At 46.7% G+C, this 535,514-nt stretch overlaps 2 protein-coding genes across 7 annotated transcripts; one reads left to right on the top strand and one right to left on the bottom strand.

The window, feature by feature from the left end:
* Window positions 1-120,719: 120,719 nt before the first annotated feature.
* barx1 (BARX homeobox 1) lies at window positions 120,720-124,935 on the bottom strand. The gene is made up of 4 exons (XM_072472521.1): window positions 124,692-124,935; window positions 122,985-123,279; window positions 121,943-122,027; window positions 120,720-121,845 (listed from the first exon to the last, which is right to left on the bottom strand). Exons 1-4 carry the CDS (start codon window positions 124,894-124,896, stop codon window positions 121,681-121,683), a joined length of 750 nt encoding a protein of 249 aa, XP_072328622.1. The 5' UTR covers window positions 124,897-124,935; the 3' UTR covers window positions 120,720-121,680.
* A 56,886-nt stretch (window positions 124,936-181,821) lies between these two features.
* Window positions 181,822-466,569, top strand: ptpdc1a (protein tyrosine phosphatase domain containing 1a). 6 transcript variants are annotated; one of them, XM_072472524.1, is made up of 12 exons: window positions 181,822-181,910; window positions 259,574-259,626; window positions 306,614-306,739; window positions 308,582-308,671; window positions 315,101-315,272; window positions 319,226-319,306; window positions 321,215-321,333; window positions 350,499-350,636; window positions 356,189-357,486; window positions 459,996-460,181; window positions 460,507-460,617; window positions 465,751-466,569. In XM_072472524.1, exons 4-12 carry the CDS (start codon window positions 308,590-308,592, stop codon window positions 465,895-465,897), a joined length of 2,334 nt encoding a protein of 777 aa, XP_072328625.1. In that variant the 5' UTR covers window positions 181,822-181,910; window positions 259,574-259,626; window positions 306,614-306,739; window positions 308,582-308,589; the 3' UTR covers window positions 465,898-466,569. The 6 variants fall into 6 exon arrangements, with proteins under 6 accessions (XP_072328625.1, XP_072328624.1, XP_072328627.1 ...); XM_072472523.1 differs by lacking the exon at window positions 306,614-306,739; XM_072472525.1 differs by lacking the exons at window positions 181,822-181,910; window positions 259,574-259,626; window positions 306,614-306,739 and adding exons at window positions 282,681-282,783; window positions 287,107-287,228.
* Window positions 466,570-535,514: the final 68,945 nt, after the last annotated feature.

The following is a 535,514-nucleotide window of genomic DNA, read 5'->3' on the forward strand; positions in this document are numbered from 1 at the left end:
TATACAATTAAGCATGATTTAATTTAAAAATGTGGTTTTGATTGTGGTCAGGTAACACTGTGATGGTCAATAACAGAGGCACAGTAAGGTGTGGGACTGCAGGTGAATAGGGAATTGGGTTACTGGTAACGCACTCACCTGAGTTCTTCACCGACAGCCAGGTGGAAAGGGACTGTTTAGTTTTCTTCCTTTCTTTCTCCTCAGTTGTCCTCTCCTCCACATGCTCCTCAGCTGCTTAGCTGTTGGCAAGGGTAGTTCTCTTACGATGACATGGTTGGGAAGTGTGCAGCAGACCATCACAAATCCTTGCACATTCTGTAAAGTACTGCACGGCTCTCCCAGAGCAGTCTATGCAGGAAATGTGTTTTTGCAGCACAACAGCAACAGCATGGCCTTTCCTTTTATACCCAACAGTACACAGAGGGAGGACTTTCAGCCCATCGAGTCTGCACCCACCCTCCGAAAGAGCACCCAGCTAGGCCCACTTCCCCACCCTATCCCTGTAACCCCAACTAATGTTTGGACTCTAAAGGGCAAGTTAGCACGGCTGATCCATCTAACCTGCACATCTTTGGACTATGGTAGGAAACCGGAGCACCCAGAGGAAACCCACGCAAACACAGGGAGAACGTACAAACTCCACACAGACAGTCAGCCAAGGTCAGAATTGAACCTGGGTTTCTGGCGCTGCGAGGCTGCTGTGCCACTATGCTGCCTGTTCTGTACCAGAATCATCAGCCATGTGGTCAGTGGACAGTCCTCATCATCCAGTGACTGCTCGTTGGTTTGTTTTTATAGTTCAAATGCAGCTGGAATCGTGAACTAAAACAAAATGAGGGCATCATGTCTGCCACTCGGATAATGGGCATCGAACTCCGTGATGAGGTAAAGTCACCATAGTCCTGGATGATCATATGCTACTTTCCCATTTGATGGGGAGAAATGACTGGTGTCGTGTTATGTACTCTGGGATAACACAGGTTGCAACTGGATTCAGCTTTAACCAAAAGATACTCCAGATCTTGAAGTTAGTTCAATCTGATTTATTGAACCAGTAGCACAGTTAGCACAGTTCTCTATGAGTTTGACTCACTGCTAACCTAAGTGTGGTTACTCTGTCTGACTGAACCAGACTAGCTCTTAGCCACGTGCTGGAGGTGTGATACTGTACACACACCCTGACTCACTCTGTAGATGTTCATCAGTGGAAAGAGGCGGAGTGTGAGAGCCTTGTGCCTTTTATAGTGAGATACCACCCCTGAGTGTCCTGCCTGCTCATTGGTCGTGTCCTGTTCTCTGTGTTCATTAGCTGCCTGTCTGTATATCATTATCTGCATGTCTGCAGATCATGACATCTCCCTTTTTTTAAATGTTTTGTTGGCATATGGGAACGTACTTACATGTGGTGGCATATATTAACATATTTACAAGCGGTGGCTTATGTGAACGTATTTACATGTGAAGACAGCTGTCTAATGTGAGAAAACAGAACATAGCAAACAAAACAAATGTTCATAAGTCCAGTCTCTGGGGCTTGCGTCTGATCGACCGCCGGAGAGGTGGTGGTGGGGAGGGTGGTGTCTTGACAGGCGGGATGGAAGACTGACTGGTGGCCTCGTAGTTTGAGGTATCAAGAGGTGGCAAAACAACGGACAGAAAAGGAGAAGAAAGCGGTTGCGGGCAGGCAACTTTGCGCAGTGCCCGTCTGTTTCGTCGCACAACAGAACCATCAGCCATACGTATAACATACAAGCGGGCGCAGCCTGTCGAACAACGACAGCTGGAGCAGATCAGCCACCATCCGGTATCTTGATCCTGACAGTGTCTGCCGGGGATACCACGGGCAAATCGGTGGCATGAGCATCATAGCCCTGCTTTTGCTGGTTTCGGAGCTGCTGCACCTTCTGCAGCACCGGGAGGTAATCCAGGTTGGGCAAGTGTATGGTTGGAAGTGTCGTTCGCAGGTCCCTGTTCATCAGGAGCTGAGCCGGCGACATGCCAGTGGACAGTAGGGTCGCCCTGTACGCAAGCAGCGCGAGGTAGATGTCAGAAGCAGAATCTGTGGCCTTGCAGATGAGCTGTTTCACAATGTGCACCCCTTTTTCAACCTTCCCATTGGACTGCGGATAGTGTGGGCTGGAAGTGACATGTTTGAAATGGTATGATTTGGCAAACATAGACCACTCGTGGCTGTTGAAGCACGGGCCATTGTCACTCATGACATGAGTATCTGTCGAGATCTTCGTCTCCCTGTCTGGGTCGTAAAATGCCAAGACGGGTGCAGTGGTGAGCTTGGCTTTCATCTCCAACCACGCTGCCTGCAGTGCTGCCTTCCACTCACAGGCAGTGGACTTTTACACCAGGTTTCGTAGGGCCGTGGTGTGTGAGGCCAGGTTTGGGATGAACTTGCCCAGAAAATTGGCCATGCCCAGGAAGCGCAACACTGACTTCTTGTCTTCAGGGGCCTTCATGTCTTCGATGGCCTTGACCTCGTCTGTGTCCGGGCGCATGCCCTGCTGAGAGATCTGGTCACCTAGGAACATGAGTGTCGACTTGTCAAAGCAACATTTGGACCTGTTCAGCTTCAGGCCATTGGCATGGACATGGCGAAATTCCTGCTGGAGACGGGAAACATGCTCTTCAGGGGTCGTGGACCATATGATGGTGTCGTCCACGTACACACGAACCCCTTCAATGCCCTCCATCATCTGCTCCATGATGCGGTGGAATATCTCCGATGCCGAGACAATGCCAAACGGCATGCGATTATAGCAGTATCTGCCAAACGGCGTGTTGAAGGTGCAGACAGAGCCTTCTGCTGGACTCATCCAGCTGGATTTGCCAAAATCCATGTGACGCATCTAACTTGGTGAAAAAAACGTGCGTGTGCCATTTCACTGGTGGGTTCCTCCCGCTTCGGGATGGGGTAGTGTTCACGCATTATATTCTTATTGAGATCCTTGGGATCAATGCAGATGCGCAGGTCTCCCGAAGGCTTTCAAACACATACCATCGAGCTGACCCAGTCAGTCGGTTCGGTTACCTTGGAAATGATGCCCTGTTGCTGAAGATCCTTGAGCTGTGCCTTCAGGCTCTCCCTCAGCGGAGCCGGGACCCGGCGTGGTGCGTGAACCACTGGCTTGGCATCAGGGCGTAGCAGAATCTTGTATCAATATGGCAGCCTGCCCATCCCGTCGAACACATCCGGATACTGAGTGAGGATGTCGTCAATGCCGGCCTGAAGATCCACATTGGAGGATGTCGTTGTGTAAACCCGCTGCACAAGGTTCAGCTGCTTGCAGGCCTGCGCACCAAGTAGGGATGCCCTGTCTGGCTTGACAATTTCAAAACGTAACCATGCATGGGTGCTCCGGTTTGAGACGAGTAGATGGCAGGATCCCAGTGCCGTGATGGCATTTCCGTTGTAGTCCAGGAGCCTGCAGGCTGCTGGAAGGACCTTGGGGGGCTTCTTGATGTGTTTGAAATCTGCCTGTGAGAGGAGGTTGGCTGTAAATACACCCTGACTCACTCTGTAGATGTTCATCAGTGGAAAGAGTGCCTTTTATAGTGAGATGCCACCCCTGAGTGTCGTGCCTGCTCATTGGTCATGTCCTGTTCTCTGTGTTCATTAGCTGCCTGTCTGTGCCTGTCTGTATATCATTATCTGCATGTCTGCATATCATGACAACTGGTGGTGGTTTAACCAGAGGATCACCACACCTCAGGTGAGGGGCAAGGTTGAGAAGACAGGGCCATCATGAATAACCTCAACCGGTACAGGAATTGAACCCATACTGCTAGCCTCACTCTGCATCACAAACCAGCTGTCTAGCCAACTGACCTAAAGCTTTGACAAAGAGTCATCCAGACTCGAAACGTTAGCTCCCTCTCTCTCCACAGATGTTGTCAGGCCTTCTGAGATTGTCCAGTATTTCCTGTTTTTGATCGAGCTAAATTAACTGCCTGGTGTCACACATCAGCTGAACATTGAGGGAGTGGAATCCCTTTCAGTTTTGGTATAGGACAGAGTTCAGATGCAGCATCCTGCAAAATGGGGACATTTACAATCCGAGTCATTCGAGCTGCTCGGATCTGGAAAAGAGAAAATAAAACGGCGTTAAATCTCTTAGAATAGAATGCCTCGGAAACCTTTGTAGCCATCTGGGATGGCCACGCCCCGATTACAAAATGGACACTTGCAAAGAATGCAGGGAAAATTGGACAATACCGAAAAAGCAAGCAGGTGCAAGGTCTGTCTGTTGATTAGAGCTGTAACTCTCAGACAGGGCCGGTACTGCAGAACCATCTCCAGACTAATGAGCCATCCCCGGGAACAAAAGGCAACATTTAGGTAAACAATGCTAAGACAGACATCCCAGCGCCAGAGGAGACTAAAACAAAGCAAACCAACGGCTTCCTGGCACACACCCAGCAACCAGGGAACCCACCCCTCTATTGGAGGAAAATTGATAAGGGAGATTGGGAAATGGCCCAATTAATTGGGGCTAAGTTCAAGGCCCGCCCAAAAGCACGCAAAGCCCTTTTTGGGTATAAAAAGGATTCCCCAAGAGAGAATCGCTCTCTTGGCCTTGGCTGTCAGCGAGTAGAGATCCTCCAAAGCTACACCAGACCAAGTAAGTTCAAAGTCAACGCACGCTAAGAGATAGACGCTCCTAGTTGCTACCCTGTAAACAGCTCAACCCAGCAGCCTCAGAACCGAGCAACGGCCATTGTTCCTCTGACTGAGTGGGCACCCAAAGCTAAGTATAGGCTTTCAGTAATAGTGATAGTTTAGGTTGTAGAGTTTTATGCATGAGTAGATTTGACTGTGTGTAAATAAATGAGCATTGCTTTTGAACTTACTAACTGGTGTATCGAGTCTTTGATCAGTATTCGGTTTTGAACCTTGTGGCGGTGTCGAAAGATACCTGCCGACTCTTGAGCAAACGTAATTAAACAGAGCCAAATTAAGAGACAACAGCAAGTTAGCAACACCTTGCTTATGCAGCAAGGTACAGCAAACACCTCCAACTCCGGCATAAAGGTTTAACACACAGTCACCTTCGCTGCCACTGCCAATGTGGTTTCTGCCCTGCTCGGAGGCTGCAGTTCTGGCTGCAGCAGGGGACAGATTTCAATAAGGTTGTGACACAAATTGACCCGAATTTCTAGCCCGGCAGGTGAGCGCGATGGGAAATCCGCTGCCGCCCATGATCAGCCCCTGATGTCAATTTCACTATACACTGGTGGCCAGTGTGAAATGTGCCCTGAGACAGGATCAGCGCTGCCGGCAGCGGTGGGCGGTTTAAATAGAGCTCCTTTAAAGGTTGGAAGCATGCACTTGGGGCCCTCAGGGGTTTTGAACACATCACTTCAGTTATGGTGCTGTCACTGTCTCCAGAATGTCATCGGTATCCGGACCTCATGCCAAGCAGGACAAAAATGGCTGGAGCAATTTTCCAATGAGGTATTGCTGGAGGCAGTTAGTGCCCAATCCTGCTTCCACGGGAGGACAAGTGGAGGCCACCTTATGTGACGAAGGAGGCCTGGTCAGTGGGCATGACATTATTCACTAAACCTGGATCCAGATCCAGTGTAAGGAAAGGGTCAGTGACCTTCTGCATTGTGCCAGGATGAGTGCTAATTCCAGTTGGAATCTTGGGTCGATGACTTTGTGGGTGGAAATAAGGTAAATGAGATTGTTGTGCATATTGAAATTGGCCGGTCCGATGTTGTGGGCATCACAGAGACATGGCTGTAAGGGGATCCAGGCTGGGATCTAAATATCCAAGGATATGAGTCCTATCGAAAGGACAGGCAGATGGGCATGGAGGGTGGGGTTGCATTGTTCGTAAAAAATGAACTTAAATCGATAACAAGAAGTGATAAAGGGTCGGAAGGCACAGAATCTATGTGGGTAGAGTTCAGGAAACACAAAGGAAAAAAGACGCTGGATTGGAGTTATGTACAGGCCCCCGAGCAGTAGTCAGGATGTGGGGCAGAAAATAAATCGGGAGATAGAAAAGGCTTATAAGAAAGCCTATATTACAATAATCATGGGGGATTTCAATATGCAGGGGGACTGGGAAAATTAGGTTGGTCGCGGATCCCAGGAAAAGGAATTTGTGGAATGTATACGAGATGATCTTCTGGAGCAACTTGTGCTACAGCCCACTAGGGAACAAGCAATTCTGGATTTGGTGATGTATAATGAGGCAGACTTGATTAGAGAACTTAAGGTGAAGGAATCCTTAGGGAGCAGTGACCACAATATGATAGAATTTACCCTGCAGTTTGAGAGGGAGAATCTGCAATCAGATGTAACGGTTTTACAATTGAATAAAGGCAACTACAAAGACATGAGAGAGAAGCTGGCCAGAGTTGATTGGAAGGGGAGCTGATGCACTGTCAATTATCACAAAGACGAGAGTAGTGGAATAATCGAGGCTTTATTGAGCAAAGATGTTGTGCCTCCTGTAGCTGTCACCAGAATGGCTGCAGCACCGGTGAGCACACACATTTATACACCGCCTACTGGGCAGAGCCAGCAGGCAGGGATTTACCCATGTACCTCTATTATACGTGCCTTACCATAATACATATAATACGGCTAGTGGTGACTACCACATTCACCCCCTGTTAAAAAAAGAGAGTCCGGCAGGGGTGGTGGAAAAAGAATTACAAGTTCAGTCTGTCGGGGGCCTTGACCCACCTCTGCGATCGCCTCAGTCCTGGTGGTGATGTGGGCGCCGACTTGGTCACCTGTGACTCCGGGAGCGTGTTGTACTCGTCTTCATCACCCCTGAGTGGAACCAGTGGGAGGACGGATCCTCCTGGGGCGGGGGCTGCGGTGAGATTCGCTGGGGGGAGGGGGAGTGGTGCAGGGGTGAATGAGGCAACCGGGGGGGGAGGCGGTGTCAGGTCGGGGGCCGTGGGTGGGGATCCAGCGGGTGCCAGGTCCCGGAGGAGACTGTGTCCTGGCGCCCGTCAGGGTGTGCCACATAGGCGTACTGCGGGTTCGCGTGTAGGAGGTGAACTCTTTTGACCAAGGGGTCCGACTTATGGGTCCGCGCATGCTTGCGAAGAAGGACGGGTCCAGAAACTGTCAGCCATGTTGGGAGCGAGACCACGGAGGTGGACTTCCTGGGGAAGGCAAACACACGTTCATGAGGGGTCTCATTAGTCGCGGTGCAGAAGAGCAATCGGATGGAGTGGAGCGCGTCGGGGAGGACCCCCTGCCAGCGGGAGACCGGCAGATGTTTAGACCGCAGGGCCAGCAGGACGGCCTTCCAGACCATCGCGTTCTCCCTCTCCACCTGCCCGTTTCCCCAGGGGTTGTAGCTGGTCGTCCTGCTCGAGGCGATGACCTTGCTGAGCAGGAACTGCCGCAGCTCATCACTCATAAAAGAGGATCCCCGATTGCTGTGGATGTAGGTGGGGAAACCAAACAGAGTGAAGATGCTGTGGAGGGTTTTAATGACCATGGCAGAAGTCATATCGGGGCATGGGATGGCGAAAGGGAACCGGGAGTACTCATCAATCACGTTCAGAAAGTACGTGTTGCGGTCGGTGGAGGGGAGGGGCCACTTGAAGTCCATGCTGAGGCGTTCAAAGGGGCGGGAGGCCTTCACCAGGTGCCCTCGATCGGCTTGCACTCTGCGCAGACCTAGCAGTCTCTGGTGATGGTCCTGACCTCCTCAATGGAGTAGGGCAGGTTGCGGGCCTTGATGAAATGGGTGACCTCCGGGTGGCAGAGGTCAGAGTGCAGAGCCCGGAGTTGGTCCACTTGTGCGCTGGCACATGTACCGCGGGATAGGGCGTCAGGGGGCTCGTTGAGCTTCCCCGGGCGATACAAAATCTCGTAATTATAGGTGGAGAGCTCGATCCTCCACCTCAAGATCTTGTCGTTTTTGATCTTGCCCCGCTGTGTGTTATTGAACATGAAATGAAATAAAATGAAAAATGAAATGAAAATCACTTATTGTCACATGTAGGCTTCAATGAAGTTACTGTGAAAAGCCCCTAGTCGCCACATTCCGGCACCTGTTCGGGGAGGCTGGTACGGTAATCGAACCGTGCTGCTAGCCTGCCTTGGTCTGCTTTAAAAGCCAGTGATTTAGCCCAGTGTGCTAAAACATGAAGGCAACCGACCATTGGTCAGTGAGGAGAGTGAATCTCCTGCCGGCCAGGTAATGCCTCCAATGCTGCACAGCTTCCACAATGGCTTGGGCCTCCTTTTCAACAGAGAAGTGGCGAATTTCAGAGGCATGGAGGGTGCAGGAAAAGAAGGCCACGGGCCTGCCCGCCTGATTGAGGGTGGCGGCCAGAGCTACATCCGCTGCATTGCTCTCGACCTGAAAGGGGAGGGACTCGTCGACTGCGTGCATCGTGGCCTCAGCGATGTCTGCCTTGATGCGGTTGAAGGCCTGGCGGGCCTTGTCCGCATAATTAGGGACCCACTGGGCATAGTAGGAGTTAAACCCCAGGCATCGTTTCAGGGCCTTGGGGCAGTGGGAGTTCCATGAGGGGGCGCATGCGGTCAGAGTCGAGCCCAAGGACTCCATTTTCCACATCATAGCCAAGGATGGCTAAGCGGTTGGTGCGGAAAACGCATTTCTCCTTATTGTACATGAGGTTAAGGAGTTTGGCGGTCTGGAGGAATTTTTGGAGGTTTCCGTTGCGGTCCTGCTGATCGTGGCCGCAAATGGTGACGTTACCTAGGTTCGGGAAGGTGGCCTGCAGTCCGTAACGGTCAACCATTCGGTCCATCTCTCGTTGGAAGACTGAGACCCCATTAGTGACGCCGAAGGGAACCTTAAGGAAGTGATAGAGGCGGCCATCTACTTCGGGCGCAGTGTATTGGCGGTTCTCCGGGTGGATGGGGAGCTGGTGGTAGGTGGACTTCAGGTCCACTGTGGAAAAAACCCGATACTGCGCAATCTGATTGACCATGTCAGATATGCGTGGGGGGGGGTACACGTCGAGCTGCGTGTACCGATTGATGGTCTGACTGTAGTCAATGACCATCCTGTGTTTCTCCCCAGTCTTTACTACTACCACTTAAGCTCTCCAGGTGCTGTTGCTGGCCTCAATGACCCCTTCCCGCAGAAGCCATTGGGCCTCCGACCTGATGAAGGTCCTGTCCTGGGCACTGTACCGTCTGGCCTGGTGGCGATGGATTTTCTATCCGGGGTGAGGTTCACAAACAGGGAAGGTGGATCGACCTTAAGGGTCGTGAGGCCGCATATGGTGAGGGGGGGGGGGTGGTAGGGGTCCGCCGAATTTTAAGGTTAAGCTTTGGAGGTGGCACTGGAAGTCCAGGCCGAGTAACAGGGCAGCGCAGAGGTGGGGGAGGACGTAGAACTGGAAGTTGCTAAACTCTACACCTTGGAGGGTGAGGGTCGCGATGCAGTACCCCCGGATTTCCACGGAATGGGATCCGGAGGCCAGGGTGATTTTCTGGGTGACTTGAGTGTACCAGGAGGGAGCAGCGCCTTACTGTAGTGGGGTGGATAAAGCTCTCTGTGCTCCCAGAGTCAGAAATGCAGGTCTTCTCGTGCCCATCGATCTTCACCGTCGTTGTTGCAGTCGCGAGGCTGCGGGGCCGGGACTGATCCAGGGTGATTGAGGCGAGCTGCGGCAGATGCTGGGAGGTCCCGGGCTGGTCAGCGGTGATGGAGGTAGCAGCAGGCGATGAACGGCCAGACGAGCAGGGATCCTGAGGCGCCGTCCAAAATGGCGCCTTAGATGGCGGCTCCCACGGGGCGCACATGGCGGGCGGCATCAAAGATGGCAGCGCCCACGGGCCGCTCGTGGTTTGCGGCGAAGAAGATGGCGGCGCCCACGGGTCGCACACGGCTGGCGGTGAGGAAGATAGTGGCGCCCCTGGGTCGCACGTGTGGGGCGCAGGAACACCGGGCCTGGAAACAGCAGCGGCCGACCGGGCCTGGCAAACAGAAACAAAGTGTCCCTTCTTTTCACATCCGTTGCAGGTCACGCTCTGTGCCAGGCAGCGCTGCCTGGGGTGTTTGTTCTGCCCGGGTTGCCGTGCGGCGCAGGCTTGTCGGCGCTGGTGGGGCCCACAATGCCCATGAGGGTGCCGCGTGGTCGGGGGCGTACGACTGGACTTTACGGGAGGCCACTTCTAATGAGTTAGCGAGTTGCCTAGTCTCCGCAAGACAAAGCGTACCCCCTTCCAGTAGCCGCTGGCGGACGTACTCAGATCTCATGCCCATAACGACAGCGTCTCAAATTAAAAGTTGTGTGTGCTGGACTGCCGAAACTGCCTGGCAATCACAGTTCCTACCTAGGATGTGCAGGGCACGCCAGAAATCGCCCAGGGACTCCCCGGGGAGTTGCTGTCTCATGGACAGGAGGAGCCTGGTGTATAGTTGATTGACTGGTCGAATGTAATGTCCCTTCGGGAGCTCCATCGCTTCGGAGTAAGTGGACGCATCCCGGATGAGAGGAAAAATGTCAGGGCTCACCCGTGAATAAAGGACTTGGTGCTTCTGCGAGTCCGTGGGTTCCTCAGCGGATGTTCGGAGATAGCTTTCGAAGCAGGCTAACCAGTGCTCAAAGACAGACTGCTTGAGGGCTCAGCTGCAGGCGATTAGGCTTGATGCGGAGATCCATCGTTTTAAAAATATTTGTTCAATAAATTGGTGCACAGAGGGCGGAGAGGGAGAGATTGGTGGGAGAGATACTCAGGGTAGATAGGAGGTACGCGGAGGCCCCAGAGGGGGGGGCTGTTGAACGAGCGCCAGAAATTACAGGCGGAGTTTGATCTGCTGTCCACGGGGTAGGCGGAGGCGCAGCTGAGGAAAGCGAAGGGGGCAGATAATGAGTATGGCGAGAAGGCGAGTAGGATGCTGGCGCACCAGCTGCGCAGGGGGGAGGCGGCCAGAGAGGTTGGGGGAGTGCGGGATGGGTAAGGCAACATGGTGCTGAGCCCACAGAGGGTCAATGAAGTCGTCAGGGAGTTCTACGGAAGGTTATACAAGTCGGAACCCCCCGGGGAGGGGGAAGGGATGAGGCGGTTCATGGTCCGGTTGAGGTTCCCAAGGGTGGAGGCAGAGCGGGTGCAGGGACTGGGGGCCCCGATTGGGTTGGAGTAGGTAGTCAGGGGGCTGGCAGGCTTGCAGACGGGCAAGGCCCCGGGTCCGGACGGCTTCCCCATAGAATGTTATAAGAAGTTCTCGGAGCTGTTGAGCCCTCTCCTGATGAAAACCTTCAATGAGGCAAAGGAGAAAGGGACCCTCCCTCCGACAATGTCGCAGGCATTGATCTCGCTTATCCTGAAGAAGGAGAAGGATCCGCTTCAGTGTGGGTCCTACAGGCCGATATCGCTCCTGAGTGTGGATGCCAAGCTGTTGGCAAAAATTCTGGCCAGCAGAATAGAGGACTGTGTCCCGGAAGTGATTGGGGAGGACCAGACGGGTTTTGTTAAGTGCAGACAGCTGAACACGAATGTGAGGAGGCTCCTGAATATTATCATGATGCCCTCGGAGGGGGTGGGAGGGGGTGTAGGTGGTGGCTGCGATGGACGCGGAGAAGGCCTTTGACAGGTTGGAGTGGGAGTATCTGTGGGAGGCGCTAGGCAGGTTTGGATTTGGGGAGGGATTTATAGGGTGGGTAAGCCCCCTGTAGCGAGGGTGTCCACAAACCGGCAAAGGTCGGAATATTTCAGGCTGCATCGGGGGACGAGACAGGGGTGTCCCCTGTCCCCGTTGCTGTTTGCCCTGGCAATTGAGCCGTTGGCCATTGCGCTCAGGACTTCGAGGGATTGGAGGGGGCTGGTGCGTGGAGGGGAGGAACACTGGGTCTCCCTCTACGCGGATGACCTGCTGTTGTATATTTCGGACCCGTTAGAGGGGATGGGGGAGGTCATGTGGATCCTGGGGGACTTCAGGAGGTTCTCCGGGTATAAGTTGAACGTGGGGAAGAGTGAGCTGTTCGTGGTCCACGGTAGGGGCCAGGAGGAGAGACTGAGGGAGCTCCCGCTCAGGATAGTGGAGAGGCGCTTTCGGTACTTGGGGATACAAGTGGCCAGGAACTGGGATGCCCTGCACAGGCTCAACTTAACCCGGCTAGTGGAGCAGATGGAGGGAGAGTTTAAAAGCTGGGATATGCTCCCGCTTTCCCTGGCGGGTCGGGTGTAGACTGTGAAGATGACGGTTCTCCCCAGGTTCCTCTTCGTGTTTCAGTGCCTCCCCACTTTCATCCCAAGTCCTTTTTCAAGCGGGTGAATAGGATTGTGACGGGATTTGTGTGGGCGAATAAAACCCCGCGAGTCAAAAGGGTATTCTTGGAGCGTAGTCGGCGGGGGGGCTGGAGGACTGGCTCTGCCGAACCTCTGCGGTTATTACTGGGCGGCCAATGTGGCAATGATCAGGAAATGGATGATGGAGGAGGGGGCGGCGTGGGGGCGGTTGGAGGCGGTGTCGTGTAGAGGCACCAGTCTAGGGGCACTTGTTACGGCTCCGCTGCCGTTCTCGTCGACGCGATACACCACTAGTCCGGTGGTGACAGCGGCACTGAGGATCTAGGGGCAGTGGAGGAGACACAGGGAAGAGGAGGGGGCCTCGGTGTGGACCCCAATACGGAATAACAACAGATTTGTTCCGGGTAGGTTGGATGGGGGATACCAAGGCTGGTATAGGGCACGTATTAGGAGGATGGGGGACCTGTTTATCGACGGGACTTTCCCTAGCATGCAGGCGCTGGAGGAGAGGTTCGGCCTACCCCCTGGGAATGCGTTCAGGTACCTCCAGGTTCGGGACTTTCTTAGAAAACAGGTGGGAACATTTCCGCTGCTGCCCCTGCGTAGGATCCAGGACAGGATGGTGTCTGGCATCTGGGTAGGGGAGGGGAAGGTGTCGGACATATATCAGGAGCTGCAAGAGGTGGAGGAAGCCTCAGTGGAGCAGTTGAAAGGCAAGTGGGAGGAGGAGCTGGGTGAGAAGCTGGATGAGGGCCTGCGGGCCGACGCCCTGGGCAGGGTGAACTCCTCCTCATCATGTGCCAGGCTCAGTTTAATTCAGTTTAAGGTGGTGCATTGGGCGCATATAACGGCGGCAAGAATGAGTAAGTTTTTTGGGGTGGAGGACAGATGCCCGAGATGTGCAAGGAGTCCGCCGAACCATGCCCATATGTTTTAGGCATGCCCGGCGCTTAAAGAATTCTGGCAGGGGTTTGCGAGGGTGATGTCTAGGATTTTCAGGTTCAGGTGCGGGTACTGTTGATATAATGTGAGTTGGGCAAGGAGACAAAACCCACCTTGTTCTGTTTTTAAAAAAGGGGAAAACGTTTCTGTTATGTAAGTAGTTTCACTGTAAGCTTTGGGATATGTTGATTGTTATTTTTTATTATCTGTATTTCTATTTTTGTTATGTAAAAACGCTCTTTGGAAAAACTTTAATAAAACATTTATTAAAAAAATAAATTAATAAATAAATTGATGCACTATCAATTACCACAAAGACGAGAGTAGTGGAATAATCGAGGCTTTATTGAGCAAAGATGTTGTGCCTCCTGTAGCTGGAACCAGAATGGTTGAAGCACTGGCGAACACACACATTTATATGCTGCCTACTGGGCGGAGCCAGCAGGCAGGGATTTACCCATGTACCTCTATTATACGTGCTTTACCGTAATACATATAATACTGCTAGTAGTGACTACCACAGGAGCCTAGCAGGAAAGTCAGTGGAACATCAATGGCAGGGTTTTTTGGGGGGGTTATTCGGGAGGCTCAACAGAAATTTATCCCAAGGAGGAGGAAACATCTTAACAGGAGGTCAAGGCAACCATGACTGATGAGGGAAGTCAAGGACAGCATAAAAGCAAAAGAACACTGCTGCCTCACGGCGCCGAGGTCCCAGGTTCGATCCCTGCTCTGGGTCACTGTCCGTGTGGAGTTTGCGCATTCTCCCCGTGTTTGCGTGGGTTTCGCCTCCACAACCCAAAGATGTGTAGGGTAGGTGGATTGGCCACGCTAAATTTCCCCTTAATTGGAAAAATGAATTGGGTACTCTAAACTTATATTTTAAAAAAAGAAAAGAAAAAGCATACAATGTCGCAGGGATTAGTGTAAAGCCAGAGAATTGGGAAGCCTTTAAAAGCAAGCAGAGGACAACTAAAAAATAAATGGGGGGGGGGGGGAGAAGATGTAAGCTAGCAATGTAAAAGAAGCCTGCAAGAGTTTTTTTCCATACATGAACAGTAAGAGAGAGGCAAGAATGGATATTGGACCACTGGAAAATGAAGCTGGAGAAGTAGTAATAGGGAACAAAGAAATGGCAAAGGAACGGAATAGGTACTTCACATCAGTCTCCCCAGTGGATGATACCAGTGGCATACCAGAACTTCAAGAGAGTCAGGGGGCAGATGTCAGTGTAGTGGCCATCACTAAGGAGAAGGTGCTGGGGAAACTGAAAGGTCTGAAGGTGGATAAATCACCCGGACCAGATGGGCAACACCCAGGGTTCTAAAAGAGATAATTGAGGAGATTGTGGAGGCATTGGTGTTGATCTTTCAGGAATCACTGGAGGGAGAATCCCAGAGGATTGGAAAGTGACTAATATAACATCCCTGTTTAAGAAGGGAGGGAGGCAGAAAACAGGAAATTATAAGCCTGACTTTGGTTGTTGGTAAGATCTTAGAGTCTATTATTAAGGATGAGATTGCAGAGTACTTCGAAGTGCATGGTAAAATAGGACTGAACCAGCACGGATTCGTCAAGGGGAGGTCATGCCTGACAAATTTGTTGGAATTCTTTGAGGGGGTAACAAGGATGTTAGACAAAGGAGAACCGTACCAGTGGATGTGATTTATTTGGATTTCCAGAAGGCCTTTGACAGGGTGACATACAGGAGGCTGCTAAATAAGATAAGAGTACATGGTGTTAGGGACAAGGTACTGGCATGGATAGAGGATTGGCTGACTGGCAGAAGGCAGAGAGTAGGGATTAAAGGGGTCCGTTTCAAGATGGAAGCCGGTGACTACCGGTGTTCTGCAGGGTCAGTGTTGGGACCACATCTGTTCACGATATACATTAACGATTTGGAAGAAGGAACCGAGAGCACTGTTGCTAAAGGTTCAGATGATATAAAGATATGTAGAGGGAGAGCTTGTGTTGAGAAAGCAGAGTGGATACAGAAGGACTAGGACAGGCTAAGGGAGTGGGCAAAGAAGTGGCAGATGGAATACAATGTCGAAAGGTGTGAGGTTGTACACTTTGGTAGGAAGAATAGAGGCATAGACTATTGAACGTGGTATGAATGTGGATCCACGTCCACTAGGAGAGTCAGTGGCTTCTGAGGAGAGAAAGAAATCCAGTGAATGGGGAAGAGATTGATGGAGGGTACGTGAGATGTAGGCAGCAGTTGTCAGACTGACATGTGAAATCCACTTATCGTCGTTTCTTGTCCATTCAGAAGTCTTTGCTTAGCCAGATGTCCATTCTGAGAAGGAACCAGACTACATACACGCTGGCCTCATTACGTTGTTCCAGACTGACTTTTTTTCTTCCTGGATCAACACGACCCCATAAGGAACCCAATGACCCTGCCCGCTGAAGAAGAGCCAATGCACCAAGCACCGGTGCAGGTGCAGGCACGACGATGGACTCATCCATGTAGGAGAGGACAATAACGCACAGGGGTGAAGCACGTCACACCCACCTGAGGGGGCTGGTAAAGGTAGACAGGGCACCGGCAGGAGGCGGATTGCTGGAGACTAGGACGATGTTGATCCCAAGACAGATGATCAGCCTCTGGAGTTGTCCATCAGGCAGCAGATACTGGATGTCCAGCGGGATGTGTGTGTGAAGACCTAACAGAGTTCCCAAGAGTCTGTGTGTCATGGTCTCAATGGTGGAAGAGTCCATGCGGACTGTGAACACTGTGATAGCCTAGAGCTCAGACCACACATCATACTTCAATGTGAGTGGTGACTCTCGCGGAGTGGCAGCTCCACAAACTCAATCAGGGCTTTCTGGGGTTGCGTTCTCACCTGCAAGCCCACACTCCGTGATAGATGGATGACAACATGGTGACTCTGCCGGTTGCCCGTCCATATCTGGTAGGCAGAGAGGTTCAATCGTGTTGGCGGATGACCTGCAGCTTGCATCTGGGGGCTCCTCTCAGGGACCTATTGATGATGGCAACAGTTTGTCTACCCCTCTGCCAGTGACCGTGGCATCTGAGGAGACCATTACGACGGAGGGGTGCCCAACCATGGCACAAGAATCTCCCGTCTAGACACGGCCCTCAAAACGCCCAGCAACCAGAGGACGACCACCAAGTTAATCAAGGTCGACAGGCCATCAGTCCACAGTCTGCCTCCAATCCAGCTGCCAGGGAGGTTGGAGCACCATGACGTTACACTCGTAAATGGAAAGTAAGCCATAGTGATCACATAAGGGATCTCACAGGTGATTTGTTTCTCTTTGGCATGTGTGTTATATATATATTTTTGTTTCAACCATTAAAATGTTAGATAAGGTACAATGGCCATAGTACACTTCCGGCAATTATTTAGGAAGAGGCCTGGGAGCCTTGTGTCACAAATACAAAGGGCTGAAAAGTTTATTTTGGAGGGTGCGACTTGAGTAAAGTGGGACAGGAGTGCCTCATCAGCACCGGTTACGTGACAATTCTGTTGCCGTGCCCTTGACTCCTCACTTTTGAGTCCTAACTGAAAGAGCTCTGAATCAATGCCTCTCATGAGCATTCTCACATTGGGATCTTGTTCTTCACTCAGGGGCTTTCCTGGCTTTTCCTCACACTCTAATACTCGAATCGTCACCTCTGCAATAGCATTGTTGTCTTTATTCTCCAACGGATCCCCCTTGAGTACAAGATCATAAAGTACACAGCAGACAACAATAAGGGAAATGCCATCTGGAGGTATTGCCGTAAATCCCGAGTGATCTTTGGCCATCTCAATTACTGCCCTTGTGGAGGCATGACTGTGATGTAGTTCCTCAGCTGGAGTTCAGCGACATCATCAGCCACATTTCCAGCAAATAGTCCTCGTCACCTAGTAACCATCCATCCAAGCATGCCGTGGCAATTGACAGCCTTGACACCTGGGGATGCAGGATGTAGGCACCATCACCTGGACACCTGGCACAAACCTGCAGTATCTGACACTTGTGCTCAGAAACAATCTGGACATGAAAGGAAGTGGAAACCCTTTCTATTGCCAAAGGAATCCGAATCCTACGCTGGCACATTTATGGGCACATGCGTACAGTCAATGGCTCCCTGAACTCGGGGAAATTCTACAATTGCAGCAAAGCCTCTGACTCGCTTTGTATGGCTGGCCTCTTCGGTCCCGAAGTGAATGAAGGTGCTGACCCGTCAGAACATGGCATCTGTGACCAACTTAATGCAGATGTGGAGCGCAGATTGCAAGACTGCACAGAGATCTTTCACTGACCCCTGGAATAACCAGAGGCATAAGGTTCAGAGTTACCTGCCACCAGAGCCACAGGCACTGGGTGGCCACCCAGACAGTTGAAGGCAATTTCTGTGTTGATCACCTCACAAAAAGAGAGGACGCTGTCCCTGGAGAGGCAGAGCCTTCTTCGGCACTGAATCTCTGATGTGTCCAGGTAGCTGGACTGCAGAATGTACACTCTGCCTGCAGAGTAATGGCGGATTCTCCGGATTCTTCCACCTGAGAGTTCCTGCTGGCTCTCCACCCCTTCAGGCCATGTCTCTCGGTCCTATGGGCCGATTCTGGGGTGGTTCCTGTGACCAACTGGATCCCCTCCCTTCTGGCCATCTCCTGCTCTTCTGAGGAGATTCCGCCAGCAGAATACACAATCCCCATTTATCCAAATGGTTGTACAGGTTTCTGCAAGAAGGGGTCTTTATACCGAAAACCTCTGCAAATGCCTCAGAATCAGAGTTCTCTAAAACACCCCCAAAAAAGTGCCAAATACGTTCTCTACACCAACTCCCAATAACTCACAGACAAATTCCTAACTCCTCACCTTGCCAACATACTGTGGGCTTTTTATCCCACCCTGGATGCAGAATACGTAAAACGTGAGAGCCGCCTGCAGACTGGTCTATCCACTGAGCGTGAAAGCACACAGGCCACTCAGAATGACTGTCAATTGAGCATGAAATGGTCCCGCCGAAGTCCCGCCGATAAAGTGCCTGTCCCGCCGGCGTGGATTAAACCACCTTTTGAACGGCGGGACAAGGCGGCGTGGGCGGGCTCCGGGGTACTGGGGGGGCGCGGGGCGATCTGGACCCGGGGGGGTGCCCCCACGGTGGCCTGGCCCGCGATCGGGGCCCACCGATCCGCGGGCGGGCCTGTGCCGTGGGGGCACTCTTACCCTTCCGCCTCCGCCACGGTCTCCACCATGGCGGAGGCGGAAGAGACTCCCTCCACTGCACATGCGTGGGAAACTGTCAGCGGCCGCTGACGCTCCCACGCATGCGCCGCCCGGGGATGTCATTTCCGCGCCAGCTGGCGGAGCAACAAAGGCCGTTTCCGCCAGCTGGCGGGGCGGAAATTCCTCCGGCGCCGGCCTAGCCCCTCAATGTTGGGGCTCGGCCCCCAAAGATGCGGAGCATTCCGCACCTTTGGGGCGGCGCGATGCCCGTCTGATTGGTGCCGTTTTGGGCGCCAGTCGGCGGACATCGCGCCGTTTCGGGAGAATTTCGCCCAGGATCCTAACGTTTTTTTAAAGAAACGGGGGAAGAGGTTATTGAACAAATTTGCAGGATGAACATTTAATACAAAGAATGGAACATGTATAATAACAAAAAAAGTAGAATTACATTTGTCATCATCCAAGTCCCGGGTGGGACATAAGGCTGCAGAAATGTTCATGTTGATGTTCATGACTTGTGTCTTCTACTTATTGAAATGCAAAGCAGCCTGTTTTCCAAACATGCTCAGTCTGTCAGACTCCTGAAGGTGGGTGTATCTTGAAGAGATGGCAGTAAGATCATCAGCAAAGCCGAGGTCCTCCAAAAATGAAGAGGGTCCACTGAACTCTCTGGGACGGTCTGATGTTTTTTGACATATGACCCAGTCAATGGTGACAAGAAATAGAAAAGGAGAGAGGATGTAGCCCTGCCTCATGGACTTCACTTCAAACCACTCAGACAACGTGTTGCTGAGGATGATATATTACACCAGATAAAAAGGTTGGAAAGATCTTAATAAAAACACAAGACAATTCAAATTCCAACTATTCCTTTACCCCAGCAATATCTTTACAGGGACATAAACCAGTGAAGAATTACCACTAGCTTGACACAAAGACTTCTTGCTTGGGGCTGGCACAGTTGCAAATGGTTTTCTGCCCGTAACAGCCTCCCCGAACAGGTGCCGGAATGTGGCGACTAGGGGCTTTTCACAGTAACTTCATTGAAGCCTACTTGAGACAATAAGTGATTTTCATTTCATTTCATTTTTCATTTCTGGTGAATTCTGAGCATTAATGTGGTGCTTCTCATCAAACTAATATCTCTACCTCATTCAGAGCGCACCCAGCTAGTGTGGTGTTGTGAGACCCTCCTGCGGGATTTTCTTTCCCAAAGAGTTAAAAAATTTGGCCGGAAAAGGCGGCAAAACTGCTGGCAAGCAGCACCGCTTTTCCCACCTGAGGCAACTATGGGGGGGGGGGGGGGGGGAAAGAAAATTCCGCCCTATTATTCGATGATTCTATGGTGGTCAACAATATATCAATGGTCCAGACATATTGCTGAAAGAAGGAAAACAGAGTACAAGAAAGTCGAATATAAAGGAAGGTTGTTTTATGAATACAAGTACATGGATATATGTTTTAATAAGTCAGGGGAAATCAAAAAAAACAAATTACGGCAATAACATTAAGCATTGAATTACTTTAGCTGATTTGTCCGTCAAGTTTAATACCATTGTAACATTTAATAAGTTACCAGATGCATCACTTAATTATAATAGAGAATTCCTTCTTCAAGAAAGAAATGATGTATACGGCCAAAAATGTTAATTTCCTGTTGCAAGATCTTGAACGACCAGTTAGTAATGACTGGGAAGAGGAAGAGGCTGGTCAATTCACCCAGATTAAAAGCAGACATGTGGTAATGCCGGCTGGCAGTGAAGGAGATAATAGTGGAGGGAGAAAAAAAAACTGAGGGTGATTATTTCCGGTTCTCCAGCCATGTGTTTCTTGGTGGCGCGCTGTTTTCTGGAGGAGGGATTTTATCCTCCTGCCACTTGTCAGTGGGATTTCCCATTGTAACCACCTCACCCTGTGGAGAAAGCCGCTGCGGGGATGCACTGTCAGCAGGAAAAATGAATCGCAATGATCGGAGAACCCGGCCTAAATCCTGAAATGAAAAGGTATGTTAACGAGATGAGGTGGAGCAAAAATGTATAGAGTTCTTCCACGCACTTCACAGATATCCACCTTTTGGATGCAAAATTCATGTGTCCCAGTTTTTGGACACAATTCCTGGCCTGTCCCCACTCTGTTCAGATAACGGTGGGCTAGACACAGAATTCATCACCTATTTTAACTGAATGGTTTTGGCACCAGTTCCTAAGCCTTCAGCATTGATCTCTTTCTCAGCACTGTTGGCAAAAGTTCTGCACACAGTAGGAGACCCATACAGATTTGGTGCAGACCACATGGTGCGGGACAGCCATAGAACATAGAACAGTACAGCACAGAACAGGCCCTTCGGCCCTTGATGTTGTGCCGAGCTTTGTCCGCACCCGCATCCCCCCCCCCCCCCCCCCCCCCCCCCGCAGAGTCTGCCCTGACCTGCTTGGAATTGCCGGCTTCTTCCTCAAGTAAATCACATTTGGTTAATGTTCATTTATCTCTTGTGCCGTCTGCTCTCTTTTGAAGGAAGGCTGCCTCTTAAACGGAATCTACGCAAAAAGATTGTTGCAATGGCAATTCTTGCAAAATGGACACCAGAGCAGATACAGGTACAGACTGATAAACGCGACGCTGAAAGCATTGGTGGTGCAGGTAGGAAGGAAGAGAGATGCCATTGTCTTACAGGAAACCAGGAGACCTTTATGCACTATCCATCAAAGAACCTGAGGGCAGGTGACCAGGAAGAGCAACTGCGGAGTCTGGACCTAAAGTACAGGCAACAATATCACAAGAGGTCTAATGAGGGTGGCACGGTGGTGCAGTGGTTAGCATTGCTGCCTCACTGCGCCAAGGACCCGGGTTCGATCCCGGCCCCGGGTCACTGTCCATGTGGAGTTTGCAAAATCTCCCCTTGTCTGCGTGGGTATCACCCCCACAACCCAAAGATGTGCAGGGTAGGTGGATTGGTAATGCTAAAATGACCCTTAATTGGAAAACAAAATGAATTGTGTCCTTTAAATTTATTTAAAAAACAAGAGGGTTAATGAATGTATCTTTACATGGCATCTCCTACCCACTACACAATCAACCTCTCATGTTGTTCAATGCACACAGCACCATTACTCATTCAGTAGTACTCTCTGGCACAGGACGCACACCTAACATCCAAATAGTTCACCCTATATACACCTACAAATATTGCAAATTTTACACCCACCTTTCACAGCTTCCAAATATCTCTAACTATTTAACTATGGCAGACACATCACTGCAACACAATCACTGGCATTCTTCCCTCTCTGATGTCGGGCAAGCTGGCACATAATAGAAGGGAGCAGAGTTGAGCTGACAGAGGGTAAGGATGCCTGTATTTCCTAAGCCCGACAGAGGAGATAGTTCCAACATGACCTGCAGAATCTGACATTGCTGAGAACATGGAGGATGATGGCATCTCTCTGCCTTATTCCCCTTCTCGACTCCTAGCACTTCCAGCCATCTGGCATGAGCAAGTTGCTGATGGTATAACCATGGGCCTCTTGCTTCTCACACCACCCCACATCCCTCAAACCAACCTCACCTTTTAGATCTCCTGCGTTTGGGCACTGACTTGCCACTTGCTCAGCCACAGGAGTCCCACAAGCAGCAAAAGGAACAACAACATAGCGTTGTTGAAGATGCCCTGTGCCTTCAACTGACACTCACAGAAACAAGTTCAGGCACTAGCATTGCACTGAAGAGTTAGGATTAACACATGCTGAGTCAACAGGGGCAAGTTGTCTGCAACCAGGCACCAGGTGAAAGGGTATTTCCTTTGCCTGCTCACCAGAGGATGAAGTGGCAGAAAAGTACCACTGCAGATGACTCAGGATGCGGGCCTCCTTGGGGCATCATGCAGGACAGCACTGAATGTGCATGCATGCGGAGATGCTTGATGCAATGGCGGCCCTTCAGGACAGCCTCCTGTTTCAGTCATGAAGGAGCCCGGCTACAGCTTGGCAGAGAGTAGGGCAAGGAACCGGCCCTCTCTACAGTCTTGCTCCATCCCCCTCCCATGCTGCAGACCCAGAAGCACTGTTACTACTGCCCTCAGAGCTGTTGAAGTATTTTTGTGGACAGGTCACCCTCTCCTCAACCTTGCCCACGAGGATGCAGCAACACTCATTGGCAAATTCAAGAGCTCAGCACGACACTGGCAAAAAAAAACACTTGCACTTGAGTATTTTCAGACTCTTCCCATAAGAAACAGTTCCAAAAATGCAACTTAGCTGCGTAATTTAAATAACACTACCTCAGGGCCATCCTGTTTAACATACTTCTTTCCCAAGATTGGGAATGCAGGCATTGTCTGGACCTGCATTGGCCAAATTTGGAACTCCGGGAATCACATTAGCGGTTTGGCTGCCTGAGATTAGGTTAGTGATAATTTAATGTGCTTGGGAACAGGCAAGTGATGCAGCTTATGTGCAGTCACATCAACGGAGAGCAGCCTGTCCCCAGAGAAGGCAGAGAGGCCTTTTAGAGCACCACCAGATGTGGCGCTCCGCAACTTCAATTTCACCCCCTTCGTGCATCTCAAGGCCCTAAAATAAAAACACTTTTGATGTGGAGATGTCAGATAAAAGCGAAGCATCAGTTTCATTTTTCCATTTGCCTCATTGCCTCCGAGTGGAAATTCCAGTTTAAAGCAGTGTGTGCCAAAGTTCCAAGCAGTTTTGTGTTCTGTGCTCGTATTCACTAGAAAGAGTATTGAGATTCAAAGCCCAACATCATTCATTATGACCTGTAACACAGAGGTTTTCATAGAATTTGTTGAGGTTCAATTTACAGGCAGATCCCAGAGGGAAAAATAATGTTCCAAACTATTACACAACCCAGTCCCCAGCAACAAGAATTTAATAACTGTTACTGTTCACATGTTCTAATATTTCATGTATTTTTAGTTAAAGAAAATCACGTACTTGGATTCCTGTAGCAGCAGTAGCATAAAACTCTTTGTTACTCGTAGTGAAAGGAGAGATTCTGCAGGTCAGGAATTTTTAATCAAACAATCGGTTGTCTTTTCACGATAGACTTGTTTTGTTAAAATAATACAATAATTAGGATTTTAAACCATATGAGGTGCACAGCTTTTCAACCTTCCCACACAGCACCAAGGTTTTCCTTGTGCTTGGAACTTGGTTCACTGCAGCATGTCTATGCAAAAGTTCATTTAAATTCTCGGCCCTCAAAATCTCTTGACACTCTGCCCATTTTACAGGCAAACTTTTTTTAAAAGTTGTCTAATCATCTAATATGTTGTGGGTGGTTGTGGGGGGTGGGTTGTTGAGATGAATGAATTCAATACCAGAAACATTCCGTCTGCCATTTTGTTAAAGGCTTCAGAGCAGAGCAGTCCAGGCTCTGTGCCTATCATAGAATCTTGAATTTACAGTACAGGAGGCCATTCGGCCCATCGAGTCTGCACCGGTCCTTGGAAAGAGCACCCTACCTAAGCCCACACCTCCATCCTATCCCCGTAACCCAGTAACCCACCTAACCTTTTTGGACACGAAGGGCAATTTAGCATGGCCAATCCACCTAACCTGCACAGCTTTGGACTGTGGGAGGAAACCGGAGCACCCGGAGGAAACCCACACAGACACGAGGAGGAAATGCAAACTCCGCACAGACAGTGACCAAAGCCGGGAATCAAACCTGGGTCCCTAGAGCTGTGAAGCAACTGTGCTAACCACTGTGCTACCGTGCCCCCTATAATAGGCATGCTCGAAATGTCCTTCTTGGATTTAGATTGTCCTGAACGTAACTATTGCTCAGCCCTGTGCTCAGGTTAACCATGTTTACATGCAGCCTCACCAGTGATCCTTAAAGGGATGTTGCTGGAGACTGCGTTTGAAAAAACTGTACCTGAACGTGCAGTCCAAGACATTGTTTTCCCATTTTGTGGAAATGAGTATCATCGGCAAGGCCAGAATTCATTTGCTCATTCAAAGTTACTCTTGAGTTTGACTCAACAGGACAGTTAAGAGTCAATTACATTTACAGGCTGGAGTCACATTGAAATCTCAGACGGGCCGAAGATGGCAAGTTTTCATTTCTCAAAAGGCAGAACTGGTTACATACAGCAATCGAATATCTTCATGGTCACTTTTGCACTGAGGGCAGATCTTTAGTTCCAATTTGTATTTGAAAACCTCCATTTAAATTTGCAAATTGTTATGGTGGGATTTGAACTCATATACTCTGCATTACTCATGGAACCAGTGATTTGCCTCTGGAAATCCACCAGTGTCCGCAGTTCACCACTAATATTTTGCTGAGACCTGTGGCCCAGATATTGATGGACCTCTAACCTGCTCCAAACCAAATAAGTGGGCCAGAAATAATTTCCATGCTACAAGGTCTAGTTAAAGTAGTGTGATGGAAAGTAGGGCAATGGAATCTGTAGTTCCAATGCTCGTATATTTTGAGCCTGACCCGAATTGAAAAACGACATAGGAAAGGCAAATTAAGATTGGAAATCAAAACTTCTGGAGAGACTGAAATTGGTTGAAAATATATGAAAGGATACGGCCATCATAGCTCAGGCAGTTGATGGTTCCGGTGGTGCAGAATAGGCAGGCTGAAGAAGACAAAGGCTAGATCCAGAAGCTGAAAATACGCAAATGTAGAGTTGCTGCAGCTGTTATTTGAAGGTAGCTTTGGTGGATCTCTGCCATCCAGCCAGTCAGCAGAAGAGTTGAGGAGGCCGAACAGCCATATGCCATATCATTGGTGAGGATTACACCCACGTAACTTGGGTTGTGCATTGCTGTCAGCTGGGGATCAGGCCAAGTCCCAGAAAATGTGGAGCAGAATCTCTTCATGTGGATGACATGTTTGAAGGATTTGTGACTTAAATCAATGAACTATATGCTGAGTAGACTGCCAAGCTAATTCGTAAGATCTATTTTAGTTATAGCTGCCATTTAATGTGTAATTTATAGTTTATAATTGACTACAATTTTTCCTGTTAATTCATGTTTAAAGTCTATTGATGCTGGGTTTTAGAGTATATGGGATTATCCAAAGATTGTAGGGGGAGATTTTCCATTCCTATTTTCATCGGGTAGGATCGTAACTGGAGCGGATAATCTTGCAAGATATGCAAATTGTTTCACACCAACATAAACGTGTGAGGCAATTATCCCTCCTCCCCTGTCACTGACATAATGGGATTTGCAATGTTGACACTCCAATGTTTACATATCATTATCAGGCTTCTTTGCTGTAATTATCCCCTGGTAAGAAAGTCCATTCACGGTGGTGTGAGGGTTGACTGCCAACTGGTCTCCCAAGTTGTGCACCTGGTGGGAAAACCTCCCAGGAGAGCCCAGGTGACTGCATTGCTCAGTGGGAGAGGATTATACCCAGGCACTCCCAGAACGATGGTTGGGGGGAGGTTCCATGTGAACTTCTGTCCATAGGGGCGGCCTTTAAAAAAACAAAGTTGCTGCAGGATGAGCTCAATGCTTTGCTAATGTGATGTTGTTGGACCCGCCCTTTACATATTTTGTATTATGTCCCCACTGATATGGTGGAGAAAGCTGCCGTCAATGCTGCGTTTCCCAGGTTTGCTCTTGGCCTTTGCCAGTATTTAGGAAAATTCCACCCAGTATTTAATGTTTACTTTGTCTAACTCTTGTACAGTAAAAATATTCTGTTTTAAACCCTAGAATTCTGTGGCTTCATTCTTTCAGTGAATAACTGGCATTTTAGATCTCCTTTTTTAAAATAAAGTTACTAGTCTCAACTGAGATCGTAACAATAGTTATTTGTACCTGAAGACAAATCCTCCTTCAATGGTAATATTGCTTGGATTGCAATATTTGGTTTATGGTTCACAGGGGTTTAATTTTTGTTTTCCGCTTCATAGTAATATATATTTGGACTGCAGTCTTTTCTCAGATAGCCTGGTACTTTAATATCAGTCCACATGCTTTTCTACATCACAGGTAATGTGGCAGTTTGCTTTTGGATGCGTATCTTTATGGATTTGCATACAACTTCCACCATTTTGTACGAATTGATTAATTTAGTTTCTCACTGAAAGCGGAATAAGCATTTCACAACTCCAGATCACATCACCATGGGAAACATTGACTCAACCCATTCTTTATTGATACAAATGAGGAAGACGTTTTCTTAGGCAATCAACAATTTTAATGCTCGATATGAGAGTGAAGTGTCAACTATAAAACAAATTTCACACCTTTAATACTTGAAAAAGTTACATATTATCGTAACCCTTCTTGAGAACCAGTTGAATTTTCCCACTACATAAACACTTCCTCTTAAATGAAATTGCTGTTGTCTTGAATTTTCCAGGCTAATTAAGCCACAACTTTATACAGAATAATAAATGCCTCTTACTACCTCTATTGTATGGTGCTTGCTGGTACAGTACCAGTTTGTTTATATAGTGGTTCATGTGGGAATCACCAGCTTATTCTCACTCCTCGTACAACTGTCATGGGACTCAACTAAGAGCTCCTTAGCATTCTGCAAATATGCAGACACATGCAATGCAAGATACAGCTGTATTGTGTACTCCAAGCTACTCACAATTGAATTCAAAGCTATGGGCAAGATCTGCCGGCCACGTTACGGTGAAAAGCAGTGCGGCGCGGCTTGGCCAGTAGATGCCGGGAGAGTAATTGAGGGAGTCCATTTGTGGTTGAGAATTAAAAGTAGAAATTAATGGAAAAATACATGCTTTGTCGAAGGCGCAGGTCAGGCATGGGGCTGAATATTATGGTGGGGGAGGGAGGGTGCAGAGGGGCAAATGTTCAGCTAGCTCTCCCTGGAAGCAAAGTCAGCATGGAACTGACCCACTCTCTGCTAGCCCAGTCATGACGAACTGCGGGCGTGCTAATTATGGCCCATGTGACTTCCACCACCCCCCCACTGGGGAAGAAATCCTGCTCTCGAGAGCTGCCAGCCAATCTGATTGGCTGACAACTCCATCAGTCCCAGCAGCGCCAAGAGAGAGTTGGTGTACACCAGGCATTGTCAAAGTCGGGGGCGCGACCCGCGGGCGGCTCGGGGGTGGGTGTCGGGAGGATCGCGGAACCGTCCGTCACGGCGCTTCCAATTGCGCATATCCACGCGCAACACCCGCAGCAGCCGGCTTTTAATAATGTCGATTGCAAGCGGCCTTCAAAATGGCCACAAACATATAAAAGAAATGCGGCCGCACTGCGCCTGTGTGCCCGCTCATCGTTTGGCATGCGCACCAATGAGCGGGCACGTATGCGCAGTGCGGCCTGTATTTTTAAAAATCTGGTCGCAGCCTTTTTGAAGACCGCAGCAGCCGGCATTGTTAAAAGCCGGCTGGAAAAGGTTTGGGGAGAATGATGTGATTGATTGCTTTCTGAACTTTGATGCTGATGAAGTGGAAGTCTCTTACTCCAAGAATGGTGAGTGATCCAACAATGGCTTCACCGCAGCTGTAACTTCAACCAAGAGATGTCAACATTTTTAACCTTGATTTTTAAACACTCCAAAACAAAGTGCCTGCAGGTCATATTTGGAAGCATTATCAATTAATTGTTTTTTGGTTTTTTTAAAAAGTAATTTTTATTAAGGTTTTCATAAAATATCAATAACAAAATGAAAAAGGAACCCAACAGGGTTAAGTACAAAACATGGTCGAGAAAAGCAACCATCCCTACCCCCCTGGACCCTCCTGTGTAAATAACAAAAACAGAAATAAAGTAAACCCCCCCCGAGTTGTTGCTGCCATTGACCAATGTCTATCGTTCTGCCAGGAAGTCACAGAACGGTTGCCACTGCCTGAAGAGCCCTTGTACCGACCCTCTCAAGGCAAATTTCACCCTCTCCAATTTAATGAACCCTGTCATATCGTTGATCCAGGATTCCACGCTTGGGGGCCTCGCATCCTTCCACTGAAGAAGAATCCTTCGCCGGGCTACCAGGGACGCAAAGGCCAGAATACCGGCCTCTTTCGAATCCTGCACTCCCGGCTCCTCTGCCACCCCAAATATTGCGAGCCCCCAGCCCGGTTTGACCCTGGATCCTACCACCCTCGACACAGTCCTCGCTACGCCCTTCCAAAATTCCTCCAGCAGTCCGTGCAGTCCCCTCCCCCTCCATCACCCACTTGCGCACCATCGTCGCATTGGCGGCCCAGTAGTACCCACAGAGGTTGGGCAGCACCAGTCCCCCACTCTCTCTACTCCGCTCCAGGAACACCCTTCTCACCCTCGGAGTCCCTCGCGCCCACACAAACCCCATTATACCCCTGTTAACCCGCCTAAAAAAGCTTTCGGGATAAACACGGGGAGGCACTGGAACTGGAACAAAAACCTTGGGAGCACTGTCATTTTGATTGACTGCACCCTACCCGCCAAGGACAGCGGCAATGCATCCCACCTCTTGAACTCCTCCATTTGCTCCACCAGCTTCGTAAAATTAAGCCTAGGAAGGGCCCCCCAGCTCCTGGCCACCTGGACCCCCAAATACCTGAAGCTCCTCTCCGCCCTTTTTAGTGGGAGCTCGCCAATCCCCCTCTCCTGGTCCCCTGGATGAACTATGAACAGCTCGCTCTTCCCCATGTTGAGCTTGTACCCCGAAAAGTCCCCGAATTCCCTAAGAATCCTCATTACCTCCGGCATTCCCCCCACCGGGTCCGCCACATATAGCAGCAGGTCGTCCGCATGGAGCGACACCCTATGCTCCGCCCCACCCCGCACCAACCCCCTCCAGCTCCTCGATTCCCTTAGTGCCATAGCCAGGGGTTCAATCGCCAGTGCGAAGAGCAGGGGGGACAGGGGACACCCCTGCCTTGTCCCTCGGTGCAACCGAAAATACTCTGACTTCCTCCTGTTTGTGGCCACACTCGCCATCGGGACCTCATACAACAGCCTAACCCACCTGATAAACCCCTCCCCAAACCTGAACCTCTTCAGCACCTCCCACAGGTACCCTCACTCTACCCTATCGAAGGCTTTCTCAGCGTCCATCGCCACCATCTCCGCCTCCCCCTCCCTCGCCGGCATCATGATAATGTTCAAAAGCCTCTGCACATTTGCGTTCAACTGCCTCCCCTTCACAAACCCCGTCTGGTCTTCATGGATGATCTGCGGCACACAATCCTCAATCTTCGTAGCTAAGACCTTCGCCAGCACCTTGGTATTTACATTTAGCAACAAAATTGGTCTGTAAGACCCACACTGCAGGGGATCCTTATCCCGCTTCAGGATCAAGGAGATCAGTGCCCGGTACATCGTTGGGGGCAGAGCCCCCCCCTCCCTTGCCTCATTGAAGGTCCTGACTAGCAACGGGCCCAACAGGTCCATATATTTTTTATAGAATTCGACCGGGAAACCGTCCGACCCCGGTGCCTTCCCCGCCTGCATGCTTCCTATCCCTTTGATCAGCTCCTCCAGCCCAATCGGGGCCCCCAATCCCGTCACCAGTCCCGCTTCCACTTTTGGAAACATCAATTGGTCCAGGAAGCGGCCCATCCTTCCCTCCTCCTGTGGGGGCTCGGATCGGTACAATTCCTCGTAAAAGTCCCTGAAGACCCCATTGATGCAAACCCCACTCCGCACCACACTCCCTCCCCTGTCCTTAACTCCCCCGATCTCCCTTGCTGCGTCCCGCTTCCGAAGCTGATGCGCCAGCATCCGGCTTGCCTTTTCCCCATACTCGTAAATCGCCCCCTGGCCCTTCCTCCACTGCACCTCCGCCTTCTTGGTGGTCACCAGGTCGAATTCGGCCTGGAGGCTGCGCCTCTTCCTCAACAATCCTTCCTCGGGCACCTCCGCATGCCTCCAGTCTACCCTCACCATCTCCCCCACCAGCCTCTCCCTCTCCCCCCGCTCCCTCCGCTCCTTATGGGCCCGAATGGAGATCAGCTCTCCCCTCACCACCGCCTTCAGCGCCTCCCATACCATCCCCACTCGGACCTCCCCATTGTCGTTGGTCTCCAGGTACCTCTCTATACTTCCTCGGACGCGCTCGCTCACCCCCTCGTCCGCCAACAGCCCTACCTCCAGACGCCACAACAGGCGCTGGTCCCTCTCCTCCCCCATCTCCAAGTCCACCCAATGCGGGGCGTGGTCCGAAATGGCTATTGCCGAATACTCAGTATCCTCTACTCTCGCTATCAGCGCCCTACTCAAAATGAAAAAGTCGATTCGGGAATAAGCCTTATGGACATGTGAGAAGAATGAAAATTCCCTAGCCCCTGGCCTTGCAAATCTCCAAGGGTCCACCCCTTCCATCTGGTCCATAAACCCCCTCAGCTCTCTAGCCGCCGCCGGCTTCCTACCCGTCCTAGACCTGGAGCGATCTAGTGCCGGATCCAACACCGTGTTAAAGTCTCCCCCCATTATCAGGCCCCCCACTTCCAAGTCTGGGATCCGACCCAACATACGCCGCATAAAACCCGCATCGTCCCAATTCGGGGCATACACATTGACCAGTACCACCCTCTCTCCCTGCAACTTACCACTTACCATTATGTGCCTACTGCCATTATCTGCCACAATGCTCGAGGCATTTCATAGAATTTACAGTGCAGAGGCCTCGAATGACACCTTCTTTCCCACCAAGATCGCCACCCCTCAATTTTTGGCATCCAGTCCCGAGTGAAACACCTGACCTACCCACCCTTTCCTCAGTCTTACCTGGTCTACCACCTTCAGGTGTGTCTCCTGGAGCATAACCACATCCGCCTTCAGCCCCTTCAGGTGTGAAAACACCCGGGCCCGCTTAACCGGCCCATTCAGTCCCCTCACATTCCAGGTTAGCAGCCGGATCAGGGGGCTACCCCCCCCCCCCCCCCCCGCCGACTAGCCATAACCCCTCCTCGTCCAGCCACGCGCCCGCACCCCACACCCGGCCCGTTCCCCACGGCGGCATACCCCCGTCTCGACCCCCCCACTCGCTCCAGCTCCCCCTTGACCATAGCAGCGGCAACTCGATTTCCCCCCCCCCCCCGGGGCTAGGACCCATCCTAGCTGATTTACTCCCCCCATTGCACTTCCGCAAGTCAGCTGACTCCTGCTGACCCCGACCACTCCTGCCTCTCCTTCGACTCCTCCCATTGTGTGGCACACCCTCCTCTCCCGTTCCCCATCCATCGGCTCTCCCCCTCCCTTTTCCATTCTAAGCGCGGGAAACAACCCTCGCTTCCCCGCCCCCTCCAGTCTTCAGCGCGGGAAAAACCCCGCGCTTTCCACCTACCCGGCCCTGCCACCTCTGACGCAGCTCCTTTTACAGGCCCAGTCCCCTCACCCCCGACTCGGGCCTCCCCCTCCCCCGCGGGGCCCCATCTCACCGTCGGCCACCACCCCTGTTCCATTTACCTAACCCCTCCAAGAGCCCCCCCGACCAACCCAACCAAAACAGTGCCCAACCTGCCCCAGCCACCCTCACCGACCCAAAAGAGAAAAACACAGAGAAAAAGAAACCCGGAGCAATGCAAAGGCCCCCCCTCAAAAATTTTTTACATATCAACCGCAGTCCCCAAACGCCCATCCCAACCCTCAATCTGTGTCCAACTTCTCGGCCTGAACAAAGGCCCATGCCGATCCTTGTAGGTGACCCACAGTCGCGTCGACTGCAACATGTCGAACTTCACCCCCTTCCTGTGCAGCACCGCCTTCGCTCAATTGTACCCGGCCCTCCTCTTCGCCACCTCCGCACTCCAGTCCTGGTATATTCGAACCTCCGCGTTCTCCCACCTGCTGCTCCTCTCCTTCTTGGCCCACCTGAGCACACACTCCCGATCAACGAACCCATGGAACCTCACCAGCACCGCCCGCGGAGGCTCATTAGCCTTGGGCCTCCTCGCCAGCACTCTATGGGCCCCTTCCAGCTCCAGGGGCCCCTGGAAGGACCCTGCTCCCATCAGCGAGTTCAACATGGTGACCACATAGGCCCCCACGTCTGGCTCCTCCAACCCCTCTGGGAGGCCCAGAATCCGCAGATTCTTCCACCTCGACCGATTCTCCATGTCCTCGAACCGCTCCTGCCATTTCTTGTGGAGCGCCTCGTACGCCTCCACCTTTACCGCCAGGCCTAAGATCTCGTCCTCGTTGTCGGAGATCTTTTGTCGAGCCTCACGGATCGCCACCCCCTGGGCCGTCTGTGTCTCCAGCAGCTTATCAATAGAAGCCTTCATCGGCTCTAGCAGGTCTGCTTTACTCTCTCTGAAGCAGCGCTGGATACCCCCCTGCTGCTCCTCCGCCCACTGCATCCATGCTGCCTGGTCTCCGCCCGCCACCATTTTGTTCTTCTTCCCTCGCACCTTCTTCGGGTCCACCACCACCTTTTTAGTCGCCCCGCTCCTAGTAGAAGCCATATACTGCTGGGGAACTATTGTACTCTCCTTCCCACAGCGGGAAACGTCGGAAAAGTGCCATTGGGGGCCCTGAAAAGAGCCCAAAAGTCCGTTTTTGCGGGAGCTGCCGAATGTGCGACTTAGCTCCGCATAGCCGCAACCGGAAGTCTCAATTAATTGATTGTTAAGTGTCTTTTACTTTTTTACATTTTTAATTGCAATGTTTAGGTGAAATGTGGTGAACCTACAATTTCTAGCAGATGAAAACATTTTCAGTTTCTGCACTTTTTTCCTGTAAACTTCATCAAATAAACCCCCCCCCCCCCGACTTAACTTTGAAATAAAAAAGCCGTCTGCTGTGGCTGTTGCCCGCGAATTTGACATCACGTGCTTTGGGCGCAATTGCGTTTCCTCCATTTTGTCAGCAGCAAACAAGGTACGAGAAAATGGTGGGTCGCGAAGGTCAGCCGGCATGGGCCGCGAAGGTCGGCCGGTGTTGGTCGCAAAGGTCGACAGGCGTGGGTCACGAAGGTCGGCCGGCGTGGGTCGTGAAGGTCGGCCGGCATGAGTTGCAAAGGTAGGTCGGTGAGGGTCGCGAAGAGCAGCAGGGTTGGATCCTGAAGGTTGGCCGGTTGGTAAAAATGGGTCCCCGGAAAAAAAGTTTGAAAAGCACTGGTGTACACTGCCAGGACTGCAAGAGAAGAAGGAAGAAAGCCCATGGATTCCTGGAATCAGTTAAGTTTGGGGTCTTGGGCAGAGAGTGGTGTGGTGGTATAGTCATTGGACTAGTCATCCAGAGACCCAGGTTTGAATCCCACCATGACAGATGATAAAATTTGAATTGAATAAAATAAGAATCTTTATTGTCACAAGTAGGCTTATATTAACACTGTCATGAAGATACTGTGAAAAGCCACATTTCAGCACCTGTTCTGGTACACAGAGGGGAAATCTTGAAATAAATGCCGAATGATCACCATTGTCATAAAAACCCATCATGAAAACAACCCTAATATCCTTTGGGAAAGGAAATCTGCCATCCTTGCCTGGTTTGACCTACGTGTCATTCCAGATCCAAAGCAATGTGGGGCAATGGGCAATTGGGGATGGCAACAGGTGCTGGCCCAGAAAGTGACGCCCACCTCTCATGAAAGAATAAAAAGGGTGCAAGGGGTCAATTTGAGGCTGCGGGCAGATAGGAAGAAAGAGGGGGGCTCCAATCTTTGAGGTAGAAGAAGGGGGGGGGGCAGTCCCCCCCTCAAACAGCAAAAGGCATCCCCTAAAGATGGAATGCCCCCTTCTTCCCTTTGAAAAGACAATTATTGTTTTGTGAGGGCCACAAAGAATCCAGCACGAGTTTTAAGGATACAAAGAAATAACATTTATTTACAATAACATATATATACAACAGCAGCAGCAACTTCGCTTGCTGCTCACTCCTTCCTGCTGGTTCCAAACTGGCCAGCTTTATTTATTCAGGGATTCCCTCATTGGGGAAGCTCATACTCCCACAGGATTGTGGGATTATCATTAGTCCCCAGCCAATGGTAAGCAGGCAGGTTATAACATCCCTCCCCCCCCAAAGTCCAAGGAATCCACCGAAGACCCTGGCGAAGGAGGGAGTCGGACTTGTTTTGCTGCAGGCCGGACACCATTTGCATGAGGCGCTGGATTGGGCGGGGTGTAACGATACGGAGACCGGCGCTTCTGTGATGAACGGCGTAACGGTTGTACATCCAAGGCCCGTGGGCCCGAGGATTCCCCCTCTGATGCGTCCTGTGTCTCCATCTCAGAGTCAGAGTCTGCTGCCTCCGTCATCTCGGCGTCTCTATCTCCATTCGGTTCTGTAACGACCTGCGCAGGCTTTGAGTGAGGCACCAGACAAAGATTGTGAGGACTACTTTCCACTGTGTCTGGTCTCTGTGGCTGTAGAAATGAGCTCCGGGGGCAGGGAATCTTTGGAAGGGATAGTCTTCTGGACCGAACGTGGTCTACAGGTTTGCGCTGGAGATGACCCTGGGCTTGTACCTGGTAAGATATAGGGCCCATTTGGCGAAAGATTGCGCCAGGGACCCACTGGGCACCACCAGCAAAATTCCGTACGAACACTGGGTCACCGGGCGCAAACTGCCGAATCGGCCGATGCTGAGAAAATCCCTGTCCCTGCCATTCTTGTGTGCGCCGTACTTTTGCGCCAATATCCGGGAAAACCATGCTAAGGTGGGTGCGAAGTCTCCGGCCCATTAGGAGTTCTGCGGGAGCTACCCCAGTCACCGCATGGAGGGTGGTCCTATATGAAAACAAAAAGCGAGCCAGTCTAGTGTCCATTGACCCGGAAGACTGCTTCTTTAGGCCTCGTTTGAATGTCTGCACTGCGCGCTCCGCCAACCCATTTGAAGCCGGGTGGTAAGGGGCAGTGCGGATATGGCGCATGCCGTTCATCTCCACGAACCTCGCAAACTTCTCACTTGTGAATGGAGTGCCGTTATCCGTGACCAGCACCTTGGGGAGACCATGCGTACTAAAAGACAAACGCATCTTCTCAATTGTTGCGCAGGACGTTGTCCCTAGCATCTTATGCACCTCTAGCCATTTAGACTGGGCGTCGATTAATAGAAGGAACATGGATCCTTGAAAAGGGCCTGCGAAATCTGCATGCAAGCGTGCCCAAGGCCGCCCTGGCCATTCCCAGTGATGTAGGGGCGCGGCCGGCGGAAGCTTCTGATGCTCCTGGCAAATGGAGCAGTTTTGGGCCACCTTCTCAATGTCGGTGTCGAGGCCTGGCCACCAGACATAACTCCGGGCCAACATTTTCATTTTCATAGATTATCATAGAATTTACAGTGCAGAAGGAGGCCATTCGGCCCATCGAGTCTGCACCGGCTCTTGGAAAGAGCACCCTACCCAAGGTCAACACCTCCACCTATTCCCATAACCCAGTAACCCCTCCCAACACTAAGGGCAATTTTGGACACTAAGGGCAATTTTGGACACTATGGGCAATTTAGCATGGCCAATCCACCTAACCCGCACATCTTTGGACTGTGGGAGGAAACCGGAGCACCCGGAGGAAACCCACGCACACACGGGGAGGATGTGCAGACTCCGCACAGACAGTGACCCAAGCCGGAATCGAACCTGGGACCCTGGAGCTGTGAAGCATTTGTGCTAACCACCATGCTACCGTGCTGCCCCACCTGCTACCGGTCACACCTGGATGCCCATTGTGCAAGTCTGTTAGTATCAGCTCCTGTCCTTTTTCCGGGACAATCACACGTGTTCCCCACAACAGGGTGCCATCTTCCACGCTGAATTCTGACAGCTTGGAGGAAAATGCCCGCAACTCGCCTGGGAGCTGTCTATGCTGCCCACCATACAGGGCTATGTGCCGAACCTTTGACAGGTTTGGCTCCACTCACGGATCTGTGATGCCGTGACAGACAAGGTGTCCATAAAATGCAGGGTTGCAACCACCTCACCGGTCGTGGGGGTCGACATGGGGCCGGTCGATAAAGGCAATCGGCTCAGTGCGTCGGCATCCGCTATCTGCGTTCCTGGTTTGTGCTCCAGAGAATACTTGTATGCAGCGAGCAACAAAGCCCAGCGCTGGATCCGTGCAGAAGCAATGGGCGGTATTGGCTTATCCTCTCTGAAAAGTCCCAGCAGGGGCTTATGATCAGTCACGATAGTGAAGTGGCAGCCATACACGTACTGGTGGAAACGTTTCACCGCAAAGACCACTGCCAGGCCCTCCTTCTCGATCTGCGGGTACTTTCTTTCCGCTGCAGTCAATGTGCGGGAGGCGAAAGCTATCGGCCATTCGGCCCCATTCTCCATCTTGAGGGACAGGACGGCCGCAATACCATACGGGGAAGCATCACGGGAGCACGGTAGCATGGTGGTTAGCAGGGTCCCAGGTTCGATTACCCGCTGGGTCACTGTCTGTGCGGAGTCTGCACGTTCTCCCCGTGTCTGAGTGGGTTTCCTCCGGGTGCTCCGGTTTCCTCCCACAGTCCAAAGATGTGCAGGTTAGGTGGATTGGCCAAGCTAAAGTGCCCTTGGTGTCCAAAAATTGCCCTTAGTGGGTGGGGTTACTGGGTTATGGGGATAGGGTGGAGGTATGGACTTGGGTAGGGTGCTCTTTCCAAGAGCCAGTGCAGACTCGATGGGCCGAATGGCCTCCTTCTGCACTGTAAATTCTATGTAATGTAAAAAAAATCACATGTGACGAGCAAAAGCTTTCCAGGATCATAGTGGGTTAGTAACCCAGGCGGCAACAATTGTTGTTTTACCAACCGGAAAGCGGTTTCTTGCGGCTGACCCCAAACGCAGGTGTGATTTTGCTTTAGCAGAAGGTGCAAAGGGGCCAGCGTAGTTGCCAGATTGGGGAGAAACTTCCCGTAATAATTTACGAGGCCGAGAAAAGAGCGAAGATGCCAAGTATCAGTCGGGGTGGGGGCCTGTTGAATCGCGCGCACCTTGTCTGCGACGGGGTGCAAACCTTTGCGGTCCACCCGTTAACCGAGGTAGACTACTTCCTTCGCCTGAAAGACACACTTTGTACGACGTAAACGGATTCCAGCCTCCGAAAAGCGTCTAAGGACAGCCTCCAGATTTTCCAAATGTTCCTGCTCCAACGTCCCTGTGATCAAAACGTCATCTAAGTAGACAGTGACACGCGGTAAACCTCTCAAAATGCCTTCCATAACGCGTTGAAAAATAGCGCAGGCAGAGGATACTCCAAAGGGCAAACATGTATATTCATACAGGCCCCAGTGTGTATTCATCGTTACATATGGTCGGGAGGCACGGTCCAGCTCCAACTATAGGTAGGCGTGACTCATATCTAATTTTGTGAACGAGAGTCCGCCTGCAAGCTTCGCGTAGAGATCCTCTATGCGAGGCATTGGATATCGGTTGAGTTGGGAAGCCGTATTCACTGTAAGTTTATAGTCGCCACACAAGCGAACTGTGGCACCTGGCTTCATTACAGGTACAATTGGTGCTGCCCAGTCAGCGAAACGGACGGACCTGATAATACCCAAAGTCTCCAAACGAGTGAGCTCCCCTTCTACCTTCTCAAGCAAGGCATAAGGCACCAGGCGCGCCCGGAAATAGCGCGGCGTGGCTCCTGGTTCAACTTGGATACGGACTACGGTCCCTTTTATTTTACTCAAACCGGGCTGGAATACATCTGGGTATCGTCCTAGCACCTCAATCAACCCTTCAGAAACTGTTTGGAGGATGTGCTGCCATTGCAACCGCAAATGGCGCAACCAGTCCCGACCCAACAGGCTGGGCCCATGGCCGCGCACCACAATAAGTGGGAAACGCCCCTCCTGGTGTCCATAAACAACAGGGGTCATCGTAGTTCCTGCAATGTCCAGTGGATCCCCCGGGTAGGTGGCCAACCTGGCTTCTGTGTCGGTTACTGTAAGGGTCTGTATACCCTGCTGGATGTGGTCGAATGTCTTCTGGGCGATCACGGAGACCGCTGCGCCAGTGTCCAACTCCATCTCAATTGGGTGGCCATTGACCCATACTGTCACCTTAATGGGGGCCACACGGGGAGCTGCCACACAATGCAGCTGCAGGCAGTCGTCCTCCGTCTCCACGTCCGCAGGAGTAGTCACCGCAAGTTCATCCACATGGAAGGTACGGCCCCTGGGCTGGTCCCAGTTTCGGTCGGAACGACGGCACCCCCAGGACTGGAGTCCGCGACGGGGTCGGCGCCTACAAGTTTGACACGGACATGGCTCCTCATCCATTGGTTCTGGAGAAGGCTCCCTTCGGGGAGGAATGTCTGACGGCCACTGCCGTCGATCCAGACGTCGCCTCGCTCAAGGTACCGCAGGAGTGCGGGGGGACGTTTTCGGACAGAAGGGGTGTACCCCACGGCATGCACCTCCATTTCCTGTAGCTCCTGCACTCCTCATCCTGCACTCTCTTGGGACAATACTATTTGAATGACCTGTTGAAAAGTCAATGTTGGCTCAGCTAACAACTTTCTCTGGGTGGCCGCATTGTTAATACCACAAACCAAACGGTCGCGTAACATTTCTGACAAGGTCTCACTAAAGTCACAGTACTCCACAATCCTGCGTAGCCTGGATAGAAAGTCGGCAATGGATTCTCCTGGGGTACTCTCAGCGGTATTAAACCTGTAACGTTGGACTATCGTGGATGGGGTTGGGTTAAAATGTTGCCCCACTAAATTCACAAGTTCATCAAACGTTTTGGTGTCCGGCGCAGCTGGGTACATAAGGCTCCTAATCACCCCAAACGTATGCGGACCGCAGGCGGTGAGCAATATGACCACTTGGTGCTCGTTTTCGGTGATATTGTTTGCCCGGAAATAGTAACGCATCCGTTGTGCGTACTCGTTCCAGCTTTCTAGCGCAGCATCAAAAACATCCAAACGTCCGTACAGAGGCATGGTGTAACCATGTATCCAACAAAAATCCAGGGAGGTGGCTTCAGCAGTGTAGACAGCTATTCACTTTAACCCTCGTCGCCAGTTTTGTGAGGGCCACGAAGAATCCAGCACGAGTTTTAAGGATACAAAGAAAATGTATATACAATAACATGTATATACAACAGCAGCAGCAACTTCGCTTGCTGCTCACTCCCTCCTGCTGGTTCCAAACTGGCCAGCTTTATTTATACAGGGAGTCTGCTCATGATTTATCCGCCCCCCTCATTGGGGAAGTTCATACTCCCATAGGATTGTGGGATTGTCATTAGTCCCCAGCCAATGGTAAGCAGGCAGGTTATAACATATTAAAAATCAGGCTGCACACTCCAGCCCGCCTATCCACACCTAATGTTAGCAGCATATTATCAGGGTTAATTAGCTTGATAACAAGTCCAATTGACCCTTGATTATCTATTTAAATATGGCTGGCGGGCTGCCAATTTTGACCCCCATCTACCATTTTTTTTTTTTTAAATCCAATTCTTTTTTTTTCTGATTAGGGGGAAATTTAGCGTGACCGATCCAGCTCCCTGCATATCATTTTGGGTTGTGGGGGTGAGCCTCACGCAGACATGGGGAGAATGTGCAAACACCACACGGACAGTGACCCAGGGCCGGGATTGAACCTGGTCTCCAGTGGCGTGAGGCAGCTGTGCTAACACTGCACCACCGTGCTGCCCCCATCGCCTTCCATATTATGGGAATAAGGTCGAGGGCTGGTGGAAAGGTGTGGGGTGGACACGCACCAGATCTTACATGCCCCCTCACTGAAAACACACCCAGAAGGGGTATGTAACATGGTCTTAATTGGAGCAGTTTGTGCAAGATCCAGTAAATTGAAAGATATACATATTTTTCAAATAATAAATTGTTCTTGTCCAAGGTTCTTTTTCCAAGTGTCATGTGAGAGTACCTTTAAGAAATGGGTGTTTATAAATGGGTGCGTATATAAGTATCTGTAGTGAGAGTACCTTTAAGAAATGGGTGTTTATTATTGCAGTGATGTCAGAGACTGGGTGGAGCTGGGCTGTCTGTCAGCTTTTTACTTTCGATTTAGGCTGTTTGCTGCAGGGTGTGTTTTAGTTTCGTTTTCAGAGCTGGATAGCTGCAGTCACAGCCAGAAGGTGTATTAGAGTCTCTCTCTAAAATCTAAATTTAAATCGAGCCTGGTGATTTAAAACTAATAACAGTAGTGACTTTAACCTGATGTACTTCTGGTAAAAGGTGTTTTAAGTCTTATGGATGTTAAAAGGAAAGCTTGAAGGATTACTTAATGTTGTATTCTTTGGGAGTTGTATTTGAATTAATGATTGCTTAGATGTTCACTGTATGTTTTAAAAAGGTTAACTTGAGTTCATAAAATAAACATTGTTTTTCTTTAAAAAATACTTTTCCATCTCTGCTGTACCACACCTGTAGAGTGGGCCATGTGCTCCCCATAGCACAATCTAGTAAAGGTTGTGGGTCAGGTGAACTCCATGTTACACTTTGGGGTTCTCTAAACACTGGCCCATAACAAATTGGAGGCTCGTCCGGGATAAAAGTCTATCTATTGGATTGGCTTAGTGAACTTAAAGACAGTGAGGGGTGAGCATATTGTGGTTGCTTTTCAGGTATGGTATTTTAGTTTAAGTAGGGAGTGTGCTGTGGACAATGGCTCTTTCAGAGGCTCTGATGTTTTTGGGGGTGGAGACGGTCACACGCAGTACCTTACGGACAGAGGCTAAAAGCAGACTGTTCGATTTGGCAAAAACATTGCAGTTAACATTACCTGACAAAATGCGAAAAGATGAGGTCATTATGGCGGTGGCAAAGCATTTAAAGGTGCCTGAGATACAGTTTGACTCATTGGAAATATCAAAAATTCAGTTACGAATTAAACAAATGGAACATGAAAAAGAATTAAAGAAGCTTGAATACGAAAGAGAGAGAGAGGAAAAAGAAAGAGAAAGAGAGAGAGAGGAAAAAGAGAGAGAAGAAAGGAAAACAGAAAGAATAGCCCTAGCAGCAGAACAAAAAGAAAGAGAAAGGGTGATACAGATCAGTGAAAAAGATAGAGAGAGTTTGTACTTCAGAAAATGGACATGAAACATGACAGTCAGTTAAAATTGGCAGACATAAAGGGAAACGTACAGTTGGATGATAGTGATGAGGATACTGAGAAAGAGCGTCATAGTCAAAGGCTTGGTGGGAATCTATTTAAATATGTCCAAGCATTGCCAAGGTTTGATGAGAAGGAGGTAGAAGCCTTTTTCATTTCATTTGAGAAGGTAGCTAAACAAATGAAATGGCCACAGGACATGTGGGTATTACTGATTCAAAAAAAGCTGATAGGTAGGGCTAGTGAAGTGTTTACATCACTACCGGAGGAGGTATCTGGGACGTATGAGGAGGTGAAAAAATCCATCTAAGGTGCATATGAACTACTGCCTGCAGCTTACACACAAAGGTTTAGAAATTTAAGGAAAGAACCTGGTCAAACATACATGGAGTTTGAAAGGCTCAAACAGAGTAATTTTGATAGGTGGATAAGGGCTTTGAAAATAGACCAAACGTATGAAGCTCTCAGAGAAATTATACCTTTGCAGGAGTTTAAAAATTCAATTCCTGATGTAGTGAGAACTCATGTGGAAGAGCAGAGGGTTAAAACTCCAAAGTTAGCAGCAGAAATCGCAGATGGTTATGAATTAGTTCATAAATCAAAGCTTGGTTTCCAACATCAGTTTCAGCCTGTGAGGGATAGAAACTGGGGACATGAGAAATACTCAAGTGGTAAAGGTAAAGGTGATCTGATGGGAGATAATAAGGAGAGTGTACCTCAGATTCAAAAAGAAATCCAGGAGGGTGGAAAAGAAATTAAACATTTCAAATATTTTCACTGTAATAAACTAGGCCATATAAAGTCACAGTGTTGGTGGTTGAAGAAAAGCATTGGGAAGGCTGATGTGGTAAAACAGGATAAGACAGTGGGGTTTGTTAAAGTGGTAAAGGAAAGACCAAGTGAAGCAAAGGAGGTGCAAAAGATGGTATAGCCTGATCAAGAGGTGATTGATAAGAAGGTGTCAGATCTCTTTAAAGAGTTTACTTGTGTGGGTAAAGTTTACTCATGTGTATCAGGAGGAGCAGGTAAAGAAGTCACAATTTTAAGAGATATGGGAGCTAGTCAATCTTTAATGGTAAGAGATGAGGAGTTATGTAGTTTGGGAAGAATGTTGCCAGAAAAGGTGGTAATATGTGGAATTCAGGGTGAGGGGAGTAGTGTTCCATTATATAAAGGTAAGGTTGGAAAGTCCAGTGAAGAGTGGTGAAGTGGTAGTAGGAGTAACAGAGAAACTATCTTGTCCAGGAATACAGTTTATCTTGGGCAATGATATAGCTGGATCACAGGTGGGAGTGCTGCCTACAGTGGTTGATAAGCCAGTGGAAAATCAGACAACTGAAGTGTTGAAGACGAATATCCTGGGATTTCTCCGGAATGTGTAGTGACAAGGTCGCAAAGTCACAGGTTAAAACAAGAGGAGAAATCAAAGAGTGAAGATGACATCGAAGTACAATTATCAGAAACGATTTTTGATCAGATGGTTGAAAAAGAACAAGAACAGGTGGAGGAAGAGGCTGATATTTTTAGTTCCGGAAAATTGGTGGAATTACAACAAAAAAATATTGAAATAAAACGGATGTATCAGAAAGCATACACGGAAGAGGAGTCAGAGTGTTATTACCGTAAAAGTGATGTATTGATGAGAAAATGGAGACTTTTACATGTGCAGGTGGATGAAAAGTGGGCAGAAGTTCATCAAGTAGTATTGCCGGTAGGGTATAGAAAGGAAGTGTTGCGAGTTGCCCATGAGGTACCAGTGGGAGGTCATTTGGGAATAAGGAAAATTCAAGCTAAAATCCAGAAACATTTTTATTGGCCTGGACTACATAAAGATGTAGTTAGATTTTGTCAATCATGTCACACATGTCAAGTGATAGGGAAACCTCAAGCAGTGATAAAACCAGCACCCTTAATACCCTTTCCAGCATTTGAGGAACTTTTACAAGGTTCCTAATTGGTTGCGTAGGACCGCTTCCTAAAACAAAAAGTGGGAATCAATATCTTTTGACTATAATGGATGTGTCTACTAAGTTTCCAGAGGCCATTCCAGTATGTAATATTACAGCTAAAAAGATTGTTGAGGAGTTACTTAAATTCTTTACTAGATATGGACTACCCACAGAAATACAATTGGATCAAGGATCGAATTTTACTTCAAGGTTATTCAAGAAGTTATGGATATCTTAGGAATAAAACAATTTAAATCAACTGCGTATCATCCAGAATCGCAGGAAACATTAGAAAGGTGGCATCAGACATTAAAGACAATGTTGAGGGTTTATTTTCAAGGCTTTTCAGAGGATTGGGATAAAGGAATTCCATTTGTATTGTTTGCAATTAGGGATGCACCTAATGAGTCAACCAAATTCAGTCCTTTTAAACTCATTTTTGGTCATGAGGTAAGAGGACCACATAAATCGATTCAGGAAAAATTGGTGAGTGAGAAATCGGAAATTACATTATTGGATTATGTGTCAAATTTTAGGGAATGATTAAGTAGAGCAGGTGAATTGGCAAGGCAACATTTAAAAGTTGCACAAAATGTGATGAAACGGGTAGCGGACAAGAAATTCAAAATTCGTAGTTTTGCCAGTGGAGATAAAGTTTTAGTGTTATTACCAGTGGTAGGTGAACCTTTTAAAGCAAGATTTTGTGGACCTTATCAGATTGAAAGGAAATTAAGTGAGGTGAATTATGTGGTAAAAACACCAGATAGAAGGAAAACTCACCGAGTGTGTCATGTGAATATGCTTAAAAGGTACTTTGAAAGGGAAGGAGGGAAAAAGGAGGAGGTTTTAATGATTCTAACTCAAAGTGATGAACCAAATCCAGATGAGTGTGAATTTGACTTCCCTCAAATTAAATTGGCAAACAAGGATGTTCTTAAAAATTGGGATAAATTGTTGAGTTACCTTCCAGAGGAAAAATGAACTGACCTGAAAGAGTTATTGCTATCAAATGGGCAAGTTTGTGGAGATAAATTGGGAAGTACTAAAATGGCGACACATGATGGAGATGTGTTCCAATTAAACAACATCCATACAGACTTAAGCCTTTAAAATTGGCACAGGTTAACAAAGAGATTGAGGAGGACTTCCGGGTGCGGCGATGACCAGCTAAGTCGCACGTTTCGGCAGCTCCCGGTGGAACGGACTTTTGGGCTCTTAATAAGAGCCCCAACGGCAATTTTAACGGCTAAAAGCACTGTGCGGTAAACCAGAAGGGAATACCACCTGGATACGGATGGAAAAAGGAGAGGAAAGTGGCCGGATTGCGGTGGATCCTTTAGAGCAGCGGCAAGGAAGGCAAGCAAAAACTAAGATGGCGTCGGAAGGTGGCAGTTTAATATGGGGCCCTGAACAACACGAGTTTTTGAAACGCTGCGTGGAAGAGCTTAAAAAGGAGATGAAGAAGGAGCTGTTGGCCCCGATATTACAGGCGATCGAAGGGCTAAAGGATGAGCAAAAGACCCAGGAGCGGGAGCTTCGGGTCGTGAAGGCAAAGGCTGCCGAGAACGAGGACGATATACAGGGCCTGGTGGTGAAGACGGAGATGCACGAGGCACACCATAAACGATGTGTGGAAAGATTGGAGGTGCTGGAGAATAACGCGAGGAGGAATAATTTAAGGATTCTTGGTCTTCCTGAAGGTGCAGAAGGAGCAGACGTCGAGGCATATGTGAGCACGATGCTGCATTCGTTAATGGGAGCGGAGGCCCCGGCGGCTCCACTGGAGGTGGAGGGAGCATACCGAGTGATGGCGCGAGGACCGAGAGCAGGAGAAATTCCTAGAGCCATAGTGGTGAGATTCCTCCGTTTTAAGGACAAAGCGATGGTCCTTAGATGGGCAAAGAAAACTCGGAGCAGTAGGTGGGAGAACGCGGTGATCCGCGTATGTCAAGACTGGAGTGCGGAGGTGGCGAGAAGGAGGGCGAGCTTTAATCGGGCCAAGGCGGTGCTTCACAAAAAGAAGATAAAATTTGGAATGCTACAACCGGCAAGACTGTGGGTCACATATCAAGGGAGGCACCACTACTTTGAGACGGCGGATGAGGCGTGGGCTTTTATTGTGGAAGAAAAACTGGAATAAGCGGGTTACTAAAAAAGAACGTTTGAAACAAAGTGGTGGGGCGAGTATGGGGGACGAAGAGGGGGGAAAAAGGGGGGGAAAGATGAGTTTTATGTTATTAATCCTGCGATGCGGTAACTTTTCTCTCTTCCACAGGTGGTGGTGGAGGGTGGAAGGGAGGTGGAGGAGATGGGGCGTTGGCCATGGGGGGCGGGGCCAAAAGGGAAGCGCGGGCTTTGTTCCCGCGCTATGATAATCATGGCGGGAATAGGGAAGCAGGAAGGAGGGGGCGTCGCGCGGTGCGAGCCGAGGTCACGGGGGGAAGCCGAGGTCGGCCAGAGTTTGCTGACTTCTGGGAGCAACATGGGGGGTGTAACTACGCTAGTGGGGGATCTAGCGGGGGGGGGTGGGAGGGGGGAGTTACTGGGTTGCTGCTGCTGGGGAGAGGGGGGAGCCGGAATGGGGTGGGGTGGGCGGGGGGCGCCGCCTGGGGGGGACACAGCTGCGTGGGAACCGGGTGAGGAGCTGGAAAAAGGGGATGACTAATCGACAAGGGGGGGGGGTAAAAAGCCCCCCAACCCGGTTGATCACGTGGAACGTCAGAGGGCTGAACGGGCCGATAAAGAGGGCACGAGTACTCGCACACCTTAAGAAACTTAAGGCAGACGTGGTTATGTTACAAGAGACGCACTTGAAACTTATAGACCATGTTAGATTACGCAAAGGATGGGTGGGGCAGGTGTTTCATTCGGGGCTAGATGCGAAAAACAGGGGGGTGGCTATACTAGTGGGGAAGCGGGTTATGTTTGAGGCAAAGACCATAGTGGCGGATAGCGGGGGCAGATACGTGATGGTGAGTGGCAAATTACAGGGGGAGGCGGTGGTCTTGGTAAACGTATATGCCCCGAACTGGGATGATGCCAATTTTATGAGGCGCATGCTAGGACGCATCCCGTAACTAGAGGTGGGAAAGTTGGTAATGGGGGGAGATTTTAATACGGTGCTGGAGCCAGGGCTGGACAGGTCGAGATCCAGGACTGGAAGGAGGCCGGCTGCAGCCAAAGTGCTTAAAGATTTTATGGAGCAGATGGGAGGAGTAGACCCGTGGAGATTTAGCAGACCTAGGAGTAAGGAGTTTTCGTTTTTCTCCTATGTCCACAAAGTTTATTCGCGAATAGACTTTTTTGTCTTGGGAAGGGCGTTGATCCCGAAGGTGAGGGGGACGGAGTATACGTCTATAGCCATTTCGGATCACGCTCCACATTGGGTAGACTTGGAGATAGGGGAGGAAACAGAAGGGCGTCCACCCTGGAGAATGGACATGGGACTAATGGCAGATGAAGGGGTGTGTCTAAGGGTGAGGGGGTGTATTGAAAAATACTTGAAACTCAATGATGACGGGGAGGTCCAGGTGGGAGTGGTCTGGGAGGCGCTGAAGGCAGTGGTTAGAGGGGAGCTGATATCGATAAGGGCACATAAAGGAAAGCAGGAGAGTAGGGAACGGGAGCGGTTGCTGCAAGAACATCTGAGGGTGGACAGGCAATATGCGGAGGCACCGGAGGAGGGACTGTACAGGGAAAGGCAAAGGTTACACGTAGAATTTGACTTGCTGACAACGGGTACTGCAGAAGCACAGTGGAGGAAGGCACAGGGTGTACAGTATGAGTATGGGGAGAAGGCGAGCAGGTTGCTGGCCCATCAATTGAGGAAAAGGGGAGCAGCGAGGGAAATAGGGGAAGTGAGGGATGAGGAAGGAGAGATAGAGCGGGGAGCGGAGAGAGTGAATTGAGTGTTCAAGGCATTCTATAAAAGATTATACGAAGCTCGGCCCCCGGATGGGAAGGAGAGAATGATGTGCTTCCTGGACCGGCTGGAATTTCCTAAGGTGGAGGAGCAGGAGAGGGTGGGACTGGGAGCACAGATCGAGATAGAGGAAGTAGTGAAAGGAATTAGGAGTATGCAGGCGGGGAAGGCTCCGGGACCGGATGGATTTCCAGTCGAATTCTATCGGAAATATGTGGACTTGCTTGCCCCGATACTGATGAGAACCATTAATGAGGTGAAGGATATGTCAGAGGCAACGATATCGCTTCTCCTAAAGAAGGAAAAAGACCCGCTGCAATGCGGGTCCTATAGACCTATTTCCCTCCTAAATGTAGACGCTAAGATTCTGGCCAAGGTAATGGCAATGAGGATAGAGGATTGTGTCCCGGGGGTAGTCCATGAGGACCAAACTGGGTTTGTGAAGGGGAGACAGCTGAATACGAATATACGGAGGCTGCTAGGGGTAATGATGATGCCCCCACCAGAGGGGGAAGCGGAGATAGTGGTGGCGATGGATGCCGAGAAAGCATTTGATAGAGTGAAGTGGGATTATTTGTGGGAGGTGTTGAGGAGATTTGGCTTTGGAGATGAGTATATTAGATGGGTACAGCTGCTGTACGGGGCCCCGATGGCGAGCGTGGTCACGAATGGACGGGGGTCTGCGTATTTTCGGCTCCATAGAGGGACGAGGCAGGGATGTCCTCTGTCCCCATTATTGTTTGCACTGGCGATTGAGCCCCTGGCAATAGCATTGAGGGGTTCCAGGAAGTGGAGGGGAGTACTCAGGGGAGGAGAGGAACACCGGGTATCTCTTTATGCGGACGATTTATTGGTGTATGTGGCGGACCCGGCGGAGGGGATGCCAGAGATAATGCGGATACTTGGGGAGTTTGGAGAATTTTCAGGGTATAAATTGAACATGGGGAAAAGTGAGTTGTTTGTGGTGCATCCAGGGGAGCAGAGCAGAGAAATAGAGGACTTACCGCTGAGGAAGGTAACAAGGGACTTTCGCTACTTGGGGATCCAGATAGCCAAGAATTGGGGTACATTGCATAGGTTAAACTTAACGCGGTTGGTGGAACAGATGGAGGAGGACTTCAAGAGATGGGACATGGTATCCCTGTCACTGGCAGGGAGGGTACAAGCGGTTAAAATGGTGGTTCTCCCGAGATTCCTCTTTGTGTTTCAGTGCCTCCCGGTGGTGATCACGAAGGCTTTTTTCAAAAGGATTGAGAAGAGTGTCATGAGTTTTGTGTGGGCCGGGAAGACCCCGAGAGTGAGGAAGGGATTTTTGCAGCGTAGTAGGGATAGGGGGGGGGGGCTGGCGCTACCGAGCCTGAGTGATTACTACTGGGCCGCCAACATCTCAATGGTATGTAAGTGGATGGGAGAAGAGGAGGGAGCGGCGTGGAAGAGATTGGAGAGGGCGTCCTGTAGGGGGACTAGCCTACAAGCTATGGTGACGGCGCCGTTGCCGTTCTCACCGAAGAAATACACCACAAGCCCGGTGGTGGTGGCTACTCTGAAAATTTGGGGGCAGTGGAGACGGCATAGGGGAAAGACGGGAGCCTCGGTGTGGTCCCCGATGAGAAATAACCATAGGTTTGCTCCGGGGAGAATGGATGGGGGATTTGGAACATGGCAAAGAGCAGGAGTAACACAATTGAGAGATCTGTTTGTAGATGGGACGTTTGCAAGTCTGGGAGCGCTGACCGAAAAATATGGGTTGCCCCAAGGGAATGCATTCCGGTATATACAACTGAGGGCTTTTGCGAGGCAACAGGTGAGGGAATTCCCGCAGCTCCCGACGCAGGAGGTGCAGGACAGAGTGATCTCAAAGACATGGGTGGGGGACGGTAAGGTATCAGACATATATAGGGAAATGAGGGACGAGGGGGAGATTATGGTAGATGAGCTGAAAGGGAAATGGGAAGAAGAGCTGGAGGAGGAGATTGAGGAGGGGCTGTGGGCTGATGCCCTAAGTAGGGTAAACTCATCGTCCTCGTGTGCCAGGCTAAGCCTGATACAATTTAAGGTGTTACACAGGGCGCATATGACTGGAGCACGGCTCAGTAAATTTTTTGGAGTAGAGGATAGGTGTGCGAGATGCTCGAGAAGCCCAGCGAATCACACCCACATGTCTGGTCATGTCCGGCACTACAGGGGTTTTGGGTGGGGGTGACAAAGGTGCTTTCGAAGGTGGTGGGGGTTCAGGTCGAACCAAGCTGGGGGTTGGCTATATTCGGGGTTGCAGAAGAGCCGGGAGTGCAGGAGGCAAAAGAGGCTGATGTTTTGGCCTTTGCGTCCCTAGTAGCCCGGTGCAGGATACTGTTGATGTGGAAGGAAGCCAAGCCCCCGGGTGTGGAGACCTGGATAAATGACATGGCAGGGTTTATAAAGTTGGAACGGATTAAGTTCGTCCTAAGGGGATCGGCTCAAGGGTTCACCAGGCGGTGGCAACCGTTCGTCGAATACCTCACAGAAAGATAGAGGGAATGGAAAAGAAGAAGACAGCAGCAGCAACCCAGGGGGGGGGGGGGGGGGAGGAGGGGGAACCAGAGGGATTCTCAGGGATGTTAATATATAAGTATATAAGTATAATATGTACAGGTTGTTGTTATAGATAATTGTATATTGGACGGTTAAAACATATTTTTGGAGAATATTTATTTGGGACAAGGCAGTTGCCATTTAGTTTTGTTTTAGTTTTTGTTTATATATTATTTATTTCTTGTTTATAAAACTGGCCATTGTTATTTATATTGTGATATTACTGTGTAAAGGATACACAATGTACTGTGATGGTTGGCCAAAAACTTTCAATAAAATATTTTAAAAAAACAAAGAGATTGAGAGTATGCTTAAAAATGGCATAATGGAAGTGGGATGCAGCCAATGGATCTCACCCATAGTGATGGTACCAAAACCAGATGGTAGCCAACGGTTGTGTGTGGACTATACAAAGGTTAATGCAGTTACAAGAACGGACTCTTATCCTATCCCACGTTTGGAGGATTGCATTGAGAAAGTGGGACAATCAGCTTTTATTTCCAAACTGGATTTACTTAAAGGTTACTGGCAGGTACCTTTATCCGAAAGGGCGAAGGAGATTTAAACTTTTGTGACTCCAGATGGTATATACCAATTCAAAGTTATGCCATTTGGCATGAAAAATGCCCCAGCCACATTTCAACGGTTAACTGACAAAGCTGTTTCAGGATTACCCAATTGTGTGGTATACATCGACGATCTGGTAATTTTCAGCCAGACATGGAAAGAACATTTAAAACATCTGATGGAGTTATTCGATCAACTTCAGGAGGCGGGTTTGGTGATAAACCTAGCCAAAATTGAATTTGGAAAAGCCCAAGTCACTTTCCTTGGCCATACAATCAGACAGGGTCAAATGGTCACACGGGATGTGAAACCAACAGTTATTGAGCAGTTTCCAATACCCTCAAGTCGAAGGGAAATAATGCGAATTCTTGGCATGAGTGGATTTGATCGAACATTTGTGCAAAGGTTTTGCAGCGTGATTGCTCCACTGATGGACCTGCTGAAGAAACGTCGAATATTTCAGTGGACAGCGCAGTTTCAAAATGCATTTGACAGCCTGACAGCTGTGATAACCAATGCTCCTGTGTTGGAGAATTACAAGGGATTCTGTGATCAGATTGAACTAAAGTATCTGACTTTAAAGAGAAATGCCGAGGCGTAGAGAAATGGACGGATCGTGCAGAGACCTTCTTGATCAAAGAGACTGTCAATCGAGAAGGATTTCAGTTGGAGGAAGAAAAAAAAAAATGGGCTCTGATTATACCTGCTTGCGTGTGTTATATTTTGAAATGAAAAAGTATATTTACTGTGTGCATTTCTTAAAGAATAGTGAAAAGGTGAAAAATGAAACCATCTTGAAGTTGATGGTTTATTTTTTTTCTTGGGGGAGGTGTCATATGAGAGTACCTTTAAGAAATGGGTATTTATAAATGGGTGTGTATATAAGTATCTGTAGGGAGAGTACCTTTAAGAAATGGGTGTTTATTACTGCAGTGATGTCAGAGAGTGGGTGGAGCTGCGCTGTCTGTCAGCTTTTTACCTTCGTTTAGGCTGTTTGCTGCAGGGTGTATTTTAGTTTCGTTTTCAGAGCTGGATAGCTGCAGTCACAGCCAGAAGGTGTATTAGAGTCTCTCTCTGTAATCTAAAGATTGTAAATCGATCCTGGTGATTTAAAACGAATAACAGTAGTGACTTTAACCTGATGTGCTTCTGGTAAAAGGTGTTTTAAGTCTTATGGATGTTAAAAGGAAAGCTTAAAGGATTACTTAGTATTGTATTCTTTGGGGGTTGTATTTGAATTAATGGTTGCTAAGATGTTCACTGTATGTTTTAAAAAGGTTAACTTGGGTTCAAAGAATAAACATTGTTTTGCTTTAAAAAATACTTTTCTAATTCTGCTGTACCACACCTGTAGAGTGGGCCGTGTGCTCCCTATACCATAATCTAGTAAAGGTTGTGGGTCAGGTGAACTCCATGATACACTTTGGGGTTCTCTAAACCCTGGCCCATAACACAAGGCACTTATCCATTGGATCGCAAGCTGAAATAATTATGTGCACTGCCGGACTTTCAATGCACGGGTAAGTTCTTGTGAAAGGAATAGTAATCCAAGTAGAGATAGAACATCAACCCCTACCCATCCTATCCTATCCCACACAGAGTGGATTTGCAATAAAATTGTTCATCAGGCAAACTGGCCACGGATTTTAAAAGAAATTAGTTGAGCTGCAATGAAGTCTGTCAGCGTTACAATAAGAAGTTAGTATGCGTTCAATTTACAAGGCTAGCAGCATTATTCAACAAATCATGGCACACAGTGATGGCCTTCTCACATCAACCATGATTAAAGAAAGCTACGATTCCCTTTAAACTAGCTCACCAATTATTGCAGGGTGGATTCAACAAACTAATTGCAAACAACTGCAGCAATCATATAAGTCTTTAAAATTTTCATTGGACGCTTCCCACTGAAATGGAATGGAGGCAGATTGTAAATTGCAGTGCATTAGCATTCAAGGTATATTTTAAGCAACTCACTTACTATGATTTCATCAGAACTCGCCTGTTCAGTTTCATTATTTAGCATGATATGCAGAGAAGTGTGCTCCTTAAATAAGGGAGAAGAGGGAATGTCACATGATAAATGGAACTTCACTTTGTGCTTCATGATGTGCAAGGTTCACTTGAGTTGCAAAGTACCATGATAAAATGGCTTCTAATAATTAGATTTTTCTAAACCATAAATGATTTCAGTGGTGCCTTACCAAAGTGTATATTTCTATTACTGTATACCATTGGGACTACGGCAGAATCAACTGGTTTCATTAGGCAAATGCAATTTTACACTAAAAGTTTATACAAGAAAACAAAGGAAACATGTGGCTCCATAAATGCCATGTATACTTGGCCTGTGGACAGAGTGATAGATGTTGATTATCCCTCTCCTGTGGAATCATTAAACCAGGCCTTATTTTTCTTTTGGGCCTTTGACATTTCCTACTTTTTTCTAATTTTGGAGGTAATGACAGTGGCAAGATTATGCAGTTATATTTCATACCACTTTAAAAAAGTTTTCTTTGGCAAGAAACTACTGTTTTTTTTGTTTTCATACATCAACGTTCAAATGTTCCCCCAAACTGTTACTCTTCAATGACCAAATTCTAAATTTTGTTAAGTTGTAGCAATATAATACCAAACCCGATCGCAGATCTCTTCAAAATGTACCTTGTGCAGGAAGTTCTCACTAGCAATGTGATTTATTATTGTTTGAAAAAATCTGTTGTCAGAAAACTTCCAAGTCAAACAAAGGAGAAATTACAGAATGAATCTGGCACTCCTGCTGCAGAGAATTATATTTCACTCTCTAATTGAGATCATACGCTGCATGTGCACTTTTGGCACACAACTTAGATTAATCAGAAATGTTTTAATCGTGGATAATTCCTCTTGTATGTGCTAGAAATAAGGAAGCATACATGTGCAGTCTACAGTTGTCCTAACTTCTTATTTCTATTTAAATGTTGCACCTTTGACTTCATATACATCAGTTTACAAAATGATCCTACTTCTTATATATGCAGGCATTGTACCTTGCCTCCAGAAAGACTTCTCTAATGATTTAACAGCACCGCTTCAGGAACAAAAACAGTTTCAGATTCCAATGGACTGGGTCCCACTTACTAATTTCATTTACTTTGGACACAGCCCTAGTCAGAAATCCTCTCAGATTGGAGTCCAGAAGATGAACTCGTCTTTCCAAAACTCCAATGAGTTCCTCAGCTTTTGCGATTTGTTTAATGGCATATACATATGGGAGAAGTAACATGATTTGCTCTCTGTCATATGCTTCATCCTTTGCTACAGAATTAATCTCGGTGCTGTGCAAAACGCAAACTTGTGGAATGGAAGAAAATCTACTTTCTGAAATCTTAGCTTCAAATGATAACTTGAAACACTGATGAATCTTTTAATTGATGCATTCATTTATTTGCCTAGAATGTCGCAGAAGGCTATGGAGGCTAAATCACTGAGTGCTTTAAGACAGAGGTTCTTGATTAATAAGGAGATCATGGGTTATGGGGAGAAGACGGGAATGGGGATGAGAAACATATCAGACATGATTGAATGGCGGAGCAGACTCGATGGGCCGAATGGCCTAATTCTGCTTCAATGTCTTGTGGTCTAATGTAACATGTGCTTCCTGTTGCTTGACAGAATTTAAGATAATCTCATTTAGGTCATTGGCTGGAAGGGAGCAAGGATTAGTGAACCTGGTGTTCTTTATCTTAAGGAGCTGAATATTTTACAAATTTAAGTTTTGAATTTGTTGAACTTTCAAAGCTTATTTATTTACGATAGCTACTTAAAAATAAATGATTTAACTATGTATTCAGTACATGTACAATTTGTTATTTGTGCTTTCTTCAGAACTACTCTAAAATTAGGTAAAAATTTGATGTTACTAAAAATATTACTTTAAAAGTCTAAACCTTTAAATGGTGAAACATCTGTGATCATTTGTAAAGGATTTATACAGTGAAACAGTATTTTCTACTGAAGGAAAATACGTAAAAAGAAAATGTTTATCTTAATCTATGATCCAAGTACACTCATAATCAGACCAGACACTAATAGAATCTTATGTGTGTGTTTAACCCTTTCAATATCAAACATTCCACGTGCTTCCTAGAAACAAACCTCCAATATTTACAATGGTTTTTTGTTGACCGGGTGCAGTGAGCATTTTAAAACATGTTCTCAGCATTTAAAGCTTAATGTCAGAAGGGTAACATTATTGTGGCCTGTGAAATTGTGGCAAGCCTTCTTCGCGACCTGGTGATGAAATTAGTTGGAGAATCTCAGGATTTTGAATCAATAGCAAAGAAGGAATAACATTACTTGTCCAAGTCAGGCAAGTGTGTGACTTGGAGGAGAACCTGGAAGTCACATTGGCTTGAATCTTCTGGGGAGTGGCAATCATTGCCAGATTGTACTAGAAAGTTCCCCCGACACAATATTGCCCTGTATTTCTTCCGGGACTTTCCAAGCCAGGCTTTCCCAGAAATGTGGAGTGCAATGTCCCTCGGAGCAGAGTCATTACAGCTTTCGGGGGCAGGGAGGGGAAGACAGACAGGAAACGCCCCTTTTTTAAATCACACTAGCTGCCTTATTATAAGTCTAAAAGTACAGTGTGAATATTAGTGAATGGGTGATTGGATGCATGAGTGAATGGGCACAGTGGTAGGGTGGTTATGTAAGTAGGTAAGGTTGGGGTGCATGAGGTAATTGGGCAGGCGAGTGGGAGTGAGCATATTTAACATGTCAGTGTGAGTGAGTGGCACTGAATTCTGTAGTTAACCAGGACTGAGGCTACATTTAAATCTGTCCAACATTTCCTGGGTAACTATTCAGGTAATTACATCAGAATTGTCCGAAGTTTCCAATCCTAACTCAGAATTGGAGACATTGGCAGAGGGTTCCCAGGAGTAGAAAAATTGCCCATCAGAAGTTGCAATTCCCACGCGGGTCATCAGGACATGCGCAGGATCCTGGCATGCTTCTCAGTTGTCCATTCAGTCCTCCGGTGATCGAAAGATTTGTGTCATGCAGCAAAATTCTCCGTCGGCGGGATCCTCCGGTCCATCAGTAGCGCACCCACGCCCGCTGGTTTCCAATGGCGGGGGGTGGCTATAATGGGGAACCACATTAGCCGGCTGCGGGAACGAAGAATCCTGCTGCAGTTGGGGGCGCGCCGCGCCGGAAAATGCCTCTGGCAGACCGGAGAATTCCGCCCATTGTTTCTATGACATTGATAAACGAGTGAGAATATTGTGTTTAGAAACAAGTCATCTTTTCCTTGCCCATTGTAAAGGCCCCAAGTGAAATAGGTTTGTGCAATAACAACCCAGTTTCTGTGAATTGATCTCATAGCGCCAGACTGTCTACAACTAAACACTGATATGTCTATCTCACCTTTCTGGCACAGGCAGGATGGGCTGAATGGCTTCTTTCAATGCCCTAACTTTTCTACGGTTCTATGCAAAATGCATATTAGGAACGTCAGGCCAATGTTTAAAAGTTCCAGTTTTTCCGTGCCTTCTATTGCTCTCTCTCCCCGGATATTCCTACCCACAGCATACCCACCCACAGCAACTACTTCTTTCCCCCCAAACATATCACTGGAATTCAGGAAACTCCTCTTTGCTGGAAGGCAGAATTAATTAACTGAAACAGAAATCAGAAAATTTCTGTGTCACAAACCCTCATGAAAGCTTCAATCTGTCAAGTCATTGGTTGCATGTTAAAATGCAGATTGTTATCGATTTGGAATCAGCAGGTTCCAGTCTGTGGCACACCTTTCAGAATGTTTGAAATTAGTATGAAGATAGAAATATATGAAAAACTGTTCAATGTTACAAATGGCTTAGCTCCACGATAACTGAGCAAGTTTATTGAGGGGTAGCTGAGTTATAAAAGGCCAAAGGTTTCAGCCCCAAGTTAACTTAACTTATCTCAGCCAGAGAGCTACAAATTGTCTCATCAACCTCAATTTTCAGATGTGAAAACTGATGTCGCTTCTCAACAGCTTTTGCTGTGAATTGAGCATACCTGCTTCGGGCAAAGGCATGCAATGCTCCATGAAATAGAACATTCCAGCTGCACTTGGTTCACACATAAATAAGGGTCACCTCGGTGAGGTAGAGAGCAGAAAGGTCCTTTATCCCACCAAGAAGTCGTTGCTATCAGGCACGGGTGGAAAAGAAAGAAATTGGAGCAGTTTATTTATGTTTCAAACACATTTTGGTTGGGGGCAGCACGATGGCACAGTGGTTAGCACAGCTGCCTCATGGCGCCATGGTCACAGGCTCGATGCCAGTTCTGGGTCACTGTCTGTGTGGAGTTTGCACATTCTCCCCATGTTTGTGTGGGTTTCACCCCCACAACCCAAAGATGTGCAGGGTAGGTGGATTGGCCACGCTAAATTGCCCCTTAATTGAAAAAAATGAATTGGGTACTCTAAATTTATTTTTAAAAACACTTTTTGTTGGATTGGCATAAAAAACAAAATTGCTGGAAGAGATATCCTACATAACCAATGTTTGCGTTACTGAAATGGAAGCACTTCCACTCTATTGCACTTCCACTAAGTCAGCACAATATCCTGGGCGTCATTCTCCGACCCCCCGCCGGGTCGGAGAATGGCCGTTGGCCGCCGTGAATCCCGCCCCCGCCCCCGCCGAAGTCTCCGCTCCCGGAGATTGGGCGGGGGCGGGAATCCAGCCGCGCCGGTTGGCGGGACCCCCCGCTGGATTCTCCGGCCCGGATGGGCCGAAGTCCCGCCCAGGAATTGCCTGTCCCGCCGACGTAAATCAAACCTGGTATTTACCGGCGGGACCAGGCAGCGTGGGCGGGCTCCGGGGTCCTGGGGGGGGGCGCGGGGCGATCTGACCCCGGGGGGTGCCCCCACGGTGGCCTGGCCCGCGATCGGGGCCCACCGATCCGCGGGCGGGCCTGTGCCGTGGGGGCACTCTTTCCCTTCCGCCTCCGCTACGGCCTCCACCATGGCGGAGGCGGAAGAGACTCTCCCCACTGCGCATGCGCGGGAAACTTTCGGCGGCCGCTGACGCTCCCGCGCATGCGCGGGGAAACTGACAGCGGCCGCTGACGCTCCCGCGCATGCGCCGCATTTCCGCGCCAGCTGGCGGGGCAACAAACGCCATTTCCGCCAGCTGGCGGGGCGGAAATCCCTCCGGCGTCGGCCTAGCCCCTCAATGTTGGGGCTAGGCCGCCAAAGATGCGGAGACTTCCGCACCTTTTTGCCGGCGCGATGCCCGTCTGATTTGCGCCGGCTTTGGCGCCAGTCGGCGGGCATCCCGCCGTTGGGGGAGAATTTCGCCCCCTGTCTGAGAAGATTGTCTGATATTCATGTTAGATGTGAGTATGGTTTGCTGTGATTGGCTACTTACCCTACTTGATGACATCATTGAAGTATTTCTTAAAAAATACAACTAATATTGTCCAAAAATCTAGATGTGAAAACAATGTGACTGAACAACAATGTATTAAGTGGGGCTCTTTTGAAAGTAAGCAAAAATATCCTGGGAAAAGTGTGTATACGTAACATTGAATGATTTCAGAATTATTTTCCATCATCAATAGTTGACAGCTGTTTTCTTCAGTCTACTTTGACCCACTTTTGATTCAGTCCTGGGGTCTTTTAATCTGCCTTTGGTGGCTGGCACAATCGTGGTGGGTAATAGGTGTGTGCCCCGCCTGTTATATTTGATGCTTAGGATGCTCATTTTACTATGAGATTAACAAACCTGGCCTAGTTGCCATTGTCCTGTCCTACTTCAGTTAATTGTTAATTGCCACACTGAAAATTACTATGAAGCTATTTTGCTGGTAGGGACAGCTGGTTTTCAAACAGTCGGGCCAGATTGGCTTCAGCAGTCACAGGATGTGGAATTTTACGCTCGTTGAAGAGACCGAATCTACTCCTTAAATTGCAGGACGAGACACATCTACTCCTGTTTAATCAAGTAAGCCAAAGTCCCCCATTCAGACCATTGCTCCAAGGAGCAAAAAGATTTACATTTATAGTGCACGGGCGTGATCGAACAGCCTCGTCGCACCCAACTCGGTGATACGGCGAGGTCGTTAAATATCGCGAGAGGCCTCTTGCAAGATTTGCAACGCTCGGAACACTTTGAGAGATCTAACGCAATCTTGTGAGACATCACTATCTGGATCCCACCCTCGCTGGGACCCAGATTAACATATTTAAGTGCACCATTAGGTCCATTTAAATATGTCAGGGCCTGGAACGAATGCCTGCATCTGGGTGACCTTGCCATAGATATATCTGATAATGACTGTTCTCACCATCTGTGGATGGATCATGCTTTCTCACCAGACACAGAATGATCAGAGTTCATGCAAACCATTAGAATGGGGCTTTCACAGCTCCTCTTTTAACTCTTGTGGTCAATCAGATATAGATTACATACTTGTAGGGTGCATCCATCAAAAATAGACTAACACCCTGTCCTGACTCAGCTATGGAATAGATAGAACATTTATTACTAACATATTCAATTTGACAGACCATCTAAATGCAAGCACAATTAAATGTATTTTCTATAAAAGAACATACTGCTGCGGTCATCATGGCATGACCAATGTTTTCTGCAAATTTATTTAATTTTTTCCATATTTTGGTACTTCTATAAGACATAATTTTTATCGATCTTTATATTAGCTTTACCTTGCACTTTCAGCCAATTGGATATGGTTTGTTCATTAATGCCTCTCAATATCTTTCTGTACTCCCCTTACCCCTTCTTCCTTCCAAATGCATTACACTCGTCTATATTAAATTATATCTGCCACTTGTCTGTTCACTCCATTGCCCTGTCTGTGACTTTGAGATCTTTACAGGCTCCTCATTATTTACCAAACCTATTACTTTTGTGTCATCAAAATATTTTAAGACTCCGCTAAAGTCTAAATCGTTGGCCCAGATTTTACAGTCAGCAAGAAAATGTCACTTACCCGCTGACCGTCAAGAAAGTTGCCCACAAAGATCTAAGGATGTCCATAGCATGGATTTAATCTATCCCAACATATAATTAAATCTGGCACCAATCAGGGGAATCTCCAGGCGTTCCCCAACAGTGATGTCATCAAGCAGGTTTAAGTAGCCAATCACAGCAAACAGTTCTCACAGACAGCAAGCCAGGAAGTAAATTGCATTGATTATCCTAAATTTGAAAGCAAGGTGAGGTTGGGGTCTAAACATTAGCTGAAAAATCATAAATTTTAACTTTTTAAAAACCCATAAGCTTTTATTGTAATGGAAAAAATTGACATTACAGAGCTATAAAATTAATTTTCCAGGGCCAGAGATATTGTTCAGCAGTGGCTTAGTACACCATTAAACACCCAATTATACTTCAACAACATGATTTAACTTTTTCAGAGTGTTTTGGCACTGATATTAGTGTTAGAAAACCCTCTAATAATAGTAATAATAATCTTTATTGTCACAAGCAGGCTTACATTAACATTGCAAAGAAGTTACTGTGAGAAGCCCCTGGTCGCCACATTCCAGCGTCTGGTCGGGTACACTGAGGGAGAATTCAGAATGCCCAAATTACCTAACAGCTCATCTTTAAATATGAGGTAAATATGATTACCTCATATTTAGATCTGTAAGTTCACTGACGCTATCCTTTATGAATAACTCAGAAATCTGCTAAATACATAAACAACATTACCTTGTGAGAGCAGTCATTTGTTCCTTGTGAACAGTGTGATTGGCTTGGTAAGTGTTTGCAGCTATGCAATTGAGTTATTGTACGTTAAGTGCTTTCACTTCAATCATTTCTGACTGGGTATGCATTCCACCTTTTTGCTAGTTGGAGAGGTGGGGGATCACTCTTTCATTCCCCAATACTGGGTATGTATCCACAGTAGCACAGTGGCTAGCACTGGCCTCACAGCGCCAGCGTCCCAGGTTTGATTCCCTGCTGGGTCACTTTCTACGCAAAGTCTGCACGTTCTCCCCGTGTCTGCGTGGGTTTCCTCCGGATGCTCCTGTTTCCTCCCATTGTCCAAAGATGTGCAGGTTAGGTGGATTGGCCATGCTAAATTGCCCTTAGTGTCCAAAAGGTGACCCAAGCCGGGAATCGAACTTGGGACCCTGGTGCTAACTATGCTTCCGTGCTGCCCACACTTGAAGGAGAACTTGCAGGTGGTGATGTTCCCATGGATCTGCTGCCCATGTCCTTCTAGGTGGTAGAGGTCAAGGGTTTGCAAGGTGCTGTTGAAGGGGCAGTGCAACTTGTAGATGGCACATTTTTGTGCCCCTGTGCATCGATGGTGGAGGAAGTGGATATTTAATCAGGTGAAAGGAGTGTCAATCAAGCAGGTTGCACTGCCCTGGATGTTCTTGAACCTCTTGAGTATTGTTGGAGCTGCACTCACCCAGGTAAGCAGAGAGTATTACACTCCTGACCTGTGCCTTGTAAATGGTGGACAAACTTTGGGGGAGGCAAGGGGCAGAATTTTACTGTCCTGGCAGTGAAAGGCTGTAAAATGTGATGAGCCATTTAAAGGTCAATTGACTTTTTGGGGGTGGGAGGGGCTGTAAAATTCCAACCAAAGGATTAGTTACTCACTTAATTCTTCGAGGGGAGTTAATTGGAATAAGGCAGAACTTCCACCTCCATCTTGGCAAGAAGCTTTGCCAGGGAGCGCTGCCAGTTAATCCAATGTCTGACAGCTCTCTGGTCCAACCAATGCCACCGGGAGCAGTGGCCACTGCCGTGACCTCAACAGTCCCCAACACGGAGGAGCCGTAAGTGGGGAGATGGGTATCACCAGGGCCAGGTTAGAAGGCCCAGGAGAGGTGGGTGGAGGGCAGGGATACATTGCGGGGGGGGGGGGGGGGGTTGGGTGATGATGTGGGAGGACCCTCTGATATATTTTCAGGGGGCCTGTTAAAGAGGCACCCTCTCGACACCCTTGGTTGCCACTAAGCGCTGCAGGGAAGATGTCTGGCTGCAAGCTTGGTCGGGGTCTCTCCCACTGCTGGTTAAATCCCTTCAGTGGCAGATGAGACCATTGATTGATCCACACATGGGCAGGCCACCTGATGTTTAGGCGGAAAACAACTGTAGGTTGTCTGTTTTTATTCTTTCATAGAATGTGGGTGTTGCCGGAAAGGCCAACATTTGTTGATAATCCCTAATTGTCTTTGAGAAGGTGGTTTTGAGGCTTGGTATACTTGACAATAACAACAACTAGCACGTATATACTTGCTGGGATTTGGTTTGTCTGATGGGATCTCTCTACCAGTTGGAGAACCACCAAGGAATCATAGAATTTACTGTGCAGAAGGAGGCCATTCGGCCCATCGAGTCTGCACCGGCTCTTGGTAAGAGCACCATACCCAAGGTCAACACCTCCACCCTATCCCCATAACCCAGTAACCCCACCCAACACTAAGGGCAATCTTGGACACTAAGGGCAATTTATCATGGCCAATCCACCTAACCTGCACATCTTTGGACTGTGGGAGGAAACCGGAGCACCCGGAGGAAACCCACGCACACACGGGGAGGATGTGCAGACTCCGCACAGACCGTGACCCAAGCCAGGAATCGAACTTGGGACCCTGGAGCTGTGAAGCAATTGTGCTATCCACAATGCTACCTTGCTGCCCTGATAGCTCCGTGGAGAATGCCCATCAGAATCAAGTGCCCTTCAGCCACTTGTGGCCACCATCAGGCCTTACCCTGGAGTAAAGTCCCTGGTGGTAGAGGTTGCACCCACCAAGAGCTGCCAGGCAATTAAAGGTCAACAGTGCCTCATGCCCCACGCCCTCCCCCCACCCCAGCTCAAGCACCAGCAAGAGTGGTGGGAGCAGCATGAAATGGATTCACCAGAGGCCCAGAATCATCCTGCACCCCCAAACCAAACGCGAGTCAAGGTGGGATGGGGATCGCAGGTGGGGGCTACAAGAAGGGAGATAGGAAGATCAGACGCAAGGGAAGGGGTTGTTTTTCAGCAGCTCCCCCTACCCCATGCAAAGTCCTTGATCGGGCAATGAGTACTTAATTATGAAGGACCCACAGAGGTGGTGGCTGGCAAACATGACAGGGTTTGCTAGTGTCAGGAAGCAGAGATAATTTTGTTTGATCTATGTTTGTATTACACAGAACATACAGTGCAGAAGGAGGCCATTCAGCTGCACAGGCCCAATTAAACCCTCACTTCCACCCTTCCCCGTAACCCAATAACCCCTCCTAACCTTTTTGGACACTTAGGGAGATTTAGCATGGCCAGTCCACCTAACCTGCACGCCTTTGGACTGTGGAAAGAAACCGGAGCACCCAGAGGAAACCCACGCAAACACGGGGAGAACTTGCAGACTCTGCACAATGACCCAGAGGGAATTCGAACCTGGGAGCCTGGCACTATGAAGCCACCGTGCTAACCACTGTGCTACCATGCTGCTTCTGTGTAAGAAACTAAGATTCATATCAAACAAAGGTGTTTGAATGTATGCTGGTTTTGGCTTCATTTCAGACTGTGCCGGCATTGAATTTAGAGAGATTACGATGTGAAAAGCAAACAAATGTAAAGAAGGATGAGTCTGTTGCTTAGCAACCAGAGGCCACCTTTTAAGTTGGAAAGATATTTTGAGTTTAGTTTTAACTGGACCCAAGGCAGTTGGAGCTCAGCAGCTAGAGACAAATCAACATTCACACCTCTGACAGAAGCAAATGAAATGAAAAATGAAATGAAATGAAAATCGCTTATTGTCACAAGTAGGCTTCAAATGAGGTTACTGTGAAAAGCCCCTAGTCGCCACATTCCGGTGCCTGTTCGGGGAGGCTGGTACGGGAATTGTACCGTGCTGCTGGCCTGCCTTGGTCTGCTTTAAAAGCCAGCTATTTAGCCCAGTGTGCTAAACCAGCAAATGCAGGGCAATGGAGTAATGTGAAAAAATCAAGTCCCAGAAACGAAAGAACAGATAGTTCGAGAAACCAGGGAATGAAAAGAGAAGTCCCAGGAAGATTGAAGTCAACGAGACAAAAGGAGCTGGAATTTGACGAGGCATTGAAGTTAAAATGCAGACTAGGTGAAGTTGGCTAGCGAGAAGCCAACTATATGATGTAATCCTACGTTTGAGGATATCTTACTGCCTGTGAAGCAGTACTGCTTTATTGGTGTGACTGGGCACCTGAGAGATTGTATGGAAACTTGGATACAATTGACAATTCAAGGCAGAGGAATACTGAAAGGAGAGTTGGAAATCCTGGCAGTGGATCCTTGCTGATAACAACAGAGGAAAGCATTGTTTGGAAAAAGATTCCAATGCATATCTTTATGAGAGTCTAGTTTGGAAACACTCATGTGGAAGCCAGTGTGCAGGGAGACCAGTTTACAGGGGCTGTGTATTTACTGAGAACATTATAGCATGAAATATATTTTGGAACCACTGTTATCCTTAAAATCTGTGTACATTTGTGAAGATAATTGGAAGTGAAGGATTATAGTCAAACTCAGAAGAGATTTACCAGAATGTGCAGAAGAGATTTACCAGAATGTTGCCTGGTATGGAGGGCATTAGCTATGAGGAGCGGTTGAATAAACTCGGTTTGTTCTCACTGGAACGAAGGAGGTTGAGGGGAGACCTGATAGAGGTATACAAAATTATGAGGGGCATAGACAGAGTGGATAGTCAGAGGCTTTTCCCCAGGGTAGAGGGGTCAATTACCAGGGGGCATAGGTTTAAGGTGAGAGGGGCAAGGTTTAGAGTAGGTGTACGAGGCAAGTTTTTTACGCAGAGGGTAGTGGGTGCCTGGAACTCGCTACCGGAGGAGGTGGTGGAAGCAGGGACGATAGTGACATTTAAGGGGCATCTTGACAAATACATGAATAGGATGGGAATAGAGGGATACAGACCCAGGAAGTGTAGAAGATTGTAGTTTAGTCGGGCAGCATGGTCGGCACGGGCTTGGAGGGCCGAAGGGCCTGTTCCTGTGCTGTACATTTCGTTGGTCTTTGTTCTTTGTTGTTCTCATGCTCGGCGGCATTGTGGTGCAGTGGTTAGCACTGCTGCCTCATGGAACGAGGTCCCAGATTCAATCCTGGCCCTGGATCTGTGTGGAGTTTGCAAATTCTCCCCATGTCTGGGCGGGTCTCACCCCACAACCCAAAAGATGTGCAGGGTAGATCGATTGGCCACACTAAATTGCCCCTTAATTGGGGAAAAAAAATGTGGATATTCTCAATTTATTTTTTTTAAAAACCTTTCATGCTCAATATTTATTTTTTGTTAAAAGTTAATTGGCACTGTTCATCAACATTTTTTTTTAAAGTAAAAAAGTTATGGGCCGGGATTCTTCGAGCCCACGCCGGGTCAGAGAATTACTGTTGACGCCGGAAATTCCCGCCATGCCGCTAGATGCCGGAACGCGATTCTCCGGCGACCAGAGAATCGGCGCCAGTTGACACATGCAGCCGATGCGACGCCGGTTGGGGGCTGTTGAAAGAGGCCCCTGTGGCGACCTGGTGGGGGGGATCAGACTCCGGGGGGAGGCCTCCACGACGGCCAGACCCATGATCAGGGCTACCAATCAGCGGGTGCGCGCGATCTGGGGGGGCCTACCTTCTTCCGCATGGGCCCGCTGTGTTGCTATGCCATGTTGTGCGGCGCTGGCATGGAAACGGCCACCAGAAACGCAGACCCGCGGTCAGCCGCCGTGTGCATTTGCGGACCCGCGCCGGCAGTGCAGGGCCGCATATTGGTGCCGGAGCTGCGTGGAGCACTCCAGCGCCATGCTGGCCCCCTGTGGGCCACTGAATCGCTGGGGCAAGAGGCCCGTTGACGCCGGCGTGAACACTCCAGTGTTTACGCCGGCGTGAACACTTAGCCGGGAATTTGGAGAATCCCGGCCCTGGTCTTTTGAGCAGGGTTCCACTCTGGGACCTTTCCGTCCATTAGTGACACCAACTGGGATCATAAAACTGGGCAGTCTTTTCAATGGATGCATGGAAAAGCTATTCATTCCCCGTTAAATCTCTGAGCCATCACTAAATTGTGTTGGGTCCGGGATAATGGCTTTTGAATGAGAATTATTATTCTAAAGCATGCACACATTAACGTAAATGATACTGAACGCATATAAATGTTAGCTAAGGAATATTCCTGTAAAATGCCCAGGAGAGCTGACCAAATCATAAAACTGTTAGGGTATCAATTGCAAAGGTAAATAAAGATAATGGTCAGGATTTTCCGGCCTTGAAGTAGCAGGAATCACTGCTGGGGATATAGCGGACCAGTAAAAGATTCATTGACTTTCGACAGGACTGCACGATCCCGATGGTGGGCAGGCCCTGAAAATCCCACCAAGGAACCAGTCTAATAACATTTATATCCAACAAAATATGATTCAAATCATCAATTCAACTTACTCTATTTTAAACAACGCATTTAGTTATAAAGCAAGTGAAAAAGATTTTAAAAAGGATAGTACTGGATTTTAAAATTAATGAACAAAAAATTAAGTCTTTAAAATAAAATATCTCGTAAAGTAAAGACTGGCGCCTGGCCAAATGACCGCTTTTAATATCCTGAGATAAACATGTAATGCACCCAAAAGAGGTGATTATAAAATGTAACTTATAATAACGTTCATACATGCAGTTAAGTTATGGTTTAAAATGGTCATCTTGTGAACAATTATGATCTTAGTTGAAGCACTCAAGACAGAACAAAAGAACATTACAGGGATATGGGATTAATGTTAAGACAGCGAGGAATTACAACAATCAGAATGAATGAGCCGGGTTAATCTATGCTCCAACTATCTTCTCATTTGCAAATCCATAGAAACCTTGCAGTGCAGAAGAAGGCCATTCTGCCCATTGAGTCTGCACCGACCCTCTGAAAGAGTACTCCACATTGGCCCACTCCCCCATCCTATCCTTATAACGCCACCTAATCTGCACAACGTTGGACTGTGGGAGCAAACTGGAACACCCGGAGGAAACTCATGCAGGCATGGGGAGAATGTGCAAACTCCACACAGACTGTCACCCAAGGCCGGAATTGAAACTGGGTCCCTGGTGCTGTGAGGCAGCAGTGCTAACCACTGTGCCACTGTTGAATTACATGATTTGTAACAATGTTCCTATATGGGGCAGTTTTGCTCTGGGAGGGCACAATAATTGAAATACTTATGTCCACAAATAAGCTGTAAATCTGCTGAGATACAATCGCAGACACATGCAGCAGCCTCGCCTTACAATGTCCCAGAATTTGTTCCCAGACAGATCGTAATTAACTAACTCATTGGCGAGACCACATCTGCAAAGTTTTGGTCTCCTTTTTAAAAAAAAGAAGTACATCAGAAGCAGTTCAGAGAAGGTTCACTTGTCTCATTCCTGGGATGAAGGACCTACCCTACAAAAAAAAAGGTTGGGCAGGTTGTGCCTGTATCATTGGAGTTTAGAAGAATGAGAGGTGATCTCAGTGAAACATACAAGATCCTCAGGTGACTTGATAGTGAAGATATCAGGAGGATTATTCCCCGAGTGGGGAGACTGGAACTAGGGGACATGGTTTAAGGATAAGAGAACTCCTTTTCAGACTAAGATTGGGAAAAACGATTTTCTCTCAACAGTGTTGTTAACTTGTGGAATTCTCACGAGAGCGAGAGAGTGGTGGAGGCTGGTCACTGAATATATTCAAGGCCCCGTTTAGACAGATCTTAATAGAGGGAGTCAGGATAATAGTGGGGCTGAGAGGACGGTGGAATTGAGACCACAAATGGAACAGCCATGATCTTATTAAATGGTGGTGCATACACAATGGGACAAATGGTCTATCCCTATTCCCAAGGCCTATGTCCCTCACTGCTTGTATCTGAAGCCGTCAGTGTTTTTGCACTAAGGAGGACCTAATAAATGTAAACCAAATCTCAATTCCTTTGACCTTAGTTTTAAAAATTGTGTATGGGTGTCTGATGAGGGCAAGATTGAACTCAACGGAGACACCACCGTGAATACATAGCCTGCCGACACAGACTAAACCTGCCGACACGGACTAAACTGGCAGAAGAAAAATGGTTATTTTGATAAGATGCTGGATGGATATTGGAGTCTGGAAGGTGGATATATTACAACAAATTACATAGGCTTTCCAAAGCCAGTGATTTACTGTTCATCACCAGTTTTCATAAGGGTACATGCAGGATTGAAAGTATCGAGGAATGGAAACCAATAGCTTTTGATTTACAAGGTATTGAAATGATTACACACACTTGTCATTTACAGCACACATGGGAAGGGTTATGACAGTTTGTAGCACAATTCTCTTATGCAATTCCTTATCTCGCTGTTCAAGATAAATCAGGGATCTGTAATGAATTATTTTATCACTTTCCCGAAATTGTCGATGATAATCTGGACTCTCTAGTGGCAGAACATTCAGCCATTTGAGTAGCACTGCGAAATTAATGTGAGGCGAACTGGCCAACTGGAAACAGCCACTCCCACAAGATCTATGCTGGGGTGTGGGAGACGGACCTTTGTATATAATCCAGCAAAGATGCCCCGGAGGATTAAATTCTGGTGTCCCAACGAGAGTCTAGGATGTCCAGTCATGAAGTCTGATCCTGTGCCTGGGAGGGGGAAATTGGAGGCCACCGGGGAATTGATATGGAACAGGGAGGACGGTGGTGGGGTGGAATTCAGAGGTCAGAGATGGTAGTTAGAGACCTTACTGTGGGAACGGGGCAAGTCAGACGCCTCAGGGTGGGTGTCTGATACCTTGGGTTGGTCATGCAAGCAGGCTAAAGCCAGAAGGTAGGCGGGATTGACACATTTCCTTCAGCTTGGGCAACCTGGCTGGCCAAAATTCCAGGAAATTTTAAACGGGAAATACAAATGATGCTCATAGCCTCAGAATAGTGTTTTAAGGGCATTGATGAGACCACATCTGGAGTATTGTGCACAGTATTGGTCTCCTGATTTTAGGAAAGATGTAAATGCCTTAGAAGCAGTTCAGAGACGGTTTACTAGACTAATACTCAATGGGCGGGTTGAATTATGTGAAAAGGTTGAACAGTTTAGGCTTGGATTTGCTGGACTTTAGAAGAGTAAGAGGTGACTTGATAGAAACCTTTAATATTCTGAGCGGTATTGCCAGTGTAGATGTGGAAATAGCAATTCTATCTTTCTCCAGGAGAAAGTCCCACCCCTCAGTGCCACTGGCCAATTGGAAACCAGCAGCTCTGCGACAGGCCAGGACTAGTGGCCACTGCTGATATTGCTGGAGAAGAGGAGCATCGAATGTCCCAAAACCCAGGAGGATGGGGGGCATGTTGGACAGGATAGTGAAGGAGCGAGGAGGTGGGGAGGCAGAATTAATGGGCGGTTGGCATGAAAAACCCCAGGGCAGAGGCACCTACCCTTTTCACTGACCTGCAGCCCGCAGGGTTCAACCTGCCCGGCTACACATTGGGCATCATCCTCTCCACTGGCAGCAGTGTCGCGATGAGGCCCTTAATTTGACATCAATTACCTGCCTGAGTGCCTCAATTTGGCAACAGGCTGGTGATGCACATGGCACCACCCAGGTGATCTGTACAATAATGATAGGACAGGGACTGGTGGGCCTGTAGGCTGCTGATGCCATGGTGCCCTAATTTACAGGCCAACTCATTCACTTCCTTGTTTGTGAGTGACCCATAAAATTCAGCCCCTTGATCAGACCCTGCCACAGGATTCCAGGAGCAGACCCTGGGACTGAAACCATCTCCCACCAGGATTCTGGGAGCTGACATGCTTCCACACAAGGATCTGACCCACCTGGCCCTGTAACCCGCTTCAAATTGCTCCCACTCTCTGATACACACTGCGGATTAAGAACTGGACTATCAATCGGCTGCCTTTAGGGTTCCTTGTGTGTTAGCAGCTTGCTGTCCCAGCTTCTGACAGACCAGATAAATCACAATATGTCCCCTTGTGCCTGATTTTTCGGGACTGTTCCTGACTCTGTGGATCTTCAAAAAGACAAGCAGGACAAGTATGTGGAAGTGCCCCCCCCCCCCCCCCCGCCGCCCCCACCTCTCACCCCACCCCCATTCCAGACAGAGACTTCCAAAGGAACAGTACAGAAACTCAAAGGGGCTTTCACTGAAAATTTTAGACAGTGTGATTGTTTACCCTCCAACTTACCCAGTATCCACCATGGACTGACCTCAGGAACCATGTGGAGATGAAAAACAATACTAAAAAAATCCAATACAGTATTACTAGATGCCCCTGACAATAACGCAATGCTTATGTTTAAGGTCAGTTTTTTTTTTAAAGTTCTCTCAGTAATCTTACTTCCTTTATTCACGCCCACCACCCACCTGTGCATGAAGTACTCTCTCCTCTCTGCTGTATGACTTTTGGGGCACAGGATTCGCTGCAGAAGACTCAGACAAGTACTTGGCGGAGGTGGGGTGGATTTGGTGGGACAGGTTGAGGACAGTGCTGACGGAGAATCTGTGTAAAGCATAAATCAGCTTGGCTGAATGGCCTGAAACTGTGCATCCTTGTTGCACTGGTTGGTCAAAATACACACATAAATAACAAATGATAAAATAAAAGCACGCCTGTAGCCTGCCCTTTGGTTGTACAGTTGATTGTACTTTTGTATATTATACTTTCTATAAACCAGTTGGCAGCAGTGTCTCAGTTCTTGCACCAGATTCATATGAAAGTTTTACACCCCATGAGGGCAGTCAAACATTAGATTTTATATTCAAACAATGCCATATTTATGATCAACGTCCAACACTGTTAATAAAACAATCTCCACTAGCTTTTTGATCTTATATATTGTTGTTCAATGGGGAAAATACTGAGGTACAATATAGCAATTAAATAAATGTTTTTACAACCAATTTTCCAATTCTAACTGCCACAAAATCTGCACTTTAAATTTGACTAAGTGTGTTGATTTCTGCAGTTTTATTTGACTGAGCTCATTTCTGGCTCACAGCTTCCCTTGTTGGACCACTGCCATTAGCTGCTTCCAACCAATCATCCGAGGCTCTTTTTGATCTTTTTCCTCGACATCCCAGAGTTATTCACCTGAATTTCTGTGACAGTGCTGTGTTGTTTCACAGGAATGGGTATAATAAATCCATCTGTTCACAGGCTGGAAAAAATTGAAGTTCTAAAGAGAAACCAAATTAGGATGGGAGAAAGAGGAAACAGAGACAGAGGAGGGGCAGAAATATATATTTTTTTAAATACAGAGAAAGAGATGAAACAGATGAGAATTAGAGGAATCTAGAGGTATGCGAGGAACTCACGCAAATGAGTCCTTGTTTTCTTAGTAATTAATTAAAACATGTGACTTCGCTCTGATGGGTCTTTTAGAAAAATGGAGGCTTGCAGGATGGCTGTCACCTAAAGAACCGGGAGCAACTTCACACTATGAATGTCCATAGAATGTTCTTTCCTCTGCCTTTTGTTCAGGATTCTTAGTGGTTTGCTCCTTATTAGTTTGAAGCCAAATAGTTTCCATCTCACTTCTCGTTCTCTTTTGAGCCATCACAAACAAATAGTTTCTTCCATTATCTTGTGCTTTAAGATGATGAAATATTGTTGTTTGGAGCTCGCTCTCCTTGCAAAGTTTGTACATACACCACGCCCCTTACACCGCCTTGCCCAGTTCTCCATCATTTTAGTCAGTGATGGTACATTTCTGGCAATAACCCCTGACTAGCCTCCGTTCTGTGGCAATGTTGCTGTTGGACTTTTGTTGTATTCTTTGGCATTACAGATCAGTACTTTGGAGTGTGGTATTTATGATGTAGTATTGACTTTCCTACATTAATAGTTTGGAACTTTTTTTTTAAAAACAGAGCGCTGACTGAAGAAATAACCCCAGTCTTTTGCCTCACTTACTGTGACCATAATTCTGCAGTACTGACATTGTTTGGACATTCAATTTGCATTGTGAAAACCTTCAGCCTTCACTCTCATTGCTGCTCTGAAAACTGCAAGCAACTGCTGGAGTTTAGACATGCACAGTTAAACATGGAAATCTAGAAGTTTCTGTCTTCACTTCCCCAGAGGGTGAACTGTTGATGTCTCCCCAGACTGCAATCACTGAACTGGACTTCTGGTGGCGACCATGAAGTGAGTGGTCGCACATTTGGCAGCTCCCGCTCGAGGTGGCTTTTTTGGACCTTTTCCTAGGTTGCTTGGTGGATGTTTTGGTGAAAGAAGATGTAGGGGTGACTGAAGAAAGTTCAACTCCACTGGTGGAGCCGGTGGATGGATCCACTGACCAGAAGTGGGTCGATAAGAAGGGAGCAATTGGAGCAAGACAATCTTCGTGCACCACAGGTTAAGATGGCAGAGGGTAAAGGGTCCGCCCTGCCCGCCCAGTGGTCAACGGAGCAGCTGGTGGACTTCTTAAGTGAGAAGTTCAGCCAGCAGAGGAGGGAAGCCCAGGAAGACTTAGTCAAGGTGGCGAACCATTAAATGCGGGAATTAATCGTGTGGAACAGAGGCTGGAATCTGAGGGCCAGACTATTCGGAAAGTGGAGGAGACGGTGGCGGAGCACAAGGAGCAGCTTACCTCATTAGCGGCTGAGATTGGAATGATGAGAGAGACCCAGACGTGGCTGAAGGAGAAGGTGGAGGACCTGGAGAATCGCTCCCGGAGACAAAATCTAAGAATCGTGGGGATGCCTGAAGGCATCGAGGGAGCGGATGCTGGCTCGTATGTAGCCAAGATGCTGGAGCAGCTAATGGGGGAGGGGGCCTTCGATCGCCTCTGGATGTCGACCGGGCGCTGATGAGGAAGCTGCAGGCGAACGAGACACCGAGGGCGATGGTGGTGTGTCTCCACCGATTCCTGGATAAGGAGAAGATATTGAGGTGGGAAGGCAACAAGCTTCAGGTGTACCGGGACCTAGGATCTGGCGAAGAGGAGAACTGGGTTCAATCAGGTGAAGGCTGCCCTCTTCAAAAAGGGGGTGAAGTTGAGGATGCTGTACCCTGTCTGCCTCTGGTTTACCTTCAACAGACAAGACCATTATTTTGGGACACCAGAGGAGGTGATGGAGTTTCTAAAGAGACAATGAACTGGCAGGGGAAGAAGGTCATTGATGTGGAACAGGTGTGAGGAGATGTTTGCTTTATCTGTCTTTTTTCCTTTTGTTTGTTGGTGTTCTCTCTTTTGAGATCTTTTGTTGGGTGAGGGTGTTTGAGGAGAAGTGCGGGTGAGTGAACCTTTTTTCTTGTTCCATTGTTTGTTCTATGGAGGTATGCGAGCGGGGTGAGGGGGTGATCTGTGGGAGGTTGAAGGCTCAGGCGCCTTGGGTGGGGGCTGCCAGGCTAGCTGGGCGGACTAGTTAACGGGAGCACAGTGGGGGATGGCCAGGTAGTTAGCATAGTAGAGGGGGATGGGATTTTTGTTTTGTTCAGGGGATGGGGGGGGGGGGGGGCTGATGACAAAAGTATGGTTGCTGTAGTGCAGCAAGAAAAGGAGTGATGACGGTGGGCATCGGAGGGTGGGCATGGAGGATCGCCTGACACGGACCGGGTGCTGCCCCAAGAAAGGATATGGTTGACCGGCAAGGGGGGTGCGAGGGGTGTCCCTGACCAGATTGGTCACATAGAACGTGAGAGGGCTGAGTGGGGCAGTCAAATGGTCGTGTGTGTTTGTGCACTTGAGGAGCTTGAAGGTGGACGTGGCCTTTTTGCAAGAAACACACTTGAAGATCAGGGATCAGACTAGGCTAAGGAAAGGGTGGGTAGGGCAAATCTTTCATTTGGGATTAGACATGAAGACGTGTGGTTGACGGTGTTGGTAAATAAATGGGTGGCGTTTGAGGTGGGGAGCATTGGGTAGATTCGGGGGGCAGGGGGTTTGTGATGGTGAGTGGGAAGCTGGAGGGGATGCCGGTGGCTTGGTAAATGTTTATGCCCCAAAATGGGACGATGTTCATGAGGCGGGTGCTGGAGAAGATCCTGGACCTGGACTTGCACCGGTTGATTATAGGGGTGGCACTTTAACACGATCATTGAACCAGGTCGGGGAGGATGACGCCGGTGACAAAGGAGCTGAAGGGGTTCATGGAGCGCATGGGGCGGGGGGGGGGGGGGGGGGGGTATATCCATGGGCGAAGGAGTTCTCGTACTTCTCCCATGTGCACAAGGTGTACTCGTGGATTGATTTTTCATGGTGGACAAGACGCTGCTGGCTGGGGTCGTCGACTCGGGGTAATCCATGATCATGGTTACAGACTGGGTGGATTTGCAAGTGGACCGAGGGGGAGACCCAGCACCCACAGTGGAGACTGGACGTAGGGTTGTTAGCGGATGAGGAGGTGTGCGAGCGGGTGAGGACCACCATTAAGGGGTATGTGGAACTGAACGATATGGGTAAGGTCTCAGCCGCCACATGGGAAGTGCTCAAGGCAGTGGTTAGGGGGGAGTTCATATTGATGCGGGCGCATAGGGAAAGGGTGGAGTGAGCAGAGATGACAAGGTAGATGACAAGGTGGACAGGAGGTATTCGGCGGCCCCAAAGGCGGGACTCCTGAAGGAGAGGCAGTAGCTCCAGGTGGAGTTCAGGTTGGTGTCCATCGGGAAGGCAGTGAGGCAGTTGCAGAGGGGCAGTATATGAGTATGGGGAGAAGGCAAGAAAGATGCTGGTCCACCAACTCAGGAAGCAGGAGGTGGGGAGAGAGATTGGAAGAGTGAAGGACAGGATGGGAAGAGTGGTACTGGTCCTGGTGGGGGTGAATGGGATATTCAAAGAGTCTTACAGTAGGCTTCATGAATCGGAGGGGGAGGGAATGCGGTGGTTCCTGCTTGGTTGGAGTTCCCCATGGTGGAGGAGGATCTGGTTGAGGACTTGGAGCCCCCATTGGACTGGTAGAGGTGCTGGAGGACATAGGGACAATGCAGGCAGGGAAGGCCCCGGGCCCGGATGGGTTTCCTGTAGAATTTTATGAGAAGTTTGGGGGGACCTGGGGCCCCTACTGGTGAGGGCAGAGAATGAGGCAAGGGAAAAGGGAGAGCTCCTCCCAACATTATCGCAGGCGTCCATATCCCTAATACTAAAGAAGAATAAAGATCCGGAGCAGTTGGATCCTCTCGCCCGATATCGCTTTTAAATGTGGACGCTAAGTTGCTGATAAAGACGCTGGCCTCGCAAATTGAGGAATGTGTGCAGGGTGTGATAAGGGAAGATGAGATGGGGTTTGTAAAGGGGAGGCAACTGTCGGCGAATGTTAGGAGATTACTAGACGCGAGAATGATGCCCCCGGAGGGACAGGACGTGGAGGTGGCAGTGAACACAGAGAAGGCTTTTGGTCGGGTGGAATGGGAGTAATTGTGGGATTAGGGCGGTTCTGCTTTGGACAGCGGTTTGTGGAATGGTGCTGATTGTTGTAAACGGCGTTAGTAGCGAGCATGCGGACGAATTGGGTGAGCTCGGGGTACTTCGGGTTACACCATGGGACGAGGCAGGGGTGCCCACTCTCCCCGTTGCTTTTTGCCCTGGCAACAGAGCCATTGGCAATGGCACTTAGAGCATTGAGGAGCTGGAAAGGGACTGGGCCGGGTGGGTGGGTGGTGGGCGGGTTGAGGGCAAGGCCTTGCTGTACGCGGACGACCTTCTGCATTATATCTCAGACCCACTGGGAGGTATTGAGGGAATTATGAGTATTCTGGAGGAGTTTGGCTGGTTTTCTGGATATAAGCTAAACACGGGAAAAAGTGAGGTGTTCCCAATTGAGGCCAGTGACCAGGAGAGGAGGTTCAATGAGCTGCTGTTCAAGGTGGTGGGGCACGCTTCAGATATTTGGGTATCCAGGTGGTGCGGGGATGGGAACAGCTGCACAAGTTGAATCCGGCGTGATTAGTGGAACAGACGAGGGGGATGTTAAGAGGTGGGATGTGCTGCCTCTGTCGCTGGCGGGATGGGTGCAGACAGTTAAATGACTGTGCTGCCAAAGATCATATTTATCTTTCAGAATGTCCCGATCTTTGTTCCAAAACCATTCTTTAAGAAAGTCAATACTTTGATCTTGAGGTTTGTATGGGCAGGGGAAACCCCACGGGTTAAGAATGTGCTGTTGGAATGTGGGCGGGGGGGGGGGGGGGGGGGGGAGTGGGTGGAGGGTGGCGGGATAGCCTTGCAAAATATAATGAATTATTATTGAGCAGCAAACATTGCTACAGTGAGGAAGTGGGTAGTGGAGGAGGCGTCGGAGTAGGAGGGAATGGAGGTGTACCATTCACGCCAGCCAAGTATTCCACGAGGCCAGTGGTGGTGGCGGCCCTGCGGGTGTGGGGACAGTGGCGGCAGCATCCGAGGTTGGAAGGTGCCTCGGTGTGCGCACCGATTTGCAGCAATGACAGATTTGCACCAGGGAAGTTGGACGTGAGGTTTCGGGGATGGTGACAGGCAGGGATCGAGGGGTTTGTGGATCTGATTGTGGGAGTTTAGAGGAATTAGAGGAGGAATATCAGCTGCCGAGTGGGAATGGGTTCAGATACTTAAGGTCTGGAACTTTGTGAGGAAGCAGGTGCCGTCCTTTCCCAGTTTGCCGCCCTGCGATTACTGGTTAAGGTGCTATTGAGGAAGGAGAGGGTGAGGACAAGGTGTCCAAGATCTACAAGGAGCTAATGGACTGGGAGGGAGCCCCAATAGGGGAAGTCAAAAGGAAATAGGAGGAGGAACTTGGGAGGGGTGGGGAATGAAGGCCGAGTTGTGGGAGGACGCTCTGAGGAGGGTGAATGCGTCTTCATCATGTGTGAGGCCCAGCATTATCCAGTTTAAGGTAGTATATAGGACGGACATGACGGTGGCCAGGATGAGCAGGTTCTTTGATAGGTGTGGGCAGTGTGCCGGGAGGCCTGCAAACCATGTTCAAAATGTTTTGGGCATGTCTGAAACTGAAGGATTTGTGAATGTAATATCAAAGGTGTTGAGGGTGAAGGTGGCCCCGAGTCCAGAAGTTGGTGATATTTGGAGTGTCGGAAGACTTGGGAATCCGGGGGGGTGAGAGGCTGATGTTCTTGCCTTTGCCTCCCTGGTAGCCTGGAGATGGATGATTTTGGAGGGAGTCGGAGCCACCGAAACGGGTGGGGGGGGGGGGGGGGGGGGGGGGGGGGAGTGGCCTGGCGGAATTCCTACGGTTGGAGAAAATCAAGTTTGTCTTGAGAGGATCGGTTGAGAGGTATGTCCGAAAAATACTTTTAAAAACTAAATCACTGAACTGATGGGAAATTGCTATTAAAAAGTACACATTGTTAAGTGAGGTTTAACTGGGTTTTAAACTGTGTACTAACTTCATAATCGCAGCCTCACAAGCCTTTTGGTTGAACATCAAATTTCTCATAAATAAGAAATTCCAAATGTTTAAAATTTTGTAAAGTTTATTTATGATATTTTAACTTATAACTTAATTCCATCTGTATGTCTCAAGGGGGAATTCTACAGAGGCAACAGGAGTCTCGGCCGCCAACAGGAGCGCCATCGAAAGACTGCTTTGCCTCCTCCTGGGAAAGCCTGCCTTATTATAAGCCAACCAGGCAGTTGAGCAGCCACTGCGGGCCTTTCACAAGATCAGGAGCCCGGGGCAGGAATTGCCAGCAGCTCTTTTGCTCAGCAGCACCCGTGAGGTAGTGGTGACTGCTGTGGGAAACCCACCCACCAGAGGTCCAGGATTGCAGAAGCAGAGGTAAGTGATGACTGAGGGCCTTGGCAGGGAAGGGGCTGTAGGGTGGTCAGCAACAAGGGCAAGAGGGTTGGCTCTCAGTTGAATGCTCCCTTCCCAAATGATGGCATCACTGTTGCTGGATGCTTGAGATCACCTTTGCTTGACACCAGATTCAGGGTGACATTGGGAAAGAGGACATTCCTGCCGGAGAGCTGGCTACGTCTTTGCAGGCAGCTTTCTTCAACGTCTCTCAAACAGCAAGCAGCATTGCTTTGTACTGACCAAAGGGTCAAGCTCTTTTGATCAAAAATAGAACGCTTCCCCTCCTGCGTTCCTAAATCAGAAACAGAAGGCAGCATCATCTTGACTGTTTATAAATCATTTCTATGGCTAAAATGGCTCCCTGAACATTCTTAAAATAGAATAAAATTCTAATGCAGGGTCAAATCCTACCAAGTGTGTAATTTGAACTGTGTGAGCTGCCTGTGGCCAGATAGTATCTTGTCTGATGCAAGACTCCGGATTCAGGCCAGGAGACAATGCCCATCACCTTATGTTGCTCCTTCATCAGCAGAACAAAAGAATCTCTATGCTGTGCCACCATCACCAAGGGCACCATTAGTAATCCCCATACTTTAAGGTGCAGCCCTGCTACCTTTAGCAAAGAATCAGGTCCCAGCCACCTTGTTAATTTAAGACAAAGTTGAGGGGTTAGGAACTCTGATTCATGGTCTCAAAACATTATTTCCTGTGGGAAACGAGAGCGCTGTGTTTAAGTATGCACACAAGTGCAGAGTTCATTCCTGGAGTTTGATTCCAAGCCGTGTAGTATGGAGTGCATTTGTTAAACAGGAATTGATTCTGTAACTGCCTGTTCGAGCCCTGTGACCGCAGTAATTATTATCTTTATTGCACAAGTAGGCTTATATTAACACTGCAATGAATACAAGTCAAAACTACCAGCAGTGTAGGTCAGATTATTAGATCTCCACCACATCTTTTTTAGATTTTAATGAGCATACAAATAGAAAATATAACTTTGCATTACAAGATCTAAATAATCCCACGAATTAGAGTGTTTTGCTTTATTAATGTTGGACAATTTGAAGTCCTACAAAAAGTTATAAGCCCAGGGCCCGCTTTCAATTTTTGTTTGACCGGCATTATTTCAAACACTTTTAAATGTCAACCATTATCCAAATGTTAAAGCAATCCTCCAACCTTACAAAAGCAATGCTGCGTAAAAAAAGATTTGTTTTAACACGACAGACTAATTTTCTGAACATATCTGGGGCGTTTTAAAGATTCATTATTCTGGAGTTATTTTTTTTAAAATTAATCCAGCCTCAACCACTCCTCAAAGAAAACTTATTTTGGCAAGATTTAGGCTGCCAATTGAGTTGTCTCATTCACCAGCCACACTTGCATGGAGAAATAAAAAAAATATAATGAAGTTTGACCTGCTGTTATCACCAGATGACCAGATCAAACTGTACTAAAGCAAAAGTAGACTTTCAGACTGATGCTCAAATCCCTACCCCCAAAATTAGGAACAGAGGAAAACAGAAACACAATTAAAGACACAATGCCAGCACATTAATGATATTTTTTTAAATCGAGATCACAAGAGAAAGAGAATTGAAAATAAGGCATATAAGCATTGCTGTGGTAAACTTACTCCGAATTTTTCAATGTAATAGCCCGAGTATTCTTAGGAACAGCAATCACGGTCGGATCGCCGTTCCACTCCCACTTCACTGCGCTCCGACTCTGCTCCGCATTTCTGGCCGGGTCTTCCGGGGCCGACTTCTTCGGAACTGTGGAACCGTCTTCCACCGAATTGCTTCCGAGTAGCCCTGGATCGCCGGGGTGGGGGGGGAGTAAAGAGCCGAGCCACCCCCCTTTTCAAGGCACCGGCTACTGTATTCCGGTAAGTGTTCATGAACACAATGAAAAACATTGGGACTTAGCTGTGTGTTAGTAATAAGCGGACCAGTGAGTGGGTGAGTGAATGGAGGTGTGTCAATGGGTCGGGTGCAAGGCAGGTGGGTATGGTGGCAGATGGTAGGTGGGTAGGGAGGCAAGTGACTCAGGTGGCAGGTGAGTAAAATGATAGGTGGTTAGGGCTCAGTTGGGCTGGCAGGTAATGGGAAGGGTGGCAGCAGGGTAGGGTGATCGGTGGGTACAGTGGCAGCTAGGTTGGGTGGTAGGTGGGCACAGTGTCATCTGTGTGTGCTGGCAGCACGGTAGGTGGATGAGTGAGTGAGTGGGTAGGTGGGTCAGGTCAGGTCTGGGGTTGTGAGGCAGTCTGGTCAGATGGGGGAGTTGGGCATTTGGGGCTAGTTAAGATGGGTGGAGGGAGTCGGGGAGTCAGGAGGGGGAATCTGGGCATCAAAGGGGAAGCTGTGGCTACCTTGTGTAAATAGCTAAGAGTTTGGCTCGGATTTTTCTGCTAACATTTCCTGAGTAAACTACCTGAAATCTCTGGGGATGGGTCCCTCTCTTACGGCTGGTTTTCCCATGGCGGATGCAGTGAAGCATTGGCCACTGGTGGGATCTTCCGGTCCTGCCACATTCTAAGGGATTTTGCGTGACTTGCCTGCCACGGTGTGTCCTGTCAACCCAATTGCCCTTTCAGAGAACAGCACTGGCCGGGTGGTCCGAACGGCCTCCTCCAGTGCTCCGTGACCACCCCTTAGCCGTCAACGTCCAGGGCTCTCACTCCGGAGGAACAAACCTGACCGTGGGAATTTAATTGTCAGGGAATTAACAACCACCAGATTTGTCCTGCATTTTGGGATCTCCAAAATGGGTCATGTCGGCACCCCATGCCAACGTAAATCCGCCGCAGCCATAAACTGTTTGGGGATCAGCGTGATCAAACAGTGATCGAGCATATGCAGGTGAGAGCTTTTGTGAGGCGACAGGTGAGGGAATTCCCGTTGCTCCCGGCACAAGAAGTTCAAGACAGGGTGATCTCGGGGGTATGGGTCGGGGAGGGCAAGGTGTCGGAAATACACCAGGTGTTGAAAGAAGAGGGGGGAAGCGCTGGTATCAGAGTTGAAGGGTAAATGGGAGGAGGAGCTGGGGGAGGAGATCGAGGAAGGTCTGTGGGCTGATGCCCTAGGTAGGGTTAATTCCTCCTCCTCGTGTGCCAGACTCAGCCTGATACAATTTAAGATGGTCCATAGAGCGCACTTGACGGGGGCGAGGTTGAGTAGGTTCTTTGGGGTAGAGGACAGATGTGGAAGGTGCTCAGGGAGCCCGGCGAACCATGTCCATATGTTTTGGTCATGCCCGGCACTGGAGGGGTTCTGGAGAGGAGTGGCGGGAGCAATATCTCAGGTGGTGAAAGTCCGGGTCAAGCCAAGCTGGGGGCTAGCAATATTTGGAGTAGTGGACGAACCGGGAGTGCAGGAGGCGAAAGAGGCCGGCATTCTGGCCTTTGCGTCCCTAGTAGCCCGGCGAAGGATCTTGCTAATGTGGAAGGAGGCGAAGCCCCCCAGCCTGGAGGCCTGGATAAATGACATGGCTGGGTTCATAAAGTTGGAGAGGATTAAGTTCGCCTTGAGAGGGTCTGCGCAGGGGTTCTACAGGCGGTGGCAACCGTTCCTAGACTATCTCGCGGAGCATTAGAGGAAGGTCGGTCAGCAGCAGCAGCAACCTTCGGGGGGGGGGGGTGGAGGGGACGTCCTGGGAGGGGGTCAGGGGGGGAAAGGGGGGACTGCCTGGGAGGGTGGATGAGCAAGAGATAGCATGAAGGGCTGGGGAAACTGGCACGTACGGGTGAGGGCCAGTGTACAAAGCTGTGTAAATATATCATTTTGCCATGTATATATCTTGCTCTGCGCGATTTCTCTTTTTTTTTGTTACGAGGGGGGGTTATTGTTTGTAAGAGAGAAAAATTGTGTTAAAAAACTTTAATAATTATATATTTTTTTTAAAAAGTGATCGAGCAGATAGGAGGAGTTTTACTGTCCAGCCACACTGCTCAAGCTTTCATGCTGTGTAAACTGCTGATTGCTTTGTGCACTTTTTCAGAACAATGTTGTGATGATGCTCACATTTACATACAAGCACACAAACAATGATTAGGTAAAGATCATCTGGTCCATCCAGTTGATTCATGTAGATATGATACTGGGTGCATCACAATATAAACACTCTTAGCCCATCCTAAAGCATCAGAACTTCTGGGAGAGACAAAATGCTAGATTGAAAACCCAGACCAATTTGGGAAAAATCCTGGGAAGTTCCTCTCCAGCTCATCTAGTCAATCATAGTTAGTCTAGCCAAGCACTCTGTCTCTGAATTCCTTGCAGCACCTACTCCTTTTATGAAGTGATCTCTGCCTGAGCCAGAACAGGTCCAGCTCTCACTTAAATAAATTGCTGCCCACCACATGAGCTGGCAACCTGTTCTAGAGTTGAAATTATTCTCTGGGAAAAGATCCACCCCCTAATATCTAAAGTAGATCTGGCCTCATACCAATTAAGTTTGAAAATGTTAAGGACTTTAAGGACATGCCTGAAAGAGCATGTCTGAATCATCTGCTGGGGATGCTGCAAGGGTAGAAAGGAATGAGCTTGGTGAAAAATACAAATACAAGAATATTGAAATCAGTGTGCTGGGTGATGAAGAACAATTGAGGCCGACAAGAATTGGGGAGAATGTGAGTTGGAGTTTGTATTGGATTCATTGGTGGAACAGATATTTCATGTTTAATCTCCATTAGGCAATGCAGTAGCATCAGAGTGCTTTAGGTCAGGCTTGCCATGGGCTAAATTGACTCAGCATTTACTTTGTTATGTAATCAGTCAAAAGCATTTCCTTTTACCTATGCCGTATAATCGGGAAATAATGAAATGCGTCACACCAAGACAACACAGCCACAAGACTCTTGGCAGAATGTGCAAATTTGTGTGTGTTTTTTTAATTAAATTGTCCTTCATAATAAATTACTTTCATATGTTGAAGGGAAATAGGTTTTGCACAGAAAGCAATTGGGTAAAACGAATTACCTTAAAATACACTTCCCTGGGTTTCTGAATATATAACTTCAGGGTAATTTTACAAGTTTCTGTTACTGATGAGGAACCTTATTATTCAGCAACGCGTCTCAGGAATTATGTCCCTTTTGTATTTTATGTGCATTGAACATTCTTTTCTTTTCTGGAAGTTAATAATTTGCTTTCTGATCTGACCTGTTGAAGCACCTGGAATGAAATCACCTTTCACCTTTATTCCTTCTTTCCAATTCCACCGAGTGACAATTTTATAGCCCCTCTTCAAGTGACATGTTGGTTAGCCTAAGCAATGGATATTAGTGAGCTCTACAACTGTAAAGGATGCTGTAGCAAAGCCACGACTTGTCTTCTCCTGATAGCTACATTAATGCACTTTGCAATAGTGGATGACACTGCATAACAACCAGAAGTATGCATTATGGCTAACTAAAAATGTTCCTTCTCCTTAAGCCAGAAGACTTTAGTGTCTTCATTGCCTTGTCACAGAGATCAGCTAAATCACAGCCCTCACAGAGAACTTGACGTTGTCTGGCCGAGCATCTCTGAATGACTTATCTGTTGAGCTATCAGAACACATCATCAGGGTTTTCAATTTGAAAAGCAACCGCCAGGATTAGGATAGTTTTTCAGTTTTCCAATGTCATGGTAAATTGTTTGTTTCCAAAATTTCAAGTTCGAACACCGTTCTTCAACAAGGTATTTGGATTTTACAGCAGCGATAAAACTTTGTAGCAGAACCATGGGGCTGGATTCCCCGCACCCCGACACCAGGGGCAAGATTCTCCAACCCCCCGCAGGGTCGGAGAATCGCTGGGGGCTGGAGTGAATCCCGCCCCCACCGGTTGCCAAATTCTCCGGCATCGGATATTCAGCGGCGCCCCCCCCCCCCCCCACAATTTTCTGGCCCGGATGGGCCGACGTCCCGCTGCTAGGATGCCTGCCCCGCCGGCGTGGATTAATCCACCTCTCTTACCGGCGGGACAAGGCGGCGCGGGCGGGCTCCGCGGTCCTGGGGGAGACGCGGGACGATCTGGCCCCGGGGGGTGCCCCCACGGTGGCCTGGCCCGCGATCGGGGCCCACCACTGCGCATGCGCGAGGTGCCGTGAGCGGCCGCTAACGCTCCCGCACATGCGCCGCCCGGCAATGTCATTTTCGCGCTAGCTGGCGGGGCACTTCTGCCAGCTGGCAGGGCGGAAATCAGTCCAGAGCGGGCCTAGCCCCTCAACGTTAGGGCTCGGCCCCCCAAGGTGCAGAGGATTCCGCACCTTTGGGGCGGCACGATGCCCGACTGATTTGCGCCGTTTTTGGCGCCGGTCGGCGGACATCGCGCCGATACCGGAGAATTTCGCCCCTGAATCGCTTTCGTGATCGGGACCGATGCTGGTTCCGCGATTCTCTCCACCCCCTCCTAAAAGCGGTATACTCGGGGAGTACGCCGCGCCAATTATCCCGCTATTCTCCAACGCCGACCGGCCGAATTCCCGATGGCATAGACTACTCATGGTCCCATGTGGCAGCTGCTGACTCAGTCCGGGGCCGCCATGGTCTGGGGAGGGCCGATTGGAGGGCAGGGGGGTTTCATTCGGGTCTGGGGGCTATGTGCGCAGGCGGTCCGGGTCGGATGAACAGCCAATGCGGGCACTATTTCTGGGGTGCACGCCCACGGGCTGAGTCCGCCCTGGAGCACGGCATGGCAGCTGGAGGACGCCGCCATGCGCATGCGCGGGCTCTGACCCGGATGCGGGGGAGGCCGTATCGGCAGCTGGAGCTGCGAGCTCCACGACAGCTGCCTGCTAGCCCCCTGCAGGGCTGTGGATCTGTGGCCTTTTGACGCCAGTTTTCCGGGCGCAAAGGACCACAGTTTTTACGACGGCGTGGGGACTTAGTCCCAAAAACAGGGGGCGAGATTCTCCACTCCCGCGCCGGTTGGGAGAATTGCCTGGGCCACCAAAATTTCCCGGGACGCCGGTCCAACGCCTTCCCGCGATTCCCCCAAGCGGCGGGAACGGCCCCGTCGAGTTCCGTGGGCCGCAGGCCGGAAAATCGCCGGAGACACCCAAAATGGCGATTCTCCGGCACCCCTGCTATTCTCAGGCCCGAATGGGCCGAGCAGCCAGGCCAAAACGGCGGGTTCCCCCCAGCGCCGTCCACACCTGGTCGCTGCCATCAGGAACAGTGTGGGAGGGGCGGCCTGCGGGGGGGGGATCCTGCACTGGAGGGTACCTCAAATGTGGCATGGCCCGCGATCGGTCCCCGCCAATCGTCGGGTCGTCCTCTCTGAAGGAGGACCTCCTTCCGTCCGCGGTCCCGCAGGATCCGTCCGCCATCTTCTTGCGGGGCGGACACAGAGAGGACGGCAGCCACGCATGCGCGGGTTGGCGCCGGCCAACCCGTGCATGCGTGGGTGACGGCGGTTATGCGGCGCCGGCCGCGTCATCTATGCAGCGCCGCCTTTACGCGCCGACAAGGCCTGGCGCGTGTAGATGACGCGGCCCTGATCCTAGCCCATTGTCGGGGCCTGAATCGGTCGGGATCGGGGCCGTTTCGCGCTGTCGTGAACCTCGACGCCGTTCACGACGCCGTGGGCACTTCGGCGCGGGAGTGGAGAATCCCGCCCAGAGAATCCCACCCATGGTATTCTTGCAATCTGTATTTTGATGTAGAATGGCTACATTTTCATCGGCTTAGTTTTGATGCTTTAAGAAAAATTTCTAAGCTGCACTGTATTTTTCAAGTGCCTGACTATGAGCCAAAAGCTCTACCATCTGGTCTTCTTAAACCTCTTTTGCTCAAGGCCATATTCTCACTCAATCAGAAGGCGATCATTTCTTTCTCATTCCCTGTAGTACAGAATCTGATTGCTTGTGATTGGAGGCTTGACACTTGTGTAAGATCTTCCCACATCTTGAGGATCATTTAGGGATGCACTTCGTTAAAACTAAACCATCTAATTTGGGAGAAAAATAAATTACTGACTTCAGCAAAACCATTATTCTTCTAATTTCTTTCACTTTTCATCTTATTTTTGTTTAACTGCCTCTTTAAAAGACTACCATCCTTAGAATTATAACTGGATCACAGCCCAAAGAATGGTAACCATATAATCAGACCAAAATGTTCAGTGCATTTGGCAAGTCAGTCTACTTCACAAATTGCTGTTGCCATGAAACAACCATCTATCAAACTGGTGTAATTACCTTGTAGGAGGAAAAGATTGAAGAAGAAAGTAATCCTTCGATTCGCAAATATGGCACCTAAAAATCCTTCTTATTTTTAATATTTGTACCCTTTATTTATGTTGTTGTCAAATGTAATATGTATTGCCTTGAGCCATCTCAGCCCTGAGTTCCAGAATTCTCTTCTTAAATCTCTCCACCTCTCCGTCCCACTCCCCTCTATACATTCCCTCCTAAAAATTTTACTCATGGTCTTAATCAATTGTTCTAATATCTCTTCCTTTAGCTCCATGTCAATTTTTGTGCCCCAGTAATTGGGATGTTTTGTTGCGTTAAATGTTCGACTGAGATAAATTTGTTTGAGTTGCAGTCTGATTTCAGGCTGACAGAAGTTTATATCCAAAACCTTTCCCTGGAGTTATTTCTGCATTACCCCTTGCCGTCTTCAACGCCCACCTTGTTCATAAGGCTCACCTCCTGCTTTGTAGATTCAAGTCCTACTCAATTTTTGGCCACCCAGCTCTCATTCACGCCTCCTTGTTCACTGACATTGGAGACCCTCTCTTCAAGCAATTCCCTTTCCCCCATAAAATCCATCTACTTTCCAGGTTTTTAGTCTGGCCCTAATCTCCTCCTTCCTGACTTAGCTTATGCCTATCTGTCAAGTGTACTGGGATTTTCTTTTATATCAAAGTAACTATATAAATGTCAGTTGCTGATTTTGGTGTAAAGTTTTAAGAATTCATTGCTGGAGCGGAGAATGTGGTTTTGGCTGCCTACCCTATTGTTGCGGCAACAATCATCTGGCTCTAGTTATTAGCTTCCAGGACAATGCCTTATGAATGGGTTAAGAGATGCCTTAACTTTGATTTCAGGTATCCGAAATGTTCCAGTACGTTTTACGTGCTTGTAAGAATTGCTTTCTGTGAGAAGTATCATAACCAAAATGTTTTATACAAAGAGTGGTCTGGAAACAAATGTTCTAAAAGAAATATACATGTAGCACACCATGTCTTTAAATACTTCCTTTGAGATGGCTCAGTGAAAATGTTATTGTTGGGTGGTGCAGCTAGGGACCATGTCACTGTAGTAATGGGTCATATAAACCACCTGGTGTTCAATCTGTATCCCAAAAATCTGAAAGTGGAACTATGCTCTTCACATTAGTTTTTCATAGTGTTTTATATATATGAGCAAGGCAAATTGTGAGGCAAAAAGATGATCAAAATTAGATTTTTTTTTTGCTGTACAATTTGTGCTAAAAACTTTATTGAACTTGACTTAATTTACCTTTTTCCTTCTTAATAAAAAAGTGACTCAAAAATCTTCTCCCAGCATGTAAATAGTCAGTGGGTAGTAAGGGGCAGGGTGGAGACGATTAAAGGCAAAAGGCAGAATTTAATTCTCCCCCCTGGAGGCAGGCTGCAAGGCTGGCTCCATTAAATCTACGGTGAGAATAGTTGAGGCTGACTTCCTGCTTGGAGGCCAATTATGTTCGGTGGTTATTTAAGGGCCTCATCCCATTGCTGCTGGTGCTCAGTGGCCAGGGTCACCTCCATGCCCATTAAATTCTGCCCCAAGATATATGTTTATGTGGCATTTGTTTAGAGGTGCAGAGCAAGGCTAAAATACTTAATGAATACTTGGTATTGGTGTGTGCCAAGGAAGAGTATGCTGATAAACTAATGGTGGAAGTAGAAATGGTAGCGGTAAATGATGGGGTGAAAATTGTTCAGTAAGATGTACTGGAACGGTTGGCTGTGCTTAGGCTGGATAGGTCCCTTAGTCCAGGTGCCTTACATCCCATGTTGTTAAAGGAAGTGGAGTTTGGAGAACATTGAAGGGCTTGCAATCTTTCCTGCAGGCGGGGGTGCATTGCCAGAGGGAAAATAAAATCCCAATGGCTAGAGAATTCCGACCACAATGTATTTGACTAATTTAATTGACGCTTTTGATGAAGTAATAGAGAAGGGAGTGCAGTGGATGTTACCTATATGGACTTTAAAAAGCATTTGACACAGTACTACTTAAAAGTCTGGTTAACAAAATTGAGACTCCTTGAATTGGAGGGTCAGTTTTAGCTTGGATAAAAAAAATTGGCTTGAGGATATTAAATACGAGTTGAGATAAATGGTTGTGTTTCAGATTGGAGGATGTAGGCCAATGTTTTTCAAACATTGTTTCCCAGGACACACTTTTACTAACCGACCGACCTTCACGACCCACGTTGGCCAACCTTCACAACCCATGCCGACCGGGGTTTGCGACCCACCATTTTTGTTTTAATGCGACAGGTGAGCCTGTTTGGTCCTCACAGTCTTACTTGCTTTGTCATTCAATGTTACATTTCTGCTAAGGACTTCAACTGATGATTAAGTTCTCGCTGCATCCTATGTAACAATTTGGAGGTTTGTCCTCAAATTCACCATGCTTAGTCTTCAACTGCCTTTGAAGTTCTGAGGGTTTAAAACTTTAACTTGCCAGTACTTTCCTGCATATAACACACATGGGCTTTCCATTCTGATTTGCATTGGCACAATTAGCAAAGCCATACCTCAATAAATCATCTTTTCACTGCTTTGTCCCCAATTTCAGTTTTTTCTTTGTTTAAAATGATCCATCTTCAGTTCTTCAAAGTCCTGTTGCCTTGCTTGCTCGCAGCTAAAAAATGGAGGAATCTTAGGAAAAGCACGGACTTGCAGGGCAGCTGATATTTGTGTACACACCAGGCACATGACTTGCTTACTGCTGCCGCTTCTGGCTGGAAAACTCATCGCTCTATTTAAAAGCTGGTCGCAGCCGGCATTCTCAATTTAAAAGTCGGTCACGGCCGTTGGGCGCTTCTCCCGTGATCCGGAATGCTGCGACCCATTGCTCCGCGTCCCTCCTGACGTCCGTCCGCGTCCCACCCACGGGTCATGGAGTTTGGAAAACCCTGATGTAGGCAATGGTGTTCCCAGTGTTCAGTGCAAGAACCACAGTGTTTATATATGTGTATATATAAGTGACTGGGATAGGTCACAGTTGAATTTTCAAAATTTGCTGATAAGACCAAATCTGAAGGTACGGCAAACAGTGCGGAATATACCAATCGACCGCAACAGGAGGTAGATAGGCTAGCAGCATGGACAGACAAGTGGCTGATGGAATTTAATATGGAGAAGTTTAAAGTGATTCATTTTTGGTGGAAAGGATAGGGAGAATTGGAGAATCTGACTATGCTGTAAGTTAAAATAATGGGCGGGATTCTCCACTCCCGCGCCGAAGTGGCCGTGCCGTCGTGAACGCCGCCGAGGTTCACGACGGCACGAAACGGCCCCGATCCCGACCGATTCAGGCCCTGACAATGGGCTAAGAGCGGGGCCGCGTCATCTACACGCGCCAGGCCTTGTCGCCCGCGTAAAGGCGGCGCCGCATAGATGACGCGGCCGACGCCGCATAATTGGCGTCATCCGCGCATGCTCGGGTTGGCCGGTGCCAACCCGTGCATGCGTGGTTGCCGTCCTCTATATGTCCGCCCCGCAAGAAGATGGCGGACGGATCTTGCGGGCCCGCGGTAGGAAGGAGGTCCTCCTTCAGAGAGGACGGCCCGACGATCGGTGGGCACCGATCGCGGGCCACCCCACATTTGAGGTACCCCCCCGGTGCGGGATCCCCCCTCGCCCCCCCGCAAGCCGCCCCCCCCCCAGCGTTCACGCGCTGTTCCAGACGGCAGCGACCAGGTGTGGACGGCGCCGGGGGGAACCCGCCGTTTTGGCCTGGCCGCTCGGCCCATCCGGATCTGAGAATAGCGAGGGTGCCAGAGAATCACCATTTTGGGTGTCTCCGGCGATTCTCCGGCCTGCGGCACGCGGAACTCAACGGGGCCGTTCCCGCCGCTTGGGAGAATCGCGGGGGGGCGTCGGACCGGCATCCCGGGAAATTTTGGAGGCCCAGGTGATTCTCCCAACTGCCGCGGGAGTTGAGAATCTCGCCCAATAAGCTCGTAAAATTTACTGGTCATTCATAAATTTGGAATTCTGTTTGTTATTTGTTCCAATTTTCACTTGTCCTTTCCGAAAGTGCTGACAAATAGAACATAGAACATATAGTGCAGAAGGAGGCCATTCGGCCCATCATGTCTGCACCGATCCACTTAAGCCCTCACTTCCACCCTATCCCCCTAACCCAATAACCTCTCCTAACCTTTTTGGACACCAAGGGCAATTTGCAGAGCCAATCCAATTAACCTGCATGTCTTTGGACAGTGGGAGGAAACTGGAGCACCTGGAGGAAACCCACGGGGAGAACGTGCAGACTCCGCACAGTGGGGAATCGAACCTGGGACCCTGGCACTGTGATGCCACAGTGCTAACCACTATGCTATTGTGCTGCCCAAATACTGGGATACTGTTCCAGTGTGGCCAGCAATCTTTCTGCACATTGCCTGTTTAGCACAGTGTGAACTTAGAGGATGGGCTGAAGTTTCTCAGGATTGTTCTGATTGTCTGCTGCAACTTCAGAGCAGTAGAGATCCTGGAAAGATTCATCTAACCACATTGTACACAGTTTTTCTAGGTTTTCTGCAACTCTTCCATTGAAATTACACCCATGGAAATTCATTCTTGCAGTGTTTGTGGGCTGTTTGACTATAGAAAGCATCAGAACAAAGCCTGAACCACGTCAAACTCACGTATTTTCCAACAGGGGTCACTGGATAGCAATCAGAAGTAGGAAAGCTGGATGAATTGAATTGTTTGCAGAACTCGGAAATTTTATTTGTATCATCTGAGGCTATTTTTCAGCCAATTTAGCATGGATTGGACAGCAAGCAAGGACCTGCTCAACCTGTATGGCACATTCAAGGATAAATTTGCTTAATGAGCCATTGAAGGAACTGTCGAAATATGCAAGAATATATTGTATTAAATATTATATGCAAAACAAGAATGAGAATCGTATGGAGTCTATTTAGAAATTTAGCCAACATACAATTAACTGTCCATTAGACTGATTTGGCCACACAATTTTGTTTTTAAACAGTTTGATTGAAATCAGTGCGTAATTCAGGAAATATTTTGAAAAACATTAAATCAGTCTATATCATATTTTGTTTTCATTTTTATATTTTTGGGGTACAATTGTTTCAAGTTCTCTTACCTCTTGATAGATATTTTAATCCATTATTTACCAGCATGCCATTTTTACTTTATCTTGCAGAGATTTTAAATCTATAATTGGAATAAGCATACCAGCTGTATTACCAAAACATCTATTACAGATATAGACAGGATATTAATTGCATAACAAAGCACATTACATCATATTTCCAGAAGATGCATTGCGGCCTTCTGAATAAACAGGAGAAAATAATTCATCTTCGATGTTTTAAGTTGAAACGTCTCTGAAATTGTTCTTGCTAGTTCCAAGACAGATTCAAGTGTTCATTACTGGTTAGGCAAATCAAAATGTCAAGATTCCAGGATATGGATCTAGTAATGGAGGGTTGTTTTGATTTCTGTTTCAAAGCAAGAATGAATCTAATGAGAATAGCACAAAATAAAGACTGTTACTAGTATTTGAAGAGTTTTTTAAATAATAGTCTTTGCGCGTCATTCTCCGCCAGCGGGAGTCTCCGTTTTGCCGGCGCCGGGGGGTTTCCCGACGGCGTGGGGCTGCCCCACAATGGGAAACCCCATTGACCGGCCGGTGTTACGGAGACTCCCGCCGGCCGGTCGGGGCAGAAATGTGGCGGGGCGGGTAAGAGAATTTCACCCTTTATCTTTATTGTCACAAGTAGGCTTACATTAACACTGCAATGAGGCTATTGTGTAAAGCCCCTAGTCGCCACATTCCGGCGCCTGTTTGGGTACAGAGAGGGAGAATTCAGAATGTCCAAATTACTTAATAGCATGTCTTTCGACTCCAGTAGAGTTAAGCGACGGAGAACAGATATCATACTTGAGTAATTTATAGTTAATAACATTTTATTAATGTGCATGTACATAATCTTAAAGTGAAAGTTTACCTTCATTGTGTTTGAGATGAAATGCTACTACTCAATAAATATGTTTTTTCCCCAATTTTTCCCATTGCCCATACTAGATTAGTTCTGTAAATAAACATTTTATTTGAACGCATTCAATCATAGCAGCTTTTATTGAATGATTACAGAGGAATGGGCATTAGAATGTTTCTATTGCATGTAAATTAAATAACATCAATTGTTTCTGTTGCGTGTAAATTAAATAACAATGATAATTTAGAAATAAAATGTACATGAATGGAAAACATCTCTGCAAGACTTTCAGTAGTATGAACCCTTACCTCCAGTAAACCATCACTGACAAAAAAAAATTTAACACCAGTATTTACCTAACAGTAGATCAACATGCAACATGTAATAGACTGACACATTTTTGGCTCTGATACAGTTTTTACTAAAAGGCAAAGTTAATTATTAATGTGATGCGCTGACATAGCCCTGGTGTTCTTCCATTTAATAAAAGCCCCACTTAATTAACCCTAAACACCTTTGAAATATGCAGTTCTTGTCATTATTTATATCATTTTGCAATGAAGTGTGTTCCCAAAACATCACTTTTACAAAATAAAGGTGGCATTTATTACAAAGGTGGGTTAAAAAGAAATATAAACAGTTAAAATGCATTGAATGTATAAATGTTATGAGGGGCATAGACAAAGTGGATAGTCAGAGGCTTTTTCCCAGGGTAGAGGAGTCAATTACTAGGGGGCATAGGTTTAAGGTGCGAGTGGCAAGGTTTAGAGGAGATGTACGAGGCAAGTTTTTTACACAGAGGGTAGTGGGTGCCTGGAACTCGCTCCTGGAGGAGATGGTGGAAGCAGGGACGATAGTGACGGTTAAGGGGCATTTTGACAAGTACATGAATAGGCTGGGAATTGAGGGATACGGACCCCGGAAGTGCAGAAGAATTTAGTTCAGATGGGCAGCAAAGTCGGCACAGGCTTGGAAGGCCAAAGGGGCTGTTCCTGTGCTGTGCTTTTCTTTGTTCTTTGTTCTTTGTGTAAGCTATGCAAATGTAAAACAATTTAGGCTATAAAGCCTGTCCTTTACACACAGGTAACCTTTACGAGTAGGATTATGCACAATTACAAAATATCAGGTCTACAGGATGGTTTATATTTGTAAATTGGAACATAGCCAAGCCACTACCCTAACTTTAATTAGATTATCAGTGCAAAAGTAATCTTGTTTTATTTTTTCTTCACCCAGCTCTTGAATGGATCTGCTTATTCTTAAGTTTTATTTAAAAGCTCATTATTCAATCAAAATTTAAAATATGTCATTTTAGCTGTCAAGTACATATGATTACAAATGGTTTACAGAGGATAAAACACTCATGCCACAGGTGACATAACTCATGTGTACCCTTGTACCTATGATGACCCTGAGTAATGCAACCGGTACTAATTGGTTCAGTTTTAATACATCACCACTCCTTAAAGAGTATCACCACAATTAATGACACAGCCTCTACAGCACTCTGTGGTTAAGACTTCCACAGATAGGGAAGCACATGGCACAGTGGTTAGCACTGCAGTCTACGGCACTGAGGACCCGGGCTCAAATCCCGGCCCTGGGTCACTCTCCGTGCAGAGTTTGCACATTCTCCCCGTGTCTATGTGAGTTTCACCCCCACAACCAAAAGATGTGCAAGTAAGGTGGATTGGCCACGCTAAATTGCCCCTTTATTGGAGAAACAAATAATTGGGTACTCTAATTTTTTTTTTTATGGAAAAAAAAGAATTCTACAGATTCACTACCCTCTGACAGAAGAAATTCCTCCTCATCTCTGTTTAAAATGGGTGACCCTTTACTCTGAGATTAAACCATCTGCTTCTAGACTCTACCTCAAGGGGAAACAACCTCTCACCATCTTTCCTGCCAAGCCCCGAGAATCCTATATGTCTCAATAATGTTGTCTCTCATTCTTCTAAATTCCAATGAGTACAGGCCCAACCTACTCAACCTCTCCTCATAAGAAAATCCCTCCATGCCCGAGGTCAACCTAGTGAACCATTTCTGGATGGGCTCCAATGCCAGTATATCTTTCCTCTGATAAGAGGACCAAAACTTTCCCAAACCACATGATAGCAGAAACATTGTGACTGTATACTTGCCATTCACTACCCTTCTCCAACCCCAACCTTACAGACATGTAATCTCCTCGGACTGAAGAGGGGGGCGGGGAAGAGGCAGAGGAATATCCTAGACCCCATCGGGGGAAAATGCTCTGGAAAATAATTCTCATAAATATAAACTTATGAAGACATACAGATTCTCAGGTGCTAGAAACCAATCCAGAAAATATTGACCATGTATCTCTAAAAATACTCACCTTCCTTCTAATACGATTTCTGCCCCTTCAAGAACTCACTAGCTCCCTCTTGAAACCATGCAGAGTAATTCCCCCTGCAAATGATACATGTGACCCTACCAACATGCATTGCATCATCTATCCAATTTAACAACCATTTGCCATTGTGTGTCTACTACCTTGGTGCATCAAAAGCTATCTTGCATTTGATTTTACTCCATAGAGTCTGTTCACCCTTGCACAATTTTTAATGTCATCTGCAAACATGCTGATCATACTTCCAAAACCACTGTCCAGTTGTTACTAAAGGTAGTGACTATTAACAGCATAGAACTCCAACCATGGATGGAATCTTTTATTCACTGGTGGTGAGCTTGGAGGTGGGAAGGGCATTTACTTAAGCAGGATGGTGGTGTACCAAAACCCTACCACTTTTAAGTTCTGGATGAGAAGGCATATTGTTGACCTTCCTGCTATGCTGCCAATTTGATGACTATTTAAGGTGCTCATCCCACTTCAGCTAGGATTATCGCTATCAGTATGGGGCATGCATGACAGGTGAACTTGCAAGGCCAGCTTGGAACCTTGTTGGGATGGTGGTGAGAGGAACTGGCGGTGATAGGGTGAATCCCTCAATTAAATCAATTAATGCCTGATCGAGGGTCTGAGCATTGGGAAGAGGGGACCATTGATAGCTAGCCCCCTTCCCTTGCTACTGAACCACCTATACCCTTCTCCTTGTGACTTCTACTCTGCAAAATATCCCCCCCCCCCAACATTATTTACCTGTAGCCTGGGTCTTCAGTGATCTTGGCATTCCAGTGCCAGTCCATCCATCAGCAGCCACCTCCTCGGTGGCACTGCTGAGCACAAGAGCTGCTGGCCTTTGATTGACTGACTGGCAGCTCTCACGAGGAAGGACTTCAATCCTGAGGTCCTGATTCCAGGAGAAAGCCCACTGGTAGTCTCACCGCTGTCTGTTTGGCATGTGGTTTGGCGGTCCTTCCCTATAAGAGGCATTGTGGCAGGTGAGACCTCCAACAACTCAACAATACTCTGCCCCAAGTTTCAGTTTCAGATCTTCCTCGGAGTAATTACTTATAAATTCTGCCTCCTGCAGGATATATGCAGAAATATTACAGATATTACTTTGGATTCCATTGTAATCTAACCAAGTTGGAATAAAGTGACCTGTTAGTTGCAAGGAGTTATGTCATGAATAATAGAGTAGGAAAGCAGTGCAGGTGTCCCCTGTGGTCATCTCCCTGCAAAACAGATATACCGCTTTGGATACTGTTGAGGGAGATGGCTCACCAGGGGAAGGCAGCAGCAGCCAGGTTCATGGCACCATGGCTGGCTCTGCTGCACATCAGGGCAGGAAGAAGAAATTATCGTGAATGACTTTGATTTAGTGGCCATTACTGAAACTGGTGAAAGGATTGTCATGACTGGTAGTTAAATATCCGAGGGTATCAAACTATTCGGAGGAACAGAGTGGATGGTAAGGGAGGTGGTGTAGCTCTGTCATTTAAGGATGACATCTGGGCAATAGTAAGGGATGACATCGGTGCTATGGAGGATAAGGTTGAATCCATTTGGGTGGAAATCAGGAATAGTAAGGTGAAAAAGTTATTGATAGGAGTAGTCTATAGGCCACCAAATAGTAACATTATAGTGGGACAGGCAATAAATAAAGAAATAACGGATGCATGTAGAAATGGTACAGCAGTTATCATGGGGGATTTTAATCAACATGTCGATTGGTTTAACCAGGTCGGTCAAGGCAGCCTTGAGGAGGAGTTTATAGAATGTATCCACGATAGTTTCCGAGAACAGTATGTAATGGAACCTATGAGGGAACAAAAGGTCCTAGATCTGGTCCTGTGTAATGAGACAGGATTGATTCATGATCTCATAGTTAGGGATCCTCTTGGAAGGAGCGATCACAATATGGTGGAATTTAAAATACAGATGGAGGGTGAGAAGGTTAAATGTTTTGTGCTTAAACAAAGGGGATCACAATGGGATGAGAGAAGAACTAGCTAAGGTAGACTGGGAGCAAGGACTTTATGGTGAAACAGTGGAGAACCTTCCTAGCAATTTTTCACAGTGCTCAGCAAAGGTTTATACCAACAAAGAGGAAGGATGGTAGAAAGAGGAAAATCGACCATGGATATCTAAGGAAATAAGGGAGAGTATCAAATTGAAGTAAAAAGCATACAAAGTGGCAAAGATTAGTGGGAGACTAGCGGACTGGGAAATCTTACGGGGGCAACAGAAAGCTACTAAAAAAGCTATAAAGAAGAGGAAGATAGATTATGAGAGTAAACTTGCTCAGAATATAAAAACAGACAGTAAAAGTTTCTACAAATATATAAAACAAAAAAGAGTGGCTAAGGTAAATATTGGTCCTTTAGAGGACGAGAAGGGAGATTTAATAATGGGAGATGAGGAAATGGCTGAGGAACTGAACAGGTTTTTTTGGTCGGTCTTCACAGTGGAAGACACAAATAACATGCCAGTGACTGATAGAAATTAGGCTATGACAGGTGAGGACCTTGAGAGAATTGTTATCACTAAGGAGGTAGTGATGGGCAAGCTAATGGGGCTAAAGGTAAACAAGTCTGGCCCTGATGGAATGCATCTCAGAGTGCTAAAGGAGATGGCTAGGGAAATTGCAAATGCACTAGTGATAATTTACCAAAATTCACTAGACTCTGGGGTGGTCCCGGCGGATTGGAAATTAGCAAACGTGACACCACTGTTTAAAAAATGAGGTAGGCAGAAAGCGGGTAATTATAGGCCAGTGAGCTTAACTTCGGTAGTAGGGAAGATGCTGGATTCTATCATCAAGGAAGAAATAATGAGGCATCTGGATGGAAATTGTCCCATTGGGCAGACGCAGCATGGGTTCATAAAGGGCAGGTCGTGCCTAACTAATTTAGTGGAATTTTTTGAGGACATTACCAGTGCGGTAGATAACGGGGAGCCAATGGATGTGGTATATCTGGATTTCCAGAAAGTCTTTGACAAGGTGCCACACAAAAGGTTGCTGCATGAGATAAAGATGCATGGCATTAAGGGTAAAGTAATAGCATGGATAGACGATTGGTTAATTAATAGAAAGCAAAGAGTGGGGATTAATGGGTTTTTCTCTGGTTGGCAATCAGTAGCTAGTGGTGTCCCTCAGGGATCAGTGTTGGGCCCACAATTGTTCACAATTTACATAGATGATTTGGAGTTGGGGACCAAGGGCAATGTGTCCAAGTTTGCAGACGACACTAAGATGAGTGGTAAAGCAAAAATGCAGAGGATACTGGAAGTCTGCAGAGGGATTTGGATAGGTTAAGTGAATAGGCTAGGGTCTGGCAGATGGAGTACAATGTTGACAAATGTGAAGTTATCCATTTTGGTAGGAATAACAGCAAAAGGGATTATTATTTAAATGATAAAATATTAAAACACGCTGCTGTGCAGAGAGACCTGGGTGTGCTAGTGCATGAGTCGCAAAAAGTTGGTTTACAGGCTCAACAGGTAATTAAGAAGGCAAATTGAATTTTTGTCCTTCATTGCTAGAGGGATGGAGTTTATGACTAGGGAGGTTATGCTGCAATTGTATAAGGTGTTAGTGAGGCCACACCTGCAGTATTGTGTTCAGTTTTGGTCTCCTTACTGAGAAAGGACGTACTGGCACTGGAGGGTCTGCAGAGGAGATTCACTAGGTTAACCCCAGAGCTGAAGCGGTTGGATTACGAGGAGAGGTTGAGTAGACTGGGATTGTACTCGCTGGAATTTAGAAGGATGAGGGGAGATCTTATAGAAACATGTTATGAAGGGAATAGATAGGAAAGATGTGGGCAGGTTGTTTCCACTGGTGGGTGAAAGCAGAACTAGGGGGCATAGCCTCAAAATAAGGGGAAGTAGATTTAGGACTGAGTTTAGGAGGAACTTCTTCACCCCAAGGGTTGTGAATCTATGGAATTCCTTGCCCAGTGAAGCAGTAGAGGCTCCTTCATTAAATGTTTTTAAGATAAAGATAGATCGTTTTTTGAAGAATAAAGGGATTAAGGGTGTCGCTAACTTTCTCCTTAGTTCAATTGCTCTGTTTTATTACCTTTGCTCTCGAGTCGCCAGGTATCTTTATGATACCGCCACGAGGTTCAAGTCCGAGTAATGATCAATAACCCAATACACCGATGAGTAAGATTTAAATCAAAGCACATTTATTATACACAGTAATCGCTACTCATGCACAAATTCTACGTCTAAGCTACTTCTGTAACTAACAGGCCTATACTTAACTTTGGACTGGCCCACCAGGTCAGGGGAACAAATGGCCTTTCGTTCGGGTTCTGAGTCTGCGGGATTCGAAGTTGGTACGGATTGGTAGCTAGGAGCGCTTATCTCGTAACGAGCGTTGAATTAAGACTTACGGACTTTCGGCGATCACTGCACCGGTCACTGTCAATGTTGGTTTGTGTTGCTGGGTGACGTGGGCAGGAAGAAAGGAGTGAAGAGCTGAAGAGAGCGATTTGAACTTGGGGCTTAACTCTTATAGTCCCCAGGGGCTTCTCGCCTTTCGGGGCGGACCCTGTACCTGGTCCCAAGTGATTGGACTTTGTCCCAATCGCTTGGTTCGATTTCTCCAATACTGGAGCGGTTCCCTGATCAATGGGCGGTCTTGAGGTGCTTTGTGTTGGCTCCTGCTGGTGCCGATGAGTCTGGCTTTGCTTTGTGTGTCCAAAATGTTACTTATTGTTCCCGGGGATTGCTCATCAGTATGCAGATGGCTGTTACTTTGTTATGCTGATGGCCGCTGGTATCGATGTTGTCCGGCCTTTGCAGAGGTAAATACACAGCAAACCTGCAGCTGCTGGTTTCTGTCTTGTTGGCTGACTTTCCCATCAGCCTTTGCCGTTCGCCATTTTAAATCGGGAGTTGGCCAATTTAGGTGGCTACACACGCTCCTTGTGATCCTAACACGAAGTGTAAAGGATCACATAACTATGTTGCTTTCCATTCCTTGACCTGGGGGGCACTTCTTTCATGGCCTCTACACTGACCATAACTATGCAAAAAACATTTTAACTGACAATTCTAAGGGGCATATGTCAAACAGGGACATGCATTACAAAACAAAAAAAATGGGAACCTCTAACTATTCTTAATTCACTACACTCACGTAAACATTTCATTATTCTAACTTCCTCAACCACACAAACAAAATCATAGCAGTTTATACACATTTTTCCTGGTTTGGCAGTCAAGCTCAGGATCGTACAATTGCCCATGAACATCTCTTTACATTTCTTTATTTACAATGAAACGCAAATGAATGCTCTTTATTATAGATCGCGGGGATCGGGGGTCTGGTCATATCCGAAAATTGGAGATCTGATCCTATATACCGGGATTCAAGCTCGGTAGGCTCTCCTTCTCCATTTTCTTAGACGCATAGTCTGCACGATGCAGCAGAGAATCGCCAATACCAATAAGGTTTCTATTACATATGACAGAGAGTACCAGGTTATAAACCTGGCACACCAAGATGGTGTGGTGTCGCTGGTGACTGGGCTCTGGGTACTGTGGGGAAGTGAAACATTAACGGCTGGGGGGGGTGGTTGAGGTCAGGGGTTCGCGTTCACTCGCAACCAAATGTCCATTATCATGATGATGACCCATGTGAAGGACGTCCTCATGGTTCTTCTCTTTTCTTTTCTTCTCTTCTTCGGTCCTGGAGCTTCTGGAGTTCTGTGGAAACAAGCAAAGTGTCTGTAACTATCTTGGTTTAACATCTCGTACGATAGTCTGTCTGTCCTTTAGTGCCAATTACTCCCTTTATAATTAGTCACTATGTGTGACTCCCTCATTTTTTTTTTCAAAACCGAATTTTAGGACAAGACACACTTCCGAATAATGAACCAGTGCGAGCCGTCTCGCAGACTGCGCAATTTACCATCAAATGTTTCAGGATGTAAATAGCATGTGGTTGGCAACCTAAGGGTTACCTGAAACAAACAAAACTTTTTGAACTAAAATTTCCAAAATGAGGTGCGAATGGGCCGCGACGGGTAAGAGTTGGATGGAGTCCCCGGGTAGGACGGCTACCAATGCCATGTCTCTCCTACCCGAGTGTAGCTGACCAGAGGGGGGTCCCCAGGCAGGGCGGATCCCAAGCCGTTTCTCCACTTCCTGAGCAACCGACAATAACGGGTAAGAAATGTAGTCATCGTGGTGCGTCTGCCGTAGTGGTTCTTTCCTTCGAACCAGAAGGGCAGTTATGAACGGGCATGTGGTATCTGTCGTCAGACTAGACCCGCTGAACTGGCGTCTGGGACCTTAACATGTCTCTGTGGGCAAGTCCTCAGAGGTTTCGGCCGAAAAGGCGTGGGGCTGTGAAAAGATTTTTGCGGTCTGACAAACAACATTTGACAAGCTTACAATCAACGTAAAACATGCTGCAGGTTCCATCAGAAATGACACCGTTTTCTCCCAAGCGGTTCCTTTTAAAACATCATCTGGACACCTCAGTTCTCGGTTGCGAACAGGGTCGCAAAGGGGGTCTCGTTTTGTGATTCAGACTCAAGGTCATCATCTTCTCCCAGATGCCAAACTCTTGAATATATCAGGGCTGATAGGGCTGCTTGGTATGATCTCGGATCGCTCTCGTCATTCCGGACGAGTCTGAACGAGTTATCTCGGTGCCAATAGGTGGTGTCTAGTTGTGTGGGGACGGAATCGGGGTCGTCATGGTAAGTCGGTGGTCGGTGGGGGGGTTTGTTTAGGAAAGTGATCATGAAGGGATCACTCGAATAGTAATCGGATTCGCTGGGTGTGGGTCCTGTTGCATGGGGATAGTAGGGAGGCGTGCTGTGGCTATCGTCCGAGTCACAGTCGCTGTCGCTGCTGCTGCTGTCTGTGGGCGTTCCGGGGCGGAGTGTATATTTTGGGGGTGGAGTCGAGGTCGAGTCCGTGGCTGGGCTGGACGTGTTGGGGGATGTTAGGGTTATGTTGGCTGTGGGCGGGGTGTGGTGTGCTGCGTCGAGCATGACGTGGTGTGCGTGGTTAGACTGTGTTCCATATGCCTTCAGCTGGTTGATATGGAACCAGGCAGTCTTTCCGTTGGGATACTTTATTTTGTATACGGAAGGGCTTACTTTGTCCGCAATGGAGTACGGACCCGAGTACTTTGGTGACAGGAATGTGCTGGTGTTGTATACGGAGAGCATGACTTGCTGTCCTACACTGAACTCAGTCGCATGCACTGTCGTGTCAAAACAAGCCTTGCTCTGTTTCTTTCTTGTGCCCAATTTCACTGCGGCTGCTAGCTGAGCCGTTTTAACATTATTCACTAATTGCTCTACTGCTTTCTCATGAGTGAGGGCCGTCACTTCGGGGCTGGTCAAGTCTAAACCTAATAAATATTCTGTGCCTTTCATGGGGCGTCCGGTCATGAGGGTGTGTGGGGTGTAACCTGTGGAAGTTGAAATTGTATTACGCAAAAACATCAGTGCAAACGGGAGGACTGAGTCCCAAGTGGTGTTGTTCTGCTGGACCATTTTTCTGAGGGTGGATTTTAGGGTCCGATTCATGCGCTCCACGATACCACTCGACTGTGGGTGGTATGCTATGTGGAATTTTTGGGCGATGCCAAATATCGTGAGGACGTTCTGCATGACACGTCCCGTAAAATGGGAACCTTGGTCGGATTCAATGCTGCGGTGGAGTCCCCATTTTGTAAAGATGTGGTGGGTCAAAATCTTGGCTGTGGTTTTTGCAGTGTTTGTTCGGGCTGGGAATGCTTCCACCCATTTCGTAAACGTGTCTATCACCACGAGTACATATTTATAGCCATTCCTGCAAGGGGCAATGGTCCTATAAAATCGATCTGGAGGTTAGTCCAGGGGCCATTAACGGGTCGGGTGTGGCTGAGTTGAGCCTTTTTGGCATATCTGTCCGGATTATTCTGGGCACAGATAAGCCAATTCTCGATGTAGTGATTTACATCATCCTTTAAATTCGGCCACCAACAAAGCTGCTTGAGGTGGGCTGTAGTGGGATCGATTCCCTGATGTCCGTGACCGTCATGGAACAAACAAATCAGTTGATTCCTGTCCTGTTCAGGAACCACATAAAGGGTGTCTTTAAACACCACACCGTCATGTGTGGTCAGTGCGTTTTTGAATCTCTCATAGGGTGCTGGATATTTTCCCTTTACAATCTCCCTGAGATTGCTGTCCTGCTTCTGGGCCTCCACTAGATCCTCGATCTTTGTCTGCGAGACCTGAACTGCATTTACTGGTGCGCTTTTGGGGGGGGTCCAAAAATATCCATGCCTGGAACCTGCTTTAGCCAGTGCATCGGCTTTTACATTTCCAGGGGGGGAGGACCGATGGTGACTGCGAACTTTGACTATCCCAAAAGTCCTGTTCTGTGCCCTCTCTAAAATGTGATGGAGCAATGGGGCTGAGGGGAGGGGTTTCCCGTCTGCGGAAACAAATCCTCTTGCTTTCCACAGGGGCAGGAATTCCATGAGGCTGTTGCAGACATAGAGGCTGTCTCAGTATATGTCTGCTGGGCTGGGGAAGGAATCTGGGTGTTCCACTATATATGCGATGGCCGCGAGCTCTGCTGCTTGCGCGCCTAAGTGGCCTGGAAGTTTTAACAATATTTCCTCAAGGGCGCGTCCCTGCGCGTCCTCGACATAAATACCGCAACCTATTATGTGCTTCCCATCCAAGACTGTGGAAGATCCATCCACATAGATCTTTATGGGCTCACACGTGTCTGTGTGCTGGGGGCTCTGGGTTGAACTACCTATCTTTCTGGGGGGTGTTTTAGCAATAAAGGGGCCTGTGTTGTGGTGTGGAGAGGTAATTTCGCATTCATGGGGGGTTCCGGGGTACTATAAGTTGTCAGGTAAAAAAGTGTGGGTCTTTGTCCTTTTAACAGTGAAGTCCCATCCCTGCAAGAGAAGGGTCCATCTAGCTGCTCTAATCTGGCTTACTGTACCGCCCTTGAGTCATCCGTCCAGTAAAAGTTGGGTGGGGGTGTGTTCGGTGAGAATTGTGATGGGGTTCAGTCCGGTAATATACGAAAAATGCTGCACTGCCCAAAATACTGGGAGCAGGTGCCTCTCACAGGCTGAAAATCCCTGCTCCACAGCATCTAAAATTCTGGAGGCGTAAGCTACGGGCCTTAACTGGTCGTGCCGTTCCTGGAGGAGCACGGCCGAAAGGGTGCGGTCTGTGGTTGCTACCTCTATAGCGTAAGGGGAAAGTGGGTCTGGAACTTGTAGTGCAGGGGCTGCTATGAGTGCCTGTTTTAAAGAGTCCACAGCATCCCTATGCTGCGGAAGCCATTCCCAGGGGGCTCCTTTCTTTAGGAGGTCTGAGAGGGGCGCTGCCTTGCTGGCGAAACCGTCAATGTGGTTTCGGCAGTAGCCAACCAGTCCTAAAAACGACTGGAGGGCTGAAACGTTCTGGGGAAGGGGCAATTTAGCAATCGAGTCAATCCTTTTATGCTCGATCTCGCGTTTACCATGTGTGATAATTGTTCCCAAATATATCACCTTATCTTCCAAAATCTGGGCCTTTTTGGGGTTGACTTTACAACCGATTGAGTGTAAGAGTTCCAGGAGTTCGAACAGAAGATCAATGTGCTCTTCCTTGGTGTCTGTCTGCAGTAGTAGGTCATCTACGTACTGGACAAGACATTCGGGGCGAGACAATTTGGCTAAACCATTTGCCAGCTGTCGGTGGAAAATGGAGGGGGAGTTGTGGAAGCCTTGTGGCAGGCATGTCCACGTGTACTGCCGATTTTTAAAGGTGAAGGCAAATTTGTACTGGCACGCCTTTGCCAATGGAATGGACCAGAATCCATTACTGACATCCAAAACTGTAAAGAATCGGGAATTGAGTCCCTGCTTGAGCATGGTCTCGGGACTTGTGGCTACTGTGGGGGCTGCTGCGGGGGTGATTTTGTTGAGTTCCCGGTAATCGATGGTCAGTCACCATGATCCATCGTGCTTTCTCACTGGCCAAATCGGGGCATTATTAGTGAAGGCTACTGATCTAAGTACGCCCTGCTCTAATAATCTTTCTATTACCTTGGAGATTTCTCCCTCTGCCTCTTGGGGAAATCCATACTGTTTTGGGGGTCTAGGGTCAGGTCCTGTTATTTGTACAGAGCCAGTCATCCGTCCACAGTCGGACTTGTGGGTCGCGAATGCTGCCCTGTTCTTTTGCAGAACTGCCCTAACCTGCTTGTCCGTACTAAGCGTGGTCGGGTTGAACCAAAATTCTCCTACGGCGCTAATTTTGTTCGCGTACTCTGCTATGTTGAGCGTTGCGGGGGCTCTTGCCGATTTTGCCATCTTCCAGACACACTGGTTGACTGGATCAAATGATAAGTTGTGGGAATTCATGAAATCGATTCCCAGAATGTGTTCTGCTGTGTGGGGCAGATCGACTAAGACTACAGGGTGCTTGGTGGTGATGTTACCAATTTGAATGGGTACAGAGGCTGTGATGTGTCCCTGCTGTGAGTGGCCTGTAAAGCCGCTGAGGGTGATGGTGGCTGTAGTGGCCACGTGTCCTTTTGGAACATGGTGGAGGAATTTATTGTGGTGCGGGACGCCCCTGTGTCCCAGGGAAATTCAATGGGCTGTCCCTGAATTTTCGCTGCAACTACCGGTCGTCCGGACCTATCCCAAAGGGTGTCGCAGACCCAACTGGGGGAGCCCGTACACCGTCAGTCAGTTCCGGTCAAGTCCATCTGATCTGAACGGGCGCTAACACTATGAATGGGCTCAGTCTTTTTCTTACTCAGAGTGCCCGTCTGCTGGGCTCTCTGTGGCTTTCTAGGGGCATTGCACTCTCTTGCGAAGTGTCCCAACTGTCCGCAGTTGTAACACTCCTGTGACTTGGGTGGGGGGCTGTTCTTTCCTTCATTCACCCATGCGGGGTTCTGGTGTGTTGTAACTGCCTGTATATCTGCGGCGGCCTGCTTTTCCTCGGGATTCTTGACTGCGGGATTGCATTGTATAGATTGCTCCCAAGCGCGGGACAATCTTTTCACTACCCACTTCTCGTTATGGGCCTCCTCTGAGGGATCATAACTCACGCAAGCTTTCTGTCCTGTTTCTGTGGCATGGGAGATAAGGGTGTGAGTCCATTTGGCCATGTTGTCTGGGGACAAATGGGCACGGTCTAAGTCTCCAAAGACTGCTGCAAAGTGGATTCACAGGCGTCCAGCGAACGCTGTGGGGTGCTCGGCTTTCTTTTGCCTGCATTTGTTGAGGCCATCTACGGGGTCACCCCGGTTATACCCGATCGCGTCCAGGATCGCGGTATGCATTTCTGCAAGGGTGCCTCCTCCTACATTCTGTGGGTCGGGAAGGGCTGCTGCTACTGAAGGGTCTAAACTTAAAACGGTGAGCTTTACATGCTCTCACTCATCCAGGCCGTACATGGTCGCCTGATGCTTGACTGTGGCAAAGAAATGGTGGGGGTCTGAGGTGGGGAGGAACGGTGTGATCTTATCGCACGCGTCCCGTAACTGGGTCACTGTTAAGGGGGTGGAGTATTGAAATTCCGCATCGTCCGATGTGGCTGTGCGGTGGGTGGTTACTGGGTTCATTGGAGCTCGAACTATCTGCTCTGTGGGGGGTTGGGGCGCTTTCCTCTTTTGTGGCTTTCCCTGCGCACATGTTCCCTGAACATATCTCTGCGCTGTTTCATTCAATTCTTCCCAATCAGGGCCGTCTTCCTCATCTAACTTTGCTCCAAAGGTTTCCTGGAAGCCTTTCTGAACTGAAAGCAGCGATTGCAGATCTGCAATCTGCTTCCGGCACTTTGCGTGATCTAATGTGCTTTGTCTTTGTTCTGTGGTGGCAGCATGGCGTGCTCTTAATGCTGCCTTTAGGTCGCTGCACTGTCTCTGCAATGCTTCCACCTGCTTTTCTGTTTCTTCACGTACCAGGACTGCACGTTGCGTGTCCTGATAGGCGTTTTCATATTGAGACTGGAAGTTGCTTAAGTGCACCAGACAAGACTGGTAAGCTCTTTTGGCATCCTCCACCTCTCCATCTTTTGCTGCCAATTTCCTTCCCAATTCTAAATTCTCCTTTTCTACCTCGCTTACATCGACCTTACTCATTCGATGTATGCCCTCAACTTCTTTCTGGAGCGTCCTAACGACCTCCTCTGTGCCTCGCAATTGTGCCAAGCAGGACACGATTGCCATCGGCTTGCGAGCTTTCCGTAAGCTCTTTTTGTGGATCTCGCTCAGGGTCTCCCACCAAGTATGTCCTATACTCCCGGGGCCTGATTCCTCGTTGTCACAGAATTCATTCCAAAGGGGCCATCCTTTCCCTTTGAGATATTTCCTGATCTCTTCCTCCCAAATGGGACATTGTCCCACTCTACTGCTGCTGATCGCTGCGATCGCAAATTCCGCGGGGTTCATGAGGCGTTCCATTGCCTGCATTGCCATCTTTCCTATCCGAATGCTGCTCTTCAAATTTGGGACAGGGGTATTAAGGCGGTGCTGTAAATACGGGTACGGCTTTCGCTACTTTCTGTTATACAAACTCCCGACAGTTTTGTTGCAACAAAAAAAATCTATCAATTTTACCTTATCGCCCTGTTATTTACGCATGCATACACACACTTCCGAATTATGAGTATTGATCAGAACTGCTTGAACACTTGTGGTTTTCTGTTTCCAATTGGATCTCTGATTCAAATTCTTGGGTTCTCCCGGAGTGGTTATGCCACTTCTAGATCGGGTCCCACCAGAGTCGCCAAATAATGTACCTAACTTTCTCCTTGGTTCAATTGCTCTGTTTTATTACCTTTGCTCTCGCGTCGCCAGGTATCTTTATGATACCGCCACGAGGTTCAAGTCCGAGTAATGATCAATAACCCAATACACCGATTAGTAAGATTTAAATCAAAGCACATTTATTATACACAGTAATCGCTACTCATGCACAAATTCTACGTCTAAGCTACTTCTGTAACTAACAGGCCTATACTTAACTTTGGACTGGCCCACCAGGTCAGGGGAACAAATGGCCTTTCGTTCGGGTTCTGAGTCTGCGGGATTCGAAGTTGGTACGGATTGGTAGCTAGGAGCGCTTATCTCGTAACGAGCGTTGAATTAAGACTTACGGACTTTCGGCGATCACTGCACCGGTCACGGTCAATGTTGGTTCGTGTTGCTGGGTGACGTGGGCAGGAAGAAAGGAGTGAAGAGCTGAAGAGAGCGATTTGAACTTGGGGCTTAACTCTTATAGTCCCCAGGGGCTTCCCGCCTTTCGGGGCGGACCCTGTACTTGGTCCCAAGTGATTGGACTTTGTCCCAATCGCTTGGTTCGATTTCTCCAATACTGGAGCGGTTCCCTGATCAATGGGCGGTCTTGAGGTGCTTTGTGTTGGCTCCTGCTGGTGCCGATGAGTCTGGCTTTGCTTTGTGTGTCCAAAATGTTACTTATTGTTCCCGGGGATTGCTCATCAGTATGCAGATGGCTGTTACTTTGTTATGCTGATGGCCGCTGGTACCGATGTTGTCTGGCCTTTGCAGAGGTAAATACACAGCAAACCTGCAGCTGCTGGTTTCTGTCTTGTTGGCTGACTTTCCCATCAGCCTTTGCCGTTCGCCATTTTAAATCGGGAGTTGGCCAATTTAGGTGGCTACAAGGGTTATGATGTTCGGGCCGGAAAGTGGAGCTGAGTCCACAAAAGATCAGCCATGATCTCATTGCATGGCGGAGCAGGCTCGAGGGGCCAGATGGCCTACTCCTGCTCCTAGTTCTTATGTTTTTAATAGACTGATAAAAGCCACAACTGACAGTGCAGTAAATTACTTAGAATTTTGGAATGCGGTGAGCTGGTCTGATACCTACCTAGTTTGTACAATAATTATCCTGTTGTCGTGGGATACCAAATTAAAGTAAAATACCTACTTTGGGGAAAACTTTAACAAATAACTTCAGCACTTACATTTAACAAAATAAAATATACTGGAAATGTCAATGGTACCTACATTTATATTCTACTGACAGTTATTGCACGATGTTATTGGAGTTTGAATCTGTGATGAAGCTACAAAATTCTAAATCACATGACCCAACCTCTATCCAATAAGAGGAGAATGGGACAAATCTGACTTGACTATTATACATTTATGGTAACTGTCTTCTACTGTCCTGGAAAAATTGCATATGTGATGTGTAAAACTTTATTAATTTGATTGTTTTTCAAATAACCAGTTAAAATTGTCTGTGGAAGCAATTTAAAAATCTGAGAGATTTGAAAGTAGCACCTGGTTACACTCTGTGTAAGTGGACAGGCTCTAAACGAGTTAAAATATTGCCCAAGCTTTACATGACAATGAAATGCTCTAATCAAAAGCTGCTTTCATTTTATTTTGAGACAAGCAACCACGCGATGCTGCTGCAGTATATAAATGTGTGCATTTAATTATAATACTATAATGTGTTCTTTACTTTGGGAGACAATATGGCTTTGTAAACGTTGATGTGCTGAATCTCTTCTACACCTCAATACATGTTCTTATCTATGTATGAGCGGCATAAAAAACATAGTGCACTGTTCCTCTTCATTGGCTATTTAGGAAATGACCAGTGAATATGTTGTAATGGAACAAAAGGCGTTGCAGATATGTTGCAGATATTTTCCTGAAGGAGTACACTTAAGGCACAATTCACCTTCTCTGATGAAAGTGTACTCAAAATTGAGTACATTATAGTTCTTAGAATCATTTTTAAGTCCATGAAACTTCAGAGGTTGGCTGGAATCTATTTAAGATCAAGACCAAAAGGGTGCAGCGCTCTCCCAATGATTAATTAATACAACTAAAAATTATTTCCTTAAAGTGTGAGTGACACCATATCTCAGTAATTCATTTTAGGTAGAGTTCCAGATGGTGTCAGTTTATTCTTTTACAAAGTTAACAAAAAAGAAGACTGTGCATTTTTATGGCTCCTTTGTCAGATAGCTCAAAAATATCCCAAAGCACCGCAATCGTAATGATTTCCCTTTTGAATTGGATTTACTATTGTCATATGTGCAAATTTGGCAGACAATGAAGAGAATGGTTGTCTTCTCCATATGGGTAGTAATCTGGCAGAATGAATTTAAAAGCAAATTATTGCAGATGCTGGATCCTGAAACAAAAACAAAAAATACTGGACAATCTCAGCAAGTCTGACACATCTGTAGAGAGAGAAGGAAGCAAATGTTTCGAGCCTGGGTGAGTCTTTGTCAAGTCCCAGGCAGAATGAATTGCCGAACTGGTATCTAGACCAACATTTCCATTTCACTGAAATCAATTCCATGGAAATGAACAATTTTATTTTAATGATTATTATTTATTTTAAATATTTTATTCAACGTTTTCAATTTTATACATAACAATTAAACAATAACAAACAACCCCAAATCATCCCTCCCACCCCCAACCAATAAGACCCCCACCAAAAAAGCGCCCCCTCAACTCACTCCTCCCCCTCCCCCCTGCCAAGCAACTAACGGTGACCAGCTCTTTAAAATACAGAATAAACAGCTGCCATCCCTGGTAGAACCCCACAATTTCCCCCTCACAGTGTACTTGACTTTCTTGAGGTATAAAAGCTCCATAAGATTTCCCCAGCCACACTGAGGCACTGGGTGGAGAAGCTGACCTCCATCCCATCAGCACTCGACACCGAACAATCAGCAAGGCGAAGGCCAGAACATCAGCCCCCAGTCCCATCTACAGCTCTGGCACGTCTGACACCCTGAAGGGACAGGGCTATAGTTCAATTTGCAAAATTGCCGACATGGTGCTAAAGACAGGGACCGAGAACCCCACCATCTTAGAACACGATCAGAACATGTGCATATGGTTATCCAACCCCTCTTACAATGCTCACACTTATCCTCCATTCCCGCAAAAAATACTCATCTGAGACCTAGTCAAATGAGCCCTATCCACTACCTTCAACTGCATTAACCCTAATCTCGCACACAAAAACGTAACATTTACCTTCCGCACAGCCTCGCACCACACCCCATCCTTCAGTTCCAAGTCTAACTCTGCCTCCCACTTGGCCTTTACCCCCCAACCGATACTGGGTCCTCCACCAGAAACCCTCCATAATCCTCTAGGTACTCCACTCCTCCATCCCTGCAAATGACAAAACTTTCTTAGGCAACAAGGATGGTGGCACCACAGGGAATGTCGAAAAGTCCTTTTTGGGGAAATATTTCAATGATTATAAACCTCATTGTTGTTTGAGATAATCAATTATTGATGGGATTGGCTGAGAGAGAAATGACTGCAAAACACAAAATTAACTCTTGTTCAAGTAGTGTTGCAGATGTTTTGCTTTATAAATGTGAACCACTGGAACAACCAGAAAATACCTCAGTTTAATATATCATTGTTACAGCATGTTTCAGCGCAGCATTGGGATCATATGTTCAAGTTCCAGAATGTGGCTTGAATCCATGACCTTCTGTTTTAGAGATGAAGCTTCAATTGAATCAAGCTGACAACAAATCAACAAAAAGAATGTAAGCAAACAAAGCAATGTTAAAATGAATACTCCTCCCAGTACCCCAACAAGTGCCAATTTGCATCTTGTTTTCGTAGAATCATATAATCCCTACAGTGCAAAAGGAGGCAATTCGGCCTATTGAGTCTGCACCAGCCTTTGAAAAGAGGACCCTACTTAAGCCCACACCTCCACTCTATCCCCGTAATCCAGTAACCCCACTTTACCGTTTGCACACCAATTTAGCTTTTCATGTTTTTGCTTTCTGGCAGAACTGACCTTTATTCTGCTATTAACATCTACTCTGGACACATGATTTATTTCTTCACTATTAACTTTACAACTCCCTTTGCCTTTTGTTCCGGGACATATTTGGTATGTAATCCTGCCCACACTCTAACCTATCCCTCACCTCTTTGGTTCCACCTCCTCCACTGACACCCACCCCCTCTCCTTTTTCAATAGCATTAAATTCATCACATTTCTACCTCTCTTCAGTTCCACAGAAAAGAACATATTGGACTTGAAATGTTAACACTGTTTCTCTCGCCATAGATGGTGCCAGACCTACTGAGTTTTACAGCACTTACTATTTTTATTTAAAATTAATGATTTGAAAGGTGTTGATATCTGTTTAAGTTTAATTTTTACAAAGGACTCTTCATGGCAACACATGCAAATAATGATTAAAAAAACAATCTCATGGATACCTGGAAATTTGCAAATACCTCCCCCTCCCAAAATAACCTGTTAAGTATGTACCATTGAGTACAATAGTAATTTACGCATTTGATGCCAAACATTTTAGATATTACAAGGACAGATATTTGTATTTATCCTCCATAATTTCCTGTTAGTTGACTTGATATCAGAATCTGTCATTAAAAAGCATGATGTGAGTTTTATGCATCATGAATTGGAGATGCTTTAGAAGCAATGTTCCTGTTGGAAATCAGTGCAGCAATTCTGTCCACAGATTATTTGGGCAGACATTAGAATTGACTGTTTTTGCATTAGGTTATGTTGCCATTTGGGAAATGTTTCACTTCATATTGTCCTTTCCTTGTATGCTTGCTAGGATTGATTTGACTTCTAATTATATAGGTAAGGAGCTGCAGATTTGTTTTTCAAAAGTGGTTAAAATGATGTGTTTTCCTGAGATTTTTACACGAAATCTACTTAACCGATCTACTTAACCGAAAGATTCATTTGCCTCTTGCTTGCTCTAACAATGACTGACGGTGTCCACTTTCACTTTTAGAATTAGAAGGCTGCTGCCGCTGAAGTGTGTTTTGAATCACATATAGAACAAGCTTGGACTAGAATCAATGCTGAAATAAAATGCAGAATCTCAATGCGAGTTCGCTGTGTCCATTATCTAGGCAAGGTTAATCTGGGGAAATCTCTTTTTAAGAGATGCAACAAAATATGTTCAGTGCAGTTTCTCCATAAATTTAGTCAAATATGTTTTCCTTACAGATTCAAACATTTCGCAAACCCTTTCAGTCAGAAGTGAGTGTGCTTGTTAGTTAAATCCAGTGTCATTCATTTCCCTGTTGCACAGTGCCGGCGATTCTTTAGATTGCCCTGATAGAAGGTTTGCAGTTGAGGTTTGAGGTGATGCTGGAACCTTCAGCGCCGATTATAGATTATTCAGGAAATGGACTTGCCTTCTACTCTCAGCTGCGCTGCGCTCAAGACGCAGGAAACCACCTGGGCTGATTTTTAATGTTAATATGAAATATTAACCTCAACACAATTTCATCCCAATGTTTCTGATTCTCTCTTTAATGGTTAAAGGCAATCAAAGGTAAGTCCACGAGTACTTCCCAGGAGATCTACTGAGAACTTTTGGTACCATGAGCATTTCTTTTTAAATGTGGTGTTATCCTGGCTGGAGTTAAACGGCTCCTTGTCAACCCTCGGTGTCCTGAAACGGAGTACTGGGGTTTCCGCATCTGTGGACCCTGGGTTTCACATTGTGAGTTGTGTGCTGTCACCTGCCTCATTGGTGTCAGTGCGCAGCTGAACCCACTTCAGATCACATAGTCTTGATAGTACAATACCAACAAGTGTCTAAGATAACAATGTGTGTTCCTGGGAAAATGATTCAATGTATAATTTGTACATGGGCGCACACGTTGCATTTCCGATAGGAAAAAATAGTTTGAATGCAGCACCTTGTCCCCGCATTCCGTTTCCCCAGCTTTTCAAGATGACGTGGGTGCTCTGGAGTAAAGTCCTTGTGGGAACTCAAATAATTCAATTAAGTATTTTATTCTGAAAGTGATGGGGACGTTTGCACTTTTATCTTTCGGGAAGCGGCCGCTTGTGTTCAATTATTAAATCGAGTGCCTAAATGAATGTGTGTTTTCACAGGGGATTCGACTTTCCGTAAACAACAAGCGGACAGACCAACATAAATCCAATGCCCCCTGTAAATTGGCTATTGCCGCTTATGCGGTATGTGTCAGGGTTTAGTAAGAGTTGAATGGATGCACTTTGAAGGATGCGGTGTGTTGGTGACAATGGTGTTGAAGAATATTCCTGTCAGAAGATCTGGGATTTTAAAAAATCGATTTGCAATATGCAGTACAGGTTTGGGGCATTGATAAATCTGAAATCCTGTACACTACCACTTGCTGAATTCAAAAATCCCATCTGCGGTTTACTCTGTCCACAGTTTGAAGATTCCACCACAGAAGAGAAAGATCCTAAACTCTAAATACAGTCTTTATCAGACGCACGTACAGAGCACGAACAACTAGGACATTTAATAAGCGGGTGGAGCGACTGTAACGAGTGCTCCTCGTCCGTCAGCAGAATTCGGTATTTTAAATAAAGTTCTACCTCCGAGTGACCTATCCATTTCAAATCATGAGGGTTTTTTAAAACTGCATTTTGTCTGGTCAATGCTATGGAAATCCAGAACGTGATTAAACTGTAAATAACATTCAAAGAGAAACGTACGAACTGACTCCATGGAAATCTAACAGACATGCTAACTACATCAAGTCAGCATTTGCAATTCAACCCAGAGGACTTTCGGAACAGACTTCGATTTCAACTGCCTCTGATAATTTGGTTTTAATTTAGGTAAAAGAGTTTATTTCGGGAAGTGTCAGAATTTCCATGTATGGTTGAAGGTTGTGAGGTTCTGCGTCTGTTTTGTCTTTGGTCTAGTCTAATAACTGGTCTAGTCTAATAACAATAATAGTGGCTTAGTGGCAGAGTTGTATTTGCCACTGGGGACGCAAAGCACCCCCAGTGAGTCATTCCCGTTTTAGGAGTGAAAATTCAGGCTGGGGTATGTATATAGTTCATGCAAAATACTGCGGATGCTGAAAATCTAAAACCAAAAACGAAAATACTGCCAACACTCAGCGGGCCAGGCAGCATCTGAGGACCTGCAATTTACATTATATATTTTAGTCCATTTAAACAAACCAGGGACATGTTATTCGGCAGAATGAGGAACTGTATCAGAATTCTGTCGGGTTGCCTTGTACAGAATATGCTCGCTCTTGTACTCTTACCGTGTGGGCCCTGTTATGGGATGGAAAACATAGAAAGTGCTCAATGCATGTAACCGTTGTCTAGGCAAAACCCCACAGACACGGTGTAAACAGGCTTGTATTCGCCGTCAGAAATACTCTCCATCCGTGGATAATATGAACACTGCCATTGGGTCTTGCTCCCTTCTGTACCCCTATTTTTTCACATTGACATGTGAAAATCAAAAAGTATCAGTTTTGGCCTTGTCTCCCCTCGGCAAACGATGCTCTGGGACTGGGAGGTCAGTTCGGTGAAGATATGCAGTAGCAGCAATCGTTTTTAAGAAGCAGAATTGCATGCGAGTATTTATCCAGTGAAATATGTCAATGGCGCGATTACATCTGGCCTGGTAACTGGCGACAATCCAGTCTTTGTTTATTGTAGTTTTATTGCAGTGGTGTGTTTTTTACCTCTGAGATGGGGAGCTGCGTGACAACATGCCACATGATGATGGCATATGACAATGGAAAACAATCAAAAACAATCACACGGGTAACACATCTAACAGTGATTCAGAATGTCTGTCAGATGTAACATGGAAAGCAGCGTCTACGCGAGACCTCATTTTACAAGGTAGAATGCATTTTATTGAACCAGATGTATACAGATTTCCGGTACGGTTGCAGGCTTCAGAACATTCGCATTCAAACTCAAAATAATTGCTATCTAGGATATAATCATTCAATGTACACTTATCGCCCAAGAGGCGAAGAATTCAGATTTAAATGGTGTAACATTTAATTAATAAAAATAATTAAATTCACATTGTATTGTTGTGGTGCCCTTATTGAAAACATATTTAATATATTCTGATGGAAGGAAAATAAACTTGCATTTCTTTGAAGCGCTTTTTATTTTTCGGGGCGACGCTTTAGTCAATGAAGTGCTATTGAATGGTGCAATGTCGGGGGAAGTCTGTAGTCATCTCCCAGGATAGACAATTAAATTCGACAGAACTTAATATTTTAAAATGACAATCGTCGACCAGTCGACCCCACCGAGCGGTGGAGAGATTGACAGAGTGTTGACAGTCTCAAGGATTATCAAATCAATTCAAGCTTGTGGACGGCTAATTGTGAACACAGACAACTACTCTCGTTTTGAATTTTTTTTAAATGAGTCTTTGAGGTCGGTGCGAGCTCTTATTTTTTCAAATCCTGTTCACGAGTGCTTCACATGCACCCAATGTCACAATCGTACAGGGGCCGATTCGAATTTTAATTCAGCAATTTCGGTCAATACTTTGCAAAGGCTAACGGGAATTGAGTGCTCCTGTGTATTTCCTCTGTCCCAACCAGAAACAGAGGAAACAACATTCAGCCGTTGAGGCTTGTTGGAATACCCACTTAACCAAACCAGCAACAGGCGCTGGAATGTGGCGACTAGGGGCTTTTCACAGTAACTTCATTGAAGCCTGCTTGTGACAATAAGCGATTTTAATTTCATTTCAAATGAGGTTGAATGACGGGGCAGTTCCGGCCTTATTATCAAGACAGAGCGCCGTAACGTGCTTGAGGTACAAGGAAATGGTTCAATTATCAATAGAAGTGTGTTTGCCATATACCTTCTGTCCCTAAGAAAGTGATATGACGTAGTGCAAGACTAGAAACATGAGCTGGAAGGATAATTTCAGTAATAAACAATTGACTCGGCATTCCTTCCCTGGGAAGTCTTAGTTATTTTCTTAACGATGTGTTCTGAATGTTTTTTTTAAAGAAGGCTTATGTCATTACAATCATTCTACCAAATAGTCGTAATAATTTTAGCCATTAGGCCAAATTAGGAGAAATTCTCCAATGAAATGAAAGGTTAATTGCCCATTTAACCTAATCATCCCAGTGCATTAATTCTAACATGTGTTGGCTGCATACCGGCCGGTGTATTGCTGGGTGTGTGACTTGTTCTTCGCCCTCTCATTAGTGTTACAATGCAGTTGTGTCCAGGTCTGCGTGATTTGTCTGCACGATTTGTGTTGATTCTAGCTCTGGGCTCGTCAGATTACACCACGTTTCGTTTTTGTGTTTAACCTGGGCAAATGGATCATTGAATCGGCAGGCCACCAAAATGGGCCCGTGTGGGCCGGATTCTGCAGACAAATTCATATCTACAAAAGCTTTCTTTACATACCTAATATTTCTCAGCAAGTTTAAGTTAGTATAAATAACAGGACATTTCAGCCATAGCGAGAAAACACCGCTGCCAATATTTAGTTTATATAATGTTAGCTATTTTAAACAACTGTCTGGGCTGTTTTGTAACCCTGAAATATGTTGAAAAACGATTTAGATTGGGATTTCTCATAATTCAGCCGCGGGGACTGAAATTATTATGGTCAAGTATCTTTGATATATATAGGCCTGTTTCCTTTTAGTTACTATGCTGAACATCAAGTTAAAAAAAGGTTAGGAAACTGCGGTTCAGTACACTAAGGTGTATAGGTTCTCAAAAAGTATATGGTTAAAGAGACTGAGGAAAATGCTTATTTTGGACTCGGCTTTATTGCAGAGTGTTAGGATGCTGGCATAATATTGGCCAGCTGTGTTTGATTTGAGTCGAATCGGCCAGTAGCTCATCTGATAACCATCAGGTTGTAGCCTTCACAGGAGCACAGTGCTGACATTGTTATTCTGCAAATGTCAATCACACAGACTTGAGTCCTGGTTTTCCCCACCTGTCTGCCGCACCTTTTCACCTTTTGACTCCCGGCTTTCCTGGCCTGCGAAAAGAAAGCTTGATTTGATAGAACTCTGGGGGAAAGTTAGCGCGTTCCTCGTTTTCAGCTTCCTTTTAAATGCGGAGGAAATGCTTCAAGCATAATTTGAAGGGCAGTTCCCAGCTAGATTTCTCTCCCCTCCCGGTAGCCACGTCCCCATCCCCGCATGTCTTCATTTTATTTATCACGTGCTGTTCAGTGTAAGTATTAAATGCAATGGAAACAGCTTGACTCTATGGAGCGGGAGTTCCTTGCACTCATGGGGTGTAAATTGGTAATGCATTAATTGTTTTAACCGAACTGGAAGACAATGGCTATTTTCAAATATTGTGACTATTTAAGATATTGTTCTAATTGACTCTTCATTGCAGTATAAGTCTACTTGTGACAATAATAAAATTTTATTATTATAAATGTTGCAATGAACCTAGCTTAAATAAATGTGTTGGCCCGTTAACATCCCCTCAGTAACTCACTCCCCCACCCCCTCACCAACACATACAAACACACTCCTTGCCGAAATCCAAACTCCGTGTAGACTTTCAAAGCAAATATGAATATAATATTTTCAGTGGAAAATATTTGTTTTTACTTTGATGAATAGTGGCCTCCCTAGCCTGTTATTCATTCAAGAATACAGGATGTGAATTCATTGTCGCCATCCCAGTGATGTCTAATTGTGTGTCTATATAAACTACCCATATATAATGTGTGCATATTAAACATATAATGTGTGCATATTAAACATAGTAAAATAAATCAACCCCCATTTCTAGTTCATCAAATGTCATTTAAATTACTAAAGATAACTATACTGACAACTGATAATTGTGCTAACACTAAAACAGTGTGATTATTTGTTAATTTAAAACATTTTCGAATCACGGGCGTACTTTTCCGAGTTGATATTGTTTTCAGCTCCCAGGTTTGAGTTTGCAGATAGTTAACATCCGTGGTTCGCACGAAGACTAGATTAATCGAAATAGTCCGAATCAGTCAAACGTAGAGTTAAACCTTTCTGATTCTGGGGTGCTGGAGTGCGAATGGATCTCTTGTATTATTTAGATTGTTCTATTTAAAACGCTTTGAGTTTTCAGCACAGGGTGTTGCAAAGATTATTTAGGTCCCATTGGTAGAAATTGTCTTTGTAATGAATTTACGAATCTACCCTATATCCTGTGATGTGGGCCACTTCAGTTTAGAATTCATCCGTTACCTCCGTCCGGGTTGAAAACGGGCATTCAAGATCCAGGATGTAGAATGCATTCTGCCTTCAATAATAATTGTTGCTTATGGTTAATGAATGTTAGTTTTAGGATTGAATATCCGTGACAACAGATTATGGACCAGTTGTTCTTTTGTCATTTAAGATAAAAGGGGAGTTATATTTCAGGAGTAACAATTTAAGGATTTTCTAATTATGTTTATTTTCCACGCGATAGACGGGAGGAAAAAGTCGAAACACTTTTGGTTAAAAACGCATCTTGAGTGTTAAGGAAACCTGATAGATGTCCCACACTGAGAAAGTTGTTTTATGGTTTAAATTAATGGTGCTTTCCTTTTGATGTATGTATTGGCAGAAATCCACAAATATACAGTGCATAAATAGATTCATAAAGTAGCCATTTCTTTTAATTATCCAAAACTGAATTGGCAGCCTAAACCTTCAATAAGAAGATTAACAAAAATAGAAGAAAAATATTGGTTCTAGGCAAGCAGGGGCAGATCATTTGGCCCTTTGAACCTGCTCCCCCATTCAATTCTACCTCAACTCTGCCTTCCTACACTATTCCCATATTCCTTCACTCCCTTTTTATCCAAAATATCTACCAAAATTAAGACATCAAAATGTCTTAATTGTATTCAAGAGCTCGGCATCCACAGCCCTATATTAGACAATGGTAGACAATGCCAAAGATTTACAAGGATAATGTTCTCATCTCATTCTGAATGGCTGACCCATAGAATCCTTACAGTATATTTGTCCCCTCGACTATGTATGGACCCTACCAAGAGCACCCTACCTAGGCCCACTCCCCCCACACATGGGCACTAAGGAATAATTAGCATAGCCAAACCACCTGGCTGTGCATCTTTGGACTATGGGAGTAAACGGTAGCACCCGGAGGAAACCCACACCAATTACACTGGGAGAACCTACAAACTCCACAGTCATCCAAGGCTGGAATTGAACATGGGTCACTGGCGCTGTGAGACAGCAGTGCTGGCCACTGTGCCACCGTGCAGCCCCTTGCTTAGACCGCCCCCTTGCTCTGTGATTATATGACCCATAGGTCTAGACTCCCTAGCTAGGGGAAATATCCTCTCAATATTTACTCTGTTAAGTCCTTTCCGAATTTTATATGTTTCAATGAGATCACATTTGATTTTCCTGAGCTCTAGCAGAAAACTTCCTGGTTTGCTCAATCTAACCTCCTAGGACCATACCCTCAATCCAGCAATCAGTCTACTGAGCCTTTGGTGCACTACATCAAAATAAAGTATACCATTCCTTAGATAACCAGACGCAAACTGTGCACAGCACTTCAGGTGTAGTCTCACAACCACCCTATTGAATTGCAAGGAAGACATTTTCCTTTGTAATAAAGGACAGGATGCCATTTCCTTTCCCAGCCTGCTGCACCTACATGGTAATTGTCTGTGATGTGTGTGCAAGTAGCTCAGGTCCTCTGAATACCAGCATTTCGCCATCTCTCACAATTTAAAACAATTCTACTTGTCTATTTTCCCGCCAAAGTGGATACCTTCCCATTTTGCCATATTAAATTTCATCTGCCATGACCTCACCCACTCACATACCTAACGTGTGTATATCCTTGTGAAGTTTCTTTGTGTCCTCCTCACAGCTTAATTTCCTACTTCACTTTGTATCCATAACAAACCTGGATGGTTTGCTCTCAGTTTTCTCATGTAAGTCATTGAGGTACCTTGTAGATAGCTGCGACCCAAGCACGGTGTACCCGGCAGTTCCAGCCTATGAAACTGAAATTGAGCCGTTTATTCTTACTCTGGTGTCTGTCTGTCAACCAATTCGCAATCCTTGCTAATATGTTAGCCCATTCCCATGAGCCCTAATTTTGTATAACCTCCTCTGTGGTATCTTATCATTTAGTTTTGAAAATCCAAATGCACTACATCCCTCATCTACCCCACTGGCTCTAGCCGCAAGACACTAGTAGATTTGTCAAGCACCATTACCATTTCATAAATCTGTATTAACTTTGGTTATCATATTTTACGATCTCCTGCTACCAGGTCCCTAATAATAGATTCCAACATTCTCCCTCCGGAATGATATGTAATCCACGTTATGTTTGAGTAGATCATATCTTTATTCCTTGTGTAATGTTTTTTCTTTGACTGACACAGACTTTCTTTTTTGAATAATTGACCGTGGCACAAGGCATGGCACTGGACCACTTAAAAAACAAATCAGAGGCCCGTAACGGTGAAGCTGTGGCCTGCGTGCCTGGGTGTAGCAGCAGTTCGGTTTTGTCAGCATCCCTCTCCCACTTCATGTAGAATCGTCAAAGTTTCGGCTGAAGGCCTTTAACACTCACTGCCTCTCAGTGAGCCTTTGTACTTCCGTCCAGAGTTGGTGACAGTGTAAGGCCGTGGCAAGGGGCTGACTGCGCCTTTCACTCAACTTCACATTAAGAAGCATGATTAAACTTTGGGTTACCGACCAACTCGCCAGCAGCTTTACGTCTAATCAGTCAGAACACAGAGCCATGTCTAACTATGTGATTTCAATCGTGTGACATTTTCGTCAAGGAGTAAAACAAATAACAATCTTTTACTGTGTGACAGCGACCAGAAAAAAACCAACGTGTGTTAAAAAATACAAAATCGTGAGGATTCGATGGGAACAGGATCATAGAATGATGATCGGAGTCGGAAACGGGAACAAACTGCGAGTGAATAGTTGCGGGGAAAGCAACGATTTGCAAAATGAGCGCACGAAACTGCAAAAAAGGCTGACTGTCTATATAACACGAGTAGTTGCATATGCATTTAACTTAAGGTTAACGGGGGACCTCGTCTTGCCGAATATGTGGAATCTAAACAGTTTGCAATCGCTTAACATCCACTCACGGTTTTATTTGTTTATGTATGGTAGCTGAAAGGTTTAGCCACCTAAACAATGACACTGTACGTTGTAAGATTTAGGGAGGAATCCTGGGAGGAATAGAAATTATTTTGCAATATGTGCCCTGAGGATTAAACTGGTACTCAAAAATACCAACCCTCGGCTGATTATAATAGTGTCATATATTTCCGAGCCTAACCACGCGCTGACTCGCTTTAAAGTGTTAAAATAATAAAAGAATATATATAAATACGAGGACTGACTAATCTTTTATTGTTTGTATCCGTGTAAAGGGTAGTATAAACGGAAATATAAATTTAACAATACAAGCACATTTAATTAGATATCAAAATTTCAGTATTTTTCCCTTGTCGAAAGGCACAAGACACACTTTGGCATTATGCCATAGTCATGGTTGCAAGAATTATTTACAGTTTCTCCCACCTTTCACAAGTGTATGAAATCATATATAAATTCGGTACTTGGTACAAACACTTCAGATCTGCTACTGCAGCTGTGGCTCTTTCGCACTGAACCATAACATATTGTACTTACTATCAAACTGCTTTGGTCAAAATATTTATAAAACTAACTTGACAAAGAGGCACCACAGGATCCTAGGCTGAAACGTAAAATAGATTTCACGATAATTGCATCGCCCTCGACAATACTGACAATTTGTAGGAGAAGGTGTTGGAAAGACTGTTGGCACAATGTGTAAGCCTGAGCTTTAATGTTAAGCAGCCAGAACGTGTGTGAGAAAAACGTTAAAATGCTGGAATTACGTGCAATTGGAGGAGAAATGCGATCATTTTGACGCACTAAAACAGTTCTGCGTTCCTGTCTGGACAATCTTACTCAGGGAATGAAAACAATTGCATAAAACCGGACATGCTATCGGCAACAAACTTCCATATCAACTGCAAATCGATCCAAACTCCCAAGTGTAACTAATTGCTCATTAGAATACAATAATGGGTGAATCTGCCAGCGATAAGTTCCTTCAGCTGGGTGTTTGGAAAGAGAGGGGGTGGGGGGCAGAATAACTCAAAGGTGGAGCTGGCATTTACAGTCCTGGACTAAATTCCGCATGTTTGACCCGTCAAGCACGGTTAGACAGGTGGCTCTCTGGAGTTTCAAGGTCAGTGTGTAAAATTGGTGTCGACACCAGATGAGGATGGACATGGTTTTGTTTCCACCAGCTCGCCACGTTATTCTTCCTGATTCACTTCAGAAGGCGATGGGGAATTCTTGATTTGTTTTTCGGCTTGCTTCGCCTTCTCTTGCTCAGAAAGTTGTTCACTTGTAGGAATGGAATTCTTCTTCGGGCGACCTTTCGGCTTCGTCGGAGACTCCAAGCCTCCGCCTTGCAATACCTTTGAAAAAAAAATAACAGCTTAGCGACCAACCGCTACTATATATATTTTTTCAGAAACATTCTTCATGTTTCAACCCCTTACATTGAATACTTACTATTTTCTTCCACTTCATTCTCCGGTTCTGGTACCAAGTTTTGACTTGAAGTTGACTGAGGCCCAAAGATTCTGCTAAGTCTATTCTGTATTTAAAAATAGAAGTAAATATATTGGGACAAATTGAGATATCATGTATTTAAAACCGCAACGGCCCCGAAAGTAAATGCGTCGATGTTGCAATCATTTCACGCGCTGGATGGTCTTGTAAAAATGAACACTGTACTTTGGAAATGGTGCACACATGCCCTTGGTGGAGCTAAAAGTAATACAGTGGGTTGCTTGTTATTAACTCTCCACATCCCCCGATTATCATCAATACGAAGCCCGGAAGAAATATTCCAAAATACAAATTGCTCCCTTTGCTATTCGAATTAATCTGCATGTTTAGGTTGTGGAGAAAATATTTATTGGGAATATCACTTGTGATATCAGGATGAAATGGTGATGTATCACATTGGATCCTCATGTCCGTGTGTATATGTTTCAGTTGATTGCTGATTAGCGTGAGTCCGTTTGTGTATTTTTGTTTATTTTCTACTCTCTTTTGTTTTTGTCCAATTACCCCCTACTGTTCATTAGTACGGTCAGAGGATATGATCAAAACTATAAAATTGATTTTACGGGTGATTTTAAGTTTTAACGCGAGAAACTGCTTAGATCAAACGTCAGATCAGACGAGGTGCAATGCTTTTTCTTGTCAGCTTGGATCTTGTGTATGGAAACCATGACTTGGATTCAATTTGAATTTGAATTGTTTTTTGGAGCAAGCAATGGAGATGGTTTAAGGGCTTGCCCTGTCCACTCTACGCATTGGATTTGTAACTTTAAAAAAAAAATGTTTGCTTCATTTTTAAACAGTCAGAAAGCATTGTTCGCAATGAAATGTTTAAAATAATATCAAATGGGATGTTACCGAGCTGCAGAATGCAAACGAGCGTCTTCTTGTTGCGTTGTATCTGTCTTTGCAAAGTGTCATGTTGTGCTTTTGAAAATGTATGTAATGTATTTTTTAAAAATAAAGTGGCAATATTCAAAGTTACCTGTCTGGCGTTGAGAGATATTTCTGCTTTTCAAATCGTTTCTCGAGTCCCATGAGTTGGAGTTCAGTAAAGACTGTTCGGCTCCTCCTGCCTTTTTTCGCCTTGTTCCCTAGTTCGGGACCTTGTTCGAGTTTTGAGCGGAGGTGCAGATCCAGGGGAAGATGCGGACCTCCGGGCCCAGTGGTCAGGCTCGATCCTCCGGATACCAACGCTGAGCCCAACGGAGCGGCAAGACTGCATGAAATCGGGCCCAGCGGGAACTTAAAAACTCCAGTGTGATCTGATTTCAGGCCAGCTGCAAGGACATGGACACAAATGTTACTGCCGATTTTGGAGTGAGCTCAGAACTTGTACTTAAGGCCACTCCAATTAAAGCTGCCTTCGCCCACATATCGTAGAACTGCGCAATCAACTTATAAAATGATAAATATCAGTGAAATACTGGAACAATTTAAAATCAATTTTCAGAGTAGAATTTTGTTCCTCCTAACTCTAGACTATTTATATTTATAGAGGGTCGTGAAGCCATCAATCCCCCTAGAAGGGTTCTGTCACGCTGATCTAATTATGTGAAAAAAAATCAGATTTTTAAAAAAAATCAATATCTAAACTATATTCAAACTTTTGTTTTAAGGGACCATAATATCTCGCAATTCTTCAATGCAGCTTATTTAATTGTTGGTAATTTACGAAGCAAACATTGTTCAAATTTATATTGCACACTTGTTTATAGGAAACGGTTAATTATGTATCTTCCTTCAGAACACTGAGTATAATTTCAGTCAGCAACAAGTCATAAATACTATCCATTGCAACAGGACTACACATTTGTTTTTATCCGTCAGTTAAGGAAACAGGAAATTATTCAATTTCCCACGCCTTTCACCAATTTATTTTCCGCAATGAGCAATGACATTACTCCGGCTCCAGATTGAAAGAATTGTAATATTCGATTGCGACCTTGTTTTGCGAAAGAAAAGTTGATTATTTTGAGCAAGGGTTGATTTTGGAGAGTGTTTAAGTTTGGTACAAGGCTGGACATTTGTGTTTTTCAGTGTGTGTGAGAGTTGGGAGAGATGAGATTCCCCTATTTCAAAATAAATGTTGCGATTATCCTGGGTATTCGGGGTTAGAATACTTTTCAACCATATATTTCCGACCTGGGCGCACGCTGTTTACTCTGAGAATACATGGTTGGGGTGCCGGATAATATTACGAGGAAATTAAACACCGGATATATTTTTGGTAGATGACAGATATCGTGCTAAATATGCAGCAGTTATTGTACAATCGTAAACTGGCCGCCCGCTTGCAACCCCCAGGCAGCTTTTCTTCACTGCCTGCATTACTGGATTGCTTTGCCGAGGCCTGGTGAAAATATTTACAGTGGACAAACACTTCATTGCATTGTTTCGATTTATTACATTCTCCCTCTCCCAATTTGTGAGATGATTGTCTCCCGGGTAATTCCATGCTGTGTTATTTGTTTCATTTAACGTGCCACCCACGACTTAAAGCCAGTATAAATTGCCAGAGTGGTCGCTAGAGAGTGGTGCCTCATCCGAGAAATTAGCCAAGTAGAAAATACTGTTAATGTGTTACAAAGAGAAGCATTCTGAGGGAGCAGATTAGAGTAGTTTGTAAACCACCTTTTAATAATGTAGCCTACATTGAGGAAGCAAAGAGTCAGGAAAGATTTCCACCTACCTAGATGGCTGTGGTAGGGCCGACTGTTGAGCAGGGCATGGACCCCAAATTTGAGGAGCTCTCCCCCATTCGTGGCTTTGCCTGGGCCCCGGGGTTCAGTCAGTATCTCCTCGATCATAAAGCTCCTGTATCGGTGAGACCTGTAATCATGGATCGGCTCGTGAGGCAGGTAATGAGCTTCCAGCTCCAGGGGGTTCTGCATCATTTTTCTTTAACGCCACAATCCAGCTGAGGGTGAGAGTGGGGGGTTGGGGGGGGGGGGGGGGGGGAAGCGTGGGTGGGTGGGTGAAAGACACCAATAATGCAGGTTGATGTTGCCCTCCAACACTGCTCCGGCTGCTCACTAAACTCCGCAGGTTCGCAGCTGGTCAGTGCTCTCCACCACAGCGAGTTTTCAATTCGAGGCAACAAACGGCTTCATTTTGACACATTCTCTTTCAGGATGGAAAGTGGTAATTTGAAAGCGGGCGGTCCCGTCTCTCGGTCGCTAGCTCGATCGGCCGTGCTGTTTGCTTATTCACTTGTAGTGATTTGGAGCTTTTTCCGGATATCTAAACCGTACGATCTGGTCGGGAGAGAGCGAGAGTTGGGAGACTTGCAACATCATTAGCCCACGTGATTTCGTCTCTTTCTCTCTCTCTCTTTCTCTCCCCCTCTCTTTCTCTCTCCGCCCTGGAAGGAACCACCCAGAACTTCCCCCAGCCTATAGCAGCCCTCCTTACTCCTCATTAACTGAAAAATATCCCGGCTGCAATCACAGGGGTTGGAGTGCAAACCAGTCAATCCCCTGCTCCTGCTCCCAGAAGCAGCGTGTCCCACTTTGAATTAAACACACTGAACTGAAACGCTCCAGAAATGACTAATAATCAGTTCTGTTTAATAGCAATTGCGATTATTAAAGCACTGGCTATTGACTTCGCTGACTATGGGAGTATCCAGTTCGCCATTTTTCAGACACTGCAGGTTATTGGCCATCCAGCGCACTTTACAGAAAGAGAATGTGATATTAATGCACATGGCTGCAGGCTTGTGCTCTGGACTCTAGAGCACTGGGAGGAAGGACGGCGCATGGCTCTGATTTATTTGCTCGGCTCCGCGTTGTTAAGTTCTCTAACCAGTTGCAACGAAGGAGACTAGTGAACCAAGGCACAAGATATAATGAGTTAAGATGTGTTTTTCTTTTAATCAGCCTGTTTACAGCGGCAATTCATCTTCTAATCTCCCGAAAGAGGCCACTTCCCGATGGTGAAAATGGAGGATTGGCATTGAGCACAATGCCACTTGTCTTCCGCTTGTATCATGTACATCAACCTCCGCAGGATTTCCCTGAGAAATGGGCACGTGAACTCTGGCGCGAAGGGACTCGTGTCTCTAGTTCTCCAAATAAGTAACAACATAAATAGTCTGGAATTCATAGCCGCACCACTCCTGGGCGGGTCTCCCCGGTTCGAGACTAGTTTTGAGGAAGAGCAGAATAGTTTACGCGAACGCATCCAGTACATTAATGAAAATATTATCATTCTGGAGAAGCCTGGGAGTTGGAAACGTACATTTCGGGACAGATACACCGATGTCCTCCTAATTTAACGGTACTTTGTGGCAGCTGAGAGTGTTAGTAGTAACCTGAAGTCTAAAGTTAAAGGACGCAAGCAGGTACCGTCCAGTTAGGCATATGTTTTCTAACAGTCACAATCCCGGTAAACCATAAATAGATGTCAGATCTCAAGTAGATAAATTTATATATACAAGCACACACATATATATTAATACACACACAGAGATATATATACAGATATATCTCCTTCGCCATAAAATACAGCATAGCACGTCTCCGCATTATAATAATCTTTTTAATAATCTTTATTATTGTCACAAGTAGGCTTACATTAACACTACAATGAAGTCACTGTGAAATGCCAGGTTCAGAATTATTTCCTGCCAATTGCAGCAGTTAAATGTTAAAACAAAGTGTGTGCTCTCAATCTACTCATTCAAAAAATAGTTTTTTCGAAACCTTTGTCCCTTTTGTCCATTTCCTCAATGACAGTTTGGCAAATATGTCAACAGTTTAGTTTTATACTTACACCATGCAAAGATGGAACAGTCTTTGACCTTGCTTTCGACTGTGGGGGAAAATACACCTATTCGTTTTGAACAAGTAGAAATTGTTGGGCCGATTTTTCCAATAATCACAGCAATGGTCAACCGCCCCCCCCCCCCCCCCCCCCGGCGGATAAGTCAGCTTCTAAATAAAGACTCATTAACCATGGCGTTGCAAATATCTCAGTCTCGTTTCTATTTTCTGAAATAGAAATCGACCACAGCTAATTCCCCCTGCCAGTATGAGCTTGTCTTACACACATTGCAATAACGGGAAAAACTGTCCGCTGGAGAGTGGGGAGTCCGGAGCGGCGTGTTGCCTCCCAGGTAACTTCTAATTCTAAAACTTCCTCTAATGAGGTTTCGATGTAATCAGAAAGATACCGTTTTACAGTTGGCTACTTGTTATAGTTATTGAATGGAAAACGCAAAATTGAGAGGTGTGGGTAAAAGCAGTTCAGTTCCCGAATTTGATACTTCCTGTTCCATTTTACATTACACAATAAGGAAAAAATGCTGGATTAAAATTGTCAGGGGAATATTATGTCGTTCCAATGTATTAAATACATCAAGTTTATTGGGTAATTGAACGTGTTTTCCATCTTTGCAAAGTTGACTAATCCACCCACTGTTCTCTGACTGAAATGAATGATCGAAAGCTGCCAACGACAAGCAAACTTCACATCCACCTCATTACATAAAGGGCAACTCCACTCGCACCCCAGTCTGAAGTTCAGCTCTGAAAATACATCTAATTGTGTTGTTTTTCCATGACAAACATGACAGTAAAACATATTAGAGTTGTTCTAAATCCCACAACACGATACAGATTGGAATTACCGCTTCTGTATGGAATATTTTAAATCTAACAGACACTTCAGCTAGACAAAGCACAAAGTGAACGAAGTGCTTGAATTACGAAGTTTGATGACAGATTCTAACACCAGGACGATTCGAATGAGATTATACAACACAGTTTCCGGGAGGTAAAGGATAATGCTAGATAAATTAATGAAAAGGGCCCTACCCACATCTCAGGTAGATTTGTTTGTTTTAATTTTAAACTGAAATGATAAGGCTCCAGGACATTACATAAAATACATTTTGTAAATGTAAATGTCAGGATAATGTATTATGCCTGTAACGTAATTAGGTCACCTGACACGTTGCTAAGTTTTGATTAATGTCTTGTTTACTTCACCTTTGATTAAACGAATAGAAGTTCCCCCATTGCTGGTTGTATCGTCATTCCCTCAAATCAAACCTTTGCATTAAAAAAATGAATATTGATGCTTCTGCATTGTGTTAAAGTCACAAAGATAAAGGTTTTCCCAGGGTAGAGAGGTCAATTACTAGGGGGCATAGGTTTAAGTTGCGAGGGTCAATGTTTAGAGGAGATTTGGGCAGCAGGGTAGCATTGTGGATAGCACAATTGCTTCACAGCTCCAGGGTCCCAGGTTCGATTCCGGCTTGGGTCACTGTCTGTGCGGAGTCTGCACATCCTCCCCGTGTGTGCGTGGGTTTCCTCCGGGTGCTCCGGTTTCCTCCCACAGCCCAAAGATGTGCAGGTTAGGTGGATTGACGATGATAAATTGCCCTTAGTGTCCAAAATTGTCCTTAGTGTTGGGTGGGGCTACTGGGTTATGGGGATAGGGTGGAGGTGTTGACCTTGGGTAGGGTGCTCTTTCCAAGAGCCAGTGCAGACTCGATGGGCCGAATGGCCTCCTTCTGTACTGTAAATTCTATGAGATGTAGGAGGTAAGTTTTTTACACAGAGGGTAGTGGGTGCTTGGAACTCGCTGCCGGAGGAGGTGGTGGAAGCAGGGACGATAGTGACGTTTAAGGGGCATCTTGACAAATACATGAATAGGATAGGAATAGAGAGATACGGACCCCGGAAGTGTAGAAGATTTTAGTTCAGACGGGCAGCATGGTCGGCACAGGCTTGGAGGGCCGAAGGGCCTGTTCCTGTGCTGTACTTTCTTTGTTCTTTGTTCATTATTTCACTCAGGTAAACAAAGTTTTATGTTTGCAATATTAAGTTTGAGTGGGGGGAAAACCCAATACACCGTTCCATATAAATTAGATATAGCTCTTGGGACTAAAGGGATCAAGGGATGCGGGGGCGGGGGGATGCGGGATCAGTGTATTGAACTTGATGATCAGCCATGATCATAACGAATGGCGGAACAGGCTAGAAGGGCCGAATGGTCTCCTCCTGCTTCTATTTTCTATGTTTCTATGACTTGCATGCCATTTACTCCGAGAGGTTATGTCCGCACTTTTAGGCTTAGATTGCTCTCGTGTATATCCACGTTTTATTTTGTCGGCAAGGCAATAGAATATTATTTCCCTAGTGTGTCAAAACATGCGCGAAATATCCCAAATGGGAAATCCTTGATTCTTGGTGCAATGTTTAAATTGGTGTGAAATCAAATTGGTGTCCGCGAAAGTTGGATCCCGTTCTCTCTCTCTCCCCCCCCCCCCCCCTCCTCCTCTTAGGCGAGTTAAGGAAGTGTTTCTACACACTATGCAGTAGATGGAGTCTCACTGTGAGGCACAAAGACAACCGCAGGAAACTAACGCACAAATCTATCACCGCAAGTAGACCAATCGGCGTCGAACGTTTTACATTCTTTAATTCAGAACAGGACTGGCGCCTGTTTTTGGTCTTAGTCCCGCAGGTTGAATCGGACTCTCTCCTCCGGGGCGCAGTTATTGCTCGATTTCGAGCATCACGGGAGCGGGGTTTTCCTTTGCCTCTTTATTTTCAAATGAATTCACGGAACCCTTTGTGTGTTCAACACTGTGCAGTCAGAAACGGTTAAAATCGAAAAAGAGACTGTGGTTACAGTTCAGTTTGGCACTGGCAGAGTGACTGTGGTTTGACAACTGTAACCCTAAGTGACTAGATATTCATTTCGCAAAAAAGATGGAAAATAAACATTATGGAAGGAGTGAATGTGACGTAATATATATTCAATTAATGAGCCACATACAAAGCATCACGATTACAAGTGTGTTTCTGAAGGTTTCCACAAGTAAATATATTCTGTGAACCCCAGATTACTTTGGATTATTTTCCCCACACGATGACACGGGTCTTGGAGCATTTATTGTTGCGTGCTAGGAGTCAACTACGAACATAAATCATTTATTTAAACTGCTTGGAAATGAACAGATTCATCACGAATTGTAGAATTGTGTAGATATCAATTACTGTGCACGCATCAACTGTCCACGGTTCATGTTTCTTAGCATTATTATCAGTGTTGTTTGCTATACAAGGTATCACCACTTTCTGAGAGAAAACAGTCTTTTCGTATTCTATATTTAATTTGAAATATTTTGAGGACCATGCAATTTTTTTTGGCGATAACCCTGCATGTAAGTACTTAAATAAAAGTTAAATAAACTAATGTTCCTTCAGTGGGAACAAACCAGATTGTCATTCCAAACGACTGCGTGGAAAAACAATAGGTACTACAAGTGACAGCGCATTTGTCCTGTTGATCCATTTCTGCTTGTGATTCACTCTGCTGTTTTAACCAGGTGGTCTTTTCATTCCTGCAGGTGTCTCCTGCTAACATGCTGCAGAACTTTTTTGAAAGTGTCGGTTGCCTTATAACAAAACTCAAATGACGCCAACAAGGTTAGGAGCCGCATTCTTAGCCCTTAGCTTGTGAGCTGGATGAGATTTTCCTGTGTAAGAGGAATGGCTGGAGCAGACTGTAGTACACACGCATTTCAATTGAGTTTCAGATATATGTCAAGGAAGGTAAGGAAGCTTACTCAATGCGCTGGATTAAAGCTGAAGCGATATTTTAATTCTTAAAGAACTTTTGTTCTGTGTGTGTGTAAGTCATGGAGGAGGAAAGGAACGAATTCGATGCATTTGAATAATTCTTCTGTGGGTGAAGCATATTATAGACATACTTACAACATTCAAATATAATTAATCATTACTACTCGATGAACTTTTGTGAAGGATGATTCCTCATGGTCGAAATCCAGATTGGGACGGTGCATTTTCCATTCAGTCGGCTAAATTCTTTATAAGGCAGGGTTCAGTTCAAAATCCTCCTGCAAGTCGTTGCTCCAGAAGATGTGCTGGTATCTTGCCCGGGCCCAGTCAGGAAAGGATGCTGATTACATTCTGTAACGCTCCTTTGAAAACGCTTTGGGGCATAGTGCTATAGTGCGAATTCAGTGTAACTTGCTGCTGTAGATGTATTGAGTGCGGGATTTTGAAAATTGTGCTGTCCGAAGATGTTTCCTGTTACATACAGGTCGATTCTGTCAGTGGCGCTTAACATAGTGAATGGATTTTGATTATTTTTAAAGAAGAAAGTATGCTGGAGTGTTCTTACTTTATTGCAGGTACATGCATCGCCGAGTACCTACTGTCGAGTCGGCATCCATTGTTAGAATTTATACCTGATTCACTATCCTGGCATAGAGACATAATTTTTTACCATTGAGGTCGTGTCATTTCCATCAAATCCATCGAGCTGTTAAAATCGTGGAGTCAATTTAACATCGACTTAATTGGCCTTTTTATCTTGGCGAAGCCTGGAAACTATAAAGTTTTTATTGCAAGGAGACAAACTGTTACTTTTTTTGCAAGGAAACGAGGTCAACTGTTAATAATACAAAGCGTGGCTCCCATGTTGTTATACTGTAGGCTGATTTTGAGTTCGCATTAAAGTTAGAAGAATCGTGCAATAAAACGAATGACTTATTTTGAAAAACTTTTTTCAATGTATTTGAGGCTCATAACACGTCCCAGCAATTGATATAATTGCGATTGGTGACGAAGTTTCTGATTATTGGATTATTAATGTCACGTATAACGATAGTGCATTTTCGGCATGGGGTGCAATATTGTAGCGTTTGGCAGCAGCTGTGACATCATGTTGGCACGCTATGTGGGTGGGTAGTCAATATGCCCATTGCAGCAGTGGCATACCTGCATAACATATGTTTGTAATTGAAAGTGACCCGCACTGGGAAACTCTACGGTATTCCAGGGAAAACCATGGCTCAAGGGCAACAGCATGGGACAATTAGTCAATATAACTTCCACTTTAACATTCTAACGGGGTTTGATATTCCGGAAGCTCAGAAAAACTCGCCAGCAACAAAGTTTCCTTACCAATATCCAGTAATTGTATTGACTGTTTAAAAAAAAAGCAAATTATGCCCGAACAGCACCTAAATTGTCCAAAAAAAAGATTATTATTTTTCAGATGTATCTCAATAATTACTGAACTGCATATTTCTGAGTGTTATAACTACTGAGTTAAATCGCTTTATAGGGAAATATTATTTTATAATCTATAGTCTCTATTAGTCATGAAAACACTCAAGTTCGCAAAATTGACAATCGCACTGCATTAACACATGGTAAACAGCGCCTCTCTGAACAGCCTTCCCGTTCATTTTCTCTCAGCGGCTTAATAGGAAAATACAGCCGAAAACTAGTCAACCAACACTGCAGATAATTAAACTCACGCCGCGTGTAAAATGGGCATAAAATGTGTGCAAATCAGGATGGATAAGAATGATTTATTTCCATATCAGCATCTGCATTTCTTATTATATAAATGCAACTTTTTATTCTTTGGAAAGATAGAGTCGAAGGTCTGGGGGGGGGGGGGGGTAGCAGGAGGAATTCCGCCGGCAAACGACCGAGAAAGCAAAGTTTCACAGTTATTTGCACATCCCCTTTACACGAAATGATTCCCCTTCCACACGATTGTTACTGAAAGTTGAAGGAAGTGTGAAATTAAATGTAAATCAGACCAAAGTCACGTTGCAGAGGAAGATTCCGACTCCGCAGTTCGTGAGCAATTTAAAGTATTTTTTTAAACGCAGCTTTTGTAGCACCACTGTTGAAACCGACCGTATTCTGAAAAGTTTCTACGTTCCGATTGTCAAATCTAAATAAGTTTGCGCTTTTAAGCGCGCAAACCACAAAGCGATGGTAAAGATTCGGTTATTTGAAGAAATGTAAAACACGAACGTATTAACACGCCATCAGATGAAACTGCTGCGTCTGCGGGTCTATGACAATTCCCACCATTCTGTCCTATCGCACAAACCCTTTTGGCTCTAGGGATATTCCAACTCAAACTTGCACCCTTGTAGTGCGATGTGCAGACGGCAGACAGGGTCCATCCAGTTACACTGCCGGCTGCACCTTGCACCGACGCCAGCCACAAAGGGGACCTTCCCCAGTGCATATGTAAACCTCTACTTATTACGGTCTAAAAAAAAATCGCTGTCTTTCCTCGCATGAAAAATTGAACAAGGAGTTGAGGAAATTCCTCGACAGGCGGGACACAAAACTACCGTGTGAAATCTAAGAATGTATTTACACTGGAAATGTCCGTCCCTGTAGGAATGACAGAATTGTAGTTTAGAGCAGATCTTGCCCCTTACCCAGAACTGAAAAAGACCCTGACTTCAGATTTGAGATCTCATACAATGAAAACAGAACTGAGATCATTCTGCTTATCCGGGAAGATTGAAGACATTGGGGCTGTTTTCTTTAGAAAAGGAAAGACTGAGGGTGACTTGTTGGAGGTCTTCAAGATCAGGAAAATGTTCTTCAGGGTCGAAGTAGAGGAGATTTTCCAATTCTGTCCCAGTAAGCAGAAGGTAGTCAGCAATCAATTCTTTAGAGAATTCAGGAGAAACGTCCTTCCCTAGTGAGTAGTGAGGAAGTGGAATTTGGTATCGCAAAGACTAGCGCAGGGGATGGCACAGAGACAGTTAAGGGGAAGCTGGATAAACACATTAAAGAGAAAGGAATAGAGGGATATATTCTTGAGGTTAGATGGAGAGGTGAAGAGGGGTAAGGGGGGGCCTCCTGTGGTGAATAAATACTGTCAGGGGCCGATTGGGCCGAGTGGCCAGTTTCTGGATTGTAAATGTTTCATGGCTTTGAAAAATCCCCCCCCCCCCCCACCATAAGTCCACAACGTCCTTTTAGGGGTGAAGGCCCCACTCAGACAATGCACCTCAAGTTCAATCTGAGACCATTAGGATTTCTTTGGTAGCGATGTTATGTGTCAATGTGAATAAAGCATTTGTTTTAATGTATTGTGAATAACGATTTGTAGTTATATCCCCGAATAATTTGAACTTCATTTTTTCATTGACATTTAAAAATCTGCTTGGTGCTGGGATGTTCATACTGTGGTTTGAGATCTGCAGCAATGTATCTGAAGGTGCTAGAACCCAACAGTCGGATCTGGAGATGTTGCCCAATGTGCCATCACCCCTGTTTACACATTATCTTGAGCATTACTGCATAGTGAAAGGGGACGCTCTCCTAGCAATGCTAAATATGGTCTGAATATGCACTGTTACTCAAGTGGATTTTGGATTGGATTGGATTGGATTTGTTTATTGTCACGTGTACCGAGGTACAGTGAAAAGTATTTTTCTGTGAGCAGCTCAACAGATCATTAAATACATGAAAAGGAAATAAAAGAAAATACATAATAGGGCAACACAACATATGCAATGTAACTACATAAGCACTGGCATCGGATGAAGCACACAGGGTGTAGTGTTAATGAGGTCAGTCCTTAAGAGGGTCATTTAGGAGTCTGGTGACAGTGGGGAAGAAGCTGTTTTTGAGTCTGTTCGTGCGTGTTCTCAGACTTCTGTATCTCGTGCCCGATGGAAGAAGTTGGAAGAGTGAGTAAGTCGGGTGGGAGGGATCTTTGATTATGCTTCCCGCTTTCCCCACGCAGCGGGAGGTGTAGATAGAGTCAATGGATGGGAGGCAGGTTTGTGTGATGGACTGGGCAGTGTTCACGACTCTCTGAAGTTTCTTGCGGTCCTGGGCTGAGCAGTTGCCACACCAGGCTGTGATGCAGCCCGATAGGATGCTTTCTTTGGTGCATCTGTAAAAGTTGGTAAGGGTTAATGTGGACATGACGAATTTCCTTAGTTTCCTGAGGAAGTATAGGCGCTGTTGTGCTTTCTTGGTGGTAGCATCGACATGGGTGGACCAGGACAGATTTTTGGAGATGTGCACCCCTAGGAATTTGAAACTGCTAACCATCTCCACCTCGGCCGGGTTGATGCTGACAGGGATGTGTACAGTACTTTGCTTCCTGAAGTCAATGACCAGCTCTTTAGTTTTGCTGGCATTGGGAGATTGTTGTCGCTAAACCACACCACTAGGTTCTCTATCTCCCGTTTGTATTCTGACTCGTCGTTATTCGAGATCTGGCCCACTATGGTCGTATCGTCAGCAAACTTGTAGATGGAGTTGGAACCAAATTTTGCCACACAGTCGTGTGTGTACAGGGAGTAAAGTAGGGGGCCTTGCAGGTCTCGGTGTTGAGGACTATTGTGGATTTTTAAAAGACCTTTGACCTTCTGGACAATCTAAAATGAGCTGTGGGTATAATTAAGATATTTTGACACAGATTAGCTGCAGAGCGGGGAACCGGTGTGTAGCCATGCCGGCACAAGAGTTTTCTTGGTCGGAGCAATGGCGTTCCAGTCAGACAGGAACTGGGAGGTGTAAACAGGATGTAGTCTGGCAGGACTTTATTCTACTGATAGTGGTTTGAGACCCGTATCTGGAGTATAAGTGTAACATTAGAGGGTGGCATTGCCTATCAGAGATAAAATTATGGGGGACTATAGAGTAGTAAAATGTTCATTCGACTTATACCACCTTCAATGAGCTGTGCATCATGTGGCCTGTTAATTGAATTTTCTAAGATAGGGCATTCAAACACAGGCAAAACGTTCAAAAGGCCAAAGTTGTGTTTTTCCTTCGTTCAAATTCGATGCATTCGAATGTTGCACCTTAGTGTTCCGTGTTCTATTAATCATCCATATCACGATTTATCCTTCCCACTGGTGATTCAATTTCGACCACATACATAGTCAATAAACTCATTTTAGAAACACCTAATTGATTTGCACCAGCGTTGATGAAACTCATCTAATTTCCCAGGTTTTAATGTGCTCGGGAGGCACAGTCGCCAACCTGATTTCGGAGTTACACAACCGCTTTGTACGGCCAAAGCAGTATCACTTCCGTCAAGCGGCAAGTGAACCCAGGAAATTGCATCAATGCAATATCATAACAGAGCTGCGGCTGTTGAAAGGATACACTATGTTTTCAAATCGATTGCTATTGGGAAGGCTGAATTGATTTTCTAAGAGCACGAATTATGCCTTATTTTGAGAAATTAGGAACATTAGCCCGGTATTGAATAATACCGATTGCGTTATGTAATGGGGCCAAATAAATTGAAGTGTTATTATTATGTGATCCACATTGTAAGTGAGATAGAAAACTTGAGACATTGCATTCCCGGATTTTCTTTATATTGCTAAATTGGCAGAAATTAACAATATTATCAAATCTACTAATATTAATTCAGGGACATATAATTGAAGGCCCGGTTAAAGTTGGTCTGGCCATTTATCTTGGCTTTGTGTAGTAAATACATCTTATCTACGAAGAAGTTCCAATGCACCTACTGGGTAACAGCATTAAAAAAATAAACGCGGCGACTTATTAGCATTGAAAGCACTTTGGCTCAATCAATTTGAAAAAAAATGAAGCTTCGATATTCAATACATTTCTAAGTGTCGTGGTTGCCTATGTGACAGGGGAAAGTATCAAAACCTTTTTCCAAATATGAAGCGACGTCTATCACATGGGATCAATGTATCTGGGGTGACACAAATAGTTCACTTGGGACTATTATAATTTGTCTCTGATTGACACGTGGAGTACACCATTTATTTATTTTTTCAAATTAATTCAGAAAGACAGCTAAATGTGTTTCTGCAGATGTAACTTGCGCCTGTCATCGACCAGTGTAAACAGTAGAAAATAACACGGTCAATTGAAATGATCTTAACAAATAATATTCCAGTATAAGATTCAAAGTGACTCATTATTTTATTACTGTTTTGTTAGCGAACGTTAATTATTTCCCATTGTCCCGAAAATAATATTGCCAAAAAAGTGTTAATAGAATCATAGAAATTCAGGTTCTGCCGTTCACAGATTCAGAGATTCAACAGTAGAGAAGGAGGCCATTCGGCCTATCTAGTCTGCACCGACCCTCTGAAAGAGCACCCAGGCCCAGTCCCCTGTCCTGTCCCCGTAACCCCACCTAACCTTTGGACATTAAGGGGCAATTTAGCATTTGCAATCCACCTAACTTGCACATCTTTGGACAGTGGGAGGAAACCTGAGCACCCGGAGAATGTGCACACTCCACACAGACTGTCATCCAGTCACCCAGGGCCAGAATCCAACCCGGGTCCCTGGCTCTGAGAGGCAGCAGTGCTAACCACCGTGCAGTGGTGGTGGTTGAACCTAAGGATTAGCGTACCTCAGGTGAGGGGCAAGGTTGAGAAGGCGGGATCTTCATGAATAACCTCAGCCGGTATGGGAATTGAACCCGCACTGCATCACAGACTAGCTGGCCAGCCAACTGAGCCGAACAATATAATATCAATACGTCTACAATAATCTCAACTCCTTCACTTCCCCGTCCTAACCAAGAGGCGACTGCGGCTTTTTCACCGAATGATTCAAAAATGCCTGTTGCACCTCTAGTGCTTTTTGTTTGGAATCAATATGGCTCTTCCATTCTTTGATGTCAGATCCGGGCATCAAGAATCAGATACCTCCACGCATGTAAAACAATATTTTTATCTAACCAGAAAAGACCACTCAAATTTCTACCAATTAATATCAATAGTTATACTTATGTTAGCTCTAAATGCAGACTAATTGCCTATTGATCGTCTTGTAAACGGACTACATGTCGTGATCTGCTGACAATTTAAATGATGTTGGACAGCGGGTCTTAAAGCTGTAGCTATCCTTGGGGACTGACAGTAGAGTTTAATTGGTGGACATTTCCAACGATATAAACTACATTGAAATGCGTAGATTATTCGTTGAAACACATACGGGAGATCATTCAAAACGAACTGGTACTTCCTGCAGACCGAACAGCGGTCATTTCAGCTGCTAGATACATCCCAATGCTTCTGAGTTACATCAAGTTACTGTGATCCAGCACAGGTACAGCCCAATAACAATTACCCCAAAATTATTATACGTCTGGCGTAGGTGAGCTTTTTTTTATTGACCTTTTAAGGAATGTCCTTGTTCACTTTGCGTTTGTTTAACCCACCGGCAGGATTTTTTTTTAATCGGCAAGATTTGTCCTCTCCGTTTATTTCTACGCGCTTATTAGGCCCTTGTAATTTCAGTTTAATGGGCATGTAAATGATGTAATTGTACAATGATGTAATGATTTTTTGGAAATGCCCTTTTATGAAAGTCGATGTCAATATCTTCATCACGAATATCCAGTGATATTATGAAGGTGATTTTTATTTAGAGATTGGAAATGTTAAACGAATGTAGTAAAACGTGGTGTTTGCTTTTCTTGTCTCTCTCAATTCACTGTCGAATGACGACGCTTCGTTTTAAACAGCAGATTTTAACCACAGAATCTATTTTATAACGACGCATGTTTATTTATGAAGGGACATTGCACTACCACAGCCAATGACGGAAAATGCAGCTTGATTTTCGTTTGCACGATTGGACGGCAAATAAGCTTAAGAAGAACTTGGGATGGGCAGCGGCCATTGAACGTGGAGCAGCGAATCATGAAGAGTTTTCTGAACTTTTACATACTAAGATATTTCACACAACCAAACATGTTTAAATTATCGAAATCTTTACTGAAAAAATCTTTTTTGAAAACGAAAATTACTTATGAACAGCAATCACTTCTCATGGCCAATAAGGTTTCAGATTGCTTAACTTTTGTTTTTAAAACGTTAGCTTCTACCCCAAATTCAAATAATTTCAGGAAACCGAATTTTACAAGAAATGTCAGTTTCTATAGAACATTAAACAAATAAGTTGGTAAGTGGGTATTGGTAGTGGGATTCAATTAGCATTTTAGTCAGTGAACCATTTGCTAAGGACTTGATACATTCTGGAAACCAACTTCCGAGACAGGAACCTCCGAGAAGACGCTTTCCGCCAAGAAGCCTGCACCTGACAGCGGGTTATACTGTCAATAAAATAAAGAGCATCTCTGTTCTGAGCATCTTGCTTTTTTTTTTAGATTCGGAAGTGTATCCTTAACAAATGAAAACTGAACAGGTTGAAGTTGTTTTTTTGTATTAGCTTCTGTATTTATCTTCATTATTCGCCCGGGAAAACTAGATTTTTTAACACCCAAACTCTTCATTCAACTATAAGATATATTCTTTGTTTTACATCCATATTTCGAATACCTTAACGGTGCGATTCAGAATCTTTTTGATTCAGATAATCTGGAATAAATCGGAGACTATCGTTTTGCGCTTTTTTTCTCCCACTATAATTAAAATGCGAACATCGAGGGACTTGGAGAACTGACTTTAGACGAGCTATTCTATTCATTTCGAATGACTGCTAGAACATGACTCTCCTAAAGTATTTTCAAAATGTTTGGCGCTTGTTATTCCTATTTACAATTAGAATATTTGATCGCCAATTGTTAGGTCTCGTCTAAAATTTAAGATTAAAGGGAATTTATTTTGTTTGCAAATGGTCACACACTAACGGGGAACTATTTCGGTATCTACGCGTTTGTCTCGGTGCATCGATTCAACTTCTTTTCCAATGCAGGAACAAAGCCACCTACATACTGCTGGTAAATCTTAGCCCTCCTGTTTTACACTCATATACACTCAGTGGGTCTGCCTGTTGTCCATGTGAAGTTCCGAGTCACCACCGATACTGGGAATACTAAATGAGATGCTGCGGTGCTACAGGTGGTTGCGGGCACAGAGTAAATAGAAAGAAAATCCATATAGCAAATGGAATGGTGCTTGATAGTTAAAGTATGTGATTACATTGTAGCAACAATGTTTTGAGTTAGCGAACCATGTTACAAGATAGAGGATTTTCACAGTAACTTCATTGCAATGTTAATGTAACCCTACTTGTGACACTAATAAAGGTTATTATTGTTATTATTAGAGTTGATATAAGGTACAGAGAATATAACGGGTTAATTCCATTCCTGTTGCCTTTGTAAAACTGCTATTCATTGTAGTGGCACCGACTCTTTGCTTTCTTGATTTGTTTTGTTTGTAAAGTTACAGTTTTTCGTGTTCCAATCTCAAATCACCCTGCCAAGGTTTGTCACTTCTGTCCAATCTTTAGCTGTTCAGTTAATTGGACTGGAAACTCAAATGCCCAGCCGGTAACTCTTGTACGACCTTCTAGTAATGAGTCGTGCCTTTTTAACACTTTGGTGAAAAAATATTTCATATATTGAGACAGGTCTGAAATTTCAGGAGCAACTGGTGCATTTTTACACTTAAGAAAATATTTTAGTTAAGATTTCATATTAAAGATTAACCATTTGATTTTTTAAAGCACCCTTTGTTTTTCGGATATAGACAGTGCTGAAGATTCTAGTTTGCAGAAATGTGCAGCGAACGTCCTGATTCACAGTGTGACCATCAATAACTAAATATCTTAACGTTTGTCATTTTAAGATTCAAACAGGCGTTCGAGTCGGAAAGCTGCTGAAGCCACTAATCTGAAAAGGTCACGGACGTGCGTTTTCCTAGCCTCATATCTTTCTTGTATCCTTTAAGCGATTGCACGTGTTTCAACAATGACGTGTATGGTCAAGGTAATTGTGATCATGGTCAAGTCATTCCTCAAATAATGTCGCAAGCTGATTCCAGCGAACTAGTTGTGTTTCCATCAATTGTTTATCGTGTACAGTTTGGAAAGACCGAATTCCTTTCCCCTGTGGCGAATATTTAAAAACCAGGAGGTGGAGGCAATGCGGTTTCGGAGATGCTGGAACCCCAGCATGTCTTCTCGCACAGGAAATGTACAACATAATCTAAAGTATGTGGAAGATCATCCGTATTCTAGAGATTTAAATGTACTTTGTGGAGTTGCCAGTTATTCCGTGGCTGCGCCATAATTGAAAATGTACGACAGGCCCGTTTTGTCTTACGATAAATCGTGTTTAAGTCCAGTTTGTTATCCGATCCAGTGACCTTTCAAACCTCTTGAACCTCCACTGCTGCCGCCGTGTTTACCAAAGAGAAAGCTGTAACAAGAGGGGCAAACCTTGTCCCCCAATGGACTGAGTCTGGTCCACACTGGACAGATGTTCCTTCCTGGGCAGTGGGATAATCGACACGGTCAACATATTACACCTCAAAGAATCCTCAACCTTGTGGTGAAACATCTCCCAATAATGTTAAAGAGGTGGGAAGAAAGGAAAACCTCACAATGTCCTCAAAGTCATAGTCCTTTCGAATTTGCAACCGCTTTCACTGGCTTCGAAAGAGAATAACCCACGTATCCCAACATTTATACATTCGACTCAGCTCATTCAGAAAGACCGATTAAATCTGCAGTCATCCCTCCTCGTAACTAATTACCCAATGCTGGATCACACAATTCCACAGCATTTCATACTATTTTCACAGTAACTTCATTGCAGTGTTGTAAACCTGCTTGTCACATTAGTAAAGGTTATTATTATTTTCGGAGGCAATTGGTACGGGAGCTAATGATATATGGCAGGTAGCCGTGGGATTTATTATCCGAGACACCCTCAAACCATTTCAACAAACTTTGCTTAATTTTTGTTTTATCGTGGGGACCCAATGGACCTCTAAGATCCTTAAAGATCGCATTGGTGCTCATTATGAATGATAACTCATGCTGCATCGAACTGAAGAAGGTGAGATAGCATCTCCCAAATGATTCACGCCGCTCCCTTGTGTCAGCAATCGCCTGAACTCACTGATTTCCTGTCTCTCGTCAGTGGAAACCCACATACCGTGGAAGTGTCTTGAATTCCTAATTATTGCAATGCACGTTTTGTACATTTCTGAAATGGAATCCACAACGCTACACTTCCCTCTAAAAACACATCAGCTGAGTGAGTCCAAATACGGTCTGAAACAGTTTTACTAATCACGCAGATGACTTTCTCCCTTCAGGATTCTAGCTTCCTTCAGAAATAGAAGGTTTACTTCCTGACGACCACATTACCGATTCAGACCATGACACTAACTTGTCACTTAAATAACTCAAAACGCTTTTAGGGTTTTGCTAAAGCTTTTGGGTTTTAAAGCGAGCATTGAAAGAGTCTCAAATAGCACCACATGTCTGGCTGTAAATAGCTTTGTTGCCACTTCAACATACTGGTCAAACAACTGAAATTATATCGCTATTTTGTTTCAGAATTGCTCAATCTTACTGGATATTTCATAGAGTGATTTATGGTTCATTAGTTAATTTACATGGCAAGACTTTAGAAGTCAGCTATTCAAATAAAGAACAGCTCTAATAAATTAAAATAGTTTTTAAAAATGAATGACAAATTGTTTCATTGATTTAAAGTTTGTGCGTCTTTTATCAGTGAATGTCAGTGTGCTTTGAGAACCAGCAGAATGCATCCTTGTACCACACCCCAGACCTTATGTACTCTGAAGATTTTGTTCTTTCTCAGGTTGGCAGCTCCTACTGCAGAGTGGGGAGATCATGGGCTTTCAACCCTGTCCCTGAGGTTTGTGCACATAATCCAAGCTAACACTTCATTGCAATACTGAGGGAATGCTGTACTGTCAGAGGTGCAATATATTGGATAAGACATTGCACTGAGCTCCCACCTGTCCTTCCGGTGAATGCAAATGGTGAGATAGTACTCTTAGAAGAAGAATAGGAGAGTTCTTTCAATGTCTTTGTCAACATTTATCCTTTACCCAGCATCATAATAACAGATTATCTGGTCATTTATCTCATTGCTGCTGGTGGGATATTGCTGTGTATAAATTGGCTGCATTCTCTGCAACAGTGACTGCATTTCAAAAGTATTTCAGTGGCTTTGAAGCACTTTACAACATCATAAGGATAAAATAGGTTTGTACAACTGAAAATGGGTTCTTTCTTGTCCTTATTTGTCTCCTAGGATCTAATTCAAAAGCAGGATTGTTAGAAATATGGGGGAATGTCAAAGTTAGCAATGTTTGCTTGAAAGAATTTGTTAAGGAATGTGGCAAACTACAGTGATATCTCAGCACAATTGCTCAAAAGCCACTTTTGCCTGAGCATTTGTTTACTTCAGAATCTGGGGGATCAACCTCGGGCACCCTGCTCATTGAATTTATATCACTAAAGCAAATGGGCCACATCATCCAGTTTCTCCAGGATCAATGCTTCTGCTGCGGGGATAACACAGTTGGATTTACTTGTATAAACTGAAGGACTAATCACATAGACATCAGTCCTTTGGAATTCAAACTGAGTGCCAGTATCCAAGCCATTCAAGACCAAGTATCTACCAGAGCCAATTTAATGTGGTGATTATACTAGATATAGTCATCTGCACATGAAGCTTGTCATTATGGAATGAATAAACAAGAACAAAAGTTATTAGCTTTGTTTTCCCATTGGTAAACTGCAGCTACTTTCTCCACAATGTCATCAACACATTTTTATCGGCCTTTGCTGTAGATATTTAAAAATATGTCTGTTTGGAAAATTAATATTGTGGGAAATATCACATTTCAATACAAGTTTGTGAATACCAAATAGCTCAGTTTTTTTTAATGTGATGATTTGTATTCTCCTTTGGGCAAAGAAAAGGCAAAGGTACTGAAAAGGCAATCAAAACAAATTTGTTCCAGATTATCTCCCAGTTCTCTATCAGCTTAATACCTGTTAATTCCATCACTGTTATTAAATAATAACAGAAAACAGATCCTGATGAGAGCCCCAGGAATGGAACCGCTTGTGAAGAGTCAATGACTAGCAGACAAGAGGTTGGTAAGGCATAGCCCTGGATTTTGTGGTGGTAATGACAGTGACACTGTCAGTTTTATCCAACCTTACTCCACTGAAACAGTTAGGAACCTCTAGAGTCTAACAACACAGAAATCCAGAAGTTGCTGTCAATGATTCTACTCTTCTCCAGAAGGTGCAGTCTCCAGACTGCAATCAATGGGAAATCCATGAAGCGATGAGAACTTCTATTTTATTAGTTTGCTGTTAAAAACCCTTGACAAGGCTACATCTTGTTGAATTATGTATCATTTAGTTTTTAACAATGTACGAAGTTCAAAATTATTGTTAAACATTCACATTGGTCCCGTAAAGCTCATTTTATATTTGTGGAGTATAACATTTCTTCATACTGATAAAAAATTTAGTTTAGCTCCTTTCTTAATCCCATTTTTATCATTTAATTTTAATCTGAAAATTTTAATTTAAAGTGAAGGATGTTTAGTGCTTTTAATTTCCTAGTTGGCAGTGAGAATACTTAAATGTGATTGGCTGCTTACCTGGTTGCTGTCATCACTTCTGCTGCACACCAACAGATCTCTTTGACTTGGTTCCAGATTGAAATTGCCATCGGGAAAGGGGAAAACCACACCACAGAGATGGCATTAATGATGTGGGCAGCTTTCTTCTGTGTCAGTGAGGTCTATTGCTTTGCTGTTGACCTCAGCATCCACTTCATAGTTTAAAATATGCTTCCCTTTTAACTTTGTCTGCCCTCCTACATAAAATATATTTGCTTGTCTTTAAAGCTTTAAATCCATGTTTACTTTCTCAGATATCACATACCCTTGTGAGATTAATCTGCTCAGACTTTTCCACTCTACGGAGATGCAGCTGCTCGCAAATCAGCATCTCACCTGATATTACAGCTGAGACTGAAATACAGAAAATTGCGTTTGTGGCCCATGTTGTAGCATGTGATGACCCCCACCCATTCTTTTTTTCACAGAATGTTAGCAATGTTAATTTGCCATAGATGTTAATACAAAGTAATGGAACACTGTTGACTTCATAGTGTTCTGGAATTAAAGCCAACGTGCTTTGTTAACTTTTAAGTGGATGCATAAATAGTACGCAAATAGTTCGCAAAATCTTCACTAAAATAAGCAAAATATGATTGAATGAAGACATGTGACACAGTGCCAATTTATTTTCTCTGATGTTCTAGTTATCCTGTAACCATTTAACTCTTCCCCCTGAGATGACAGAAAAAGTCTGGAATGTGCAATTCACCATTTTTAGGTTAGTATTTTGCTGACAGTAGGGTAAATGTTCATCTTCAGTGTAGCCAGCACTCAGCTTTGTGCACATGGAGCACATTTGAGAATCCAGATGCATCCACCCAATGTTTTTCTGCTCATTAAATGTAGAGGTGGTGGTGGGAGTGGGGCGGGCGGGGGGATCATGTGTGTGGTAGGAGCAGCCAATCCTGGTGGCACATAAGCACACAGGAATGCTGATGAAGAGCACATACCATCATTAACCGAGTGGGAAGATTGAATCTGATTGCTAACTTTTAGAAAAGTCATGAAAGCATTCTTTTAGAGCATGTTTGTGATTTTACTGGAATCAGTGATCAGAGGAAATCTTATAATTTTGATGTCATTAACATTAGGTAAGATTTCCTCCATTTGGTTTAGTTCAAATTTCCACTTTAAACAACTCATAACTGCTTTAGGATTGGGAAATATTTTCTGTCTTAAGCTATTAGTATTTTTAGTATTTACATGCAAAATGCTGACGGTAGGCTAGTGAAAACAGAACTTAGCATGAAAGACAAAATGCAGGGCAGCATGGTGGCGCAGTGGGTAGCACTGCAGCCTCTGTTGGTCTCTTTGGTTGGCTCTGAATATGGCGGTCAATATGGTCACCTTCCTTAATTCTAATTACCTTTGCTCTAGAGTCGCCAGGTATTTTCGATACCGCCACAAGGTTCAAAACCAAATACTGATCAAAGACTCGGTACACCAGTTAGTTAGTTCAAAGTCAATGCTTATTTATTTACACACACAGTTAAATCTACTCATGCACAAATACTACAGACTAAACCATCACTACTGTTAAAGCCTATACTTAGCTTCGGGCGCCCACTCAGTCAGAGGAACAGTGGCCGTTGTTCGGTTCTGAGGCTGCTGGGGTCGTACTGGTAAAGGGGAACAGCTAAGGTCGTCTGTCTGGTAGCGTGCGTTGACCTTGGACTTACTTGCTTCTGGTGCAGCTGGTGGATGGGTCTCTCCACTGTGAGAGCCAAGTCCAAGAGAGCGATTCTCTCTTGGGGGCTCCTTCTTATACCCAAAGGGGCTTCACGCTCTTTTGGGCGGGCCTTGAACTTGGCCCCAATCAATTGGGCCGTTTCTTGATCATTCCTATTGATTTCATCCAATAAAGGGGTGGGTGCCCTGATGGCTGGGCATGTCCTAGGTGGCCATTGGCCTGCTTTGTTTCGGTTTCCTCTGGCGCCGGGGTGTCTGCCTTAGTATCGGTTACTCAAATGTTACTCTTTTGTTCCTGAAGATGGGCCATTAGTATGCTAATGGGCCTACAGTTTTGGTCTTGTCTGGGAGCTGCAGCTCCAATATACCGACAAGCTCTGAACCTGCTTGTTTTCTCAGCATTGTCCATTTTCCCTGCAATCTTTGCAATGTGTCCATTTTGTAATCGGAAAGTGGCCATCCCAGATGGCTACACCTCACAGAGCTGAGGTCCCAGGTTTGATCCCAGCTCTGGGTCACTGTCCGTGTGGAGTTTGCACATTCTTCCTGTGTTTGCGTGGGTTTCACCCCCAGAACCCAATAGAAGCGCAGGGTAGGTGGATTGGCCACACTAAATTGCCCCTTAATTGGACAAATGAATTGGGTACTCTAAATTTAAAAAAAAGTCAAAATGTATGATCTGGTGAATACCAATTATGACAGTAATTCAAATTGGGAAAAATAAATCAGTGAATTTTCTGACCTCTGCCCCTGGGGAATTCCCATTTCTCAGGGTGCAAAGTCAGAAATAAAGGGGCAAACATTTGTTTTATTGACTTTGCCCCTCTTTCACATTGCTCTGAGACAACTGGAGCTTCCTTTCATTTGGCGAGGGAATGGTAGAACTGGATGAGGCCGCGTTCTTGCGTGTTTTGTTTGCCCCAGGAACTTTGGGTGCACTGCTTTTCCCAGTGCAGGGGTGGGGTGGGGGAAGTAACATTTCAGGTTATCGCCTGAAATTGGCAGTGGAGCAAGGCCACAATTGTTTTTTGCTCTAGCCACTCTGAACTGCATTTAATTATGATCGAGGGTTATCAATAACCAATTGTTATTAAATATATATTATTCTCTATATATTGTTACGGACAGGAATGGGGTTAATTTAAGCAGCACTAATTTCTCCTCTCGCCACCCGCCCATAAACAGGAAGTGTTTTAATGCATTTCCCCATTTATAAGCAGTGCTGCATTTCCCAACCCCTCGGTTTTGTGTGATCCAATTTTCTTTTAATAGCCCCACAGCAAACTCGAGATAGATGAGCTCAAAGGGTTGGTTTATTTGCTGACTCAAATTATGGGGATAAGGTTGCAACATTACCTCAGACAATAAAGAGAGTGAATAGAGAAAATAAAGATTTACAGTACAGAGTCCATAGAGAAAATAAATATTCTTTCACATGGATTACAGAGTCCTGAATTTAATTCCACTAAGGTATGCCTTCTTGCAGGTTAGTGGACTAAAAATTGATACTGTATAATTCACTTTTCCAATGGTGCTAACTTGACACAGTGAGATCGGCATACAGATCTGAACCAATCTAGTAAGCGATGGTACAGAATTTCTAGCAGAAGCAGTGTAGATGGGACCAGATGTGCAACCTGGGCAGAGATCCTATTCTGTGAGTCTGGTAGTCAGAACGTAAACAGCAGACTGAGCTTTTCACTTCCACAAGGCAATATTATTGGTTCCACAAGCCCGAGGCCCATGTCACATGACTCCCACCTCTTCAGTCTACCTTTGGCAAGGGATGTGTATCCCTCGTCTGGGTTCCCACGATTGTTTATGTCTCAACAATCAAGAATTGAAATGAAGTCACGGCGCCGAGGATCTGGGTTCGATCCCGGCCCTGGGTCACTGTCCATGTGAAGTTTGCACATTCTCCCCGTGTCTGTGTTGGTCTTACCCCCACAACCCAAAGATGTGTAGGGTAGGTGGATCGACCACGCTAAATCGCCCCTTAATTGGAAAAATGTTAAAAAAAAGAATTGAAAGGAATGCTTCAGGACCCTTTATCTTAGCAGACAAGCAGACTCCTGTTGGCCACCATGGGTTATGAAATACAGATGGCCTTTTTATAGATCTCTTTGAGTTTGGCTTGTGCAGTTCACAGTGTGTCATTAATGGCTCTCCAGGGATAACGATGTGTGTGTTTCCCCAATACTGCCAGGTAGCCTCTTTTGTTCGGGAGTCACAGGCAGATCTTATTCCCTTCAAAATGTACACACTTCTTCTCATTGACCTGCCTATTATTGTGCACTGTTTTATCCCTTTAGCTGAGAAGGACAGAATAAACTTGGCTGGAGAAGGTGGTCGGTCCTCTTTGACAATTTTCAGTTGTGACAGTTTTACTCACATGCAAAATGAAGCAGTTTGCTTTCTTGCATTCCTCCACCTTGTGGTCTGCTTCAGAAATGACAAAATCTATTCAGCTAGAGAGGAACATTTTCATTTAAGGTCATGATTCAAGTTCATGACAAAGACATCCAAGTGGATTTCTAATTCTCTATTTTAATTGCAAGGCTACTTACTGCTGCATTAAAAAAAGTTAATAAATTTTAAAATCTTCAAAAAATTCACCTGATTATGAGCATTTAGTTAATACACTCACATAACTAAACTGACGACTATATTTAATGCACAGCTATTTAGTAAATTAACTTTTGATAGTTCAAATATTTTTCATAAAAAATATCTTTTGTGACATGAAGAGATAATCATGGACACAATAGTTATTCTATTGTTCTTGCAATTAGTTATTGGAGCTAAAACCATAACATTTAAATTGATGCAATATCAGTCTATATAACTGGATGAATCCTTAACTTACCCTTTAAAATGTGGTCCAATTAGAATATACAGAACTATTCGATGTATATTGCTGCATATGTAATGAATTACCATAAAGAAAATTTGGGTCACTTACATTTGTGCTTTCACACACACCTCCATCCAATTTAGTGTAAAAGTTGAACTTCCAAAAACATGAAGTGCTGTGAACCTTCTTCCTGATCACTGAATTCCAGTTTGGTGAAACCACCAGAATAAGCCAGTGAAAACCACACTTGCCCAGGTTTCATCTTTGGATTAGGCTGAGCTAATGAATGTGAATCCAGAATACCTTGGAGGAGCTAAATTGATTTTGATATCCTCATTTTAAGTACCGGAAAAAGCTAACCTGATTGCGATCAGTAACTACTCGGATTGCGATGTCGGTTCAGGGTTGTGAGAAAAATTAACTGTGACACCTCACTTTCCCATGAACAAATAGCCTGCTGCCATTCAGACATGAATTAATAACCTAATTTACTAGGTCCAGGCTGTTTGGCCTTCGTTTTTACATCCAGCCTGATTTTACTTTCCATTGACTTTCATGGGGAGTAAAATTGAACAGGATATAAAAACTGGAGGCTTAACCCAAATCTACCTGTTTCCTGTTAAGTTAAAATGACCCCGTTGCTATTCTACTTACACAAGAGTATCGTCACTTGGGAAGGTATTAAAGAATTGCTTTGGTCATGGAGCCAAACAGAGTAATTAGCTTCAGGAAAGCAGAGAAGAAAAGGAAGGAAAATTAGAGGAATACAAACCAAAACCCTTGAATTGATATAAAATAGATAAGTTATTCAACCTTGACTGGTTGGCTTCCTGAAATGACATGCTCATGTTTCCGCAAATGTGTATGTTCTAGAACATAGAACATAGAACAATACAGCGCAGTACAGGCCCTTCGGCCCACGATGTTGCACCGAAACAAAAGCCATCTAACCTACACTATGCCATTATCATCCATATGTTTATCCAATAAACTTTTAAATGCCCTCAATGTTGGCGAGTTCACTACTGTAGCAGGTAGGGCATTCCACGGCCTCACTACTCTTTGCGTAAAGAACCTACCTCTGACCTCTGTCCTATATCTATTACCCCTCAGTTTAAAGTTATGTCCCCTCGTGCCAGCCATTTCCATCCGCGGGAGAAGGCTCTCACTGTCCACCCTATCCAACCCCCTGATCATTTTGTATGCCTCTATTAAGTCTCCTCTTAACCTTCTTCTCTCCAACGAAAACAACCTCAAGTCCATCAGCCTTTCCTCATAAGATTTTCCCTCCATACCAGGCAACATCCTGGTAAATCTCCTCTGCACCCGCTCCAAAGCCTCCACGTCCTTCCTATAATGTGGTGACCAGAACTGTACGCAAAACTCCAAATGCGGCCGTACCAGAGTTCTGTACAGCTGCAACATGACCCCCCGACTCCGGAACTCAATCCCTCTACCAATAAAGGCCAACACTCCATAGGCCTTCTTCACAACCCTATCAACCTGTGTGGCAACTTTCAGGGATCTATGTACATGGACACCTAGATCCCTCTGCTCATCCACACTTTCAAGAACTTTACCATTAGCCAAATATTCCGCATTCCTGTTATTCCTTCCAAAGTGAATCACCTCACACTTCTCTACATTAAACTCCATTTGCCACCTCTCAGCCCAGCTCTGCAGCTTATCTATATCCCTCTGTAACCTGCTACATCCTTCCACACTATCGACAACACCACCGACTTTAGTATTGTCTGCAAATTTACTCACCCACCCTTCTGCGCCTTCCTCTAGGTCATTGTTAAAAATGACAAACAGCAACGGCCCCAGAACAGATCCTTGTGGTACTCCACTTGTGACTGTTCTCCATTCTGAACATTTCCCATCAACCACCACCCTCTGTCTTCTTTCAGCTAGCCAATTTGTGATCCACATCTCTAAATCACCCTCAATCCCCAGCCTCCGTATTTTCTGCAATAGCCTACCGTGGGGAACCTTATCAAACACTTTTCTGAAATCCATATACACCACATCAACTGCTCTACCCTCATCTACCTGTTCAGTCACCTTCTCAAAGAACTCAATAAGGTTTGTGAGGCATGACCTACCCTTCACAAAGCCATGCTGACTATCCCTGATCATATTATTCCTATCTAGATGATTATAAATCTTGTCTCTTATAATCCCCTCCAAGACTTTACCCACTACAGACGTGAGGCTCACCGGTCTATAGTTGCCGGGGTTGTCTCTGCTCCCCTTTTTGAACAAAGGGACCACATTTGCTGTCCTCCAGTCCTCTGGCACTATTCCTGTAGCCAATGATGACATAAAAATCAAAGCCAAAGGTCCAGCAATCTCTTCCCTGGCCTCCCAGAGAATCCTAGGGTAAATCCCATCAGGTCCCGGGGACTTATCTATTTTAAGCCTGTCCAGAATTGCCAACACCTCTTCCCTACGTACCTCAATGCCATCTATTCGATTAGCCTGGGGCTCAGCATTCTCCTCCACAACATTATCTTTTTCCTGAGTGAATACTGACGAAAAATATTCATTTAGTATCTCGCCTATCTCTTCAGACTCCACACACAATTTCCCATCCCTGTCCTTGACTGGTCCTACTCTTTCCCTAGTCATTCGCTTATTCCTGACATACCTATAGAAAGCTTTTGGGTTTTCCTTGATCCTTCCTGCCAAATACTTCTCATGTCCCCTCCTTGCTCGTCTTAGCTCTCTCTTTAGATCCTTCCTCGCTACCTTGTAACTATCCATCGCCCCAACTGAAACTTCACACCTCATCTTCACACAGGCCTCCTTCTTCCTCTTAACAAGAGATTCCACTTCCTTGGTAAACCACGGTTCCCTCGCTCGACGCCTTCCCCCCTGCCTGACCGGTACATACTTATCAAGAACACGCAGTAGCTGATCCTTGAACAAGCCCCACTTATCCAGTGTGCCCAACACTTGCAGCCTACTTCTCCACCTTATCCCCCCCAAGTCACATCTAATGGCATCATAATTGCCCTTCCCCCAGCTATAACTCTTGCCCTGCGGTGTATACTTATCCCTTTCCATCATTAACGTAAACGTCACCGAATTGTGGTCACTGTCCCCAAAGTGCTCTCCTACCTCCAAATCCAACACCTTGCCTGGTTCATTACCCAAAACCAAATCCAGCGTGGCCTCGCCTCTTGTTGGCCTGTCAACATATTGTTTCAGGAAACCCTCCTGCACACACTGTACAAAAAACGACCCATCTATTGTACTCGAACTATATCTTAAGAACTATATTCTGTTGGGAAGCTGGGATCTATCAATAGGAATAACCTAATGAAACATAGAATTTATTGTTATTGTTCTTAAGAAGGAACTTGATAGCTATCTCTTTGATGCATTTAGTTACACTATAATCTTTACGGTGATATATGGTAGCCCAGAACACTTATTTAACAGTTTCAGCTAAATGGGGGAATTCTATGTGTTTAAACTTACAGAATACAATGCAAATTAAGGCAATTTATAAATGAAAAAGGAGTTCAAAATGAACAGAACCGAACATTATATTTATGACTTTCATGACATGATGAGTGGACCATTGAGTGGGTCCTAGGTGACAGCTTCGAGACAGCGGGCTGGTCCATATTTAAGAACTCAGCGACCAACATAAATGAGTATGCCACCACCGTCACAGACTTCATCAGCAAATGTGTGGACGACTGCGTGCCAAAGAAAGCAGTACGTACTGGGCAGCACGGTAGCACAAGTGGATAGCACTGTGGCTTCACAGCACCAGGGTCCCAGGTTCGATTCCCCCCTGGGTCACTGACTGTGAGGAGTCTGCACATTCTCCCTGTGTCTGAGTGGGTTTCCTCCGGGTGCTCCAGTTTATAGGAGCACCCGGAGGAAGACGTGCAGGTTAGGTGGATTGGCCATGATAAATTGCCCTTAGTGACCAAAAAGGATAGGAGGGTGTCATGATATGCAAACATGCAGCTAATGAACACATAGAATAGGACACGACCAATGAGCAGTCAGGACACTCAGGGGTGGTATCGCACTATAAAAGGGATGAGACACTCACACCCCGCCTCTTTCCACAGACCAACATCTACAGAGTGAGACAGGGTGTATCCTCAGCATCACACCCCAGCACGTGGCTTAGAGCAAGGCTGGTTCAGTTAGACTGAGTTACTACATTTAGATTAGCAGGAAGTCGAACTCATTGAGAACTGTGCTAATAGTTCAATAAAACACATTGAACTCACTTCAAAGTCTGGAGCATCTTTTACTCAAAACTGTATCAAGTGGCATCTTGTGTTATTCCAAATTACATAACACAACATGATACCAGGAGTCTGTTCAATCTAGTAAGTTCAACTCAGCCAAATCTGTGACGACCAGCGAATGTATACCGGCACAATGGAAAAGATTCCGGCTCCTCACCAGCTCAGGACCTCCGGCAATCTCAGTGTCAACTGCCGGACATTCAAGCAGAAATTTCAGCTTTACGTCAAAACATCAGACCTCAATGGTGCGCCTGATGCACGGAAGTTAGCTCTTTTCCTCACCACAGCGGGTGATCACGCCTTGGAAATATTCAACTCCTTTCACTTCGCCGAAGACCAGGACAAGACAAAGTTTCAGACCCTCCTGGACAGGTTTGACAGACACTGTGAGGTGGACATCAATGCAATCTTCGAGCGCTACATATTCAATCAGCGATTGCAAGGTAAAGACGAATCCTTCAACTCATATTTAACTAACCTTAGACTGCTAGCACAATCCTCCAACTTTGGTGATATCACTGACTCCGTGATCAGAGACCAAATCGTTTTTGGAGTTCACTCTGATCCTCTGAGAGAGCAGTTACTGAAGACCAAGCATATGACCCTGCCAGTCGCGATTGAAACATGCACAGTGCATGAGCACGCTAAAAATCGCTATTCCCAGTACAAAATGGCAGAAAATGGAAACTAGCCACCCACGAGGTGGAGAGTGTGCAGGCCATCTCCCGGATGCAGCGCTTCAACATTGACGAAAGGGGCCATTTTGCATGCTCTTCCCGGGGCCCGACGCATGCAAACGGGATAACGAAACGGCTGAAACCCGCACTGCGCAGGTGCAGATGTCTGAGAACCGCACTGCGCATGTGCAACGACACACGGAGCATCAGGACGCCGACGTCATGACATGTTTGAACTGTGGCACCGCCCATGTAAAGAAACACTGCCCTGCAAGAGGCAGGTGCTGTTTAAACTGCGGGAAGCTAGGTCACTATGCAGCCCTGTGCAGATCTGCACCACCAGTCAGGAGCCAGCGCTCCCAATTCCAACAACGGTGCATCCGGAGTGTACAACAACGCCTACAGGATTCTGATCCCGGCAGTGCAATGGATCCAGATGATGAATGCCTGGACAATGCCTACCGTGTGGGCATTACTACAAAGTATGAATATGCCACATCATACACATCGCAAGTCCAATCGATCCTAGCTGTGGATTCCGAGGACGAATGGTGAGCAGTGATGAAGGTCAACCACTGCTCCATCCAGTTCAAGCTGGACAAAGATGCCTCTGCCAACCTCCTCTCACAGGCAGACTTCAGACGCATTAAGAAGCCCCCCACGGTCCTTCCAGCTGCCTGCAAGCTCCTGGATTACAACAGGAATGCCATCATGGCACTGGGATCCTGCCATCTGCACGTATCCAACCGGCACACACAAGCACGGTTACGCTTTGAAATTGTTAAGCCGGAGAGGGCATCCCTACTAGGTGCGCACGCCTGCAAGCAGCTGAACCTGGTTCAAAGGGTTTACACCACGACATCCCCCCACGTGGATCTTCGGGCTGGCATCAACGACATCCTCGCCCAGTATCCAGATGTGTTCGACGGGATGGGCACGCTGCCGTATCGATACAAGATTCTGCTACGACCTGATGCCAAGCCAGTGGTCCACCCACCACAACGAGTCCCTGCTCCACTGAGAGAGCGCCTGAAGGCACAGCTCAAAGAGCTTCAGCAAAAAGGCATCATATCCAAGGTCACCGAACCAACTGACTGAGTCAGCTCGATGGTGTGTGTAAAGAAGCCTTCGGTGAACCTGCGCATCTGCATTGATCCCAAGGATCTCAATAAGAATATCATGCGGGAACACGACTCCATCCCGAAGCGGGAGGAACTCACGAGTGAGATGGCACACGTGCGCTTCTTCACCAAATCGGATGCATCACAGGGATTTTGGCAAATCCAGCTGGAAGAGTCCAGCAGAAGGCTCTGCACCTTCAACATGCCTTTTGGCAGATACTGCTACAATCGCATGCCATTTGGCATCGGTGATATTCCATCGCATCATGGAGCAGATGATGGAAGGCATTGAAGGGGTTTGTGTGTACGTGGACGACATCATCATATGGTCCACGACCCCTGAAGAGCATGTGTCCCGTCTCCAGAAGGCATTCCGCCATGTACATGCCAACGGCCTAAAGTTAAACAGGTCCAAATGTTGTTTTGGCACATCGACGCTCAAGTTCCTAGGCGACCAGATCTCACAGCATGGTATGCCCCATACACAGACAAAATCAAGGCCATCGAGGTGATGAAGGTCCCTGAGGACAAAAAGGCGGTGCTACGCTTCTTGGGTAACGTCAATTTTCTGGGCAAGTTCATTCCAAACATGGCCACACACACCACCGCCCTACGCAACCTCGTGAAAAAGTCAACTGCCTTTGAGTGGAAGGCGGCACACCAGACAGAGTGGCTGGAGCTGAAAGCCAAGCTCACCTGGCATTCTTTGATCCAGACTGGGAGACAAAGATATCCACAGATGCGAGTCAGGATGGCATCGGTGCGGTGTTGCTTCAACGAGATGATACATCATCCTGGGCACCAGTAGCCTATGCATCAAGGGCGATGGCGCCCACTGAAACCAGATATGCACAGATTGAGAAGGAGTGCTTGGGTCTTCTCACCGGCATCCTCAAATTTCATGATTATGTCTACGGCCTGCCAACATTCACAGTCGAGACGGATCATAGGCCTCTGGTCCACATCATCCACAAGGACCTGAACGACATGACGTCTCGGTTGCAGAGAATCCTGCTTAAACTTAGGAAGTATGACTTCAACTTGGTGTACACACTTGGCAAAGAGCTCATCATCGCTGATGCATTGTCCCGCTCCGTAACCACGCCCAGTGAGCCGCTGGAGATCATCCAGCACACCGAATCGCAGGTGCAGCTGCGTTAGTACTCTCCCGGCGACAGATGAGAAGGTAGTTCTCCATAAGACATAGGAGCGGAAGTAAGGCCATTCGGCCCATCGAGTCCACTCCGCCATTCAATCATGGCTGATTTCAACTCCATTTACCCACTCTCTCACCATAGCCCTTAATTCCTCGAGAAATCAAGAATTTATCAACTTCTGTCTTAAAGACACTCAACGTCCCGGCCTCCACCGCCCTCTGTGGCAATGAATTCCACAGACCCACCACTCTCTGGCTGAAGAAATTTCTCCTCATCTCTGTTCTAAAGTGACTCCCTTTTATTCTAAGGCTGTGCCCCCGGGTCCTAGTCTTCCCTGCTCATGGAAACAACTTCTCTACATCCACCCTATCTAAGCCATTCATTATCTTGTATGTTTCTATTAGATCTCCCCTCAACCTCCTAAACTCCAATGAATATAATCCCAGGATCCTCAGACGTTCATCGTATGTTAGGCCTACCATTCCTGGGATCATCCGTGTGAATCTCCGCTGGACCCGCTCCAGTGCCAGTATGTCCTTCCTGAGGTGTGGGGCCCAAAATTGCTCACAGTATTCTAAATGGCCCATCTCATCCGTGATGAGACAGCCAAGGACCCCCTCTTGCAGCAAGTCACCCACAACCTCACCAATGGCTGACAGAAAGGGCTAGCAATTTTACAATGTGAAGGATGGCCTGACGGTGATTGATGGTAATCTCCTCAAGCTGGACAGGATTGACATTCCGCTCAGTCTCCAGAGCTTGGTGCTGCGCCAGATTCATGAGGGACACCTGGGCGTCGAGAAGTGCAGACGCAGAGCCTGGCAAGCTGTCTACTGGCCCGGCATCAGCCAGGACATCACGATCATGGTCCTGAACTGTGCTACCTGTCAGCGATTTCAGCCAGCGCAGAGCAAGAAGACGCTCCAACGGCATGACACAGTGACCTCCCCATTGTCCAAGGTTGGCATCGACCTCTTTCATGCAAATAGTCGCGACTACGTATTGATCATCGACTATTTTTCGAATTACCCTGAGGAGCTGAAGCTCCCGGACCTCACCTCTCGGACCGTCATCAAAGCCTGTAAGGAGACGTTCACAAGGCATGGCATCCCAATCACCGTCATGAGCGACAATGGCCCCTGCTTCAACAGTCGAGAATGATCCACATTTGGCAGGTCATACAATTTCCAGCATGTCACCTCCAGTCCGCACTATCCGCAGTCCAATGGAAAAGTCGAGAAAGGGGTGCACATTGTGAAACAGCTCACCTGCAAGGCCGCGGACTCCGCTTCCGACATACACCTTGCACTACTTGTCCACTGGCATGTCGCCAGCTCAACTCCTGATGAACAGGGATCTGCGGACCTTCCAGCCATCCACCTGCCCAACCTGGATCACCTCCCGGTGCTGCAGAAGATGCAGCAGCTCAGAGACCGTCAAAAGCAGGGCTATGATGCCCATGCCACCGATCTGGCCGTGCTATCCCCGGCAGACACTGTCAAGATCCAGATACCGGATGGTGGGTGGTCTACCCCGGCTGTCGTTGTTCGACAGTCCGTGCCCCGTTCTTATGTTGTACGTATGGCTGATGGCTCCATCGTGCGAAGGAATCGATGGGCACTGCGCAAAGTTGCCTGCCCACCAGCACTTTCTCCTCCATTTCCATATGTTGAATTGTCACCTCCTATACCTCGCGCCACGAGGTCACCAGTCAGGCTTCCATCCCGCCTGTCAAGGCGGCGTCGTCCCCTGCGCCACCTCTCCGGTGGCGACCAGGATCAGACGCAAGTCTCAGAGACTGGACTTGTGAACATTTGTTTTGTTTGCTCTGTTCTGTTGTCCTCGTCAGTCACGTTAGTCAGACTCATTCACATGTAAATACATTCACATTCGCTAACAAAACATTTTTAAAAAGTGGAGATGTCATGATATGCAAACATGCAGCCAATGAACACATAGAATAGGACACGACCAATGATCAGTCAGGACATTCAGGGGTGGTATCTCACTATAAAAGGGATGAGACACTCACACCCCGCCTCTTTCCACAGACCAACATCTACAGAGTGGGACAGGGTGTATCCTCAGCATCACACCCCAGCACGTGGCTTAGATCAAGGCTGGTTCAGTTGGACTGAGTTACTAGATTTAGATTAGCAAAGAGTCGAACTCATTGAGAACTGTGCTAATAGTTCAATAAAACACATTGAACTCACTTCAAAGTCTGGAGTATCTTTTACTCAAAATTGCATCAAGTGGCAGCTTGTGTTATTCCAAATTACATAACACAACAGAGGGGTTATTGGGCTATGGGGATAGGGTGGAAGTCATTACTTAAGTGGGTCGGTGCAGACTCGATGGGCCGAATGACCTCCTTCTGCACTGTATGTTCTATGTTCTATGTATGTTCACCAACCGGAAACCATGGCTCAATCGTGAGATTGACTCCCTACTGAAGGACAGGTCTGAGGCGTTTAACTCAGGCATCCCTGATCAATACAAGAAATCCAGGTGTGACCTCCGCAAAGCTATCCTAGATTCCAAAAGAGAATATCAGACCAAGCTAGAGTCACAAACTAGCGCTACAGACTCTCGGCGGTTGTGGCAAGACCTAAACAAGATAACGGGATACAAAGCAAAGTCGAGCAGTATCTCCAGCAGCAGCCCACCCCTCTCCGATGAATTCAATGCATTCTATGCTCGGTTCGAACAGGAAACCAACGATCCACTGTTGAGTGCCCAAGCAGCCCATAAGCACCATCGCAGCTTCCGAAGTCAGATCGGCTTTCCTGAAAGTGATCACTCGGCAGGCGTCGGGTCCGGACGGGATCCCTGGCCGTGCATTCAGAGCCTGCGTGGACCAGCTGAGAGATGTGTTTGCGGACATCTTTTACCTGTCCCTACTCTGCTCCGAGGTCCCCACCTGCTTCAAGAAGACCACCATTATACCGGTGCCAAAGAAGAAACAGGCAACATGCCTCAATGACTACAGTCCGGTGGCCCTGACTTTAATCGTAATGAACTGCTTCGAGAGGTTGGTCATGAAGTGCAATACTCCCTGAATGCCTTGATCCACTGAAATTCGCATACCGCCACAACCAGTCCACAGCAGAAGCCATCTCCCTGGCCCTACTCTCATCCCTAGAGCATCTTGACAACAAGGAGTCCTACACCAGACTCCTATTTATTGATTACAGCTCCGCCTTCAACACCATAATCCCAGCCAAGCTCATATCAAAGCTCCAAAACCTAGGACTTGGCTCCCCACTCTGCAACTGGATCCTTGATTTTCTGACCCACAGACCACAATCAGTAAGAATAAGCACCAACACCTCCGCAACAATAGTCCTCAACACCGGGGCCCCGCAAGGCTGCATACTTAGCCGCCTACTCTACTCCCTGTACACAAACGACTGCGTGGCAAAATTTGGTTTCAACTCCATCTACAAGTTTGCTGACGATACAGCCATAGTGGGCCGGATCTCGAATAACGACGAGGCAGAATATAGGAGGGAGATAGAGAACTTAGTGGAGTGATGTAGCGACAACAATCTATCCCTCAATGTCAGCAAAACTGAAGAGCTGGTCATTGACTTCAGGAAGGAAAATACTGTACACACCCCTGCCAGCATCAACGGGGCTGAGTGGAGATGGTTAGCAGTTTCAAATTCCTAGTTGTATATATCTCCAGGAATCTGTCCTGGTCCACACACGTCAACGCTACCACCACAAAAGCATAACAGCGCCTATACTTCCTCAGGAAACTAAGGAAATTCGGCATGTCCACATTAACTCTTACCTCCTTTACAGATGCACCATAGAAAGCATCCTATCTGGCTGCATCACAGCCTGGTATGGCAATTGCTTGGCCCAAGACCGCAAGAAACTTCAGAGAGTCGTGAATACAGCCCAGTCCATCACACAAACCTGCCTCCCATCCATTGACTCTATCTACACCTCCCGCTGTCTGGGGAAAGCGGGCAGCATAATCAAAGACCCCTCCCAACCAGCTTACTCACTCTTCCAACTTCTCCCATCGGGTAGGAGGTACAAAAGTCTGAGAACACGCACAAACAGACTCAAAAGCAACTTCTTCCCTGCTGTTACCTGACTCCTAAACGACCCTCTTATGGACTACCCTCATTAACACTACATCCCTGTATGCTTCACCCGATGCCGGTGTTATCTAGTTACATTGTGTACCTTTTGTTGCCCTATTATGTATTTTCTTTTATTTCCTTATCTTTTCATGTACTTAATGATCTGTTGAGCTGCTTGCAGAAAAATACTTTTCACTGTATCTTGGTACACGTGACAATAAACAAAATCCAATCCAAAATCTAATCCAATCCATTAATTGTGAGAAAGTTTGATCAAGTTCTAGGGCCTGTAATCAGCAGTCAAATTGGAATTACCTGATTTTTATCTAATTTGCTCCATTCATTAACCAATTTAAGGTTAGAGTCATGGATGGAGGGAGCACAGGAGGCCATTGGCCCAACATGCTTGTGTCAACTTTTTGAAAGAGCGATTCAATTAGTACCATGAGCTGTTCTTTCCCGCATTAAATATTTCTCCTTCAGGTATGGGCCATAAACTCCGAGCTCCCCAATGTCGGATTTAGGGGGTAGACCAAAGATGCACAAGGGAACCCCTCCCAGAGCATCAAAGGTAAAGGTTCATATGGCAATTGCCTAGAAGCGCTAACTTCCTCTGGACAATTATCCTGTGTTGGGAACCACCAAAAAATGTGATTTAAATCGCAAACTTTGGATGGTTAATGCTGTGTTACCCAATTAGTTACCCAGAAAAGGTTAGCAGAATTAAAACCTCTTCTAACTTGTGGGAACTATTGCAAAGACAAGGACAGGTCCTGTGAGATTCCCCCCCACACCCCCGAACTGCAGAGAATCTCCCCACTGACTAGCTCTCCCACACAAGAAACCCCCACAATTCCGAACCACAGGGCACATTGTTCCCTCCTTCATACCCCCCAACTCTGTATCCCGACTGGACCTCCCTCCTGCTGTCCACCCCCCTCCCCCTGATGCCTGGACCCTTCCTGATGTCCTACCCCACTGTACTGTAGGCCTGATTCCCCCCCCAACAATCCAACTGGACCTCCTCCACAATATCCACCACCCCCTGATGTCCAGTCCACCACAGGCCTGAACTCCGCCCCCCCCCATGCCGTTTGAACCACCCTCCCAATATCCGACGCCCCTACCGCAGGCCTGACCCCCCCCCCCACCTCAACAGAATCGGAACTCTCCCCAATGTCCGACCCTTCCCTCTATTGTCCGCCTCCCAATGTCTGAACCACCCAACCAATCTCTCTATTGTCCACCACCCTGATGTCTGACTCCCTTGATGAGCAACATTCCATCCCTCCCTTGTTTCCCCCCGATGTCTGAATCCCCACCCCCAATATCCTACACTAAGTTCAATACCCCACATAACAATATCAAAGTCCTCCCATCTCCCGAGTCCAACCCCCCCCTGCCCCCCGATGAGCGACCATCCTGATGTCTAACCCCCTCCCACATGTCCCATCCTCCCCAATCCCACCTCAATGTGCACTACCCTACCCCCACCTGACATTTGATCTCCTCCACCTCTGAAATCCTATCCACTTACTTTGGGCCTAAGGCTTAGGCTCCTACCTTCTCCCTGTCCTGCCAATTTCACTGGACCTTTAAACTTACCTGGTAATTTGACGATGCTGGGTCTCGGGATGAGCTTCACCACCTGGATCTTGCCCGACCTGAGTCGGAAGGCTGGGCAAGATGGGCACGGAAGAAATGTCACGTATGGAATTGGGAATCGAGTGGCAATCTGAAGCTGATTGCCACTCCGAGGAAAACACAGTCCAATTAATCCAATTCCCTTTGAAAAGTGCAGTACTGAATCTACTTCCAGGTAGTGCATTACAGATCACCACATCTGGGGCGTCATTCTCCAACCCCCCGCCGGGTCGGAGAATGGCCGTTGGCCGCCGTGAATCCCGCCCCCGCCCCCGCCGAAGTCTCCGGTACCGGAGATTGGGCGGGGGCAGGAATCGGGCCGCGCCGGTTGGCGGGACCCCTGCTCAATTCTCCGGCCCGGGTGGGCCGAAGTCCCGCCCAGAAATTGCCTGTCCCGCCGGCGTAAATCAAAGCTGGTGTTTACTGGCGGGACCAGGTGGCGTGGGAGGGCTCCGGGGTCCTGGGGGGGCGCGGGGCGATCTGACCCCGGGGGGTGCCCCCACGGTGGCCTGGCCCGCGATCGGGGCCCACCGATCCGCGGGCGGGCCTTTGCTGTGGGGGTACTCTTTCCCTTCCGCCTCCACCACGGCCTCCACCATGGCGGAGGCGGAAGAGACTCTCCCCACTGCGCATGCGCGGTAAACTATCGGCGGCCGCTGACGCTCCCACGCATGCGCCGCATTTCCGCGCCAGCTGGCGGGGCACCAAACGCCATTTCCGCCAGCTGGCGGGGCAACAAACGCCATTTCCGCCAGCTGGAGGGGCGGAAATCCCTCCGGCACCGGCCTAGCCCCTCAATGTTGGGGCTCGGCCCTCAAAGATGCGGAGCATTCCGCACCTTTGGGCCGGCGCGATGCCCGTCTGATTGGCGCCAGTTGGCGGACATCGCACCGTTGGGGGAGAATTTCGCCCATGGTTTCTGATTGTGGCACCTAGGAAGCAACGTGTAGGGAGATGTAATGGCAGCAATGAAAACTGTTACAATCCCCAGAGAGTCTAATAACCTGAAAAGGTATTGATGGATGAGATTTCGCTTTTTAAAACATTCACCAAACAGTCAAAATCCCCGGTTTCATGGATATGATTATTATCAGTAAGATATACATCTCTGAACACTCACAATAATCTTTATGGTGTAGCTTTCCAGAGTTTGTTTTCAACCTGCCAACTAATAACACCTAGATTAGGGTTTAGATGAGGATAAATTTCTTCACCCAGTGAATGGCCGGTTGGCCGGTGGAAGTTGCGACCACGGAAATCCAGTTGAGGCCAAAACACTATGGGTGGGATTCTCCGACCCCCCGCCGGGTCGGAGAATCGCCGGGGGTCGGCGTGAATCCCGCCCCCGCCGTTCTCCTAATTCACCGGCCCCCCAAAAATCGGCCGGCGTGAGTCGCGCTGGCCGCCTCGGAGAATGGCGGGGTCCGGGGCTGCCCGAATTCTCCAGCCTGTGATGGGCTGAAGTCCCGCCCGTCTTTTGCCAGTCCCCGCCGGCGTAAATTGGAGCAGGTCCCTTAACGGCGGGATCCAGCGGCGCGGGCGGGCTCCGGGGTTCTTGGGAGGGTGCAGGGGGATCTGGCCCCGGGAGGTGTCCCCATGGTGGCCTGGTCCGCGATTGGGGCCCACTGATCCGCGGGCAGGCCTGTGCCGTGGGGGCACGCTATCCTTCCGCACCGGAGGCTGTACCGGTCCGCCATTCCCGGTGTGGAAACGAAGCCCTCTGCGCATGCGCGGGGATGATGCCAGCATGTGCTGGCGCTCCTGCGCATGCGTCAACTTCCACCGGCCAGCGGAGGCCCTTCGGCGCCGGTTGGCATGGCGCCAAGCCCCTTTCTCGCCGGCCGGCGAGACGCAAACCACTCCAGGGTGGGCCTAGCCCCTGAAGGTGCAGAGGATTCCGCACCTTTGGGGCGGCCCGATGCCGGAGTGGTTCACGCCACTCCGTCCCGCCGGGACCCCCCGCCCCGCCGGGTAGGGGAGAATCGTGCCCTATGTTTTCAAGAAGCAATTAGATATATCACTTGGTGTGAAGGGGGTCAATGGATATTGGGGAAGGCGGGATTAGGCCGCTGAGTTGGATGATCAGCCATGATCGTAATGAATGGTAGGTTAGGCTCGAAGGGCCGAATGGACTCCTCCTGCTTCTGTTGTCCACGTTTAGCCACTTCTGGTACAAACACCCAGCTCTTGTGTGTCTCTGTGCTATTAACACAGCTTTCCAGGTTTTAAATCATTTTACAAAAATAGAAAATACTGGACAATCTCTCTTTATTGGTAAATTTAAAGTACCCGATTCATTTCTTTTTCCAATTAAGGGGCAATTTAGCGTGGCCAATCCTGCACATGTTTTGGGTTGAGGGAGTGAGACCCACCAAGACACAGGGAGAATGTGCAAACTCCACACGGGCAGTGACCCGGGGCCAGGATTGAACCCGGGTCCTCGCTGCCGTGAGGCAGCAGTGCTAACCACTGCGGCACCGTGCCGCCCGATACCGGACAATCTCAGTGGCATAGATTATCATAGAATTTACAGTGCAGATGGAGGCTATTCGGCCCATCGAGTCTGCACCGGCTCTTGGAAAGAGCACCCTACCCAAGGTCAACACCTTCCCCCTATCCCCATAACCCAGTAACCCCACCCAACACTAAGGGCAATTGTAGACACTAAGGGCAATTTATCATGGCCAATCCACCTAACCTGCACATCTTTGGACTGTGGGAGGAAACCGGAGCACCCGGAGGAAACCCACGCAGACACGGGGAGGATGTGCAGACTCCGCACAGACAGTGACCCAAGCCGGAATCGAACCTGGGACCCTGGAGCTGTCAAGCAATTGTGCTATCCACTTGTGCACTTGTGCTATCTATGGAGAAAGAAAGGAGCTAACGTTTCGAGTCTGGATGACTCTTTGTCAAGGCTTGATGCTGTCAGAGCTGCTGAGATTGTCCAGAATTTTTCTGTTTTTGTTTCTGATTCCAACATCCAGTAATATTCTTTTATTTAAATATTTTTATCCAGCTTGCACAGAACTGTCAAGAGTTCCTGTCTCCTTTTCTGCCAAACAGAGAATAACTGACCTCTTGCAGAGAGAGATTTGCATCTTCTCCTCACAAGAATTCTATGTGCAATTCCATAGATTATATGCTGTAACTCGAAACTCCAATTCATTCCTTTTTGTCTCTTTTTAGCTACTCACATTTCCATAGCAACAGCCCAGTCCGTGGCTTTGCCTCTTATCTGTATTCCAACTTCCTAGCAACCAGGAGTCAGGTTAGTTTCTGGTATTCTAAAGACCTCGTAGACAGCAGTCTAATTACATTCGCCTTTCCATAAATATCTTTAATCTCACCTTGGATTTAAAGGGATATCTCACAATCTCACACGGAGAAGGCTCGAAGGGCTGAATGGCCTACTCCTGTTCCTATTTTCTATGTTCTGAAATACAAGCTTTTGCAAAGTGCAGAGTTTGTTGCAAGGCAAAGTATAGGTCCTGATTGGAATTGGAGAAGAATACGATTGTCAAATATTGGACTAAGACCAGGGAGACTGCAATGACAGACAGACACACCATTGGCTGAGTATTTCCTAAGGAGGTGGAAACAAGAACCAGTATGTTTTAGGGTCAGAAACTCACCTTGCTGCTGTCCTTGATCTAATGCTGAAGGTTGTGAGGGAGAGGACAAAGGTCCTCATCCTGGAGGACCTCCGATCAGCATCATCTCCTTCTCCAATCTGTCTCCAATTCCTCCTCCTGTCACCCTTCCTGCTCCTCCCTGGGTGGGCTGTCTCTTTCTAGTGACTCACTGACTTCAATGTTCACATCTCTCTGGAGAGTCATGTAATGGAGAGCAGAGCAAACCACCACAATGACAAAGATCCTTGCCGGAGGGGATGGGTGAGCACCAATCGACGAATCCATGCACCGGAATCTCATCTTCAGAAGATCAATGTCCTACTCATTGTTTGAATTGGTGGAGGATGAATGAGTCATGGCAGGTGTCAGGTAAGTGAGCTCACACAGAGGAATCTGCTGTGATCATAGACTAGTTGATCATTGAGGGAGTGGAAGCATTTCCTTTTGATGGATCGTACTAGCCAGTCACTGAGTGTCTTGCTGGCAATGTTGATGCAAGTGGTGATGCTCTGCATCTGGGGGAATCAACATGGAGAAGTAACTCCGTGTATTCTGTCCATACGAGGCCATATCAGCCATTAAGCAGCTTTGGCAAAGAGAACATCAGTGACCAGTGACTTGCAGTAATGTGTAATTTTTGAGACTTCACTGAGGTCCATAGCTGATCCTTGAAAAGAGCCCAAAGCAAAGAGGTTCAAGACAACAGTGACTTTGGTTGTCGCTGGCATTCTTGTGGCGCCTTTGCCTCTGTTCCTGCCTTTACAATTTAGCCTCATGTCCCTGATATAAGTAATAATTTGTTTTCTTAAAAGCATTATTAAAACATTCTTTACATTCAGCACTTTCATATTCTGCATATAACATCATATTGTAATTCAGGTGGGGCTTGTGATTACTAATCTACCTGAAAAGGGTCCTTCAACCCAAAATGTTTGAGAATCATTGCCATGACAATTTGTACCCATGCAGTCACTGCCCCTAGAATTCCATGGGTTTCAATTTTTTAAATCAAGTCCATGATGTGATAATTTAACAAACATCTTTTGAAAATCTATCTATGTAGACGCAACTGCTTGACCCTAATCCACCCTCTGTTACTTTATGAAATAACTCAATAAAGTTAGTCAAAAATAATTCATCTTTTGCACATCCGAGCTGACTTTCATTTATTAACCAATTTTTTCCAAGTATCAATTCATTTTGTTCTGGTTAATATCTCGCAAAGTTTCCCGAGCACTGATATTAGACCAGTTATTTCTGAATATTGGAAAAACATCACTGTAATAACTTCACCAAAGCCAGTCTTTTATGAATAACATCCTTTAATAAAGTAACAAAAAGGGCTACTGTGGCTGACAACAATGGCGTCCCAGCTGTGGACCTACGGAGATGATGGTCCGGGTTGGAACTGCAGATTTTAATCTTCCGCCATGCACCACCTTTTGGGCAATCCTCAGCCCGCTCAATAGGGGAATTTGTGTTCCACAAAGCATACAGGGATATCTATTGACAATCCCTCCGCGTCCTTCTTGGTCATTATAATATCCTTCCCACCTTAAGTTTCCCTTTCAGTACGCCTGTGGCAAGGAGGTCTCTTCTGCCTCTTTGTAATTGACTTGAGGTCCGATCAGGGTGGAATGAAATCTGAAGGTGATCTTAACTTCCGGAGGGAGCGCTGATGAGTTACCGATGAAGATTCCTCTTTAGTGTCTGCTCCTGATGGAACACTCGATTCCTCTGGATCTTGGAACCTGAGCCCTAGTCATCAGGGGAGACGGATGCAGGGTCCTCTATGGGCAGTAGCCCATCACTGGCAGTGGGCACCTCTGTGATCGGTGGTGAGGTTTGCACCAGGATGGACTCCCCCATTCTAAGGTTGTCCAGGTGTTTACTCAAGTCCTTATACTGGACTTCCACTTTATAGGATATGGGCTCCGTTTTCTCCAATATGACTCCAGGGACCTAACTGGAACCATCTCTGAATTCCTCACATAAATGAAGTTACCTGTCTTGAATATTCTTTCAGATCTCGCAGAATCATAATTTCTTTTTCAATTCTCTTGTTGGGACTCCACTCTTCCCGCTAGGTTTGGGAATAGTAGACTTAATCTCATGCGAAGCCATTGTACGATTAATAATTTCACCAGGGCAATTCCTTTCGTAGTGTGAGGAGTGGTCCTTTAATCAAATAAAAATCAATTTGGTCTCCATGGATACTGCTGGTTACTTTTTCATGCTGATTTTAAAGGTCTGCACCGCCCGATCTGCCAATCCATTGGATGACAGATGATATGGTGCTGTTCTAACATGTCTGATGCCATTTGATTTCATGAAGGCCTGGATCGCCCCATTGGTGAAGATCATGCCATTGTCAGAAACTAGGACTTCCATGTGCCATGCATGCAAAAGCTCTATTGTAGTTTCTTGATAGTAGCGTGGGAGGCCGTGCGGTGTACATCCAACCATTTGGAGCGCACTTCCACCAGAAAAGGCCAGGAAAGTCTATGGGCATGTGCACCCATGGCCTGCCTGGTCATTCCCATGGGTGTAGGGAGGCCAAAGGAGGAAGTTTCTGGTTTTCCTGGTCTAAATCGCACGACTTTACCACGTCCGTAATGTCTGAGTCGAGACCGGCCCACCAGTGGTGAACATTTTCATTTTAGAGACTCTAGGGTGGCCATTATGTAGCTCCAATAGGATTGGCACAACCCATGGTGAGGGACAACTACCCAAGATCCCCAACGAATGATGCTGTCCTCAACATTAAGTTCACCTTTCTTGGTCAAGTAAAGTTTCATGGTGTTGGAGAGTTGTCGTCGGACTCCGCTGCTCAGGATCACGCGTTTCATTTTGACAGCATTGGGTTCTTTTGTGTCCAGGTCTTGATTTACTTTGCAGACACTGGAAATGTCTCCAAGAAATTCAGTGTCATAGGCTCTTCCAACGTCACCAATGGAGCTGGGCTGGTGGGCAGTGGGAGTCGACTCAAGAGTTAGGTATTCTCGTTCCAAGGTGAAGATCAGCTTGCATAAGGACTTGTATGAGTATCCTTGCTTGCCCTTCAGGGTCTTGGCAGCATGCGCCATTTCCAATGGGTCATGGTGAACATATTCCAAGGATTACCCAAAGTGGCGGTGTGCATGGATGACCATAAACTGCAAGTAAAGGGAACCAGCACTGTATCCGGATTCTTTATCCTCAATAACAGATCCTGTTGCTAACTTTTGGTTGGTTCAATTGGCTCTGTTTTATAACCTTTTCTCTAGAGTCGCCAGGTATCTTTATGATACCGCCACGAGGTTCAAGTTCAAGTAATGATCAATAACTCAACACACCAATTAGTAAGATTCAAATCAAAGCACATTTATTATACACAGTAAATCACTACTCATCCATAAACTCTACTTTCTAGGCTATTTCTATCACTAACAGGCCTATACGTAGCTTCGGACTGGCCCACCAGGTCAGGGGAACAAATGGCCTTTCGTTCAGGTCCTGAGTCTGCGGGATTCAAAAGCGGGTATGGACTGTTAGCTTGGAGCGCCTATTTCGCAGCGAGCGTTGACCTGAGACTTACTTGCTGGGAGGCCACTGGACAGTTCACTCTCAGGGGTTGCTTCGTGTTGCTGAGTGACCCTGTCAAGAAGGACGATTTGAACTTGGGGGCTTTACTTTATAGTCCACAGGGGGCTTCCCGCCCTTCGGGGCGGACCCTGTACCTGGTTTCAAGTGATTGGACTTCGTTCCAATCGCTTGGTTCGATTTCTCCAATACTGGAGCTGTTCCCTGATCGTTGGGCGGTCTTTAAGTGTCCGTTAACCTCTTTTGTGTTGGCTCCTGCTGGCGCCGAGGAGTCTGGCTTGGCCTTGTTTACCTTAAAATGTTTCGATTGTTCCCGGGGATCGCTCATTACTATGTAGATGGCTGCTACATTACTATGCAGATGGCTGCTTGTATCGATGCTGTCTGGGTTTCTGCAGAGTCTAATACACAGTAAACTTCCACCTGCTAGTTTTTGCCTGTGTTGGCTGAATTTCCCTTCAGCCTTTGCGGATCTCCATTTTAAGTCGGGAAGTGGCCAATTCAGGTTGCTACAATCCGAATAAGGGCCAGCCACTATCACAAAACACCTGCCATAGGTGTACTAGTGAAATTTATTTACACCAGAATCAACTGCCAAACTCACCTTCTCGATTTGAGAATCCCTCCGCTCAGCACCTGGATGCTTACCGATGGGTCTTTCTGTTCCATCTTTCCAGTTGTGTGAGAGCACCGCCCCAACCCCATAAGGAGAAGCATCGCAAGTCAGAATGAGTTCCTTTTTGGAGCTTGAATGGGTCAATAAATTGGGCTAGAGCAGCTGCTGATTTACTTTTTCGACGCCCTCCACCTGTGGCGCACCCCCCCAAGACCATTTCCGGTACTTTCGCAATAGTATGTATAACGTAGACAGCAAGGAGGCCAAGTTGGGGATAACTTCCCATAATAGTTGACTAATCCCAGGAAGGATTTGACTTCCGTGATTTTTCTTGGAGTTGGTGCTTCCTTGATAGCCGTGACCTTGTCCTCTACTCTGTGTAGCCCTTTTTTGTCCACACGGTAGCCCAGATAGGTCACTTTGCTCACTTGGAAAATGCATTTTCCCCTTTTGAGAGGTACTCATGCTTTTGAAAATCATTGCAAGACCTTATCAAGGTTTGCCAGGTGCTCGTGCTGTGATGACCCTGTGATCGGAACGACATCCAAGCACACCTTAAACCAGACAAATCAGTCCACCTTTTTGCAGATTTAAGCTTACGGTGAATCGGGTTCCAAATTGGATAGGTACTCCATGCTGCGAAAAGAAGACGTACATGTCAAACTAGCAGGTCACCAGACTTCCACTAAGTTAGAAATGCCTGAACACCTATCTTCAATTCAAATTAGCCTTCCCGCAAATACATCAAGATGAACATGCATAAGGACCTGTATGAGTATGCTCGCTTGCCCTTCAGGTCGCAGTCGGCGCCATTTTCCAACGAGTCATGGAGAACATACTCTAAGGATTACCCAAAGTGGCGGTGTGCATGGATGACCATTTACTAGTAGCTTTATCATTAATAATAATAATAACCTTTTATTGTCACAAGTATGAAGTTACTGTGAAAAGCCCCTAGTCGCCACAATCCGGCGCCTGTTTAGTTAAGCTGGTACGGGAATTGAACCCGCGCTGCTGGCCTTGAGTTCTGCATCACAAACCAGCAGTCTAGTCCACTGAGCTAAATCATCATCGGGGCATCCTTGATCATGATAATATAGTTTAATTGCATTGCCTCTTTGCCTGGGATTAGGAATACCTGCAAGGTACGAGCCTGTGCTGGCCTTGGCTTCTTCCCTGAGTAGAACATGTATTGCCAATTCCTAGAGCCTTGCCTTGGTCATGCCCATTTACAGTGCTTACAATGGCTCATCATCTGGCACCTGCATTCTTCTGCAGTGGTTTCCCCAGCATCCTTAGGATTGTCATAAAATTCCTTTGACTGTTGGGATCACCAGCTGAGTTCCAACTTGGTGATGGGTAATTCACATAAGTGCCTTCAACCGAGGGATGGGTATCTTTACATGAGGCCCCTCCCCCTAACTGGAGAGCTGTCAGATGCCCCCGTTAGCTCCTGAGCCCCTTTCTTGCATTCTCCAGGGATAGGGCTGTCTCAGTGGCCTTTTTTAGATCCAGATTATATTCTGCCAGTAAACTTTTTTGAGTTGCTGCATTGTTCATTTCATCCACCAACCTGTCTCGCAACATTTCAGTCGGGATGGGCTGAATTCACAGTGTTCTGCCAGTTTCTTCAACCTGGTTAAAAATGAAATGATGTGTTCCCCCGGGGTCCTCCCTGCCGTATTAAAGTGGTATCTGTGGAGAATGATAGAGGTCTTCGGGTCAGAATGGTTTCGTACTAGGTCGATGAGCTTGTGAAAAGTTTTTATATTGGGGCATCTGTGTAAATCAGGCTTTTTATTATGCTGAATGTCAGGGCCCTGCATGCTATTAGCAGAATCACTTTATGCTTATCATTTCCCACAATATTATTAGCCCGGAAGAAGTAACGCATGCGCTCTGTCTATTGGGCCCATTCTTCTCCGTTAACATCATAATGCTCATGTTTACCGAAGAAAGGCATTTGGAGAAACTGCTTGTAGCCAACTGTAAAGGCTGCTCAGAAAAACCTATTTCTACTCCCGTTGCCAATGTAATAACTTCCCCGAGGCCAGTTGTCTATCAATTACTCCCTTTATTAAAGTAACAAAAAGGGCCCCTGTGGTATTATCAGGTATTACAGTACCCGAGAGGCTGAAGACCATTGGTTAAACCTAGGAGTTTACCATTGGCTGTTTGGTATGTAGCTCCGCCCTGACAGGCGGGGTATAAGAGCCGGTGCCATCCCAGCAGCCCTCATTCTGTACCGAAGCTGCTGGGGAACAGTTCTAATCTATTAAAGCCTTCAGTTATGTTACGACCTCGTCTTTAATCGTAATCGATCGTGCATCAATTTAATAGACTACACTTAAGCTGAAAGGATGGATCTCCGAATCAAGTCGGAGTGTCTACAACTCAGCCCCCATGCGGAGAACTCGGCGGCGATATTTAAGCACTGGCTGGCGTGCTTTAAAGGCTAGTGCGAGATGGCCGGAGGCACCCCCTCAGGAGAACAGAAATTGCATCTCCTGCACTCAAGGGTAAGCCCTGGGATCTACACCCTCAGCGAGAAGGCGAAGGACTTCGATGCTGCGATTGAACTGTTAAAAGGACATTATATCCGACCTGTAAATCAGGTCTATGCACGTCACCTGCTTGCAACTAGACGGCAAAGCCCCGGGGAATCATTGGAGGAGTTCTACCGTGTGCTACTGGTGCTGGGCAGAAACTGTGGCTGCCCGCAAGTTTTGGGGAGCGAGCACACGGAACTCCTAATCCGGGATGCCTTCGTAGCAGGTATGAGCTCCTCAGCGATCCGCCAAAGACTCTTAGAAAAAGACACCCTGGGACTTAGAGAGGCACGGGCCCTGGCAGGGTCCATGGATGTTGCCTCTAGAAACGTGCCGTCCGATACGCCCGACCGCACGGTGGCCCCTGGGCTGCGTGGCATCCCACAGCGGCAGCCCCACAGACCTTCCCCGTGTCCCTGCAGGCCTGCGCTGTAAGACGGCCCGCTAACTCTGTCGGGCCCCGCTGTTTCTTCTGCGGGCAGGCGAAACACCCCCGCCAGCGCTGCCCGGCCCGCACCTCCACCTACAAAGGGTGCGGCAAGAAGGGCCATTTTGTGGGGGTCTGCCAGGCACGAGCCGTGGCCGCGGTCTCCAGCGACTGCGGACCACTGCGGCAACCTTCCCTTCGGGCCCCAGGCGGCCTGCACTCACTGCCACCCTCCTATCCTCGGGCCACGTGCGACCCACAGGCGCGGCCATCTTGCCCCTTGGACACCACGCTGGACGGATGGGCACCGCCATTTTGTCCATCCCCGCCACCATTTTGTCCACCCCGACCACCATGTGCGACCCATGGGAGACGGCATCTTGGATGGGGCCCCTGGGCCCCAGCACGGCCGACTACACGCTGCCCGATCAAAACCCGCAACTACTCCATCTGGCCTCGGTGACTCTGGACCAAAATCGACCTCGGACACTCGCAACAGCAACGACGATGGTCTTCATTAACGGCCACGAGACATTCTGCCTGATCGACTCTGGGAGCACGGAAAGCTTTATACACACCGACACGGTAAGGCACTATTCACTTGTTACCCACCCTGTAAACCAAAGAATCACCCTGGCCTCCGGGTCACATTCGGTGGAGATAAAGGGGTTCTGCCCAGCAAACCTCACTGTCCAAGGCAGGAAATTCAACAAGTTCCGCTTTTATGTCAGTTATTACGCCCAGTGGGTCCCTAACTACGCAGACAAAACCCGACACCTAATCCAGTCCACAACCTTCCCCCTGTCGACGGAGGCCCGCCAGGCCTTCAGCCGCATCAAAGCAGACATTGCAAAGGGCACGATGCGCGCCATCGACGAGTACCTCCCCTTCCAGTTCGAGAGCGATGCGTCCGACGTAGCTCTGGCCGCCGCCCTCAACCAAGTGGGCAGACCCGTGGCCTTCTTCTCTCGTACCCTCCATGCTTCCGAAATCCGCCATTCCTCGGTCGAAAAAGAGGCACAAGCCATAGTAGAAGCTGTGCGACATTGGAGGCATTACCAGGCCAGCAGGAGATTTATTCTCCTCACTGACCAACGGTCGGTGGCGTTCATGTTCGATAATGCACAGCGGGGCAAGATAAAAAACGACAAAATCTTGCGGTGGAGATAGAACTCTCCACCTACAACTACGAGATCTTGTATCGTCCCGGGAAGCTAAACAAGCCTCCTGATGCCCTGTCCCGCGGCACATGTGCCACCGCACAAGTGGGCCGCCTCTGAGCCCTCCAGGAGGACCTCTGCCAGCCGGGGGTCACTCATTTTTTCCACTTCATTAAGACCCGCAACCTGCCCTACTCCATCGAGGAGGTCAGGACAGTCACCAAGGACTGCCAAATCTGCGCGGAGTGCAAACTGCACTTCTACCGGCCAGAGAGGGCGCACCTGATAAAGGCTTCCCGTCCCTTTGAACGCCTCAGCATGGACTTCAAAGGCCCCTCCCCTCCACCGACCGCAACACGTACTTCCTGAACGTGATTGACGAGTACTCCCGGTTCCCATTCACCATCCCCTGTCCAGACATGACCACAACCACCGTCATCAAGGCCCTCCAGGGTATCTTTACATTGTTCGGTTTCCCCGCGTACATACACAGTGATAGGGGGTCTTCCTTTATGAGCGACGAACTGCGTCAATTCCTGCTCAACAGGGGCATTGCCTCAAGCAGGACGAACAGTTACAACCCCCGGGAAAATGGGCAGGTAGAGAGGGAGAACGGAATGGTCTGGAAGACCATTCTACTGGCCCTACGATCCAGGAACCTCCCAGTCTCCCGCTGGCAAGAAGTCCTCCCGGAGGCCCTCCACGCCATCCGGTCTCTGCTCTGTACAACTACCAACCAGACACCTCACGAACGTCTCCTTGTCTTCCCCAGGAAGTCCTCCTCCAGGACCTCGCTCCCAACCTGGCTAGCAACACCCGGACCCATCCTGCTTCGGAAGCACGTGCGGGCGCACAAGTCGGACCCGTTGGTCGAGAGGGTCCGCCTGCTGCATGCTAACTCCCAGTATGCCTACGTGGAAGTCCCTGACGGCCGGCAAGATACGGTCTCCCTTCGGGACCTGGCGCCCGCCGGAACCCCACAAACACCCGAACCAATACCCCCACCACCCCCTCCACAGCACCTCACAGGAGGGTCAGTCCTCCCGCCGCTCCTGCCTAGGCCCTCCCACCCACCGACGCCGCCTCCAGGCGCCCCCCTCTCGTGTCGACCGTTTGCCCCACCAGCGCCGTCTAGGGGTGACGAAGCTACCATGGAGGCTGAAGCCACACTCCCAGAGTCGCAGACGCCCGAACCCCCACCAGAATCACCACCGAAGCCCAGACGATCCAGGAGGACGGCCAGGCCACCCGACCGACTGATTGCTTCACTGTAACTGTGACTGTAAATGAACACTGAATGTAAATATTCTCAACAACCCTGTAAGGAGATATCACGGTACCTCCATATCTGATCATACCATGTTAGATGCAATTGTAACCACTGGCCACCACCCCCACCGGACCTTTTTTTAAAACTGGGGATGAATGTGGTATTATCAGGTATTGCAGTACCCGAGAGGCTGAAGACCATTGGCTAAACCCAGGAGTTTACCATTGGCTGTTTGGTATGTAGATCCGCCCTGAAAGGCGGGGTATAAAAACCGGTGCTGTCTCAGCAGCCCTCATTCTGTACCGAAGCTGTTGGGGAACGGTTCTAATCTATTAAAGCCTTCAGTTATGTTACTACCTCGTCTTTAATCATAATTGATCATGCATCAGCCCCTCCCATGACTTACAACATTCATGTCCCAGCCGGGGACCTACGGAGATGCTAGTGCGGGTTGGAACTGTGTTTTTCTTTTAAACGTATTTTATTACAAACTTGTAGTAAAGCAGGCTACAGCACGTAAACACCCTGGGCAACATACTTTCCAACAATCAACTATGCAGTCTGTACAGATTTTCCCCCTTTTTTACCCCCCTCTCCCCATCACCACCGCCCCCCCCCACCCCCTGCGATGAGTAGCTTCACAAACACGGTCACAAACATCCCCCACCTTTTCTCAAACTCCCTGCTGAGCCCCTAAACTCATACTTTATCTCCTCTAACCGCAGGAAGTCTACAGATCACCCAATCATGCTGCTACCCCCGGTGGCGATGCCGACCGCCACTCCAGCAAAATTTGTTGCTGTGCAATCAGAGAGGCGAAGGCCATGACATCAGCCTTCCTCCTCTCCATGAGCTCCGGCTCCTCTGAAACCCCAAATATCGCCACCAAAGGGTCCGGGTCCACTTCCTTCTCCACTATCCTGGCTAAGATTGTGAACATTCCCAGCCAGAATCTTCCCAATTTTTCGCAAACTCAAAACATGTGCGCGTGATTCGCTGGCCCCCACCCACACTCTCACACTCATCTGCTACCCCCTGAAAGAACCCATTCATTCTCGTCCGAGTCATATGCACCCCGCACCACCTTGAACTGCTCATCCTTGCACAAGAGGAGGTCCCGTTTACCCTTCATAGCGCCTCACTCCATACTCCCCAATTGATCTCCATTCCCAACTCCGCTTTCCATTTCTCCTTGATCTTCACCACCCGCTCACCTCCCTGCTCCCCAGCCACTTACATATATCCCCAATTAATCCCTACCCTTCCACATCCGGAAGCAGCAGTCACTCCAGCAGGGTCTATCCCGGCAAACTAGGGAACCTCCTCCAGACCTTTTGTGCAAAATCTCTAACCTGCAGATACGTGAACTCACTACCACTCAGCAGATCTACCCTCTCCCTTAGCTCCTCCAGACTGGCGAACTCTTCCTCCAAATACAAATCCCTCACCTTGACCAGCCACACTTCCCTCCACCTCCTATATACACTATCCACCCCTCCGGCTCAAACCCATGATTCTCGCACAGCAGCGTTAGCACCAACATCCCTTCCATCCTAAAATACCTCCTCAGCTGATTCCATATCTTCACCGTGGAGTGCACCCTGAATACCTACCCGGAGCCATCGGCAATGCTGCTGTCACCATAGCCCTCAAGCTAGACCCCTTACAAGATTCTTCCTCCATCCTAACCCACTCTACACCTTCTCCTTCCCACCACTGCCGCACCTTGTCCATATACGCCGCCTAATAATAATGAAGCAAGTTTGGCAACGCCCACACCCCCTGCTGCCTCTGCCTCTGTAGCAGGGTCCTCCCCACCCTCGGCACCTTCCCCACCCATACAATGCCCAAGATGATTGTGCCCACTTTCTGAAAAAAGGCCTTTGGTACAAAGATCGGGAGAGCCTGAAGGATAAACAAGAACCTCGGCAGAATATTCATTTTCACCACTTGGACCCTCCCCGCCAATGTTGAATGCAGTGTATCCCATCTCCTAAGATCCTCCCTGGCCTCCTCCATAAGTTCCACTTATGGAGCCCCGTCCATTCCCGCGCTACCTGAATCCCCAAATACCTAAACCTATCCCTCGCTACCATAAATGGCATCCCCCCTAAATTAGCCCACTGTGCCAGCTCATTCACCGGGAATACCTCGCTTTTCCCTACATTCAGCTTGTACCCCGAGATCCCTCCAAACCTCCCCAATAGGCCCATAATCCTTCCCATACTCTCGAACGGATCCAAAACATACAGCAAGAGGTCATCGGCATCGAGCGACACCCGATGCTCCCTCTGTCCCCTCATTATCCCCTGTCACTCTGCCGACCCCCTGAGAGCCATCGCCAACGGCTCTATGGCCAGTGCAAACAGCAACAGCGACAGCGGGCACCCCTGCCTCGTACCACTGTGTAAGTCAAAGCTTCGTGAGCTCATATCATTCGTCCTCACCCTCGCTCTTGGCGCCACATACAGCAATCGCACCCATGCCACAAATCTCGGCCCAAACCCAAACCTTCCCAAAACTTGGAACAAGTACCGCCACTTCACCCGATCAAATGTCTTCTCCGCATCCATGGACACCACATTCAACAGCCGTCTTATATTATTCGCGAGCTGCCTGAGCTTCACAAAGCCTGTTGCATCTTCTGCAACCACCCCTGGGACACAGTCCTCCATCATCCCCGCCAACAACTTAGCCAATACTTTCACATCCGTGTTCAATAGTGATATGGGTCTAGACGACCCACATTTCACCGGATCCTTCCCTTTTTTGGGGATTAGTGTGATTACTGCCTGCGTCATCGTCTCCGGCAACTCCCCCTTCTCCAGTACTTCATTAAATGCCCCCAACAGATGTGGTGCCAGGTCCGCTGCAAATTCCTTATAAAATTCCGCCGGGTACTCATTCGGCCCAGGGGCCTTCCCCGACTTCATACCACTGATACTATCCAACACCTCCCTCAGCCCCAAGGGCTCCTCCAACGCCTGTCTCTTTGCTTCCTCCACCTGGGGAAATTCCAGCTTGTCCGGAAACCGCCCCATGTCCCCCTCCTCTCCCCTGGATCTACCTCATAAAGTCCCTGGTAATACTCTCAAGATGCCTAATTTATCTTCCCTTGCCCGGACTTCACATCCCCAGTCCGTATCTTCAATATTTTCCTGGACGCAGCCTGCCTCCGCAGCTGGTGCGCCAGCATGCGGCTTGCCTTCTCCCCATATTCATATTGCACTCTTCTTGCCCTACGCAGTTGCCCTACCGCCTTCCCCGTTGTCAATCTGTCAAACTGCCCCTGCAACTTTTTCCTCCTCGCCAATCCCTCCACGGTGGGCACCCTTGAATATTCCCTGTCCACCTCCACTTATCTCGCTCACTAGTCGGTCATGTTCCACCCTCCTTTCCTTATCCGCATGAACCGTAAACAAAATAATTTCTCCCCAGACCACTGCCTTCAGTGCTTCCCCAAAATGCCCGCCGACACCTCCCCATTCTGATTCGACTCCACATAATCCCTAATCGCCAACCGCACCTTATTACAAAAACCTCCATCTGCCAACAACCCTGAGTCAAACCTCCACACCGGCCTCTGCTCTTGTCCTGTACTGAACCGAATATCCAGCCAGTGGGGTGCATGGTCCGAGATAACTATCCCCGCATACTCTGCCCCCTCCACTCCAACCAAATTCTCCCGACTCACTACAAAGTAGTCAGTCCTCGAACACACCATATGGATGTGTGAAAAGTGGGAATACTCCCTTCCCCCTGGGTTCTGAAAATGCCATGCATCCACCATACCTGGTGCACGGTAGCATTGTGGATAGCACAATTGCTTCACAGCTCAAAGGTCCCAGGTTCGATTCCGGCTTGGGTCACTGTCTGTGCAGAGTCTGCACATCCTCCCCGTGTGTGCGTGGGTTTCCTCCGGGTGCTCCGGTTTCCTCCCACAGTCCAAAGATGTGCAGGTTAGGTGGATTGGCCATGATAAATTGCCCTTAGAGTCCAAAATTGCCCTTAGTGTTGGGTGGGGTTACTGGGTTATGGGGATAGGGTGGAGGTGTTGACCTTGGGTAGGGTGCTCTTTCCAAGAGCCGGTGCAGACTCAATGGGCCGAATGGCCTCCTTCTGCACTGTAACTTATATATGATATGATACCCATCCCCTCCATAAACCCCCCCCCCCCCCACCCCAGCTCCCTCGCCATTCGTACTCTACCCATCGACCTGGGGCTCGACCTGTTCATCCTCGGCTTGAGAACACAATTAAAATCTCCTCCCATGATCAACTGGTGCATGGCCAAATCCGGGATTGCTGCCAGCAACCCACTCATAAAACCCTCATCATCCCAATTTGGGGCATATACATTTACCAACACAACTGGTGCCCCTTCCAATACCCCACTCACAGTCACATATCTCTCCCCCAGATCCCTCACCTCCTTCGCACTCACAAACCCCATTTTTTTGCTCATTAAAATCGTCACACCCCTCGATTTCAAATCAAACCACGAGTGAGAAACCTGCCCGGCCCACCCCCTTCCTTAACCTAACCAGATCCTTCACACGGAGGTGTGTCTCCTGAAGAAAGACAGCCCCCGCTTTCAAACTCCTGAGGTGCACGAACACCCGTGACCTTTTAACTGGCTCATTCAGTCCCCGGACGTTCCACGTTACCAACCTTACTGGAGGATTGTGCCTCCAATCCCCTCCATCGTCCATCATCTTCCCTACTTAACTCCTGCCCCCTTAATTCCTCCCTATACTTAGCCCATCCCAGATCGCCCCTTTCTCCACCCTTGACCATGTCATCTCTCACCCCCTGCCACGTCGCAGAAACCCCCCCTTTCCCCCTCCCCTTCTTCCCCCACCCACTTCCCCTCTCCCCCCTTCCCCTGGCCACCCCTCTTGGACTTCTCCCTCACCACCTCACATCCGTTTGGAACTGTGGGTTTTAAACTCCAGCCATGCATCTCCTATTGGACGAGGCTCTGCCTGGTCAATCGAGGAATTTGTATTCCACAAAGCCCACGGGGAGATCTTTTGCTGATCCCCTGTGTCCTTCATGGCCATCATAACAGCCACTGACTCTCTTTTTGTGCAGGTGAAAACTATTTTATGTTTCATAATTTTGTGTAATTAGTCAACAAATTTGACAACTAGCTTGACTAGTAGATCACACAGTATAATTCGACCTTATGACTTGCCAATGGCCAATGTGAGGTTTATTACCAAAGGCAAAGATATCCAAGCCCTCATTCCCCAGAGAGTGTTTCTGTGCCCTAGGGAAGGCTGAGAATTCACGGTTTCCAAAACATTTTAATTAATGTCAGATACATTGAAAAATTGATCATCAGGGGAGGGGTGGGTATGGGAATGCAATGGCATGGGGATGGGTGTGTGCTTTGTCCTCAGAGTGATTTGTGAATCACGACTAACACCATATTGAATTTAGGCTCTGTTCCATGTCAAACTCAGGTGGTGGGACACTTCCTGGCTCACCTGATTAAATTTTCAATACAAGTTTCGCTTTACGGGTAATTAAATTTTAAAAATTACTTCTGCATATTACCTTCACATTTCTGGTGCATTTACACTGCCTTTCAGAGAATCCCGACAGTGCAGAGGGAGGCCATTCGGCCCATCAAGTCTGCACCAACCCTTCGAATGGGCATTCTACCCATTTACAGTTCCCCGTCCACCCAGCCCTATCCCCAAAACCTCATGACCTAACCTGGACATCCCTGGGCATTAAGGGCGATTTTAGCATGGCCAACCTACCTAATCTGCACATTTTTGGACTGTGGGAGGAAACTGGAGCTCCCGGAGGAAACCCATGCAGATATGGGGAGAACATGCCAACTCCACACAGTCACCCAAGGCTGGAATTGAACCCAGGTCTGTGGCGCTGTGAGGCAGCAATGCTAACCAGTGTGCCGCCCCGACGTGCAAACGGAAATATGGTGCTTCGACCAGGAGAAGCTCCTGCCTGACAAAACTGTGCTTGACCTTTGCTGGGGTGGGTGAAACTTTAAGTATCCCAATGAGGTCAGTTTTATACATCAAAAACAGAAAATGTTGGACAATCTTAGCAGGTCTAACAGCATCTGTGAAGAGAGAACGGAGCTAACTAACGTTTGTCCAGACTTCAGCTGTCAGACCTGCTGAGGTTGTCCAGCACTTTCGATTTTTGTTTCAGATTCCAGCATCCGCAGTAATTTAGAGCTCCATACATTCTGGAAACATGCAGGGGCACTATGTCCTAAAAGTTAGATATTTAAATGTTTATGGACCAGGGTTGATAGAATCGCCACTTTTTAGACATTTAAAGTCAGGAAGGTTTGCAAACTGTACAGGAGGTCTGCGTTGAAGCATTTTGCATACCAGATGTGGGGGCTGTACTAGAGTTACACTCCATGCACTGTCAGTATGAACTGAGAGGTGTCAGCCCAGTGAAGTCGGCTCCAGACTCTGGATTTACATTGTCAGCTCTGTGTCAGTGAAAAAGCTAAAATTGCTTCACAATGATGTTAAACGTCAGTGCAAAGGCACCCTGAAAATGAGCCTGCATTGGCACTCCTGGGTCCTTCTGAAAGCTTCCTTGCTCATTGCACCCAGTGTTAAATTAAATTTGCTTTTTTCCTAACAACTGAGACAAATCCCTCTCCTCATTTAGTGGATGTTCTAAATATTGTGGGCTGATTTGCTCGGAGATGCCCCTCTGCTAGCTTGGCTCGTCTGTGTGAGCTGATACCCCCCGCGCGCCGCCCCGCGCCGCGGTGCCAGCGCCCAGTCACGTGATCCGAGCCGGCTCCCAGCCCGAGCGCGTCGGGAACCGCCTCCACCATTCGGCGGGCAGAGGGGAGGAGAGGGGAGGGGAGCAGCTGCCTTAGCGACCGAGGGCTTGACTGGAATAACGGAGAGGGAGAAATGGCGGCAGGAAGGTAGGCGGATGGGGGTGTCTATCTGTCTGTCTGTCAGTCAATCAGTCAGTGTGAGATGGCGGTGGGTGTCGGTGCCAGGGCCAAAGAATCGGTGCCAGGGCCGGAGTGTAACGGCGCCCTGCCTGCTGGACCATGCAGCCCGTCCCATCCTCACGCCCGACCCCGACCTGGACAAGGCCCGCCTGGCAGTGGCTTGCTTTGCTTATGAATGGGATGCCAGTTGTGTGCTTACTCTTCAATGTTTCCCTTGTCGCTTGTGCCCCGTTAAAAAATTTCCCGAGTCCGTTAACGCACGTTGAAAACACTGACATTCCTGATTCTTCCCCTTCCTCCTCCCCTGCCAACCGCAGATAACTCTTTATTTTTACCTGTCCGTCTTTAAATAAGTTGTGTTAGACCTAACATGATCGAGCTGTTATGGGACAGATACAGTACTATTTTAAAATGTTATTGTTCGGTTGCTTCTTTCGTCAAGGATGGATCAGTGTTGTGGTGCATGTTGGATTTTTGTTTTGTTTATTATTATCTCTGAATCCATAATTTTTTTACTCATGCAAATCGGACACAAAACTGCACAATAGCTAGTTGTAAACACAACTGCATTGTATGTATTAATGAAATATTAATGATGAAGAAATCCGAGAGGTCACTACTGTATTTTATGAGCATGTTAGAAGGTGCATTATTCCTGTCTTATATTTCAACTCAAAAAACAAACAGTTCCTTTAACTGTTATTTGATGTAAAACTTAGTTTAGCTGCTTGCTCCCACCTTGAGGCCGATTTCTAGTGACACCTAATAATATGATCTTTATCCGTGTCACAAGTAGGCTTATATTAACACTGCAATGAAGTTACTGTGAAAATCCCCTAGTGGCCACACCATGGTGCCTCTTCGAGTACACTGAGGGAGAATTCAGAATGTCCAATTCACCTAACAGCATGTATTTTGGGACTTGTGGGAGGAAACTGGATCCGCACCTGGAGGAAATCCACGCAGACATGGGGAGAACGTGCAGATTCCGCACAGACAGTGGCCCAAGCCGGGAATCAAACCCAGACCCTGGCACTGAGAAGCAACAGTGCTAACCACTGTGCTACCATGCCGCCCTACATGAATGGCTGATGAAAGTAAACATACAAGAAAAACTTTGCAGTTGTTATCTCAGCAATTGGGAGCTTGTTGGTGAAATATTTTATAAATAAAGTAGTTATTTTGTTGTCCATTAAAAGTTCCACAGATAAACAATAACATTCAAAAGAGGGTGAAAGACAACTTTGTCAATACACTTTATTGTCTGTACAGAAAATCATTTCGGGTATATTGCTCATTTTAAAGAATATTATTGTTCTTTGTTCTTATATCTGATAACAAAAGAAAGAAAATTATCTAATCTCAGAAACTAACTAAATTATTAAATTATCTATTTAAAAACTATTCTAATATATTAAAATATTAACCCCACCCTGAGTGCATATTCTCAACCATGCATCAAACTCCTGTTAAAAATGCTTAAGAGAGAATGAGCTCAGGAACTGATTTGTCCTGAGGGATTGCAACTTTTCCCTGAATACAACCAGTATTCATATTGAAACAATGGATGATTCTCATTGTTTATGACAGTTTGCTTATTCAAAATTCTTCGATAGCAGATTTTGTCAAAAAATATTCTTCCGGTCTGGTTCAACAATTTCCCTATCCTTAAAGAACAATACCAGGAGCGACATCCAAAAAGGATGTCACAATTACAGCATATAGAAGATTGTCATGATTTAGATTTATTGTCATGTGCACCGAGGTACAGTGAAAAGTATTATTCTGCATATGGTCCAGGCAGATCACTCCATACATGAGAACATAGAACATACGATAAATACTTGAGGATACATAATGAAAATGCATAAACATAGACAGCGGGTGAAGTATATGGATATAGTGCTACAATTGTAGAGAAGATGTGTAGAAAGATCCATTCAGTCAATTAGACCAGTTCCGACCCTAAGAGGGACATCCAGGAGTCTGGTATCACAGAATCACAGAAGTCTACAGCATGGAAACAGGCCCCTCGGCCCAACCAGTCCACGTCGCCCAGCCTTTTACCATTAAGCTAGTCCCAGTTGCCCGCACTTGGCCCATAACCCTCTATACCCATCTTACCCATGTAACCATCTAAATGCTTTTTGAAAGACACAATTGTACCCGCTTCTACTACTACCTCTGGCAGCCCATTCCAGACACTCACTACCCTCTGAGTGAAGAAATTGCCCCTCTGGGCCCTTCTGAATCTCTCCCCTCTCACCTTAAACCTATGCCCTCTAGTTTTAGACTCCCCTACCTTTGGGAAAAGATGTTGACTATCTACCTTATCTATGCCCCTCATTATTTTATAGACCTCTATAAGATCACCCCTAAGCCTCCTACGCTCCAGGGAAAAAAGTCCCAGTCTATCCAGCCTCTCCTTATAACTCAAACCATCAAGTCCCGGCAACATCCTAGTAAATCTTTTCTGCACTCTTTCTAGTTTAATAATATCCTTTCTATAATAGGGTGACCAGAACTGCACACAGTATTCCAAGTGTGGCCGTACCAATGTCTTGTACAACTTCAACAAGACGTCCCAACTCCTATATTCAATGTTCTGACCAATGAAACCAAGCATGCCGAATGCCTTCTTCACCACCCTGTCCACCTGCGACTCCACCTTCAAGGAGCTATGAACCTGTACTCCTAGATCTCTTTGTTCTATAACTCTCCCCAACGCCATACCATTAACTGAGTAGGTCCTGGCCTGATTCGATCTGCCAAAATGCATCACCTCACATTTATCTAAATTAAACTCCATCTGCCATTCGTCGGCCCACTGGCCTAATTGATCAAGATCCCGTTGCAATCCTAGATAACCTTCTTCACTATCCACTATGCCACCAATCTTGGTGTCATCTGCAAACTTACTAACCATGCCTCCTAAATTCTCATCCAAATCATTAATATAAATCACAAATAACAGTGGACCCAGCACCGATCCCTGAGGCACACCACTGGTCACAGGCCTCCAGTTTGAAAAACAACCCTCTACAACCACCCTCTGCCTTCTGTCGTCCAGCCAATTTTGAATCCAATTGGCAACCTCACCCTGGATCCCGTGAGCTTTAACCTTCTGCAACAACCTACCATGCGGTACCTTGTCAAAGGCTTTGCTAAAGTCCATGTAGACAACGTCTACTGCACTACCCTCATCTACCTTCTTGGTCACTCCCTCAAAAAACTCAATCAAATTTGTGAGACATGATTTTCCACGCACAAAGCCATGCTGACTGCCCCGAATCAGTCCTTGCCTCTCTAAATGCTTGTAGATCCTGTCTCTCAGAATACCTTCTAGCAACTTACCTACTACAGACGTTAGGCTCACCGGTCTGTAGTTCCCAGGCTTTTCCCTGCTGCCCTTCTTAAACAAGGGCACAACATTCGCCACTCTCCAATCTTCAGGCACCTCACCTGTGGCTGCCGATGATTCAAATATCTCGGTTAGGGGACCCGCAATTTCCTCCCTAGCCTCCCACAACATCCTGGGATACATTTCATCAGGTCCCGGGGATTTATCTACCTTGATGCGCTTTAAGACTTCCAGCACCTCCTCCTCTGTAATATGCACACTTCTCAAGACAACACTATTTATTTCCCTTAGTTTCCTAACATCCATGCCTTTCTCCACCGTGAATACCGATGAGAAATATTCATTCAGGATCTCACCCAACTCTTGTGGCTCTGCACATAAATGCCCTTGTTGATCCTTAAGAGGCCCTACTCTGTCCCTAGTTACTCTTTTCCCCTTTATGTATCTGTAGAATCTCTTTGGATTCTCCCTTGCATTATTTGCCAAAGCAATTTCATGTCCCCTTTTTGCCCTCCTGATTTCCCTCTTAACTCTATTTCGACAATCTCTATACTCTTCAAGGGATCTACTTGATCCCAGTTGCTTATGTACGTCATATGCCTCCTTCTTCTTTTTGACCAGAGTCTCAATATCTCGAGTCATCCAGGGTTCCCTACTTCTACCAGCCTTGCCCTTCACTCTAAAGGGAATGTGCTTACCCTGCACCCTGGTTAACACATTTTTAAAAGCCTCCCATTTACCAGCCGTCCCTTTGTCTGCCAATAGTCTCCCCCAATCTACCTCTGCAAGTTCCTGTCTGATACCATCAAAATTGGCCTTGCCCCAATTAAGAATTTTAACTCTTGGGCCAGACCTATCATTCTCCATAGCTATCTTAAAACTAATGGAATTATGGTCACTTGTCCCAAAGTGATCCCTCACTAGCACTTCTATCACTTGCCCTTCCTTATTTCCCAAGACGAGGTCAAGTTTTGCCCCCTCTCTAGTCGGTCCATCCACATACTGAATGAGAAATTCCTCCTGAATACACTCAACAAATTTCCCTCCATCCAAGCCCCTAATGCTATGACTGTCCCAGTCAATGTTGGGAAAGTTAAAGTCCCCTACTACTACCACCCTATTATTCTTGCAGCTATCTGTAATCTCCTTACATATTTGCTCCTCAATTTCCCGCTGACTATTTGGGGGCCTGTAGTACAGTCCTACCAAGGTGATCTCTCCCTTCTTATTTTTCAGTTCCACCCATATAGACTCAGTGGGCGAACCCTCGGATATATCCCCTCTAAGTACTGCCGTGATGTTCTTCCTAATCAAAAACGCCACTCCCCCTCCTCTCTTACCTCCTGTTCTATCCTTTCTATAGCATCTGTAGCCCGGAACATTGAGCTGCCAGTCCTGCCCCTCCCTTAGCCATGTTTCAGTCATAGCTATAATATCCCAGTCCCATGTGCCCGTCCATGCCCTGAGTTCATCCGCTTTGCCCGTCAGGCCCCTTGCATTGAAATAAATGCAGTTTAATGTAGACCTTCCTTGCTCTCTGCCCTGCTTTCTCTGGTCATGCTTTACACACTCTCCCTTCCTGCCTTTTGTTTCTGTCCCCACTGACTTCCTACATCGGTTCCCATCCCCCTGGCACATTAGTTTAAACCCTCCCCAACTGCACTAGCAAACACCCCCCCGAGAACATTGGTTCCGGTCCCACCCAGATGCAGACCGTCCGATTTGTACAGGTCCCACCTCCCCCAGAATCGGTCCCAATGTCCCAGGAATTTGAAACCCTCCCTCTTGCACCATCTCTCAAGCCACGTATTCATCCTAGCTATCCTGTCATTCCTACTCTGACTATCACGTGGCACTGGTAGCAATCCTGAGATTACTACCTTTGAGGTCCTACTTTTTAGTTTAACTCCTAACTCCCTAAATTCAGCTTGTAGGACCTCATCCCGTTTTTTACCTATATCGTTGGTGCCTATATGCACCACGACAGCTGGCTGTTCACCCTCCCCCTCCAGAATGCCCTGCAGCCGCTCCGAGACATCCTTGACCCTTGCACCAGGGAGGCAACATACCAACCTGGATTCTCGTTTGCGTCCGCAGAAACGCCTGTCTATTCCCCTTACGATTGAATCCCCTATCACTATAGCTCTGCCACTCTTTTTCCCGCCCTTCTGTGCAGCAGAGCCAGCCACGGTGCCATGAACCTGGCTGCTGCCACCTTCCCCTGGTGAGCCATCTCCCCCAACAGTTTCCAAAACGGTAAATCTGTTTTGGAGGGAGATGACCGCAGGGGATCCCTGCACTGCCTTCCTACTCTTCCTCTGTCTGTTGGTCACCCTTTCCCTATCTGCCTCAGTAATTTTAATCTGCGGTGTGACCAACTCACTGAATGTGCTTTCCACAACTTCCTCAGCATCGCGGATGCTCCAAAGTGAGTCCATCCGCAGCTCCAGAGCCGTCAAGCGGTCTAACAGGAGCTGCAGTTGGACACACTTCTTGCAGATGAAGGAGTCAGGGACACCAGAAGGGTCCCTGACTTGCCACATCTCACAAGAGGAGCATGACACGGGTCTGAGCTCTCCTGCCATGACTTAAACCTGAAGTTAAATTTGAACTACACTACACAGCTAGGAGAAAGTCAAAGAGAGAGAAATCACTTACCAGTTACAAGCCAAACACTTACCTGCTGGCTGTGATGTAGTTGCTCCAGAGACTCCCTCACAGGTCTGCTTCTCTGCACCTCCTTCAGGTGAGCACCAAATTCCCTTAACTAGTTAATTACTTTACTTAATTAATTTGATTTTTTTTTTTTTTGTCACTCCCCTCTTACCCGAACTCAGCCTTACCCAAACTCAGATACACTCTGTTTGCCTTCAGCACTTTGTTTCTATAGGCACTTCAGCCACACCCTTTGTATCCTTCCTGATTTACAGTCAGCCAATAGGCCTGCTCCCAAAACTGATCTCTCTCCCGAACAGCTGACCTGCAAGGTAAGTAAGTGGTTATGCAGTACTTACCTCACCCACAGCGCGCCCTTTTAAACTGTCCCCTCTGCCTCGCAGCTCCCGCGCTTTTTGAAACTCCCGCGCTGTTTCCAAGGTCCTGGCTCCCTCTCTCTCCCGAACAGCTGACCTGCAAGGTAAGGAAGTGGTTATGCGGAAGTGGTAACAGCGGGAAAGACACAGTTTTTGAATCTATTGGTGCATGTTCTCAAACTTTTGTATCTTTGTCCCGATGGAAGAGGTTAGAAGACAGAATAACCCGGCTGGGAGGGGTCTTTGGTTATGCTGCCTGCTTTCCCAAGGCAGCGGGAGGTGTAGAATGTCAATGGGCGGGCTGCGGGCCCGCGTGATGGACAGGGGTGTGTTCACGACTCTTTGTAGTTTCTTCAGGCCTTGGGCCGTGCAGTTGCCATACCAGACTATGATGCAGCCAGATAGGATACTTTCTATGGTACATCTATAGAAATTGGTAATAGTCATTGTGGACATGCCAAATTCCCTGAGAAGGTATAGGCTTTCTTGGTCGTAGCGTCAACGTGGGTGGACCAGGGCAGATTGTTGGTGGTGTTTACACCTAGGAATTTGAAGCTGTCAACGATTTCCACTTCGGCACTATTGACACAGACAGGTGTGGACGACACTTCGCTTTCTGAAGTCGATGACCGGCTCCTTAGTTTTGCTGATATTGAGGGAGAGATTGTTGTTTTTACACCACGCCACTAAGTTCTCTATCACCATCCTGTACTCTGACTCGTCGTTGTTTGAGATCCGACCCACTACGGGCATGTCATCAGCAAACTTGTCGATGGAGTTGGAGCTGAATTTTGCCACACAATCATGGGTGTAAAGAGAATATAGTTGGGGGCCAAGGACGCAGCCTTACGGGGCCCAGTATTGAGTACTGTCATGGAGGAGGTGTCATTGTTTATCCTTACAGATTGTGGTCTATCAATGGTTGTATCACTTGAAAAATTTTAATTTTCTGAGGTAATATGGTCTAGTCATGACATCTGTACAGCCGTTGCCTCCAATTCAACGTTTCATCTCCTTTGACACCTAGGTACTTGTAATTGGTAACTATTTAAATATCCACTGAATGAATCTTTACAGGAACAATATCATGAACTGGTTTTCCACTGAAGTTTATAACTCGTTCTTTAGTCTTTTTTTTGTTCAGTTTAGGAGAATTGCTTCATTTTATAAACTTCTTCCTATAGTTTCCTTCTTTAATCGTCATGGGACCCACACGTACTGCATCATCTGTATACTTCAAGATTATTTTATCTATCCATGTTCTATTGAATCAGATGGACCAGAATCAGAACATCATCGTCAATTTACTTATGAGGTTGATAGGCAGACTGTAATTGAGCGATATGTGGAACAAGCGAATCTAAAAGATATTTTGACAGATCACATTCAAAGCACTTCATGACTATCGATGCAAGATCGACTGGTCAGTAATCATTCAGCTCAGCAGGTCGTGACTTCTTAACAACCAGGACGACATGGCTGATCTCCAATAGCAAGAAATATTTTGGGTGTTGAACAATTTCTGAAGACCAGAAAGAAAGGAACTGCCAACAGATGAGCACATTCCTTAAGAGGTTTTCTGCAGATCTACTCTGGGATCAACTCAACTTGAATTGCTTCTGTAACTCCCATTTGTTAATAGTAGCAGGAGATCCTTCTAGTTCTCGAAGTGAAGCCTGCTGTAGAATCACATGTTTCTTAAATTCATCAAAACCAGCAAGAATCCTTTAATCAATGAAAACATGCTAATTTCAATTCTATTCCTATTGGATGTGTATACGCAATGATCCAACAGTGGCAGTCAAGAGTGAGAATCTTGGTTGATTATTGTTTTTTCTCCAAACCTTAGTCATGTGTTGAAGATGTTGTATCTCTGCTACTTGACAGATAAGCGGGTGGTTCAATTGTAAGGATATGGCATTTCAAGACTGACCTTAAACCCCTTTCTGCAGTACATCCAGATTCTTGAGGCTAGTCCACTTGCATTGACCGTGATGGTTATCTTTTCTCATTGCTATCTCAACATAATGCAGGGATTGAATGTGGAGATTATTTTCTGTGTAGCTGATTTTACGTGCTTTAATCTATTAATTTTTTGTGTTGCAGTCTTTTTGTACAGTCATTTAAATTTTTTTTTAGTGTACCCAATGTTGCTCGTTTTAGCCTTAGTTGACTTATTCTTATTCTTGATGTGGAGATGCCGGCGTTGGACTGGGGTGAGCACAGTACGAAGTCTTACAACACCAGGTTAAAGTCCAACAGGTTTGTTTCGATGTCACTAGCTTTCGGAGCGCTGCTCCTTCCTCAGGTGAATGAAGAGGTCTGTTCCAGAAACACATATATAGACAAATTCAAAGATGCCAAACAATGCTAGGAATGCGAGCATTAGCAGGTGATTAAATCTTTACAGATCCAGAGATGGGGTAGCCCCAGGTTAAAGAGGTGTGAATTCACACAATTCACACCTCTTTAACCTGGGGTTACCCCATCTCTGGATCTGTAAAGATTTAATCACCTGCTAATGCTCGCATTCCTAGCATTGTTTGGCATCTTTGAATTTGTCTATATATGTGTTTCTGGAACAGACCTCTTCATTCACCTGAGGAAGGAGCAGCGCTCCGAAAGCTAGTGACATCGAAACAAACCTGTTGGACTTTAACCTGGTGTTGTAAGACTTCGTATTATTCTTATTCTGTCATCTTTGCTCATGAGTCGCCAAGTATCTTTCTGATACCGCCACGTGGTTCAAGTCCAAGTAATGATTAATAATGCAACACACCGCTTAGTAAGAGTTAAATCAGCGCTCATTTATTATATACAGCAATTAATACTTATACAATAATCCTACTTCGATACATTCTACCTATCACTAAAGGCCAATACTTAACTTTTGGAAATGGCCCACCAGGTCAGGGAAACGAATGGTCTTTTGAATTGGTTCTGAGCCTGCGGGATTCAAAAGCTAGTACAAGTCGATAGTCAGGAGTGCCTATCTGGTAGCGATCGCTGGAGTAAAACTTACGGTTTCTTGTAGAAGGGTCTCGAAGGTTGCGAGCAGGAAAAGAAGGGTTGAGTTGAACTTGGCCCCTATTCTTATAGACCCTAGGGGCTTCCCGCCTCTCGGGGCGGACCTTGTACCTGGTTCCAAGTGATTGGACTTGGTCCCAATCACTTGGTTCGATATGCTCCAGGACTGGAGCGATTCCTTGATCGGGGGGTGGTCGTTTACCTTTCTTTGTGTCAGCCCCTGCTGGTGCCGAAAGGTCTGGGTCGGCTTTATGTTGCTAATTTGTAGCAATTGTTCCCGGGGATGGCTGATTAAAATGCAGATGGCTGGGTTGTTGTGATGTTGATGGCTGCAGGTATCGATCTGGACTGACTTCCCCAGAGGCAAATACACTGTTTTACCTGCAGCTGTCCGTTTGAGTTCTGTTGGCTGATTTTCCCATCAGCCTCTTCCGTTCGCCATTTTAAATCGGGATTTGACCATTCCAATCGGGATTCAGCCATTTTACATGGCTACACTAATTCATTTTTTCCAAATAAGGGCAATTTTAGTGTGGCCAATCCACCTACCCTACACATCTTTGGGTTGTGGGGGTGAAACCCACGCAAACACGGGGAGAATGTGAAAACTCCACACGGACAGTGACCCAGAGCCGGGATCGAACCTGGGCCCTCGGCACCGTGAGGCAGCAATGCTAACCACTGTGCTGCCCCTTTATACAGTCATTTCTAAAAGTGTCTTGTTACATGGGGTAGTACAGGCATGTTTAGTATGTCAGTACTCCAGTTCATATAAGCCATTATTCTTTCTCCTTGGTAGTCTGTACCCCATTGTGAATAAGACATAGTTTTAGACACTGCCATGGATTTCCAGTTAAAGGCAAGATCCTGGATCTGCAAACCCACTAATCAATGGAAGGTGTGTTAGCATGGCCCTTTTAAGGGGGTGGCCCTGGCAGCCCACGTGACCAGCCCGGGGCCAAATGTGTGGGAGCGCATGAACCCTTACCAATAGTGAGTTAGCGCGGCCTGGGAGCATGAGCCTGGGTGGTGTTGATTCCAGAGCCAGAGAGCTAAGACCCATCCTTTAGTGTTCTGTGCCTGTATATGTACTAATACTAAATTTTGCCTTTCGTTAATAAACCTTTTGTTATTACTGGAAGCCTCCAGAGTGTTGTCTTGAGTCACCACAGAAGGGTTGATTTACTGTCAGCTATTGGATCCTGAAAGCCTTAAGCATGTCTGTGCACATGATCCGGAAGGCATGACTGATGGAAGCAAATATATTACCTCCAGGGCTGCAGCCTGTGCTTCCATGGAGTTAGAGGTCATGATTGATCTCTGGCTGCTTCTTAACTGCTACATGTTGCATTAGTATGTGCAAGGGACAGGAAGCTTGAGATATCACGAAGGAGAGCAGAAGCTTGAGCAGTTACACGTGTCAGTTGTTACACATTGTGGGATATTATCCTTGGAACCGTGTGACAAAGAACAAATGTGTCGATATAATAATTCTGAAATATCCTTTTCAGGCAAGTACATTTTGGATAGAATTGGATAGATTCTCAGTCCCTGTGCCCATTAAATACCATAAGACATGGAAGCAGAATTAGGCCACTCGGCCCATCGAGTCTGCTCCGCCATTCAATCATGGCTGATATTTTTCTCATCCCCATTCTCCTGCCTTCTCCACAAAACCCCTGATTCTCTTATTAATCAAGAACCTATCTATCTCTGTCTTAAAGACATTCAGTGATTTGGCCTCCACAGCCTTCTGTGGCAAAGAGTTCCACAGATTCACCACCCTCTGGCTAAGGAAATTCTTTCTCATCTCTGTTTTAAAGGTGTGGTGGTATGTATTAGGGGCATTAAGGTACCCTGGGATGCCGAGAGGCTATTGGTAGATAGACACTGGATCCCGATTGGATCAGCCGCCTGCTGGCACCACACAGCAAGGCGGAGTATAAAAGCCCGGGTTCTCCCAGCAGCCGCATTCTGTAACTGTGCTGCTGGGGAACAAGTCTGTGTAATAAAGCCATCATTCAACTCCTTCTCATCTCGTCCCGTGAGTGATTGATTGTGCTACAATTTATTACGCAAACTTTTAAGGACATGGAGCTTCGAATCATGCCGGAGTGTCTGCGAATCAGCCCCCACGCGGCAAACGCAGCGGCCACTTTTAAACATTGGTTAGCGTGTTTCCAGGGATACCTCCGAACGGCCCCCGGCATACCTACAGAGGAACAGAAAATCCAGGTCCTGCATGCCAGGGTGAGCCCTGATATCTACACGCTCATAGAGGATACGGAAGATTTCCCGACGGCGATCGCGATGCTGATAGGAATCTACGTTCGGCCCGTCAACCAGGTCTACACACGCCACCAGCTCGCGACGAGACGGGAGATCCCTGGGGAATCACTGGACGAATTCTACAATGCACTGTTGATACTGGGGAGAAACTGCAACTACCCATCGGTTGCGGCCATTGAACATACAGAGCTGCTGGTCTGAGATGCATTCGTGGCAGGTAGGCTTTCATCCCAAATTCGCCAGCGATTGCTTGAAAGAGACACACTAGGCCTCAAAGAGGCACGGGCCCTCGCGGCCTTGTTTGATGTGGCGTCACAGAATGCCCGCGCCTACGCCCCCGACCGCGCGGCAGCCCCTTGGGCACCGTGGACCCCCGCCGCGATCGAACCCCCGGGACCCCCCGACCCCCGCAGGCCTGCGCTGCCAGAGCGGCGGATCACCCGGGGGGGGGGCCCCGCTGCTACTTTTGCGGGCAGGGGAAACACCCCCGGATGCGCTGCCTGGCCCGCTCGGCCCTCTGTAAAGTGTGAGGGAAAAAGGGTCATTTCGTCGCTGTGTGCCAGGCCCGGGGGGTAGCCGCAATCTCCGGGGGCGAACCCCAAACTCAGCCCCCCCAGCGATCCATGTGCGGCCAATGGGCGCCGCCATCTTGGGTCCCGGACTCCACGCGGGAGGGATGGGTGCCGCCATTTTGTGCCCCCCCGGCAACATGCGATCCATGGGCGGCGCCATCTTGCCCACCCCCCGACCATGTGCGACCCGTGGACGCCGCCATCTTGGGTGACGTCTAAGGACGGATGGATGGATGGCCACATGGGGCCTGAAGAAAACGCCCCGGTGCAACAATTACGACTGGCTTCGGTGACCCTGGACAAGTCGCGGCCCCGAACGCTCCAAACAGCATCAACAGCGATATTCGTTAACGGGTACGAGACGCCCTGCCTGATCGACTCTGGGAGCACGGAGAATTTTATACATCCCGATACAGTAAGACGCTACTTTTACTCCCTTCCGATCCACCCAAGTAATCAAAAAAAAATTCTGGCGGCGGGGTCCCATTCGGTAGAGATAAAAGGGTTCTGCATCGCGAACCTCACGGTGCAGGGGAGGGAGTTCAAAAACTACCAGCTGTATGTCCTTCCCCACCTCTGCGCTGCCACACTCCTGGGATTGGATTTTCAGTGCAATCTTCAGAGCTTAACGTTTAAATTCGGCGGCCCTACACCCCCACTCACTATCTGCAGCCTCGCGACCCTCAAGGTCGATCCGCCTTCTCTGTTCGCGAACCTCACCCTGGATTGCAAACCAGTCGCCACTAGGAGCAGACGGTACAGCGCCCAGGACCAATCTTTTATCCGTTCAGAAGTCCAGCGGATGCTGAGGGAAGGCATAATTGAGGCCAGCAATAGTCCCTGGAGAGCCCAGGTGGTAGTCGTAAAGACTATAGTCAAACCATCAATAGGTACACGCAGCTGGATGCGTACCCTCTCCCCCGCATATCCGACATGGTCAATCGGATTGCACAGTACAAGGTCTTTTCCACGGTGTACCTTAAGTCCGCCTACCACCAGCTCCCCATCCGCTCGAGCAACCAAAAATACACTGCTTTCGAAGCAGATGGGCGGCTCTATCATTTTTTAAGGGTTCCATTCGGCGTCACTAACGGGGTTTCGGTCTTCCAACGGGAGATGGACCAAATGGTTGATCGGTACGGTTTGCGGGCCACGTTCCGGTATCTCGATAACGTCACCATCTGTGGCCACGACCAGCAGGACCACGACGCCAACCTCCGCAAATTCCTCCAGACCGCAAACGCCCTGAATCTCACATACAACGGGGAGAAATGCGTGTTTAGCACCGACCGTCTAGCCATCCTTGGCTACGTAGTGCGAAATGGAGTGATAGGCCCCGACCCCGAACTTATGGAGTTCCTCCTCCCCCACTGCTCCAAGGCCCTGAAACGCTGCCTGGCTTCTCTTATTACGCCCAGTGGGTCCCCAACTACGCGGACAAGGCCCGTCTGCTAATCCAGTCTACGGTCTTCCCCTTGTCGACGGAGGCCCGCCAGGCCTTTAGCCGCATCAAAGCGGATATCGCAAAGGCCATGATGCATGCAATCAACGAGTCCCTCGCCTTCCAAGTCGAGAACGACGCGTCTGATGTAGCTCTGGCGGCCACCCTCAACCAAGCGGGCAGACCCGTGGCCTTTTTCCCCCGTACCCTCCACGCTTCAGAAATCTTCCACTCCTCAATGGAAAAGGAGGCCCAGGCCATAGTGGAAGCTGTGCGGCATTGGAGGTATTACCTGGCCGGTAGGAGATTCACTCTCCTCATTGACCAACGGTCGGTTGCCTTCATGTTCGATAATGCACAGCGGGGCAAGATCAAGAACGACAAGCTCTTGCGGTGGAGGATCGAACTCTCCACCTATAACTATGAGATCTTTTATCGTCCCGGAAAGCTGAACGAACCTTCCAATGCCCTAACCCGCGGCACGTGTGCCGACGCACAAGTGGACCGTCTCCGAACCCTCCATGAGGACCTCTGCCACTCGGGGGTCACTCGGTTCTATCACTTTGTGAAGACCCGCAACCTGCCCTACTCCATCGAGGAGGTCAGGACCGCCACCAGGAACTGCCAGATCTGCGCAGAGTGCAAGCCGCATTTCTACCGGCCAGATAAAGCACACCTGATAAAGGGTTCCCGTCTTTTTGAGCGCCTCAGCCTGGACTTCAAAGGCCCCCTCCCCTCCACCGATCGCAACACGTACTTCCTCAACGTGATTGACGAATACTCCCGGTTCCCATTCGCCATCCCCTGTCCCGACATGACCGCGGCCACGGTCATTAGAGCCCTCGGCACCATCTTTACACTGTTCGGTTTCCCCGCCCACATACATAGCGATAGGGGGTCCTCCTTCATGAGCGACGAACTGCATCAATTCCTGCTCAGCAAAGGCATTGCCTCGAGCAGGACAACCAGTTACAACCCCCGGGGGAACGGTCAGGCAGAGCGGGAGAACGGAACGGTCCAGAAGTCTTCCAGTTTCCCGCTGGCAGGAAGTCCTCCTGGACGCCCTCCACTCCATCCGGTCGCTGCTGTGTACAACAACGAATCAAACACCTCACGAACGCCATCTTGTCTTCCCTAGGAAGTCCTCCTCCGGAACGTCACTTCCGACCTGGCTGGCAGCCCCGGGACCCAACCTGCTCCAAAAGCATGTGCGGACGCACAAATCGGACCCGTTGGTCGAGAGGGTTCATCTCCTCCACGCGAACCCTCAATACGCCTACGTGGCGTACCCCGGTGGCTGACAGGACACGGTCTCCCTGCGGGACCTGGCACCCGCCGGAGCCCCGCACCCCCCCCCCCCCCAAACACCAGTGACCCCCTCTGGAGCCACGCACGCCCTCCCAACACCGATCACCCCCTCCCTCCCAACGATGCACCCCACAGCTGCCCCCTTCCAGCGTGGATCGGTCCTTCCTCCGGTCCCGAATAGGGCTATTGGAGCAGGACGAGGCATTGTAACGCTCCCAGAGACGACGAGGCCAGAACCTGCACCTGCATCACCACCGGGGCTAAGACGATCGGCGAGGACGACCAGGGCACCCATCCGACTCATTGAATCTGTATAATGAAGCACAAAATGCCTCTGTAAATAATTTTTTTGGTTTGGTTTGGTTGCCCAGTAAAAGCGGCATTGTAAGTAGTTAATATCGGAGCATAGCCGCCGTGTTAGCGGCATCCTAGGTTCCGACTCTGGAAACCCCTACCACCATACGGCCCACCACCCTGCCAGGTTCTTTTTTAACAAGGGGTGAATGTGGTGGTATATATTAGGGGTATTAAGGTACCCTGGGATGCCGAGAGGCTATTGGTAGATAGACACTGGATCCCGATTGGATCAGCCGCCTGCTGGCTCCACCCAGCAAGGCGGAGTATAAGAGCCTGGGTTCTCCCAGCAGCCGAATTCTGTAACTATGCTGCTGGGGAACAAGTCTGCGTAATAAAGCCATCGTTCGAATCCTTCTCATCTCGTCCCGTGAGTGATTGATTGTGCTACAAAAGGATTGTTCCTTCAGTTTGAGATTGTGTCCTCTGGTTCTAGTTTTTCCAAGTGGAAACATCCTCCCCACGTCCACTCTATCAGGCCTCGCAGTATCCTGTAAGTTTCAATAAGATCCCCCCGCCTCCTTCTAAACTCCAACGAGTATAGACCCAGAGTCCTCAACTGTTCCTCATATGACAAGCTGTTCATTCCAGGGATCACTCTTGTGAACCTCCTCTGGACCCTTTGCAAGGACAGCACATCCTTCCTTAGATACGGGGCCCAAAACAGCTCACAATACTCCAAATGGGGTCTGTTCTGAGCCTTATACAGCCTCAGAAGTACATTCCTGGTCTTGTATTCAAGCCCTCTTGACATGAACACCAACACTGCATTTGCCTTCCTAACTGCCGAATGAACCTGCACATTAATTTTAAGAAAATTGTGAACAAGGACTCCCAAGTCCGTTTGTGGTTCTGATTTCTTAAGCATTTCCCCATTTAGAAAATAGTCTATGCCTAAATTCCTCCTTCCAAAGTGCATAACCTCACACTTTTCCACATTGTGTTTCATCTGCCACTTCATTGCCCACTCTCCTAGCCTGTCCAAATCCTTCTGCAGCCCCCTTGCTTCCTCAATACTACCTGTCCCTATTTGTATCATCTTCAAATGTAGCAACAGTGCCTTCAGTTCCTTCTTCCAGATCATTAATGTATATAGTGCAACGTTGTGGTCCCAGCACAGACCCCTGAGGCACATCACTAGTCACTGGCCGCCATCCTGAAAAAGACCCCTTTATCCTCACTCTCTGCCTTCTGCCAGTCAGCCAATCCTCTATCCATGCCAGGATCTTACCCTTAACACCATGGGCTCTTAACTTATTTAACAATCTCCTATGTGGCACCTTGTCAAAGGCCTTCTGGAAATCTAAATAAATCAAGTCCACTGGTTCTCCTTTGTCTAACTTCCTTGTTAACTCCTCAAAGAACTCTATAATGGATTTGTCAGACATGACCTCCCTTTGACTCAGTCCTATTTTATCATGCACTTCTAAGTACTCCGCGATCTCATCTTCAATAATGTTAGACGTTTAGCTGCGGTTGTATAAAGAGTTAAAGGTTCTGCTCCTTTTCACAAACACCTTTATTTCACTTTAACAGACTCTGCACAAAACTCTATCTTCACATCACCTGACACAAGGGCCACCTGAAGCCTCTTTACACATCAGTGTCAATTATTGGATACTTAACATAAATGAGAACTAATTGGAAAGTCTCTTAACCCATTACTTAACAGTCTCCCCTTCCTTGGAGAAAAAAAAAATTAGGTGAAAACAAAATTACAAGAAACTCAAAAACACCCACACAATTTCCCCCCTTTTTTTTCCATTTATTTTTGGAAGAAATGAAAAACAAAATGAAATGAAAATCGCTTATTGTCACAAGTAGGCTTCAATGAAGTTACTGTGAAAAGCTCCTAGTCGCCACATTCCGGCACCTGTTTGGGGAGGCTGGTACGGGAATCGAACCGTGCTGCTGGCCTGCCTCGGTCTGCTTTAAAAGCCAGCGATTTAGCCCAATGTGCTAAACCAGCCCCTGAAAACAGTCACAGAAACAGGCGCCCTTCATTAACAATATCCAAAAGTTTCTGTGAACTAGCCCCTCTTTTTGTAAAACAGTCTGACAATTGATAGCTACAGCCGACCCATTTAATTTTTGCTATCTCCCCTCTGTCCAACATCTGCTTCAAACTTGCGATGTCTATCCTTAATCTTTTTTCATTGACACTTTTTGTAGAGTGCACATTTTCCCACAGGGATTTATTGTCAATGTGGCATTCAATAGGTATATTACCCAAATCCCCGAATCCCAAAATTTCTGTCAATATCTGAGATATATAAAAGGCCATATCCACCGCCTCTACAAGGCTTAATGTCTCAGCAGCCAAAGTGCTTTAAAAAAAAAAATTTTTTTATTAAAGGTTTTCATAAAATATCAATAACAAAATGAGAAAGAAAAAAGAACCCAACAGGGTTAAGTACAAAACACAATCTAAAAAAGCAACCCGCCAAACCCCCCCCCCCCCGTACATAAATAATAAATTAACATTAACACCCCGACTTAACACAACAGGTGTATAGACCCCCTCAGACCCTCCAGTGTAAATAACATAAACAAAAATAAAGTAAACCCCCTCCCCCCGAGCTGCTGCTGCCATTGACCAATGTCTATCGTTCTGCCAGAAAGTCTAAGAACGGTTGCCACCGCCTAAAGAACCCTTGTACCGACTCTCTCAAGGCCAATTTCACCTTCTCCAATTTAATGAACCCTGCCATATTGCTGATCCAGGATTCCACGCTTGGGGGCCTCGCATCTTTCCACTGAAGGAGAATCCTTCGCCGGGCTACCAGGGACGCAAAGGCCAGAATTCCGGCCTTTTTCGCCTCCTGCACTCCCGGCTCCTCTGCCACCCCAAATATTGCGAGCCCCCAGCCCGGTCTGACCCTGGATCCTACCACCCTCGACACTGTCCTCGCTACGTCCTTCCAAAATTCCTCCAGCGCTGGGCATGCCCAGAACATGTGGGTGTGATTTGCTGGGCTCCCTGAGCACCTAACACACCTGTCCTCACCCCCAAAGAACCGGCTCCAGCCAAAGTGCTTTTGACCACTCCTTATTTTCTTTGTTTCCCACACAAAAGGGCAACATTTACCAATTATAAAACCTCCTACGCTTGAAACCCCATCACATAAATTTGCATAGGACGCATCACTATAAACTATGAGTTTCAAGTGCCTACGGTCACCTAAAACTGGGAACCTCAAAACACACTCCTGCATTTTTAGTTTGACCAATGCTTTATTTGCTCTTATTATGTCTTCCACTTTGGGATCATTCATTTTTGTACACAACTCTAAGACATCAAAATTCAAGTCCAGTCTAGTCTGTCGACCTAACCAATTCAGTTGCCCAATTAAACTTTGCAGTTGCTCTTTTTTCATCTTTGAAACCATTACATCTCTTTGTGAAACCCGGCCACGACTAATTGCTATTGGGCTGATGCTTTCCAAATAAGATTGCTGATGTAAAGTTGCCCCTAACTTAGTCTGTCTGATTTCCGGTCCAATATATTTAAATGCACCAGAAGCCTGACTTCCAACCCTGAATTCTTTCCTCAAACCAGAGATTACAATAACTTCGAAATCACTAGTCCCACCCCACAGAAAATCATCGACATGCATCATTAAGATGCCAGAAAGATTTCCTTTATAGTGCTGGTAAAACATTGCCGGATCTACTTTCAACTGGCAACAGCCTAACTTTAACAAAACTGACCTTACCGAAAAATACCAGACTCTAGACGCATCATTTAATCCACATACACATTTGTTCAACTTCCAGAGTACCCCTTCTGTGTTAGCTGCCTCTTTAGGAGGACGGAGAAAAATGTCTCTCTGGAGCTGATGCCCCTGCAATAAGGCAGCTTTTATATCTATAGATTTGCACTCCCATGCCTTTGTGGCTAATAGAGCCAAGAAGATCTTTAAAATAACCTTTCCTGCCATAGGTGAATATACCCTTAAATCCTGATCTTCTAAGTTTTCTTCAAATCCCCTTGCCACAAGCCTGGCCTTTGCCTTATAAGTTCTGTCCGGAAGAACCTTTTCCGTGCAAATCCATATGTGGGATAGAGCTCTTTGTCCCCTATCCGGTACTTCTGTGTATACCCCAAATTCACTCCAACTATGCAACTCTTGCTGTTTGGCATCTTTGATAACTTTTTCATCTAATTTATTGGAAGCTACCAAAATCTCACGTGCATGTGGGCTTCTACTCCTATTAGTATTCGTAGTCCCACTCATTTTCCGAGATCTTGATAAACTTATGTCCCCTCTCCCGCCTGATATCTCGTTCTGGACTGCTACTGCTTGATCTGTCCCTTCTGCTGTGGGATGTCCTTTCAATAGTTCTCGATCTTTTCCTGCGGACCTGTTCACTATCCGATGTACTATCTGAACTGGCACTGCGTTTCTGTGCCTTCCATTTGTGAACTTCGTGTTCCCAATCCATTGTCTTGACTCCCTCTCCTGAATGCTGTACATTCAACCAATGTTTATACTTCCAGTGGCCTTCCCTGCTCTACTAATAACATTTGCATCCTTCTATTGACTAGACCCTTCAGGCAAGTATGTCATTTTTGTACCAACTTTTGGCAGTTGTCCTTTCGGAAAAATGGCCTGTTCTAATTCATCATAAGTGTTGTGTTCCTCTACAGAAACCTGTCTATATAGGTTAACTGGCCCTCATAGTTCTGTAACACGTGCGTACCAGATGACTCTGGTTCCTCATCATGTCTAACTGCTCTGTCTAAATTTGAAAATGTGTAATCTGTACCCATTATCCTTGATGAATGTACCCTAACAGTTTGATTGCCATGTTTCAAAATAATTGTTTTGCCATCTTTGCCTATGATCTTCCCTGTGCCTTTCCATTCATTAAAATTGTCTCTCTTATAGTATACTATGTCTCCTTGCTGAAAAACGGTATCTGATGGCCGTACATTATGTCTTCAAGCTCTGCGAATTCTTGCAGAGACTTCTGCTTCCAAAAAAGCTTTTTTACTGCGATGTAATGCATTTAAATACTCAGCAAAGGCAGAGCTAATTGTAGTCCCTTCCCAAGCTGGAGGCTGGTCATCTAAAATGGACGGAAATTTAGGATTTCTACCAAACACTAATTGATAGGGACTATAGCCCCCAACTATCTGCAATGAATTCTTTGCATGTACCGCCCATGCTAAAGCTGAATTTAGCTTGCAGTTTGGTCTATCTGCCAACATTTTCTGGAGCATGTCATCTATTACCGCATGGTTTCTTTCACAGGCACCATTACTAAATGGACTTTCCAGCAGCCGTATTCATAACTGTGATATTCACGTTTTTCACACATATCCCTAAACTCATCATTAGCAGTTTCTCCCCCATTGTCCGTAAGGAATTTTGCCAGTGTGCCCATTCCTGTCCCTATCCATTTTTCCACAATTTGATCCAGAATTACTCTCTTTTCTTTACTTAGTACAATCGTTGATTGACTAAATCTGGTTGCTCAATCTACAAAATAAATATATTATTGGCTTTATTCCAGATCTTAAGGTCCATGGCCACAATGTCGCTAAAATCCCTGGCCAAAGGTAGGATTACTATCGATTGTGCTGGTGTCCTTCTGTACTTCCTACAAACTTCACAGCGATCACTAACCTGTTCTATCAGTTTCGTACAGTCTTCATCCCTTCCCCCTGCATCCTTTAATAAATCTTTCAGCCTCCGAGGAGACGGATGCGCAAATTCCCAATGCAACTTTAATATAACAAGCTTTTTATCAGCTAAAGTCCAATTTTCAACTGCCATAAACACATCTTTAACAACTGTACTTGAAATATTATATGTCAGTAATGGAATACAATAGTGTCCCGACTGTGTAAATTGTCAGCCCACCGTCTTTCCAAAGACTTTTGCCTTACCCTGTTCCATATCCAGTTTCATGTGTGCTTTCTTCATTGACGGTCTGCTCAGAAGCAAAGGTATCTCACTTGACACAACATCCGTGCTAATGAAATGATTCACTCCGGCAATATTGCAAGGGATCACCACGCTTTTCAACGACTTCAGAGTATTATCATCCCCAAACCTGAAACTTGTGGAACTTTCAAATTCCTTAACCTTGTTACGATTTTCAGCAATCAAGGAGTCCAGGTAACATTTTAACCAGTCAATTCCACACACAGTAGAAGTGCAGCTACTGCCCAATACAGCACAATTGAAGGAGCAACCAACACCCTCATTACCGGCATAAAACTGCTTGTTAATTGGACAATGCCTTCTTTCTGGTCACTATCTTTTTCCTCTTCTGACTCTTCCATGTCATGTGTCGCTTCAAACACTCTATCATAACGTTTTGGACAGTTGAATACATAATGGTATTGAGAGTCACATCGAAAACATCGATTTATCATACCCCGGGCATTTCTGTGGTTCATCTTCCTATTGTAGGTTCCAACTGGGTTTCTGTCTTCATAATTTCTGGGTCCTGATCTCCTTCTATAGTCTTGGAGCCTGTTTGTAGCCGTGCGATGTCGCCATCCTATTAGTAGTGTATCTTTCATATTCTGCTTTATTGCAGACTGACCTATTTGGGTCAACAGAGCCATCGGAATCGAATGTTTCCACAGAATTTTTTTTAAAGCTTCTGTCATCTGATCGAATAAGGTATCCTTATCCGCAAACTGAACTCCTGTCAAAACCAGGAGCTTATCCATATTGCTCACTCTAGCACAGTCAAGTAATTTAAAGGCCAACACAGACTGCGGAAATTCCAGGTTGTGTTTCTGCAGCCTTTTATATAGTCTGCCAAATTCCATTATATAGTCTTCCATGGAGAAATCCTCTATTTTCCGGAACCTATCAAAATCCGACCATGCTTCATACGCACTTAACAAGTCATCCTTTTTATAAATTTTATCCAAATAATGTAATAGAGCCTCCATACCTTCTTCTGAGTCTAACTCTTCCAATTCAAGCTCAGAAAACACTTTGCTTCGGATTTTACTCTCATAAGGTAGAGAAAGAGCCAATGCCATACCTCGTTTTCTCTTTCCCAAGGCAGTTATCTTAGTCCACATATCTACTGCACTTCTCCATTGGTCGTACGATCCACTTTCAGAAAATAAGGGGGGCCATCTTTATCATAGGTTCAGCCATATATCCTTTTTTTTTTTCTCACTCACTCCTTGGTTTGGTCTGGAAAAGTTGTATCTTTCAGTCCTTCACATTTGCACAGCAACCATCCTCTGCTACCAAATAAAAGCAAATTACTGCGGATGCTGGAATCTGAAACAAAAGAGAAAATGCTGGAAAATCTCAGCAGGTCAGACATGCTGAGATTTTCCAGCATTTTCTCTTTTGTTTCAGATCCTCTGCTACCGTTTGTTAGACGCTTAGCTGCTGTTGTATGAAGAGTCAAAGGTTTTGCTCCTTTTCACAAACACCTTTATTTCACTTTAACAGACTGCACAAAACGCGATCTTCACGTCACCTGACACAAGGGCCACCGGGAGCCTCTTTACATATCAGTGTCAATTATTGGATACTTAACATAAATGAGGCAACTAATTGGAATGTCTCTTAACCCATTACTTAACAAATAACGGACTCTAAAATCTTACCAATGACCGAAGTCAGGCTATCCGGCCTATAATTTCCCATTTTCTGCCTCCCTCCCTTCTTAAACAGTGTTGTTACATTAGCCACTTGCCAGTCATCTGGGGCCCTTCCTGCCTCCAGTGATTCCTGAAAGATCACCACCAATGCCTCCACAACTCTGTTTCTTTATCCCCTTGACCTACCTCTTCTGTTAATTTAGTATCAGGATATTGAAATTCTCCATGATCATTATTCTAGGTTTTTTACTCCTTTCTACGTGGATTCTATTTTTATAAAGCAAAATACTGTGGATGCTGGAAATATGAAATAAACACAGAAAATGTTAGAAATACTCAGGCCTGGCAGCATCTGTGGAGGGAGAAACAGCATTAACTTTTCAGGTTGTGGCCTTTCATCAGAATAGTTGTGAAACACTGTGGGCAGGATTCTCCATTGACTGATCCAAAATTGGGGCATGCGAGAGGGCAGAGAATAACTCCCGACGCCAAAATCGCGGCAGGCGCTGGTTTGACGCCGACGATTCCTGCACTGTTTCTCGTGGGTTTCGAGGGTGTTCCACGCTGTGTCGATGGCTAGCCCCTCACCGGTTGAAAATCGGTGCAGGTCTGGCGCTGATTTTTCTGAGCAAGAACATCCTTCCTCAGATAAGAAGACCAGAACTGCACACAATTTTCCAAGTGTGGCCTCACCAAGTGCCCTGTATCATTGCAGCAGACATCCCTGCTCTTGTACTCGAATCCTCTTGCTGTGAAGACCAACATACCATTTGCCTTCTTTACCGCCTGCCGTACCTTATCATAGAATTTACAGTGCAGAAGGAGGCCATTCGGCCCATCGAGTCTGCACCGGCTCTTGGAAAGAGCACCCTATCCAAGGTCAACACCTCCACCCTATCCCCATAACCCAGTCACCCCACCCAACGCTAAGGACAATTTTTGGACATTAAGGGCAATTTATCATGGCCAATCCACCTAACCTGCACATCTTTGGACTGTGGGAGGAAACCGGAGCACCCGGAGGAAACCCACGCACACACGGGGAGGATGTGCAGACTCCGCACAGACAGTGACCCAATACCTACATGCTTATCTTTAGTGACTGGTGTATGAGGACACCCAGGTCTCGTTGCACATTTTCCTCTCCTAATTTATGGCCATTCAGTTAATAGACTGCCTTCCCGTTTTTACTATCAAAGTGGATAACCTCACATTTATCCAAATTATACTGCACCTGCCATTCATTTACCCACTCACTCAACTTTTCTAAATCACATTGACGCATCTCTGCGTCCTCCATACAGCTCATCCTCTCACCGAACCTTGTGTCACCTGCAAATTTGGAGATATTACATTTTGTTCTCATATCCAAACCATTAATATATACTGCGAAGAGCTGATGTCCCAGCACCAATCCCTGCGGTACCTACAAGTCACTGCCTGCCATTTTGGAAAAATATCTACTAATTCCTCCACTTTGTTTCCTGTCTACCAAACCAGTTTTCGACCCATCTCAATACACTGCCCCTCATCACATATGTTTTAATTTTACACGCTAATCTCTTATTTGGAATTTTGTCGAAAGCTTTCTGAAAGTCCAAATAAACCACATCCACTGGCTCCCCATCATCAACTCTACTACTTACATACTCAAAGAATTCCAGTAGATTTGTCAAGCATGATTTCCCTTTCATAAATTCATGCTGACTCTGTCTGATTCTGCCACTGTTTTCTCAGTGCTCTGTTATAAAATCTTTGATGATGTATTCTAGAATTTTCCCCACTACCGACATCAGGTTTACTGGTCTATAATTTCCTGTTTTCTCTCTATCCCTCTTTTTAAATAGTGGGGTTAGTTTGGCTACCCTCCAAGCTATAGCAACTGTTTCAGAGTCTATAGAATCTTGGAAGCTGACCACCAACGTATCCACTATTTCTAGAATCACTTCCTTGCACACTCTGGGATGTAGATTATCAGGCTCTGGGGATTTATCAGCCTTCAATCTCATCAATCTTCCCAATACAATTTCTTTACTAATATTGAGTCATTTAGTTTCTCCCTCTCACTAAACACTGCGCTCCCCAACATTACTTGTATCTTATTTGTGTCCTCATTTGTGAAGGCAGAACTAAAGTATGTATTTAGCTGCTCAGCCATTTCTTTGTCCCCCATTATAAATTCCCCTGTTTCTGACTGTAAGGGACTTACATTTGTCTGTACCAATCTGTTTATCTTCATCTATCTATAGAAACTTTGACAGTCAGTTTGTATGTTCCCTGCAAGCATTTCCCACGTACTCTATTTTCCTTTCTTATCCAATCCCTTGGTCCTCCTTTGCTGAATTCTAATTTGCTCCAAATTCTCAGACCTGCTGTTTTTCTTGGCCAATTTGTATGCTTCTTCCTTGGATCGAATACTATCTCTAATTTCCCTTGTAAGCTGTGGTTTAGCCACTTTTCCCATTTTACTTTTGTGCCAGACATGAATAAACAATTGTTGCAGCTTCCCCATGCGCTCCTTGAATGTTGGCCATTGCCTATCCGCAGTCATCCCTTTGACATAGAAAATAGGAGCAGGAGGCAGCCATTCGGCCTTTCAAGCCTGCTCCGCCATTCATCTTGATCATGGCTGATCATCTAACTCAATAGCCTACTGAGGACCCAGGTTCGATCCCGGCCCCATGTGGAGTTTGCACATTCTCCGTGTCTGCATGGGTCGTACCCCCACAACCCAAAGATGTGCAGAGTAGGTGGTTTGGCTATGCTAAATTGCTCCTTAATTGGACATTAAAAAAAACACTCAATAGCCTAATTCCGCTTTCCCCCAATATCCTTTGATCCACTTTGCCCTAAGGGCTATAGAAACATAGTGTGAAAGTAACGTTTCCCAATTGATCATAGCCAACTTGCGCCTCATATCATCGTAGTTTCCCTTCTTAGGATTCAGGACCCCAGTCTCAGAATCAACTATGTCATTCTCCATCTAGATGAAAAATTCTGCCATATTATGGTTGCTCATCCCTAAGGGGTCTCTCGCACAGCTAGATTGCCAATGATTCCATTCTCATTGCACAGTACCAGTCTAGGATGGCCTATTCTCTAGTTGGTCCAACGTATTGGTCCAGAAAACCATCCCGTATTCACTCCAGGAATTCCTCCTCTACGGTATTGTGACTAATTTGATTTGCCCAATCTATCTGCAAATTAATATCACCCATAATTACAGATGCTCCTTTATTGCATGTGTCTCTAATTTCCTGTTTAATGCTATTCCCGACATCATGACTATAGTTTGAGACTCTATATACAACGCCCACAAACGTTTCCTCAGCTTGACCCATACAGATTGCACTTTGTCGGAGCGAATATCTTTCCTCACTATTGCATTAATTTCCTCTTTAACCAGCAATGCAACTCCACTGCCTTTTCCTTGTCTGTTCTTCCAAAATACTGAGTGCTGCTGGATTTTCAGTTCCCATCCCTGGTCATCTGCAGTCGTGTCTCTGGAATCCTGATTACATTATACCTGTTTACATCTATTTGCATGATGACTTCATCCACTTTATTGTGAATGCTCCACGCATTAAGGCACAAAGCCGTTAAGCTTGTCTTTTTAACATTACTTGCCTCACTCCCAACATTTTTCACTGTGGCTCTGTTTGAATCTGGTCCTTGGTTTCTCTGAATATCACTTTTCTTATTACCTTTTCTGATATTTGTTTTTGTCCTTGATTCCTCTTCCTCTGACTCCTTGCATAGATTCCCATACCCCTGCCTTTTTAGTTCAAACGTTCCCCAGCCACTCTTGCAAATACTCCCCCAGGACATCAATCCCGGCCCTGTCCAGATGTAACCCGTCCAACTTGTACTGGTTCCACCTCCCCCAGAACCGGTCGCAATGCCTCAGGAATCTGAAACCCTCCTCACACCACCTCTTCAGCCACCCATTCATCTGATATATCCTGCTATTCTACTCTGACTAGCACGTGGCACTGGTAGTAATCCTGAGAACACTACCTTTGAGGTCCGACTTCTCAACTGTTTGTTTTTGTAAAGACTTGTTTACCTGTAAAGACTCACATTCCAACTATTCTTCACATTCCAATCTATAATTATCTTGCAATTGTGTCTCTCCTATATATTAGCTGTGATTGTGAACCTGTCTCCACTTCACATGATGAAGGAGCAGCACTCCGAAAGCTTGTGATTTCAAATAAACATGTTGGACTTTAACCTGGTGTTGTGAGACTTCTTACTGTGTTTACCCCAGTCCAGCGCCGGCATCTCCACATCTTCTGAACAATACCTTGGTCTCTGTTCACTTAATTCCAGACTTATTAGACAGTCTGTCAGGCCCAGTTCCCCGGTTGTCTGGACTGTAACTTGTACTTTAGGAAGACTGCCTCTTTGTAGCCCTGTCCTGTCCAGTCATTTTTCTGGCCGATTTGACAGATGTTCCCACCACAAGAACCTGCCTCTGACTGCTCTCAAATTACGTAAACTAAAACTTTAAAAGCTTTTTACCGTACAAGGACTTCCAATTGCTAAGCAACTATGTATTTTATTTATTTTTCACACCGTAGTACTCTGTAAGCACAATTGAAACCCAGTTGGAATTTAACCAATTCCTATACATACAAACAAACACCTTTGTCCAGCATGAATCGAGCTACAGGATTTACCCTTCCAGGCACAGAAATGGTAAATTAAACAAACACACTTATGACTATATCTTATTTCTAATGTTTAGCAATACAAATATAAATCTGTTAAAACTACCTTTGTTTTCCTAACAGTCACATCCCTTTTTACTACTGCCGTTATGTTATCCCGAATAAGCACAGATACTGTTCCATAATTTACCCTCCTGTCTTTTCTCAATATATTGTACCCTACAATGTTTAATTCCCAATCCTGTTTTTCTGTAGCCATGTCTGAGTTTCCATACTCTGTCTGATTTCTCCCAGCAAATGATTGCTTCCAGCTCCCCTGTTTTATGATGGACACTGTGAAGTTTTTAATAGGATTTCCGCTTGTGTTTTTAGACTCCCATTCTTTTACTCTATTTATTCCCTGACTATTAGTGTGCTCCCTTACTTTATTCTTCCTTATTTTCATCTACCGTATTTTGTATGCATTCAGACTATTTACGTTTCTTGTACATCCCTTCCCCTTTTACTAGTTTAAAGCCTTTGCTACCTCCCTATTTACCCCTTCTGCTAGAAAATGCGTCCCATCGGGGTTCAGGTGGAACGCATCCCATAACTACAACTCCTTCCTGTCCCAGAACCGGTGATTATGTTCCGTGTAAAGGAATCCCACTTCCCACGCCAGTCCTTCCATAGATCATATAATTTATAGTGCAGCAGGAGACTATTCGGCCCATCGAGTCTACACCGGCTCTTGGAAAGAGCACCCTACCCAAGGTCAACACCTCCACCCTATCCCCATAACCCAGTAACCCCACCAACACTAAGGGCAATTTTGCACACTAAGGGCAATTCCCATAACAGCCTCCCCGAACAGGCGCCGGAATGTGACGACTAGGGGCTTTTCACAGTAACTTCATTGAAGCCTACTTGTGACAAGCGATTTTCATTTCATTTTCTTTCATTATCATGGCCAATCCACCTAACCTGCACATCTTTGGACTGTGGCAGGAAACCGGAGCACCCAGAGGAAACCCACACACACACGGGGAGGATGTGCAGACTCCGCACAGACAGTGACCCAAGCCGGAATCGAACCTGGAGCTGTGAAGCAATTGTGCTATCCACAATGCTACCGTGCTGCCCCGTGTTTAGCCACGTGTTCATTCATTACATTTGACTGCTCCTGTTAATTTTTCCATGGCGTCTTTGGACCGAAGCTGTATTAAGATCTTGAGCTGAGTGGTGTTGATGGAATCCAAACTGAGCATCAGTGAGTACGTGATTGCTGAGTGAGTGTTGCTTGTAGCATTATCAATGACACCTTCCATCACTTTCAGAGTTGATCAATGGGGCGGTAATTGGCTGTATTGACTTTGACCTTTTTGTTGATAAGGCATACTAGGAAAGTTTTGCACATTGTCAGGTGATGTCAGTTTTGTAGCTGTACTTGAACAGATTGACTGGGGCGTGGATGGTTCTTGAGCAAAAGTCTTCAGCACTGCTGCTAGCGTGTTATCAAGGCCCAAAATGTTTGCTGTATCTAGTGCCTTCAGCCATTCTAGTGGCACACAACCATGATTCACTCCTAACTTACCTGTAAAATGACCTTGCAAGTGACTCTATTATTTCATTGCTTTATGGCAATTATGTATGGGCAATGAATACAACCAATGCCCACATGTGGAAATCAATTAAATGATTAAACTGCATGCCACTCAACCTAGTCACAGACAAACATGGAGCTGAGCTTGAAGGCCATTTGCGATGCAAGTACAGCTGTCTGTTATAACCCTACAGGAGGTCCAGGGATCTGCAACCTCAAAGTCCCTGTGGCTTCACCCAAGTATGATTTACCCAGATGAGGGGGGTGGGGCTATCCCCATTTTACTAGGACTGCTGCGTGGGCCGGGCTTGGGAGACCCTTTGGGGAGTAGGAGGTGTAAACAGAAAGGAGAATAAATCAAAACTTTTCTACAGTCACCACTTCCGTGTGCTTGCTTTCCTGAGAATTTACACTGGCAACAAGGATTAAGTGGAGCTGCAGAAGGTGCCATTTCCTCTGGACCAGGCCCACCTCGATTAGGCCTCAGGAGGCCTCTATTCAGACAACAGATATGCCACTTATCGGTAAGTTACAGGTGTTTGACGCCGAGGTGGAGGATTGAACCCAGTACATTGAGTGAACGAGCTACTTTTTTCATCTGAATAACATAGTTGGGGATGACAGACAGACGGTGAACCTCCTCGCAGTTTGCAGCGAGGAGACTTACAACATTATCAAAAGTAAAAATTTCCCTGATTCACTTGACACCTGCCAGTTTGTTACACTGGTCGGCAACAATTTTGACTGGAAACCGCTGCTAATCATTTGTCGTTTTCGGTTCCACACAGCTTCCCAACATCTGGGTGAACCTGAAACGGAATTTCTGGGCTGTTTGCAAAAACTTTCTGCGTTCGGCCCGACATTATCTGAGGCAGTCAGAGACCATTGGTTCAGAGATGGGGTGACCCAAGAACGTTTTTTGGGTGAAACTAATCTGAATCTGAAGAAAGCGACCAAAATAGCTTTGTCCCGGGAGGGCGCAGAACGCGGTGTCGAGGAGCTCCTCGGTCGCCCAACAGGGCACGTAGCAGAGCGACGCTCTCCCGTGCTGCAGTTCCAGACTCCCGCCGCTGGAGGTGCACTCCGGGTGACCAGGACTGACGGCAACATTTTCCTGCTGAGGGATATTGTGCTTCCCGCACACAGGAGACCTCTAACGCATGGGATGAATGTGCCGGCATCAGAGGGAATCGGCGGGGCAGATACCAGCGAGAAATTACATCCACCCGCCACTGCCACCCCGATGATGGTCCCAGAGGTCGGACGCATTTTGTGGACAATGAGCCAGAGGAGCCCCACCGCCTTTACAGCATTTCAGCACCACGAGTGGCGCCTATCCAAGTGACAGTCTGGATCAACAGTTTCCCGATATGGGTGGAGCTTGATACCGGAGCCATAGTTTTTGTGATCAGCCACCGCACCTACAGCCAAATTTGCACAGGTATACGTGTCTTGACATTACGAGATACCAATGTCTGACTGGCGACGTATACCAGGGAGCCATTGGAGATTGCGTGCACCTCGGAAGTCTCCAAGGAATACGGGGCTCAGTAAGCAAACTTGCCGCTAGCAGTACGTGCCGGTTATGGAGCCTGATGGTTCTGCCTGCCTCTGCGGAAATTATAAAATTACCATCAACTGAGTGTCCCAACTGGATCGTTACCCAGTGCTAAAGATTGAGGACATATATGCAAGCCTTGGTGGAGTAAGGACTTTCACCAAATTCGGCATGAATCACACTTATCTCCAATTGGTCTTGGACCCGTCCTTATGCAAATATGTGACCATGAACACGCAAAGGGGGTTGTATGAGTACACCAGGCTGCCATTCGGAGTCTCTTCAGCATGTGCCATATTCCAAAGGCTGATGGAAAATATCCCCCGAGGACTGCTGCAGGTGGCAGAGTACCTGGATGATGTACTGATTACCTGTTCCACCGACGGGGGATACCTGAAAAATCTAGAGGACGTGCTAAGTCGGTTTGAGGCAACCGGGTTTGGCCTGCAATGCGAAAAGTGCAATTTCCACGCGAAGGAGATAGTCTGTTTAGGCTACAGGGTGGACAGAGATGATAAGGTATAGGCCATCCGGCAGGAGGCCATATAAAGGATCCCACAGAACTTCGCTCGTTCTTGGGCCTTATAAACATACAGGAAGTTCATCCCAAACTTGGCGACAGTGTTGGCCCCACTTGCCCCTGGTAAAGAAGGGCCAGTGGTGGTTTTGGCACCCGCAGCAGTAGAGTGCTTTTGATGAAGTGAAACGACGACTGCTGTCCTCGCACCTGCTGACTCACTTCGACCCATCTAAACTTTTGTTGCTCACATGCGACACCTCAACCTATGGGATCGGGGCCTTCCTGATACACAAGATGGACGATGGTACTGAGTGGCCCATTGCATTTGCTTCCCACACATTGGCAGCAGCAGAGTGGAATTATGCTCAGATAGAAAAAGACGGTTTGGCACTTGTGGTTGGTGTAAAATGGTTCCATCAGCACATCTGGGCAGCACGGTAGCATTGTGGATAGCACAATTGCTTCACAGCTCCAGGGTCCCTGGTTCGATTCCCGGTTTGGGTCACTGTCTGTGCGGAGGTCTGCACATTCTCCCCGTGTGTGTGTGGGTTTCCTCCGGGTGCTCCGGTTTCCTCCCACAGTCCAAAGATGTGCAGGTTAGGTGGATTGTCCATGATAAATTGCCCTTAGTGTTGGGTGGGGTTACTGGGTTATGGGTATAGGGTGGCGGTGTTGACCTTGGGTAGGGTGCTCTTCCCAAGAGCCGGTGCAGGCTCGATGGGCCGAATGGCCTCCTTCTGCACTGTAAATTCTATGATGAAATTATACGATCATTATCAGACTATTTAAATATACAGACCATGAACCCCTATTGGGTTGTTCAAAGAGAATAAGGCAATTCCCCCAGTGGCATCAGCATTGGGTCGCCTCTTGCCGATGTTTTGGAACATTGCACAGGGCCAAAAATCCCCTACACGGACACCCTCGGCCGCCTCCCGTTACCCACCATTACGCCAACGCGGATGGTGTCAGATGAATTAGTTGCGACCTTACATTTTAAGGACTCTTTACTTGAACCGTGGTCATAGGTAAAGGCACGGACACAGGACAGACCTGCTGCTGGCAAGGGTCTGCCACATAGTGCTGTACAGGGCCTAGCACCGTGCCCTCCCAGAGGACCTAAGGGCTTTTATCACAAAAGAGGAAGAACCAGCATGGTGGACAGCATCCTGTTCTGGGGTTCCCGAATGGTCATCCCCGAATGCGGCCAGGGAATAATTTAGCAAAGCCTCCACAGCGGAAACCCAGGGGTCCCTAGAATGAAAATGAAATGTTGGCCCGTAGCTATGTGTGGTGACCTGGCATAGACGTGGATATAAAGAAATTGGCAAAAGCAGTGTACACGTAAGCTCCCCTTGGCCGCTCCACTTCATCCATGGGAATTGTTGAGCCGGCCATTGTCCCGCCTCCATGCAGATTTGCGGGGCCTTTCCAGGGGATCATGTCCCTAATGATAGTAGATGCGCATTCCAAATGGCTAGATGTGCACCATTGAGTGGCTAAGGCAAACATTTAGTGTTCACGGAGCCCCGGAGGTATTTGTATCAGAAAATGGCACCGCTTTTACAAGTTCGGAGTTCGTGGATTTTCGGAAACAAAATGGGGTCCGTCATGTCTGTACACACCTTAAGGGGCTGGTTTAGCACAGTGATCTAAACAGCTGACTTGTAATGCAGAACAATGCCAGCAGCTCGGGTTCAATTCCTGTACTGGCCTCCCCGAACAGGCGCCGGAATGTGGCGACTAGGGGCTTTTCACAGTAACTTAATTGAAGACTACTTGTGGCAATAAGCGATTATTATTATTACCTGTCCACAAAGGGGTTGGCGGAACCTGCCATACAGACATTCAAACTCTGGATGCAAAAACAGACCTTGGGTTCCCCAGAAACCTGCTTTGCCCATTTCCTGTTCTACTTTAGAACCACGCTGCATGCTACCAACAACAAAGAACAAAGAAATGTACAGCACAGGAACAGGCCCTTCGGCCCTCCAAGCCCGTGCCGACCATACTGCCCGACTAAACTACAATCTTCTACACTTCCTGGGTCCGTATCCTTCTATTCCCATCCTATTCATATATTTGTCAAGATGCCCCTTAAATGTCCCTATCGTCCCTGCTTCCACTACCTCCTCTGGTAGTGAGTTCCAGGCACCCACTACCCTCTGCGTAAAAAACTTGCCTCGTACATCTACTCTAAACCTTGCCCCTCTCACCTTAAACCTATGCCCCCTAGTAATTGACCCCTCTACCCTGGGGAAAAGCCTCTGACTATCCACTCTGTCTATGCCCCTCATAATTTTGTATACCTCTATCAGGTCGCCCCTCAACCTCCTTCGTTCCAGTGAGAACAAACCGAGTTTATTCAATCGCTCCTCATAGCTTATGCCCTCCATACCAGGCAACATTCTGGTAAATCTCTTCTGCACCCTCTCTAAAGCCTCCACATCCTTCTGGTAGTGTGGCGACCAGAATTGAACACTATACTCCAAGTGTGGCCTAACTAAGGTTCTATACAGCTGCAACATGACTTGCCAATTCTTATACTCAATGCCCCGGCCAATGAAGGCAAACCACTGGGGTGATGCCCGCGGAACTTTTGATGGGATGTCGCTTGTGCACACGATTGCGCCTTGTTTCGCCGGAAATCGGAGCTAGGATCTGTGACCAGCAGGAACTGGTCAGAGCGAAGCGCGCCAGGCCCATTAGGGAATTTGTTGCAGGTGACGCCGTTTACACCCGGAATTTTGCAGACAGAGCGTTATGGATTCTGGGAACGATAATTAAGCAGTCCGGGCCGGTCTCGTATACGGTGCGTGTACAAGGTAAAGACTCCAACTGACACAATGACCATCTCCGAAGCCGGTTAGTACAGGTGCGCGAGGACCGACCAAGGCCACAGAGGCCGGTGGTGCCCCTCCTTCCAGAACATCTGCCGGTGGTGCACCTCCCTCCAGAACATCTGCCGGTGATGCCCAGCTAGGTGGCTGAACTTTGTTACTCTGAAATGCAGGCGGTCGACCAATCCGCCCAGGAGTCGCACATGGAGCTTTTACCCACAGAAGTCGATGCTGGTCCATGGAGTGACCGCCAAGCAAGGGGCGGAGGAATCGCTCAGATGTTCGACCAGGAAGTGACACTCCCCGGTCCGTTCTACCCCTCCGGGCCCGGAACGGCGGATGCTGGATAGATAACCCCAGGCAAAGAGGGCAAAAGATTTATCCCCTCCCGTCAAAAGGATAATGTATTGGACTCGGGGGGAAGGAGAGTGTTATGACCCTATAGGAGGCCCAAGGATCTACAACCTCAGAGTCCCTGTGGCCTCACCTGAGTATTATTTACCCAGTTGAGGGCAGGGCTATTCCCCCCTTTTCCTAGTACTGCTGGGACATAAATACCCTGACCTGGGTGTGGGCCAGATGCGGGAGACCCTTCAGGGAGTAGAAGGTAATAATAATTATTGTCACAAGTAGGCTTACATTAAAACTGCAATGAAGTTACTGTGAAAAGCCCCTAGTCGCCACATTCCGGTGCTTGTTCGAGTACACTGAGGGAGAATTCAAAATGTCCAAATTACCTAACAGCACATCTTTTGGGACTTATGGGGGAAACCGGAGCACCCTGGAGGAAACCCACGCAGACACAAGAAGAATGTGCAGACACCGCACAGACAGTGACCCAAGCCGGGAATCGAACATGGGATCCTGGAGCTGTGAAGCAACAATTCTAACCACTGTGCTATCATGCTGCCCTTGTGTACATAGTAAGGAAGATACATCAAAACCTTTCTACAATCATCGTTTCCGGGTGGTTGCCTGCCTGATACTTTCCACTGTCCTTTGACATCAAAGCAGCATTCAACCAAATGTGGCATCCAGGTGCTTTAGTGAAACTGTGATTAAAGAATAATCCAATGGAATCCCTCGAGTAACAGGATTCACACTATTGCACGGGAAGATTGTTGTGGTCGCCTGAGACAAATTACCCTGGTCTGAAGCCCTCATACCAACATTCAGTAGTGCAGCTGCAGGTCTCTTTCCAGCACATTTCCTGCTTGGGCATTATGGGAGCATTCACATCCCAAACATCTTGCGCTGCTTCATTATTGAGCTTCTTTCTATCAGCTTAATCATGGAGCTGCTCTCTGATTGCATAGAGCCCAGCTCAATTCACAACTTCTCCAATTCAAGATAAAGCACATGCTGGCCTGGATTACAGCCTTGTAATGATGGTCTTCAACAAGAAAAAAGCCCAATCATTTTCCCAAATTTCAATATCATCATCATTGCCAATTTGCCCAGCATCAACATCCTGGAGATCATCGTTCACTAGAAGCTTAACTAGGCTAGCTATGTCCAGTGATTGCAAGAAGATCACAGCAGCTGACCTCCAAAAACCTCAAAAACTACCCATCCTTTAGAAGACTGAATTCTTTAACTGTGTTGAAAAACACAACATTTGTTGATGCATGCAGACCTAATGGCATTCGGGGTCAACATTATATAAAATTGAGTTGCTCACATGATTGCCCGCGACTCCAAACGGTAAAGTTACCTCTGCGGCCTCCTTTTGTGCACCTGCCAGAGGTAGCATATCTGAGGTGCACTACACTGTCAGATGGGTTGAACTCTCGTCATCTAGATGATTTGTATGGCCCAGGCACACAGCCGATGCAGGTTAACCTCCAGTAGAGATTGTGCTAAAAAGAGACCTGCAGCTGCACTACTAAATGTTGTGGGCTTTAAGAAGACTATAATGTCTAAATATTCTGTGAGAGTAATGCAGTTTTCCATGATTCTCCATTTGTCATCCAGGGCAGGATTCTCCGCGAACCGGCGGGGTGGACAACTCCGGCGTGAAGGAGTGGCGTGAACCACTCCGGCGTTGGGCCGCCCCGAAGGTGCGAGTTGGCGCATGCGCGGGAGCGCCAGCATCTGCTGGCGTTATCCCGGCGCATGCACAGGGGGGTTCATCTCCACGTCAGCCATCGTGGAGGACCACAGCAGCTGACGCGGAGGAATAGAGTGCCCCCACGGCACAGGCCCACCCGCGGATCGGTGGGCCCTGATTGCGGGCCAGGCCACCGTGGGGGCACCTCCCGGGGCCAGATCCCCCCGCGCCCCCCTGAGGACCCCGGAGGCCGCCCGCGCAGCCAGGTCCCGCCGGTAAGTACCTACTCTAATTTACGCCGGCGGGACCGGGCGAAAAACGGGCGGCCACTCGGCCCATCATGGGCCGGAGAATCGCAGGGGGGCCGCTGCCAGTGGCCGCCGACCGGCGCGGCGCGATTCTCGTCCCTGCCAGATCCCTGGCGCCAGAGAATTTGGCAGCCGGCAGGGGATTCCTGGCGATTCTCTGACCCAGCGGGGGGTTGGAGAATCCAGCCCCCGATCTTCAGCTTAGCCTCAAGGGGCATACAGACACTGTTCTACGAGGGTTGCAGTGCAAGTCTCATTAGTTTCTTCAGGCAAAAGAAGTTTGATTGACTCCAAGTCAGTTAATAACCAAATTCATGAGTCTGGTGATCTCTTCTTTTTGTAATTTGTGGGGATATATGACAAAATGTGACCAAATAATGATAACCAAAATATCAATTAGGCATGAATAATGGAAAGAAAACTGAGTGACTAATTGTTCTATTTTTCCCAAGCTGTTGTTATTCTGCAGCCAGTAAGTACCACAAGTTGACCCGTCCACTTGGACAATGTCATACTATATTTTTTTGCCATTATTCTTTTTTGCTCCAGAATCTCTATATAGCTGAAAATAACACTTACTGCAGAAATGTACTAAATATAATTGGAAAATAAATCACTAAGCTTATCCTTAAAATTGGTCATTTAACTTTGGAAATGCCTGTTAGAAAAAGTTCCCATCATTGGTCTTCCATTTTGTTTCGGTTGCAGGAATTGAGTTGGAAACATAACTGGGTTCTTTTGCTGTCATACTGCAAATATGTGTAAGTGTAAGATAAATGCAGGATGGAACTTAACCATTAAGCTCAAGCAGCAAGGCAAAAATGGTCAAGAACGCACAGATTTATTTAAAAAGAAATAAGTGGTATATCACCTTTTATATAGTCGGGACTATCCCAATCCCAATAAAGAAATGTAGTCACTATTGTACTGTAACATACTACGGGTGGGGGGATGGGGGACTGTAATGTCAGAGATGCTGTATTTCTGAAGAGATGTTAAACTGGGCCACGTTTGCCCCTTCAAGTGGACATAAAGATCTTATGGTATTCTTTGAAGGAAAACAGCAGCATTCTCTGGTCACTTTTGTTTTCCTCCTCCATTTGATATCTCACTTTCTGTTTGTGGGACCTTGATACTTTGTTTCATTGGAAAAGTAATATTTTGGCTGTTCAGCACGAGGGCATCCTCGGAACTGATGACTGCTAGAAATACAAATGTGTTCATCTTTTTATTCTGCTTTTTGAAGGCTTATTTATTGTACATTCCTCAATGTAAAATTTACTAGATGAAATAATTTACATACGTCGGGCGAAATTCTCCCCCAACGGCAGGATGTCCGCCGACTGGCGCCAAAGCCGGTGCCAATCAGACGGGCATCGCGCCGGCCCAAAGGTGCGGAATGCTCCGCTTCTTTGGCGGCCTAGCCCCAACATTGAGGGGCTAGGCCGACGCCGGAGGGATTTCCGCCCCGCCAGCTGGCGGAAATGGCGTTTGTTTCCCCGCCAGCTGGCGCGGAAATGCGGCGCATGCGCGGGAGCGTCAGCGGCCGCTGTCAGTTTCCCGCGCATGCGCAGTGGGGAGAGTCTCTTCCGCGTCCGCCATGGTGGAGGCCGTGGCGGAGGCGGAAGGGAAAGAGTGCCCCCACGGCACAGGCCCGCCCGCGGATCGGCGGGCCCCGATCGCGGGCCAGGCCACCGTGGGGGCACTCCCCGGGGTCAGATCGCCCCGCGCCCCCCCCAGGACCCCGGAGCCCGCCCACGCCGCCTGGTCCCGCCGGTAAATACCAGGTTTGATTTACGCCGGCGGGATAGGCAATTTCTGGGCGGGACTTTGGCCCATCTGGGCTGGAGAATCCAGCGGGGGGTCCCGCCAACCGACGCGGCCGGATTCCCGCCCCCGCCCAATCTCCGGGAGCGGAGACTTCGGCGGGGGCGGGGGCGGGATTCATGGCGGCCAACGGCCATTCTCCGACCCGGCGGGGGGTCGGAGAATGACGCCCCAGATATATATTTGTTTCCAAATTTTAAAAGCGCTATTCTCCCTGTCTATATAACACATATCCACAAGGAAAATATTTGCTTTGGGCACTCTGCCTTACATTTATTTCGCTTACGAAGCTAACCTCAACTTGTTTGCATATTCATAAGTGCTGCATTCTAAAGTTTAATAGCCTGTGTAGTGTTCTTTTTAAAATTTAGAGTACCCAATTAAGTTTTTCCAATTAAGGGGCAATTTAGCGTGGCCAATCCATCTAGCCTGAACATCTTTGGGTTGTGGGGCATGCAAACACGGGGAGAATGTGCAAACTCCACACGGGTAGTGTTGTTGTTTGTGGTGTAAGTTATTATTTTGTGGTATGGGTTGTGGGGGGCAAAACCCATGCAAACACGGGGAGAATGTGCAAACTCCACACGGGTAGTGTTGTTGTTTGCGGTGTAAGTTAATGTTTTGTGGTATATAACAATTGAAAATGATTTTATTGGTCACTGATTACTAAAGTTGTTTTCTTAATCAAATTTTGTAAGGAATAAATAAATATCTTTCTCAAAATATTTCAGACTATTTGTTTCAAACATATAATTCTTTGCACTTGTTAAATTTGAGGACGATTTTTAGCATCTTCCGAGTTTAGTACTTGTAAATCAAGATCCTTTAAGAACAGGAGCTAGTTAGCTTTTTGAGCATGTTCTACTATTTAATGGGGTCAATGCCCTAATTCCACTTCCAGCAGCGTTTTGATGCCTTTTTATTTTGCTGTGCACATGCCAATGAAAGGGTACCAAGAAAAGGCATATAAACACCTTTGTTTTCAAAGTGTTGAAATGTTTATACCAAAGAACATTTTGAATGACTAAACTTGTCATATTTTGATTCTATTTTTACTTTTACCAAATCTTTGCTTCTATCTCATGTCCTCTACTTTAACTTGACGGTGGGTAGAACAAAGTTAATTTTGTTGGGAAAAAAATAAATGAACCGTCTGAAATTTCTTGGGTCTCATTTTGCATTTCAGAATTTCTGCTATTTCTAGTGGAAAATATCCCTTAATCTCCCCACGGGTCAATAAGGTTTGCTACTTTTATGCCAACCAGAACAAAAAATCCATTTATTCTGCTAGAATAAAGCAACCTCTGTGCATGTCTTGTGGGAGGATGAGGGTGAAAGTTTTTGTTCTGTCTTTTTCTGAGTTGGGGAACATGCTCGGAGGTCTCTGTCGTTGAAGTATTCCTTTACATTTGAATGCAATTTTCCCATTGACGGTTAGAAAACCTCTCATCTTCCAGTTGAATTTCTCCAAATGATTTCTGTGAAATACCAAAAATTTAACTGGTCAATTCTTGAGCGTGAATCTATATGTGGGCAAGCATGGCTGATTAGTGCCAGGATGGATTTTTGAAGAGTAAATCATGCCCTATTTGTCCAAGTATTTTTTTTGAAGTGGTCACTAACAAGGTGAATAATGGGCAGGATTCTCCACTCCCGCGCCGAAGTGCCCACGCCGTCGTGAACGCCGTCGAGGTTCACGACGGTGCGAAACGGCCCCTATCCTGACCGATTTAGGGCGATTAAAGGCGGCGCCGCATAACTGGCGTCACCCGCGCATGCGCGGGTTGGCCGGCGCCAACCCGCGCATGCGTGGTTGCCGTCCTCTCCGAGTCCGCCCCGCAAGAAGATGTCAGACAGATCTTGCGGGGCTGCGGAAGAAAGGAGGACCTCCTTCAGAGAGGACGGCCCGACGATCGGTAGGCACCGATCGCGGGCCAGACCCCATTTGAGGCCTCCCCCGGTGCGGGACCCCCCCCCCCCCCTGCGCAGGCCGCCCCCCCCCAGCGTTCCCGCGCTGTTCCAGCCAGCAGCGATCAGGTGTGGACGGCACCTGGGGGAACCCGCCGCTTTGGCCTGGCTGTTCGGCCCATCCGGACCTGAGAATAGCAGGGGTGCCGGAGAATCGCCATTTTGGGTGTCTCGAGCGATTCTCCGGCCTGTGCCGCACGGAACTCGATGGGGCCGTTCTCGCCGCTTGGGAGAATCGTGGGAGGGCGTCGGACCAGCGTCGCGGGAAAATTCGGCGACCCAGGCAATTCTCCCAACCGGCGCGAGAGTGGAGAATCCCGCCCAATGAGTTTCAATGGAAGTTATCTAGCTAGGCTCTAGAAGGCATTTGATAAGCTTCTGAACAAGAGATCATTAACAAAAATGGAAGTGCACTTAATAGGAAATGCGAACCATTCCATACTTTTTGTATCTTCTATATTTTTTATGTTGTGTGTGTTATGAATTACGTTCTCTGTTTATTTTGGATGGGTTCTTGGTGTGTGAGAGTTAATTTTAGACTTGTGTGACTTAGTTAATTCAGGATCACATTCAACAAGAATTGATGGTGTAAATAGCAAAAGGGAAGTAGGGACAGGCGTTAAACTATGTTGACCGTTGTGATGAAAGGATATGCTTGGAAATGTATAGATAAAAGGACTTTGGAGCTATAACTAAATGAATGTAAGGATTATTAAGTTTGGCAAACTGTAATACAGGAAAAATATTAATGATGGGCTATTTAGGAGTATCCTGTTCAGGTTGGAACCTTGGAGCTGTGACCATTGACAAATGGAATAACAAGATCAAAGCACGATGGCAACATCACAACACGAGGGCCCCTGGCTACAGAGGATAAAATAACTAACTTGAACAGCTTTGGTGTGCAGATTTGAAGAAGACATGGGATGTGAAAAGAGGACAGAGTCACAAGCTGCTTATAACTGCTGGAGTCAGTGTGAATCAAGAACCACCTGAACTAGGATATTGACTGCCACCTTTTGTTAAGTATAACTTTTGTTGCTTAATGAATTGTCCTGATACTGTTACATCAAGTGATTTCTCGTCTGAAATTTGTCTGGTCTCCGCCTCTGACAATTTGAAATTGGAAGCAATCTTCCAACGTGATTTGGAAATTGATTGGGAGGCAGGGATGAAGAGTACTTGGATTGTAGGAATGTGTGAGGCCTCAGCTTTCTATCAAATTTATTCAAGGCTTGAAGGAATAGAGTTGTATATCCAATTTTACAATTGCATTAGATAGGAGGCACTTCGCTACTGGGGATGGGAGCAGGAAGTTACAAAAAAATATAGACAGGTTACATGATTCAGCAATACAGTAGACAATAGAACTCAATAATTCAAATAGTTTATGGAAAAGCAGAATATAATTAAAATGTTGAGAGACCACAGCATGCTGCGCGACAGAAGGATATGATTGTCCTTGTACATGACTCTCCAAATGTTATTATGCAGGTACAGCAAATAATTAGGAAGGCACATATAATGTTAGTCTTTTATTGCAAGAGGGATGCTGTAAGGAAGTCTTACTACAGCCTGTACAAGGCATTGCTGAGACCACATCTAGAGTATTGTGCACAGTTTTCTTCTCCTTAGTAAGGAGGGATATATTTGCATTGGAGGCGGTTCAGGGAAGGTTCACAAGGCCAATCCTGGAATGAGGGGATGTCTTATAAGGAAAGCTTGAGCAAGTTGTGTCTATATTCATTTGAGTTGAAGAGAGTGAGAGGTGATATTATTGAAATTATAAGATTCTAAGCGGGGTTTATCGGGGAGATGTTAACCCTGTGGGGGAAATCTGGAACCATTTAAAAATAAGGGGTCTTGCATTTAAAATGGAGAGTAAGAGGAAATTCTACTGTGAGAGTTGTTAATCTTTGAAATTCTCTCCCAACAGAGAGCAATGGAGTCTGGGTCATTGCATATATTCAAACCTCAGTTGGACAGATTTTCCTAAAAGGGAATCAAAGGTTATGGGAGCAAGGCAGGAAAGTGGACTTGAGGCCACAATCAGATCAGCCATTATCTGATTGAATGGCAGAGCAGGCTTGAGGGGCCAAATGGTCCACTCCTAATTCTTCTGATCTTAAAGGAAGCTGTGAAGTCATCCACTTTAAATCCAAGAAAGACTGATTTCTACATGGCAAGAAGCTAGGCGTTGTGAGATTTGGTACACAAGTTAGTGAACGCTCATGGACAGATCAAAAATGCTGATTGAATGTCTGCTTTATCCAAGTGGCTTGCAATACTAAGGGTAGGAAATTGTGTTTCAATTAAGTAGAGCTTTAATCAAACTCCATCTGGAGCACTGCAAACATGTTTGGCATCTTTGGAAGGATACTTGGCCTTGGAGGAAGGACAACACAGATGCTCTATATTGGGGCTTAGGGGCAGCGTGGTGGTGCAGTGGGTTAGCCCTGTTGCCTCACGGCGCCAAGGCCCCAGGTTCGATCCCGGCTCTGGGTCACTGTCCATGTGGAGTTTGCACATTCTTCCCGTGTTTGCGTGGGTCTCGCCCCCACAACCCAAAAATGTGCAGGCTAGGTGGATTGGCCATGCTAAATTGCCCCTTAATTGGAAAAAATGAATTGGGTACTCTAAATTTAAGAAATATATATATTGGGACTTAGAATTAAATTATAAATACAGGTCGCATAAATATGGCTGGTATTCCTTTGAGTACAGAGGTTTGGGTGAGTGGTCAAATCAAGGTATTTAAAACTATAAGATTCTTTAGGTTGGTAGATAGATAATTTTTTTTCGCTGATGGGGAAATCCCAAACAAAGGGGCATACTTTTAAAATTAGAACCAGGTCATTCAAAAGTGAAATCAAGAAACATCTCTTTGCACCATGAGGGAGTCAAAATCCTAATCTCACCTGCCCCAACAAAGATTGAGGATGCTGGGCCGATTTAGCATAATGTTGATTGATTTTAGCCAGGGAAGTGTATCAAGGGATATGAAGCAAAGGTAGGGAAGTAGTATTGATTGAGAGGCTGAATAGCCTACTTCTTTCCCATGTTCCTATCTGCTTGTAATTGAAATACATATTGATCTAATATGATACCAAACTTCAATTGTTTACATTTGTAAGGATCCTACTGTTAATCCCTGTCTGTTCCTTGTTTTTTCTTTTAATTTCTGTTATTCTGCTATTTCAATTTTTGTACCTGGACAATTAATGAAAACAGGACGCTCCAGTTGGATGTGCTATTTTGCCTGACATCAGTGATGACACTTCTTGATGAACTTGGCTGGCGGTCAATGAAATGTTTTACAATTGCCGGGCCTTAGCTGATATTTGATGCTGATTGGCGCTGACCATTCTGGAATGTTCCTTCCTCTGAGAGACTAAATTTTGAACAGAAGCTGGAGGGTCACAGCTTTTATTTCTCTCCCTCACCTGATGGATTATTTCTGAAGTTAAGACCTTCCAGAGTAAAGATCTTTCTCTCCGCACGGCCAGTTTGAGCTGCAAAGAAAATCCAGTCCAGCGCCAGCTGCAGGAACGGCCAGTTGTTTAAAACTCTTTTGAGATCTTGTGAGGGGAACTTTGCTATTATCTTGGAAAGGCTGTTCGACATTCTGGTGATGTGGAGATGCCGGCGATGGACTGGGGTGAGCACAGTAAGAAGTCTTACAACACCAGGTTAAAGTCCAACAGGTTTGTTTCGAATCACTAGCTTTCAGAGCACTGCTCCTTCCTCGTGTGACATTTTGGTAGAATTCGTCACAAATCAGAATCTCCCAGGCTTGATGCTTTTCTTGTGGAGTAAAGGCCCAGGTTAATAAAAGTTAAAGTGACTCCCCAGAGGGAATCTTACAGCTTGGGAGTTCCAACATAATTTTGCTGCTGGAAGATCCTCCTTACCAATCCAACCAGTGGTTTCACTCACTCCGCGTCCTGGAAGGACAGCCTATTGCTGCAATGACTTCAACATCCGAAGCAAGGACACTCATCTTCCATTTTATATTTTCATTCTTATTATTTACCCCTCCCCCTCCCTCTGTGTATGTCTGTTTACTGTATGGGTAAAGGATGGGATGGTAAAAGGGCGGGAGTAGTAGATTAGCTGGCCGTCATTCTATCATAAGTATTGCATATTTTATTTTTGTTATTAACAAATAGTTGTGTTTCACTTGCAAATCTGGTACCTGTATGTCATTGGAGCAGTCAAGGACCAAAGATCTCAGAAACTTTATATGAATTATTGGTTGTGCTGGGACTCTGAGGTCTGTGGGGCTGGAATCAACCCTGCACTAATCCACGGTGTTGTAACACATTTAAAACTAAATTTCAACCAAGTCAATTAATTAGTGCACTCAATGATGAACCAAGGAAAGCATTGTGAGTTTAATTCATTAGACCTGAGATTGTGAACGGACTAGCCTACACCTACTGGATAGGACCCACTGGCTAGGTGAAAGTAGATAGGGTTTTAAAGTTTTAAATATTTCATTATTAAGAAATAAATTTAAGTTTTGGTATGAAAGTAACTTGCCACACAGATAGTGTAAAGAAAATGTGCTGAATGGTTGACATAAAACAATGTAGATATGTAATCTTTGCTACTGAAAATAAATTGGGGAAAGAGTTGACCCAAATACATGTGGTTGGAAGGCGAGCCATGGATATCCACGCAGATGTAAGAATTACTCCTTTCTTGTATATATACACATCTTAAGATGGTAACTAGTGTTATATATAGGCTTAATGATAAAATGCTGAGTGCAGTTTTTGTATGGGAAAATTTAAAATACTTATTAGAGCTGATTGCACTGTTTAGTTCATTTTTAAAATGGAGTTGCGGCTTAACATAACTAGTTTGATTACATTCTGCACTCCTTTCCACCAGACAGGAGCTTTTGTGTTTTTGACACTGTAAAGATGTCTCCATCATTCAGTATACTTTAACTGTTAACAGCTATACCAACAGGAAACACATGTAAGAAATACCAGTTTCAAGAGACATTGGAGACTATGAAAACAGTGGTAATAAGTCCGGAGCAAATTAATGTCTGGTTTCTTACCTCCTGCCTACATGATTCTCTGTGTTTTCTCTGCTATTAGTGCTTGTGTTGCAAAATGATGACACTTGCTAATCAATTAGTTTTAAGGACAACCGGCCATAATTATCACTGTGGGTAAGACACAACAAGGCTTAATGCAGTTGCAGTGTTGACTCGGAAGAACACAATTTGGGGTTAAATTTGGTCTTAAATAACTTTGGTGTGGTATCTCTTTTGACTGACAGATTTGCTCAGTTAAACCCTCAATAAATGAGGGACCCTTTTAACATATTACATTTATATTTATTGGTAGGTGTTTGTTTTGTAAAGAAGCGGTACACGTATTAATGAGGAATTCTTTTGCACATTAGATTTCGATACCAATTCTAATTCAGTTGACACCATAACAGTTGGTGTTACAGATTAGCCAATGATTTGTTTCTATCCCCTGGCAATCAGCAACATTTAAAACTAGGCTGCAGATGAGTGATGATATGTAGCTTCAGTTTGTCAATGTGTCAACATTGAATAATGTTCCTGGTAGCATAATATGATTGCTACTCTATAGGATTTACTTCTGATACAGCGCTTTACAAATGTTTGACATTTTGTTTTCCACATTTTATATTTATGTCTTATCCTTTACTGGGCCTCTCAATGCTGGGACTGAGGCAAGAGAAACAAAAATAATCTTCTGTGACACATTTCACTCAAATGATGGATTTGCTTTGGTGATTGATCTAGTACTTGACACAAGTGGAACTGATAGGAATTGGAAGTCTTTTTCCCCAAGTGCCACCTTCATATCTTAACCAAAAAGTAAATTCTTACTGATAATTATAGATTAACAATGCATCATAGTTACCCGAGCGAGGTTTCTTCTATTTTAATTTTGTTACTTTTCTGTAGCCTGGCTGCAAAATTATGCAGAATGTCTTAAAAGTAGATTGTACATATCTGAAATTGTTTTGCCATCTGACCTGTGCACGTGTTCAGTATCAGATGATTTGCCTTAGGCTCCAGTAACATAATGCTGCCATTTTTCCCCTTAATTAGACATTATGGGAGAAATTTCCCCTGCGTTACACTTTTTAAAAAGTGCAATTCATCGAAGTTGGCCAAACCAGTGTAAAAGATCACGAAATTTAAAATGCATTTTATAGATATTGCAAATTGGCTTCTACAATGTTTTGCGCTAGATTTAAATAAAAGTTCTAGAAGTGCTAGGGGTGGTACGGTAGCACAGTGATTAGCACTGCTACCTCACAGCGCCAGGGACCTGGATTCAATTCCAGCCTCGGATGACTGTCCGTGTGGAGTTTGTACGTGCTCCCCGTGTCTGCGTAGGTATCGTCCGGATTGGGTGGATTAGCCATGATAAATTGCCCCTTAGTGTCCAGGGATGTGCAGTTAGGTTATGGGTTTGCAGGGATAGGGAAGGAGGAGGGTGGGGGAGGAGGGGGGGGGGGGGGGTGCGATATGGGCGGTGTGCTCATTTTAAAGGGTAATGAAGACTTGATGGCCAAATGGCCTCCTTCTGCACTGTCGGGATTTGATAAGTTGGCCCAAATCACTTGATGCAATTAATGGTTTGAAATTATGGGGCGGGATTCTCCACTCCCGCGCCGAAGTGGCCGCGCCGTCGTGAACGCCGTTGAGGTTCACGATGGCGCGAAACGGCCCCGGTCCCGACCGATTCAGGCCCTGACAATGGGCCAGGATCGGGGCCGCGTCATCTACACACGCCAGGCCTTGTCGCCCGCGTAAAGGCGGTGCCGCATAGATGACGCGGCCGGCGCCGCATAACGGGCATCATCTGCGCATGCGTGGGTTGGCCGGCGCCAACCCGTGCATACGTGGTTGCCGTCCTCTCTAAGTCCGCCCCGCAAGAAGATGGCGGACGGATCTTGCGGGGCCGCGGAAGGAAGGAGGTCCTCCTTCAGAGAGGACGGCCTGACGATCGGTGGGCACCGATCGCGGGCCACCCCACATTTGAGGTACGCCACGGTGCAGGATCCCCCCTCGCCCCCCCGCAGGCCGCCCCCCAGCGTTCACGCACCGCTCACGACTGCAGCGACCAGGTGTGGACGGCACCGGGGGGAACCCGCCGTTTTGGCCTGGCCGCTTGGCCCATCCGGGCCTGAGAATAGCAGGGGTGCCGGAGAATCGCCATTTTCGGTGTCTCCGGCGATTCTCCGGCCTGCGGCCCGCGAAACTCGACCGGGCCGTTCCCGCCACTTGGGAGAATCGCAGGAGAGCGTTGGATCGGCGTCCCGGGAAATTTTGGCGGCCCAGGTGATTCTCCCAACCGGCGCGGGAGTGGAGAATCGCGCCCATGATGTTTTGGAACTGTCTTTAAATTTAAGGTAAAATGAAGGGGCCATGTGACCTGTGCTAAAGGTCGAGCAAGCTTGGGTGGCTTGATTGTTAGCGATCAAAGGACGGTTTAGATTGTAGGTGCATTGTATATATATTTTGAGGCAATGGTAGCAGCCTGCAAGTTAACAGTGGAGACCGAGGGCGAAATTCTCCCCCAACGGCGGGATGTCCGCCGACTGGCGCCAAAGCTGGCGCCAATCAGACGGGCATCGCGCCGGCCCAAAGGTGCGGAAGGCTCCGCATCTTTGGCGGCCTAGCCCCAACATTGAGGGGCTAGGCCGACGCCGGAGGGATTTCCGCCCCGCCAGCTGGCGGAAATGGCGTTTGTTTCCCCGCCAGCTAGCGCGGAAATGCGGCGCATGCGCGGGAGCGTCAGCGGCCGCTGTCAGTTTCCCAGCGCATGCGCGGGAGTGTCAGCGGCCGCTGTCAGTTTCCCGCGCATGCGCAGTGGGGAGAGTCTCTTCCGCCTCCGCCATGGTGGAGGCCGTAGCGGAGGCGGAAGGGAAAGAGTGCCCCCACGGCACAGGCCCGCCTGCGGATCGGTGGGCCCCGATCGCGGGCCAGGCCACCGTGGGGGCACCCCCCGGGGTCAGATCGCCCCGCGCCCCCCCCCCCCCCCCCCCAGGACCCCGGAGCCCGCCCACGCCGCCTGGTCCCGCCGGTAAATACCAGGTTTGATTTACGTCGGCGGGACAGGCAATTCCTGGGCGGGACTTCGGCCCATCCGGGCTGGAGAATCCAGCGGGGGGTCCCGCCAACCGGCGCGGCCGGATTCCCGCCCCCGCCCAATCTCCGGGAGCGGAGACTTCGGCGGGGGCGGGATTCACGGCGGCCAACGGCCATTCTCCGACCTGGCGGGGGGTCGGAGAATGACGCCCCGAGTCTCCAGAATCCCAACAATTGTTGAGAATATCAGGTTGTAAACAGTTGTGCTTTAAATTGTCAATTTAGTTCCAAGATGAAAGAAAGTTGGGCTCTTAGGATAGCTTATTAGCATTTCTACTTCGATACAAGGCTCGTGTGATTCATGATGATACTGGCAAGAATGCAGAGGAAGCCAGTGTAAAGGTTACAGGCTTTCCTAGAATATTACTGAATGTCATAGACTGTTTTGGGCCAGCATCCAGGAGAGAAGTAGTAGCTAGAGGCTGAAAATGTGCTTATGGTTTGCTGCGCAGGAATGTGGGTTGAGTTTGTACTCAAAACTGGAAAGACCAAAGCTGTGGAAGTCAAAACATGGCTTGAAGAGTTGCCCAGCTGGGCTAGAAGTAGAGTCTCCAGAAAAGGAAAACCTCACTGTGAAAGATTGCACATTACCAGGCTGAGAAAAGAAAAGAACAGGAATAAACCCTAGGAGCTGAGAGTCACTTTGGGCTGAATCTGGGAAAATTAAATGTCTCTATCAAAGATAGTGTAACATGTATTTGTGAAGTCTGTTTTTTTCAATTTGGTTAAGAATAAGAAGAGGTTTGTCCTTTTTGTGGTTTAAAGAATATGTTGCTTCCAAATATGTTAAATGTTTCTGGTCGTTTGTTATAATAAACATCTTGAAACATGAGATATTGGCATGTCATTCTTTTGGCTATTAACTGGAAGTTTGAATTTATTTTTTAAAGTTATTGGGCTCAACAGGGATCTCAAACCCACAAAACTGGCCTCTTTGTCAGATCAAATTAATCACTGTTGCAAGTTTTTGTCAGCTGAACTTGTTTGCCCTTCATGTTGGTTCTCTTGGACATAAAGGTGCTAAGAGACATTCGATAAGCACCTTTGATTTTTAAACAAATGTTATTAAAAAGCTCACTGCTATACCCCAGCAAATGGTTCAGTATGTATTTTGAAGTCATTTGTCAGTTATCTAATATCAGGGCATTTAAAAGGTAGTGGATGAGACAGTGATTTAAAATGTTAATTTTTTGATGAATTTATTTTCAACGTTTTTTTGAAATCTTTTTATTGCCATTTTCAAAATTTATAAACCGTTATATACATTGGCCATGTTTATTTACTGTATTATACGGAAAGTTTTGTCTTGTCCTTCCCTTAATTTACTCTATTTACATTCTGCTACCCCTGGCTCTGTGTGTGGTCTCTCCTGCCCCTCCCTGCCCCCCCCTCCCCTGCCCTTGTGTCCCCCCTCTGATCATTTTTAATTTGGGGAGATGTTCCCCCCTTTCTTTTCTTCCCCCGTCAACGTCGGCTGTGTTTCCACTGTGATGGGGGAGGGGGGGTGGGGGGAGGGGAGGAGGTGGTTGCCCCTCCCTCCCACGTTGTCCCTTTTGTGTCCCTCCAGCCTTTTCTCCTCTTTCACTCCCCCCCCCCCAACCCATTTTTAACTTTATTAGTAAAACTGAACCAAGTTATCACTGAACTATATCAAGAAGTAAAAATTTGAAATGCTGCTGATTGCGGTAGCTCATGATGAATTTTGCATTGGTGAGATGCAAATGATTTTGAATGGAAATTGAAGAGAAAGCACAACTCAAAACTGGTGCCATTGGCACCTGGATTGCTGATTATGCCCAAAGTGGAAACTCTACCCCTATATGGGCGGCACAGTATCACAGTGGTTAGCACTGTTGCTTCACAGCACCAGGGACCTGGGGCGAAATTCTCCCCCAATGCCGGGATGTCCGCCGACTGGCGCCAAAGACGGCGCCAATCAGACGGGCATCGCGCCGGCCTAAAGATGCGGAATGCTCCGCATCTTTGGCGGCCTAGCCCCAACATTGAGGGGCTAGGCCGGCGCCGGAGGGATTTCCGCCCCGCCAGCTGGCGGAAATGGCGTTTGGTGCCCCACCAGCTGGCGCGGAAATGCGGCGCATGCGCGGGAGCGTCAGCGGCCGCTGTCAGTTTCCCGGCGCATGCGCGGGAGCGTCAGCGGCCGCTGACAGTTTCCCGCGCATGCGCAGTGGGGAGAGTCACTTCCGCCTCCGCCATGGTGGAGGCCGTGGTGGAGGCGGAAGGGAAAGTGCCCCCACGGCACAGGCCCGCCTGCAGATCGGTGGGCCCCGATCGCAGGCCAGGCCACCGTGGGGGCACCCCCCGGAGTCAGATCGCCCCGCGCCCCCCCCCCCCCCCGGACCCCAGAGCCCGCCCATGCCGCCTGGTCCCGCCGGTAAATACCAGGTTCGATTTACGCCGGCGGGACAGGCAATTTCTGGGCGGGACCTCGGCTCATCCGGGCCGGAGAATTGAACGGGGGGTCCCGCCAACCGGCGCGGCCTGATTCCCGCCCCCGCCCAATCTCCGGTACCGGAGACTTCGGCGGGGGCGGGATTCACGGCGGCCAACGGCCATTCTCCGACCCGCCGGGGGGTCGGAGAATGACGCCCCCTGGTTCGATTCCCAGCTTGGGTCACTGTCTATGTGGAGTCTGCACATTCTCCCTGTGTCTGCTCCCGTTTCCTCCCACAAGTCCTGAAAGACGTGCTGTTAGGTAATTTGGACATTCTGAAGTCTCCCTCTGTGTACCCGAACAGGCACTGGAGTGTGCCGACTAGAGGCTTTTCACAGTAACTTCACTACAATGTTAATGTAAGCCTAATTGTGACACTAATAAAGGTTATTGTTATTATTAAAATGTCTGTAAAAATATTTTTTTATTTCTTCGGAGTTGATTTCAAACTGCCACACCTTAAACAAGCAAAATGCAGTGCTGCTGTTGACATATTGCAAAGATAACCCCAGGCTTTTTTAACGTCACGAGCAACTGTTCACTCAAATCTCTTTCCCTGACTCATTTAATATTCCCTTTAACAACAAGTCCAAGGATCAAGATCGAGTCACTGTTGCCATGATTGAGACAAACAATTCAGCTGGCTCGCTGCTTTCCCCTGACAAAGTCAGATCTCCACTCAGGAACCTCTGCCTAAACTATGAACTGCTGTCTCTCGCATCTTGCTCTTGTACTATCTGTGATCACAACTTGTCCACGCAAATCACTTCCGGCTTCCTTACTCCTATTTCCATTAAACCGGTTGTTCAACTTTCCTCCTGGCCCCAATACTGCTGGTAGTTGAAATGGTTTCTACTCCTCAGTACTCTTTCACCCCACCCCCCTGCCCAGCCATTTATTTCAAACATTACACCGATTCTCACTGAGCTTGCAGGCAAATGTAAATGCTCATTTGCACCATTGTTACCTCCCAGTTCAACTATTCTACTTTTTTTTTGCAAGCTTCCACCTTTTGTTCTCTGTAAACTTCAGCTCATTCAAAACTAATTTGCCTTACCACCCCTGTCCTTACTGATCCACATGGGTTCCTGGTGGCTAGTTGTTCCAAATTTAAAATTCTCATTTTTGTGCCTGATTTCCTTTAATGGTCTATCTCCAACCCTGTTTGAATCCGGCACTCTCCACAGAATTCTCCGACTCTGGCCTTTTGTGTGTCCCAACTCCTTTTGCCCCACAATTTGTGGTTCTATGTGGCCCAGTTAGCAGCACAACAGCTCTGAGTCACAAGGTTCTGGGTTCAAGTCCCACTCCAGGGCGTAAGTACACAAATCAAAAAGCTGAGACTGCAGTGCAATAAGGGAGATAAGCTCACACCCCTACTGTCTGATCGGATAGGGCTTTTAAAGATCCCAAAGCTTTATTCTGAAGAAAAGCAGGATAGGTGTCCCTGATATCCAAGTAAGTATTTTGCCTTCACTCAGCATCGCAAGATTATCTGGTTATCATCACATTGTTGCTTTTGGGGGTTTGCTGTGCACATATTAACTGCCACGTTTTCTCCATTACAAAAGTGACTACATACCAAAAAGTGCATCATTGGCTGTAAAGTGCTTTAAGAAGTCTCTGTAAAGTGCTATATAAATGCACACATTTGCTTTTTGTATCTTCAGACTCGTCGGCCCCATACTCTGGAACTTTCACCCTACTTTTTCTGTCTTTCCCTCTTCCACTCTTCCTTTTAATTGCCTCCTACATGGTTTTGGACATAACTCAGTGATAGCATTGCCTCCAAGTCTGAAGATTATGGGTTCAAACTACACGGCAGAGATTTTAGTGCATAATTTAAGCGATGCTTCAGTGCAGTACTGTTGGGACTGCTGCCTTTTAGAAGGGATGCTAAGCTGAAGCCCTGTCTGCCTTCTCAGGTGATGTAAAGTGGTAGAGCAGAGGAGTGTTTTCAATGGTTAACATTTATAGTTTATTGAACATCATTAAAACAGATTATCTTGTCATTTATCTCATTGTGGGATCTTGTGTGCTATTTGGATGCCACATTTGCATACAGTACACCAGTGACTGCATTTCAAAAGTACTAAATTCACTGCTTTGGATTGCCTGGGGATGTGAAAGTTGCTATACAAATGCAAGTATTTTTCTTTTAAAGCCCATTCTTTTTAACATTGCTTTTGTTTACTATTCCAATGATCTCCTTTGGTTCAGTGTTGCTTCTTTTTTATTGTTTCTTTTTATCTTTGTGCAATTCTTGGGCTATATGTGTTCTACATAAATGCAATTTAGACATGCCAGTTGTGCGAGGAGCTCTTTGGTCCCCCAGTGCACATGATGAAATCCCTGTGTTTGAAAAATGTTAACTAAACATGCTAACTGAAATCCAAATAGACAGGAGTGAAAGATGACAGTATCTTAAACAATACCATTTCTACTTGCTATGATGTAAAATATACTTTCAATGAACATGTCAAAAAGCATAAGTAAGGGCACATAAAGGAAAGCAGGAGAGTAGGGAACGGGAGCAGTTGCTGCAAGAACTTTTGAGGGTGGACAGGCAATATGCGGAGGCACCGGAGGAGGGACTGTACAGGGAAAGGCAAAGGCTACACGTAGAATTTGACTTGCTGACAACGGGTACTGCAGAGGCACAGTGGAGGAAGGCACAGGGTGTACAGTACGAATATGGGGAGAAGGCGAGCAGGTTGCTGGCCCACCAATTGAGGAAAAGGGGAGCAGCGAGGGAAATAGGGGGAGTGAGGGATGAGGAAGGAGAGATGGAGCGGGGAGCGGAGAGAGTGAATGGAGTGTTCAAGGCATTTTATAAAAAATTATACGAAGCTCAACCCCCGGATGGGAGGGAGAGAATGATGGGCTTTCTGGACCGGCTGGAATTTCCCAAGGTGGAGGAGCAGGAAAGGGTGGGACTGGGAGCACAGATTGAAATAGAGGAAGTAGTGAAAGGAATTAGGAGCATGCAGGCGGGGAAGGCTCTGGGACCGGATGGATTCCCAGTTGAATTTTACAGGAAATATGTGGACTTGCTCGCCCCGCTACTGATGAGGACCTTTAATGAGGCAAAGGAAAGGGGACAGCTGCCCCCGACTATGTCTGAGGCAACGATATCGCTTCTCCTAAAGAAGGAAAAGGACCCGCTGCAATGCGGGTCCTATCGGCCTATTTCCCTCCTGAACGTAGACGCTAAGATTCTGGCCAAGGTAATGGCAATGAGGATAGAGGATTGTGTCCCGAGGGTGGTCCATGAGGACCAAACTGGGTTTGTGAAGGGGAGACAGCTGAATACGAATATACGGAGGCTGCTAGGGGTAATGATGATGCCCCCACCAGAGGGGGAATCGGAGATAGTGGTGGCGATGGATGCCGAGAAAGCATTTGATAGAGTGGAGTGGGATTATCTGTGGGAGGTGCTGAGGAGATTTGGTTTTGGAGATGAGTATGTTGGATGGGTGCAGCTGTTGTATAGGGCCCCAGTGGCGACTGTGGTCACGAATGGACGGGGATCTGCATACTTTCGGCTCCATAGAGGGACAAGGCAGGGATGCCCTCTGTCCCCATTATTGTTTGCACTGGCGCTTGAGCCCCTGGCAATAGCATTGAGGGGTTCTAAGAAGTGGAGGGGAGTACTTAGAGGAGGAGAAGAACACCGGGTATCTCTGTATGCGGATGATTTGTTGTTATATGTAGCGGACCCGGCGGAGGGGATGCCAGAGATAATGCGGACACTTAGGGAGTTTGGAGAATTCTCAGGATATAAACTGAACATGGGGAAAAGTGAGTTGTTTGTGGTGCATCCAGGGGAGCAGAGCAGAGAAATAGAGGACTTTCCGCTGAGGAAGGTAACAAGGGACTTTCGTTACTTGGGGATCCAGATAGCCAAGAATTGGGGTACATTGCATAGGTTAAATTTAACGCGATTGGTGGAACAAATGGAGGAGGACTTCAAGAGATGGGACATGGTATCCCTGTCACTGGCAGGGAGGGTGCAGGCAGTTAAAATGGTAGTCCTCCCGAGATTCCTCTTTGTGTTTCAGTGCCTCCCAGTGGTGATCCCGAAGGCTTTTTTCAAAAGGATCGAAAAGAGTATCATGAGTTTTGTGTGGGCCGGGAAGACCCCGAGAGTGAGGAAGGGATTCTTACAGCGTAGTAGGGATAGGGGGGGGCTGGCACTACCGAGCCTAAGTGAGTACTACTGGGCCGCCAATATCTCAATGGTGAGTAAGTGGATGGGAGAAGAGGAGGGAGCGGCGTGGAAGAGATTGGAGAGGGCGTCCTGTAGGGGGACTAGCCTACAAGCTATGGTGACGGCCCCATTGCCGTTCTCACCGAAGAAATACACCACAAGCCCAGTGGTGGTGGCGACTTTGAAAATTTGGGGACAGTGGAGATGGCATAGGGGAAAGACGGGAGCCTTGGTGGGGTCCCCGATAAGAAATAACCATAGGTTTGCCCCGGGGAGAATGGATGGGGGATTTGGAATATCCCCAAAAAGAGCAGGAGTAACGCAACTGAAAGATCTGTTTGTGGATGGGAAGTTCGCAAGTCTGGGAGCGCTGACCGAGAAATATGGGTTACCAAGGGAATGCATTCCGGTATATGCAACTGAGGGCTTTTGCGAGGCAACAGATGAGGGAATTCCCGCAGCTCCCGACGCATGAGGTGCAGGACAGAGTGATCTCAAAGACATGGGTGGGGGACGGTAAGGTGTCAGATATATATAGGGAAATGAGGGACGAGGGGGAGATTATGGTAGATGAGCTGAAAGGGAAATGGGAAGAAGAGCTGGGGGAGGAGATTGAGGAGGGGCTGTGGGCGGATGTAGGGTAAACTCATCGTCCTCGTGTGCCAGGCTAAGCCTGATTCAATTTAAGGTGTTACACAGGGCGCATATGACTGGAGCACGGCTCAGTAAATTTTGGGGGGTAGAGGATAGGTGTGCGAGATGCTCGAGAAGCCCAGCGAATCACACCCACATGTATTGGTCATGTCTGGCATTACAGGGGTTCTGGGTGGGGGTGAAAAAGGTGCTTTTGAAAGTAGTGGGGGTCCAGGTCGAACCAAGCTGGGGGTTGGCTATATTTGGGGTTGCACAAGAGCCGGGAGTGCAGGAGGCGAGAGAGGCCGATGTTTTGGCCTTTGCGTCCCTAGTAGTCCGGCGCAGGATACTGTTGATGTGGAAGGAAGCCAAGCCCCCGGGGGTGGAGACCTGGATAAATGACATGGCAGGGTTTATCAAGCTGGAACGGATTAAGTTCGTCCTAAGGGGATCGGCTCAAGGGTTCACCAGGCGGTGGCAACCGTTCGTCGAATACCTCACAGAAAGATAGAGGGAATGGAAAAGAAGAAGGCAGCAGCAGCAGCCCAGGCCGGGGGGGGGGGGGGGGGGGGAGGGGGGGGGGGGAGGAACCAGAAGGACTCTCAGGGTTGTTAATATATATGTATGATATGTATAGGTCATTGCTATAAATAATTGTATATTGGACTGTTAAATCATATTTTTGGAGAGTGTTTATCTGAGACAAGGCAGTTGCCTTTTAGTTTTCGTTTTTGTTATATATTATTTATTCTTTGTTTATAAAACAGGTCATTGTTATTTATACTGTTATATTATTGTGTAAAGGATACACAATGTACTGTGATGGTTGACCAAAAATTTTCAATAAAATATTTTTTTTAAAAAAAACATAAGTAGATTGCTTTACATGATATGAGCTCAATTCGATAAACTAATGTACAGAATTAGATGGCGAGTAAAATATTTTAATTAAATAAAATAATTTTCAGCTCATCTTAATATACATATTTTCAAATATGAATTAAGTGATTGAATAATTCAGGATGTGGCGTTGTACCCAAGGTGGTACTTTATGCCAGAATTGGGAGCAGAATATTGTTTTTGGTCAGTGCTAATGTTACATTGACCTCTTAATATTTCGTTATTACTTTGGTGACAAATATTCATCTGAACTTGCACCTTCTGCCCATTTTTGCTAACTTGGCTTTGTCAGTTTGAATTGTGGTACAGGCCTATGTGCTAAATCTCCCTGTTTTGCTTCTCTATGCCTCATTCTAATTTATCCATATTGAGAACCATCCTCGGACCCCACAGGCAAAACTACTTACAAAACCTTTTCAGTCTGATAACATCCATTTACCCATAACATCTTCCTTTAAATTCATATACTTTATTTCTACTGCACTTGCTCATTCACTTAAAAAAAAAGATTCTTAAAGGCATGTTATGTTAGACAAGCTTGACAAATTGGTCATAAAACGGAAGATTTTGGAAATAGGTCTGGTAGTATCTTTTGACATTTTATTAGCATACTTTTCATAAGGTCATATGAAAAGTCACAGACCTGAAACCTTAACTCTGCTGCTTTTTTCACAGATGCTGCAGACCTTTTAAGTATTTTCAGCATTTTGTTCTATTTCCGATTTCTAGTATCTGCTAGCATTTTGCTTAAAACCTGTGCTAGCCACCTTTGATTAAGCCATGTATTTCTAAATGCTCATTAATTTCATCTTGAATAATTAATTCCAAGAGTTTGTTCACAACCAACATTGGGTTAATTCGTCTTTCGTTACCCAACTTTATCCGTTAGCAAAATAGTTACACGAGCTACCCTTCTAAAACTTGGCACAATTTGCACATTTGAATGAGAATTGAAAAGTTATGGCTGGAGTCTCTGGTATCTTCAACTACTTTCAGTAACTTGAGGTACACACCATGGGCGGGTCGGAGAATCGCTGGGGGGTGGCGTGAATCCCGCCCCCGCTGGCCGGCGAATTCTCTGGCACTGAAAATTCGGCGGGGGCGGGAATTGTGCCGCACCGGTCGGCGGCACCCCCCCCCCCCCCCGCCCCCAGCGATTCTCCGGCCCGTGATAGACCGAAGTCCCGCTGCTGTCATGCCAGTCCCGCCGGGGTAAATCAAACCACCTACCTTACTGGTGGTGCGGGCGGGTCCTGGGGGGCGCGGGGCGATCTGGCCTTAGGGGGTGCCCCCATGGTGGCCTGTCCCGCAATCGGGGCCCACCGATCCGCGGGCGGGCCTGTGCCGTGGGGGGCACTCTTTTCCTTCTGCCTCGGCCATAGCCTCCGCGTTGGCGGATGTGGATGTGACACCCCCCCTTCGCATGCGCGGGGATGACGTCAGCAGCCGCTGACGCTCCCGCACATGCGTGGACCTCCGCTGGCCGGCGGAGTCCCCTCGGTCCCGGCTGGCGTGGCGCCAAAGGCCTTTCCCGACAGCTGGCGGCGCGCGGGCCTAGCCCCTCAAGGTGAGGGATTGGCCCCTAAAGATGCGGAGAAATCCCGCCACTCCATCCCACCGGGAGACCCCGCCCCGCCGGGTAGGGGAGTATCCCGGCCCATAAGTTTTCAGCAGTACTTTCTGAATGTATTAAACCTATCTCAATTTTGATGCACCCAAACCTGCCTGGTTCACAATGTGGAAAGTATCGTTCTGTCAGAATAACCTGTGTTATGATGGTTTTGCAGGATCATCTGTGACAAAGGTTAATGCAAAATACAATATCTTTTCCCTCTTCCATTAGAAATTGATGTGACGAACAGGATGAACTATTTCCAAAATGCTCTGTTCTCTACAATAATGAATATGAAGTAATGTTCTAAATCTCTTTGAAAATCTGTCTTTCCCTATGATTATAATAGTGATCATATTTCAAAGTGTTCAATGGTTGTTAAATGCTTTGGAATATCCTGGATTTATTAAAGGCACTGTCAAAATGCATCATTTTCTTATGTCTACAAATTACAGGCTCAGTTTAAGGAAATACGATGGTGCAGTGGGTTAGCCCTGATGCCTCACGGCGCCGAGGTCCCAGGTTCGATCCCGGCTCTGGGTCACTGTCCATGTGGAGTTTGCACATTCTCCCCGTGTTTGCGTGGGTTTCGCCCCCACAACCCAAAGATGTGCAAGATAGGTGAATTGGACTCGCTAAATTGCCCCTTAATTGGAAAAACAAATGAACTGGGTACTCTAAAGTTCTAAAAAAAAGTTTAAGGAAATACAAATTTTGATACTAGTATTCAGCAAATGTAGTTAATTTCTTTGTTCATGTGTGTATTTATGGAACTGGACATTTCAGAATGTTGGTCTACTGAAGCTCTAGCTTTATTGTTTATTTGAAAAAACCCGGAAGAAATATAACTGGTATAACCATACTAGTGGTGGTCAGTAAATCATGTGACTGTGTGGGAAGATGGCCATGATATGCTTTACACGTACTCCACAACTCCTGGAACTTCTGGTCTATTGCCTGGATCCTACTTTTATGGCAGGGGAGAGATCTACTCTCTATAAAGTAAGTGTACTTTATAGATTTCCAAGATGAGTAAGCTCACATGTATTTTGGGAAAATGTGAGAATGTATTTTATTTGGGCTTTTAAATTATTTATTAATCAGAATTTCCAACAAGCTGTGGATTGATATTTGTCTCGAAACATTTACCATAATATATTCTGTTGTAAAATAGAAATGACAGAAGTTGGTCAAATATTTTTCAGGCTAGGATGCGTGTGAGGATGTTCCATTTTTAGCTTGCACACAATTTCTCTATGACAAAATAGTCTCATTTCTCCTGCATGGAGTCAGTTGGAGCAATTATCCTGTATTATTTTTTGTTTTTCTTTCACAGGATGTGGGCTGTTAGGAAGGGGATTTCAGGTTTTTTACCCAGTGTCAGTGAAGGAACAGTGATATAGTTCTACGTCAGGATAGTGTGTGGCTTGGAGGGGAATTTGCAGGAGATGGTGTTCCCATGCATCTGCTTATTGTAATATTTTTCATCCTTTCGTGAGATGTGGACATTGCAAGGTCAGATTTTTTGCCCATCCATAATGGTCCTTGAACTCAGTGACTTGCTAGGCCATTGCAGAGGGCAATTAAGAGTCAACCATGTTACAGTGGGTCTGGTGTCACATCTCGACCAGACCAGGTAAGGAAGGCAGATCTTCTTCCCTAAAAGAAGGGCATTAGTGAACTAGATGGATTTTTGTTGTCATGATGCTAGCTTTATATTCCAGATTTATTAATTGAATTTAAATTCCATCTGCTGTGGTGGGATTTTAACCCATGTCCCCAGAGCATTAGCCTGAGCCTCTGGATTGTAGTCCAGTGACATTACAACCAAACCACTGTCTACCTTTGAAGAAACCTCCTTGCTCTTGCACTCTTAGCCTCTATTAATAAAGCCTACAATAAAACTTTAAATGTACTCTCAACCCGTCCTGCCATCTTCAGTGACCTATGCATATATGCATGCAGATCCTTATGTTACTGCACCCCCTTTAGAATTGTATCCCTTATTTTATTTTGTCTCTTCATGTGCTTTCTACTAAAATTAATCACTTCATCTTTCTCTGCATTGAACTTCATCTGCCACTTGTCTGTCCATTCCACCAACTTGTCTGTGTCCTTTGGAAATTCTATAGACCCTCCTCAAACTTCACAATGCTTCCAAGTTTTGTATCATCCACAAATGTTGAACTGTGACCTATACACCAAGGCCATGGTTATATGTCAGGAAGAGCAAGTGTCTCAACACTGATCTCTGAAGAATTACATTACAATCCTTCCCCCAGCCCAAAAATACCCATTAACCACCACTCTGTTTCCTGTCATTCAGCCAATTTCGGTATCAATGCTGCTACTGTCTCTTTTATTCTGTGAGCTATAATTTTGCTCAAGTGTGTTGAGCATCATTTCATATGAGTTCATAGCAATTTCTGACCCAAAGTTTGTTCTCATCCCTTGCTCCACTGTCATCGTGATGAGACAGCTCCTTCAACAAGGGTCTGCCCTCTGAGAATGCTGCTATATGTTATGTGCTGGCTTGCCCTGTGGGAGGGAGTTGGGGGAAATACTATGTGAGTTGCCTCCCATGAGCAACAGGTGCTTGGTTGCAGGGAGCTCTTTCCTTTGCTATCCTTAGCTGCAGCTCCTTCCTCTGCTCCCTCTCATCCAAGAAGGTCTGCATGTCCAGTCCTCAAAGTTATGTCTCCCCATTGTTACTCATTGAAAGGGGAATATGCAAAATTATCTTTTACAATGTTTTACAAAGAAAAAACTTTTAAGATGAGTTTAGAAGTTACTGGCCTATGATACAATTCAATCAAAGTTATGCATTTGTTCGCTGATTTTTATATTGCTACATTGGTTTACGGTATAGGTCATAGGCTGTCGTGTCCATGAAGCCCTTAATACATCATTCATAATGGATCAATATTTCAGGGAATTGCCACAAAAATATAGTATGATAGGAATGAGGTGCTGAACCAAACATACTTTCCAAAATATTATTTTTAAAGATAGTTTATACATACACATATTATTAAACATCTGTGTGGGCTGCAGCTGCACGGAAAGAGTCAATATATCGTTATGTCATAAAACTGACCCGCTAATAACGCGCAGGAGAATTCTTCATGGACTATGGATCCCAGTAGAAGTATGACTCCAACTCTAAATACAGCTTTACACAACACTACAAGTTGGATTGGATTTGTTTATTGCCATGTGTACTGAGGTACAGTGCAAAGTATTTTTCTGCAAGCAGTTCAAGCAGATCATTTAGTACATGAAAATAAAATAAAATAAAAAGAAAATACACACTAGGACAACGCAAGTTAAACAATGTAAATACATACACTGGCATCGGGTGAATAATAATGTTTATTATTGTCACAAGTAGGCTTACATTAACACTGCAATGAAGTTACTGTGAAAAGGCCCTAGTCACCACATTCCGGTGCCTGTTCGAGTACACAGAGGGAGAATTCAGAATGTCCAATTCACCTAACAAGCACTTTTTTAGGACTTGTGGGAGGAAACCGGAACACCCGGAGGAAACCCACACAGACACAGGGAGAACGTGCAGACTCTGCTCAGACAGTGACCCAAGCCGGGAATCGAACCTGGGACCCTGGTGCTAACCACTGTGCTACTGTGCCCTTGCATACAGGAGTGTAGTATTAAACAGAGAGTTCATAAGAGGATCATTTAGGAGTTTGGTGTCAGCGGGGAAGAAGCAGTTTTTGAATCTGTTCATGCATGTTCTCAGACTTTTGTATCTCATGCCCGATGGAAGAAATTGGAAGAGTGAGTAAGCCGGGTGAGAGGGGTCTTTGATTATGCTGCCTGCTTTCCCAAGGCAGCGGGAGATGTAGATAGAGTCAGTGGATGGGAAACAGGTTTGTGTGATGGACTGAGTGGTGTTCACAACTCTCTGACGTTTCTTGCAGTCTTTGGGAGAGCAGTTGCCATACCAGGCTGTGATGCAGCCAGATAGGATGCTTTCTATGGTGCATCTGTAAAAGTTGATAAGAGTCAATGTGGACATGTCAAATTTCCTTAGTTTCCTGAGGAGGTATAGACGCTGTTCTGCTTTCTTGGTTATAGCGTCGACGTGGGTGGACCAGGATAGATTTTTGGTGATGTGCATGTCTAGGAATTTGAAGCTGTCATCTCCACTTTTTCCAAATTGTATTGAATCCAGTGCATCATTATTCTTAACGTGGGAATTCCTACAACTTGAATTTGTGCGATGCATATGCACTAATAATGCAAGATCTTGTATGAAGGAGATAGGTTGGGTGGGGCAGAAATGCATTTATTTTCCTTGCAATGCTTCTTGCAGAGCAGATTGCGTCTCCCTAGGATGGCTTTCACATGATCTTTATTAATAAGCAGGTACTAGTAATGAATGCAATTTGAATATCAGTTTACCATTTACAGCGTCAAAAGTCGTTCCACGTTAATAGTGCTGCCAATATGAGCAAGGTAAAAGTAACCCCACTGGACATTAAGCTTTGGATAAAGCAGGTTTGAAGTATAACGACAACAATCTGTATTTATATAGCACCTTTAATGTGGTGAAACATCCCAAGGTACCTTACAATAACCACTTTTAAATTTACAAGTGAATCCGAGCAATCCCATTGGAAAAATCTTGATCCTCGGGTTCCTTTTGGGAATTTTGGAGATTTAGAACATTATATTTACAAGTGCTGAGGCCTTCCCCAAATGTTCAGAAGGAATTTCCTTCATTTTGCTTACCACATATTGCTTCTTCAAGGAACTCCAATAAATTTGTTGAACAATTGGATCTGGTCGAGGGTGGGGGTCAGGGGGTGGGGAATACCATGTGGGAGAGAGTGCTTAGGACTGACGAGGATGGTGGAGGGAGTCCCCTGAGGGTTTAGGACTGTTGGGGGTGTGGCCCATGTGGGTCCTGGTTTGGGTCTTTAAAATAGTTACGCTGAAGTTAGAAGTGCTTTTATTTCATGAAACTTTTTCAGAGCAACTATTAGCATAACACTGGCAGGACCATTTGAAGTTAGCGATTTAAGTCACTTTGTTGGATCATTCTCAGTGCAGCGCAATTGTCCGGGGGCAGTTAGCGCTTCTGGACAATTGCCACGTAAACTTACCTGGGAACATCTGAAAGGAATTCCTCAGCACCTTTTTGGGATACCCCCAAATCTGATACTGAGGAGCCAGGATGCTACGAGCCATGAGTTCCCTCTCTCTAAATCAGGCTCTGCCTGATTACCTTGAATTTATCCAAGTGTCCTGTTATCTGGGGCGAAATTCTCCCCCAACGGCGCGATATCCGCCGACTGGCGGCAAAAACGGCGCCAATCAGACGGGCATCGCGCCAGCCCAAAGGTGCGGAATGCTCCGCATCTTTGGGGGCCGAGCCCCAACATTGAGGGGCTAGGCCAGCGCCGGAGGGATTTCCGCCCCGCCAGCTGGCGGAAATGGCGTTTGTTGCCCCGCCAGCTGGCGGAAATGGCGTTTGTTGCTCCGCCAGCGGAAATGTGGCGCATGCGCGGGAGCGTCAGCGGTCGCCGACAGTTTCCCGCGCATGCGCAGTGGGGAGAGTCTCTTCCGCCTCCGCCATGGTGGAGGCCGTGGCGGAGGCGGAAGGGAAAGAGTGCCCCCACGGCACAGGCCCGCCTGTGGATCGGTGGGCCCCGATCGCGGGACAGGCCACCGTGGGGGCACCCCCCGGGGTCAGATCGCCCCGCGCCCCCCCCAGGACCCCAGAGCCCGCCCACGCCGCCTGGTCCCGCCGGTAAATACCAGCTTTGATTTACGCCGGCGGGACAGGCAATTTCTGGGCGAGACTTCGGCCCGTCCGGGCCGAAGAATTGAGCGGGGGGTCCCGCCAACCGGCGCGGCCCGATTCCCGCCCCCGCCCAATTTCCGGTACCGGAGACTTTGGCGGGGGTGGGGGCGGGATTCGCGGCGGCCAACAGCCATTCTCTGACCCGGCGGGGGGTCGGAGAATGACGCCCCAGGTATTTAAGAATAATTTCTAACAATTTTCCTAAGACAAATGTTAAACTAACTGGCCTGCAGTTTCATGTTTTCTGTCTCTCTCCTTTTGAATCAAGGAGTTACATTTGCTATTTTCCAATCTAATGGAACATCTGCCGAATCTCGAGAATTTTGGAAAATTAAAACCAATGCATCAAATGTCTTATTATTAGCCACAGATACCAGGAATAAATTCATCCGGACCCGGGTTCTTATCAGCTCTCCGCTCCAACAATTTACTCAGTACCACTTACCTGGTGATTGTAATTTTTTTCGAGTTCCTCCTTTCTCTTCCATTTCCTATTTACATCTATTTCTGGGATTTTATTTGTATCATCTATAGCGAAGACTGAAGCAAAATACCTGTTTTATTCATCTGCTATATCCTTATTTTCCATTATTAATTCTCCAGACTCACTTTCTTGTGGGCCAACACTCACTTTATTAGCTCTGTTTTCTTTTAACTGTAGCAAATCTTACTGTTTCCTCTATTTCTAGCTAGCTTTCTCTCGTACATTAATTTTTTTACTCCTTATTAATCTTTTCGTCTTTCTTTTCTTTCTTAAAATATTCTGCTCAATCTTCTGACCAGCCACCCATCCTTGCACAATTATATGCTTTGTCTTTAAGTTTGATACTACCTTTAACATTTTCAGAAAGAAGTCTTACAACACCAGGTTAAAGTCCAACAGATTTGTTTCGAATCACTAGCTTTCAGCGCGCAGCTCCTTCATCAGGTGAATTCAACAGTGAATTCAACTGATGAAGGAGCTGCATTCCGAAAGCCAGTGATTTGAAACAAACCTGTTGGACTTTAACCTGATATTGTAAGACTTCTTACTGTGCCCACCCCAGTCCAACGCCGGAATCTCCACATCATGGGCGGGATTCTCCGCAATCGGCGCGATGTCCGCCGACCGGCGGCAAAAACGGCGTAAATCAGTCCGGCATTGCGCCGCCCCAAAGGTGCGGAATTCTCCGCATCTTGAGGGGCTGAGCCCTCACCTTGAGGGGCTAGGCCCGCGCCGGACCGATTTCCGCCCCGCCAGCTGGCGGTAAAGGCCTTTGGTGCCCCGCCAGCTGGCGCGGAAATGACCTTGCCGTGTGACGCATGCGCGGGAGCGTCAGCGGCCGCTCACGGCATCCCCGCGCATGCGCAGTGGAGGGGGTCTCTTCTGCCTCCGCCAGAGTGGAGACCATGGCGAAGGCAGAAGGAAAAGAGTGCCCCCACGGCACAGGCCCACCCGTGGATCGGTGGGCCCCGATCGCGGGCCAGGCCACCGTGGGGGCACCCCCGGGGGCCAGATTGCCCTGCGCCCCCCCCCCCCCCCAGACCCCGGAGCCCGCCCGCACCGCCTTGTCCCGCTGGTAAGAGAGGTGGTTTGATTCTCGCCGGCGGGACAGGCATTCCAGCAGCGGGACTTCGGCCCATCGCGGGCCGGAGAATCGCCGGGGGTGGCCCACCAACCGGCGCGGCGCGATTCCCAACCCGCCGAATTTCCGGTGCCGGAGAATTCGGCAACCGGCAGGGGCGGGATTCACGCCAGCCCCCAGCGATTCTCCAACCCGGCGGGGGGTCGGAGAATCCCGCCCCATGTCTACCATCGATACCTTTAACCTTTTCAGTTAACCACGGATGTTGGGTCCTCCCATTGGAGTTTTTCCTTTTTGTTGGAATGCATGTATTCTGTGCATTCTGAAGTATCTCCCTCAGTGTTTGTCACTGCATCTCTAATTGCATATCCCTTAGCTTAATTTGCCAGTTCACTTCAGCTAGCTCTGCTTTCATGTCCTCATAATTGCCCTTATTTAAGATTGAATTGCCCTTATTTAAGATTGAACTACTTGTCTTGGACTTACCTTGGGGCTGGCTTAGCACAGTGGGCTAAATAGCTGGCTTGTAATGCAGAACAAGTCCAGCAGCGCAGGTTCAGTTCCCGTACCGGCCTCCCCGAACAGGCGCTGGAATGTGGCGACTAGGGGCTGTTCACAGTAACTTCATTGAAGCCTACTTGTGACAATAAGCAATTATTATTATTATTATTACTCTTCCTCAAACTGAATTTAAAATTTAATCATATATGATCGCTGCTACCTATGGGTGCCTTCACTCTGAGGTCATTAATTAGTCCTATTCTGTTGTGCAGTATTCTGCTCTCTGGTTGGCTCCAGAACATGCTATTCTCAGAAATTAGTCCAAAAATATTCTATGAATTCCTCATCTAGGCTGGCTACCTTTGCCCATCTGCCTTTTCCCAGTCTATATGTTGACTAAAATTCCCCATGATTATCGCCATACATTTCTGACAAGCTCACATTTTTTTCTTCCTTCATAGCCCGTCCCTAGGGAAGGTAGTGGCATAGTGGTATTGTCGCTGGACTAGTAATCCAGAGATCCAAAGTCATTATCTGGCAACCCGGGTTCAAATCCTGCCATGGTCGATGGTGAAATTTGAATTTAATTTAAAAGAATTAAAAGTCTAAAGATGACCATGAAACCATTTTTGATTGTTGTAAAAACCCACCTGGTTCACTAATGTCCTTTAGGGAAGGGAATTTGTCGTCCTTATCTGGCCTGGCCTACATGTGACTGTGGTTGACTTTTAAATGCCCTCAGGGATGGGCAATAAATGCTGGCCCAGCCATCGACGACCACATCCCCTGAATGAATAAAAAAAATACTACCGTATGGTACCCCTTGGAGATCACTCCCACAAGTGACTTCTTGCCGTTAACATTTCTCATCTCTACTGAAACCACTTTTACATCCTGGCTTCCTGAACTTAGTATGAGCACAATGGAGAGGGATGTGGTTTATATAAACGATTTAGATATGAATGTAGGAGGGTTGATCAGTAAGTTTATAGATGATACAAAATTGGTGGGGTGGTAAATAGTGAGGAGGATGGCCTTCGATTACAGGAGGATATAGACGGGCTGGTCAGATGGACTAATAATGGCAAATGGAATTCGATTTGGATACGTTGGAGGTGATGCTCTTGGGCAGGACAAACAAGTCAAGGGAAGGCATGATAAATGGCAGAATCCTGGAAAGCACCGAGGATCAGAGCAATCTTGGTGCGCATGTTCGCTGGTCCCGTAAGATAGCAGAGCAGGTGGATACAGTGGTTAAGAAGGCATATGGTATACTTGCCGTTATTAGCCAAGGCATAGAGTTTAAGAGCATGGAGGACATGCTGGAATTGTATAAAACGTTGGTTGGGCCACAGCTAGAGTATTGTGGAAAGTCCACATTATAGGAGGGATGTGATAGCACTGGGAAGGGTGCAAAGAAGATTTACCAGGATGTTGCCTGGGCTGGAGAGTTTTAGTTATGAAGAAATATTGGATATACTTGGATTGTTTACATTGGAGCGGAGGAGACTGAGGGGGGACAGTATTGAGATGCGTAAAATCATGAGGGGCATATATAGAGTAGATAGGAACAAACTGTTCCCCTTGGTGGATGAGTCAATACCGGGGACGTAGATTTAAGGTAAGGGGCAGGAGGTTTAGACGGGATGTGAGGAAAAAGTTTTTTACCCAGAGGCTGGTGGGAGCTTGGAATTCCAAACTCTGAAAGGGTGGTGGAGGCAGAGACCCTCAACATTTAAGAAGTATTTAGATGTGCACTTGCAATCCCAGGGCAAAGAAGGCTATGGACCAAGTGCTGGAAAATGGGATTAGAATGGTTTGATGGTTGTTTTTGACCGGAGCATGACCAATGGGCCGAAGGGCCTTTTCTGTGCTGTATGACTCTATGAGCATCTCATAAATTTGATTTCTGGCCCCCACTTTTCAGTTTAAAACCCTTTCTACTTCCCTAGTTATGTGGCTTGCAAGAACACTGGTCCCAGCATGGTTCTGGTGTAAACTAGCCCAACAGTGTAGATCCCACTTTTGCCAATACTGGTGCCAGTGCCGCACAAACCAGAACACAGTACACCCACACCGGTCTTCGAGCCAAGCATTAATCTCGCTAATTTTATGTATCCTGTGCCAATTTGCACATGGTACAAGTAAGAATCCAGAGATCCTTTTAGATTCTGCTTCTTAATTTGGTGCCCGATTCCTCATATTGACTATGTTGAACGACTTTCCTCACCATGCCTATGTCATTGGTACCTGCATGCACCATGACGACTCGATTCTCCTCCTCCCACTGTAAAGTTCCTCTCCAGCGCTGAGCAAATATCCCGAACTGTGGCACTGGGCAGGCGTCAGAGCATTTTGGATTCTCGCTCTTTGCCGCAGGGAACAGTGTTAATTCTCTGCACTATACTGTCCCCTACTACCACCACATTCCTTATTGCTCCCCCCCCCCCCCCCCCCCCCCCCGCCATTTGAATGACTTTCTGTACCACAGTACCATTGCCAGTCATCTCATCCACCCTGCAGCCCCCACTCATATTAGAACAATCTGAAAAAAACCCAAACCTGTCAGACAATTGCAAAGGCTGAGCTCTTGCACTCCTGCCCCCTGGGTCCCCTTATCTGCCTCACTAGCAGTCGCACTTTTCTACCATTGACCAAATCTGAAGACCCTATCCAAGTGTTGTGGCTGCCTCCTGGTAAAATGTGTCATGTAGCTTTCCCGCTCCCTGATACATTGCAGTGTCTGCAGCCCATTGACTCTGAGCTGAAGCTCCTTCAGCCGCAAGACAATCACAATGGAATCCGGGAGCTCTCGAATGCTGCAGCCGTGACACGTGAACCGTCTTGCCATCCTTAATGTGTTTTAATTTATGACTTAATTATTTAATTTAGTTAATTATTTTCCCTTTTAAATGTATTTATTAACCTCACCACCAGTTTATGTACTTTTTAAGACTTAGAAATAGAATAGACTGAACCACCCACCAGATACCAAATAGCTAATGTCTTCCCCTGTGGTAGACTAAGGACGAATTACTACAGAGTGGAAAAGTTAGGAAAGCAAAGAAGACTTTCCTTTCCCTCTTCACCCAGCCTCTGCCACCCAGGATAGAAGAAACTGAGAATAGGAACATTGAAGGTAATTATTATATTAATTTAAGAACTAAGGAATGAATATACATTGTGCATGGCTCTTCCCCATCTCTCTCTTGTCTTCCTTACTCTCCTGAAAGCGGTGATTCAAGACGGAGCTTTGTTGTATGGTTGTCAGCAGTCTACTGCTATCTCTAATGTTTGAAGTTGGCCAGGTAGTATCAGTCAGTGGACGGATAACTAACAAATGGAGATACCTCACTTGAAACAGATTCTGCAATGTACACAGCTGCAAGGGTGTGAGGTGGGGTGGGATAATCAATACTGTACATAAACATGAGAGATAATAATGGCCTTTTATCTTTTTAGCGTATTGCATTGAAGGTAAAGAGAAAAACTATATTGTGACTGATTTTTCAGTCACAAACCTTTCAAAGGTATTTTGTTCAATTTTTGTTGCATCTGGGGCGAGATTCTCCGACCCCCCCCCCCGCCGGGTCGGAGAATCGCCGGGGGCTGGCGTGAATCCCGCCCCCGCCGGTTGCCGAAGTCTCCACCACTGGATATTCGGCGGAGGCGGGTATCGCGCCACGCCGGTTGGCGGGACCCCCCGCTCGATTCTCCGGCCCGGATGGGCCGAAGTCCCGCCGCTACAATGCCTGTCCCGCCGGTGTAAATTAAACCACCTACCTTACCGGCGGGACAAGGCGGCGCAGGCGGGCCTGGCGGGCCGATCTGGCCCCGGGGGGTGCCCCCACGGTGGCCTGGCCCGCGATCGGGGCCCACCGATCGGCGGGCGGGCCTGTGCCGTGGGGGCACTCTTTCCCTTCCGCCTCCGCCACGGTCTCCACCATGGCGGAGGCGGAATAGACTCTCTCCACTGCGCATGCGCGGGAATGCCGTCAGCGGCCGCTGACGCTCCTGTGCATGCGTCGCCCGGAGATGTCATTTCCGTGCCAGCTGGCGGGGCACCAAAGGCCTTTTCCGCCAGCTGGCGGGGCGGAAATTCGTCCGGCGCCGACCTAGCCCCTCGATGTTGGGGCTCGGCCCCCAAAGATGCGGAGCCGTTTCCGGAGAATTTCGCCCCTGATCTTTGTGATAACTGAGGATATCGGTTTTTAAATTGGCACAGGTAGAAATGTTTTATGTATATTCTGTTGATACCAAAAATATGTGCAATAAAGATTTTTCCAGAACATTTTTATAGATATTTCAGAGTTGTGACTAAAACCTTCTTGTTGAACAATTTATATTTGCAAAATTTGCCAACAAACTAACTGGGTAGTTCGAATTGTTTTGGCCACATGACCTATATTGACAATATTGTAACTGTAAATCTAAAAGATAGCTCAGGAAAATTTCCAAATGATTTAGAAATGGATGCTATACTCAGTCTAAAATTTTTGTTTTGGAATATTTTAGCATAGGTTTCTGTATTTTTGCTGATAGTGCCAGAGTGAGTTGCAGAATTGGCCCTTTTAATTACATTTTAAAGTGCAACACTTGGAAAATAACCAGAGTTGTTTTTAGGTCTTGTGAATTGTTTGAAGCACATTGAATATAACCCATACTGAATTGGGGCTACAAAGGTGTGGCATAATTATCCACTAAACAGATGCAAGCTCTTTTACTGTCAATCTGTACAAGTAAATGGAGAGTTTATTTTTTTGGCCAGAGCCATGTGTGCTAATTACTGAGTGACCCATTTCAAAACTTTGTATGAATTAAGGTCTTTATGAGAGTCCTAAGTACTTCAGTATGGTTAAAAAGCAGGAATAGCTTTGAGCACTGGACCACCTCACTGGAACCTGAAGTAAAACCACAGGTTTTTCCAATTTCAATTTGATTTATACATTACTATTAACACAAGCAAGTTGGGGTAAAATGTATATTAGGAGCATAGGCATGATTGCAATTTTCATTCTAAAATGAAAGCAAGCCTTGAAGAAAGAATATTTTCTCCTGCATTTAGCAAATCATGTAGGATGAGTTAATAAGTTTGCCATAAAACTATTATTGCATGTTAGAATTGAGTTGGATTAGGTGTTATTGTAATAATACTGTGTTGAAAAAATGTACTAGTGCAGGAAGGCGAAGAGCAACCATGAATATGTCCCAATCGTTTTATTTTGTGTGTTGGGAATGATTACAATTTCTTCACTTTTCTTTCTGAATTTGCCAATTCAGGTGACAGGTGTCAGGTATGTTGAAGCACAGGTGTTGCATTCGGTGATGGTCAGTGCCTCCCCAAACAAATAATTTATGCCATTAAATGATCTGTTTTAAAGTTACAGCCTGGATTTACTGAACCCTGATAGCCTCAAATTTAGTGTTGGGTATTGAGGGGCATGGTATGTATGTTGCTTTACTGTGTGTGTACAGAAATTAAATGTATTCCCAAATACTAGAGAATACACATGCAAATTGTAAGTACAACCATCGTTTAATGGAAGCCTTTCTATTCCATTATAAAGAGGGTTTTCTTATTCATAACAAACCTGTGAAATTAACTGTTAGCTGGCTGAATTGAAAACAAATTTGACAATTGGAAGCACAAGGCAGTCATCAATGCAGAATTGTTGCCTGTGGCATAATCACTCATTGAGTTCTGAGTTCACAATCTTTATTAACTATTTGAAGGAAGCACTTGTGATATTACAAAATGTGCTTCCAACAGTGATTAGACCCGATGACGGGTATAAGCCCATTTGTTAGTATCCAAAGACCATTTAAGGTGACGGATATAGGAATGGCAGATGTGTTTTTAATGTAGGTAAATTTTCTAATTTATTCAGACTGTTGATTGGGCTTTGCATGTACACCAAGAACATGCTTGCTGTCCTAATAAGGAGAGCATATTGAAGTAACCAAATAAATTGAAACTCTTGAAGCTTAAAAAATATATATAATGCAAGCATAAACTAAATGGCAATAATGGGATGAGGTTTCACAAAACAGTCCTGCATTGCTGCACAAAAATCCAAATACATGTTCTGCACTCATCCAAGTGCAGAAACAAATTTGAAATGCGGACGCTCGGAATTATGAATGACTGCATTTTGCCATGCTTGGGAATAGATTCACCAGAGAGTCCTTTAAGCTCCTTGCCACAACATAGACAATTTTAAAGTAATTCATTTTGAACTGTGAAACTTATGAATGTTTGAAGGCTGACCAAAAACAGGGGGCGTCATTCTCCGACCCCCCGCCGGGTCGGAGAATGGCCGTTGGCCGCCGTGAATCCCGCCCCCGCCCCCGCCGAAGTCTCCGGTACCGGGAATCGGGCCGCGCCGGTTGGCGGGACCCCCCGTTTTTGGCGCCAGTCGGCGGACATCGCGCCATTGGGGGAGAATTTCGCCCAGGGAGAGAGATATTGAATTCATCCTTATTAAAAAAAACTTTCAATGAATATGAAGCCATTATCAGCAAGACTAATTGAATTGTGTGAAACGTTTCAAGGAAATATGCCTAACTGAAACAGATTACATTAATCTTGTATAGGTTACTGGGATTATGTTGAAAAATATCATGCAATCAATATTCTTCTAAATGTATGACGCAACATTGATGCATTGAACCCTTTCAAAGGTATACAGATACAAATGAGGGTCTAAATAAGGGTGTCAAGGAGGTTGAAGGGGCTTTAAATTAGTTGGTGACGAGTATAGAATTAAACCTATGCATCTCAGTAACAGTGAATTAAATTATCAGCTCTGTTTCCACTATTGTGAATGCTAATCTGATTTACTGTTAAGGAGGAAGGTAATACCAGAAGTGAAGTCACTTTCTATTACCTTGTTCACCAGCATCTCTGTTTACTATGAATGATTCTCTACTGTTTGTTTCTGTTAATCAGTTAGTTGTGCTTTCATAATTGCTTTTTAATGAATTCTGGGCTACTGTTATAAATTTGGTCAGCTATAGCTACCTTCTGGGATTCAGTGTCATTAGCTTCTTCTACAAGTGCATTGAATGTCTTTTATCGTAAGGAATTTGACATGCAGTTTCCTAAATGTACTTGCATCGTTGTTTAATTTGGCGGAAGGAAGTGTAAAAAAATTCCACCCAAGTAATTTGAATTTTGATGTCCACTTCATTAGACATTTAGGTAAATTTTCTAATTTATTCAGACTGTTGATTGGGCTTTGCCTGTGCACCAAGAATATGCTTGCTGTCCTAATACGGAGAGCATATTGAAGTAACCAAAGAAATTGAAACTCTGGAAGCTTAAAAATATATATATAATGCTAAAATAAACTAAATGGCAATAATGGGATGAGGTATGACAAAACAGTCCTGCATTGTGCAGGGTGTACACCTGTTGCACAAAAATCCAAATACCTGTCTGCATTCACCCAAGTGCAGAAACAAATTTGAAATGCGGACACTCTGTTGGAGATACCGGACTGGTGTCTTGTATACTTCGGAATTATGAATGACTGCATTTTGCCATGCTTGGGAATAGATTCACCAGAGAGTCCTTTAAGCTCCTTGCCACAACATTCTGAGTTCACAACTTTTATTAATTATTTTAAGGAGGCACTTGTGATATTACAAATTGTGCTTCCAACAGTGATTAGACCCGATGACGGGTATAAGTCCATGTCAATATCCAAAGACCATTTAAGGTGACGGATATAGGAATGGCAGAGTGTTTTTAGAATGGCAGACCAACCAAACATTAGGGAGGATGTAGCTTGATAGAAAGTCAATCCAGTAATACAGCAGGGAAGGAGGTTATTTGTCCCATTATGCCTGTGCTGCCTTTTTCAAAGAACTTTCTAATCAGTGCCATTCCCCAACTCTTTCCCCACAGATCTGCAACTCTTTCACCTTCAAGTGTTTATCCAGTCCCTTATAAAGGTTACCATTAAATCTGCTTCCACCATGCCACCACTGGTTCTTCACCCTGTTACTGTAAATCTTTCTCTGGTTTCTGACCTGTCTGCCTCTGGAAATAGTTTCTCTTTATTTACTCTACCAAAGCTTTTCATGATTTTGGACACCATGGGGCGTAATTCCCCCCCCCACCCCCCCCAGGTGGGAGAATCGCCGGCGTGCCGCGCGTGTCCTGCCAGGCTGCCCCGACGCCCGCACGCGATTCTCCCACCTCCCCAAACCGGCGCAGCGAGAATCACAGTGGGCCGCTGGGAGAATCGCCGCTCGCCGTTTGTAACAGGCAAGCGGCGATTCTCCGGCCCGGATGGGCCGAGCAGCCTGCCCAATATGACGGGTTCTCACCGGTGCCGTCCACACCTGAGGCGAAATTCTCCCCCAACGGCGCGATGTCCGCTGACTGGTGCCAAAAACGGCGCCAATCAGACGGGCATCGCGCCGGCCCAAAGGTGCGGAATGCTCACCATCTTTAGGGGCCGAGCCCCAACATTGAGGGGCTAGGCCGGCGCCGGAGGGATTTCCGCTCCGCCAGCTGGCGGAAATGGCGTTTGTTGCCCCGCCAGCTGGCGCGGAAATGCGGCGCATGCGCGGGAGCGTCTGCGGCCGCCGACAGTTTCCCGCGCATGCGCAGTGGGGAGAGTCTCTTCTGCCTCCGCCATGGTGGAGGCCGTGGCGGAGGCGGAAGGGAAAGAGTGCCCCCACGGCACAGGCCCGCCCGCGGATCGGTGGGCCCCGATCGCGGGCCAGGCCAACGTGGGGGCACTTCCCGGGGTCAGATTGCCCCGCGCCCCCCCCAGGACCCCGGAGCCCGCCCACGCCGCCTGGTCCCGCCGGTAAATACCAGCTTTGATTTTCGCCGGCGGGACAGGCAATTTCTGGGCGGGACTTCGGCCCATCCGGGCCGGAGAATTGAGCGGGGGGTCCCGCCAACCGGCGTGGCCTGATTCCCGCCCCCGCCCAATCTCCGGTACCGGAGACTTGGACGGGGGCGGGATTCACGGCGGCCAACGGCCATTCTCCGATCCGCCGGGGGTTCGGAGAATGATGCCCCTGGTCGCTGCCGGTGGGAACAGCATGGGAACGCTGGGGGGGGGGGGGGGGTGTTCCTGCACCGGGCGGGGCCTCAAATGGGGTCTGGCCCGCGATCGGTGCCCACCTCTCTGAAGGAGGACCTCCTTTGTTCCGCCGCCCCGCAAGATCCATCCGACATCGTCTTGCGGGGCGGCCTCGGGGAGGACGGCAACCACACATGCGTGGATTGGCGCTGGCCAACCCGCGCATGCACGGGTGACACCAGTTACGCGGCACCGGCCACGTCATTTACGCGATGCCGCTCCTAGCCCCCCGGGGGCGGGAGAATAGGTGGCTGGGAGCGGGCTCCGACTCCGGAGTGAAACACTCCGGTTTTCACTCCGGCGTCGGCACTTAGACTCCCGATGGGAGAATTGGGCCCCATATCAAATCCTGCCTGAGTTTACCCTGCTTCTCTTAAGATTGGGTAAAGACCAAATTGAATAGTTCTCTCTCCTTCCCCTCCTCCCCCAAAGCCCTCCAATAATCACTTGCTTATTTCATTTGATTATATTTTCATACATAATTGAATTTGTTATACAGTAAAATAAAAATTTGTACGCACAATCCTGGCTGTCTCAAGTTCCTCCGTCCCTTTTAAAATTGAATCAGTTTAATAATATGAACTAATGTGCTGCTTTTTTATACCGTCTGTAGTGCTTGCCGAATAGCAATTATGATTGAGCTAAAGTATCCCAGTCATTAGAACTTATCTTTCTGTAATGATGAAGCTGAAACATACTACTTAACGCTTTGTGATTAGGTCATCATATTTGACTTTAAAAAGGTTTTTAATTATTGTGCAAATTTTTAGTCTCTGCAAAAGTGATTTAAACATTATTTATTTTTAAAAAGAAAACCTGATTGATAATTTGGCATAACAAATCAAGTCATGCAATCTGATCTACTGAGATAGCTATGAAGACTGTCAGACAATCCATCTGAAACCCTAAAGGCCCCTTGGTTCATGTGAAAAGTTGCCAGTCCTGTTCTAGATTTGCACAGAAGCTTATCACCTGTTTTGGAATATAGGTGAAGGAGTGATGAGGGCTCCTTTTAATTGCCGACCATTTCTGGTAATTAGACAGTATATTCCCTTTTTTGTTTGATGGTTCCTTGTAAATGAGAGCACATGAGAACTGTTTTGCATCCATTTCCACAATTTTCTTTGACACGAATCAAATAATTTGTAGAACATTTTGTGATCATGAGCCTATTTATGCCTTTAAAAAGTTCATTCTAGAGATGATCATGTATATTTTACTCTGGTTTTCTTTAAAAAAAGTGACAAATCCTTCTTTTGAATTGCTCGTGTGAATGGTGTGAAACATCAAATTAACACTCAAACTCCCAATTCCCCCTGCAAAGTGTAACAACAATTAGGTGCTACTGTCAGATTCACCTATGTTGAGAAACATCAATAGTTGAAGTCACTGCGGCTGTGTTGTTGTGTCTATAAGCAGCCTGATCCTCTTTTCTAGAAACTGTTCTATCCGGGAACATATGTAATAAGCACACCATCTAATCCAGAGTCAACAAGTGGAGATAGATTAGCTGTGTTGGTGGTATCCTACAACAAGTTTAAAAAATGATTCCTGAAGAAATGGCATCATTAAAATTGTTTTGGATGGCTTTTTTAAGCATCAGTTTTACCAAGTGCAATGACTTAATAGTTTTCAAACTTTTAAAACATTTTAATTCCTGTGTAAATTATGTTTGTTATATTTCAGTTTACTGAGCATTGTAATTGTGTAATTCACAAGTGATGTTTTTAATAAAGTTGCATTTGCTTGCATTATGCTGAATTTTAGTTGTGACTTTAACAGAGAAGTTGAACATTATTGTCCAGCTGTCAATTGAACTGTACACTGGAGAACTAGTCAGCTTTGATGATTTTAGAAGTTAAAGGCACAGTTGCCTGAAGCTTTCATTGTCATATTGATTAATAGCAAGATTAAATGATGATCAATGCAGGAAGGAAATGGAAATCACAACTGAAAAGTGATTAACGTGAGATGGATGGAGGATGGTAAAAATGTATCTGAATTAGAGCTCAAAATTGCTGTTACCTTAGCTGAACTAATAAACCTTTAAATGTCTGAACATTTTTACATCACCGACAAAATCCTTAATTGGATCAATTAAGTAGCATTCTGCAAATTTAACAAAGGTCAAGTATGCTGCTCCTGGTCAGTCGCATTAAGTGCCAAAGATATATATTTAAATGCCAACGTGCAGTTGATTTGATACATCTACATTGGATCTGTGCAAGGTACCTCAAGATCATAATATATTTTCTTAGCATTGATAGTAAAGGGCCCTGGCTTTCAAAATTCCTCTTCGCTGACAATTGCGTCTGTAAATATCTATTCAGTAACCTGTGTAATGCAATGTCTCATTTGTCTCTTTAGGCCCATCAATCATGTGAACACTAGGAGCAGTGGATAGTAATTCCACCAATATAGTGAGTATTGTTAATCTTTTTTAATACGGCTGGAATTTTTCCTGATTTAGAATAAGACCTTGCTGGTTCTAAGGGAAAGAGATTTTGATGGCATTAACAGCCACAAATCCATTTCATTACAACCACAAATCCAATATTTAAAGAGAGGTGAAATGTTTAGCAATGAATGTACACGATTTTAAGTGAAATGGAAAGATTCATGTAGTATGTGAACATGAACAGAGGCTTAATTTTTCCTGTTTCTGATAATGGCTTTTCCTCTAAGGCCTCATTAATTCAGAATTTTACATAATTATAATTGCTTGTTTGACCCTCCTTAATGCCATATCCATACCCAGAATTGTGCAATAAGTTTCTGACATGCAAACTCACATGATTGACTGAGACCTCCCTGATTGTTAACTGTTTTTACTATTTAAGCAGGTTGCAGACCTGAACAGAGAGGAAATTCTTGCAGTACTGTGGATAGGGTTAGGTCATCTTAAATTGTTTAATATTAGTAAGTGGTTGACCTGCTCTTCCTGCATTTTAAATGAACGTGCTGTCTAGTAAAAGGGAAAGGAACTTGGCCGAATAAGTACAATTGTGTGGTAGAAAAGTAATGCATTGTATAATTCACTCATCTGCTACGAGTAATGTCTTGTATGAGGAACAATTATGGTTACTTAAGGAAATGCTTTTAAGTAAAAAAAATTCCAATTGTTGTTTAACTCTTTTCTTGTTTGCAATTCTTAGTATTAAAGTTAACCTTTTATTCATTAGATAGGCAATAAACTAGTAAAGTAAATTATTAGTGAAATATAGTTACAATTCAAGATTTAGGTTTATAGCTCTTTCTACTATGCAAGTCATTTTCAAACCCGTTACGAGCCAGATATATCAACTGATCATCTTTTAGTTGGCTACAGTAGCAGTGCTTTTGTTAGAAGACTCAATACCAAGACAGAATGTGAATATCTAGCTATAGGTGGGTGGGCCGGGGAGATATGTTCCCCCCCCCAACTCTCTTGCTGATTGAGGGGGCGGGCACGGTGACAGGGGGAGTACTCTTTCCCTCTCAGGGGATCTTTCCTTCTCTCTGGTGGTCATTCACTCATAGCTCTCACTCACCCTCTTACGTGCTCCCACCCACCATAGTCACCCCCCAGCCCCCTGACTGCTGGAGCGCCCATGATTTTTAAGGGCCATTATCTTTAGTGTCCCAGCCTGGCAGTCAGGGGGAGATGAAAACACCTCTGCCTTTCTAGATTCAGAAAAATTCCTACACTGCACTCAAATGGGTTAATTTTTTTCACATCCTATACTAGGCCTTCATAAGATATCCAATATTTGCTGAATTATGGACAGGTTTAACTTCTAATTCAGGAGCAGTTTAGTGGTTTTATGAATTCACGACCACAATGTTAAATACCACTTTAGTTTTAAACAGTAATTTTCTCCTACTGTTTTGTCGTATCTCACATAGCTCATTGTACTTGTAAAACCTCCTGTTACCTCGTTTCCTGACAGTGTTGCAGGCCAGTATTGATATTGACAGAAAGAAAATTAAATGAGGGAGGAATTACATGATTACAAACATAGCAGTGGATACAGTGTGCCACATTGTACTGGGGAAATATAATATTGGATGCAACCAGGGGTAAGGGCCAAGACTCACATGGAGGATGCCACCAAGTTTGAAGAAAATGAAAGATGATGAGATAAATTAGTAAGCAGCAATTAAATGAAGGGAAGCTTTGGCTTTCAAAGCTTGAAGATTGTAGGAGGAAGGAAATATTGCAGGAGTTAAGTTACATAATTTTAGGTCCTAAATTGAAGTGGAAAATGTTCCGTTTCAGTTTCAACATAATGAAGCTTAGGGGAAGGAATACGATATGGCAGCATTATTGAAATCTTGGGAGTTGTTGAAGGAAGAATAAGTATTTGTTATGCAGAGAAAATCCACTTCCTTAAATGCACAAGCAATGGAATTGTTGTAGGCATTAATTAGAGGTCAAGTAATAATGAAACTTATAAAGATGGTGTGTGGAGCCATGGAAAGTAAGAAGTGATGGCTGTTGCTTGGACTTGGGACATGTGGAATATTGAAAGGAATTATATTTTTATTGACCTTTTAAAGGACATGGAGATGATCAAACCATAGTAATTCAGCTGTTACTTGTGAGAGGATTAGAAATTGTGTCGATAGAAGGATGTAGAGTATATGTTGTAAGGATCCTTCCTGTTTATTCTCTTACTTCTCCTTTCTTTTATTTTGCTGTTATTATTTTTGATCTATGGGTGATTAATGGACATGGACCTTTAAGTCAAGCAGCAGAGAGAATGAGGGAGAAGTTACAGGAAAGAACCCGGCAACAAGTAGTGATTGGATCCTATCCCAGCGGACTGGTTCTCAGAGACCTGAGGAAGCAGTTGAGTTCTAGGCACAGAAAGACCAGGACCAGCTTTTCTCTCCCTCTCCAGAAAGGCGGAGTGCTGTATTCCTGAAGTTGCAGAGAACCTGAATGAATGAATCTACAGGAAAACCATTACAGGCTGCAAGCAAAGATCAGAACTCACTCATTCTGACTAGAAAGTCTGTGAGTGCTGTATTCCTAAAACTACAGCGGTCTGAATGAATCTACAGTAAAAATCTTGAACTGAAAAAAAGTCTGAAGTGGAGTAAGGTGCTGGCAACACCCATTTGAAACAAAGACTCTTATTCTCATGTGTTCCTTATCCCTTTCTTCCCCTCTCTGTTTGCCTGTCTTGTGTTTGTGTAGAGTGTGGGGAACAAGTTAAAGTGGGGAATTAGATAATAGTTAACGAGTTGTTTTGTTGCATATTCCATTATAGTCTTGTTATAAATAAGCAGCAATTGTGTTTAAACTTACAACTGTATTATTGGGCAGGCAAGGGCCAAAGACTTTGGGTATTTTTCTAAGAATTATTGGTTAATCCACTTGTGTTGTGACTCTGGGTCAAGTGGGGCAGGAAGTGACCGTGTACTAGTCCAGGGTATTGTAACAATGTGTAAAACTGCTCCAAAATCAAAGCTGGTATTTATGCTAAATGTGCTTAAATGTGACCACAAAACTGAAAATGTGATTCATGAGAAGAATGCATAATAAAATTAATCTTGAAATATGTACTTGATGTACAATACTTTGATATGTTGTAAATAGCTCCTTCTCTAAAATAACAGCTGCAACACTAATGTGGAATGAGATCACACAACGCTGTGGAAAGAGGTTATCAAGAATGGTGGAGTTGGGATTCTTTTTACATTAGTGTAATATTTAATATCAACAGCTTTCTCTGTTTTTCTGCTTTAGTCTATCAGAACAGCAATGATGAAACTCAATAGTAATGTACTCTAATGTTTTTATGCTTCATACTGTTTTATGTTGTTACGATGTAATAGGGAAGCACGGTAGCACAGTGGTTAGGACAGTTGTTTCACAGCTCCAGGGTCCCAGGTTGAATTCCCGGCTTGGATCATTGTCTGTGCGGAGTCTGCACGTTCTCCCCGTGTCTGCGTGGGTTTCCTCCAGGCGCTCTAGTTTCCTCCCACAGTCCAACGATGTGCAGGTTAGGTGAATTGGCCATGATAAATTGCCCTTCGTGTCCAAAAAGGTTAGGTCGGGGTTACTGGGTTACGGGGATAGGGTGGGCTTATGTAGCCTGCTCTTTCCAATGGCTGGTGCAGACTCGATGGGCCGAATGGTCTCCTTCTGCACTGTAAATTCTATGAAGTAGCAATAGGAGTGGCATACTCTACTCATAGAATCATAGAATCTACAGTGCAGAAGGAGGCCATCCGGCCAATCGAGTCTGCACCAGCCCTTGCAAGACCACCCTACTTAAGCCAATGCCTCTACCCTATTCCTGTAACCCAGCAACCCCACCTAACCTTTTGGACACTAAGGGTCAATTTATTATGGCCAATCCGCCTAACCCACACATCTTTCGATTGTGGGAGGAAAACGCAGCACCCGGAGGAAAGCCATACAGATACGGAGAGCAATTGCAAACTCCGCACAGGCAGTCCCCAAGGTCGGAATTGAACCCGGGTCCCTGGAGCTGTGAGGCAGCACTACTATACACTGTGCCGCCTTAACAGGGTGCTGCTATCAAACTAAAAAGGCAACCACAAATGAGCAATGTGGTGTATGAATTTCAGTGCCGGTGTGACCCCAGCTATGTAGGCCATCCATCCCAATGCCTGGTGGAACTGGGCAAATAGCATGTTCCTACGGCTGTTTGCAAAAGGCGGAGGGAGTACTTATGGTATCCAATCAGCCTGTGGTTGAAAAGTGCAGAACATTGTGCCCAACATTAGATGTGATTCCGTGACTAAGCTAAGAATTATACGAATAACCAATTTAAGATTCAATCGAGCTCACAATATAGCTCATTTATGTGTGCCAGAAGCAACATATATTCATATGCAGGGTCATGTACTATGCAAACAGAAAGACAATGTTGTCTTTCTCCAACATTGAGGGCATTTAAAAGTTTATTGGATAAACATATGGATGATAATGGCATAGTGTAGGTTAGATGGCTTTTGTTTCGGTGCAACATCGTGGGCCGAAGGGCCTGTACTGCGCTGTATTGTTCTATGTTCTATGTTCTATGTAGAACATGGCCAGGCATTGCGTTTTTTTTAACTGAACAGAAGCTTTGGGGACAATTGTTCTTTGGTGCATTCGCTTTTGCAATGCCTCTACCAATCGGAGTTGACTTGACTCGTGTGAGGTTAAACAAAAGCTTTAGGGGATAACTGTTCCTTGGTACATTCTTTATGGCAACGCCTCAACCAATCAAAATGCATTTGCTAACCAAAGTACCATTTTCTCATGCAGTATACATTTTTATTCTCTTTGAAATTTGGTGGTGTTGGAAATCCTTCCTGATGAAAGCAAGGCAAAAAGCTTTGACAGAATATTTTCAGCAATACTAAATTTTTACTACCAAGTGACTTTTTTTTGTGAAGGACTGTTAGTTACAGACAAACATATTCATACATTGTTAAATTTTGAAGGTTCTTTCATCTTGAGTAGTTTTAATATAAACACAGCTGCTTGTAATTTTTTCCACTCTATTTTCCAATGCCAATATAGAAAAGCAATGTATGTACAGTGGGTGACGTAATTTCTAGTTACAATAATTAATATCTAATTGCTCTGCTTCCCAAAACCATCTGTTTCCCAGTAAATTCATCTGCTACTTTCAGGGAGCTGGAGTAGTTTTTTCTGTTTTTCTGATAATTTGTTACACCACTAGTTCCCTTGTGATGCTGCACATGGGTAGTCTGGAGCATGCAGAGCTGCTAAACTGGCATTTCCTGTAAAACCCGCAGGTTGCGTGCTCCCTGTAGAATCCAGGTAATTGAACTTACTTCTCCTTTAATTCTTTCTGAAGAGCAATTAGGGATGGATGGGCAGTAAATGCTTGTCTAGTCAGCGACGTCCACATCCCATGAATGAATAAATGAAGAGCTGCTACAGGTACAACACAATTAGAATGTTATGATGTTGAATATCGCAAGTCCTACATGCTGGAATTAAAAGTTTAAAGTTACTATGTCTCTTTGGTTTGTGAGGGAGTTGGATGGTATTAATGTGAAAGCTTGATTCCCTTGTCAACTGTACCAGAATATACCAAATAAGATATACCAGAAAATATTGTAATACATGGCAATGTTTTGCCTCTGCTAGCTTTTAACTGGAGAAATCTATAGAGTCTAATCTTCAATGTATTGCTCTCTCCCCACAGTCTTGTATCTTTCTCAACTTTATCATTGCATATTTAAGACAGAATTGAGTTAAGGCCTTTGACTTATCCACTGCCCGTGGAAAGGCACCCATGTTTTAATGTTTTTCTGCTAAAGGTATTACTCCTAAACCGTCTTGTAGACCATTTTAAGTTACTGCAGTGGAAATTATTCCAATGTGTGAAGTGTCTCTTCGCAATTATAGTTTCCAACCATGCCATCATTGATTGATTGATTTGATTTATTGTCACATGTACCGAAGTACAGTGAAAAGTATTTTTCTGCGGCCGAGAGAGCTTACACAGTACGTACATAGTAGACAAAATAATCAACAGAGAACATTGACAATGGTACATTGACAAACAGTGATTAGTTACAGTGCGGAACAAGGGGCCAAACAAAGCAAATACATGAGCAAGAGAATCCTGGATGATCAATGGCTTTATTGTCCTTTCTATAATGGGATTACAAAAGCAGAAGACAGTCTAGCCCCATATTTTGTACCCCACCCCTCCCCCGCGCACGATCCCTTGAACCTAATGTCCCTGGAAAATAGTATCCTAACTAACAAAGTATTTATGGAGAGGAACCCTCTCCCTGACCCCAAATGCCCCACTGGGATATGTGGCAGAGATTATTGGAGGACACATTCCAGTCCTGAGTCAGGGGCAAAGCACCAGACATTTTTGTATCCTTAATCTCATCTTTCATACTTGCTTTATACTTTGCTGCTTGTTACTTGTTCAAAATGTTTGTCCACAGTTAAAATTAACAGTCTGGGGCAGCACACTGGCGCAGTGGTAGCACTGCAGTCTCATGGCGCCGAGGTGCCAGGTTCGATCCCGGCTCTGGGTCACTGTCCGTGTGGAGTTTGCACATTCTCCTCGTGTTTGCGTGGGTTTTGCCCCCACAACCCAAAGATGTGCAAGGTAGGTGGATTGAACACGCTAAATTGCCCCTTAATTGGAAAAAATGAATTGGGTACTCTAAATTTATTTTAAAAAACAGTCTGTATCAATGTATTCTTAGGTATTCTTGGGTGCAGTATTTGGTATGCTACTTGTCTGTCTACCGAGGCCTCCTCCTCCTCCTGCATCACCTAGTATGTTGCCGAGTTCTTCACCTCTCCAACCCACGCCCCCGAGAGCACCCTGTCCTGTACAGTACGTGGTGGCAGCAGCGGGAATTCCACCTCTTGCCGCCTGGCAAACGCCCTTACCTGTAGATACCTAAAGGCATTTCCCGGGGGGAGCCCGTACTTCTCCTCCAGCTCACCCAGGCTCGTGAACTTCCCATCCACAAACAGGTCCCCCAACCTTCTTATCCCTGCCCTGTGCCACCCCAAAAAACCCCCATCTATTCTCCCTGGGGCAAACCGGTGGTTCCCCCGTATCGGGGTCCACACCGAGGCCCCCACTTCCCCCCCTGTGCCGCCTCCATTGCCCCCAAATTTTGAGGGCAGCCGCCACCACCGGGTTCGTGGTATACCTCATTGGAGGGAGCGGCAGCGGCGCCGTTGCCAGCGCCTCCAGACTCGCACCCTCTCAAGACGCCATCTCCAGCCTCTCCCATGCCGCCCCCTCCCCCTCCATCATCCACTTGCGCACCATCGCCGCATTGGCGGCCCAGTAGTACCCACAGAGGTTGGGCAACGGCAGCCCCCCCATCCCTACTCCGCTCCAGGAACACCCTCGGAGTCCCTCGCGCCCACACAAACCCCGTTATGCTCCTGTTGACCCGCCTAAAGAAGACCTTCGGGATAAGAATGGGGAGGCACTGGAACAGGAACAAAAACCTTGGGAGCACCATCATCTTGACTGACTGCACCCTACCCGCCAGGGACAGCGGCAACACATCCCACCTTTAAAACTCCTCCTGCATTTGCTCAATCAGCCTCATGAAATTAAGTCTATGCAGGGCCCCGCAGCTCCTGACCACCTGGACCCCCAAATACCTGAAGCTCCTCTCCGCCCTTTTTAGTGGGAGCTCGCCAAACCCCTCTCCTGGTCCCCTGGGTGAACCACAAACAACTTGCTCTTCCCCATGTTGAGCTTGTACCTGAGAAATCCCCGAACTCCCTGAGGATCCTCATTACCTCTGGCATTCCCCCCCACCAGGTCCGCCACATAAAGCTGCAAGTCGTCCGCATAGTGCGACACCCTATGCTCCTCCCCACCCCACACCAGCCCCCTCCAGTTCCTCGACTCCCTCAGTGCCATAGCCAGAGGTTCAATCGCCAGCGCGAAGAGCAGGGGGGACAAGAGACACCCCTGCCTCGTCCCTCGATGCAACCGAAAGTACTCAGACCTCCTCTTGTTCGTGGCCACGTTTGCCATCGGGACCTCGTACAACAGCCTAACCCACCTGATGAACCCCTCCCCAAACCCAAACCTCTACAGCACCTCCCACAAGTTCCCCCATTCTACCCTATCGAAGGCCTTCTCAGCGTCCATCGCCCCCACTATCTCCGCCTCCCCCCTCCCTCGCTGGCATCATAATAACGTTCAGGAGCCTCTGCACATTCACGTTCAACTGCCTCCCCTTCACGAACCCTGTCTGATCTTCGTGGATGACCTGCGACACACAATCCTCAATTCTCGTGGCTAAGACCTTCGCCAGCACCTTGGCATCTACATTTAACAATGAAATCGGCCTGTAAGACCCACACTGCATGGGATCCTCGTCCTGCTTCAGGATCAAGGAAATCAGTGCCCGGGACATCGTCGGGGGCAACGCCCCCTCCTCCCTTGCCTCATTGAAGGTCCTAACCAGCAACGGGCCCAACAGGTCCACATATTGTTTGTAAAATTCATCTTTCGGGAACATCAGTTGGCCCAGAAAGCGGCCCATCCCTCCCTCCTCCAGTGGGGGCTCGGACTGAAACAGTTCCTCATAAAAGTCCCTGAAGACACCATTGATGCCAACCCTACTCCGCACCCCCCCCCCCCTATCCTTAACTCCCCCAATCTCCCTTGCTGCGTCCCGCTTCCGAAGCTGATGCGCCAGCATCCGACTTGCCTTTTCCCTATATTCATAAATCGCCCCCTGGGCCTTCCTCCTGCTGCCCCCGGCCGCTCCCTCCTCTCCTTCGACTCCTCCCATTGTGGGACTTCCCCTCCCCCTCCATTACCCACCAGCGGGCTCTCCGCCTCCCCCTTCCGTCCCAAGCGTGGGAAAAAAACCTGTGCTTCCCCGGCCCAGCCCCGCCCCCCCCAGCCTTCAGCGCGGGATAAATCCCGCGCTTTCCCCCGGCCCGGCCTCCTCTGTCGCAGCTCGTTTTCCAGGCCCAGTCCCCTCGCCCCCGACTCGGGCCTCCCCCGCGGGGCCCCATTCCCCCTGCCGGCCATCCACCCCCTACTCCGTTTACTTGCCCCCCTCTAAGAGCCCACCCGACAGACCCAACCAAAACAGTGCCCAACCCACCCTAACCACCCACACCAAAACTAAACATGAACAAAGAACTCCCCCTCAAAATGTAACACAACAACAACAATCCCCGACCATCCCCACATCTGATCCCCCATCCCAACCCTCAGTTTGTGTCCAGCTTCTCGACCTGAACAAAGGCTCACGCCTCCTCTGGGAACTCAAAATAATGGTGCCAGTCCTTGTAGGTGACCCACAGACGCGCCGGCTGCAGCATACCAAACTTCACCCCCTTCCTGTGCAGCACCGCCTTCGCCCGGTTGTACCCGGCCCTCTTCTTCGCCATCTCCATGCTCCAGTCCTGATATACTCGAACCTCTGCAGTCTGGGTCTCCAGCAGCTTATCAATGGAATCCTTCATCGGCTCCAGTAGGTCTGTTTTGAGCTCCCTCAAGCAGCTCTGGATAACCTCCTGCTGCTCCTGTGCCCACTGCATCCACGCTGCCTGGTCCCCGCCCACCGCCATCTTGCTCTTCTTCCCTCGCACTTTCTTTGGCTTTACCGCCACTTTTTTAGTCGCCCCACTCCTGGTCCAAGCCATACACTGTCGGGGGAATGTTGCAGTCTTCTTCCCACACCGGGAAATGTCAAAAAAATTCCCTTGGGGGCACTGAAAAGAGCCCAAAAGTCCGTTCCAAGCGGGAGCTGCCGAACGTGCGACTTAGCTCTGCATAGCCGCAACCGGAAGCCAGGAAGGCCATTATCAGGAACCACGCTGATATCTGCGAGACTATCCAACTTGGAACACCAGTTCGTGGTGGTGTATCGTTTTTTTTTGCAATGCTGTGAGGAATCAATTGAAGCCATAGTGAGAATAATCAACCCAGTCGTCGTGTAACAATTAGTAAAGAAAAGGCAAATACACACTAACAGAACTACAATACTCTGAGACCATTAAGTATATGAATACTAATGCATGCACAATTTATGTAGAATGCATCCCTTATTCCAAACTATATCTATGATCCTTGAACTCCTTAAGACTTTCCCTTTCCCCAAAGAACATCCAATTTAAATAAATCTATAAGTCAAATCCAGTTTATTATTACCACACAATAGTGTGGATAGTCAAGTCTGCGAAATGTCTTTTCCTGGTCCAGCAATGATATTGAAACTGCCTTTATGAAGGTTTCTGTACAACCTTGGCTCTAAGACGTAGATACTAGCTTAGGCTCCTGGCTGTTTGATTGGATTCTGGCCTCACAGGCTGTTAGATGTAAACTCGCCTCTCTGGCTGTTAGGTGTAAACTGCCTCTCTGCTTCTGAGGGTGCTGCCAACTATATATCAGTTGTCCATACAACTGCATCTCATTACTTTTAAAATTGCATCTCATTATGCCTTTTGAATTCTAGCTACTGCTGTCACTGGGCAGATTTCTACCTGTTGCTGGATAGACCAATGACACCTATTGCTGGGCCCATCACATCCCATTACGCCTTTCTCCATTCATGTTACAGTTGTTACAAGGCAGATTTCTATCTGTTGCTGGGCAGGTCCATGACAGACATCTTTTTAAAAATGAAATGTCTTAATTTGAAAGATGTTTCATTTCTGTGTGATTCTGTGATTCTCAATCCTTTTCTTGTTAGTTCTATTGTATTAAACATTACAAAATTCAAGAACATGCATTAGCATAACACTTCTACTAGTAGGCTTCAACTATGCGCAGTTCCAAATATGGTCTTACACGGGACTCTTCCATACAGGCTTGCTGTTTTCCGAATTCTCTCCTTGACTCTGTGCTGACCCAGGACTACAGACTTTACTCTGCGGACGATGTCACTGTTCAATCCTCCGTTGATCATTTTCTCCAAGTACTTTTCTCTACAATGCATACAGGTACCATCATCACAATACAACACAGTCTTATGTCTTGACAGCTTATTCGCAAACTCGGTCTGTCACTTGTGGAATCACAAACACTGAGCTCTCCTTTGACCTTTCAGTCAAAGGTACTTGCCAATAACCCTTTAGAAAGTCTATATTGGTGATCAATTTCGACTGTCAAACGCTTGGAATAGGAAACAAATCCCTCTTGGATTTGCATTTGCCCGCCTGTAGTCCATGCAAAGTCTCTTGAGTTCTGTCTGGTTTGGGCACCATGATGATCGGGGAGCTCCAATCACTAAAACTCAATTCAATAAGGTCATTCTGGGCATATACTCTATTTCCTCTGCACCTGTGATAACTTAGCTGGACTTGACTTAGATGGATGTTGTTTGATTGGAATGGTGTCACTTATATCTACGTCATGCGTTGCTAACCCCGTTCTACCTAGCTTATTCCCGCAAATATATTTATAAATCTGAAGTAACTCTGTCAGTTCGCCCCAGCTCTTAACTGCGAGATGACCTTACCACTGGTTTAAATTTTCCAGTCTTCCTCATTCTCCAAATGAATTATAGGGAAGTCACTGTCAGAGTTTGATCCCTCATCTCACAAGACGTCATGCTTGTTCTCATCATCTCTAACCCAAAACTTTTTTGACATGTTCACTTGACACACTCTGTGTGATCTTCCTCTAGCTGATGTGCTTACCAGATAGTTTGCATCACTCAATTTCCTTTTAATGTGATATGACCCACTGAACCTAGTCTTTCGGGGTTTGCCTGACACAGGTAATAACACGTGCACTCTCTGTCCTGTTGTAAAACTGAGTCTGGACCCTCCTATCAGCCCTTGCTTTCATTCCCTGCTGGGCTGTCATTAAATGTTTTCTCGCCACATCACAGGTCCCAGTCAGCTGTTCCCTGAAATTTGAGATGTAGTCTGACGTAGCCAGACGTAGTCAGAAATAGTATGACATTGTATTTAGTAACATTTGACAAATTAATTTCAATGGGCCTCTGACCTCATGCCCGTAGACCAATTCGAAAGGATTCAATTTGGTAGACTCATTTGGTACATCCCTCAATTGCAAATAATAAAATTGGAATCCCGTTGTCCCTATCGTGAGGGTAGTCTTGGTTATAAGCCCTCGTCATGGTTTTCAAAGTTTGGTGCCAGCTTTTTAGTGCTCCCCGGGACTCTTGATGATAGGCTGATGATTTGTACTGTTTAATCTCCAGGGTATTCATTTTTTTAAATTTAAAGTACCCAATTTGTTTCTTTTGCACTTAAGGGACATTTTAGCGTGGCCAAATCCACCTACCCTGCATGCATCTTTGGGTTGTGGGGGTGAGACCTACACAGATATGGGGAGAATGTGCAAACTCCACATGGACAGTGACCTGGGGCCAGGATCGAACCTGGGTCCTCGGCGCTGTGAGGCAGCAGTGCGAACCACTGTGCCACCGTGCAGCCCAATCTCCAGGCTATTCATGACCTCTTTGAATAATCCTGACATAAAATGTGACCCTTGGTCTGCTTGTATCTCCTTTAGTAAGCCATATCAGGTAAATAATTTGGCTAACTCCTCTACTACTCTCCTAGCAGTAATGGCTCTTAAGGGTATATCATCCGGGAATTAGGTGGATATATCCATGATAGTTTGTGTTCTCGACAACGTCCATTTGCAGTCGATTTGGACTCTGGTAAAAGGATCTTCAAACTCTGGGATAGGTGATCTGAGGTTCTGACTTGATCACCATTTGCTGTTTTCCTAACAAGGTGAAAGGTTCGACAAAAGATGACTACATCCTTCAGTATTCTGGGCTACAAAACTCTCTTTGAATTTTGGCTTGGATTTTATTTATTCCGAGGTGTTCCCCCTAATGAAATCTCATGAGCTATCCTCAGAATGTCTTGCCTGTACTTGGGAGATTAAACAATTTGGTAAATTTCTTCTCATTTATCCTCTGCACTAACATGTGGTGGTCGCCATTTTTTTATCAGTATGTTCTCCTGTACATAGTATGTCATGTGAGTGTCCCTTTAAGAAGAGTTTTGTTTTACCACATGGCTTGTAGCACGGCTTCAGAGATGTCATTTGTTGGTGGAACTGGGCAGCAGTGGCTGTCAGGTGAGAGGGGGCTTAGTTTTTTTGGTTTCATTTTTGTTTTGTTTGCTTGGACTGCAGAAGAAGAAGCAGTGTTGCAAAGCACTGTGCTAAGCTGCAGGAAGTTTTTCCTGTTTTCTCTGTTTTATTTTAAAGCTGTTCCAGTGAACTGAAAGCACATTGGGTGTGGCACGTTGCCGTAGTAATCTTAAAGCTAGAGTTGCTTTCCTGAAGGAGTTTTGAAAACTGCGGGTTGGAAACTGGACCAGAATCTCAAGGAACGACCAGTCCCATTCAAGTGCTGCCTTGAAAGGAGTTTTGGTTTTATTGGATTTTGCATTGAATTGGAACAGCTAAGCGGGATTTATTAAGAGTTAAATACAGAGATTACAGTAGCTGTTGTGTTTTTTTCATGTTTGTAATTGATGACAAATTGTTGCTAAGTGTTTTAGATATGTTAACTACATTCTTATAATAAACTTTGTTTTGATGAATGTGCCAAGGGAGTCTGATGAATCACACCTGAATTGTGTTTATGCTCTTATGCTCATCCTAGCCAAATTCAACATAAAAGTTTTTGGTCATGTGAGCTTCATAATACACTCTGGAGTTTCTAAGCCCAGGCCCATAACAAATTGGGGGCTCGTCGGGATAAAAGTCTATATTTCGTGATTGAGTTGGATTAGTGTCAAAGACAGCGAGGGATGAGCATGTTTATATTTGCTTTTCAGGTGTTGTATTCAAGTTTAAATAGGGAGAGTGTTGTGGACAATGGCTCTTTCAGAGGCTCAGAGGTTTTTGGGGGTGAAGAAGGTCACGCAACGTACCTTACAAATGGTGACTAAAACAAAGCTTATAGAATTGACAAAAACATTACAGTTAACATTGCCTGACAGAGCACGGAAAGGAGAAGTAATTGCGGCGGTAGCTGGGCATTTAAAATTACCGGAGACGCAGTCAGAATAATTGGAAATGGCAAGAATTCAATTACAGATGAATCAACTTGAACATGAATAAGAATTAAAGCAGCTTGAATTATAAATGAAGGAAAATGAAAGAATAGCAGAACAAAAAGCGAGACAAAGGGTTGAACAAAAAGCACAAGAAAGGAAACTGCTTGAATTACAGATCAGGGAAAAAGAAAAAGAGAGAGACTTTGAACTTTGGAAACTGGCCATGACAAGTGAACGTCAGTTAAAATTTGCGGAGGTAAAGAGCAAAGTACAGTCTGAGGATAGTGATGAGGATAGTGAGAAAGAGCAAGAGTATCATAGTCGAAGGCTTGGTGGGGATCTATTTAAATACGTCCAAGCGTTGCCAAGGTTTGATGAGAAGGATGTAGAAGCCTTTTTCATTTCATTTGAGAAGGTGGCTAAACAAATTAAATGGCCACAGAAATATGGGTATTACTGATTCAAACAAAGTTGGTAGATCGAGCAAGTGAAGTGTTTGCTTCACCAATAGAGGAGGTGAAAAAATCCATCTTCGATGTATATGAACTAGTGCCTGAAGCCCACAGTCAAAGGTTTAGAAATTTAAGGAAAGAACCTGGTCCAACATACATAGCGTTTGAAATGATCAAACAGAATAATTTAAATAGGATAAGGGCTTTGAAAATAGACCAAACGTATGAAGCTCTTAGACAAATGATAATTTTGGAGGAGTTTAAAAATTCAATTCCTGATGTAGTGAGAACTCATGTGGAAGAGCAGAGGGTTAAAACTGCGTGATTAGCAGCAGAAATGGCAGATGATTATGAATTAGATCACAAATCAAAGTTTGGTTTCCGACATCAGTATCAGCCTGTGAGGGTTAGAAACAGGGGAAAAATGAAATACTCAGGTGGTAAAAGCAAATGAGATTGAATGGGAGATAATAAAGATTGTGTACCTCAGATTAAAAAGGAAATCCAGGAGGATGGAAGAAACATGAAAAGTTTCAGATGATTTTACTGTAATAAACTAGGCATGTAAAGTCACAGTGTTGAAAAGCACTGGGAAGGCTGATATGGTAAAACAGGATAAGCCAGGGTTTTTTTAAAGTGGTAAAGGAAAGCCCAGTTAAAGTGAAGGAGGTTCAAAAGAATGTACAGCCTGATCATGAGGTGATTGAAGGCAAGAAGGTGCCAGATCTCTTTAAATAATTTACTTGTATGGGTAATGTACCAGGAGGAGTAGGTAAAGAAATAAAAATTTGAAGAGATAGGGAGCAAGTCAATCTTTGATGGTAAGAGATGAGGAGTTATGTAGTTTGGGAGGAATATTGCCAGAAAAGGTGTAAATATGAGGAATTCATGGTGAGAAGAGTAGTGTTCCGTTACATAAGGTGAGGTTGGAGAGTCCAGTGAAGAGTGGTGAAGTGGTAGTAGGGGTAGTAGAGAAATTATCTCTAATTGTACAGGAATACATTTACCTTGGGTAATGATATAGCTGGATCGCAGGTGGGAGTGATGCCTACTGTGGTTGGTAAGCCAGTGGAAATTCAAACAACTGAATTGTTGACGGACGAATATCCTAGGATTTTTCCTGATTGTGTAGTAACAAGGTTACAGACAAGAGGAGAAATCAAAGAGTGAAGATAAAGTTGAAGTTCAATTGTTAGAAATTATTTTTGATCAGATGGTTGGAAAAGAATAAGAACAGGTGGAGATGAGGTGGATATTTTTAGTTGGCAGAGTTACAACAGAAAGATATAGAAATAAAACGGATATATCAGAAAGCATACACGGAAGAGGAATCTGAGTGTATACCAGAATGTTACTACCTTAAAAATGATGTCTTAATGAGAAAATGGAGACCTTTACATATGCAGGCGGAAGGAAAGAGTGGGCAGAAGTTCATCAAGTGGTATTGCCGGTAGGGTATAGGAAGGGGTGTTACAAGTAACACATGCGGTACCAGTGGGAGGTCATTTGGGAGTAAGGAAAACTCAAGCTAAAAACAAAAACATTTTCATTGGCCGAACTACATAAAGATGTAGTTAAATTTTGTTGATCATGTCACACATGTCAAGTGATAGGGAAACCTCAAGCGGTGATAAAACTAGCACCCTTAATACCCATTCCAGCATTTGAGGAACCTTTTACAAACGTCTTAATTGATTGTGTAGGACTGCTTCCGAAAACAAAAAGTGGGAATCAATATCTTTTGACTATAATGGATGTGTCTACTAGGTATTCAGAGGCGACTCCATTATGCAATATTACAACTAAAAATATTGTGGAGGAGTTACTGAAATGTTTTACTAGATATGGACTACCCACAGAAATACAATTGGATCAAGGATCAAATTTGACCTCAAAGTTATTCCAGGAGGTTATGGATAGTTTGGGAGTTAAACAACTTAAATAAACTGCGTACCATCCAAAATCGCAGGGAGCGTTAGAACGGTGGCATTGAACGTTAAGGACAATGTTGAGGGTTTATTGTCAAGATTATTCAGAGGATTGGGATAAAGGAATTCCATTCGTACTGTTTGCAATTAGGGATACACCTAATGAATCAACGAAATCCAGTCCCTTTGAACTGATTTTTGGTCATGAAGTAAGAGGACAACTTAAATTGATTAATGAGAAATTGATAAGTGAGCATTCTGAAATTACTTAATTGGATTACGTGTCAAATTTTAGGGAACGGTTAAATAGAGCAGGTGAATTGATGGTCCACCGGAAATCCATCCAGTGAGGCGCATGGTCGGAGACCATGATTGCCAAATACTCCGAGTATTTGATAATTGCTACCCCGCCACTCAGGTGCATCTCCTGCAAAAAGGCTACGTCCACCTTCAGACTCCTCAGGTACGCAAACCCGCATGACTATTTGACCTGCCCATTCGGCCCCCATCACATTCCACGTGACCAGCCTGGTCGGGGGGCTCCCCACCCCCCTCCCCTGCCAATCAACCATATCCCCTTTTGGGCCAGCCCTCTGGCCCATGTCACGTGACCCTACTGGCCCACCTTTTCATATTCACCGTTATCGCTTCCTTTCCAGTTGCACCACGCCAACCACACCCTTGTCGGCAAACCTTACCCCCCCCCAAACAAAACAATACCCCCATCCCCCCCCCCCCCCACTTCTATCTCCTGACAAGCTCCCACTGCACTCCCATTAACTAGCCCACCGAGCTAGAATGATGGCCCCGCTCAAGGCCGACAAACCCCCCCCCCCCCCCCAACCACCACCACCCCACTGTCCCCCAAGAAGCCTAAAGGTGCACTCACCCTTGATGTTCCCCCGGAGAGGACCTGCCCTCCAACACCCGCCATCAAAACAAATGGAACATTTCAAGGGGAAATGTTTCCTGAGAACAAAGAAAAGTTCGCACAAATTCCTCCAAAGTTCAATGTCCTTCTCCTGGCCAGTCCATTGAACCTCTCAAATTCCATCGCCTTCTCTGGTGAGCCAAAATAATATTCACGTTTCTGGAAAGTCACCCAGAGGCGGGCCGGTACAACACCCCAAAACTTCACCCCCTTCTTAAAGCGGGCAGCCTTAACCTGATTAAACCCGGCCCTCCTCTTCACCAGTTCTGGACGCAGGTCTTGGTACATCCGCAGCTCATTCCCTTCCCAAGCGCATTTCTACTTCTGCCTCGCCCACCGAAGAATCTTCTATTTATACTGAAAATGGTGCAACGGCACCACCAGCGCCCGTGGCGGCTCGCCCGCTTGTGGCTTCCTCATCAATGCCCTCTGTGCTCGGTCGACCTCCACAGGCCAGTCGAAGGCCCCTCCCTCATCAACCGCTCCAACATTTTGACCACATATGTGCCGGCCTCCGGACCTTTGATGCTTTTGGGCATTCCCACAATCCTAAATTTTGCCTTCTGGAGCGGTTCTCCAGATCCTCCACCTTCTCCTTCAGCCTCTTCTGGGTCTCCTGCATCAGCCCCACCTCAGCCACTAATGAGGCCAACTGCTCCTCCTGCTCCCCCACCGCCTCCTCCACTTTCTGGATCGCCCGGCCTGGGACTCCAGCCTCCAGTCCACTCTCTTGATCCCTGCTTTGATCGGCTCCACCATTTTGGACAGGTCTTCCAGGGCCTCCTTCTTCTACTGGCTGAACTTAGCATTCAGAAACACCACTAACTGCTCCACTGACCACTGGGGGAGCAGAACAGCCCCTTTACCGTCCGCCATCTTAACCTGTGCCGCACCATGAAGACTCTCCTGTTCAGCAGCTCTTTTCTTCTAGCCCCATTCCGAGTTTGTGGATCCATCCACCAGCCACACCAGAGGAATTACACATCCTCCAGGCACTCCAACACCTCTTTTCATCCAAAACCTTCACCCTTCAGATGGGGAAAGGACCGAAAAATAACACCTTAGAACGGGAGCGACCAAATGTGTTCACTCCATGTCTGCCACCGGAAGGCTAGAGCCTTCTCTTGGGGGACCTGTGCTTGGATGCTAAGTCGCGGGTTATCCTTTCTCAGGCTCCCTTTCCGGGCCTCCTCTTACTGTCGGATGTTCTTGGAGAATTGTGACTCTTCAATCAGGTCTTCCTGAGCAAAGGTTTCCTAGGCATTGAAGTTTACAAGGTGCCTTTGAAGAGCTTCCTTTGTCCTCCTCTTGTTCGGGATCCTTCCTTGAGCTGGGTAAAAAAGATTTGCTTTGGCAGTCGAGACTCTGACATCCTAAGCGTTTGGGCGGCCAAGCGGAGTTGGTTTTGGATGATCATGGCCTTGATACTGGTGCTATTGACCTCTTCAAGGACACCAATGTCCTCCCAGCTGATTCAGAGCTAAAATGCATTTGGATTTTGCAATGTATTTTAAGCTGAGTTATTTACGAGTCTCCCTGATGTGATGTTCATCTTTAGAAATCTCTGTGATTTCTTCAAATTCCTCAACAAATTTTAATGCCTTAGTTGATATATGCAAGCCACCTGTAAGCTAATGTCAATTATCTGTCTGACAGGTTTTGCAGCGAATCAATCACCCACCCCTACGAGTGTACTGCCAAAAGACATCCCAAAATGATGTCAGAGGACATGTCTGCCAGGACACTGTGCTTCAGCAGCTGCTGCTTTCAGACGTTGAGCTTGTCAATTAACAATTGTCAAAACCCCCCCCAACTCCCTCTCTCCGTCCTCTCCCCTCCCTCCCCTACCCACCCCTCTTCCCTCCCTCCTCTTTGCAAATAGGCAGGACTGTCTGTGAGGAAATATATTATATTGCAAGAAATTTGTAAAAGTTGAGGCAGTTTTATGTCATTGTTCAGCTGATGAAGTTACACGTTATGTTGAATGTTAACTGGTTTCAAAGTTTTGTATTCATGAAATAATTTTCATTAATAAATGTTTTACATTAAACTTTACAACCTGCTGGAGACGGGAAACATGCTCCTCAGGGGACGTGGACCATATGATGACGTCGTCCACGCACACACGAACCCCTTTGTTGCCCTCCATCATCTGCTCCATGATGTGATGAAATATCTCCGATGCCGAGACGATGCCAAATGGCATACGGTTATAGCAGTACCTGCCAAATGGTGTGTTGAAGGTGCAGAGCCTTCTGATGGACTCATCCAGCTGGATTTGCCAGAATCCATGTGACGCATCTAACTTTGTGAAAAACCTTGCATGTGCCATCTCACTGGTGAGTTCCTCCCGCTTCGGGATGGGGAAGTGTTCACGCATTATGTTCTGGTTGAGATCCGTGCAGATGCGCAGGTCTCCAGAGGGTTTTTTAACCACCACCATCGAGCTGACCCAGTCAGTCGGTTCGGTTACCCTGGAAATGATCCCCTGTTGCTGCAGCTCCTTGAGGTGTTCCTTCAGGCACTCCTTCAACGGAGCCGGGACCCGGCGTGGTGCATGGACCACTGGCTTGGCATCAGGTCGCAGTAGGATCTTGTACTGATATGGCAAAGTGCCCATCCCGTCAAACACATCTGGATACTGAGCGAGAATGTCGTCAATGCCACATTGGAGGATGTCATTGAATAAACCCGCTGCACCAAGTTTAGCTTTTTACAGGCATGCGCACCCAGTAGGGATGCCCTGTCCGGCCTAACAATTTCAAACCTTAGCCGTGCATGGGTACTCCGGTTGGAGACTAGTAGATGGCAGGACCCCAGTGCCATGATGGCATTACCGTTATAGTCCAGGCTGTTGGAAGGACCTTGGGGGGGGCTTCTCGATGTGTTTGAAGTCTGCCTGCGAGAGGAGGTTGGTAGAAGCACCTGTGTCCAGCTTGAACTGGATGGAGCAGCAATTGACCTGCATCACCGCACTCCATTTGTCCTCCGAATCCACAGCGAGGATGGACTGAATGCGAGATGAGTTAGGTGTGGCATGTTCACGTGTGGTAATGATGCCCACTCGGCAGGCGGACTCCAGGCACTCGCCCTCTGGATCCGTTGTACTGCCAGAATCAGAATCCTGTAATCGTCGTTGCACATTCTGGACGCACCGTCATCGGAATTGGGAGCGCTGGCCTCTGACTGGTGGTGCAGACCTGCACAAGGCTGCATAGTGTCCAGGCTTCCCGCAGTTTAAACATTGCCTGCCTCTTGCAGGGCAGTGTCCCTTTATGTGGGCGGTGCCACAGTTCGGGCACGTCATGACGTCTGCATCGTGACGCGGTGTACGTCGTCGCACATGCGCAGTGCGGTCGGCAGATGTCTGCACCTGTGCAGTGTGGGTGTTGGCCTCTTCGTTATCCTGTTCGCATCACGCAAGCGTCGGGCTCCAGCAAAAGCGCGCGAATTGGCCGCTGTCTTCAATGCTGAGGCGCTGCATCCGGGAGATGGCCTGCACACTCACTGCATCGTGGGAGGCAAGTTTCTCATTTTCAGCTGATTTGTATTGGGAATATCTATTTCTTGCGTGCTCATGCACTGTACCTGTTTCAATCGCGACTGGCAAGGTTATATTCTTGATTTTTAAGAGCTGCTCTCTCAGAGGATCAGAGTGAACTCCAAACACGATTTGGTCTCTGATCATGGAGTCAGCAATATCACCAAAGTTGCAGGACAGCGCTAGCAGACAGAGGCTAGTTAAAAACGCATTGAAAGATTCATCTTTACCTTGAAGATGTTGTTTGAATATGTAGTGCTCGAAGATTTCATTGGTGTCCACTTCACAGTGACTATCGAACTTGTCCAGGATGGTCTGAAACTTTGTCTTGTCCTGGCCTTCGGTGAAGTTAAACGAGTTGGAAGTGTTCGATGGCTTGATCACCCGCTGTTGAGAGGAGAAGCGCGATCTTTCTTGCATCAAATGCACCCTCGAGGTCTGAGGCTGCGATGTACAGCAGAAACCTTGGCTTGAATGTCCGCCAGTTGGCACTGAGATTGCCGGAGGTCCTGAGCCGGTGAGGAGCCTGAATCTTCTCCATGGTACCGGGATACATTTGCTGGTCGTCACGGAACGGACTGAGGTAAGCCACCTTAAATTAGTAGTCTCCTGGTATCATGTTGTGTTAGGTACACTGGTCTAACACTGGCTGCAACTGGATGCAGCTTAGATCAGAAAGATACTCCACACCTTGAAGTTAGTTCAATCCGGTTTATTGAACTAATAGCACAGTTAGCACAGTTCTCTGTGAGTTCGACTCTCTGCTAACTTAAGTGTGGCTACTCTGTCTGGCTGGACCAGACTAGCTCTTAGCCACGTGGTGGAGGTGTGAGTTTGTAACAACACCCTTGACTGGCTCTCTAGATGTTCATCAGTGGAAAGAGGCGGAGTGTGAGTGCCTCGTGTCTTTTATAGTCAGATCCCACCCCTGAGTGTCCCGCCTGCTTATTGGTCATGTCCTGTTCTCTATGTCCATTAGCTGCTTGTCTGTATATTATTGTGTGTGTCTGCATATCATGACAGAAACAAAGCAGAAATGTACTTAACACGGTGGCACACTAGTTAGCACTTCTGCCTCGCTACACCAGGGACCCGTGTTCAATTCGGACCTTGGGTGACTGTGTGGTGTTTGTACATTCTCCCTGTGTCTGCATGGCTCTCCGAGAACCATGGATTAGAACCATAGAATTTCTACAGCGCAGAAGAAGGCTATTTAGCCCATCAAGTCTGCACCGACCCTCTGAAAGAGTACCCTACCTGGGTTCACAGCCCGGCCCTATCCCCGAAGCCAAGCCTGTACAGCCCTGGACATTAAACGGCAACGCAGCATTGCCAATCCACCTAACCTGCACATCTTTGGACTGTGGGAGGAAACTGGAGCACCCATAGGAAACCCATGCAGACATGGGGAGAACATACAAAGTCCACATTGACAGTCACTCAAGGCTGGAATTGAACCCAGGTCCCTAGCGCAGTGAGGTAGCAGTGCTAAGTGCTAACCATTATGCCATCGTGCCACTCCCGTTTCCTCCAGGTGCTTCGGTATCCTACCACAGTCCAAAAATGTGCAGGTTAGGTGGATTAACCATGCTAACTTGTCCCTTAGTGTCGAGGGGTTTGGTGTGGTTATGGGAATGGGGTTGGGGCCTGGGTAAGGTACTCCTTCGGAGTATCAGTGCAGACTAGATGGGCCGAATGGCTTTCTTGTGCACTGCACTGATTCTATAAACACTGATAACATTTTTTAGATGTTACAAGGACAGTGACAGCAAAAAGCCATGGGGCACTTTTAAAATCTTATGACCATAATCTAAATTAAAATTTTAAAAACATTTTAAGCACGCCACACGTAAAATTATATAGTGCAGATTTAAATAATTTCACAGATCTAAAACAAATAACCAAACCGATGTTCACTTATAAATAATGACAATTAATCGTAAAAAAATAAAGTTAAAAATTACTTTAAAAGAATCAACAACAATAGTAATGACTGTTTAAAAGAAAGAGCAAGAAAAACTGTTTTAAAAACGTCTACATACCTTTAAAGCACTTGTTAACACTGTTGCCTGTTGTTTCCTATCTTAATCTATTGTTTAAATGCCTGCCCTCAATGGTGTTCCCAAGCTGGCTGTATCATAAGGGAGTGGGGCTGTACTTCTCCTGCGCTGCGCTGGAGGCCCAAGGCTGCCATGGGGAAAGGAAGGTTGCATGCATCATCAGAGTGCAGGTAAGTGTGCAGATTTTGCTTTTAAAATTGGCGGCCCTTGGCTTCTTGATGTGAGAAGGAAGTTACGGGCCAATATTACAATAATCATGGGGAACTTCAATATGCAGGTGGACTGGGAAAATCAGGTTGGTAGTAGATCCCAAGGAAAGGAATTTGTGGAATGTCTACAGGATGGTATTTTGGACCAGCTTCTCATAGAACCCACTAGGGAACAGTCAATTCTGAATTTGGTAATGTGAAATGAGGCAGACTTGATTAGGTAACTTAAGGTGAAGGAATCCTCGGGGGCAGTGACCACAATATGATAGAATTTACTCTGCAGGTTGAGGGAAAGAAGCTGGAATCAGATGTAATGGTTTTACAATTAAGTAAAGGTAACTACAGAGGGAGGAGCTGGCCAGAGTTGATCGGAAGGGGAGCCTAGCAGGGAAGACAATGGAACAGCAATGGCAGGAGTTTTGGGGGTTATTCAGGAGGCACAACAGAAATTCATCCCAAGGTGGAGGCAACCTGCTAAGGGGAGGACAAGGCAACCAAGGCTGACAAGGGAAGTCAAGGACAGCATAAAAGCAAAGGAAAAAGCTTACAAGGTAGCAAGGATTAGTGGGAAGCCAGAGGATTGGGAAGCCTTTAAAACAAGCTGAGGACAACTAAAAAAGCAAAACAGGAAGTTAAGATGAAATATGAGTGTAAGCCTGCTAGTAATACAGAAGAAGATTGCAAGAGCTTTTCCCCCCAATATATAAAAGGCAAGAGAGAGGCAAGAATGGGCATTTGACTACTGGAAAATGAGGCTGGAGAAATAGTAATAGGGATCAAAGAAATGGCAGAGGAACTGAATAAGTAGTTTGCATCAGTCTTCACAGTGGATGATACCAGTGGCATACCAGAACTTCAAGAGAGTCAGGGGGCAGAGGTGAGTGTAGTGTCCATCACTAAGGAGAAGGTGCTGGGGAAACGGCAAGCTCTGAAGGTGGTTACATCATCCGGACCAGATGGACTACCACTTTCTGTTTTCTGCCAGTCAGCCAATCCTCTATCCATGCCAGTACCTTGCCCCGAACACCATGCACTCTTATATAGCAGCTTTCTGTACGGCAACTTGTCAAAGGCCTTCTGGAAATCCAAATCGATCACGTCCATTGGTTCTCCTTTGTCCAACTTCCTTGTTACCTCCTCAAAGAATTCTAACAGATTTGGTAGGCATGACCTCCCCTTAATGAATCCGTGCTGACTCAGTCCTATTTTACCATGCACTTCTAAGTACTCCGCAATCTCATCCTTAAAAGAGTACTCTGCAATCTAATCATTAGGGTCCAAAAAGAGATAGCTGAGGAAATTGTGGAGGTATTTCAGGAATCACTGGAAGCGGGAAGGGTCCCAGAGGGCTGGAAAGTGGCTAATGTAACACCACTGTTTAAGAAAGGAGGGAGGCAGAAGATGGGAAATTATAGACCGGTTAGCCTGAGTTCGGTCATTGGTAAGAATTTAGAGTCTGTTATTAAAGATGAGATCGCGGAGTACTTGGAAGTGATTGGTAAAATAGGACTGAGTCAGCACAGCTTTGTCAAAGGGAGGTCATGTCTGACAAATCTGTTAGAGTTCTTTGAGGAGGTAACAAGGAAGTTAGACAAAGGAGAACCAGTGGACGTGATTTATTTAGATTTCCAGAAAGCCTTTGACAAGGTGCCGCATAGGAGACTGTTAAATAAGTTAAAAGCCCATGGTGTTAAGGGTAAGATCCTGGCATGGATAGAGGATTGGCTGACTGGCAGAAGGCAGAGAGTGGGGATAAAGGGGTCTTTTTCAGGATGGCAGCCGATGACTAGTGGTGTGCCTCAGGGGTCTGTGCTGGGACCACAACTTTTCACAATATACATTAATGATCTGGAAGAAGGAAATTGACGGCATTGTTGCTAAGTTTGCAGATGATACAAAGATCTGTAGAGGGACATGTAGTATTGAGGAAGCAAGGGGGCTGCAGAAGGATTTAGACAAGCTAGGAGAGTGGGCAATGAAGTGGCAAATGAAATACAATGTGGAAAAGTGTGAGGTTATGCACTTTGGAAGGAGGAATTCAGGCATAGACTATTTTCTAAATGGGGAAATGCTTAGGAAATCAGAAGCACAAAGGGACTTGGGAGTCCTTGTTCACGATTCCCTTAAGGTTAATGTGCAGGTTCAGTCGGCAGTTAGAAAGGCAAATGCAATGTTAGCATTCATGTCAAGAGGCAAGAATACAAGACCAGGGATGTACTTCTGAGGCTGTATAAGGCTCTGGTCAGATCCCATTTGGAGTATTGTGAGCAGTTTTGGAACCTGTATCTAAGGAAGTATGTGCTGGCCTTGGAAAGGGTCCAGAGGAGGTTCACAAGAATGATCCCTGGAATGAAGAACTTGTCGTATGAGGAACGTTTGAGGACTCTGGGTCTGTACTCGTTAAAGTTTCGAAGGATGAGAGGGGATCTTATTGAAACTTACGGGATACTGCGAGGCCTGGATAGAGTGGACGTGGCGAGGATGTTTCCACTTGTATGAAAAACTAGAACCAGAGGACACCATCACAGACTAAAGGGACGATCTTTTAAAACAGAGACGAGGAGGAAGTTCTTCAGCCGGAGGGTGGTGAATCTGTGGAACTCTTTGCCGCATAAGGCTGTGGAGGCCAAATCACTGAGTGTCTTTAAGACAGAGATAAATAGGTTCTTGATTAATAAGGGGTGATGGGGAGAAGACAGAAGAATGGGGATGAGAAAATATCAGCATGATTGAATGGGGGAGCAGGCTCGATGGGCCGAATGGCCTAATTCTGCTCCTATGTCTTATGGTCTTAAGAATAGTCTCTAAAATCTTACCAACAACAAAAGTCAGGCTAACTTCCGGTGACGATGGGCGGGAGGCAGCCGCACACTGGAGGGCTCCCTCCCGCTTGGGAATAGACATTTTGGAGTTTTAACGCCCGGTCCCGGGGGCAACAAGGCTGAAAAAGCTGTAAGAAGGAACAGGGAGGAGAAATGTTCAAATTTGGGAGAAAAACGGCCGTGAAAAAGGGGGTTAATGAAAGTCTGCCGGTGAGTGGAAAAGTCAGCGCAGGAACTGTAAGGAAAGCGGAGGCTGGAGCACCAGGGGAGGCCGCATCGCTCACAGCAGAAGAAATTACCAAGGTGATGGCCATGGAACTTGAAAAGCAGTTCACAAAGCACATGGAAGCGATGAAGAAGGAGATGGGGGCGATATTGAAAGTGCTGGTGGAGGAGGCGATTGCCCCGGTGAAGGCGGCGGTATCAAGCGCAGCGGCGGAGGTGCGGGAGCAAGGTGAGAGACTGAAGGAAGTGGAAGAGGCATTATCGCAGCACAGTGATCAACTCACCTCCATGGGGAAGGAGTTGTGGAGGGTGATAGAGACCAACAAGGGTCTGCGAGCTAAAATGGAAGAACTGGAAATCAGATCCAGATGACAGAATCTGAGGATTGTAGGTCTGCCCGAAGAGGTGGAAGGCCCGAGGATGACGGAGTATTTTGCCATGATGTTGGCAAAGCTATTGGGGGAGGGGGACGAACCCTCCCGATATGAACTGGATCGGGCTCATCAGTCGTGGAGGCCTATATTTGGACAAGGGAAGAGATGGGACTTTCATTTGCAATGATGGGTCTTTTGGGCTTGAGTGTGTATGCTGGGATTGTGTGCTAAAGGGGATTTCTTGGTTTACCTGGGACCGGGTAAGGGGGAAGGAGACCCGGGCGGGGGCCTCCACGCTGGCTGATTTAAGCCGGCCAGTGAACGGGAGTGAGGTGGGGGGAGGGGCTGTGGCCATCACAGCCTGGTAGAACAGGTTTCGGTGAGTCTAGCCGGGTGAAAAGTTGGGGGAAGGAACCGAGGTTGGGGGGAGGAGTTTACAAGTGGAAGTGGAGGGGAGGAGTCTAGGAGGGAGGGGGGCTGTGGGTGTCTACAATTCATGCGTGTCATTCACAGTACTCTTTCGGGGATTGGATGGCGTTGAATATTCGGGAGGGGGGGGGGGTTTGGGGGGTGGACTATATATGTCAATGGTGACCACAGGTGATTCCTGTTTCCTTTTTCTTTTTTCCTTTTTTTTTCCACCTTGGGAGGTTTAGTTTTATATATTGTCAGGTGGGTCGTTGTTTGGGGTGGTGGGATTAATAAGGGGATTGACATTGTATTCGTTACCGTTTACTGTTTGTTGGTGGGTGTAAATTCTGAAAAAAATGTGAAAATGGAGAATAAAGATATATTTTAAAAAAAACAACAAAAGTCAGGCTAACCGGCCTATAATTTCCTGCCTTCTACCTCCTCCCTTACAGAGGTGTTACAATAGCCATTTTAAAATCTTCTGGGACCCTCCCTGCCTGAAGGAGATAGCTGAGGAGATTGTGGAGGCAGAAGACAGGAAATTACAGGCCGTTTAGCCTGACTTTCGTTGTTGGTAAGATTTCAGAGTCTATTTTTAAGGATGATGAAGGAAAACAATGCACCCAGTCATCCAGCAACTAGAACTTGAAATTACGTTCAAACACAAAGCTATTTTTAAAAACCATATTCACCTAATAAGATAGAGGGCGTTATGACATTTATATAATTGAAAGTTATATTATTGTGCCATCTATAGGAGTAAAACCATTGCAGAAAAAGGTGCACCCTTTAATGAGATTTAATATAGGCTGACATGGATGTTTTCGATGAAACCTGAGATTTTTAACAACACCAGGTTAAATTCCAACAGGTTTGTTTCAAATCACTAGCTTTCGGAGCACTGCTCCTTCTTCAGGTGAATCTCATTCACATTCACCTGAGGAAGGAGCAGTGCTCCGAAAGCTAGTGATTTGAAATAAACCAGTTGGACTTTGCAAGACTTCTTACTGTGCTCACCACAGTCCAACGCCGGCATCTCCACATCATGAGATTTTTAATACAGTGCAATGTATTATTTGCTCATTTGATCAAGTCGACGTACACACATCAGTAAGTTATCTTTACCGTAGTCTGCTCATAACTGAAAAACTTTAGTGAATTGACTGAAGCTTGTTGGATTGGGATTGAAACATTTCATTTCAAAATAACACAAAAAACAAAATTAAAACCCGATACGGTGAGCTCTAACTGGAGGGGGGAAGGGGGCGCTATCCTCCCTCTCAGTGAGGTCTTAACTAACTCTATCATCCAACTCCACCACCATCATCACCCTGTCCTGGCTCCACTCAGCTTCATTATAAATGAGATAAGGGTTATCAATAAAAGGAACTCCCCTCCCATAACCACAAGAATTATAACACAATGACAAAAAGGGATAAAACAGTGCACACACTACCATAAGACATAGAAGCAGAATGAGGCCCCACTCATCGGGTCTGCTCCGCCATTCAATCATGGCTGATATTTTTCTCATCCCCATTCTCCTGTCTTCTCCCCATAACCCCTGATCCCCTTGTTGTGCAAGAACCTATCTATCTCTGTCTTAAAGACACTCAGTGATTTAATTACATTTCACATATCGACTCAATATGATTTTTGCTGGAACAGGATAACAGACTACACTCACCTCGTGCTCCCATCTTGCATGCCCTTTCAGGAGAAAAAAACAACAATAAATAATCAACAACAAAATTACAATGGAGTAACGTTAAGGATTATAGAAGAATTGCAGGATTGTGACACCATCCATGTTGCCTGAGAAGGGTGACGCCAAGACAAGATAAATGAACACTCCTCAGAATCTCTCAAGGATTCCGATGAAGGAAGCACTTCCTCCACTTACACTGTGTTGCCACTCTGGCGACCAAGCGACCCACAGCCTAGTTCCTGGGGGGGGGGGGGGGGGGGGGGCGGCGGGGGGAGGGAGGATGAGAGACCTGACCCACTCAGCCACCTCCAATCTCTTGTGCCAAACATTGAGGATAGGATAATATAGGCCTAGTGTCGGGGGGACCAAACGGGCCACAGCCCTTGAAGATCGGATACTCTATGCTCTACTGAGCTCCAGCTCAAAATGAAGATTACTAAAGCATGGCAGCCAATCTTCAAACTCAATTGAGAACTCGCCTCCGACTTCTCACCAGGTACCGGGCTCATGGACAAACCTTTCTCGGCCCCTATCTCCTGAACCCGACAGGATAAACAACATGCAGTGCAGCAGGATCTCAATGTCTTGAAGATGGGCACTTAACCAGGGAAAGTGCTTTTCCAAATGCAAGGACTTTCATGTGCCTCCACCATTCTCTCGGGATACCTCTAAAATCATCAAAGTGAGCTCTAAAGACCTGTACCATGGAGCCAAGACCTTCACCCAGGACACCATTTTCAATGGCAGCGATCAACAGGACACACACAGCACCGTCGAGGCGAAACCCCGCTCACCAGTTTGGCTGCACAGAAGATAATTTGTGCGAGTTTAAATCTCCAGTTTCCTCTGGAGATATCAATGCATCTCGTTTAAGAGGCAATTGGTGAATACAAAAACTGCTCTTCAGAAAGGAAACTGGCACAGAGGATGGATAGCATAAATTAATATCGAAGGTAAATGCTTGGCCCATGCCAATGACTGTATAACTAATCTGAGTGACATTCCAAGAAATAAGAGATGTCAGAATGATCAACAACCAACATATCCTGATTAGCTGCACCTTTCACGGTGCTACATCTTTGGCATACCTTCCTGGCAGTGACAGTGGGTAGTCTTCATGGCTCTTGAGTCACCAGAAAGGATAGCGTTATTTGCAGATATACAAGTAGAATCGGGGTGGTGCATCACGTCATGATGTTTAGCTGCAGCTGCAGGCCCAACTCCACCTACTTGCAGATCTGCTGCAGTGGCGGCCATGGCAACGTTCTGTAGAATGGTTCACAGGGTCACCCTACTTGCGATCACTTTACGCAGCACCAGTTCCACGTCTGGCACAAAATGGGGGCTTGGGCTGGTCTGCTCATCACTTAGCTGCAGATTTATGTGTAAACGTTGAATTTGCTTTCCTCATATTTATTCAGCACTTTTCTTTAGTGTTTTCCTTCAACCTTGGCAAAACCTTTAATGGGCTGGCTCAATTTTCAGTTTCCTGCTGCCTGTATATTTCTGTCACATTAAAGCTATGTGTAATTACATAAATGGCTGACTTCGGAGAGTTAAGTACTAACTGTACATTCTCATACCAAAGAGATTTGCAATAGCTTTTAATCATATGGAATGGACTTGCATCAATAATGTAATTGGACATGTAGATTCAAAGCAGTACATAAGTTTTGTAAGCTCTGTCCGCTGTTATTTTTCCAGAATCTGGATCAATGTTATACAATGCATTTCCAGCCATGTAAACGTTCCAATGACATTACGGGGAGGTGGTGGCATAGTGGTATTCTCGCTGGACTAGTAATCCAAAGACCCAGGATAATGATCTGGGTTTGAATCCCACCAGGGCAGGTGATGGAATTTAAACTCAATAAAATATCTGCAATTAAAAGTCTAATGATGACCATTGTCGATTGTCGTAAAAACCCATCTGCTTCACTAATGTCCTTTAAGGAAGGAAATCTTCCGTCCTTACCTGGCCTGGCCCACACAGTAGCACAAGTGGATAGCACTGTGGCTTCACAGCGCCAGGGTCCCAGGTTCGATTCCCCGCTGGGTCACTGTCTGTGCGGAGTCTGCACATTCTCCCCGTGTCTGCATGGGTTTCCTCTGTATTTAAACCTCACCACTATTCTTAGAATTCTTAGGTTTCCCCTTTACGGAACAAGGGTCAAGAGATTCTAAATGGTGGACAGGGATTCACCCCCCCCCCCCCCCCCCCCCCCCGATTCCTATGCAGACTTACTAACGGGTGCTATTACGGTCAAACTAGTGTTTCAAGTTATTCCCGGGGATAACCCGTATCTTCATAGAAGAATTTTACTTCTACTTACTAATCTACTTACCACCTAGTAGCCTCGATCCTGGGTCCCGCGTTGCTAGATAAGTAAAGTAGACTTTTGTAATAAACCACTGTTTCAGGTTTAAACTTTAAGCTATTTTATTTTTTCTTTTAAAAGATAAAATCACTGTGTTTACAGAAAAATAAAAAGATCTTGCTTCTGGATTCTCCTGATCGGTTGATCAGACCTTCCTGGGCCTCCCCGACAATCTCTCCTTTATGTGCTGGTCTCCTCCCGGTTGATCTACGGTTCTGCTCGGCTTTCGTCTCCTGCCGGTCCCATGTACTGAAATCACCCTGCAGGCTGAGAGTGAGTGCCTGGCTGGGGGCGATCTAGGATATATTTCACCTTTAAAACAGCTTTGCTGATTACATGACATTATTCTAAAGTATTTTCTTCTGCTCCTGATCGCAATACTTTTCCTGTCCATGTGATTCTACATCAAGTCCTCATAATATCATGAGAGGGCCTTCATGTGTTGATCTCCAAATTTCTTTCTCTGTCAGTCTGGCCTCAATAAAAGTTGAGACGGATTCGCACGTAAACAGAAGTTATTTATTTAGCTTGCAAGCTTAATCATCTTACAGAATGTAACAGGACGTCCTGCCTCTTACACTCCAGAAAACGACTGAACTACCAGACAAAGGGATCTCTGCAAAATCAGTTCAAATGGTATCAAGTTTCACATACTCGACGGACATAGGTCAGCCTAGGTCCCTCCTGACCTGTTCGATCTATTCTGATTGGCTCACTTCCAATCCCTTTCTCTGGCCCCTATCAATGAAGCATCACCCTCATAGACACACCTCTTCCTGCTTTTTCCATGCGGTCTCAAATTCCTTTGTCCCTAACTGCAAAAATCAAAGTGGCTTATTTCTACATTACATTAACTAGTAACTCTAAAGTAACTATTTTATATCACATTCGTCATTCCCTCCTTTTATCATTCCATGATAACCGAACTATCCAACCTATAGCTACGGTTCCTCATCTAAAAAGATTCGTCGCTGCATTTCCAATTCCTGTCTTAGCCCCCCTTCATCTGCTTCACCCTCATGGATTTTAACAGTTAAATTTTTTTCTCGGTGATTGGGGCGGTGATCTGATCCAGTGCACCCAGCATTCTACCCATCACACATTTAAGGATGGCCAGACCCACAAAGATGCAGCCGATAGCTACCACTAGATACATGGCCATATTTATCAACCAGTCCTTCCATCCTCCAAATCCCCAGTTACCCCAAGAGCCAGGATCCTGCATCCCGTCCAAGTGATCCCGTATGCGATCCATAAATTTAGTGATGTTAGCGGTCAAGTCTTGAACACCCATAATACACTTGCCCTGTACTATGGCGCATACCCCACCCTCACGGGCCAGAAGATAGTCAAGAGCATACCGGTTCTGCATTGCAAACAACCGTAGCTGAGACAACTCCTTAGTTATTGCCCCGAGGGCTCCCAAGGTTTCATTTCCCAAAAGGGTAAGGCCGCAAATAAAATAATTCCGATCACTAACAGCCAAGGAACCCCCCACACCTCCCAGTGTCAATACGCTCAGAATGCCCCACCCGGCTGAGTGGCCCCGGTTGGGTGCAAGAACCTGAGGTTTTTTCCAGTTCTCGCAAAATTCAGCAGAGACTGCCCGGCGTGCTAACTGATTATGCAGGTTCCACGCCGAAGGGCAGGGGACTGTGGTAGGGACTAGAGTCCCTATAGCAATTCGGCGGGGAAATGGGGGTGACAAAACGTTGGTCGCCGTACCATTAAATAAAAAGTAGTATCCTTGTTCCGTGTGGAGACTAGCATCACAATCAGTATATCGGTTGCGTAAGGACCTCCCAGTAGCCCAGTTTATCCAATTTTGAAATGCCCATTCGGGCCGCCCAGCAATGCGGAAAGCCCTATTCCCGACAGTGATATGAGAGACATTCGCCCAGCCACAAAGGAGCTGGAGGCCAGCGTTCAATGGAACGCAAGTGGTGCTATAACAAACGCATTGGCCAGACGCCTGGGTGATATGGCACCTCCTGTCCGTACAGGTGGGAAACAGACATGTTATATTTGTGTCCACCTCTACCAGCAAACAGCCATATCCTTCACTGCTGAAGCAATTCTCGTACGACCGGGAATCCCTATTGGGAGTGAAGTGGCTAGGTATGTACGCCCTCCACCGTCGCAGCCTATCGTACTGTGAATGGGAATTATCCCGAGGGAGGGGAAGGCAAATAGCCGGTGGTGCTGAATCCGGATCGTAAGGAAGAGTGACTTGCTCGGGCAATGGCTCGGAACGCTGACAATGAACCACCGTTTGGGGAGTGCCCCAAAGCGGTGAAACAGAAAATAACCTAGACACCGCTGCGGGGTTTGGGTAGCAGACAACCCGTCCCTGGCCATACAGACGGTGGTAAATCTGGTAGAAGAGATTCATACTACCCGGGTTTTCCTCAGTTTGGCCTTTAATTAACTTAAGTGCATCTCCCGGTAACCTACGTTCTAGCTGTACTTCCCTTCTCACACGCCCCGTCCTCTCTCTAGTCCCTTTCTCTTTCTCATGGTCTCTTCCTACACTCTTCTGACAGCTTGATGTTACCTTTATTGTACCACTTTTAACACATCCAAAATCAAATTTACATGTATTCCAAAAACAAGGCAATGTCCATATAATGTTCCCTTCCCATCGCCGGGACCGGTGCAGCTGCTTCATGACTCCCGCATTCTCCTTAACTTTGATGACCTTCCATGAGTCGATACCATGTCCTCGTATATGGGGGCAGTGAAGAACATCACCTGTGCATAGGTGATGTATCCTTGTAGATTGGTTGGGGCTACACAGATACATAATATTCCCCTTTTCCATGTCCATCGCCAATAACACGCCAAGCGAAGTGAGGCCAAATATCAGACAGACGATGCGTAGCCACTCCATCATGCTCCACACCTGTAAAATAGCACTGGAGAAGGGAGGCAGGTTAGTATCCGACCTTTTACAGTAGTGGAGATGGGCTCAATTTACAGTGATGTAGGTGGACCCAAGCACTTCGCCCCTCCACTTTAACTGCTGTGGGGGTGGCAAGGAGAACTTGGAAGGGCCCGTCCCATCGCGGCTCCGACCCCTTCCTAGTCCAATTTTTGACCATTACATAACTACCGGGCTGGACTGAAAGTGAGCTAGGTACTGGGGGCAATGGCTGGTGAGCCGCGCGGACCTGACCATGGAGTTCCTTGAGCACTTGCGTAAGGGCCAGAACATAGGTGGTCATTTCCTCAGTCATCTGATGAAACTGAACCCGTCTGGGAACCTGCAGGCTCCAGGGAGTTCTAAGAGGCCTGCCATAGAGAATCTCGGCGGGAGAGAGCCGGGCTGGTCCCGCAGGTGTAACCCGCAGCTGGAAGAGGGCAACGGGGAGCAACTTAAGCCATGTCAGTCCCGTGTCTGCTCTTAATTTAGCCAATTTAGTTTTGAGGGTCTGATTGTGTCTTTCAACCAACCCGGCTGCCTGCGGTCTGTAAGCACAGTGTAACTGCTGGCGTATGCCCAACTGGGAGCAAAACTCCTTGTTAATTTGTCCAATAAAATGAGGCCCATTATCAGAACTTAACTGAGCTGGTATACCGTACCGGGGAATGATTTCCCTCATCAAGACTTTAACCACAGTAGCAGCTTTACTATAGATAGTCGGATACGCCTCAACCCATCTGCTGAACACATCCACAATGACCAAAACATATTTATAACATTGACACCTTTCCAACTCAATGTAATCCATTTGGAGCGTCTCAAAGGGACCACTGGGCAACGGGGTTTGCCCCTTCCCACAAGGGATACCTTTTCCGGTGTTATATTGCTGACAAATCAAACACCGATTACTGATACTTTGGGCCAACCCCTGCATTTTAGGGTGCCACCAAGTGTCCAGCAACAAATCACTAGTCCCCCGAGCCCCACAATGAGTTGCAAAGTGTACACATTCGATGACCCATAAAGCCAGTACATCAGACATACAAGTCTGATGTGCAGGCGTGGTCCATAAAGAGGAAACAGAATCATATGTACAACCTAACCGTTTCCACATTTGTTTATCACTCTCAGGAGCGTCCTCCTGTAACCTTATGACGTCTTGGATGGTTGGCATTGGCTTGTCAGAAGCAGACACATTCATAGTAGATCGTTTAGTCTGACTTAACATTTTAGGCACCATCACTTGCTGAATTTGTGCGGCTGTGCGCGCTGCACGATCTGCTCGTTCATTACCAACGTCAACTGGGGTTGTACCATTCGTGTGGGCAGCGCATTTAATAACGGAAATCTGCGCTGGCAGAAGGAGGGCCTGCAGTAGGTCATTAACTAAACCCCGGTGGGATATTTGACCACACATAATCATGTCAGGTTGTTCTGACGAAATGTCACTCAAATCGCCCCTTATTGTGGTAGTTTCCTGAATCAAGGCTAAACAGTCATGGCCAGGTGCGTCTTCATGGACAGGGGGACCACTAAGAAAACAGGCTGGATTGATAGTGGTACAGTATTTAAATGTCAGACGTGGATTGTTCAAAAGGTATATCTCATACCTATTCTGACGAGCTGCGGTAAGATGCTGACCATTCGCCCCATATCCCTGGCATGGTACTGGTCATGGACCTGACGTGTAATATGAGGGCTTACCGAAGCTGACTGTGGCCATAAATGTGGTGATATTGTAACAAAATCGGCTGTACCTTCTAACATCAGGCTGTACCTTCTTTTCCTGTGACTGTGGCTGTAACCTTGACTGGCCATTCGGTCTCAAGTAATGGCCAGTATTTGTCCTCCAACTCCCTGTTTCGTCCAGTTCTGTCATAGGCCAGGGTAACGTGATGCAGTGATAGTGGCTGTTCAATGTCTAACGTCCACCACTGGGGGGTGATAGAAATATAGCACTGTTGTCTCATCCTCCTCTTCGCTGATCCACCCACCCAAAGTCACTATATTGGAGCTCCTGCTGGTAAACTACCATTTCTGCCGCTTGTTGGGATCGCAGATCATCCTTTTTCATTACATACTCAGTCTTAACCTTTGTAACTGAGCCTCCTTCTTGGCCTACACCCTCCTTCCAGTAAAATCTGACTGCCCTTGCCATCTGGGAAGGGTCGTTCTCTGTCCAATTCATGTTATTACATTTCACAGCAGTAACCACAGAAGGTGGTAGGCAATGCATTAACATAGCACAGTATTGAGGGGAATTCTGACCATTTTGATACAGCAAATCGCCTGACTGCCCCCGGTAGATTTCATTAAAACGCCCCAGACATTCCTATGGCTAATCAATCTTCCTAGGTTTTAGGTCTAAGATAACAGAAAGATTTATGGGCCTTTGAAATGTGCTATTCAACGCATTCAAGATCTGTGTCCTTCTTTTCTCTATTTGCTCTCTTTTTTTTTTAAAACTTAAAAATGTTTGAAAATTCAAATTGAATTACTGCAACTTGCAAGCTTAGCTCTGATCTCAACTCAGAACTAAATTTACAATTTGCTTAACACAAACTTGTATAACATTTACAACTTAATTATTTCTTTATCTTAACAATTTTTTCTTTTAACAAGTTTTTTTTTCTGTTACATACACATAAGTATTAGCAAAATCAACTATCATAAGTATTAGCAAAATCAATTATCATCTTCAGATTGACACTTTTTAATATGGTGTCCATGATCTTCTTTAAGTTTCTATTAATCTCCAGATAAAATGAGATAAACCTTATTTCAAGTAAGTAAAATTTAAGATTCTGGCAATTTCAATCAATTGCTTTCGAAAATAATAACTTTTATCAAAGAGGTAGAGAAACCCACTGGTTTCCTTTAATTAATTCAAAACGTAACTTTGCTGGTGTTCACTGACTCAAAGGAAAGGTATCCGATTACACTGCAGACTGTTATCTCAAGGCCTGAGTGAGAAGCACTGTCTGTTTTCAACTCCGCCTGCTGCTGTTAACCCTTTGAGAGACTTCTGCTTCAACCTCACAATCTCAACTAGACCTCGGAACTTTACAGTCCAAGGAGACAATTTTAGCTTAATCAACTATATATTTAAAACACTCACACATAGAGTTGAACCATCTTCAGATTTAAAAACAGTTATACTGGACTGAACCCCCATCTATTGAAGTCCCATCAGCCCCTGAACCCATATAATAGACTGAACCTTTATTATTTAAAGTCCCATCAGCCTCTGAACCCCGATAATAGACTGAACCTTTATTATTTAAAGTCACATCAGCCTCTGAACCCCGATAATAGACTGAACCTTTATTATTTAAAGTCACATCAGCCTCTGAACCCCGATAATAGACTGAACCTTTATTATTTAAAGTCCCATCAGCCCAAAACCCTAACCCAAGCCGAAACAACAATATGAAATCCCATCAATTAAAGTGCTAATCCCCAGACTGACCTGTGATTTCGTCGAGGCGGTCTTTCTGTGCCAACCGCGAGTGACCAGACTAATCAGACGATAAGAAGAGGGGAACAATCAATGCTGGTCGTTTTCCATTTCTACATTGAGGGCCCTTTGTTCCCGTCCTCCTGTTCATAATCAGTCTAATTCTGATTTCGCAGTTGGAACAGGATCGCCCAGAGAAATCCCGGTTTTCGGCACCAAATGTTGATCTCCAAATTTCTTTCTCTGTCAGTCTGGCCTCAATAAAAGTTGAGACGGATTCGCACGTAAACAGAAGTTATTTATTTAGCTTGCAAGCTTAATCATCTTACAGAATGTAACAGGACGTCCTGCCTCTTACACTCCAGAAAACGACTGAACTACCAGACAAAGGGATCTCTGCAAAATCAGTTCAAATGGTATCAAGTTTCACATACTCGACGGACATAGGTCAGCCTAGGTCCCTCCTGACCTGTTCGATCTATTCTGATTGGCTCACTTCCAATCCCTTTCTCTGGCCCCTATCAATGAAGCATCACCCTCATAGACACACCTCTTCCTGCTTTTTCCATGCGGTCTCAAATTCCTTTGTCCCTAACTGCAAAAATCAAAGTGGCTTATTTCTACATTACATTAACTAGTAACTCTAAAGTAACTATTTTATATCACATTCGTCACATGTAAACCTGACCTTGGTCTGCCAGCTTACTGGAAGGGAAGTTTCCTTGTTAATTATACTGGGGCATTCCAGTCTTTCATTCCCTTATCTTTTGGAAGTATTGTATTTTCTTGTACTCTTAAATGTTTCAAATTATTCAAAATTAAGATTCTGATAATTCCAATCAACTGCTTGCTAAACTAATTAACTTCTATTAAAGGGTATAAAACTCATCCTCTTTATTTAACTTAAAACTTAATTTTTTATAAGAATTTCTTGAACTAAAGATAAGTTGCAGCATGAACTGCTTCCTTATCTCAAGGCCTGTGTGATAATGGCTGTCTGCTTTCTAAAGAACCTTTGTCTGCAGTTAACCCTTCGAGCGCCTTCTGCTATTTCATTTTAGCATTTCATTACATTTACTTTTATGGGATCTTTTCTGTTACTTTGCTTTTTCTCAAGTTTCTTGGGTTTTTTTTCCATCAGTCCTTCATGTTTCAAATCTTTCTCAACACACCCTCTTGACATTTGAAACATGACCCTATTCTTCTTTAATTCTCTTCCCCCTTAATCATTTCTTACTGTCTTATATCCCAGATCATTATTGTCCATATTTTCATGTCCTGTTTAAAACGACGTTCAAATGAATCCATTGCTCTTACCAGTGTCGATAGGCATGTTATCCTTAATTCAATCACCGTGAACCATAGTGGTGGCTATCCAGAAAGGTAACACAATAGCTAATCCCGCGTGTCATAACACCTCCAAAGCATATTACCTCATTGGGGTGGCAGCACCGTAGACGCTTTCTCGTGTCCCTTAGAAACAGCACGCCACTCAGTCCATCAGTAACCAAAAAGGTCTTTTGTCTATCACTGGCAGCCTAGTGTCCCATTCTCTCTCCATCCAAATTGCTTTCCGTATTTCATTAGTATTGTGAATCACTGTATCATCCACTTTTTCCCTGTCTCATTACTTTAAAAGGTTCCACCACTCCTGCTTCTGGCCCTAACTTTCTCTCATTGACTTCTAACATCATTCTGAACCAATTACATCTGACACCCTTTGGAGTACATGAGATGATAACTTTTTGCCATGTTTCCTTCAGATCCCCTTTTTCCGTTAACAATTCCCTTATAATATGCAGCGTATATTTGCCATTAAAACATTTGCTACATAACAAGCCGAGAGCGGTTACAACCCCGCCTCTATTACATATGCAGGTACATTTAATACATTCATTATTACGCGGTATAACCCAATCAATCCCTCTCTCCATACTTCGAACCATCACCTTGTCCTTTTCCAGACAAACCTCGAGTTCCTCCTGTTTTCAAATACAAAGCCAACAAATAAGTCTCATCTTAACATTTTGTTCATCTCTTAACCACACGAGTAGCACGTGTGTTATATCATTAAGCATTTTTAGTAATTATCACAATCTTAACAACAGTCAAAATAATATAATAGTGACACACTCCTGAAAGGCTCTATTCAAGTGCTTTACAAAACTCCGCACTTGTTTACAAAACAAGCAAAATACCCATGATATGTTAACAACATCATTCTTATTCGTGACGTTGTGATCAGGTAAGTTTTTAACACACACTCAACTAACTATCAACATTATACTTTTATTTACTCCCCTTTATTGAAATATTCACACAGTTTAGAAATATCCTTCCTCCTTGTAATTGCCAATCAATTTCTGGACCGTCACACGCACCCTCATCTACATTAACACTGAAATTCTCTAGCTGGTCCATGTTATGCGAAGGTTTGCCACCTGTCGTATGCAACCCTGTTAGATTTTGTTTTGCTGCAATTGTCTAGAAACTTAGCAACTTTCATTCACAGACCACATGCTGTCTTTATCATGACTTATAGCCTAGTATCATTTCATTGTATTCAGACCCTAACCCAGTTGCATTTTACAGACTCATTTGTCTAATATTCCTTCCTAATCAATTAGTCACCTCCCAATCCAAACTGTCCTAACTCCCTCTTGTTATTAAACAATAAACATAGTGATACTTTCCCCTTCTCTCCCTGTCTATTATATAACAGTCTTTAATAACATACATAACATTTCTTTCTTAGCAATTACAGTTCTTTAATGCAATATTGTATGCTGCATTGGTTATAATATTAAAAGTTGGTTATAAAAAGAAAGTTTTGATACAAAGTTCCCGTTGTGCCATCAAGCTGCCATTTCTAAATGTTCTTAAGCTATTGTCATTAAGCATGTTGGTGCCTCGTCAGTCACCGCTATCCGCCGAGACCCTTAATAATTTCACTGCGTAGCATGTGTCCCATGGAGACTGCAGATCATCCATCCCTTGATGTCATGGACACACGTCCAGCCAGTGATGTGTGACCGGATGTCTCACTGTTCGGTGATAATTTGATATCTCAAATCTCTTAGATATGTAGTCAGTTTTATTAATTTTCTTTCCTTCCGCCGAGCGATTTTTTTTGCAACATTTGCAACATAAGTTTTGACATAATTTTAAAATTCCCAATTTCCACAGCAATGCTGTAACTATTATTCCCCCTGCTATTGATACGAACAAGTACCAATTGTTTCGAATCCAGGTTAACATAGTCCAAAACCATTTAAATGGACTTGCTATAATTTTAATTGCTGTTTTAACTGTTTCCTTAATTTTTAAACCTACATCTACCAAATTGTTTCCCAAATTACTCCAGCTGGGGTAGTATGGGAGATGTTCTATTCCTGGCACACAAGTGCTAACTATTTTATTTGAGCTTGTCCTATTCCAAGTTCATCCCTTACACCATTCTTCTTCCTTGCAATCTTTCCATCCTTCCATTAACATTTAGTTGTCGTCTACCTGACACACTATTCCTGACCCTACGGTTCTGTCCAAATACCAAGTGGCTATTCCATCTTCCTTTTTGTATCTCCTTAACTTTATCCATGTCCACGTTCCATCCTTCACTCTAAAATATTCCTACTCTACTTACTTTTAATTTCTCTCCTCTAATGCCAATAATTCCTTCTATACTTGCTGTTCGTCCGGAAGTTTTTTGGTCCCAATCAATAGCTAACCCCCATTCCTCTCTATAATGTACCCATGGAAATGAATTGTTCAGTGCTATTTTTACTTTGCTCTTATCCTCAGGTCTGATTACCAACCACACTGGTCCTCTTGTTAAGATGGGAGCACAGGCAATGCCATGTAATCCATTCCTCCACTTCGCCTTTAAATCTGTCCACCAGGTTTTCATCTGGTTATCTGAACTTTTATCATTATTATTATTGTTATTGTTATTAGGATTAGGACTATTTAAGCCAAATTGTTGTGTGACTTCATCTTTGCTTATTACTTCATAACATGTCCCCCTATCTATTAATGTTACATTCCTTGTTATAGTGACTTCGTTCCGGCCTTCTAATCTATCCATTATTTCCTTTACCCATACCTGTTTTCACTTTAGTTAACTCAATTCTTCCTTCCTTCACCCATATATCACTAATGTTCCACCCTGTGAGATTATTTTTTAATTCACATAACTTCCTTTTATTGGTGGTTTCTGGCATTTCTTCCATCTATTTTGTTTCATTCTCCTATCTGTGGTTTTGTTTTGTAATGTATTTCCTTTCTTAACTTGCCCTTTCTCAGGGTCCCATTGAGTATCATTAGTTTTCCCCGAATACTGTCGAAAAATCTTTAATCTGTCTGATAGGTTTAGTACGTATCCCAGGCTGCTTGTAAGCGCTCCCCACATTCTACTGAACATGTTGTTACTGACACTGTTGCTTGATTCTAACATACTGCTGTTGAGCCCCACCTCCTGGATGTCCTGGAAATTAATGTTTTCTTCCGTTATATTTAAACATTTGTTTATTCTTATTTTTATTACACGTTCTATGTGATTCAATCTGGTGTCTATCTTTCCATCCCCCATTACTTCACTTGATTTTCCCATGATGATTAGCCATACTAATATTCCCAAACTAATTACTGTAAACCCCATTAATATTGTCGCCCCCCATTTTAACCAATCAAGCCTACTCCTAGTCCTAGCTTCTTCCATTCCTTCTTCAAGCTTGATCCTTATTTTTCTCTTGAGTGTAGTCCTCTTTCTCCGTCCCAACAAATGAATCTGTATTATTTTTTCCATCTGTAAAATCAAAAGAACAGGTTAAGGTTGGAGAGGGCCCTATTTCTTAATTTGTATCTTTCTATTCTTGTTTGGATTTTCCAGAAGTGCCCTCTCCAGGACTTCCGGATTTCCTTTGCCACCATCTCTTTCTTTTTTCTTTTTTAACTGGTTTGTTTTTCTGATCATTTGCGTACATCATACAATTAAGGCCTGTTAAGCCTCCTCCTCCTATCATTGCCCCCCTGAGTAAGATTCTAAGAATCTCAAATTCCTCCTCTTTTGCTCTCTCAGTGGTCCAATCAGGTCGAAACTTACCCTGATACATTTCTGGTATTGCTACTGCTTTTACTTCAATTTCTTTATTTCTGATTATGACAGGATTTTTATGAAAGGTAAGCACTGAACATGACATTTTTACTTTATCATCTGTCCTATCTATGCTGCTAACAGGTTTCAATTCACTGACATCCCACTCTACTGTACCATCTGATTCTAACATTGATTCCTCATCATCCTCTATCGCTAAAGTTTCATTTTTTTGCAGCTGTTTCTTGTATTGTTTTGCCACTTTAGATTCAGTTTTGTGTTCACTAGGAATTTGTATTATCTCTTCCATGCTTTCGCCATCAATGATTTTAACCAGATCAGAGCACACTTTACCCACTTGAGCAGCTGCCTGCTTCTGTCTGTGTCCAGACAAAATTAATGCATCAGCTTTATTTTCAAATGCAAATTCACACAGTACTTTAAGAATCCCGACTGGATCTCTCAGTTGCAGGGCTTTAGGTATTCTTACTAAAATTGAGACCCCTCCGTTCTGATAAGTCTCTCTTAACCAGGAGTTTTTTGCCTCTTTTATTCTTTTCCACTCTCGCCTCATTATATCATTTCTCTCGTCCATATTCCAGGGCAAGAGGATGACTTTAGTTGCCATTTTTCGGATTCCTAACTTCTGCTCCTGGTTGTCCCTTTCAGTTGCAATCTGAAATTAAAGATAAGTACCCTTTCTGGGCCCTATCCAAGGCTAACTAAGGCACTAACTTCCTGTTTTAGTTAAGGGTCGATTAGTTATTGGTTCTCTAAAGGTTTCTAGGCGCGCCCTATTCCTCTAGGATTTCCTCACAATCTGCCTTACTTTAAGGATGATTTATTTTTTGGCCTCTTTTTTACCAGTAATGGATGCAAGATTTTTAGTGCTGTCACTAAGATGTCTCACAGACTTTTACTCGGGATCAGTATCTTCTAGTATACTGATCTCCACACCCAACCTGAGTTTTATGTCCCCTCGATCCACAGAATATCCTTCCAAAAGTCAATCACACATGACTTTCCGAACTAAACTCGGCAGGTAAAGCTCGCCTCACACATAGACCAAATACTTCGAATAGTCCAGCCTTTGTGCCGGTTAGAAATTTCTAGTATTCTAACCGTTATTTGGGAACTAGAAACTTCTAATATTCTAGCTCCCACTCTGCTTAACTAGAAACTTCTAATATTCTAGGCCTCCACGCTGGGTGCCATGGAGTAATTTAAAACAACCCGCTGGGTCCTGATGCCCCACAAACTTTCAACTTTCAAAATGAACCACGTTTGGGCGCCATGTATTTAAACCTCACCACTATTCTTCGAATTCTTAGGTTTCAAGAGATTCTAAATAGTGGACAGGGATTCACACTCCCCGACTCCTATGCAGACTTACTAACAGGTGCTATTCAGGTCAAACTAGTGTTTCAAGTTATTCCCCGGGATAACCCGTATCTTCATAGAAGAATTTTATCTACTTATCACCTAGTCGCCTCGATCCTGGGTCCCGCGTTGCTAGGTAAGTAAAGTAGACTTTTGTAATAAACCACTGTTTCAGGTTTAAACTTTAAGCTATTTTAATTTTTCTTTTAAAAGATAAAATCACTGTGTTTACAGAAAAATAAAAAGATCTTGCTTCTGGATTCTCCTGGTCAGTTGATCAGACCTCCCCGACAATCTCTCCTTTATCTACTGGCCTCCTCCCGGTTGTTCTACGGTTCTGCTCGGCTTTCGTCTCCTGTCAGTCCCATGTACCGAAATCACCCTGCAGGCTGAGAGTGAGTGCCTGGCTGGGGGCGATCTAGGATATATATCACCTTTAAAACAGCTTTGCTGATTACATGACATTATTCTAAAGAATTTTCTTCTGCTCCTGATCGCAATACTGTTCCTGTCCATGTGATTCACATCAAGTCCTCATAATATCATGAGAGGGCCTTTGTGTAAACCCGACCTTGGTCTGCCAGCTTACTGGAAGGAAGGTTTCCTTGTTAATTATATTGGGGCATTCCAGTCTTTCATTCCCTTATCTTTTGGAAGTATTGTATTTTCTTGTATTCTTAAATGTTTCAAATTATTCAAAATTAAGATTCTGATAATTCCAATCAACTGCTTGCTAAACTAATTAACTTCTATTAAAGGGTATAAAACTCATCCTCTTTATTTAACTTAAAACTTAATTTTTTATAAGAATTTCTTGAACTAAAGATAAGTTGCAGCATGAACTGCTTCCTTATCTCAAGGCCTGTGTGATAATGGTTGTCTGCATTCTAAAGAACCTTTGTCTGCAGTTAACCCTTCGAGCGCCTTCTGCTATTTAATTTCAGCATTTCATTACATTTACTTTTATGGGATCTTTTCTGTTACTTTGCTTTTTCTCATGTTTCTTGGGGTTTTTTCCATCAGACCTTCATGTTTCAAATGTCACCGTTGCATTTTTCTCAACACCTCCCACAGTCCAAAGACGTGCAGGTTAGGTGGATTGGCCATGATAAATTGCCCTTAGTGACCAAAAACGTTAGAAGGGGTTATTGGGTTACGGGGATAGGATGGAAGTGAGGGCTTAAGTGGGTCGGTGCAGACTCGATGGGCCAAATGGCCTCCTTCTGCACTGTATGTTCTATGTTCTACAGCAATGTGATTGACTCTGAACTCAAGGGCAATTGGGGATGGCCAATAAATGCTCAAGGACAATTAGGGATGGCCAATAAATGCTGGCACAGCCTGTGATGCCCACATCCCATGAACAAATAAAATAAAAATTGTCAGTGACCATGGTCAGAGTGGAAAAAGCATTAGACACTGCTTGAAATCCATTCCTGTATAGCATTAATTTTCAAAATGGGGGTCGCGGCCTGTGGATAGGTCGCAGGATGGTGTAGAATGGGTCATCAAAAATGAACCCCAAGGATATCCTGACCCGTTTTTCTATTTTTTTCTCTAGGTAAATTCTCTGCAGTACAGTGTATGACCACATGAGGCTGATGTAGAAGCCGGTGTCTTGGACTTCTTGCCTCTCTGGGTCACAGTGTAGTTGGGCAGTTTGCAGTCCGAAATCTGTAAAATTCTCTTTGGGTGGCACTTCCTGCTACTGTGTTCCGCATCAGGATCTGTATTATTTCTTGAGTTCAGTGTGTTACTAAGAAACCCCATGCGTCCTTTATCATTCTCTGTGTTAACCCGGATGTACAGCCGCCTTCACCCCAACAAGCCCCTATGTCCACTCCTTCCGCTTCCAAATTGTCTCTCCACACCGGGGCTCTTGTCCTTCAAGAACACTCCATTTCTCATCACCTCCCCCGCTGTTATCCACCCCCTCGTCCAATGTACTCGTCCCCAAACATCTGCTGTCTATGCCATGCAGCTACGTGGACTCCATCAGCTGAATTGGTTCCTGTACCGCAAGGACTTTTACTTCTACCTTTATCGGGTCTTCAGTTGTTCGTCAAGAATGGCAATAGCTATACTCCTGTATACAGGAGCCGGTAAAATATTGCAAGTGTACGGAATGGAATGCGTCTGCACATTTTGCATATTGGTCAGCTGAGCTGTGCCCAGCATTGTGGGTTTTTTTTAGCATGTTTTCAGTCTGTTACATATTTACCTGGGAAACGGTACTGACAGGCGTCCAGTGACATTCTGTGTTCTTAGTTCAGCAGTTTAGGGCTCCTGTTTCTGAAGTGGAAGTTTTGAGTTTAATTTCCCATCCAAAGTCGTGTTAGGTTTTGAACAAGTGAACATGACGTTGTTAAAACTGTGTAATATTGAGCCTGTTAATTTTTCCAGCGTTTGCAGACAATTTTCCAAATGTTAACAATGGGTGTGAAGATATGAAATAATGAAATAATCCTAAATTACACCCTTAAGCAAGGTGTCAGGGTGGAGCTGTCATTTAAGGTTCAACAGCAGTTCAATTTACAATTTTACATTTAATAATACAGAAGTGCCAACAATGAGTGTGACACTTCTAAAAGTAACTGGAGAATCTTTTGTGAATATGGCGTGGGTTGCGAAAGTCGGTCATTCTGTAAATGTGGGTTACTGGAAAAAAAGTTTGAAAAACACTGCTGCATAGTGATTGGTTAGGATTGCTTTCAGCTGATACCGAGTTGAAATGACTGATGTGTTAGATTTTCTGAGCAACAGCAAAATTTGCCATCATCAGTATGGGGTGCCATCAACTGAGAACTTCTACAAGGAAGGATATCTGGAAATGTAATGCAGTGAACTGCAGAAGTTGTATACAGTTTTCTTGTATCCAATTCTTTCTTTCACCTTTATTGCTAGGATTTGTTAAATAAATAGAATAGAAGAAGCCCAAACTATCCTAATGCACTTTTATTGGGCCTGGACATCATGTTTAAGAAATTCCAAATCTAAGTAAAAGTTATAATTTTCATGCAGGTTTACAGGGTGGATTTGCTGTCGCAGATATTCGAACAACAATGTCAGGGCCCTCCTCATTCTTCAAGCTAAGCTATCCTCCTCATGTTATGCTCTGGATGTCCTTCCCTTCCGTCACCTGATCTGGTAAATAGATTAGTGCTTCTCTTTTGGTTGATTGCATCTATTCACTTTATTTTTAGCGTAGTTACAGTCACCGTGATCACCGTGATTAATGTAAATTTCACATTCTTGGGTGGAAATAATTGGGTGGGTAGTGTGCAGGGATAGGAAGGAAGGTTATACAAATGTACCATTAACAATGTTTAAGGTACTAATGTGCAGACAGTTCGTATTCAGTTCTGGTGTGTTCTGGCTGAGAATTCGGTCAATATAAAACTTCAATATAAACTTGCTCTCAATTTGGATTCATAAATTGTCCATCTCTACAATGGTGATTTGCATGGATTTAATGATTCAACAAAGGACATGCGTTAAGATGCTTTACAAAGGGGAAGAAAATGAACAAATGAATTGGTTAAAATGATGCAGAACTTTAGCAGGAAAAGGTGGGTTTTGAAAGTAATTTTGGAAATTCAGCTGAGAAATGGTAAAGTGGAGGGGATTAAGGAGGAAGTTTCAGATGGTAGAATTTCATCAAAGTTTTCAGTAGGTTGGGGATAGGGGGTGGAGTAGGGGGTGGGGGTGGGGGGGGGGCTAAGGATGTGGTTAGTGGGGGAAGGTTGAATGTACAGAAAGGAAATGGGAAGGGATATAGACCTAGAGAGGGTTGTAGAAGTAGGGTGGGTATGTTTGTTGAAGGAGCTGAAAATCGAAAAAGTATTTTAACTCCAATGCATAGGATGATGAGACTGCAGGACAGGTTATAGGTGATTGAATTTTGTGTAAGCATGCAAACTGGCAAGAAGATGCTTACAACAACTGACTCCAGAGGTATGGACAAGAACACTCAGGAAATTATTGGCAAGCAGCCAGTTTTTGATAGAATCGTAGAATTTACAGTGCAGAAGGAGGCCATTTGGCCCATCGAGTCTGCACCGGCCCTTGGAAAGAGCACCCTACTTAAGCTCATGCCTCCACCCTATTCCCGTAACCCAACCTAATCTTTTTTGGACACGAAGGGCAATTTATCACAGCCAATCCACCTAACCTGCACATCTTTGGACTGTGGGAGGAAACCGAAGCACCCGGAGGAAACCCACGCAGACACGGAGTTCAGACTCCACACAGGCAATGACCCAAGCCGGGAATCGAACCTGGAACCTGGAACTGTGAAGCAACTGTGCTAACCACCGTGCTACCGTGTTGCCCCACGGTAACTTTTGAAAGTTTAACACCACTATCATGCACACTTGCTTGTCCAGTGTGCTGTTTGAGCTATGGTTCAACTCTTTCTATTTACATCCGTAATTGGGTCACCATTTTTGATCATGCATTTCAAACTTTCTTCCCTCATTGTCTTGAGCTACTCAACAGGATCAGGCACAGATATTGTCATGTTCTGCCTACTTTACCAGAGTAACAATTCAGTTTCCACATTAGTCACCCTCGAGGTTTGTTTAAGTGTAAGTCTTGGTAGTTTTGTGCTATTGGCTCGTTTTCTGAAAACAGCTCAGTTAAGCCGTAGAAATCTCATGACATTGTTAAAAGGAATGATGCATGACATCACACGTCGTGGTCATGTTTTCCCTCTGTGCTTTACACCTAGGGATAAACACTTCCTGGTCAGAGCAGGCAAGGTGATTTGCCCAATAATATAGCATTTGTGGTAAAGGCTGTCTGTTAAATGATCATATGATTAAATCTGAAAAATGTATTTTTATTTAAAGTTTCCATCATTTTCCAGGATTTTCTGATTCAGTGAATATATAATGGAAAAGGTGATAGACAAAAGGTAGCATAGGAAGTCAAGACAGACAGAAAGCCTGTGAAGATATAATAAACTATAGATATATTATATTTCACCAGATACTGCCATGGCTACAAGAAGTTCCCTACATCCTGAACTGCCTTACTCTTCATTAGAACACAGGAGGTATATAGTAACTCCAGAAAAAGGTAAATTAAATTTAAAAGAATGTTTTAATAAACTAGCTTAGCCATTTTGGTACTGAAGTATCCAATTTTCTTTTTCCAGTTAAGGGGTAATTTGGCGTGACCAATCCATCTACCCTGCACATCTTTGGGTTGTGGGGGTGAGACCCACACAGACACTGGGAGAATGTGCAAACACCACATGGACAGTGACCCGGGGCTGGGATCCAACCTGGGTCCTCAGTGCCGTGATGCAGCAGTGCTAACCACTGCACCGCCGTGTGTCGCCCTTCCAGTTATTCAGTTTTGAGATATCCAGTTTTCCTTCTGTATAGTCTGCTTAACAATTTAAAATTAAATTCAGTTTAAAGGTTAATGGAGACAACAAACTTTTAACACAGCAAATAGTCATGATGCTAGCAAGATCAAGTGAATGTCCCAGGAGATACTTTTACAGTCTAGTTAGAACAATTAGCTCTATCCTTTGTTTAATCAACATGAATTATGTACTTTTGGAGTGAAATATGCTGAAAATACCCAAAGATAAGGGAGTTTTTGGTGGGGCCGAATGCTATAAAGAGTGTTTTTGATAACCATAAAAATAAGTTGCATTTATGTTTGACTTTTAGGGGTCGAAATATCTCTTGCAATTCACAGAGAGGAGTATAAATGCCACACCTCCATATGGATTAGGAGAGGTGACCAAAGGCTTTGTAGGGTGAAGAAATTGAGGTTGCACTACTGGTTCAGATGTTTAGTCTTAAAAAAACTTAAATACCTAATTTAAAAGTTTACAACACATTTCATGTCCAAAAAAGCTCTACCCACAGTGTAAGTTTTTCTCAAAGTTGGCTACATGATGGGCCCTAAAACTTGGCCTGATCAAGTAGAATGTTGAGCTAAATCTCTTTATCTTACTAGATTTTGCACTCAAGAGCCACATGCACACGCTCATTGAGCAAGCTGTACTTGTGCTAATAGTTCAAATTAGGAAGCGAGCGTCTATCATAAAAGTTAGTGTAGGCATGCCCCCAGGTTGTCAGTGTGAGTCAGCTTGTGCACTGAGTCATCTCAAACTCACTTATGCCATTTTAGTGCATTTGTGGGCATAGAGGATTATGGGCTAGGTCAACAAATCAATCTGTTTCAATTTTGGAAGTGTGTGTAATTATTTTCAGCCTGGCGATCCAATTTGACCTGTCATCATTGTTCATGTATGATTTTTCAGCTAGCATAAATATTCATAATTTACATAATAGTTCTACTGTCTGGGTATACAGAAAGCAGTTTTGGAAGGTTTGAAATGATTAAAATTCTCAATGTATTTTTTTCTCCTAGCAAGCGAAGTATGAATCTTCACTTAGAAGGCATAACTTTATCAAGGAAAGTCAACATGGATTTGTTGAGGGAAGATTAGGGCCGACTCTGATCCCTGGGTTGGATAGATTGTTCGATGAGGAGTTTGAGGAGACTGGGTCTATATTATCTAGAGTTTAGAATAATGAGAGGTGATTTCATTGAAATATACTTAATTCTTAAGGGCTCAAAAGGCAGATGCAGGAAGGATGTTTTCCCTGGCTGGGTGCTCTAGATCCAGAAGACATAGTCTCAGGATAAGAGGGAAGCCTTTGAGATGAAGAGGAATTTCTTCACTCAGAAGGTAATCTTTTGAATGTTCTACCTCAGGACTGTGGAAACTCTATCATTGAGTATGTCCAATAAAGAGAATGATAGATTTCTAGATATTAAAAGTATCAAGGGATATGGAAATTGTGCAGGAAAATGGCAATGAGGTAGAAGATCAGCTATGATCTAGTTGAATGGTGGAGCGGGCTCAAGAAGCCAAATGGCCTACTCCTATGTTCCAGGATTAACATATTTGAATTTTTTGAGAAGGTGGAATATAAGATTGATGAGGGCAATGTTATAGACGTAGTCTGCATGGGCTTGAGCAAGGCTTTTGACTAGATCCCACATGGGAGGCTGGTCACAAAGGTAAATGCCCTTGGGATCCAAGGGAAAATGGAAAATTAGATCCAAAATTGGTTTAGTGGCAAGAAGCAAAGGGTAATGGTGACGGGTGTTTTTGAAACTGGTAAGCTGTTACTAGTGGGGATCAGCAGGACTCGGTACTCAATCCTTGCTTTTTGTAGTTTGCTTCATGACTTAGACTAAAAATGTAGAACACATGATAAAGAAGTTTACAAAATTGGTCACGTTGTTGACAATGAGAAAGTAAGTCTAGTCCACGTGAAAATATGGATGTCAAATGGGCAGAAAAGTGAAAAATGGAATTCAATCAGGAGGAGTGTGAGCGCCACATAGCAAGCTGATGTTAGCTCCGAGGGTCTCTGACATGGAATACTGGTTCGTGGGGGTTTATAGTTTTGTATTGTTTTGTTTTGGTGTGAGCCGACAATAAAACCCCAGTGGGAATAAATAGCCCAGTTGTTGTGTAACAATGATTAAATACTATTTATTAAAGAAAAGACAGGGGGCGGGATTCTCCACTCCCGCGCCGAAGTGCCCACACCGTCGTGAACGCCGTCGAGGTTCACAAAGGCGCGAAACGGCCCGATCCCGACTGATTCAAGCCCCGACAATGGGCTAGGATCGGGGCCGCGTCATCTACACGCGCCAGGCCTTGTCGCCGCGTAAAGGCGGCATCGCATAGATGATGCCGCCGGCGCCACATAACAGGCGTCACCCGTGCATGCACGGATTGGCCGGCGCCAACCCGCGCATGCGTGGTTGCCGTCCTCTCTGAGTCCGCCCCGCAAGAAGATGGCGGACGGATCTTGCGGGGCCCCGGAAGGAAGGAGGTCCTCCTTCAGAGAGGACGGCCCGACGATCGGTGGGCACCGATCGTGGGCCACCCCACATTTGAGGTACCCCCCGGTGCAGGACCCCCCCCCCCAGCGTTCCCGCGCGGTTCCCGACAGCAGCGACCAGGTGTGGACGACGCCGGGGGGAACCCGCCGTTTTGGCCTGGCCGCCCGGCCCATCCGGGCCTGAGAATAGCGGGGGTGCCGGAGAATCGCCATTTTGGGTGTCTCCAGCGATTCTCCGGCCTGCCGCCCGCGGAACTCGACGGGGCCGTTCCCGCCGCTTGGGAGAATCGCGGGAGGGCATTGGACCGGCGCCCCTGGAAATTTTGGCGGCCCAGGCGATTCTCCCAACTGGCGCGGGAGTGGAGAATCTCTCCCAATTAGACACATAATAACCTTCATTGGTGTCACAAATAGGCTTACATTAACACTGCAATGAAGTTACTGTGAAAATCTCCTCGTCACCACACTCCGGCGCCTGTTCGGGTACACTGAGGGAGAATTCAGAATGTCCAAATTACCTATCAGCACGTCTTTCGGGACTTGTGGGAGGAAACCGGAGCACCCGGAGGAAACCCAAGCAGACACGGGAAGAACGTGCAGACTACGCACAGACAGTGACCCAAGTCGGGAATTGAATCCGGGTTCCTGGCGCTGTGAAAGGAACGGTGCTTACCACTGTGCTACCGTGCCGCAGAATTACTCTACTTTCACCCAATTAGGATGTATGAATTACTTGATACACACAATTTCTATGGAACATCCTCCTTGTTACAAAATATATCTACAATACCTGAACTCTGTAAGACTTCCCCTGTTACCCAAACAATGTCCAAATTGAATAACCAGCTATAGTTACCACATAATACAGGGAAGATACTCATATCTGGGAACTGTCTTTTTCCTGGTCCAGCGAAGAAATTTAAAACTGTTGTTACAAAGCTCTTCTGCACCACGTTGGCTTACAAGCTTGTTCACTCTAAATTTGGCCTTCAGTCTTGGTGGCTGGAAACTGGCCTTACCGCTTTCTGAGACTGCTAGATAATAACTGCCTCCCTGTCTTCTCAGGGACTGGTCAATTATACTTTGTTGTTCTTTGATTATGCCTCCTGTGTTTTCTGCTGTCTGCCCCCAACAACTTCCTTGACTATATATTAACATATAGAATCATAGAATTTACAGTGCAGAAGGAGGCCATTCGGTCCATCGCGTCTGCACTGGTCCTTGGAAAGAGCACCCTACTTAAGCCCATGCCTCGACCCTATCCCCGTAATACAGTATCTGTTTATTACTGTTTCTCTTCCATAAACTAATCACTAGATTATCTAAACATCTGTTCTAAACCCTTTACTGGGGGAAGGACATATACCAATTGAGGCTCTTTGAATACTGTCTACTGTTGTCTCCAGGCAGATTCATGACAGTGAGGAATGCATTTTGGAAGATGAATCATGGCAAGGGAATACACAATAAATGTGAGGATATTGAGAAGGATATTGTGGAGGAACAGGAGGACCTTGGAGTATATGTCGACAGATCCTTAAAGGTAGAGATACAGGCTGATCAGGTGATTAAGAAGGCATATGACTTTTTCTTTATTCGTCAAGGCATAAAATATTAGAATAGGTGGGTTATGCTGGGTATATATGCAACGCTAGTTAAACCACAGCTTGAATACTGAATAGTCTTCATCACCATCTTACAGAAAAGTTGTGATTGCACTAGCAAGGGGGAGATTTAGGAGGATAAATAAACACTCTTTTATTGTCACAAGTACGCTTACATTCACACTGCAATGCAGTTACTGTGAAAAGCCCCTAGTCGCTACATTCAGGCGCCTGTTCAGAATTCTCAGTTGGTATGGGAATTGAACCCGTGCTGCTGGCCTTATTCTGTATCACAAACCAGCAGTCTAGCCCACTGAGCTGATTCTGCAAGAACTGGAAAATATTAGTCATGAGGAATGTTAGGATAGGCTGATGTTGGTTTTCTTGGAATGGAAGAGGCTGGAGATAACTCAACTCAGATTTATAACATTATGAGGGGTCTAGATAGATTAAATAGGAATGAACTATTTATCTTTGCAGAGCAGTTAAAAACCAGGGGCATAAGGAATTGGCAGAAGGATTAAAGGGGAGATGAGGAAAGCCCCCACCCTCCCTCCCGCCCCTGCCAAGAGGGACCTGGTGTACACTACCTGAAAGGGTTGTAGAGGCAGAAACTCACCATATTTATAAAGTACTTTTGATATCTCCTTGAGGAATGGTACAGACTTGATGTGCTGGATGACTTCCTTCTGAATCGTAAATGTTCTCTGAAGTAGTTTATTATTCCATTGCATAGTCTACCTTTGTAGTAATCAGAATGCAAAATGGATTTGAGAATACTTATTAATTGTTATCACATGCTACATTGATACACAGAAGCATAACGCTTCTGAACATGGTATGAGTTAGCTGCAAAATGTACCTGTTGGACTGCTAGATATTGACTCATAGTAGAATGATAACTTTCCAAGCCGACGCACTACATAGCATGCTGCAGCCATAGCCTAACATAATTGGCTTTGCAGTTTGTTACTATGGAAACCCCTTAGCCTCTCCTAAAGGAGAGTCTATCAGAGTATTATCAGGTTGTAGTGCAACTTCGACAGTAAAATTTGTTGATTTTACAAGCTGTTGCTATTCAGTACTGATAATTGCAAGTCTTAAGTATTTCAAGCACATCAGCATGCAGAGATCTTCAAGAAGGCATTCAGCAGTGGAGTGTTTGAGCAGCTTCATTCAGAGTCGCTCTGCTTCTGATACCTTGGTCAGAGTTTTGCAGAGACGTCGGAGCTCAGCCATAGAGATGCTTTCGTCTTCGACTCACCGGGTTATGGTTGCTGTATCTTCAGTCAGTATTGAAGAGGCCAAAACCAGTTTATCGCCAGGAAAATGTAAATGCTTCACTGTGATGCTGTGATTTAGGCTTTCAATATAATAGATGCCTGCACAATTTTCAGACTGCAATATTTTTAGATTTTGCTTTGTGTTATGTTGCAAAAATGTTCATTTTGGAGTATATCCACTATTTTGCACATATTTTATAGAATGTGTTGAAGAATTATCTGGATGTTGATAAAGCTACATTTATTTTTAAACCAAATTGTCAGCTGTAAAATACTGGATGTGCATGTAAATTGTACCTCAGTACACAAACATATAGTAAACACGAATGTTAAAAGGGAGATCGAGCTTTGCCTGCTTGAGCAGATATCAGGAATCTTACTGAATGGAAAGTTGTGGGAAACATGAGCTTGATTTCCTGATATGCATTCCTGCTCAGTAACACTCTGCATTCGGGGTGTGATTTTGTAAAATTATTACTGATATAAATTTGTATCTTTGGAAGTTGATTATTTACTTCATCTATTTAAAACAAATTCTTGTTTCAAATTTTGTAAAATTGTCCTTTAGTATTCTGAGATTTGTCTCACTTAATGTACATTGACCATAAGAAAATAAATGTTGCAGAGTCTGCTGTTTTTGCAGCATGATTGAAAGAATATGCATTAGATGAATTCATTTTAATGACATGCATTATTTTCAAATTTGCCTGGTGATCTCTGATTTTTTAATTTCAGGCAGTATGAGACGTCCAACAGCTAAGTATACCAAAGTTGGAGAACGCCTGCGACATGTTATCCCTGGTCATATGCAATGCTCAATGGCATGTGGTGGTCGTGCCTGCAAGTATGAAAATCCATCTCGATGGAGTGAAGAGGAACAAGCTCTTAAAGGCTTATACTCCTCATGGTATTGTGCTTCTTAATTTTAATAGATGAGTTTAAAAACGGATGCATGATTGGTTCCTTATACTCCAATATATGCAGTTTACTGGCTTAAAGGATGGGAACCTTTACTGCAGTTATCAAGTAAAGGATATTAACACATAGTCGAACCGTTTGTTTGAAACAGCATTCATGACAAAAGTAATTTCCTGTTTCAAGAAATAATTGGAAGTACTTTTTCATATAATTTGGTAACTGACCTTTTCAGAATATATTTTGTGAAATCTATATAAATAACAAAAGCTAATTAATGTTGAAAATTCACCTAAACATATTTCAAACTTTAATTCTGGCTAAAGAAACCTTTCTAATCAGAAATTAGTTTTCTTGCTTGCATTTACTTTTCTCACTGATGGAGATTAATAATGAACCCATTGTATAATGATTAATAATTAACCCATTGTGGTGTGTATGTTCCCTTGGCCGCAGAAAAATACTTTTCACTTTACTTCGGTACATGTGACAATAAATCAAATCAAATCAAATAAATAGGTAGTTCAGAAGTTTACATACATCGTGGGAATGTTGGTAAATAGAGAGACAATCTAACCTTGTCAACAATCTTGAATAGAGCCCTAGCCATTTGTTCATCTTGCAAGCTTGATGTAGAAATTAAAACTATCCTGATCAGATTATTGTTTGTTGTGTATCATGCAAACCCGCAAATAGACAAATGGCTGTCACCTGAAATGTGTCCAGCCTATCTTGAATAACTCCAAAAAGGGAAAGTATCTAAAAAATGTGAACAAATAGTTAAGCAAGCTATTTCATGCTGCTACAATGCAGTGGCTACGCAAGTGTCATCTACATGATGCTGATGACACTCCAAAAATACATTTTGCCTCTAATACAATTGATCAACATTGCTTTTGAGTTTCACTGCTGGTATGATGCCGGGTATGTGGGCCGTATGTCCCAACGATTGGCTGATCAAATGAAACAACATGTTGCCTTGGGTGTTCCTAATAGAACATACTCAACCGGCCCATGCTTGCAAAACCCAAAACAAAATGTCGACTGTTAGTTGTGATTCCACGATTGGGCAGAACTTGCTGAGCAATCCTGACTGCACTAATGGCCACACTAACAACCAATTTAAGATACCAAAGAGAAAATGCTGGAAAATCTCAGCAGGTTTGGCAGCATCTGTAGGGAGAGGAAAGATCCAGCGTTTCGAGTCCAGATGACCCGCTGTCAAACTCAAAACGCTGGCATCTATTTTCTTTAATGATATTAAACAGTCACCTGATTCAATTCACCCTGATTTGCTATTTACATCATTGAAAGTTCAAATAATGCAAACTTGTTTTCATAGTAGAAGTGTACCAACTTCAGATATTTGTGATTCTTTGCTGTTTTTCATGCAGTCATGATTTCAGCTCCGAGAAAACCAATGCAATCCTTATCATTAACTCCAATTTATCTTTGACCTGTTTTTACTATGCTAGAATCTAAAAAGTATACTATGTGACATAAAAAACTAAAGAGAATAATAGATACGAGGGAGTAATTACTAAAAAGTAATTAAGAGTTGCCATAAAACACAGTAGCAAAGTTTATGACTAACATTTGAACTAGATGTATTGCTTTTTGTTCCAATATTAATACTGTTTCTTACCAAGCATTGGTAGTTAAGCAGAAGTTATCAGTTTAAAAAATATGTATTTTTATTCTCCTTTTTCACATTTTGTCCCAAATTTACACCCAACAATGAACAATAATCATTAACGAATGTAAAATCAATCCCCATATCAATAACAACGATCCCATCCTCCCACCAAACCCCAAACATTAGCCCGCATGTTAACATAAATAAATGACAAAAAGGAATCAGGAATCACCCATAGTCACCATTAACACATACAGTCCCTCTCCCCCCAACCCTCTCAGCCTGCCCCCCAAAATGTTCGATGTAATCCAATTCTCGAAAGTGCGTAATGAATAACGCCCATGAATTGTAGAACCCCTCCATCCTTCCCCTCAGTTCAAATTTGACCTTTTCAAGCGTCACAAATTCCAGAAGTTATTAGCTTGTGTCTGTTTTCCACTTTATAGTCATTATCAAAGCAAAATAAATATATATATATAATATATAATTGCAGTTTCTGGTTCAACGGTATTATCACTGAAAGCCATGACAGGTTATTAAGAAATGGCTTTCATATTGCCATACTGGTACCTTTGTATCAAATTATCCTCACTTGCGTTATCATTCTGGCACCAAATGTGGACATATATAAAATATATTGTTCCCTCTTTCATTGCTATCTCATTTTGTTTATTCCCTCAGTATCCAAAAATAGCATTAGTCACATTTCTCAGCAGCAGAAGAAAAACTTAGAACCAACCTGGTAAAATGCAAGTGCAGGCTAGAAAATCAACAGTCTTAACTGACACCTCTGCTTGTCTGCACCCCTCCCCTCGTGGTAAAGCATTTGATTCATGTTTTTCTAGGTGTGAACCACACATTAAAGGTAACAATTATTTGTATGAAAAGGGTGCCTGAGTATGCAGAAAGGTGCTTCAGGTTTTGGATGAAACTAAAATGTTGTCAACCATAAATTACCAGATTATTTAAATGAAGTTAATTTGACCAGTTTAAGTTATTCCAGTCTTGTATTACGATCCCAGATCAGATCCGAATAGTGGCTAGGATACTGGATTGAAACCCCAATACTTGAGTTTATTTGTAAGACTGTGTGGAAAGAATAATTTGCCACAGGAGTGACTGCACGAAGAAATAGGGATTTGGCATTTCAAAACAAAACTTTATTATGAATGTAATATTAAACATTTTAACTTCACATCCGAAAAGGGACTTGGCGAAACTCGTCGGCCCATCGGGACCTGGAGATTCGCCGGGGGGGCCACTGTCAACGGTCCCGACCAGCGTGGCGGCGATCCCGCCGGCACCCGATAAACGGCGCCAGAGAATGCGGAAGCGGGCGGTGGGGCACGATTGTTGCGCCCAGCCGGGGATTCTCCGACCCGGCGCCGGGTCGGAGAATCCCGGCCTTAGCCTTTTAAAACCTGGGGCGTCATTCTCCGACCCCCCTCCGGGTTGGCGAATGGCCGTTGGCCGCCGTGAATCCCGCCCCCGCCGGTTGCCGAAGTCTCCGGTACCGGATATTCGGCGGGGGCGGGAATCGGGCTGCGCCGATTGGCGGGCCCCCCCGCTGGATTCTCTGGCCCGGATGGGCTGAAGTCCTGCCGATAAATTGCCTGTCCCGCCGGCGTAAATTAGAGTACCTATTTACCGGCGGGACAAGGCGGCGTGGGCGGGCTCCGGGGTCCTGGGGGGGGGGGCGTGGGGCGACCTGACCCCGGGGGGTGCCCCCACGGTGGCCTGGCCCGCGATCGGGGCCCACCGATCCGCGGGCGGGCCTGTGCTGTGGGGGCACTCTTTCCCTTCCGCCTCCGCAACGGCCTCCACCATGGCGGAGGCGGAAGAGACTCTCCCCACTGCACATGCGCGGGAAACTGTCAGCGGCCGCTGACGCTCCCGTGCATGCGCCGCCCCGACATGTCATTTCCGCGCCAGCTGGCGGGGCAACAAAGGCCGTTTCCGCCAGCTGGCAGGGCGGAAATCCCTCCGGCGTCGGCCTAGCCCCTCAATGTTGTGGCTCGGCCCTCAAAGATGCAGAGCATTCCGCACCTTTGGGGCGGCGCGATGCCCGTCTGATTGGCGCCGTTTTAGGCGCCAGTCGGCGGACATCGTGCCGTTTGGGGAGAATTTCGCCCATTATTTTTAATTTGTGGCTTCAGATTGAAACATTGTAAATGCACATTCTGTCTGTGAAGGCATCTCATTGTTCGTAAATTACTGAGCGATTTGCAAGTAATGGGCAAGTAAGTAGAGTACTTGGCCTCCAGAGTAATTTATGCAGTTTATCCTAACTATTTTTTTTGTATGTACAGGATTACTGACAATATATTGGCAATGGCTCGTCCCTCCACTGAAATTATTGAAAAATACAGCATTATTGAACAATTTCAAAGGTATCCTTTTGCTGGAGTATCGGTTTCTAATGTGCAGTTTTTAGGAGAAATTTTTTACATCTTTCCCTTTTCACATTTCTCCCTATTCTCTCTGCAGACAATATCTGGGATATATTGAATGAAGCCTCTAGCCATTAAGTTCTTTACTTTAGTGGTAATTTTTATGTTCAAGTTCAAACAACGAGAATCTGAAGGTTATTTAACTGAGGAACCACAGTTGATTTCAAAGTTGATCAGTCCCAACGGTTTTGCTGAATTTATGTCCAAAAAACTGGATGAGTCTATGTTGATAATCTATATTATTAAATCTGAATTTTTGTTTCCATCACACAGTGCAGTTAGCTTATTAATAATTATTGGGGATTTCAAAATTCCACAGACTGACAAAACTGCCACAGCAGATATGACCAACACACCGGAAAAACTGTGAGCAACATGGAAAGCAATAAGGAAAACCAATAACTTAGTTCTTATGGAACGATAGAAACAAGAAGATTCCTTTTAGCACAAATAATGTCACCAACTCCTGAACCATTATCAATAAATATGGCATTTACGGTTAAAAAATATTTAATGCCTGTTTCCAGAACATTTTAATTCAGTTTAAATCCACACATAAAACATAGAATATACAGTGCAGAAGGAGGCCATTCGGCCCATCGAGTCTGCACTGACCTACTTAAGCCCTCACTTCCACCCTATCCCTCTAACCCAATAACCCCTCCTAACCTTTTTGGACACTAAGGGCAATTTAGCATGGCCAATCCACCTAACCTGCACGTCTTTGGACTGTGGAAGGAAACTGGAGCACCCGGAGGAAACCCATGCTGTCACGGGAGAATGTGCAGACTCCGCACAGACAATGACCCAGCGGGGAATCGAACCTGGGACCCTGCTGCTGTGAAGACACAGTGCTAACCACTATGCTACCATGCTGACATGATCAATTTGAAGCATTTAGAAATAAAAACAATTGTAAATATTGGAAACCTAAAGTTTACAAAAACAAGTTGCTGGGCATACACAGTAGCTCTATTAGTATTTATAAAGAGAAAAGATTGGTTAATGTTTTGAATGTAGACCCTTCATCAGAATTCTGAAGTAGTCCCTGAAGTAATAACTAAAATAAAGTAATAACTGGCACAGGCATGACTGTCCACCTTTTGTGCTGTAATTTTTGCTGTAAAGATTTTGCTTCTATATCATTCTATACATATAATTCTGTATATAGTTTTTGTAGACTGGATTCAGAAATTATTTTAGATTTTATTCTTATTTATTATGGGAACTATGAAAGCACTAGTTCAATATTTTGTTTTGTAATCTTTTATAAACCCAGATAATGAGAAGTGCATGAATTCCTTTGATTTCATTAGATGCATTGTTCAGGCTGATTAATACAGAAAATTTGCAGGAACACAGCATGTCCTGATTCCCCTCTGTCATTTGACCCGGCTTTAAACACTGCATGAGTTTGTTTTAAATGTACTAAGTTTCCAAACACAACTTTATTCAATATCTGAATTATAATTTTTGGACACCGTTATTTCTCAAAATATAATTGTGTTAGTGTGCGCACGAATGTGCATCTATGTGTGCATATAAGATTTCTATTGAAATACATTTATCCTGGGTATCCTGATCAATATTTATCCATCTCCCCTCACCCAATGTCAAAAAACAGATTATGTGCTCATAATCACATTTGTGTATTGGGGAGGCTGCTGTGGTTCCTATAATACAACACTGACCACACTTCAATTGTTAAAAGCAAACTTCAATTGTACTTTATTGACTATAAAGTGTTTTGAGACGTTCAATGGTTGTGAAAGGCACTATATAAATGCTAGTCTTTAACTGCTGATCTATATTTCAATTACCATCTGACTCCTGTATTCCCTGCTTCAGGCACGGCATAAAGACGGTAATTAATCTTCAGCGTCCTGGGGAGCATGCACGCTGTGGCAATCCATTGGAGCCAGTGAGTGGCTTTACTTACCTACCAGAGGTATTCATGGAAGCTGGAAGTAAGTCTTTTCCCCTGTTCGCAATTAGCAGGAACCCTATGGATTTGGATCAGGTTATGGCTAATTTGCAAGACTTAATAATATTTTTTGTCACTTAAAGATGAGATTAAAAGAGAACGTATGTTTGAAATTCTTCATGCTGAGGCTATGGAAATAATAATAGTGTTGTAGATGTGTACTTGTAAAAAATAAATTTAGAGTACCCAATTCATTTTTTCCAATTAAGAGGCAATTCTAGCGTGACCAATCCACCTACCATGCACATCTTTGGGTTCTGGGGGCGAAATCCATGCATACACAGGAAGAATGTGCAAACTCCACACGGACAGTGACCCAGAGCAGGGATCGAACCTGGGACCTTGACAATGTGAGGCAGCAGTGCTAACACACTGAACCAACGTAATAGATGTGTACTTTCTGCCAATATAATATTAAAACAATTATCATCCTTTCCTCCTCGTCCTGGGGCGAAGCTTTTTCCACTTGCAAGTTTTTTTTGTTTTATACTTGTGAAATGTTGGTTGAAGTAAATTTTAGATTGATGTAATACATAACCATGGTAAAGTCTTGAGGAAATTCAGAATCACCAGTTTGTTGAAGTAAAGTACGTGGATAAAGCGGGGAAGCTATCATTAGCATGTTCACTTATTACAGCCAACACAGTTGGCAATTAAGCATTATTATAAATATTGCCATAGACATGACCTTTCCAGTGCCCCTCAGGATGTACCACCCGTTGCCAGCCAATTTGTAGTATATCAATGACATCAGGGATGTAAAAATACCTTGTTGAGACATGCAGCCACCTTTACAACAGCAGGAAAGGTAACAACAATATTTCCTTTACATCGACTTTCTTACAGTATATTGTATTTGTGTTACCATCATATGCAACAATAACTTGCATTTATTTGGCATTTTTTAATAGAACAAAGAACAAACAGCACTGGAACAGCCCTTCGGCCCTCCAAGCCTGTACCGGTCATGATACCACCTCTGGCTAAAACTCTCAGCACTTCCTAGTGCCGTATCCCTCTATACCCATCCTATCCATGTATTTGTCGAGATGCCTTTTGAATGTCGTTAATGTGACTGCTTCCATAACCTCCCCTGGCTGCGCATTCCAGGCACTCACCACCCTCTGTGTAAAAGACCAGCCTCACACATCTCCTCTAACCTTTGTCGCATGGACCTTAAACCTATGCCCGCTAGTGACTGACCCCTCCACCCTGGGAAATCTTGTAGACTTCTATCAGGTCACCCCTCAACCTCTGTCGTTCTAATGAAAACAGTCCGAGTCGATTCAGTCTTTCAGCATAGCTAACACCCTCCAGACCAGACAACATCCTGGTAAATCTCCACTGCACCTTCTCTAAAGCCTCCACATCCTTCTGGTAGTGTGGCGACCAGAATAGTGCACAATATTCCAAGTGCGACCGTACCAAGGTTCTACACAACTGTAGCATGACTTGCCAGTTTTTATATTCGATGCCCCATCCAATGGAGGCAAGCATTCCATATGCTTTCTTGACTGTCTTGCTCACTTGTGTTGCCACTGTCAAAATCTGTGGACCTGTACGCCCAGATCTCTCTCTGACTTTCTATATTCCTAAGAGTTTTGCCATTTACTGTATATTTCCCCTCTATGTTAGACCTACCAAAATGCATTATCTCCATTTGTTTGGATTACATTCCATTTTCCATTTTTCTGCCCAAGTCTCCAACCTATCTATGTCCTGCTGTATCCTCTGACAATCCTCAACATTACCTGCCACTCCACCAACCTTGGTGTCATCTGCGAATGTATTAATCAGACCAGCTACATTTTCCTCCAACCTATCTATGTCCTGCTATATCCTCTGCCAATCCTCAACACAATCTGCCACTCCACCAACCTTGGTGTCATCCACGAATGTACTAATCAGACCAGTTACATTTTCCTCCAAATCGTTTATGTATATTACAAACAACAGAGGCCCCAGCACCGATCCCTGTGGAACACAACTAGTCACAACCTTCCATTCAGAAAAACACCCTTCCACAGCTACCCTCTGCCTTCAGTGACTGAGCCAATTCTGTATCCATCTTGCCACCTCATGTGACTTCACCTTTTGTACCAGTCTGCCATGAGGCACCTTGTCAAACGCTTTACTGAAGTCCATGTAAACAACATCCATCGCCCTCCCCATATCAATCATCTTGCAGACTCGATGGGCCGAATGGCCTCCTTCAGCACTGTAAATTCTATGATAATCTTTGTCACCTCCTCAAAAACTCGATCAAGTTATTGAAGCACGACCTCCCCTTCACAAAACCATGCTGTCTATCGCTGATGAGTCCATTTGTTTCCAAATGGGTATAAATCCTGTCCCTGAGAATTCTCTCCAATAATTTACCTACTACTGACTTGAGGCTCACTGGCCTATGGTTTCCTGGATTAAAAATTCCCAAGAAGAATGATAAGAGCAGTATCAATAGAAACATTTTTGACAGTGAGCCACAGAAGGAGACATCAGGACAGATGGCGTTTGGCCAAATAGGAAGGCTTTAAGAAACATGTTGAAGGAGGAGCGAGAGATACGAGTGCTGGTGAAGTTTGGGAAGGGAATACCAGAACTTAGGCAAAGAGTGTAGTTGCCACTGGTAGAGCGATTAAAGTAGAAGTAAATTAAAAATACTAGAATTAAAGGAGTGCAGAGATCACAAATGCTTTGAGAACTGGGGGGAGTTTACAAATATAGGGAGGAGCAAGACCGCACAGCGATTTTAGGGTGTGGAAGGTTACAGGGAGGTGATGGTGAGATAGATCTGAACGTCTACGTGGACCTGATGTGTTTTCAGCTTTTGTAATGTTGGATGATATTCCTAAGGGGTAGCTAGTTGATGAATAGAAAGGGACCAAGAATAGATTGTTGGACATTCCAGAGGTAACATTGCACGAGTATGAAGACAATACATGTGATTGATCATCTAGCAACAGTTCATTAGATGAGAATGGAATCAAGCAAGGACAGTCCATGTGAAATGAAAATGAAATGAAAATCGCTTATTGTCACGAGTAGGCTTCAATGAGGTTACTGTGAAAAGCCCCTAGTCGCCACATTCCGGCGCCTGTTCGGGGAGGCTGGTACGGGAATCGAACCGTGCTGCTAGCCTGCCTTGGTCTGCTTTAAAAGCCAGCGATTTAGCCTAGTGTGCTAAACCAGCCCCTGTGGCTGGCCAACAGGGAGGCATTAGGGAAGGATTGTGTGGTTAGGTGTGTCAAAGGCGTCAGAAAGATAGAAAAGCTGAGGAGGGATAGTGCAGCATGGTCACCATCACAAAGAATGCTATTTGTGATTCTGGTGAGGACTGTGTTAATACTGTGGCAGGAACGGAAACCTGCTTGGAGGGGTTCAAGCATGGGATTATGCCAAAGATTTAGGAGGCGACAGTAGATTCAAGGACTTTGAAGTGGAAAGGGATGTTGGAATAGTCAAAATCCTGGAACTCCCTCCCTAACTGCACCGTGGGTGTACCTATTTATCAGGGACTGCAATGGTTCAAAAAGGCAACTGGCCTCCACCTTCTCAAGGGAAATTCGGGATGGCAATAAATGCTGGCCTAGCAAGCGACAACCACATCCTGCAGATGAATTTTTAAAAATCTACTAGTGTGGGGCTTGGAAGGGAAGTTATGTTATTTGTAGTTTGGTCAGAATAGGATTGAAGAAGCAGAAGGCTGGGTCTCTTTACAGGATGAGCTGGCAGACTAAATGTAAATTCGAGTGAAATCGAGTGAAGGCTCGTGAGCTGGAAAAGGAATAGCCTCACATCTCAATATTTGTGGCAAAATCCACTATATTCTTGCACTTAATTCACTTGCAAATCTGGCAAAATCATTACCTTTTGCCATATGCATCACAACATTGTATTCAATACATAGGTGTTATCTAGGAAGTTGACAAGCCTGAAATGTAGTATTTCATGTACCCCCCAAAAATGACCTGACGCATGTGAATAAAAAAGGGCATTATCCATGAACAATGAGAAACCGATGAATATCATGCATATCAGTAGTATATAGGTTGGGAGTTTACACAGTGTTTTAATTCACAAACTCTTAAGAGAGAACAAACAGCTTATGGTGTGGTACCTCTGCTGCCATACAGGTTTCTTAAATCACAGTACTATCCCTAAACTTTAGCTGACTGTAGTTGCAATGAGGGTATGTGTAGATGAGGAGAGTCAAGTTTTTGATGTTGAGGCCACTTCAGAGTATCTATCAATGTGCCCCAGAAGGAGTTGACAAAATCATGATGATTTTCTGTATGCTTCAAATTACCCTTTATACAAAGACACTATTTTGGGTAGATGGCAGCAATGTTCTCATTAAACTGTGTGGATGAATGTGCAGCAGTCTATTAGGTACTGCAAAGGCTTTGTTCTGTGGTAATGCATGTGTGCAAACGTGCAAAAAATGTAAAGGATTGCACACTGAAAAAAGCTGGTCATGCACAAGAAGTAAATTTTAAAGGGAACATAGGGTGCAGACATGAAGATGTAGAGGAGGGTAGGTATAATCAACCAGTTACTAAACATATAGTTTGAGGAAAGGGGCCTGGTTCCTTGCTTTTTCTTTCATAACCCCAATCACTCACCGATTTAAAGACCTCAGCAGACCCAAGGTCTTTATCAAAACTAAAATCTGGTTGCTTGTTCTTATGCTAAACTAGTTGCTGTGCTACAGCATTTTCCTCATCCATAACAGCAGTGGACATAAATAATCAGCCATTTACACTCAGAAAATTATAGTATGATCAAACAAAGTCAACATGGTTTTATGAAAGGGAAATTGTATTTGCCAAATTTATCAGCCTTCTGAGGATGCCACTTGTAGGGTAGATAAAAGGAAGCCAGTCGATGAAGAGTTGGACCTCAAAAAGGCATTTAATAAGGTTCCATACAAAAGGTTAATACACAAGATAAGGGATTAAGTGCCAAGATCTTCCGATTTACTTAGTGGCAAACTTAAGCCCACTGCCCTTGTGCATTGGGACTGAGAGGAAGTCCTGATAAGCACGTTGGCATTTGCTTGTGAAATTGAAACTTCCAATGGGAAGAAATACACTACCTGGAACCCTGCAAGGACGCCTACAATGCTGACCCTGCCATTGTAGACTTGGGCTAGATGCCCTGAACTTGCCCAAAAATGTACTACCTGATGTTCATGCCGCTAATCACTTCGGAAATGGGTTGAAAATGATTAACATCAGAAGCTAAAATTGATGAACAATTAACAAGGTGCTCACCAGGACCCTGCCCTCCGCTCTGACCCAAAACATCTCCCAGACTTCTGCTCCCGATCACCACGCAGCTCCCAAGGCCCCCATCCTCTATCATCACCTAAACATCGCCACATACCACCACCCCACTTGAAATGGCCCTTGTCCACTGCTAATTCCTTTCAAAATTAAAAAAAATCCAATGCACTCAGAGATCTATTGTATTTGGGACAGCTGTGTCTGCTTATAATTAATTGAGTAAACAAGTAATGAAAAATGCACTCAATACATGCCAAGATGTACAGCTATACAAACTAATGAAAGCTATTAAAAGCCTTTGAAAGATTTAAAAATCTCAGCATTACAGTGCTAGCCTGCTGGACCTTATTCTGGGATGTTCCTTGTGCTGCTGATATCAAAGGATGCATGGCCATCGGGTCATAGGCCGGAGTTCCCCGACCTCCTCCGTTGCTGCCCCGTTGCAAGCGAGAACAGGGAGTTTTGTCGTCCGAGCCAAAACTCCATTCACGTTCAGTGGGACAGGAGAATCCCAGCTGCGAACAAAGTGGGAGAATCCCGGCCATAGAGTCATACAGTAGAGAAGAGGCCCATCAAGTCTCTATCGATAAAACTACACTCATTTCACTTTCCAGAACTTGGCCCATAGCCTTTAATCTTATGACATTTCAGGTGCTCACCATGTACTTGGGTTGTGAAGTTTCCCACCTCAACTATCCTCCCAAGCAGTGCGTTCCAGACTCTCACCACCACCTGGGTGAAATATACTTTGCTCAAATCCCTTCTAAACCTCCTGCCCATCACCTTAAAATTGTGCCCCTTTGTTATTGACCTTTCAACTAAGGGGACCAGCTGCTTCCTATCCACCCTGCCCATACGCCTCATAATCCAACACACCTCAATCAGTTCTCTCCCTCAGCCTTTTCTACTCTATATAAAGCATTCTGAGCCTATCTTTATAGTTCAAAGGCTCCACCCTAGGATACATTTTGGTGACTCTCCTCTGCACCCTCTCCAGTGCAATCACATACTTTTCATAGGGCGGTGACCAGAACTGCACACAGTACTCTAGCTGTGGCCTAACCACAGCTCCACCATAACCTCCCTGCTTTTATAATCTATGCCAAGACTGATAAAGGCAAGTGTCCCATATGCCTTCTTAACTACTCTATTAACCAGTCCTACCACCTTTAGGGATCTGTGGACAAGTACCCCAAGATCCCTCAGTTCCTCAGAGTCCTGCAATTCATTGAGTACTCCCTTGTCTTGTTACTCCTTCCAAAGTGCATCACTTCACACTTTACAGGGTTAAAGTCCATCTGCCACTGATTTGTCCATCTAAACCACAGTCTATTTCTTCCTGCAATCTAAGACCTCCTCCCTCACTATTAACCACCCTGCAATCATTGTGTTATCTGTGAACCTACTTATCCTCCCACATTTTCACCTATATCGTTTTTTTATATCACTAACATAAAGCACTGATCCATATGGTACGCCACCGGCCTCCAGGCACACAAACAGCCTTCTACCACCACCCCCTGTCTCCTACCACTAAGCCAGTCTTGGTGCTGTGTCTTGAAGCTAGAATAGGAAGTCCATAAAGCTTCAGGGCATAATGGGCTGGCTGCAGTTTTGATTGTGGCCAGAGGAGAGCACCATATTCTTGCCATTGACAAGATCTGAGCCATTATATTAGCATGGATTGGTTAACAGCCGAGCAATGGAACATTTTTAAGTTGACAGGCTCTAACTAGTGGAGTGTTGCAAGGATCAGTACTAGGCCTTCAGCTATATACAATCTATATTAATGACTTACACAAAGAGGCCATGAGTAAAGTATCTAGGTTTGGTGATGATACAAAGTTAAAAGGAATGTAAGCTGTGAGGAGGACACAAAGTATGTAAAGGGATGTAGAGGGATTCAGTGAGTGTGTAAGAAGGTGGCAGTGTGGAGTATAATGTGGAGATATGGGATTATTCGCCTTGCTAGTAACAATAGAAAAAACTAAATTTATTTAAGAAATGTGATTATGCCACCACAATCTTTAACCTCATGGCATGGTATGTCCCACACTTTTTGACCAATATCAAACCAGGCGATCAATTTTGGTTCAATGAGAATGCAGTGTCAAGCATTCCTTAGAATACGCAACTACCTTGTGAAGATCATGGGAGTGACTGGTGTCGTCGCAGACTTGAATTTGGAATGCAAAATCAAAATACTGCAGATGCTGAAAAATTGAAACAAATAACTGAAAATACTGGAAATACTTAACAGATCAGGCAGCATCTGTGACGAGAGAAACAGGGTTAACATTTCAGGTTGTTCAGAGTTCACGTTTCCTGTGAGTAAAAGGAGAAATGACACCAGTACCAACTATTGCTGGTTAAATATAGAATTAGGTCAATTTGCGGCAGCCTCAATTTTCCTTTATTATGGAGACGATCTTTCATTTCATCTCCAATCTCAACCTACCAAGAATACAGGGCTACATGTATGCAAAAAGGATACACAAGCATCAGGGCATAGCTAAAGTTAAGCAGCCAAGCAACTAGTGAATTAGGTCAAAGCTCTGTAGCCTACCACATCTCGTGGGGAACAGTAGTAAACAATTGAACCATTTTTTTCCAGCATGATCTGATTAATGACAGTTTCCTATATCCGGTGAAGCTGAGCTTTATAAATTTGGTGCATAGAACAAAGTAACTGGTTGGTTGATCTATTGCTTTTCATGCAACAACTTGAGGACGTCTGCTCTACCAGTTATTGTACAAAACCTCTGGACATTACATCTGGGTTTCCTGATGCTTTCAGGATGTGATATGGAAACTGTGACGTGGCACGCCTCATCATGAAATGTTCTACCAAAGCACTTTTGATCTGGCATCTCAGAAATGTTGTCTAGCATGTGTATGTATCCAGCTTTAAATACATGACTGCAGCTCACAAGAGTAATCACTGGTGCTAAGCATGTGTGTCTACTCATAATGAGTTTGCAGATGTACTTTACATTTTGTGGATCTGACCATGAAAGCCAAACATTTGAACTCCACTCTAACTGATGTTTAGCCTACTCCTTCTGAGATCTCAGTGGCTAGAATGTTTATAATTGGTCACAGTTGCAGTAAACCACTTCAGTATATTGATTCTCTTTTTTAAACTTGAGATTAGCTGCTTCAGCGAAGAGCAGACCTCCTGTTGATTTTTTTTTTGTGACCATGTCTCCATGGAAACGAAAGGGGTTGATTTAAGGGGCGTCATTCACCGACCCCCCGCCGGGTCAGAGAATGGCCGTTGGCCGCCGTGAATCCCGCCCCCGCCGAAGTCTCCGGTACCGGAGATTGGGCGGGGGCAGGAATCGGGCCGCGCCGGTTGGCGGGACCCCCCGCTCAATTCTCCGGCCCGGATGGGCCGAAGTCCCGCCCAGAAATTGCCTGTCCCGCCGGCGTAAATCAAAGCTGGTATTTACCGGCGGGACCAGGCGGCGTGGGCGGGCTCCGGGGTCCTGGGGGGGGCGCGGAGCTATCTGACCCCGGGGGGTGCCCCCACGGTGGCCTGGCCCGCGATCGGGGCCCACCGATCCACGGGCGGGCCTGTGCCGTGGGGGCACTCTTTCCCTTCCGCATCCGCCACGGTCTCCACCATGGCGGAGGCGGAGGAAGAGACTCTCCCCACTGCGCATGCGCGGGAAACTGTCGGCGGCCGCTGACGCTCCCGCACATGCGCCGCATTTCCGCGCAAGCTGGCGGGGCAACAAACGCCATTTCCGCCAGCTGACGGGGCAACAAACGCCATTTCCGCCAGCTGGCGGGGCGGAAATCCCTCCGGCGCCGGCCTAGCCCCTCAATGTTGGGGCTCGGCCCCCAAAGGTGCGGAGCATTCCGCACCTTTGGGCCGGCGCGATGCCCGTCTGATTGGCGCCGTTTTTGCCGCCAGTCGGCGGACATCGCGCCGTTGGGGGAGAATTTCGCCCATGGATTGGTTAAAAAATCGACCGGAAAGTGGATTTACGCTCATGAATTAAATATGCTCATGATTTTCAAGTTTTTAAATACAAGATTGCATGGACTTTTGAGATTAGAAATGCTGGAGGACATTAAGTCGGGGAGAATCACAGAAAATGCAGAAGAGGGCCCTTGGCCCATCGAGTCTGCACCAACACATGAAACGCCCCGGACCTACCTACCTGATCCCACTTGCCAGCATTGGCTCATAGCCATAACTTTCTATGTAATGACGTGCCAAGTGCTCATCCAGGTACTCTTTAAAGGATGTGAGGCAACCTGCCTCTACCACCATCCCGGGCAATGCATTCCAGACCGTCACCACTCGCTGGGTAAAAATGTTTTTCCTCATAAATCACCTAAACCCCCTGCCCCTCACCTTGAACTTGTATCCCCTCGTGACTGACCCTTCAACTAAGGGGAACAGCTGCTCCCTATCCACTTTGTCCATGCCCCTCATAATCCTGTCCACCTCGATCAGGGCACCCTTCAGTCTTCTCTGCTCCAATGAAAACAACCCAAGCCTATCCAACTTCTCATCATAACTTAAATTTCCATCCCATGCAACATCTTAGTGAATCTCCTCTGCGCCCCCTCCAGTGCAATCACATCCTTCCTATAATGTGACGACCAGAATTGCACACAGTACTCCAGCTGTGGCCTCACCATAGTTTTATACAACTCCAACATGACCTCCCTGCTTTTGTAATCTATGCCTCGATTGTTGCAGGCAAACGTCCCATATGTCTTTTTCATCATCCTATTAACCTGCCCTCCTGCCTTCAGAGATCATTGGATAAAGATGCCAAGGTCCCTTTGTTCCTCGGAACTTCCCAGTGTCATGCCGTTCATTGAATACTTCCTTGTCAAATTTCTCCTTCCAAAGTGTATCACTTCACACTTTTCAGGGTTAAATTCCACTTGTCACTTTTCTGCCCATTTGATTAACCTGTCCATATCTTCCTGTAACCCAAGACACTCAACCTCACTGTTAACCAGCCGGCTAATCTTTGTGTCATCCGCAAACCTACTGATCCTACCCCCCACATAATCATCTATGTCAATTATTTAAATGACAAATATCGGGGGGGGGGGGAACAGCACAGATCCCTGTGGTACTCCATTGGACACTGGCTTCCAGTCACTGAAGCAGCCATCTGTCATCACCCTCTTTCTCTTAACAGCAAAGCCAATTTTGAATCAACCATATCAAATTATCCTGTATCCTATGTGTATTTGCCTTCTTTATAAGTCTCTCATGTGAAACCCTGTAAAAGGTTTTGCTGAAATCCATAAAGACTACATCAACTGCACTACCCTCATTTCGACACCTGTCACCTCCTCAAAACATGCCATCAAATTTGTTAGGCATGACCTCCCTCTGACAAAGCCATGCTGACTATTCCTGATCATGTGGATATGGATTCTGTCCTTCAGAACTTTCTTCAATAGTTTCCCTACCACTGAGGTGAGACTCACTGGTCTGCAGTTCCCTGACTTATCTGTACAACCTTTCTTAAGCAGTGGAAACCACATTAGCTGTTCTCCAGTCCTCTGGCACCTCCCCCAAGGCCAGGGAGGAATTAACAAATTGGGTCAGAGCCCTGCAATCTCCTCCCTGGGACACAATTATTCTGGATCTGGAGATTTGTCCACTTTTAAGCCTGCCAACACCTCCAATACTTTGTCAATCCGTATGTCAATGTGCTCAAGAACCTCCCAGTCTCTCTCCCTGAGTTCCATACCTACATCTTCATTCTCTTGGGTGAACTGATATAAAGTATTCATTCTACACCTTACCAATATTCTCTGGCTCTACCCACAGATTGGTTCCGAATGGGTCCTTATCTTTCCCTGGTTATCCTCTTCCCATTGATAGACATATAGAATATCTTGGGATTTTTCCTTCTTTTACCAGCCAGAGCTTTCTCATATCCCCTCTTTGCTCTTCTAATTGCTTTCTTAAAGTCCATCCTTCATTTTCTGTAATCCACTGGTGCCTCTGCTGTGTTACTCCCCATGTACTTGCTAAAAGCTTCTCTTTTCCTTCTTATCGAATCCTGAATATCTCTGGTCATCCATGGTTCTCTGGGCTTGTTACTCCTTCTTATCACCCTAGAGGGAACATGCTGGGCCTGTACCCTCCCCAATTCCTTTTTGAACTCCCCTCACACTGCTCTCCTGTAGATCTCCCACAAGTAACTCTTCTCAGTCTACCTTGGCCAGATCCTGCTGTATTTTACTAAAATTCACTCTCCCCAAATCCAAAACCTTTTTTTGCAACTTGTCTATTTCCTTGTTCATAACAAGCATAAAATGCACCATGTTGTGGTCGTTAACACTAAAATGCTCACCCACCACCACCTAAACCACTGGTCCGGCCTGCAGAATGAACTGATGTAAGCAAACATGGACTGTTAGAAAATAAAGTTGTACTGATTTTACAACCACAGTTAGTGGTTGTAAATGTTCACCTGATTTTGGAATAAAGTAACTTATCAATTTATACCAGGCTTTATTTTGCTCAATATTTTCTCTTCTGTCTCTGGAAGGATATGGGGATTGTTCCACCCCTAGAGGTGTGTTGTCAGAGAACAGTGAAAGATGACCTCCATTTAAATAAATAAAAGCTCACTAATATTGGGAGTGACTGATGTCATGGCAGACGTACATTTGTGATGCAGAAGCAAAATACTTCAGATGCTGTAAAATTGAAATGAAGCAAAATGCAATACTCAACTGGCCAGGCAGCAGCTGTGGAGAGGGAAACAGAGTTAACATTTTAGGTTGTTCGGAGTTGACGTTTACTGTAAGGAAAAGGAGGAATGGCATTAATGCCAACCATCACTACAGTGTTGCCGTGGTTAGCACTGCTGCCTCACGACGTTGAGGTCCCGGGTTCGATCCTGGCCCCGGGGCACTGCCTATGTGGAGTTTGCACATTCTCCCTGTGTTTGCGTGGGTCTCACCCCCACAGCCCAAAAGATGTGCAGACTACTTGGATTGGCCACACTAAATTGCCCCTTAATTGGAAACAAAATTGGGTACCTGAAATTTATAAATAATGTCAACCATCGCTTGTTGAATATAGATTTAGGTCAGTTCGCAGTGACTTCAATTTTCCTTCATTATAAGACCATAAGACATAGGAGCGGAAGGAAGGCCATTCGGCCCATCGAGTCCACTCCACCATTCAATCATGGCTGATTTCAACTCCATTTACCCGCTCTCTCTCCATAGCCCTTAATTCCTCGAGAAATCAAGAATTTATCAACTTCTGTCTTAATGACACTCAACGTCACGGCCTCCACCGCCCTCTGTGGCAATGAATTCCACAGACCCACCACTCTCTGGCTGAAGAAATTTCTCCTCATCTCTGTTCTAAAGTGACTCCCTTTTATTCTAAGGCTGTGCCCCCGGGTCCTAGTCTTCCCTGCTCATGGAAACAACTTCTCTACATCCACCCTATCTAAGCCATTCATTATCTTGTAAGTTTCTATTAGATCTCCCCTCAACCTCCTAAACTCCAATGAATATAATCCCAGGATCCTCAGACGTTCATCGTATGTTAGGCCTACCATTCCTGGGATCATCCGTGTGAATCTCCGCTGGACCCGCTCCAGTGCCAGTATGTCCTTCCTGAGGTGTGGGGCCCAAAATTGCTCACAGTATTCTAAATGGGGCCTAACTAATGCTTTATAAAGCTTCAGAAGTACATCCCTGCTTTTATATTCCAAGCCTCTTGAGATGAATGACAACATTGCATTTGCTTTCTTAATTACGGACTCAACCTGCAAGTTTACCTTCAGAGAATCCTGGACTAGGACTCCCAAGTCCCTTTGCACTTCAGCATTATGAATTTTGTCACCGTTTAGAAAATAGTCCATGCCTCTATTTTTTCCAAAGTGCAAGACCTCGCACTTGCCCACGTTGAATTTCATCAGCCAGTTCTTGGACCACTCTCCTAAACTGTCTAAATCTTTCTGCAGCCTCCCCACCTCCTCCATGCTACCTGCCCCTCCACCTATCTTTGTATCATCGGCAAACTTAGCCAGAATGCCCCCAGTCCCGTCATCTAGATCATTAATATATAAAGAGAACAGCTGTGGCCCCAACACTGAACCCTGCGGGACACCACTCGTCACCGGTTGCCATTCCGAAAAAGAACCTTTTATCCCAACTCTCTGCCTTCTGCCTGACAGCCAATCGTCAATCCATGTTAGTACCTTGCCTCGAATACCATGGGCCCTTATTTTACTCAGCAGTCTCCCGTGAGGCACCTTATCAAAGGCCTTTGGAAGTCAAGATAGATAACATCCATTGGCTCTCCTTGGTCTAACCTATTTGTTATCTCTTCAAAGAACTCTTAACAGGTTTGTCAGGCACGACCTCCCCTTACTAAATCCATGATGGAGCAGATTATCATTTCAGCTCCAATATCAATGAAAAAACAGGCTTTCCTCTGTCTTTTAAACACAAGACCAGCAGGAGTCTGCTCTTTGCAGTCAAATGTTCTGCAGAAACTCCTCCACCTCAGTAATGTCGATGTATTTTCTTCAGGTCTTCTTGTTCTCGTTGAATCACTGACTGGTGTGATGAGTGTAGGAATTTTGTGTATATATATATATATATATATATTATATATATATATTATAAGTATTTGCTGAAGTAAGGGTTAAAGGCCTAGTTTAGAGTGCATTTGATTGCTGCAGTCATGTTTTAAAAGAAATCCTAGTTTGAAAGAAATGCATATTTTAGGAGCCAGGGGTGCAATTAGTCATCATAAAAACTTGGGCTAATAAAATTAGTTTTGATTAAGGGGATTACCCGAGAGTTGATTAGTTTTCAGCTTGGTGAGATTATGTCATTGTTGGGTGGAGCTAAGGCATCAGGCATTTTGGGAATTGAATTGAATTTCATTTATTGTCACGTGTATAGTGAAAAGTATTGTTCTGCATACAGACCAGACTGATCGTTCCATGCATGAAAAAACATAGGACATGCATAAATACACAATGTAAATACATAGGCACAGGTATCTGGTGAGCACAGGGAGTGTAGTGCTACTCAGTAGAGAAGATGTGTGAAGAGATCAGTTTAGTCCATAAGAGGGTCATTCAGGAGTCTGGTAATAGCTGGGAAGAAGCTGTTTTTGAACCTGTCAGTGCGTGTTCTCAAACTTCAGTATCTTCTGCCCGATGGAAGAAGTGGAAGAGAGAATAACCCGAGTGGGAGGCTGCCCGCTTTCCCAAGGCAGCGGGAGGTGTAGACAGCGTCAATGGATGGAAGGCAGTTTTGTGTGATGGACTGGGCTGTGTTCACAACTCTCTGTAGTTTCTTACAGTTTTGGGCCCAGAAGCTTCCATACCAGGCTGTGATGCAGCCGGATAAGATGCTTTCTATGGTGCATCTGTAAAAATTGGTGAGAAAGCATTTTCAGTTCAATTCCGTTCTGGATGAAGCTGGGACCATAAGTCAGGTTTTGCTCTCTGCAGTGCAGTTAAAAAGAGATTAACAGTCTTTAAAGCAGTGCAGACCTGCCTGAGGACAAGGGGGAGCTGAAACAAGCCAGTTGAAACAGCTTTTGAAGACATACAGCCAAAGTTTCTGCATGGGTCTGACAGGAGTCAGAACATTGCCGTAATATCTTTGTAAAACAAATATTCCTCTGTGCCATTGGTATTTAAGTTGAATTGAGAGCCGAGATGAGTTTTACTTGTTGTTTAAGTGGGAATAAAGATAGCAATTAAGGTTATTGTATTCATTTGTTTAAGGGGTATTTGTAGCTATTTTCTGGTGTGATGTTAAAGATTTTAATACTGTATTAGTAATAAAGTTTGTTTTAATATACCATATTCCTATTTCTTAGTGCAATCATTCCACGAGTGAAGTGTCCTTTCCTCACAGTCACAAAATTAAAATAAAATGTTGGGGTTTTTGTCCAGTATCCTAGTCACTCACTGTTGGATCTGATCTGGGATCGTAATACTATTAAGAATCAATGAATATGCCACTGACTGGTAAGAATTAATGAATGTGCTTTTGAGCTTATTCTGCCATTCAGTTAAATCATTACTGACCTGTGCTTGCTCATCATTTCCATGCCTTTGTTCTGTATCCCTTGATACGGATGTCCAACAGGTCATCAATCTTAAATGTTAATTCTTTCTCTTGCCACAGATGCTGCCTGACCTGCAAAGTATTTCCAGCATTTTCTGAATTTATAATTATTGATTACTGGAACACAGAGTTATGCTGGTGACAAATTAGCAGGGATAGAACAGAACACTGAAAAGTAAAAAGGTCCAAATTAAATTAAGTTAAATTTGAGTTGTTGAGAATAGTGGCCAAAGAGAATATGACAGAAAGAGAATTTCAACTAGACTTCGCGTGACATTGACTGGAAGGAGAATAGTGTAAATAGGAATGATAGTATGGGTGAGTGGAACACTGATTATAGGGAAGAAAGAGTAACACTAATACCAGGCCAAGAGTGCTGCTAAAGAATCAAGGGAATCAAGGGTGAACCCCAACTTTATTTATCTGCCTTTGTTCCATATCCCTTGGTACTTATGCTAAAAGACTCAATTAGATCACACTTCAGCCTTATAAATGCAAGGGAATACAAGTCAAGTTTATGCACCCTGTAGACCCAGTTATGATTTTGGTGAATCTGCGCAGTACCCCCTCCAGAGCCAACATATTGTACCTTTCCTGAGGTTCAGTGCCCAAAACCGAGGCTCTGGACAACTCGTCCATCACTTCCTCGCTTTTGTAATTTAAACCCTAGTAAATTAAAGACCAACGTTCCATTCACTTTTTGAACTATGCACTAGTTTTTAGTGAATTGTTTATATGGACACTTGTTTAAAAGCAAAATTGCAGATGGTGAAAATCTGAAATAAAAATGGAAAATGCTGGAAATACTCAGCAGGTTAGGTAGCATATTTTGGAGAGAGAAACATAGGTAATGTTTTAGCTCAATAAACTTTCATCGGGGTTCTTTGAAATCTATTCAAATTTATTTTCGGATACAAAAATGGATACACTTTCATACAGTTAACGCCACCTTCCATAATTTTGCCCGATAACATTGAGTCATAGAGGTCTACAGCACAGAACAGGCCCTTTGGCATATCGCGTTTGTTCTGGTCAAAAACAGTCACCTAAGTATTCCAATAGCCTTGTATGCCTTGGCATTGCAAGTGCACATCTAAATACATCTTAATTGTTATGATGGTCTCTGCCTCCACCATTCTTTAAAACAGTGAGTCCCTCTGGGTGAAAAAGTCTTTCCTCACATCTCCTCTAAACCTGTTTCCCCTTACCTTAAATCTATTCCCCCTGGTCATTTATGACTCCTGCCTACTCTATCTATGCACCTCAGAATTTTATACATCTCAACCCCTCAGTCTCCTTGGCTGCAACAAAAAATACCCTAGTCCATCCAATCTCTCTTCATAGCTAAAACTCTCCAGCCCAGGCAACTTCCTGGTAAATCTCCTCTACACCCTTCCAAGTGCTATCACATTCCTCCTATAATGTGGATTCCAGAACTGCACCCAATACTCTCCGACTGGGGCCTAACCAACGTTTTATATGGTTTCAGCATAACCTTCCTGCTCTTAAACTCTATGCCTTGCCTAATAAAGGCAAATATACCATATGCCTTCCTAATCACTGTATCCAACTGCCCTGCTACCTTAAGGGACCAGCGTACATGCACACCAAGGCTTCTCTGATCCTCAGTATTTCCCAGGGCCCTGCCGTTCATCATGTATTCCCTTACCTTGTTTGTCCTGCCCAAATGCATCACCTCACACTTATCCGGATTAAATTACATTTGCCACTGATCAGCCCATCTGACCATCTGATCAGCCCATCTATAGCCTCCTGTAATCTAAGGCTATCCTCATTATTTACCACTCCACCAATTTTCATATTATCAGTGAACTTACTGATCAAACCTCCTACATTTATGTCTAAATCATTTGTATAAACCACCACAACAAGAGCCCCTCTGCAGGACCCCACTGGTTACAGGCTCCCAGTCAGAAAAACCATCAGTCACTACTTCCTGCCACTCAGCTAATTCTGGATCCAACTTGCCAAATTCTGTTGGATCCCATGGGCTCTTACCTTCGCTATAAGTCTCCCATGTGGAACCTTATCAAAAGATTTGCTGAAGTCCAAGGAGACTCCGTCAAATGCCTTGTCCTCATCTACTAAATGAATACTTTGCATCAGTATTCACCAAAGAGAATAAATTGGTAGATGTTGAGTCTGGAGAAGGGTGTGTAGATAGCCTGGGTCACATTGAGATCCAAAAAGACGAGGTGTTGGGTGTCTTAAAAAATATTAAGGTGGATAAGTCCCCAGGGCCTGATGGGATCTACCCCAGAATACTGAAGGAGGCTGGAGAGGAAATTGCTGAGGCCTTAACAGAAATCTTTGGATCCTCACTGTCTTCAGGTGATGTCCCGGAGGACTGGAGAATAGCCAATGTTGTTCCTCTGTTTAAGAAGGGTAGCAAGGATAATCCAGGGAACTACAGGCCGGTGAGCCTTACTTCAGTGGTAGGGAAATTACTGGAGAGAATTCTCCGAGACAGGATCTACTCCCATTTGGAAGCAAATGGATGTATTAGTGAGAGGCAGCATGGTTTTGTGAAGGGGAGGTCGTGTCTCACTAACTTGATAGAGTTTTTCGAGGAGGTCACAAAGATGATTGATGCAGGTAGGGCAGTGGATGTTGTCTACATGGACTTCAGTAAGGCCTTTGACAAGGTCCCTCATGGTAGACTAGTACAAAAGGTGAAGTCACACGGGATCAGGGGAGAGCTGGCAAGGTGGATACAGAACTGGCTAGGTCATAGAAGGCAGAGTAGCAATGGAAGGATGCTTTTCTAATTGGAGGGCTGTGACCAGTGGTGTTCCACAGGGATCAGTGCTGGGACCTTTGCTGTTTGTAGTATATATAAATGATTTGGAGGAAAATGTAACTGGTCTGATTAGTAAGTTTGCAGACGACACAAAGGTTGGTGGAATTGCGGATAGCGATGAGGACTGTCAGAGGATACAGCAGGATTTAGATTGTTTGGAGACTTGGGCGGAGAGATGGCAGATGGAGTTTAATCCGGACAAATGTGAGGTAATGCATTTTGGAAGGTATAATGCAGGTAGGGAATATGCAGTGAATGGTAGAACCCTAAAGAGTAACTGTTGCTCCTTCTAGCTTTAGTCTATTTGCTCTGTTTAGGTCACCTTTGCTCATGAGTCGCCAGGTATCTTTATGATACCACCACGTGGTTCAAGTTCAGGTTATGATTAATAACACAGCACACCGCTTAGTAAGGATTAAAACAACGGTCATTTATTATATACAACAAGCAATATTAATACCCTAATACTACTTTCTATATAACAAACCTATCACTACTGGCCAATACTTAACTTAGGAAGAGCCCACCAGGTCAGGGAAACGAATGGCTTGTCCAATCAAATCTGGCCCGCGGGATTCAAAAGGCTGCCACAGGTCGGTGGCTAGGTGTCTCTACCGGATAGCGATCGTTGGATTCAAACTTACGATACACGGTGGCTGGTCTTGTGAAGGTCTCGAGCAGGCGAAGATGAGAGAGAGAGAGAAATCTGAACTTGGACCTTCACTTTTATAGGGCCCAGGGGCTTCCCGCCTCCCGGGGCGGCCCTTGACCCTGAGTCCCAAGTGATTGGATTCTGTCCCCAATCTCTGGGGTCAATGTGTCCAATGGTGAGGCGATTCCTCGATCAGGGGGTGGTCGCTCACCTGTCTTTGTTTTAGCCACTGCAGGCGTCGACAGGTCTGGCCCGGTATTCAATTGCTAATATGTTGCAATTGTTCCCGGGGATAGACGATTTAACTGTGGATGTCTGAGTAGATTAGGTGTAAACAGTCCTGAATGCAACTGCGGATACCTGGGTTGATGGGCTGTTGATAGCCCTGAGTATTGATCTGGGCTACGTTCCCAGAGCTGAATATGCAAACCTGCCTGCAGCTGCCTGCTTGTGTCTTCTTGGCTGCTTTTCCCAGCAGTCTTTCGGGTTAGCCGTTTTAAACTGGGTTTTGGCCAGATTAATCGGAACGCAGCCATTTTACATGGCTACATTCCCGCCTTGTGATCCTAACGCGAAGCGTGAAGGATCACATAAATTTTGTCCTCTTCGTTTCCCGACTGGGGGGCACCTCCCACATGGCCACTACTCTGACCCTAGCTATGCACAAAAATTTACCTAAATAGTTCTTGAGGGCGCTATGTCAGGCAGGGGCATGTGTCTGGAAAAAAATAAACTGGGAACCTCTAATTTTACCGAAACAATTCTTCAAACTTACAGTCTTATCTCTCCATACAATGACAATTACAACATTTCTGTTGTAATTCCTGGCTTGGCAGTCAAGCCACACCAGATTCGCTTTTTTTATTTACAGGAAAAAAATAACCCCCAGTGCATGTTTTATTATTCATATGTCGCAGTGGTCTGGGGTCTGGTTGTAGCCGAATATCGTGGGTTGGATCCGATAGACCGGGGTTCGAGCGCGGTACGCTCTCCTTTTCCACTTGCGGAGTCGCATGGTCTGTACTGCACAACTGAGTATAGCCAATGCCAACAGTGCCTCAATGATGTATGATAGGGAGTACCAAGTTATGAACTTGGCACACCAGGATAATGCAGCGTGGTTGGTGACTGGGCCCTCAGTACTACGGGGCAGTGAAGCGTTAACGGCAGGGGGGTTTGGAGTAATGGGGTCCGCGTTCCCGCGCAACAAAAAGTCCATAACAAGCATGTTGAGCACGAAGAAAGGAGTCCTCGTGGCTGTCTTCTTTCTTTCCTTTTCCTGTTTTTGCTGGTTTTCTCCGGACTTGGAGCTTCTGGAGTTCTGTAAGACAAGCGTAGTGTGTGTAAATACTTCGGTTTAATATCTGGTGTGTTAGTGTGTCTGTCCTTCTTGGGGCCAATTAAACCCTTATAATTGGTCACAGTATGTGACTCTCCCCCCATTTTCTTTTCAAAACAAATGTTTAGACACGGCACACTTCCCAATGGTGGACCAGTGCTAACTTTATCATCCAAATGCTCTAGGATGTAAATAGCATGTGGCAGCAACCCAAAGGTTGCCTAAATAAAATAAAACGGTTTTTGAAAGAAAGGTTCGAATGAGGCGCGTGTGGGCCGCGACGGGTACGATTTGGGTGGAGTCCCCGGGTAGGACGGCTACCAATACCGTATCTTCCCTACCTGAGCGTTTTTGACCAACGGGGGGGTCCCCAGGCAGGGCGGGTCTCACTCCGTTTCTCCACTGCCTGAGCGACCAGAGAACGGACAAAAATGTAGTCATCATGGTGGGGTTACTGTTCTGATTCTACCATCAAATCAGAAGAGTAGGTATGATCGGGTGTTTGAGGCAAGTCCTCAGAGGTATCGGCCGAATGGGCGTGTGGCCGCGGTGAGATTCTCCTGTAGGACGAACAACATTTAACAAACAGACAGACAACATAAAACATTCTGCAGGTTCCATCAGAAAGGACAACACTTTTCACCAAGTGTCTCCTTTAAATCATCATGTGGACACCTCAGTTCTTGGTCGCTACGAGCTCTGCCTTTTTCTTATCGAGAGTGCCTGTCGGTTGGACACTCTGTGGTTTCTTAGGGCCATTGCATTCTCTAGCAAAATGTCCCAATTTTCCGCAATTGTAGCACTCTTGCGGTTTGGCTGGGGGGCTGTTCTTTCCCTCGTTTACCCAGGCGGGGTTGTGAAGAGTGGTTCTTACTGCCTGCACGTCTGCGGCAGCTTGGTTTTCCTCGGGTGTTCTAGTGGCTGATTTACCGTGAGCTGCTTGTTCCCAAACGCGGGACAATCTCTTGACCACCCACTTCTCATTATGAGCCTCCTCCGAGGGGTCATAATTGCTACAGGCATTCTGTCCTGCTTCCGTGGCATGGGAGATAAGGGTGCGGGTCCATTTGGCCGTATTGTCTGGGGACAAATGGGCACGATCTACGTTGCCGAAAATGGCTTCAAAGTGAATCCACAAGCGTCCTGCGAACGCTGTGGGGTGTTCAGACTTTTTCTGTCTGCATTTATTCAGACCGTCTACGGGGTTGCCCCAGTTGTACCCGATCGCATCCAGGATGGCGGTATGCATTTCTGCAAGGGTGCCTCCCCTTACATTTTGTGGGTCGGGAAGGGCTGCTGCGACCGATGGGTCTAAGCTGAGGACCGTGAGCTTTACCTGCTCTTTCTCATCCAGGCCATACATGGTTGCCTGGTGTTTGACGGTGGCAAAGAAATGGTGTGGGTCTGAAGCGGGGAGGAACGGGGTGATTTTGGCACACGCGTCCCGTAATTGGGTCACTGTGAAGGGGGTGGAATATAAGACCTCCGCCTCGTCTGCTGTGGCGGTGCGGTGGGTTGTTACAGGGTTCATGGGAGCCTGTATTATCTGTTGTGTGGGGGGTGGGGGTGCTTTCCTCCTTTGGGGTTTTCCCTGCGCACATGCTCCCTGAACATATCTCTGCGCTGTCTCTTGCAATTCTTCCCAATCAGGGCCGTCTTCCTGTTCTAAACTTTCCCCAAAGGTTTCTTGAAATCCCTTTTGGACAGAAAGTAGTGCTTTCAAGTCTGCAATCTGCTTTCGGCACTTGGCATGGTCTAAAGTACTCTTCCTTTGTTCCGTTGTTGTGGTGTGGAGCGCTCTCAAGGCTGCCTTGAGATCACTGCATTGTTTCTGGAGCTTCTCTAACTGGTTTTCTGTTTCTTTCTTTACCAGGACTGCACGCTGCAGGTCCTGATAAGCCTTCTCATACTGTGACTGGAAACTACTCCTGTGCGCCAGACAAGATTGGTGACCCCGTTTGGCGTCAGCCACCTCTTGGTCCTTTGCTGCTAATTTCCCTTTCAATTCCTGGTTCTCTTTCTCAATTTCACATATATCGGTTTTACTTATCCGATGTATGCCTTCTATTTCCTTGCGGAGCGTCCTGACGACCTCCTCTGTGCCTCGCAATTGTGCCAGACAGGACACAATTGCCATCGGCTTGCACGCTTTTGCTAAACTCTTTCTGTGAATCTCACTCAGGTTCTCCCACCAAGTATGCCCTATACTTCCAGGACCTGAGTCGTCGTTATTGCAGAAATCCTTCCACACAGGCCATCCTTTGCCCTGCAGAAATTTGCGGATTTCCACTTCCCAAACGGGACACTGTCCCGCTCCTACGCTGCTGACTGGTGCGACAGCAAAATCTTCGGGGTTCATGAGGTGCTGCATCGCTTGCATTGCCTGCATGGCTCTCTCTTATCTGCTCGTTACGTTCGAATTTGGAACAGGGGGTCAAGGTGGTGTGGTAGATGCGGGTACGGCTTGCGCTAATTTCCGAAATACCAACTGCCGATAGTTTTGACGCAACAAAAAAGCTATCAGTTTTGCCTTATAACCCTGTTAGTTACGCATGCATATACACACTTCCGAATTGTGAATTATTAACCAGAACCGCTTGAACACTTGTGGGTTTTTTTTTTTGTTTTGTTTCCGATTGGATTCTAATTCAAAATGTTGGGGTTCTCCCGGAGTGGTTTTCCACTTCTCAGTCGGGTCCCGGCAGAGTCGCCAATTATGTTGCTCTTTCTAGCTTTAGTCTATTTGCTCTGTTTAGGTAACCTTTGCTCATGAGTCGCCAGGTATCTTTATGATACCGCCACGTGGTTCAAGTTCAGGTTATGATTAATAACACAGCACACCGCTTTGTAAGGATTAAAACAACGGTCATTTATTATATACAACAAGCAATATTAATACCCTAATACTACTTTCTAAATAATAAACCTATCACTACTGGCCAATACTTAACTTAGGAAGAGCCCACCAGGTCAGGGAAACGAATGGCTTGTCCAATCAAATCTGGCCCGCGGGATTCAAAAGGCTGCTACAGGTCGGTGGCTAGGTGTCTCTACCGGATAGCGATCGTTGGATTCAAACTTACGATACACGGTGGCTGGTCTTGCGAATGTCTCGAGCAGGCGAAGATGAGAGAGAGAGAGATCTGAACTTGGACCTTCACTTTTATAGGGCTCAGGGGCTTCCCGCCTCCCGGGGCGGCCCTTGACCCTGAGTCCCAAGTGATTGGATTCTGTCCCCAATCTCTGGGGTCAATGTGTCCAATGGTGAGGCGATTCCTCGATCGGGGGGTGGTCGCTCACCTGTCTTTGTTTCGGCCACTGCAGGCGCCGACAGGTCTGGCCCGGTATTCAATTGCTAATATGTTGCAATTGTTCCCGGGGATAGACGATTTAACTGTGGATGTCTGAGTAGATTAGGTGTAAACAGTCCTGAATGCAACTGCGGATACCTGGTTTGATGGGCTGTTGATAGCCCTGAGTATCGATCTGGGCTACGTTCCCAGAGCTGAATATGCAAACCTGTCTGCAGCTGCCTGCTTGTGTCTTCTTGGCTGCTTTTCCCAGCAGTCTTTCGGGTTAGCCGTTTTAAACTGGGTTTTGGCCAGATTAATCGGAACGCAGCCATTTTACATGGCTACAGTATTGAAAGTCAAAGAGATCTAGGAGTACAGGTCCACAGGTCACTGAAAGGGGCAACACAGGTGGAGACGGTAGTCAAGAAGGCATACGGCATGCTTGCCTTCATTGGCTGGGGCATTGAGTATAAGAATTGGCAAGTCATGTTGCAGCTGTATAGAACCTTAGTTAGGCCACACTTGGAGTATAGTGTTCAATTCTGGTCGCCACACTACCAGAAGGATGTGGAGGCTTTAGAGAGGGTGCAGAAGAGATTTACCAGAATGTTGCCTGGTATGGAGGGCATTAGCTCTGAGGAGCGGTTGAATAAACTCGGTTTGTTCTCACTGGAACGAAGGAGGTTGAGGGGCGACCTGATAGAGGTATACAAAATTATGAGGGGCATAGACAGAGTGGATAGTCAGAGGCTTTTCCCCGGGGTAGAGCGGTCAATTACTAGGGGGCATAGGTTTAAGGTGAGAGGGGCAAGGTTTAGAGTAGATGTACGAGGCAAGTTTTTTACACCGAGGGTAGTGAGTGCCTGGAAACCGCTACCGGAGGAGGTGGTGGAAGCAGGGACGATAGTGACATTTAAGGGGCATCTTGACAAATACATGAATAGGATGGGAACAGAGGGATAAGGACCCAGGAAGTGTAGAAGATTGTAGTTTAATTGGGCAGCATGGTCGGCACGGGCTTGGAGGGCCGAAGGGCCTGTTCGTGTGCTGTACATTTCTTTGTTCTTTGTTGTACTCATCTACACATCCAGTCACCTCTTCAAAAAATTTAATCATACATAGAAGCAGGAGTAGGCCATTCGGCCCTTCGAGCCTGCTCCGCCTATCATTATGATCATGATCACCCACTCTCTGGGTGAAAACAATTCTCCTCACCTCAGTCCTAATAGGTTTACCCCTTATCTTCAAACTATGACCCCGAGTTCTGGACTCCCCCACCATCAGGAACATTCTTTCTGAATATACCCAGTCTAATCCTGTTTGAACTTTATTAGTTTCTATGAGATCCTCTCTCACTCTTCTAAACTCCAATGAATCCTATCCGACTAGACTCTGCTCATATTACAGTCCTGCCATCCCAGGAACCAGCCTGATAAACCTTCGCTGTATTCCTTCCATAGCAAGAATATCCTTCCTCAGATAAGGACACCAAAACTGCACACAACACTCCAGGCCTCACCAATGCCCTATACAATTTCAGTAAACCATCCCTATTCCTATACTCAAATCCTCACGCTATAAAGGCCAATATACCATTTTTTTTCTTTACTGCCTGCTGTACCTGCGCGTTTACTTTCAGCGACTGATGCACAAGGACACCAAGGTCTTGCTGAGTACCCACCTCTCTCAATTTACACCCATTCAAATAATAATCTGCCTTCCTACTTTTGTTACAGAAGTGGGTAACCTCACATTTATCCACATTATACTTTATCTGTGATGCATATGTCCACTCACTCAGCATGTCCAAATCACGCTGAAGCATCTCTGCATCCTTCTCACAGCTCAACCTCCCATCCAACTTTGTATCACCTGCAAATTTGGAGATAATACATTTAGTTCCCTTGTCCAAATCATTAATGTATAATGTGAACAGTTGGGATCCTAGCACAGATCCCTGTGGTACCCGACTAGTCACTGCCTGCCAATCAGAAAATACCCATTTATTCCAACCCTTTGCTTCCTGTTTGCTAACCAGCTTTCTATCCACTCAAGGCACTACCCACAATCCCATGTGCTTTAACTTTTCATAGCTATCTGCTGTCCTTGTCAAAAGCCTACTGAATGTCTAAATAAACCACATCCACCAGTTCTCCCTGGTCAACTCTACTAGTTACATCTTCAAAGAATTCCAGTAGATTTGTCAAGCATTACTTCCGTTTCGTAAATCCATGCTGACTTTGTCTGATTATCCCACTGCTTTGCAAACACTGTGCTATGAAATCCTTGATAATGGACTCTAGGAGCTCTCCTACTACCAACGTTAGGCTCACTGGTCTATAATTCCCTGTTTTCTCTATACCTCCCTTTTTGAATCGCGGACTTATATTCGCTACCCTCCAATATATAGGAACCATTGCACCATTGCAGAGTCCAAATAATTTTGGAAACTGACTGCCAATAGATCTACCATTTCTCAGATAATTTCCTTAAATACTCTGGATGAAGATTATTAGGCCCTGGAGATTATCCGCCTTCAATCCTATCAATTTCCCCAAAACCATTTCTCTACTAATACTTAATAATACATACTAATACAATCAAGGTGGTCAGACATAGTCTATGTCCATTCGTAATTTCCTGAACTCAGGAAATATTGATATACAGTTCTCAATTCTTTCATCCAAGTCATAATATATCATAAAATAATAGAATGATACAGTACAGAAAGAGGCTGGCTTCCTGGAAGAGCTTTCCAATTTGATCCACTCTCCTGCTTTTCCCGCATAATCCTGTAAATTTTAACTTTTTGGTATTTATCAATTCCCTTTGAGAAATTATTATTGAATCTGTCCCCACATCTTTCCAGGCAGTGCATTCGAGAGAATCATAACTCTGTTTTGTTTAAATAGATTTTCATCATGACACCTCCTGGTGCTTTTGTCAATACTGTTTTTATGACACCCTGGGCAAGTGTGTGGTCAATTCCAGCCGAACATGTCCTGGGGGGACAACACAAGTAAATTAATCAATAATTCTTATTAAAAATACTGAAATCTTTGGCCCTTGGCTACCCAATAATTACAGTCACCAAGTTTTTAAGTTGAACAGAATTACTGTTGATTTATATCAACAATGATGAAATTTGCAATAAATGAAACTGAAAATCAACAAGCTAACCTACTACCCCCGTTAACTGTCCCACTCTCTACCCACACAAGCAAGACAGATAAACACAGAGAGGGGGGAAAGGGATGAAAATAATAAGGGCGAAGGTCAAAAGATAGTTTTGCTTCAAATGGTGGTTTGCAGCATGCTTCTTCACAGTATGCTTGTGGATTTAGGTCTCTGGTTAACAGCCTGCAATAATCTCCCTAGCAGGTTAACAATATTTCTCACAGTTTCTCCTGGAGAGACCCCTTGCTTCACATCAAACTTTTTATCTAGGCCTCAGCCTTTTCTGGTGAAAGCATTTGTCAGTTCACATCAGCCTTTTCTGCAGAGTCAGTTATCCAATTCTGAATCTTTCCTTGCACACTCTGTAATGGTTTTCCTTTAACCAGATTCATCCAGGCTTCCTGCCAGATCAAAACCACAATCTTTCTGGAGAAAAATGAGAGGAAAGAGAGTGGGTCTTCCCTGTAAGCTGCCAAAATGAAATTGAAAGCTCCTTGTGTCCCTGAACCATTTTCATGAGGTCACATCCAATCACCACCTGTTACCAGGCAGAGTACAGCCTTTTGGGCCAATTTGTTAGCCACCAGTCGTTTCAATCAAATTAAGTCATCGCTGAGGCCAGCCAGTCACCAATCTAAAACAACACAGCCCTCTGGATCCTGCTGTTTGAATTAAAGGAATAGGCCTCTTGCAGGAACAAACAGGAAGGACCCGCGAACTGTAAATCTGTCCTCTGATTACTGACCATTCTACCACTGGAAAGAGTTTCTCCTTATTTACTTTATCAAAACTCTCCCTGACTTTGGGCACCTCTTATCAAAGTTCCCCTTCATCTTTTCTGTTGTAGGGAGTGCAACTCAAGTTTCTTTAATTTCTCCACATAATTTAAGCTATTTCCCTGTAATATCATTCCAGTAAAGCTGCTCTGCACTTTCTATAAGACCTTGACATCCTCCTTGAAGTTGATAGAGAATTGGACATAGGACTTTGGCTGGGGACTAATCAGCATTTTTTTAAAACATGGACCATAACTTCCTTGCTTTTGATCTTTATACTTCTATTTATAAAGCCACAGGATCATGCATGCCTTTTTAACAGCCTACTATGTACACCCCTCCCCCCGCCATGTCTCTTTGTTCGTGTTACTGTACCACTTTTACAGTTTTATCATTTAGCTTGTATCACCTCTCATTCGTTGAAATGAAATAAATCACTTTACACTTCTCCTAAAGTCTGTTACTTTCCTCCTCCCTATTTACTCTGAATTGTGTGTCATTTGCAGCCTTTGAAATTATGTCATGTATGCCCAAATCAAGGCCATTTATATAAATCAGAAAGAATAGTGGTCCCAATAATGATCCCTGGGCAGCACCACTACATACTTCTCTTCAGTCTGAAAAGCCAACATTTGTCATTACTCTCTGTTTACTTTCCCTTTGTCAAATTCTTATCCTTGTATCCACTGTCCCTTTAGTCCCGTGGTCTTCAATCTTATTAATAAGTTTATTTGTGATACTCTATCAAAAGCCTTTTGAAAGTCCACATATCCTCATTAATCCACAATCAAATTAGTCAGGTCATGGTAGCTTTCATTTATCAATCTATATTTTTCAAGTGCAAATTAACTTTGTCCTGTTGTGTGTGTAAAAGGTTTCTCCACCACCAACATTAGGCTGGCTGGCCTTTTGTTGCTGGGGTTATTCTTCCTTTATTGAACAGGAATGTAAGATTTTCAATCCTCTGGTACTACTTCAATGTGCAAGCAAGATTGGAAGATTATGACGAACGCCTCTGCAACTTCAACCATTACATCCCTCAGAAACCTAGGATGCAGCCTGACCAGATCTGGGTGACTTTTCTACTTTGTAGGGTAAAAGCTAAGCCCTGGTTAATACCACTTAATACATCCTGCTAATGACAGAACATTCTCGTTATTCCTAATCTATCTTCCAACCAATGCCATTTCTTCAGTATGTGTGTTTTCCATCTTATCATGTGCCTTTATAAAATGATTGAGGATCAGAAGTCTGCACAATTAGGTAGCATATTGATCTTTGAACTGTGGTAAATCTATCCAACTTCCAACAAATTACACAAGGAAAGCCTAATGATTACATTCAGAACTGTAGGTATTTGGGGTAAACCCTAGAAAAGGATAAGGAACTAGTAGGAAACAATGAATATGTGTTCAAGTGATGTCAGATTGTGCTATAATGATGAGTGCCTCAGGGCTCAGCAATGGCTTTATGTAATCACCTGATTTTGAAGCTCAATGCAAAGTGGTTACATTTGTAGATGGTACCAAACGAAGGGCAGCAAAAGCAGGTTGGAGATTACAGAATAGGTAGAATTTTAAGGCCCTGTTGCATGTATGTAAATACCAGCATGGTTTACCTTGATCTATTTCTAAATTAGTAACTACACCCATATTTAGCACTGATTTAAAAAATAATAATTTTAACTTTTGTTTTCAGATTATTTTTATAATTTTGGATGGAAAGACTATGGTGTGGCTTCTCTCACCACTATCCTTGATATGGTCAAAGTTATGGCTTTTGCCCTACAAGAAGGAAAAGTGGCTATTCATTGTCATGCTGGACTTGGAAGGACAGGTAACCCTTCTGGTAGATCTTGTTTCTGTAGACGTTTGTGGACTTTAGAATTCAGGCATAAACAAAATACTTATTTGATTAAGTATATCATTTTCCAAACAATATTGATGCTCATAGTAAGAGTAATTATTTACAATAATTTAAGCTGAATTGATTATATACATAAATGTTAATTAATTTAATAAGTAAAACAAGTAAACAGTGCAGTGGTATCCAGCAACTGCAAAATTGTGGGAATTTGTGGAGAGCATTGTGACTCTGGGCAACCATTCTGGCTGTAAATAAGTCCATCATGAGGAATTTCAGCTCACACCTGTTGAGCTGGAGTCTGAATTGGGAAACCCTGAAAATAAAGGATGACAAGAATAACTGTGAGCAGATATCCTGGCTCTCAAGATCAGGAAAAATAATCAATATCGGTGGAGAGGATAAGTAGTAACAAGATTCAGGAAATGGGGTGAATAACTTATAGACTTCAAAAAGTAGTTATACTATTGGACAGAAAAATAATAGGAGTTTGCAACAAAGGCATTGCAATAATTGTGAGGGATTTTAATCATCTTATGGACTGGACAAATCAAATCAGCAAAAATAGTTTCAAGGATGAATTCATTGAATGCATTTAAGGCAGTTTCCTCAGACAATACACGGAACTAGCCAGGGAAGGGGCTATTTATTTTTAAATCTTGTCTTGAGCAATGGGACAGAATTAGTTAGTAATTGCATCGCAAGGGATCCTGTGGGGAAACTGACCATAATTTGATACAATTTCATATCGAGTTCATGAGTGATGTACCCAAGTCTGCAACTGGTGTATTATAGTTAGGTAACTCCAATTCCATTGGTGTGAGGGATGTGTTAGCTAAGGTAGATCAGGCAATTAGGCTGAAAGGTATGGCAGTAGGTATGACAAATCCCTTGGATTTGATGGCTCACACCGTAGCATTTTAAAAGGATTGCTACAGAATCAGTGAATGCACTAATTGTGATCTTCCAAACACACTCTAGATTCTGGAATGGTCCAGTGAATAGGAAGATAGCAAATGTAGCATCAGACTTCAAGGAGGGAGAGATAAAAGGGAAACTATGGGCCAACTATAGGCTAACATCTGTTGTCGGTAAAATGCTGGAATTCATTATTAATTGGTAATATAGCACTTAAAAATCATATGATTAGGTGGAGCTGTCATGATTTTGTGAAAGGGAAATTTTAATTGGCCAATATATTATTTTTTTTGAGCATGTAAGGCGCAGATTAGATAAAAGGAAAACTAGCAGATGTAGTATATTTGGATTTTAAATGACATACAATAAGGTGCCAACAAAAGTTGGTGGTAATATTAGCATGGAAAGATTATTGGTTAAAGGATGGATGTGGAGAGACTGTTTCACTCGCTGGACAATTTATAATTAGGGACATAGTCTCAGGACAAGTGATCAGCCAGTTAGTGTGAGATGAGAAATATTTTCCACCCAGACGATTGTGAAGCGTAGAGTTCTCTACCCAAAAGGACCATGCAAACTCAGTCATTGAGTATATCCAAGGCTGTGATTGACAGATTCTTGGATACAAAAGGAATCAAGGGATGTTAGGATTGGGTGGTAAAGTGGAGGAGTTGTTAAAAATCACCCATAATCTTACTGAATAGTAGAATAGACTAGAGGGGGATTTTGTGACCGTTTCTTGCTCCTCTTTCTTCTCTTCTCATTTTCTTACAGTGAAAATCATGAAGGTATATGGGAGAGACAAGACAGGCCAAATGTCTACCTTCTATTGGGTGGGCGGTGGTGCAGTGGTATTGTCACTGGACTAGTAATCCAGAGATCCAAGATAATGATCTGGGGACCCGGGTTCGAGTGGTGGAATTTAAACTCAATAAAATAGCTGGAATTAAAAGTCTAATGATGACTGTGAACCCATGGTCGATTGTCGTAAAACCCATCCAGTTCACTAATGTCCTTTAGGGAAGGAAATCTGCCATCGTTACCTCGTCTGGCCTACATGTGACTCCAGACCCACAGCAATGGGGTTGACTCTAAAATACCCTCTGAAATGGCTGAGTAAGCCACTCAGTTGTATTCAACTGCGACAAAAATACACAAAGGGATTGAAACCGGACGGCAACGGAAACTACAATGGCAACCCCCAGCCCCTATCGACCCTGCAAAGCCCACTTTATTAACATCTAGGGGCTTATGCCAAAGTTGGGAGAGCTGTCTCACAGATTAGTTAAGCAACAGCCTGATATAGTCATACTCACAGAATCATACCTTACAGACAATGTCCCAGACACAACTATCACCATTCCTGGGTATGTCCTGTCTCACCAGATAGACTCAGCAGAGGTGGTGGTGGCACAGTGATATACAGTCAGGAAAGAGTTGCCCTGGGGTCCTTAACATTGACTCTGGACCACATGAAGTCTCATGTTTCAGGTTAAACATGGGCAAGGAAACCTCCTGCTGATTACTAGGTACCGGCCACCATCAACTAATGAATCTTGATGCTGAACACCACTTGGAGGAAGCACTGAGGGTGGCAAGGGTGCAGATTATGCTCTGGGTGGGGGACTTCAGTGTCCATCACCAAGCGTGGCTTGGTAGTACCACCACAGACCGAGCTGGCCGAGATCTAAAGGACATAGCTGCTAGACTGGGATTTCAGCAGGTGGTGAGGGAACCAACAAGAGAGAAAAACATACTTGACCTCATCCTCACCAATCTGCCTGCTGCAGATGCATCTGTCCATGACAGTATCATTAGAAGTGACCACTGTACCGTCCCTGTGGAGACAAAGCCCTGTCTTCACATTGAGGATACTCTGCATTGTGTTGTGTGGCACTAACACCATGTTAAATGGGATAGACTTCGAATAGATCTAGCAACTCAAGACTGGGCATCCATGAGGCGCTGTAGGCTATGAGCAGCAGCAGAATAATTGTATTTAACCGCAATCTTCAACCTCATGGCCTGGCATATCTCCCACTCTACCATTACCACCAAGCCAGGAGATCAACCCTGGTTCAATGAAGAGTGCAGGAGAGCATGCCAGGAACAACATCAGGCATCCAGAAAAGTGAGGTGTCAACCTGGTGAGGCTAAAATACAGGACTACTTGTGTGCTAAACAGCATAAGCAGCAAGTAATAGACAGAGCTAAAAGATTCTACAACCAACGCACCAGATCTGAGCTCTGCAGTCCTGCCACACCCAGCCGTGAATGGTGGTGGACTATTAAACAACTCACTTGAGGAGAAGACTCCACAAATATCCCCATCCTCAATGATAGAGGAGCCCAGCACATATGTGCAAAAGACAAGGCTGAGACATTCGCAACAATCTTCAGCCAGAAGTGCCGAGTGGATGATCCGTCTGTTTCCTCCAGAGGTCCCCAGCATCACAGATGTCAATCTTCAGCCAATATGATTCACTCCACATGGTGGCAAGAAATGGCTGAAGGCACTGGATACTGCAAAGGCATGGGTCCTGAAAATCTTCCAGCAATAGTGCTGAAGACTTGTGCTCCAGAACTTGCTGCACCCCTAGCCAAGCTGTTCTAGCACAGCTCAACACTGGCATCTACCCGGTAATATGGAACATTGCCCAGGTGTGTCCTGTACACAAGAAAGAGGACAAATCTAACCCAGCCAATTACCGCCCTATCAGTCTACTCTCCATCATTAGCAAAGTAATGGAAGGAGTCATTAACAAGGCTATCAAGTGGCACTTATTCGGCAATAACCTGCTCACGGATGCTCAGTTTGGGTTCCGCCAGGGTCACTCAGCTCCTGACCTCATTTCAGCCTTGGTTCAAACATGGACAAAAGAGCTGAATGCCAGCGATGAGGTGAGAATGACTGCCCTAGACATCAAGGCAGCATTTGACCCAGTATGGCATCAAGGAGCCCTAGCGAAACTGGAGTCAGTGGGAATCAGGGGGAAAACTGTTCGCTGGTTGGATCTGTCACAAATTTGATGGTTGTGGTGGTTGGAGGTCAAGCATCTCAGCTCCAGGACATCACTGCAGGAGTTCCTCAGGGTAGTGTCCTCGGCCCAACCATCTTCAGCTGCTTCATCAATAACCTGCCTTCCATCATAAGGTCAAAAGTGGGGATGTTTGTGGGTGACTGCACAATGTTCAGCACCATTTGCGACTCCTCAGATAATGAAGCAGTGCATGTCCAAATGCAGCAAGACCTGGATAATATCCAGGATTGGGCTGACAAGTGGCAAGTTACATTTACGCCACACACGTGCTAGGCAATGACCATCTGCTACAAGAGAGGATCTAACCATCACCCCTTCACATTCAATGGCATTACCATCGCTGAATCCTCCACAATTAGCATCCTGGAGGTTACCATTGATCAGAAACTGAACTGGACTAGCCACATTAATACTGTGGCTACCAGGGCAGGTCAAAAGCTAGGAATCATACGGCGTGTAACTCACCTCCTGACCCCACAAAGCCTGTCCACCATCTACAAGGCACAAGGCAGGAGTGTAATTAAATGCTCTCTACTTGCCTGGATGAGTGCAGCTCCAATAACACTCAAGAAGCTTGACACCATCCAGGACAAAGCAGCCCACTTGATTGCTCCTCCTTCCACAAACATTCAAACCCTCCACCACCGACGAACAGTGGCAGCCTTGTGTACCATCTACAAGATGTACTGCGGTAACCAAGTTTCCCAGACAGCACCTTCCAAACCCACAACCACTACCATCTAGAAGGACAAGAGCAACAAATATCTGGGAACTCCACCACCTGGAGGTTCCTGTCCAAGTCATTCACCACCCCGACTTGGAAATATATTGTTGTTCCTTCACTGTTGCTGGGGCAAAGTCCTGGAACTCTCTGCCGAACAGCATAGTGGGCGTACCTACACCTGAAGGACAGCAGCGGTTCAAGAAGGCAATTCACCACCACCTTCTCAAGGGCAACTAGGGATGGGCAATAAATGCTGGCCTAACCAGCGACGTCCACATCCCGTAAATGAATTTTAAAAAACTGCACATTAGTTCACATTTTTCCCCTTGTGACTTAAGGTGCCCAATAAGCAGTAGATCCCAATTTGGAGAGAAAAGTTTGATATTGATGTTCAGTAACATACAAAACTTTTGTTTTCTTTTTTAAGAGTATGTTGCCTAATGTTTACTACAATTTTCCCTTTGGGTATCACCTGGCCATTTATTGCCCTGTGGATGAGAAGGACGTGGGTTGATCAGTCCTAAACCTCTGCCAATGTCAGTTTTTAAGTTGGGTATGAGAAATTATGCCAAACATCTCCTCTAATTTTTCTTTCCTCACCCTTTTGGGAGGAGCATTCAATCTGAGATTTGAATTATCCCTTTGTAGGAATTGTTTCCTTTACAACTTGGATTAGAGATGCTTTATCCCATCCAACTGAAACTTTATCTGGCATGCCTCCAATTTGATGTAATGAAACCAGAAAAATCATTTTTTTCTTTCTGTACTGTATATTTGAATGAAAACATCATTAAATTAAGAATGGTATTGTTTAACTTTGAAATTCACTTGTATCTCCTTAGGAGTCTTAATAGCTTGTTACCTAGTCTTTGCAACAAGGATGAGTGCAGACCAAGCAATACTGTTCGTTCGTGCCAAGAGGTCAAATGCAATTCAGACCCGCGGGCAGTTGCTGTGTATTCGGGAATTTTCCCAGTTCCTGATTCCATTCCGAAATGTATTTTCGTGCTGTGACCCAAGAGCTCACGCTGTTACAGTTTCTCAGTATCTCATTCGCCAGCGCCACCTGCTGCACGGATATGAAGCACGGCAACTCAGACATGTCCCAAAAATAATTCATCTGATTTGCAAATGGTTATTAGACTTTGCAGAAAACAGGCAACTGATTGAAGAAGGGAATATAGAAATCCCAGATCTTTCAGCAGAAATTGAAAAGACGGTATCACAGTTGGGCGTAGTGCAACTGGATAAAGAATTTGACAGCCAAGGCTTTGATATGGGAGATCATTTTGAGCACACTACAACTGAATTTATTCCTAACAATTCAGTATTGGTGAGCGAGCAGGAATTCGACCCTCTTTGGAAACGGCGTAATGCAGACTTCCTTCAGCCCTTGTCCCACTTGAAAAAGCGCCTAAGCTACAGTGAGTCAGACCTTCAGAGAGCTGAACTTTTCGCAGAACAAAGTGAGACACCTTTTACAACACCAACTCAGGTTGCTTTCTCTGGCAAGTTTCATCAGCAAAGCTTGTCTCAGCTCAATCTCAGACAGCCCAGTCCAATACCAATGGACACCAACCAGATCAGCCCATCTGTTCTGAAAGTACCAGAGCTTTGCCTTATGAAGCAAAGTCCACCAATTACCTTCAAATCTAATCCCTGGGAATGTCAGAAACCTAATGCAAATGACCAAAAAGTGGAATCTCCGCTTTTTATAAGGAGGAAACTATCAAAAGAGATCCACAGAACACTTTCTTCAAGATCATCAACTACAGCTGCTGCACTAAAATATTTGATCTCTGAAGCACCAAATACAGTTGTCACTTCTCCTGGTAATGTTAATGAGGAAGAATGTACCAGCGTTAATGCCACGAGTAAACAGAATGTCAGGGTTGCTAAGGGAAACCTTTTCCCTCCTCCACTCTGCAAAAAATCTGCAGAGAAAGCTTCTGTAAATCACAAAAAAGTGTTTGTGCTTGGGGATGAAGAAAGAAAAGCCAACTGGTCAGCTGAAGACATTCCATGCATCACTCTACAATCAGAAATGAGCATTGAAGGAAGGAGATTGGCAGCAGGAAAAGCCATGGCATTTTGCATGAACTTTGATGAAGATCTCATAGATAAAGTAGAAATGTGGCAGGTGAGTTATTCTGCAATATACTTAGATGTATAACTTGAATGTTGTCATTAACATATATTTGATGTCACTTCTGTGATCAATTCCCATCCTCTACCTGTGCCATCTCTTTCCGACCAATACCCTCTTTCCCATGTTTCAAACATCAACCAACCCTTCAATGCAAGACTGCCTCTCATTAACATTTCTCTATTATTCTAGTTCTTGCTCTATGGTAGCCAAGGAAACCGTTGCAGTAATGTCAAGCTCAGAATTCACAATAATTTTATCCATTATTGGCCTCCACAAAACCATGCTCTACCTGCCTCTGCAGCATTCTGATGGTGTAAAGATGCATTTTTGTTTATTTTTGCTAACCACCGTTAACTTCAAATTTAGAGAACACTTGAAATAGTTTATGGAAAGTATGTAACCCATTGAACTGTCAAGATTATTGTTTATGATTTCCGATTTCACTTCATTTCATTCCAGGAGAACATTGCTGCATACACTGCAGAAGGGTAAAAAATATTCACACACACAGGCTGTGAATGTTGGGCTGTAGCTTCTGAGCAGCCCAGCATCCGATTTAAGGTATACCCCAACAATGTGCTGGAGAATCCCTCTCAGAAGTTCCCAGGTAAGGGTTTGCACGGCAATTGCCTAAATGTGCAAACTTTCCCTTTGGGAACTATCTGAAAATGTAGTTTGAATCACAAACTTAGGATGGTTTGGCCAATAGCTACCCAGAAAAAGTTAGAAGAATTATAAACTCTTCAGATTTCTGTGTTACTATTGTAAACATCCAGCTGATCCCCGGGGGTACCTGACCCCTCCACTGATCCGACCCGCGGGGGATTCCCCCACCCACTGCCCACGGATCCAACCCAACCTTTAAACTTGTCTGCTTTTTGGCAGCTACTGCAGTAAAAAAAAAGAGGGGGCGTGACCTCCTTGAATCTGACTGAGCTGAACTGCACTGGGTTTTGAGGAACCTTTCAATGTAGGCCTCAAGCAACTCTGCCGATAAGAAACGTCAACATAATTTTCAAAGACAGGTAGGTGTGTGTTTATTGCTTATAATTCCTGTAGGCCATCTCTTTCCGACACTAGCTGGAAGTTACGGACCATTGTTAATTATGTCACTTGTGCGTGATGCAGCCAGAGGGGATGCTTTCTAAGATGCACCTGTAAAAGTTGGTAAGAGTCAATGTGGGCATGCCAAATTTCCTTAGTTTCCTGAGGAAGAATAGGTGTTGTTGTGCTTTCTTGGTAATAGCGTCGACGTGGGTGCACACCTAGGAATTTGAAGCTGTCAACCATCTCCACCTCAGCCCCATTGATGCAGACAGAGATGTGTACAATGCTTTGCTTCCTGAAGTCAATGACCAGCTCTTTAGTTTTGCTGACATTGAGTGAGAGATTGCTGTCGTTACACCACTCCACTAGGTTCTCTATCTCCCTCCTGTATTCTGACTCATCGTTGTTTGATATCCGACCCACTACGGTTGTGTCGTCAGCAAACTTGTGGATGGAGTTGGAGCAGTCGTGTGTGTATAGGGCAGTGTTCTTCAAACTTTTTTTCCGGGGACCCATTTTTACCACCCAGCCAACCTTCGGGACCCAACCCGGCCAACCTTCACAACCCACGCCGGCCGACCTTCGCGACCCACGCCGGCCGTCCTGCGTGACCCACCATTGTCTCTTACCTTGTTTGCTGCTGACAAAAATGGGGAAAATGGTTTTGGGTCGCTTTGGCCCTCGTACACGCTCCTCCAATGGAACATGTTGGATGAAGGTGAAGCCTTCCAGTGTCGGAAAATATGGAGTCTCCATTTGTCCAAAGTTCTGCATTTTTTTCAGGTAAAATTTTATCAACCCAAAGGGTTGTGAATCTCTGGAATTCCTTGCCCAGTGAAGCAGTTGAGGCTCCTTCTTTAAACGTTTTTAAGAAAAAGATAGATACCTTTCTAAAGAATAAAGGGATTCGGGGATATGGTGTACGGGCCGGAGAGTGGAGCTGAGTCCACAAAGATCAGCCATGATCTCATTGAATGGCGGAGCAGGCTCGAGGGGCCAGATGGCCTACTCCTGTTCCTAGTTCTTATGTTCTTATCAAATAAACCCCCACCCGAACTTGTAAAAAAAATGAATGAAAAAAAAATTAAATGAATAAAATAAATGAATAAAACCTCCCCGAACTTGTAAAACAAAAAGCTGCGACCGTTTAAAAAAAAAAAGCGATGATCGGGCACGCATGTGCAGTGCAGCCGCATTTTATTTACATGTTTGCAGCCGTTTTGAAGGTCGCTTGCAGCCGGCATTATGAACAGCCGGCTTCTGCGGCTGTTGTGTGTAGATTTGCACGATCGGGAGCGTCGCGACGGGCGGCTCCGCGACCCTCCCCACACCCGCCAGCCGGTCGCCCCCCCGAGTTTGCAATGCCTGGTATAGGGGATATAGTAGGGGCCTAAGTACGCAGCCTTGCTTTGCGGCGGCTCGGTATTGAGGACTATCATAGAAGAGGTGTTGTTTATTCTTACTGATTGTGGTCTATGGGTCAGGAAGTCGTGGATCCACTTGCAGAGTGAGGAGCCAAGTCCTAGGTTTTGGAGCTTTGATATGAACTCTGCTGGGATCATGGTGTTCAAGGTGGAGCTGTAGACAATAATTAGGAGTCTGATATACGGGTGGAGACAAACCATCAAACCTAATCACTTGAAAAATGGGATTAGTGTGTGTGTGTGTTACTTAATATTAAACTTGCAACTGCTAAGTAATAATTCTGTGGTGATGTGGCGGTATCTTTCACAATACCTATGTTAAGGTCAATGTTCACCTTGACTCGGTACTTTCTTTTCATTGAAGTCATTGCTGACAATCCAGCTTCACATAAACAGCTTGTGTGAAATGGAACCAACATTTCCAGTGCTACAGAAGAAGCCATGTTGCAGTCCTTCACATTGATACCCTCACTGCCTCCAATTCCTGCCAACCTCACTGCCTCCAACCTTAGTATTGTTATGGGCCAGGGTTTAGAGAACCCCAAAGTGTATCATGGAAGTTCACCTGACCCACAACTTTTAATAGATTGTGGTTATGGGGGAGCACACGGGCCTACCTTACAGGTGTAGTGCAACAGAGAATAAAGTACTTTTAAGTTAAAACAATGTTTATTTATGAAACCAGTTAATATTTTTCAACCCACAGTAAACATCTTAACAACTATCAACACCAATGAATCCCCCAAAGAATACAGTACTCTATAAGTAACTCTTAATCTTTCCTTGCAACATCCAAAAGACAAAAAAATCCTTTTTGCAGCAAGACATCAGGTTTAACTTCTCTACAGAAACAGGTATTATTGATAATTCACCAAAGGATCTGGAGACAGTCTTTAGATTGCAGAGAGAGAGACTAATACATTTTCTTGCTGTGACTGCAGCTATCCAGCTCTCAAAATGAATCTAAAACACACCCTGTAGCAGACAGCCCAACACGAGAGTAAAAGCAGACAGACAGCCCAGCTCCACCCACTCTCTGACATCACTGCAGCCATCTGATAAACACGCATTTCCTAAAGGTACACCCACTACAGATATTTTATAGACACCCATTTCTCAAAGGTACTCTCACATGACAGTATAGCACAGCAGGAGGCCATTTCATCATCAGGTCTGTGTTGGTTATTTCAAAGAACAATCCAGTTAGTTCCACTCTACAGCTCTTCACCTTATCCTTGCAAATTCTTCACCTTCAAATATTTTTAATCCAATTTTCTTTTTGAAGCTAATATCAGGCATTATGAAACTACCTGTCGCCATAGGGACACCATGAGTTACACATACCCCTACCTGTGCATACAGCAGAACTATTTAAATAACCTCATGACTCCAGGATACCACCGGTATTCCTAACCACCCTCCAGGAGCAGAGGGTTTGGAATGACTGCTCACCATTTTCCTTCTCTTGCTTCACTTTTTCCTCTTTTTTTTATGTTTGAGTAAATAATGTATGTTTTTCTCAGAGACTGATTCTCTGAGCTAATCCTATCACTTCAAGGCAGCTTTGCTTTTCGGGCTGTTTTTGCGTCCTGCTTTTGTCAGGTTTTCCTCTTGAGAGGGATCAATTCTGTAGGCTGGTCCCAATACCTGCTTTCCTCTTTCTGGGGATCCCTGATGCCTCAAAATGTTACTTAAACAGTTCCCATCTAAATGCTTCATTTGGCTCTGGGTTTGTCGCTCCATGTTTTTAATATTCAGAAATCTCTCACTATTGAAGCTTTTATCCCACACATGACACTAATTCAAACAGAACAGTGGGCTCATGGCATCCAGAAACAGGGATGCTGGGAGCAGCATTGGAAGAGAATGGTAATAAACACCACGCAGCCATGAAATGTTTTATTATTGAACCTCAGCAATGAAAAATATCAAAATATTGTCAGCAATTTAGTTTTAATGTTGAACGTTGTAAATTCATTACTGGTTCATGAGTGTGAGGTTTTGGGGGGGGGGGGGGGGGGTGGAATGCAGGGCACACGACTGGTATGGTAGTAACTGTGATGGCTACCGATCAGTTTCTAAGAGCTGAGCTGATCCAGGGGCTAGATTGATATTGGGAGAAACGCCAGGGAGGGATAATGTGCCTTTGAAACTTTCTTGTGGATGCTTGGCTGAGCATTCTTTTGGAAGGATATCTGAAAAAGCATGGGGTGAGATTTGGATGGATCTGCTAAACAAATCTGCTTAAGTCGGAAATTGTGGAGGGGAAGGAGGAGGTGATAAGTTGTTTAAATTGAGGTGCAGCAGTAAATAATTTTTATTAGTGTCACAAGTAGACTTACATTAAAGCTGCAGCGAAGTTCCTGTGAAAATCCCCTAGTTGCCACAGTACGGCACCAGTTCGGGTACATTGAGGGAGAATTCAGAATGTCCAATTCACCTAACAATCTCGTCTTTTGGGACTTATGGGAAGAAACCGGAGCACCCAGAGGAAACTCATGCAGGCACGAGGAGAACGTGCAGACTCCACACAGACAATGACCCAAGCCGGGAATCGAACCCTGGTCCCTAGTGTTGTGAAGCAACAGTGCTTACCACTGTGATACCGTGTCGCCCATAAGTACATATCTAAATATATGGTTAGATGTATTAATTAGATCCAGTGGAGTAAAATAAAAATTAACTAAGAGGGTGCCAACATTAAAGGGATCTGAATTACAGTGAATAAAAATTTGGTCCATAAACAGGAGTAACTGGATACTAAACTGAAAACATATATGACTGGAGCAACTGCTCCCTGACATTCCTGTGCCATGCCTGAACTCTGGGATGCTTTATGTCCATGTGTGCAGAAAAAATTCCAACAGTTTGAACAGAATCTCAGGGTTTTTGAAGTCGCTGTAGGGCATATGGGAGGCTGAGAACTTCCTGGAGAGTACACTTCAGCAGTTGGTTATCCTGGAGCTACAGAGAGTTCAGGAGGGTAGTAAGTGTGTGGCCATCTGGAGGGTAGAATGAAGCAGAGAGTGCTGGAATCCTATGAGGGTGTACCGGTGAAGGTGATGGTGCCGCATTGGAGTGCAGTTTAGAGCAGATTCATGGCACTGTAGGGCAAATGACTGCACAAGGATATATAAAATGTATATTTGGGGATTTGATATTCAAGGGTTTAATGTAACTGCCAACATAAGTCTCACTAATGTGTTGCTTTCTTAGAGTCAGACTGAAGGACATCACTGAATAGGTGCAGAACATTTTCTGGTAGGAAGGGGAACAGCCAGGAGTTGTGTGATCCATGTGGAAACCAGTGACATAGCTGGAAAAAAATAGAATGACATCAACTTTAAGTACAGAAACAGGCTTGATGGCCCGTTTCTCCCTCCACAGGTGCTGCTGACCTGTTGAGTGTTTCAAGCAGTTGGATGGGGAGGCAGTGGTGTAGAGGTACCGGCACTGGCCTAGTAATCCAGAGACCTGGGGCAAGATCTGGGTTCAAATCCCACCACGGCAGATGGTGCAGTTTGAATTCAATTTTAAAAATCTGTAATTAAAAGTCAAATGACCGTTATCAATTGTCGTAAAATCCCATCTGGTTCACTAATTTCCTGACCTGTGACTCCAGACCTACATCAATGTGGTTGACTCTCAAATGCTCTCTCTAATGGAGGGCAGTTAAGGATAGGCAATAAATGCTGGCCCAGCCAGCGATGTCCACATCCGACAGATATATAAAAAAAAGACTGTGGGGAATTGATACAGATTTCACACTCTTGGGACATTTGGACTTGGGCCAGTTCTAGTACTTGTACAAGATGGATGATTTGCTGGGACAGAGCTGGAATCAATGTCCGTGCAGAGACATTAACCAGTGTTTTGGAGGGAGGGTTTTAACAAGTTTGACAAGGGAGGGGCACTAGAGAGGAACTACAAGGTGTGCAGAGGACTTGGAGAGCCAAACAGCATGAAAATGAAGAGTAGTTTGGAAATATAATCAAGTACAGAAATGTAAGGAAGACCAAGAAGGTTTTAGAATGGATGTATCAACTACAAGCAAAAGTCGCCACATGAGATTATATGTTATTAATAACAGAGACTTGGCTCAAACAAGGGAAGGGATGGGTATTTAATATTCCTAACAAAAACAGAAAATGCTGGACAATCTCAGCAGGTCTGATCGCATCTGAGAGAGAGAAGGGAGCTAACATTTTGAGTCTGGATGACTCTTTGTCAAAGCCACCCAGACTCAAAACATTAGCTCCCTTCTCTCTCCACAGATGCTGTCAGACTTGCTGAGATTGTCCAGTATTTTCTGTTTTTGTTTCAGATTCCAGCATCCACAGTAATTTGCTTTTATTCAATATGCCTAGCTCCAATACATTCAGGAAGGTCGGGGAAGATTTCATATTAAAAAAAGAAGGTGGGGTGGCAGTTTTGATCAACAGTATTGTTACAGCACTGGAAACAGATGTTGTACTTTGGGGTTCAAAGACAGAATCTAATTGATTAGAATTAACAAACAATAGAGGAGTTATTAAGCTGTTCAGTAGATGCTACAGGATTTCAATTATCAGGAAGGAGATCAGGGAGAAAATCTATCAGCAAATTTCAGAAAGATGGAAGCACTACAAAATAGTGCTAAAAGGGCTATCCTAATAGCGACTGGGAAAATATGCTTCCATCCCAATGAGGAAGGAAGCAGATCTAGATCTAGTTCGAGGGAATTGGAACAAGTAGAGCATATTTGACTGGGAAAGCTTTTGGGAAACAGTGTTCACAATACTGTTGGACTTTAAAGTAGTTATGTAAAAGGAGAAGAAGTGATCATATATGAAAATCGTCCACTAGAGGAGAACTAGTTTCAATGACTGGAATTTTCCAGCAGCGGAAGGTGCATTCAACAGGAAACTTTGACAGCAGTGGGACCAGAAGATCCCGCTGCCGGCCAATGGTGAGCCGCCTTGTAGTGGGTTGCGCAATAAATGCTGCCCAATGGGCTGAATTGGTTTCTGGCCTGGGTAACTGGAATCCAAGATTGGCTATTGTTACAATCACTGTACAGACCAATAACGTTTGAAAAGATATATCAATTTCTAATGACCAGCTGAAAAGATCATCAATCAAGATTTTAAGTTTTAAGACTTTTATTGTAATAAACAAACTAAAAATAACATTGTGTAAACACCATTCAATCAGGCAACTTATCTAAGTTACAGTAAAGATTCCCCATTTAACTATGAAAGTGATCAAAAATACCCCTTTCTGAATATAGCTTACTCTATCCTTTAAATGGATACTTCATTCTCCAGGAACGAGTCCAAAGCTATTCTCACCTACCAATGGCTTGCTTCCTTTTTCGTTTTCCTGCCAGGTATCATAAAATGGAACCCAAAAGTCTTTTATAAACAAATTAACAGTGGGGCTGATTAGATGGGGTCAAGGGGCTAGAACATGGCTAGATCACTAAGTACTGTACATCTGTCTTCACTGGAAGAACAAGTTGTCAATGTTACAGAAATGAGAAAGTAGCAAATAAATTGCATAAGATAAATACAGGTAATGAAGGTGTACTAAAACGTTGACAGCACTCATACGTTGAAGATTCAACTCGTTTAGATGAGGTACATTCTCAGTTGTTAAGGGAAATAAGGGGAAAATTGTGGTGGCTCTGGCTCCAATCTTCCAATCCTCCAGGAGGGGAGTTCTGCCAGAGGACTGGAGGACTTCTCTGTGGAACACATACAGGTCACCAATACTTGAAATAGTGCAACACTATTTTATTGAATCATTAACTGTTTAACATACTCTCACTGTGGGTTAACACGATACTAGTTTTAACTAAAGACCTTTGCCTTGTCCTAACCAGTCGATGCACTCAGCACATGGTGAATGTCTGTGCTGCAGGCTGTGAGCTTTGTCCTACTAGCTAGCGGGAACTCTGATGCCCCTGATTTGTTATGTTGTAGGTGTAACATAACCGGCTTCCTTGTGGTGCACCTGACAAAGGAAGGTTCAGACGTGGAGATAACTTCAACACGTTTATTAAACTATTTACACTTCTATTACTCGGGTTCGACACTACTGCTAATCCTACTATAGCTACCCAGACCGACTAACCAGCTGCTGCAATCCACGTGGTGGGTGTAATATTGAATCAACCCTGTGTCTGTCCTCACTGACTGTCTCCATTGGAAAGAGGCAGATCATGTGTGTGGTGTCCTTTATATATGGGTTGGTGTAATGCCCCCCTGTGGTCGTGTCACCTACGTGTGTATCGTGAATGTCCATTGGTCGCATTCTATCTAACTTATCTATTGGTTGAGTGTGTGTATGTGATGTCACTGGTGCTCCATCTAGTGTCTAGCTAGCCTACATGTATTTATATTGATGCACATCACCACAGCCCCCTGTCTTTATAGTGCGTGTGCTCTAACTAGTGATTGGCTACGGTGTGTGTGTTGATTGGTCCCACTGTGTGTCCATCAGTGTGTGTCTGCACCATGATATACTGGTGTATATTATGAAATCCCCCCCCCTTTTATAAAAGAATGTACATGTGTGGCAATAAATAGTGTATGGTGAGAATGTCCCTGACTATGTGTGTGCGAAAGACATATTTACAGGACTATGTACATGAGAACTAAGCTATTTACATGGGAAGGTGCCTGGTGCAGAAAAACAGTATGCAACAAGAATAACGAGATGAACGCTATATACAAATCATATAAACGATCAAACGGAAGAACAGAACAATTCAGAAAGTCTATAAGTCCACAAAGTTCACAAATTAAGTCTCTGAGGTGGGCGACGAATTCTGGTTGACCGCCTCAAGGGTGGGTCGGGAGCCGCCAGCTGAGGAGCGGGCTGGACTGCGTCAGTGAGCAGGATGCAGAGTGACCGGGATCTCTGCATAGTCCACGGCAGGGTCAGGAGGAGGGCGAGGCGACAGTGGAGGATCACGTAGCGAGCGTGGAACGATCCGAAGGGTGCGTCGATTGCGGCGCAGAATGGAGCCATCCGGTAGACGAACCAGGAACGAGTGTGGGGCCACCTGCCGAAGGACAACAACGGTTGCAGACCAGCCACCATCCGGAAGATGGATGTGGACGTTGTCATCTGGAGCCAGAGCAGGGAGATCAGCTGCACGGGAGTCAGGAGCCGCCTTGTGCTGTGCACGAGACAGCTGCATCCGTCGCAGGACCGGAACGTGGTCGAGGTCTGGGACATGAATGGACGGCACCGTCGTCCTCAGGGGACGACCCATGAGCAATTGGGCTGGCGAGAGGCCAGTGGACAGTGGGACGGAGCGATAGGCCAGCAAGGCGAGGTAGAAATTGGACCCAGCATCGGCAGCCTTGCAGAGGAGCGTTTGACTGTGGACGCTCTTCTCCGCTTTGCCATTGGATTGGGGGTACAGGGGACTTGATATCACATGTGCAAAATTGTACAGCCTGGCAAAGTTGGACCATTCCTGGCTTGCGAAGCAGGGGCCATTGTCCGACATAACCGTGAGTGGGATGCCGTGTCGAGCAAAGGTGTCCTTACAGGCACGGATGACTGCAGACGATGTGATATCGTGCAACCGTATCACCTCCGGGTAATTTGAAAAGTAGTCCACGGTCAGGACATAGTCTCTACCCAGCACTTGGAACAGGTCGATGCCCACCTTGGTCCAAGGTGACGTGACCAACTCATAGGGCTGCAGGGTCTCACGTGGTTGGGCCGGCTGGAAGCGCTGACAAGTGGGGCAGTTGAGCACTGTGTTGGCTATGTCTTTGTTAATGCCAGGCCAGTACACTGCCTCTCGTGCCCGTCGGCGGCACTTTTCCACGCCAAGATGGCCCTTGTGTAGCTGTTTCAGGACGAGCTGGCGCATTCTATGCGGGATGACAATGCGGTCCAGTTTCAGAAGAACCCCGTCTACTACCGCCAGATCTTCTCTGACATTATAGAGCTGAGGGCATTGGCCCTTGAGCCACCCGTCTGTTAGGTGGCGCATGACACGCTGTAGCAAAGGGTCAGCCGCCGTCTCGCGGCGAATTTGGACGAGGCGTTCATCCGTGGCAGATAGATTGGAGACCACGAAGGCCACATGGGTGTCAACCTGGCAGACGAATCCCGCTGGGTCACACGGAGTGTTGACTGCCCTGGAGAGAGCGTCAGCCTGGGGTGTATACCAGCTGGAAGTCATATCGCCGGAGCTTAAGAAGAATACGCTGGAGGCGATGCGTCATGTCATTCACGTCTTTCTGTATTATATTGACCAGCGGGCGATGGTCGATCTCGACGGTGAATTGAGGAAGTCCGTACACGTAATCGTGAAATTTAACCACACCAGTCAGAAGGCCCAGGCACTCCTTTTCTATCTGCGCATAGCGCTGTTCTGTGGGGGTCATGGCGCGTGACGCATATGCAATGGGGGCCCATGATGAGGCCTCATCGCGTTGCAGGAGCACTGCCCCAATGCCGGATTGGCTAGCATCGGTCGAAATTTTGGTCTCTTTTGCTGCATCAAAGAAAGCTAAGACCGGGGCCGTGGTGAGTTTGGTTTTGAGTTCTCTCCATTTGCGCTCGTGGGCACGGAGCCATTGGAAGTCTGTCGTCTTCCTGACCAGGTTCCTGAGAGCCGTGGTATGAGAGGCGAGGTTAGGGATGAACTTCCCTAAAAAGTTGACCATGCCCAGAAATCGCCTTCTTGTCCTCTGGCATTTTCATGGCTGTGATAGCAGACACCTTGTCCGCATCCGGCCGCACACCCAACTGGGAGATGTGGTCCCCGAGGAACCTGAGTTCCGTCTGACCAAAAGAGCATTTGGCCCTGTTGAGGCATAGGCCCTGCTCACGTATGCGTTTGAATATGCGCTGGAGGCGACTGACATGCTCCTGCGGGGTGGAAGACCAAATTATTATGTCGTCGACATAGACGTGAACACCTTCAATGCCTTCCATCATTTGTTCCATAATCCTATGAAACACTTCTGAAGCAGATATGATCCCAAATGGCATCCTGTTGTAACAATATCTGCCATAGGGGGTATTGAATGTACACCGTTTCCTGCTGAATTTGTCGAGCTGGATTTGCCACAATCCTTTTGAGGCATCAAGTTTGGTGAAGAGCTTGGTGAGAGCCATCTCGCATGTGATCTCTTCGCGCTTGGGAATTGGATAATGCTCCCTCATGATATTGCGATTTAGATCCTTGGGATCAATGCAAATTCTCAATTCGCCAGAAGGCTTTTTTACACATACCATGGAACTGACTCAGTCGGTTGGTTCCGTGACTCTGGAAATCACTCCTTCGTCCAGGAGGTCCTGCAGCTGCTGCTTGAGGCGGTCCTTAAGGGGTGCTGGGACCCTGCGAGGTGCGTGCACCACAGGCGTGGCATTCTGTTCCATTAAGATCTTGTCGGTATATGGGAGCGTGCCCATGCCTTCGAAGACGTTGATGATGGTGTTGAGTTGCACCCTGAAGTCAGTGTCTTGAAAGGCAGACGTGTCATCAGGAGAGAGAGTGAACTCTCGGAACTAGGTTGAACAGCTTGCATGCCTGCGCGCCAAGTAGGGAGGCTTTCGAGGAGCCCACGATTTCAAAAGGAAGGATGGCTTTGCGTGACCTGTGCGTCACTTCAAGTTGGCACGAGCCGCTGGCAGCAATGGTATTGCCATTGTAATCCAATAGCTGGCAGGCTGATGGAAGGATGGCTGGTTTGACATGAAGGCTTTGGAAGTCAGACTGCGCAGTGAGATTGGCGGAGGCACCAGTGTCCAGGCGGAATCGTATTTGGGACCGGTTGACCCTCAGGGTGGCACACCACTCATCGTCCGGATCGATGCTGTATACCGACAGCGGCTGGTGTCTTTGCTTCGGGGACACTCTGCTGTTTGTCACGATACCGACTCGAAAAGGCGCCTTCGGGTCCTCGGTGTCACTACTGTGTGGGAGATCCGCATCGGACTCGGTGACCGTGGGTTGATTTGCCCGGACATCCCTGCGAGGCTGGCAGAAGCAATATGAGTTGGCAGGCTGAGCTGCTCGGCAGAAGGCAGCATAGAGGGAAAGTCTGCCACATCTTAGGCATTGTCGAGATTTGGCAGGGCATTGCCGTTTTACATGGGTGGACCCACAGTTGCCGCAAGTCGGAGCGTCGCTGCGCCACCGTGCCTGCGCATTACGTTCTTCGACGTCGCCGTCCCCTCGTTTGGTGCGCACAAGCACGAGAGTCCGCGAAAAGCGCACAAAATAGCCGCCCTCATCCAGGCTGAGGCCCTGGAGTTGCTCAATTCCTTGGACCCGTTCCGCCTCGTGGGGTCCTTGCCGCGCCGTTTCAGCCGCTTGGATGTGGGAATACCGACTCGTGGCGTTTTCGTGTAGGACACAGGTCTCAATGGCGGTCGCTCGGGTGAGCTGCTTTACTTTGAGGAGCTGCTGTAGTAGGGGGTCCAACTGAACACTGAAAACGATCTGGTCGCGAATCATGGAGTCGGAGGTGGGCTCGTAGCTGCAAGACTGCGCAAGGATGCGGAGGTGCGTGAGAAAGGATTGGAAAGGTTCATCCTTACCCTGCAAATGCTGTTGGAACACGTAGCGCTCAAAACTTTCATTCACCTCTACGCTGCAGTGAGTGTCAAACTTGAGGAGGACCGTCTTGACCTTTGTTTTATCTTCATCATCCGCAAAGGTAAGAGAATTGAAAATGTGGATGACATGGTCCCCGGCCGTGGATAGGAGGAGAGCAATCTTCCTGGTATCCGAGGCGTCCTCCCTGTCTGTGGCTGTTTGAATATCTTCCAGTTGACCCCTAGGTTTCCGGCGATGCGGAGCGGCGGCGGGCAGATGTTGTCCATGTTGCAGGATGATGGAATGCTGGGGGAAGGCAGATCACTTGCAGGTAGGTCTAAGAAGTGCTAATATCCCGCAACTCCTGGTATCATGTTGTGTTGGGCGCTCTGGATCCGTGGAGCACATACAGGTCACCAACACTTGAAATAGTGCAACACTTTTTATTGAATCATTAACTGTTTCACATATTCTCACTGTGGGTTAACACGATACTAGCTTTAACTAAAGACCTTTGCCTTGTTCTAACCAGTCGATGCACTCAGCACATGGTGAATTCTGTGCTGCAGGCTGTGAGCTCTGTCCTACTAGCTAGCTGCAGCTCGAATGAGCAGGAACTCTGATGTCCCCTGTCTTTATAGTTCGTGTGCTCTAACTGGTGATTGGCTGCGGTGTGTGTGTGTTGATTGGTCGCGCTGTGTGTCCATCAGTGTGTGTGTATCTGCACCATGATATACTGGTGTATATTATGCCACATAGGAAATAGGAACAGGAGTAAGCAGTTCAGCTCCTTGTGTCTGCTCCGCCATTCAATAGGATCATGACTGATCTGACGGGCGCGATTCTCCACTCCCACGCCGGTTGGGAGAATCGCCTGGGCCGCCAAAATTTCCAGGGACGCTGGTCCGACGCCCTCCCACGATTCTCCCAAGCGGCGGGAACGGCCTGGTCGAGTTTTGCGGGCCGCAGGCCAGAGAATCGCCGGAGACACCCAAAATGGCGATTCTCCGGCACCCCCACTATTCTGAGGCCCGGATGGGCCGAGTGGCCAGGCCAAAATGGCGGGTTCTCCCTGGTGCCGTCCACACCTGGTCGCTGCAGTCGTGGGCGGTGCGTGAACGCTGGGGGGGGGGGGGCGGCCTGTGGGGGGGGGGAGAGGGGATCCTGCACCGGGCTTCACCTGCAATGTGGGGTGGCCCGCGATCGGTGCCCACCGATCGTCGGGCCGTCCTCTCTGAAGGAGGACCTCCTTCCTTTCGCGGCCCCGCAAGATCCGTCCCCATCTTCTTGCGGGGCAGATTTGGACAGGACGGCAACCACGCATGCGCGGGTTGACACCGGCCAACCCGCGCATGCGCGGATGACGTCCGTTATGCGGCGCCGGCCGCGTCATCTATGCGGCGCCGCTTTTACGCGGGCGACAAGGCCTGGCACGGGTAGATGACACGGCCCCCATACTGGCCCATTGTCAGGGCCTGAATCGGTCAGGACCGGGGCCGTTCCGCGCCGTCGTGAACCTCAACGGCGTTCACGACAGCGCGGCCACTTCGGCGTGGGAGTGGAGAATCCCGCCTGACATTCCTCATTCACTTTCCTGTCCTTTCCCCATAACCCTTGATAAAATATGGAAGTTTGCATGCATTTATTGAGAGCAAATCATGTTCGACGAACTTGTTTGAATGTTGATGTCGTGTATATGGAGCTCCAAAAAACATTTGATTGAGTCCTACACAATAGACTTGCAAGCAAAATTGAAGCTCGTGAGATTAAATGGGCAGTAGCTGCATGGATACAAAATTGGCTGAGAGACAGAAAGGAAAGGGTAGTGATGAGCAGTTATTTTACACCAGAGAGGGAAGTGTGTCATGGTGCTCCTCAAGTATTGTGAGCATTGCTATTCTAGATCGATATTAATGACCAAACGTTGGGTACGTAGATCACAATTTCTAAGTATGAAACAGTGAAGAAGATAGTAACAGACTTAGAAGTGTGAAGTGAATCATTTTGTTAGGATGAATGAGCAGAGGCAGTATCAGCTAAATTATACTATTATAAAGGGCGTGGAAACTTGGTCGGACAAGTTAAAGCTATCAAAAATGCATTCAAGGTTCTTACTTTACAGAGGCATGACAGTGAGGAACAATAGGTAATGCTAAATCTGTATTAAACACTAGTTAGACCCCAGAAGGAGTAATGTTTCCAATTCTGGGGATGTGTACACTTTAGGAAGGATGTCAGGGGCGTCAAGAGGGTACAGAGGAGCTTTGCTAGTATGCTACCTGGGGTGAGGGACTTCAGTTATATGAAGAAACTAGAAAAACAGGAATAAAAACTGAAAGTGCTGAAATACTCAGCAAGCCAAGCAGCTCCCAGGAGAGTTAAAACAAAGTTGACATTTCAGGTTGATGACCTTTCATCACAGAAACTGGCACCTTTCTCCTTAAAGTAGAACAAGTTAAGGGGAGATTTGATAGAGGTTCTCATGGCCATGAAGGGTTTTGATGGGTAAACTGTTTTCAGTGGCACAATGGTTGATAATCAGAGAAAGCAGATTTTAAAAATAATAATAATAATTTTATTGAGGCATTTTGGCACAGTAAACAGCAACAGTACAGAACAGTGTGCAAAGAACAATCAACATAGTGCGTAAACCAGCTTCCATCCCACAAGGACCCACCTAATTAACCCCCTAATCTATGTTGCCCTAACCACCCCTCCTGCTGACGGTTAATTTTCCGTCAAGAAGTCGATAAACGGTTGCCACCTCGGGGCGAGCCCTGACAGTGACCCTCTCAGAGGGAACTTAATTTTCTCCAGACCGAGGAAGCTCGCCATGTCCGATAGCCAGGCCTCCGACTTCGGGGGCTTTGAGTCCCTCCATGACATCAGTATTCGTCGCCGGGCTGCCAGGGAAGCAAAGGCCAGAACGTCGGCCTTTCTCTCCTACTGGACTCCCGGGTCCTCCGAAACCCAAAAATTGCCACCTCAGGACTCATCACCACCCTTGTTTTCAGTACCCGGGACATAACGTCCGTGAATCCCTGCCAGTACCCCCTGAGTTTTGGACATGCCGAGAACATGTGGACATGGTTTGCTGGTCCTACCGCACATCTGGCGCTCCAGTCCAAAGAATTTACTCATCCAGGCCACTGTCATGTGGGCCCGGTGGACGACCTTCAATTGGATCAGGCTGAGCCTAGCGCATGTTGCAGTCGCGTTTACCCTGCTCAACGCCTGCGCCCATAAGCCCTCTTCTATCTCACCTCCGAGCTCCTCTTCCCAGTTAAGCTTCAGCTCCTCGGTCAGCGTCTCCTCTGCCCCCGTAAGTTCTTTATATGTATCCGAGACCCTCCCCTCCCCCACCCATCCACTGGACACTACCCTGCCCTGGATCCCCCTAAATGGCAGGCGTGGGAAGGATGGAATCTGTCTGCGTAGAAAGTCCCGCACCTGCAAGTACCTGAAATCATTCCCTCTCGCCAGCCCAAATTTCTCCTCCAGCGCCCTCATCCTCGGGAAGTCCTCTTCTAAGAACAGATCCCCCATCCTCTCAATCCCAGCCCTCCGCCATATTCGGAACCCACCACCCATATTCCCCGGGGCAAACCGGTGATTGTCGCAAATTGGGGACCAAACCAATGCTCTCACTTCTCCCATGTGCCTTCTCCATTGGCACCAGATCCGCAAAGTCGCCACCACTATAGGGCTGGAGGAGTACCGTGCTGGTGGGAGCGGCAGGGGCGCCGTAAGCAGGGCTGCCAAACTGGTGCCCCTGCACGAAGCGGCCTCCATCCGCCCCCAAACCGACCCCGCACCCATAATCCACTTCCTTATCATAGTTATGTTGGCCGCACAGTACTAATTACTAAAGTTTGGCAGCGCCAGCCCCCCTTCCACTCGGTTCCTCTCGAGCATCACCCTCTTCACCCGCCCACACAAATCCCATAATCATTTTATTGACCTTAAAAAAGGACCGCGGAATGAAAATGGGGAGACACTGGAATACGAACATGAATCTCGGGAGGATCGTCATTTTAACCGTCTGCACTCTCCCCTTTAGTGTCAGTGGGAGCGGATCCCACCTCCGGAACTCGACCCTCATTTGCTCCACCAACCGGGATAAGTTCAACTTGTGCATCCGACCCCAGTCCCGCGCCACCTGTATCCCTAAGTATCTGAACCTGTCCTCTACTAACCTAAACGGCAGCCCCCTCAGCCGACCCTCCTGGCCCCTCGCCTGGACTACAAACAACTCAGTCTTTGCCATGTTCCGTTTATACCCCGAGAACCGTCCGAATTCCCTCAACCCCCCCCCCCCCAACCGTACCAGCCCCTTCCAACCTCTAGAAGCTCTCAGGGCAATTGCCAACGGCTCTATTGCTAGCGGAAACAGCAGTGGGGAGAGGGGGCATCCCTGCCTTGTCACTTGGTACAGTCTGAAATAGTCAGACGTCGTCCTATTCATCCTTACACTAGCCTCCGGAGCCTGGTACAGCAGCCTAACCCAGTCGATAAAGCCCTCCCCGAACCCAAATCGCCCCAACACCTCCCACAAATAGTCCCACTCAGCCCGGTCAAAAGCCTTTTCGGCATCCATTGCCACGACGACCTCGACCTCCCTACTCTCCGGGGGCATCATGAGCACATTTAGGTTGGCCACCAGCTGCCTGCCCTTGATGAACCCAGTTTGGTCTTCCATAATAACGTCTGGCACATAGTCCTCAATCCGAGAAGCCAAAAGCTTGGCCAGTAATTTTGCATCTACATTGAGCAGAGAGATCGGCCTATTGGACCCACATGCCTCTGGGTCTTTGTCCCGTTTCAGTATCAGGGAGATGGTGGCCTGTGACATCGTCGGGGGTAAAAACCCTCTGTCTCTTGCCTCATTAAAAAAGTGTTCAGACTGGAGTCCAGTTACCAGTGGTATACCACAAGGATCTGTTTTGGGGCCACTGCTGTTTGTCATTTTTATAAATGACCTGGAGGAGGGCGTAGAAGGATGGGTGAGTAAATTTGCAGATGACACTGAAGTCGGTGGAGTTGTGGACAGTGTGGAAGGATGTTACAAGTTACAGAGGGACATAGATAAGCTGCAGCGCTGGGCTGAGAGGTGGCAAATGGAGTTTAATGCAGAAAAGTGTGAGGTGATTCATTTTGGAAGGAATAACTGGAAGACTGAGTACTGGGCTAATGGTAAGATTCTTGGCAGTGTGGATGAGCAGAGAGATCTCGGTGTCCATGTACATAGATCCCTGAAAGTTGCCACTCAGGTTGAGAGGGTTGTTAAGAAGGCGTACGGTGTGTTGGCTTTTATTGGTAGAGGGATTGAGTTTCGGAGCCATGAGGTCAAGATGCAGCTGTACAAAATTCTGGTGCGGCCGCATTTGGAGTATTGCATGCAATTCTGGTCGCCGCATTATAGGAAGGATGTGGAAGCATTGGAAAGGGTGTAGAGGAGATTTACCAGAATGTTGCCTGGTATGGAGGGAAGATCTTATGAGGAAAGGCTGAGGGACTTGAGGCTGTTTTCGTTAGAGAGAAGAAGGTTAAGAGGCGACTTAATTGAGGCATACAAGATGATCAGAGGATTGGATAGGGTGGACAGTGAGAGCCTTTTTCCTCGGATGGTGATGTCTAGCACGAGGGGACATAGCTTTAAATCGAGGGGAGATAGATATAAGACAGATGTCAGAGGTAGGTTCTTTACTCAGAGAGTAGTAAGGGTGTGGAATGCCCTGCCTGCAACAGTAGTGGACTCGCCAACACTAAGGGCATTCAAATGGTCATTGGATAGACATATGGACGATAAGGGAATAGTGTAGATGGGCTTTAGAGTGGTTTCACAGGTCGGCACAACATGGAGGGCCGAAGGGCCTATACTGCGCTGTAATGTTCTATGTTCTAACCAGCACCGGCCCCACTATCTCAGAGAACGTTTTATAGAACTCCACCGGATACCCATCCGGCCCCTGGCTTTACCCGATTGCATGGCTCTCAAGCCCTCCAATATTTCTTCGGTCCTTCCCCCCCCCCGTCGACTACCTTCCATATTTCCCTAGCCGCCTCCCTCTTCCTCAGTTCCTGTGCCCGCATTCTACTGGCTTTCTCCCCATGCTCGTAGATCGCGCCTCTCGCCTTCCTAAGCTGCTCCACCGCCTTACCTGTGGACAACACCCCAAACTCCGTCTGTAGCCTTCGTCGTTCCCTTAATAGCTCTGCCCTCGGGGTCTCCGCATACCTCCTGTCTGTCTGTATGATCTCCTTTACCAGTCGGCCCGATCTGCCCTGTCCATCGTGTCCCTATGTGCTCGAATCGAGATCAGCTCCCCTCTCACCACAGCCTTCAGCCCTCCCAGAGCACCGCAGCTGAGACTTCTGTGTCATTGACCTGCAGGTAGTTTTGCATACATTTCCTCACCCTCTCACACACCGCCTCGTCCACCAACAGACCAACCCCTAACCTCCATTGAGAGCGCTGAAAGCTTTCCTTACCGACCTGCAGATCAACCCAGTGTGGAGCATGGTCCGAAATAGCGATTGCCGAATATTCTACGTCCGTCACCCCCGCCAGCAAATCCCTGCTCATGATGAATAGATCAATTCGGGAATACACCTCATGAGCATGTCAAAGAACGAAAACTCCTTCCCCGTCGGCCGGCTAGCCCTCCATGGGTCAAACCCCCCCCATTTGATCCATGAACCCCCTCAGTTCCTTGGCCATTACCTGCACCCTACCCGTTTTTGAACATGGCCGGTCCAGGCCGGGGTGAAGGACTGTGTTAAAATCACCTCCCATAATCGGCCTGTGCGAGTCCAGGTCAGGTATCTTCCCCAGCAGTTTCTCAGTAAAATCCACATCATCCCAATTTGGGGCATGTACATTGACCAAAACTACCCTCACCCCCTCGAGCTTGCCACTCACCATGACAAATCTGCCTCCCCCATTCGAAATTGTGCTTCCCACCTCGAATTGCACCCGTTTGTTAACCAAAATCGCGACCCCTCTGGTCTGAGTATCCAGCCCCGAGTGGAAGACCTGGCTAATCCAGCCCTTCCTTAATCTGACCTGGTCAGCTACTTTCAGATGAGTCTCCTGTAGCATAATTACGTCCGCCTTCAGCACCCTCAGATGCGTGAACACACGTGCCCTCTTTACTGGCCCGTTTAATCCTCTAACGTTCCAGATGATCAGCCTGGTTGGGGGTCACCGTGCCCCCCCCCCCCCCCCTTCACTGATCAGCCATCTCCTTTCTTGGGCCCGACCTTAGTCCCTGTGCCGCGTTTCCCCTGGCCCGCCTCCTGGCAGCCCCCACCTCCGACCTCCTCCATGTAACTAAACCCAAGTCCCTCCCTCGTCAGCTGATCAACTTTCCCCCCCCCCCCCGAGCAACAACACCCTGTAACCTAAACCCTGCCATAAACTAGCTAAATGCACACCCCCCACCTGGCTTCCGTAGACCAGCTCACCCAGCTAGCCTGGTGGCTCTTGACTCCGGCGCGAACAGGTCTCCCACCTATTGTTCCCTCTGACCCATCCCCCCCCGCTCATCGACACCACTTCCCCAAACCAGCCAGCCTCGAGCAATTGCTCTGAAAAAAAACCCCAAAGAAAACCCCGACGCTAGTGCAATTCATCGCTCGGGGGGGCGCTCGCGGCTGCCTCGCCAGCGCTCTGTGCGCCCTATCCACCTCCAACGGACGAGGGAAGACATCATTCCCCAACAGCTTCTGGAACATGTCTGCCACATACACGGCAGCACCCACTCCCTCAGCCCCCTCCAGGAGACCAACAATTCTTAAATTCTGCCGACCGGACCTATTTTCCAGGTCCTCCACCTTTTCCAGAAGCCTTTTTTGTTGGTCTTTCAGCCTCCCCATCTCCACCTCCACCACTGTTTGGTGATCCTCCTGCTCCTCCAGCGCCTTCTCCAGCTTCTCGATCGTCCGATCCTGGGCATCCAGCCTGTGCTCCAGCCGGTCGATTGATTCCTGGATCAGGTCTAAACTGTCCCGTTTCAATGTGGTGAAGCTCTCTTGGATGACCTTTAACAGATGCTCCGTTGTTGGCTGGGCTGTCTGCACTGGGATCCGGACATCGGCCATATTGTCCTCAGCAGCAGCCTCCACACTGTCCTTGCTTGCCCACTTCTTCAAATGTTTACGATTCTTTCTGCTTCTTAATTCCATACACCTATATCTGGAGGTGGAGGGGCAGGTAGTATGGAGGAGGTGAGGAGGCTTCAGAAAGATTTAGACAGTTTAGGAGAGTGGTCCAAGAAATGGCTGATGAAATTCAACGTGGGCAAGTGCGAGGTCTTGCACTTTGGAAAAAAAGAATAGAGGCGTGGACTATTTTCTAAACGGTGACAAAATTCATAATGCTGAAGTGCAAAGGGACTTGGGAGTCCTAGTCCAGGATTCTCTAAAGGTAAACTTGCAGGTTGAGTCGTAATTAAGAAAGCAAATGCAATGTTGTCATTCATCTCAAGAGGCTTGGAATATAAAAGCAGGGATGTACTTCTGAAGCTTTATAAAGCATTAGTTAGGCCCCATTTAGAATATTGTGAGCAATTTTGGGCCCCACACCTCAGGAAGGACATACTGGCACTGGAGCGGGTCCAGCGGAGATTCACACGGATGATCCCAGGAATGGTAGGTCTAACATACGATGAACGTCTGAGGATCCTGGTATTATATTCATTGGAGTTTAGGAGGTTGAGGGGAGATCTAATAGAAACTTACAAGATAATGAATGGCTTAGATAGGGTGGAGGTAGGGAAGTTGTTTCCATTAGCAGGGGAGACTAGGACCCGGGAGCACAGCCTTAGAATAAAAGGGAGTCACTTTAGAACAGAGATGAGGAGAAATTTCTTCAGCCAGAGAGTGGTGGGTATGTGGAATTCATTGCCACAGAGGGCGGTGGAGGCCGGGACATTGAGTGTCTTTAAGACAGAAGTTGATAAATTCTTGATTTCTCGAGGAATTAACCCATCTGGGTCACTAACATCCTTTCGGGAATGAAATCTGCATCCTTGCCTAGCCTGGTTTACATGTGATTCCAGACCACAGTAGTGTGGTTGACTCTTAATTTCTCTCTTCAGTGATGGAGCATTCAATTCAAGGGCATTTAGGGATGGCAAACAAACACTGCCTTGTCAGCCATGCCCACATCCCATGAAAGAGTAAAGAAAGAAAAGTGACTTCAGATTAATTCGATGAACTCTTTGTATTAGATGCCAAAGGCGATGAATTTGACAGTTTTAAAAACATTATTTGTGGTTCACATTTTCTATTCAAAGTAAAAGTCAACCCTTTTTGGATGGATTTTTCAAAGCTTCAAAGGCCGACTTGTATACCATAATCTACATACAGTATTTGAAGTTGAAACATTTAGAAGGCTTTGGTGAAAGAGCAAGGGAGTTGAACTAATTTCATAGCTCTTTCAAAGAGGCACCATAATTACAATCAGCTGAATTGCCTCCTCTGTGCTGTATAATTTGATGAATGTATGATACACTCAGATCCAGAATAATGCTCCCTTTACTTGTTCCCCAATTTCAAGAGCTTCCCACTAATGTACCATTATGATTTTTTTCTACTTCCCTTGTTAACTACTCTTGGCTTCTTTTATGCTATAATTGTGAATTTAGTACTGAACCGTGGGAGCTTTTGTGCTCCAGACCATGTCATAGAATCATAGAATCCGTACAATGCAGAAGGAGGCCATTCGGCCTATTGAGTCTGCACCAACGATCTGAAAGAGCACTCTGCCTAGGCCCTATCTCATAACCCCACCTGGGCCAATTTAGCATATCCAATGCACCAAATCTGCACATCTTTAAACTGTGGGAGGAAACCCACGCAAACATTGGGAGAATGTGCAAACTCCACACAGTCACCCGAGGTCGGAATCAAACCCAAGTCCCTGGCACTGTGAGGCAGCAGTGTTAACCACTGTGCCACCTTGCCTCCATTAATTTCTGATTAAAACAGTCACTCCTTGCATATTAAACTTATACAGTTGTTAGTGAGTCAAAATTTTAATCTGATAAATGCAGCTTACATTGAAATCCTGTGATTTCTGTCTCCGTCTGTTTGTATTTTGACAAAATGTATATGATGTCATAAGCTGCAAGGATTTTGATCAGGCAATTTATACTCACCATCTGAATGCTGCGTTGAAGCTATTTAATCAGTCCTCTAATTTATTGTGTTCTATAACTTCTACATTTTGGATTTGCTCAGGCAGATTTGATTAATTTTAGTCTATTGTTTTTGCCAATAGCAGGCATTATTGTCAGAAATGATCATGCAGTGCTATTCAGCTGATGTATGTCAATCACCTTAATGATGTTGAATCATGAATTCCGGTGCGGTGGCATGAAGTAGCGACCACATCTCGAGTGGCTCCCGCGCACGCTCTGGCACTTTGGGTTTATGTGCCCGATCAGAAGAATGTTTTTAAAAAGCAAACTTACCAGGATGTGAAATTGACCGCGAAGAGTGTGATGTCAAAATGGACATCGAAGAGGGGCCGAAGGGTGAAATTACAAACGTCGAGCCCGAGCAGCGAGGCATCAAAGATGGCGGAAGAAGCGGCCATGCCCATCACCCTCGACATGATGGTAGTGGTGGTAACCAGAGAATTAAAGAAATTTGGTGAAGAAATGGATGAGTACTTCAAGAAACACAGTCAGGAATTGAGGGCTTCATTTTAAATCCAAGGTGGAGGAAGCTTTGGGCCCAGTCAGGGAGCAGCTGAGCAAAACAATTAAAGTGGTAGGTGCGCAGGAGGAGAAATTGAAAAATGAGGAAGTGGCCGTATTCCAGCACAAAGATAGACTTGTGTCCTTGGAGGCTGAACCGGCGATTGTCAGAAATAATAATAATAATCTTTATTATTGTCACAAGTAGGCTTACATTAACACTGCAATGAAGTTACTGTGAAAAGCCCCGAGTCAAAGAACAAAGAGAACAAAGAAAAATTACAGCACAGGAACAGGCCCTTCGGCCCGCCAAGCCTGCGCCGATCCAGATCCTCTATCTAAAACTATTGCCTATTTTCTAAGGATCTGTATCCCTCTGCTCCCTGCCCATTCATGTATCTGTCTAGATACCTCTTAAATGACGCTATCGTGCCCGCCTCTACCACCTGCGTTCCAGGCACCCACCACCCTCTGCGTAAAGAACTTTCCACGCATATCTCCCTTAAACGTTTCCCCTCTCACCTTGAACTCGTGACCTCTAGTAATTGAGTCCCCCAATCTGGGAAAAAGCTTCTTGCTATCCACCTGTCTATACCTCTCATGATTTTGTAGACCTCAATGAGGTCCTCCCTCAACCTCCGTCTTTCTAATAAAAATAATCCTAATCTACTCAACCTCTTCATAGCTAGCGCCCTCCATACCAGGCAACATCCTGGTGAACCTCGCACCTTCTCCAAAGCATCCACATCCTTTTGGTAATGTGGCGACCAGAACTGTACGCAGTATTTCAAATGTGGCCGAAACAAAGTCTTATACAACTGTAACATGACAAGAACAAAGAAATGTACAGCACAGGAACAGGCCCTTCGGCCCTCCAAGCCCGTGCTGACCATGCTGCCCGACTAAACTACAATCTTCTACACTTCCTGGGTCCGTATCCTTCTATTCCCATCCTATTCATATATTTGTCAAGATGCCCCTTAAATGTCCCTATCGTCCCTGCTTCCACTACCTCCTCCGGTAGCGAGTTCCAGGCACCCACTACCCTCTGCGTAAAAAACTTGCCTCGTACATCTACTCTAAACCTTGCCCCTCTCACCTTAAACCTATGCCCCCTAGTAATTGACCCCTCTACCCTGGGGAAAAGCCTCTGACTATCCACTCTGTCTATGCCCCTCATAATTTTGTATACCTCTATCAGGTCTCCTCTCAACCTCCTTCGTTCCAGTGAGAACAAACCGAGTTTATTCAATCGCTCCTCATAGCTAATGCCCTCCATACCAGGCAACATTCTGGTAAATCTCTTCTGCACCCTCTCTAAAGCCTCCACATCCTTCTGGTAGTGTGGCGACCAGAATTGAACACTATACTCCAAGTGTGGCCTAACTAAGGTTCTATACAGCTGCAACATGACTTGCCAATTCTTATACTCAATGCCCCGGCCAATGAAGGCAAGCATGCCGTATGCCTTCTTGACTACCTTCTCCACCTGTGTTGCCCCTTTCAATGACCCGTGGACCTGTTCTCCTAGATCTCTTTGACTTTCAATACTCTTGAGGGTTCTACCATTCACTGTATATTCCCTACCTGCATTAGACCTTCCAAAATGCATTACCTCACATTTGTCCGGATTAAACTCCATCTCTCCGCCCAAGTCTCCAGACAATCTAAATCCTGCTGTATCCTCCGACAGTCCTCATCGCTATCCGCAATTCCACCAACCTTTGTGTCGTCTGCAAACTTACTAATCAGACCAGTTACATTTTCCTCCAAATCATTTATATAGACTACAAAGAGCAAAGGTCCCAGCACTGATCCCTGTGGAACACCACTGCCCTCCAATTAGAAAAGCATCCCTCCATTGCTACTCTCTGCCTTCTATGGCCTAGCCAGTTCTGTATCCACCTTGCCAGCTCACCCCTGATCCCGTGTGACTTCACCTTTTGTACTAGTCTACCATGAGGGACCTTGTCAAAGGCCTTACTGAAGTCCATATAGACAACATCTACTGCCCTACCTGCATCAATCATCTTAGTGACCTCCTCGAAAAACTCTATCAAGTTAGTGAGACATGACCTCCCCTTCACAAAACCGTGCTGCCTCTCACTAATACGTCCATTTGCTTCCAAATGGGAGTAGATCCTGTCTCGAAGAATTCTCTCCAGTAATTTCCCTACCACTGAAGTAAGGCTCACCGGCCTGTAGTTCCCGGGATTATCCTTGCTACCCTTCTTAAACAGAGGAACAACATTGGCTATTCTCCAGTCCTCCGGGACATCCCCTGAAGACAGGGAGGATCCAAAGATTTCTGTCAAGGCCTCAGCAATATCCTCTCCAGCCTCCTTCAGTATTCTGGGGTAGATCCCATCAGGCCCTGGGGACTTATCTACCTTAATATCTTTTAAGACACCCAACACCTCGTCTTTTTGGATCTCAATGTGACCCAGGCTATCTACACCCCCTTCTCCAGACTCAACATCTACCAATTCCTTCTCTTTGGTGAATACTCATGCAAAGTATTCATTTCGTACCTCGCCCATTTCCTCTGGCTCCACACATAGATTCCCTTGCCTATCCTTCAGTGGGCCAACCCTTTCCCTGGCTACCCTCTTGCTTTTTATGTACGTGTAAAAAGCCTTGGGATTTTCCTTAACCCTATTTGCCAATGACTTTTCGTGACCCCTTCTAGCCCTCCTGACTCCTTGCTTAAGTTCCTTCCTACTTTCCTTATATTCCACACAGGCTTCGTCTGTTCCCAGCCTTTTAGCCCTGACAAATGCCTCCTTTTTCTTTTTGACGAGGCCTACAATATCACTCGTCATCCAAGGTTCCCGAAAATTGCCGTATTTATCTTTCCTCCTCACAGGAACATGCCGGTGCTGTATTCCTTTCAACTGCCACTTGAAAGCCTCCCACATGTCAGATGTTGATTTGCCCTCAAACATCCGCCCCCAATCTATGTTCTTCAGTTCCCGCCTAATATTGTTATAATTAGCCTTCCCCCAATTTAGCACATTCATCCTCGGACCACTCTTATCCTTGTCCACCAGTACTTTAAAACTTACTGAATTGTGGTCACTGTTACCGAAATGCTCCCCTACTGAAACATCTACCACCTGGCCGGGCTCATTCCCCAATACCAGGTCCAGTACCGCCCCTTCCCTAGTTGGACTGTCTACATAGATAGATGGTAGGTGTCTACACCTGCCAACTCTTGTACTCAATACTCCTTCCGATGAAGGAAAGCATGCCGTATGCCTTCTTGACCACTCTATCGATCTGCGCAGCCACCTTCAGGGTACAATGGACCGAAACACCCAGATCTCTCTGTACATCAATTTTCCCCAGGGCTTTTTCATTTACCGTATTGTTCGCTCTTGAATTGGATCTTCCAAAATGCATCACCTCACATTTGCCCGGATTGAACTCCATCTGCCATTTCTCCGCCCAACTCTCCAATCTCCACACTCCGGCACCTGTTTGGGTACACAGAGGGAGAATTCAGAATGTCCAATTCACCTAACAAGCTCGTCTTTCAGGACTTGTGGGAGGAAACCGGAGCACCCGGAGGAAAACCATGCAGACACGGTGAGAATGTGCACAGACAGTGACCCAAGTGGAAATCGAACCTGGGACTCTGGCGTTGTGAAGCAGTGCTAATCACTGTGCTACCGTGTCACCCTAGGGACAAGGGCTTCAAGGCAAAGCTGGATGATTTAGAAAATAGGTCCAGGCTCATGAACCTGAGGCTGTAGAGTCTACCCGCGGGAGTTGAGGGTGCAAGGCCGACCGAACACTTTGTTGCAAAGTTTCCCCATTTGAGGAACAGTAAGGTATTTGCTGCACCGGAGTTCGACAGGCACACAGGACCTTGAGGCACAATGCACAACTGAATAAGCCACCTCAAGCTAGTTCAACAGGGGCTTGGGAACCTGAATTGTAGCTCCAGTATACAGGAGGTTGAGAGTAGTGAGGTCATGAGTAGGGTTTCAAAGTTGTAGGAGTGTACCGGCAGGCAGGAAGGTGGTTTAAAGTGTGTCTTCAATGCCAGGAGCATCCGGAATAAGGTGGGTGAACTTGCGGCATGGGTTGGTACCTGGGACTTCGATGTTGTGGCCATTTCGGAGACATGGATAGAGCAGGGACAGGAATGGTTGTTGCAGGTGCCAGGATTTAGATATTTCAGTAAGCTCAGGGAAGGTGGTAAAAGAGGGGGAGGGGTGGCATTGTTAGTCAAGGACAGTATTACGGTGGCAGAAAGGACGTTTGATGAGGACTCGTCTATTGAGGTAGTATGGGCTGAGGTTAGAAACAAGAAAGGAGAGGTCACCCTGTTAGGGGTTTTCTATAGGCCTCCAAAAAGTTCCAGAGATGTAGAGGAGAGGATTGCAAAGATGATTCTGGATAGGAGCAAAAGCAACAGGGTAGTTGTTATGGGGGACTTTCCAAATATTGACTGGAAACGCTATAGTTCGAGTACATTAGATGGGTCCGCTTTTGTCCAATGTGTGCAGGAGGGTTTCCTGACACAGTATGTAGATAGGCCAACGAGAGGCGAGGCCATATTGGATTTGGTACTAGGTAATGAACCAGGAAAGGTGTTAGATTTGAGGTAGGTGAGCACTTTGGTGATAGTGACCACAATTCGATTATGTTTACTTTAGTGATGGAAAGGGATAGGTATATACAGCAGGGCAAGAGTTATATCTGGGGGAAAGGCAATTATGATGCGATGAGGCAAGACTTAGGATACATCGGATGGAGAGGAAAACTGCAGGGGATGGGCACAATGGAAATGTGGAGCTTGTTCAAGGAACAGCTACTGCGTGTCCTTGATAAGTATGTACCTGTCAGGCAGGGAGGAAGTGGTCGAGTGAGGGTCCCGTGGTTTACTAAAGCAGTCGAAACACTTGTCAAGAGTAAGGAGACTTATGTAAAGATGAGACACGAAGGTTCAGTTAGGGCACTCGAGAGTTACAAGTTAGCTAGGAAGGACCTAAAGAGAGAGCTAAGAAGAGCCAGGAGGGGACAGGAGAAGTCTTTGGCAGGTAGGATCAAGAATAACCCTAAAGCTTTCTATAGACATGTCAGGAATAAAAGAATGACTAGGGTAAGAGTAGGGCCAGTCAAGGACAGTAGTGGGAAGTTGTGCTTGGAGTCCGAGGAGATAGGAGATGTGCTAAATGAATATTTTTCGTCAGTATTCACACCGGAAAAAGACAATGTTGTCGAGGAGAATACTGAGATTCAGGCTACGAGACTAGAAGGGCTTGAGGTTCATAAGGAGGAGGTGTTAGCAATTCTGGAAAGTGTGAAAATAGATAAGTCACCTGGGCCGGATGGGATTTATCCTAGGATTCTCTGGGAAGCTAGGGAGGGGATTTCTGAGCCTTTGGCCTTGATCTGTAAGTCATCTTTGTCTACAGGAATAGTGCCAGAAGACTGGAGGATAGCAAATGTTGTCCCCTTGTTCAAGAAGGGGAGTAGAGATAACCCCGGTAACTATAGACCAGTGAGCCTTACTTCTGTTGTGGGAAAAATCTTGGAAAGGTTTATAAGAGATAGGATGCATAATCATCTGGAAAGGAATAATTTGATTAGAGATAGTCAACACGGTTTTGTGACGGGTAGGTCGTGCCTCACAGACCTTATAGAGTTCTTTGAGAAGGTGACCAAACAGGTGGATGAGGGTAAAGCAGTTGATGTGGTGTATATGGATTTCAGTAAAGCGTTTGATAAGGTTCCCCATGGTAGGCTACTGCAGAATACGGAGGCATGGGATTCAGGGTGATTTAGCAATTTGGATCAGAAATTGGCTAGGTGGAAGAAGACAAAGGGTGGTGGTTGATGGGAAATGTTCAGACTGGAGTTCAGTTACCAGTGGTGTACCACAAGGATCTGTTTTGGGGCCACTGCTGTTTGTCACTTTTATAAATGACCTGGAGGAGGGCGTAGAAGGAATGGTGTAAAATTTGCAGATGACACTAAAGTCGGTGGAGTTGTGGACAGTGCGGAAGGATGTTACAAGTTACAGAGGGACATAGATAAGCTGCAGCGCTGGGCTGAGAGGTGGCAAATGGAGTTTAATGCAGAAAAGTGTGAGGTGATTCATTTTGGAAGGAATAACTGGAAGACTGAGTACTGGGCTAATGGTAAGATTCTTGGCAGTGTGGATGAGCAGAGAGATCTCGGTGTCCATGTATATAGATCCCTGAAAGTTGCCACCCAGGTTGAGAGGGTTGTTAGGAAGGCGTACGGTGTGTTAGCTTTTATTGGTAGAGGGATTGAGTTTAGGAGCCATGAGGTCATGTTGCAGCTATACAACACCCTGGTGCGGCCGCATTTGGAGTTTTGCGTGCAATTCTGGTCGCCGCATTATAGGAAGGATGTGGAAGCATTGGAAAGGGTGCAGAGGAGATTTACCAGAATGTTGCCTGGTATGGAGGGAAGATCTTATGAGGAAAGGCTGAGGGACTTGAGGCTGTTTTCGTTAGAGAGACGGTTAAGAGGTGACTTAATTGAGGCATACAAGATGATCAGAGGATTGGACAGTGAGAGCCTTTTTCCTCGGATGGTGATGTCTAGCACGAGGGGACATAGCTTTAAATTGAGGGGAGATAGATATAAGACAGATGTCAGAGGTCGGTTTTTTACTCCGAGAGTAGTAAGGGCGTGGAATGCCCTGCCTGCAACAGTAGTGGACTCGCCAACACTAAGGACATTCAAATGGTCATTGGATAGACATATGGACAATAAGGGAATAGTGTAGATGGGCTTTAGAGTGGTTTCACAGGTCGGCGCAACATCGAGGGCCGAAGGGCCTGTACTGCGCTGTAATGTTCTATGTTCTATCATTTGGCTTCATAGTTTTTCGAGAAAGGAGTGGGTCCTGGAATGGGCCAAGAAAGCCCAGAACATCAACTGGGATGGCAACATGGTAAGGATTTACCAGGACATTGGCACAGATCTGGTGAAATGATCGGCGGCTTTCAGTAAGGCGATGACGATCCTGTTTAATCGAAGAGTGTGCGGGGTACCTTTCCTCGGTTTAAGGCTTTTGTTTGTTATGGGTGGGAAGAGAATCGGGGTGAGAAATGTGCATGGGGCAGATTTGAAGGCGATGGTTAAGGAATAGGTGGGAGCTGTATGGGGTAGTCACATTACTAACATTAAAAAGTTAGCTAATGGAAGTTAAATGGGATATGGGGCTGCAACCTATCGGGCAAGTTTAGTTAAGCTTGATGGGTCTAGAAGGGAGGTGGGAAGGGGAGGGTGTTAGAAGAGAGAATAGGTATCTGTTGACTGGGGGAGGGGTGGGGGTACTGATAGTGACTGATTATCTTTTTCAGCTCCACCATTTAGGTGGGGCAGGTCGCCATCTTAGGTGGCTCTGCAGCCTGGGAATCATCGGTGAAGCTATGACATTTTGCGGTGGTAATTTTTTAAAAATAGATTTAGAGTACCCAATTAATTATTTACCAATTAAGGGGCAATTTAGTGTGGCCAATCCACCTAACATGCACATCTTTGGGTTGTTGGGGTGAAACCCATGCAGACATGGGGAGAATGTGCAAACTCCACACAGACAGTGACCCAGGATCGGGATCGAACCCGGGTCCTCAGCGCCATATGCAGCACAGCCAACCATTACGCCACCGTGCCTCCCAATTTTTGCAGTGGGAGGGGTAGACCACCTACAAGGGTGGTCACCTGGAATGTCAAAAGAACTCCGGTTTTTGCTCATTTGAAGTACTTGATAGATGATGTGACATTTCTCCAGGAGACCCACATGTGTGAGTGAGATCCGGCACAACTTCAGAGGGCTTGGGTGACCCAAGTTTTCCATTTGGGATTTGACAGCAGGTCCCGGAGAGCTGGCGATCCTTATTAATAAAAGAGTCCAGTTTTTTTTGGAGAAGGTATTGGCAGATGAGGGAGGGAGATATGTTCTAGTAAAGGGTGTCTCAGAAGGGATACTGATGGTGTTAGTGAATGTTTACGCCTCAAATTGGGATGATACAATGTTCATGAAATGGCTGCTGGCAATGATACGGGATCAACACACCCATCAGCTTATTATTGGAGGAGACATGAATTGTGTGCTAGACCCAAGGTAGATTGTTCTAAGCCAATATCGCTGGCCCCGAAGGCGTTAATTGCTTTTATGGGAGAAATTAGATGGACAGACCCTTGACGCTTCAGTCACCCAGGAGAAAACGATTTCTCATTCTTCCCCTCAGTACACACTGTCTTTTCCAGGATTGACTATTTTGTCATAAACCAAGCGCTAGTGATGGGATGAAGAAGTCTTGAGTACTCAGCGGTGGTCATTTCTGACCATGCCCCACATTGGATGGACCTCGAGTTGGGGGTAGATAAAGAGCATCGAAAGGGGTGGTGGCTGGATGTGGGTTTGCTAGCGGACATTGGGTTCTGTGCAAGGATCTCGGGGGCTATCCAGGATTATATTTTGAACAATGACAATGGGGAGGTCGCTCCCTCGACACAATGGGAAGCACTGAAGGTAATTAGAGGAAAAATTATATCTTTTAAGGCCCATGTAGAGCCGGAGGCAAGGTGGGAACGGCAAAAACTATTCAACAATATTATAGAGGTAGTTCTTAAGTATGCGGACAACCTTTCCCAAGGACTATTAGTGAAGAGGAGAAAACTATAAATGCAGTTTGATCTGATCACTACAGATGGGGCGGTACGACAGCTGAGGCGATCCAAAGGGACTATTTACGAATATGGGGAGAAGGCAAGTCAGTTCCTGACATATCAGCTGAGGAAACAGGAGAATGAGAGGGAGATTACCCAGATTGGGACATGGAATGGGGGGGCTGGTCTCGGTTCAGGAGAAGGCAAATGAGGTATTTAAGACATTTAACCAAAATTTATACAAGTCGGACCCGCCACGAGATGGGAAAAATGTGTTGGAATTCCTGGGTGAGTTGGAGTTTCCCAAGTTGGAGGAGGAGTTACGAGAGGACCTCGAAGCTCCACTAGAGTTGGATGAGATCAAGCAGGCGATGAAACTAATGCAGTCGGGGAAGGCACGGGGACCTGACGGGTTCCCAGGGGAATTTTATTTAAAAATTAATAGACAATATGGGCCAATGTGATGTATGGGATATGGGCCAAATGTGGGCAATTGGGACTAGTTTAGTGGTTAAAAACTGGGCGGCATGGACAAGTTGGGCCAACGGGCCTGTTTCAATGCTGTAAACCTCTATGACTCTATTAGCCCCTCTATTGTTAGGGGTGTTTAGGAACTCTTTGGAGAAAGGCGCTTTGCCACAGACGCTGAGGCAGGCTTCGATTTCCCTGCCCTTGAAAAAAGACAAGGATCCCTTAGTGTCCAAAAAAAGGTTAGGAAGGGTTATTGGGTTAAGGGGATAGGGTTGAACTGAGGGCTTAAGTGGGTCGGTGCAAACTTGATGGGCCAAATGGCCTCCTTCTGCACTGTATGTTCTATGTTAGTTAAAGTGCTGGCATTAAGATTTGAACCTTGTCTGCCAGAGGTGGTTGTGAAAGACCAAACGGGTTTCATTAAGGGGTGGAGGTTGACAACAAACTTGAGCCGATTGTTGAATGTGATGCTTGCTCCGGGGGTGGTTCCTGGAGATCATAATCTCGCCCCACGCGGAGAAGGCATTTGACCAAGTAGAGTGGGATTATCTGTTTGCGGTTTTAGAAAAATTTGGAATTGGGCCCGACTTTGTAGTGTGGGTGCGGCTGTTATATACGGCCTGATTTGCCAGTGTTTGTACTAACAAAGTGACCTCCAACCCCTTTCGTCTTTACTGGGGTACCAGGCAGGGATGTCCATTGTCACCTTTGCTGTTTGCCGAGTAATAGAGCCATTAGCCATGGCCCTGAGGTCCTTGAATACATGGGAGAAATAGTTGGAGATGAGGTAGAACAAAGGGTCTCGCTGTACGCCGACAACTTACTATTATATGAGGGATCAGAGGCATCAATAGATAACATTATGGGAATCTTGCAACGTTTTGGGGCCTTTTCTGGTTACAAGATAAATGTAGGAAAGAGTGAATACTTTGTGGTTGGGTTGATGAGGCAGAGGGGGGGGTGTGGGTTCGGGGAGTGCTGTTCTGGCGAGCTGGAAGTCATTTCGGTATTCGGGTGTCCAGAGAGCAAGGGACTGGGGGAAACTCCGGAGGTTGAATTATATGAATCTGGGGGCAAAGGTCAAAGTGGACTTGCAAAGGTGGCATGGTCTCCCATTATCGCTGGCGGGCTGAGTGCAATCAGTCAAAATGAATACCTTGCCGAGATTTCTATTCTTATTTCAATGCCTTCCGATATTCTTACCCAAGGTTTTTTTCAGAGAGATTGACCATCTGGGTTTATTTGGGCGGTTAAGAGTCCAAGGGTCAGGACGACGTTGCTCCAGAGGGAGAGACCATTAGGTGGCTTGGCCTTGACAAACTTTCAGTACTATTATTGGGCAGCTAATGCTGAAAAGTTTCGAGAGTGGTTTGGAGATTCGGATGAGCTTGGGTTTGGGTGAATGCAGAGGCTGAGAGGGGCGTAAGCCTAGCGGTGTTGGTTTCAGCTCCTTTACCAGTGGTACCAAAGAAATACTCATCTAACTTGGGAGTCGTAGCCACGTTAAAAATGTGGAGGGAACTCCACCATCATTTTAACTTGAGGGCCACCTCTAGGCTTACCCCTATCTGTGCGAATTGGTTATTCGAACCTGCTAGGTCGAATGTGAAATTTAGGGAATGTGGGGAACTTATTTTGAGAAGGTCAGTTCGCTAACTTAGGGGAACTGCAAGAAATATGCGCTCACAGATGCTGATGTGTTCAGGTATCTCCAGGTGCTCAGCTGGGTCAAAAAGTACTTTTCAGCCTTTCCAATGAAGCAACATTCTGCCTTGCTCAAGAGGATCTTATCCTGCTCTGGTTCAGAGATGGATAATGGGGGAGGAGATGGGCTCTGTTGAGGGTGTCTAGGCAAAGTGGACGGAGAAGCTGGGTCCGCTCTTAGAGGAGGAGGTTTGGAATGAGGCGCTGAGGAGGGCGAACTCGACCTCGTCCTGTACGAGGCCGAGTCTCAACCGGCTGAAAGTAGTGTTCCAAGCACACATAACGAAAGCAGAAGGGATGGATGATAGATGCGATCAGTGTGGGGGGGGGGGGGCTCGGCCCATCATGAGCACATGTTCTGGTTGTGCTCAAAGTTGGCGGACTTCTGGAGGTCCCTTTTTGATACTATGTCGGCAATCCTGAACATTGGGTTAGAGCCTTGCCCGTTGGTGGCGATATTTGGGGTTTTGGTTGTGCCGGAACTCCAGTCAGGGACGGGGGCAGACGTCCTGGCATTTGCCTCACAGGTGGCAAGGAGGCGGATCCTCAGGGGCTGGAGGTTGCGTGGCTGGGTGACTTGATGGCGTTTTTACATGGAATCGTAAAATCTCTACAGTGCAGAAGGAGGCGATACGGCACATCGAGTCTGCACCAACTATATCCCCATGATCCCACCTAACCTTTAGACACTGAGGGCCAATTTAGAGTGGTTATTCCTGATGCGACCATCAATTCACACAAGATGGGTGTAGAAGTAAACTGTGGCTTCAATCAACTTAGAACAGTGCCTGCCTGCGACTGATCCAATACTGAGAGCCGCCTACAGGTCGACTGCTCTTTATACCTCCCTTCAAGGGGAGGAGCCATGCCATAAAGGCCCCAACATGTTCCCCTATGGATAATGCCATACAATGGCCCATAGGAGGAGTCCACAAGGGCAACAGCATAGCACAGATACAAATACAAGGGCAACAGCACAGATATAAATACAATGGTGGATTATTGGCATAATACATTCACCCCTGTTAAAAAATGAAGTCCGGCGGGGGTGACGGGTTCATACGTTCAGCCGGTCCGGCGCACGGATTGTGCACTGTGATCGCCGAAGCTCTGGCGTTGTTGCTGTCCCGGGTGTCGAGCTCCCTCCGTGCTGGCATCAGTAGTGAGGGTGCCGGTGCGGGTACAGACATGGACTCTGGGAGCGTCTCTTCTGGAGCTTCATTCCTGTGGATCGGTGAAGGGGGGATGGCGGGCGGGAGGGAGAGCAGGAGCCATTTGGGGCGGGGGCGCTGGTCATGGTAGGTTGGGAGGGATTTGGGGGAGGGTCGGTTGTGGTGGTGGAACCGGCGGGCGCCAGGTCCCGGAGGAAGACCGTATCCTGTTGGCCATCGGGGTGTTCGATATAAGCGTACTGGGGGTTGGGGTGTAGGAGTTGGACCCTCTCTACCAGAGGATCGGACTTATGGCTCCTGACGTGTTTTCTGAGTAGGACTGGCCCTTACTGAGCAGGTACTGACACAGTTTGTCGCTCATGAACGACGAGCCCCGCTCACTGTGGACATAATTGGGGAATCTCAACAGGGTGAAGACACTATGTAGGGCTTTAATGACGGAGGACGTGGTCATGTCAGGGCAAGGGATTGCAAAGGGGAAGCGGGAGAATTCATCAGTAATGTTGAGGAAATATGTATTGCGGTTATTGGAGGGGAGGGGTCCTTTGAAATCGATACTGAGGCGCTCAAAGGGCCGGGATGCCTTTACCAGGTGGGCCTTATCTGGTCGATAGAAGTGCGGTTTACACTCCGCAGAGATCTGGCAGTCCCTGGTCATAGCTCTGACCCCCTCGGTGGAGTAGGGCAGGTTGCGAGCCTTGATATAGTGGATAAGCCGGGTGACCCCCGGCTGGCTGAGGTCATCGTGGATAGCCCGTAGTCGGTCATCTTGCACGCTAGCAGGACAGGACATCTGGGGGCTCGTTGAGCTTCCCAGGACGATATATCGTAATTATAGGTGGAGAGTTCGACCCTCCACCTCAAGATCTTATTTTGCCCCGCTGCGTTTATTATCGAACATGATGGCTGCCGACCGTTGGTTGGTGACGAGGGTAAACCTCCTACCAGCGAGGTAGTGCCTCCAGTGCCGTACGGCTTCCACGGTGGCTTGAGCCTCTTTTTCGGCTGAGGCGTGCCGAATTTCGGAGGTGGTGAGGGTGCGTGAAAAAAACGCTACCGGTCTGCCTGCTTGATTGAGGGTAGCAGCGAGAGCGACCTCTGGTGCGTCGCTTTGCACCTGGAAGGGGACGGACTCGTCCACTGCGCGCATCGTGGCTTTGGCGATGTCCGCCTTGTTGCAGCTGAAGGCCTTGATTAGTGGGCGGGCTTTGTCCGCATAGTTGGGGACCCACTGGGCATAATATGAAAAGAACCCGAGGCACCTCTTCAGGGCCTTGGGGCAGTGGGGGAGGGGGAGTTGCAGGAGGGGACGCATACGGTATGGGTCGGGTCCTAGAACCCCGTTTTCCACAATGTAGCCGAGGATGGCTAGTCTGGTTGTGCGGAAAACGGAACGCATTTCTCCTTGTTGTACGTGAGGTTTAGGGTTTGGGCGGTTTGGAGAAATCTGTGGAGGTTGGCGTCGTGGTCCTGCTGATCATAGCCGCAGTGTCCAAGTACGGAAATGTAGCCCACAGCCCGTACTGGTCCACCATTCGGTCCATTGTTCTTTGGAATACCGAAACCCCGTTCGTGACGCCAAAGGGGACCCGGAGGAAGTCGAAAAGGTGGCCGTCTGCCTCAAAAGCCGTGTAGTGGCACTCCTCCAGGCAGATTGGAAGCTGGTGGTATGCAGACTTCTGATCCGCCGTGAAGAACACCCGGTAGTGTGCGATCTGGTTTATCATGTCTGCAATACGGGGAAGGGGGTACGCATCGAGTTGCGTGTACCGGTTTATGGTTTGGCTCAAATCTACAACCATCCGGTTCTTTTCCCCGGTTCTGACGACCACCACCTGAGCTCTCCAGGGGCTATTGCTGGCCTCGATGACTCCCTCCCGCAAGAGTCGTTGGACCTCGGACCTGATAAAAGTCTTGTCCTGTATGCTGTACCGCCTGCTTCTTGTGGCGACTGGTTTGCAGTCGGCGGTGAGGTTTGCGAAGAGTGGGGGAGGGTCGACTTTTAGGGTCGCGAGGCTGCATATGGTGAGTGGGGGTAGGGGCCCCCCGAAATTCAGGGTTAGGCTCCTGAGGTTGCATTGGAAATCTAGTCCCAATAGGAGAGGAGCGCAGACATCTGGGAGCACATATAATTTATAATTGGCGTACTCGGCGCCCTGTATTGCTAGGGTTGCGGTAGTGCACCCTCGGATTTGCACCGAGTGCGACCCACAGGCGAGGGAGATGGTTTGGTGCGTTGGGAAAATTGAAGCGAGCAGCGTCTTACCATGTCCGGGTCAATGAAGCCCTCTGTGCTCCCTGAGTCGAAAAGGCAAGGCATCTCGTGCCTGTTTACCCGGACGGTCATCATGGAGCTCTGGAGGTGCTTCGGTCGCGACTGGTCCAGGGTGACCGCGCTGAGTTGCGGGTAGCCGGCGTGGTCGGAGGTGCTGGGGCGGTTCCGAGATGGCTGCCCTTGTTGATCATACGCGTCGAGCAGCGTAGCAGATGGCGGCCAAAATGGCGGCCCCCGTTGGTCGAGCGTGGCGGGCGGTGAGGAAGATGGCGTCCAAGATGGCGACCCCCATGGATCGCACATGGCCGGCCGCGTCGGGGAGGATGGCCAAGGTGGCGGCCCCCGTGAGTCGCACGTGTTGTGAGGGCTGGAAGATGGCTGCCCCTACGGATAGCACGAGGCTGATGACGCGTCTACAGGGGGCGGAGTCGGCAGACACGCTGCCACACTGCGGGGCCTGCAGGCCTGTGAGTCTGAGGATCGGGCCTGTGAGTTAGAGTTCATCGACCTGGCCAGGCAAACTTTGGCGAAATGTCCTTTTCTCCCGCAGCTGCTGCAGTTCGCGTTACAGGCCGGGCAGTGCTGCCGGGGATGTTGGGACTGGCCGCATAAATAGCAGGGTAGCCCCCCATGGTGGGCGTGCGGCTGCGCGGCACAGGTCTGGGGTAGTCTTTGGTCGGGGGTCCACGAGGGGGGTCGCATGGTCAGCCGGGTACTCGTTAAGGCTCTGGAATGCTACTTCCAGAGAGGAGGCTAACTTTACCGTCTGATCCAGGTCCAGAGCCCCCTTTTCGAGTAGGCGCTGTCTCACGTAGTTGGACCGGACTCCCACCACGTAGACGTCTCGGATGGCGAGTTCCATATGTTGAGTGGCCGTTAGGGCCTGGTAGTTGCAGCTGCGTGCGAGGGCTTTGAGGTCGCGTAGGTAGTTTTCTAGCGTTTCCCCAGGGCGCTGGCGGCGAGTGGTGGGAATGTGTCGCGCGTAGACCTCGTTCACGGGCCGTACATAGAGGCGTTCGAGCATCGCGAGGGCGTCTGCACAGGAGGAGGCCTTGTCGAGTTGAACAGAGATTCGATGGCTCACCTGTGCGTGGAGGAGGCTCAGCTTCTGTTCGTCGGTGACGGAAGGCGTGGAGGAGGCTGCGAGATAGGTATGAAAAAATGTATTTCGCCTCCGCGGCCTGCGGATCGAGTTCCAGTCGGTCAGGTTTGAGGGCCGATTCCATAGTTGTGTTTAAGTTAATTAAATTGATGAGATCATCAAGTCACTCGAGACACGAGCAGAAGTAAACATTGGCTTTAATCAACTTAAAACAGTGCCTGCCATCGACTGATCCAATACTGAGAACCGCCTACAGGTCGACTGCTCTTTATACCTCCCTTCAAGGGGAGGAGCCATGGGCGGAGCCCATACAGGCCCCAACATGTTCCCCTATGGATAATGCCATACTATGGCCCATAGGAGGAGCCCACAAGGGCAACAGCATAGCACAGATACAAATACAAGGGCAACAGCACAGATACAAATACAATGGTGGATTATTGGCATAATATATTCACCACAATTCCACCTAACCCGCATATCTTCGGACTGTGGGAGGAAACCGCAGACATAGGGTGAAAGTGCAAACTCCATACAGACAGTCGTACAAGGTCGGAATCTAACCCGGGTTCCTGGCGCTGTGAGACAGCAGCGCTAACCACTCGAGAGGGTTAAGTTTACAGTGAGAAGGTCAGTGGGAGGCTTTTACCGCACATGGCGGCCGTTGGAGAGGGTTGAAAGAGGGTGGGTGGGGTGACTTAGTAACTAAATTTTACTGTTGTATGGGAAGAAGGAGGATAGGGGAGGGGACTCTTACTGTTTAATTGTTAGTCTGGTCTTTGTAGGTTTGTATTAAAATTGTTAAAAACATTTATAAAAATATTTCTAACACAAAAATGATGTTGAATCATGATCTACAACGAATTGATGGGAAATAAGGCATTTACATTGTTTATATATATATATATATATATAACAGGTACATTTGTGAGATGCTCTTGGAAATTGGGGGGAAATTATGGGGAGTTTTATTCTGGATGAATATCATATATTTGAAGTTTTAAATGAAAATTTAAAGTTAATGAATAAATTGCTTTTCAAATTAAAATTAACATCTGTGACTTTAAGAATTTTTTTCTGAACTTGAAGAGTTCAATTTCAAAATTTTCACCAGGCTTTGATCTCCAAAGACATGTCAAGAAGTCATTTGTAAACCAGTATCCTGTTTCCATAAATTATGCATGCACTCTTGTAGTGATTGTACAGATATGTTTACACATTTTGACAAATGTTTTGACAAGCCAAAACCCTTCCCATTTAAGGCTGAATTCCTTTGAGCTGAATAAATTTTGGAACAATTCCATGGTCGGTTTAAATCTTTTAGTCCTTGAACTGAATTATAACTTACTGAAAAGCATTTATTGCTGCCTCGAGTTGTGGATGTTTGGTAATTATGTTTGAAGCTAACTTTTAAATTTTACAAAGCTTTCTAGCTGCTGCCTGTATAATTTCACTGCATAACACCATAGAGCCATTTTTGTGTTCTTTCAAAGTTGTACAGAAAGGTGACAGATATGGAAACTATACCCAGATGTTTTATATGTTTACTCAGAAAGACGTTTATTAGTATAATTAAACAGGATAATACTGTTTTATGGATTTATTCTGGTGCAGTTTAACAAGGGTCGGAAAATACAGGTGGGACTCATTTATAGCCCCTAACAGTAGTTATACAGTTGGACAAACATTAAGCACAGATGGCGATTTTAACAAAGGCAATATAACAACAGTGGTGAACTGTAATCTTTAGGATAGAAGGGAAAAATCACATTGTCAAAGGTCGTCTGGCAGATGGGTTTCGGAACAATTTCCTAGAGCAATACATTGTGGAATAAACTGGAGACAAAGTTTTCTTTACCTTGTATTGTGCAAGGAAGCAGGTTTATTTAGTAATTGCAGAGTAAAAGATCCTCTGGGGGAAAACTGACCATAATACAATTTAATTCCATTCAAAATTTGAAAGTAAGATAAACCAGTTCCAAACAAAAATCAGAAACTTTAACAAAACCAATTACATGGGTATGAGAGGAGTGCTGACTAAATTAGATGAGTAAATGGACTAAAAGTTGTGGAGTAAAAAAACATTTAAAGAAACCATTCAAAATGTTCAACAAAAATACATCATATTGATAAACAAAACCTCAGTAAGAAAGAAACAACTGTGGACATCCAACTGTGGCTTGCTCGGGTGATTCTTGTATGAAACAAAGAGACTTGGAATATTGTAAAGAATAGTACTAAGCCTGTGAATTGGTAATGTTTTAGAAGCCAACAAAGGGTGACCAAAAAGTTAATGGAAAAGATAGAATTTGAGAATTAACGAGCTCGCAATTTAAAACAAATTCTAAAATATTTTAAAACTTCTAGAAAAAGGCGAGTAGCTGAAGCAAACGTTGGTCTCTTAGAGGCAGAGACAGGAAAAATTGTCAAGGGAAATGATAAAATGGCAGAGACGCTGAATAAATATTTTGTGTCTCTCTTCATGATAGAATGATAAGGAAGAGGCTAGTAAGCGTGAAGAAAATCAGGTAGCTAATATCAGCAGAGAAAAGGTATTGGAGACGCTTAAGGGACTGAAATGCCAACAAATCCCCAGGACTATGATGGCCTGAATTCTAGGGTTCTAAAAAACATAGTTGCAGAGTTAGTGGATGCATTGGTTATGATTTGTAAAAAGTCATGGCAGCACGGTGGGGCAGTGGTTAGCACTACTGTCTCACGCGCCGAGGTCCCAGGTTCAATCACGGCTCTGGGTCACTGTCCGTGTGGAGTTTGCACATTCTCCCCGTGTTTGCATGGGTTTCACCCCCACAACCCAAAGATGTGCAGGGTAGGTGGATTGGCCACGCTAAATTGCCCCTTAATTGGAAAAAAATGAATTGGGTACTCTAAATGTATATTAAAAAAATGATTTGTAAAAAGTCCTTAGATTCTAAGACTGTCCCAACAGATTGGAAGTTAGCAAATGTAACATTGCTATTGAAGAAAGAAGGGAGATAAAACCGAACTATGGGCCAGTTAGCCTGACATCATTCATCAGGAAAATGTTGGAATTTTTTTTATTATCAAAGTCTTAATAATGAACTAAGCAAATCATAATGTCATAGAATCACAGAATTTACAGTGCAAAAGGAGGGCATTCGACCCATCGTATCTTGGAAAGAGCCACGACTTAAGCTCACGCCTCCACCCTAACACAACCAAATGTTTTGGACACAAAAGGGGCAATTTAGCATGGCCAATCCATGTAACCTGCACATCTTTGGACTGTGGGAGGAATCTGGAGCACCTGGAGGAAACCCACGTAGACACGAGGAGAAAGTGCAAATTCCACATAGTTACCCGAGGTGGGAAATGAACCCGATACCCTGGAGCTGTGCAGCAGCAGTGCTAACCACTGTGCCACCGTGCCGATATGGTCAGACAAACAAAGTAGCATCGTTTTGTGAAAGGGAAATGGTGTTTCACAAATTTATTTGAGTTTCTTGAGGCTGTAAATAGCGGGGTAGATAAAGGAGAACCAGTAGATGATGATCCCCTACAGTGCTGACTTTGTTTGCACTGAGTGCTGAATTTGGTGCATTTGAGTGCTATAGTGAGAGTTTGGTGACTGAGGGAGGAGAAGGCTTCATTTTTATCTAAAGTCGAGTCTTTCTTTTATTTAGTTAATTAACTTAAAAGTTGCTGTTTGATTTAGAAGAAGGTGAATTTTTAATCAGCTTTAAACAAAGCTTCTACTTGTAGGCACTTGCAGCTGGAGCGTGTTAATTAGTTAATTGGATTAGGCCAGTTTTCAAAGGCTAGATTCACAGTATAAAAGTGATCCCCTACAGTGCAGACTTTGTTTGCACTGAGTGCTGAATTTGGTGCATTTGTGTGCTATAGTGAGAGTTTGGTGACTGAGGGAGTGCTGAATTTAGTGCATTTGAGTGCTATAGTGAGAGTTTGGTGACTGAGGGAGTGCTAGATTTGGTGCATTTGAGTGCTATAGTGAGAGTTTGGTGACTGAGTGAGTTAGGTGAGGAGTGAGTAAGGTGCTCCTTTCATTTTGTTTCCTACATTCCCACAAAGAGTGAGAAGAGAGCCAGGAGTTTACAGAGAGTGCAGCTGACTGGGAGCAGAGTTGGAGGGCGGAGATCCAGTTGGTCTACAGGGCAGCTATATTCTGTAAGGTAAGAGGGGATGGAGGCTAGGCCAGTTGCATGCTCCTCCTGTAGGATGTGGGTGGTGAGGGATACCACCGGTGTCCCCGCTGACTATACCTGCGGGAAGTGCACCCAACTCCAGCTCCTCAAAGACCGTGTTAGGGAACTGGAGCTGAAGCTGGATGAACTTCGGATCATCCGGGATGCAGAGGGGGTGATAGTGAAGAGTTACAGGGAGGTAACCACACCCAAGGTACAGAACAAGAACAGCTGGGTTACAGTCAGGGGAAGAAAAAAACCAGGCAGACAGTGCAGGGATCCCTCGTAGCCGTTCCCCTTCAAAACAAGTATACCGTTTTGGATGCTGTTGGGGGGATGACCTACCGGGGGAAGGCCCTAGCGGCCAGGTCTCTGGCACTGAGTCTGGCTCTGGGGCTCAGAAGGGAAGGGGGGAGAATAGAAAAGCAATAGTTGTAGGAGATTCAATGGTTAGGGGAATAGATTTGAGATTTTGTGGTCGCGAGCGAGACTTCCGGAAGGTATGTTGCCTCCCGGGTGCCAGGGCAAGGGATGTTTCGGATCGTGTCTTCAGGATCCTTAAGGGGGAGGGGGAGCAGCCAGAAGTCGTGGTGCACATTGGTACCAACGACGTAGGTAGGAAAAGGGGTGTGGAGGTAATAAACAAGTTTAGGTAGTTAGGCTGGAAGTTAAAAGCCAGGACAGACAGAGTTGTCATCTCTGGTTTGTTGCCGGTGCCATGTGACAGCGAGGCTAGGAATAGGGAGAGTGCAGCTGAACACGTGATTGCAGGAATGGTGTAGGAGGGAGGGCTTCAGGTATTTGGATAATTGGAGCGCATTCTGGGGAAGGTGGGACCTGTACAAGCAGGACGGGTTGCATCAGAACCAGAGGGGCACCAATATCCTGGGAGGGAGGTTTTTTACTACTCTTCGGGAGCGTTTAAACTAATTTGGCAGGGGAATGGGAACCGGATTTGTAGTCCAGCAACTAAGGTAGCCGATATTCAGGACGCCAAAGCGTGTAATGAGGCAGTGGGGAAGGGAACACTGACAAAGGAGAGTACTTGCAGGCACAGAGATGGGTTGAAGTGTGTATACTTCAACGCAAGAAGCATCAGGAATAAGGTGGGTGAACTTAAGGCATGGATCGGTACTTGGGACTACGATGTGGTGGCCATCACGGAAACCTGGATAGAAGAGGGGCAGAAATGGTTGTTGGAGGTCCCTGGTTATAGATGTTTCAATAAGATTAGGGAGGGTGGTAAAAGAGGTGGTGGGTGAGGGGGTAAAAGAGGTGGCATTGTTAATTAGAGATAGTATAACAGCTGCAGAAAGGCAGTTCGAGGAGTATCAGCCTACTGAGGTAGCATGGGTTGAGGTCAGAAATAGGAAAGGAGCAGTCACCTTGTTAGGAGTTTTCTATAGGCCCCCCAATAGTGGCAGAGATGTGGAGGAACAGATTGGGAAACAGATTTTGGAAAGGTGCAGAAGTCACAGGGTAGTAGTCATGGGTGACTTTAACTTCCCAAACATTGAGTGGAAACTCTTTAGATCAAATAGTTTGGATGGGGTGGTGTTTATGCAGTGTGTCCAGGAAGCTTTTCTAACACAGTATGTAGATTGTCCGACCAGAGGAGGGCAATATTGGATTTAATACTTGGTAATGAACCAGGGCAAGTGATAGATTTGTTAGTGGGGGAGCATTTTGGAGATAGTGACCACAATTCTGTGACTTTCACTTTAGTAATGAAGAGGGATAGGTGCGTGGAACAGGGCAAGGTTTACAATTGGGGGAAGGGTAAATACGATGTTGTCAGACAAGAATTGAAGTGCATAAGTTGGGAACATAGGCTGGCAGGGAAGGACACAAGTGAAATGTGGAACTTGTTCAAGGAATAGGTACTACGTGTCCTTGATATGTATGTCCCTGTCAGGCAGGGAAGAGATGGTCGAGTGAGGGAACCATGGTTGACAAGAGAGGTTGAATGTCTTGTTAAGAGGAAAAAGGAGACTTATGTAAGGCTGAGGAAACAAGGTTCAGACAGGGCATTGGAGGGATACAAGATAGCCAGGAGGGAACTGAAGAAAGGGATTAGGAGAGCTAAGAGAGGGCATGAACAATCTTTGGCGGGTAGGATCAAAGAAAACCCCAAGGCCTTTTACACATATGTGAGAAATATGAGAATGACTAGAGCGAGGGTAGGCCCGATCAAGGACAGTAGCGGGAGATTGTGTATTGAGTCTGAAGAGATAGGAGAGGTCTTGAACGAGTACTTTTCTTCTGTATTTACAAATGTGAGGGGCCATATTGTTGGAGAGGACAGTGTGAAACAGACTGGTAAGCTCGAGGAAATACTTGTTAAGAAGGAAGATGTGTTGGGCATTTTGAAAAACTTGAGGATAGACAAGTCCCCCGGGCCTGACGGGATATAGCCAAGGATTCTATGGGAAGCAAGAGATGAAATTGCAGAGCCGTTGGCAATGATCTTTTCGTCCTCACTGTCAACAGGGGTGGTACCAGGGGACTGGAGAATGGCAAATGTTCGTGCCCCTGTTCAAAAAAGGGACTAGGGATAACCCTGGGAATTACAGGCCAGTTAGTCTTACTTCGGTGGTAGGCAAAGTCATGGAAAGGGTACTGAAGGATAGGATTTCTGAACAACTGGAAAGACACTGCTTGATTAGGGATAGTCAGCACGGATTTGTGAGGGATAGGTCTTGCCTTACAAGTCTTATTGAATTCTTTGAGGAGGTGACCAAGCATGTGGATGAAGGTAAAGCAGTGGATGTAGTGTACATGGATTTTAGTAAGGCGTTTGATAAGGTTCCCCATGGTAGGCTTCTGCAGAAAGTAAGGAGGCAAGGGATAGTGGGAAATTTGGCCAGTTGGATAACGAACTAGCTAACCGATAGAAGTCAGAGAGTGGTGGTGGATGGCAAATATTCAGCCTGGATCCCAGTTACAAGAGGTGTACCGCAGGGATCAGTTCTGGGTCCTCTGCTGTTTGTGATTTTCATTAATGACTTGGATGAGGGAGTTGAAGGGTGGGTCAGTAAATTTGCAGACGATACGAAGATTGGTGGAGTTGTGGATAGTGAGGAGGGCTGTTGTTGGCTGCAAAGAGACATAGATAGGATGCAGAGCTGGGCTGAGAAGTGGCAGATGGAGTTTAACCCTGAAAAGTGTGAGGTTGTCCATTTTGGAAGGACAAATATGAATGCGGAATACAGGGTTAACGGTAGAGTTCTTGGCAATGTGGAGGAGCAGAGATCTTGGGATCTATGTTCATACATCTTTGAAAGTTGCCACTCAAGTGGATAGAGCTGTGAAGAAGGCCTATGGTGTGCTAGCGTTCATTAACAGAGGCATTGAATTTAAGAGCCGTGAGGTGATGATGCAGCTGTACAAAACTTTGGTAAGGCCACATTTGGAGTACTGTGTACAGTTCTGGTCGCCTCATTTTAGGAAGGATGTGGAAGCTTTGGAAAAGGTGCAAAGGAGATTTACCAGGATGTTGCCTGGAATGGAGAGTAGGTCTTATGAGGAAAGGCTGAGGGTGCTAGGCCTTTTCTCATTAGAACGGAGAAGGGTGATGGGGCAACTTGATAGAGGTTTATAAGATGATCAGGGGAATAGATAGAGTAGACAGTCAGAGACTTTTTCGCCGGGTGGAACAAACCATTACAAGGGGACATAAATTTAAGGTGAATGGTGGAAGATATAGGGGGGGATGTCAGAGGTAGGTTCTTTACCCAGAGAGTAGTGGGGGCATGGAATGCACTGCCTGTGGAAGTAGTTGAGTCGGAAACATTAGGGACCTTCAAGCAGCTATTGGATAGGTACATGGATTACGGTAAAATGATATAGTGTAGATTTATTTGTTCTTAAGGGCAGCACGGTAGCATTGTGGATAGCACAATTGCTTCACAGCTCCAGGGTCCCAGGTTCGATTCCGGCTTGAGTCGCTGTCTGTGCGGAGTCTGCACATCCTCCCCGTGTCTACGTGGGTTTCCTCCGGGTGCTCCGGTTTCCTCCCACAGTCCAAAGATGTGCAGGTTAAGTGGATTGGCCATGATAAATTGCCCTTAGTGTCCAAAATTGCCCTTATGTTGGGTGGAGGTGTTGACTTTGGATAGGGTGCTCTTTCCAAGAGCCGGTGCAGACTCAATGGGCCGAATGACCTCCTTCTGCACTGTAAATTCAGTGATAATCTATGATTAATCTAGGACAAAGGTTCGGCACAACATCGTGGGCCGAAGGGCCTGTTCTGTGCTGTATTTTCCTGTGTTCTATACTTGGATGTCCAAAGACATTCGATAAGGTGCTACAGAAAAGGCTGATATGCAGGGACTTATGGAGTTGGAGATAATATATTGGCATGGCTGGAGGATTAGTTAATGGGCAAGAAACAGAGAGTGGAGATAACTGGGCATTTTCAAATTGGCTGACTGTAATTATTGGAGTGCCACGTGGATCTGTGCTGGGGCCTCATCTATTTGCAACCCATATTAATGACTTAGATGAAGAGAAGGAGAGTGATATATCTCAGTTTGCTGATGATACAAAATTAGTTGGGAATGTAAACTGTTAGGAGGACTGCAAAGTGATATATATACAGTGGGTAATAAGGTGGAAAATGGAGTATAAAGTGGGGAAGTGTGTGGTTATTCATTCTGATAGAAAAGAAAAGCAGAATGTTTATTAACGGGCATTAAACTTTTAAATGTGATAGTGTAAAGGTAAGAAGTCACCTGTGGGAATGGTTTATAGGTCTCCTAATAGGAATCACACTATAGTATAGGGTATATAGGAAGAAATAATGGGGTCTTGTGAAAACATGTACAGTGATAATCATAGATAATTTTAATCTTCAAATAAGGTTCACAAATCAAATTGGCAAAGGCAGCCTGGATGATGAGTTTGTCTATTTTCGGGACAGTTTCAGAGAGCAGCACATTTAAGAACCAACCAGAGCGTAGATCTGGTAATGTACAACACGACAGGATTCATTAATGACCTCATAGTGAAGGCACCCCTACGTAGCATGAATCATAATATGATTGAATTTCACATTCAGTTTTAGGGAGAAAAGAATGAATCTAAGACTAGTGCTTTAAACTTAAATAAGGACAATTATGAGGGCATGAAGACAAAGCTAGCTAAAGTGAACTGGGAAATTAGGTCAAGGGATAGGTCAGTAGTGATTTAGTGACAGGCATTTAAGAAGATATTTCTGAAAATTCCAGAGAGAAAGAAAGACTGTAGGAGAATGACGCACTATCCTTGGCTAACTAAGCAAGTTAAATATAGTATCAATTTGAAAGAAAAAGCATATAATTTCGCTAAGGTGAGTGGCAGGTCAGAGATTGGACAGTAAGAGCAACAAAGAATGACTAAACGATTAATAAGGAGGGAGAAATTAGAGTACAAGAGAAAACTAGCTGGAAATATAAAAACAGACAGTGCGAGTTTCTGCAGGTATTTAAAAAGGAGAAGGGTAAGTAAAGTGGGGGTTGGTCCTCTAGAGAGGGAGCCTGAGCAATTAGTAATGGAAAATAAGGATAGGGCGGATTAATCTATTACAATTTTTGCATCTGTTTTCACTAGAAAATGCAAGTAACACCCCAGAAATAATCGTGAATAAGAAGGTAAAAGGGAAGGAGGAACATAAAACAAATTCAATCATCAGGGTAAGGGAACATCGGAACATAGGAAGATTGGAATCAGGAGTAGAAGTAGACAATTCAGCCCTCGAGCTTGCTCTGTCATTCAAACAAATCATGGTTGATCTCTTCCTGATCTCAAATCCACCACCCCACCCGTTTTTTAAAATCAGAAATATATCTATCTCCTTCTTGAAACCATTTAATGACTCAGATTCCATCGCACTATGGGGCAGCGAGTTCCACAAATTCACCACCTTCTGTGAGAAGTAGTTCCTCCTAATCTCAGTTCTAAATCTACCGCTTCTCAACCAATATCTGTGACTTTTCATTCTAGATGACCCCACAAGGGGAACATTTTGTCTATGTTTACTTTATCAATTCCTTTTAGTATTTTATACACCTCGATCGGATTCCCTCTCAACCTTCTAAACTCCAGCGAGTATAAGCCCAAACTGTTTAAACTCTCCTTGGAAAAATGGACAAGTTTCCAGATCCTAATGAACTTCATCCTAGGGTCCGAAAAGAAGTGGTTGCTGAGATAATGGATGCATTGGTTTTAACCTTTTAAAATTCCCTAGGTTCTGGAAAGGTCCCATCAGATTGAAAAGAGTGAATTTAACTCCTCTATTTAAGAAAGGAAGGAGACCGAAAGCATGTAACTACAGGTGAGCTTAACATCTGGCATAGGGAAATTGCTGGAATCTATTATTAAGGTGGTTACGGTAGGGCATTTAACAAATTTCAATGCATTCATGCAGAGTCAGCATGGATTTGTGAAAGGGAAATCCATGTTTAGCCAAGTACATTGGAGTTCTTTGAAGAAGTAACAGGCAATATGTTTAAAAGCAATAAAAGCAAAACAGTGTGAATGCTGGAAATCTAAAGAAAAAAACAGAAAATGCTGGATAAACTCAGCAGGTCTGGCAGGATCACCTTCTACACCAGTGGGGGTCGTGACTCTTGGATGGGTCGCCAAAAGGTCAGCTTCAGGATCGGTATTATTTCTTGAGTTGAGTGTGTTACTAACAAACCCCATGCGTCCTTTATCATTCTCTGAGTTAACCCGGATGTACAGCCGCCTTCACCCCTACAAGCAGCACGGTAGCATTGTGGATAGCACAATTGCTTCACAACTCCAGGGTCCTAGGTTCGATTCCGGCTTGGGTCACTGTCTGTGCGGAGTCTGCACATCCTCCCCGTGTGTGCGTGGGTTTCCTCCGGGTGCTCCGGTTTCCTCCCACAGTCCAAAGATGTGCAGGTTAGGTGGATTGGCCATGATAAATTGCCCTTAGTGTCCAAAATTGCCCTTAGTGTTGGGTTGGGATACTGGGTTATGGGGATAGGGTGGAGGTGTTGACCTTGGGTAGGGTGCTCTTTCCAAGAGCCGGTGCAGACTCGATGGGCCGAATGGCCTCCTTCTGCACTGTAAATTCTATGATAATCTATGAAGCCCCTATGTCCACTCCTTCCAAATTGTCTCTCCACACCGGGGCTCTTGTCCTTCAAGAACACTCCATTTTCTCATCACCTTCCCCGCCGTTATCCACCCCCTTGTCCAATGTACTCGTCCCCAAACATCTGCTGTCTCTGCCGTGCGGCTACGTGGACTCCCATCAGCTGAATTGGTTCCTGTACCGCAAGGACTTTTACTTCTACCTTTATCGGATCTTCAGTTGTTCATCAAGAATGGCAATAGTTATACTCCTGTATACAGGAGCCGGTAAAATGTTGCAAGTGTACGGAATGGAATGCGTCTGCACATTTTGCATCTTGGTCAGCTGAGCTGTGCCCAGCATTGTGGGGTTTTTTTGCATGTTTTCAGTCTGTTACATATTTATCTGGGAAACGGTACTGACAGGCGTCCAGTGACATTCTGTGTTCTTAGTTCAGCAGTTTAGGGCTCCTGTTTCTGAAGTGGAAGTTTTGAGTTTAATTTCCTATCAAAGGTCGTGTTAGGTTTTGAACGAGTGAACATGACGTTGTTAAAACTGTGTAATATTGAGCCTGTTAGTCTTTCCAGCGTTTGCAGACAATTTTCCAAATGTTAACAATGGGTGTGAAGATATGAAATAATCAAATAATCCTAAATTACACCCTGAAGCAAGGTGTCAGGGTTGATCTGTCGTTTAAGGTGAAACAGCATCTCAATTTACAATTTTACATTTAATAATACAGAAGTGTCAATAATGAGTGTGACATTTTAAAAAGTAACTGGAGAATCTTTTGTGAATGTGGGGTGTGTCGTGAGAGTCGCCCATTCCGTAAACGTGGGACACCAGAAAAAAAGTTTGAAAAACACTGTTCCACACAAGTGTCACATGGACTTAAAACGTTAACTGTCTTTCTCTCTCCACAGATGCTACCAGACGTGCTGAGTTTATCCAGCATTTTCTGTTATGTATAAAAGAGAACCTGGGGATGTGCTGCACTTAGATTTTCAGAAGATATTTGACAAGTCAAAATTACAGAGGGTGCAATTCTCCCAAAACAGAACAAAGTCTCTTAGCGAGTATGTTTTGCTGTGTGTTTCCTGGCGCTGTATAAGGGGCCTGATCGGGGAATGCGTGGCCAAGGCTGCACATAGCCCCATTTTGTACAGTGGGGAGAGATCGGGACAGCATTTTTAAATGGCGACTAAATCTCCGAGACTCTGAAGCGATCCCCAACCTCCCCCCACCCCCACCCCCACCCCGCCCCCCGCCCAAGCCTGAATGCACTATGGGAGGGTCCCCTGCTTGCTCCCCCAACACCTACACCAGGCATCCCACACCCAATTGTGTGATTCTGGGTGAACAAAATGCCAGGTTGGCACCTTGGCAGTTTCCATGCCAGTTGGTAGCACTGACAGGGTACCCAAGTGACGACAGCAGTGCCAGGGCACCACCCTGGCCAAAAGGCATGCAGCTGGGAACCTTCAATCCCCTGGGAGACCCCCATGAGTGCCGTTCCATCTGGTTCCCATTTGTGGGGACCAGTGTTGAATGCCGCTCGTCCGAGATCTCTGAGGCAAAGGGGATGAACCCCACAGCCTTGGGTATCTTGGGAATTTGCACATTAGAGTGAGGCTTACTGCCTAGCTCTAATATGCAGATTTGCCAAAAGGTGATCCCGCCCACAATGGGCAGGATTTACATCGCAATGTCTCGCGAGATCGTGTTGAATCTCATGAGGCGTGACGAGCTGGGTAGATCCCGGGAGCAGGGTCACCCGGCTTTTTAAAAAATAAATTTAGAGTACCCAATTCATTTTTTTCCAATTAAAGGGCAATTTAGCGTGGCCAATCCATGTACACTGCACATCTTTGGGTTGTGGGGGCGAAACCCACGCAAACATGGGGAGAATGTGCAAACTCCACACAGAGAGTGACCCAGAGCCGGGATCGAACCTGGGACCTCAGCGCTGTGAGGCAGCAGGGCTATCCCACTGCGCCACCGTGCTGCCGTGGGTCACCCGGCTTTCATCGGATACGCTGCATCAAGCGAGCTGCTTTTGTGGCGCAGCGTTTCCATTGGATCATGTCCAGAATCACAGAATCTTTACAATGCAGAAGGTGCCCATTTGGCCCATCCAGCCTGCACTAACTCTCTGAAAGGGCATTCTACTCACTCCCCTGCATTAACCTCATAATCGTGCACATTATTTATTTTCAGATAGCAATGTAATCCATTTTGACAGAATTGCTACCCATAATAAGAGTTCATGGTGTAGGGGATAACATATTACCACGGATAGCAGATTAACTAGCTAACAGGTCACAGAGCAGACATAAATAGGTTATTTTCAGGTTGGCATGATGTGTCAAGTGGGGTGCCACAGGGACCAGTGCTGGGGCTCAACTATTTACAATGTATATCAGTGACTTGGACGAAGGGACTGAATGTATGGATGCTAAATTTGTGGATGATGCAAAGATGGGTAGGAAAGTAAGTTGTGTAGAGGACATAAGGAGCCTTCAAACTGATAAAAACAGGTTAAGTGACTGTGCAATAATTAATTAGTGAGAATTAACGTGGGACAATGTGAGGCTGCCCACTTTGGCAGGAAGAATAGAAAAGCAGAATATTATTTAAATTGAGAGAGATTGCAGAGCTCTGAGGCACAGAAGAATCTCGATGCCCTGGTACATGAATCACAAAATGTTAGTACGCAGGGAGAGCAAGCGATTAGTAAGGCAAATGAAGTGTTGTTGTTTATTGAAAAGGAATGGAATATAAAAGTACGGATGTTTTGTTACAGTTGTACATGGTGTTGGGGAGACTACATCTGGAGTACTGTGTACAGTTTTGGTCTTCTTATTTAAGAAAGGATATAAATGTGTTTGTATCAGTTCAGAAAAGGTACGCTCGACTGATAACTGAGATGCGGGATTATCTTATGAGGAAAGACTGGACAGGCTGGACCTGTATCCATTGGGGTTGGATGAATGAGAGGTGATCTTACTAAAACATGTGAGTTCCTGAAGAGACTTACTGGGTGGATGCTGAAAGGATGTTTCCCCTTGTGGGAGAGACTAGAACTAGGGACACATTTTAAAAATAAAGGGTCTCCCATTTAAGACAGAGGTGAGAATTTTTTCTATGAGAGTTCTGTGTGTTTACAACTCTGCCCCAGAGAGTGGTGGAGATGTAGCGCAACAATTACTCACTCAAGTCGAGAAGTGATTAAGTCAATCGAGGCTGCAGATAGTGAGTAGGGGTATTGGGCCGCCGAATTGGAACGTTAGGTTCTGGAGGTTACACTGGAAATCTAACCCTAAGGGAATGGGAGCGCAGAGTTGGGGAAGGACATAAAGCCTATAATTCTTAAACTCCCTCCCTTGCAACGTTACCCAATACCCCCACTCACTATCTGCAGCCTCGATTGACTTCATCACTTCTCGACTTGAGTGAGTAATTGTTGCGCTACAATTTATTAAGCAAGACTTGTTCCCCAGCAGCTCAGTTACAGAATGCGGCTGCTGGGAGAACTCGGGCTCTTATACTCTGCCTTCCTGGGTGGAGTCAGCAGGCGGCAGGTCCAACCAGGACCCGGGACCTGTCAGCCAATAGCCCCTCGGCTTCACAGGTACTGTATTAGTGTTGCTGAATCCCCCATATCAACATCCTGGAGCTAACCATTGACCAGAAACTGAACTGGACTAGCCATATACATATCGTGGCTACAAGAGCAGGTCAGAGGTTAGGAATTCAGCTGTGGGACTTCCGGTGGCGGCTATGAAGGAGTAAGTCGCACATTTGGTGGCTCCCGCTCGGGTCGGACATTTGGACCTTTTCCCCCGATTTTCTACCAGACTTGAACTGGAAAACTGAAGACAGAGGCAATTGTGTACTGAATTCCCACATCGGTGCATGGAGAGAAGGACTAGAAGTGCTCGTAAAGGCAGAAACAGAAAGACAGAGAAGGCTTGGGCTGTAGCTGCAACAGAAGACAGCATGGCGGAGGTTCGGACCTCGGGCTTGTCGACCCAGCAGTCTATGGAGCAGCTGATGCAGGTCATTCAGGAAGGCTTTGCTACTCAGAAACGGGACTGCTTGGACCCGATAAAAGAGTCGATTGAGCGTTTGGAGCACAGGTTGGACATCCAAGATCGGACGATCCAGAAGGTGGAGAAGGTGCTGGCTGAGCAGGAGGAACATCAGACTGCGGTGGAGCTGGAGGTGGGGATGCTGAGGGACCAGCAGAAGAAGCTCCTGGGGAAGGTGGAGGACCTTGAAAATAGGCCCCGCCAGCAGAACCTAAGAATCATCGGGCTCCTGGATGGGTCCAAAGGAGCGGATGCTGGGACATACATTGCAGACATATTTGTGAAGCTGCTGGGGGATGGGGCATTCTCCCAGCCCTTGCAGGTGGATAGGGCTCACAGAGCACTTGCGAGGAAGCCGCGAGTGGGAGACCCCCCCCCCCCCCCCCCGAGGGCAATGGTGGTGAGATTCCACAGGTTCTCGGATAAGGAGCGCATTCTACAGTGGGCCAAGCAGACACGGAGCTATAAGTGCGACAATTGCATCCTGCGGGTTTACCAGGACCTGAGTGTAGAGGTTGCCAGGTGGAGAGCAGGCTTCAACCAGATTAGGTCGACCCTTTTTAAGAAAAAGGTGAAGTTTGGACTGTTATATCCAGCCCGTCTCTAGGTCACGCATGAGGATCAGCACTTCTACTTCGAGTCGCCTGAGGACTCGTTGGACTAGCGAAAAAGAAAGGACTGGTGATGGATTGAGAACTTTTGAACTTGGCTGCAACGTTCATGTTTTTGTTTTTTTTCCCTTTTTGTTTCTCTGTTTTTGTAAAAAGTTTCTCGTTTTGCGTTTTATGGAAGATGTTTGTGATGCCGTTTGCATTGATTTGGAACCAGCGGTAGAGCTGAGTGAGTTAAGGTTTTCATTTACACTGTTGGGGGATGGAGGTGTGCTTGTTTTTGATCTTGGTGTTTTTTCTGTTGGGCAATTGCGTGGGGATTGTTTGTTGCTGGAGTTTCTTTGTATGAGCGGGTGGGGAGGGAACAATAGGTGGGAGACTATCCGGCGCCAGGGATGGGGGCCATCAAGCTAGCTGGGCGAGCTAGCTCACGGAAGCGCAGTGGGGCGGGGGGGGTGCATATGTTTGGTTTAGTAATGGAAGTTTGGGCAGCCGAGGGTGAAGGAGTTCTCCTTCTACTCACACGTGCATAAAGTGTACTCCCGGATTGATTTCTTTATTTTGAGCAAGACCTTGCTGGCTGGAGTGGTCGACACGGGGTACTCGGCGATTACAATCTCAGACCATGCTCCGCACTGGGTTGACCTGTAGCTTAGTAAAGACAGTAATCAGCGCCTGCACTGGAGGTTGGGTGTGGGACTTTTGGCGGATGAAGGGGTGTGCGAGCGGCTGAGGAAATGTATTCAGAGCTACCTGCAGGTCAATGACACTGGGGAAATTTCAGTAGCGGTGGTGTGGGAAGCACTGAAGGCGGTGGTCAGGGGGTAGCTGATTTCGATCCGGGCCCATAGAGAGAAGGTGGACAGGGCAGAGACGGACCGATTGGTAAAGGAGATACTACAGATTGATAGGAGGTATGCGGAGACCCCAGAGGCAGGGCTTTTAAGGGAACGGCAGAGGTTACAGACGGAGTTTAGCTTGCTGACCACAGGGAGGGCGGTGGAGCAGCTGAGAAAGGCGAGGGGGGCAATCTATGAACATGGAGAGAAGGCCAGCAGAATGCTTGCACAGCAGCTTAGGAGGAGGGAGGCAGCTAGGGAGATAGGGAAAGTAAAGGACGGAGATGGGAACCTGGTTGGTAATTCAGTAGGGGTGAATAAGGCGTTTAGGGATTTCTGTAGCAGGCTGTACAGGTCGGAACCCCCTGCGGGGCCGGAGGGGATGAGGCACTTCTTGGAGGAGCTGAATTTCCCAAAGGTGGACGGGGAGTGGGTAGGAGGGCTGGGGGCTCCGATCGGGTTGGAAGAGATAGTGGAGTGTCTGAAGGCCATGCAGTCGGGTAAAGCCCCGGGGCCGGACGGGTACCCAGTGGAGTTCTATAAAAGGTTCTCTGGGATATTGGGGCCGGTGTTGATGAGGATGTTCAATGAGGCCAAGGAAAAGAGGGGTGCTGCTCCCGATGATGTCACAGGCAATGATTTCCCTGTTAAATGTGGATGCCAAGTTGCTGGCCAAAATCTTGTCCTCCTGGATTGAGGATTGTGTTCCGGACATTATTGGGGAGGACCAGACGGGGTTTGTTAAGGGCAGGCAGTTGGTGGCCAATGTAAGAAGGCTGTTAAATGTGATCATGATGCCCCCGGAAGGTGAGGAGGTGGAGGTAGTGATCGCAATAGATGCAGAAAAGGGTTTTGACCATGTAGAATGGGACTATCTGTGGGAGGTACTGGGACGGTTCGGATTCGGGTGGGGCTTTATCGACTGGGAGGTTGCTGTATCAGGCTCCTGTGGCAAGTGTACGGACGAATAGGACAACATCGGACTATTTTAGACTACAACGGGGGTCGGGACAGGGTGTCCCCTCTCCCCACTGTAGTTTGCGCTGGCTATAGAGCCGTTGACAATTGCTCTGAGACCCTCGAGGGGCTGGAGAGAGCTGGTCCGGGGGGTGGGGGTGGGGTGGAGCACAGGGTTTTGCTCTATGCGGATGACCTGCTTCTGTACGTTTCGGACCCAATAGAGGGGATGGAAGAAATCATGAGGGCTTTAGGGGAATTTGGCCGGTTTCGGGGTATAAGCTGAATATGGGAAAGAGTGAGATGTTTGTGGTCCAGGCGAGGGGACAGGAGAGGCGACTGGGAGAGCTGCCGTTTAGGTTAGTAAAGGGAAGCTTTAGGTACCTAGGTATCCAAGTGGCGCGGGAATGGGACCGGCTGCATAAATTGAATCTGGCCCGGCTGGTGGACCAAATGAAGGGCGATTTTCGGAGATGGGACACGCTTCCGTTGTCTCTGGCTGGGAGGGTGCAAACGGTGAAGATGACGGTCCTCCCGAGATTCCTATTTGTATTTAAGTGTCTCCCCATTTTTATTCCGCGGTCCTTTTTTAAGCGTGTCAACAGAGTGATCACGGGCTTCGTCTGGGCGGGCAAGACCCTGCGAGTAAGGAAGGTAATGCTTGAGCGGAGTCGGGTAGAGGGCGGGCTGGCGCTGCCAAATTTTAGCAACTATTACTGGGCGGCTAATATAGCCATGATCAAGAAGTGGGTGGTGGGGGGAGGGGTCAGCATGGAGGTGGCTTCATGTAAGGGCACCAGTTTGGGGGCGTCAGTAGCTGCACCTCTGCCGTTCCTGCCGGCACGGTACTCCACCAGTCAAGCGCTGGTAGCGGTCCTGAGAGTTTGGGGCCAGTGGAGGCGGCATGTGGGAGCAGTGGCAGCATCGGTTTGGGCCCCAATCTGTGATAATCACCGGTTTGCCCTGGGAAGTATGGACGAGGGGTTCCGGTTATGGCGGAGAGAGGGGATTGAGAGGATGGAGGATATGTTCATAGAGGGGAGCTTTCCGAGTATGAGGGCGTTGGAGGAAAGGTTTGGGTTGGCGAGGGGAAACGAATTCGGGTATCTGCAGGTGCGGGACTTCCTTCGTAAACAGGTGTCAACCTTCCCGCTCCTACCGCTTAGGGGGTTTCAGGACAGGGTAGTTTCCAGAGGGTGGGTAGGAGAAGGGAGCATCTCAGACATTTACTTTTTTTTTAAAAATATTTCTTTATTCTCCTTTTTTGCATTTTCTCCCAAATTTACACCCACCAACAATAAACAATAATCAGTAATAAACAATAATCAGTAACAAATATGTCAATCCCCATATCGATAACAACGATCCCATCCTGCCACCAAACCCAAAACATTAGCCCGCATGTTCACATAAACAACTGACAAAAAGGAATCAGGAATCACCCATAATCATCATTAACACACGCCACCCCTCTCCCCCAACCCTCCCACCCACCCCTCCAACTAATGTTCAATGTTATCCAGTTCTTGAAAGTGCATAATGAATAATGTCCATGAATTGTAGAACCCCTCCATCCTTCCCCTCAGTTCAAACTTAACCTTCTCAAGAGTCAAAAATTCCAGCAGGTCCCCCCGCCACGCCAGGGCACAGGGTGGAGAGGCTGCCCTCCAACCCATCAGGATCCGCCTTCGACCGATCAAGAGGCGAAGGCTACAACATCTGCCTCTGCACCCATTTCCAACCCTGGCAGGTCCGACACCCCGAATATTGCCTCCCGGGGACCCGGGTCCAGCTCCACGTGCACCACTTTAGAAATTATCCTAAAAACCTCCTTTCAGTAATCCTCTAGCTTTGGACAGGACCAAAACATATGAACGTGGTTAGCGAGCCCCCCCCTCACACACATCTAATCCTTCAAGGAATCAGCTCATCCTCGCCCTCGTGAGGTGAACTCTGTATACCACCTTCAGCTGTATCAGCCCCAACCTCACGCACGAGGTGGAGGCATTCACTCTCCGGAGCACCTCACACCAGAACCCCTCCTCCATATCCTCTCCCAACTCTTCCTCCCACTTTGCTTTGATCCCTTCCAGTGGTGCCTTCTCCTCTTCCAAAATAGCTCCGTAAACCGCTGACACTACCCCCTTCTCCAGTCCCCCTGTCGTTAGCACCTCCTCCAGCAATGTGGAGGCCGGCTCCTCCGGGAAGTTCTGTATCTCCTTTCTGGCAAAATCTCGAACCTGCATGTATCTGAACATTTCCCCCTGCTCCAGCCCATACTTCGCTTCCAGCTCCTTCAATCCTGCAAACCGACCCCTAAGAAACAAATCCTTCAGTGTCTTAATCCCCTTCTCCCCCCATTTCCGAAAATTTCCATCCCACTTCCCTGGCTCAAATCTGTGGTTCCCCCGAATCGGCATTTCCCTTGACCCTGCCCCCAACCCATAGTGTTGGCAAAACTGCCTCCAAATTCTCAGTGAAGTTATTATTACTGGACTCCCTGAGTACTTCCCCGGGGCTATCGGGAGCGGCGCTGTTTCCAGTGCTTTCAATCCCGACCCCCTACACAAACTCTCCTCCATTCTGACCCACTGGGAATCAACCCCTCTTACCCAACTCCGCACCTTCTCCACATTCGCCGCCCAGTAGTAATACATCAGGTTCGGAAGACCCAAACCCCCTGCCTGCCTTCCCCTCTGTAGTCGCAGCTTTCTAACTCTGGCTACCTTTCCTTCCCTCAGTCTCTCTGAAAAAAGCCTTTGGCAGGAATATCGACAGGCATTGAAAAATAAACAGAAATCGTGGCAACACGTTCATTTTAATCGCCTGTACCCGACCCGCCAGTGACAGAGGGAGACCATCCCAACTTGCCAGATCAGCTTTCATTCTCACCACCAAACAAGAAATGTTGTACCTGCGGAGCCCCCCCCCCCCCACTCCCGGGCAACCTGCACCCCCTGGTACCTAAAGTGAGTACCTGTCTTACGGAATGGCAGCCCCCCCCCCCCCCCCCCCAACCCCTGTCCCCACACCCGGCTGAGATGTCTCGGACATTTACAAGGAACTTATGGGGTCAGAGGAGACAAAGACTGAGGAGCTGAAGCGCAAGTGGGAGGAGGAGAGGAGGAGCTGGGAGGTGAGATAGAGGATGGTCTATGGGCAGACGCGTTGAGTAGAGACAACGCGTCCGCAACATGTGCCAGGCTCAGCCTGTTACAATTTAAGGTTGTTCACCGGGCTCACATGACAGTGACCCAGATGAGCAGATTCTTTGGGGTTGCAGACAGGTGCGCAAAATGTGCGGGAGGACCGGCGAACCATGTCCACATGGTTTGGACATGTCCAAAGCTTAGGGGATTCTGGCAGGGGTTTGCGGACATCATGTCCACGGTGTTAAAGACAAAGGTGGTGCTGAGTCCAGAGGTGGCGATTTTCAGGGTGTCAGAAGACCCCAGAATCCAGGAGGAGAAAGAGGCAGACGTTCTGGCCTTTGCTTCCCTGGTAGCCCGGAGACGGATACTATTAGCATGGAAGGACTCGAAGCCCCCCAAAGTCGGAGACCTGGTTATCGGACATGGCTAGCTTTCTCTGTGCGGAGAAAATCAAGTTCACCTTGAGAGGGTCACTGTTAGGGTTCACCCGGAGATGGCAACCGTTCGTTGACTTCTTTGTGGGAAATTAATCGTCAGCAGACGGGGTGGGGGGGGAGGGAGGGGGGAGTAGTTTAGATTAGAGTAGGAGGTTAATAAGGGTGGGACCTGTACGAGAGGTAAATGGCTTTTGCATAATGTTTATGGTTTCATGTATATTGTTTATTTTGTTGTTGTTACGATACCGAAAATACCTTAATAAAATGTTTATAAAAAAAAAAGGAATTCGGCTGCGACTAACTTGCCTCTTGACTCCCCAAAAATAAGGGTTATCTCATTTAAGACTGAGGTGAAAAAATCTACAATCTAGCCCAATCTAGTCAGGAATGTGATGGAATACACTTCACTTGCCTAGATGAGCACAGCTCCAACAACTGACAAGCTCGATAGCGTCCGTAGAATCCCTACAGTGCAGAAGGAGGCCATTCGGCCCATCGATTGTGCACCGACCCCCGAAAGAGCACCCAACCCAGGGTCGGGCTCCACCCTTTCCCCTAACCCGCACCCCCACTTAACCCCATCCAAAGTGGCCTGATTAGCACCCTCATCCACGATCTTCAATACTCACTCCCTCTACCACCAACCAACAGTGGCAGCAGTGTGTACCATCTACAAAATGCAATCCACCAGCTCACCAAGACCTGCCAGCACCTTCCAAACAACCAACCTCTGCCACCTACAAGGGCAAGGGCAGCAGACACATGGGAACACTACTACCTGCAAGTTTCCCTCCAAGATGCACACCATTCTGATTTGGAATTGTATCATTGTTCCCTTATTGTCACTGGGTCAAATCCTGGAACTCCTCCCCTAACAGGTGTACCTACTCCACATGGACTGTAGTGGCCCAATTAATGGCTCACCAGCATCTTCTCAAGGGCAATAAGTGATAGGAAATAAATGCTGGCCGAGCCAGCGATGTCCACATCCTGTGAAAGTATATTAAAATAACCTGAGATTTCTGTGCCGTTTTGGGCTTCATATCTAAGGAACGATATTCTTGCCTTGGAAGGTGTACTGATGAAGTTTCATTAGATTGGTTTCTGGGATGAGAGGGTTGTTCTGTGATGAGAGGATGACTAAATTGGGCATATACACTTTAGAGTTTACCGGTTGACCGATGTCGTGGAAACACTCGAGCTGTATCTCTCGACAATATTTTGTAAATTAATTTTCACTACGCCGATATAATTTTTTATTTGTTACGTCTAAAGCTAACTTAAACACCCAGGTATCAAGTCTACCCAAGCATGCCTAAGAATTTGAAACATACAAGTCGAAAGATAAGTACCTCAGCTAAGATGGCAACCAGCTCCCCCGCGCCTTTGATGATTGAAACACTTGAGCAAAGTTCTTGTCACTGAGCTCGAGAAATCCCGACAAAGTTTGGTTCTGGAAAATTCATTGGACGAGTCACTGGGTCCAATTTGGTTCTCCCTCTACATCATTCGTCTGGCTCATACTGACATTGAGACAGTCCTCTCGGACAACAGCGACTGTGGTCACTGCAGGTTAAAGTCGGTGACCTGGAAAACTGGTCAAGGTGACAAAACCTATGCATTGTTGGATTACCAGAGGGGACCGAGGACCGAACCCATTAACACAGTTAATGTTGGATTTATTTCAAGAGGTGGTGGGCAAAGGGACTTTCCCCAAATCCCCAGAGCTAGACAGAGCCCACCGTATTCTTCGACCGAAACCTCGCCTGGGCGACCCCCCCGCGAGCCATTGTTCCATCACTACAAGAAGAAAGCTTGTTCTTCGGTGGCAAAGGAACACTGCAATGTCACTTACCAAGGCCACCTAATCTGCTTTTACCGGGCCATGAGTGCAGATTTGGCAAGGAGACGAGCAGCATCTAACAATGTCAAATCCGTGCTGTACAAGAAAGGAAGGGTGCCCATCTCCGCATCACAGAGAAAATCACTTATTTGACACACCAGATGAGGCAGATTCTTTCCTTCACAGGTGCGTACTTAATTCTTGACTGTGTAGCTATTTGATGCCTTGTTGGATTCTATGTGTTGCTCTTATTAGCCTTAGTTTTATTAGCTCTAATTCTGTCACCTTTGCTCACGAGTCGCCAGGTATCTTTCTGATACCGCCACGTGGTTCAAGCTCAAGTAATGATTAATAATGCAGCACACCGCTTAGTAAATGTTAAATCAACGATCATTTATTATATACAGCAATAAATACTTATACAATAATCCTACTTCTAGACTATTACCTACCACTAAAGGCCAATACTTAACTTTGGTGATGGCCCACCAGGTCAGGGAAACGAATGGTCTATCGAATTGGGTCTGGCCTGCGGGATTCAAAAAGGCTGGTACGGGTCGATAGTCTGGAACACTTATCTGGTAGCGATCGCTGGAGTAAGACTTACTTGGTTCTTCGACGAAGGGTCTCTAGAAAGGTTGCGAGTAGGAGAAGAAGGGTCGATCTGAACTTGGCCCCTATTTTTATAGTCCCTAGGGGATTCCCGCCTCTCTGGGGGGACCTTGACCCTGGTTCCAAGTGATTGGACTTGGTCCCAATCACTGGGTTCGATATGCTCCAATAATGGGGCGATTCCTTGATCGCGGGGTGGTCGTCCACCTTTCTTTGTCTCAGCCACTGCTGGCGCCGAAAGGTCTGGATCGACTTTCAATTGCTAATTTATAGCAATTGTTCCAGGGGATGGCTGATTAAAATGCAGATGGCTGGGTTGATGTGCTGTTAATGGTTGCAGGTATCGGTCTGGGCCGACTTCCCCAGAGCCGAGTACACTGTTCTGCCTGCAGCTGTCCGTTTGAGTCCTGTTGGCTGATTTTCCCATCAGCCTCTTTCGTTCACCATTTTAGATCGGGGTTTGGCCATTTTACTCGGGAATCAGCCATTTTAGGTGGCTACATATGGAAGTAATAACTGGAAATTCAATTTTTCCAAAACCTGGGCTTTGTTGTTTACACTTGGCGTCGTTAAAGATGGACTGTTGAATATGGATTTGGGGTCCAATTTTCATTTCAGACTGTATTCTGGCTATAGGGAATGTGAGGTTATTTTGGACTGATTGATCCTGTCAGTTATGGACAGATTGTTAGGCTAACCCATATTAAACCGAGAGGGTAGGCATAGCCTAGTTTATTTACTGAGCTAACCAAGGGGACGTTAAGTTTTAGCTGTTGTTTTGCATTATCTTGCGCTTGAATGCCTGTATCAGTCATGTACTATGTTCAAAACTAAGGGCATGTTCGACTGCATTAGAGCTCTCACTATGCGACTATAACTAGAAACATTTCAATGGCAAATTACATAACGTTGTTCACATGTCAGAGGTACGCCCCATTAATGAGTTTGTTTAGTCAACGGATGCTATCTAAGATTGATTACCTGCTGCTTGTCTTGTTCATAATGGCGAGCTTAGGGTTTCATTTATGGGTCCATTTAAAGGTTTATCATACCATTTGGTTTTTGTTCAAGCGGCTTAGGAGTGTGGTGATTGTTCCGGAGACGGAGGGTGGTGGGAGGGTTTTTTATGTTGAAAGTAACCCAGGACCTTTCTGTATTTGACCATTCTCATTTTGTAATGGAACCTCGCGGTCTTGTTTTCCTTTTCTCTCATTTTACTGATCAGTTTATAAAAAATGTTTCTACACATGACTAGTTCAGGCAGTCAGGGTGGCACACAGCTCTCAATCAGACTAGTTACAGGGAATGTTAAGCCTTTAACACTGAATCATAGAGTCCCTACAATGGACAAGGAGGCCATTCGGCCCATCGATTCTGCACCACCCTCTGAAAGAGCACCCTACCTAGGCCCACTCCCCTGTGAACCCCACCTAACTTTTGAGCACTATGGGGAAATTTAGCATGGCCAATCCACTTAACCTGTACATCTTTGGACTGTGGTACGAAACCGGGGCACTCAGAGTAAACCCACGCAGAAACAGGGAGAAAGTTCAAACTCCACGCAGACAGTCGCCCAAGGTCAGAATTGAACCGGCACTGTGAGGCAGCAGTGCTAACCACTGTGCCACCGTGTCGCCCAATTGGATTCCTTCAGGAGACACACCTTTGTATTAATGTTCACACCAGATTGTGTAAAGCATGGGTTCACCAAGTGTTTATTTCAGCTTTAACGGCAGAGTTAGGGGGACAGCAGTTTTGATTAACGAAAGAATACTGTTCTCCCCCTTAAACATTTTTTTTTATTTTTCCAATTAAGGGGCAATTTAGCATGGCCAATCCACCTACTCTGCACATCTTTGGGTTGTGGGGGTGAGCCCCAAGCAGACACGGGGAGAATGTGCAATGTCCACACGGACAGTGACCTGGGGCCAGGATCAAACCCAGGTTCGCGGTGCTGTGAGGCAGCAGTGCTAACCACTGCGCCACCGTGGCGCCTTTCTCCTCCTTAAACATAATCTCAGATCGTGGAGGACGTTATACAACAGTTAGTGGAGCACCTTTTCAAACCCCTGTAATATTGATAAATGTCTATGCCCCTAACTGGGACGATACAAAATCTATTACATCGCTTCTATCCTCCCTTCCCAATCTAGGTGCCCACTGTCTTATCTTCGGAGGGAATCTAAACTGTGTTATGGACCAAAGGCTAGACCGCTCCAAAGACTTTCACCCCTTCCAGCGAGTCAAGCTCTCTTCACATTTATTTTTTTTAAATATATTTTTATTCATCAAAGATTTTAATTATAACAAAGTAACAACAATACAGCAAACCCAAATACAAACTACACCCACCCGAACCCCAGTCCACCACCTCCCTTTCAGCCATCCGTGAAGAAAGCAAAATATTAATAAGAAGACAACCTCCCCCGCCCCTCCAACAGCTGATGGTAACTAGTTCCCTGAAAAAGGAGACAAAAGGCTGCCAGCTCGAGTAGAATCCTTCCACCGACCCCCTCATGGATATACTTAATTTTTCCAAGATACAAAAATCCCATCAGGTCCCCCAGCCAGGCCGAGGCCCTAGGCAGCACCGGGAACTTACACCCAAGCAGAACTTGCCTCCGGGCCGGGCTATTAATGAGGCTACGGCTAGGAAATCTTGCAGCGGAAAACTGGAGTAGGGCAGTAACCAGAACCCTCAGACTTGACCCAATGCACAAATCCTCCTCCATCCACCCCTATATAGAATCTGGATCCCTGAGCCACCCCCGCACCTTATCAATATTTGCCATCCAATGGTAACATAACAAATTAGGTAGTGTCAACAGACTGCCTATCCCTTTGCAGAAACGTCCGATGAACCTGAGGGGTATTACCAGACCAAACAAAAGTAGATATCAATTTATTGATCCTGCAAAAGGAAGCCTGAGAGACACTAGAACAAAAACAAAGATCCCGGGAGAATATTCATCTTCACCGTCTGTACCTTTCTCTCTAAGATCAGAGGGAGGGCATCCCACCTTTTCAAGTTAGCCTTCATTCAATCCACCATAGCTAGCAAAGTTAAGTTTATAGAATGAGGCCCAATCATGGGCCACCCAGATTCTCAGATAACGGAAGGTACTCCTGGCCGGAAGAAACGGCAATTTCCCTAGATCAGCTCCCCTCCCGAGGGGTACACCAGAGAAGGAGGCAAAACTCCTGAGTAACTTCATTATCTCCTCCACATTGGAGAGTGAGTCCGTGATATATAGTAGCAAATCATCTGCATATAAGGACACCTTATGCTCCCTCTCCCCATCCTCTACCCAGTGGACGACCTCAATGCAATGGCCAGCAGCTCAATTGCCAAAGCAAACAAAAGCGGGGACAATGGACACCCCTACAATTATATCCCAATTCAGATAAAAATGCCCCGAGCTCAGGGCATTAGTATGCAAACTCACGGTGGAGGCCCTGAACAAAAGTCTAATCCATCATATAAATTTTGGGCCAAAGCCAAACCTTCCAAGAATTTCAAAGAGATACCCCCCATCAAACCTTTCCTCAGCGTCCATCAAAATAATCACCTCTGGCTTGGGCTCTAAGGCTGGCGACAACACAACATTTAATAATCTTCTAATGTTGGCCGACAACTGCCAGTCCTTAACAAAACCAGTCTGCTCCTCCGAAATCACCCAGGGAGGCAGGGCTCCAAATGTGTTGCCAACACCGTAGCCAACAACTTTGCATCAGCGTTTAACAACAAAATAGGTTGATACAACCCACGTTTCGAGGGATCCTTGTCCTTCTTCCGGAACAAGGAAATCTATGCGCCAACATGGCCGGCAACATCCCCCGGGACATGGAATAATTAAACACATCCATCAGAAATGGGATGAACTGACCCGCAAACTGGGTTTGTAAAATTTGATAGGGAATCCATCTGGACACGGTGATTTGCTTGTCTGCATTAACCTAATACAGTCCATGACCTCCTCCAGCCCAAACTCCTGCCTCCAACGCCTCCAACTCCTGCCTCCTCTCCTGCTCCATCTCGGGGAAGGTCAACCCATTCAAAATCTGCATCATTTAATCTCTCCTCTGGGGGCTCTGACTTATACAGCTCTCGGTAAAGGGCCTCAAAGACCTCATTAACCTTCTCTGGGACAGAAACCAGCCCCCTGCCCGAGTCCCTGATATAAGCTGTGCGCTAACAGACGACTAGCCTTCTCCCGTTATTCATAAAAAGTCCTCCTCGAGTGTTGCAACTGGTTCACCGCCTTGCCTGTTGACAACAACACGAATTCTGTCTGCAATTTCTTTCTGCTCGTCAACAACTGGGGGCTGGTTTAGCACTGGGTTAAATTTTTGATTTGATTTGATTTATTATTGTCACATGTATTAGTATACAGTGAAAAGTATTGTTTCTTGCATGCTGTACAAACAATGCATACCGTACATAGGGAAGGAAGGAGAGGCTGCAGAATATAATGTTGCAGTTATAGCAAGGTGTAGAGAAAGGATCAACTTAATACAAGGTAGGTCCATCCAAAAGTCTGATGGCAGTAGGGAAGAAGCTGTTCTTGAGTCGGTTGGTACGTGACCTCAAACTTTGGTATCTTTTTCCAGACGGAAGAAGGTGGAAGAGAGTATGCCCGGGGTGCGTGGGGTCCTTAATTATGCTGGCTGCCTTTACGAGGCAGTGGGAATTGTAAACAGAGTCGATGGATGGGAGGCTGGTTTGCGTGATGGATTGGGCTACATTCACGACCTTTTGTAATTTCCTGCTGTCTTGGGCAGAGCAGGATTATTGTCATCGCACCAGTTCACCAGATTCTCTATCTCACTTCTGTACTCTGTCTCGTCATTGTTTGAAATCTGACCCACCACTGCTGGCTTATAAGGCAGAACAAGGCCAGCATGGCGGGTTCAATTCCCGTACCTGCCTCGCCGAACAGGCGCCGGAATGTGGCGACTAGGGGCTTTTCACAGTAACTTCATTGAAGCCTACTTGTGACAATAAGCGATTATTATTATTATTATTATTATTATTATTATTATTATTAACAACTGTGGTGTCGGACGATCGAGTACTGGCGGTCCACCTCGAGAATGGTATGCACCCGCCGCTGCCGCTCCATCCTTCAGATTTATCCCAATGTGCCTTGAAGAGATTATCCTTCCCCCAATGTCCGCTTTCAGGGCTTCCTTAGAGCTTGGAAGACGAGACCACATTGTTGCTGTCAACTTCAACATACTCCCCAATGGTGAAGGATATATGCTCACAAAATCTCTTATTCTTGAGCAAAGCTGTGTCCAATCGGCACGGGGGTCACTGGGAGCAGTCCAGGCTCCACTGTCAGGTCCACAGAATGCGGAGCATGATCCGGGATAACGAACGCTGCACTCCCCAGGAAGACACCGATCCACCAAAATGAAGTAAATCCTGGAGCAGACCCAATGGACGTGGGAAAAAAAGAAAACCCCTTAGCCCTTGGATACATAAATCTCCACGGGTTTGACACCTCCACCCCCCCCCCCCCACCCCCCCCCCCCAATCTGTTTGAAGATATTTATGAAAACCAATAACTCCTTTGCTACCCCTGATGGGCTTAGAGATTTGGAACTAAACCTAACCATTCTAGGATACAGAATTTAATGAAGTCCCTCCCGATTATTAGCTGATTGAATCCAGATCTGGGATAGAAGCCAGCACCTTATTAATGAATGCCGTGTCATCCCAGTTCAGTGCATACACATTGATCACCGATGTGCCCGTCAATGGCCCACTATTAATTATGTACCTCCCCCAGGTCTGCTGATATATTAACCGCAGAAAATCACACCCTCTTATTGATCAATAATAGTGGTCCCCCGCCCCCTACAGTCAAAACCAGAATGATAAACCTGCCTCACCTAGCCCTTCCGCAACCTTTTATGATCCTTGATTCTCAAATGGGGTATCCGGTAAAAAAAAAACAAATAGCCGTCAAACTTCTCGGGTGTGCAAACACCCAAGACCTTTTTACTGGCCGTTAACCCCCTAACATTCCAAGTTATCAACTGGACACCCCCTCCAACCCAGGATCAGCCATATCCACCCTGTGAGACAATCCAGCAGTGCCTCAGCCTGTGTAAGCTCCAGCCCACCCAAGATGGCTGCCATATCCACCCCCTCCCCCCATTGAACCAGCACAAAAACAAACTGTCAACATCAGCAGTCATCCCCCTCTTCTTGACGTTCTCCAGATCGTCCACTTTGGCCTTCAACGCTTTACTCTCTTCAGTCAACAACGCCATCTCTGCCTCCAGGGAGACAATCAGATCACTATGGTCTGGGAGCACCACCTCCACCGTCTGTATCACCACACCACGCTCCTCTATCTGTGGGCCATCTTTTCCAGAGCCACCCAAATAGGGGCCAAAGCCCCCTTCCATTGCTTCTTCCAGGTCCTCAGCGACCACTTGCGCTGCTTCTTAAATTCATCCATCAAGAAACTTGCCAACATCTCATTCGACCATGGAGAGGCCAATGACGCAGCAGAAGCCAGGTTTTCCCCACTGAGGCTCGAGGGACCTCTGAGTCTGACGATGAACCCTTGCCCGACTTCTGCCTTGTATTGTACATGCTGGGCTTTACCTTTTGTGAGGGGACCCTATCCCATCAAACTGAACAAATCTCCCCAAAAATCGCCCATAAACTGGGCAAAAAGGCCCGAAATCCATCGCTTGTGCGACTGCCAACGAAAGTCCTCTCCACATTTATGACTCAACTGGGTTGTGTTGACTTGCCGTTTCCTTCACCCAGCCATAAGGGACTTCTCCTATTTCTCTCATGTCCACCATGCTTAGTCACACACTGACTACTATCTTTTTTAGATATAGTCCTTCTTCCCTCAGTTAGAACAGCTGATATTCCACCACAGTTATATCAGACCATGTGCCCCACTCCCTTGAGCTGACTCTTGCTTCCAAAACTAAAGGCCTGACTTCATGGAGATTTAACACAACTTTACTATCTGACAAAGATTTTGTAAGTTTACATTTCTCAAAACAAACAAATCTGAATCCACCACCCCATCAGTACTATGGGAGACCCTCAAAGCGGTTCTCCAGGGGAATATAATTTCTTACAATGCATTTATTATCAAACAAAGACAATTAAAACAACAAGAATTGGTGGATTCGATTTTTTAAATAAAATGTCAATATTCCACTCCTGAGTTATATGCAGACAGGCTCATGCTTCATACTCAGTTTGATTTACTTTCTGTAAGTAAAGCTGAGTATCTGTTACAACAGTAAAGGGAGTGTTTTATGAATAGAGGGACAAGGCTGGCCACCTTCTGGCCCAACAACTCAGGTGCCAGTCTGCTTCTCAGTTTATCTCCCAAGCTCATGACTCCTCCCATAATCCGACTACTGACCCCTCTGTTACTGATTGAAACTTCACTTCTTTTGACTGGAACCTTTATAAATCAGAATTCTGGTCGGATAGCATGGCAGTGGCTGACTTTCTCTGTGGATGCGGATATGAGCAGAGACTTGGACGATCCTTTGCGTCTAGGTGAAATACCGGCCTCTTTCGCCTCCTGCACTCCAGCTCGTCTGGTACCCCAAATAATGCTAATCCCCAGCTCGGCTTGACCCGGTTGTTCACCACCTTGGACATAGTCCTCGCAAAACCCCTCCAAAACTCATCCAGCGCCGGGCACGACCAGAACATATGGATGTGATTTGCTGGGCTCCCACATCTGTCCTGCATCCCAAAGAACCTACTCAACCTCGCCCCTGTCATATGCGCTCTGTGAGTAACTTTAAACTGTATTAGGCTGAGCCTGGCGCAAGAGGAGCAAGAATTAACCCTACTCAGGGCATCAGCCCACAGACCCTCATCTATCTCCTCCCCAAGCTCCTCCTCCCACTTGCCCTTTAACTCCTCCACCGAGGCCTCCTCCTCTTCCTTCAACTCCTGGTAAATCGCCGAAACCTTGCCTTCTCCAACCCATACACCCGAAATCACCCTATCCTGAAAATCACGTGCCGGAAGCAGCCACCACCGGATTCGTGGTGTGCCTTGTCGGCGAGAGCGGCAGCGGTGCCGTCACCAGCACCCTCAGGCTCGTGCCCACACAGGACGCCATCTCTAGCCTCTTCCACACCGCCCCCTCCCTCCATTACCCACTTACGGATCATCGCCACATTGGCTGCCCAATAATAGCTGCACAAATTCGGCAGCGCCAGCCCCCCCCCCCCCCCCCCCCCCCCCCCCCCCCCATGTCCCTGCTTTGCTCCAGAAACACTCTCTTCACCCTCGGGGTCTTATTCGCCCTCATACTACTCGAACGCATATATGTACGGCCCGTGAACGAGGTCTACGCGCGACACATCTTCACCACTCGCCGCCAGCGCCCCGGAGAGTCGCTAGATGACTACCTACGCGACCTCAAAGCTCTGGCGCGCAACTGTAACTACCAGGCCATTACGGCCCCTCAGCATATGGAGCTTGCTATCCGAGAAGTTTACTTGGCGGGGGTCCGATCGAATTATGTAAGACAGCGCCTGCTCGAAAAAGGGGCCCAGGACCTGGAGGACACGGTAACACTAGCTACCTCTCTGGAAGTCGCATTTCAGAGCCTTACTGCGTTCCCCACCGACAACGCGACACCCTCGTGGGCCCCCGACCAGAGACTACCCCAGGCTTGTGCCGCGCGGCCGCCCGCCCATCATGAGGGGCTGCCCTGCTAATTTTGTGGCCAGTCCCAACACCCCCGACAGCACTGCCCGGCCCGCAACCCGAACTGTAGTAACTGCGGGCGAAAAGGACACTTCGCCAAGGTCTGCCTGGCCAGGTCTAAAACTCGAACTCACAGACCCGATCCACAGACCCGCAGACCCCGCCTCCGCACAACACGTGCGACTCATGGGGGCCGCCACCTTGGCCATCCTCCCCCAAGCGGCCGGCCACGTGCGATCCATGGGTGCCGCCATCTTGGACGCCATCGTCCTCACCGCCCGCCACGCTTGACCAACGGAGGCCGCCATCTTGGCCCCATCTGCTACACCGCCCGAGATTGTTGTACCGGTCACAGGCAGGCTCAGTTGCAAGCTGATTAAAACCACGGTTTACTTCTCAACGTGTCTCTCAGTGAATTGATGGTCGCATCAGTCGGCATACAACGACACCTGGTGTTCCTCTTCCCCCCGGACCAGTCCCCTCCATTTCCTGGACTTCCTCAGTGCCATGGCCAGCGGCTCAATTGCCAGTGCAAACAACAAGGCGGATAAGGGGCACCCTTGCCTCGTCCCCGGTACAGCCGAAAGTACTCCGACCTCCGCCGGTTCATAGCCACACTCGTCACTGGGGCTCTATATAGCAGCCTGACCCAACTGATGAACCCCTCCCCGAACCCAAACCTCCGCAACACTTCCCAAAGATACTCCCACTCCACCCGATCAAAGGCCTTCTCCGCGTCCATAGCTGCCACTACCCCCGCATCCCCCTCCACCGAGGGCATCATAATCACATTGAGGAGCCTCCGCACATTTGTATTTAGCTGCATACCCTTCACAAATCCTGTCTGGTCCTCATGAATCACCCCCAGGACACAGTCCTCAATTCTCGTAGCCAGCACCTTCGCCAGCAACTTAGGTCAACATTGAGGAGCGAGATCGGTCTATACGACCCACATTGCAATGGATCTTTGTCCCGCTTCAAGATCAAAGAAATCAGCGCCCTGGTCATTGTCGGGGGCAAGGTCCCCCCTCCCTCGCCTTATTAAAAGTCGTCACTAGCAACGGGCCCAGCAGGTCCACGTATTTCCTGTAGAATTCAACCGGGAACCCATCCGGCCCCGGGGCCTTCCCCGCCTGCATGCTCCCCAATCCTTTAAACAGCTCCTCCAGCCCCCAAACCAGCCACCTCCTCCTCCTCCTCCCTCGGGAACCTCAGCTGATCTAGGAATCGTCACATCCCCTTCTCCCCCGCTGGGGGCTCAGACCTGTACAGATCCCCATAGAAGTCCCTAAATACCTTGTTTATTCTCACCGCATTCCGCACCGTATTCCCCCCTCTATCCTTAACTCCACCAATCTACCTCGCTGCCTCCCTCTTACGAAGCTGATGTGCCAGCATCCGACTCGACTTCTCCCCATACTCATACGTCGCCCCCTGTGCTTTCCTCCACTGTGCCTCTGCTTTCCCCGTGGTCAACAGGTCGAATTCCGTCTGGAGGTTCCGTCGCTCCCTAAGTAGTCCCTCCTCAGGGGCCTCTGCATACCTCCGGTCCACCCTTAAAATCTCCCCCACCAACCACTCCCTCTCCCTCCTTTTCTCTCTTCTCCCTGTGGGCCCTGCCCTAATGGAGATTAGCTCTCCCCTGACCACCACCTTCAACGCCTCCCAGACTACTCCCATCCGCACCACCCGTTGCCGTTGGCCTCCAAATATCTTTCAATACACCCCCGCACCCGCCCGCACACCCCGTCATCCGCCAACAGTCCCCATTAAGGCGCTACAGCGGGCGCTGGTCCCTCTCCTCCCCCAACTCCAGCTCCAACCAATGCGGGGCGTGGTCCGAGATGGCTATGGCTGAATATTCCGTTCCCTCCACTTTCAGGATTGGCGCCCTACTCAAAATGAAAAAATCTATCCGGGAGTAGGCTCTATTGACATGGGAAAAGAAGGAAAATTCCCTGGCCAGCGGCCTGGCAAACCTCCATGGATCCACTCCCCCCATCTGGTCCATGAACCCCCTGAGCACCTTGGCCGCAGCTGGCCTCTTACCAGTCCTGGACCTAGAGCGGTCCAGTGCTGGGTCCAGCACCGTGTTGAAGTCCACCCCCCCCCCCCCCCATTATCAAGCTTCCTACCTCCAGATCCGGAATCCGACCCAGCATGCGTTTCATAAATCTGGCATCATCCCAATTCGGGGCATATACGTTCACCAGTACCACCCGCACCCCCTGCAACCTACCACTCACCATCACATATCGACCTCCATTATCCACTACGATATCCAGTGCCTCGAACGACACCCGCTTCCCCATCAGTATTGCAACCCCTCTGTTCTTCGCATCCAGCCCTGAATGGAATACCTGTCCTACCCATCCCTTTCTCAACCTAACCTGATCTGCCACCTTCAGATGTGTCTCCTGGAGCATAACCACATCTGCCTTCAATCCCTCGTGAACACCCGGGCCCTCTTGACCGGCCCGTTCAGGCCCCTCACATTCCAAGTTATCAGCCGGATCGGGGGGCTACTCGCCCCTCCCCCCCGCCGACTAGCCATCTCCTTTTCTAGGCCAGCCACGTGCCCGCGCCTCCCGCACCCTCCAGTCCCCTAGGCGGCAGACCCTCGCCCCGCCTACCTCTCCTACTTCCAGCTCCCTTTTGGCCAATGCAGCAGCAACCCAGTTTCCCCCCCTCCCCTCCCCTTCTCCCCCGCTAGATCCTCATCGAGCCATTTTGCTCCCCCCATGACACTCCCGTAAGTCAGCTGACTCCTGCTGACCCCAGTCTCTCCCGCCATTCCATCGACCCCCCAGTGTGAGAATCCCCCCACCCCTTGGCAATCAGTGTGTGCGCCTCTCCAGCACTGCCCTTCCCCCCCGGCCCCGCCCCATCCTTCCTAACGCTTGAAAAAGCCCGCGCTTTCCTGAGCTGGCCCCGCCCCCTCTGGATCAGCTCCTTTTTGCGGCCTTACCCCAACTCCCCATCCCCGGGACTCCACCCACCCTCTTCCTCTGTGGGGCCCTGCCCCTCCAACACCGACGCCCACACTCTCCCACAGCCCCCACATCAAAACCATTCACCCATCCCCACCCAGCACTCAAACAAAAAGAACATTCCTCAAACGCAGTAAACACAGTAAACATCCCCCCACGACAAACCCTCAATTTGAGTCCAACTTTTCAGTCTGTATAAAGTTTCATGCCTCATCAGGCGTTTCAAAATAGTGGTGCCGATCTTGGAACGTGACCCACAATCGCGCTGGCTGCAGCACCCCGAACGTCACCCCCTTCCAATGGAGCACCGCCGTAGCCCTGTTGAAGCCAGCCACCTTCTTAGCCACCTCCGCACTCCAGTCCTGGTAAATTCGGATCTCCGTGTTCTCCCATCTGCTGTTCCGCTCTTTTTTGGTCCATCTCAGGTCACACTCTCTGTCCGTAAAGCGGCGGAACCTCACCACTACAGCCCTTGGCGGCTCGTTGGCTTTGGGTCTCCTTGCCAGGACCCGATGAGCCCCATCCAGCTCTAGGGGCCTCGGGAAAGCTCCCGCGTCCATCAGCGAATGGAGCATCGTGCTCATATATGCCCTGGCATCGGGCCCCTCCACTACTTCAGGGAGACCCAGAATCCGAAGATTCTTCCTCCTCAACCTATTCTCCAGGCCCTCGAACGTTTCCGCCCACCTCTTGTGCAGCGCCTCGTGCGCCTCCACCTTCACCGCCAGGCCCAAGATCTCGTCCTCGTTCTCCGAGGCTTTTTGCCGAACCTCCTGGATCGCCGCCCCTTGGGCCTTCTGGGTCTCCACAAACTTCTCAATCGCCGCCTTCATTGGCGCCAGCATTTCTGTCCTCAGCTCCTCAAAGCAGTATTTAAGAAACTCCTGCTGCTCCTGCGACCACTGCGCCCATGCTGCTTGGTCTCCATCCACCGCCATCTTGCTTTTCCTCCCTTGCACTTTTCGCTGCACCAGGATCACTTTTTTAACCGCTCCACTCCTGGTCCATCCATATAATGTCGGGGGAACCTTGCTGTCACCTTCCCACACTGGAAGCCGTCGAACAATTGCCGTTGGGGCCTCTGAAGAACCCAAAAGTCCGTTCCCGGCGGGAGCTGCCGATCGTGCAACCTACCTAGGCATAGCCGCAACCGGAAGTCTTCAACCAGCTCCTTAATTAAAGTTTACCCAGGTGTCTTTATTTATGAGGAGAACAAAGTACAGACATAGATATAATTCAACACACTTTATTAAATATAGTTAACTTGTAAATTACCCACTATATATACAAGAAATACTCAGGATTTGATTATACTACCCGCAAAGGTGATTTGGTATGCTGTAGATCCGATCCCTGAGTCCCTCTGGTTCCTCTATGTGACGGTGATTCTCGCTGGCTGTTTCTTCCTTCCTTGCTTCCTGGTCTGGTCTGCTCTCGGTCACCCCTGACACAAGTCTCCGCTTCGAGTCTTCACTTCCTAGATATCCAGCGTGCCTATTTTTATCCCCCTGTCGTCACCCGCCTCATTTTCCTCCTGCCCTTGGATGGAAGCGAATGTTGTTCCCCTGTTCAAGAAAGGGAATAGGGAAATCCCTGGGAATTACAGACCAGTCAGTCTTATATCTGTGGTGAGCAAAATACCGCAAAGGATTCTGAATGATAGGATTTATGATTATTGAGAAAAACATAGTTTGATTAAAGATAATCAGCATGGCTTTGTGAGGTGCAGGTCATGCCTCACAAGCCACCTTGAATTCTTTGAGGATGTGAGAGACACATTGATGAAGGTCGGGCAGTGGATGTCGTGTACATGGATTTCAGGAAGGCATTTGATAAGTTGCCCATGGTAGGCTCATTCAGAAAGTCAGAGACCATGGGATACAGGGAAATTTGGCTGTCTGAATTGGCTGACCGAAAGAAGGCAGCGAATGGTGGTGGATGGAAAATATTCCGCCTTGAGATCGGTGACTAGTGGTGTCCCACAGGGATCTGGTCTGGGACCTCTGCTCTTTGTGGTTTTTATAAATGACTTGGATGAGGGAGTGGAAGGGTGGGTTAGTAAGTTTGCTGATGACACAAAGGTTGGTGGAGTTGTAGATAGTGTCGAGGGCTGTTGCAGGTTACAACAGGACATTGACAGGACGCAGAGCTGGGCTGAGAAGTGGCAAGTGGAGTTCAACCTAGATAAATGTGAAGTGATTCATTTTGAAAGGTCGAATTTGAATGCTGAATACAGGGCTAAAGGCAGGATTCTTGCAAGTGTGGAGGAGCGGTTTCAAGACCTGTGTATTGAGTCAGCTTCCACCTGGGGTTATTCCCTGTGGCTCAACTCAATACAGAGAGGAAAGAAATGCAACGACAACCTGGACAAGATGGCTATTTAATCAAGCTTGTTACGCGTACAGGGAGAACAGACCTGGATATCTGCCAAGATCTTTTCTGACGAACAAAGGCCAGAACATAGTACTTATACAATTTTCAAAAATCAATAGCCCACCCCAGTTGGACGCGATCCAATCCCTGAAGCTGCTACGTTGAAACTTATCCAATAGAATTGCAAGCAATGTTTGATATTCACCCAATAGAATTGCAAGCAGCGCATGATTGATCCTCATCCTGACAGCTATGCTTACTAGTAATTTGCTGTGCATTCAGTGTCTGTGAAACGCAGGACAGCAAAACCCGCATCCTGCATTGTTTCACAAAGACAAGGGGCGGGATTCTCCGCAATCGGCGTGATGTCCGCCGACCGGCGCCAAAAACGGCGCAAATCAGTCCGGCATCGCGCCGCCCCAAAGGTGCGGAATCCTCCGCATCTTGAGGGGCCGAGCCCTCACCTTGAGGGGCTGGGCCCGCACCGGACTGATTTCCGCCCCGCCAGCTGGCGGGAAAGGCCTTTGGTGCCCCGCCAGCTGGCGCGGAAATGACTTTGCCGTGCGGCGCATGCGCGGGAGCGTCAGCGGTCGCTCACGGCATCCCCGCGCATGCGCAGTGGAGGGGTCTCTTCCGCCTCCGCCATAGTGGAGACCATGGCGAAGGCGGAAGGAAAAGAGTGCCCCAAGGCACAGGCCCGCCCGCGGATTGGTGGGCCCCGCCGCGGGCCAGGCCACCATGGGGGCACCCCCCAGGGCCAGATCGCCCCGCGCCCCCCCCAGGACCCCGGAGCCCGCCCGCACCACCTTGTCCCGCCGGTAAGAGAGGTGGTTTGATTCTCGTAGGCGGGACAGGCATTCCAGCAGCGGGACTTCGGCCCATCGCGGGCCGGAGAATCGCTGGGGGAGCCCCGCCAACCGGCGCGGCGCGTTTCCCACCCCCGCGAAATATCCGGTGCCGGAGAATTCGGCAACCGGTGGGGGCGGGATTCACGCCAGCCCCCGGCGATTCTCCGACCCGACCTGAGGTCGGAGAATCCCGCCCAAGATATCAGGGGCGAAATTCTCCCCCAACGGCGGGATGCCCGCCGACTGGCGCCAAAGCCGGCGCCAATCAGACGGGCATCGCGCCGGCAAAAAGGTGCGTAAGTCTCCGCATCTTTGGCGGCCTAGCCCCAACATTGAGGGGCTAGGCCGACGCCGGAGGGATTTCCGCCCCGCCAGCTGGCGGAAATGGCGTTTGTTGCCCCGCCAGCTGGCGCGGAAATGCGGCGCATGCGCGGGAGCGTCAGCGGCCGCTGTCAGTTTCCCAGCGCATGCGCGGGAGCGTCAGCGGCCGCTGTCAGTTTCCCGCGCATGCGCAGTGGGGAGAGTCTCTTCCGCCTCCGCCATGGTGGAGGCCGTAGTGGAGGCGGAAGGGAAAGAGTGACCCCACGGCACAGGCCCGCCCGCGGATCGGTGGGCCCCGATCGCGGGCCAGGCCACCGTGGGGGCACCCCCCGGGGTCAGATCGCCCCGCGCCCCCCCCCCCCCCCCCAGGACCCCGGAGCCCGCCCACGCCGCCTGGTCCCGCCGGTAAATACCAGGTTTGATTTACGTCGGCGGGACAGGCAATTCCTGGGCGGGACTTTGGCCCATCCGGGCCGGAGAATCCAGCGGGGGGTCCCGCCAACCGGCGCGGCCGGATTCCCGCCCCCGCCCAATCTCCGGGAGCGGAGACTTCGGCGGGGGCGGGATTCACGGCGGCCAACGGCCATTCTCCGACCCGGCGGGGGGTCGGAGAATGACGCCCCAGAAGTGACGTCCTTCCGGACAAGTTAGCTATCCTAAATCCCATTTGATTACTTATTACTGCTGTGTCCTAAAAATACATGTTTAATAATGATTACTCAGTCCTATAATTCATCTCAATCCTTAATAAAGTAACTTATGTAAAACTACTCTAGTGGCATGCTAACTATTCAGTTTTAAGAGGTATCATCGCTGAACCCCCCCCTTTACCACGTACATAGATCCCTCAAGGTTGCCACCCAGGTTGATAGGGTTGTTAAGAAGGTGTATGGTGTGTTGGCTTTCATTATCAGGGGGATTGAGTTTAAGAGCCGCGAGGTTTTGCTGCAGCTTTATAAAACTCTGGTTAGACTTGGAATTTTGTGTCCAGTTCTAGTCGCCTCATTATAGGAAGGATGTGGATGCTTTGGAGAGGGTGCAGAGGAGATTTACCAGGATGCTGCCTGGAATGAAGGGCATGTCTGATGAAGAATGGTTGAGGGAGCGAGGTCTTTTCTCACTGGAGCGAAGAAGGAAAAGAGGTGACATGATAGATGTGTACAAGGTGATGAGAGGCATGGATAGAGTGGATAACCAGAGACTTTTCCCCAGAGCGAAGATGGCTGTCATGATGGGACATAATTTTAAGGCGTTTGGAGGAAGGTACAGGGGAGATGTCAGAGGTAGGTTCTTTACACAGAGAGTGGTGGGTGCATGGAATGCACTGCCATCGGAGGTGGTGGAGTCAGAGACATTAGGGACGTTTTTAAAAAAAAATTAAATATTTTTTATTAAGATTTTCATAAAATATCAATAACAAAATGAAAAAAGAACCTAACAGGGTTAAATACAAAACACAGTCTAGAAAAACAACCCTCCATACCCCCCTCCCCCCTGTAAATAAATAATAAATTAACATTAACACCCCGACTTAACGCAACAGGTATATACACCCCCTCAGACCCTTCAGTGTAAATAACAAAAACAAAAATAAAGTAACCCCCCCCCCCCGAGTTGCTGCTGCCATTGACCAATGTCTACCGTTCTGCCAGAAAGTCTAAGAACGGTTTCCACCGCCTAAAGAACCCTTGTACCGACCCTCTCAAGGCGAGTTTCACCCTCTCCAATTTAATGAACCCCGCCATATCGCTGATCCAGGATTCCACGCTTGGGGGCCTCGCATCCTTCCACTGAAGAAGAATCCTTCGCCGGGCTACCAGGGACGCAAAGGCCAGAATACCGGCCTCTTTCGCCTCCTGCACTCCCGGCTCCTCTGCCACCCCAAATATTGCGAGCCCCCAGCCCGGTTTGACCCTGGAACCTACCACCCTCGACACCGTCCTCGCTACACCCCTCCAAAATTCCTCCAGCGCTGGGCAAGCCCAGAACATATGGGTTTTTTTTTTTGGGCTCCCTGAGCACCTAACACACCTGTCCTCACCCCCAAAAAACCGGCTCATCCTTGTCCCAGTCATGTGTGCCCTGTGCAGCACCTTGAACTGTATGAGGCTGAGTCTCGCGCACAATGAGGACGAGTTCACCCTCCCTAGGGCATCTGCCCACGTCCCTTCCTCAATCTCCTCTCCCAACTCCTCCTCCAACTTACCTTTCACCTCCACCACCAAGGCCTCCTCCTCCTCCTGCATCACCTGGTAAGTTTCTGAGATCTTCCCCACTCCCACCCACCCCCTCGAGAGCACCCTGTCCTGTACTGTGTGTGGCAGTAGCCGCGGGAATTCCACCACCTGCCGTCTGGCAAATGCCCTTACCTGTAAGTACGTGAAGGTGACCACGGGGGGAGCCCATACTTCTCCTCCAGCTCACCTAGGCTCGCCAACTTCCCGTCCACAAACAGGTCCCCCAACTTTCGTATCCCTGCCCTGTGCCACCCCGAAAACCCTCCACCTGTTCTCCCTGGGGCGAACCGGTGGTTCCCCCGTATTGGGGTCCACGCCGAGGCCCCAACTTCCCCCCTATGCCGCCTCCACTGCCCCCAAATTTTGAGGGCAGCTGCCACCACCGGGCTCGTGGTATACCTCCTTGGAGGGAGCGGCAGTGGCGCCGTTGCCAGCGCCCCCAGACTCGTACCCACACAAGATGCCGTCTCCAGCCTCTTCCATGCAGCCCCCTCCCCCTCCATCACCCACTTGTGCACCATCGTCGCATTGGCGGCCCAGTAGTACCCACAGACGTTGGGCAGTGCCAGTCCCCCCCATCTCTACTCCGCTCCAGGAACACCCTTCTCACCCTCGAAGTCCCTCGCGCCCACACAAACCCCATTATACTCCTGTTAACCCACCTAAAAAGCCTTTGGGATAAACACGGGGAGGCACTGTAACAGGAACAAAAACCTTGGGAGCACCATCATTTTGATTGACTGCACCCTACCCACCAAGGACAGCGGCAACGCGTCCAACCTCTTGAACTCCTCCTCCATTTGCTCCACCAGTCTTGTAAAATTAAGCCTATGCAGGGCCCCCCAGCTCCTGGCCACCTGGACCCCCAAATACCTGAAGCTCCTCTCCGCCCTTTTTAGTGGGAGCTCGCCAATCCCCCTCTCCTGGTCCCCTGGGTGAACCACGAACAGCTCGCTGTTCAATCGCCAGTGCGAAGACCAGGGGGGAAAGGGGACACCCCTGCCTCATTCCCCGGTGCAACCGAAAGTACTCGGACCTCCTCCTGTTTGTGGCCACACTCGCCATCGGGACCTCATACAACAGCCTAACCCACCTGACAAACCCCTCCCCAAACCCGAACCTCTTCAGCACCTCCCACAGGTACCCCCACTCTACCCTATCGAAGGCTTTCTCAGCATCCATCGCCACCACTATCTCCGCCTCCCCCTCCCTCGCCGGCATCATGATAACGTTCAAAAGCATCCGCACATTCGCCTTCAACTGTCTCCCCTTCACAAACCCCGTCTGGTCTTCATGGATGATCTACGGCACACAATCCTCAATCCTCGTGGCTAAGACCTTCGCCAGCACCTTGGCATCTACATTTAGCAAGGAAGTCGGTCTGTAAGACCCACATTGCAGGGGATCCTTGTCCTGATTCAGGATCAAGGAGATCAGTGCCCGGGTCATCGTCGGGGGAAAAGCCCCCCCTCCCTTGCCTTATTGAAGGTCCTGACTAGCAACGGGCCCAACAGGTCCATATATTTTTTTATAGAATTCGACCGGGAAACCGTCCGGCCCCTGTGCCTTCCCCGCCTGCATGCTTCCTATCCCTTTGGTCAGCTCCTCCAGCCCAATCGGGGCCCCCAATCCCACCACCAGTCCCTCTTCCATCTTTGGAAACCTCAATTGGTCCAGGAAGCGGCCCATCCCTCCCTCCTCCCGTGGGGGCTCGATCGGTACAATTCCTCGTAAAAGTCCCTGAAGACCCCATTGATGCCAACCCCACTCCGCACCACACTCCCTCCCCTGTCCTTAACTCCCCCGATCTCCCTAGCTGTGTCCCGCTTCCGAAGCTGATGCGCCAGCATCCGGCTTGCCTTTTCCCCATACTCGTAGATTGCCCCCTGCGCCTTCCTCCACTGCACCTCCGCCTTCCTGGTGGTCACCAGGTCGAATTCGGCCTGGAGGCTGCGCCTCTTCCTCAACAATCCTTCCTCGGGCACCTCCGCATACCTCCTGTCTACCCTTACCATCTCCCCCACCAGCCTCTTCCTCTCCCTCCGCTCCTTGTGGGCCCTAATGGAGATCAGCTCTCCCCTCACCACCGGTTCAACGCCTCCCATACCATCCCCACTCGGACCTCCCCGTTGTCGTTGGTCTCCAAGTACCTCTCTATACTTCCTCGGACCCGCTCGCTCACCTCCTCGTCCGCCAACAGCCCCACCTCCAAGTGCCACAGCGGGAGCTCGTCCCTCTCCTCCCCTATCTCCAAGTCCACCCAATGCGGGGCGTGATCCGAAATGGCTATTGCCGAATACTCAGTATCCTCTACTCTCGCTATCAGCGCCCTACTCAAAATGAAAAAGTCGATTCGGGAATAAGCCTTATGGACATGTGAGAAGAATGAAAATTCCCTAGCCCCCGGCCTTGCAAATCTCCAAGGGTCCACCCCTCCCATCTGGTCCATAAACCCCCTCAGCACTCAAGCCGCCGCCGGCTTCCTACCTGTCCTAGACCTGGAGCGATCCAGTGCCGGATCCAGCACCGTGTTAAAGTCTCCCCCCATTATCAGGCCCCCCACTTCCAAGTCTGGGATCTGACCCAACATATGCCGCATAAAACCCGCATCGTTCCAATTCGGGGCATACACATTAACCAGTACCACCCTCTCTCCCTGCATCTTACCACTTACCATTACGTACCTACCGCCATTATCTGCCACAATGCTCGACGCCTCGAATGACACCTTTCCCACCAAGATCGCCATCCCTCGATTTTTGGCATCCAGCCCCGAGTGAAACACCTGACCTACCCACCCTTTCCTCAATCTTACCTGGTCTGCCACCTTCAGGTGTGTCTCCTGGAGCATAACCACATCCGCCTTGAGCCCCTTCAGGTGCACGAACACGCAGGCCCGCTTAACCGGCCCATTCAGCCCCCTTACATTCCAGGTTATCAGCCGGATCAGGGGACTACCCGCCCCCCCCCCCCTCCCCCGCCGACTAGCCATGACCCCTCCTCGGCCAGCCACGCGCCCGCACCCCACACCCGGCCCGTTCCCCACAGCGGCAAACCCCCGTCTCGACCCCCCCACTCGCTCCAGCTCCCCCTTGACCATAGCAGCAGCAACTCGATTCCCCCCCACCCCCCACACCCACCCAGCTAGGACCCATCCTCGCTGATTTACTCCCCCCATTGCACTTCCACAAGTCAGCTGACTCCTGCTGACCCCAGCCACTCCCGCCTCTCCTTCGACTCCTCCCATTGTGTGACACACCCTCCTCTCCCGTTCCCCATCCATAGGCTCTCCCCCTCCCCCTTCCATTCTAAGCGCGGGAAACAACCCTCGCTTCCCCGCCCCCTCCAGTCTTCAGCGCGGGAAAAAGCCTGCGCTTTCCACCTACCCGGCCCCGCCACCTCTGACGCAGCTCCTTTTACAGGCCCGGTCCCCTCACTCCCGTCTCGGGCCTCCTCCTCCCCTGCGGGGCCCCATCTCACCGCCGTCCACCACCCCTGTTCCGTTTACCTACCCCCCACCAAGAGCCCCCCTGACCAACCCAACCAAAACAGTGCCCAACCCGCCCCAACCACCCTCACCGACCCGAAAGCGAAAAACACAGAAAAAGAAACCAGGAGCAAAGCAAAGGCCCCTCCCTCAAAAAAAAAACATATCAACCGCAGTCCCCAATCGCCAATCCCGACCCTCAATCTATGTCCAACCTCTCGGCCTGAACAAAGGCCCATGCCTCCTCCGGAGACTCAAAATAATGGTGCCGGTCCTTGTAGGTGACCCACAGTCGCGCCGGCTGCAACATGCCAAACTTCACCCTCTTCCTGTGCAGCACCGCCTTCGCTCGATTGTACCCGGCCCTCCTCTTCGTCACCTCCGCACTCCAGTCCTGGTATAGTCGAACCTCCGCGTTCTCCCACCTGCTGCTCCTCTCCTTCTTGGCCCACCTGAGCACACACTCCCGATCGATGAACCGATGGAAACTCACCAGCACCGCCCACGGAGGCTCGTTAGCCTTGGCCCTCCTCGCCAGCACTCTATGGGCCCCTTCCAGCTCCAGGGGCCCCTGGAAGGACCCCGCTCCCATCAGCGAGTTCAACATGGTGACCACATAGGCCCCCACGTCCAGCCCCTCCGGGAGGCCCAGAATCCGCAGATTCTTCTGCCTCGACCGATTCTCCATCTCCTCGAACCGCAGCTGCCATTTCTTGTGGAGCGCCTCGTGCACCTCCACCTTTATCGCCAGGCCTAAGATCTCGTCCTCGTTGTCGGAGATCTTTTGTCGAGCCTCACGGATAGCCACCCCCTGGGCCGTCTGTGTCTCCAGCAGCTTTTCAATAGAAGCCTTCATCGGCTCTAGCAGGTCCGCTTTAATCTCTCTGAAGCAGTGCTGGGTACCCTCCTGCTGCTCCTCCACCCACTGCATCCACGCTGCCTGGTCTCCGCCCGCCGCCATTTTGTTCTTCTTCCCTCGCACCTTCTTCGGGTCCACCACCACCTTTTTTGTCGCCCCGCTCCTAGTAGAAGCCATATACTATCGGGGAGCTGTTATAATCTCCTTCCCACACCGGGAAACGTCAAAAAAGTGCCGTTGGGAGCCCTGAAAAGAGCCCAAAAGTCCGTTTTTGCGGGAGCCGCCGAATGTGCGACTTAGCTCCGCATAGCCGCAACCGGAAGTCCTCATTAGGGACATCTAAGCGACTCTTGGACAGGCACATGGATTGCAGCAGATTGAAGGGGTGTAGGTTAGGTTGATCTTAGATTAGGATAAATGGTCGGCGCAACATCGTGGGCCGAAGAGACTGTACTGTGCAGTACTGTTCTATGTTCTGCCAATGGAGTCTCGGGAGGCAGGGTCTCAGCCCTCAATGGTCTAGTTAATGACCAGTTGAAGGGCAACTGAGCCCGCCCCAGGAGAAGCGATGATTACTTGGTGAGTTATCAGGAACTTTGGACAATAGGCCAATGCATCTTAAGTAGGAGCGATAATCAGTTGATGGGGTATCAGCAACAGTGGACAATAGGCCAATGCATCTCACGTAGGAGCGATAATTACTTGATGGGGTATCAGGAACTGTGGACCAATGCATCTCAATAGGCCAATGCATCTCAAGTACATAGAACATAGAGTGCAGAAATAGGCCATTCGGCCCATCGAGTCTACACCGACCCACTTAAGCCCTCACTTCCACCCTATCCCGGTAACCAAATAACCCCTCACCTTTTTGGTCACTAAGGGCAATTTATCATGGCCAACCCGCCTAACTTTGAACTGTGGGAGGAAACCGGAGCACCCGGAGGAAACCCACTCAGACACGGGGAGAGCGTGCAGACTCCGCACAGACAGTGACCCAGCGGGGAATCAAACCTGGGACTCTGGCGCTGTGAAGCCACAGTGCCGTCCACTTTGCTACCGTGCTGCTCGATAGTAGGAGCGATAATTACTTGATGGGTGATCAGGGGCTGCTCCATTCATGCCCCAGCAGCCTGTCTGAGTTCTGTATATTCAGATATTCGGATTCTGCAGGCTTCTTGCTGGAGCGGACTGTGGTTTTAGTTTAAAGTGCCCAATTCTTTAATTCAGGATATCCAATTTAATCGGCCTTAAAACTAGGCCCTGATTGTATTACCACAACACTCCATACTCAAAAGTACTTCCTCCTAACCAGAGGAACCTGTCAAGGGTGCCCTTTGTCTCTGCTCCCTTTTGCTTTGACGATAGAACCCCTGTCCATAGCCTTAAAGTCATCAACACTGTAAAAGTGTATCCACTTAGCTGGTGTGGAACATCGTGTGACCTTATGCTGATGATCTCCTAGTATATGTTACTAACCCTGTTGCTTGTGCAGACAATGTAACGAATATTCTCAGCACTTTGTCTCATCCTCTGGCTGTAAATTGAATATCAACAAAAGTGAATGTTTCCTGGTCAACTCTACTGTCAGACAAATGCCCCCAGGAGCTTTGCTGTTCTGTATATCTGTTGCTGGTTTTCATTACTTGGATGTGAACATAACAGATTCTCTTGCATCTCTTCATAAAACAAGCATTACAAACCTGGTTACCAAAATAAGAGCAGATTTACAGCGCTGGGATAGTATGCCTCTTTCCTTAGCTGGAATTCAACCTATGTATTCAACTTATAAAAATAAACATCTGTCATGATATTCAAACACACACATCATGATAGACACACCAACAGACAAATCAGAACACACAACACCACAACCAATCACAGAAAGATATAAAAGCACAAACACGACACCTGGTGGTCAGTATTAGCTGGAGACGAGGACCAGGACAGACCTGCTACACGACACACTCAGGGAGACAGCACGTGCAGAGTATCCAGAACGAACTGTATATAAGAGTTAAAATAAAATAGAGTTGTACCACATACAACTGTGTTGGCTCATCTGTGCACCAGAGAACCCAACACCACATGGTACAGGAGTGGATCGATACCTGCCGGCATACCTCAGTGTACAGAGACAACCAGTAGTTCCCAGGCAAAATGATAGAGCTCCCGGTTCCGCAGCCGCTCCAGTGCCACGGCGATCTCCGCGAAAACTGGCGGCGATTCCGGCAAGTGTTCGAATTGTTCCTGGTGGCAGCTGAACTCCAAGACCTGGATCATAGCGAAGAAATTGAATTTCTCCTCACCATCGCCGGTGCAAGGGCAAGAGAAATATTCACAAGGTTCAGGTTCTTCAGGAGGCAGCAAAGGTACGGTTACCAGGCAGTCCTGGACAAATTCTCCAAGTACTGTGAAGAAAACGCAATCCAATCGGCAAGTAAAGGTAAGAAAAGCGGCAGTACTCACCTCGTGGCCGGGATCCCGGAGCCCGAATTCCCAGAGGCCGAAATCCCGGGCCTGAGAGAGGGCTGGGTCGAGGTCGGCGGCCATCTTGCTAAAGGTATCACGCTAGCACAGTTGCGCGAGCAGTGTGCAGAACCGGAAGTTTCGTTTGCGCATGCGCGAGATGATGCGCATGCGCAGTCAAGAAAACGGCCATCGGTAAAGGAACAGCGATCTGAGCATGCGCAGTCGCTTCCTACGTGCTACATACCGAGCGTCAGGATGTCAGAGGCCCCAGACCACACCAATTTAAAGGGGAAACGTCCCAAATCCAATTTAAAAGGGAAACGTCACAAATCAAAAAAACAAAAATCTGTTAAAGCTGTAAAACAACCTTCCCTCACCTGGAATGACAGCACATTGCCGCAAATTGACCCAGGAGATGAATTTGACCTCCGAAGAACCCTCCGACAAGCAGTTACCTACGCACAAGCCGATGATTCCGACCTCGAATACTTCGATGACGATCTTTACAGTGTTTCCGGACCTCGCGAGCCCAATGATAGCTCCGTGGTCCTATACGACTATGACTCGGACGAATCATTCGTGTTGCACATTGGCGGCCCCCACATTGAATCCGACGCAGATGCGGATTCATTTTTCGGATTTGAGGATCTTCAACCCAGCAGATATGACGTCCCAATTTATCAGTACCGGATGATGCTGCAGCCTGACATTAACAGACAGGGAGTGGTGCAAGCACACGGAGAGCGCCCTGCTGCCACACAGAGCGTGGTCCACGTCCCGCTCAACGTTCCCGACTCTATGAAAGAAGACATGCAAGACTCCAGAGCACAGTCCTTGCACGAACAAGAAGTGACTCCAGTGTCACAAGCCTCCACAGAGAGCTCGTGGACAGCCTCCACGATAGAAGCAACGCAAGACTCCAGAGCGCAGTCCTTGCACGAACAAGAAGTGACTCCAGTGTCACAAGCCTCCACAGAGAGCTCGTGGACAGCCTCCACGATAGAAGCAACGCAAGACTCCAGAGCGCAGTCCTTGCACGAACAAGAAGTGACTCCAGTGTCACAAGCCTCCACAGAGAGCTCGTGGACAGCCTCCACGATAGAAGCACCGCAAGACTCCAATGTGCGGTCCTTGCAGGAACAAGACCATGAGGGTCTAGCAACCTCTCCTGACCAACCAGCGGCAGACGATGCAAGTCTGCCATGCTCACGTGAACAGCAAGAAGGCTATAACAGCCTACCATGCTCCACTACACAGCAGCATGACCATGACGGTCTCTCATGCTACAATGAAGGGCACAGCGCTGAAGACTGTTCCAGCCCAACTGAAGACAAGCCAAAGGAATCGCCTCTTCCAAGCCCGAAGAAAAAAGGTTTATGCGCTGACCTTCAGGATCATTATAGCCGAACAGAGATTAATAATGCTGCACGGTCACAGAAGGATGCTGAGGATTTGCTAAAGAAATTAATTGAATGTTTAACTTGCAAGGAGCAGACTGAGAATTGCCAGTGTTTTAGTACGGATCGAAAAAATGGACAAGACATTGATCCTCAGGTAATGGAAATAACACAACCTGAATCATATCTACAGCAGGGACAAATGTCTCCCTTCAACACAACGCCGCAAAGTCCCAACTTCGGAGACCAGCAGTTAGTCAGTAATGACTCTTCAAACCTTGAGGGGAACATTAATTGCATTGAACCTATACACACTCCACTGATAAATGAGCAGAACATTGGAGCAAGAATCCTGAGGACACCGACATCGAGTAGCCAGATAACGAATTTAAAACCCGCAGCAGTTTCAAGTGAACCAAGTGTGCTTTCCACTAATGGTGAAGATGCAGATAAGGTCGACCCGATTATCCATTGTACCACACTAACCCCAGTGATTAAGCAGTTATGTATGGGGAGTATAATGTGGGCAATTGAGAACAGTAAAAGAGAGACTGTGACCATGCCAGTCCCAGCAAAATCAGACCCAGGGACCATGAAGGCATGTACATTAGACAAAGATACATATGAGGTACCTGAGAAGAAAAGTGAAACGGAATGTTCTTTGGAAAATAGTACAATGTCGATAGAAACATTGGATCCTATATTCGAGACCATACATATGGGAGAATTTGGGGGTAATAAACAAGGTTCTGCAATGTCTGGGGGAAGATTGAAAATTCCAAAGAAGAAAAGCCCAAATGAAGGACAACGGCAAGACAATGACAGTCCACCGACATGGTGTGCACCACCAGATGAAAACTCTGACAATTTACCCAACCATAGTGAACAGCAAGCTGCTAATGAGGATCTATCCACGGGATGTGAGACGAGTGACGACAGCATCCCACTTCCCATGCAAAAGGTGCAAGGTGACAGACCTCGCCTAGTGCGAACCGAGGCACTCGACGATCACAGTGGGACCACTGACGACTGCGGTGGCGGCGCACCGCTTCCACCCTCGATGGCTCGAGCCTCTCCACTGGTCGGTGCATTCCTGCATGTTCCGACTCCAGAAGTGCAGCTTCAGGGAATCTCGGCTGCCTCCAGTGAACCTGTTGGGACTCCGGACGGGGAGCATCGACGGAAGGCAGACCGGACTCCAGATGGGGAGCAGCCAAGCGCCGACTCTGATTCGCGCACGCCAGACCTTGCTCCGGACGGGCGGTGTCGCGGCCTCGGTGATGGCACGCTCAGGGTGACGGCGGATGCCACGGCGACAGGGAATGGATCGCGTGGCAGTCCCACTGGGTCGGCAGTGGCGACCAGCACCGGCGGTCCAAGACGGACACACCAATTCGCGCCATCGCCAGACGTTGATGCGAGCAACAATTCACTCTCCAAGGCGACATGCTTCGACGTTTCTCTGCGGAGTCGCCCTTCCGGCACAGCAGGTGGCCGGAACCAGCGTGCACGGTCTCGGCCAACTTCCACATCTGGCACAGTCATCGCCTTGCATGATATTAGTGATGGTGCTTCTTCGATGGCAACGACCCATCGGCTACAAGATGCCGTCCACCACAAACATAAAAAGAAAAAAGACTCCACCTTGTTCCTGGCATGCAGGGCGGATGGATTGGTGCGTAGGCGCAATCAGCGAGCTTTGCGCCGCCTTCCACGCTCGCAACTGAACCGTACGCACACGCCAGATCCTCCACTGGTTCCCAAGGATGACTTTGTGGAGATGCCACGGATCATGCCCCTTCCATCGCCACCAGAGCCAAACCACAGCCAAGGCAACACTAACAAAGATGTTGAATGTTATATTTGCACGAATGAAAAACCAAGCACTGCACGAAGTACAACAAATGGAAAAGTAGAGACTTCGGCAGCAGCATCACCTCCAACAGTCCAAGGTGAACCAGTGTGAACCCAAATCTCCACAGCCTATTCTTGAGGCGGTCACCCATTAGACTGGACTTATAACGCTGTTCATACGTTCAAAAAGTCAAACACTTCTGTATTATAACCTGTTGTTGTTTATCGTTCCAGATATCGTCTGACCGGACCACTGTTCAAGTTGTTTTTTTTTCTCGCATTCATGTTTTGTTATGGTACAACCTTGTTAGTGTGACGCACCCGACATCGCCCCATGTAAATAGTTACGTCATATACACACGCTGTACACAACACACACACACACTCTTAGATGCACTCACGACACGATTATATTTATAACCACGTAGGCACATATCTTTGTAAAAAGGGGAGATGTCATGATATTCAAACACACACATCATGATAGACACACCAACAGACAAATCAGAACACACAACACCACAACCAATCACAGAAAGATATAAAAGCACAAACACGACACCTGGTGGTCAGTATTAGCTGGAGACGAGGACCAGGACAGACCTGCTACACGACACACTCAGGGAGACAGCACGTGCAGAGTATCCAGAACGAACTGTATATAAGAGTTAAAATAAAATAGAGTTGTACCACATACAACTGTGTTGGCTCATCTGTGCACCAGAGAACCCAACACCACAACATCTTGCTCAGGTTCTTATTTATTTTTCAATATCTTCCTATCTTTTTACCTAAATCATTTTTTGTTATGTAAACCAGTTTATTTCAACATTTATCTGGGCAGGCAAGACAGCCAGAACCTGTAGAGCGATACTTCAGAGGCAGATGGGATGGTGGACTAGTATTACCTACTTACTGTAATATTGGGCAGTCAATATTCAAACGATTTTAATATGATGTCACGATCCAAGTATAAACTGGTGTCTTTTGAAAGTGCATTCCTGTAGTTCATCCTCTCTTCCTGCCTTAATTTTTGATCTGCTATCCTTATCTCCTTCTAAATACACACCAAACCCCATTTTGATTTCTACTTAAAAAATATGGAAACGATTTCATCAACATTTTAAACTTATCACTCCTCTATTGAAACAACCACTTATTCTTGCCTTCCAAGCTGGACCCGACGTTTGTCTTGCGGAGGGAGAGGGGACTCAAACGTTTTACTGATCTGTTTGTAGATGGGACCTTTGCCAGTTTCAATGAATTTGCTGCCAAATTGAATCTGTCTCAATAAAAGCAAATTACTTTGGATGCTGGAGTCTGAAACGAAAGAGAAAATGCTGGAAAATCTCAGCAAGTCTGGCAGCATCTGTAGGGAGAGAAAAGAGCTAACGTTTCGGGTCCGATGACTCTTTCTCAAAGCTAACAGACAGAAAGTGGGAAATATTTATACTGTGGAGTGAGAATGAAAGATGTGTCATAGCCACAGAAACCCAGGGAAACTGCTAATGGCCACAGAAACCAAGGGGAAAGAGTGCTAATGGCAGTCCCCAGAGAGGACAAAAGATGTGAACGGTCAAACAGCAGGGAAACTAACATCAGAGGATGAACTGTAGATGTGGGGGGACGGGAAGGGGTAGATGGGACCTTTGCCAGTTTCAATGAATTTGCTGCCAAATTGAATCTGTCTCAATAAAAGCAAATTACTTTGGATGCTGGAGTCTGAAACGAAAGAGAAAATGCTGGAAAATCTCAGCAAGTCTGGCAGCATCTGTAGGGAGAGAAAAGAGCTAACGTTTCGAGTCCGATGACTCTTTATCAAAGCTAACAGGCAGAGAAAGTGGGAAATATTTCTACTGTAGAGTGAGAATGAAAGATGTGTCATAGCCACAGAAACCCAGGGAAACTGCTAATGGCCACAGAAACCAAGGGGAAAGAGTGCTAATGGCAGTCCCCAGAGAGGACAAAAGATGTGAACGGTCAAACAGCAGGGAAACTAACATCAGAGGATGAACTGTAGATGTGGGGGGACGGGAAGGGGGAAGCAAAGAGGAGACAGGTGAAGGAAAGGTGGCTGAGACTGGGGGACGGGGAATTAAATGTATATTATGAAAGAAAGAAATGGTAAAAGACAGTTAAAATGAAATGAAAACAAATGGCTCGAGGTGGGGTAGAGCTGATCATCTGAAGTTGTTGAATTTGATGTTGAGACCAGAAGGCTGTAGCGTGCCTAACCGGAAGATGAGATGTTGTTCCTCCAGTTTGCGTTGTGCTTCACTGGAACATTGCAGCAGGCCAAGAACAGACATGTGGGCATGGGAGCAGGGTCTTTTGTTAAAATGGCAAACAGGAAGGTCAGGGTCCTGAATGCGCACAGACCGAAGATGCTCAGCAAAGCGATCACCCAGTCTGCGTTTGGTCTCTCCGATATATTAATCTGTCTCGATCTAGTCTTCACTGCTATTTTGCAGCCCGTAGATTTATTCACCCTCATTGCACATCCTTTCCTCAACTACCTCTAAACACACAATTGGGAGAGATTTTGTCACTGCCTCGAACTCGCAGAGATCTTATCTCAAGACTGTATGATCTCACGCTATCCTCGGACCCTCTCCTCTTTACAAGATAAGAGATGTCTGGGAGGCAGAACTTGGCCTTGAACCTGTAGATGACTGGTGGGAGGAAGCCCTTCTTAGGGACATTGCCATGTCCTCTAGTTGTGACGATTGGAACATTTTAGTAATATTGGCTTCTAAATATTGGGATAATTTAAAGGTTAAAGCCCGGGGTTGACTATGTTGGTTTAAAAATAATTTGTTTTTTAGAGCCTGGATGGTTTTAGCAGCCACCAGATGAAATTGACGATGGAATGTATTTTTCAGTCGAGGCTAATGGACTGTGGTTTGACTGGGGAGATCCCTCGACAGATAATATGCTTTTGTAGCCTGCGGAGCGATTTTTTTTTAGCTTGGCGATGAGGTCATTACTGAGTGGAGCCAAATGATGCAGAGAGACATTTTGAAAAGCTGTGGAGAGAGACGGGGTTTGGAGAAAAGGCTTTTGGAAGTGAAATCTGATCTGGCAATCTTGTGTTATTAGAACAAAGATAAAGGCAGTTTTCTTTCCCAGTTGGATAGGGAAAAACATTATAATATTTTAAAAGCAAAACATTCTTGTCTGAAGACAAGAGGCTGAAACAACTGAGATGAAGCAGTTATTTGAAGATATTCAGCCAGAGTCTGAAGAGGTCCAAACAAGAGCCAGAATCTGTTCTCTACCACAAGTATTATTCTATGCCCTGCAATTTTTAAGCTGGATTAAGAGTTGTATGTTTCTTTTCTTGTTGTTTAATGGGAAATTGTATAGTTTTGTTCAGGGGTAATTGTAAGATTTTATTTCGGGTGTGAAGTTAAAAGTTTAACACTGTATTTCTAATGAAGTTTTTGGCTTAGAAATACCCAAACCCGATTTTTTCATGCAATCACTCCTGGGGCGAATAATTTTTTCCGCAGTCTTAAAATAAACTAAAATATTGGTGTTTCAGTCCAGTGTCCTAGCCACTGGTCTGGGATCATAATACAGAGCTCGGTTAAGCTTAATTCAATTCAAAGTTTTGCACAGAATTCCCTTCACCAAGGCCAGAATTAGCAAATGTTTTTTCAAACATAAATAACAAATGCGACAGGTGTTTACCTGCCCCTGCAGACATTACCACATGTTCTGGTCTTGCTCAGAGCTGGCTGATTTTTGGTCACACTTTTTTTGACACTCTCTCCAAACCCCTAGATATTGATTTCGATTTTAGATTTTGATTTATTGTCACGTACACCGAGGTACAGTGAAAAGTATTGTTCTGCATACAGTCCAGGCAGATTGTTCCATACATAGGAGATACGATAAATGCACAGTATAAATACAGACAGACATCGGGTGAAGCATACAGAGTACCGTGCTACCACAGTAAAGAAGATGCGTATCGATTTACAGCCTTGTCCTTTGATAGCCATATTCTGAGTTCCATCTGAACTGGCCGGTCTTACTAAGACTAAGGCAAACGTCATTGCATTCGCTTCACTTATAGCCCGCACACGGATTCTATTAACTTGGAAGACCCCCAAGCCACCCACTGTTTCATTCTGGTTGGAAGACTTGATGTCTTTTCTTTATTTGGAGAAAATTAAATGTACTATAAGAGGATCTACTCAGAATTTTTATCGTAGATGGCAGCCTTATTGACTTTTAAATTATATTTTTTGCATAGTTTTTTTTGTGTGTGTTTATATGTATACTGTGGGGGAACTGCTTCATTGTATTGTATCGCACTTTGTCGTCTGCTCCTTACCTCCCATTGATAACCAATAATATTAAATTTTTAAAAAGAATGAAATGTGACCTCATTCAAATATGCAAGATTGTGAAGTATCTTAACGATAGACAACGAGAAGTTGTTTCCCCTGGCTGGGGAATCTAAAACATGGATACAGCTTCAGGATAAGAGGTCCATCATTCCGAACTGAAATAAAATTTCACTGATGGTTGTGAATCTGTGGAATTGTCTACCCTAGAGGATTGTGAATGCTCCATGGTTAAGTATAATCAAGACTGAAATTGAATAGGGGTGCGATCCAACGGCCACGCTGTCTCGCGAGATTCAACGTGATTTGGCGAGACGTTGCGATGTGAATCCTCCCCACGTTTTAGAAAATCTGCATATTAGAGCGAGGCAGTAAGCAGATTCCTTCACCTCAGAGACCTCGAGCGAATGCCGTTCAGCACAGGTACCCACAAATGGGGACCAGATGGAACCGCACTCATGGGGATCTCCCAGAGGATCGGAAGTCCCCAGCTGCATGCTCTTTGGGCAAGGTGGTGCGCTGGCACTGATGGTGCCAGCCTGACACCCTGGCAGTGCCACCTGGGTGCTAACTTGGCACTGCCAAGGTACTCAGGTGGCACTGCATCTGGCATGGCAACTGCTGAGGTGCCAACCTTGCATTTGTTTGCGCACGTGCTCGGGCCGGGGCTGCCTGCCGTTGGGGGGGGGACTTTCCCATAGTGCATTCGACTGCGGGGTCGGGGATTGTTTCAGGGGTCTCGGAGATCTCTTGCTGCACCAGGGTTCCAGCAAGCAGAGCTCCCCACTGTACAAAATAGGGCTATGTGCGGCCTCAGCCATGCCCTCCCCATTCAGATCCCTTGTTCAACACGAGTCACTGCAAGTGCCGGGAAACATGCGGCTAAATGTGCTTGCTAGAGGACTTTTTCCCTTTTGGAAGAATTGCACCCTAGATTTTTGATCTCTCAGGGAATCGTGATTTGGGGAGCAGGCAGGAAAATGGAATTCAGATAGAAGATCAGCCATGAGCACATTAATAATATTAAGTGGCGGAGCAGTCTCACGGGGTTGTATGGTCAGTTATTTTGTAATACAGATCATTTATAATGATTGAAATATTAATATTCCTTTTTCTTTATATTGGTGAATGCGCACATAATGTGTTTTTATGACATTACATAATAGAGTCATAACCTGAATGGGTTACGTTTTCATGCACAGATATTGCCTGATGGTGTTTAATTCTTTTTTTTTGCACTTATTAAAATATAGCAATGTAATTAAAGTAGAAGTATAATGTATGGGAGAGGCAATGCTGTCGATATACCTAAATATGTGGTGAGCACTGTTGCTCCACAGCGCCAGGAACATAGAACATACAGTGCAGAAGGAGGCCATTCGGCCCATCGAGTCTGCACCGACCCACTTAAGCCCTCACTTCCACCCTATCCCCGTAACCCAATAACCCCTCCTAACCTTCTTGGTCACTAAGGGCAATTTAGCATGGCTAATCCACCTAACCTGCACGTCTTTGGACTGTGGGAGGAAACCGGAGCACTCGGAGGAAACCCACGCAGACACTGGGAGAACGTGCAGACTCGGCAAAGACAGTGACCCAGCAGGGAATCGAACCTGGGATCCTGGCGCTGTGAAGCCATAGTGCTATCCACTTGTGCTACATTACTGCCCCACGGGGGCCCCACCAGGGTCTCTGGTTTGATTCCCGCTTGGGTCACTGTCTGTGTGGAGTCTGCACGTTCTCCCCATGTCTGTGTAGGTTTCCTCCGGGTGCTCCGGTTTCCTCCTACAAGTCCCGAAAGACATGCTTATTAGGTGAATTGGACATTCTGAATTCACCCTCAGCGATTCCGACCAGGTGCCAGAGTGGCGACTAGGGGCTTTTTACAGTAACTTCACTGCAGCGTTAATGTAAGCCTACTTGTGACAATAATAGATTATTATTATAATGGCCGATTTTCTGTAAAGGTTGACCCCTGGCCTTTGGGCAAAAGATCCAAACTCTTACCACCCACTCTTCGTGGATCAAATCATGCAACAGCACACCATCAAAGGTGGTTGTGTCTAAGAGTGGTCAGCTTTTGGGTTTCCTTCTTTCGCATCATGTCAGCGATTCTTAACATTGATCTGGAGCCTTGTCCATTGGTGGCCATTTTCGGGATGTCGGACTCGACAGGGCTGCACACCGGGGTGAAGACCAATGTTCTTGCAGTTTCCTTGTTGATAGCCCGGAAATGTGTTTTATTGGGGTGGAGATCTTACGCTCCACCCAGTGCCTCAGCCTGGTTGGGTAACCTCATGGAATTTTTATATCTGGAAAAGGTCAAGTACACCGTTCGGGGGTCGGTGGAGGATTCTACCTGAGGTAGCAGCCATTCATTTCCTACCTTAAGGAGTTAATCCCCATCAGCTGTTAATAGAGAGGGGGGTAGTTATTATTATTGGCGTGGGTTATTTTTGCCAGTATTTGGGTGGGACTTATATAATCGGTTGTTTATTATATTTTCTGCTTTTGGGATATTATTCTGTGTAATATTCATTTTCTGGGCTGTTTGATGTTGATAGTTATAAATGAAAAATTTCAATAAAAATATATATTTTAAAAAATGAAAATCAACAGAATGGACTCTGTTTCTCGTGGATCTGAATCTTTGCAAATAAATTAGGCACTGCAGGTTTCAAAGCCAACCCTGGATGTTGTTCCAGGTTTATGAAGAGAAACAATTTCATCCTATAGTCGAAGACCAAGATTTCAAAGCATCTCGCAGCAGAATTTGATGACAGGCTTATCACATTTCAGCACTTTAGAATCAAACGTCGACTAAAAATTTGGTACAGATTGGCCTGTACTGGGAATGTGGGTGAGACTCCCATGAGTTTTGACATCCCAGCCAATCACAATGTGAACAAAGTGGGAGAGGAAATAATGTTAGTGAGGCCAATTGACCATTAACAAACTGAATTAAATTGTATATATAGCTTTTGTTTTTGGTGAATTTGATTTATTTAGCGTACAAGATTAATGTTGGTCTTTGTGGAGGTTTATTATTTGTAAATAAAAATTCAATAACAAAAATACTTTTTGGATACTTTTGGAGGCGGAATTGGTAGAGACAGCCTCTGACCTGGCAATTCTACTATAATGAGATGATGGGAGAGGGTGGATTTCTACCCCTCAAATGTTCTCATGTAAAAGCCAACCTTTTGGCTAAAAGTTTAGTCTCAGGATCTCAACTTTTACACAAGTGTGTATGGTAAATACACCATGCTTCAAAATCTCCATCTGTGGTCGATGATTAACCTTTTTTGTTATTATGGTTAGCAATTAGTTTCATAGGAAATTCTGCACAGCAGCATTGGATCCAGGAAGTTGAATGCGAAGTGTTCCAGAGCCTCTGCTAAAACTACGCAGCTGGGATCAGTCAGTTCATGGGGTATTTTTCACCTTTGCAGCCTGGGTGGTAAACTAGTGAACCAGATCACTCCCCTTGTTATAGAACTCACCAGATTTTCATTTTGACTGATCCACTTCACTAATTCACTTCCCAAACAGTAATATGAAAGGTATCCTTGCAGAAAGTATTGTGCAGAGGAACACTATTTCCCTCATCATATATGTACCAGTGCTCGCTCTTCAACTGAAACTTTCTGCTTGAATCATATTTCCCGAAATATTTTATTAAATTCTTCAATTTTAAACAATTATCCAGTCTGCTACTAAATAATTCCACATTCTTTGACTCATAACCACATACAGAATTATCCAGTCTGCTACTAAATAATTCCAGTCTTTGACTCATAACCACATACAGAAAAAAAATCAATGTTCCAATAATCATTTGTGTGAAAAACATAATTTCAATTTCCCACTCAACCCTAAGTTAACCCCATTTACCAAGAACTGGGAACAATGTTTACCATTTATCCCCTAAAACTCTGCCATAACTTTGAAAACAAAAATCAGATTACACATCTGGGCAAAAGACAAATCCTTAACTATTATTACTCATTCTTGGCTATTAATGAACAAAAGAACAAAGAACAAAGAAATGTACAGCACAGGAACAGGCCCTTCGGCCCTCCAAGCCCGTGCCGACCATGCTGCCCGACTAAACTACAATCTTCTACCCTTCCTGGGTCCGTATCCCTATATTCCCATCCTATTCATGTATTTGTCAAGATGCCCCTTAAATGTCACTATCGTCCCTGCTGCCACCACCTCCTCCGGTAGCGAGTTCCAGGCACCTACTACCCTCTGCGTAAAAAACTTGCCTCGTACATCTACTCTAAACCTTGCCCCTCTCACCTTAAACCTATGCCCCCTAGTAATTGACCCCTCTACCCTGGGGAAAAGCCTTTGACTATCCACTCTGTCTATGCCCCTCATAATTTTGTATACCTCTATCAGGTCTCCCCTCAACCTCCTTCGTTCCAGTGAGAACAAACCGAGTTTATTCAACCGCTCCTCATAGCTAATGCCCTCCATACCAGGCATCATTCTGGTAAATCTCTTCTGCACCTTCTCTAAAGCCTCCACATCCTTCTGGTAGTGTGGCGACCAGAATTGAACACTATACTCCAAGTGTGGCCTAACTAAGGTTCTATACAGCTGCAACATGACTTGCCAATTCTTATACTCAATGCCCCGGCCAATGAAGGCAAGCATGCCGTATGCCTTCTTGACTACCTTCCCCACCTGTGTTGCCCCTTTCAATGACCTGTGGACCTGTACTCCTAGATCTCTTTGACTTTCAATACTCTTGAGGGTTCTACCATTCACCGTATATTCCCTACCTGCATTAGACCTTCCAAAATGCATTACCTCACATTTGTCCGGATTAAACTCCATCTGCCATCTCTCCGCCCAAGTCTCCAAACAATCTAAATCCTGCTGTATCCTCCGACAGCCCTCATCGCTATCCGCAATTCCACCAACCTTTGTGTCGTCTGCAAACTTACTAATCAGACCAGTTACATTTTCCTCCAAATCATTTATATATACTACAAAGAGCAAAGGTCCCAGCACTGATCCCTGTGGAACACCACTGGTCACAGCCCTCCAATTAGAAAAGCATCCTTCCATTGCTACTCTCTGCCTTCTATGGCCTAGCCAGTTCTGTATCCACCTTGCCAGCTCACCCCTGATCCCGTGTGACTTCACCGTTTGTACTAGTCTACCATGAGGGACCTTGTCAAAGGCCTTACTGAAGTCCATATAGACAACATCCACTGCCCTATCTGCATCAATCATCTTAGTGACCTCCTCGAAAAACTCTATCAAGTTAGTGAGACACGACCTCCCCTTCACAAAACCGTGCTGCCTCTCACTAATACGTCCATTTACTTCCAAATGGGAGTAGATCCTGTCTCGAAGAATTCTCTCCAGTAATTTCCCTACCACTGAAGTAAGGCTCACCGGCCTGTAGTTCCCGGGATTATCCTTGCTACCCTTCTTATACAGAGGAACAACATTGGCTATTCTCCAGTCCTCCGGGACATCACCTGAAGACAGCGAGGATCCAAAGATTTCTGTCAAGGCCTCAGCAATTTCCTCTCCAGCCTCCTTCAGTATTCTGGGGTAGATCCCATCAGGCCCTGGGGACTTATCTACCTTAATATTTTTTAAGACACCCAACACCTCTTCTTTTTGGATCTCAATGTGACCCAGGCTATCTACACCCCCTTCTCCAGACTCAACATCTACCAATTTCTTCTCTTTGGTGAATACTGATGCAAAGTATTCATTTAGTACCTCGCCCATTTCCTCTGGCTCCACACATAGATTCCCTTGCCTATCCTTCAGTGGGCCAACCCTTTCCCTGGCTACCCTTTTGCTTTTTATGTACGTGTAAAAAGCCTTGGGATTTTCCTTAACCCTATTTGCCAATGACTTTTCGTGACCCCTTCTAGCCCTCCTGACTCCTTGCTTAAGTTCCTTCCTACTTTCCTTATATTCCACGCAGGCTTCGTCTGTTCCCAGCCTTTTAGTCCTGACAAATGCCTCCTTTTTCTTTTTGACGAGGCCTACAATATCTCTCGTCATCCAAGGTTCCCGAAAATTGCCGTATTTATCCTTCTTCCTCACAGGAACATGCCGCTCCTGAATTCCTTTCAACTGCCACTTGAAAGCCTCCCACATGTCAGATGTTGATTTGCCCTCAAACATCCGCCCCCAATCTATGTTCTTCAGTTCCCGCCTAATATTGTTATAATTAGCCTTCCCCCAATTTAGCACATTCATCCTAGGACCACTCTTATCCTTGTCCACCAGTACTTTAAAACTTACTGAATTGTGGTCACTGTTCCCGAAATGCTCCCCTACTGAAACATCTACCACCTGGCCGGGCTCATTCCCCAATACCAGGTCCAGTACCGCCCCTTCCCTAGTTGGACTGTCTACATATTGTTTTAAGAAGCCTTCCTGGATGCTCCTTACAAACTCCGCCCCGTCTAAGCCCCTGGCACTAAGTGAGTTCCAGTCAATATTGGGGAAGTTGAAGTCTCCCATCACCACAACCCTGTTGTTTTTACTCTTTTCCAAAATCTGTCTACCTATCTGCTCCTCTATCTCCCGCTGGCTGTTGGGAGGCCTGTAGTAAACCCCCAACATTGTGACTGCACCCTTCTTATTCCTGATCTCTACCCATATAGCCTCACTGCCCTCTGAGGTGTCCTCTCGCAGTACAGCTGTGATATTCTCCCGAACCAGTAGCGCAACTCCGCCTCCCCTTTTACATCCCCCTCTATCCCGCCTGAAACATCTAAATCCTGGAACGTTTAGCTGCCAATCCTGCCCTTCCCTCAACCAGGTCTCTGTAATGGCAACAACATCATAGTTCCAAGTACTAATCCAAGCTCTAAGTTCATCTGCCTTACCCGTAATACTTCTTGCATTAAAACATACGCACTTCAGGCCACCAGACCCGCTGTGTTCAGCAACTTCTCCCTGTCTGCTCTGCCTCAGAGCCACACTGTCCCTATTCCCTAGTTCTCCCTCAATGCTCTCACCTTCTGACCTATTGCTCCCGTGCCCACCCCCCTGCCATACTAGTTTAAACCCTCCCGTGTGACACTAGCAAACTTCGCGGCCAGGATAATGGTGAATCTTTATTGTATACTTTCTGTGTCTTTGAGGTCTGCGGTGTTCCAACTATGGCCTAACCAATGTCTTGCACCAATTCTAGTTAGAGGAGAGACTATGTAATTGTTTGTCTGTATGGGACAGAAACCGTGACATCAGATTGAAATTATCCCTCTTTGCACTCTTTTCCAAAGAGGTAAACCATGCATCAATGCTAAAATAACATCATGTGTACTCTACCCACTCATTTAATTCTGAATAGATTACACAATTGAAGATTGAAGAATAGGCTCAAAGATTGAACAAATCTATCAATGTGAATTTCTATATATGAGACATGCACAATCCATTTTAGCTACTCACTATACCAGAACTACCTGTTAATGAAGCTCAAATATTCCAAAGTTTATCTTGGAAAAGGCCAATGTTAGAGCGGTGCCAAGGATTATTTTAGAATTCTTATGTTCTCATTGTCTGTATATGCATGTCAATAGATGTGTGTTTTTGTAGATTTGATTGTTAACATCATCTGGTCAAGAGTTTTGTTAAAATTAATTGTAACCAATATTTTCATTTTGTTTTAGCGTGAACTAAATGTTAGAGAAGGAACTTGGGAAAGGATTCGTACAGAGAAGAATCCTTATGTATTGTGCAGTCTTATGTGGTCCTGGCTTGAGCAGTTGAAAGAACCTGTTATAAGTAGGGATGATGTGGAAGCCTTAGCACATAAATATATGGACCCCAATAAAGCTTTTTACTCACTGGAAAAGGTAACCTTCAGCATTTTTATTTTCATATCTATCTATTCTAAATATTACTATCGTAAAATAAGTTTTTCACTAGCATTATTTTATTAAACCTATATATTGTACAGTTTAAACAGTTCTCACTAGAAAAAGAGGGGGGAGAGAAGTACTCTGTTATAGGGTGTGACTCATCCATATTTAAGAATTAATTGGCTTTAATTTTGTAATGCATTTTTAAAATGTGATTATTTTGTGTGAAATGGAAATAATTGAATAACATAGTATTATCATGCATGGTTGTATTGTTAGCATAATCTTCACTTACATAGTGTTCTCTCACTTTAAACAGGGCCAATATCAGACACTGCTTTGCATTATTGATTGTGTGGCACAATTGCGTGATCTACCATTTGATGTAGAAGATGCTATACTTGCTCGGGCAATTAGAGCTTTTACTAAGGCAAGTACTGCATCTTGAAAAAAATTGAGAAAAACATTTTGAATGAATAGAACTAGAGAAGTTTGTTTTATTTCAATGTTCAATCCTGAATGTCTTTTCCAATTACATGCAAATTAATCAAAAAGCTTTTTCCTCAATGCCCCAAAGTACTTCTGAAGTCAACTAACTCACTATTATATAATCAAATGTGGCAGCCAATATTTGCTTAATAGTGTTAGTAGTGAGATAATGACCAGTTATTTTTTTGTTGGTGTTAGCTGAGGAATAAACAGTGGATCAAAGGTATACAGTTAGGAAAAAGTAGGATATGTGGTTTCAGATTACGTAGTGACTAATCTGTTTCTCTGAAACATTTGTAAAGTAAATTTGTCTCTGGTCATTGCTTTTCTTGCATCTTTTTATAACTTCTTCTGTGATATTTGTATGAATGATATCGCCCATCAAAGCAAGAACCCAATATGAAGACGATAACTTTTTGACCCCATTGTGCCAAGTTCTTCCAAATGCCACAATGAGAAAAATCAGGGCCGTGACCACCCACTTGTATTCTGCCAGCTATAAAACTATTAAAGTAATCTGCAATTGATGCCTCGAGAAGCACATGTGATTATTGTGCTGGAGATAGACTTGGCTAAGATTTTGGTGCCTTCCAGCTAAGAACTAAGCAAATAAACATGCAAACATACATGGATTTAATCAGGGAATCAAGTGGTGATCTTGCAAATGTTTTAAAGAACATCAAGAAATCATAAAACAATCCCAAACTTAGATACTTTTACACCACTCCATATTACCAGATGGTCACTTTCTGGAAGAGAGGATTATTTTATTATTTCACAGGCTGTGAACATTGCTGGTTAGGCCAGCATTTATTGTCCATTGTTAATAGCCTTGAGAAAATGGTGGTGAAATGCATTCTTGAACCACTGCAGTCCAAGTGGTGGAGGTGCACCCACAGTGCTGTTAGGGAGGCAGTTCCAAGATTTTGACACAGCGACAGTGAAGGATATAGTTCCGAGTTCGGTGTGTGGCCTGGAGGGGAACGTGTAGGCGGTGATGTTCCCATTTTGATCAATGTAGGAATTTCAGATATATTGTATTATATGTATTTGGTTCAGTAAGGGTTAAAAGCCTGGGTTAGTATGTGACTACTGTAGTATTGTTTTTAAAAATCCTGGTGTGCAAGCCAGTCAGGTTTTGTGGCTACAAGAGGGGCAATTAAAGCATCGTAAAAGTTGAGCGAATGGAATTTTGTTATAGAAAGACGGTTCCCTGGGGAGTAGATAATTAGAGACATTGGGCGGGATTCTCCGTCCCGGCAGCCAGTCAATGGGGGTTCCCATGTGGGCACCCCCATGCCGTCAGGAAATCCGCGGGCATGAGTGCGCTGCCGGCGAAATGAGTATCTTGTCGACGAAGAGTCCAGCCCATTATGTTTAGCTTTAGTAAGATGTAGTTCATGGGTGGAGCCAGGGGCTGAAGCAATTAGGGGTTTAAATTCAGTTTAGATCTGTCAGTGAACAGACTAGCAGTCTCTCTCAAAGCAGTTTAGTTAAAAAGATTTTGCCTGTGACAGAATAGCAGTTTCTGAAAAGGCTGGCAGGCTAAACAGTAGTTTGACACAGTCAAGAATCTGCAAGCTATTTCCTGGAGGATCTCTCATAGTGGGTTTTCCAAGACAACTCTTCACAGCAAATATTCCTGGGTTGGCTAAATGTATTTAAAAGTGGACCTTGGCCTGAGATGGGTATTGCTTGAGTGGAGATAAAATACAGCAATTAGGAGTTAGTATTTCATTGTTATTATTAAGCATTGTTTAATAGGTAGTTGTAAGCTATTTTCTTGTATGATGTTAAAGTTATTTGTGTTAGTAATGTACCATATCCATTTATTTTAATATACCATACCCCTATTTGTGCGTAGAATCATTCTTGGAGCGAAGTAATCATTTCTTTAAATCTTACAAATTAGATTAAATATTGGGGTTTCTGTCCGGTATTCTAGCAACTGTTGGGGTCTGGCCGGGCATCGTAATAAAATGGGAGGCTGGTCCGGGGTCGTAATAAATTTGGGGGCTCCTTACCGGGATTTAAAAGTATAATTCTTTGTTTGGCTTGGGAATATTGAATTTAAAGACAGTGCATATGTGTGGAACTGGTGCTTTCTTTCAAGTGTTGAAGTTTAAATAGGGAGTGACTGTACACTGTTGCAAATAAAATTCTGAGTGTGGTTGAGGTCACTTAGGATGGTTTACAAAGGGTGGTTGGGTTTGGTGGACAAGTGGCACTTGATTTTACCTGAAGAGGTAAGGAAGATGGAGATAGTACAAGTCATAGCTCAGCATTTAAATTTGCTGGATATTTGCTGGATGTAACTGGATCTGCATATTGTTTCCACATCACTAAACTAAGGTGTAGCCTTCAATCAAATGATCTGAGTGATCTTAGAAAAATGAAGTGTTGACATCCGGTGACGGCGGGCGGGAGGCAGCCGCACATTGGAGGGCTCCCGTTCGGGAACAACATTTTCGGGGTTTAACGCCCGGTCCCAGGGGCAATGGAGGCGGCAAAAGCAGGGAGAAGGCACAGTGAAGAGAAATGTCGAAAATAAATTTAAAAACGGCCGTGAAAAAAGCGGCTTAAAGTCGGTCAGGGAGTGGAAAGGTCACCGTGGGGACGGCAAGAAAAGTGGAGGCTGGGGCACCAGGGGAGGCCGCATTGCCCACGGCTGAAGAAATGACTACGGTGATGGCCGTGGAACTCGAAAGGCAGTTCACAAAACACATGGAAGCGATGAGGAAGGAGATAGGGGCGGTATTGAAAGTGCTGGTGGAGGAGGCAATTGCCCCGGTGAGGGTGGCGGTATTGAGCACAGTGGCGGAGGTGCGGGAGCAAGGTGAGGCGCTGAAGGAAGTGGAAGAGACATCATTGCAGCATCGTGATCAACTTACCTCGATGGGGAAGGAGATGTGGAAGGTGATAGAGATCAACAAGGGTCTGCGAGCCAAAATGGACGACTTGGAAAACAGATCCAGGCGACAGAATCTGAGGATTGTGGGTCTGCCCGAAGGAGTAGAAGGCCCGAGGCTGACTGAGTATTTTGCCACGATGTTAGTGAAGCTATTGGGGGAGGGGGTGATCCCTCCCGATATGAACTGGATCGGGCTCATCGGTCGTGGAGGCCTGTACCAAAGGAGAATGAGCCGCCAAGAGTAGTGACTCTGTGTTTTCGTAGGTACAGTGTGAAGGAGAAGGTCCTGTGCTGGGCAAAGCAGAAGCGGGTGATGCAGTGGGCTGGAGCTGGTATACGCATATATCAGGACTTTACGGTGGAGCTGGCGAGGAGACGGGCTGCCTTCAGCCGGGTGAAGAAGGCACTGTACATCAGTAAGGTGCAGTGCTGCGTAGTATACCCAGCTAAGTTGAGGGTGACCTACAAATCCAAGGACTTTTATTTTGGGACGGCGGAAGCAGTGGAGGAGTTTGCGAAGGCAGAAGGACTGTGGCTGCATTGAGAAATGGTCATGTACCGATGTAGCCTCATGTAACTGTATTTTTTCACTGCGTGCTGGTGTATGTGCTAAATGAGCCAACGTTGTATATATTTGGACAAGGGAAGAGATGGGACTTTCATTTGCAATGATGGTTCTTTGGGGCTTGGGTGTGTATGCGGGGTTTGTGTGCTAAAGGGGATTTCTTGGTTTTCCTAGGGCCGGGCAATGGGGAAAGTGACCCGGGTGGGGGCCTCCACGCTGGCCGGTTTAAGCCGGCCAGTGAACGGGAGTGAGGTGGGGGGTGGTGCTGCGGCCATCGTAGTCTGGCAGAACAGGTTCCGATGAGTCCAGCCGGGGTGGAAAGATGGGAGGAATGAACAAGAGGTTGGGGGGAGGAGTTTTATAAGAGGAAGTGGAGGGTAGGAGTCGGGGAGGGGGTGGGGGGTTTACAATTCATGGGTGTCATTTACGGTACTCTTTAGGGGATTGGATGGCATTGAATGTTAGGGTGAGGGGGGGGGTGCACTCTATAGGTCAATGGTGTCCATAGGCAATTCCTGATTCCTTTTTCCTTTTTTTTCCCTTTGTTTTTCCCACCGTGGGAGGCTTATAGTTTTATTTGATGCTTATATTGTCAGGTGGGGAGTTGTTTGAGGTGGTGGTAGGATGGGATCGTTGTTGTTGATAAGGGGATTGACTTTGTATTTGTTGCCGTTTACTGCTTGGTGGTGGGGTGTAAATTCTGAAGAAAATGTAAAAATAGAGAATAAAAATATTTTACAAAGAAAAATGAAGTGTTGCTTTTGCAGCTGTTGTAATGGAGGATTACCTGATCACATGAAAATCTGAAAGGAGCAAACAGCACAATCAATAGTGGAGCTAATGAAATCGCGGAGGTTCATGCGTCTATTCCTGACGTGTAGCAAGGGGCTCAGCACAACAGAACAGTTATGGGGCTACAATTCATTTGGGAGGTAACAGCCAACCAGGGTTCTTGTTTCTGATTGTTATACAGGAACCTCTGCTCGAGTTGCACATTTGTAGGCATTGAATGACAACGGCTGTGATCCACTCTGCCATCAAAGTGTTTTCTGACATTCAGTGTCAAAAATGTACAGAAATCTCAGCTATAAGATCAATTCATACACGTGATACTGCATTTCTACAACTAGTCAATGCCAGGGCAGCAAGGTGGTGCAGTGGTTAGCACTGCTGCTTCACTGTGTTGAGGACCCGGGTCGACCCCAGCCCCGGCCACTGTCCGTGTGGAGTTTGCACATTCTCCCCGTATCTTCGTGGGTCTCGCCCCCACAACCCCAAAAGATGTGTAGAGTAGGTGAATTGGCCACGCTAAATTGCCCCTTAATTGGAAAAAAAGAATTGAGTTCTCTGAATTTGTTTAAAAAAAATAATCAATGCCTTCAGGTGGGTGAGGGAGGAGATTGAAAGAGGAAAACTTCAAAAGAAAAAGAAAAAAAATTGATATGGTTTTCCCAATTGCTTAGCTTTCCTTAATTATGGTATCTTGAGTCTAACCTCACTGTGACTGACTGCCACAGGAGAGAAAAGAACCTTTGCATTCGTGTTTTTAAATTGTCATTTGGTTAATGTTAGGTATTTCTGTTGTTTTGTTTTCCCAGGTCAGTTTTGATGCTGATGAGGGTCCTAAGGTTTACAATACGCTCAAGACCATACTAAAGCCAATCTTAGAAGAAAAACAAGCAAAACTTGCAGATTGTGATGTTTCTAATAACTGTGCACAAAATGTAGATTTGCAGATTCACTGAGCAAGAATGTAAACCATTCACTTTTATCACTGTTCCTGTGATAATTCCCCAAAAGATAGGAAACTACAGTGAGTATTTGAAAAGCTCTACATTGTAGAATAACGCACTATAATTAGACGGTAAAAATTTAGATAAATTTCAGTATCACACATTTGATTGTTGACAGTGTATGTTTTATGAAAATTATAGTTTTGTTTTAAAAGAACAAGATATCCTAATGAAAAATGCCCTGCTCTCAAACTTGCCCGTTAAATATATGAACTGGCCACCAGCATTGAATGAGGTGTTAGAACAAATTGTTTAAAACCTGCCACGATTTTAAGTGCCAAATATTAATGTGGCAAGATGTTTTATTATTTTGAACACATTTACTGTTTACAGTCATATGGTATATTTTGTATAAATGTTTTTTATTTGTGAAATATTTATTTTATTGCTTTCCATGTCAAGTGTTTGTTTGTCTAATGCAGTAATCCAATGTTACATGAGAAATGAAAGTCTATTTGAAAAATGTAGGAAGAGAAAACTCTTGACAGTTTAGACTTTTTATGAACTTTTAATAAATGCATTACCCAGCAACTGTGTTTTATACTAATGATTACATTCTTAGTGTATTTAAAACTTCAACAAAATATATGTAATTGAGATGTTAATAAATGCGTTTGAAATGTCTTTAGGTTGTTATACCATGTGGCACTGAATTATTTTTTACTGAGATTGAATTCTTCTCTAAGCATATTAAGTACCATTGAATTGGTATGATGGTTTGAACAGATAGCTCCCTATGTATTTTTCACAAGTAAGCATGATGGAAATATGACGTATATGAATTCAAACCCGATCTTTAAAAGTGCTGGTAAGCAGCCTTTTGTGTGAGGAACTGTATGAAAATATTACCCTCTGGTATACCTATGTTATAGGAATGTTAATTTATAGAATATGAACAATGTAAAATATTTCACAATGTTTCTATTGAAAGCATATCATCCTTTTGCAGCTTCAGTTTATTATGTGGGTGCATCATACTTTCTATAGATTCTTTAAAAATACAATTCTACCTGTTTCCACCACCAAAGCATGCAGTGTAATTTGTTCAGAGAAGATAATGGTAGTTCTTCTTGAAGTTAAAAGTGCAATTTTTGCACTGGTAAAAGTAGTTGTAAAACAAAAAAACTCCAATTTATTTAACTTGTGTGGAAGTGTGACTTTGGAATACATCTCTCTTTCCGAATTTGTCTGTACCTCCTTTCTATTGTTGCTGGGACTCTAATGTATGCTTTTATCACCTTGACGATTGACTTATCCAATACTCTGCTGATCACCCCATTTATAAACTCCAGCCTATCTGCTTTGTGACCTGCAGATGATCCTACATATTTCTTGACCTTGCTGAAGAAGCTAGCTTTCTTTGCCCTGTGAATCAATTTTAAAGTACTTATACTGTTTTCAGCACCTCACCATATCCTATCTGATAACATTTACTAGCTGCAATTCTGCACCATCTGCTCCTATGACCCAAATAACCTGTTCTTCACTACCTCCATTCCTCATTGCCTTCTTTCTTTTTTTGCAAAAAAAAGCAAAGCAGTTGAATTATCCTCCGAGGTAGATAACACTGGGCTGGATTCTCCGGTTCTGGGGCTATGTCCCCACGTCGGCATGGGAATGGCCAGAAAAAATGGCGTAGAACGGCCACCGATTCCCCATTTTGCTGGGGGCTAGCATGCCGGCAGCATAGAGCACCTGGCTCTAGCTGCCGATATGGCCCGGAGAATTGCTGGGTCCGTAGCCGCGCACGTGCACAGCGGCGGCTGCTCGTGGACCCGGCCTGCGAAATAGTTCCCCCCTTCGGCTGGCTCGCGTGCCCCGTACCACCGCCCCGCAGTGCCCCCAGCCCCTGATGAAGTGCTCCACTGCCCGCTGATCGGCCCTCCCCCGACAGTGGCGGCGCTGGACTGAGTCCGCAGCCGCCACGCCCAGGTCCTAACAGATGAGACCGCAAGCGACCAACGCCGTCGGGGACTCGGCCAATCGGGGACGGAACATTGGAGGGGGGCGGGCCTCCGGCAAAGTCCTGAGTCTGTTGATACGTGGCGCGGCGTACAGTCTGAGTCTGCCAATTTGGCGGGGGCGGCGCATCGCAAAAGCGGCGCCGCCCCCCGATTTGGTCGGGAACTTTGATTCTCCGGCTGATCACCGAACACGATTTTGGCGTCGTTGACTGAAGAATCCAGCCACTGTGTCTCAGCTTGTTTCCTGGTCTGCCCTCAGTCGCCTTACTTTCTTTCAAAAGGAGTGAAGATGGATGTTTGAATAATTCAAAAACTATTCTACAGTTGGGGTCTTGATACAGACTAATATTTTTGCATTCCCAAGAATTTTGACCTCCGTCAATTCTACTCCAGAATATGTGCTACAACAATGTGGATTTTTTTTTCTTGGTCATTGTGGTAAACCACTGTGTTCCTATATTAAGGGTTGTACGGTAAAACCTGCACTACATGTTCACCTGGGCCCCTGCATGCTAGCTCCGCCCAGGAGCTGGGTTATAAATATGCATGGTCTTCAGCTAGCAGCCATTTCGTCAGCTGCTGTAGGAGGCCACACTTCAGATACTAATAAAGCCTCAGTTTGAATTCAACTTCGTCTCCAGCCAAATTGATCGTGTCTCAATCATAGGGAAACAAAAGATATGGATGGAGGAGGAGAACCACACCTCAGCACCCCATTCTTTCCCATAAACTGGAGCTCTTGATGACTTTGCTCATGAGCACATTTACCATGAGCAGATGTTCCCTCACAGTTGTTTGGGGGGATGTGGGCTAGAAGATGGTGGGAGGTGGGCCAGAGCTGAAGTATTTTCAGCTGACATGGTCTTGAATGGCATCATCCATAGTCAATTCCAGGAAAATCTCAACCAACCAGGCTTACATCATTATGTGTAGACGTTTGTGGAATTATGTGTGAGTAGCTTTTCTTTGGTTCATTAATGGGATGTTGGTGTCGTTGGCTAGGCTAACATTTATTGCCGGTCCCCAATTGCCCTTGAAAAGGCAGTGGTGAGCTGCCTTCTTGAACCGCCGCTTTCACACACAGTGCTGTGAGGGAAAAAGTTTCAGGATTTTGACCCAGTGACAAGGGACGGCAATATATTTCCATGTCAGGATGGTGAGTGGTTTGAAGGGGACCTTTCAGGTGGTGATCTTGCCATGTGCCTACTGCCCTTGTCCTTCTAGATTGGTAGCGGTCATGGCTTTTGAAGGTGCTGTCAAAGGATTCTTGGTGGGTTCCTGCAGTGCGTCGTGTAGATGGTACACGTTGCTGCGACTGCAATTTTTGTGGGTGGATGGGGTGCCAAGCAAGTGGGCTACTATGTCTCGGATGATGTCAAGCTCCTTGAGTGTTATTAGAGCTGCACTCATCCAGGCAAGTGGAGAATATTGCTACACTCCTGACCTGTGCCTTACAGATGGTGGACAGGCCCTGGTGAGTCGAATGAGTTATTCACTGCCAGATTCCTAGCCTCTGACCTGCCCTTGTATCCACAGTATTTATGTGGCTAGTCCAGTTCAGTTTCTGGTCAATGGTAAACATCCCCCCCCCCCCCCCCCCCCCCCCCCGCAAAACCAAAATATTGATAGTGGGGAATTCAGCAATGTTGCTGCCATTGAATGTCAAGGGGCAATGGTTAGATTTTATCTTGTTGGAGATGGTCATTGTCTGGCACTTGTGTGGCGCGAATGTTACTTGCACTTATCAGCCCCAAACCTGTATTTGGACATGGGCTGCTTCAGCATCTAGTATCTGAAGAGTTGCAAATGGTTTTGAACATCATTACTGTGGTATAAGAAGTTCAGAATCTAGACCATCTGCATTGTTTTTGCTTTGGTCAAATGTCTAATTCTATTCGAGTGCATCTGACCTTCAACATCAGGTCAGCTAGATTCTCATTTCAGTGGTGTCTCAATTTAGGAGGTTTTTTGGATTAACCTCCTCTAGTTCCTGTCTGAATTCTTATGTTCTGATTTTGTAAACTGGCAAAATTGGAATTGCACTCTACAGTTTGTACTCGTTCCTTCATTCCCAGCATCCCTACACGAACATAACATCAAAGCATTAAAAATGCAAACTGAGATACAAAGATAACAGCACAAGAACCAAGCATACTTAGCAAGTCAAAGATAACACAAACAGATAAGACAAAATCATAGAATCCCTAGAATATAACACAAACAGGTAAGACAGACAACATGATTGTCCAACTTATCAATTAGCCACACCATATAACAAATTTAAGCTCTTCCGTTTTGATTATTTCCTGTTATCAACTGTTGCTTTTCCTTTAATACTTGTTAATTCTACTAGTATTGTTACAGAAAATATATATCCGCCAACTCACTTCTATTTGCTTCAAAATTCAATGATGGATATCTTAAAGTACTAAAATTATAATGTCAAAAAGTAGTCTCTCAGCTTACTGTGCTTTCGGTAGATTATAGTTCTGAAAGCTGTGTAATTAGTGCTGTCATTCCTTGTTCCCACTCTTGTGTGTGCACAAGCACGCACACAAGCGCAAATAGCCCTTTTGCTTTAAAAATGACCTTTTACACTTTGCCTGGATTGACGTTTTGAAATTTGCCCCACAGCTTTCCTTTAAATAATTTTTAAAAATAACTGAGCAAAACTGTTGAAGGATGAAGGAAAAGGTTGTGGTTCATCTGACTGAACAATGCTGATGCATTCACAGAAATTGGATCCTCGCCACATGTGCAGATTACTTAAGCTCTTAGCAAAAATATCAAGTCCCACTCCGGCTCTTGGGCAACAAATAATTCAATTAAATTGTTGTGAAATATGTAGATTATTTGAGTGTTTTGTTGTTTGAAAGCTTATTTTGGAATTTGGAATTGGATATTTTACATGGACAATAATTTGTTTCAACAAAGCATTTTGCGTGACTTTTGAGAAAAACATGGTTCAGCACTCTGTGTGATAGAGCTGTGACAAGCAAGTTATACAATAATCAAAAAAAATCCTACTGGAATACCACTTATTGGTATCACAGGGAAAATATGGATGTATAAAGGCACTTCAAAACATACAAATGTTATATTTATGTTTACGACAAAGCCATGTGTTTAGTGTGGGAAAGAGTGAGCTGGTTCAAAACATTCAGACTCATTTTTTTTCCAATTAAGGGGCAATTTAACATGGCCAATCCATCTACCCTGCACATCTTTGGGTCTTGGGCATGAGACCTACGCAGACACGGGGAGAATGTGCAAACTCCACATGGACAGTGACCAGGGGCCAGGATCGAACCCGGGCACTCAGTGCTATGAGGCAGCAGTGCTAACCACTGCACCAACATGCCGCCCCTAAACATTCAGATTCTTAATACATTAAAGAATCCTGTGTTAAGTTTTGTCGATGGGAAGAGATACTTTAAATATGCTACCATTTACCTGCAGTACCTGTAACACCTGTAAGTGCAACCTTGTACAACATTTGTAGTATTAAATGTTTATCCGCTAAGTGGGTGCAAAATTCTCCACTGAATAGTATTTGGGACTCGAGTCAGTATCAGTATGCAGTTTCACTACCAAGACACTGGTTGATAGCCTTGGAACATGGAAGTCCTTATCAGGGATATTGATAAAATATTTGTTCTGTTCATAAATTATTATTGGGCTAAAAAAACGCTCACCTCACTGTTGCCAGACCTGTACCAGCATGACTTCTGGCCATAACCCCATTCTGATTCCTGTGCTGTTATCTGTGAAGTGTTATTGCTATTCTTGAGCTTGTTACCCATTCTTTCTCCTTTGGCACTTCGTAGCACTGGTCCAGCATCTTTTCTCGGTACTGCCTATTGACTATTAAGCAGCATTATCTCACAAGAGAATGGCAACCCAACCTTTCCCAAACTATGCAGTTAATACCTGCACCCAAAAGACTCCTCTGCCTGCTGGCATTGAGTCCCATTTAATCCCACAACATACTGAATTTTCAGGTATTGTCACCTCCATCACTCCATGCTGACTGAATTTTCCAGCTTTTGGAACCTCTTAGATTCAGGTACCGTACCACTGTCCTGGACCTATCAGGGATCCATATCCCCTCTGCCCATTTTATGTATATCATTATGGAGTGCTAGCTTCAGTGAGTGATACTCTGGGACTTAGTTAACCTTGGGAGTTTAGTGAAGTGGGTAGGGAGGTTTTACTGTGCGTTGTTCCCATTACTATGCTCACAGATCAGTGGTGGCAGCAGCAGACCAAGGCCAGAGAGCTGGAGATAAGTTGCAGCAGTTCTACAACATCGAGTAAGCACACCCCTGTAATATCACAGGCAAGTGTTTGGTAGGTGAGTATTTCTCTCTTCTACCTTTTCAGACTTGCTTTGAGATTGAAGATGAGATAGAAAAAAGTTAGTGCGTAAACTAAAGTAATAAAATTAAAAACAAATTGAATATCTAATTAAATAAAGTAGGGATGCAGGGCCAGGCGATGGGTTGCAGCTGAAGCATGTGGGAGATGGTGGACTCCATCTTAGCAAATTTTGGTTGCTTAAGGAAGTTAATGAGCTGGAGTCCGAGCTTCAGACATTGCAATATGTCAGGGAGGATGACAGTTACCTGGATACTGTGTTTCTGGAGGCAGTCACCTCTTAAATCAACTATCTTCAATTTGGTCAGTGGTCAGAGAAAGGAGGATGTAACTCCCAAGTGAGGCAGGTAGAGAGACCCAAGAGGTAGCATTGCAGGAGCCTCAGCCTTGCCCTTGTCCAACAGGCTTGAGATTCTTGCTTCCTGTGTGGACGAGAAAGGGAATTGCAGGGAGGATGTTTAAACTGACCATAGCACCATTCAAGTAGGAGGAGAAAAGAAAAATGCATTTGTAGTCGGGAATAGTATAGTTAGGGGATAGATACTATTCTGTAGCCAGAATCAAAACTTCCAACAGCTGTGTTGCCTGCCCGGTGCCAGGGTTCAGGACATCTGCTCCAGGCTTCAGGGGAACATGTAGTGGGAGGGGGTGGATCCAATTGTCATGGTCCTAGGGACCAACGAAATAGGTAGAACGAGGAAAGAGGTTCTGCATAAAGAGTTTGAGGAGCTAGGCACTAAATTAAACAAAACGTCCAAGTTTATAATCTCTGAATTATTATCTAAACCATGTGAAAATTGACATAGATACATAAGAGAAATGAATACGTGGCTCAAAGACTGGTGTGGGACTGGGCCCCCGCATGGCGGGAGAGAACGAAGAGGAGCGACCCGGACTCTGAGGCGGATCGGGGCCGGAGACCCGGGCGTTCGGGAGCGAAGCGAGGGGAGAGCCTCCCCGGGGAGAAGGAGAGGAGGCCGCAAGGGACCGGTGTGGTAAGTTGCAGCCCGGGGGGGAGGAAAGGTGCGCGGGAGGAGCCGGGGGCCGGAGACCAGGAAGCGACCGGAGAGAGTTGCGCCCCCCCCCCCCACTGAACGGAGACAGCACATCGGAGAGAGGGAAAAAAAACAAAAGAAAAGAAAGACTTAGAAAAAGAAAACTGTTAAAGGGACATAACACTCCCTCTCTCCTTCCACGCTTCTCAAAAAAGAAAAACAAACTTACCTGAAAAGAGTCTCTTCAGAAGGGGGGGGGAGAAAAAATGCCAGAAGGGAGCCAAAGCAGAGGGAGAACGGGCACCAAAAGCAAACGGGGCAATACACGAGCCCACTCAGACGAGCTAAGCGGTGGAATGGAAGCCTCACCGCAACAAAAAGAACTGGGTAGACAGGAGCTTTTTCCCCCTGGGCCAGAAGGGAACTGGAACTGGAAGGCAGCCTTTGCCGAGGCGCTGAGGGAACACCAGCAAGAAAGCAAGGCAGGGACCAAAGCAGACATAGAGGCCGCAGCACAGACAGCAATGGCCAAGGCCCTGGCGGAGGTGCAGCTCGCCCTGGGCAGAGCAGAGAAGATACTGGAAGCCCAGGAGGAGAAACTGGAAACAAAAATGGCAGCCATTAAGGAGCTGGAGAGGGCTGCGACTGGCATGAGTGACCGGATCACGGCCCTGTAGAAAGAGGTGGCAAAACTGGGCACAATGCAGGGGAGCCTGAAGGGCAGGGTGGGCGACCAGGAAAACCGCTCAAGAAGACAAAATGTCAGGATAGTGGGCCTGCCAGAGGGGATCGAGGGTAGAAACCCCACGGCCTATGTGGCCGAGATGCTGGACAACTTAGTGGGGAGGGAAACTTCCCCCAACCCACCAGAAATGGACAGAGTGCATCGGTCGCTGCGCCCGAAACCCAGGGCGGGGGAACACCCGAGGGCAGTTATAGCCAAACTGCACCGGTACAAAGACAGGGAAACAATCCTGCGCTGGGCCAGGCAAAACAGAACCTGCAGATGGGAAGGACGCCTCATTAGAGTGTACGAGGACATTGGGGCAGACCTCGCCAGGAGACAGGCCAAATTCAACAGAGCAAAAGCAGTCCTTCACAGGAACAATGTGCACTTTGGTATGCTGTACATACCAAGAAAGAGTATTTATTTACAGCCCCCGCCGACACAAACAATTTTATCGAAGAATACGGGCTGGAAAACCAACAGCGAGGGTAGAAACACGGGGCCTCTGGTAAGGGGCAACAACACGCCGACGGGGAGGGGGGGGTGAGGTAATGCCAGGCCACCCCGCCCCCACCCCCAACATGGCAAGCGCACCTTGAACAAAACGCAAACCACTACCCAACAAACAGACATAGGTGGGAAACCAGACCCCAGCACAAGGGTATGAGAGTAGCGGAGAACGGTGAGCAAACGGGGGGAGCGCAGGGTAGGGCGGGGGAAGAGTGAACAAAAAAACGCAGAGCCTGGGCAGGGGAGAAGCGAGACAGTAACTCCCTAGAGGGGGGCCGCTAGCACCGGGGGATGCAAAAAAGCAGGGCCGCAGCGCGCCCCCAACAGAGGGGACGGCGCCAGGCAGAGGGTGGGTGGGACCACTCAACAGAGGTGGGAGAGCAAACGGGGATAGGAGCAGGGGAAAGAGGGACAAAGGAGGGATATATGGGAGAGGGGGAGGAAAGGGAGAACGGAGGGTGAGGCACGGGGGGAGGGACAAACAAGGCTAGAAAAGGAATAGCAATAGGGCTACAGAGTGCCACAACCAAGGGCTCAGAACACAGAATCGCTGCAAGCATCCACCCAGTACGGCATCTGGGCGAAGGGAAACCCCAGAGTGAAGGGGGCTACCCGCGTGGCGGCTGCACAGCGGGCGACCATGGCGGGGGTCTCCTGGACGAAGGGAAGCCCCGGAGCGACTGCAGGTAAGAAAGGGCTGGGTGGGACAGACCTACCATTCCTGTTAGGGGACGAGGGCCAGGGAGTGGCAATACTTGAAGTGTTGCGTACTCTGATGCACAGACAAACCAACACGGTTGCGAATGGACAGCACGGTAGCACTGTGGATAGCACAATTGCTTCACAGCTCCAGGGTCCCAGGTTCGATTCCGGCGTGGGTCACTGTCTGTGCGGAGTCTGCACATCCTCCCCGTGTGTGCGTGGGTTTCCTCCGGGTGCTCCGGTTTCCTCCCACAGTCCAAAGATGTGCAGGTTAGGTGGATTGGCCATGATAAATTGCCCTTAGTGTTCAAAATTGCCCTTGGTGTTGGGTGGGGTTACTGGGTTGTGGGGATGGGGTGGAGGTGTTGACCTTGGATAGGGTGCTCTTTCCAAGAGCCGGTGTAGACTCGATGGGCCGAATGGCCTCCTTCTGCACTGTAAATTCTATGAATGGTAGAACACAGTTTTATTTCAATGAACTATTGACATATTAAACTCTGGTATTCAGCACATGGTGAACCTCTGAGTGGCTGGCAATGAGGTCTGTGCCCTGAGCCCTCTCCTGCTCGAGTGCCTAGGAAGTGTTGTGATCCCTGCTTTGTACTGTGTATGCTCTTGTCCGTGATTGGCTGTCGTGTTTTGTGTGTTGATTGGTCCGTTGATCTGTCCATCATTATGTGTGTACGTATGTGCTGTGTTGTTCACCTGAATATCATGACATCCCCCCTTTTTACAGGATTATGTGCCTACGTGTTTATAAATAGAGATGTGTACTGAGTGTAGCTAAATGTGTATGTGTGCAATATTTACAGCATGTACATGGGGCTTAGCTATATACAAGGGGCGATGTCGGGTGTGACATAACAATGAGGTTGTACCATAAACAAAGAACGGGGAAATGTTGAACGATAAAACAAATTCCTGTAACGATAAGAACATAAACATATTAACAAAGTGGTTGCATGAGTTCAATGTACAAACAGTCTCATAAGTCCAGTCTAGTAGGTGGGCGACGAATTCGGGTTGACTGCCTCAAGGGTAGGTCTGGAACCACCGGCTGAGGAACGGGCCTGGCCACGGGCGACGATGGAAGGTGCATGGTAGCAGGCAGCTCCACAAAGTCGAAATCAGGAACAACAGGAGGGCACGGTGTCAGTGTAAGGTCTCGTAGCGAGCGTGGAAGCAGGCGAAGAGCCCGGCGATTGCGCCTACAAACGGATTCATCAGGCATGCGAACCAGGAACAAGCGGGGAGCCACGCGTCGGAGAACTTCGGCAGGTGCTGACCAGCCACCTTCTGGTAGGTGGATGCGGACTTCGTCTCCAGGGGCCAGGGCAGGAAGATCAGTTGCCCGTGTGTCATATGACCTCTTCTGGCGACCGCGCTGCAGTTGCATCCTGTGCAGTACCGGAGCATGGTCGATTGTGGGTGCCAGAATGGAAGGCACAGTAATCCTGAGTGCGCGACCCATCAACAGCTGGGCTGGTGAGAGACCAGTGGCTAGTGGGGCCGAGCGATAGGCCAGCAGGGCTAGGCAGAAATCCGATCCGGCAGCAGCAGCCTTACAGAGGAGCTGCTTGACAATGTGAACGCCCTTCTCCGCCTTTCCATTGGACTGGGGGTGCAGAGGGCTAGACGTCACGTGTGTGAAGCCATACGAGGCAGCAAACGATGACCATACCTGGCTGGCGAAACAGGGCCCATTGTCCGACATGACCGTCATCGGAATGCCGTGGCGGGCGAAGGTGTCTTTGCATGCCCTTATAACAGCGGACGACGTCAAATCGTGCAGGTGTATGACCTCTGGGTAGTTGGAGAAGTAGTCAATGACGATGACATAGTCCCTGCCGAGCACGTGAAAGAGGTCCACACCCACCTTCGCCCAGGGGGACGTCACCAGCTCATGGGGCAGAAGCGTTTCAGGAGGTTGCGCCGGCTGAAACCTTTGGCAGGTTGGGCAGTTGAGCACCATATTGGCAATATCATCACTGATGCCTGGCCAGTATTCCGCCTCTCGGGCCCTCCTTCTGCACTTCTCGACCCCCAGGTGGCCTTCGTGTAGTTGGTTGAGGACCAGCTTGTGCATGCTGTGCGGAATCACAATCCGGTCCAGCTCCAGAAGGACACCAGCAATGAAGGCCAAGTCATCTCGGACATTGTAGAACTGTGGGCACTGCCCTTCGAGCCACCCTCCCATCATGTGGCGCATCACACGTTGTAGAAGGGGGTCGGCCGCAGTCTCTCGGCCAATACGGGCCAGACTGGAGTCGTCAGCTGGCAGATTTGCCGATGTGAAGGCCACCTGCGCCTCGACCTGACATACGAACTCCTCCGAATCTGGCGGCGTGCTCATTGCTCTCGATAGGGCATCCGCAATGATAAGGTCCTTCCCTGGGGTGTAGACCAGTTGGAAGTCATACCTCCTGAGTTTAAGTAGGACGCCTCCAGCGAGGGGTCATCTCGTTCAGGTCCTTGTTTATGATGCTGACCAGGGGGCGGTGGTCAGTTTCAACAGTGAACCGGGGAATACCATACACATAATCATGGAACTTGTCTAAACCGGTTAGCAAGCCCAGGCACTCCTTTTCGATCTGCGCATAGCGCTGCTCTATGGGGGTTATGGCCCGCGAGGCATAGGCGACCGGGGCCCATGACGCAGTGTCATCCTGCTGCAGGAGCACTGCCCCAATGCCGGACTGGCTGGCATCAGTCAAGATTTTAGTGGCACGAGACGTGTCGAAAAACGCCAGTACCGGTGCAGTAGTGAGCTTGAGTTTGAGCTCCTCCCATTCCTGCTGGAGTGTGTGCTGCCACTGGAACTCCGTGGACTTTTTGACGAGGTGGCGCAGAGCTGTCGTGTGGGAGGCAAGGTTGGGAATGAACTTCCCCAGGAAGTTGACCATGCCTAGGAAGGGTAGTACTGCTGTCTTGTCTGCCGGCTGCGGCATGGCTGTGATGGAGGAGCTCACCTTGTCTGCATCCGGACGGACCCCTGACCGGGAAATGTGGTCCTCCAGGAACCTCAGCTCGGTTTGGCCGAAAGAACACTTGGCTCGGTTGAGGCGCAGGCCGTTTTCACGTATGCGTGCAAAGATGCGTTGGAGACGATAGATGCGCTCCTGTGGTGTGGTGCACCAGATGATGATGTCGTCCACGTAGACACTCACCCCTCCGATGCCTTCCATCATCTGCTCCATGATCCTATGAAAGACCTCGGATGCCGAGATGATGCCAAATGGCTTTCGGTTGTAGCAGCACCTGCCGAAAGGGGTGTTGAAAGTGCACAGCTTTCGGCTGGACGGATCGAGTTGGATCTGCCAAAACCCCTAGAAGCATCCAGTTTTGTAAATATTTTCGCCTGGGCCATTTCACTCGTGATCTCCTCCCGTTTGGGTATAGGGTAATGTTCCCTCATAATATTGTTATTGAGGTCTTTTGGATCAATACAGATCCGGAGCTCGCCGGAGGGCTTCTTGACACACACCATGGAGCTGACCCACGGCGTGGGCTCCGTAACCCTGGATAGGACCCCTTGGTCCTGGAGATCCTGCAGCTGCTGCTTGAGGCGGTCTTTGAGTGGCGCAGGGACCCTGCGAGGTGCGTGAATGACCGGGGTGGTGTCTGGTTTGAGCCGAATTCTATAGGTGTATGGCAGTGTTCCCATGCCCTCGAATGCCTCCTGGTTGTGGATGAGGAGCAATTGGAGCTGTGCGTTAAACTCTGCATCCGGGAAGTCAGACGTTCCGTCTGGAGAGAGTGGATTCGTTGCACGAGGTGGAGAGCCTTGCATGCCTGTGCGCCTAGCAGGGAGTCCTTCGATGAGCCGACTATCTCGAATGAGAGTGTGGCCGTGTGTGTGTTGTGTGTCACCTGGAGGTGGCAGGATCCCATAGCCGGGATAACGTTCCCGTTGTAGTCGACCATCCTGCACCGGGACGGCCGAATTGGTGGTCTGACCTTCATGGCGTAGAAGGCTGACCATGCTATGAGGTTGGCGGAGGCGCCAGTGTCCAGGCGAAAAGTTATCGGCGATCAGGTGACCGTCCTGGTCATCACCCGGATTGATCGTGTTAACTCATAGAACATAGAACATAGAACAATACAGCGCAGTACAGGCCCTTCGGCCCACGATGTTGCACTGAAACAAAATCCATCTAAACTACACTATGCCATTATCATCCATATGTTTATCCAATAAACTTTTAAATGCCCTCAATGTTGGCGAGTTCACTACTGTAGCAGGTAGGGCATTCCACGGCCTCACTACTCTTTGCGTAAAGAACCTACCTCTGACCTCTGTCCTATATCTATTACCCCTCAGTTTAAAGTTATGTCCCCTCGTGCCAGCCATATCCATCCGCGGGAGAAGGCTCTCACTGTCCACCCTATCCAACCCCCTGATCATTTTGTATGCCTCTATTAAGTCTCCTCTTAACCTTCTTCTCTCCAACGAAAACAACCTCAAGTCCATCAGCCTTTCCTCATAAGATTTTCCCTCCATACCAGGCAACATCCTGGTAAATCTCCTCAGCACCCGCTCCAAAGCCTCCACGTCCTTCCTATAATGCGGTGACCAGAACTGTACGCAATACTCCAAATGCGGCCGTACCAGAGTTCTGTACAGCTGCAACATGACCTCCCGACTCCGGAACTCAATCCCTCTACCAATAAAGGCCAACACTCCATAGGCCTTCTTCACAACCCTATCAACCTGGGTGGCAACTTTCAGGGATCTATGTACATGGACACCTAGATCCCTCTGCTCATCCACACTTTCAAGAACTTTACCATTAGCCAAATATTCCGCATTCCTGTTATTCCTTCCAAAGTGAATCACCTCACACTTCTCTACATTAAACTCCATTTGCCACCTCTCAGCCCAGCTCTGCAGCTTATCTATATCCCTCTGTAACCTGCTACATCCTTCCACACTATCGACAACACCACCGACTTTAGTATCGTCTGCAAATTTACTCACCCACCCTTCTGCGCCTTCCTCTAGGTCATTGATAAAAATGACAAACAGCAACGGCCCCAGAACAGATCCTTGTGGTACTCCACTTGTGACTGTACTCCATTTTGAACATTTCCCATCAACCACCACCCTCTGTCTTCTTTCAGCTAGCCAATTTCTGATCCACATCTCTAAATCACCCTCAATCCCCAGCCTCCGTATTTTTTGCAATAGCCTACCGTGGGGAACCTTATCAAACGCTTTGCTGAAATCCATATACACCACATCAACTGCTCTACCCTCGTCTACCTGTTCAGTCACCTTCTCAAAGAACTCAATAAGGTTTGTGAGGCATGACCGACCCTTCACAAAGCCATGCTGACTATCCCTGATCATATTATTCCTATCTAGATGATTATAAATCTTGTCTCTTATAATCCCCTCCAAGACTTTACCCACTACAGACGTGAGGCTCACCGGTCTATAGTTGCCGGGGTTGTCTCTGCTCCCCTTTTTGAACAAAGGGACCACATTTGCTGTCCTCCAGTCCTCTGGCACTATTCCTGTAGCCAATGATGACATAAAAATCAAAGCCAAAGGTCCAGCAATCTCTTCCCTGGCCTCCTAGAGAATCCTAGGATAAATCCCATCAGGTCCCGGGGACTTATCTATTTTCAGCCTGTCCAGAATTGCCAACACCTCTTCCCTACGTACCTCAATGCCATCTATTCTATTAGCCTGGGGCTCAGCATTCTCCTCCACAACATTACCTTTTTCCTGAGTGAATACTGACGAAAAATATTCATTTAGTATCTTGCCTATCTCTTCAGACTCCACACACAATTTCCCATCCCTGTCCTTGACTGGTCCTACTCTTTCCCTAGTCATTCGCTTATTCCTGACATACCTATAGAAAGCTTTTGGGTTTTCCTTGATCCTTCCTGCCAAATACTTCTCATGTCCCCTCCTTGCTCGTCTTAGCTCTCTCTTTAGATCCTTCCTCGCTACCTTGTAACTATCCATCGCCCCAACCGAAACTTCACACCTCATCTTCACACAGGCCTCCTTCTTCCTCTTAACAAGAGATTCCACTTCCTTGGTAAACCATGGTTCCCTCGCTCGACGCCTTCCTCCCTGTCTGACCGGTACATACTTATCAAGAACACGCAGTAGCTGATCCTTGAACAAGCCCCACTTATCCAGTGTGCCCAACACTTGCAGCGTACTTCTCCACCTTATCCCCCCCAAGTCACGTCTAATGGCATCATAATTGCCCTTCCCCCAGCTATAACTCTTGCCCTGCGGTGTATACTTATCCCTTTCCATCATTAACGTAAACGTCACCGAATTGTGGTCACTGTCCCCAAAGTGCTCTCCTACCTCCAAATCCAACACCTGGCCTGGTTCATTACCCAAAACCAAATCCAACGTGGCCTCGCCTCTTGTTGGCCTGTCAACATATTGTTTCAGGAAACCCTCCTGCACACACTGTACAAAAAACGACCCATCTATTGTACTCGAACTATATCTTTTCCAGTCAATATTTGGAAAGTTAAAGTCTCCCATAATAACTACCCTGTTACTTTCGCTCATATCCAGAATCATCTTCGCCATCCTTTCCTCTACATCCCTAGAACTATTAGGAGGCCTATAAAAAACTCCCAACAGGGTGACCTCTCCTTTCCTGTTTCTAACTTCAGCCCATACTACCTCGGAAGAAGAGTCCCCATCTAGCATCCTCTCCGCCACCGTAATACTGCTCTTGACTAGCAGCGCCACACCTCCCCCTCTTTTGCCTCCTTCTCTGAGCTTACTAAAACACCTAAACCCCGGAATCTACAACATCCATTCCTGTCCCTGCTCTATCCATGTCTCCGAAATGGCCACAACATCGAAGTCCCAGGTACCAACCCATGCTGCCAGTTCCCCTACCTTGTTTCGTATACTCCTGGCATTGAAGTAGACACACTTCAAACCACCTACCTGAACACTGGCCCCCTCCTGCGACGTCAAATCTGTGCTCCTGACCTCTATACTCTCATTCTCCCTTACCCTAAAACTACAATCCAGGTTCCCATGCCCCTGCTGCATTAGTTTACCCCCCCCAAAGAGCACTAACAAATCTCCCCCCCAGGATATTTGTGCCCCTCAGGTTCAGATGTAGACCATCCTGTCTGTAGAGGTCCCACCTTCCCCAGAAAGAGCCCCAGTTATCCAAAAAATCTGAATCCCTCCCGCCTGCACCATCCCTGTAGCCACGTGTTTAAATGCTCTCTCTCCCTATTCCTCATCTCACTATCACGTGGCACGGGCAACAACCCAGAGATAACAACTCTGTTTGTTCTAGTTCTGAGCTTCCATCCTAGCTCCCTGAAAGCCTGCCTGACATCCTTGTCCCCTTTCCTACCTATGTCGTTAGTGCCAATGTGGACCACGACTTGGGGCTGCTCCCCCTCCCCCTAAGGACCCGGAAAACACGATCTGAGACATCACGTACCCTTGCACCTGGGAGGCAACATACCAAACGTGAGTCTCTCACGCTCCCACAAAATCTCCTATCTGTGCCCCTGACTATAGAGTCCCCAATTACTAATGCTCTGCTCCTCTCCCCCCTTCCCTTCCGAGCAACAGGGACAGACTCCGTGCCAGAGGCCCGTACCCCATGGCTTACCCCTGGTAAGTCGTCCCCCCCACAAGTATCCAAAGCGGTATACTTGTTTCTCAGGGGAACGACCGCAGGGGATCCCTGCACTGACTGCTTTTTCCCAGTCCCTCTTACAGTTACCCACCTATCTCCAATCTTTGGTGTAACTAATTCCCTGAAGCTGCTATCTATGACCCCTTCTGCCTCCCGAATGATCCGAAGTTCTTCCAACTCCAGCTCCAGTTCCCTAACTCGGTCTTGGAGGAGCTGGAGATGGCAGCACTTCCTGCAGGTAAAATCAGCAGGGACACTAACTGCATCCCTCACCTCAAACATCCTGCAGGAGGAACATTGCACTCCCTTCCCTGCCATTCCTCTAACTTTCTACCAAGATCTGGCTAACAACTAAATTAAATTTTTATAAAAAATAATAATAATATAATAGAATATGGTACTTACCTCAGACCAATGGGTTTTATTATTAGGTTAGAGGAGGAGGGTGGGTGGGAGACACTACACGTGTAGTGTCTCGGGTTTCCTCTCCACCAGAATTTATTGGTGAGGGTCTTCCCAGACGTCCGCGGGTCGACTTCCTGTTCCCGCCTAAAAAACTAATTTAAAAAAAAAAGAAAAATTCTCAGCTCCTGCTGAGAATTCCGCAATGCTCCCGCTGAAACTGACTCACCAGCTGTTCTCCCGCCAAAATCGACTGGCCTGCCCCTGCAAAGACAAGTGCTTTTAAAGGTTGACTTACCTCCCAGCAACCTCCTTCCGCAATGCTCCCACTGAAACTGACTCACCAGCTGTTCTCCCGCCGAAATCGACTGGCCTGCCCCTGCAAAGACAAGTGCTTTTAAAGGTTGACTTACCTCCCAGCAGCCACTTCCGCAATGCTCCCGCTGAAACTGACTCACCAGCTGTTCTCACGCCGAAATCGACTGGCCTGCCCCTGCAAAGACAAGTGCTTTTAAAGGTTGACTTACCTCCCAGCAACCTCCTTCCCAATGCTCCCGCTGAAACTGACTCCCCAGCTGTTCTCACGCCGAAATCGACTGGCCTGCCCCTGCAAAGACAAGTGCTTTTAAAGGTTGACTTACCTCCCAGCAACCTCCTTCCGCAATGCTCCCGCTGAAACTGACTCACCAGCTGTTCTCACGCCGAAATCGACTGGCCTGCCCCTGCAAAGACAAGTGCTTTTAAAGGTTGACTTACCTCCCAGCAACCTCCTTCCGCAATGCTCCCGCTGAAACTGACTCACCAGCTGTTCTCACGCCGAAATCGACTGGCCTGCCCCTGCAAAGACAAGTGCTTTTAAAGGCTGACTTACCTCCCAGCAACCTCCTTCCGCAATGCTCCCACTGAAACTGACTCACCAGCTGTTCTCCCGCCGAAATCGACTGGCCTGCCCCTGCAAAGACAAGTGCTTTTAAAGGTTGACTTACCTCCCAGCAGCCACTTCCGCAATGCTCCCGCTGAAACTGACTCACCAGCTGTTCTCACGCCGAAATCGACTGGCCTGCCCCTGCAAAGACAAGTGCTTTTAAAGGTTGACTTACCTCCCAGCAACCTCCTTCCCAATGCTCCCGCTGAAACTGACTCCCCAGCTGTTCTCACGCCGAAATCGACTGGCCTGCCCCTGCAAAGACAAGTGCTTTTAAAGGTTGACTTACCTCCCAGCAACCTCCTTCCGCAATGCTCCCGCTGAAACTGACTCACCAGCTGTTCTCACGCCGAAATCGACTGGCCTGCCCCTGCAAAGACAAGTGCTTTTAAAGGTTGACTTACCTCCCAGCAACCTCCTTCCGCAATGCTCCCACTGAAACTGACTCACCAGCTGTTCTCCCGCCGAAATCGACTGGCCTGCCCCTGCAAAGACAAGTGCTTTTAAAGGTTGACTTACCTCCCAGCACCCTCCTTCCGCAATGCTCCCGCTGAAACTGACTCACCAGCTGTTCTCACGCCGAAATCGACTGGCCTGCCCCTGCAAAGACAAGTGCTTTTAAAGGTTGACTTACCACCCAGCAACCTCCTTCCGCAATGCTCCCGCTGAAACTGACTCACCAGCTGTTCTCACGCCGAAATCGACTGGCCTGCCCCTGCAAAGACAAGTGCTTTTAAAGGTTGACTTACCTCCCAGCAACCTCCTTCCGCAATGCTCCCGCTGAAAATTTTTGAACATTTTCGTGGGGCACCTGGCTCGCCGATCCTGCCGCGTAGGACCCCTGCCGCGCCGATTCAGTCGCCTGAAATTGTGCATAACGGCTAGTCGCGTTTTCGTGCAGGACACAGGCTTCGATTGCGGAGGCTAAGGTCAGGCCTTTTATTTTCAAAAAACTCGGTTCCCATCAATGACCGCAACACGGAAGGCGTCTCGGTCATCTGTGTCACCGGTCTGGATGTCGTCTGGGCAAGATTCGTAATGGGGAGGCTGAATGGTCTGCACGTCCCTGCTTGGTTGTCGGAGTTGTGGAAGATTGACAGGTTGAGCTGCTCGCCAGTAAGCAGCGTAGTGGCCCACCTTGCCACAGCGTAGGCATTGTCGGGTTCTTGCGAGACATTGCCGCTTTAAATGTGCAGCTCCACAGTTGCCGCACGTCGTGACGTCATGACGTTCGTTGCGCCACTGCACATCCGCAGTTCGGTCTTGCGTTGGGCGCACCTGCGCATCACGTCCCTCAGTGTTGCCGTAGGTTTTGGCGCGCACAAGCGCGGGAGGCCTCGAAAAGCGCGCGAAATGGCCGACGTCGTCCGGGCCGCGGGCCGGGAGGAACTCGATCGCCTGGACCCGTTCGGCCTCGTGGGGCACCTGGCTCGCCGATCCTGCCGCGTAGGACCCCTGCCGCGTCGATTCAGTCGCCTGAAATTGTGCATAACGGCTAGTCGCGTTTTCGTGCAGGACACAGGCTTCGATTGCGGAGGCTAAGGTCAGGCCTTTTATTTTCAAAAGCTGCTGGCGTAGGGTGCCCGAGGCGACCCCAAAAACGATCTGGTCCCAAATCATGGAGTCTGAGGTGGTGTCGTAACCGCAGGACTGCGCGAGGATGCGGAGATGGGTAAGGAATGACTGAAAGAGCTCATCCTTACCTTGTAGGCGCTGCTGGAAGACATATCTCTCGAAGCTCTCGTTGACCTCGACGTTGAAGTGTTGGTCGAGCTTGAGAAGGACCGTCTTTTTTGGATTTCGGCGGCAGCGGTGCGCAGGGGCCTTCTGGGAGGTGAGTAGTGTATTTAAAACCACTTACCTTTACAGGAGCAGCCCTTTGGATTTCGGCGGCAGCGGTGCGCAGGGGCCTTCTTGGAGGTGAGTAGTGAATTTAAAAACCTTACCTTTACAGGAGCAGCCCTTTGGATTTCGGCGGCAGCGGTGCGCAGGGGCCTTCTGGGAGGTGAGTAGTGAATTTAAAAACCTTACCTTTACAGGAGCAGCCCTTTGGATTTCGGCGGCAGCGGTGCGCAGGGGCCTTCTGGGAGGTGAGTAGTTAGTTTAAAAACCTTACCTTTACAGGAGCAGCCCTTTGGATTTCGGCGGCAGCGGTGCGCATGGGCCTTCTGGGAGGTGAGTAGTTAGTTTAAAAACCTTACCTTTACAGGAGCAGCCCTTTGGATTTCGGCGGCAGCGGTGCGCAGGGGCCTTCTGGGAGGTGAGTAGTGTATTTAAAAACCTTACCTTTACAGGAGCAGCCCTTTGGATTTCGGCGGCAGCGGTGCGCAGGGGCCTTCTGGGAGGTGAGTAGTGTATTTAAAAACCTTACCTTTACAGGAGCAGCCCTTTGGATTTCGGCGGCAGCGGTGCGCAGGGGCCTTCTGGGAGGTGAGTAGTTAGTTTAAAAACCTTACCTTTACAGGAGCAGCCCTTTGGATTTCGGCGGCAGCGGTGCGCAGGGGCCTTCTGGGAGGTGAGTAGTGTATTTAAAACCACTTACCTTTACAGGAGCAGCCCTTTGGATTTCGGCGGCAGCGGTGCGCAGGGGCCTTCTGGGAGGTGAGTAGTTAGTTTAAAAAGCCTTGCCTGGTCCCGTGTCTGTTCTTCTTTTCAGTTTTATTTGTTTTTATATAAGGCGGGAACCGGAAGTTCTACCTCTGGCAAGTCCCCCCCCCCCCCCCCCCCCCCCCCCCCCCCAACCAATAAATTCTGGTGGAGAGGAAACCCGAGACACTACACGTGTAGTGTCTCCCACCCGCCCTCCTCCTCTAACCTAATAATAAGACCCATTGGTGTAAGGTAAGTGCCATATTATATTATTATATTATTAGCATTGTGCAGGTCAAGGATCGGTGGTGGAGGAGCAGTCTCTGTCAGCGAGAGAACCTGAGAACATCTCAGACACTCAGAAGGCAAGTAAGTGATTTTTACTTTTATACCTTTTTTCAAATTGTGTGTGTCGGGGAAACTGAAGCGACATCACAGAAAAGCTGTGACCTGAGTGGCTGGTTGGGATTCTAACCTAAATTTTAAAAAAAATTTGAGTATTTGGGAACTAATTAAACATAATAACTTAATTATAATTTAGAGGATATCTAAGCCAGAGATCGGAGAGTATTATAGTTAGCTATCGCATTTCTATTAGAAATCTAGTGCTAGGAAACAGATAGTTGACAGTAACTTTGCAATTTAAAAAAAAAGTATTTATAAAAAAAAAAGACAAATTTTAATTTTAATTAATTGACGCAATGTCAGTTAGAGGGGTGCTGTGCTCTGACTGTGAGATGTGGCAGGTCCGGGAGGCTTCCAGCGTCCCGGATGGCTTCATCTGCAGAAAGTGCACCCAACTGCAGCTCCTCACAGACCGCATGGTTCGGTTGGAGCAGCAATTGGATGCACTTAGGAGCATGCAGGTGGCGGAAAGCGTCATAGATCGCAGTTATGTAAATGTGGTCACACCCAAGGTGCAGGCAGAGAAATGGGTGACCACCAGAAAGGGCAGGCAGTCAGTGCAGGAATCCCCTGTGGTTGTCCCCCTCTCGAACAGATATACCCCTTTGGATACTGTCGGGGGGGATAGCCTATCAGGGGAAAACAGCAGCAGCCAGAGCAGTGGCACCACGGCTGGCTCTGATGTTCAGAAGGGAGGGTCAAAGCGCAGAAGAGTAATAGTAATAGGGGACTCTATAGTCAGGGGCACAGATAGGCGCTTCTGTGGACGTGAAAGAGACTCCAGGATGGTATGTTGCCTCCCTGGTGCCAGGGTCCAGGATGTCTCCGAACGGGTAGAGGGAATCCTGAAGGGGGAGGGCAAACAGGCAGAGGTCGTTGTACATATTGGTACTAACGACATAGGCAGGAAGGGGCATGAGGTCCTGCAGCAGGAGTTCAGGGAGCTAGGCAGAAAGTTAAAAGACAGGACCTCGAGGGTTGTAATCTCGGGATTACTCCCTGTGCCACGTGCCAGTGAGGCTAGAAATAGGAAGATAGAGCAGACAAACACGTGGCTAAACAGCTGGTGTAGGAGGGAGGGTTTCCGTTTTCTGGACCACTGGGAGCTCTTCCGGGGCAGGTGTGACCTGTATAAGATGGACGGGTTGCATCTAAACCGGAGAGGCATAAATATCCTGGCCGCGAGGTTTGCTAGTGTCACACGGGAGGGTTTAAACTAGTATGGCAGGGGGGTGGGTACGGGAGCAATAGGTCAGAAGGTGAGAGCATTGAGGGAGAACTAGGGAATAGGGAGAGTGTGGCTCTGAGGCAGAGCAGACGGGGAAAAGTTGCTGAACACAGCGGGTCTGGTGGCCTGAAGTGCATATGTTTTAATGCAAGGAGCATTACGGGTAAGGCAGATGAACTTAGAGCTTGGATTACTACTTGGAACTATGACGTTATTGCCATTACAGAGACCTGGTTGAGGGAAGGGCAGGATTGGCAGCTAAACGTTCCAGGATCCAGGATTTAGATGTTTCAGGCGGGATAGAGGGGGATGTAAAAGGGGAGGCGGAGTTGCGCTACTTGTTCGGGAGAATATCACAGCTATACTGCGAGAGGACACCTCAGAGGGCAGTGAGGCTATATGGGTAGAGATCAGGAATAAGAAGGGTGCAGTCACAATGTTGGGGGTATACTACAGGCCTCCCAACAGCCAGCGGGAGATAGAGGAGCAGATAGGTAGACAGATTTTGGAAAAGAGTAAAAACAACAGGGTTGTGGTGATGGGAGACTTCAACTTCCCCAATATTGACTGGGACTCACTTAGTGCCAGGGGCTTAGACGGGGCGGAGTTTGTAAGGAGCATCCAGGAGGGCTTCTTAAAACAATATGTAAACAGTCCAACTAGGGAAGGGGCAGTACTGGACCTGGTATTGGGGAATGAGCCCGGCCAGGTGGTAGATGTTTCAGTAGGGGAGCATTTCGGTAACAGTGACCACAATTCAGTAAGTTTTAAAGTACTGGTGGACAAGGATAAGAGTGGTCCGAGGATGAATGTGCTAAATTGGGGGAAGGCTAATTATGACAATATTAGGCGGGAACTGAAGAACATAGATTGGGGGCGGATGTTTGAGGGCAAATCAACATCTGACATGTGGGAGGCTTTCAAGTGTCAGTTGAAAGGAATACAGGACAGGCATGTTCCTGTGAGGAAGAAAGATAAATACGGCAATTTTCGGGAACCTTGGATGACGAGTGATATTGTAGGCCTCGTCAAAAAGAAAAAGGAGGCATTTGTCAGGGCTAAAAGGCTGGGAACAGACAAAGCCTGTGTGGCATATAAGGAAAGTAGGAAGGAACTTAAGCAAGGAGTCAGGAGGGCTAGAAGGGGTCATGAAAAGTCATTGGCAAATAGGGTTAAGGAAAATCCCAAGGCTTTTTACACGTACATAAAAAGCAAGAGGGTAGCCAGGGAAAGGGTTGGCCCACTGAAGGATAGGCAAGGGAATCTATGTGTGGAGCCAGAGGAAATGGGCGAGGTACTAAATGAATACTTTGCATCAGTATTCACCAAAGAGAAGGAATTGGTAGATGTTGAGTCTGGAGAAGGGGGTGTAGATAGCCTGGGTCACATTGTCATCCAAAAAGACGAGGTGTTGGGTGTCTTAAAAAATATTAAGGTAGATAAGTCCCCAGGGCCTGATGGGATCTACCCCAGAATACTGAAGGAGGCTGGAGAGGAAATTGCTGAGGCCTTGACAGAAATCTTTGGATCCTCGCTGTCTTCAGGGGATGTCCCGGAGGACTGGAGAATAGCCAATGTTGTTCCTCTGTTTAAGAAGGGTAGCAAGGATAATCCCGGGAACTACAGGCCGGTGAGCCTTACTTCAGTGGTAGGGAAATTACTGGAGAGAATTCTTCGAGACAGGATCTACTCCCATTTGGAAGCAAATGGACGTATTAGTGAGAGGCAGCACGGTTTTGTGAAGGGGAGGTCGTGTCTCACTAACTTGATAGAGTTTTTCGAGGAGGTCACTAAGATGATTGATGCAGGTAGGGCAGTAGATGTTGTCTATATGGACTTCAGTAAGGCCTTTGACAAGGTCCCTCATGGTAGACTAGTACAAAAGGTGAAGTCACACGGGATCAGGGGTGAACTGGCAAGGTGGATACAGAACTGGCTAGGCCATAGAAGGCAGAGGGTAGCAATGGAGGGATGCTTTTCTAATTGGAGGGCTGTGACCAGTGGTGTTCCACAGGGATCAGTGCTGGGACCTTTGCTCTTTGTAGTATATATAAATGATTTGGAGGAAAATGTAACTGGTCTGATTAGTAAGTTTGCAGACGACACAAAGGTTGATGGAATTGCGGATAGCGATGAGGACTGTCTGAGGATACAGCAGGATTTAGATTGTCTGGAGACTTGGGCGGAGAGATGGCAGATGGAGTTTAATCCGGACAAATGTGAGGTAATGCATTTTGGAAGGGCTAATGCAGGTAGGGAATATACAGTGAATGGTAGAACCCTCAAGAGTATTGAAAGTCAAAGAGATCTAGGAGTACAGGTCCACAGGTCATTGAAAGGGGCAACACAGGTGGAGAAGGTAGTCAAGAAGGCATACGGCATGCTTGCCTTCATTGGCCGGGGCATTGAGTATAAGAATTGGCAAGTCATGTTGCAGCTGTATAGAACCTTAGTTAGGCCACACTTGGAGTATAGTGTTCAATTCTGGTCGCCACACTACCAGAAGGATGTGGAGGCTTTAGAGAGGGTGCAGAAGAGATTTACCAGAATGTTGCCTGGTATGGAGGGCATAAGCTATGAGGAGCGATTGAATAAACTCGGTTTGTTCTCACTGGAACGAAGGAGGTTGAGGGGCGACCTGATAGAGGTATACAAAATTATGAGGGGCATAGACAGAGTGGATAGTCAGAGGCTTTTCCCCAGGGTAGAGGGGTCAATTACTAGGGGGCATAGGTTTAAGGTGAGAGGGGCAAGGTTTAGAGTAGATGTACGAGGCAAGTTTTTTACGCAGAGGGTAGTGGGTGCCTGGAACTCACTACCGGAGGAGGTAGTGGAAGCAGGGACGATAGGGACATTTAAGGGGCATCTTGACAAATATATGAATAGGATGGGAATAGAAGGATACGGACCCAGGAAGTGTAGAAGATTGTAGTTTAGTCGGGCAGTATGGTCGGCACGGGCTTGGAGGGCCGAAGGGCCTGTTCCTGTGCTGTACATTTCTTTGTTCTTTGTTCTTGTTTGTCTTGTATTTGGATTTGTCCTCGCCTTCCGCGAACACCAGAGAGTTGTAGACATGGATGGCGTGCTGCCCTGCGGTGGTGAGGAGGATGGCGATCTTTCTGGTGTCCGAGGCACTCTCTCTTTCGTTGGCTTCCAGAAAGAGCTGGAAGCGCTGCTTGAACAGCTTCCAATTTACGCTGAGGTTCCCAGCGACTTACAGCGGCTGCGGTGTGTTGACGGTGTCCATGGCGCAGGATGGCAGATTTGTGGGTAGGTGTCAAATCACACCTGGTATCATGAAGTGTTGGGTACTCTGATGCACAGAAGAACCAACACGGTTGCGAATGGTACAACGCAGTTTTATTTCAATGAACTATTAACATATTAAACTCTGGTATTCAGCACATGGTGAACCTCTGAGTGGCTGACAATGAGGTCTGTGCCCTGAGCCCTCTCCTGCTCGAGTGCCCAGGAAGTGTCGTGTTCCCTGCTTTGTACTGTGTATGCTCTTGTCCGCGATTGGCTGTCGTGTTTTGTGTGTTGATTGGTCCGTTGATCTGTCCATCATTATGTGTGTATGTATGTGCTGTGATGTTCACCTGAATATCATGACAATACTGATCAGCAAATGCACAATGTTTAGGGCGACAAAAACGGTTACGGACCCAGGGGACGGTACGTCATGGTTAGCGGGACCTTGGATGGGGCACCGGTAGTACTAGTTAACGTGTACGTGCCCAACTGGGACAACCCGAGCTTCATCAAGAAGACCATGGTAGAAATCCCTGACATAGCGATGCACCGGCTAATCATGGGGGAGGATTTCAACTGTGTACAGGACCCAACGACTGACGGATCGAACCCCAAGACGGGGAAAACCTCAAACATGGCAACGGAACTTGGTCACTTTATGGAACAGATGGGAGCAGTGGACCCCTGGAGGTTCACCCACCCTGGGGAGAGGAAGTTCTCCTTCTTCTCCCCAGTACACAATGTATACACCAGAAGTGACTTCTTTGTGGTGGGGAAAACGGTGCTTCCAGGGATAGACAAAGTGGAATACTCCGCTATGGTGATATCAGACCACGCTCCACACTACATGGATGTGAGGCTGGAGACGGGCAGGGCCCAACGCCCCACATGGAGGTTGGACGTTGCCCTACTAGCTGACAAGACCTTCAACAAGAAGATAACGCGGGCCATAGCGGTGTACACGGAGAACAACCAGAACGGGGAGGTCACACTCCACATTCTGGGAAGCGCTAAAGGCCGTACTAAGAGGGGAGTCATCGCTTCCAAAGCGCGAAGAGATAGGGAGGAAAGGGCGTCTAGGCAGCAGCTAGTCGACTCCATACTGGAGGTAGACCGTAAATACTCCGAGGCCCGACCGTAGAGCTCCTGGCGGAGAGGAAAGAGTTACAAAGGAACTTTGATCTGCTCTCCACCAGGAAAGCAGTGTTTCAACTCCGCCAAGCACGTGGGACCCGAGACGAACACGGAGACAAAGCCAGCCGCCTGCTGGCACACCAGCTGAGAAAGCAGGCAGCCACCAGAGAAATTGCACAAATCAGGGATACTAGAGGCACATTACAAACAGAGCCAGAAAAGATCAACAAGGCATTCGGGGCCTTTTACCAAGGGCTGTACACCTCAGAGTCCCCAATGGGGGAGTCTGGGATGAAACGGTTCCTTGATGGACTGGACATACCAGTCGTGGGGGAGGGCAGAAAACGGGGCCTTGTTGCTCTTATTAGCCTTAGTTTTATTAGCTCTGATTATGTCACCTTTGCTTACGAGTCGCCAGGTATCTTTCGGATACCGCCACGTGGTTCAAGCTCGAGTTATGATTAATAAGTCAGCACACCGCTTAGTAAGATTGAAATCAACGGTCATTTATTATGTACAGCAATAGATACTTACACAATAATCCTACTATCTATATCAAAACCTACCACTACTGGCCAATACTTAACTTTTGGGGATGGACCACCAGGTCAGGGAAACGAATGGTTTATCGAATTGGGTCTGGCCTGCAGGATTCAAAAGGCTGATACGGGTCGATGGCTAGGAGTCTCTATCGGGTAGCGATCGCTGGCGTCAAACTTACAGTTTCTGGTCGATGTTCTTGCGAAGGTTGCGAGCAGGAGAAGAAGGGAGAGCGAGAGCGATCTGAACTTGGCCCCTCAATTTATAGGGCCCAGGGGCTTCCCGCCTCTCGGGGCGGCCCTTGACCCTGAGTCCCAAGTGATTGGACTTGTTCACAATCACTGGGTTCGATATGCTCCAATAATGGGGCGATTCCTTGATCGGGGGGTGGTCATTCACCTGTCTTTGTTTCGGCCACTGCAGGCGGCGAGAGGTCTGGCCCGGCATTCAATTGCTAATATGTTGCAATTGTTCCTGGGGATCGCCGATTAAACTGCAGATGTCTGTGTTGATGTGCTGCTAATAGTCGTAGGTATCGATCTGGGCCGACTTCCCCAGAGCCGAATACACTATTCTGTCTGCAGCTGTCCGTTTGTGTCCTGTTGGCTGCTTTTCCCATCAGCCTTTTCGGTTAGCCATTTTATATCGGGTTTTGGCCAAATTAATAGGGAATCAGCCATTTTAGGTGGCTACAGCCTGGAAGCACCACTAGCACTGGGAGAGATCATGGACAGCATAAGCTCCATGCAGGCGGGGAAGGCACCGGGACCAGACGGATTCCCGGCGGAATTCTACAAAAAATTTGAGACAGCACTGGCCCTGCACCTGCGGGAGATGTTCACAAACTCACTGGCCAAGGGCACACTGCCACCCACGCTAGCACAGGCCTCAATCTCGCTGATACCTAAGAAAGATAAAGACCCAATGGAATGTGGGTCATACAGACCCATCTCACTGCTGAACGCAGATGCCAAAATACTGGCCAAGATTCTAGCCAGAAGGCTAGAAGACTGCGTGCCAGAGGTGGTTGCAGAGGATCAGACGGGCTTTGTCAAAGGTAGACAGCTTACCGCCAACATTAGGCGCCTGCTGAACGTGATAATGACCCCATCCGGGGTGAGAACGAGGTGATCGTCTCCCTAGACGCAGAAAAGGCTTTTGACAGAGTCAAATGGAAATACCTCATAGAGGTACTGGAGCGGTTTGGGCTTGGAACAAGGTTCACCTCCTGGGTAAAACTCCTAAACAATGCTCCCATGGCGAGCGTACGGACAAACAACACCAACTCCCGATACTTCCAGCTGCACAGGGGCACCAGACATGGATGCCCACTGTCCCCGCTGCTGTTCGCCCTAGCGATCGAGCCACTAGCAATTGCGCTCAGAGAGGCAAAAAGCTGGAGGGGGATCCGAAGGGGCGGCAGAGAGCACAGAGTCTCACTCTATGCAGATGACCTGCTCCTCTGCATTTCGGACCCACAAAGCAGCATGGTCGGAATCATCGTGCTCCTGAAAGAGTTTGGCGCCTTCTCGGGCTACAAACTCAACATGAGCAAAAGCAAGATCCTCCCGGTACACCCACAAGTAGGTGGGGCAGCACTAACAGGACTGCCGTTTAAACAAGCCCGACTTAAATTCCGCTACCTGGGGATCCAAATAACCCACGACTGGAAAGGGATCCACAAATGGAACCTCACCAGTCTGACGGAGGAAGTAAAAAAAGACCTGCAAAGATGGAGCACACTCACACTTTCCCTTGCGGGGAGAGTTCAGACGATCAAAATGAACGTGCTGCTCAGGTACCTCTTCCTATTCAGAGCCATCCCGATCTACATCCCCAAGGCCTTTTTCAAAGCATTAGACAAACTAATCATGGCGTTCGTATGGGGGTTGGGGGGGGGGGGGGGGCGGGTGGGGGGGGGGGGGGGGGGGAGAATGCTAGGATCACAAAGAAGGTCTTACAAAAAACAAAATCAAGGGAAGGACTAACCCTCCCAAACCTACAATTCTACCACTGGGTGGCGACGGCCGAGCGAATAAGGGGATGGATCAAGGAGACAGAAGCCGGGTGAGTGCGCGCGGAAGAGGCCTCCTGTAAGGGGACCTCCGTCCGGGCCCCCGCCACGGCGGCTCTCCCATCCCCACCCAAAAAACTCTGCAGCAGACCGGTGGTGATAGCCACACTCCAGTCCTTGAACCAGCTGCGGCAGCAATTTGGCCTGACCAAAATGTCGGACAAAGCTCCCATCTGTAACGACCATAGGTTCACACCAGCACTGACTCACGCCACCTTCAAAAGGTGGAGACAGGACGAGGGGACACTGACAGTCAGGGACCTATACACCGACGGTAGGGTCGCGACACTGGACAAACTGACGGAGAAATTCCAGCTGGCCAGGGGGAACGAGCTAAGGTACCTGCAGCTCAGAAACCTCCTACGAAAGGAGACAAGGACTTACCCACAACCGCCACGACAGACATTACTGGAAGAGTTACTGGATGCAAGCATTTTAGAGCGAGGAAACTGTAGCGACCGAATGGTAGAAAGGGCCGACACTACTGGACGCAACAAGAAGGAAATGGGAGGTGGACCTGGGGATCGAGATAGGGTGGGGACTCTGGAGTGAAGCACTGCATAGGGTCAACTCCACCTCCACCTGCGCAAGGCTCTGCCTGACGCAACTAAAAGTGGTACATAGAGCCCACTTAACAAGAACCCGTATGAGTAGGTTCTTCCCGGAGGTGGAGGATAGGTGTGAACGGTGCCAAGGAGGCCCGGCCAACCAAGCCCACATGTTCTGGTCTTGCCCTAGACTTGTGGAGTACAGGATTGCCTTCTTCAAGGTGGGGATGAGGGTGGAACCATGCCTGAAAGTGGCGGTCTTCGGGGTTTCAGACCAGCCAGATCTATTTCTGGGGAGGAGGGCAGACGCCCTTGCCATTGCCTCCCTGATCGCCCGACATAGAATCCTGTTCGGCTGGCGGTCAGCAGCACCGTCCAAAGCTGCAGACTGGCTGTCCGACCTCTCGGAATCCCTCCAAATGGAGAAAATTAAATTTTCCATCCGAGGGTCAGACGACGGCTTCCACAGAACGTGGGAGCCATTCACCCAATTGTTCCAGGACTTGTTTGTGGCCAACAGACGAGCAGAAGAATAGCCAGGTAGCCAAGAACCAGGGGAAAGTAGCCAAAGCATGAGAGGGGGAGATAGACCGGGAAGGGGGGGGGGAACAACTCAGTCTAAGAGGAAGGAAAGGCGAACCACAGGGTGGGGTGGGGGGGAGGAGGAAAGGAAAGGCAAACCGCAGGGAGGGGGGGAGGGAAGAGACCGGGAACAATAGAGGAGAGCCAGGGAGGTAGGTGGGGGGGAGGCGGTGAGGCAGGGAAACAATAACCAACCTGACATCCACAGGAACAGAGAAAAAGGAGAATGCAGGCGGAGGACGGGGGGGCCGGCTGAAGCGGCAACGTGCACGAGAAGCCAACAGCGACGAAATCCGACCAGGAGAAGCGAGGGGCAACACCGGCACCAGACCCACTCGAGGATTGCCCTCCGGAAGTGCCTCGCCGGCACAAACGGATGCCTACTTACATACATATAGATATATCATATCCTGTGTACATAACGGCAAAATATACTCTGTTCAAAAATCCAATAAAAAACATTTATTTTTAAAAAACTGATGTGGGGAAAAATGGGTTTCTGTTTGTGGGGCACTGACGTCAGTACTGGGGAAAGTGGGAGCTGTACCGTTGGGATGGCTTCCATCTGAACTGTGCTGGGATCAGCATTCTTGCAAACCACGTAACTAGGGAAATAGGGCTTTAAACTAAATAGGGGGATGGGGGCTGATCTATAGGGGGCTATGTAGGCTTACAACACAAAAGGATATGACAGCAGAACAAAACCAGCTATTTAGGTAATGATACCCAGAGTGTGACAGAAAGGGACAGAGTGTACATAGGAATGTAAAAAAGCCAGTACTTTAATCATGGGTGGCTGTAATCTTCATGTAGATTAGGAAAATCAAATTGGCAGAGGTAGCCATGAGGAAGAATTCATTGTGTGTATTTGGAAACAATTTCCGAGAGCAATATGCTGCGAATCCTACCAGGCTCAGGCTATTTTGGATTTGGTACTGTGTAATGATCCAGGTTTAATAAGCATCTCAGAATAAAAGATCCCCATGATATCAGAGAACAGGATATGGTGGAATTTTGCATTCAGTTTGAGAGTGAAAAACTTAAATAAGGGTAGTTGTAAAGGAATTATGACAAAGTTGGCCGTCGTGGACTGGGAGAGGAGTCCTGCAGAGAAGGTGGTTGATCAGCAATGGCAGACATTTCTGAAAATAGTTCATGACTAAAAACAAAGATCTATCCTAGTGAGGAAAAAGGATTCTAAGAAGGGAACAAATCAACCATGGTTAACCAAGGAAGTGAAGGATAGTATTAAACTGAAAGAAAAAACATATTATTGGGAAAGTTTCAAAAACCAACAAAAGATGGCCAAGAATAATAAAGAGGGAGAAAAGTAACTATGAGGGTAAACTAGGAAGTAATACAAAATGGACAGCAAGAGCTTCCTTAAATATTTAAAAAGGAAAAGAGAGGCCATATTGATTGTCGCCCCCCCCCCCCCCCTCCCCCTCCCAAAGAATAATGTGTAACCAGGAAATGGCAGAGGAGTTAAACAAATACACTGGGCGGGATTCTCCACTCCCATGCCGAAGTGGCCGCGCCGTCGTGAACGCCGTCGAGGAACGGCCCCGGTCCCGACCGATTCAGGCCCTGACAATGGGCCAGGATCGGGGCCGCGTCATCTACACGCGCCAGGCCTTGTCGCCCGTGTAAAAGCGGCGCCGCATTGATGACGCGGCCAGCGCCGCATAACAGGCATCATCCGCGCAATATCAATATCAATCACTGAGGGAAAAGCGTGGTTGCCATCCTCTCTAAGTCCGCCACGCAAGAAGATGGGGGACGGATCTTGCGGGGCCGTGGAAGGAAGGAGGTCCTCCTTCAGAGAGGACGGCCCGACGATCGGTGGGCACCGATCGCGGGCCACCCCACATTCCAGGTGAAGCCCGGTGCAGGATCCCCCCTTGCCCCCCCCACAGGCCGCCCCCCCAGCTTTCACGCACCGCCCATGACTGCAGCGACCAGGTGTGGACGGCGCCGGGGGGGGAACCCGCCGTTTTGGCCTGGCCGCTCGGCCCATCCGGGCCTCAGAATAGCGGGCGGGGGTGCCGGAGAATCGCCATTTTCGGTGTCTCCGGCGATTCTGTGGCCCGCGAAACTCGACCGGGCCGTTCCCGCCGCTTGGGAGAATCGCGGGAGGGCGTCGGACCGGCGTCCCCGGAAATTTTGGCGGCGCATGCGATTCTCCCAACTGCCGTGGGAGTGGAGAATCGCGCCCTTTGCGTCAGCTTTCTCGGTGGAAGACACTGATAACATTCTAAAAATATTAAATAATCAGGGGTGGCGGGGGGAGCAAATAAATACAATATCAATCACTGAGGGAAAAGTATTAGGGAAACCAATGGGACTAAAAGCTGATAACTCCACTCGACCTGATGGGTTGCATCCCAGGATATTAAAGGAAGTAGCTGCAGATATAGTGGATGCACTAGCAGCAATCTTCCAAGAATCCTTAAATTCTGGAAAAGCCCCAGAGGATCAGAAAATTGCCAATGTAATCTTTATTCAAAAAAGGAGGGAGACAACAATTAACTATAGGCCAGTTAGCTTAACTTCTGTCATTGGGAAAATGTTAAGAGTCCATCGTAAAGGTTGTAATAGCAGAGCATTTAGAAATGCGTAATATAATATGATATGCCTAATATGTCCTCATAGAATCATAGAATTTACAGTGCAGAAGGAGGCCATTTGGCCCATCGAGTCTCCACCGGCTCCTGGAAAGAGCATCCCACTTAAGACCACACGTTCACCCTATACCCGCAACCCAGTAACCCCACCTAAACTTTTTGGACACTAAGGGCAACTTATCATGGCCAATCCACCTAACCAGCACATCATTGAACTGTGGGAGGAAACCGGAGCACCCGGAGGAAACCCATCTCTGAAATAATGAACAGTAGATCCATGCCCACAAGGTAAGCGGGTGATGCAGGTGGAGAGGCCACATCTTCCCCAAGACGGGATCAAAATTGCCAGTGAATTAACTATCAGAGAGAGACGGGAGAAGAAAAAGAATTCTACTGATGAAATGTTCACCATGTCTGACCCAGTTAGGAAGTAGGGTATGGTAGCACAAATAACTACTGAGTTGGATCAGTGAGTGAAACAGAGATAGAAATTTATATAAATTCAACCACGGCCCAAATCATTCTACTCTCGGGCTAAAAGTGTCTTGGCAGGTTTGGCAACAATCACTCTCAAAAGATAGACAATTTACCTCATTACTCTCTTTGTAAGCGTATTTCACGCTACAGGTTTAGCTCTGGGAGATCAGTATTCCATATTAGACTGACAAAGATAGACATGTACCCTTTCACTGTGCTCAGCTAACTATAAGGATGGCACAGTGGTTAGCACTGCTGCCTCACAGCGCCAGAGATCCAGGTTCAATTCCGGCCTTGGGTGACTATCTGTGTGGAATTGCACTTTCTCCGCAGGTCTGCGTGCGTTTCCTCCGGGTGCTCCGGCTTCCTCTCATAGTCCAAAGAAGTACAGACTAGTTGGACTGGCCATGCTAAATTGCCCCTTCATGTCCAAAGTTAGGTGGGGTTACGGGAATAAGGCAGGGTTGTGGGCCTTAGGTAGGGTGTTCTTTCAGAGGGCCGGTGCAGACCTTTTGGGCCGAATGGCCTACTTTTGCATTGTAGTGGTTCTGTAATCAAATAGCATGGCTTCATGAGGGGAAATCATGTCTGACAAATTTATTTAAATTATTTGAGGTGGTAATGAGCAGCATAGATGAAGGGGAACCAGTACATGTAATATACTTGGATTTCCAAAAAGCATTCAATAAGGTACCACACAAAAGGCTACTTAATAAGGTAAGAGTTCAAGGTATTGGAGCTAGTATATTAGCATGGATAGAAGATTGGCTAACTGATAGAAGACAGAGTTGGGTAAAGGGGCGTTATCAGGATGGCAGCCTGTGACTAGTAGAGCATCACAGGGATCCGTGCTGCGTCCACAATTATTTACAATATATATTAATGACTTGGTTGAGGGAAGTGAATGTACTATTGCCACGTTTACGCATGGCACAAAAATAGGAAGGAAGGTAAGTGGTAAGGAGGACACAAAGAGTCTACAGACGGGTATAGACAGGTTAGTTGAGTGGGCAAAACTTGGCAGATGGGATATAATGGTGGAAAATGTGAAGTTATGTACTTTGGTAGGAAGAATAAAGGAGCTGAATATTTAAATGAAGAAAGGCTGCAGAAAACGGCAACACAGAGAGATTTGGGGGTCCTGCATGAATCACAAAAAGCTTGCATGCAAGTTCAGATAATTGGGAGGGCAAAGGCATTTCCACCTTTATTTCAAAGGAAACGAGTATAAAAATAGGGAAACCCCACTAAAACTATACGAGGCACTGGTTACACCACATCTGGAATACTATGAATAGTTTTGATCCCCTTGGAAAGATATACTGTAATTGGAAGCAGTCCAGGGAAGGTTCCCTTGGTTGATCTTTGGTGTGGAGGAATTTTCTTATGAGGAGAGGTTAAGTAGGTTGGGCTTGTACTCATTGGAATTTAGAAGAATGAGAGGTGACCTTATTGAGACGTATCGGATTTTTAGGGGGCTAGACGGGGTAGATGCTGAGAGGATGTTTCCAGTTGTGGGAGAGTGTAGGACCAGAGGGCATAATCTCAGAGTAAGGGTTTTCCCACTTAAGACAAAGATGAGGAGATTTCTTCTCTGAGGTAGTAAATCTGTTGAATATTTTACCACAGGGAGCTGTAGAGGGTGGATCATTAAGATCATTAATCATTAAGGGCAGCACTGTAGCACAAGTGGATAGAACTGTGGCTTCACAGCGCCAGGGTCCCAGGTTCGATTCCCTCTGGGTCACTGTCTGTGCGGAGTCTGCACGTTCTCCCCGTGTCTGCGTGGGTTTCCTCCGGGTGCTCCGGTTTCCTCCCAAAGTCCAAAGATGTGCAGGTTAGGTGGATTGGCCATGCTAAATTGCCCTTGGTGTCCAAAAAAGGTTAGGAGGGGTTATTGGGTTAAGGGGATAGGGTGGAGGTGAGGGCTTAAGTGGGTCGGTGCAGACTCGATGGGCCGAATGGCCTCCTTCTGCACTGTATGCTCTATGTTTAAGGCTGAGATGGACAGATTTTTAATCAGTAAGGTAATCAAGGGTTATGTGGGTAAAGCAGGAAAGTGGAGTTGGGGATTATATCAGATCAGCCATGATCTCATTGAATGGTGGAGTGGATTTATGTGCTGAGAGGCCTATTTCTGCACATGCTTCTTATGGTCTTATTATGCCTTCCGCCCCATCTCTCCTGGAGAGACTTTTCCATATTGAGAGACAGTTTCCATGAACCTATCCTCACCTTTTCCTCACTGTGCCTTTTCTCATCTACCCTTCCTTTCCCTAGTGCCTCTCCTCTTTCCTGCACCCTTCCCTCAACTTACATAACCTTATTCAATTATGTTTCTAACATTGACATGAATACTTTCCTTGGTGTTGATTCAACATGCACAGTGTCATGTAAATCAGTCACAATTATATCCATATGGATGTAATTTCCTTCTCCCTCTTTAGGAAGAATATCCCATGTTACAATTCATTTATTTGGTTAAGAGTGTTATTAATGTCTTTGTGCTCTGCATATGATTGTCCGTAGCACAGTGGTTAGCACATTATCTTGCTAGCCACTAGAATAAGCGGGAGAGTAATCTAGTTGTTCTTGTGTTTGCGTTTTAACTGCTTCACTATGAATAAACACCAAATCTAACCTCATTGAAGCCTACTTGTGACAATAAGTGATTATTATTATTATTATCTTCAACTGCAGACCCATCCTCTGGACACAGTGCAAACAGAAACTTAGCAAAGGCATAGTGTGAATGTAAACCCTAAACTATTTTTCTTAATTTCCCCTTGAAATTGTTTTCAGTATTTACTCAGCAAGGTGAAGAGATGTTAGTGTTGGGCAATTGATGCATTTTATTAGTTTTGGCACCTAGAGTCTGCATCAAGCATTTCTCTGTCAGGTTTGGCATAATATGTTACAAAATGAAATTCCCACCATTGTACCCCAACATTTGGCTTAACCCCAACTCAGTTGAGCACATCCACCAACAATTGATGTTGCCTTTTTAACTTTGCCTTCCAGCTATTCTTATGAATAAGAGTACCAATTTGTGGCAGCTGTATTCACATCCAGCCCAGAGCTAAGAGGGAAAGTGAACTAAACTGTAGCACGTTGGTAAAAAATCATTTATCTCTGCAATCTAGCATAGTGCTAAACATGTAATCATTATGGCTCAATGATAGCATACCCACCACTTGAGCCAGAATGTTTAGGATTCAGGCCCCAATGGAGACCTGTCCACCTGCTCCACTGAATACAGAAGACCCCATAACACTATTTGTTCATGTGTCCTTGATCTGCAATCAATATAACCAAAAGCAATGTAGCTGCTCATTGTCTCATTTCCTGTTTGCAGGACTTTTTGTGTACATATTATTGCATTTTTTCCTTAATAGTTACTCACTTAATAGTTCCTTACTTAATAGTGCCATTGGGTGGCACAATGGTTAACACTGCTGCCTCACCACGCCAGGGACCCGGGCTCAATTCCAACTTCGGATAATCATCTGTGTGGAATTTGTACGTTCTGCCCATGTCTGCGTGGGTTTCCTCCAGGTACTCCGGTTTCCTCCCACAGCCCAAAGATGTGCCGGTTCACTGGCCAAGGATTGGCCATGCTAAATTGCCCTTAGTGTCCAAGGGTTAAATGGGGTTACGGGGATAGGGCGGGAGGAGTGGGCATAAGTAGAGTGTCCTTTCATAGGGTTGGTGCAGAATCAATGGGCCGTATGGCCTCCTGCCCTGTAGTGTTTCTATGATTTCTATGATATATTTCAATAAGTACTGTTTGTTAGCCATGCGGAGAGGCTGAATAGACTCGGACTATTTTCATTAGAATGACGGAGGTTGAGGGGTGACCTGATAGAGGTCTACAAGATTGTGATGGGCATGGCTAGAGTGGATGGGCAGGCACTCTTTCCAAGAGTGATGGGGTCAGTCACCAGGGGGCAAAGGTTTAAGGTCCATGGGACAAAGTTTAGAGAAGATGTGTGAGGCAGGTTTTTTACACAGAGCGTGGTGAGTGTCTGGAACACGTTGCTAGGGGAGGTTGTGGAAGCATTTACATTACCGACGTTCAAAAGGCATCTTGACAAATACATGGATAGGATGGGTATAGAGGGATACGGCACAAGGAAGTGCTGAGGGTTTTGGTCAAGGTTAGTATCATGACCGGTACAGGCTTGGAGGGCCGAAGGTGCTGTATTGTTTTTTGTCCTTCACCTCATTGTATAGTACTTTAAATTAGCGAAAATGTGGAAGGCCTCACATAAATTAGTTTAAACTAATTTTAACTATTTTACTGTTTTCATAGGCACCTGAAAATGTAATATATTTTATTAATTCTATTTGTTAATGTGCAAAAACAGCAACAGGGTTTGCTGATTTACAATTAAACATGAACACACTGTATATGCAAATAGAAGAGGAAAGGATTCAGAAATTTAGAAGCTGCAGACAGGTTTGTCTGACCTCTGCTGGCCTATCCAACTCTACAGTTGAAAGTTTTGGTACATTCGCATGTAAATGCAGCGCACCTTTTGAAGTGGCAGAGGAAGGAGAAGAGGCTTACCAAAAATAATTTTGTGACCATAACATGTCTTCAAGTTATTTCTCCCAAAACAAATGAGTTGCTTCTGCAACATGCAGAGAAATATGGGGCGCGATTCTCCACTCCCGCGCCGAAGTGGCCACGCCGTTGTGAACCTCGACGGCGCAAAACGGCCCCGGTCCCGACCGATTCAGGCCCTGACAATGGGCCAGGATCGGGGCCGCGTCATCTACATGCGCCAGGCCTTGTCGCCCGCGTAAAGGCGGCGCCGCATAAATGACGCGGCCGGCACCACATACCGGGCATCATCCACGCATGCGTGGTTGCCGTCCTCTCTAAGTCCGCCCCGCAAGAAGATAGTGGACGGATCTTGCGGGGCCGCGGAAGGAAGGAGGTCCTCCTTCAGAGAGGACGGGCCCACAATCGGTGGGCACCGATCGCGGGCCACCCCACATTTGAGGTACCCCCCGGTGCAGGATCCCCCCTCGCCCCCCCGCAGGCCGCCCCCCCCCCCCCAGCGTTCACGCACCGTTCACGACTGCAGCGACCAGGTGTGGACGGCGCCGGGGGGAAGCTGCCGTTTTGGCCTGGCCGCTCGGCCCATCTGGGCCTGAGAATAGCGGGGGTGCCGGAGAATCGCCATTTTCGGTGTCTCCGCCGATTCTCCGGCCTGCGGCCCACTAAACTCGACCGGGCAGTCCCCGCCGCTTGGGAGAATGGCGGGAAGGCGTCGGACCGGCGTCCGGGGAAATTTTGGCGGCCCAAGCGATTCTCCCAACCGGCGTGGGAGTGGAGAATTGCACCCATGATGCTTGGAGGTTGTAATGATATGTAGACAGACATATAACTAAAGGGTTAATCACAACACCTGGCTGTAACACTACCACTAGAGGGCATTACTAGATCCACTATATAACTGAGTTCCCAGAAGCTCCAGCTCTCTTTTCAGCTCTCTTTTCCAGCAGGAGTTACCAGAGAACAGCAGTGTAGCAGAGAGGATCTCAGCCTAGCCACCGCGTATAGCTTAAATACAGTTTGTACAGTTAGTTATCCTTACTTTATTGCTAGAGTTAGTTCAGTGGAGTGTCAAACTCATTTATTAGTTTTATCATTACTTAATAAATTTGTTCAGTTTACTTTGAAGACTTGCGTGTTCTTCAACATCATCTACAGTTAGTAACGACATATATTACTTTGAACGCAGTAATATAGAATGCTACCAGGTGTAGCAATATAATATAACATGGTCCGGAGTGACTACTGAATCTACCTAGTTAAATTCAGTGAGTATAGAGAGAAAATTAGACAGCTATTCGGCAACAGAAGCATCGCCTTCGAAACAAAACCTGATGATTCCAGGCACGATGGACGAGCTCCTCGTCACCTCAGGATCACCGGTAACTTTAATGTTAACTGCCGGTTGTTTAGACAACAATTCCAACTGTATTTAGAAGCGTCTGACTTAACAAACGCGACAGATGCTCGAAAAATAGCTCTTTTACCTACTATGGCTGGTCCACATGCGATAGAGATCTACAACCCTTTTAACTACACAGAAGGTCAAGACAAGACAAAGTATGAAACAATCCTAACAAATTTGACAGCCACTCTAAAGTACAGTCAAATGAAATATTTGAGCGCTACATCTTTGCAAAGAGATTGCAAGGGAAAGCGGAATCTTTCAACAGCTTTGCAACAGACCTTAAGCTGCTAGCACAATCCTGCAATTTTTTAATGCTGCAGGATTCTAAGATTCGTGACCAAATTGTTTGGGGCATAAATGATGAGCACCTTAGAAAAAAATTACTGAGTGAACAGGATTTAATATTAGAAATCGCTATACAAAAATGCTTTGCTCATGAACAATCACAGAATCATTATCTAGAATATAAAATCCGTGAAAATGGCACGAACACTTACCACGAGGCAGAGGCAGTGTTGAAAGTGGAGAAGATGGACGTTTTGAATGGCAGCTATCTTGAGTGCGCGCTCTCAGAGCAATATGCACATGCGCACTTCCCAAAAAGATGCAAATCAGCAAAATACAGTTCTGCGCATGCGCAAGAAGCTGCGCCTGCGCAGTTGCAAAAAGCACACTGGAAGAAAATCGATTTGCGCATGCATGACGTCAGAAGACTCAGAACACGCCCACTTAAAGGGAAACTGCCCAAAAATGAAAAATAAGAATTTTAAATCTACAAAACACAAATTCTTTACCTCAAAAGGCAGAACAATGCCTGAACTTCAACAAACAGTTGAAAATAACTTTCGCAGCACCACAGAACAAGCAATTTGCAGCATAAAAAGTGAAGAGCACATTAACACATCCAAAACTGAAGATGATGATTTGTTAATTAAAAGTGAAGAGTTCAATCACAAATCCGATACCAAAGAAGATGATTTGTTTAGTGAAGAATACAACTCAGACATGGCTGAGTTATTCGGAGATGATGATCATAGCATCAGCAACATGGTTGAACAGCTCAATACAACTCTACTCATGGTCGATGAACCCAATACCATGATGGAATGGCAGATCGTTGACACATTGGATGACAGCAACCTTTCAAATACCCAAGAAGAAAATGACGTCACAGAGAGAGTACTGACCGACTCCGTCAAGAGAGCACTGATCGACTCCACAGAGAGAACACTGTACGATTCCACACAGAGAGCAATGAAAGACTCCACACACAGAGCAATGGAAGCCTCCAAGGAGTGACTATTGACAGACTCCAGAATGGAAGCAAGTAAAAACTCTAGAGCGACAACCATTCATGAAGAAGACTACAAAGGTCTATTCACCTTATTTGAGCATCTAGAAGAAGACTATAAAAGTCCACCCAGCTTATTTAATCAATAGCAAGAAGACAATGAAAGTCTACCCACCGTATGTGAGACAAGTGATGAAGAAATCACAATTCGCACACAAGATGTGCAAGATCACAGCGAGACTAACAGATCTCAGCTTGACTATATAGAAGCACTCAACAATCAAAGTAAAACTACTCATGAGTCCAGTGAGACCGCATCAATTAAAACCTCATCTGCTCTTGATAACCTACAAGAAACTGAAATATTGACGATGTTGACTCCAGAAGTGGAGCACCAAGAGATCAGAAATGAATCGGATCTACCAGAAATGGCTGATGTCACCAAGATCAGTGCAACATCAGATCATTCACACAAACCTCAAACCATGAAGCACAATGAAACATCAGATACCACAAATGACACTGATACTGAAAAATTTGTGAATGACTCAAACTATCCGCCAGGAACAGCCATTGAGCACAACAACAACAGCAAAAACAACTACAACAGAAGCAACAATGAAAACAACAACAGAAACAACAACAACAATGAAACAACAACCTGTACAACATGGTACAACTCTACAACTACAGGACAATGTTACAGAACAATCCGAAATAATGGCAAGAGTACAAACAAAACATGGACATTGTCCACACAAACCAAGTGTCATGCCAATGAATTTCATGAATTCATATTTTCTCCAAAACAAAGAAGCAACACAATGTTTAAGGCAAATGCCACACTAAATCGATACCACAAGCACAAGAAAAAATTCACGTCAGACATAAGTGATTCGATCATTCGAATACCTGATGATGACTTGGTACTTCAACGCACCACGATTGTTTTTTCAAGTTCCATTTAATGAAGAAATATTTCGGGACCGTGATTCACACACAACTATCGAAACATCGACGTCTCCACCGCAACTTCTAAGAAGGTCATTGAGAACAAGAAGAGGACCTAAAAGACTGAACTTATGAACATTTTGTTTCATATATTTGCTGTGTATATATTTGCTGTGTATATATGTCATGCATATCATGTTCTTACCTTTAATATTGTTATCCATTTTTACTTTTTACCAAGCACGAAATGTAAAGAAAAAAGGGGGGAATGTAATGATATGTAGACAGACATGTAACTAAAGTGTTCATCACAACACCTGGTCGTAACACTACCACTAGAAGGCATTACTAGATCCACTATATAACTGAGTTCCCAGAAGCTCCAGCTCTCTTTTCCAGCAGGAGTTACCAGAGAACAGCAGTGTAGCAGAGAGGATCTCAGCCTAGCCACCGCGTATAGCTTAAATACAGTTTGTACAGTTATACTTACTTTATTGCTACTTAGTCCAGTGGAATGTCATTTATTAGTTTTAACGTTACTTACTAAATTTGTTCAGGACTTCCTGTTGTGGCTATGCGGAGCTAAGCCGCACATTCGGCGGCTCCCGCTAAAACGGACTTTTGGGCTCTCCAGAGGAGCGGCAATGGCAATTTTTTCGATGACTTCCAGTGTGGGAAGGGGACAGCAAGGTTCCCCCCCCCCCATAGTATATGGAGTGGACCAGGAGTGGAGCGGTCAAAAAAGCGTTTTTAGAGCAGCGAAAAGTGCGAGGGAGAAAAAACAAGATGGCGGGGGGCGGAGATCAAGCGGCATGGGTGCAGGAGCAGCAGGAGTTTCTCAGGCGCTGCTTTGAGGAGCTGAAGAAAGAGGAGCTGAAGAAAGTGGAGACCCAGAAGACCCAAGGGGCGGCGTTCCGGGAGGTGCGGGAAAAAGCCTCGGAGAACGAGGATGAGATCTTGGGCCTGGCGGTGAAGATGGAGGCACACGAGGCGCTGCACAAGAGGTGGGTGGAACAATTCGAGGACCTGGAGAACAGGTCGAGGAGGAAGAATCTTTGGATTCTGGGTCTCCCTGAAGGAGTGGAGGGGGCCGATGCCGGGGCATATGTGAGCACGATGCTCAACTCGCTGATGGGTGGGAAGGTCTCTCTTGAGTCCCCTGGAACTAAATGGGGCTCATCGGGTCCTGGCGAGGAGACCCAAGGCCAACGAGCCGCCAAGGGCGGTAGTGGTGAGGTTTCATTGTTTCGTGGACAGAGTGTGTGTCTTGAGATGGGCCAAGAAAGAGCGGAGCAGCAGGTGGGAGAATACGGAGATCCAAATCTATCAGGACTGGAGTGCAGAGGTGGCAAAGAAGAGAGCTGGTTTTAATCGGGCCAAGGCGGTGCTCCATCGGAAGGGGGTGAGGTTCGGAATGCTGCAGCCAGCCCGATTGTGGGTCACATTTCAGGATCGACAACACTACTTCGAAACGTCTGAAGAGGCTTGGATCTTTATACAAACTGAAAATTTGGACTCAAACTGAGGGTTTGTGGTTGTGGGGGAGATGTCGGTTGTATACAGGGTTTTAACTATGTGTAAGGAATGTTCCACGGGTGGGGCGATGGATGGGGATAGGGGAAGAGATCTGATGGGGAGACAGTGAGAGAGTGTGGGCGCCGGGGCTGGAGGGAGGGGAGGCCCGGGGATGGGGAAATTGGGATAAGGCCGCAACAGGAGCGGCGCCAGAGGGAGCGGGGCCGGCTCAGGAAAGCGTGGGCTTTTGCCCGCGCTAGGGAAGGACGGGGGGGAGGGGGGGTGGTGGTGGGGGGGGGGTGCGAGGGGTACAGCCTGTGAGGAGGGGAGGGGGATTCCCACACGGGGGGGGGGGGGGTCAATGGGACAGCGGGGGAGGCCGGGGTCAGCAGGAGTCAGCTGACTTACGGGAGTGTTATGGGGGAGCAAAAGAGCTAGACATGGGTCTAGCGGGGGGAGGGGGGGAAATAGGGTTGCTGTTGCATTGGCCGATGGGGAACTGGAAACAGAAGAGGTGGTCGGGGCGGGGGTTCCCCGTCTGGGGGGCTGGAGAGTGCGGGAGGCGCGGGCACGGGACTGGCCTAGAAAAGGAGATGGCTAGTTGGCAGGGGGAGGGGGGGTGGGAAGCCCCCCAATTCGGCTGATAACTTGGAATGTGAGGGGCCTGAATGGGCCGGTTAAGAGGGCCCGAGTGTTCGCGCACTTAAAGGGACTGAAGGTGGTCGTGGTCATGCTTCAGGAGACACATTTGAAGGTGGCAGACCAGGTCAGGTTAAGAAAGGACAGGTAGGACAGGTATTCCATTCGGGGCTGGATGCGAAGAACAGAGGGGTGGCAATACTGGTGGGGAAGCGGGTGTCGTTTGAGGCCAAGAATATTGTAGTGGACAATGGAGGTCGATACGTGATGGTGAGCGGTAAGTTGCAGAGGACGTGGGTGGTATTGGTAAATGTATACGCCCCGAACTGGGGTGATGCTGGATTTATGAAGCGCATGCTGGGGCGGATTCCGGATCTGGAGGTAGGAAGCTTGATAATGGGGAGGGATTTCAACACGGTGCTGAACCCAGCACTGGATCGCTCCAGATCTAGGACGGGGAAGAGGCCGGCTGAGGCAAAGATGCTCAGGGTGTTTATGGACCAGATGGGGGGAGTAGATCCGTGGAGATTTACTAGGCCCCTGGCCAGGGAATTTTCTTTTTTTTCTCATTTACACAGAGCCTCCTCCCGGATAGATTTTTTTGTTTTGAGCAGGGCGCTGATCCCGAAAGTGGAGGGAACGGAGTACTCGGCCATAGCCATCTCAGACCACGCCCCGCACTGGGTGGAGCTGGAGTTAGGAGAGGAGAGGGACCAACACCCGCTGTGGCGTTTGGATGTGGGATTACTGGCGGATGAGGAGGTGTGCGGGAGGGTGCGAGGGAGCATTGAAAGGTATTTGGAGGCCAACGACAAAGGGGAGGTGCTGGTGGGGGTAGTATGGGAGGCGCTGAAGGCGGTGGTCAGGGGAGAGTTAATCTCCATCAGGGCTCACAGGGAGAAGAGAGAGGGCAGGGAAAGGGAGAAGTTAATGGGGGAGATTTTAAGGGTGGACAGGAGATATGCAGAGGCCCCCGAGGAGGGACTACTTAGGGAGCGGTGAAGTCTCCAGACGGAATTCGACCTGTTGACCACAGGGAAGGCAGAGGCACAGTGGAGGAAAGCACAGGGGGCGACGCACGAGTATGGGGAGAAGGCGAGCCGGATGCTGGCACATCAGCTCCGTAAGAGGATGGCAGCGAGGAGATAGGTGGAGTCAAGGATAGCAGGGGAACTACGGTGCGGAGTGCGGTGAAAGTAAATGAGGCATTTAAGGACTTTTATGAGGAGCTGTACAGATCTCAGCCCCCAGCGGGGTAAGAGGGGATGCGATGATTTCTAGATCAACTGAGGTTCCTGAGGGTGGCGGAGCAGGAGGTAGCTGGTTTGGGGGCGCCAATTGGGTTGGAGGAGCTGGTTACAGGACTGGGGAGCATGCAGGCGGGGAAGGCCCCGGGGCCAGATGGGTTCCTGTTTGAGTTTTACAGGATGTATGTGGACCTGTTAGCCCCGTTGCTGGTGAGGACTTTCAATGAGGCAAGGGAGGGGGGGACCCTGCCCCCGACAATGTCCGGGGCGCTGATCTCTCTGATCCTGAAGCGGGACAAGGACCCACTGCAATGTGGGTCGTATAGACCGATCTCGCTCCTCAATGTGTATGCTAAGTTGCTGGCAAAAGTGCTGGCTACGAGAATTGAGGACTGTGTCCCGGGGGTGATTCATGAGGACCAGACGGGATTTGTAAAGGGCAGGCAGCTAAACACCAATGTGCGGAGGCTCCTAAACGTGATTATGATGCCATCGGTGGATGGAGAGGCGGAGATAGTGGCAGCTATGGACGCGGAGAAGGCCTTTGACCGGGTGGAGTGGGAGTATCTCTGGGAAGTGTTGCGGAGGTTTGGGTTTGGGGAGGGGTTTATCAGTTGGGTTAAGCTCCTATATAGAGTCCCGGTGGCGAGTGTGGCTACGAATCAGCGGAGGTCGGAGTATTTTCGGCTGTATCGAGGGACGAGGCAGGGGTGCCGCCTGTCCCCCTGTTGTTTGCATTGGTAATTGAACCTTTGGCCATGGCATTAAGGGAGTCCAGGAAATGGACGGGGGTGGTCCGAGGGGGAGAGGAGCATCGTGTGTCGCTGTATGCAGACGACCTGTTACTGTATGTGGCAGATCCAGTGGAGGGGATGGTGGAGGTCCGAAGGGAGTTTGGGGACTTCTCGGGCTATAAGCTCAATGTAGGGAAAAGTGAGCTCTTTGTGGTGCACCCAGGGGACCAGGGAAGATGGATAGACGACCTACCGTTGAGGAGGGTGGAAAGGAGCTTTCGGTACTTGGGGATCCAGGTAGCTAGGAGCTGGGGGACCCTGCACAAACTTAATTTGACGCGGCTGGTGGAGCAGATGGAGGAGGACTTTAAAAGATGGGATGTGTTGCCACTCTCGCTAGCGGGCAGGGTACAGTCGATTAAAATGATGGTCCTCCCGAGGTTTCTTTTTGTGTTCCAGTGCCTTCCTATTATGATTACCAAGGCCTTTTTTAAGCGGGTAGGTAGGAGCATAATGGGTTTTGTGTGGGCAAACAAGACCCCGAGGGTAAGGAGGGGGTTTCTGGAGCGTAGTAGGGACAGGGAGGGCTGGCGTTGCTGAATCTGGGTGGCTATTATTGGGCAGCCAATGTGGCGATGATCCGTAAGTGGGTAATAGAGGGAGAGGGGGCGGCATGGAAGAGGCTGGAGATGGCATCCTGCAAACGAACGAGCCTGAGGGCGCTGGTGACGGCACCGCTGCCGCTCTCGCCGACAAGGTACACCACGAGTCCGATGGTGGCGGCAACGCTAAAGATCTGGGGGCTGTGGAGACTGCATAGGGGTGAGATGGGAGCCTCGGTGTGGTCCCCGATCTGAGAGAACCATCGGTTCGTCCCAGGAAGGATGGACGGTGGGTTTCGGAGCTGGCATCGGGCAGGGATCAGAAGGATGGGGGACTTGTTTATAGACGGGACGTTTGCGAGCCTAGGGGCGCTGGAGGAGAAGTTTGGGTTACCCCCGGGAAATGCGTTCAGGTATATGCAAGTGAGATTGTTTGTGAGGCGGCAGGTGAGGGGATTCCCGTTGCTCCCGGCACAGGGGATTCAGGACATGGTGATTTCGGGTGTATGGGTTGGAGAAGGCAGGGTTTCGGCGATATATCAGGAGATGAAAGAAGAGGAGGAGGCTTCGGTAGAGGAGCTGAAGGGCAAGTGGGAGGAGGAGTTGGGGGAGGAGATTAAAGAGGGTCTGTGGGCTGATGCCCTGAGTAGGGTTAATTCCCCTTCCTCATGTGCCAGGCTCAGCCTGATACAGTTTAAGGTTATTCACAGAGCGCATATGACAGGGGCGAGGCTGAGTAGGTTCTTTGGGATGGAGGACAGATGCGGGAGGTGCTCGGGAAGCCCAGCGAATCACGCCCACATGTTCTGGTCGTGCCCGGCACTGGATGAGTTCTGGAGGGGTTTCACGAAGACTATGTCCAAGGTGGTGAAAGTCTAGGACAAGCCAAGTTGGGGGCTGGCATTATTTGGGGTGGCGGACGAGCCGGGAGTGCAGGAGGCAAAAGAGGCCGGTATTCTGGCCTTTGCGTCCCTGGTAGCCCGGCGGAGGATCTTGCTCATGTGGAAGGACGTGAAGCCCCCCAGTGTGGAAGCCTGGATAAATGACACGGCAGGGTTCATTAATCTGGAGAGGATAAAGTTTGCCTTGAGAGGGTCTGTGCAGGGGTTCTTCAGGCGGTGGCAACCGTTCCTAGACTATCTTGCGGAGCGTTAGAATGAGGTCGGTCAGCAGCAGCAACCCAAGGAGGGAGAGGATGGGGAGGGGAGGGGAGGGGGGGTCTCTTTCGGGGGGGGGGTAGTATTTGGGCGGGCGGGGGAGGGTTTTTTCCTAGGGGTACTTGTAAAAAAAAATTATAAAGCAGATGGGAGGGTTAATATGTGCGGGAGAAACCCATTGTATAAGTTCTGAATTCTGTTTGATTGATATGTTTATGTTCTGTTCTGTTCTTTTCTCTTTTTCTTTTCTGTTACGGGGGGGGGGTTTAATTGGTTGAAAATTTTTGTTGGAAAAACTTTGAATAAACATATATTTTTAAAAAATAAATACATTTGTTCAGTTTACTTTGAAGACTCAAGTGTTCTTCAACAACATCTACAGTTAGTAAGTTAATATTACTTTAAACCCAGTAATATAACATGCTACCAGGAGTAGCAATATAATATGACTGAGATCAGATTTTAAGCACACTGTTTTAAGCACACTGAGCTGAGATCATCTGTAGAATGGTACACAATTGAACATTTAAAGCCAATTCACAGGAGCAAGATTTTAATGTCTTCGACGTTTTTCAAGTATTGCTTTACCTGGATAAAACCATCATGTGAAAAAAAGTGCTAACCAGACTTGCTTTTTAACAACAAAATGAACTTTGCAGTTGTTTCCAGAGTAACATTGAGGCATATATTTTGACTGAGGAAAGATGTGTTATTGACCTGAGCATTTTGAGGATTGGAGTATGTTGGAATGTACACTTCTTGAGCATCATTTTCTCATGGTTTTAACTCCAAATTAGCTCCCAAAGGTCTAATTTAGTTTGCAGTATGTTTCTTGTGTTCAACGTTCCTCTTATTAAAACAACTGTATATCAAAATAAGTTACACTAAGCTCTTTCCTGACAGAAGATAAATCAAATCGCAAAGGTTCACCATAAACCAGAGTGAAAAAGGATTCTTAATATCTTGTACAAAAAATTGGAAACCACCGTACTCAAAAAAAATCGAAACTCCAACATCCAAAACAGTCAACCTTTCTCCAACAGAAAAAAATATCCACAGCTCTCCATAAACTGTTCATTCCCCCATATACAAAAATATGACACTAAGCTTTCAGATGCAAAAATCCAAACTCTGATGCCGAAACATTTAAGACCACCTTGCGGAAAAGTCTGAACCTCATACAAAAAATGGATCTCCAAACCCAACTCTAACCACAAAAGATTCCAGCTTGCCTCAAAGTTTGACCATTACATGCCCTAGCTTTAGTTTGTTAAACTTCCGCACTGTAGAAGAACAATAAATGCTAAGTGCAAAAAAAATATGCATGCAGATGATTTATATGTTTCAAGTAAGGAACATTCTTTCCAGTCCCAGGAAGCTTTAACTCAGGTGGTTAAAATTCAGCAGATAATTGGCTTTGTGCACAAACCCACACAAATGAAATAAACCATGAGATTTTCTTTGGCTAACAGCATTCATATTTATAAAATGTCTAAATCCAAAACTCTCAATGCCTCTGTTTTTATAAGCTACTGCTTCATCTGCAACCTCCCTTTTCTCTTAGTTCTTCCTCTCCAGGCCTTTGAACATGTTTTCTGCAAAATGCAGAGCTACATCCACTGCAGCACGCTGGTTCAATCTGGTTTTTGTATTTGCCAGAGAACTGAAGTAGTCCTCATCATGATCCTATTCAATATCTCAGTCTTTGACATGATCAGCTAGATCAACCTGTCCATTCTCCAACTAAATGGGACTGCCTTTTGCTGGTTCTAATCTTACCTGTCCAATCATATCCAGATAATTCCCAGAAATTACCAATCTTCCAACCCTTGAACCATTATCTCTGGAGTGACCCAAGGATTTAGCCTGGGGCTTCTCTCAATCACTCATAGATACTGTTGTTGGAGGAATTTGATGTTTGGAAGGCCAAAGGCTAGACACTGGACAATTTGAAAATACAGATACAGCAAGAAATAAAGTTGTGAATAGTGATAGATACAGGAAGTAATGACCTTACCTCAGATTAAGTCAATGTAAATACAGAGGCCTGAACTAGTGAGGTCAAGGGTTTGTCCATGAATATCCATTGTTTATTTTAATTTTGCTTAGTAGAATTAACCATTCATTTAGTGTGACTAGCTTTTAGAGTTTGTTTGACATTACCATCCTATATTGTTATAGAATTGTAGCGATTTGAGTCCAGAAATAAACCATTTATGTCAGTATCAGTGCCAATTTTCCACAGACCTATGTACTGTAATTTGTTTATCCTTTAATATTTTAATGAATATTTATCTCTTCTTAAATGTTGTAACTGACTGCTTCTATCATATTTATGGTATTACATACAAACAGACAGATGAAATAAGAGCAGGGGTAGGGCATCCATAATCCCATTGTGAAAGTAATTCTTCTTGCCTCCCTATTATACTTCTATACTAATCTTAGATTAGTAATCCACTAACTAATGGAAGAGATCTTTCATCCTTTATCCTCTCAGGCCCTTTCATAAATCTTGGATACTTCTATTTGATCCTCCTGAAACCTTGTTTGCTCTCGTGAATACAGCCTTAACTTTACAAATGGCAGAACAAGCATAGGATCATAGAAACTTACAACAGAAAAGGAGTTAAATATGGCCCAACCTGCCTGTGTTGGATTTTGGAAAGTGCTGCTGTGCTTAGTCCCACATCCAGCTTTTCGGCTGTAGCCCTGCAAGCTCCTTTTCATAGAATTTATAGAATTTACAGTGCAGAAGGAGGCCATTCGGCCCATCGAGTCTGCACCGGCTCTTGGAAAGAGCACCCTACCCAAGGTCCACACCGCCACCCTATCCCCATAACCCAGTAACCCCACCCAACACTAAGGGCAATTTTGGACACTAAGGGCAATTTTGGACACTAAGGGCAATTTATCATGGCCAATCCACCTAACCTGCACATCTTTGGACTGTGGGAGGAAACCGGAGCACCCGGAAGAAACCCACGCACACACGGGGAGGATGTGCAGACTCCGCACAGACAGTGACCCAAGCCGGAATCGAACCTGGGACCCTGGAACTGTGAAGCAATTGTGCTATCCACAATGCTACCGTGCTGCCCCCTTATCCTCCTCATCCTCAATTGTTGGTACACCACCTTTTCGAAATTATTTATTGTCCACGCTTTCACCACCGTTTCACCTGGAGCATTCCAGATGTTGACAACCGAGTGAACAATCTCCCCTCTAGATCTTTTGGCAACTATTTTCAATCTGTAACCTCTGATTATTGACCCATACAGTGCAGGGAATACTTTTGTCCCATCTACTCTATCAAAACCTTTAATCATCTTTAAAACCGTTACTAGGTCACCTCCTAATCTTTTCGGTTTCAAAGAGAACAGTCCTACATTTTCCAAGCTCTCCTGTGACGATTGGAAGACTTTCAGAATATTAGATTCTAAGTATTGAGCAATTTAAGGGTTAAACACCTTGGGTTAGAGTGTGTTTGACGGACGTTTTACAGGGCCTGGGTGCTTTTAGCAGCCAGATGGTGAAATTGACAAAGGACTGTGTATTTCAGTCTGGGCTAATGGACTGTGGTTTGACTGGGAAAGCCCCTGGGGAGTTAATGTGCTTCACAACCTGCAGAGCTCATTTGTTTTTCAGCTTGGGGAGACTAGGTAATTTGTTTTTCAGCTTGGGGAGATTAGGGGGCAGTTTTTTTGAAGACAGCTTTGGAGAGAGGAGGTGAATTCTGATCTGCCTGATACTGAGTCCACAATTCTCCCACAGTAAAATAGATTGAGAGCTGTATGTTTCTTTTCTTGCTGTTTAATGGGAAATTGAGTAGTAGTGTTTCAGGTGTAGTTCTAAGCTGTCCTTTTCGGGTGTGAAATTAAAAAGTTTAATACTGTCTTCATAATAAAGTGTTGTTCTAAAAAGTACCAAAGCCCTATTTCTTCATGCAACCATGCCTTGAGCAAATCATTCTTTCTGCACAGTCTTATGAACAAATTAAAATATTGGGGTCTAGGTCCAGTATCCTAAACACTGTTGGGGTCCGGTCTGGGATGGTAATAAAATTGGGGGTTCTTTACCGGGATGTTTAAGTATAATTCCTTGTTTATCTTGGGATTATTGAATTTAAAGACAGTGAGTGTGTGTGCACGATTGCATTCTTTCAGTGTTTGAAATTTAAATAGGGAGTGACTGGAGATGGCCCTTTCAGTTGCAAAACGTATCCTGGGGCGGAAGCGATTACTCGGGATGGGTTACAAAGGAAGACTAAAGCAAAACTTTTGGGTGTGGCCGAGAAGCTTAAGTTAACCCTATCTAAAGCGGTGAGGAAGGTAGAGATAATGCATGCCATTGCTTGATATTTACATTTTCCAGAGACACCGACTGAATCATTAGACTTAACTAGAATTCAATTACAAAAGAAACAATTAGAAATGCTGGAAAAAGACAAACAGAAAGAAATAGAACCTAAGAAATTGGAAATGGAAGAAAAGAAGAGATTGGCAATGATGGAAGAAAAGGAAAAAGAAGGGCAGCACGGTGGCGCAGTGGGTTAGCACTGCGGCCTCACGGTGCCGAGGTTCCAGGTTTGATTCCAGCTCTGGGTCACTGTCCGTGTGGAGTTTGCACATTCTCCACATGTTTGCGTGGGCTTCGCCCCCACAACCCAAAAGATGTGCAAGCTAGGTGGATTGGCCACGCTAAATTTCCCCTTAATTGGAAAAAAAATGAATTGGGTACTCTAAATTTAAGAGAAAAAAAAAAACAGGAAAAGGAAAAAGAGCTTTTCAAAATGAAATGGAAAGGAGGAAGGGAGGACGATTGATATAGAAATGGACAGATTAGCAAAGCAAGAAAAGGATAAGGAAACTGGTATTTTAAATATTCATTGACAGAATATGGCATCACTGGTTAGGCCAGCATTAGTTGCCCATCCCTAGTTGCCCTTCAGAAGGTGGTGGTGAGTTGCTTTCTTGAATCGCTGCAGTCCTTGAGGTGTGGGTGCACCCACTGTACTTTTACGGAGGGAGTTCAAGGATGTTGCCCCAGCGACAATGAAGGAATGGCGATATATTTCCAAGTCAGGGTGGTGAGTGACTTGGAGTGGAACCTCCAGGTGGTGGGGTTCCCAGGAATCTGCTGCTCTTGTCCTTCTTGGTGATAGTGGTCGTGGATTTGGAAGATGCTGTTTAGGAACCTTGGTGAATTAATGCCGTGCATCTTGTAGATGGTACACATGACTGCCACTGTTCGTCGGTGGTGGAGGGTTTGAATGTTTGTGGAAAGGGTGAAATCAAGCGGGTTGCTTTGTCCTGGATGGTGTCAAGCTTCTTGAGTGTTGAGCTGCACTCATCCAGGCAAGTGGAGAGTATTCCATTACACTCCTGACTTCTGCCTTGTAGATGGTAGACAGGCTTTGGGGGATCAGAAGGTGATTTATCCGCCTTAGGATTCCTAGCCTTTGACCTGCCCTGGTAGCCACAGTATTAATATGGCTAGTCCAGTTCAATTTCTGATCAATGGTAACCCCCCGGATGTTGATTGTGGAGGATTCAGCAATGGTAATGCCCTTGAATGTGAAGGGACGATGGTTAGATCCTCTCTTGTAGGAGATGGTTATTGCCAGGTACTTGTGTGGTGTGAATGTAATTTACCACTTGTCAGCGCAAGCCTGGATATTATCCAGGTCTTGCTGTATTTGGACATGGACTGCTTCATTATCTGAGGAGTCGCGAATGGTGCTGAACATTGTGCATCTGCCAACATCCCCACTTCTGATCTTATGATGGAAGGGAGATGATTGATGAAGCAGCTGAAAATGGTTGGGCCGAGGACACTACCCTGAGGAACTCCTGCAGTGATGTCCTGGAGCTGAGATGATTGACTTCCAACCACCACAACCATCTTCCTTTGTGGCAGGTATGACTCCAACCAATGACAGTTTCCCCCTGATTCCCATTGGCTCCAGTTCAGCTAGGGCTCCTTGATGCCATACTCGGTCAAATGATGCCTTGGTGTTAAGGGCAGTCACCTCAGCTCTGGAATTCAGCTCTTTTAGCCATGTTTGAACCAAGGCTGTAATGAGATCAGGAGCTGAGTGACCCTGGCAGAACCTAAACTGAGCATCCATGAGCAGGTTATTGCTGAGTAAGTGCCGCTTGATAGCACTGTTTATGATTCCTTCCATCATTTTGCCGATGATGGAGAGTAGACTGAAAGGGTGGTAATTTGCTGGGTTGGATTTGTCCTGTTTCTTGTGTACAGGACACAGCTGGACAATTTTCCACATTGCCGGGTAGATGCCTGTGTTGTAATTGTACTAGAACAGCTTGGCTATGAGTGCGGCCAGTTCTGGAGCACAAGTTTTCAGTACTATTGGCGGGATATTGTCACGGCCCGTAGCCTTTGCAGTATGCAGTGCCTTCAGCTGTTTCTTGATATCACGTGGAGTGAATCGTATTGGCTGAAGACTGACATCTGTGATGCTGTGGACCTCTGGAGGAGACTGAGATTGATCATCCACTTGGCACTTCTGGTTGAAGATTGTTGCAAATGCCTCAGCCTTGTCTTTTGCACATATGTGCTGGGCAAGGAGAACATCAACTTAATGGTTGGAGTTAAAGGCAGGAGCTGAGGAAGTTCTAGAGGAAAAATAAATACTTCCTACTGAAAAGCTTAGTAGGCGTATGTTTAAATATATTCGAGCATTGCCAAGATTTGATGAGAAAGATGTGCAAGCCTATTTCATCTCATATGAGAAAGTGTCTAAATAATTGAATTTGCCAAACACCATGTGGGTAGTGTTGGTTCAAACAAAGTTGGTAGGTAGAGCGAAACAACTGTTGACATCACTATCAGAGGAGATATCTAGAGATTATAATGAGGGAGGAAACCCACATTGAGTGCATGTGAACCAGTGCCAGAAGCCTTCAGGCAAAAGTTTAGAACCAGGTCAGACATATATAGAATTCAAAAGAATTAAACAAAATAAATTTGACAGGTGGATAAGAGCATTAAAAATAGACCAAACTTATGATGCTCTTGGGGAAATAGTTATTTTGGACGAATTTAAAGATTCACTTTCCACAATAGTGAAAACTCATGTGGAAGAGCAAAGAGTTAAAACTGCTAGACAGGACGTGGAAATGGCCATGGAAATTATTTTGAATTGGTTCATAAATCAATGTTTGGTTTTCAACATCAATTTCAATCTGAGAAGGATAGGAATAGGGGAATTGAGAAATTCACAGGTGGTCAATGCAAAGGAGGTTTAGCTGATGATGTTAAAGAGAGTGTGCCTCAGAGTAAAAAGGAAACCTATGATAGTGGGAAAGAAATAAGAAAACTTAAGTGATTTCATTGTAATACCGTCGGACATGTGAAGTCGCAGTGTTGGTGGTTTATGAAGAGCACTGGGAAGACAAATTCAGTAAAACAGGATAAGCCAGTGGGCTTTATTAAGGTGGGAGAAAAAAACATTGTCCCAGTGGATGTGATGCAACAGAGTGTACAGCCTGTTCAGAGGTTGATGGATAAGCAGGTACCAGAACTTTTTAAGGCTTTTATTTGTGAGGGTAAGGTTTACTTATGTACAAGATGGAGTAGGTAAGGAGATTAAGATCTTAAGGGATATATGAGCAAGTCAATCTCTAATGGTGGGAGAAAAGGAATATGTAGTTTGGAAGAATATTGTCAAAAAAGGTGGGAATATGTGGAATTAGTGGTGAGGGTAGGAGTGTGCCACTATGTAAGGTAAGGTTAGAGAGTCCAGTGAAAAGTGGTGAAGTGGTAGTGGTAGTAATAGAAAAATTATCTTTTTCAGGGGGACAAATTATCCGGTAATTATATAGTTGGATCACATGTGGGAGTGCAGCCTACTGTGGTTGATACCGGGGAGTCAAACATCTGGATGTCATAAGAAGTATATCCGGGAAGGTTCCCTGATTGTGTGGTAACCAGATCAAAAAGCTACAGGTTGTGACAGGAGGAAGAGGACTTGAGGAGTGCCAATAAAGCCATGTTTGATCAGATGGTTAGTAAAGTACAAGAGCAGATGGTGTATGAAGTGGATATCTTTCGTTCAAGTTGGTTGAATTACAATAGAAAAATTCAGAGATAAAGCAATTATATCAGAAAGCATATACGGAAATGGAATCTGAGTGTATACCAGAATGTTATTACATTAGAAATAATGTATTAGAGGACTTCCGGGTGCGGCGATGACCAGCTAAGTCGCACGTTTCGGCAGCTCCCGGTGGAAAGGACTTTTGGACTCTTAATAGGAGCCCCAACGGCAATTTTAACGGCTAAAAACACTGTGCGGTAAACCAGAAGGGAATCCCCCCTGGACACGGATGGAAAAAGGAGAGGAAAGTGGCCGGATTGCGGTGGATCCTCTAGAGCAGCGGCCAGGAAGGCAGGCACAAAGCAAGATGGCGTCGGAAGGAGGCAGTTTAATATGGGGCCCTGACCAACAAGAGTTCCTGCGGCGTTGCGTGGAAGAACTTAAAAAGGAGATGAAGAAGGAGCTGTTGGCCCCGATATTACAGGCGATTGAAGGGCTAAAGGAGGAGCAAAAGACCCAGGAGCAGGAGCTTCGGGTCGTGAAGGCAAAGGCTGCTGAGAATGAGGACGACATACAGGGCCTAGTGGGGAAGACAGAGATGCACGAGGTACAACACAAAAGGTGTGTGGAAAGGCTATAGGTGCTGGAGAATAATGCGAGGAGGAACAATTTAAGGATTCTTGGTCTTCCCGAAGGTGCAGAAGGGGCGGACGTCGGGGCATATGTGAGCACGATGCTGCACTTGTTAATGGGATTGGAGGCCCCGACGGGCCCGTTGGAGGTGGAGGGAGCGTATTGAGTTACGGCACGAAGACCGAGGGCTGGAGAAATTCCTCGAGCCATAGTGGTGAGATTTCTCCGATATAAGGACAGAGAGATGGTCCTCAGATGGGCAAAGCAAACTCGGAGCAGTAGGTGGGAGAACGCGGTGATCCGCGTATATCAAGATTGGAGTGCGGAGGTGGCGAGAAGGAGGGCAAGCTTTAATCGGGCCAAGGCGGTGCTGCACAAAAGGAAGGTTAAATTTGGAATGCTGCAGCCGGCAAGACTGTGGGTCACACATCAAGGGAAACACCACTACTTTGAAACAGCAGAAGAGGCGTGGACATTTATTGTCGAGGAGAAACTGGAATAAGCGGGCTAGAAAAAGAACGTTTGGGACAAAGTGGTGGGGCGAATATGTGGGGTGAAGAGGGGGGGAAAAGGGGGAAGAGATGATTTCCCAAGTTGTTAATCCTGCGACCCTGTAACTTTTCTCTCTTCCCCATGTCGTGGGGGAGGGAGGATGAGGAGCTGGGGGCGCCGGCCATTGGGGGCGGGGCCAAATGGGAAGCGCGGGCTTTGTTCCCGCGCTATGGTAATCATGGCGGTAACAGGGAAGCAGGAAGGAGGGGGCCTTGCACAGTGGGAGCAGAGGTCACGGGGGGAAGCCTAGGTCGGCCATAGTTTGCTGACTTCTGGGAGTAACATGGGGGGTGCAATTACGCTAGTGAGTGATCTAGCGGGGGGGTGGGGGGGGGGTTAACTGGGTTGCTGCTGCTGGGAAGAAGGGGGAGCTGGTATGGGGTGGGGTGGTTGGTGCGAGAGGTGGCCGTTGGGGGGAGATACGGCTACGTGGGAACCGGGTGAGGAGCTGGATTGAAAAAGGAGATGGCTAGTCGACAAGGCGGGGGGGGGGGGGGGGGGGGGGGGGGGGGGGCTAGTCGACAAGGCAGCACGGTAGCATTGTGGATAGCACAAATGCTTCACAGCTCCAGAGTCCCAGGTTCGATTCCGGCTTGGGTCACTGTCTGTGCGGAGTCTGCACATCCTCCCCGTGTGTGCGTGGGTTTCCTCCGGGTGCTCCGGTTTCCTCCCACAGTCCAAAGATGTGCAGGTTAGGTGGATTGGCCATGCTAAATTGCCCATAGTGTCCAAAATTGCCCTTAGTGTTGGGTGGGGTTATTGGGTTATGGGGATAGGGTGGAGGTGTGGACCTTGGGTAGGGTGCTCTCTCCAAGAGCCGGTGCAGACTCGATGGGCCGAATGGCCTCCTTCTGCACTGTAAATTCTATGAAATTCTATGAAATTCTATGAAAGGCGGGGGGGGGGGGGGGGGGTAAAGAGCCCCCCAATCCGGCTGATCACGTGGAATGTGAGAGGGCTGAACGGGCCGATAAAGAGGGCACGGGTACTCGCACATCTAAAGAAACTTAAGGCAGATGTGGTTATGCTGCAGGAGACGCATCTGAAACTGATAGACCAGGTCAGACTACGCAAAGGATGGGTGGGGCAGGTGTTTCATTCGGGGCTAGACGCAAAAAACAGGGGGGTGGCTATACTAGTGGGGAAGCGGGTAATGTTTGAGGCAAAGACCATAGTGGCGGATAGTGGGGGCAGATACGTGATGGTGAGTGGCAAATTGCAAGGGGAGGCGATGGTCTTAGTGAACGTATATGCCCCGAACTGGGATGATGCCAGCTTTATGAGGCGTATGTTAGGACGTATCCCGGACCTAGAGGTGGGGAAGTTGGTAATGGGTGGAGATTTTAATACGGTGCTGGACCCAGGGCTGGACAGATCGAGGTCCAGGACCGGAAGGAGGCCGGCTGCAGCTAGGGTGCTTAAGGACTTTATGGAGCAGATGGTAGGAGTAGACCCCTGGAGATTTAGTAGACCTAGGAGTAAGGAGTTTTCGTTTTTCTCCTATGTCCACAAAGTTTATTCACGGATAGACTTTTTTGTTTTGGGAAGGGCACTTATATGAAGCTCAGCCCCCGGATGGGAAGGAGAGAATGATGTGCTTTCTGGATCAGCTGGAATTTCCTAAGGTGGAGGAGCAGGAGAGGGCGGGACTGGGAGCACAGATTGAGATGGAGGAAGTAGTGAAAGGGATTGGGAGCATGCAGGCGGCGAAGGCCCCGGGACCAGACGGATTCCCAGTTGAATTCTATAGGAAATATATGGACTTGCTGGCCCCGCTACTGATGAGAACCTTTAATGAGGCGAGGGAAAGGGGGCAGCTGCCCCCGACTATGTCAGAGGCAACGATATCGCTCCTCCTAAAGAAGGAAAAAGACCCACTGCAATGCGAGTCCTATAGGCCTATTTCCCTCCTGAATGTGGACGCTAAGATTCTGGCCAAGGTAATGGCAACGAGGATAGAGGATTGTGTCCCGGGGGTGGTTCATGAGGACCAAACTGGGTTTGTGAAGGGGAGACAGCTGAATACAAATATACGGAGGCTGCTAGGGGTAATGATGATGTCCCCACCAGAGGGGGAAGCGGAGATAGTGGTGGCGATGGATGCCGAGAAAGCATTTGATAGAGTGGAGTGGGATTATTTGTGGGAGGTGCTGAGGAGATTTGGCTTTGGAGATGGGTATATCAGATGGGTACAGTTGCTGTCTAGGGCCCCGATGGTCACGTGGTCACGAATGGACGGGGGTCTGATTATTTTCGGCTCCATAGAGGGACGAGGCAGGGATGTCTCTGTCCCCATTATTGTTTGCACTGGCGATTGAGCCCCTGGCCATAGCATTGAGGGGTTCCATGAAGTGGAGGGGAGTACTCAGGGGAGGAGGTATCTCTGTATGCGGATGATTTGTTGCTATATGTGGCGGACCCGGCGGAGGGGATGCCAGAGATAATGCGGATACTTGGGGAGTTTGGGGATTTTTCAGGGTATAAATTGAACATGGGGAAAAGTGAGTTGTTTGTGGTGCATCCAGGGGAGCAGAGCAGAGAAATAGAGGATTTACCGTTGAGGAAGGTAACAAGGGACTTTCGGTACTTGGGGATCCAGATAGCCAAGAATTGGGGTACATGGTGTCCCTGTCACTGGCAGGTAGGGTGCAGGCGGTTAAAATGGTGGTCCTCCCGAGATTCCTTTTTGTGTTTCAGTGCCTCCCGGGGGTGGTCACGAAGGCTTTTTTCAAAAGAATCGAGAAGAGTATTATGAGTTTTGTGTGGGCCGGGAAGACCCCGAGAGTGAGGAGGGGATTTTTGCAGCGTAGTAGGGACAGGGTGGGGCTGGCACTACCGAGCCTAAGTGAGTACTACTGGGCCGCCAATATTTCAATGGTGTGTAAGTGGATGGGAGAAGAGGAGGGAGCGGCATGGAAGAGGTTGGAGAGGGCTTCCTGCAGGGGGACTAGCCTACAAGCTATGGTGACGGCACCGTTGCCGTTCTCACCGAAGGAATACACCACAAGCCCGGTGGTGGTGGCTACATTGAAAATTTGGGGGCAGCGGAGACGGCATAGGGGAAGGACGGGAGCCTCAGAGCGGTCCCCTATAAGAAATAACCATAGGTTTGTTCCGGGGAGAATGGATGGGGGATTTGGAGCATGGCAAAGAGCAGGGGTTGCACAATTGAGAGATTTGTTCGCAGATGGGACGTTTGCGAGTCTGGGAGCGCTGACGGAAAAATATGGGTTGCCCCAAGGGAATGCATTTCGGTATATGCAACTGAGGGCTTTTGCGAGGCAACAGGTGAGGGAATTCCCGCAGTTCCCGACGCAGGAGGTGCAGGATAGAGTGATCTCAGAGACATGGGTGGGGGATGGTAAGGTGTCGGACATATATAGGGAAATGAGGGACGAGGGGGAGATCATGGTAGATGAGCTGAAAGGGAAATGGGAAGGAGAGCTGGGGGAGGAGATTGAGGAGGGGCTGATGCCCTACGTAGGGTAAACTCATCGTCCTCGTGTGCCAGGCTAAGCCTGATACAATTTAAGGTGTTACACAGGGCGGATATGACTGGAGCACGGCTCAGTAAATTTTTTGGGATAGAGGATAGGTGTGCGAGATGCTCGAGAAGCACAGCGAATCACACCCACATGTTCTGGTCATGCCCGGCACTACAGGGGTTTTGGGTGGGGGTGGCAAAGGTGCTTTCGAAGGTGGTGGGGGTCCAGGTCGAACCAAGCTGGGGGTTGCCTATATTTGGGGTTGCTGAAGAGCCGGGAGTGCAGGAGGCGAGAGAGGCTGATGTTTTGGCCTTTGCGTCCCTTGTAGCCCGGCGCAGGATATTGTTAATGTTTAAGGAAGCCAAACCCCCGGGTGTGGAGACCTGGATAAACGACATGGCAGGGTTTATAAAGTTAGAACGGATTAAGTTCGTACTAAGGGGTTCGGCTCAAGGGTTCACCAGGCGGTGGCAGCCGTTCGTCGACTACCTCACAGAAAGATAGAGGGAATGGAAAAGAAGAAGACAACAGCAGCAACCCAGGGGGAGGGGGGGTGGGGGAGGAATCGGACGGACTCTCAGGGATGTTATTGTATAGGCACTTGTTTTAGGCAATGTATATTGGACTGTTGGATTGTATCTTTGGAGAGTATGTATTTTTGACAAGGCAGTTGCCATTTAGTTTGGTTTTTGTTTCTGTTCATATATTATTTATTTATTTGTTTAAAACTGGCCACTGTTATTTATATTGCTTTATTGTTGTTTAAAAGAAACACTACATACTGTTATGTTTGGCCAAAAAATCTTGAATAAAATATATTTAAAAAAAAGAAATAATGTATTAATGAGAATGGAGACCTTTACCAATTCAAGCAGATGAGAAATGAACAGAAGTTCATCAAGTGGTATTACCGGTGGGTTGTAGAAAGGAGATTGTGCAGTAGTGCATGAGGTTCCAGTAGGGGGTTATTTAGAATCACAGAATCCCTACAGTGCAGAAAGAGCCCATTTGGCTTATCGAGCCTGTTCTGACACTTCGAAAGACCACCTAGCCAATCCTCACACTGTAACACCAGCCTAAGGGGCAATTTAGTGTGGCAAATCCACCTAACCTGCACATCTTTGGACTGCGGGAGGAAATCGGCACATCCGGAGAAAACCCAAGCACACATGGGGAGAAAGTGTAAACTCCACACAGAGAATAAATCGAGGTTGGAATCGATTCCGGTCCCCTGGCGCTGTGAGGTAGCAATGCTAGCCACAGTGCCGTTCCTTTTGTTTAGTCAGGAATAAGAAAAACGCAAGCAAAAATACAAAAGTATTTTAATTGGCCTGGACTGCATAAAGATGTAGTTGAATTTTGCCATGTCACACATGTCAGGTAATAGGGAACCCTCAGGTGGCAATAAAACCAGCACCTTTAATACCCATTCCAGCATTTGAGGAACCTTTTACTAGAGTGCTAACTGATTGTGTGGGGCCCCTGCCTAAAACCAAAAGTAGGAATCCATATCTGTTGACCATAATGGAAGTGTCTACTAGATTTTTGGAGGCAATTCCATTAAGAAACATTACATCTAAGAGGGTTGTAGAGGAGTTAACCACATCTTTTCCTAGATATGGATGACCAAAAGAATTTCAATCAGATCAGGGACCAATTTTATGGTGCAGTTATTCAAGGAAGTAATGGATAGCTTAGGAATAAAGCAATTTAACACAATGGCGTATCATCCGGAATCACAAGGGGATTAGAAAGATGGCATCAAACTCTAAAGACCATGTTGAGGACCTATAGTCAAGATTATCTGAAGGATTCGGAGAAAGGAATTTCATTTGTTCTATTTGCAATTAAGGATGCACCTAATGAATCAACTAAATTCAGTCCATTCAAATTGATTTTTGGTCATGAGGTGAGAGGAACACTTAAATTGATCAAAGAGAAATTGGTGAGTCGGCAGTCGGAGATACGTTGTTAGATTATGCGTCGAATTTTCGGGAGAGATTAGCTAGGGCTGGTGAGTTGGCTAGGAAACATTTAAAATTGTCACATGTGGGCGGCACAGTGGTTACCACCGTTGCTTCCCAGCTCCAGGGTCCCAGGTTCGATTCCCAGCTTGGGACACTGTCTTTGAGGAGTCTGCGCTTTCTTCTGTGTCTGCATGGGTTTCCTCGGGGTGGTCCGGTTTCCTCCTACAGTCCAAAGATGTGCAGGTTAGATGGATTGGCCATGCTAAATTGCCCTTAGCATCCAACATGGTTAGGTGGGGTTACTGGGATAGGGTGGAGGTGTGGGCTTAAGAAGGGTGCTCTTTCCAAGGGCCTGTGCAGACTTGATGGGCCAAATGGCCTCCTTCTGCACTGTAAATTCTATGATTCTATGTGATGAGAAAAGAGATGGATAAGAAATCAAAAACTCATAGTTTTGTTAGTGGGGAGAAAGTACCAGCATTGTTAGGTGAACCATTACAAGCAATATTTAGTCTGCCTTATCAAATTGAAAGGAAATTGAGTGAGGTGAATTATTTGATAAGAATGCCAGACAGAAGAAAAACTCATAGAGTGTGTCATGTTAATATGCTCAATAGGCATGTTGATAGAGAAGGAAAGAAGCAGCAAGTATTAGTCATTGTAACTCGGAGAAGAGATGAATCCAGATGATTTTGAATTTGACATTCCTCAAATTAATTTGAATAATGAGGAAGTATTAAAATATTGGAATAAATTATTGTGTTACCTTCTGGAGGAAAATAAATATGACCTAAAAGAGTTATTACAGTCACATAGACCTGTATGTGGGAATAAATTGGGATATACAAAAGTAATTATGCATGATGTAGAGGAAATGCTATTCCGATTAAACAACATCCATTCAGGCTCAATCCACAAAAGATAGCACAGGTACAAAAGGAGATTGACATTATGCTTTAGGATGATATCATCAAAGTGAGTTGCAGTGATTGGAGCTCACCGATTGTCATGGTACCAAAGCCGGATGGAACACAACGATTGTGTGTGGACTATAGAAAGGTCAGCGGAGTTATGTAGTCCGATTCGTACCCTATTCCTTGTTTAGGAGTCAGAATGTCATGAAGGTTGGAAAGGTGGGAGAAGCACTTTTTATTACCAAACTTGACTAACTTAAGTACCTTTTTCAGACAGGGCAAAGGAAGTTTTGGCTTTTGTGATGCCAAATGGTCTGTGTCAATTCAAGGTCATGCAATTTGGAATGAAGAATGTACCAGCAACATTCCAAAGATTAACCAACAAGGTCATTTCGGGTCTAAACAATTGTGCAGTTACATTGATGATTTGGTGATGTTCAGTGAAACATAGAAGGAGCATTTGGAACATTTAAATATATTATCCAATCAATTAAAGGAAGCTGGATTGGTGGTAAATTTGGCTAAGAGTAAATTTGCAAAATCTCACGGCCACACCATTTGACATGGTCAGATGGCTCCACAGAATGTGAAGACGAAAGCTATTAGAACATTTCCAATACCATCAACTAGGAGAGAAGTTCTGAGATTTCTGGGCATGAGTGGTTTCTACTGTAAATTCATGCCAAATTTCAGCAGTGTGGTTGCTCCCCTGACTGAACTAAAAACCACACAAATTTTCAGTGGACGTCATGAGACATTCGATAATCTGAAGATTGTATTAACCACCACACTAGTGTTGATGATGCCTAATTATGATAAACCATTTATAGTGGCAATGATACAAGTGATGTGGGTGTTGGTGCTGTACTACTGCACGAAGACGATGAAGGAATTGAAAGGCCAAACGGGTATTTTTTCTAGGAAACTCAACATTCACCAAAATAACTATTCAACCATTGAGAAGGAGACATTGAGTTTGGTGTTGGCGTTACAACATTTTAACATTTATGTTAGTAACAATTTATCTGACACAACTGTATATATGGACCATAATCCATTAATATTCTTGGACAAATTTAAAACTCAAAACGCAAGACTATTCAGATGGAGTTTATTATTACAATCATTTAATTTACAAATTCTACATGTGGCAGGAAGAGAAAATGTGATTGCTGGTGCTTTATCATGACTGTAAGGTGTGAGAAGACCAAATGGACAATATTCATGTTGATGTTTGCCTGTTTAAAAATGTAAAATGATATATCATATAGAGGATACGTTGTATGTAATCTTAAGAAATGTTTAATGTTAAAAGGGTTTCAGAAAAATGAAGCCATCTGTTTACACTGCTGGTTCATTTTTTTAAGGCGGGTATGATGACTGGTAAACTTCAGGAATATTGGATTCAAAGTATTGGACAATTTAAGCGTTGAACGCTGGGTTAGAGTGTGATTGGCTGCAGTGGTCATTTAAAAAAAAAAGAGAATTCTGTCTTGCAGGGCCTGGATGCTTTTAGCAGCTAGAAGATAGAATTGACAAAGGAATGTGTTTTTCAGCCTGGACTAATGGATGTGATTTGACTGGGAAAGTCCCTAGGGAGTTAGTATTTTTTGCTGCCTGCAGAGATATTTTGATTTTCAGCTTGGGGAGATTAAGTAATTGCTGGGAGAAGCCAACAAATGTAGAGAGACAGAGAGGAAGTTTTTTGGCGAGATCTTTGGAGGTGAATTCTGATCTGCCTATCACTGAGTCCACAATTCTCCCACAGTAAGATAGATTGAGAGTTGTATGTTTCTTTTTTTGCAGTTTTATGGGAAATTGAGTTAAAGGTATAATTGTAAGCTGTCCTTTTCGGGTGTGAAATTAAAAAGTTCAATATTGTCTTCAGAATAGGTGGAATTCTCCGGAAGCGGCGCGATGTCCGCCGACTGGCGCCCAAAACGGCGCCAATCAGACGGGCATCGCGCCGCCCCAAAGGTGCGGAATGCTCCGCATCTTTGGGGGCCGAGCCCCAACATTGAGGGGCTAGGCCGACGCCGGAGGAATTTCCGCCCCGCCAGCTGGCGGAAATGGCCTTTGTTGCCCCGCCAGCTGGCGCGGAAATTACATCTCCGGGCGGCGCATGCGCGGGAGCGTCAGCTGACAGTTTCCCACGCATGCGCAGTGGAGGGAGTCTCTTCCACGTCCGGCATGGTGGAGACCGTGGCGGAGGCGGAAGGGAAAGAGTGCCCCCACGGCACAGGCCCGCCCGCGGATCGGTGGGCCCCGATCGCGGGCCAGGCCACCGTGGGGGCACCCCCCGGGGTCAGATCGCCCCGCGCCCCCCCCAGGACCCCGGAGCCCGCCCACACCGCCTTGTCCCGCCGGTAAGGTAGGTGATTTAATTTACGCCGGCGGGACAGGCAATTTATCGGCGAGGCCGGAGAATCGAGCGGGGGGCCCGCCAACCGGGTCAGCGCGATTCCCGCCCCCGCCAAATATCCGGTGCCGGAGACTTCGGCAACCGGCGGGGGAGGGATTCACGCCAGCCCCCGGCGATTCTCCGACCCGGCGGGGGGTCGGAGAATGTCGCCCAAAGTGTTAATTTTAAAAATAGCAAACCCCTATTCCTTCATCACTCCTGGAGCGAATAATTCTTTCCACATAATTTTACAAATAAACTATAATATTAGGGTTCAGTATCCTAGACACTGTTGGGGTTTAGTCTGGGATCGTAATACTCCTCATAACTGAAGTCCCTCACCACTTGCAACGTGCTGGGAAACCTCTGCTGTACCCTTTCTAAGGCCTTTACATTTTTACTGTGGTGTGGTGCCCAGAATTGTCCACAATATCCTTGAGACCTAACCAGTGATTTAGAAATTTCTAGTATGATCACTGCTTTTATATTCTATGCCTCTTATGAAATGAAAAATGAAATGAAAATCGCTTATTGTCACAAGTAGGCTTCAATGAAGTTACTGTGAAAAGCCCCTAGTCGCCACATTCCGGCGCCTGTTCGGGGAGGCTGGTACGGGAATTGAACCGTGCTGCTGGCCTGCCTTGGTCTGTTTTCAAAGCCAGCGATTTAGCCCTGTGCTAAACCAGCCAGTCTAATCACCAATATTAACCATCTTTATCAGCCTGTTATGTGAATATATATTCTCATCTCTGCCATCATGGGCAGCACAGGTGATTAGCACTGTGGCTTCACAGCGCCAGGGTCCCAGGTTCGATTCCGTGCTGGGTCACTGTCTGTGCGGAGTCTGCACGTTTTCCCCGTGTCTGCGTGGGTTTCCTCCGGGTACTCTGGTTTCCTCCCACAGTCCAAAGATATGCAGGTTAGGTGGATTGGCCATTATAAATTGCCCATAGTGACCAAAAAAGGTTGGAGGGGTTATTGGGTTATGGGTGGAAGTGAGGGCTTAAGTTGGTCGGTGCAGACTCGATGGGCCGAATGGCTTCCTTCTGCACTATATGTGAGGTATGTTCTATCATCCGAATGAATCTCAGCTATGGCTTTCCATAATGCGGTAACCGAAGCTGTGGCCTAATCATTGTCTTAGATTCATCACCACCTCCTTCCATTTTGTTACATGCCATTGTATCAAGACAGATTAATGCCCAGGTTCCACCCAAATATGAACAGTCCAGTATAGCTCAGAATAAAGATAAAATGTATCGACAAGTGCTGGATCGGTTTCCAGTGTAAAACAAAGTCACCCAATCCAAACGGGATGCATCCAAGGTTACTGAGGAAAGTAGTGGTGAAAATATTGGAGGCTCTAGCCACAATCTTCCAAACCACCTATTGGGAATTTGCTAGGGTGTGGAAGATTGAAAATTTTCAAAAAGGGGAAAGAATTAAACTGGTGAGTCAGCGTGGCAATAATAGAAACTGAAACAAGAATCCTGGACAAAATTAGATGGCAGTTGGAAAGGTCTGCGCTAATTAATGAAAGTCAGTATGGATTTCTTAAAGGCAAATTGTATTTGACTGATTTGACAGAGTTCTTTAAAGTAACATAGAGGGTCGATGAGTATGATGTGGTTGATCTGTATATGGACGAAGGGCTGGATTCTCTGCACCCCGATGCCGAAATCGCGTCTGGCACCAGGGCGGAGAATCCAGTTTCATGCATGGAATCGGGACCGGTGCCAGTTCCTCGATTCTCCGGCCCCCGAAAAGCGGCTTACCAGGGGAGTGCGACGCATATCCCTCACCTGCGGCCACTGCTTAAGGCCCGCCCCTTCTCCACCCCCGACCGACCAAAGTCCTGACGGCGTATTTCTAATCTGGTCCCAGCCGTTCGGGAAACTCGCAAGGTGGCTGCGGGCTCAGTCCGCGGCTACCATGGTCGGGGCCGGGCCGATCGGAGGGTTGGGTGTGGCCTCATACTGGACTGTGCATTTATTGGGCGGGTGGTCCGGGTCGGGCGCGTGGCCGATCAGGGGCACTACTTCCGCGGTCTGAGTCCGCCATGGAGCACGGCGCGGCCGCTGGAGGCCGCCGCCGTGCGCATACGCAGCCTCTGACCCGGAAGTGCGGGGGGCCCTATCTGCAGCTGGATTTACGAGCTTCACAACGGCTCCCTGCTAGTCCCCTGCAGGGCTGTGAATCTGTGGCCTTTTGATGCCAGTTTTTCTGGTGTAAACGACCACAGTTTTCACGATGATGTGGGGACATTGTCCTTGAAACGGAGAATACAGCCCAAGGTGTTTAACAAAATACTACATAATAGACTTGCTAGTAAAATTAAAGCCCACGAGAGTAAAGAGACAGTGGCAATGTTGATATGAAATTGGCTAAGGGACAGAAAGCAGAGAGGTAGTGGTGAACAGAGGTTTTTGAAACTAGAGGGAAAAATACAATGGTGTTCTCCGTGATGTGGTATTACATCACTGTTCTTTTTGATATATATTAATGACCTGCACGAACCACTGGCCATAGCGCTGAGAGACTCCAGAAAATGGAGAGGGGTGATTAGAGGGGGAGAGGAACACCGAGTGTCACTCTACGCGGATGACCTACTGCTGTATGTGACGGACTCAGTGGGGGGGATGACAGAGGTCATGCAGATATTGAGGGAGGTTGGAGATTTCTCGGGATACAGGATTAACATGGGAAAGAGTGAGCTTTTTGTGATACACCCTGGGGACCAGAGTAGAGGGATAGGTGGCCTACCGCTAAGGAGAGTGGAAAGAAACTTCCAATACCTGGGGATTCAGATAGCCAGGAGCTGGGGAACCTTACACAGACTCAATCTGACATGACTGGTGGAACAAATGGAAGAGGATTTCAAAAGGTGGGACATGCAGCCGCTGTCACTGGCGGGCAGAGTGCAGGCAATTAAGATGATGGTCCTCCTGAGGTTCCTATTTGTGTTCCAATGTCTCCCTATACTGATCACTAAGGCCTTCTTTAAAAAAATAGATAGGAGCATCACGAGCTTCGTGTGGGCAGGGAAGGCCCCGAGGGTAAGGAGGGGGTTCCTACAGCATAGCAGAGACAGAGGGGGACTGGCGTTGCCGAATTTGGGCGACTACTACTGGGCCGCCAATGTGGCGATGATTCGCAAATGGATGATAGAGGGAGAGGGAGCGGCGTGGAAAAGGTTGGAGATGAAGTCCTGCAAAGGGACGAGTTTAAAAGCGCTGGTGACGGCGCCACTACCGCTCTCCCCAAAAAAATTTACCACAAACCCAGTGGTGGCGGCAACATTAAGTATCTGGGGGCAATGGAGGCGACAGAGGGGTGTGCTGGAAGCCTCGGTGTGGTCCCCGATCAGGAACAACCATAGGTTTGCCCCAGGGAGGCTGGATGGAGGATTCCAGATCTGGCACCGGGTAGGAATCAGGAGAGTGGGAGATTTATTTATAGACGGGACGTTTGCGAGCTTGGGAGCGCTTTAGGAAAAGTATGAGCTGCCCCGGGGAAATCTCTTTAGATATATACAGGTGAGAGCGTTCACAAAACAACTGGTCAGGGAATTTCCGCTGCTCCCGACACAAGGGATCCAGGACAGGGTGCTTTCGGGGGTGTGGGTCGGGGAGGGCAAAATGTCAGAGATATACCGGGAGATGAGAGAAGAGGGGGAGGAGTTGGTGGGCGAATTGAAGGGAAAATGGGAAGAAGAGCTTGGGGAGGAGATTGAGGAG

Source organism: Scyliorhinus torazame, chromosome 13 (assembly GCF_047496885.1).
Source record: "Scyliorhinus torazame isolate Kashiwa2021f chromosome 13, sScyTor2.1, whole genome shotgun sequence".
Lineage (NCBI taxonomy): Eukaryota > Metazoa > Chordata > Chondrichthyes > Carcharhiniformes > Scyliorhinidae > Scyliorhinus > Scyliorhinus torazame.

Bases quoted from the DNA above. Each gene is read 5' to 3' on its own strand.
- barx1 (XM_072472521.1), bottom strand. From the start codon at position 124,896: ATGATGCAGAACCCCCTGGAGCTGGAAGCTCATTACCTGCCTCACGAG. The intron at 122,028-122,984 runs GTAACTTTGAAT...TTTTAAATACAG, and splicing joins TATCTCTCAACGCCAGACAG to AATAGACTTAGCAGAATCTT. The intron at 121,846-121,942 runs GTAAGTATTCAA...TTTTTTTCAAAG, and splicing joins GAATGAAGTGGAAGAAAATA to GTATTGCAAGGCGGAGGCTT.
- ptpdc1a (XM_072472522.1), top strand. From the start codon at position 314,206: ATGCAGAGATCTTCAAGAAGGCATTCAGCAGTGGAGTGTTTGAGCAGC. The intron at 350,637-356,188 runs GTAACCCTTCTG...GTATCTCCTTAG, and splicing joins TGCTGGACTTGGAAGGACAG to GAGTCTTAATAGCTTGTTAC. The intron at 357,487-459,995 runs GTGAGTTATTCT...ATTTTGTTTTAG, and splicing joins ATAAAGTAGAAATGTGGCAG to CGTGAACTAAATGTTAGAGA.